Below are 576,716 nucleotides of genomic sequence, written 5' to 3' on the forward strand. Positions count from 1 at the left end.
AGGATTGATAGAAATGCAAGGAACGGCTAAAATCGAATTAAGATGGGGAGAATAAATATCTGCTCAATTAATGTGGCAGGACTTAATGATGTAACTAAGAGGGGTAAATTGGGGGAGCTGGTAAAGTTAAATTCATTTGATATTGTCTGCTTGCAAGAGACCCATCTCCCCTGGGAAAGAAGATACTGGATGACCATTCAAGGTTATAATCTATTGACATCTACATCTCAAACCTCAAACATTCGAGTGGTAGCCATCCTGGCTAAAACATCTTTGGGCCAAGTCAAGCGCAAAGCAGCTGATACGCTAGGTAGATGGGCTATTGTTGAGTTAGGGATGGGTCTCACTATATGCTCAATCTATGGGTCAAATTATGACGATCCCCAGATCTTTGAGGATCTTGAGTTAGAATTGGCAATGTGGCCTACACCCCTAATTATATGTGGGGATTTGAACATCGCCCTAGATTCACAGCCTGGTTATAACAATCAAGGGAGCTATCGAGGGCAGAAACCAAGGGTATACAGGGCACTAACCTCATTTAATAAGAGCCATGGTTTAGTGGATATGTGGCTGGCTAAAAATACATCTCAAAATGCAGGAAGCACATATTATTCATTCCCACATAAGAAATATGTCAGAATTGATTATTTTTTTGAATCAACAGATCTCCTTAATAAAGTCAGTATTAAAATTTTACCTAAGGTCATATCGGATCATAATCCATTCATTCTGGGGGTGAAAATCCCGGGCTTTATTAAAAAAAGGGGAAAGTGGACATTCGATAAGAAGCTCTTGTTTAATAGGGATTATATTGAGAATATTAAAAAATGGACAGTTGACTATTTTGACATCAACAGGTACAGCACTTCTAGAATAGTTGTCTGGGATACGTTTAAGGTGGGTCTGAGGGTAGAAACTATTAGCTACAAGGCCAAAGCACGAGCGCTACATATGGAGAAAAATCAAGAGCTAATGTGTAAACTTAAAACAGCAGAGGAAGAGCACTTTCTATTAATTAAACAGGGAAAAGAGACAACGCAAAGTCAGAGGCAAATCTTGGCTCTTAAGGAAGAGATTAATGGATGGCTTGCACAAAAATCAGCGGAGGAGTTTCAGTCCCAGCGTAATAACTTATATGAGAGTGGAGAAACAGTTGGGAAGAGACTAGCTCTCCGCACCAGACAAAAATCAGCGCAGAATCAAATATTAGCTATAAACACGGGGGAGTGGTACATACAAATCCGGACGATATAGTTAAAACTTTTCAAGACTACTATCAAGTGCTATATTCTGAAGAAGGGGTTAGGGAGGAAATTATGACACTGAATGATATTACCCAGATGGCTACAACAGGGGAGCTGGGAGATGTTTTAGATGAAGACTTAAAGGGAGAGCTGGAATCAGAGATTTCACAGGAAGAGATTCAATTGGCTTTGAGGAGCTTGGCTTCAGGAAAGGCCACAGGCCCTGATGCAATACCCCTTGAGCTATATAAAATCCTGGGCATGACAATATTGCCTCTCTTATTAGATCTCTTTAGAGGTATTCAATATAATGGGAACACTCCGGAGTCGTGGAAAGAAACTAGTATTGTGATCGAAGAAACTAGTATTGTAATCCTTCCAAAAAAGCAGAAACCTCCAGACAATCCAGGGTCATATAGACCAATCTCCTTAATCAATACAGATACAAAAATATATTCCAAGATCTTAGCCACTCGGTTGGGAGGGATCATTGGCTGCCTGGTCTCCCCGTGGCAACATGGTTTTATACCAGGGAGAGAAACAACAGACCATATCCGTAGAGCGATCTCACTATTCGATATAGTGCCAGATGGCCATGATCCTTCTAGACAGCGAGAAGGCATTTGATCGTGTGACATGGGAATTTTTGTGGGGGATTCTGGAGCTAAAGGGGTTTGGCCAGGGATTTATTAGAGCAGTCAAAGCAATGTATCGTGATCCAAAAGCTCGGATACAAGTGTTGGCTAGGGAGTCAGGGGAGGTTTTTATATCTAGGGGAACCCGGCAGGGATGTCCCTGCTCACCCATCTTATTTGCTCTATATATCAACCCATTAGTGGAGAAGCTTTTTCAGTCAGGTAAAATTAAACCTATATGCACCAAGGGGTATCAGACCAAAATACTGGCCTATGCCGACGACGTGGCAATTTTAACATCAGATCCCAAAGAGGCCCTGGGTGAAATTAATTACATTACTGAGAGGTTTGGCCCGCTATCAGGATACACTCTGAATAGAGAGAAAACTATTGTTGTCTATACAGAGAACGTGGATTTTAATGATGTAAGGCGAGCAGAGTCGGCAGTCTATCTAGGGTTGTGTATTACGGCGAAAGTGGATAACATATTTAAATCAAATTTTGACCCACTTGTTAAAACCATAGCTGCAGAACTGAAGAGGGTCAATGGGCTCCACTTGTCGATTATTGGAAGGGGAAATTTCTTGAAAATGAGTATTCTGCCCAAATTTATATACCTGTTTAGGTCAATTCCGCTTGCTTTGGATGATTATATACTCAAAAATATTAATTCTATGTTCTCCAATTTTATGTGTCAGTATGGGAACGTGAGGAGGTCTATAAAATTCCTGACATTGACACAAGATCGAGGAGGGCATGCAACTCCAAATATTACATTATATTACTGAGCCGCCTTATTGCATCAAATATCCTTTTTACTGAAGATAGATAGGAATGGCGGCGGGAGCATGATCGAGAGAATTCCAACAATATTTGAACTGGCAGTAGGAAATGAGGCCTTATGGCTTCTTTTAAAGCAATTGGAGCAAAGTTACTATAAGAAAGTCTGGTATAAATTATATCGAGTGCATGGAGGATCTGGAAGCAGATATCAAAATTCATGGAAATTCCCAGGGTCACGCAATATACTCAGCACGCATCGTTCTTCCCGAGGGATGCCTATGATATTATGGGGCAGGAGTGGGAGAATAAAGGGGTTACCAGCCACTATTATGTGGAGGAAAACAGCAACCCCAATTCTCTGAATTACAACAGGACTTTGGGATACTCCCTAATCAGTTTCTTAAATTCGCACAGGTCAAGAGTATCCTTATGGCATATAGTCCAAGGGTGAAGATTGAGAGGATTCCGTTGATGGATCAGATCAGAACTGAGTCTTGTAGAATTGGAAGCCTATATAGTCTTTTATTAGCAGCATTGCCGGATGATTTAGAAAAGAATGAGACATCATGGGTGGTGAAATTGAATATTCCAAATGCAGATATCTATAGGAGCATAGAATTGTCTGCAGATTTTTTTTATCTTCCAACCTAAAAGAACAACTATATAAGACCATAGTTAACCTTTATTTTACACCGGTGAAGCTTTTCTCATGGGGGAAAAGGGGGGATGATAGGTGTCCTAGGTGTGGGATGGGCCCGGCTACATAGATACTTATGTTCTATGATTGTGGGGAATTAACCCTCGTAAAATCTGGGATCCTCGGCTTTTTGAAAACCTTATTTGGTAGCAATTTCAAGCTGACTGCTACGTTAGCAATTTTGGGATATGAAAGCACTCTGGGATGTAATAAAGAACAAGAATATTGCCTCTTTTTAGGTACAGCTATTTTCAGAATAATGCTGGCATCCCGCTGGAAGGATAGGGAGCCACCCACTTTTCAGATGTGGTTGGCCAGACTTCTTGGAGTTTGGAAACAGGAGGCAGCCTTATACGCTTGTAGAGAGAGGAAAGCTAGAAGTCGGGGGTTAAAAATATGGGCATGCATAGTAGAGTGGAGTGGAGAGGCCGGGGGCTTTGAATAACGGGAACATATATAACGAGAGCAAAATATTTATAAAAAGAAAAGTCAAATAGATAGGAATCTACATGAATTTTGTACTGTATAATCACACTTTTTTATTTTTGTATTTATCAATTATAGCATTCTTATTAATTTTTAAAGGAACATATTTGAATGAACTTTTGATAAGATAACTTTTTGCATTTTGATAAAATTGGTGCTTTTTTTTGTCCCCCCTTTTTTTAATTTTTATTTTGCACATCAAATTTGTCAGACTCATCTATGTGGGAGGTAGTGGTATGGAAATCTTTTATATTGGTTTTATACATTACTATTTGGTATCCTGATGAATGTGTATTGACCATGGTCTGTGAAAAGTGTAACAATCTCTCAATTACCTCTCTGAATGTATCTACTCTCTTTTAATTCTCTGATCATGAAATTATGTATCATATTCGTGTTTTTGTAAAAGTGTCTACTCTGGGTATGAACAAAAAAAATAAAAATAACACACTGACCTCTTAAGAGTCTGTAATTAAGTGGAACAAAACATCTTGCAGGTTGGCTTTTAGGAGTCAAAACAAAGTTGGATGAAATCTAATAATTCAATGTTCAGCTTGGTCGATAGCTTAAGCATGAAGTGGGGGCTCTGGCCCTTCCAGGCACTAAGGGGTATATTTATGACAATTTGATGAAGTACAGCGCAGCAAGCCACCTTGCTGCGCTGCGTGACAGTGAAAGGGCAGGAATGCACCATATTTAAAAGAATATGACACATTGCTGCCTTTTCCCCATGGTTTAAGGGTGTCTGTGTTGCAAGCAGGATTGTTTTTGTGCAGGAAGGGGCACATTCTGGCGCAAAAACCATCCTGAGAGGCATATTCCCTATCTATGTGTGCTGCAGGATGCAGCTCACATAGGAAGTGGAAGTAACGAGGAGAAATAAAGATATTTCTCTTTGCTACATCTCTCCTGGGAAGGTGTATCTTTTTGGTGCATTCCCAGGTTTACCAGTTCTGGTAAGTCTGAAAATGAATCCCAAACCATGGGAGTTGTGTGGAAAGACCCACGAACTGGCCATGGAACGCCTACCGAGCGCAGAGGAAGGCAACACAGTTATTTGCAGTACGTTGCTTTACTTGATATTTATGAAGATACTCAGGGCCACACAAGTAGCCTTGTCTGGCTTCATAAATCCAATTTCTCAGATGCGTCATGCATGTAACACGTTGCGTGGTGCAAGTGCAAAGCACCTGGGGTCATAAATATGCCTCTTAACTTTCCACGGGACGGTGGAGTTTCCCAATACTGCCAACTGGTAAAAGAATCTGTGAACCCACGTTGGAGCAGTGGTGATGCAGTTCACTGAGATACACAGCCTTCTGACCCGAAAATGGGAAGGTATCTAAAGGATGCCTCACAGAGCAGTGGAGGTACAGCCCTCTCGAAGACAGAACTTCTCAAGAAATTTTAAGTTTATAAAACTTTATGTGCACCACCAAGGAGAGCTTCCAAAATATACCAGGGCCCAGTTTACTAATTGTTCATACAACACAGTGCTGCATCCAAATTTGTATGTATCAGTGTGAAAACACAGCTCAGAACCATATCTACCAAATATGGCCTCCTGATGCAGTCATGCTCTTCATTGATGCTCTAATAAGACTTCCTTGGATGATGTTCAGCCTCGCTCTATGGAGCAGAGGCGAGTTTGCACTGTCTAGATTCGTTTTTTTACTAGAAGCATACTGTTCCAGTAAATATTCCTAGCTCCAAACTCAAAACAATCCTATGCATAGAATGTGTGCTGTGCCCTGCAGTACACGTGCAATGCATTGCCGTTTGATGAAATGTAGACTTTTCCCCTTATTTACAGTTGCTTTAAGCAAGTTTTTGGTGCACAACTTGGTCTGGCTGTCTTACTAGATCAGATTTTGTGTCATAATCTACAGAGTTTTGGGATGATCAACACCCAGTATGCAACAGCAATGGTTTTTGTGCTAAACAATTGCCCCATTTCCAGTGCAAAACACTTTGCATTTATTTGCCTCACTTCAGTTGCTTAGCGTTGCTTTGCGTTGGTACAAGATCTTAGTAAATGCCACTCAAGTTGTCAAAACCCTGTGGGAATAAGCCATGAGTGGTGAAGGTGCATTACCCTGGAGGACACAGCTTCCCTAAACCACCAAATTAGTATGGTTCTTTGACGTATACACAAGAGTGGTGATCCAATGGAGGTGAAGCCTATGGCATACTTTTCTGGATTAGCAATAGAATTGGTTGTATGCTAAGGGAGAGATGTAGATAAATATGTAGGAGCCTCAACAATTAAGAAGTCAGCATGGTTGATGGGCTGGGGTAGGCAGCCGGTCACACCCAAGACTTTTCCAGGTCATAATATTTACATTGGGAAAGCTGCCACAGGAAGCCATCCTTTACATCTCTGCTTTTTAGCAGAACTCCTTACAGAGTCACCTTAGGGTAGAAGTTGAGAGGGGCCTGGGGCAGTGACTGAAAGGAGAGGGAAGGAGGATGTAATGGTCACTTTAGGATGGGGCACAAGTGGGAGAGAGGGTGAAGGATTATCATGAGGGGAGAAGCAAGGGACAGCAAGGTGATGAGATGAGAGTTGGGGAAGTGCTTAGGCAGTAGGTGTGACTATTAAATAGACAGCACATCTTTTAAATGAAAATAGTTAAAGTAATGTTAGACTTTAATGAAGTAATTTGTTATGATATGTGCCGAAGACCTTCTTCAAAGAAAAATCACGAGCTATAGTCTTTACTAAGAATTAGTGAGGAATGGGTGACAGGGATACTTCAAATACAAATAATCCACACTACCGTTACATCAGCTTTTCTCCATCACCTTCCACTCACCCTCAGAGGAACACAAATTGAAACTTATCCAGTGGTGTTCTTTTGATCTGCTTTGTAGTACTTGTAGTCTTATTGTACAATTATATGTACATAACTCCGAATCCTGGATTGCATAGAAAAGCAGACCTAATGAGTTTATCATGTTGAAATTTCAGTTCTCTTCCATTGGCTAGTCTTAACTTGTATTAGCTAGAACAAGTGCATAACCTTTGAAACAATGTTGTATCCTTCTGTGTAGTTTTCAAATAGCTTATTAGGCAGTGATAGCCAGAGGAAGTGGCTGAAACTTCACTACATTCCAACAGGTTCTGAGGTAGGAAGGGTGAACTTATCAGGACTTTCCACTGTCTGTCCTGATATATACACATGGGTTAAGTAAGGATACCCAATTTCCCCATGGAAAGAAACTTGTGCAGTATGCCGGGCTCTTAGTTATAATTATAGTTATAATTAAGAATCAGTACCATAGCTTCCTCTTCAAAAATGAACTTGCTGAAACTAGAGTTTCTGCAAGAAAAGTTGCAAGGTTTATCAAGCACAAATGGAGCTTGCATGACAGCATCCAAAATGCCTGGAAATTTCAATTGTTTAGCTCACTTGACTGAGGCTGGCAGAACAGGTGCTAACAGGGCTGGAGCTTGTTTGAGCATATTGGTGCGGAGAACTCACTGGAGTAGGCCATAAGAGTTGTTAAAAAGTAAGCACTGCTCATGTTGAAACTACAGCAACGTAGTAACAAATGTTGAAAGGCACAATCTTCATGAACTGAAGTTATCTTGTGAGGCTAATCGCTGTTTATCTCACAAGTACACTGACTAATTGGGAAAGGCACTAGGAGTAAATATCTAAGTGTGAATAGAGATCCTAAAGTCAGAGAGCATTTCACACAACTTGAGGGTCAAAAAGAGCAGGAACTTAGTTGCTTTCAGCAGTAGCCAGACTAGAACCCAAACGCATCACTGAAAAAATGTGTAAACTAACTCTGATCCCTTTCTCTTTCTTTCTTTCCTTCCATTTATTCTCTTTCTCTTATCTCTCTCTCTCGCGCTCTCTCTCTCTCTCCATTCGCCCCCAGGCTTGCCGTCAAAAGCACAGGGAGCTGGACACAGGAACGGCTGCTATTCATAACTGGCTTGTGATGTCTTCAGCCTCCTAGGGAAATGCCAAGTAGGGTAAGTGGTAAGTCCAGCCCGGCGTGCAGCTTGAGTAACAGGTTGGTTCTGTAAATAAATGTATTGTGAATGAGTGCTGTGCTGTGACTGAGGTAACAGTCATAAATCAAATCCTTGATCAAACCAACCACCCTAGTAACAAAGACCAGGACATTAGAGTGAGCGAGATTCTGGTAGCAGGTTCTGTAAAAAGCTTTAATGCATGCTGAAGAAAACACCCCGATTTGCATTTGAGTTTTGCCTAAGAACATTTTGGAATCCACTTTGTGGCTACATGTTTTAATTATGGAAGTGTTCAAAAACGCAAAGCTTAACTGCCCACCACTCAAATGATTCTGAAAAAATTGTTGCACACTGTGGCACAAAATGGCCCTGGGTGGAACAATGATGGGTGTCAGGGATCCTTGTGAAGTCTCACCATTGGGAGATTGAGACATTGGGTTATTGGTTGGGGGAGTTGAAACCCTAATCAATAGACAAAGGGGCATATTATCAAGGGCCTATCGACGCACTTTTTGCTGCTAAAGCGGCGATAATTTTATCGCCCTATTAGCAAGCTGTAGCTAACGGGCCGTAGCGCGAGTTTTTTGGTGATAGTGGGCCATTTTTTAAATCTCACAGCATGTTAGCGATCTTTATCGCTAATGACATGCAAGTAGGCGTTCCCATGCAAAAAGGCACACAAACACCACTACTCCATATTATCAAGGGGCTCCTTGAAATTCTGAAGAGCCAAAAAACTGGCTCTAAATGCAGATGGAGCCAGTTACTTAAGATCAGAAAATAGCTGGTCTTAAAAATGGTGATAAAACTTGGGCCCATATCTCTGCAGGTTTTGGCGCTGGCGCCAGTGCTGCAAGCAATGTTGCAGCACTGCCCTGCAACAAACCTACAGTGCAGGAATGCACACAATCAGTAAGATAGTGCGCATTCCTGTGCCACAGTCATGGAAAGTGTTGCTGCGCTGCAACAAGACAGCATTGCAACACTTTTCACTATGCCCTTCTTGCGACAGCATGGATGCGCTGTAGCCACTAGACAGCACTTCATGACGCAAATAATGAAAGATACGTTAGGAATCCTGACTTATCTGCCTGCGCTAAAGTCGCGCATTGCTGCAGTCGTGTCACAACCATGACTCAACTCCAGCAATGCATGGGGCCAGCCAATCCCTGTGGCACTGCCTCACCCTCATGCCTGCCAACAGGCAGGCAGAATGTACTGACGCAGTGCTGTTCATGAGGGGTGCCCGAATGTCGGCGCTGTTGGAGATCCATCGGTGGTGGTTGCATGCTGCGGTGTCATCGTTTTGAAGCATTGGTGGAGGGTTGGTGCGGAGGGAGTTGACAAGATGTTCTTCACTGACCTTGATCTGGCTGCGAGGGGGTGCGATGATGGCAGTGGCATCCAGTGGGCAAGGTGAAGACATGATGTTACCAATGATGGTTGGTCCAGGAGAGTCCGGTGTTGTGGCTCTAGTTGAAGTACCCGCTAGCGGAGGTGACGTGCTCGACCACGTGTCCTGCTATGTGGCCTGTTGAGGTGACTTGCTGCTTGCGTCTGATGTCGGTGACCCTCCCCAGGAAGGGGTGGTGCTGTGGTCACTGGGGTTGTCCAGGTGGAACTTGAGTTCACCGAGTTGGATGTCATCGGTGGATGGGAGACTCAGGGGTGCAATGGTATTTGAGAATGGGGGGACATGGCCCGGGGGGCCTCCACATGAGGGTGCTGCAGCGGATCTTCTTGGGCTTGGTCTGGATCTGGGAGTTGATGTGGTCCATGGTCACCCTTGGTACATTAGAGTGCATTGTCAGTCGGAGTGTGCCTCTGTAGGTGACGGCAATGCCTCCTCCTTGACGGTCGGGGTGCTCCTTGCGGGTGATATTGCAGCCGTCCGTGATGGCAAAGGCGATTTCCGGCATGGAACAGAGGTTGGCCCTGGCAGGCAAGATGGCATCCAGGGTTGATGGCAAGGAGGGCCCTGGCCTGGAATTCCAGGGTACACGTTTTGGCTTGTGATGCAAAGGTTAATTTTGGGTTGCACTCACTGAAGTGGGAACAGTGATCTTGATGTCTCCGCTATGCAACACCCACTCTACTGTTGCAATGTGCTTAGCATTAGTATGCATTGGAATGAAATGCGAGGTGATGACATGCGTCGCAACTAAGTATGTGCCTTTGGCACACGAGTGGTACGCCCACTGTGCATGGGTGCACAGCGGCCACCATTGAGAAGTGCAGGGTGTGCTGGACAGCTGTGAGGTGGTAAACGCCGGAAATAACAATGGATGGTGCATAGACACGGGGATGTGTGAGTGAGCCTGTGTTGTTAAAAATGTATCAAGGGAAGTCTTACCTCGAAGCTGTGTCCTGTATCTTTGTAGCTCCTGTTCTCCTGCATCTGCTTCCAGGAAAAGGAAGTAGGCAGCCAGGCTCCCTCCCCTGCGTCAATCACAATGCTGCAATGCAGCGGTGGGATTGGTAATCGGCAACGGGACAAGTCATGCAGCCAGGGTCTGGAGGGGTGGCAATGTTCTTAATGCAGGCTGTAATGCAGCCTGTATTGTGAACAAGATAAGTGCGCATGACTGCTTTGGACGGCCTGAGTGGGCCGACCAAACAGTCATTGCGCACTTCAGTGGGCATGCTAATCAGCCATTACCCTGCTCTGTGTTTGGAGCCATCCTGCTCACCCTCCCAACCCCTTAGGATACATAGCATGATCACATCAGTTAATTATCCCTTGTTTTTAACTTGTGATCTGTTTTTTTGGCTTCTCGGAGCCTGCACATCCCGCTTCCTGCCGCTACTGCCCCTGTGGCCCCACACCTCTGTCCTCACCCATTGCTGCCTCCCAGCTGATCGTTCCTCCCTCCTAAATGGCAGACACTGTGCTGTGTCGCAGTGGACGTGCGCCGCTGGCACGCAGAAGGTGCGCCTAATCCAAGCCCGTCTGCGTCTGTCTGTTACCTGACCACGACCAGCGCCAGGAACCCTGGATCTCGAGCCAGCCACTGCTACAGCTGATCCACCCCACACGCACTCAACTACAGAAAACTCAGAGGCTGACAACAGGCCTCGCCAAACACGACCCACGGCCAGTTCTCCTGCCTACACTGCCACCAGACCATAACTACCACCCCGGCCTCCAACATATCCGATGCCGGTGTTGCAGCCAGAGAACGCCACACATGGATCTTCAACTGCGCATACAAGCTCGCCTCGCTAGGCAAGTCTGACAAACAGCACCCCAGGAAAGCGGCCTGGTTCACCACCAATCTCCAAGAAGCAAGATGCGCCTGCAGATGCCTGGAGAAGAACTGGAGAAACACCAAGACACCCAAAATCTACACCACCTACAAGGACACCATGACGGACTACCACAACCAAATCCTCAACAACTCCACCAACTACAAGCAACTCTTCAAGGTCATTCATGAATTCACCAACCCACGCAGCAAAGCCACAGACATCACCCCGTCACCCTGTCCCAAGACCTCTATGATAAGCGTTGGACCTACTTCCACCTCAAGATCAAAAAACTCTACAACAACTTCGCTGACCATCCACCAGATGCCACAGCCGGCCTCCTGCACCCCAGACACACCAGTCAACCCACCATCTCCACCTGGATGCCTATCACAACCGAATACACCACCTTCACCATAAAAGACATCCACTTGGGGGCCCCCACCAACCCCTGCCCTTCCGACATCTACCACAGCACCCTTGATTGCTCTACTCGCTGCCACAGACGACATCCGCACCCTCCTGGACCAAGGCCACTCCACAGCCCTCATACTACTCAACCTTTCAGACGCCTTTGACACCGTCTCCCACCACACATTAGTCGCCAGATTACATGAAACCGGCTTACAAGGAACAGCCCTAGACTGGATCCGATCACTCCTCACTGGAAAAAGCCAAAGGATCAGACTGCCACCCTTCCTCTCTGATCCTGTGTAAATCACATGCAGAGTCCCACAGGGGTCATCTCTGAGCCTGAACCTCTTCAACATCTACAATGCCCCCCTCTCCACCATCGTCTGACAATACAGCCTCAACATCGTATCCTACGCTCCCCAGCTCATCCTATACCTCGCCAAAGACCCCACCACCGCCAGACTCAACTTCCAGAAAGGAATGCATGAAGTCGAAGTCTGGATGACCAACAGCTGCATGTAGCTCAACGCTGAGAAGACAGTTGTCCTCGTCCTTGGAACCATCCCGTCAGCATGGGACTTCAGCTGGTGTCTGCCGCCCTTGGAAGCCCACCTACCCCTCAAACCACACCAAAAACCCGGCATCGTACACAACTCATCCCTCACCATGAACCGACAGGTCTACACTGTCACCTCCAGTTGCTTCAACATCCTCTGCATTCTCCGCAAGACCTTCAAATGGAGCCCCCTGGAGTCAAGGAAGACAGTCACCCATGCACTCATTACCAGCAGACTGGACTAATGAAACACATACTACGCCAGCATTTACAAGTCCCTACTCCTCAAACTCCAGACATTACAGAACACCACCCCAGACTCATCCTCGGGATCCCCCAGCACGAACACATCAGCCAACACCTACATAGACTCCACTGGCTCCCTGTGGAGAAAAGAGTCACCTTCAAAATCCTCACTCATGCCGACAAAGGCCTACACAACAATGGACCCAAATACCTCAACGACAGAATCAACTTCCACGTACCCAAAAGAGACATCCGATCTTCCAAACTTGCACTGGCCGAAACCCCGTACATCCACAGAGCCAGAGCGGGTGGCAGATCCGTCTCCCACATTGCATCCAAGATCTGGAACGAGCTGCCGGCAGACATCAGATGCGCCCCCTCCCTGAACACCTTCAGGATGACCCTCAAGGCCTGGCTCTTCGGCTAACAGTTCTGCGCCCCCCTCAGCGCCTTGATACCCTCACGGGTGAGTAGCGTGCTTACAATTCCCCTGATTGAGTCACTGATTGAGTTATCATCATGTGATGATTGTTCCTCTTCTGCAAAGCTTGAGGCGGTGAGGCAACGCTCTTCTGCCATAGCGGAAGAGCCGCCACTAGGGGTGTGTCATCTACGTGTGTTAGGCATGGGCGACTCACCCCCCGGCCCTCTTGCGCTATGCATCCCAACATCTCCTTACCTTAACAATGACACCGTGGCGCAATCCACTGCACTCTCTCCAAATCTGTGACTCAGCCAGCAGGAGCCTCAGCCAGATGTGATTTCACTCAGCTGGGTACAGCAGTCACCGCCTAGTACGCTGGTGGACCTCCTGATGCAGTTGACGCAGCCGTACAAGTTCACTGTAGCACAGGGGCCTCAGCCTCCACAGTGTACGGCCAGCCCAACATCATCCGGCCTGTGATGCAGGGAGACGGCACACACCATTGGTAATCCCCTCCGTGCACCCCACTGTAGTGGTGGATTGTAGTCTGTGATGCGGACCTCACTACGTTGGTGCGCAAGAGCGCCTCTACTATTAACTGTTCCAAGGGTCGCAAGGCAGTCTTCTCACACAGGTCAGCTATGTGGCTGCATGCGACCTGCCAGACTTCACCACTAGGTACTGGAGATTGTCCTGCATCAATGTCTCCTGCCACGGCTCATTGACTCCGCAGTTCCTCCACATCCCACTCCAGGCTCCAGACGCAGGTCCAGCGAGGCATCCAGGCTCAAGACGCAGGTCTAGTGGGGCATCCAGGCTCCAGACGCAGGTCCAGGGAGTCAACTAGGCTCAAGATGCAGATCCAGCGAGGCATCCAGGCTCCAGACGCAGGTCCAGGGGGGCATCCTTTCTTCAGGCGCAGGTCCAGGGAGGCATCCAGGTTCAAGACACCGGTCCAGCGAGGTATCCAGGTTCCAGACGCAGGTCCAGCGGGGCATCAAGGCTCCAGACGCAGGTCCAGGGAGGCATCCAGGCTCAAGACACAGGTCCAGCAGTGCATCCAGGCTCCAGGTGCAGGTACAGGGAGGCATCCATGCTCCAGACGCAGGTCCAGCAGGGCATCCAGTCTCGCATCCTGGTCATCCTGGATGATGGGAGGCTTGAGGGGGTTGTTGATGTATGCTGCACTTGGCTCTGGCTGCTCTAATCTGTATTAAACTTTTTTGGGGGGGCATCTTTTCTATGGGAGGTGGACTGTTAGGCTGTTTTTTAAGTTAGAGTGAAAAATTACTCATGTTGGGCTGCCTAACGTGCGTTTTTTTATCGCTGATGGGCTTATCGCCACTTTTTTAACGCTAGCGTGAGGATTTTTATTGCCATCCCGCTAATTTTTATTGTCGGACATTTCAGCCGGTAAGAGAAACTATCACCTGTTAGCAGCGTGTTGTTAATACGCCGCTAACACAGCGATAATTTCCCGCGGCGATAAAAAAAGTCACGCTAACGGCGGTTAGCGATAATTATCGCCACTTCTTGACAATATCCCCCAAAGTGGATTGGGCCTGGTCTGGGCTGACCTTCGGACTTAAAAGATTTTTTAAACGAAAGTGTCTGAGAAGGTAAAAATCAGCAGGGCAAGGCAATCGGTAATGTCCAAGGAGAAGGTGTCATCGTCAGGGAACTGCTGGATGAAGCTACGGTGAAGATTTCTACTTTGAGACTTAATCTCTTTTTTGTAAGAAAAACTCCAGCAGGACAAAGCGGCAGGCTGTAGCTGATGAGGGCTCCACAAGACTGTGAAGAGCAGTTTAACAGTATTGTTGCTGCAGAGAAGAATGTAGCGTAAGCTGCCACAAAGTCATGTTGACCGGCAATGCCCCTTGGGTGGATCGGCAAGCAGGTAAGTCTCAGTCTCCTCTCTGTTCTTAGAGCACTTTTTGGTAGAAAAGTTTCTCAAGTTTTGGATTTGTGCTATCTGGACATGTTCGGCACTACTCCCAAAAGTCCAGCTCTGAGGGGCACTACTTTGAGGATCAGGCCTCACTTAGGCTGGATCCAGGTACCGGTTCAAGATGGTTGAAGCCTTTTCTATCCCAGTGGGTCTGATCAAGAGGCCAGCCAACTAGCCCTTGGAGTCATTCTATAATGTCCTCGGGTTCAGGAAGAAAAACAGACCTCTAGCAGCAGGGTAGTCCTCTTAGGGCACGTGGCAGGCTTCAGGCAGCAAGGCAGTCTTCTTGGTGCAGCAGGGCAGTCCTTTGAATTACACAGCAGGCCAAAGGCAGAAGGGCAGTCTGCAGAGAGTCCTTCTGCAGGTTCAGAGGTGAACTGAAGTGTGGGTCTGAGAGCCCAGTTTGCTTTCCTTGTGCCCACTTAGAAGTGGAAGAAATGTCTGGAATTTTCCCCCTACAGAATTGTCCGGGATTTTCCGCCTCCCTGCATTAGCTACCAACACCCAGTCTTTCTATTGTGTGGCTGCTGGGGAAGAGTATACAAAGGCCAACTGCCAAGTGCCAATTACACCTAGTCATGTGACCCAAGAAACAGGCTGCAGGCACCCAATGGTTAGGACAAGAAAATGGTTAGCAAAGTGCAGATAGTCCTAAAAGCCAATAAAAATGAATTCAGAACACAGGAGGGGTGAAGGCAAAATGTTTGGAGGAGACCCTGTAGAAAGGGCCAAGTCCAACGGTGATGAATTTGCTTGTTGCACCCATATATGGAATATAACAATATACTGCTAGGGCTTGCAGTATCATATATATGAGAAATGTACATCTGCATCCAAACTGGACTTTGGGGTCAGAGCAGTGTTTGGATTTCCCTTCATGGAGCAAGGAGTATCAACACTACTCTGATCAGTCTTTTGCATACCTTCATGGAGCAGTGAGCATGAACACTACTCTGATTTTACTTTTCCACAGAGCTGAGCACAGTGGCAATGGGAGTCTGAACATCAGTTAGCTGCATACTGATTCAATACTGCACTGCCGTTTGTGTATGCAAAACAGAAACTTTGTATTTCTTGTGTAATAGGATTTCATTACAAAACCGAAGGCTACCATTATGCATAACATCCTTTTAATGCCACCCCAAGCAGCACCTTTAAATAAATTACAACTCAATAAACAAAATCTAAAATTAGAACACTGTGTACACACTATAAATAATTCCCAGATAGGATGTTCTTCCTCTTATAAATGCTGCTCCAAGAAAGGTAAGTACCACGAGAGAGAGTGTGTTCATTGGCTGATGTTTTTTTTGGCTGTGGTGATATTTGAGCTTTGTAGTTTGCATTTGCACTTCTAATTTACAAAAGTAGTAGGGTGTGTGTGCTTTTTGTGTGTGTAAACATTTGCAGAATAATTATTTTGACATCAAGAGGGAGCACGTTTACAAGGATAGTTATTTGTGGGCTCAATTTATTTGGAGGCAAGTTGCTGCATCGCTGACGATGCTAGTTGAAAGATTGAGGGGAGTATGGTTGTTGGAGGCTGCCAGATGTTGTAAGCCCACGCAGAAGCAGGGGTGTGCTCGCCTCTGCAGTGACAAAGTGTGTGACATGGTTGAGAGCGTATTAGATAATTAGCGCATTCCTCAGTGTCGGTGCTGGCAACAGTTGTGAGCTTGTGATGAGGCAGGGGATATGCTCGCTAAATCAATTACAAGCACGTGACATGAGTGAGAACATGTTAAGAAATTACAACGCTTACCTCATCTGTGTTGGCGCTAAGAGATCCATGAGCCCTGTCTATTCAACTTCTTAAGCAGAAGCACATGGCATTCTGAATTCACACGAGAAGTATCGCCTGATAAGACAGTCATTTTGAATCGGTATAAAGTAGGCTAAACTATATAAAGTCAAATAGGATTTCCAAATTATTCTTTTTTTAAAAATAATGGTGACGGTGGCACAATACTGGTTTGAAGTATGGAGCGTAGGGCATCTTCGGAGTGAGGTGATACAATTGAAAAATAACTGGAGTAATATTGAGGTTAAGCTTATTTTAGAAATATGGCTTAGATCAGGAGAGTAGTGTTGGTATTTCAGAGAAAGGATAGTATTAAAAGGCTAATCCAGCAGGAAAGGAAGACTCAGATAAAAGAGACTGTTGACAGTATTATTTCAAAGAAAAGAAAGGACTCGGGGTCTGGAGATCTTTGTCAAAGGAGGAAGAATTGAAGGAAAAAAAGCGGTAAAAGAAAGCAAAAGGATGAATGAATGAATAATGTATTTCTAAACTGTACTATCACTTGTGATTTAGCATCCTGGTGCTGTGCTATGGAACACTGTGAAACACTAGTGTCGACAAATCAAATAAATAAGGGCTTGGCAGAGAGTGTCTGGGGCTTGGAAGAGGCAGGTCATTAAGAATGTTTTTCATGAGTCTTCCTTTTCCATATAGTGGAGGTAAGCTGGCAGTTAGTTCCATGCTTTTGCAACCAGCAATTTGAAGGACAAAGCATATTGAAGGGTCAGCTCTGTTACCAAAACAGTAAAGGATGGTTTGAACACCATCAGAAAGAGAGAAGTCATTAGCGGCAAGTATTACAGAGGTGTCCTTAGAGACCAAAAAGTGCAAAGGGATGAGGTTTTCTATGGGATGGAATTTAGCCATGAGTCTAGATCAGATCATAATAAATATTTGGATGAGTATGTTTTTGATTTAAATCAAGATGATGATTTTGATAATGATGTGGAGAAATATGAAGGTTCAAGTTCAAAGGAAGTGTTGAAGGATACATTAGGGGAAGAGATGTTTTCTTGTGGTATTCGCGATCTGAGGAGTGGAGAGTGGTGACCCATGGAGTATGTTAGCAACTTTATTAATGAATGAATCAAATGACCATTAGAGAGAGAAGTAAGAAGTGTTTTGAAAGCGGAGTGTGTAAGGCCAGTAATTGAAGACAAAGTCTGTTTTATTTCAAATTTAGACCCAGAGATCATTACATTTTTTGTTTAGGTTGGACAGAGAACCTGAAAAAGGACTTGAAAGATAATTGAAACAGTGTCAAAACAAATTATTAGATGTTTTAGGTACACTGGCATGAATTTAAGTTATGACAGAAGAAGAACATTTAAATGAGAGTTCAATTTATGTAGATTTGTTATGGGGTTGGAGCCAGAGAGCTGTGGTACTGTTATGTAATTTGAATGAAGGATTATTGGCAGAGAGAAGGAAAGCCATTCTAGTGAAGATTTCGCAGAAAGAGAGGTGGCAGAAAATACAAAAGGATTACTTTTTGGAGAAGAGATGGTTAAGAGTATAGAGAAGTATGTGCCAACGTTCACAACTTTAGACAAAGCTCAGCTTAATATGTGAAAGATGTTTGGAGGTTTTTTTTCGGAAAGGCTGACCGAAGTGGGCTGTCTGTTGGCCAAAGGTTCCAAAGGTCTCAGTACTCCTGCCAAAATAGGGGATATTGAAGGGGCGTCCAGGCCTCTTCAAGTTTCTATTCTTGCTAAGGAAGATCAGGAAGAGTTACACTGGGTCGAGCCTATGCATCTTCAAGTTACCAGGGTGAGTACAATCAATCAATCAATCAATCAAGCATTTATATAGCGCACTACTCACCCAGAGGGTCTCAAGGCGCTGGGGGAGGGGGGTCCGCTACTGCTCGAACAGCCAGGTCTTGAGTTGCTTCCTGAAGGCGAGGTGGTCCTGGGTCAGGCGGAGGTGGGTCGGGAGGGAGTTCCATGTCTTGGCGGCGAGGTAGGAGAAGGACCGTCCCCCTGTGGTGGCTCTTCGAATGCGGGGGACGGCGGCGAGGGCGTGGCCGGTCGATCGAAGCTGGCGTTTGGGAGCGTAGAAGTTGAGGCGGCTGTTGAGGTATCCTGGGCCTTGGTTGTATAGGGCTTTGTGTACGTGGGTGAGGAGTCAGAAGGTGATTCTCTTGTTGACCGGGAGCCAGTGCAGGTCTCTCAGGTGTCCGGAGATGTGGCTGCGACGGGGGATGTCCAGGATGAGTCGTGCTGAGGCGTTCTGGATTTGCTGGAGTCTCTTCTGGAGTTTGGCGGTGGTAGAGGGAGTTGCCGTAGTCCAGACGGCTGGTGACGAGGGCCTGGGTGACCGTCTTCCTGGTCTCGGTGGGGATCCACCGGAAGATCTTACGTAGCATGCGCAGGATGTTGAAGCACGACGAGGAGACGGCGTTGACTTGTCTGGTCATGGAGAGGGAGGAGTCCAGGATGAAGCACAGGTTGTGTGCGTGGTCTGTTGGTTTGGGTGCGCTGCCTAGGGCGGGGGGCCACCAGGAGTCGTCCCAGGCGGAGGGTGAGGATTCCAGGATGAGGACTTCCGTCTTGTCCGAATTCAGTTTCAGGCAGCTGTTCTTCATCCATTCGGCTACTTCTTTCATCCCTTCGTGAAGGTTGGCTCTGGCGGTGGCGGGGCCGTTGGCGAGGGAGAGAATCAGCTGGGTGTCGTCGGCGTAGGAGATGATGTTGAGGTTGTGCTGGCGTGCGATGTCTGCGAGGGGGCTCATGTAGACGTTGAAGAGGGTTGGACTGAGCGAGGAGCCTTGAGGAACGCCGCAGATGACTTCGGTGGCTTCAGATCTGAACGGGGGAGGCGGACTCTCTGTGTCCTTCCGGCGAGGAAGGAGATGATCCACTCCAGTGCCTTCTCCTGGATTCCGACGTTGCTGAGTCGCTGCACTAGTGTACTGTGGCAGACAGTGTTGAAGGCCGCGGAGAGGTCTAGGAGGATAAGGGCTGCTGTTTCTCCGTTGTCAAGCAGTGCTCGGATGTCATCGGTGGCAGCGATCAGGGCGGTCTCGGTGCTGTGGTTGGCACGGAAGCCAGACTGCGAGAGGTCGAGGGAACCGTTCGTCTCGAGGAAGGCGGCCAGCTGCTTGTTGACGATCTTCTCGATGACTTTTGCAGGAAACGGGAGCAGCGAGATCGGGCGGTAGTTTTTGAGGTCGGTGGGGTCGGCTGATGGCTTCTTTAGTAGAGCGCTGAGTTCGGCGTGCTTCCAGCTCTCCGGGAAGGTAGCGGTGTCGAAGGAGGTGTTGATGATGTCCCGCAGGTGGGGTGCGATGACAGCGTCGGCCTTGTTGAAGACGTGGTGAGGGCAGGGGTCGGTAGGAGATCCGGAGTGGATGGAGTTCATCGTGCAGACGGTGTCTTCGGTGCTGATCGGGGTCCAGGCGCAGAGGGTGGTGGTGGGGGGCGTTGGTTCGGTCGTGGCGTGCGTCGGTTGAGTGCTGAAGCTGTTGTGTATGTCCGCGATCTTGTTGTGGAAGTAGAAGGCGAGGGAGTTGCAGAGGTCTTGTGAAGGGGTGATGTCGTTGTTTCCGGCGTTGGGGTTGGAGAGCTCTTTAACGATGTTGAAGAGTTCCTTGCTGTTGTGTGCGTTGTTGTCCAGTCGTTCCTTGAATGTGGTTTTCTTGGTGGCGTGGATGAGTTGGTGGTGTTTTCAGGTGGCGGGCTTGAGGGCAGTCATGTTGTCCGGTGTTGGGTCTCTGCGCCATGTTCTCTCGAGGGCTCGGCAGTTCTTCTTGGAGCTCTTGAGTTCGTCGGTGAACCATGGGGCTTTCTTGCTGCCGGGTCTGCTAGGCGGGGACTTCAGAGGGGCAAGGTTGTCTGCGCAGTTGCTGATCCACTTCGCGAGGTTGGTGGCCGCCTGGCTTGGGTTCGTTGTGCTGGTGGGAGGGTTCATGCTCAGGGAGGTCGCGAGCTGGTCGGCTGTGATCTTGTTCCAGCTTCTGCGTGCAACCTGTTGCTGGTGGTGGTGGATCGTGGTCCTTCTGAAGCTGAAGTGGACGCAGCTGTGGTCCGTCCAGTGGAGTCCGGTGGTGTGGCTGAAGGCGATGTCCTTGCTGGATGAGAAGACGGGGTCGAGTGTGTGTCCGGCGTAGTGGGTGGGGGTGGTGACCAGCTGCTTGAGTCCCAGGTTTGCGAGGTTGTCCAGCAGGGTGGTGGTGTTGCGGTCGTTGTTGTTCTCCAGGTGGAAGTTGAGGTCCCCGAGGAGGATGTTGTCAGCGGAGAGGAGGGCGTGCGGGCTGATGAAGTCGGTGATGTCTTCGCTGAATTGTGTGCGTGGTCCCGGGGGTCTGTAGATGAGAGTGCCTCTGAGGGTGGTCTTGGGGTTGATGTAGACCTGGAAGTGCAGGTGCTCGGCGGGTGCGAGGGTGTCGTTGGTGTTGGTCGTGATGCGGATGGTGTTTCTGTGGATGATGGCGATGCCTCCTCCGGTCTGGTTGATGCGGTCCCTTCGGATGATCTTGTAGCCGTCTGGAGATGGCAATGGCGATGTCGGGCGCTGAAGAGGCGTTCATCCAGGTTTCCGTGAGGAAGGCAACGTCTGGTGAGGTTGTGTCGAGCAGGTTCCAGAGCTCGATGGTGTGTCTGTGGACGGAGCGGGTGTTGAGCAGGATGCATTTCAGGTGGCTGCTGCTGTTGCTCGTCTTGGTCTTGGTTGGTGCTGGAGTAGTGCTGGTCCGGATGTAGGTGAACTTGCAGGCGTTGCAGCAGAAGGGTCCGTGGGTGCGTCTCGGGGTGGCTCGGTAGCATCCTGGGATTCGGCCGGCGTTGAGTGCGTTGAGGGTGGCGGCATCGTACATCCGGCGGGTGGGCTGGGGTCTGCGGGGGCCAGGGGTCCTGGCGCTGGGCGCGGGCCAGGCACTGACGGGCGCAGACGGGCTTACCTTTGGCGCACCTTCCGCGCTCAGTCGGCGCTCCCGCTGCGCACGTCCGCTGCGCGGTCGCTCTGGGGGCGTCATCAGAAGGGGGACGAGAGGGCGGGTCAGCTGGGCGGCAGGAGCGGCTCGGCCAATGGGCCGGTGGTGGGCGGGGCCTGTGGCAAGCTGCGGCAGGAAACTGGCGAGCGGGCGGCTCTGCGGCAAGGCTGGCAGGCAGGAGCAGGAGGCGGCAGGAGGAGCAAGGGGGTGACCCGGCCTGGTGAGAGGCGCAGCGGTCACTGACTACTTTTGGTTTTTCCCAAGAAAGGAAGTTGGTCAAATCACACATTTTGTGAAGGTATTGGAGACATTAACTCAATATTAATGGGTTTTAAAAGCCATTCAGTGATTCAAAATGTATTTTGTAAAGTTACCTCATCAGAGAAGGAACCAAGAAGGCTACATATGACAATTGAGCAAGAGATGGTGGTAGATTCAGAAATAGTGGACAAGATAGACAAGGGACAGAGACAGGTGATAATTCTAAGGGATTTAAACACATTTTTGGTTTACAGACACATCAAGATGGAAGGAATTCATCTTTTGAAAGTCATGCTTTTGTAAAACATCTGGTTACTGAAATTAGATCTAAAATTCAGATTGAGGATCCAATTATATCAGTTTCTATGCCTACCCTTTTCGCTCCATGAGGTTTCACCAAAGTAGTGATAGTGGTAGTAGCTTATTCGACGGAGAGAGGAGTTTGTATAATTTTATATCTAGACGATATATTGATAATGTCTCAGGAGCGGAAGGAATTGAAAAGGCAATTGCTGTTGGCGAGGAGCCTTTAAGAGAATTTGGGTTTAATAATAAACGTACAAAAGTCGATTTTAACACCTTCACAACAGATGGAGTTTTTCGGATTTCGGATAGATTCTGTTAAGGTTGTGTTGCATTTACCAGGAAATAAGGTGAAATTGAACAAGAAAGATATAGGACAGGTTTTAAAGAAGACATTGTTGAAATTAAGGGAATTAGCTCGAGTAATAGGGTTGCTCTTGTCTTCAATTCAGGTTATATTTTCTGGTCCCTTAGACTATCAGGATTTAGAGTAAAGGTGGAAGCCTGAGAAAAGGACTGTGGTATAGAGACTGGTCGCAGTGGAGTCTGGAAGCAAAAGAGAAGCTGAGTTTGTGGATGGGCAATTTGGAGGTTTGTATGCTTTGAAGAGTTTCAAGATACAATTAAAAGGCCAGAGATTTCTAATGTAGCTGGACAATGTTTCAGCAGTAGCGTACATAAATCGAACTTGAGGTACAAGATCCGGGGGGTTGTCAGGGTTGGTCAAGAAACTATGGTATTTCTACCTGAAACACAAGATAAGTGTAAAAGCAGAGTATTTTGCCAGGGCAGATGAATATGATTGCAGATTGCAATTTGCATAATCTAAAATATTTCAGTGATTAGAAGTTGTGTCAGATGAGTTTAAAAGAAATTAAGGAAGTGTGGGGGCCTCTGGAAGTAGATCTGTTTGAGAGCTGGTTGACTTTTCAAGTAGAGAGATATGTTAGTTGGAGGCCTGACCCAGGGGATGCATTTCAGCAGAGCTGGACAGGAATGAGAGCCTACATGTTTCCATTGTTTGTGATGATACAGAGAGTCTTGTTGAAGGTGAGGGGAAAGAGATGTTACTTGGTACTAGTGACTCCTTTTTGAGTGTCCCAGACATGGTTTCTGTCAGTGCTGGATTTGGCTTGCAAAGAACCTTTTATGATACTAGCAAGGGAAGATTTGCTAATGAATGGAGAATGAGGGGAACATCCATTGATGCAGAGCAGGCTACTGAACCTTCTTGTTTGGAAGGTATCAGGAGATATGAATGTGTCAAGAGACTTTCGAGCAGTGCTGTTGAGCTACTTGGAGAGTCTTGGGCACCAGGGACAAGGTGCAGGTGTAAGGGAATTGGGAAAGTCTGGGTATGCTGGTGCATGGAGAGGAGTCTGGTTCCCATGAAGGTTCCTGTCATAAAGGTGGTACATTTTTTGCGGAGCAATTTTAAAAATGTTTCATTTACAGGACAATGAATTGCTATAGATCAGGAATTTCGGCTGGTTATACTCATGTTGGAGGAACATCAGTGCATCAAGATATTATGGTGTGTAGTGTTATTTAAAATATGCGACTGAGGAGACCCAACTGGGAAATGTAGTACTACCTGTTTTCCTGTCATGGCCAGGAAATAAGTATTTGACTTTGAAGAGACGTTCAGTAAAGTTAGCAACATTATTGTGTCTGATATCTTGCAGAAGAGTATCAAATGTTAAGGCTTACAGGTAAGTAATAGGATTTATGCTTCAGATGGCATATATTGTTAGATTTGGAAAAGAGCAAAAACAATGTCAGAATAAGTTTCTTATCCAAGGTTTGATGCTTGTAAGAAGTTGTGTGTGGTAGATTGTTTAATGGCATTTGAGAGTCAAATTCAGGAACACAGAAGGGATAGAGAAAATCAATTGTTGTTGTATTATATTAATCAATTTCGAGCGGTAAGTAGATGGATAAAATGGGTAATGGGACAAGCAGGTATAGATGTGGGTAAGTATAGAGAACATTTGTCTAGAGGTTCAATGGCAAGCAAAGCATTCTTGTCAGGGGGAAGGTTGGAAGAGAGTATGAAGGCTGCAGATTAGTCTAATGCAAGTACATGTGTAAGGAATTACTTCAGACCAATAGAACATGTGGCAAATGTAGTTTTAAAGAGCTTTCAAGATGCATATTGATAGTGTCTGGTCTTGTAATGAGATGGAAATTCTCCAAGTGAAATGAATAAGGATCAAGATTTAATTGAAGAGATGGAGGATAACATTATCCTACCCTTCATCCCTTATCTCATAAAAAAGAGGGTGAAGAAAGTAAAATGCCTTGCTCAATTTTCTTGCATTTGCTGTTTGTACATTTTATGGAAAATGTAATGAATTGAGGTCTGATTTATTATTTCTAGATCTGCCTTAAGAAGAGTGTAGAGTAGAAGAATTTTTGGACAGTTTGGAAATTAAGAATTGAATAGGGTGAAGAAAAGTGTAATTTACTTTGACACATTTAAAAGAGAAAGGACAAAAAATCCAGCACACACAGAAAGGGGAACTATGAGGAGAAATACACATTTTTCTTCTTGTTATGCATCACCTGGGGAGGCATAGCATTTTGATGCACTCTCAGGTCTACCCCTTATGGTAAATCTGGGAATGCACCAAAATCCATGGTTGGATGCATGGGAACACTCACACTCCATCCATGGAATGCCTCCCTGGGGCAGAGACAAGCAAAGCAGCAATTCGTGCTATCTTGCACTACTACAGACTTCTCAAGTCATGCAGGGCACACAAGCTATCCTTGCGTGGCTTGATAAATCTCACTTTGCTGTAGTGTCGCACTTGCTCCCCCTTGCGTGATGCAAGGACGATGTAACACAATGATAAATATGCCCTTTGGTACACACCATGATGGTAAATCAGTGAGAATTCAGTTTTTAACGTTTCCATCTGAGCTTGTAAGTGTGGTCCTTTAGATGATTGACACCAATCAATACTCAAATTTCTCTTGTGAATTCTCATCTCTTTGTGAATAAACTGGGAATAATGTATTTTAAAGTGCACAGCAAATAAAAGATACTGCTCCAAAAGAACATGAAAATGCTTTCAAAGAAAAGAGACCTTTACAGTTTAGTTTCACAGTCTCTGAAGGACAACACTTCTCTGATCCTGCAGACTTGAAGGGTACCCTAAATGTCAAAAGATTTTAAACTCAATATCCCAGGCTAGAGAAATAACAGACCTTTTTACAGCGATCAAAAGAAGCATTTTAGTTTACCTGAGTGGATCTGATATTTTAAATTATCTTTCACCAAAACCCATCTTAATTTAGGGTTGTTAGACATGTTAGCCTTAGGGCAGCCTTCCCCCAAACGTTTTGCCTCCTTCTCTCCAATTTAGCTGGATTTTTGCTTCTGTTGGTGTTAGAACTCTGTACATTTTACCACTGCTAACCAGTACTAAATTTTTGTGCTCACTCCCCAGAACATGGTTTTATTTGCATATACCTAAGTGACATATTTAACTTACTTGTAAGTCCCTTGTAGAGTAGTATACCATATACCCAGGGCCTGTAAATTAAATACTGCCAGGGGGCTTGAAACAGTTGTTATGCCACCCACCTAAGTAGCAATCCAAAACTTGCCTCAGGCTTGCCATTGAAGCCTGAATGCAGTGTTACACTGCCATTTCTACTTGGCATTTGAAAGCCCTTGCCAAGCCTTAAACTGACCTCTTATTACATATAATATCCCCTACATTAGACCATAGGTAGCACATAGGGCAGGACGTTGTGTAATTAAAAGATAGGGCATGCACTTTTAAGTTTTATATGTGCTGGTAGTGAAAAACTCCCAAATTCGTTTTTCATTACTGTGAGGCCTACCTTTCCCATAAGATAACATTAGGGATTCCTTATTACATTTAAAAAGCTGTATTTGAAAATGTTTTGGAAGCTGGCTTTTTCCTGCTCTTAGCCCTGTGTGCCCGCTGCCTGTCTCTGATTACATGTCTGGTTTGGGTGACAGCTGGGCTTTCTGTATTTCCCTTAGACAGCCACACAAACTGGGAGCTATGTGTGACTTAATGGACCATCCTGGCAGGATGGGAGGGAGGAGCTTGGCACAGCCTCACTTACACCTGAATAAATTGTGGCCTTTCCACACACAAAGGATTGCAACCCCCCGTAGTGAGTCTCGAGTCAGGGTAGGAAGGGGGGACCTCTGTGCACTTCATTGGCCTGTCTTTGAAGTCTCCCCTACTTCAAAGGCAGCAGTTAGTATAAAGAACTGAATCTCAGACCCCACCACTTCAGTACACTTCTGGACCTGCGGGTGCTCTATCAGGAGGAGGTTCTGCTGTGCTGCTGAAGGACTGCCACTCTGCTGGACTGCTGCTCTGGAAAAGAAGCTGCTGTGCTGTGCTGATTTGCTGCCTGCTGCCATCCTTGCCTCGATGAGAAGGACTCAACCTGCATCACTTGAAAACAGGACCCCAGAGTGACTCCTAGGGCGAGTCTGCTGGCCTCTTGATCGGAGCCTCAGGGACATAAGAGGCTCCCCTAAGGTCCTGGACATGTCTTTAATGAACTCTTGACCCCTAAGAGGCACCTCTGAGATCCTGAGCCCTTGTAAATGGTCCTTCTGCTACTAAAGTCAAGCTTTTGGGCTTTTTGTAAATGGGCCCATTTGCTCCGGAACTGCACGGCTCACACAGGAAATCAGCATGAGCCACTGCAAGTTCATCTCTGTGCACAGCAAATATCACCCCTTGGGACTGCAAGGCCCCAGCCTGTCTATCCGCGGAGCCCGGCAAGCTCATCGTGCCCCGCCGACATTCGCCATCTCTTGGTAAAAAACTTGAGAAGGTAAGACTTCAGCAGGGCTAATCTGGGAATGCATCTGGCCCATGCACTATTGTGATGAGCCTGAACTTTTGGATTTCAACTGATCTAGCACGACCAGATACACCTCTTTGGCTCTTTATCCTTTTTAGGCTCTACAATTCAGTTAATTCTTCAAAAATTCATAACTCCGGTTCTACTTATTGGATTTTTGCCATTTTGGTCTTGTTTTGCTCACATACTTTACACATTGCCTTAAAATTAAGCCTCACTGTTCTGTGTCAAGCTACCAGAGGGTGAGAACAGGTTAATCTAGGGTGTGCTTGAGCCTTACCCTGACTAGTATTGTGGTTACTGCTTGACCAGGGCTTTTACCCCAGTCAACCAGGAACCCTATTTCTAACAAGAGTGTTTTGAGATATTGTGCCCATTTTCTAATTTATAAATAAGACAGGGCTGTATTCTCCAATATTTTGGGGACATTGTCATGGGTGAAGGTTGACGTTTCTGTCTTCGACTTTCGGTGATTTATATGATTCTACTCCAGTGGTTCCAAATTTTGATCAGGTTGAGCGAGGGGATCTAGAATATGAGATCAAGAGAGAGGGATAGAGAGGGAAAGAGAGAGGGAGATAGAAAAAGGGAGAAAGACATTAATACCTAATCTGACCTGCATGATAATTTGCAGGCTAACGGTTGAAAAGGCCGCTCAGAATTGATGCACCGGGATTTGCACCATGCAGATCATAGGTACAAAGTAAAGTAAAAGCTGCAATCGAGCAGGTGGACCCTTTGTCATTGACTGAGTTGTGATTCAACAGATCAACTACATCAATTGCAGAGAAGCACATTAGGCCACACAAGGATGGCAGAGAGCAGTAGATTTGCAAACCGTAAAGGCTTATTAGCAGATTCGCAAAGTTACAAACTTGAATTGTTCAAATTAGTCCAAAATCATAAATCAAGGCATGAATGTAATTTTCAAATAATTCAAAGCAATTCAAAATCAAAAATGCAAATGCAGTCCGTTAAAATTGCCATTAAGAAAATTGAAGCAGGCACTGTTTACCATAAAAGCGAAATCCTTAATTTGCCGAACTAAGAAAGTAGGGTGAGTTGGGGTGAAGTCAAGCAGAAGCTGTCAGCAAGTAAAGCCTATAAAGACAGAATTGAATAATGATTCAATTAGGAAAAGGACAATGGATTTGCCCAGGAGTCTAACTCTTTGGGCAGGAGCAAAGAAGAGCGTCTAATCTCAAGAGAATGGAAAGAGGCGGTTGAATCTAACTAACTAAACTGGTACAATTCTTTAGAGTGAAGAGCAACTCCCTACTGTTCTCATGAACAGAACCAATCTCAGACTACTTGCCAGCCCTCATACAATGGAAGTTTCTGCTGCAAGTCCTTCAATGGGTATTTTGTAGTAGGATAAGACAGTTGGGACTGTGTTTTCTTCTTGCTGATGCAGAAGTTCATTATTGAGCTTTCAAAAGAAGACATACAGATAAACATTCGCACAGAAACTAAAAACATAACAAGACATTTAAATTAACATGTACTATTGTAGCCTAGTTCATGAAATGAGAGAAAGGGAAAAACACACACAGCAGTCAGAGAAACATTTCGCTTGACATTAAACTTTGTTAAATTGAACCCTACCCCAACTTTGGTCATCTTTAACATGAAAAACACACACTGTATACATGTGTTTGGGGTGCAGATTCATGTAAATGTTATGCAAAGCATAGTACAGTGGCAAGGCCTGACCAGGGTAATTGGTTTTGTTATATACAAAGACAGTGGCAGGAAAAATCACGTAAATGCAGGCAATTGCATGCAATGATTCTTGTGGATCTAATTGCTTAGAATAGGAGTTCCTTGTTTCTTCGAAAAAAACGTACCTGCTTACATGAACCATTCATCACGTTGAGTCTCTACCTCAATTGGTTTGCACACAGAACTAAAATGATAATAAAACTCAGTGTGGGATTTTTTATTAAGGTATACCTAAAATAAAATTTGGAGCCTGATTCAAAAAGGTGAATTCAGTCGTAACTGCTTGTCTCTTACTAAATGTCCTGTTTTTACATATGCCAATAGAACACAAAAGGATTCCTAGCAGATTTTGCGGATTTGTGGCAGATTTAAATAGTTTTCAAGCATGGGTTTCTCTACTATGAGTGTGGAGAAATCTTCACTATCACATCTCTCTTAAGATTTGGGAATAAGACCTTCCAAAACCATAGTCTGTCTTGGAAGTTTGGGAACACCTAGAAATACGTACATTTGGTCATTGCCAAACAAACCTCCTACCATTTCCCTCTCTGGAAAGGATCATAGCGTTACTCCAGCCAAGGCTTGGAGTAATTCCCCTTCCAGAATGGGAACTGGAACTGATCACCCCTGCATTTGTTGGGGATATGTAAAGGGGTTTCTCCTTGGGGAAAAATAATATTCATGCAGATGAATGAAAAAAATAATACATTTGAGCAGGGGGTCTCCTTTCCCATTTGCTGACTTCTCTGCTTTGGAGTGATTGAGATAGCGGTGATAGGAGCGCGTGGGAACAGTTACCTGACATTCGTAGTAGTAGGCCTGATAACATACGCCTAACACAGCTTTACAGCCAACTATTGTTTATTGTGATCAAACGTAATATGTTTGTACTCACATGGAGGTATAAATCTATAGGTTCCGTTTTATTGCATTTTTCATGAATCGAGCTAATGGTATTTTAAAGTTTGATATATTTTCCCAATCTTAGCAATAATATTGTGTGTACTGAGCTGCATGGAATCTTTGTTAAGAGACAGCTGGCTTTCCCTTTGGGATTTCCAAAAGAGATTAGTTGGGTTGCGGCCTTGAGGGTCTTCTGCGGACGCCATTCCATCCCCGGCTCGAAGCTCCTATGGTCTGTGTAGAAATAAAGTTTCTTGCTGACCTGGCTCTCCTGCATCCTCAACTTTTTTCTGAGGTGCCATCTGTCCCAAGCCACACTAAGCACATCATGACTATATTGGCTTTCTGTCCCCATTGGAAATGTTGCTGCACCTCTTATTGGGAATTTTAATAAGGTGCAGCTTCAAGGAGATGGTTGTAGTTTTTCGTAGCCCGCTGAAACCAAAAAACTTCAGCCTATTTCATGAAGGCTGTAATTTTATGATTTTGGCTGACTACACAGGGATAATAAAATCAAACAAAAAAATACATAGAGAAAACCCCAAATATCGAACTGATGGTTGTTGACTAACTGTTGCTCAGATATTATTGTAATTGTGTTTTGATGAACTTTTATGATTTGTTGTATTCAAATCGATTAAATATTAACGATAACGATTAACGTTTGCAATGCTCCTACCAACCCCAGCAACACCACCACTTGAGACTCAAGACAAAGATTTTATCTCAAAGTCTGTCTGCCTCGATCTGTGGACGATGATCAGCAAACCTCGCCCCCCTCTCAGTGTTCCCACCCACATCTGTGCATGAAACGTGCTATGAAATAGGTTTGGGTCTGTGTCGCTGTAGGTTGTTTTTCATGGTCCAGTACCAGCTGACTGGAGCTGATGGGGCATGTTCTGCGATTGGCTGCCCGCAGGACAGTGCTTGAAATGAAGCACTGTTAGTGACTATTCCATAGTACCTGCTCTCTACTGAGAAGTATCAGTACCCAACCCTGGTCGCAATGCTGTTACTCTTCTTATCGAATTCTATAATTGAAGACACTAAGGGTGATATTAACAAGGGCCGGCGATAAATATCGCAAAGCACGCTTAGCGCTTGCATATTTATCGCCAGCTATCTCTGGAATTTATCGCCCGGTTTGCGCGTTATTAACAACGACGCATCGCCGAGGCGATAAAAATTCCAGAGATAGTTGGGATATCGCCGTTTTCCATGGTGGAAAACGGCGATATCCTAGATGATAGGGCCTGTGGTCTTAGCCACAAAATCCACCCCCCATGTTAAGTATGCCTTAGTCAGGAATTTAACAGACGTTAAATTCCTGCGTTAAGGCATACTTAACGCGATTTTAAAAATCGCTACCCTCCCTTGTTAATATCACGAAGCTGCCTTTGCGATATTTTCCCAAGGGAGTCTTGTCAGGCACGCCTCCTTTGCATCTCATTAGCGATGCGATCGGAGGCGTGCTGCAAACGGGCGCTAAGTCAGCAAGACACGCGATAGCGTGTCTTTGCTGATAAGGCAAACGGACGCAAAAGCGGCGATAATTTCATATCGCCGCCTTGCTAATATGCCCCACTGCCTGAAAGTATCAGCCCAGTCGTGTAGCAAAGATGCTTTAGACCTAATTCAAGCACAAGTCATAAGGACCTTTTAAATCCCTCCTCCCTGCTTAGTTGGTAAAGAAAACAATATGTTCTCTACAGCAGGCCCCTCACATTTAAGGTCTGGTGCCTCAGCACCTGCTGCACCAAAAGTACTATTTCAGGAACACCTACAGGTGAGAGTTCTGATATATAAAAGGCAGGAACACCCCTCAATTGCCAGAGGCCTTTGTCGAGCCCAGGATACCAGTGAGATAGAATAGTATATGAACTGCGTGTTTTTTCCTTGTTTCTGGGCTTTATAGTCAGCCCATATAAAATTGAACAAGAGGACTTTGTAACTACTGAAATGCAGGCCTCCCAAACAACCACGAGGCTATTTAAAATTCATCACCGTGCGCGTGCATCCCTTTTAGTACAGTGTTTACTCAGCATCTCTGCATCCGTGCAGCCATTCTAATCCTCTGGAGACATGGGACGTCCCTCCTGCCCACCTTGGTATGCGCCTGCTGATTAACCTCCCCTGTGACTTTCCTGGTAATAACGCGCTCCTACCGCTGCAGTAACTCCCTGATTTAAACGTGGATTACAGCGAGCTGAGTTTAGCCATATTTTAGATTTGCATGTTTGTTGAAAAGCTCAATGTGTTGTTTACATGAGTCCGCTTTATTCCATTCAGACCGCAAGAGGAAGACGAACAGCTTAAGGAATCCGCAGTTATGGGCATAATACATTTTCTAACAACATGTCCAAGGAATACATGTAAATGACTAATGCAAGTCTGAGCTTCTATGGAATTATTTATAATTCCTGCATCCATCTGGAACGGGAACATCCCCGGCAGCTGCTCGTTATGCACACTATAGACCAAAACTTGGCAGCTTTCACTTCTGTTTTTATTTGATGAAAATGTTGTCTTGATTTATCCCGGTAAATGCTTTTAATGATGCCCCTTGGGCGAAATGTCAAACTACGAACTTCCCTTTTACCAGTGTTGTTTTTTTAATAATAAGGATAAAGGCAGGCGGGAATGATAAACAGCCCCAGACGCTAACCAGCGAAAGTGACGTGATCTTCAGTACGTTGTGGTATAAAGTGCTGAACAGTGAGTGCTTCCAAACTGCCAGTTCGATAGCTGCGCAGAGCGCGAGGAAGCCTGTTAGCGCCGTTTCTTTTGGAGCGCCATTGACAACAAGCTTCCTGGAGGTGTTCATGCTGAGAGAGGCCTACATCTCTTGAGTTGCAGTATCTGCCGGCTAGGTGGAAATGGGCCCAGAAAGTACTGATATTAGATTTATCGCAAACGAAGCTGGCTTTTCCAAAAGGAATGGGGTCCTCTGAGGTCAGTCACCGCTATAACGAAGGAAGAACGGCCAGACTGCAATATAATTAATACATTGGCTTCAAGGGCACAGTAGAGATTGTCTCATGCACCCCATACAGCCCTGAAACATTTGCAAGTTCTCGCATAATTAGTGTATTTTCAAGTCGGATTCCACTGAGGTTCAATAGACCATTATCCAATCAGTGAGCAGTCGTTGGTTGCCTGGTGTGTATTTCTCCTGTGGCATATTGTATTGTTTTATAATTGCATTTATGCAGCACTTACTACCCCTGGTGAGGCATTGAAGTGCTTTTTCAGCAAGTAGCATGCTACTCTGGAACCCATAAAGGATTAGTGGTGAATTAGTATACTGAATTATGAAATTAATTTGAGCGCTGGATATGTTAGTCTATTACTCAGATTGAGAAGGATAGTGGAGGGATAGAAGAGGGAAAAGGTTTGCATTTATAGAGCGCTTGCTACCCCTGATGAGGTGTTAAAGCACTTTTAGGCCAGTAGAGACTACTCCAGAACCAAAAACTGATTAGTGGCGAATTCGTCTGGGGGAAAATATAATTAATTTGTGGGATGGACATGTTAGCCTGTTATTTGGATTGAAAAGGATAGTGCAGGGATGGAAGAGGGAAGGGTTTGCATTGATATAGTGCTTCCTATCCCTTTTGAGGTGTTGAAGTGCTTTTTGGCTGGTAGCACACTACTCCAGAAGCCAACCAGGTTTAGTGGAGAATTAGTATAGGAAAATATGAAATTAATTTGAGTGGTGGACATGTTTGTCTGTTAATTGGATTGAAAAGGAATAGTGGAGGGATAAAGGCCTGCACTGTTTTCAGATCGAGTCTGAGGCCGGGATCCCTCATCGTCTCTGCTGGAAATAAGTCACTGTGCACCACATTGGCTGGCAGTTGCTAAGGCTGGGCAACTCTTGTCTCCAGAGAACCTCAGGCCCTGTCGAGGGTCTTCTTTGATTCCAGCAGGCTCCTCTGCTTTCTCGAGGCCTACCCTGACTTACTTTAACTTGGTGAGTCCCTTGGACCTTGCTGGTCCTGATACCATTCATTTTAATCTTCTTCCAAGTGTTGCCATTGCCATGGCCTATTGGTGCTTCTGCCAGACACTGACCCCTGTATATGGACATCCGATGTGGGACAGCTTGTACACCGTTCCTGATACACCTGGTCCACATAACTGCAGACACAAAGGCCCTTCAACTCCCCTGCCACAGCTGACACTGGTGGACACACGACTCCCATGCTCCCTGGTCACTCCTGAATGACCTAGACTTTGTCCCCTCTGCTTGCAGGTTCTACTCTCCTTGAATCCAAGCTTGGATTCCATCGGACTCTTCCAGGTTCTTCACCAGCAGCAACTTGCTTTAAGGCTTCCACAGGGGTCTACGGCAGTTCCTGACGTCGCTTCGTACCTCTGCACCCGGCATCCCTGGGGTAAGTAACCTGGTCTCCGGGGTATCCATGGGTGGGGTGACTCTCGACCCATCCATCTTCCATAGGGTGTCATCCAAGTCCTATGGCAAGGGTCATTTTTACCTAAGAATTTCAACAGTGACTCCCCATTTGACTTGCATTGAGCATGTGGTTGTGTATCCACTTAGCACACGGACTCCGTGGGGTTCCTGGGTCCTTACCGCAGGTGGTTCCTTGGTTCCCTACCACTTCTAAGTCTTCTGGGTCCACTCCCGACTTGGTCGTCAGTCGCATTCAACTATTTTTTGTATATGGGTTGGTCTCCCCCTGGTTCCCACTGCATTTGTGTGCTATTTACTTATCATTTTATCAAAGTATTGTGTGTATCATAATTATATCTCCAGGTAGGAGATATTGCATTGGGTTAGCGAGTGTCTGTAATAAATACCTATTTTTATAAGTACACTGTGTGGTTCTTTTTCACTTACTTCATACTATAAGATTAGATACTGGTGAAACAAGCTGTTATATACTCCTCCTAGACCAAGCCTGAAGGCTGCTCTCCACAGCGACCATTTAGAGAGCTTTCTGAGGTTGTCTAAACCACTAAAAACACAATAATGGTCGTCTGGATTGGTGCAAGGTGCCACACTTGAATAAGAGGGCACCATGTACCAAGCCAGCCTCCTACAGGGCCCAGTCCCATGGTTTTGTTGGGCCCTGGGCTCCACAGGTTCAATCACCCACACTTTCTGCCCAGGTTGAAATTCCACAGGATTAGAATTTTGGCCATACCACTGTTTCATCACTTCCTGACTGGCTTCTAAGTTGTCAGGAGCTTGCTTTCATGACTTATCCATTTAGCTTCTAAAGGCCAACATGTAGCTAACTTTATCCTGGAGAGTTTTCTTGGGAGCTTGCTGCCACCCTTCCTTTACCAAACTGAGAGTTCCTCTTAAAGGGTGTTCATACAGAAGCTCAAAGGGGCTAAAGCCAAACCCTGCTGTGACACTCTCCGCTTGCAGCAAAAAGGTATGGAATGTAGACATCCCACTTATGCCTCAAGACCTCAGGCCTTTGAACATGCCCTTCAGGTGTTTGAACCTCTCAACAAGAAAGACCATTGGTTTGTGGATGGTAAGGGGTAGAAAAGTCACTCAAAACTCCTTCCACATTGACTGCATATAAGCAGACATGACGTTGGTGTCCCTGTCAGACTCCACTTCCTTGGGGAAAACTACTTTGGTGAAAATCCCCATTAGGGCCTTAGCCATTGCAGGTGCAGTTGCAGTCCTCAGACAGAGGTATGGCCTCTGCATACCTTGTGGTATGATCCACCTGAATAAGATGAAACTTGTTGACAGAAGCAGCCTGGGAATCTATAGTGACAACAATGTTGATTCCCACCCTCTCAATGGGTGTGCCAATGACAGGCAAGGGATTAAGGGGGCTTTCAGTCTCTGCCCTCTCTTCCCACTGGCCTGGCAGGTCAAGCGAGTCCTACAGAAAGCATCTGAGGAAGTCTTTATCCGAGGCCAATAAAAGGGGTGGACAAGCCTTACAAAGTTCTTGTCCTGGTATATATGTCCTGCCAGTGTTATATCATGAGCCAGTTCCAGCAGGAAGACCTTGTAGCATTCCAGGACTACCAGGACCCTTGTTGTTTCATGCACAGGAGTTTTAGGCTCACTGTAAAGGAGATTGTCTTCGCAGTAAATGTAATGATTCCCAGAGGCATCACCTGCTGATTTGGCTTCCGCCTCTTGCCTCATACCCTCCAGGGTTGCACACTCTCTCTGTGCCCTACAAAACTCCTCCTTGTTTGGTCCCCCTTCCACTTTCCATCATGAAAACTCTGGCAGGTCACCAAATGGGAGCAATGTCCTCCTCAGTGGACTCGGGGGTGGCCACTGCAGGTGGCCCATCCACCACCTCAACTGGGATACATTCAAGGGCTGGTTTACCATGCCCTCTGCCCTTCCCTTTCTTAGCAGCTAGTGGGCCCATTCCAGACTCGAAACCTTCTTGACTTCCATCCTGAGCAGCCATGGACCTGGTGGTAGCAAATATCCACTCAAGCAACCCTAACATTTCCTAGTGTGCCTTAAGCTCCACTTCATTCCAGGTAGCGTGCACAGGCTCATTACCTAACAAATAGTTCACAGACATGGCAGGGCTCACTGCAATTTTCAGAAGATGTGAGAACCCCCCCCCCCCCCCCCATTCAAATGGAAAAAGGTCCACTGGATAGTGACCCTCCCGGTTCTCAGCCACCACAACCTGGTGGAATGTATTGGGTATCACCAGCTCTGGGTACACCAGCTGAATCCTTACCATAGTCATGCTGGCACCTATGCCCCCCAGAGCCTCAACACCTTGCCCATTATGGTAACCCATTGCCAATATTTTTCAGTATTTGATGCAACATGGATTTTAGGCACCATCTCACTGTTACCCAGGGATACTATAGTAAGCTCACTGAACTCCCCCAACTTACTGGGATAAACTCCTCCCCCAGCACTACACTCACCACCCCTGGGACTTGTCCTCCATGGGGAGGTTGTGCTCTTTTTGGCCACTTGGGATCCCCTTTGCACTGCCCATACTCAAAACACTTATAGCACTTGGGTGTTCTTAGCTGACTCCTGTCAGGGATGCTATTTTTCTGGTGGTCAGATTGGGAACTGGACCCTTTTCCCTGTGGGTTGTTTTGGTGACTTGAGAAAACTTCTTTCTTATCTCCCCCCTCGTTCTTCTATTTGGATCCCTGACCACCCTTATGGGAGTCTCCCCAGATACCTTCTGGGACACTCTGGTGTTGACCTAGATATCCACCTCCTCAGCAAGCTTTCCGGGGTCAGTTAGTTTTGTATCAACCAGGCGTTGGTGCTGCTCTAGAAAAACAAATATTAAGCATATGCTCTTTCAAAATTGAGTTGAACAGCCCCGTATAATCTTCATCTTTACTGCCCCTCATCCAGCCCTTCAGTGCCTTGCTGGCATAGTCAAGGAAATCATCCATGCCTGTGAGGAGATCTTGTGGCTGCCCCCGAATCTCTGCATATATCTATCAGGGATCAGACCAAAATTACTGACCAGAATGGCTTTCATTGCAGTTTAGTTTGCCTATTCCTCTACCTCTAGTGTCAACAGTGTGTCCCTCCCAACTGTAGGTATGTGCCTCCACAAATCACCCCCCCAGAACTCATCAGGAACCTTGTGCACCCTTAGAGCCACTTTATAGGCTGTAAATCATTTGTCTATGTCATTATTCACCACATAACTGGGCACCAAGTCTTCAAGTATGCGGGCCCTTATATCACCAATTGGACACTGTAGGTACGTTGCCGCCATTACTGCTGGACTCCACCTGAAGTGCTGTTATGTCCATCTCTTTAAGGCTTAGCTCATGGGACATCTTCCTTTTCTCTAGAGAAAGCCTCTTCTCAGCTAGAGCCTCTCCTCTCTCCTGTTCTCCAGCTCCTCTGTGGACAGGTTCTTGGATGAGACACTGCTCCCCTCCACAGGGGGAACCACTGCCACTGATAGGAAGCTGGCTTCCTTTTTCACAGGCAGTCCCAGGTTCTACACTGAAACCTGGTCCAGCTCTTCATCATCCTCAATCTCCTGATCATCCTACTCTGGGGTCCCAGGCCCTGCATTGAAATCGTGTGCCCAGGCTGCCAGTGCCTTTTGCAGCGTCACCTTCCTGGTGAACCCTTTAGTAGACAGCTCAACCCCCTTGCAAAATTCCTTAAGCTGGACCAGAGTATAGGTTTCCAGCTTGGTCAGCTCGAAAGCTATCTTTGCGGGTGCAGATGCTGCTTCTCCAGACAGAGACATGATTTCAGGAAAAAAAATGCCAACCATAAGAATCGAAAAGGGTTCAAATTCATCTAGATATGGAGTAGTAGTGTATATTAAGTCACTGTATAGCACTGCATTTAAAAACACAAGTCCTATCCCCACCGCTGCCCGCCAACGTTAGGAATTGGATTTCTGGTTGGCAGAGGTATGAACCCTGTCTAAGCATGAACTACAATATCAGTCAGGGTAAGTCAGCAACACACTCTAAATTAACCTGTGCTCACCCTCTGGTAGCTTGGCACAGAGTAGGCAGACTTAGCCTAAAAAGCAATGTGTAATGTATTTGCCCAAACTTCAAACGATAACACAGTGAAAACACCACAACTCAGTCACACACCAGTTTAGAAAAATATGTTAACGAATAAAACAAGGCAAAAACATAACAAATCTAATATGTAGAAATCAAGATGTGAATTTTAAATATTAAATGTGAAATTTGAGCTTAAAAGTAATAAGGGCCAATGGGGGTTATCTGGTTGTTCAAAGTCAAAAGTTCAGGCCAACCACGATGGAATGCCTGCCAGACACTGGAGCCACGCAAGGCCTGCTGAACAAAGTACCTTGATCCTGGTCACAACAGCAAGATATGGGGTGCAGTTGAGCGGGGGTGGTGTGTTTATATTCTTTATGCAGTGGTGGCAATGCGCTGTTTCCAAAGACAATGTGTTTTTTGTATTCACAAACTACAAGTGTAATTTTACTACTACTAATTTTACTAGTATTAAAATTACTAGTACCAATATTACACCCTTAGTTTGTGAATACCAAAACAGTAGTAAGGTTAGGTAAAAGTTCACTTTAGACTTGCTGTACTCACCCATACTACTGTTCTGGTAATCACAATCTATGAGTGTAATTTTACTACTAGCAATTTTTCTGATAGTAAAATTACACTAGTAAAATTACTAGTAGTAAAATACATTCATAGTCTGTGAATACCAAAACTGTAGTAAAGAACGTGTGAACTTACTTACATAAAAGTGTAAGTTTATCTCTGTGAATCAAGCCCTAAATATCGGCACTTTCTTTAATATATTGCTCGTTAACCTATACTTACCATCATCCCAACAACCCCCTTGACCCCATGCATAAATACTCTCTGCCTGAGAGCATCATACATCATCTCCAAAGACACTCTTTTGGTCCCTAATCCCATTTTCCACCCCTGTTATGAAAGCACTCAATCTCCCTCTACTCCTCCCTTAAGATCCTTACTATTTACTCACACACACCCTCACTTAATGCTGGAGCATGTTCCATCGTAATAATAACAACCCACGATTTAGTTCATGATTGCCCATCCATTCAGGGATGCGAACGAAAAGGAAAATAAAGATAGGTCCTTAGAGAGGCACCACCAGAGGGATGGGCAGAGGAAGTCAGTGATGCCACTTAAATGATGAAGTCAAAAAGCTAAAAAATAGCAGCATTTGAGGAGGGCAGAGGTCTGTGCAAATCTGCTAAAGCTGCCCTTTACGGTAAATGACTACCATTGATAATGTTTAGCTTTGTTAAAACAATCATACTTTTCCTTGCAAGCCTCCAGAGGTAATTTGAAAAAACACCTAGAAGAGACCTTTGCACATTCATATAACACTGCTCAAACATGCCTTCAATGACTGTCATCTGCTCTGAACATCAACCAACCTCCTATTATACTCTGTACAATTGAACAACACAGTGCCAACAGGTCATATATTTGAGCGTGGTCATGCTCAAGATAACGCGGAAATCTCATGGTAATCTCTCTTTGAAAATTTAGTAAATGTGGCACCATTACCTTTAATTATAATTACCCTTGTTTCTGCTTCTATCTATTCTCAAGGTGATAAATCTTTGCCACCGTATTATGACCAAAATAACTCCTTCGTCAAACATGGGCAAATAATCAAATGCAAATAAACATTTTAGCCAAGAATGAGAGTTGTGAGTAGCTTTAAAGGGATTTATAATCTAATTAATATTTAAGATTCTCTGACTCTCTAGTTATTAGTCAGGTACCAATCAGATTACAGAACTGATAATAGAAAAATATAGTACAAAGCATATCATAAATTCCACAGTGGAAAGAATCCCTTTTGTAAGAAAATGAGGCAAAAATGATGTCAGTCAGAACTCATGAAGAGTTAAAAAATAAAGCAAGAGTGAGGTTAACATGAAACTAAATCAATAATTAATAATTGCTTTATCTCCCATAATGAAAAATAAAGCACAGAGCAAATAAGCCTTGGCGAAGCCAGTTAGTCAAAGCATAAAGCTTCTGGATTTTAATGAAAGTCAAAATGGAACAAAGCCTGCATCTAATCTGCCTTCGTCTGACTCAGTTCTGCTATCCATCAAGATCTGCCCTCTTCTTCCCTGCATCTGCAAATCACATCTGCTCTACTCCCTTCAGTTCTGCATCAAAGTCTGAAACTCCACTGCAGTCTCCCCTCTCTAAATCTGTCTGAGTCTGTGTCTCACAAAGGTATCTGCAAGTCTTCTGAAACTCCTAAACTAGGGAAGCGATAATGCTGCAAAGCAGGTGGCATGTTTTTATTCTGCTGTCAATTTGAATCCAGCATTCTCATCTCCACTTCTCTGCAGTCTGCATACGTCATCCATCAGACAGGCGAATATCCTTCCCACAACATACTCTGCATCTTGTTTATTATAACTTCATCTCCTAACCTTCCTGTTAGTCTTGGGGGTCTCTAGTTGGCACAGGTATGCACTTGTGACAAATAGGGACCCTCGCCTCTAGTCAGGGTAAGGGGGTACACTCCTAAAATAACCCCTGCTCACCCCCTTGGTAGCTTGGCACGAGCAGACAGGCTTATCTCAGAGGCAGTGTGTAAAGCATTTGTGGACACATACAGTAATCAAGTGACAACACTACAGATGGACAACACACAAGTTTTATATCAAAAATAGGTATTCTTTATATAGATTTACCACAAGACCATAAATGACAAAAATCCACAATACTGTTACTTTAAATGGTAGTTTTAGCTTAGTTCTCTTTAGTTCTTAAATGCAACACTTTAAGTCAATGTACCTTTAGATGCGACACGCAGGGCAACGAAAGTGTTGCAACGATGTTGATGCTATGAAAGTTTGGTGCAAAGAAATAAAGACGTGAAGATCTTCCTGATGCGGCTCGCTTCTCCAATGTTGCGAGAAATCTCGGCTCGATGCGTCAGCTACTGCGGCGGCGCCCTTGTCCAGTGATGCAACGACAGCGGCTTTGGCGGCGACACTCTTCTCCAGCGATGCGACGGCAGCAGCTCCGTCGACAGTTACAGCGGCGACACCCTTGTTCAGAGATGCGACGGCAGCAGCTCCGTCGGCGGCATGCTTCTCCATGGATGTTAGGCGCTTTCTTGATGCGGTGCAATGTGACAGCTAGAGCGGCGTCATTCAAGATGTGACGGCAGCGGCTGCGACAGTGACACGCTTCTTCCTCGACGCGAGACTCTTCTCATAATGTGGTGCAATGCGTCAGCTACGATGGCTTCGACTGCGCCACGCTTCTTCGGTGTTGCAGGGCACATCTCGTGATGCGCTGCAATGCGACAGCTACAGCGGCGACACCCTTGTTCAGAGATGCGACGGCAGCGGCTACGACGGCGACAAGCTTCTTCTTTGTGAGTCGCGCTTCCAGCTCCTTGCGACACGCAGTCCCTCAGAAGGCCCAAAAACAGCAGCAGGCACTTCTGATGAACTCTGTGGAGCTGGTGGTTGAACTCTGTTGTCCCTGAGACTTTAGCAGGAGGCAAGCTCTTTTCCAAGCCCTTAGTAATCCTTCACAAGTTGAGCAAAAGTACACACAAAGTTCCTTTCTGCTCTCTTTGGCAGCAGGCAACCCCTGCAGGCCAATTCCCCAGTTTCAGGGATAGTCTCTCCTCAGTTTCTTCTTGGTTCCTCTCCTCAGCAAAGGTTTCTTCTTGTTTCCCAAAGTGATCAAAATTCTTGGGATCAGGGTTCCAATACTTATACCTCAAAATCCTTTGTCCTCTGAGGGCAGAGTGGCCTTTGCCTAGTCCAAACCAGTTCTGGTCAGTCCTGGAGCACTTTGTTTACCTGACTCCTTCTTTCCTTTCAGAGTGCAGGGCAGAGACATCAGACGCACCACGGGAGGTGGAGCCAGCATTGTAGAGGGAAGGCACAGCCCTATTCAGGTCCCAGGTGACACTCCTCCCTCCCATCTAGATGCAGATCTCTCTGTTCACCACTGGGCCACCTCACCATGTCTCCTGGAATTCCCCAGCCTTGTCACTCAAACTCCAGACAAGGAATGCACAGCCTAGAAGAGGCAGATTTGAATGGTTAGACAAGAAAATACCTACTTTCTAAAAGTGGTATTTTCAAACACAGAATGTTAAAACCAACTTCACTAAAAGATGTATTTTATCATTCAGGTCAGGCATACTAAATTCGAATTTCTACCATGTTTCCTGAGTCAGTTAGGATTATAAGATGTAATAATCAAACTGCCCATTCTGGCCTGTGGAGAACAGGTAGCCTTGCAATAGTGAAAAACGAAAATGGCTGTAATTCCCTATTAGAACATGCCACACACACCTGGGCATGTCCTACCTTATCCTTACAATGCACCCTGCCCTTGGGCCTACCATAGGGGTGTCTGATATGAAGAAAAGGGAAGATTTAGGGACTGGCAAGTGGGTGCACTTTCCCAGTCAGCATGACAGTACCAGACTGCATGCAGGCTCTGAAATGGCCGACCTTAGACACACTTTTACAGGCTGCTTCTGTGGGTGGCACAACCAGTGCTGCAAGCCCACCAGCAGCATTTAGATTTACAAGCCCTGGGCACTCCTGGTGCACTGTACTAGGGTCTGACAGGTAAACTAAACAAACCAATCATGGAATCACAAATTCATAGATCAATTTACATTAGGGAGCACTTGCACTGTGGCACTGGATAGCAGTGGCACAGTGCCCTGAGCATCTAACACCAGCAAAAACACATGAGGCAACAGCAAAAATGGAAGGGAGACCCACGCCAAGGTGCCAGGTCTAACACTTCCTTTAAAGAAACATTTTATTTTTAACTAAACACATAACATTAGCTACAAAAGAACTATGTTATTTAAGCAATAATCGTTAAAGTATAACGTGGTAATGCATTTTTAAAGTACATGTTTTTCCTATTCTCTCTAAAGCAAATAATTAACTGAGGCTTTGTTTAACATTTCCAGCAACTAAATAGATAAGGCTCTGAGGTTACATGATGTATATTATGTCAGGCATTCTCTCTTTCACACAGAAAGAAAAATTCCTTTGCTTATCTCAAAGGTCACCTAGAGCTTTCAGAGTAAGAGCTGTTGCAGTGTTTCTACATTTTAAAATGTTGTATTAGTTCACTACAGCTATATTCTACTACTGCACACATTTAAAATATTTTGAAAATTAAAATCACATGAGGACAGAATCTAAACTAGCCACATAAAATCAAACTATGAATTATTTGTGCAATCATTTACTTGATTTATTAAATAGAAAATGTCTGACTAAAGCCTATGAATATCAAAGCCTCATGTTTTCATTTTGCAGCACCAAATGTCTGCATGTCATTTTTAAATGCAGTTTTATGCCTGAAGCCCAAGGCAGGTTTGCCATATGTAATGCCTAATTTGATAGGAAATGTTTACACGCTTTCAGTCCTCTCTGTGATGATTTTAAATCATCACATCTCTTATGATTTGAAAATCATCTCACAAAGTTCATTTCGCATGTGAAATCGTTTAATGAGCACTCTTATCATTAGTTGAATCAATATATATTTTTCTCTACCTAAAATATTGCTACTCGACAATGGTGTGTGTAAACGTAGTAATTTTATTAGCAGACCTAATTTCTAATTGGTATGTAAAATAACCCATCTAAAAGTAACATGATCAGTGTTATTACACAAAATTGAACACACTAAATTGTTACATCTATTTCTAAGGCAACACAAGTTTTGTCTGCAATCAGATCATATATAGCCAAGCTCAACATTTCAGTGCAAGTAGCTTCTTAGAATGGATAGTTTTCAGCAGTTTAGATTTGTAAATAGACAATCCTTAATCTTACTCCATGTTCTTTAAAAAATGTTATTCCTAACTCTTCTTGTAGCATTTTCTTGTTCCTAGGTTAGCCTTCTGGAAAATGAGTAACTAAAATATTAAAGGTCTAACAGGGCAGTTTTTATTTCCGATTAATATATTCTTTTCCGTATTTGATAGTTGTCAGTCATTGTTTCAGCTTTTCTCAGTTCTTTGTGTCTCAAGCTTGAAATCAAGGTGGCTCAAACAGTTCAAATCCTATATCACACAGTTCATCCAGTGTGACGTTCAGTGCTCTGTCCATGCAATATGACCACTCAGGTGCTGAATAACTCCGACAAAGCACCATCGATCTTTTGCACTTTCTCAACTAGGGGTGGGCGGAATTTGTGAAATTCACTTTCGCAAATTATCGCGAAAATGTTAAAAATCTCCGCAGACACGCGGAAATGTCGCGAAGATGCGGAAGTTTTTTTCCCGCCCGTTCGCGGTATTTTCTGCGTGGTCTTGGCTCGCCAACTTACCCATGCGGTTGCTGGCGGGGGTGCCCATCTTGTTTTCACTTGTCTCGCGGTGCATGATCGCGAGAAAAAAGACGTGATCGCGCGACGCATGACATTACTGCGGGCGCGAACTGTCGCGAGACAGCGCAAATGGCTACCAACAATCCAACATCTCGTGGAGAATGCGACCGGATCGGGAAAACTTGTCGGGGAACGCGGGGATTCAGGTAAGGCGATCGCGCGCACACAAGAATGTATTATTTTACAGCGCGAGCAAGAAACAAATTATCGCTAAGCTGCGGAATGCGGAAATTTTTACATTTTCGCGCTTTCCGCAGAACGCAAAAATGCCACATTATCGCAATTTCCGCTAACGGAACGGAATTTTGGCCCAGGCCTATTCTCAACCCAAGCCTTCTACCTTTGTCTTCACTTTGTTCTGATTCAGACATTTCAGCTATGGGTGCAAATGCTTTTTGAGGGTTTCGGATACCTCTTTAGCCAGCTTTCTTCCACCTCCACTCGTGGGACCACAGCACTAGTTCCTTCATCAGAGGCTGGACCTGGTTCATTCACAACTTTGATACCAGTTTCATCCTAGCCGGTTTCCACTTCTTGCTCTTCTAGTCTCACCTCAGTTTGCTCTAGTGCTACTCCAGATTCAGTGTGTTCCCTTACAGTTTGACTGACCCTCTCCTGTGCCCTTTTGCCCACTGCTGGTGTCTCTTCTGGAAAAGGAGCTGTTTCATCAAGGCGACACAGAACCTTATGAGCATGGAAGGCATACACCCTGTTCGGAAGGCCATCACACTTCACAGCAGTCATTGTGACCAGAATCCCTTGTAATGGACCTTTCCATCTTAATTTCAACCAAGTCTTTCAGAACATGGTGTCAATCACAACATCATCTCTCAGATCGAGGTTGTCGCACTGTTCGCTATGTAGATCTCATGTAGCAGCTGCAACTTGGTGAGGAACCCTGTGCACCACATCAGCCAATCCTTTGCAGCAATGGTTTATCTTCTCATCTGTGATTTTCACAAGTGCTTTTACAAATACTGCATAAAGCCACTTCAGTGAGACACAGACATTTCTAAAGCGAGACTCTATGGTGTTTTTGTGTTGCTCGATTATGCTTGAAACTTCAGGTTTAACTACAGTGCAATCCGTGTTCAGTCAGTAGTTCTGCACCCATCATTTTCGGGAACTCATTGATAGTACTGGTCTCTTGATCTGATTTCAGAGAAACTGGCAATCTATACCTTTATATCGATTTTTGCAATGACAGTTTTGCTATAATGTGATTGTAAGTTCTTCTGGTTGTGGAGAATCAGGCATTTCTTTTGCATTCTATTGCATTCATTTGAAGGGACCTTGTGATCTCCCTATGTGGCTCAATGTAATATGTGCTCTTTTCCCTGCGTTCATTTGTTGACATGTCACATCTCGATGACACTCATCTTCTGCAAGCTTCCTAAGCCTTTGGTGGTATCTATTCTTTCTAAAGTGATGTTTCATTGAATCCCCCTCTCAGTGTGTATGTCCATGCATCATTGCCATTAAAAATGACAAACTGTCCGGCAACACTGGTCTCCCATAAGCTGACATTTGGATGTCATTTGTGTTTTTCTCAATATTTGTACTGATCTACCCTTGTTGTTCTGCCTCTGAAACATTTTCTTGTACTCCTTTTAACTCTTCCCAAGTGTACGCTATTGACATCAACATTGAATAGGCAATGCCCTTCTCAGATTCACATGTGATATTCCCCTTAAATGTGTAGCCTAGCAGGACACTATATTGTGCAACTGAATTACCATCTCTCTTTTCCATGACAATAGTCACTCCCATTTCAGCAGTGAGACTGCATGCAATGGTAAGGGCATTCAATTTTGTATCTTGTGCTGAGGTAACTTCTTGAACCCATGAAGCTTCAGCACCATATTTGATGGTTCACACAGGATATGCTGCTCCTAATGTGCCATTGGTACCTCTTAAACATGGGACATCTATCATCTAAAACATGGACATGATCAGGCTCAATCAGGGATTCCTCATTAGTGCCTAACCTTTACTTCATGCATAGATCCATGACACCTAGACATTCAGGTTCAACTTCATAACAAACATTTTCCTTTACTGGCAGTAGACTCAATACAATTGAATTCAGACATGCTTTGATCACAAGATTTTTCAGCAGCAACTCCACAAAGTAAGGGAGCATTTCTGTTACTTGACATTCCATCATTATATTCCCAGTCTTTTTGTAGCTGACATCAACCACAGCTACAAATTTAAGGCACCTGGGCATTTCTGTGAACATAGGATCAAGGGTTGTTAAGAAACATGTCACAGACTTTTGATCATCTTCATGTTTTTGAACAGGCACTGAGACAGCGCAGCCCTTCTTCTCACTGCAAATGAGTATATGTTCTTTCAAATAAACATGCTTCCATAGTGCCGGGGCACAATACAATTTCTCTTTTGACTCTAGGAATGCTTTTGTGCAATCGTTGTCCAATGGAAGTGGATCCGACACATCCTTGTGTGTCGGCCTCAGTAAAGGCTTAGTCACTAGGGAAAGGTTTGGTGTCGACTGTCTACAGTAGCCAACCATTCCTGACTTCTCTCTGATTTTGAGGTGGAGTCATCTGGTGAATTGCTTCCACTCTCTCTGGTGACACCTTTCTAGCGCCTTTTTCAATTGGGTTTCCCAGATATTTATCTTCTTATTGACAGTACTCCTGACTATCCTCATGTAATTATACTGTGATACAAACCTGACAAAATCAAGAATAGTAAGTCATTCTTCAGTACATGCAATTTGAAAAGGTATGTTGGCTGGATTCATTACCATAGGACAACATAGAACAATTATGCTGCTAATATCCTGCACTATTCTGTACTTCTCAAAGGGTTTCTGTAAACCTGTGATCAGAGAGTTACATGAACTTCCAATCAATTCCTCCTAAAGTCCCTCACTCAGTTTATCTTCAATTACGGGTGAAATTCCTGCAACTATCTCTTGTGTCAAATTGTATGATGGTGTTCCTGAATACATGGCGTCTGATTTTAATTTGACTAAGACTGGTCCTGCTCCTTTTATTAATCTGATATCTTTCTCTGTTAGCTCACATACTTTTGGGTTCACTGTTTCCTTCAAATCAGAGGGTAATATTTCAACTGTCATTTCTAAAACCAATCCTACAGCTGTCTTTTGTTGGGCCATTTTAAACTGTACATCCTCATCAGGAGTCTGATATTCAGCATCATCCAGTGTACAGTAAATTGTGCAGTTTAACTTGCACCACAATTGTTTTCCTAGCAGGCCTACAGTGCTTCTGGTAATGTCAGCAATGTCAGGGCTAAAACTGTGACTTTCAAATACAGAAGACTTTTGAAACAGGTTCTGATTTTGGTCCTGAAAACACTTCAAATTTGCTTTGGACAATTAGATTTAGGGTTTCTCATATTTGGCTGGACCATCTGGGCTTGGACAACTTGTATCATTGAGACCTGTTCAAGATTTGACCTTTGCTGAACTGGCACATATTGCACCTGCAGCGCATTTCCATTTACTGTGTCAGGTTAAAGTCTACATGTCCTCTTCCAATGCTCAAATCTGTTACAAAGATGGCAAAAAGTCATTTTCTTCAGCTTTGCGACATCCAAAACTGGATTTGGACCAACCAAAACTCTTCTACCTCTGTCCTGTGAAACACCAAATCCTCCTTCAGTACCTTGAACTCCTGCTTGTGGAACCACACCTTGTATCTTGCCTTCATTCCTTGCAAATGACCTATTCTGAAATCCTCTCTGAGCAAACTCCCTCTGAACCTTCATAAGTTCCTCCTTGATTTCTTTTGACTTTATTTCTTGTTAATTCACTACAATTCCCTTCATCCTTCTCAACCCCATCTATCAACTTTCTCAGCCAACCAACCACACTTTGCTGTATGTCCATACCGATCTGACTAGAAATCATTAATCCAATACCAAAGAATCTGATGTCACTGGCGTCAGTACACTGTCTCCCACTGTGTTGTCAAAACTCTTGAAACACTTTTTCACAACATTCATGAACCAATTCTTTTAGTTCTTGTGAGGTTCTTATGATCTTTACCCAATTAAAATCTTTTAGTGGCACTCAGACCTTCAGAAAAGTAATCACTGCTTCATTTTCCTCCACAACAACAGAAGATTGTGCATTAGTGCAATAATCTCTCATTGTCTCCTCACTTGGCCACTTTACAACAGCTATACATTCAGACCACAATTCAATTGGCTTTACAGTGCAAAAACGTATTTTGAAATTAATCCACAACACCTTGGAGATTTACCTAAATCCATCAACTTGTGGGTACCACAGTACAAGCTTTTCTCACAATTTTGGAAAATTGTTCACAAATGCTGCAAGTTCACCTTCATTCCATAGTACATGAACATGCACTTCTCCCACTATTTCTCTCAATGGATAAGATAAGGCTTCTCCCTCATCCTGTGTATTATTTCCCTCAACTAGGTCTGTTGGTTTCTTTTTCTAGTCATGTATACTTGCCCACTTGTTTTCTTTTTTTCTCAAAACCATTCCATTTACAAATGTATTTCACCAATTCTGTAATGTATAATTGCATTCCTGAAAAATGCAGTGTCTCAATTGCTTCATCGTCCATCTGTACCCTGAGACTTTTCTGAAATGGAAAACTTCCTGAAGCATCAATTTCACATTTTCGTGCCGAATCAGTCAGTCTGTCACATGTATATACTGCACATTTTGCAATTTTCTTAGTCAGGTAAATTAAGTATTTTTCCTGATAGTGGTTCAAATTCTCAAGATCTTAACATTCCCTGATAATTTCTTCAAGTTCAGTTTTTAAACATTTAAACATTGAGAGGTCTCTCTTTTTTTTAAACATCCCATCTTCAAATAGATTTGTTTCTAACTCGGCTATTGTTGTTGTAAAGACAATCCTCTATCGTTCAATCCTTAAAGTGACTGGGGCAGTTTCCGTTCTATAATCTGTGAATTCTGAGATGTTTAGGTAAACTCTGATGTAATTACTCCTTCTCCTGTTCTGTGAGCTTCTTGAGTTGGTTACCATATTAATTTGGATAGTCACAATTAGTCAAGGTACTGTTTGTGCAGCTACAGCTTGTAGTTTTTGTACACAATCAGTCACAATTGGAACAGGAACACCTAGAGAAAACGCTGTTGCTATCGAGTGAACAGGTGGTAGGGCAATCTGAAATGTCTGTAAAGTTCTCTCAATCTGTATTTCTCTTGGTTCAACAGAAGCAGTAGCCACCATAGTGCTTCAAGGTATACTATTATCAGAATTTGTAGTGGGGACCTCATAAGGTTGTAGACACTCAGTTGAAAATGCATCCAATATTTCTCCCCTAAATCACTAGCGGGTTGAGGCTTTTTGTCTTCCATAATTTCCTTCTGCAGTATCTGATCCTTTAACCTTTTGTCCTCTCTTTCTGTTTTTTCCCACATGCTTAAGGCTTCAAATTGTGCAGCTCTAGATGGGGGACATTATTTCAGATGATGTTTCTCTTAATCTGTCTATAATTTGAAGTTCAAAAGTATTATTTTTTGTGAAACTTAAGTGACCCACTTTCTCAGTAACCTTGTACCATTGCTAAATCCACAAACATTAAAATAGTCAAAAAATAATTAACATAAAATTTGCAGGAGTTTCCTCAGGTGGTGCCTCGTCACTGACCCAAATTGAGTTTGTCACATTACCTCCCAAAAATGTCTTAAAGAATTTAACCCATTTCATTTTTGCAATAATATAATGAATGGTTTGATTCAATCCATAAACATCAACTTTTTTGCCTCCAATCCTTTTACAGTTTAAATTCTTGAAGACTTTCAACCAATCTCGATGAGATAATCACACATCGGACCTATAAAAGCGTGCAACACACTGAGGTCACTCTCGCTCCACAGAACCGCCCACCCTCCTTCACAATTTCTCCATACACATTCACTCACACAATCTCCCCATAGCTGTAATTGTCTGCTGTTCTAAAAGATCGATAGATTTCAATCACTCAAGATTACACATTCTCTGTGAAACCTTGACCAGCGTGGAGTCACTTGAATGAATATAGTTTACCCTTTGCGCACAAGGTCTACTACACAATTCACATTCGTCCCATTCATAAAACGTTCCCTGTCTTATATGGAGCTGTTGATGATGTCTCACAACAACTCCTCAATTCTGCTGCTTCCTCAAACCATGGTCGAAAAATCCCATCTTCAAATAGATTTGTTTCTCTCTTGGCTATTGGTGTTGTAAAGACAATCCTCTATCTTTCAATGCTTAAACTGTCTGGGGCAGTTTCTGTTCTATAATCTATGAATTCTGAGATGTTTAGATAAACCCTGATTTAATTGTTCCTTCTCCAGTTCTGTAAACTTTGTGTGTTGGGACCATATTAATTTGGATAGTCACAATTAGTCTAGGCACTGTTTGTGCAGCTACAGCTTGTAGTATTTGTATTGAATCAGTCACAGTTGGAGCAGCATCACCTAGAGAAAACACTGTTGGTACCGAGTGAACAGGTGGTGGGGCAATCTGAAATGTCTGTAAAGTTCTCTCAATCTGTATTTCTTTTGGTTTAACAGAAGCAGAAGCCACTGTAGTACTTGCAGGTACACTATTATCAGTAGTGGGGACCTCATAAGACGGTGGACACTCAGTTAAAAATGCATCCAATATTTCTCCCCTAAATCACTAGTGGTTTGAGGCTTTTTGTCATCCTTAATTTCCTTCTCCAGTATCTGATGCTTTACCCTTTTGCCATCTCTTTCCTTGTCTGTTGCGGTCTTTTCCCACATGCGTAAGGCTTCGTTCAAATTGTGCAGCTCTAGATGTTGACTTTATTTCAGATAATATTTCTCTTAATCTGTCAATATTTTGAAGTTCAAAAGTATTATATTTCATGAAACTCAAGGGACCCTCTTACTCAGTAACCTTGCACCATTTCTAAATCCACAAACATTGAAATAGTCCCAAATTTGTTAACATAAAATTTGCAGGCGTTTGCTCAGGTAGTGCCTCGTCACCGACCCAAATTGAATTTCTCACATTATCTCCCAAAATTTCTTAAAGCATTTAACCCATTAACCCATTTCATTTTTGCAATGATATAATGCAATGTTTTGAATCAATCCATAGACATCAACTTTTTTGCCTCCAATTTACAATTTAAATTCTTGAAGACTTTTAACCAATCTCAATGCGGTAATCACACAATGGTCCTATCACAGCGTGGCACAAACTGAGGTCACTCTCGCTCCTCAGACAGCTCATCCTCCTTCACAATTTCTCCATACACATTCACTCACACAATCTCCTTATAGCTGTAATTGTCTGCCATTCTAAAATATCGATAGAATTCAATCACTCAAGAATACATATTCGCTGTGAAACCTTGACCAGCGTGGAGCCACTTGAATCCATATAGTTTACCCTTTGCGCCCAAGGTCCACTACACAATTCACATTCATCCTATTCACAAAAAGTTACCGGTCTTAGTTGGAGCTGTTGATGACATCTCACCACAACTCCTCAATTCGCAGGTCAGACAATCAGAATCTCTGTGTCTTCAACACCCTTTAATATATCCCGGGATCTTGGGCCAATTTGGGACCCATAACTTAAATCTCAAGCCTTGGACCGCGTCTGACCCGAAACCACATTCATTCAACTTTCACTCCAACTCCGCAAGAAATCGCACAATCATAGCATCACCGTAAGCTAACACCCTCCATGCAATTACCACAATCGCAATGACTGCATACGCAATTACCACACACCACGATCTAATCTAATCTAAAACACAATAACCGCAAATGCAATAACTGCAATTAGAAAGTACTGCAACACATTTCTCACTATTAATACTCACACCTTCTTCAGCAACTGACTTATCGCATTGCCTTCGAATACAGCTTTGCCAGTCTTCAAGTTCTAGGCATTGGAACCAGGAATCAGGACTTTTTGAGAACTTAGGTATTTATCTAGCTTGGACAATTCTTTTGTAGCTCCATTCAGGGCTTTAACCTGAACTTTGCTCCTTTTGGTCGAGGTGTATAACCTTACCTGTGCTACCAAACTGATAACTTGAAAATCTCACATTTATCTCTCTTTGGTAAATTTTGTAAATGTGGCATCATTACCTTTAATTACCATTACCCTTGTTTCTGCTTCTATCTATTCTCAAGGTGATGAATCTTTGCCAACGTAATATGACCAAAACCGACTCCTTCATAAACATGGGCAAATAATCAAATGCAAATAAACAATTTAGCCAATAATGAGAGTTGTAAGTAGTTTTACAGGATTTATTTTGTAATCAACATTTAACATTCTCTGACTCTTCATTCATTAGTCAGGCGTCAATCAGGTTACAGAATTGATAATAGAAAAATAAAGTTAGTGCAGAGCATATCATAAATTACATACAGCGTGTTCCATAATGGAAGGAATCTCTATTCTAAGAAAATGAGGCACAAATGATATCAGTCAGAACTCATGAAGAGTTAAAAAATAAAGCAAGAGTGAGATTAGCATGAAGCTAAATCAATAATTATTAATTACAGAATCTCACATAATGAGAAATAAAGCATAGAGCGAATGAGCCTTGGCAAAGACAGTTAGTCAAAGCACAAAGCTTGGGGATTTTAATAAAAGCCATAATGGCACAAATCCTGCATCTAATCTGCCTTTGCTGCCTTCATTCTGCACTCCATCACGGTCTGCCCTCTCCTTCCCCGCATCTGCAAATCACATCTGCTCTGCTCCCTTCAGTTCTGCATCGAAGTCTGAAACTCCACTGCAGTCTCCGGTCTCTAAATCTGTCTCTCGTAAAGGATTCTAAAACTCCTAAACTAGGAAGGAATTCATATAAAAAATAATGTTACAAAGCAGTTGGCATGTTTTTGTTCTGCATCCTATTGAGAATCCAGCATTCTCATCTCCACTTCTCTGAAATGTGCATACGTCATCCATCAGACAGGCAAACATCCTTCCCACGACATATTCTGCATCTTGTGTAATATAAATTATTTAAGCAGAAATCACTAAAGCATAACATGGTAATGCATTTTTAAAGTAGGTGTGCTTCCTATTCTCTCTAAATCAAATAATTAACTGAGGCTTTGTTTAACATTTCCAGCAACTAAAGAGATAAGGCTCCAATGTTACATGTTGTAAACTATGCCAAGTGTTCTCTCTTTCACACAGGAAAGAAACATTCTTCTGCTTATCTCGAAGGTCAACTGGAGCTTTCAGAGCAAGAGCTTTTTCTGTGTTTCTACATTTTAAAATGTTGTAATAATTCAGTACAATTATGTTCTACTACTGCACACATTTAAAAAATATTTTGAAAATAATATCACATGAGGACAAAATCTAAACTAGCCACATTAAATCAAACTATGAATTAATTCTGCAATGGTTTACATTATTTATTAAATATAAAATGTCTGAAGAAAGCCTGTGACTATCAAAGCCTGTATTTTCATTTTGCAGCACCAAATGTCTGTGTGTCACTTTTTAAATGCAGTGTTATGTCTGAAGCCCAAGGCAGGTTTGACACTAATAATGCTGAATTCTATAGGAAATGTTTACGCTGCATCAGTCACAACACCACTGATTACTAAGAGCAACTCTCGATAGTTTCTAAGACACCATATTAGGGTGGAGGCTTCACACATATTCAATATTACACAGATATAGCTCCTAATTGGATGTCCACATGCACACAATAGTATCCACTCATACCATCACAAAACACCATCATACAAAAGAACACAACAAAACAGTGTTGTTGTGATAGTTAGAATCTCAGATTAATAAATCAGGTACTTGCAGGGTTAGTGTCCTTGTGTTCTTGGAATCAACATGTTATTTACAGTGCAGAGCTCCAAGTGACTGTCCATTCTGCAAATGGCACTTCTTGAGACATTACGAAACCCAGTGAAACACAACATTAAGAAACATGGGTCCTTAGAAAATAACTGCAGTTTGTAAAAAGTAGTGCAAATGTATGTACAGTTTCATGCCTCCCTCAACTCGTCCTACTTTAAACGTTTATATGTGATGCGTTACAGGCATATATGATAATTAGTGTATATGATGATTTGAGTGGTTCTACTCCTTTGTGAGCCTTTCTCTTGCATGCACTGTCTTTTCTATGCGTCAGGCAGGACACTTTTTTAGAAATCCTACTATATTGATATGATTAAAATCTGCATCCTCATTGGTTAACAGGCAAGTAATTGGTTTTATATTTGTAAAAATGATTGTTTACATTGCAGATCTCATTTTTGTAATTGTTCAACAAGAAAGAAGCCGCTTATATTAAAAACATAATAACTGTTTATGTTTTAACAATCTAGTTTTATTGGTTAACAATCTAAAAGCAGCCTTCAGTATAAATAATACATGTTGTTCCAGCCATAAAGTTTTGATGCTATTGGCTAGCGAGCGGAGACCAGCTGGTGCTTTAGAAAAATAAACAAATTAATTCTTGAGAAGAACAGCAGTGCTTGTCAAGGCCATCAATAAAGGATACGTTTCTACATCTCTGCACATTATATGGAGCACTGTGAATTACCATTTGCACAATAAACATAAATTACTATCCACTTACATGTTTGAATAGCATTGGTATGCACTTGCAAATAATGAATTAATTACTGCATACCACTCATACGAGTAGTGACATGCATAATGGCCCAACAATCAGTATATTGTGACTGTCCAATTTGGGATATTAACCCAATATGTTTTGAAGGACAATGGATACATATATGAGTGAGGAAAATGCCATGAAGGAATCCATATCTCTCGCTTAGTATAGTCCAGCTAAGCAAGCAGATATATAGCAGGGCTTCACATCACCAGTGAATACCACCTGTGAGCTCACACTCAAACAAATCTACCAAGCAATGTGCAAAGTCAAATAGCCCAGATGACATATAGCCACCTTGACTGGACACCTGGCCACACCCAACAATTGTTATAGGATGCCTAATTAACAGCAAAGAAAACTCGAACAGTCTTGCTCTGCCGCAAACTTACTACATTTAACAATCAACAACAGACACCAGTCTGTGAGTCTGTGAAGGAGTGCTAAAAATAAGCTTGGTGAGAAGGTACTGAATCACCTTGAGGCTTGAGATGAAAACAAAGCAAGAATGTGTGCAACTCTGATTCCATTGGGGTAGAGCAGCTGATGTTTGGAGTAGACAACTGCTTTATGGAAGTCTCTCTGCTCTACCACAATGCAAGAGAATAAGGTCAACAAGCAAAAATACATCTTAGAAGGTAAACACTGAGAACTCATATTGTAAGGGCTCACCTTTTTCTGCTTGTGGCAATCGTCTATACCTTAGTGTTCTGGAAGCAACAACTAAGCACATCATTGGACTAAGTAAAGGCGAGTATTTAATACAAACTGCTTGTGCTTTGGTGTCGTGGTACTTTTCACAGAGCACCTGCTATGTGGTGTTACTTATTGAAACTAGGCGCAAGTGTACAACCAATGATAATTGTTTTCTCCATACGTTACCTCAACAAATTTTCTGAACTTCATTCATTCTCCAATAAAAATAGAAAACAATTACTCATTTGTCACATACATTAAAATGTTTTTCTTTGTGCCTCAGTAGGATTTAGGAAAGGAAAACTTTGTTTATGAGGGCAACACTCCATTCCTACTTCATGGAAACAGGAATAACAATATTGCACACTTGCAAAAAGATAGGCTTTGTCTTGTACAATGAAATTTCAATGGGAGCAAATGAACAAGCAGTGCCTCCCAGAAACATGTCTGTGGTTGTTCCTGGCTTCCCCAGTAAATGTTGAGGAATATTCACAATCTCGTATGATTCCGAGTATATTCCAAATATTTGCAGGCCATTTCATACTTTGAAATGTTTCCAAATCTACGTTTATCCAGAACTGAAGCACGGAAAGCTAAACCCTCATATTAAAGGAGTAAATAGAAAGAGGGTTTCCACACCGTATAGGCATTTTCATAATGGAAAAGGAAAGTTGAAAGGTGAGAATGCACTTTGACCCACTTTTCTGATTCCAGTATCTATGTATTCTTGTCTGTAAGAATCTGTGAATGCAACACATTAGAATGAGCAAGTTGATATTTGGATCCCTGTACTATGTTCGATTTTCAATGCCATCTTATATATCAAAAAGGTCCAATCTCCTGGAAAGGAGCTTCACCGTAATCCCATTTTCAAGAAATGGAATCAGAGACTTGCAGCAACACACCAAAGACATGGATACATACAATGGCTAATATATTTGGAAAAATATATTTTTTTTAAATCCAATGATTCCTTGACCATAGAACGCTTATCTCCCTTTTGCAATTGTGGCTTAGTTAGGTGGTTTACACCTTTGAACTAATTCTCAGGTTGTATATAATATATGTATTATGCTGGGCTTTGTGGATCTGAGTGTTGCTTTTGACACTCAATGGACTATGGGTCTCAATTATGAGGATTTGGCATATGGCAGCGCAGCAAATAATTTTGTTGCACTGCCCTAAGCTACAGTGGAAGGTCATAAATGCACCATATTTAACCAATAAGTTCCATTCCTGTCCATTCCCCTGTGCTGGCGGCATTTTAAGATGCCTAGTGCCAATTCAGGCACCCTTGCATCATGGTGCAAGGATGCCTGTATTGTTGGCACGATTGTTTTTGGACATGAAGGAGCACCTTCCATGGCAAAACCAATCCTGGGAGGCTTTTTCCTCATTCCGTATGTGCTACAGGATGTAGCACACATGGAAAGAGTAAATAATTAGGAGAAATAAAGTTATTTCACCTCATTGCACCTCCCCAGGGAAGGCGTAAGGTTGTGGCACATCCCCAGGTTTACATGGCATTGTAAATCTGTGTAGCGTCAAAGTCCATTGGTATTGTGTTGGAACACCTACCACAATGCCCATGAAACATCTCCCTAGCACTGAGTAAGGCAACGCAGCGATTTGCGCTGCCTTGCCTTACTCTATATCTATAATGCCATTCAAAACCACTCAAAGTGGCTTTGCGTGACCTCATAAATATGATTTTGTAGTTTAAGCCACCAGAGTGTCTGGTGCAAGGGCTTGTATATATGCCCCTATGTCTCTCGGAGGACCGTTGGAAAACTGGATAGAACAGTATATTGTTCAGCAAGATGCAGGGGTACAATTCACTAGAATCAGTAAAAATTAATATGATTCACTTTTGAAGCAGTTGTGTGTCAGTTTTGTCTCATGGCTCCAACCATTATCAGTATATTTCTAAATTTTCTACTGGACATGCTCATTGCTGTATTACCATATGTTCCAAGAGTGAGAAACTCTCCAGTTCCTATTCAGTGCTTGCAGATGATGTAATATTGATGGTTTGTTTGAAAAATCCATAACAATCTTAATAAAGGCAATTTCAAACTGTTGCGCTGAGAGTTGACCAGCCATTAATTCATCAAATGCTAAAATCACGATTTCGTAAAATGTATTCCTATGATGCCCTTTAAATTATTAGTACTTATAGCCTTTAGAAAGGTGGAGCTATGCAAACAGCAGCAAGCGACTCAGGGCTGAATTTTTAGTTTACTCTATCTAGGATAGGGTACTGCACTCCCTGTTTGAAGAAGTAACACTTTTATTTGACATTGGACTAGTGGCTGCCAGTAAGCCCCAGTAATATTGGAGTAGACTGTGGTCCATTCCTGTGGTCTAGGTCTACAAACTCAACTTGACTGAAATTCTGCACTTTATTGCAATATCTGATTTTCCCTGGTACAGTATCATTGCATTGCTAGAAAGAGGATCTCGAATTGCCAGTGGTTTGCAACCTGTCCAAGGAGAAAGCCTCACTCTAGTCAGGGTAAAGGAGTCACACAGCTAAGTTAACCCATGCTCACCCTCTTGGTAGCTTACCATGAGCAGGCAGGCGTTTCTCAGAAGCAATGTGTAAAGTATGTTTACACGCACACACACTAATACACTAACATAGTGAAAACACGACAAATGTCCACACCAGTTTAGACACACACACTAACACATTGAAAACAGTACAAAAGTCCACTCCAGTTTAGAAAAAAAGCCAATATTCATCTGAATAAAGCAAGACCAAAACAACAAATATCCAGCATACATGTCATAATATCACTTTTAAAAGACTAAGCAAGTTTAGTCCATAGAAATCAATGGATGCATTTGTTTTAGCATACAGTACCCCAGATGCATCAAAAATCAAAGACAGTGGAAGGCGCAGGGAAGGTGAGGCGCTGGAAAAACAAAGCAATGTGTCGGTTCCTTACTACAAGGGGGAGGTGAGGCATTGGTTCCTTACTGGCAGGGGAGGTGATGCGCGGTTCCTCATTGCTAGGCAGTGGAGGTGATGCGTCAGTTCCTTACTGCTAGGCAGGGAAGGTGATGCCATGGTTTCCCTAATAGCATGGGAGGTGGTGGTCGGTTCGTTACTGGTAGGGGAGGTGATATGTCGGTTTCCAGGCACCCAGCCTAGGTTCCTTAATGCGTTGCGGTGTCGATAAAGAGTCGTCGTCGAGGGATGATGCTTTGAAAATCCAGACAGGATGCATCGATGCAACAGCTGCAATGCAGGCGCTGCATCGATTTCACAGCTGCAAAGCAGGTGCTGTGTTGATTCCTCAGCTGCAAAGCAGGTGCTGTGTCAGAGTTGGAGTGGATGTCACGGACATCAGTGACACGGGGCTCGAGACTCATGTTGTGGCGATTCTTTAGATGCACTGCGATGGTGGCCTGGGGCCTGCGGTGAAAGCCATCCATGATGCTTCAAGCGGGAACCAAGCTTTTGTGCAGGCAGTGGCGATGTTTCGATCTTTTGGAGCTATGCTTTGAGAAAACAGGCTCTGGGAGTTGATGCCTGGATCCAGGGCCGGCATTAGGGCGGTGCGACCGGTGCCACCGCACCGGGTGCTGGCTTCCTGGGGGCGCCGTGCTTGAACGTTTATTACGCTTTTGAAGCACCTGCTGCAGCGTTTCTTTCCCCCGGCAATTACCAGGTCTCACATAAATGTCACAATAACTCCTGTGATTAATTATCGTCCGAGAGAGATCAGCATTTAGCATAGTTGAGGTTTTGACTTATGTGAAGTTAGTGCAGAGGGTTAATAGGCCTGCTGCAAAGAACGTGTACCAAGTGATTACAGAGTGCGTATGATGTACAGATCAGCAGGTTGCTGCTTTCAAAAGAAACCTCCTTTTGTTACTTGCAATTTATAACTTAAAGTCCTAATACACAATAGTGAGCTATTAACTTTCATCCCAGAACTGCATACACACTGCAAAGAATACATTATTAGAACATTGATTAATGTTGCAAAAAGGATTCATTTGGCTAGAAATTGATTCTTATTATTAAAGAGAACTCCCAACTATGCTGTTTCTTTTTCGACTCTGAGTTTGTGCTTCTCCACACCAAGCACTCTTAAACTATACTGCCTACCAGTATGGATGACATGTGACTCCTACACTTTTAGTCTTTTGGCTTATGTAACATTTCCTATACACTGATTTACACACGTATGTGTGTGATGCAAAGTGCTCGGACACCCTGCACTGGTATGAGTGGCGCTATATAACTAATTCAATGCATCTGAGAGAGTGTGGTTATGGAGACTTCGTCACTGTTAAAGGGTGCTAGTGAGAGACTCCCTGGTGGAGGTGGTCATTGGGGGGGCGCCAACAAACATTGTCGCACAGGGCGCCACCAGCACTAAAGCCGGCCCTGCCTGGATCTTCTCCTAAAGATCACCAGATTACACATACAACGGCCCAGCAACTGGAATTGGCACAAATTGGCAAGTCAGGAATCTCAACAGAATAGGCAAGGCACTGGTAAGTGAAGTATTTGATGGCGCTGAAACTTCTTAACAGGTGACAAGCACACACAAGCCCTTGAAGAACCTTGGAAGCAGGATGTAGAAAGCAAAGTCCAGTCCTTTCACTCCCAGGACAGAAGCAGCAAGCAGCAGCGCAGCACAATAAAGCAACAGGTAGAGTGGCAGTCCCTCCTACAGCATCCAGCTCTTCTTCCTGGCTTAATGTCCTCAGTCCAGATGTTTTCTGATATTGGGGAGTTTCAAGGCCAATACTTACACCCCTTACTGCCTTTGAAGTAGGGAACCTTCAAAGTATTTGTAGTGCCCAAGACCCTTCCTTTACCTGGCCTGGCTCCAGACTACACTACAGGGGGTGGAGGCAGCTTTGTGTGAGGACAGGCACAGCCCTATTCAGGTGCCAGTGACTATTCCTCCCCCCACTCTATCTCAGGAAGGCTCATCAGCCTGGTGATGGTCCATCAGGATATGCAAGGCACACCTCAGCTCCCTTTTTGTGATTGTCTAGAGTGATTGAACAGAAGCCCAACTGTGAGACAACCCCAATGTGTATTCTACAGACAGGCAAGGACACAGAATGGTTAAGCAAGAAAATGCCCACGTTCTATAAGTGGCATTTTCAAGCACACAATTAAAAAACCAACTTTAGCAAATTATTTATTTTTAAATTGTGAATTCAGAGACCCCCCCACACTCCAAATCTCTATCTGCTCCCAATGGCAAATTACTCGTAAAAGATATTTCAAGGCAATCCCAATGTTACCCTATGGGAGAGATAGTCCTTCCAAAAGTGAAAAACGAAATTAGCAGTATGTCATTATTAGGATGTGTAAAATACACCAGTACATGCCCTACCTTTTAAATACAATGCACCCTGCCCAAGATGGCTGACGTGGCCTACCTTAGGGGTGGCTTAGATGTAGTAAAAGGGAAGGTTTGGGCCTGGCAAGTGGGTCCAAATGGCAGTGTAAAACTGCACACACAGTCATTGCAATGGCAGGTTTGATACATGTTTTCAGTGCTGCTCATGTGGGTTGCACAATCAGTGTTTCAGACCCACACCTGGTGCACTTTACTAGTGACTCCGTAGTAAATCAAATTTGCCAATCATGGATAACAAATCGCCAATACATTTTACACGGGGAGCACTTGCACTTTAGCACTGGTCAGCAGTAGTAAAGTGCCCAGAGTCCTAAAACTAGCAAAAAATTAAATGCAGCACACAGTCGAAAACAGGTCAGAAGCAAAAAGACAGGGGAAAGCAAGCCAAAAGATGCCAGCTCTAACATGCATCTCATTTGAAGGAGGTTGACCTGAAGCATCTGCTGTTACGCTGGTGCCGACAAATATCAAGATTGTATGACAACTCATGCACTATAATATAGGGGGCAATTATTTGATTTAAAAGCAAGTTATTAGTACTGTCCTCTGTTCAGCAGAATGTTTTTTTAATGCTTAGGCCATGGGCACTTCCATTTGCATCTTTTACACTTAGAAGGAATGTTAATGGTCACTTAGATTGCCCAGGGCTTGTAAATGCAATGGCTTATGCATCAAAGTATGCTTACACTTTTGTGTTGTTTTTTGTCTAAAATATGTTATACGGAGCTGAGGTAAAATGGTTGAGTCCAACTTTTCTGAAGTATAATTTTAGGAAGGTAAAATTAGTACTGGTTTTCCTGTACAACATTTAGAGTGAATATATACTTGTTTCTGGTGGCAAAGTTTGTTGAGAAGGCTTGTAAAATTATGAATAAGCAGAGTTCTTCACTCAAACCATTTTTTAAATTACATTGTTTCCAAAGTTACAACAGGATGCTGAAGCACTTTATCTGCAGTGGTGGGAGGTAGCAGGAAGTTACTATATCACATGCTGTTAGAAATTGGGCTTCTGATTGGCATGGGCATGCACCCTATCCAACCAGGAACCACAACCCTAGTCAGGGTAAGTCAGTAACACAATTTAAATTACCATGTGCTCACCCTCTGTTAGCTTGACACAGATCATCAAGGTTAGCTGAAGAGGCAATGTGTAAAATATTTGTGCAACACTTCAAACAGTAACACTGTGAAAACACCACAAAACGACTCCTCACCAGTTTGAAAATATTGCATATATTTTTATGAGTAAAACAAGACCAAAACGACACAAATTCAATAAGTAAAGTCAAGATGTGAATTTTTGAAAAATAAACAGTTTTGAAGGGCTTAGAAACAAATAGCGCGAACCGGGGCTATCTAGTCATGCTTGACCGGGGCAAATCCCAAAATTTAGTCCAACTGTAATGGAGCATGAGTCAGACATAAAGACCAGCTTTGGCCTGCGGAGGCGATGCGCCGCTGTTAATCCCACATATGTAGGCAATGCGTCGGATCTGAGCGGCGCAAAGTTGAAGATCCGTTGAGAGTCAAGATGCATTGAGCATTGGGGCGGTGTGTCATCATCGTACCACTGAGCTGAAGATAATGGAAGCAGCACAAAGGGATGCGTTGACGCCGAGCCATGCAAAGTTGGATATGCTTTGGAAATGGGAGACGCTGCATTGCGCATTCTGTGATGCGGTGTCCACAGTTCATGCAGCCATGGCGATGGGTCGGTATAGAGAGAAATGCGATGGTTTGATTGGCGCAATGCTGTAGAAGTGAGGATTTTCTCAGTCCAGGTCCTGGTTGAAGGATGAAGAAAGAAGTCGATGATATTCCTGTGATTTCAGAGAACAGAAGGCAAGCCAACACGCTTTTCGAGATACTTTGGTTCTGGGATGTGGAGATGCAGGTCCAGTCCTTCTCACTCCCAGGCAAGAGGCAGCAGGTCAATACAGCAATGCAGTTCAGCAAAGTGGCACTCCCTACAGCAGCACAACAGTCATTTTTCCTGGTAGAATGTCCTCAGTTCCATTAGTGTTCTCAGTTAGTGGTATCAAAGGTCCAAGACTTATACCCAGTTGGACCTTTGGAGTGGGGGATACTTTAAAGAGTTTCCTTTGAAGTGCACACGTCCCTTTCATTCCTGCCCTGGCTCCAAACTTACAACAGGGATTATGCAACTCATTGGATGGGGGCAGGACGCAGCTTTTCAGGTGAAAGTGTCAGCTCCTCCCTCCCATCCTGCCCAGGATGGCCCACCAGGATGTGGCTGGCCCTTCAGTCACACCTAATTTCTCTTTGTGTGCGGATATCTAGAGGGAATGCCAGGTGTCATCCCCTCCATTTGTGTATTCATAGACAAGCAGGAGGCACCAAATGATTACAGTAAGAAAATGCAAACTTTTCTAAAAGTTGCATTTTCAGAATTGAAATTTAAAATCCAACTTCAACATGAGTTGTGTGTTTAAATTGTGATTCCAGAGACACCACATTTGGGGGTTCTATCTCTTCCCATTTGGAAATTACACTTATAAAATGTAATAAGGCTATCCCAATGTTATCCCATGGGAGAGATAGGCTTTGCTATACTGAAAAACAAATTTAAGTGTATTCCAGTACTAGGAAATGTAAAACTCAAGAGTTCATGTCCTACTTTTTAAATAGTCTGCGCCCTGTCAGTGGGTTGTCCAGGGCCTACCTTAGGGGTGACCTATATATAATGAAAAAGGAAGGTTGGGGCCTGGCAAGTAGGTAAACTTAAGCAAACACAAGGAGATGATGGACGGAGCGCTGAAACCTTTAAGACACTCACCCCCAGTCACAGATCTGGGTTAAATCCATCATCGTTCTTTAGCTCACTTCTCCACCCAAGTTCAGATCCATCAAATCAGTCTTGACCTTGTGCCTCATAGGAACAGTCCAGCCCAAACTTCCTAGACAGGTCTTCCCTGGACAGGAAACAAGAATCCTGGGACCGGTTTCGTGGTAACACCCCTAATCAGCCAGGCTAGCTTGAATCCAGTGGCAAAGCGAGCAAGGGACCCATGTTTGGGCATACCCTGCCAACTTAGGGCGAACAAAGCAAACACAAGGAGATGATGGATGGAACGCTGAAACTTTTCAGACACAGATGGATTGCTTGGGATGTCAAATGGTTGTTCCTCTAATGAATGTCATGAGAGGAATGTGCACTTTGGTGTCCCAAGTAGTCCCCATCAACTGCCAAGCCACTGATAAGTTATGATTGAGTGTAACAGGCAGCTCAACTGATCCGGTTGCCTGGCTGCAGCTGAAATACAACTACTGTGTGCTTAGCACCTTTGGCAAAGCCAATATAGGCCAGGCCTTATAACTGAGGTGCAAGCCAAACCTATTGACTTCTTCAATTCTTGGGTTACTCATATTGTTGGATCCTCTCACTGAGTACATGACTTAACCCACCAGGCTTTTGGGGCTTCTAACAAAAAGGGCTACTCTCCATCTCCTACTCCATTCTTGGATGTAACTGCTCATCACGGTGCTTGAACCCATCATACTTGTGCTTTGGCAAGAATGTCCTTGGTTCCACCTTAAAAGTGTCCTCATTCGGTTTAAGAGCCTGCACTGAAACCTCAGGCCCAAGAGTGTCTGCTACCTTTCTCACTTACCTGCCAATTGTTCATATTCCACAAAAATAAGACCTCTCTTGTATCACACAACACCTCAGCTATTCACTGAGTCGTATAATACTATGCTAGACAGGAAGAAGTGCCTTATCCTCAGCATGTATAATAACCGCACCCTGGTGTACTCAGGTGCATTTACAGCAAACATGTCAGTACAACCAGTAGCCATCATGCCACAAGCATAGATTACATGTCTGGTGCTCTTAATCATGCTTTACTGAATGAGCATCTACACTCTCACAATGGTGCAATGTAACCTAGCCAAGCGTAATAAAACATGCTATTATGCATAAACTAGCATGCAATATGTTTTTTAGATCTCTGAGAACCCAAAGAGACCTTTCTCAGGACATGCCATTTTAGTATCCTCGCAACTTCTGGTAACACAGTGATAACACCACAAATGGACACCACATTGGCTTCATAAAAATAACAGTATCTTTATGAAAAGAAATAACCCCGGGCGTAGCACTACGCTTCGCCCACGTAGTGTACGTAGCGCTGCCTTCTTCGCACTTTCCGAAGTAGGCGAAGCAGGGCAGCGCTACGCACACGCCGAGGGCGAAGCGTAGCTGCTTGCCACCCGCCACCCACCTCCCGCCCGCCCTTCTTTTAAATAATATAAGCATTGAAAAATAAATTAAAATAAGTCGACTTACCCGTAAGCGCGGCGTCTCCGGGGCTCCTTCTTTCTGTTTCTAATTTCTTCTGGCAAATGCGCATGCGCGGACACCCCCGCATGCGCATTTCTCGCGAGAAATGCGCATGCGCGGGCGTCCGCGCATGCGCATTTGCCAGAAGAAATTAGAAACAGAAAGAGGGAGCCCCGGAGACGCCGCGCTTACAGGTAAGTCGACTTATTTTAATTTATTTTTCAATGCTTATATTATTTAAAAGAAGGGCGGGCGGGAGGTGGGTGGCACGTAGTGGGGCTACGCGAAGCGCGTAGTGTGCGTAGATTTGGGCACACTACGTGCTGCTTCACGTAGCCCCACTACGCCCACTACGCCCACCCTTAAAAAGGAATACGATGAGACCAAACGATAGAAAACCAACATATGCCTCTTCGTAATAATTCACTTGGCCGGTTATGAGGCCAGCAATCACTTGTAGGCTCTTGCGGTATTAATGAGCAATTTACGATCTCCAATGCAGTCCTAATGCAATGCTGTGCAGTTCGTTATGTAATAATAGAACAGTCCTTAACGCAAGAATCAGGCAGTTTGTAATGCAATAATAATGCAATTCGTGATGCAAGAATCAGGCAGTTCGTAATGCAATAATAATGCCATTCGCGATGCAAGAATCAGGCAGTTCGTAATGCAATAATAATGCGGTTCACGATGCAAGAATCAGGCAGTTCGTAATGCAATAATAATGCGGTTCGTGATGCAATCTGTGCAGTCAAGTCGGGCCCCTACTAGGCCCCAACAGCAGAGACAACGGACATAGACTTACTGGGGTGGCCCAGGTCCTGCTTGGCAGGTCCCAGCCGCTTGGGGACTCAGCGCGTCTAATGCGGTGCAGCGGGAGAGAGCTTGGAGCACTTCTGTACTCCTCCTGCACGCCTCCCCAGGCCACACATGCTTACAGCTCCCGACCGGAGTCCAAGCCTTTCCTGGGGGGGGTGCGCTGCCTTGCTCTCTCTCTCTCCCCGCTCGTCGGATGTCCTGCTGGGCGATCCCGATCACGTTGCGGCTCTGTTGCTAGGCGGCGCTGTAGCTTCACCTTGAAGCTTCCTTAGCTCCCGGCAATCCATTTAGCACATTAAGGCTCGAGCCGGCGGCGGTGATCCTCACTCACAGCCTCAGTTATGATGACGGCCACAAACAGCAAAACAGCAGCGTGGACGATGTTTCACGCTGCAGGGGCAATGCGATCCCGGGGCACCTCGTAAACAGTACCACGGACCACACGGCAGTCTCAGGTGTGCAAGAGCACCATGCACACAGCGTCGCTGAGACACGGGTCTTAGTTTCAAACAGTCCTTTGGCACGTTACTACTCGGGCTGGCGTTGACGATCTTTACTCACAGCCTCAAGTACAATGACGGCTTGGGCCACAACAGCAAGGCAGCAGCTTGGACAATGTTTCATGCTGCAGAGGCAATGCGATCACGGGGCACCTCGTAAACAGTACCACGGACCACACAGCAGTCTCAGGCGTGCACGAGCACCATGCACACAGCGTCGCTGAGACATGGTTGGAAACTTTTGTGCTCCTGAGTTTCCACAACAGGGGACCAGCTCTCCTCTCCTCAGGAGACATGCTACTTCAGGACACAGCACTCAGCAAAGTCATCACAAACAGGGTGACACAGCACACTGCAAAGTCCCTTATCCTCTTCTTAGTCAAACCAGCAAACTGCAGGCCTGCCCCAGAACACACAGCAAGGGCAGTCCTTCTTTTCCGTCTCTTCAGCCGTTCTTCCTTGGCAGAGGTTCCTCTTGATCACAAAGTAGGTTCAATCCTTTTTCAGTATGGATTGCAGTCTTGAGTTCAGGGGTTTCAGCTCTTACATTTATACCCCTAAATGCCTTTGAAGCCTTTGTGTTCAGGGGGCTCTGATCCCAGTCCAAACCAGTTCTGGGTGCCTTCCTGCCGGGGCACACCTTCTTCCTTTGATAGTGCGGGTCTGGGGCCCAGACACTCAGCAGGAAGTGGAGCCATCATGTTGAGGCAGCAACACAGCCCTCTTCACATCCAGTGGGCTACTCCTCCCCCTACATCAAATGCAGGCCCAGGCTGTTGCTGTCTCACCTTCCACTCCCTGGGGTCAGGAAACTTCCCAGACCCTGTCACATCTAAACTCAGGCAGCAATATAGAACCAGGCAGAGGCACACAATATGGTTCAAGACAAGAAGCCAGCCACTTTTAAAAAACGTGGTTTTCAAGCACACAATTTAAAAACCCTATTCACAAAAAGATGTGTTATTAAACTCCATCTTTCCATCTTATGCCTATGGGAAGAAATCCTGGAACCATGGACACGGCATTGCCCATTCTGTCCTATGGGCAAGATGGCTTTGCAACAGTGAAAAACTAATTTGGCAGCCTTTCACTGTCAAGACATGGTACACACCTCAGTACATGTCCTACCTTTCACATACACTGCACCCTGAACAGGGGGGTACCTTGGGCCTACTATAGGGGTGTCTGATGTGAATAAAAAGGGACGGTAAGGTCTGGCAAGTGGGTTCACTTGTCAGAACAACAAGGCAGTTAACAAACTGCGCGCAGGCACTGAAGTGGCAGGCCTGATATCTCTCTTTAGGGCTACTTGTGTGTGTGGCACTATAAGTGCTGCAGGCCCACTAGTAGCATTTGCATTTCCAGCTCTGGCACACATAGTGCACTTTACTAGAGACTTTACTAATAAGGCAAACATACCAATTATGGACAACCAATTACCATGAAACTTAATAAAGGGAGCACTTGCACTTTGACACTGATCAACAGTGGCAAAGTGCCCAAAGCATCTAAGTCAGCAACCTTATGTCAGAAAAAGGTCTAGGAGGAAGGCAAAAAGTTTAAGGAACTTTAGCCAAAAAGGGCCAAGTCCAACAGGGAGAAAGAGGACAATGGAAAGATGATTTGAGGAACACCATTATACCATAATAACAGGGATTCTGCAATCCCTTTATATAAGAAGTCTCTAATTTCCATTTAACAGCCAACCTTTAAGGCCCCAGGTCACCTGCAATAAAGAAATACCATAGCCAGTCTACTGTAATAACCTATTATGGTTGAGCACTGACATTACAGAGCCTGCTGCAGAAAGCCAGCATCCGAATGAAAAGGCATGTCCCGGAATATAATTAAAGTTCCACCTTAAAAAGGAAAATGAGTGTGGCTTTTCCTCCTTCACCTCTGTTTTTCTAGATGAACAGTGATATTTATGGCAATCTAATTTTTTTCCATGCTTTAGACAATTATATGAAACACAGTATCTCACTGCATGTTTCTACACATACTGAGCTGCAGCTTTTTTAAAAAAAAATCTGGCATATTTGACTGATTCTAATATCTTTTTACAACAAATGTTTAACTAGTTTTATTTTTCATGTTTGCAAACATTCCATCTTTTTCATATGAAAGAGCTCTTTTTCATATGAAAGAGCACCACACCAAGGATATAAGTGGTTTGTGGGAAGGATTCTAGTATGGAATAAAAAAGCAAACACAAGGAGATGATGGACGGAGCGCTGAAACTTTTCAGACACTCACCCCCGTCACAGATCTTAGCTCACTTTGCCACCTCAGTTCAGACCCAGCTATATGCAAATCAGTGTTGACCCTGTGACTCATGGGAACAGTCCAGCCCGAACAGTCAAGCCATGTCTTTCCTGAACCAGAAACAAGCATCCTGGGACTGGTTTTGGGGTAACACCCCTCATCAGCCGGGCTAGCTTGAATCCAGTGGCAAAGTGAGCAAGGGACCCACGTCTGGGCATAACCTGCCAACTTAGGATGAACAAAGCAAACACAAGGAGATGATGGATGAAGAGCTGAAACTTTTCAGACACTCACCCCAGTCACAGATCTGGGTTAAATCCATCATTCTTCTTTACCTCACTTTGCCACCCCAGTTCAGATGCAGCTATATGCAAACTAGTCTTGACTCTTTGCCTCATGGGAACAGTCCAGCCCGAACTGCCAAGCCAGGTCTTCCCAGGACCAGAAACAAGCATCCTGGGACTGGTTTCAGGGTAACACCCCTCATCAGCCAGGCTAGCTTGAATCCAGTAGCAAAGTGAGCGAGGGACCACGTCTGGGCATACCCTGCCAACTTACTGCGAACAAAGCAAACACAAGGAGATGATGAACGGCACGCTGAAACGTTTCAGACACTAACCCCCAATCACAAATCTGGGTTGAATCCATAATGGTTCTTTAGCTCACTTCTCCACCCCTTATATATGCAAATCAGTCTTGACCCTGTGCCTCATGGGAACAGTCCAGCCCGAACTGCCAAGCCAGGTCTCCCCAGGACCAGAAACAAGCCAGGGATGTTCGATTAAACAAAATGATTACATGTGGGCAAATGGGATGACACTATTGCCCATAAATACAGATTGCCAGTAAATAGTTAAAAAACACTTAAAATACAAAGTTTATAAGTGCAATTTGGGTAGTCCAGGGGGAGTTATTAGGCTCATAGGGTTTAACGGGCGGTACATCAGGATACACATCATGTCAGATATGAATAAGTACTTGGATGGTCCTCAACAGGAGTGTCTCTCCTCCTACCTTTATCAGTGTTTGCAATGCAAGGCAGTCTATACCATATACCCAGGACCTGTAAATGAAATGGTACTGGTGGGCCTGCAGCACTCATTGTGCCACCCACTTAAGTAGCCCCCTAAAACATGTCCCATGCTTGCCACTGCAGCCTGAATTCAGTTCTAAACTGCCAATTTGTTTTTGCAATACAACCCCCTTGCCAATCCGTAAACTCCCATTTTATTGCATATACATCATTTTATTGCATATGCATCACCACTAAAGTAGGCCATATGTAGCCCCCAGTGCAGGGTGCATTGTAATTAAACGTTTGAACATGTACTTTTACATTTTTCATGTCCTTGGTAGTGAAAAACTCCTAAATGTGTTTTTCACTTGGGAGGCCTACCTCACCCATAGGATACAATTGGTTTACAGTATTACATTTAATAAATGCTAACATGTGATTGGGAACAGTTAAAGATTTCATGTTTGGGGTCTGACAAATTGTAATTTAACATCTTCTAAAATGGTAAAGTGAGATTTTACCTTACAATTTTAGTAAATGCCTCTTTTAGAAAGTTGCAAAAAGAACAATTTATGGACAGAATGCAGAACAATGTCATACATTCACCCCAGTACAGATTCTGAGCCTAAATCCATTGTTTTTTGCTCCCAGTGCCGTTCCAGATTGAACCTAGCCATTTGCAAATCAGTCTACAATCAGCGCCCAATGAGAACAGTCCAGCCCGAACTGCCAGGCCAGGTCCTCCCTGGACTGGAAACAAGCATCTTAGGACCGGTTTTGGGATTTCACCCCTCATTTGCCCGGATAGATTGACACTAGTGGCATGGAGAGCACAGGACGCACATTTGGGCATACCCGTCCCACTAGGAGTGACAAATGCAAAAATAACAATTGATGGACAGAATGCGGAACAATGTCATACATTCACCCCAGTACAGAGATTTGGGCCTAAATCCATTGTTTTTTTGCTCCCCATGCCATTCCAGATTGAACCTAGCCATTTGCAAATCAGTCTTGACCCTGCTCCCAATGAGAACAGTCCAGCCCGAACTGCCAGGCCAGGTCCTCCCGGGACTGGAAACAAGCATCCTAGGACAGGTTTCAGAGTTTCACCCCTCATCAGCCAGGATAGCTTGGCTGCAATGGCATGGAGAGCACAGGACCCACATCTGGGCATACCCGTCCCACTCAGGGTGACAAATGCAAAAAGAACAATTGATGGACAGAATGCAGGACAATGTCATACATTCACCCCAGTACAGAGATCTGGGCCTAAATCCATCGTTTTTTTGCCTCCCATGCCATTCCAGATTGAACCTAGTCATTTGCAGATCAGTCTTGACCCTGCGCCCAGTGAGAACAGTCCAGCCCGAACTGCCAGGCCAGGTCCTCCCTGGACTGGAAACAAGTATCCTAGGACCGGTTTCGGGGTTTCACCCCTCATCAGCCAGGATAGCTTGACTCCAGTGGCATTGAGAGCACGGGACCCACATCTGGGCATACCCGTCCCACTCGGGGGACAAATGCAAAAAGAACAATTGATGGACAGAATGAAGAACAATGTCATACATTCACCCCAGTACAGAGATCTAAGGCCGAAATTCATCTTTTTTTTGCTCCCCATGCCATTTCAGATTGAACCTAGCCATTTGCAAATCAGTCTTCACCCTGCGCCCAATGAGAACAGTCCAGTCGGAACTTCCAGGCCAGGTCCTCCCTGGACAGCAAACAAGCATCCTAGGACCGGTTTTGGGGTTTCATCAGTCATCAGCCAGGATAGCTTGACTCGATGGATGTAACCCAGATCTATTGAGTGGGGTGAATGATTTGCTCTGCATTCCGTCCATCATCTGTGTGTCGTTTACTTTTAAGAAAGTATGCATTTTCCTGGCCTAAACATGCCTACAACATGTTCCTGGGTCACATGACTGGGTGTAGTTAGCAGTTGGACTTTGCTTATTCCTCCTTGACAGCCACACAATAGACGGAATAGGTGTGCCTGGATGGGCCATCAACTGACAGGATGGGAGGCAGAGACAGGCACAGCCCCACTTGCAACGGAATAGGTTGTGCTATGCCTTCACATAAAGGACTTGTAACCCATGCATTGTTAATGCAGCAAGTTTGGAACCAGGGCAAGAGGGTCAGGAAACTTCACACACTTCACAGGTAATTCTCTAGAAACTTTGTCCACTTCAAAGAAGGCACCAGGTATAAAAATAGGGCCCTCAAATTCACTCATCAGATAATTTTCGAGACCCTCTGATGGACTCTCAGAGGACTACCAGCTTCTGTGTCCTGCTGTGTACGTCTGAACGCTGTCTTGATGCACTTGGAAGGATTGCTTTGCTGCCTAAAGTATGCCTTGAACCCTCAGAGGCCTTACCTGATGTTTAAGTCCTGTACTACTGCTGACCCCAGGACTACCTGAGTGGCTCCAAGGGCTAGTTCGCTGGCCTCCTGATCAGAGCTTCGGGGAGAGAAAAGGATCCGTCCATCCTGAAAACGCACCTGGACCCAGCCTGGCTGAAATCTTACTGCCTAAGTGGTGCTCCTCCAAACCTGGACCATTGGTGGTGATGGTAAAAGTGCCCGGATACCCAAAATCCAAACCTTGGAACCTATACAATTTTTGGCAAAAAACTGCTCTGACAACCAAGAGGAAACTGGGACCAAACTACTCGTCTATCTGCCCAAAGTGCATCATCAGTCAGCCTGACTTCGCATTCCCTCCCACTACATTCTTCTCCACAGCAGCAAATCCTGTTTAGCTGTCATTCACCAACAGGGTATTCAGCCTCATAGAACCCTGGTGTGCTACCGCCTCCAACCTCTTCCCAAGGGAGATTTTCATCTTCCAAAAAAGACATTAAATCTAAATGTGGAAACCTTCCCTGTGACTTCATCCAGCAGCTCCCCGGTGGCGACGCCTCCTCCTCTAACACCACCTGCAGTCTTGCCCTGCTGAACTTTACCTCCTCTGAACATTTTTCCTCAAAAATGTTTCTGCGCCCAAGACTAAGTGTTGACCAGACTCAATCCACTTTTTGTATCCCACCCACACAATATTTTTTGACTTTGACCTGGTCGAGCACGACTAGGATTCCAAAGTCCAAGCTTTGATCTTTTGGGGGCTAGCTTTTACCTTAAATATTACAAATTCATAATTCCGCTCATACTAATTGGATTTTTGTCATTTTGGTGCCAAATAGTATATTAAAACTCACTTTATTTTTCTAAATTGGTGTAGGATTTTTCTTGTGTTGTGTTTTCACTTGATTGCATTTTGTGAGCTGAATTTTTTACACATTCCCTCAAAGTTATGCCTGACTGTTTTTGTGCCAAGTTACTAGGGGGTTAAGCACAGGTTAATTTAGTGACTTTTGTGGTTCACCCTGACAGGAATTGTTACTGTTGCTTGAGCAGGGTTAATTCCCCACTCAAACAACAAAGCAATTTCTCACAAAGACCCTGAAACACATCTGGGGGCACCATGTACAAATTTGCCCAAGACAGCCAGAAATGGAGGTCGTTCATTGCTGCCCTACATACCAATCAGTATAATAGGGAGTAAGTAAGTAAGGTGTCAACTGTAACTTTCAAATCTAGGAGAGAAAACCTGACTATACAGCAGACAAACTATGATGCACACAGAATAAAATAACTTTAGTGGAAAGGCACTATCATATTGAGAATGAGGAAAAAAGAAGAGGTCAAATACATGTAATAAAATGTACTAGACCAGTGCTCCATAAAGCTACTGATTTTGAAATGCAGCAGGGTGTGTGGTCTGCTCCTTGCAGTTCACAAAGAACAGCATGAATGTTTAGCAATTGCTCAAAATGTTATAAATGATCAATGCCTTCAACATGGCACTGGTTGAAACACTGGCATCTGACAACTGTCTGTCAGACACATAAGATCCCTGCCGATTGCAATATGGAATTTGATTAAATTATACTTTCCACCAATGCGGTCCAAATGCATATTTATATTTAACCATTGGAATCTAGATAGCAGAAACAATTTAAGGAATCTATTAATAATTTGAAATCTAACCATGAAATTGTAATGTAATTTATACAAAATGTATGATGGGAAAGTAAAGATATATGTTTTAAAACAAAATTAATTTGTGTTGACCAAACATAGTATAAGTCTTTAAAATAGTGCATCAAGAGGATCACACAACAATGCCTAATATTGGCTGTGTATAAAGGGACTCTCCTTAGCTCTCCTAAAGGTAGCTTTAACAGTAAACTATCGAGGACCATATCAATATACAACATTTTCCATGCAAAATATCGGAATATTTGCTCACATGCATTTTCTTGCTCTGCTTATCAAAAACATGCATGTGTTAATGTGTGTTTATGTGTACCAAGGATGCACCTACTTATGTGTCAATACCGTATGCCACACAGAGGTTAATCATTTGTAGTGTTAGGTGAATTGGGGAATGTTGTGCTTTCTTACACATCTTTTTTCTTGTATTTCACACTTTCTCGGTATGTAATATTCTTTCTTAGGCAACGTTATATACCCTATAAGCCTTAAATAGACCGATGTATTGTACCACACATTTGGTACCTCCTTGGGTGTAATTAAAGTTGGAGCACAGATAAGTATTAGAAGTGCATTCGTAACCGATTGAAACTACTCCAAATGTTACAGTTTTGTAGAGTATAAACTTACTCTGCAGTGCATCTTCCTTCACCTTACCTTCTCATTCTTGAAATGTCCACTTCTTGATTCAAATGTGGTGTTGGTGATGGGGGGCATAGGGAGGTGAGTGTGTGTGTGTGTCTGTGTATGTGTGCACGCGCACGTGCACATTTGTGGGTGTGAGTGTGCGCACACTTGTGCATCTATACATCCTATTTGCACATGAACTTTAGACCAAGCTGCAGATATGGAAATAATGCATAACATCCAAGCATGTGCATATTATAACTTTTACCACATGTAAAACAGGCAGTAAACGTGCACAGGGAAAGCAGTGTGTGTATTATAGATGAATTCCGCTCTGGCATCAAGGGGTCTGCCACCACTGGATGAGCAGAAACTAGAACCAGAGGTATTTTGTGTGATCCATTATGCATCCCTTTCCTGTCTGAAAGGGGCATGAAGTGGATAAATACGAGAATGGTGAAGCAACAAGGTGATTTGCAAAAGAAGAGATGTAGTTCTGATATTTAGTGCTTAGTTCCTGAAAAAATAAAATAACTTCAAAGGCCCAAAGCTGGCTTTGCCAAAGGGCGGGTTTTCCACTTACCAAGGCTAGGTATCCTTTATTGGAGCTCTTGCCTCTTTCTTCCAACACCTAACATAGTCTCTGCATCCCATCCTGTTAGATTATTTTTCATCACAGGTTTTGCCCTTTGTCACAGTTCTCCTAGTTTCTCCCCCTTTTCTACGTTTCTGTCTCTTGCTTGTATAAACGTCTGATGATGAAAAAGGGGCCCTGGCCCCACAGATTAGCGCTGCTAACGACCACCTGCTTCTACTGGTAAACGTAACACAATGCTAATGTCCCATATACGTCACAAGTCGGGATCAGTTGCTCTAGTCAGCGATAACCACGCAACACTTGCATCATAAATATGGGTGAACAGGCCAATGGGTGGCCCTTACCCAGTGAGGGGTCCTTGCGCTATAATGCTGCGCCGATGACTCTCGTGGTCTACCCGTAGGTGCAGTAAACACAATTTCTCTGCTCAGCACTTCCTAAAACAATTCATCACACTGTAAGGAACTCCAGCACACACAAAAACAAGACCTGAGATTAGATAGGGCTGTTGGGAAATGGCGAGCAGAAACATCAAATTTCACATTTTACAGTTCAGATATACATCACATTTCACATCCTTTTAGATTTGTTGCGCGGCTGCTCCAAAAACAACTGCCTCATGCTAGTAAGTGTCCATCTTTTACTGTTATTTTAGGTTCCCGCTCCCCGCAGAAAGTAGAACGCTCTTTTTTTCTGGAAAGTAATTTCAGCCCGATGGAGCAAAACTCTCTTAATCTCTTTTATTACACCTCAGTCATTACTTTACTTAGCATTTAGATCGCTCACTTTGAAATGGTCCATGTTCTTCAATTTCCTATGAGAGCAACTTGAATATGACAGCAGGAAAAAAAAATTGCAAGTCGGTGGTGACCTCTTCAAAAAGTGCATCTTCACTGACATTAATTACAGCCTGCTCTGCCTGGCAATTATAAGCCCGGTAATACAAAGAACAAATGGAGGTGCCCACGGAGCGCTCAGTTATCTTTTGGCGAGATGTCGAGCACTTTGCAGAAAGGTCACCTAGCTTAGCTGGTGTTTTATCATGATACCTGGGCAGATTACCTCTGCAGATAACCCGGGAGATGACTGCAGTAAATGCGTTTTTGACGTGCTGCCTTACTGAGGCTACCGCTAAACGTGAAATTATTTTGAATTTTCAGACAGCGCCTGTGCTTTAATGTGCACCGGCGCTGTAACTACTTTTTAATAGGTTTCAGTAGCTTAAATGTTGCAGTTTCAAGCCATGCTTAAATATTTTCACTGTCTGGACTTTTTTTACGCTCAAGAAGATGCGGAAATGGACTGTTAGCAAGTTATCACTATTATTCAGTACTGAAAAAAGAGCTCCTTCAAAGGCGAGGCATGTTTACGATGGAGATTCATTACCTTTCACCTAAAGTGTTCCTTTTTTTCTTACTTTGTCTTGGGCTTGAATTTTTATTACTGACTAATGAGATGAAACCTTGAAAATGCCTCGTGTCCAGAATGTACAGCTTTGTACATCTCTTGTACATAGGAGATAAATGACCACAGACCATTAATTTGAAATATTGCAGTGAGAACAACAGCAGAGCTGGTGGATCAATTATTCATTCCTGGGATACTTAATTCAGTTAATGGCAAATGTAAAATATGCATCGGATATTAAACAAAAAGGGCTGTTGAGAAACATTTTGAGATATGACTCCTGAATACATTTATAGTTACCTGATGGCAATCCTGGACGAAAACAATCTGCCTTGTAGTCATTTTACTTTCCACTGCACTGCAATGCGATATAAATCCATCGTTGTACTTTCGAGCTACATTATGCCCCTTGATGTCAGCAAACCAGAGTTCCGCATGATAGGAACAATAATGTGGAAAATGTTAGGCCACACATCACACTTTCAAACAAACCTCGCGTAGGAAATCAACAAGAACCTTTAGTTGCGGGTTTGCATGCGCACCATTGCTCCCCAAGGCCCACCACCGAGAGCATCAGCTAAAGAAGGTCCTTGCGGGACCATTGACAAAACAATGTACCCGCAGGTGTTCTGTTTAGGCAAATGTCCTAATTTACGGCTTTGAAATAGATGTGCTCATTGGTAAAATTACCCTAGAATGGGGTAATATTAGGCGTGTTAAAACATTTTTACCAGGTGTGGAGAGTAGGCCTCCTGGGAAGTTTAGCAGTACCCACAAACGTGTTTTTAGGTATTCACAGAATTGTTCACAACCCGAGGCAAAGGGCCTGTGGAGAGTCAAATGTAAATACAAATGTAGAGATGTAAAACAAATTTTGTTGCGCGCGCTGCATCGCATTTGGCGATGCAGCCCATGTAACGAAATTCGTTTTATTTATTTTTTCTGTTACTTACCTGAAATCGTCCGTTTGCCGGATTTTACAACCTCCCACCCTGCACCTCTCCCGCCCCACGTCACTCACCACCCGGTGACACGCCCTATACGGGCCGTGGCTGGGCGATAACATTATCGCCGCTTTAGCGCAGTAAACTGCCGCTAAGGCGGCGATAATGGGCTTTATAATATGCCCTTGTGAATTCCCTATTGGAATTCTCAAGGGCATATTATCAATCCCATTATCGCCGCTTTAGCGGCAGTTTCCTGCCGCTAAAGCGGCGATAATGTTAATTGCCGTTCCATGATAATATGGCCCGATGTGGTCTTATTACCGCTTCTGACCCCCACATGTTTTTTGAATGCCCCCAATTGTCATCCTATTGGGACGCAATTGGCAAGAATCTTACATCTTCTCTGGGTTTTTCAGTCATTATAGATCTCAAGCTAGTAGTCTTTGGTATTCTGGACTCGGTTCAGAGTCCAGTCAATAATCTCATCTATTACTGTATGTTGGCAGCACGTAGGGAAATTTGCAAGCGTTGGAAAGAAGCTGATCCCCCTACTTTATCTGACTGGTGATCATCAATTTTCCAAATCTCGAAACTTGATTTGGCCAGGTCTGGAAATCCTAGGAAAAGAGCTTTCTGGCTGTTGCTAGATTGGATTGTGTAAGGGTTTTTTTTTTGTTCTCCCAGTCCGAGGATTATCTTTCCATGACACGTTTTGCTACTTCACGTAGCTTATACCTGCCCAAATGGTCAGTTCTGGCAGTATTGGCAGTTGCCGGCTTAACATCTTGGCTCCGGGCTGTACATGTTTGGCAATTGCACAAGGGTTGGGCCCTCCTTGATCAGCTGCCATCCCTTACCAGCTTTATCACTGAGTCTGCTTGCCTCCTATCTCACAAGCCCGTGTTGCCTTGCTTGTTCAGCTAGGTCTTTGCAGTCATGACATAAATGAGGAAAAAAAAAAAAAAAAAATATGGCCCGATGTTTCTCCAAGGGGATTTTCATTTTAGTTATGGAGAAAAAAAATGCGTAATTGGAGGTTCACATATCCTGTTGTGACTGTGGCACGTTTGCCGACCTTCTTTTGGAAAGCTTTGTGAATTCCTGAACTCTATATATTTTTGCAAATCTGTAGGGTAAAGAGGATTTAAAGTTGGGATCCTGAGTTACAAATATTGGTATGAGTTACTACAATGCTAGAATATGTGGACCCACATTTTTGAGTAGTGGTGTGTGACATTGCAATGACGTATTCAATGCTTAACAAAGTGTAAAAAGCAAAGTTTAAAAAAAGCAGCAAATACTGGGAAGACAGCAAGGGCTAGAAGTACGAAGGGATTTTGCTATTTAAAAGGCTGTGATTCGCAAAATGGGTTCCTTTGCAATTGTAAAATGAACTTTTGGTACATAAAAAAGCTAAATTGCTATACAGTAACATGTTACCGAATTGCAATTTGAATTTGCAAGTACATACAGAATCGCTACTTGGAAGGGGCGTATTTAGGGCGGCCCTTCCAAACAGTGATTCACAATGGGATATATTAATGCTTTGTGACCAAAATCAGGTTGCAAAACCTTAATATTTTACAACTATTTCAATGTAGTAACCTATTCACAAACGAAAACTGTAAGGTTCCAGAAGGGACCTCTTGTCCTTTCTGAATGTACATAAAAACATTTTATACAAATAGGTAGTCGTCCCCCAAAAAAATTTTGTTAAACTTTTCAATTTTTTTTTAAATGAACCCTGTTTTCCTTTGAGGAAAAAAGCCTGGACAAAAACAATATTGCTTCATTTAAAAACAATCACAGACATGGTGAATAATAGTGGGTTGGAAGTTGAAATCTAGCTATTATTATGCATGAAGTAGATCAAATTGCAACCTCCTACAAATCTGTGGTTTGTGACATGACCTATTCATACGTAGATCAGTTTGCAAAATACTGTTGGAGTCGTTAAAATTCTGTATGGAATACGAATTACTTCTAGTGAATACAATGTTTGCACATCTGGCCCCAACTACCTCCAGCCAAGCCACTGCAGCCCTTCTACAACTACCCCTTTTCCTCCTTGATGCACAGCTGGCTGGTAGCATTACTTGTAGGAGAGTTGGTTCTGCTTCACATGGGTACCCCCACTTTTTTCTGGTGTTTCACTGTTTTTCGACCTTAGTCTGGCTATGGCCCTGCTAATCAGGACCACAGCCTAGCTGCTTCCTCTCTAAAATGGTTTGCATGTACATTAGGTACATATCTAATTGGATTCTGGAGTACCTTATAAGCCCTTAGTATATGGTATACTATGTACCTAGGGCATAGGTACCTCAGAGGCCTACCAGGGTCTGAAGCATGTATTATGCCACCCCTGGGAAGAACTCCAAAATGGCACCACATGTCTGCTACTGCCCCCTGGGTAAGGGTGTGCTTGCACCCCTTACAGTGGTGTCGGCTACATATATCACTACCATTGCACACACATATAAAACCTATAAGTCAATCCTATGGCAGGCCTTAACAACCCTGAAGGCAGAGTGCTTGGTTTTTATGTGAGAGGGTGCCCCTGCATGAGCAGAGCCCCTCTGCAGCATTTGGAGTACCTCCTCTAATGCTGTTTGTGGTGCAGCCTGACCATATACTCTTAAGTGCATTATAACCTCGTGGTAAATGCTAACTTTGGGATGGCTGCATGGAAACATGCCGTGTTTGGTGTCAAACACTTTGGAATACTACCCCCCCCCACCAGTTCTGGCGGCGGGGGTAGCATTCCACCCTTCTAGAGGGAGAGACATGTTCACACTGGTCTACCCGGTAGGACTTTCTAAAGCCCTGGCACCACAAAATGGATGCCTCTGCCACAGACATGGGTCTGGCCTCCTGCTGCTGACCGAAACTCCGGCAGGGGAGGCCTGGACAATAGGTTTCCTGTCCCAGGGAGGTGTTATCACCTCCCCAGACAGGTAGATGTGTATTGGGGCTGGGCGGGAGCACTCACTGGTGCTTTGAAGTCCTGCACAGGGGGCACACTTGGTGTCCCTGTGCATAGTCCAGTTCAAACCGGTTGCAGGGGCTACCTGCCCCTGCTCTGGTGTGAAACTGGACAAACAAAATGGGTGTAACCACCCCTCTTTCCAAACCCTCCCATAGGTGGGTCCCTAGAGTATGTCCAACCCCCAAACTGGGAACCCAGTCCTTGCAACTTTAGATTACCCTGGCCGAAACTCTGCAACGTATATCCTGGACCTTTGACTTTCTATTTCGACTAGAAGATGGAAGAAATCTCTCTTGGGGTCAAGGAGTGACCCCCCTGCTTGGCAGGCACCAAAGAAGCAAGCAACAGACCAGTCTGCATCGCTGAAGCTCCCTCCGGACGCTGAAGTCTTTGCATCACCAGAGGTAGACTTTCAGACTTGCCCGAGGCTACCCTGAGTGCACAGCAAAGCTGAGGCCCCTGGCTATCGTGAGTGACGTGGAACCGTGACCCCTGGACACCGTGAACCTTTGCAGCAACACTATCTTCCTGGTCCTCCTCGAAGTTGTGCTTTGGGCTCTGAGTAGCCCCAGTCTTGAGCACCTCCTGCACCGAAGATTGCTGGCCTCCACTCCATGAGTGACCCGTGGGCCAGTTTCAAGTGCGACCGCTTGAGGCTCCTTCGCGATCGCTAGCCCGTTGGCTTGTAGGTCCCCATGAAGGAAACTCCTCTTCTACTTGAGCTTCCTTGGTTGCTCCAGATGTGCCCTGACTTACCCTTGCTGGGTGAGTCCCTCAGACCTTGCTGGTCTGCGCCGCAGTCCTTTCTCGGAATTCCAGTGACTTGCCGTTGCCAAGGTTTGTTGGGTCCAATCTGGTTGCCGACACTGCAGCAATCGACAAACTTTGTGGGACAGCTCAAATCCAGCTCCTAGTTGTCATTGGCACCTTCTGGACCTCGTGGCTGAAGAGTCAAGACACCCATCAACTCACCTGAAGCCCCCGACATCTGTGGGCATTGGTCCATCCTGCCCTCGGTCACTGGCTAGTGACCCAGACTCTGTCCCCTCTGCTTTCAGGTTCCTTCCATCCTAGATCCAGGCTTGAATCTCTTCGGACACTTCTCCTCTTCACGGCAGCAGCAGTTCTTTGCCAGCTTCCATTGAAATCAACGATGCAACTCGACACCAAAGACACCTATGCACCCGGCTTCCCTGGGTGAGGTAACTCGAGTACTCCGGTGCTCCCATGGGTGCTAGCCCTCGAACTTTTTAAGTCCAAAAGAGTTTGGTCCTGATTCAATTCTAAGTGTCCCTAATCTTTAAATTTCCAAACGCGACATTGCCCATCGAAGCTAACAGGAACCCGCGGTTGTGTTCACACACTGCATACAGTCCCCGTGGGTCCCCTGTGTCACTACCTTGGGTTGTTCCTTGGGGTCCCAGAAATTCTACAGGCTCTAGGCCTTGTGTCTAGTTCAGTCGTGGTTCTTATACCACTTTTTTGGTATATGGTTTGGTACACCCTTAGGGCCCAAACGTGTATTTGTGCTATTACTGTTGATTGCTAACTTGTAAATTAAGTACTTCAAACTCCAGTCTCATAAAGAGACTAGAGGGGTGTGTTTTATCCTAAATACATATATTTTGAATATTTACCCGGTGTGGTTGTCCTTTCATTTGATCATTCAAGAGATTATAGACTGGTAAAACAAGCTGCTTTACATTCCTTCAAGACCTAGCCTGAAGGCTACTCTCCATAGCTACCACTAGGATAGCTTTCTATAAAGGTTGTCTTTAACCAATTCACCATAAGGGGTTGTTTGGACTGATATAAGGTGCCCACTAGAACTAGTGGACAGCATATATCAGACCACCTTCTCACATTACCCACCTACCGGAAGTCCAGATTTTTAGGGCAGTATTCCAGTCGGTTGCAGTGGCAGACTGTGCAGGTAAGCTCGGTGGGGAGGGCGGGGTGGGGTGGTGGAAGTGACAAATGACAGAATAGGGAAAATAAATTAATAAAACCACTTACCTTCCTGAGCGATGCTGCGAGGGCAAGGTAAGTGGTTTAATTAATCTATTTGTTTTATTTTCCCTATTCCGTCATTTGTCACTCTCCTGCCCCGCCCCACCGCACTGCCCCCCCACACTTACCTGCATGGGCTGCGACTGGTGGGCTGGGAATATATGGCACTGCAGATTGTACCTGCTACCTTGTAGGCCAAAGGGCAGACCTGAATGCTAGTGGGGAAAATGTGGAGTCAATTTCTCTCGCATGACACCTGGCCTTTTCAGCCATGACATGCTGCTATGGGGGAAAAAAGAATACCTTAGCTTTGTCTATGGCAGGAAATCAGGAAATTGTGCAGATAGTTACAAAAAGTAAAGTTCCCCAACTTCAGCCGTTTTCGCCTGCAAAGTTGAAAATACTCTTGATGGATCGTGTTGGGTTGAAATTCATGGACATCTTGAGGATTGTGGAGACCCCAGGCCAAACATAAGTTGAGGTCTCCTGTTTGGAACAACTCTGATTTTATTATACATTTTCAGCTCCTTCACAACCATGGTAACTATGGCTAGATTATTGACTACTCTCTTCGTTGACCAGTCTACATCTGGGCTTTATCCTGGAACAAACCATCTCTAGCAGGCTGGCACCAAAAAAGCAGTACAATTAGAAACCTGAACAAGTGTGCTGGATATGGTGCAGTAGACTGGTGCTTCACATTTAAAGCCTGTGAATCTGGCTTTTTTTGTTTTGTTTACTGCTCTCCTGTCCCTGCTCTGTGAGGAGCTGTGATTCTGAGTCAGGTGGCTCAGCAGTGGCTCCACGTGGGCAGTGCAATCATAGAGGGAACATATAATGCCACTCTGCAAGGCACAGCGCATTGACTTTTCGGGACAAGAGGTCTCTGGCTGGACTGCACCAGTAAAACAGAAAGACAAAGTGTAGTGTAGCTAGTCTATGAGCAGTGGCAGTGGATATCACGGCAGTGTGGGAGGTGGTGGGGGGCAGTGACAAATAGAAAAAAAAAACACTTACCTGCCTCTTGCCTCATTGCCGACTTGGTGCTCTTCTGCTGCTGCAGTGCACAGGCTCCCCCGCAGCCAATCCTGACGCTGCTCTCATGTTTGAAAGTAGCATCAGGATTGGCCTGAGTGCTCTGAATTGTGCACTCCCAGGGACACAGGGAACCTGTGCTTTGCTGTATTCAACCAGGTAAGGCAGCTAGGTTGGAGACAGCCCAGTTAGCATGTGTGTTTTAACTGGACTGAGACAGCTGGCCAAACCCACATGCACCCTGACAGCTGTGCTATGCACCGCTCCCCCTACAGACTCAAAGCCTGTCATCATTGGCCCAGCCTCCAGGACTCGTTTGTGCTGAAAAATAAAACGATAATAAACCTGTGTTATCATTTCATTTTTGGAATTTTGGGGCTGCTGGCAGGCCGGCTGGTGCTCCTCCACCATAGCGGAGGAGCCTCCCCAGTCTGTGAGCATCATTCAGACATGCAGTGCTGATGGGAGCTTATGTTTATTGCACTGCCTATGCTGCATGGGACTGGTATTTGGAGTCCGTTGGCTCTAAGCTGTGATTGCACTGGTATGGCAGTAGCTCCAAAAGAACGATGCAGTCATAGTGGGAGCACACAATGCTAATATTTACTGCACAGTAAGAGGCACACGCTCCATAAAGGCAAAGGCCTGTGCAGTTGGACTAGGCCTATGGTCTTTAAAGTTGAAGGCACTTGTTCAGTCTCTCTGAAACTATCAGGTAATTTTCTCTATCCCTAAATGTCAGTGTAGGGTCTATATTCTTTTAATGTTTGTGGACTTGTTCTATGGTATAATGGGCTGGTTTTCATTGTTGAATTCTTGGATATTACTACAAACATGGCCTGCAGAAAGCACAAATGAATGCAGTCTCTCATACCTTGCAAAACACTGTCAATAAGTTGTGTTGCCTCCCTCCAGTTTTCCTCTTTTAATGTGCCTATGTCAGTTTTTCATTTAGTTTAGAGCTTCTAAAGCGATCTAAGTACAATGACTATAGCACCCTGGAGATTGTGGCTTTTTGTTTCTCTACTGTACATGCAACATGTGAAGTAGATATAGTGATGTATCTGCAGCTGAATGATAATCACATTCCCCATTTGCAAACTACTTATAAAGTTCCAATCCCTCTAGATAGTATATAGCAGGGATAGGCACACACACCTGCTCAGTGCCGAGGTACCCTCCCACATGATAGCGTGTTTTACAAATTCTCATAGCATAACGTAACTAATGGTACTCAATGTAATGTTTCTCAGAGGGTACTCCTACCTGCCACTCTCAAAGGCATGTTAAATGTAATATTAAATGTAATATTCCCTTCCGTTCTGTCCTATGTAACCCTGGGCGGGTAACTCAGCTCCGCCAATGGAGTTTGCGGAGATTTGACTACTCCGCGCTCCGTGGCAAATGCGGAGTAGGCACAAACTATGCCTCCGTGGTGGAGCGGAGATAGCCACTCCCTCCCCCCTGCCAAACTCCTTTAAAAATGATTTGAAAAGGCACTTACCTGTTGTTTGCCTCCTCCCCTGCCTTCACACTCCCTGTCCTGCTCCTTGCGTCTTCAATAATAGAAAAAAACTACTTTGTACGTCTGGCGCTCGTGCGCATGCTCTTGCACATCAAACGTACAACATGGCTTTTTTCTATTATTGAAGAAGCGAGGAGCAGGAAAGGGAGCACAAAGGCAGGGGAGGCGGCAAACAACAGGTAAGTGCCTTTTTGAATCATTTTTAGAGGACTTTGGGAGGTGGGAGGGGGCGTAGCGTATTTCCACAGAGTTTTTTTTTAACTCTGTGGAAATACGCGTAGAGGCACTACGCCTGATACGCTCACCCTTAGTCCTATGTGGTACCAAATTCCATACTTTACCCAAAATGAACTCTGCACATTGCTTCTCAATGTAGTCCTTGCTTGGAGTCACAGTCGCCCATGCAGTGATTTTCTAGTCTCACCACTGGATCTCTTATGGTTCTGTGCTGGCAATATTTCACATCTACTAATTAGGAGGTCCAATAATATTTCCATAGGTCAGGGAGATCAATTACAACATTCTATATAATGTTACTACTGGCACTCTCCCTTTGCTTCCATTTCTTTCTTCTGTCTTAATACAGTGACTTGAATTAAATGGTGGATGATTTGTATAGTATAAAGCAGCTGAATAAAGACATTAATTTTATGTATCCCCACTCTGCTTACCAGAGATTGTGTCATCACATGGGATATACTGAAAGCTACAAGTTGTATCACTTTGTGTAGGTTCTGTGCAAAAATATCTTCTTTGTATTACTATTGTTGAAACTGAGATTGTATTGAAGCCCCCAATGTCTTGTCTAAAAATAAAAATGGGATTCTTCTGGTGTCTTCTGAAACCACTGTGCAACCAATTATGGTTGTGTTTCTGAATTGGGGCTCTCCAACACAATGCAGCAGAGTGCTCTCATGTAGGAATATTTTGTTTTCCCTACCGCAGAATCATAAACATGAATTTTAGGTGAGTTCAGAGTGGAAAGTTATCCAGTCGCCCAGCTTGTAATCTTCCCAGGCTTAATTCCCCTCCATATCATTACTAGGCCTGGGCGGTAAATTCCGTTCCGTTCGCGGAATTTGCGGAATTTGGGTAATTTCGCGTTCAGCGGAGAACGCAAAATTGCCCAAAAATCTGCGTTCCGCGACTTCGCGTAATTTTTTGCTTGTTTGCGTTCTCAATATGCGTGTTCGCGAGATATTTCACCCCGAGCACGCAAACAGCGATCGCGAACAGGAAAAAAGTATCGCGAACAAGCAATTCCGCGTGTTCGCGGAATTTCTGCGTGTTCGCGGAGATTTTTTACCGTTTCGCGGAGATTTGCGTAACGCGATTACGCAAATTCCGCCCACCCCTAATCATTACCCTTGCAACACCAGTGTCATGTTTATTTTTTTAAAAGGTTTTGTCCCTCAGAGGAAACCTTTTGTGAACACCTTCAGGCAGGAATGGTGTCACTTCTTACTCAATTCACAGATTTTTCCTTTTCTTTTTCCACAGACTGCAGTGGAACTTCTTTCATTTGTTTCTGGTTGGCTTCCAATGCCACCATCTTTTCTAACATTTCAGTGTCTCAGTCTTTAAACCCTCCGCCCCTTGAAGACTCCAAACGAATAATGTTTAGGGGATGCACTCCTGTACTAACTTCTCTAACCTCACACTCCTCACATCACATTGTCTCCATTCAGCACAGCTGCCGTATTTTGCGTGTAGCTCTGAAGCTGCTGTGCAAGTGTCTCTGGTACAATGCTGGCAAGTTATCACCCTCTCAGATTATGACATGCTGAAAAAAGCACATCAAATGTCATTCAATTATCAGAGTGAAGAGCCTTGGGACATACTCTACTGGGTCGTCTGCTTGTTAGGTATTCCCTCAACTATAAATCTATTCTGATTCTTATGCATTTAATAAGAGGCTAGTGGATTAATCATATTCACCACCAGGTGCATTATAAATTTACAATCTGTGTTTAAAAGGGTAATGGGGTGATAGGAACTAGAATCGTTTGAATCCTTGCCTTATTCAAGGAAGCTGAAGACATTCCACAGCTTGAACTCCATCCACTCAGGATCACCATCAGACCCCTGCCCACACCACGTATTCAACAAAGCAGATGCAGCCATCGCACCCCAACTGCGGAAAGTCATCAACATCTCCTTCGAGACATCTACATTCCCGGAAAGCTGGAAGCACGCCTAGATCAACGCCCTTCTCAAGAAGCCCAAGGCGAACCCCAAGGACCTCAAGAACTTCCGGCCCATCTCCCTGCTTTCGTTCCAGGCGAAGGTCATCGAGAAAATCGTCAACATACAACTGACCCGCCACCTCGAGGACAACAATGTCTTAGACCCGGTCCAGTCCGGATTCAGAAGAAACCACAGCACCGAGACAGCCCTCATTGCCGCCACAGACGACATCAGGCACCAACTAGACAATGGCGAAACATCAGCCCTCATCCTCCTGGACCTGTCAGCCACCTTCGACATGGTCTGCCACCACACACTAAAGACACACCTCCAAGAAGCCGGAATCCAAGAGAAGGCTCTCAACTGGACCACGTCCTTCCTCACCGGCAGAACCCAGAGCGTCCGCCTCCCACCTTTCCGTTCTGAAGCCACTGACATCATCTGCGTCGTACCTCAGGGCTCTTCCCTCAGCCCGAAACTGTTCAACGTCTACATGGCTCCCCTCGCCCAAGTGGCCCGCCAGCACGACCTCAACATCATCTCCTACGCCGACAACACCCAGCTCATCCTCTCCCTCACCAAGGACCCACACACCACCAAAACCAACCTCCACAAGGGTATGAAGGCCGTCACCGAATGGATTAGGAGCAGCCGACTGAATCTGAATTCAGACAAGACGGTGATCCTCATCCTCATCCTCGGACCAACACCATCAGCCTGGGACAACTCCTGGTGGCCAACCACGCTGGAAGCAGCACCAACACCCACTGACCATGCACGCAACCTAGAAATCATCCTCGACTCCTCCCTCTCCATGTCGAAGCTGGTCAACGCCATCTCCTCCTCCTGCTACAACACCCTCCGCATACTCCGCAGATCTACAAGTGGTTCCCTACCGAAACAGTGACACAGGCCCTCGTCAGCAGCAGACTGGACTACGGCAACACACTCTATGCAGGAATCTCAGCCAAATACCTACGACGACTGCAATGCATCCAAAACGCCTCAGCCCTTCTGATCCTCAACATCCCTCGCCGCAGCCACATCACCCCCCACCTGAGAGACCTACACTGGCTCCCCGTCGACAAAAGGTTCACCTTCAGACTCCTCACCCACGCACACAAAGCACTACACAACACCGGACCAGCCTACCTTAAGCCTGAGTATGATTACCTCAATAATAAACATCCCCGCACACCAACCATCTATACTCTTCCCAAAATACATAAGCGGTTGGAGTGTCCACCTGGTAGACCGATAATTTCTGGTTGTGGCTCCATCCTGGAGCCGCTTTGCAAATATGTTGACGTGTTCCTAAAACCTATCGCTGAAGACACATCCACATATTTAAGAGACACGATGCAAACAATTCAGCTAGTTGATGGGCGTCCTCATGACCCCACGACTAATATCTTGGTTACAATGGATATAACATCATTGTACACGAATATCCCACAGGACACTGCCCTTACATGTATTGAGTCAGTATTGAACAACCGTACAACACCACACAGGGTTCCTACTGAATTCATTATTGAGCTTCTAAGAATTGCCATGACACGAAACTTTTTTACATTCCAGGGTGACTACTACCTGCAAACAAAAGGCGTGGCTATGGGCGCTAGCTTCGCTCCGAATCTAGCAATCATATACATGCATGAATACGAACGATGCTTTGTCTTTAATGACTACAACCAATACAGAGATTGCATCATGCTGTGGCGTCGTTATATAGACGACGTCCTTATGATTTGGAAAGGGGAGGAAGCGCAACTGATTGCTTTTCACCATTGGCTTAACACCTGCTCCTCCGACATTCAGTTTACCCTTGACTTCAACAGGGCGACTATCAACTTCCTGGACATTACCATAAATGCACAATCAGACAGATTGCACACTGGTCTGTATAGAAAAACCAGTGAACGGAACACCCTGTTGAGATACACAAGCCACCACCCACGTAATTTACGAGACAATCTGCCTTTTGGCCAGTTCCTTAGACTTAGGAGAAACTGCTCCAAAAAAGAGGACTTCTTTGAAGAGTCGGCGGGTCTCCTTGCTAGATTAAGTGAACGAGGTTACCCCGTTAGATTACTGAAAAAGGCACGTAAGCGGGCATGGCACAATCCTAGGGACCTTCTGCTGAGCCCAAGGGTCAGAATGGAGAATAACGATGAACGCCTGGTTTGTGTCACTACCTTTAACACAAAGAGTAACGCCATCAAGAAGGTAATCAATAAACACTGGCACCTGGTTTCCGATGAGTTAAAAAACATACCACTGCCCCTACATGCTTTCAAAAAAGCCAAGAATATTAGGGACAATGTGGTTAGTTCCATGTTAGACACTCCCAGGATTGATACACAGACTACTCTATGGGGTCTCCCACCTATCCATGGCCATCATAAGTGTGGTAGCTGCAAGGCCTGCTCTATGTCAAAAGAAACAACTGATTTCACATATAATGGGTGCACGTACAGCTTAAAGGAACACAGCAATTGTAATACGAGCGGGGTGATTTATGCTATCCAATGCCCCTGTGGTTTTATCTATGTTGGGCAAACAATACAAAAAGTCAAATGCCGCATACTACAACACTGTAGCCGTATTCGCTGCAAAGTACAGGGTGCCCCTCTAGTGGAACATTTTACACTGTTCGACCATGCAGCCAACAGCCTTCAATGGTGGGTCATAGAAAAGGTTAGCCCAAACCCCAGAGGGGGAGACTTCAGTATAACACTCAATAAACGGGAGTGTAAATGGATACACTCTCTTAATACAGTAACCCGAGGCCTTAACGAGTTTGAGGAGATCAGTAGACAGGTCTCAATGCTCCCGAACTACTAAATTAATTGTATCCCCTTAGACTCCATCTGACTGGGTTAGACATTAGGGCTCTGATGTCTACCATGTATTGAATCGTTTTGTAATTTTTGTAATTATTTTAAATGTTCCATTCTTATGGCCCTCATGTAATTGCAATACTGTGGTTTTGCCATACCTCCTTGTGAGGTCGGTCTAATTTTGTTTGCTTAGGTCCGTTCATTATAACATTGTCTGTGCTATTGTAACTCTGCTTCTTGTGAGGTCGGTCTAATATTGTTTGCTTAGGTACTTCACAATTGTAACATTGTTTGTGCTACTGTAACTTTGTATGTAATTGTATATATCTTGCTGTCTTTTGCTGTGTCATTTCGCTACCTTTTCGGAAGTCTTTCCTCCCTTCTTACACCCACACCGGTCACGTACTGCCTGACGCTGCCGGTAACGTTAATATTAACGTGCGCATCATTCACCTCCCGCGTTCATTCGTGCCTGACTCCTACAGCGACGACCGCGTACTGACGAGGCGCGCTGTTTCAAAGAAATTTACGGAACCCCAGTGGACCGCCCTTACCTTATTGCCGAACAGTAAGTTATTCTAAAACTCCCCCGCCTCAGCCCATCGCGGGGTTATTATCACAGACGCGGCCGTGACAATTAATGTGCTCAGTTCCTCTCCTGCATCTGATATCATAGACACGGCCGTGCCGATCATTGCGCTCAGTTCTCACTTGCGTCTGGAACCCTTTCACCGCTGTGAGACGACCTTAGTTGACCAATTGAGATTGTTCTCCACTAAAAGCTTACGCTATGAGTTTTAAGCCCCTTTTCCAGCCTTAGACCGCTAGCTACTAGACATAATGGGTCGCTGTGGTAGTGTGCTTAACGTTTCAAATTGTACCATTCAACCTGCACAGAGGCTACAACCTAGCTCTCCTTTTGTTTACACAGTTTGCTGGATTTGTCCCTTGAAACCTCTGGTGGTTCATTTTTGGACATTGAATGTCAAGGTAATTAATTTAATTAATTCTCTGAATCCAGAACTAATAGTTAAAATTAACTGATCCCACATTGATCACATCTGTCTTTTAAAGGTTGATTTCAATCTACTGGACTCCAAGGCTGAATCCTTGAATTCACGTCACCTATAACTGATAGGTGAGCCCCTTTAAAACCTTTTATTGTTTTTAAGAAACTCCTTTTAATTCAACGACCTACTAATCGGCGCCAATTGCCTTTTAGGTTGCCCAGGCCCAGTCCTGATGAAGATCCGCAAGACCGAGGCAGTTTAATTTCCCTTATGGTCGCAAGTCGGATCGAAACGTCGACGCCCCTCTTTGAATCCAGTCTGTACCCGAAATATCCTCTTCAATGTGCTGAATCAGAATTAATTTCTGTGTTTGAACAATAGCCAAGGATCCTATGAAAGACATTGGGACAGACCATTTAGGACGGTGACTTGTAGCCGTGCCCTCTTGCCCCGACATATTTAATTTCGGATAAAATGTTGAAATATTCTTTCCTCTGATTTCCTTACACTTGAGCACCCTCTCCTTTTCACTGCACATCCCTTCTGGTGCAACCTCTCTTTTTTGATTAATTCATTTGTTTAAATATCACATGGATGGCACTCTTCCAATATATCATTGAATAAATACATGATGAATTCTCTTCCAGGTCGTTTGTCTTCTGTTTATTGTATTAATTCATCTAATGTTGTGGTTAACTCAACCATGAAATACGAAGCAATTTGATTAATTCATTCAGAATATAGGTCCAGGACCACTGTTTTTTGTAATATACATTACCCAGGTCCTTGACCATATTGGGTTACCCCGTCCTTTATAAAGATCACCTTTGTGCAGGCAAGTCCTGCGAGGGTTTTTTGTTCGATAAATGTTTAATTTGTTTATTATTTGATTGTGTTTTCCATTGAAAGATTTGTTGCTTTGTGATTCTGTCAGTAAATATTGTTTTTGATTGAATGTATTATGTCTGATAAAGAAACCTTATCCTATAGTGAGGATTACATTAAAAAAGCTCCTGCAGGCACAGGGAGGTGGCACTTTCCTGGGTGGAGCAAGCCCGAGCATAGATTTGACACTGAATGAAAAGATATCTAAGTTGGAGAGACTTGAGAAAAAACTTATTAGAACCAGACTTCACGGACACACTTTGACCAAATACTTGCAAACCAATGTGATACCAGTGGGTTTGCAAATTAGGAACGAGCCGGCAATTTTCTTAGACAACCCTAAATTTAAGGAAAATTTTAGTTTTGTGTCCAACAATTGTTCTAGACATTGGATGGTGTTGGGGATCGAAACAGCTGTTGAGGAAGTGGAACGTCTGACCAAGAGATCTTTGATCTTTAAAAAGAGATTTCAGAAGATAGAGCCCTTGTTAATGCCAAAGAGGCCCTAGAAAGGTTAGAAAAAACAATACGTGATTTTGACATTTACACCCAGGCCACCAAATTAGATAAGGTAGCCAGGGACATCAAATTCTACGAAAAGAAAAACACGTATCCATATCTACAGGAAGGTTACTACACGAGAGAACATCAGGGTACCTTCTCGAGTAGAGGGAGAGGCGGTTATAGGAGGTACACCACCTTCTCTGGATCATCACTAGGAAGTGGTTCGGATAGCGACATTGAGAGGCCAGGCCCCAGCACATCCACATCCGCATCCACTTCAGGGCAAGCATACGCTGAGCAGCAGGCCCCAACGACCCCTTTTTTAGTAGAGGACCAATGGTGGGGACAGCGAGGCCACGCACGCCCCTGGGGCAGATCCAGGGGGAACAGGAACCAAGGGTGGAACAGAGGCAGAGGGAGACAAAACAAACAGGTACAATTCCAACAGGACAACCACGGAGAGATACAGACACGCCGTCAGCACTACAGATGGTAAATTATGAACCAGTTAACCCAGTAGTTAACCTCTCCTCCTATGTTTTAAAACCCAATGAGCAAATGGTTCTACAAAAAGGTCTCTCCTTTGTACCAACCAACCTTCCTAATGACTTTAATCTCAAAGTAGAACTTCATCAATTCTTTAGGAAGATTAGACTGAAGCACTATTTCCAAAAAATTCCATTTAACCCCATTTTCTCTGGCAGTGGATTAAGACCTCCTTCGAAATTCAACCCCCCGACTCATCTACTATCCCACAAACTTATAGCGTTTGAACAGGTGGTATTGAGGGATGTGGATAAAATATTGTCGAACCGACAATATGTCAAGTACAACATCAGCAAATCGGAACGGGAAGGTTTGGATTCCCTTAAAACAAACACCAAAATAGTCATAAAACCAGCTGACAAGGGGGGTGCAATTGTGGTGCAAAATGTGGAGGATTACAAGAAAGAGATTCTCGTACAATTGTCTGTGGTAGGAAATTACAAAAAACTAAGGAGGGACCCCACCCAAGAAATCACTAACATAATCAGACGTACCACACAGGAGGCTTTGGAGCTAGGTATCCTCAAAAAACCTGAGTATGATTACCTCAATAATAAACATCCCCGCACACCAACCATCTATACTCTTCCCAAAATACATAAGCGGTTGGAGTGTCCACCTGGTAGACCGATAATTTCTGGTTGTGGCTCCATCCTGGAGCCGCTTTGCAAATATGTTGACGTGTTCCTAAAACCTATCGCTGAAGACACATCCACATATTTAAGAGACACGATGCAAACAATTCAGCTAGTTGATGGGCGTCCTCATGACCCCACGACTAATATCTTGGTTACAATGGATATAACATCATTGTACACGAATATCCCACAGGACACTGCCCTTACATGTATTGAGTCAGTATTGAACAACCGTACAACACCACACAGGGTTCCTACTGAATTCATTATTGAGCTTCTAAGAATTGCCATGACACGAAACTTTTTTACATTCCAGGGTGACTACTACCTGCAAACAAAAGGCGTGGCTATGGGCGCTAGCTTCGCTCCGAATCTAGCAATCATATACATGCATGAATACGAACGATGCTTTGTCTTTAATGACTACAACCAATACAGAGATTGCATCATGCTGTGGCGTCGTTATATAGACGACGTCCTTATGATTTGGAAAGGGGAGGAAGCGCAACTGATTGCTTTTCACCATTGGCTTAACACCTGCTCCTCCGACATTCAGTTTACCCTTGACTTCAACAGGGCGACTATCAACTTCCTGGACATTGCCATAAATGCACAATCAGACAGATTGCACACTGGTCTGTATAGAAAAACCAGTGAACGGAACACCCTGTTGAGATACACAAGCCACCACCCACGTAATTTACGAGACAATCTGCCTTTTGGCCAGTTCCTTAGACTTAGGAGAAACTGCTCCAAAAAAGAGGACTTCTTTGAAGAGTCGGCGGGTATCCTTGCTAGATTAAGTGAACGAGGTTACCCCGTTAGATTACTGAAAAAGGCACGTAAGCGGGCATGGCACAATCCTAGGGACCTTCTGCTGAGCCCAAGGGTCAGAATGGAGAATAACGATGAACGCCTGGTTTGTGTCACTACCTTTAACACAAAGAGTAACGCCATCAAGAAGGTAATCAATAAACACTGGCACCTGGTTTCCGATGAGTTAAAAAACATACCACTGCCCCTACATGCTTTCAAAAAAGCCAAGAATATTAGGGACAATGTGGTTAGTTCCATGTTAGACACTCCCAGGATTGATACACAGACTACTCTATGGGGTCTCCCACCTATCCATGGCCATCATAAGTGTGGTAGCTGCAAGGCCTGCTCTATGTCAAAAGAAACAACTGATTTCACATATAATGGGTGCACGTACAGCTTAAAGGAACACAGCAATTGTAATACGAGCGGGGTGATTTATGCTATCCAATGCCCCTGTGGTTTTATCTATGTTGGGCAAACAATACAAAAAGTCAAATGCCGCATACTACAACACTGTAGCCGTATTCGCTGCAAAGTACAGGGTGCCCCTCTAGTGGAACATTTTACACTGTTCGACCATGCAGCCAACAGCCTTCAATGGTGGGTCATAGAAAAGGTTAGCCCAAACCCCAGAGGGGGAGACTTCAGTATAACACTCAATAAACGGGAGTGTAAATGGATACACTCTCTTAATACAGTAACCCGAGGCCTTAACGAGTTTGAGGAGATCAGTAGACAGGTCTCAATGCTCCCGAACTACTAAATTAATTGTATCCCCTTAGACTCCATCTGACTGGGTTAGACATTAGGGCTCTGATGTCTACCATGTATTGAATCGTTTTGTAATTTTTGTAATTATTTTAAATGTTCCATTCTTATGGCCCTCATGTAATTGCAATACTGTGGTTTTGCCATACCTCCTTGTGAGGTCGGTCTAATTTTGTTTGCTTAGGTCCGTTCATTATAACATTGTCTGTGCTATTGTAACTCTGCTTCTTGTGAGGTCGGTCTAATATTGTTTGCTTAGGTACTTCACAATTGTAACATTGTTTGTGCTACTGTAACTTTGTATGTAATTGTATATATCTTGCTGTCTTTTGCTGTGTCATTTCGCTACCTTTTCGGAAGTCTTTCCTCCCTTCTTACACCCACACCGGTCACGTACTGCCTGACGCTGCCGGTAACGTTAATATTAACGTGCGCATCATTCACCTCCCGCGTTCATTCGTGCCTGACTCCTACAGCGACGACCGCGTACTGACGAGGCGCGCTGTTTCAAAGAAATTTACGGAACCCCAGTGGACCGCCCTTACCTTATTGCCGAACAGTAAGTTATTCTAAAACTCCCCCGCCTCAGCCCATCGCGGGGTTATTATCACAGACGCGGCCGTGACAATTAATGTGCTCAGTTCCTCTCCTGCATCTGATATCATAGACACGGCCGTGCCGATCATTGCGCTCAGTTCTCACTTGCGTCTGGAACCCTTTCACCGCTGTGAGACGACCTTAGTTGACCAATTGAGATTGTTCTCCACTAAAAGCTGAACGCTATGAGTTTTAAGCCCCTTTTCCAGCCTTAGACCGCTAGCTACTAGACATAATGGGTCGCTGTGGTAGTGTGCTTAACGTTTCAAATTGTACCATTCAACCTGCACAGAGGCTACAACCTAGCTCTCCTTTTGTTTACACAGTTTGCTGGATTTGTCCCTTGAAACCTCTGGTGGTTCATTTTTGGACATTGAATGTCAAGGTAATTAATTTAATTAATTCTCTGAATCCAGAACTAATAGTTAAAATTAACTGATCCCACATTGATCACATCTGTCTTTTAAAGGTTGATTTCAATCTACTGGACTCCAAGGCTGAATCCTTGAATTCACGTCACCTATAACTGATAGGTGAGCCCCTTTAAAACCTTTTATTGTTTTTAAGAAACTCCTTTTAATTCAACGACCTACTAATCGGCGCCAATTGCCTTTTAGGTTGCCCAGGCCCAGTCCTGATGAAGATCCGCAAGACCGAGGCAGTTTAATTTCCCTTATGGTCGCAAGTCGGATCGAAACGTCGACGCCCCTCTTTGAATCCAGTCTGTACCCGAAATATCCTCTTCAATGTGCTGAATCAGAATTAATTTCTGTGTTTGAACAATAGCCAAGGATCCTATGAAAGACATTGGGACAGACCATTTAGGACGGTGACTTGTAGCCGTGCCCTCTTGCCCCGACATATTTAATTTCGGATAAAATGTTGAAATATTCTTTCCTCTGATTTCCTTACACTTGAGCACCCTCTCCTTTTCACTGCACATCCCTTCTGGTGCATCCTCTCTCTCTCTTTTTTGATTAATTCATTTGTTTAAATATCACATGGATGGCACTCTTCCAATATATCATTGAATAAATACATGATGAATTCTCTTCCAGGTCGTTTGTCTTCTGTTTATTGTATTAATTCATCTAATGTTGTGGTTAACTCAACCATGAAATACGAAGCAATTTGATTAATTCATTCAGAATATAGGTCCAGGACCACTGTTTTTTGTAATACAGCCTACCTTAACAGCAGACTCAGCTTCTACACCCCCACCCGCCAACTCCGCTCTGCCAGCCTCGCCCTTGCCGCTGTTCTTCGCATCCAGCGAGCAACCTCCGGCAGCAGATCCTTCTCCTTCCTCGCCGCCAAGACCTGGAACACCCTGCCTACCCTCCTGCGGCAGACCCAATACCTACTCACCTTCAGAAGACTCCTCAATACCTGGCTCTTCGAGAAGTAGCAGCACCTCCACCCCCCATCAGCGCCTTGAGACCCTCATGGGTAAGTAGCGTCCCTTTACAAGTAGATTGATTGATTGATTGATTTATTGAATATTGGAGAGGGCAAGCACCCCTTTAAAAAGAAATTAGCAACCTCCAATAAATAGATTTAAAACTGCTGCATAGATCCTAAGAACTCCGCAGGGAATCCATTGGGCGGTAGACTTTGTCTCCGGGCAGGCTACATATTAAATCCTCTAGCTCAGCTAACGAAAAGGGATTATCCATTAATCTTCTATCCAAATCTATAAAAAACTGGCATTGGGAGAGAATCTAAAAATGAATTAAATTCAGACATATTAACATTGGGTGAGGCTTTATCAATATTACTAAACTGTTCAAGAGAAACAGCATTAATATAATTATCTGCAGTGCAATATCTCCCTGTTCTAGGACACTTTACCGCTTCAATTGTATTGCATGTGGCTCATTCCTGTGCCTGCCAGGCCAAGAACTTCCTCAATAAGTACCTTTCTTCATAAATCTTTTGACAATAATTTGAGTTTTGCAAATAGTTTTTTACATACTAAAAATCCAAAAGGACCTCCTTTGCTTCCCCCAATGCCTTCCGATTAGTATCTGAGCTATTCTGGAGAAACCTTCTATGCTCATGATTGACCCAGTTTTCCAATCTAATGTCTTCTTTTTTCAAAGATTTGAACAAAACTATATCCATAGAAAATACAAAAGCATGCAGGCATGCTTTCATGGCATCCCAGACCATACTAACCAAAGCAGATCCCTTGTTGAAAAAAAAAACCTCTCTATCTCAATTGTACCCAACCCAACCCAATTCTCATCTTCTAAATAGCATTTATTTAACAACCATGTCTGATTTCTAGGCCCTGATTCCTTAGCAGCACTTTCTAACTCTAGAGCAGAATGATCAGAAAAATCATTAGGCAGCATATTCAAACTTTTAAACCCCACTGAGGACGACATTAAAACATAATCTAAATGAGCTGCTGTTGAATGTCTAGTTGAGAGACAAGTGTATTCTCTTTTGAAAGGATTGGCCAACCTCCATGGATCTATCAATCCCAACATTCTCCAGTATTCTCCCAGGCTTTTCACAGTTTTAGGCGTTAATTGAATCTTTATACTGGAGGAAGAATCACGATCTGGCTGTTGTAGGAAATGCCCTCCAAAAATAACTCCTCCCCCAAGCACTTAGTAATGATAACAATAGTTTTTTAATGGGACAGGGTCATCCTCAACCAGAGTGTACACAATAACCAGTGTTACCACGATCGATTAATAGCGCAGTCCACCCAGCACCACCGTCCTTCTGTATCCAACTGCCACCTGTGGAACCCCAACTGAACATGCTTACCAATCAAATAGCTTCTCCTCTGTGGGCAGCACCCACAGAAGAAAAACATTCAAAACCGGGCCACATATAAACATGTTATTGTATCTTGTGTTTTGTGTAAACATATTTTTCATATTTCAAAAATGTTATCTATCCACAACACTCATCAACCATTCACTTCTCTTTAGCAAATGTGATGTTTGGGTCCTATGTTTAAATCTTTATAGAGAAATGTAATGTAGATGTCTACATATATATGAAAAAAATGAACAGAGGGATATAGTTTTGCATTTATGATTAGGGCTTGTTCAGAATTTCCATAGAAAAGTCATTGTTTTGTTTTGCTAATTACGTTTGTAATTTTCAATGAATATGCACAACACCTTTCCCCCCAAAAAGTTCATCTTCTTTGGGGTCTTCATGTCATGTTTCGTGTAGATTCGTAAAGTGCAGGGCCAAAGAAACATTGGGGCCCTAAAAGTGACATTTCCCATTTTAAATCATGTAGGATTTCTTGTTCGTTGGTACAGAAGTAATGACTGAACAGAATTACACCACACTTAGCGTGAAAGTAGAACTTTGCTCAAGGAAGTGCTGTGTAAGTCATTTTAGTACTTTTTGAAAAACGGAATTTAAATATTGTTCTGGTATGGGCATGAAGTGGTTAAATATTAGCTATCTGGACTGTTATTCCATGGATCTTTTGTGCATTTGGGAATTCATTAAAAAAATAGAGGCACACCATTGGCCTAGCTTTTTCTCCTGTCATCCATTGTGAATTCACCAATCCTGCTGCAGATTCACAAATCGGTTGCACTCTGGCTGGCTTTCAAAGGAAAATTTTCTGCGGCAGTGTCCACTATCCAAAATAGTGCACCATTTTGGGAAATTCTAAAAACAAATAGGGCATAAGAGGGTAAGGTCAGGCTACTTTGGCCCACAGAATCATGTGTGAAGCCCAAAATGTACCCCTGGTTCTGAATAAATGATTGATACTAATAAAAAGATAGTTGTTATTATAGGATTAATGAATCCTGTAACAGATTTACAAATCCTAGATCCTTCGTGGGTCCATAAACATTTGTGGAGTTTCAGGATTCACAAATCTTGATTAATTAATATTGAAAAAAATAGTTTGGTTCACAAGAGCTGTTATTGGCAAAGCCTTATGCGCATGGCATATTCCAGAGTGCAACAGGGGTTGGCCACCAGTAATGGGTGCAGCATAGGCACTTACAACAGGACAGATAGTGCAGCCAACCAATTGCTGTGTGGGGATAAAGGCTATGCACAGTGGGGGTTGCCTGCCTTTGGTTGGCTGTGTGCAGGCCATGGCGAAAGTCCGGGTGCTGTGGCCAAACCTCACTGCATACAGCAGAAGGTCTAGCACAATAGGAGTTGCCCCTCCAGAGCAAATTTCCTGAAACCTGCACTGCAGGGGTGGGATGTAACAGAAATTAACTGAAAAAACTAAAGGGTAAAGTGAAGTTATGGTTAGCTTTGAATATAAGATGTTAACATACAACAATGCAGTCAAATTTGTAGCTTAATAAACACTTACCTATAACTATAACCCACCCCTTCTACCATGCATTGTTTTATGACAAACTATGTGATTTGATATATCATAAGTGCTGTTGCAAAGCTATGCTATCATGAGGTGTAAGCAATGTAATATGAAAGGGTATAAGCAGTGCATGGAAAAGAAGCGTTATAGTTATAGGTGAGTGTTTATTAACCCTGGGCGTAGTGGGGCTATGTGGAGCAGCACGTAGTGTGGCAAAATCTACGCACACTCGTGCGCTCCGCGTAGCCCCACTACGCGCCGCCCGTGTCCCGCCCGCCCTAATTTTAAATACTTTAAAGAATGTAAAAAGTAAATAAATGACCTTACCTGCAGTGCGGCGTCCCAGGGCTCCCTCTTCCTGCTTGCCGGCAACTTCTTCACACAAATGCGCATGCCCCCACGCATGCGCATTTCTCGCAAGAAATGTGCATGCGCGGGCGTCCGCACATGCGCATTTGTGTGAAGAAGTTGCCGGCAAGCAGGAAGAGGGAGCCCTGGGACGCCACACTGCAGGTAAGGTCATTTATTTACTTTTTACATTCTTTAAAGTATTTTAAAATGAGGGCGGGCGGGCGGCGGGTGGCGGGCAGCTCTGCTTAGCAGCGGCGTGTGCGTAGCGCTGCCTGCTACGCCTACTTCATAAACAGCGAAGCAGGCAGCGCTACATGCACTCCGTGGGCGAAGTGGAGCACGACGCCCAGCCTTAGTGTTTATTAAGCTGGACACAGCATGTATGGAGGTGTAATAATTATAATCATGGAAAAGAGCATACATTGTAAATGTGTGGTATAACTATAACTCTAAAAGTTCTAATGTTTGTGTAGTTTAATTGTTTTGCTTATGCTAAAAATAAATAATGGTTTCCCTAACTATAGCTAGGTTTTAGCCTTTGGGTTTTTTATTGAATCCCATTGTTTTTTTTTATGTCTGCAACATAAATTCATATACTGATAGATATGAAAGGTATATTTGATTTTCAAAATATTAATCATAAATAGATATTTCAAAGTGACATTATAATATATGCACATGTATAGATATGCATGCATATCTGTTTGACGATATTCATACCTACCAATGTTTATTTTTATAATTTATGAAAAAGTTAGAAAAGGTTTCTACAGTAAGCACAATGTGTTTGATTTTGTGCTGTAATCTAGTAGTATTGGGCTGTTCTGGTAGCAGAATTCTTTAAATTTTCTAGTAGAAGTTACACTCTTCATGGTTATTGGCTATTATATTTACAATGTGTTAAATAAATACGTTGTACAAACACATTTTCTGTTTTGATAGTCTGCTTTTAATATCTGTTTCTGAAATTTACGAAGTGCAATTTTACAAAATTTCACCGTTACAGCAGTACTTTCTCGATACTATCATGGTAGTACACGGTACTTTTCAAATGCTGAACAGATTATGATTAGATGAAAACATTGACAATTACATTATACAAGATGTTCACATACCTTTATTATCATTTGCACTGACAACCTGTAAGGAGAAGATGTAGATTCCGTTCTGTTCCTATTTCTTTAATTCCTGCTGTCAGTTCTGTGTAGATTAGCTTGACTTGATCCTGGTCAGAAGGAGAAGAAGGAAGAGAGCAAAAGGAACAAGAACTGCTTAAGGAAGAGCAAGAGGAGGCCAGAAGAAGGTGATGGAAGGAATCAGTTGTATGAATTTTTTTCTCCCTGCCAGCAACATCTTTGATGTCTGGAGCGTCAGCACCACCTCTACCCACTCCAACAGCTACACCCTCTTTAACTCCTTCTGATAGTGTAGTGCCTGTACAGATGTGGAGGCAACACCATGATATTGTAGACCAGTATGGCAGAACTGCCACCAACTTTGAACTGTGTTATACAGTAATAAATGCCGGCAAGAAGGATCTTAATGCGTATTGCTAACTCATTATTAGTTACCAATATCCTATCCAACTTCCCTAGTTTAATTTTTTTCCACCTGTCCTTTTTCCTCCTCTTTCCTCTCCATCTTCTTTTTGTTTTTTTGTCCTCCTGTCCTGTTCAGAAACATAAATGCTAAGAAATCTTTTAAACCATAAAAGATCATTGAAACAACCTGTTATTTCCAGAAGTACCCAAATCTTTCCAGGAATAAAGAGCTTGTGTTAATATTAACCATATGTGTTAAAGGTAGAGTTCATCTATTTGGACCGTATATAGGTATGGAGGTTAACTGTAAGGTAAGTGAGAGATGTGGGATTTGGTGAGTGTTGAGGCTTACAATACAGCTGAGTGTCTTACTGTCAACTGTTGTCCACTTCAGTTATGCATACTTACAGGTCTTAGTGTGTTTGAGACTACAGTCATGTACACTGAAGTGCTGTATACTACAGTACTGTCTCGTATACTATGTTAAAGTGGAGGGAACTAGAGAAGAGCAATGTATAGAGGAGTGTGCTGTGGAAGACTTCAGCAGTATATTATAACTTACAGTGTGATGTTATATTGTGGAGTATATAAGCTGCTTAAAATAAAACAATTTAACAAAAGTAAATTACTATATAAAATACACACAAATATTAAACATTTTAAAATAATGTATGTGGTACCGGTTAATCCAACTGTGCTCGTCATTTTATACATTACTCAGAGAAAAGTAACAATATTGTTACACAAGTATGTCATAATTTAGAACCTTTTCAGGTCAAGATGATCATATTGTTGTAGTCATCGTGAAACACTGGGTAAAATGTAATCAATTGGATTGTGGAAAAAAACATAGATGCTGTGGTCCAACTATTCAGATATGTTTGTATTCTATCAGATATAAGGGAAATATTGCAACACTACAATCCTAACAGTAGATTTACTGAACTGTCATAAACCATGTGAGACCACATAATGACATATCTACTGAATGATATAAGTCAAACTCTAAAATCTGTTTATAGATTTATATTAATAGTTACAATATGACTCCGAATTTTAAATATAAAATTAAGACATAACTATCTTGTAAATATTTGGCAGCTGGTGCCTAAAGTGTAAGGGTGTCACATTCTGTCGAACCTGTGCTCTTATAAAAATAGAGGGGATTGTGTCAAGATGCAGCATTCTGTCTCTATGATGGAAAATATTAGCGGTTCTTGTAAAAGTGCACCCTAATTTTTCTATTATTCACAGTGCATCTGTGAATCATCAAGATCACATACTGTGTTACAATTGTAAACAAATAATTGAAAAAGGTTCAGGGTTCAGGTTTGGACAAAAGTTTGATTGCACAGCTTTATATATTACATTTTTAAATGGAATTGATCTTCAGTATGGAATTTGGATATATACACATCTTCCAAAATGTGTAACAGTGGAGATTGAATGGAAGCAATGGAAGCAATCATGTTCCCTATAGTAGCTTACATCAAAGAGGTCAGAATTAGACTACATCTCATTAGCTATTATTTGTAGAACAGCCATACAACATTCCTGACTGAAATCTGAACAGCAACTATACAAATATATACCATATCTCTAATACCATTTGTAGTGTGGCATATGTAGTTGTCTGAGGCAATTTCTTAATAAAGATTTGTCAAGGTCTTGCAGGAGTGTTGATCTACATGTTGGTTTATTATTTTTTTCACTAACGTAGGTATAAAAATAGATTAACAATAACATTGCTGCGGCCGGCCCAGGAGGTTGTAGGCCCGTGCTTGTACCCTTTTTCTCTGCACAATAAAGCTTTTTTACCCACAAAAAAAACAAAACAAAAAAAAAACAATAACATTGCTGTAGTAAATAATACTATTTTGATATTTGAACTGATCTCCTCTAATTCTCAGGTGTTTTTTGTTTTTAGAGCTTCCTTTTCAGGTTGTTGCAAATTTTCTTTACACATGAAGCGTGATGTAATTTTTCTTTTGAAACATAGTTTAGGTTTTGTAAAAATGGGAAACTCACCAAGATGAGGAGTGTTTGTCTTTCACAAACAATTGTATTTTTTCACACAGATAGTCTGCCTGAATTTTTGTGTCATTGAAATTCATAATATACAGTCATGTCCTTTTTTCTTACACTAGACAGAGCTACGTATTCCATTCCCTCTTGGAATACTGCAGAGCCAATGTTAATTAGAGCATAATCCAAGCTTGGTCCTTGTGATTTGTGTACTGTTACCACATAATCCAAATAAAAGGAAACTGTTCTCATCTAATATCTTTAATAAGTAAGATTCTTGCAGTACACCAACATATCTTAATTGTTCTGCTCTGGCTGAAGGGTTGTTAGTGACTCAGGAAATATGGCGCTCTGCTATGTGAATGTATGTTGTTATCAGTGCAATTATATTTATGTACGGTGCAGCCAGGTAAGGGGATACTCCCTAACACCCCTAAATGTGTGTAGGGAAAACCCTGCACTATGTAATATAGAACCAAGTGCTGGGCACACGTCAAAATAGTGTCTGAAATAAAGTATAGGTCAATCTGAGTAGATTTTGAAAAAAATTTCAATGTTCATCTCCGGTAAATAAATTCTTGACTTTATTTTTCAAAGTGAGCAAGAGAAAACCAGCCAACACGTGTTTCGTCGCCAATGGAATTAATCCTGCGACTTCCTCAGGGCTGGGAAAGATACAAAAGGTAATATGAACATAATAAAATGAATATTGGAGTTGTGTATGGGAAAGATATAATCTGTTGCAGTGGTGACTTCACACCTCTAAGTATAAACCCTAAATGACACAACCAAATTATCAAAAGAGACAACATGATACTACAAGTGGCAATGTGAGCATAGTAAATGTTCAGTAGAATAGTGAATTGTTCAAGTGACATTAGGTGAAAACAACACATTCTTGTTATCTTTGAATCCTGTTAGTTTTTCCCTCCCACATTTTGGCCCTTCTTATTTAACTAATTTAACAGTAGTATAGCTCTCCAGAAGTCACCAGAGTGGCTATGCTTTTGGCAGTTATTTAGTAGTTTTGGGGTGTGCTCATTGTCCAGTTACTGTTAAACACCAATGATATTTATCTTTTGTTGGAAAACGAGGCATTAGTTATGTGGCCTGCACGAGAGATGGGTCTACTTTTGTCCGTCACTGGGAAGCAAACACCCCATTGTAGTGCTTGACCCTCATAGGGTAGTGTTGCATAGCAGTCCAAGGCCTACTCAAGGGAGGTGGTGTGGACTAGTAATCACCATTCACAGATACACAATAATAACACTCAATAAATGACTGTCTGTCTGTGCTTTTCTGTAATCTATGCTTTCCTTTAGAAATCTCATGGATATCTACAGCAGTTTCACAAACCAGGACCCACTTGCAACCCCACCCGCAACCACCGCACCCAAATGCTCCAGATCCCAGCCGACCCTGGTCCACTGGGCCACTCTCACCACGGACGACACCCTAAGGATCATGAAAACCACCCACTCTGGAGACCCCCTCAGACCCCTGCCCCCACCACATTTTCAATCGAGCCGGCACCACCATCACCCCGAACTCTGCCACACCATCAACTGGTCCATCGACTCTGCCACCTTCCTTGAAGACTGGAAACATGTAGAGATCCACCCACTCCTGAAAAAACCTTCTGCTGACCCGGCGGACCTAAAAAATTACAGATCTATCTCTCTGCTCCCCTTCCCAGCCAAAGTCATTGAGAAGGTCATCATTGCCCAACTCACCAAATTCATTGAGACAAACCACACCCTTGACAAGAGATGACATCCGCACTCTCCACAACCAAGGCAAAACCACAACCCTCATCCTCCTGGACCTCTCAGCCGCCTTCAACGCTGTCTCCCACCACACCCTCTCAGGAAGACTCCACAACGATGGCATACGCCGCAAAGCCTTGGAGTGGCTTCTCAACAGCTGACCCCAGAGAGTCAAGCTCCCACCAGTCTCCTCAGAACCTGTAGAGAGAAGCTTCAGAGTTCCTCAGGGCTCCTCTCTGAGCCCCACCCCCTTCAACATCTACATGGCCCAGCTTGCAGCCATTGTGAGAAACCATTGACTCAACATCATCTAATACGCTGACGATACCCAGCTGATTCTCTCCCTCACCGAGGAACCTACTGCCGCTAAGAGCAACTTTCACAATGGGATGAAGGCAGATGCTGCCTGGATGAAGGACAGCTGCCTCAAACTTAACTGTAACAAAACTAAAGTCCTGATCTATATGCGCCACTCCCTCCTTTTGGGATTACTCCTGGTGTGGCGCAGTGCTCAGAACTCCCCACACACATCAACCATGCATGCAACCTCGGCCTCATCCTCGACTCCTTGCTCTCAATGAACTGCCAAATCAAGGCTGTCTCATCCTCCTGCTTTCATTTGCTCTGCCTGCTTCTGAAGATTTTCAAGTGGTTCCCCACTGAGTCCAGGAGAATGGTCATTCAGGTGCCTGTCAGCAGCAAGCTCGACTACAGGAAAGTACACCTGCACCACCCAAAAACACCAAAAGAAATTTCAGAGCATCCAGAATGCCTCCGCTGGACGTTCCTGGACATCCCCAGCTGCAGCCACATCTCCAGTCACCTGAAAGACCTTCACTGGCTCCTGATCAATGAAATATTCACTTTCAAACTTCTCACGCACACATACAAACCACTCCATAACACTGGACCTGCATACCTCAACCACTGCCTCTCCTTCTTCACACCCACCAGACATCTCCATGCCACCTAACTGGCCCTGGCCACTAACCCACGGATGCACAAGACCATGGCCGGATGAAGATCTTTCTCCTACCTCACTGCGAATACCTGGAAATCTCTACCTCTACATCTCCAGCAATCACCTTCACTGCCTCAATTCAGGAAGAACCTTAAGACCTGGCTCTTCTACAGAACTACAGAACCTCACCCCAGGTCCTTGAGACCCTAACGGGTGATTAGCCAAGATCTATAAAAACCCTGTTTGATTTATTGATTAATTGGTTGATTGATTAAGAAAAATGAAAGGAAAGAAAAAGTATATTTATTACACACACACACTACTAAATATTGTGCAACAATTTACAAATATACATAAGCTGATGGAAATACTTCTTGATGGCGTTGCATAAACATTCCCACCCCTCCCACAGGAGGGAGGTCTAGTACCACCACTCACATGTGTAAACATTATCTTGCTGAATATTGCCACAGGTTAACCATAACATGGAGTGAGGGCCCTTACCACTGTCACCAAGCAAGTGGCTGCCTGCTGCATTATTTCAACAAGCATTTTATTATGGGAATAATTGCAATAGTTACATATAATCCTGACTGGGAGCACCTAATATCGCTATTCAACTAAAGAATTAGCAAGAATAAAAGTCTAAGCATGGCTGAGAGTGTGGTGTACTTATCATAACTGATCACATGAATAACGCATTTCGATCACAGCCTCTAAAGGGCTGTTATAACCAGGCACCCATAAATGATGCTAGTAACATATATTTAAAAATCACTTTTAGCATCACATACTGCATGTGAAACCTAGTCCCCAAAAAACAAAATTTTTGTAAATTCACACCTGTGCAATGACCATCTATCACCCCTAAAGGGTGCCTCAAATATGAAAACTCATATTACTAATGTCCAGGACACAACTGGGTATAGCCATATTCATCATCCATCCCAGCGATAAAATAAAAGTTCCAGCGTCAGGATGATTTGAAAACATTGAAACACCTTAAGCCGTTATCGTCTCAAAGTCACCAGAGACTTAGGTTGGGGAATTTCAATTATTTTGGGGGGAGTCTGTGCAGCTCCTGCAACTCCCCTGCACATTTATTTCAATTTGGCAGTGACCCCATCCTCCTGGAATCACCAGCCTTTGCGAACGTGCAGTTTTTTCACAAAGAATGGGCCAGGCCCTGCAGGGCATTATGGAGGCTCCTCTGTGAGCAAGCTTATCCAAGCAGTGACTCCCCTGCTGCTTTGGGGAGAGCCACGCTGGATTTCCTTTCATTTCTTTTTTTGCCTGGGAGGTTTAATGTTGTAGAGCAGCTCAGGGAGCCCATCCCCAGTCGCACTCGCTGGCCCCAATTAATCAATCAATCAATCAAGGAATTTGTAAAGCGCACTACTTACCTGTGAGGGTCTCAAGGCACTGAAGGGAGGGGGAGAACCGCTACTGCTCGAAGAGCCAGGTCTTGAGATGTCTTCTGAAGGTGAGCAGGTCCTGGGTCTGCTGTAGGTGGGTGGGGAGGGTGTACCAGGTCTTGGCGGTGAGGTAGGAGAATGATCTGCCACCGGTGGTCTTTCATTGGATGCGGGGGACGGCCGCGAGGGCGTGGTTTGCTGAGCGGAACTGGCGGTTAGGGGTGTAGAAGTTGAGTCTGTCGTTCATGTAGGCTGGTCCGGTGTTGTGGAGTGCTTTGTGTGCGTGGGTGAGGAGTTTGAAGGTGATCCTCTTGTCGACAGGGAGCCACTGCAGGTCTTTCAGGTGGGGGGTGATGTGGCTGAGTCGGGGTACGTCGAGCATCAGACGTGCGGAGGCGTTTTGGATGTGTTGTAGTCGATGCAGGTGTTTGGCTGGGATTCCTGCGTAGAGTGCGTTGCCATAGTCCAGCCTGCTGCTGACGAGGGCCTGTGTAACAGTTCTCCTTGTTTCGGACGGGATCCACTTGTAGATCCTGCTGAGCATGCGGAGGGTGTTTTAGCAGGAGGAGGAGACGGCGTTGATCTGCTTCGACATGGAGAGAGAGGAGTCGAGGACGAATCCGAGGTTGCGTGCATGGTCGGTAGGTGTGGGTGCCGTTCCCAGCGTTGTAGGCCACCACGAGTCATCCCAGGCCGAGGGGGTGGATCAGAGGATGAGGAACTCCGTCTTGTCCGAGTTCAGTTTCAGACGACTGCTCTGCATCCTTTCGGCGACGGCCTTCATTCCCTCGTGGAGGTTTGTTTTGGCGGTGTGTGGGTCCTTGGTGGGGGAGAGGATGAGCTGGGTGTCGTCGGCGTAGGAGATGATGTTGAGGTTGTGCTGACGGGCTACTTGTGCGAGGGGGCCATGTAGATGTTGAACAGCGTCGGGCTGAGTGATGATCCCTGGGATACACCGCAGATGATGTCGGTGGCTTCGGATAGGAAGGGTGGGAGTCGGACTCTCTGGGTTCTGCCGGTGAGGAAGGATGTGGTCCAGCTGAGGGCTTTCTCATGGATCCCGGCTTCTTGAAGGCGTGTTTTTAGGGTGCGATGGCAGACCGTGTCGAAGGTGGCCGAAAGGTCCAGGAGGATGAGGGCTGAAGTTTCACCATTGTCGAGTTGTTGCCTGATGTCATCTGTGGCGGTGATGAGGGCTGTTTCAGTGCTGTTGTTTTGTCTGAACCCGTACTGGGACGGGTGCAGGATGTTGTTGTCTTCGAGGTGGCGGGTTAGTTGCGCGTTGACGATTTTCTCGATGACCTTCGTCGGGAACGGGAGGAGGGAGATGGGTCGGAAGTTCTTGAGGTCCTTGGGGTCCGCCTTGGGCTTCTTGAGGAGGGCGTTGATTTCGGTGTGCTTCCAGCTGTCCAGGAATGTGGCTGTCTCGAAGGAGGGTTTGATGACCTTCCGTAGTTGGGGTGCGATGGTTGCGTCGGCTTTGTTGAACACGTGGTGAGGGCAAGGGTCTGACGGTGATCCAGAGTGGATGGAGTTCATGACCTTGTGTGTTTCTTCGTCGTTGATGTTGGTCCAGGAGGTCAGGTGGTTGGTCCAGGTGGTGTTCGCGGGGGAGGAGTCTGGCGCAGTCGGGTTGATTGGGATGTTGAAGCTGCTGTGGATGTCTGCTATCTTCTGGTGGAAGAAGGTTGCCAGAGCGTTACACAGTGCTTGTGAAGGCGGGATGTCGTTGGGGTTGGAGAGTTCCTTCATGATGCTGAAGAGCTCTTTGCTGTCGTGTGCGATGTTGTCCAGTCTGTTTTTGAAGAAGGATCTTTTGGCCATTCTGATGAGGTGGTGGTGTCTACGAGTGGCGTCCTTGTGGGCTGCGTGGCTGTCAGGTGTGCGATCGTGGAGCCATTTCTTCTCCAGTATCCGACAGGCACATTTGGAGGTCTGTAGCTCGTCGGTGAACCAGGTGGCTTTCTTGCTGGCGTGGTTGATGGGGGGTTTCCTGAGTGGTGCAAGGGTGTTGGTGCAGTCTTCAATCCACTGTCTGAGGTTGTGGGCTGCTGTGTCTGGGTTGGTGGAGGCCGCAGGTGGGTTCTGGGCGAGGGTGGAGGTCAGTTGTTCTTTGGTGACTTTGCTCCAGCAGCGACGTGGGAGTTGTTGGGTGCGGTGGTGCGTGGTTGGCTTCTTGAAGGTGAAGTGGATGCAGCGGTGGTCGGTCCAGTGGAGTTCGGTGGAGTCCCACTGCATAGGGAGCACACTGGCATGCTGCTGAGGGAGCCCGCTCCTCATTCTGGTCTGCGGGCAGATGCAGGTGCTGTGGCCAGTCTTCTGGTGACACAGGGGAGTGCAGCAGCATTCCCTCTCTCATCTCCCTGGTCACAAGGGAGTGCAACAGCACTCCCCCCTCTCTCCAGCAATAGGAGCCTTGGGATGAGGTCCTGGGCCCACGTACCTCTTCGCAGGGCTGTGATGGCACTCCTCGCCCTTCTCTTCATTGGCGCTCAGAGATGGGGTACTGGATTCCATGGGCACCTTCACTGGAAGCGCAACGGTGCTCCCTGACTTTGCTTCTCCTGGGTGTTAAATACTGGGACCAGACCCATCCCGGGGGCACATTGGCGACTGGCGGCAGAGCTCCACTCACTTCATCATCGGTCCTCTCAAAGGTCATAGGTCGCCTACCTTCCAGGGGCATATCTCAAGCCCTGTTCCCTCCTTGCTGCAGAAGCCCAGGATATCTCTTACTGGTCTTGGGGTCACTCAGAGTCTTTTTTTTTTGTCCTCATACGCCATCAGGTATATCCAAAGCCAATTTGATTTACTCTGCGGCCCCCCTGCTGTTTGGTACGACAGGAGACCTCTGATCTGAATGGATGCACTTTACACAGAACCTCTTGTGTTTGATCTGTTCAATTCTACTATCAGATAGGCCCCCAGAACTGATCTGAGTGGCAAAGTAATTCTATGTAGAGGCTTAATCATTGGACATGCACGCCCCTGATTTTAGAGATTGTCTAGCCAGACCTTGCATGGCAACCAGAAATCTTTCTTTCTCTTGCTCTTCTTTTTCCGTAAAACTATATCTAATTTCATTACATAGTTAGTCGAATTTAACCATTCTAGAAAGGTCGGGGGAATGCATTTAATCAAACATTTACAGATTTCTCTTCCAGGAAGTAAAATGAGACAAAAACATAGCTTATTTTTATCTAAGGATAACGAATCATTATTTGGGAGAATACCGCACAATATTAGGGACATGCTCACCTGGATGTCAAACCCAAATATATCTTCCATACCTCTTATTATAGAGCCCCAAAAAATGATGTAACATGGGACAGATTATAAACATGTTCTCATCATCAGCTTTTTCCAGCTGGCACTTTGGACAGCACAGAGCAGTTCCTTTTGAGAACTTAGAAAGCCTAGAAGGAGACCAGTATACTCCGTGGAGAGAGAAGAGATGATTTCTCCTTAAGTTGGCAGCTTGTACTGTAGAGTATAGTAAATCATAAGATACTTAGCATATTGCTTCTGTGCTGAAACCCAGCAAGCACTCGCCCCACAGCTGCGATGGAAGAGTAAAGTCGCCGTCCACCAGATCTATCAGGAGCCAATATAGGTTTGCCACCTCTTTCTTGTTCTGTTGTCTCGTTCTTAAAGCTGTCTCTAGATCATTTGTATAACCAACCGTTGTGCCAACTGCCTGAGACCAACTTTTTATTTGTAAGTATTTAAATTTAGATAGTTCACTATTTGTGATTAACTTCAGATGTTCCCATGATAGCAAACAGCCCTCAGGAATAAGTTGGGCCCAGCAATTTATCCCTGCTGATTTTAGCGGTGTTACTAGTAAATCTTTAGTCCTCTCGGGTGAGCCAGGTGTGTCCCAAATGGGCGCCATGGTGCTGTAATAACTAATCTTTAACAGCTTTCTGATTTAGAACCAAGTTTTTGCTAGGTCCTTTAGAGATTTCAAATGAACCTTCTTGAAGAAACGTGGGTCTCCGAATTTGCATATAAAAGCATGCTCTCCTCCTTTTACATCTTGCAACATTTCCCTAAACATTTTCCCTGTATCTGAAGCATTAGGTTTGTTCATAAGCATTTTGCCTGCCCTTATGCATAAAAAATTATATCAGGTAGACATAACCCTCCCTTGTTCTTCTTTCTCCGAAGCTTTTTCCAGGAGATTCTTATACCCTTGGAGGCCCATATGAAAGTACTTATTTTTGCCTGTATTTTCCTTAGACTTTCTTCTTTGAAGGCTAATGGTATGTTTTGAAATAGAAATATAAGTTTTGGTAGGAGCATCATTTTTACTAGGTTGACTCTTCCTATTAGTGTTAGAGGTAGAAATACCCAACTTTTTAGGGAATCGGTGATTTCTTTGTCAACCCTTCGTAAATTTATAACAGCACCATCATTGATATCCTGGGTAATTCTGATTCCTAAATACCTTATTTCTCTTTTCAGTGGGGGGAGAGAGACATTCAAATTCCAGACCATGCACTCTGTTTTGGACTGATTATTCTCATACCCTGAGATACAACCGAATTGCTGTGCTAGACTATATATGACAGGGATGGCTTTCTCAAAGTCTGATGTATATACCATAATATCGTCTGCATCTAACAATACTTATTTTTCCCAGTTCCTGTATCCTCGTGCCTTCTGATCCTTTCTGCAAAAGACTCTATGTACAAATGAAAAAGTATTGGTGAAAGGGGGCATCCTTGCCTTGTCTCCCTTTGGACTTCTAAAGGAGAGGAAAGATTTCCATTTATCAGAATTCTAGCTTTTGGAGTTTGGTAGATCGAGGAGACTACCCTACAGACATTTTGTCCCAAATTGCATTTATCCAGTACCTGATTTAGATAGGCCCAGTTAACCCGGTCATACGCTTTGGTAGCATCTAACGTAATAATGGCCATTGGTAATATATGTAGTGTAGCGAGGTCTATGGCTCCAATCAAATTATAAGTTAGTTCTTGAATGCCTCTCCCTCTGACAAAGCCCTTTTGGTCTTGATGCAATAGTCCACTCATAATACCATTCAACCTCTCAGCTAAGATCTGGGCAAAAATCTTATAATCAACATTAGGCAGAGAGATTGGTCTATACGAATCACACTGATTAGATGGCTTGGATGGTTTTAAAATTAGGGCAACGGTGGCCTCATCCCACGAGGGGGGCATATTCCCGCCTCTTTCTTTTTTTTTTTTTTTTTTTTTTTTCTTTTGTCCTCATCTCACCATATAGCACCTGCAATAAAGAGCAGTAAGCCAACTATGATCCTGAGCTCCCTCTGACATCTGCATTTTGCATTAGCTATAGACCTACCCAGGTCGGCTTCTTCTGAAGCTAGGTGTAATCATAGGACCTGGGGGTATTAAATCAATCTCAAATCTCTTCCCCAGCTTAAAAGAGGTGACCACGTGCTGGTTTCCATACCATCCAAATGACCAAGATCTAATCGGGCAGTACTAAAAGAAGTCCGCAGCCATTTTTCGTACAGTGGAGGTGATGGATCTTTCCATAGCCGGCATATCTCCCTTCTAGCTATAAGGATTAAATACATAATCAGACCTTTCTGTTTTGCAGACATCCAGTCTATCAAATCCTTATCAATTCCAAAAATTACTATCGAGGGGCTCAAGTTGATCTTAGCTTTGAAAATGGCTTGGAGCGCATATTCTACGTGCTGCCAAAAGGGCCTCAATATCAGACAGTCAAAAAAGATATGTAAATCATCGGCCGGAGAGAATTCACATCTTGGGCATTTTACAGAAACTAGGGGAGCAAACTTGGCTATTTTCTTTGGGGTATAATACAACCGGTTTATGACATAGAAATGGTTCTTTTTTAACGAGGCAGGTTTGATGGATTTGTATAGTATAGCCAATGAGGATTCGTATAGCTCTTCTGCAACATTATCCAGGGCTGACAGGTTCCAAACCATCTGTTGTGAGGGAGACTCAGTTGTAACATTTTCCAAAAGACTTTTATACCAAAAGCCAGCCTCTTTTTTGATGAGATTTGTATTTTGGAAAAGAGACTCAATTTCCCAATTTCCACCTATGTGTTCTCTCTCTGCGGAAAACCAGGAAACCAGTTGTAAATACTTGAACTTTGAAAGAGAGCAACCAATTCGGGACTTTAACACCTCCCAAGGATGGACACCTTCTGGAGAAATGAGGTCAGCCCAGATCGTAAGACCTGCATCTTTTATGGGTTTAGCAAGGCTATCTTTCAGACAGGCGGGGATACCTGGGGAATCCCAGATTGGGGCAAACTCTGAGTAATATGAGATTCCCCACATTTTCCTGATTTTATACCACCCATTTAGGGCAGCTTTTAGTATCTTCAAGCGCACCTTTTTAAAGAACCTCGGGGCTCCGAATTTGTATAGGAAACCCCTTCCTCCACCTTCGAAAGTAGCCATTTCCTTCAGAATCATCCCCCAGTTTGAATCTCCCGGGGAGGTGAGTAGTGTCCGAACATTTTTAAATTGGAATGAATAAGAATACAAAAGCAAATCTGGAAGGCCAAGACCTCCCTTCAAAAGTTTTCGCCTTAGCTTCTTCCATGAGAGCCTCGTGGTTTTATTGGACCAAATAAAGCTGACAATCTTGCCTTGAATCACACTGATTAGATGGCTTGGATGGTTTTAAAATTAGGGCAACGGTGGCCTCATCCCACGAGGGGGGCATATTCCCGCCTCTTTCAAAAATATGAGAGAATAGTCTGTCCATTTCTGGGATGAGAACTTCAGCCAAAGATTTATACAGCTTGGCTGGTAGACCATCTGGTCCCGGCACCTTGCCTTTTTTTCCCAGACTCTATTGCCTTCTTGATTTCACTCTGGCTTATTGGTTTGTTAAAATTACTAGACACCTCCTCACTAGGTTTTTTGGAAGGAAAATGCTCAAGCCACAAATCTATCGCCTTATCTTGCTTGTGGGGTTAGATCATCTCTATAAACTCTGTCAAAATGCTTTTGAAAAGCTTCTTCAATATTTGTGGGGGTCTCACACCGTTTTCCAGTGATGTTGCAGACTACTGCTTTTATATTACCTTTCACTAATTCCTGTTTGGTCTTCCAGGCTAAAGCTTCCCGCAGCCTTCCCCATACTCGAAATGAGCCATCTTGCTGGCCTCCCATCTCTTCTTTAAACTGGCATCTAGCACCGCTGCCAGCTCTGTTTTGAGAGATAATAGACTCTTGGGAATGCTCCCTTCCATTCTGTCCCCTTGAATAATAAGCTCATGTTCTAACTTCTGGATTTTACCCTCTCTCTCTTCGACCTCTATTTTATATTTCTTCTGTCTGACAATTTGGATTGAGGTTATGCAACCTCTTAAAAAAGCTTTGTAAGCATCCCATACTATTTCTATGGAGGTGCTTTCCATCCATATTAGTCATGAAACAGTCCTTTGTATCTGTTATTAATCTTTCAACTATTTCTTCCTCTAACAAGATCGATCGATCTAAAGTCAATTTTCTGTTAATTGGATTATTTGGATGTTTTAGCTCTAGTATTACTGCCACATTATCAGATAGGTGCCCACCTAGATGTTTCGTGCCATTCACCCATCCCCTCAACTCCATACTGATTATAAAAAGGTATAACCTAGATCTATGGCCATGTTTCTTGTTGTGAAAGTTATACCCTCTCCTGCTCCCCATTCTTTCTCTCCAGATATCTATCCAGCCAAGCTGCTTCATTGCATTTTTCAATAAAGATCTCATTTTACAATTCTGCGGGATTCTACTGTTTAGAGATCTATCCATCGCAGGGTCTAAGACCAAATTAAAATCACCTGCTAGTATCAGAGGATCTCGGAATAGTAGTAGCTCAGTAAGTAAACCTTTTAGAGGAGCTGGGTCATCTAGATTAGGACCATAGTACCCTGATATTGTAAATTTTTGTGTATGAAACTTTATATTAGTTATGGCCCATCTTCCCATCTTGTCGACTTTGGAACCCTCTACTAATGGGACAGGATGTTTCTTTATATTTATGGCTACTCCCTTCGTGTTTATTTGTTGTGTAGTACATATAACCTCATGAATCCAGCTTTTAGTTTTACACAAAGTCCTCATTTCCTTCTCAGTTAGGTGTGTTTCCTGAAGGATGAGAATTTGTTCTGGAGTGTCTTTTAGATATTGGAATATCCTTTCCATCCTGTGTTTTACCCTTAACCCGTATAGGTTCCATGACAGTACCTTCAGAAATTAAGATTGGTCAGCTGTGGCCTGTGTCATTGCTCGTTTGGATGGATGATAGTTTTCGCATAAGATTTATTTTGTCGTTTTGGACATTTTTTTGTTTTTTGTTTTTTTCCCTATGCTCCCCACCCATGTGCACCCCTGGTGAACCCCCATTCTTTCTCTTATGGCCCTACCCTGGCCTTTGATGCTTCCCTCTCATTGGTCAGGATGGTAAATAGTTAATATATCTCTTAGTATGGCTGCTAGTATGACTGCTAGGTGGTATTTTCCAATGTTGGTTTAAGGGTGTTCTTCTAACTCTCATAGTAGAAATACCCTGGAGTTTGAAGTAAAGGAGACTAGTTTTATTAAGGGGCCGATGTTCCACTGCTTTGCCCTGAAATGGACTGCAAAAAGGTTTCTGCCTCTTCCACCCGTCTGAACACATGCATTTTATTGTTAAACATTACTTTTAGTGTAGCAGGAAATTGTAGTTGTGCCGTGGCACCTAGTTGTCTGAAAGGATCTAATAGCTTTCGCAGCTCCCACTGTTTAAACGCAGTTATGGGAGAGACATCAAACCGAATTTGAAAAGTAAACCCTTCTGCATTTAATGTATTCAATTTTAACGCTTTATTCAGTATTTCATCCTTTAGATTATATGTCAGAAAATGAATCAAGATTTTCGTGGGCCAAGTCTTGTTTGGACTTAATCTAAACGGTTCCCTGTGTACCCTCTGGATATCAGCAGAAAGAACTTGCTGTGAACAATCGATTTTTGCGGTTTTCTTTATCAATTTTACTACATATTCTTTGATGTTATCTCCTTCAACTCCCTCAGGAACTTTAAGTAACTGGAGATTATTCCTCAGTTGAGCATTTTCAATGGATTCTAACTTGTCCTGAAGGCCGTTTCCTCGTTCTTTTATTTTAGTGAGATCCTTTGCATTTTCATCTACTTTTATTGTTAACACGGCCACTGTCGTCTCTAAAACTGTGACTCTTGCTGTCAACAAATCTAGCTTGTCTTCCATTTTTTCACCTTAATTTCATCTTGTTTTTTTTCTGACACCTGAAACCTGCTTCTCACCTCGTCAGTTAAAGCCTCTAAAAGATCTAAAGTTGAACGATCGGTCAATGTATTCTCAGTATTTTCACTTGATGTTTCAGTGTATTCCGTCTCCTTTCCTCTTGCTTCACTCTCCAGGAGGAAATCTCACATGTTGTCTATTTTAATGGGTTGTTGTCTTTATCTAGCCTCGTGAGTTTCCCTTCCCCCTCTTCTATTGACAGCCCAGCTAATAGCCGATACTTATTGGGGCTTAATATACCCTCAGGGTATTCAAGCATTCCACTAGTGTTGCTAGGATTGTTTTGCTTGTGGATGGACGTTTGGTCTACCGGTTTTAGTATTAGTGTGCTTGGTACTGTCTTAAAGTAATCCTTTATTAAGGGCGCAAGATTTGTTTTGATTTGATTTTGAATTGATATCTTCGCTTTCTTCTTGCCTTTAAATTTATGTTTGGATTTTGCTGATTTTATTTGACTCTTGTTGTTCGCAGTCTCATGGGTATCAGTGGTCTTATGACCTGGGGGCCTCCAGATCGGCTATTTTTAAATGGTCCTGTGAGTCAGGGAGTGAAATTCTGCCTGTGCTCCTTAAAGCATATCATGGTTGAAACTTAGTACCTATTGATTCTCCCTTTTTTATTAAAGAGCCCCAGAGTTTTTTGTCCTGGGGACAGTCATGGGGTTTCTCCTAAAACTGTCCATGTCGTCAGCCTCCAGTCCCAGTGTTCCTCAGCAAAAACACATTCCTGTGAGCTCTCCTGCCTCTGGAAGGCCTTTTATGTAGGGGCGGGGGTGCTGGCAGGAATGCACCTCTGGCCTACCCTGCTGTGCCACCTCTTCTCCATCCCTGTTTCCACCTTCCTGTACAGGCTTCTTGGAAATGTCAACATGGCGTCATCCAGGGGTCTCACGCAACATACCTCTCAAAACACCCCTTCTCCCACTTGCTGAGATCACGGCCAGGCCCTGCAACAGTCTGAGTGCCTGGCACTGGGTGACAGCTGGCTGATTGATGGCAAGCAGCTTTGCCCGTCTCTCCCTCTTGGAGAGATGAACTGAGCCCTGTGGAATGCTTGCTTTGAAGGGCTAGGCCTCTGATCTTGCAGCTTGGGGAGGAAAGTAATTAATCCAGGCTGGAAGGGTCACACAAAGCCAGTGCTCTGGTTCTGAGCTGGGTCAGAGGAATATGAAATTTCTGGATGACCCATAAGCTGTAGAGAAATGCTTTTGGACATAGCAGATTTGGGTTTGTCCCATAGTTTACAGTGTACCTTTGTGTGTGTCTGGAGGCCCAAAGGAGCTGACGCTGCACTGTGAGGTAGCTTGTCCCATAGGATTTTAATGGAGGGTTCTTAAAGTCAACAGAAAAGCACAATGACAATCTCTTACATGTGCACAGCCACCGTATAATCCCTATTTCAGCACACCACTCAACTCTGCATTGTTCCTACTGTGCCAGGCTACCTGTACACAGCTCCTGAGCTGTGCAAGATAGTATTTTCCCCTGCAAAGCCCTTATATGTTGGCACACACATGTGCACACATGTCCACATGTAACCAGACCAGTTCCCCTTACTCTGGCTGTGTCGCAGCGGCCTTATCTCACAAGCTAGACACTGGTGGAAAACATGTGCAGTCCATTTTACCATGAGTATACCGTGGGCGAGTCCCAGGTTATGAGGCTTTCCCACAGTAAAAGGTCAAAAATCAAGTGATCAAAAAGTGAAAAATCTGGGTGGCTCAGATGGTCAGAGTCACCTTCTCACATCTTTACTTATGCATGGAACAAGTTATCTACTTTTCGATGGGTTTTTATTCTCATGTGATCAGAAGGAAGAGTACAGTAGTATCAGGTTGTATTCATAGTCCGCTTTTTGTTAGCAATCAATCACGTTAAACTTTATTTGTTTCTTGTATTAGTTATCTATTTGTCTATTGGTTTTTATTGTCATGTGACAAAAATTGGTTGTTTGATATGGCTTTGTTGTACTTAGAGCTGTAGAGTATTTTATTTTGTGACAATATTCTGGAATTGGTATTATTTTGCTACACATGTAGCCCAGAATGAATGTAAACCAATCATTGACCTCCTTTTAAAATTTGTCAGTCTTAACTATTTTCCTAGTAGGCAATCATCCAACCCTGTATATATTCCTCATTCTTGCATGTTAGAGCAGTAGGAAGATGGTATGTGTTTAACTTCTTGAGCATAGTAAAAGAAATTGGGCCAGAGAGTATGTCAAAAATGGCAAAAATGGCAAGTGCAACAGGTCTGACCCTGCCTGTTTCAGGCCTATTTCTCTGATACATTCAAAAGGAAAATCATTGGTCAGATTGGGCTGTGGAGAGACGATTTTTATCTGACCTACAGTATGGGCTCTGTCCTGGCCGGGGTACTATAGAGCAAACTTTGAACCACTATTTGCTAATTTGTAAATACACCAAGGCCAAAAAGGGGACAATCCATCTGGCCTTCAGGGACCTTGGTTCTGCCTTTGACAGAGTCAATCACTCTACGTTGTGATTCATGATGGCTCAGATGGATGTCGATCCAGTTTTAATAAATTTTTCGTATGACCTGCACAAAGATCTTTCAGCTATTTTAGGTTTGGCCCTAACGGGGAATGCACTGAGCACTTTAAATAGCGGCTGGGGGTCTGGCAAGGCTATATTTAAGCATCTTTTTTGTTTATGTTTTACATTTATCAAAAAGAGAAAGCCTTGATAGTCCTGGATGGGGATGTCCCTAAAGTGGGAGGCCGTTCTATACCGGCCCTGCTTTATGCAGACAACACAGTTATAATCGCCCGGACAGCTAAAGGCCTTCAAAAACTTCTTAATCTTTTTCTCAGTTTTATGAATAGCCTTGACCTGACGACGAACTTCTCGAAGCCACATGCCATGAAGTTTGGTCCACCTAGCACTAAAGACAATAAAATACGTAATAGATGGCCATAACATTAGCCAGGTAGATAAGTTTAGTTATTTGGGGATCCAATTGGACTCCGGGCTTAGTTGGCATTAACTTATAACCCAGAACACTTTGCTTTTTAATAAAGTGAACTTCGGGGGGCGTGGCCAGGCGCCAACGAAGATGGCGGCTGAGGTCCCGAGCTCCGCCGAGCTAACTGTGCTGCCAGTAACATCCGCACCATTATCCGGGCTGCGAGTATCGAGGACCCCGTGCCACACTCCCGAGGGGTGGCGTGACCGCTGGTGACCAGGAGCGGCGCTTAAAAAAGCGAAAGGGAGCTCGGCGGCGGTGTCTGCTGCTGTCGCGGTGGCGTTGGCGAGCGGCTGGAGCCGGAGGTGCGGGCTCGCCGCCACTCGAGGCCCCAGCGTGCGGCCTACCCCGGTTGCGGAGCTGGCGAGGTATAGATCGCGGAGGGCAGCGGCCGGGCTGCTGGGCACTGCGGAGGATCTCCGGCGCTTTGCTGAGGAGGGTCTCAGTGCCGCTGACGACCAGGAGGGGCGGACTGAGTATGAGGAGCTGAGCCCCCGGGCCTACATCCTGGCATGCGAGGGAGTCCGAGGTACAGAAGGGGCTGCATACCCGCGGAGATAATATTGCCTGCTGGAGCGGTGGGGAGCGTGCGACGGCCCTACCAGTGGATCACCGCGGGGTTGCGGTAGCGGCAGCGATCACCGGCGACAAAGCAGCTTGACGGGTGCAGCCTGCCCGGGGGGGTGACGAGCCCGGACCGGCACTCAATCGCCCGGTGGCCTGGGGAACCCCGAGTGTGGCCCCCGCCCGGTGGATGGTGTGTGGCTCGGCGCCGGGAGTGGTGCGGACGCTGCTGATCCTCCCGAGCGCCGGTTTACGACCGGGGGGGCGACGGCGGGGTGCTGCCCCGAGAGGCGAGGAGGCGACAGCGTGGACCGGGAGTCCTTACCGGCGACTGCGCTGAGTGACGTCCTTGGCGAGGCGGCAGACGGTGTGCGCCATGCGCCCAAAGGTGGGGAAGCACACGCAGACTAACAAGCTGGACAAATACGCGGTGCCCACTGGCCCGACGCTCTCTGGGGTACCGATGGACGCTAATGCAGAGAAGACGGAGCCCTCCCTAACCTCCATTATGGCCGCCATACAGACCTTGGGCACTAATCTTGAGACCAAAGTAGATAAGATCGCGATCGAGGTCAACCTTCTACGTACGGACCTCGGTAATACCACGGAGCGGTCCAAAGCGAATGAGACGAACATTACGGCCCTGCAGGCCTCGGAAAGCGTCTGGAGGGACGCATCAACGAGCTCATCCTCCAACACCGCCAAATGGCGCTGCGGCTCGAGGATCGAGAGGGGAGGGCGCGGCACAGCAACATCCGCGTCGTAGGTGTGCCGGAGGGAATGGAAGGGGACAGCGTGGAGCTCTTTCTCGAAGACCTCATTCTCCAACACCTGAAGCCCGGGAGGCTTTCGAAGCTCTTCACGATTGAGCACGCTCACCGAGCCCCGATCCCCAGGCCCAGACCGGGCGCCCCGCCCAGGACAATTATCGCTAAGATCCTGAACTACCGGGACCGGGACGCTATCCTTCAAGAGGCCAGGAGGCGGGGGGATCTTCAGCGCGAAGGGGCCACTATCAGATTCTTCCCAGACTTCACGCTCCGAGTGCAGCAGGAGCGCCGCTCGTTCCTGGGCGTCAAGGCGGCGCTCAGGGATCGCGGTATTAAGTACATGATGTTTTTTGCCGCAAAGCTGAAAATCATCGCAGAGGGCAAGTCGTACTTCTTCACTTCGCCGGCTGTGGTCCAGGAGTGGCTCGACGTGGCGCAGATGGAGGATCGTAGTAGGCGCGAACGTGACTGCCCGCTGCGGGTGGTGGAGGCTTCCCCTGGATTGGCGGCGGACGGACTGGGGAGAACAGAGCAGAGCCAAGGGTCGTGGCGGTCCAGATCGAACAGCCCCCGCTGGGACTCTCCCCCGGACACGGCTAAGCGCTGAGCCTTGCGCCACCGGCCTCAGGCTGCAACGAACAGTAATGTATTTGCCATGCGCTGGGGTTCCAAAGACTATGGCGGGACTCTGGTGAGGGCATGGTTACTCTCCCACAAATTGACATTAAGGGGGTCCCTTGATTGCCTCGCATGCTTGCTGGTGTAACAGTTTGGGCGGCACAGTGGTGGCGGCGGCTGGAGTGGGTGCTGGCCTCCGTTCTCCCCCACATGGTTTTCACGGGGAGGGTGGCTACTCTCTCCGGGTTGGGATGGGCGACAGGTGCTCTGCTAATTGGGGAAGTGGGTAGTTTAAGACCTACGGAGCAGGGGGCAGGGCGGGGGATGGGGGGCTTGTTTGGGGAAATGTTACAGCTGATGCACTCATATTGCTGCGACTGTCAGATATTGATTCATTGGACTCGGTCCGACTTCTGCTATGTATAGCTGTGGGGTGTTGGGGGGGTGGGGGGGGGAAGGTGGGGAGGTTGCATGGTTGTTTTGGTCACACACTGATGGGCGACAAGGGGTGGCAGGCAGCGCCGGTGCTTGGAGACGGACAGGATTCTACAGCAGGGACTATGGCTAGCGGAGGGAGGTACAGCCTTAAGATCCTTAGCTGGAATGTCAACGGGCTGGGGAATGGGCTTAAATGTACTATTGTCCTGCAGTTCATTAAACGACACCTCCCTGATATAGTACTTCTGCAGGAAACACACTTGATGGGGAATACGTGCAGGCCCTCAATAGATGGGGATACACCCTAGCGGTTCACTCCGGCTTCACCTCTGGCTCGCGGGGAGTGGGGATCCTGGTTCGCCGTTCCCTGCCCCTGCACATTGACCACACTGAGCTGGACCCCCTCGGCCGTTTTGTGGGTCTGTCGGGGAGGTGGGCGGGTCGACGGGTTAACTTTGTCTCCATATATATCCCTCCCGGCCTGCAGACACAGGCATACGTGGACTTGGGGAAACTCCTGCTCTCCCTCCCTGACGGGCAGTTGATCATAGGGGGGGACTTTAATGCCGTTGCCTCCGGCACCCTAGACAGGCACCCGCCCAGGGACACGCCCACGGGGCAAAGGTGGTTGGCGGATTTCATCGACGCCTTTGGGCTCACAAACACCTGGCGGCTTCTGCACCCTGCGAGTAGGCACTTCACATTCCACTCTGGTCCGCATCGCTCTTTCTCCCGCCTGGACTAAGTCCTGACCTCCATGCGGCCGGACCTGCTCATCCGCGAGGCCTCCCTCCTGGCGCGGGGTATCTCTGACCATTCCCCAGTATACATACAGATCGCGCTGGGGGGTGGCCGGGAGGGATGCGTCTCCCCAATACTCGCTTGGCGTCTCAAGAATGAGGACCTGCGGAAAAAACTAACCAGCGCCATTGAGCGCTATTTCGAACTCAACATTGGGTCGACGGACTCCGCGGTAACCCTGTGGGAAGCTTTCAAGGCGGTGTGGCGGGGGGAGGCCCTCTCGGCCATTGCCGGCGGCCGTAAGGAACGAGAGGCGCAGATCGTCTCGGTCAAGACGGACCTGCGAGCGTTGGAAGAGGCAGCATGCGCGGAGACGGAGCCGGGGGTGCAACATCGGCTACGACTCAAAACCGCAGAGTACAAAGAGCTGGTCACACTCGCTGCTCAGACGGCCATTCAGCATAAGGTGGGCAAGCTGTACGACCAGGGAGATAAGGCAGGCAAACTCATTGCGTGGCTGGACAAAAAGCAGCGGGCCGCGACGGTGGTGCCGGTGATCACGACAGTGTCGGGTGCGACGCTCACGGAGCCTACAGAAATTGTTGAGGAATTTGCGGGACACTTCCGGCGGGTTTACAGCAGGGGGTCGGACCGGCCGGGGGAAGACTCAGATGCCTTGCTGGCGGACATCTGTATGCCCTGTCTGTCGGAGGCCGACCGGGATGCCTTGGAGGCCCCCCTAGCCGCGTCCGAATTGGAACGAGCTATTGTGGACCTTAAACCGGGGAAAGCGCTAGGCCCCAATGGTTTGCCTATCGAGCTTTACAAGTTAAAGCCGGATGTCCTTAGTGTGCATCTCCTCCACATGTTCGAGGAGAGCGCAGCGGCAGGAATATTGCCACGCGACCAGCGCCTGGCGACTATAGTGGCCATCCCAAAAGAAGGGAAGCCAAGAGATGCCTGCTCCTCGTACAGGCCGATCTCTCTGCTGAACGCGGAGCCGAAAATTCTTGCTAAGACCCTCGCAAACAGGCTCCACTCGGTACTCCCCAGGCTGGTCCACCCGGACCAGTCCGGCTTCATGCCCCTCCGTAACACGGCGCTTAACATCCGCCGCCTGCATGGGGTGCTGGCACGGTGTCACACGATTCAGGAGGACGCGGTGGTGGTGTCGCTTGACGCCACCATGGCATTCGACACCCTCGAGTGGCCATACATGATGGCCGTACTCCAAAAACTGGGATTTGGTCCGTGTTTCGTGGCTTGGGTCCGCCTTCTCTATTCGGAGCCGCTGGCTCAGGTGGTAATTAATGGTAGGGTGTCTGAGGTGTTTGGCCTTGAGCGGGGCACCAGACAGGGATGCCCGCTCTCCCCCCTCCTATTCACGCTCTCACTTGAACCGTTGGCGTCATGGATCCGGCAGGCCAGCTGCATAATGGGGCTGCGGTGGGCGGACAGCTGGGAAGACAAGATTTCGCTCTATGCAGATGATATCCTCCTCTATCTCTCACACCCGCGGAAATCTATTCTGGCGGCAATAGATATTTTTGTCAGCTTTGGGAAGAACTCCGGATTCCGCATCAACTGGGCTAAATCGGTCCTCTATGTTCTCCACGGCGGTCCTCCCCGGCTCCCTGACGGTTGCCCGCTTGTAGTGGCGGAGGAGGGCTTTCGATACCTCGGAGTGTTTATCACACGGGATGGGCCTCTCCGGTTTGAGAGGAACCTCATGCCACCGCTCCAGCGGTTCCAGCGCGATTCGACCTTGTGGCGGCAGCTGCCGTTGTCGCTGCTGGGTCGTGCGGCCCTTTTTAAAATGATGGCGCTCCCTAGATTTTTGTACGCTCTCCAAAACCACCCAGACCCGGTGCCTGCCTCGTACTTTGCGGCGGTGGAGGCGGCGCAGCGGACCCTCCTGTGGTCAGGTTCACCCAGAATAGCGTTACGAAAACTTACGCTGGGGTGGTATGACGGGGGGATAGCCCTCCCGGATATTCACAAGTACTATTGGGCCGCTGACCTCTCGGCGATAAATCAGGGGACGTATTGCGACGGGAACGACCCGGGTACGCGATGAACAGATGGCTGCTCCCGGGGGGGAACTTCGAGGTTGCGCTGTACTCCGGATCGGGCAGACTCCACCTCACGGGGCCTACGAAGCATTCGGTTCACATATGGCAGGCCGCGCACAGGGCGCTGGGCTGGTCTAACACGCTTACCTTGGCCACACCCCTGTGGGCATCGGAGAGGCTGGGTAGCCTGCGTCACACAAAGGGTTTTCGTAGCTGGGATCTTATTGGGATCTCCCGGGTGGGGGACCTTTGGGGGCCGGAGGGGGTCAGATCCTTCGCCTATCTCCAGGGCACTTACGACCTGGCGCGCACGGAATATTTTAGGTATCTACAGGTCCGTCACTCCCTCCGTGCTAATATCCCTTCGGGCACCAGACCCCCGCAGGCCTCCCCGTTGGAGGACAGATTGCTGGATGGCCACATGCCAGAGCATGCCATCTCGCTCACATATAAGAAATTGATTAACAACCCCCCTGATCCTCTAGACTCCCTGAAAGAGAATTGGATGGCGGATGGCCTTGAGATTAATGACGAGGAATGGACCACCGCTCTGGCATCTCCTAGGGAAGTAGCGATCTCGGCTAGACTCCGTCTGGTGCAGCTTAAAATACTGCACAGGGTATACGTCTCCTGCACCAGGCTACAGGTGATGGGGCGGGGAGTGGAGGGACTGTGTAGGTGGGGGTGCGGAGAGAGGGGCTCCTTCTTCCATGTTTTGTGGGAATGCCCTAGGGTGCAGCGGTATTGGAGGCGAGTGGTGTCCTGCATGGGTGAGGTATGGGAGACTCCTATTCGCACTGAGGCCAAGAGGTGTTTGCTTAACATTTGGGAGCCTACGGACTTGCCCCAACGGGGGAGACTCTGGGTTACGCTGGGGAAAATGGTTGCAAAGCGGAACATTGCTCGTCTGTGGGGAGCATCGACACCACCTAAACTGGTGGACTGGCAAAACGATATGGACTGGTGCATGCTACAGGAAAAGGCAGTATATACGGTGCGAGGGTGCCCACGGAAGTGGGGGGAGGTGTGGTCACTGTGGAACACCTTCCGAGGTGACATAGTTGAGCCTCCGCAGGCCCGTCTGTCTGGCCTGGAGATTCCGGTCTAATCAATGGCTGGTGCCCGACTTCAAGTATATTGGTTTAGTCTTCCTGCTGTCTCTGTAAGTTCCCGGTGCTGGGACACCCCAGATGTGAATGTCCTTTTAAGACCAGTTTTTTGTGACCTGCTTTTGTTATGTTATGTCATAAAACCAATAAAAAAGATATAACAAAAATAAAGTGAAATTCAGTATATGAGATTTTTCCTGGCGGCTCGGGTGCACTCATATACAATCGTTCCTGGACATCTACAGGGCCAGGTTCACCCCATTAGTGAGCTATGGCAGTGGAATATGGGGATATGGCCGGGTTACCTCAATCAAAGTAGCAGAAAATGTATTTTTAAGGGGCCTACTGGGAGTTCCACAAGGTGTACCTCACGAAATTGTCCATGAAGAACTCGGCTTAGATTACTTTATCAATGAGCTCTGTCTCTGTCCTCTAAAACTCTATCATTCTAGCTTGTTAAAAGAGGACCTTAGTTTTAGCAGGTTAATCTTGCAGGATTCCCTAAAATTTGATAAATCCTCCCTGATGCTGTGGCTGGCATATGTTGCGCATAATATACAGACTCTAGGGATGCCCAACCTGTATGATGCAAAAAGAATTATTGATGAACAGAATGCAGAACAATGTCTTACATTCACCCCAGTACAGAGATCTGGGCCTAAATCCATCATTTTTTTGCTCACCATGCCATTCCAGTTTGGACCTAGCCATATGCAAATCAGTCTTGACCCTGAGCCCAATGGGAACAGTCCAGCCCGAACTGCCAAGCCAGGTCCTCCCTGGACTGGAAACAAGCATCCTAGGACCGGTTTCGGGGTTTCACTTCTCTTCAGCCAGGATAGCTTGATTCCAGTGGCATGGAGAGCACGGGACCCACGTCTGAGCATACCCGTCCAACTCGGGGTGACAAATGCAAAAAGAATTATTGACGAACAAATTGCAGAACAATGTCATACATTCACCCCAGTACAGAGATCTGGGCCTAAAACCATCATTTTTTTGCTCACCATGCCATTCCAGTTTGGACCCAGCCATATGCAAATCAGTCTTGACCCTGCACCCAATGGGAACAGTCCAGCCCGAACTGCCAAGCCAGGTCCTCCCTGGACTGGAAACAAGCATCCTAGGACCGGTTTCGGGGTTTCACTTCTCTTCAGCCAGGATAGCTTGATTCCAGTAGCATGGAGAGCACGGGACCCACATCTGAGCACACCCGTCCCACTCGGGGTGACAAATGCAAAAAGAATTATTGATGAACAGAATGCAGAACAATGTCATACATTCACCCCAGTACAGAGATCTTGGCCTAAATCCATCATTTTTTTGCTTACCATGCCAGGGTCAAGACGCATTTGCATATAGCCAAGTCTAAACTGGGGTGGCATGGTGAGCAAAATAACAATGGATTTAACCCAGATCTTTTGACTGGGGGTGAATGTTTTGATTTGTTCTGCATTACGTCCATCAATTGTGTGTCTTTTGCTTTCTCGCCCTAAGTGCGCCGGGTATGTCCAGACGTGGGTCCCGGGCTCACTGTGCCACTGGAATCAAGCTATCCTTGCTGAAGAGGGGTGAAACTCCGAAACCGGTCCTAGGATGCTTGTTTCCGGTCCAGGGAGGACCTGGCTTGGCAGTTCGGGCTGGATTGTTCCCATGAGGCACAGGGTCAAGACGGATTTGCATATGGCCAGGTCTAAACTGGGGTGGCATGGTGAGCAAAAGAACGATGGATTTAACCCAGATCTTTTGACTGGGGGTGAATGTTTTGATTTGTTCTGCATTCCGTCCATCAATTGTGTGTCTTTTGCTTTCTCGCCCTAAGTGCGCCGGGTATGCCCAGACGTGGGTCCCGGGCTCACTGTGCCACTGTAATCAAGCTATCCTGGCTGAAGAGGGGTGAAACCCCGATACCGGTCCTAGGATGCTTGTTTCCGGTCCAGGGAGGACCTGGCTTGGCAGTTCGGGATGGACTGTTCCCATGAGGTACAGGGTCAAGACGGATTTGCATATGGCCAGGTCTAAACTGGGGTGGCATGATGAGCAAAAGAACGATGGATTTAACCCAGATCTTTTGACAGGGGGTGAATGTTTTGATTTGTTCTGCATTCCGTCCATCAATTGTGTGTCTTTTGCTTTCTCGACCTAAGTGCGCCGGGTATGCCCAGACGTGGGTCCCGGGCTCACTGTGCCACTGGAATCAAGCTATCCTGGATGAAGAGGGGTGAAACCCCGAAACCGGTCCTAGGATGCTTGTTTCCAGTCCAGGGAGGACCTGGCTTGGCAGTTCGGGCTGGGCTGTTCCCATGAGTCACAGGGTCAAGACGGATTTGCATATGGCCAGGTCTAAACTGGGGTGGCATGGTGAGCAAAAGAACAATGGATTTAACCCAGATCTTTAGACTGGGGGTGAATGTTTTGATTTGTTCTGCATTCCGTCCATCAATTGTGTGTCTTTTGCAACCTGTATGATAACCCTTCCAGTATAACTCTCCTTGATAGCAAATGGGTTGAAACCGCCTTTAAGGCCAAGATGTCAGCAAATTGTAAGGATTTTGCATTAATGAAACACTCAATGCGACATGCAATCCTAGTGAAAACTGTCAGCAATATAGAACTCGATTTGACCTGGAACATGACATGTCACCAACGCCGCTTGTTAATTTAATTTAGGTTGATTTTATTTTCTCGATTAGTTTCTTTTAATCATGGTTGTTTTACAAATTTGGACTTGCCCCTTTGTAACTGTGACAACAACTCAATTAACGACACACTGCATGTTGTTATGATCTGCTCAAAATATAATAACTTGCTACACAAGTTTTTATGTCCAATTTTAAAACAACTGAATTTCACTCAAGTTAGGTTTGCTTTATTGTACTTACAGCTGCTAAATTCTTTTACAGTTTGCTTTTTTCTTGTACGCTTTCTCGCAGGGTTTTAAAATAAGTATGCGTATGCTGATGATAATTTGTGTACTAGTTTAGACGCTTTTACTTGTATATTTTTATCTTTAAATTTGGATAAAGATTATGAATTAAACTGTATGTCAAGAAAGTAGCTTTGGAAGCTAATTTCGATTTTAAAAGAAGTCAATATTACATGTATTGTAGAAAGAGGTTTGAGATGGCATCCGTTACTCCCTCTACTTTCCACACTTATTGCATGTGAGCATCCTCCATTTATGGTTATCCACTTTGGTGGGAATAATATTGTCCACTTACCGCGACAACATATATCACTAAGGTTTTGTGTCTTAGAACTTAAGAACTACTAAAAATATGTACTTCAAATAGACAAATGTATTACCTTCACAACATAATCTTTAACTCTGTCAAAAATTCATTCAAATTCATTTAGCCATTCTTAGCTAGATGTGACCTAAAGGTCTGTGTAAAATGTAATGCTGTAAAAACCAGTTTTGGAACCACCTTTCACGAATTACTGCAAAAATGTGCATCCTCCACAATTCTAGAGACTGATGTAGGTTTATAAAGTTTTGTAGTGATTTGTGAAATGGGTGCAAAGTGATTAACTGCCATAAATCATGAGAAATTCCTATGTCTGGCAACCCTAACATCTCATAAGACATCAGTGATGTCATAAATGATGTCATAGAACATGTCATGAGTGATTTCATAAGCAATGCATGGCCGAAGCGCAAGTTATAGTTAGTGCTACATTAAAATTAACGTTGTTACTGAGAAATTCACCTAACTGTAATGTTACTTTACCCTTTTTTTTTATCCTTCTGTGAAACGTATATTATATATATATCTATAGTGTATATATATATATATATATATACACATATATATATATATATGTTTCACGTCAGCGTTTAGATAGGAAATGCTTTTTTTGCATTGCTAATAACTTTGGCACTGTTTGCCGAATCTCCACAAAAAGTTTTTTTAAAGTGCTCTTTTGTGACTACGCCTCCCTCCCCAGGCCATTTTTGGTCCTGGAGACCCCATTCCCCGAGCCTGCTGTTCTTTTAAGGTGAGGGGGCATGCAGCCTCCCTCCCCAGGCAGTTTTTGGCCCAAGGGACTCTATCCCCTGGGCCTGCAGTTATTTTCAATGGGGGGTGCACAGCCCCCCTCCCAGGCCGCTTGTATCCCTGGGGACCACATCATCCAGCTCTGGAGAATGGAGTACCCGGGGCCATTATAGGCTTTCGAGTGGGCAGTGTAGTCCCCTTACTCTTACAAAAGATCACACAGCCCTCTGGGATGGGGTCCCCAGGGCCTTTTTAAAGCTCGGGGAGGGGACACCCTTCCTTTTTTGCACGTTTCGGCCTCAGGAGTGGGCTCCCTGAGGCCTATAATTGCTCAGGGACAGAGCATGGCCCCATGGACCCCTGCCCCTTAATAAAATGCCCAGGGCCTAATAAGGTTCAGGGAGGTGGCCATGTGGCCCCCTCCATTTTAAAAATACATAGGGCCCTGGGGGAGGGGGTTTCTGGGGCTTAATGAGGCTCATAGAGAGGGCCCACTTGGTCCCCCCCATTTTAAAAACAAAGGCTCTGGGGATTGGGTGCCCATGGTCTATTGAGGCTCGAGGAGGGGGGTCACATGGGCCACCTCCTCTATGTTCCTGTATTTTGCCCCGAAATGAAGTCCCCCGGTCCTGAAGAGCAATATCATGCTGCACACTGCAAAGGCTGTTATAACGTTGGGTTGAATAACTGCAGGCCAGGGGATTTGACAGCAGGGCCTGGCCGCAGGCTGGGGATTGATTTTACGTATGGTTCTAAAATATTACTTATACAACTAAAAAAAACTAGAAATTCACTGAAAAATCCAAAGGTTAAAGTAATGTTATAGTTAGGTGTGATAAAATCATCTGTTTTCGTTTGATAAAAGCCTTAAAAATTATCTGTGAAAACCAAAGTTTATGGTAACATTACAGTTTGGTGAATATGTGAGTGACAACACCAGTTATAGATAGCAGAGCTAGCTATAAGTTGCGCCCCCGCCATGCACTGCTTATGACCTCACATATTGCACCACTCATGATGTGCTCTGTGACATCATTTATGACATCACTGATGACATCTGAAATTACATTATTTTATAAATTCATATGTATATATATGCAATATATATATATATATTCACTGAAAAAACCATAGGTTTCACACACGTTATAGTTAGGAATTAGCATTTAAAAAACCTTGGAAATTCACTAAAAAAACCATAGGTTTCACACATGTTATAGTTAGCTGGACATTTCACTCGTACAAAACCATTGAAATTCCCCTGTTATAGTTAGTTCAGCTAACTATAACTCGCACGCCCGCAATCCACTGCTGATGACGTCACATATTACATCACTCATGACATGGTCAGTGACATCACTGATGACATCACTGATGACATCTCAAATGACATCACTGATGACGTCATCCATTGAGTATGTGTTTCTGAACAGTTTTAATATGTTTAATATATATAGGGAAAGGCCTGTTGAAGAATAAGTGGGTGTACAAGTGTGTAAATGGATGATTTTCTGCGGTGCGTAACTGACTCTATAAGTGAGTCATTAAATGTATCTTACTGCAGACTAGTGACTAAACTGTGTGAATGTCTGTATGTGTTTGTATGTTGGAGTATAAGTGGCTGCATGGTTTTGTGAATAGCTATATGAGTGTCTGTATGAGTTATTGATTGCTTGTTTGAGTATCTGTATGGGTTCCTGAGTGTTTGTGTGGGTAGGGTGTGTGTTACTCTGTGACTAGATGTGTGAGTGGGTGATTCAGTGGGTGCATGGTTTTAAGAGTGCATCTGTGATGAACTGTATGGTTGAGTGAGTGTATGTATGGGTGTGTTAGGGATTGAATGTATATCTCAGTGGTACATTTGTGACTATCTACATATCTGAATGGCAGTATATATGCGTGTAAGAGTATATAAGTGGGTATATGTGAGAGTATGTGATTGTGAGAGTGGCTGTATGGATGAGTGTGTGCTTGTATCAATGATTCTATAAGAGCGTAAGAATGTGGTACTATTTTTATGAGAAAGTGAACTTGAGTGTGTATTACCGCATAGGTGAGTAAATGGGAGTGTGATTATTTGCATGACTGACTAGGTGTGAGAGTACCTCTATGGATGATTGGTGGCGTGTGAGTGTCTATATAGGTGTATAAATGCATATGATAGTCTTGTATGGAGTGACTGTAATTATGAGTGACTGTACAGGTGAATGAGTGGAGGTGTATGTAGACCTAAGAGTTAATAAGTGGGTATGTAGTTATTGGTATTGGAGTATCTATGGTTTTGGGAATGGAACTCTGAAATTTTGAGTCGGGGTATCAAAGGTTATATTAGGGTGTGAGAAGATTTATCACATGGATGACGGCATCAGTGATGTCATCAGTGATGTCATTTGAGATGTCATCAGTGATGTCATGAGTGATGTCACTGTCCATGTCATGAGTGATGTAATATGTGGCGTCATCAGCAGTGGATTGCGGGCACGCGAGTTATAGTTAGCTGAACTAACTATAACAGGGGAATTTCAATGGTTTTGTACGAGTGAAATGTCCAGCTAACTATAACATGTGTGAAACCTATGTTTTTTTCAGTGAATTTCCAAGGTTTTTTAAATGCTAATTCCTAACTATAACGTGTGTGAAACCTATGGTTTTTTCAGTGAATTTGCAAGGTTTTTTAAATGCTAATTCCTAACTATAACGTGTATGAAACCTATGGTTTTTTCAGTGAATTTCAAAGGTTTTTTAAATGCTAATTCCTAACTATAACGTGTGTGAAAACTATGTTTTTTTTACTGAATTTGCAAGTTTTTTTAAATGCTAGTTTATGTATGTATTATTATATTTTATATATATTTATTTTACAATAAACTGCCTATATATATAGTTATAGATTGACTTTAGCCTGTAATATGAAACGGCTCAGCTCTTTTGTTTTGAATTTGGATAAAGTTGAACAGCATAGTTTATATCTTCCATAAACTTATAAACAGTTTTTTTTTTAGGGTTTTTCGCCGTGCGCGCACCGTCTCCGTGTGCGTATGCGTGCGTGCTCCGTGTGCGCATGCATGCGTGCTCCGTGTGCGCATGCGTGTGTGCTCCATGTGCGCATGCGTGCGTGCTCCGTGTGCGCATGCGTGCGTGCTCCGTGTGCGCATGCGTGTGTGCTCCGTGCACGCACGGTGCGCGCACAGCAAGTCATGTGATTACGAAACAACACTTTTCATTGGTTCATAGTAGTTTCAGTTCCAGAATCTTCAAACACCACACCCACTCCCCTCATTATTTCTTCTTATTTCCTGGGAGAAGGAGCTGAACAGCTTTTCCAGTACGTGAAAATGGCAGAACAGCAGTCTTCTTCAGGGAGTGAAGAGGAGACCTTTGTGCCACCAAGGCAGAGGAAACAAAAGGACTCATTTATATGGAAGTTCTTTACTTTTCCAGAGGGCCAGAAGAAGGTGAATGCCCCAAAAGTCACATGCACTGTTTGTGGAGTCGTCTTATCTAGAGGAGATCCCCCCAAAAAATACTCCTTTAGTATTTATTCTATGTTAAGGCACTTTAAAACAGTGCATGCTGTGACTTATGCTCGTGAATCTACACGAGCCGCAAGAGACAACCCTCCACCAGCTCAGTCGAGCACATCATCTGCGGCCGCAGATTCACCTGCTTCAAGACCTCTGGATATCTACCCTCTGTTCAAGAAGGTTCATATACGGTGCAATGTGTGCAATGTTGTTCTCTGTTATGGTGAGAGCAGCGTCAACTTGATAGAGAACAAAATACAGCAGCACACATGCTCCACCCCATAATTTCTTTCATTTTTTATTTTTGTTCCTGTTGAACAGTTTTTCATTCCCTGTTTTTTTTGCTGCTCTAAAAAAATAACAAAAATCCAAAATTGTTAAAAAACTAAAAAAAAAATACAAAACAAAGAAGACAAATAAACCAGTTCTTTTCAGAACTCACTTCACTTCTCCAAGAAGAGCTATATTCTTAATATACTGTGTTGTAATTTTATTGAATGAATGTGTAGTGTATACATGACTGATTGAAATGATTGAAATGACTGAGTGAAGAGGAGGAAAGGACTGACAGAATGAGTGAGAAAAGGAAAATATGATCAGTCATGAAAGGGAAGTGAAAGACTGACTGCAACAAAAGGACTAAGGGTAGAGGATACAGGTAACAAGAGTGAATGAGTAAGGGAATGACAGTGAGTAATGGAGAGTGAGGGAGGGGGGAGTGAGAAAAAGGGAGTAAGGGACGGAGGTAGGAAAAGGGAGTAACAGACGAAGCGGATGAAGTACAGCAGGGTAAAGGGATTGAAAGTAAGAGAAGTGGAGTGATGGTGAGATAACAGGTATGAGGATTAAAAAAGGGGGTAAGAGAAAGTGAGAGATGGGGAGTGAGGGGATGGAGGGATTTAGGAAACTTGAGTGAGAGAAAGGGAGTCAGGATTTCAATGAGCAAAGCAGAGTGAGGGAGAGTGAAGGAAAGAATGCGAAAAGGTGAAGGGGTGTGAGATACAGACAGGAGGAAGTGAAGTAGGAGAATAGGAGTGACTATGAGTAAAGGATAGTGACAGTTAGGGAAGGTGAGGGAAGGAGAACGACGGAGAAGGTTAAAAAATTAACATAGATGGAAAATGAGTTATGGAGAGAGGAGGAGTGGTAGAAACAGAGGGGCAGATTTATAACAAACTAACGCAGCACGGTGCAGCAAGTAATTTTGCTGCGCCGTGCTGCGTTAGTTTTGAAGCACAGAGATGCGACATATTTACAAGAATATGTCGCATCTCTATGCTTCCCCTGCGCTGGCGCACAAACTGCAGCCATGCGCAGGCGAACGCTCCTTTGCACCATGCTGCAAGGATGCCTGCGTGGTGGGGAGATTGTTGTTCTGCAGGAAGGGACACCTTGCTGCACAAAAACAATCACAAGAGGCTTTTTCCTCTTTCAATGCATGCTGTAGCATGCAGCACGCACTGAAAGAGGAAAAAATGAGGAGAAATGAAAACATTTCTCCTCGTTGTGCCTCGCTACGCCACCTCTAGGGTGGCGTAGGATTCACACACATCTGCAGAGTTACGATTTCTCGTAAATCTGGAGATGTGTCTAGTTCCATGGGTGTTGCGTGGGAACACCCACAACAACACCCATGGAACGCCCCTTCAACGCACAGTGCTGCGTGTGAAGTGGCTGTATTTACGAGGAGAGGAAAAGTCACGAAGGGTGTCTTTTCCTCTCCTTGTAAATATGGAGGAGCCCCCTGCGCCACCAGTACGTCATGAAAAGTGACGTAGTGGTGGCACAGGGGGCTTGTAAATCTGCCCCAGAGACGTTAAGGAAATTAAGAGTAAGACAGACAAAGGGAGAGAGACAGAAACAGAGACAGAGAGCAAGGAACTGAGAAGGAGTAAGGCAGTTAGAATGACTGAGACATATGGAGACAGGGAGAGAAACATGGTTGAAAAAATAGTGATGAGGCAGTAAACCTAGGGGAGTAGTAGAGAATGAGTGAGGGAGTTACGAAAGAGCAGTAAAGGAAGAAGAGAGAGAGAAGGGGAATGAGAAAAGCAGAGTGAGGAGAAGTGAAGAAAAGGGAGCATGAAAGTGAAGGGGTGAGAAATACAGATATTTCAAACGTACCTGACCAACAAAATAACTTAATTAGAAATAAATAGTTGTTTTTAATTGCAAGAAAAAAGGATTCAATTTCCTACATTTTCTTTCTAGATCTGAAAAAAAAGAAAAAAAGTAGTAATATTTAACAATACATTTTGGAAAACAGTACACATATTTTCATATTTAACAAAGACATTTTTTTCCCTTTTTTTACTGTTTTCAGAATATATTGAATTTCAGTGAAAATAGTGATATCAATTGTATTCATCACTTAACAGCGGGCAAAAAAATAAACAATCTGAAAGATTGTTTAAAAAAGTCCTGAATGTATCCTCAGTAAAACATACCTTGATAGAAATGTAACATATACATTAAAAATATCTTCTAAGAACAATAACTATTTGCAATAAATAACGTCTGTAAATCTTGTTGCTTAAGCACATACACCAAAATATTATCTGTCAAAGAAGTCCACAATAGAAATATTTACCTTTCCATGAGGCCAAATGGTAATTTTTAAATCCTTTTTATGTGAAATATCCAATGGTAATCCTATAAAATTGAAATAATGGTTTCCTTCAGATGCTGCAATTTGTATCTAAAATTTTGGTTTTAGAAAAATTAAGTAGCAATTTGGTAATTCTGCAGGCAAACGTTGCTTGAAAATCAATTGAGAATCATTACACAGTGTCCAGCCTTTTTCACATTTTAGATAGACTGTGTAATGACCAGAAGTTATAGAAGGTCCATCCTGGAAAATTATTGCAACTGCAACAAAAGTCTTTAGTGATATTGATAATTGATTTCCTACAAACTTCCTTATTAAAGTGTCCAATTTTGTTCCATCAGCTCTACAACGTTGTATCATTAAAATTATATACTGTCCATATTTCTTTAAAAATAACGTTGATAACATTTGTGATTTACATTGAGAACATTCCATGCTGTGATTGGCATCTTTAACTAATTTACTAAAAGTCACTGATTTACTCTCTGGTAATGTTAAATGTATGAACCTTTCAGAATCAACATTAGTGCTGCATGTGTTCATACAGTTTTCACAACAATGTTCCCATTTATAAGAGAGACCAAATATATTTTCAATTTCTACCCCTTCATCTTCCAGTACCATAAGCATATACATTAAGAATTCCTGTGCATCTTGCTGGACATTTTGTGTAAACTGTATACATCCAGAACATACATCTAAAAGATTTCTAACATCAGAAGCACTTTCTATTTTAGTTTTATCATTACTCAGCTTCTCATAAAGGAAACTCATCAGAGAACAAAATCTTTTTTCATGATTTAGTATTATCTGCTCTTGCAAACTTTCAAGATAAAATACAACATTCAGCAGTACATTAGCGTAGCAGTTGACACCAGAGCTATTTTCAAAATGACAACCAACAACCTCTTCAACATTGTCCTTTTTCTTTTTGCTTGCAATCACATCACTCTCTTTTTGTTTTCTCTTCTGTACATCCTCATTACAGATATTCTCAATTCTCCTTTTCCGACAAACAACACGTTTTTCAAACACAGGATACTGACCTAAATGAGGAGCATAGCTTCTTCTTAATCTATTATACTCCTTTACACAATTTGCATCAGCACTAACTTTTGAGTCATCAAAGTCTATCATGATTAAATCAGATAATTTTTTCACTCGTGACAAAGCAACATATGCCATACCTTCTTTAAACACACTAGATCCAAAGTTTACAAAAGCACTATCTACAGTTAATCCTTGAGATTTGTGAATTGTTACAGCATATACTAGAGAAAACGTAAACTGCTTCCTACGTACATATAAGTCTTTGACAAGCAAAAAACAAATTGAACAACGACTAATGTCTTTAACCTCTTCAATCTGATCAAATTTTATTTTTAAAAATTCAATTCCATCTTTTTTCTGGTAATTAACAAAACCCACAACTTTACCCATATCTCCATTCACTAAACCTTTTTCTACATTCAAATTACGTCTTAAAATTACTCGACAGTTCATACATACATAAAGATTCTTTTCTAAACCAGCTGTTTTCCATATGTTTTTCTCTAGAGAATCCAATTTAGTTTTCAATTTGCCTGTCAATATAATAGTTATTCCTTCATGCTGTATTTTATCCACGGCTTCCATTTTTATAATCTCTTCATTTTCCAATTTCAAAAGTTCTTCATTGAATATAGAGCATTCATGTAGTGTTGTCATTAAGCAGATTGCAGTATTTTTTTCTGCAATTTTCTTGTATATTTTCTCTGGAACTATTTGTTCTGTTGGAAACAAATTACATAGCAATCGACTCTGTAAAGCTTTTCTGCCATGTTCTGTGAGTAGTCCAATTCTGATATCTTTGAGAATACTTGCATAATCATCGTCATTTGCTTGCCGCATATTGGTAATGAGTTCTTTGTACTCAAAGTATGACCAAATATTCACATTACCTATACTTCCTAACGACTTTTTCGTGTCTTCATGTGTAAGAGTATGAAATACTGGTTGTCCTTTAACTGGATTGAGCTGCAGTAGATCCCCAAACACTATAACATGTTTTCCTCCAAATGACACGTCATAGTCTGTCTTTAGAATTTGCTGCATTCTTAAATGCACAAAGGCAAGCATTAAGTTTGATACCATGCTTACCTCATTAATAATGAGAACTTTTATTTTCTTCAACACTCTTGAAACTTCAAAACATGCTTCTCCTGTTAGCTTGTGGTATTCTATTTTGTTTTCATGCTCTACTGGTAACATTAGCAAACGATGTAAGGTAATTCCTTTTATGTTATATGCTGCTAACCCAGTTGGAGCAGTAACAACACAAGACAAAGTTGAATCAGTTTTTTTCTGTAGGTAGCTTCCAATTACTTTAATTAAGAAACTTTTTCCAGTTCCAGCTTGTCCACTCACATACATTCTGATTGGTTCAAATGATGTGCATGAGCACTCTTTATTTTCATGTAGTAATCCATGATCAATTTGTTTTGTGACTTCCTCATAAATTTGTTGTTGTTCATCATTCAGTTGTTGTTCCAAATTTGGTAAGTTTATTAAATCTTCCTGAGCTTGATTCATAGCTGTTTCCACTTCAGTCATGGCTATTGCAGCTTCATTTTCTACGATTGGTTGTCCTAGGGGATCTTGACTGAGCATACCAGAACTTTGACTGTCTTGAGAACTGTCTCTAGCTACTTCAGCTGAAATTGTAGCTTCTTCTTCAATTTCTTCATTTAACATTTGTACATAATTTGAGAAAGTACTGCATTCTATGTTATCTTTGCATGCATTAAAGGAATCTTCATAGCTCTGAAAATCTCCAAGTAATTCATTCTCTGAACGCCATGGTTTAAACAGCTGTAAGAGTGCTAAGTAGTAAAATTCTTTTTTGTCAGTAGTGTCGCAACTCAGCTTCCTGTGATTAATCAAACTTCCTTTTGTTTGTTTCACCAAACATCCTTCCTCACCAATGACTTTATATTTTCCATTGTTGATGTCTTCTGTGGCATTCCGTTTACAAATGTAGTTCTGCAGCACTTCATAGAGACACATGTTCTCAAGATGATGACTTCTGTTTGGGTAATATGTGTCCAACATGTTTGTTTTCAAAATGTCTGTACTTTCTGATTCGTTCTCTGCTAAACATTCAATTTCTCGAATAGATTTCAGTACCCGATTTCGCATTCCTGCAAGGCCTAAACTTACCCAAATTATTCTTCTGGATATAGAGTACAGACTTGCAGATGATAACCTATCCGAGCATTCGTATGACCCAATTTCTCGATGCGATAACATCTTTAAACTGAAACTGTATAGCTTTTTACTGACAGTCTTCTCGTGAGACATCTCTTCCCACATTTCTTTCAATTCCGTTTTCTCAGATTTAGTGATGTAAGATGTGACATACCGAGCAACAGCAATAGAATTGTCAGCTACATACTGAATATCCATATTAGCATTCCACATGGATAAAATGACTGGGTTGTAGTCATTTATATATTTTGACTCTGCTTTTCTTCTTAGGTTGTAGGTATTTTTCGGAGATTTTCTTGTAATGGTATGTCGCACAGCTGACATAAAACTGTTTACTCTTCCTTTTGAAAGAACAGGTCGTGGAAATCCAAATCGACATTTTGTGTGGAATTTATCTTTACTCTTGTACTTTCGTCAACAGTATTTTCCACACCGATGACTTTGGAAACGGAAAACTTGCTCTTTTAAGTTTTTTTCTTCTGTGCTTTTAGGTATAGCACATGTTGCATATTCTTCAATGAAAGATAAAACTGCATCATCAGAATCTGTTCCAAATTTTGGGGCATCCTTGGTCAACAAAAGCATATGAATATGAGGAGCACCTCTTGCTTGGTACTCTTTTCTCCAAAAGAAATCCACAACTTCTCCAAGAGGTGGATTTTTTTTATTGCAGATGAAGGACATCATAGCCTCAAATCTATGATTGAAATATCTGCAAACATTAACCGGATCCAATGAGCACAATTCTCCTGCTGTCTTGTATTGGATGTTTTCAATATTTGAATTTGCCTCTCGAAGAAAATCCAGTAAATCATCCCAAGTGAACTCAGCACAGCTTAGGGTAAGGAACCATGTAGGAGTTTCTAAATTCCGTAACATACATTTCAATTCTCCATGGCGTTGGAAACAATGTTCATTAATCCCACGCTGACAAGCCATCAGATTAATCAATTGAGATTCTAAATGATCATCTAGCTGTTGCACTTTGTTCATAAAATCCTTTGCAGACACATTATGTAGATGTACTCCAGTTTTTAAAATGTGATTTACTGCATAAGATAGTGCAGACAAGTCACTTTCAAATAAAAGATGGAACAAATAAGGAATACTTTGACGAAATCTTGGATCTTCTGCATATAATCTTTTAGTCCGATACTCAGAAGCTGGAATCTGTACTGGACGTTCATCATATCGTCCACCTTTTCCTGTAGGAAACAGCTGGGGAAAACAACGAGCTTCCAAGCTCTCCTCCCATACACTCACGGGAGTTCCTTTTGCTTTTTTCATCTGAAACAGATCAATAGTGTTTCCCATACCTTCTTTAGAATGCTGAAATGTTCATAAATTTCTTCTTCTTTTGACTTATCCACTTTTTCAATTTGCCCAGTTGGTATTCCTGTGTCTGCTAGTAAAACTTCTTCATCTTCATCCATATAAATTGATTCATACCATTTATTATTTCTTTTCATATATAAATTTGCTCTTTGTACTTTTCGTACATCTACTAGCTCCTGCCAAATTTTCTTATTCTTTGTAGGTACACCATTAACCAGAATAACTAATGGTTTAGTTTCCAAAGTATCTGCATCAATTGTTTCAATATTTTTTTTCAAATCTATTGGCAAATAGACAACTCTTCCTTTTAAACCACTTTGTAAATCTGAAGGAGGTAATTTACCTGTTTTGGGCTCCATACGAACAATAGTCTGAAACGGATGGACACATTGAATGAGTATAGACTCATACGTATTTAAATTACAAAGTTCTGGAGGAATATCAACTAATTCTAAATTATTATGTACAGCTCTAGCTGGCATTTTATTTTCTTCTAACTTGTTACAACAGTATTTACAAATACGCTGATCTTCACCCAAATCAAAACAATTTTCCAGAAATAAATATGTAGCAAAATCCTTCCACTCATAATTATTTTCTTTTTCACTTTTTTTGTGGAGATCAACATTCCTTGTTTGAGTTTTATAATGGCTTCTCCGGCAACAAATACAAGTAATATTTGGTCTTTCATTAGAGATGATAGTAAATTTTGGCATTTGATCTTCAAAATTTTTACTAACAGTGAGTTCTACATTCTCTTCCACATTTTCCTCAATAACTGTGTCAATTCCTGCACTTTCTTGCTCTGGACCAAAGTAACAAAACTGAATATCATCAGTAACCTTCTCTTCATCTGATACAGATCCACGGAACAGGGCACTATTCAACTCATTTAACTTTAGTGCTGGACTTTTAGCAAAATACAATCTTCTCACAAACTTTCTCATTTCAGTATGATGTACTGCCAGCATCCTAAAATGGTGAAAAACACTTTGACAAACTTTCCTAGAAAGACAAGCCACAGAATGTCCTTGCAAACCAGTATTCTTTCTCACTCTGCATGGATCTAGTCTTTGAAGCACCTTAATCTTCCGTTTAACACTTTATTTTACTATATTCTCTTAGAAAGTCAAGACATTTATCAATAGATTCTTGTCGCACAGTACAAATACTACTACAATTCCATTTGTACACTGGGGCTTTAGGACGTTTCCCCATAACCTCATCAGCTAACACTTCTTCCTCATTTCTTGGAACCATTTTCTCCTTTTCCATTACACCACCATCTTTAACTTCATAAGCTCGACCACTGGTGTCAACTGCATGCAGCAAACTATTACTTTGAAGATAACTCTCTTCATTAAAAAATGGTTCAGTACTTGAACTATGCTTCCATTCTCCTAAGAACACTTTACAAAAGTTATTTTTTTCACTACTCTTTTCCTTTTGCTTTTTGACTTCGTTACATAGACTATTTTATCTAATGTACGGATCCTGTTCAAAATTAAAATTAATAGTTTTCTTTTTAATTCCAAAGCCTTTGCAACAATTGATTCAATATGTTTCTTTTTCTTATAAACTGTTGCTTTCTTCCTAAATTTTTCACAACCTTTAGCAAATTGAACATCACTCTTCTCTGAAACATATTTCTACGAATGTTTTGAAATTCTGTTTTTCTTTTTAAGTCATTCTTTCTTGCTTCTGATTGTACATTAGCATTTAGTATTTTCTTTCTATTGTCTTGTTGTTTTCTACTTGAAACACTATTTGCAGTGGATATACTTTGTACATTTATTCTATGTTTGAGGATATTTTTTAAAAAATCCTTAGTCTGCTTATCAGAAGACTTTTTCTTTTTTCCAACATGAGGTTCTTCAACTAATTTGTGTTGTCCAGTTGTCTTCAAATATAGATGTTTTTGCTGTTCTTTTCTGTTTCTTGATTTTATAGGCATGTTTAATTTATTTCAGTGTTGTTCAGCAATACCTAAAAGAAACTAAAAAACAAAATACCTTTATGTAATTTAAATATATTACTATATTTTGTTTGAGCTTTTCAAATCCTATCATATGAGCTGCCCCTACGAGTGCAAGCATTACACAACAAGAGCAACACAAATTAAATCTCTGACAACAATTCCTGTGTGCACACAGACTCATGGTGTGATTCTAGGCAGAAAACGATATTTGATTGGCAATTTCAAAACACATTTACTACTGTGGTAGAGCAAGTGATAATTACAGCCTGACACATTTTCCTTATAGTTTAGAGAGGCAGAAAAGAGCACATGTCATAACAGCTACTTGAGACCATGAGCATGTGGTACCTGGGTGAGTGATTAGGTTAGAGCAAAGGAAATGAGCCTTGGTGACGTTGAATGTGTTAGCGTTACACACTGCTATCTGAAATACCACACAGTGCTGAATAATAACCATGGGAGTGCAGGAGAAGCAGCTGCCTGTGTGCAAAGAGTGTGTTTCTGGAGACTGTGTATTGTCAGGTGCAAGGGAGATCTGCATGGACGCTTGCACAACTGAATAAAGACTGCAGAGATGTATGTAAGAGTACATAGGTGGTAAGGGTTAATTGGAGTTTTGAACATGTAGGAACTACCTCACCCATTGCAGGAGTGGAAGGAAAATCTACCATGTTGATTTCAAATGTGTTAGCATTTGCCTCTCATTTGTGAGATAGTGATTTGTGCTGAATGCTAACCATCACAGTTCAAGAAAACAAGCTGCCCCTTTCCTGCGAGTGCAAGTCTTACAGAACAAGAGCAACACAAATTAAATCTCTGACAACAATTCCTGTGTGCAGACAGACTAATGGTGTGATTCTATGCAGAAAAGGATATTTGATTGGCAATTTCAAAACACATTTACTACTGTGGTAGAGCAAGTGATAATTACTGTAACAGGATGACACATTTTCCTTATAGTTTAGAGAGGCAGAAAAGAGCCCATGGCCTAACAGCTACTTGAGACCATGAGCATGTGGAACCTGGGTGAGTGATTAGACTAGAGCAAATGAAATGAGCCTTGGTGACGTTGAACGTGTTAGCGTTACACACTGCTATCTGAAATACCACACAGTGCTGAATAGTAAGCATGGGAGGGCAGGAGAAGCAGCTGCCTGTGTGCAAAGAGTGTGTTTCTGGAGACTGTGTATTGTCAGGTGCAAGAGAGATCTGCATGGACGCTTGCACAACTGCATGAATACTGCAGAGATGTATGTAAGAGTACATGTGTGGTAAGGGTTAGTTGGAGTTTTGAACATGTAGGAACTACCTCACCCATTGCAGGAGTGGAAGGAAAATCTACCATGTAGATTTCAAATGTGTTAGCATTTGCCTCTTGTTGGAAACCGGGCAGCCGGGTTAGCAGTCACCAGGTTCCCAGCACAATGGTAGCTTGGCTCGAGCGGTTGGGGGTCAGGCCCCATGTTAAGCGTACGTCACACCCTCACAATAACCATGCGTTCATCCGTTCCAAAAACGACACTACACCGTAAAAATGATGCAAATCAAGTTGAAAATATATATGTCTTTATCTTATTTTCTCTTAGTTGCAGGTTTCATTACATAAATACAAGACAATAAGATTTTCCTTACAAGAGCAGGTCAAATAAATAATACTACATTGGAATTTCAATAAATAGGTTCAGGTCATCATTACGCAAAGAATAAATAGTTGTGCAATAAATACAGATGGCAAATAAATACAGTCAGACAATAAATACAGTGCAGGAATAAATTAGTGGATGACAATAAATAAAGCACCTCAATAAATAAGGTAAAACAATCAATGACAGTTACAGTTCAAAACATTTTCATGAGGTCACTTGGTCTTACTTTGCCCATACACAACTTAAGGACACCTGGATGGCATGGGGGTGTCTCACCTAGATTGGTCAAGGCTGAGACCTAAGCTGAGGCAGAATGAGGATAACCTAATGATCTGGCCCTCCAAACTACACAACCCCTCACAGATGTCACTGCACCAGTCTCAGTTCACCCCTGGCACTCCCAGGCTGGTTCTAACACCCCTCTAGCCCCTAGAATGGTCTTTTAGGGCTCCACGGGGCCTTAAACACCCCCTCTACCACTTACTGCCCTTTTCACGATGATCGGCTCCACTCGGCACCGTGTCGACGCCGTGAGGCGGCTCCGGATCGATGTCGCTGGGCGGTCTCGACTCGATGTCGCTGGGCGGTCTCGACTCGATGTCGCTGGGCGGCCTCGGCTCGATGTCGCTGGGCGGCCTCGGCTCGATGTCGCTGGGCGGCCTCGTCTCGCTGTTGCCTTCTGGCGTCGCAGGCACTCGGACTCCCCACTTCCTGGTGTCTCGGGAGTGCGATCTCCACTCCCGACCTCCGGCGCGCTTCACCTCAGTTTCCGGCGACTCCGGTGGGCGGACTTCACTCCCCCGTCGACGCCTCACCTCGACCTCAGGTGACTCCCGACTCGACCTCCGGCGCCTCTCCACAACCTCCGTCGGCGCCCTCACTCGACCTCGGGTTACTCCTTACTCGACCTCCGGTGACTCTCCACGACCTCCGTCGGCGCCCTCACTCGACCTCTGGCGGCTCCGGGTATGACGTCTGTTTTCTGTCAGCGCCGCTTCTCCACCTCAGGCCCCAGGTCTCCAGGCTTCTCGACGTCAGGACTCCAGGAGGACACTGCTGAACAGGTCAGGAACCTGCTGTTCTTCTTCTTTAAGGCCTGTTTCAAAGATTCAGTTCTTTAAGATGGTTCTTCTGGTCTTGATCCCACACAGGGCTTTAGGTTGGGCTTGGTGGTTGGGCTTGGTCAGTAGAGACTAGCATCAAGGGTGGGTTTCTGGACCCCACTCCAAGCACTGGTTTCCACCTCTGCTGCCTTACTCCGACCTCCTTCTATCTCTGTCCTCTCTCTTCCCCAGTCAGTTGCCAACTGCCACTCTGAGATGGCCTCTCAACATTCTAAACTGCCTCCCTCTGTCACAGGGTTCTAGAATGTTACAGAAGGTTCTAGAAAACTCCAGTGGGTTCTTGGGATGTCACAGGTGACAATGGGTGGCCACCATTTTGTGTCTCAGGCCCTCAGACAGGGGTAGGGAAAATGGCTCCCTGACCCTGCATCAACACTAAAAAGTCTGGTGGTTCCCAAAAAGGAAAAATTATAATAGGGTTTGAGGCAGAAGTGGGACAAAATAAATAATGATGAGGAGGGACCACCCAAAGGGCTGACAGGTCTAACACGCGTCCCCCCCAGCTGAAAGTGGGGAGAGCTACCCAACCCCTTGGGAGTTCTCATCACTAAGGCGGAAATACCTTGAGAGACCGTCTGCATTGGCGTGGTCCACTCCAGGCCGATGTTCCACCTGAAAGTCCATTCCCTGTAGGGAGATAGACCACCTCAGCAACTTGGGATTCTCCCCCTTCATCTGCATCAGCCAACGAAGGGGTCTGTGGTCGGTCTGAACTAGGAAGTGCGAGCCAAACAGGTATGGCTGCAACTTCTTCAGAGCCCATACCACTGCAAAGGCTTCACGCTCTATTGCACTCCACTTCTGTTCCCTGGGAAGTAGTCTCCGGGATAGGAAGACCACGGGTTGATCCAGACCTTCTTCATTGAGTTGCGATAACACTGCCCCAATGCCATGTTCCGATGCATCTGTCTGGACAATGAACTCCTTGGAAAAGTCTGGGGCCCTTAAAACCGGGGCCTCGCACATGGCTTGCTTCAGTTTCACAAAGGCCTGCTGACAAGCCTCCGTCCAGACTACCCGTCGAGGTTGCTTCTTGGACGTAAGCTCCGTGAGGGGGGCCACAATGGTCCCATACCCCTTCACGAAGCGGCGGTAATATCCTGTGAGGCCCAGAAAAGCTCGGACCTCAGTCTGAGTCTTGGGGGGTTCCCAGGCCATAATAGCCTCGATTTTCGCCTGGAGGGGTTGCACCGCTCCCCTACCCACCAAGTGTCCAAGGTACACTACCGACCCCTGCCCGATCTGGCATTTACTGGCCTTGATCGTTAAACCAGCGTGTTTCAGGGCCTGGAGAACAGTTTGCAGGTGACGCAAGTGATCCTCCCAGCTGTTACTGAAGACGGCAATGTCATCCATATAAGCAGCAGAGAAACTCTCCATTCCGGCGAGGATCTGGTTCACCAGACGCTGAAACATGGCAGGGGCGTTCTTGAGCCCAAAGGGCATCACGCAGAACTGGTAGTGGCCCTTGGGCGTGGAGAAGGCTGACCTTTCCTTAGCTCCATCAGTCAGAGAGATCTGCCAGTACCCGGATGTAAGGTCAAAGGTACTCAAATATTGGGCAGCTCCCAGCCGGTCAATCAGTTCATCCGCCCTTGGGATCGGATGAGCATCAGTCTTGGTTACTGAATTCAGTCCCCGGTAGTCCACACAGAACCTCAGTTCCGGTTGGGCACCCGGTGGTGCAGCTTTTGGTACTAGTACCACCGGACTGGACCAGGGGCTGCTGGAAGGTTCAATCACTCCTAGCTCCAGCATCTTAGTGACTTCACTGTGAATGCTGGCCTTCACCTTGTCTGTTATCCGGTAGATCTTTGACTTCACAGGTGGGCTGTCTCCTGTGTCCACGTCATGGACGCACAGGTGAGTCCTACCCGGAACAAGGGAGAACAACGAAGAGTACTGCCCCAGGACCTGGCGGCAGTCCTCCTGCTGTTCAGGAGTTAGGGACGGGGAGAGAATCACTCCCTCCACCAACCCATCCTTCTCTTGAGACGCAAATAAGTCGGGGAGAGGCTCGCTTTCCACGTCCTCTGCTCCGTCAGTCACCATTACCATATGACTTCGGGCCTCTCATGGTGGGGTTTGAGGCGGTTGGCATGCAGCACCCGTAGGGGCTGACGAGGGGTCTTCAGGTCCACCAAGTAGGTAGCCTTACCCTTCTTCTCCAACACCTCAAAGGGTCCTGACCAGCGATCCTGGAGAGCGCTAAGCTCTCCTGGTTCGATCACCCACACCTTCTGGCCAGGCTCCAACTCCACCGGGTGAGCATTGTGGTCATACCACGCCTTTATCACTGCTTGGCTGGCTTCCAAGTTGTCAGAAGCTTGCTTCCACAACTTAGCCATTTGGCTCCGGAAGGCCAGCATGTAGCTCACCACGTCCTGGGGAAGCTTTCTGGGAGTTCTTTCCCATCCGTCTCTCACCAGGCTGAGAGGTCCACGCACAGGGTGCCCATACAAAAGCTCGAAGTGGCTGAATCCCACTCCCTTCTGTGGCACTTCCCTGTAGGAAAACAATAGACAGGGTAGGAGGACGTCCCATTTCCTCCGCAGGCTTTCAGGCAGACTTCTGATCATGCCTTTCAAGGTTTTATTGAACCTCTCCACCAGACCATTGGTCTGGGGGTGGTAAGGAGTGGTGAACCGGTAGGTCACTCCACACTCCTTCCACATGGCCCGCATGTATGCTGACATGAAGTTGGTCCCCCTGTCGGACACAACTTCCTTGGGAAAACCCACTCGGGTAAAGATTCCCATCAGGGCCCGAGCCACCACAGGTGCAGTAATGGTCCTCAGAGGTATAGCCTCTGGGTACCGTGTGGCATGATCCACCAGAACCAGGATAAACCTGTGACCAGCTGTAGTAGGCGGATCTAACGGACCCACAATGTCGATGCCCACCCTTTCAAAGGGGGTGCTAACGACAGGAAGTGGTTCCAGGGGAGCTTTCAGCTTCACCCCTGTTTTCCCACTGGCTTGACAAGACACACACGTCCGGCAGTAGGTGTCGGACGACACTTTCATCTGAGGCCAATAAAAGTGTGGGACAAGCCGGGCAAAGGTCTTGTCTTGCCCCAGGTGTCCTGTCAAGGGGATCTCATGAGCCAATTCCAAGAGAAAGGCTCGGTAACGTTAAGGGACAACCAAGGCGTGTGACGATCCGTGCATGGGTGCCTTGGGTTCACTGTAGAGGAGGCCATCCTCCCAGTAAATGTGGTAGTTCCCCTCAACGTTCCCTGCTGCCTGGGCTTCGGCCTGTCGCCTCAGTCCCTCAAGGGTAGGACACTCCTTCTGGCCCTTGCAGAATTCCTCCCTGGTCGGCCCTCCCTCCACGTGCCACTCGGCCGGGATGGGTAGGTTCTCCAGTTCGGTAACACCCCCCCCGCGGACTCCTGGTCCACCACCTCCGGTGGCCTATCCGTCACACGGGGCGCGGGTGCCGAGGCAGACTCCTCCTGCCTTCGGTTCTTCCCTTGATTGGCAGCCGGCGGTGCCTTCGTTCCAGGCTCCCGCCTAAACGAACTCCCCCTCCGGGTAGTCGCAGACCTGGTGCTGACACAGGCCCAGTCAGGTGTACCCAGCATCTCAGCATGAGTCCGGTATTCCACCTCCTTCCAAGCATTATGCTCCATGTCATTCCCCAGCAGACAATCGACTGGCACGGCAGGGCTTACGGCAACTCGAAGCAAACCTGCAACCCCTTCCCATTCAAATGGAACCTCGGCCACCGGATAGTGGCCCATTCTGCCGTCAGCCATTGCGGCAGGGTGGAGCACATCAGGAATCACCTGCTCTGGAGACACCAGTTGGCTACGTACCATAGTCATACTGGCTCCTGTGTCTCTCAGAGCCTCCCCTCTTTGGCCGTTGATGGTGACCCACTGCCCATACTTTGTGGTATTTGCGGGCACCTGGATCTTAGGAACCATCTCCCGTTCTCCCAGGGAAACTAAAGTGACACCCGCCCACTCCCTTCCCTTACCTAAGGGCATCTCCTCCCGAGCACTACACTAGCTACTCCAGGGGCCTTTCCTCCGATGGGAGGGGGTGGTCTTTTCGGGCACTTCACATCTCCCTTATAGTGTCCGACACCACCGCACTCGTAGCAATGGACAACCCTTGGCTGCTGACTCTGGCCAGGATTAGGGTTTCTGGGGGGTTAGCCCTAGGGGTGAATCCTGTTCCCTTCCCTTGGAAACTATTTTGGGGGCCTTTAGAGAACTCCGTTTTCTTTTCCCCTCCCTCTTTCTTCTGGGGGGCGCCCTGTCTGGTCTTTTGAGAGTCCCCTCCAGTCCCCCTTGTGGACACCCGGGTACTAGCCCAAATGTCCGCCGCCTCAGCAAGCTTCCGGGGATTGGTCAGCTTGCTATCCACCAGGTGTTGACGCAGGTCAGGGAAACATTCTTCAAGCAGGTGTTCCTTCAACATCAAATCAAACAACCCCTTGTAGTCCCTCACCTCGCTGCCTTGTATCCAACCCTCTAATGCCTTCTTTGCATAGTCCAGGAAATCCACCCAATTCTGTGTACCCAGTTTGTGGCTACCCCGGAACTTCTGTCTATACTTCTCGGGTGTTAGTCCAAACTTCCTCACGAGCGCCACTTTCATGGTGGGGTAGTGGGTCTGCTCATCCTGCTCTAGGGCCAATAATGTATCCCTGCCAGCTGGAGGCATGTATTTATACAATCCCCCTCCCCAATATTTTTCTGGAACCCCATGGGCTCTTAAAGAGACCTCATAGGCTGCTAGCCACTTGGCGATATCATCTCCCGCACTATAGCTAGCTACTATGTCTTTTGGCAAATAGGGTTTGGGTTCCCTGGTGATTTCTCTTTCTTCGCTGCCACCATTAGGAACAGTGTGTGCCCCGACCCGTAGGATCTGTAGATCTATCTCCTTGAGCCTCAACTCGTGACCCATCCTCTGTTCCTCCTTTTCCTTCTCCAGCTTCGCCAACTCCCATGTGAGCCGTCTTTTCTCCCTCCGGTCAGTTAATACTGCTTCTGATAAGCCACCACTAGAGACACTGCTGCCCTTCCTTGAAAGTGTTCTGGGCCCCTCTACTAGGTTCCCCACCTCAGGTTGGTACAAACCAGCCCCCTCGTGGTCAGTCTCTCCATCCCTGTCCTCCTGTTCAGCCTTACTTTCTCGTCGTGCCTCCCCCCAAGCCCTCAAGCTGGTTTGGAGCTCACCCTTCTTTGCACCTGGGGGACAATACACCCCCTCTCTCTCACAAAACTCTTTGAGTTGGGCCACAGTGTAAGTTTCCACATCCTCCAACACAAACTCCATTTTGCCCACTCAGGATAGAAGACAGTTGCTTACAGAAGCTATGCAGGGGGGTACCTTATGTAATACCTCCTCCCACCACCAGAAGTAAATTTGGAAAAAACAAAACTCAAAATTAGGAAGTCCGCTTGGAGAAAACTCCCGGTGTAGGCCTATGGACTACCCAAAGTTATTGTCGAGTAGACGCAAGCACAGCTCTATCCCACCACTGAACACCAATTTTATGTTGGAAACCGGGCAACCGGGTTAGCAGTCACCAGGTTCCCAGCACAATGGTAGCTTGGCTCGAGCGGTTGGGGGTCAGGCACCGTGTTAAGCGTACGTCACACCCTCACAATAACCATGTGTTCATCCGTTCCAAAAACGACACTACACCGTAAAAATGATGCAAATCAAGTTGAAAATATATATGTCTTTATCTTATTTTCTCTTAGTTGCAGGTTTCATTACATAAATACAAGACAATAAGATTTTCCTTACAAGAGCAGGTCAAATAAATAATACTACATTGGAATTTCAATAAATAGGTTCAGGTCATCATTACGCAAAGAATAAATAGTTGTGCAATAAATACAGATGGCAAATAAATACAGTCAGACAATAAATACAGTGCAGGAATAAATTAGTGGATGACAATAAATAAAGCACCTCAATAAATAAGGTAAAACAATCAATGACAGTTACAGTTCAAAACATTTTCATGAGGTCACTTTGTCTTACTTTGCCCATACACAACTTAAGGACACCTGGATGGCATGGGGGTGTCTCACCTAGATTGGTCAAGGCTGAGACCTAAGCTGAGGCAGAATGAGGATAACCTAATGATCTGGCACTCCAAACTACACAGCCCCTCACAGATGTCACTGCACCAGTCTCAGTTCACCCCTGGCACTCCCAGGCTGGTTCTAACACCCCTCTAGCCCCTAGAATGGTCTTTTAGGGCTCCATGGGGCCTTAAACACCCCCTCTACCACTTACTGCCCTTTTCACGATGATCGGCTCCACTCGGCACCGTGTCGACGCCGTGAGGCGGCTCCGGATCGATGTCGCTGGGCGGTCTCGACTCGATGTCGCTGGGCGGTCTCGACTCGCTGTCGCTTGGCGGCCTCGGCTCGATGTCGCTGGGCGGCCTCGTCTCGATGTCGCTGGGCGGCCTCGGCTCGATGTCGCTGGGCGGCCTCGGCTCGATGTCGCTGGGCGGCCTCGGCTCGATGTCGCTGGGCGGCCTCGTCTCGCTGTCGCCTTCTGGCGTCGCAGGGACTCGGACTCCCCACTTCCTGGTGTCTCCGGAGTGCGATCTCCACTCCCGACCTCCGGCGCGCTTCACCTCAGTTTCCGGCGACTCCGGTGGGCGGACTTCACTCCCCCGTCGACGCCTCACCTCGACCTCAGGTGACTCCCGAATCGACCTCCGGCGCCTCTCCACGACCTCCGTCGGCGCCCTCACTCGACCTCGGGTTACTCCTTACTCGACCTCCGGTGACTCTCCACGACCTCCGTCGGCGCCCTCACTCGACCTCTGGCGGCTCCGGGTACGACGTCTGTTTTCTGTCAGCGCCGCTTCTCCACCTCAGGCCCCAGGTCTCCAGGCTTCTCGACGTCAGGACTCCAGGAGGACACTGCTGAACAGGTCAGGAACTTGCTGTTCTTCTTCTTTAAGGCCTGTTTCAAAGATTCAGTTCTTTAAGATGGTTCATCTGGTCTTGATCCCACACAGGGCTTTAGGTTGGGCTTGGTCAGTAGAGACTAGCATCAAGGGTGGGTTTCTGGACCCCACTCCAAGCACTGGTTTCCACCTCTGCTGCCTTACTCCGACCTCCTTCTATCTCTGTCCTCTCTCTTCCCCAGTCAGTTGCCAACTGCCACTCTGAGATGGCCTCTCAACATTCTAAACTGCCTCCCTCTGTCACAGGGTTCTAGAATGTTACAGAAGGTTCTAGAAAACTCCAGTGGGTTCTGGTGATGTCACAGGTGACAATGGGTGGCCACCATTTTGTGTCTCAGGCCCTCAGACAGAAGTTCCAGGGGTAGGGAAAATGGCTCCCTGACCCTGCATCAACACTAAAAAGTCTGGTGGTTCCCAAAAAGGAAAAATTATAATAGGGTTTGAGGCAGAAGTGGGACAAAATAAATAATGATGAGGGGGGACCACCCAAAGGGCTGACAGGTCTAACACCTCTCATTTGTGAAATAGTGATTTGTGCTGAATGCTAACCATCACAGTTCAAGAAAACAAGCTGCCCCTTTCCTACGAGTGCAAGTCTTACAGAACAAGAGCAACACAAATTAAATCTCTGATAACAATTCCTGTGTGCAGACAGGCTCATGGCGTGATTCTAGGCAGAAAAGGATATTTGATTGGCAATTTCAAAACACATTTACTACTGTGGTAGAGCAAGTGATAATTACTGTAACAGGATGACACATTTTCCTTATAGTTTAGAGAGGCAAAAAAGAGCACATGTCCTAACAGCTACTTGAGACCATGAGCATGTGGAACCTGGGTGAGTGATTAGACTAGAGCAAAGGAAATGAGCCTTGGTGACGTTGAATATGTTAGCGTTACACACTGCTATCTGAAATACCACACAGTGCTGAATAGTAAGCATGGGAGTGCAGGAGAAGTAGCTGCCTGTGTGCAAAGAGTGTGTTTCTGGAGACTGTGTATTGTCAGGTGCAAGGGAGATCTGCATGGACGCTTGCACAACTGCATGAAGACTGCAGAGATGTATGTAAGAGTACATAGGTGGTAAGGGTTAATTGGAGTTTTGAACATGTAGGAACTACCTCACCCATTGCAGGAGTGGAAGGAAAATCTACCATGTTGATTTCAAATGTGTTAGCATTTGCCTCTCATTTGTGAAATAGTGATGGTGTGATTCTATGTAGAAAAGGATATTTGATTGGCAATTTCAAAACACATTTACTACTGTGGTAGAGCAAGTGATAATTACTGTAACAGGATGACATATTTTCCTTATAGTTTAGAGGGGCAGAAAAGAGCACATGGCCTAACAGCTACTTGAGACCATGAGCATGTGGAACCTGGGTGAGTGATTAGACTAGAGCAAATGAAATGAGCCTTGGTGACGTTGAACGTGTTAGCGTTACACACTGCTATCTGAAATACCACACAGTGCTGAATAGTAAGCATGGGAGTGCAGGAGAAGCAGCTGTCTGTGTGCAAAGAGTGTGTTTCTGGAGACTGTGTATTGTTAGGTGCAAGAGAGATCTGTATGGAGGCTTGCACAACTGCATGAAGACTGCAGAGATGTATGTAAGAGTACATGTGTGGTAAGGGTTAATTGGAGTTTTGAACATGTAGGAACTACCTCACCCATTGCAGGAGTGGAAGGAAAATCTACCATGTTGATTTCAAATGTGTTAGCATTTGCCTCTCATTTGTGAGACAGTGATTTGTGCTGAATGCTAACCATCACAGTTCAAGAAAACAAGCTGCCCCTTTCCTGCGAGTGCAAGTCTTACAGAACAAGAGCAACACAAATTAAATCTCTGACAACAATTCCTGTGTGCAGACAGGCTCATGGTGTGATTCTAGGCAGAAAACAATATTTGATTGGCAATTTCAAAACACATTCACTACTGTAGTAGAGCAAGTGATAATTACTGTAACATCCTGAAACATTTTCCTTATAGTTTAGAGAGACAGAAAAGAGCACATGTCCTAACAGCTACTTGAGACCATGAGCATGTGGAACCTGGGTGAGTGATTAGACTAGAGCAAAGCAAATGCGCCTTGGTGACGTTGAATGTGTTAGCGTTTCACACTGCTATCTGAAATACCACACAGTGCTGAATAATAAGCATGGGAGTGCAGGAGAAGCAGCTGCCTCTGTGCAAAGAGTGTGTTTCTGGAGACTGTGTATTGTCAGGTGCAAGGGAGATCTGCATGGACGCTTGCACAACTGCATAAAGACTGCAGAGATGTATGTAAGAGTACATAGGTGGTAAGGGTTTTTTTTTTTTTTAAATTCTTTTTATTTGCATTTTTTATCAACAAAAAACAATTCAAACCACTGCCGTGTATACATGACATGTTATGGACGATACAGCCTCCCACCAACCCACCGCCAGTAATACGGTAAATCCGCTCCCCCTCAGAATGTCCGAACAACATGCGCCTGACCCATCCACCTCCCCGCCCCCCCCTTTCGTACAGTCTCAGAAACCCTCTGTGTAAACCAACGCGCCCCACATGGAACCCGATCCGCATCCATCTCCCATCCGTCTCAACAAATGAGCATTGAAATCACAGCGCTTGGAGCGTGGTCTGCGCCAACCAGTGAGTGAAGGGTTCCCAGATATCCCTCGGCCTGGACCATAGCGGCAGTTGCTCCCAATATAGCGCAAGTTGCGACTGGCAATATACTACGCTTTTCACCCAGTCTCTAATACTAGGCGCTGTAGCCACCCCCCAGTGCATCGCGATTTGGCGTTTGGCCAGTAAGATGAGCATCGCTGGCAACTTCCGGTGCTTGGGTTTTACCATAGGTAAGATACCTAGCAGCGCAACCTGCGGTGTACACGGGATCAGCAGACCTGTGATTGTACCTACTATGTCTATCACTTTGACCCAGAAGGACGCCAGCGGGGGACAGTCCCACACCATATGAATGAAAGTGGCCCCGCGTGCGTGACAGCACCAGCAAGCATCTGAATCTCTCAAGCCTATGCGGTGTAGCCGGTGAGGGGTGCGATAGACCATATGAATATATTTAAAATGTATCAGGCGAAGTCGGTAGTTGGGGGATAGGATCTCCAGGAGCCTACAACAGAGATCCCAGTGTTCATCAGAGATGTCGGCACCCAATTCCGCGGACCACAGCTCACGAGCCACCGGGATCGCTACGGGATGGCTGTATTGCATACGTTGGTACAGTCTGGATATGAGCTTGCGTCCCGATTCCACCGTTAGCACGTTCTCAAGGGCAGGTAGATCCGGCGGAGGCGCCGGAAACGTAGGAAATAGTTTTTGGCATGTGTGGCGCAGCTGGCAGTAAAGTAGTGTGTCCAGCAGCGTTGGAGCGTCCTCACCACACATCTGCTCCGGCGTGATGAAGGAGTCTCCCGGAAATAAATCTCCCACTGTGCAAAGGCCGCGCGCTGCAGCCTGCTCCCCAGTGCGCATATTTCGCAGCGGGGCCCACATCGGGTTATCTCGTAGCGGCATCGATCTGGCATATAGAAGGTCCAGCGCCTTAGTCGATCCCAGGCCCATCTAAGTGCGTGCACCGGGTCTATGTCGGTGCATCTCCGCTTGTGCGGCGCATAAACAGCCACGGCGAGCGGCAGTGGTGCCGCTCTATCCGTCTCTATCGCCACATGCGGCTGGAACGGTGTTGGGTGTACCCAGTGGTGCAGAAACTGCGCCTGTGCACAGTAGGCATAAAGTGGGAAATCCGGTGCCGCCAAGCCCCCTTGCCGCTGCGGGAGAGTGAGGGTCTCCCATGCCACCCTCGGCTGCTTACCCCCCCACGCCAGCTCCACCATCTGCGAGCGCACTTGGCGCAAGAAACTAGCGGTCAGGGGCAGCGGGATGTTCCCAAAGAGATATAAGAACTTCGGCAGGATGACCATTTTGGCCACTGCAATCCTGCCTGCCAGCGAAAGGGGCAAATGCTTCCAGCGGCTAACCCGCTCCGCGACCCATCCCAGTGCCCGCCCATAGTTCTCCGACCATATTTGCTGTATGTCCGTGCTGATCCAGACTCCCAGGTATCGCACCGGCCCGTCGGCCCACTGCAGCGGGCAATCTGGGGTAAAGCGAGGCGTCCCGGTCATCAGAGGTAGAATAACCAACTTCTCCCAATTGATGGTTATGCCCGATAACAAGCCATACTCTATCAATTCTCCGGTCATGGGCGAGAGGTTTGCCTGCGGGTCGATTATATATAAAGTAATATCGTCCGCGTACAGGGAGACGGTCAGTGCCCTCGATGAAAAACCGATGCCCTTGTCTGCATGATGCTGTCTGATGCGGGCTGCCAAGGGTTCTGTAGCGATGGCGAATAGCAGGGGCGATAAGGGGCAGCCCTGTCTCGTACCCCTTACAATGGCAAAGGGCGCAGAGATAAGCCCATTCACTCTGACCCGAGCGGTGATGTTGGTATACAACAATCGAATATAGCCAATAAAAGCCTCACTCATACCCATTCGCTGCAGCAAGGGAAATAGGAATCCCCATTCCAGGGAGTCGAACGCTTTTGTGGCGTCTAACAGCACCGCCACGGCCTTCACATGCGGGGCTAAATAGTGTAGGACACCAAATAAGGTTCGGAGGTTGTGAGAGGTAGAGCGGCCCGGCACAAAGCCCAACTGATCAGGTCGTATCATAAGGGGCAGCACCGGCTGTAACCGCGTTGCTAGCATTTTCGCGAAGATCTTTGCGTCAGTATTGATTAAGGATAGCGGCCTATAGGAGTCGCAGTGTTGTGCATCTTTATCCGGTTTCAAGAGGGCAATAATGACCGCCTCTCTCATCGACTCCGGGAGCACACCCGCCTCAACAGCCTCAGCATAAACTGCCAGCAGTCTGGGGGGCCAGTAGTTCCGCATATTCCTTGTAGAATTGTGCCGGTAAGCCATCCGGTCCCGGCGCCTTGCCGGCTGCCAATGAGCCTATTGCATCCTTAACGTCTTCTACCTCGAAGGGGCGATCAAAGTACCCCTTTTGGTGCGCATTGAACCAAATGAGCTGGATCGTATCAAAGTAGCTTGACAGCACCGCCAACGGTGGCGCACCCCGGGTACGGTACAAATCTTTATAAAAAGTCCGAAACGTATCTAGAATTTCCGGAGGAGTATACGCATGCCCGCCCTCCGGTGTCGTCACTGAGGAGATGAAGGGGGATGGTCTCTGCGATCGCAGCAGGAGAGCGAGTGTTCTGCCCGGGCGGTCCCCCTCCCCATACCTGCGGCCCACAGCATGCTTGGTCAGAAACGTAATCTCCCTATCCGCTTCTGCCTGGTACTCCGTGAGTTTGGTGCGTGTTTCCGCCAATGTTGCCGCCGATAGGTCCGAGCAGTACTGCACCTCTAGAGCATGCAGGTTGTCCTCCAATCGCTTTAGCGCTCCCCTTATGGACTTTAGCACTGTGGCCTGTCCAGCTATGCAGTGACCTCTGATCACCACCTTGAAAGCGTCCCACAGGGTACCCTCCGACGCGACAGAACCAGTGTTCTGCTCAAAATAGTCCGTCACGTGTCGGTATATGTCTTCCCGAAACACCGGATCGGACAGGGCCTGTGCTGGCAAACGCCACGCAAAGGGCGTCACATATGGCTTTGGCACGCGGAGCAACAGTTCCACTGGCGAGTGGTCAGAGAGGGTGCGCGCCCTGTGTGTGACATCAGACACCCATGCATGCACCTGTGGGGTTAAAAGCCAAAAATCTAACCTGGACCAGGCTCCTCTGTGTGGGGTGAAGCAGGTGCCTTCCCGCATCGCGGGGTGCAGTACGCACCACGAGTCCAATAAATGATAGTCCGTCATGAGGCCATGGAGGAGATCAGCTACATGCGGGTGATGTACGCGCGCCGCCCCCTCCCTATCCAGTTCCTGCGAGAGCACTGCATTGAAATCTCCGCCCCACATGTATGCACCCTCTCCCATCGACTGCGCCTTGTGCCATACGTGCCGGAAAAAATCAGGGTCGTCTGTGTTGGGGCCATATACGTTAACTAGTGTCATCTGCATGTGAAAAAGCTGCCCCTGCAAGATTACGTAGCGCCCCTCAGCGTCAGCGTGCACTCTAAATGTTCGCCAGGGTAGACCTCGCCGAATTAGAATAGCCACTCCCCGGGAGTAACTGGAACAGCCAGACGTGTGGATTTCGCCCCATCTAGCATGTCTAAGCCTCACTCCGGCCACCTGGGGCAAATGCGTTTCCTGCAGGAAACAGATGTCAATCTGGTGTCGTGTCAGATATGCATGGGTCAATCTGATCTTGCGATGGTCATTGAGCCCTCGAATATTCCATGTGAGACAATGCAACGCGGTCAGGTATGTGTGCATTTATGTATCCTACGCAGCAGTGAGGTCAGCAGTGGCAACGCGCTCGGGGCCCTCAGGGAAAACTCTAGCACAGCATGTCCCCCGAGCAATAATAACATGTCAGCGGCCAGTGGCAGGGCCACATCATCCTGTAGTGGTGCAGTAAAATAGTGCAGTGTAAGAAAACCAAGCAACAGTAACCAAATCCCCCGCCCACCCACTCCAACCCCCCAATCAGGTTGAGATACTGTTCCCCCCCCACCCAACCCAAGAACAACTTGACATCAATGAAATTATGGGAATCATCCCTGCGAGGGCGTGGGGTCACCGGCATTCTCCCCTGTCTAAAAGGCGACAGGGTGGCCGAACAATTTCGCCCTACTTACAGATATATTGTCTGCCTGCGGCGGGGTAAGCCCTACATTGTCCCCATCACACTTCTCTGCAAATGGTCAGGAGCAGTCCCCGAACCTAGCACAGCCGGCCCCTGCCATTCCCCCCGGCAGCCCCCCGCATGTTATAGACTCAGAATCCCCCGAGTGCATCAACAAGTGGCATGCGGCAGAAGCAAACTGTCCGGTATATCAATATGTTCCAGTTCCACAAGAGCATAAAGTGATGGTCTATTTATTCAATATCACTTAGCTGGTCTTGCGGGGGAGTCCCCTGCCCGTCTCGCTTGTCTCGCAGCGTCCGCTCCGCCAGCCTCGCAAATTTGAACGCCTCCGTCGCCGCCGTGAAGACCATCTGTTTCCCTCCATGGTGGACCCGCAACTTGGCAGGATATAGCATTGCATATTTTGTCCCCACTTTCTGGAAGATCCGCTTAGCCGGTAGGAATTCACGCCTGGCGGCCTGCACTGCCTGAGTGAAATCGGGAAATAAGGATATGGCCATATTTTGGTATGCAAGCTCACCCCGTTCACGTGCCAGCCTTAGTATCGTGTCTCTGTCCCGATAGTTGAGGATTCGGGCAAGAATCGGGCGCGGCGGCGCTCCCGGCACCGGGCGCGGCCCCAACGTGCGATGCGCCCTTTCGACCAGGAACATGGCCGACAGGGCCTCTCCAAACAGGTCACGGAACATACCTTCAACGAAGTGCACCATATTGCCAATGTTGGTGGACTCCGCAATACCAATAATTCTTACGTTATTTCTGCGGGAGCGGGCTTCCAAATCCTCGTTGCGTCCCTTTATCACCTCTAGGACCCTATCCATGCGTAGCAATTTCTCCTGGGTAGCACCGTTGCCCTCCTCACAATCGGCTACCCGCGCCTCCACCGCCGCCAGTCGCTCCTCATGTTGATCTACCTTATGCGATATTCCGTCCAGTCTCCGGGCCATGGAGTCCAGCTTGCCGTCAATCTCCTTTAGGCAGCCCTTAAGCTCCTGAAACATACTCTTGATATCCTCGTCCTCCGTCGGCGCCAGCTGCGTCTCAGGGACCACCGTTTGAGACGCTGGGACAGCTGCAGTGTCCTGGGCCATTTGCTTCCCAAACTGGAGCTTCTTCTGCTTTGCATCTGTTTTCCCCATGGCGCCGCGACGGAGCCACCACACCAGGATTCCAGCGCGGGGGGGGGAGAGGGCCCAACGGGGTCGTCACCAGCCTCCGAACTCGGCCAAGCTCACGGGTCTCCCAAGCTCAATCCACGTCCCCCCCGGCCGTCCCCGCCACTCCTGCCGCCAGTGGGGACCTCCACGCGCAGCTAGGCCCAGCAGGTCTTCAGTGCTCACCAAGCGTGGGTCCGCGGCTGGGACTGGCCCCCCAGATGGGCACACAGCAAGTGTCCAGCAGTTGGGGTGATCGTCAGGCAGGCACCCACTCCGCAGGTCCCGGAGCCTCGCAGTGTAATATGTAGGCACTTGGGCGCAGGCAGGAGGCAGGCGCGCTTCAGCCTCAGGGGAACCAGCGATAGCATCCAGTCCGGCGCCGCATCCGTAGCCTCCCGGGCAGTCCAGCCAGCACTCTCCCAGATCTCAGGAGGCAGGGAAGTGGTCGCCGATCAGGCCCCCACTCGGCCCGTTCAGGGCGTCAGCTGCCGCAGGGTTTGCCTCCCGCTGGTGGCCGCGGCAGTTCCACCTCGCGTTCCGGTCGTCAGGCCCTCGACCCGGGACTTGCGTAGCTGGGGTCGCCGGCCGGGAGTCAGGAGATTAGCCGTCGGGGCAGAAAGGAGACACCGCTCCGGATCCCCGCATCCGATCTCGGATCGGAAGGCAGGAGTCGATTCCTCGACATCTGGGCAGCCCCCGCCGCAGCTTTTTACCGTCAGGATGTAGGTATATCGCGGATGGGCTGACGGATTAGGCGTTCGGCCGGCAGAGCCCCGTTACACGGTGGCCATTTTGCAGCTCGGCTTGGCCACGCCCCTCGGCTTTGTCCTAGGTGGTAAGGGTTAATTGGAGTTTTGAACATGTAGGAACTACCTCACCCATTGCAGGAGTGGAAGGAAAATCTACCATGTTGATTTCAAATGTGTTAGCATTTGCCTCTCATTTGTGAGATAGTGATTTGTGCTGAATGCTAACCATCACAGTTCAAGAAAACAAGCTGCCCCTTTCCTGCGAGTGCAAGTCTTACAGAACAAGAGCAACACAAATTAAATCTCTGACAACAATTCCTGTGTGCACACAGACTCATGATGTGATTCTAGGCACAAAACAGTATTCCTGGGTGATACCAGTACACCTTAACATATGGTGAAGACATACTCCATAATATCTTACAAGTTCAAGGCAGTTAAATATCTTCCAAAACATAAAATGTAAAACACAACTTTAAAACAAGAAACAAATTTCTATTATTCATATCAAAATGCACCACGTACTTCCCCTCTCAAATTCATAACTCACCTTTAAAAGTAGTTAGTTGAGAAAGAAATGTGGCACTCACACAGCAGATTATCAGAGCCAGAATCTCTGAGCTGTACACCTCTCACCAGAACCAGTAAATGGCAAACTTTCCCTCTCTTTTTTCACACATATACATGTTAACTTCAAATCACATTGCTTCCCACATTTTTTTCAAATGGAAACACACATTTCTATTGGTTGCAAATGTCAACCCTTTCCAAATGATTCCTACCCCCAGCATGACTTCTGCCTGCTAGCATAGCAAGAGGTCATGGAACACTGTTGTGAGCAGAGAGGTCAGAAGTTCAGCACACAATGTTTCTAATCCAAAGAGCAAGAGTGCTTGACTTTTCAAACCTAGCAGCAAATCAAAAGTAATGTTCTGTGGGAACACATTTTTCTGAACCAATACAAAACATGCTTTTAAAAATTTAAACATACAGCCTAGTTTTTACTGTAGAATGGTGTGAAACAGCCAATGAGTTCTTTTTATTAAAAAAAAGTATGTAAGCCTCCATTTTACAACTATCTTTCTTTTCATATTGCCATTCTACTGAAAGACACCTTCTGAGTGCATCCAGGTCTCCTCCTCACTCCCTGAAGTAGAATGCTGTTCTGCCATTTTCAAGTAAAATTGATAGCTGTTCAGCTCCTTGTCCCAGGAAATAAGAAGAAATAGTGAGGGGAGTGGGTGTGGTTTTTGAAGATTCTGGAACAGAAACTACTATGAACCAATGCTTCTGAGTGGCATTTATAGAGGAGATGGTGTACATTTCACAGATGAAGGGAACAGAGTCTTCCTCTTGAACTTTAGACTCTGCATCGGTACTTACTTGTAGGTACAAAAAACACTCAATGAACACAACGGCTCTTTTTAGAGACAACCAACATCTAAAGACTTAAACTTGATTTTTAATTCTATTTTTTTAACAAATTTTTTGCCGCCGTGCGTGCACCGTGCGCGCACCCCGTGATTTTTTGAAAAAAAATAAAATGTTTTTTTTCACCCTTTGGGATCCTTCAGGGACCCCCTGACAAAGGTTAGGGGGTCAGGAACTCTCTACCCTGCCCCCTTTTCACGTCCCCCACCTTTCTTTTAAGTGGAAACACACATTTCTATTGGTTGCAAATTTCAACCCTTTCCAAATGATTCCTACCCCCAACATGACTTCTGCCTGCTAGCATAGCAACAGATCATGGAACACTGGTGTGAGCAGAGAGGTCAGTAGTTCAGCACACAATGTTTCTAATCCAAAGAGCAAGATTGCTTGACTTTTCAAACCTAACAGCAAATCCAAAGTAATGTTCTGTGGGAACACATTTTTCAGAACCAATACAAAACATGCTTTTAAAAATGTAAACATACAGCCTAGTTTTTAGTGTTGAATGGTCTGAAACAGCCAATGAGTTCTTTTTATTAAAAAAAAAGTATGTAAACCTCCATTTTACAACTATCTTTCTTTTCGTATTGCCATTCTACTGGAAGACACCTTCTGAGTGCATCCAGTTCTCCTCCTCACTCCCTGAAGTAGACTGCTGTTCTGCCATTTTCAAGTAAAATTGATAGCTGTTCAGCTCCTTGTCCCAGGAAATAAGAAGAAATAGTGAGGGGAGTGGGTGTGGTGTTTGAAGATTCAGGAACAGAAACTACTATGCACCAATGCTTCTGAGTGTATCCAGATCTCCTCCTCACTCCCTGAAGTAGACTGCTGTTCTGCCATTTTCAAGTAAAATTGATACCTCTTCAGCTCCTTTTCCCAGGAAATAAGAAGAAATAGTGAGGGGAGTGGCAAGGCATTTATAGAGCAGACGGTGTACATTTCACAGATGAAGGAAACAGAGTCTTCCTCTTGAACTAAAGACTCTGCATGGGTACTTACTTATAGGTACCAAAAAACACGCAATGAACACAACGGCTCTTTTTAGAGCCAACCAACATCTAAACACTTACACTTCATTTTTAATTCTATTTTCTTTACGAATTTTTTGCCGCCGTGCGCGTCCCGCGATTTTTTGAAAAAAAATTAAAATGTTTTTTTCACCCTTCGGGGTCCTTCAGGGACCCCCTGACAAAGGCTAGGGGGTCAGGAACTCTCTACCCTGCCCACTTTTCACGTTCTCCACCTTTCTTTTTCACTGTCACACACAAAATGGCGTCTGACACTTCCTGATTTCGACCGATTCGAATGTTGACTGACATCTAACCACCAATCAGAATTACGCTCGCGCACGGCACCGTGCGCGCACGGTGCGCACATATAGATATTTATGTACTTTTAACTGCAATTTTCTCAAGAACTACTGAACAGATTGACACCATATATGCAAAAGGCACATGCCTGACCTGAGGACTACCTCTCTGCCAAATTTCAAGTAATTCTATTCAGCCGTTCGGGCTGTACCTTCGACTAAAGGTCCTATGGGAAAATGCATGGGGAAAACGCGTTTTGGGATCCCCGCTTGACGAATCACCCCGAGACTTTCAGGGTAGGAGCTGAGTGGAGCGCCCCATTAGTTTTGAAAATTTCACGAAGATAAGTCAACCGACGCCAAAGTTATTCAAAATAGAATTTTCAGATTTCCTATGGGAACTCGGTCCTAACCGCCAGTAGATAATATATGAATACACATACATGCACATATATATATACATTAAATTAGATTTAATACTATTTTAAAAAGTTAACAAATATTTTCATTTAACATTAGTTACTATAGCCTTTTATGTGAAGTCCCTATCTTAATATTTTTCTATTGAAAGGAGTTTCAGTACCAGTGACTGACAATGTGCCATTCTGGATTTATGCTAGCTCTGACCGGGAGTACATTTACAACTGTTTTTGGCTGTAGTAACTATAGAAGTGCCATTATAGATTGTTTATGTACAATCATTCTCTGCAACGCAAACACCCTTGCACTATGGCACAAGGGTGTCTGTGTTAGCGAGAGGCAGCTAATTTTAGGACCAGCGCTAGGGGAAAAGACAGGGGTGTGCCGTATTGTTGTAAATAATACGGCGCATCCCTGCGTTTTGGAAATGATGAAGCGCGGCGCTGTGAAATATCCTGCAGTGCTGTGCACCACCATTTCCTTGTAATTATGCCCCCTAGAATCATACTGAGCAAGACTACATAGAAAATAAGAGTTATCTGTTACAGAACAAGACAATGAATTTCAAACTACAGTACTGCGGTCACTCTACCACATTTGGAAGCTAACTCAATGATGACGTGTGCAATATTGTGCCCGTGAGTGTTTTGTATACTTTTTAAGAAGAATGCTAGCTAGAGAAAAGCTTAATTAGGTCTTGTATATTTATATGACTTTACTGATTCGCATTAGGTATTTGGACACTGATAGCCCAACCAAAGTATATTGTATACAAAACATATGTTGCCCAACTAGTAGTTTTGAGTTATTAATATATTGTGCTGGCAAAGTTTTAAAGCTGTTGTCTGTGGTTCACTCAGATCGAAATATGAGAATTCTTTTTCATCGATTTAATTGAGCGAAGAGTCATATAAAGTGCAGTATTTTCATGTATGTTTCATATCGAAGTTAGTCATATACGTTACATGCTGGGTCAAAAGTGCGTGATTGTTATACATATCATCGCACATGTTTGGAATGTTGTTGAGAATGACATTTGATTCGACAGTTGCTTATAGCACTGAGTCCGTATTCTAGTGAAATGCACGGCGCCCCTGTAGCAGGTAATACATTATCTGTGCTCTTACCTTACGTGCACTGAATTTGATTTTCACAACACACAGCAACACATATTTAAACTTATTTCTATGTTGGACCGAGTTCAATAATTGCAAGCATGTCCTCCCACCAATACCTACTCTTGTTGAATCATACATTTGTTTCCCTGTCCTTGTCTTGAATAATTCACGCTATGCTGCTGCCTTCTGCAACTTGATTTTTTTTCATTTTTCCAAGATCCACTTTCATAGGAGCTTTCTTTTTATGCATTTATCCTGTACACACTCCTCTCGCTCTCCTTACTCAGTCATTCAGCCAGCACACGGGGTAGATTTTTTTGTCAAAGCAGCAAAAATGATTGCACTTCCCTGGACTGAAGACGTGCAAGGGGTGTTCAGAAAATTCCATGAATTTAACATGACTGGAAGAAAGGAGCCTGTTCAGAATCTACACTACAAAGACATCACACAACACTTAAGACCGCAATTTTGCTTTTTTAAACTTTAAGTGAGGGTTTCGTACCTTCCACATGAATATTGAAGGGACTGAATTTCTGCTACAAGGAGAAAATACCAATGTTGATTGACCACGTTGCCATCATATCCAGGCTGTATTTCGTTTTCCCCCTATCTCCTTCATTTTCCTCTGTCTCTAGACTGACATTTCAACTTTTTCTGCTGACACTTCTCTGGAAAGACACAGCCGCCTCATATGGCCCTACTTGGCAACTGTGTGCTATAAAGGTATAAAGGCAGGTGCTACTTTTCATGTATGACTACACTGTGTTCCTCCCGCGTGTTGGTTCTCCATCTTCTTTCTCGAAGAAATGCAAACGGTTAGCAGAGGTAGTTTTTGGCTATCCAATGCAACCTATTATGACATAAGCTTGGATTTTGCAACAAGTATCCTTTTTGTTTAAGTTTAAAACACAACTAAACATGTTTACCTTTCCCCTATAAGGAACAAAGACCTATCAATGCATACCATTAAAGCAAAACAATATTTAACTCTGTAAGCTTCTGTCTACAAGCCACAATAAAACTCTTATTACTGTGATCATCAATATACATCTACAGCAATATACATCTACCAAAGCAATATGCAACTACCAAAAGTGGTATACATTTTGGATAGCAATAAATGCATAGTTACATTCTGGCTGTCTAGCTTTTGGCACCATGGATGGAGCTGGGAGCTGACCAGCCAAACAGATTGATCCCCTTGTGGCCTATTTATAGCATTTGTTACAGGCTGCAAATGAAAGGTCCTGAAGAGATAAAGGGAAAATGCCACATTGCTCCGTGGCACTCCCTAAGCTTCTTCAGATGCAGCCTCTTTACACAGGGCTGTTCGGACTCCTGTTGGGCATGTCATCCTTAGGGTGGTCATCCCCCAACTTTTGGCCTGCTTACCTCCACATTTTGCTGTATCTTTTTGTTGGCGTTAGGACTCTGAGTACTTTACCACTGCTAATCAGTGCTAACGTGCATGTTCTTCTCCCCTAAGCATGTTGACATTGGTGTATACCTGATTGGAATATTTAGTTTACCTGTATCTCTCTTGAAAAGTGGTATACAATGTAGCCAGGGCCTGTAATCTAAATGCTACTAGTGGGCCTGCTTTTACAAAAAATAATGGGGTGACCCGGTGTCCCTCAGAAACTCGGTATACGTATTATATAGATACAATGGTTCTGTCGGGGAATTTTCAATTGCTTTAGAGTGTTCACAGTAGATATACATTACATGTAACAGATATCCATAAATTAGGAAAAAGGGAAGGAAAATAAAACACACCCAAGCGAAATTTCAATCTGTATTTTTTTTAAAAAAGGAATAACGAATAAACTAGGCAACAGTGTTACAATCGAAAGACTTGTGAAGAAGGAGTGACATGTAGTGGTAAATACAGACGATACACTTGGTATATGACAGATAGAGAAATCAAAAAAGATTTTTTGGGAGGATACAATTTTTGATTATGTCCATAAGATTGTTCACATATGCTTCATGATCCTGTATAAGTTAATTTGTGAACTGAGACGTTGTGTAGACTCATAGTATGCGTCGACGTTACGACCCTGTGTAAAGCGCAATATTTAATAAGCATCACGGCGGGTCTTCCTCGGGACAGTGGGGTAGGTATGTAGCCTATGGAGTAAAATTTAAAGGCTAATTTAAGGGTGTGTGTTTATAAGATCAGTAAATAAATTGATGTTCTATGTGGTAGTAGTGCTTACCCTGCGCAGAAGGTCAAGAATCACTGCACGTGCGTTGAGCTTCTTAGTTCAGCAGAAATAGATATGGGCTTAGTGACCCAGGAAGAAGGGAACCACCCCACGCTCCTTATAGACAACAGTAGGAGAAGAATTAGGTGGGAGCATCTGGTCACAAAAAAGGACAAACTCCCATTGCTCTATGCAGAGATTACCCCTATCCTGGAAATTGTTGGGGACCTTGATAGTGTAGCAAGAAAAATAGACATAAGGAGCAAATTGTCTGATGCCCACAAGGAACTTATAAAAGTTGCGGCACCCCATTTCACATGTAAGGCACGAAAGCCAAGAGAGAGGTGCCAAGGCAAAACCCAATGGTACAATGTGGCCTGTAGACGGGCCAAAACAGAACTCCTCGGAGTAATAAAGGAGGGCAAAGGAGGGGAACGCCTTAAGCAATATAGGCAAGCCTATAAGAAACTTCTCGCCCAGGCTAAAATAGAATGGGAGGAAAACCAGTGGGAAGAACTCACTAAGGCCCTAGCAGTGCAAGATCAACGCCTGTTCTGGAGAATGGTGAACGGGGGATCAGGGAGTTTACATTCGGCAGTGGAGCCTAACATAGCTCCTGGAGTGTGGCAGGCCCACTTCCAGTCCTTATACAGCGCTGAGTCCGGAGAACTTCCTGTGTCAATTGAACCAGAAAGGCAGGGCTCTCAGGTGGACCAAATAACACTGAGTGAGGTCACTGCTGCCATTTCAGGCCTGGCTTCGGGGAAGGCCCCTGGGCTGGATGGGCTACCGGGAGACCTGTACAAGCAGGAGCCCACCGTCTGGGCGCCCTACCTCGCTGCTCTTTTTAATGGTATTCTCAGTGGGATGGAAATCCCTAGTACTTGGCTGGGGGCTGAGGTGGTCCCGATTTTCAAAAAGGGATCCCCCCTCCTCCCAGCCAACTACAGACCGATCAGCCTGATAGATGTAGCGCAGAAGTTGTTCGGCAGGGTTCTCCTGAATAGGCTTCAGGAATGGATTGAGGAGGCAGGCGCCCTCAGTCCATACCAGGCAGGTTTTAGGAAAGGGGTATCGACGGTGGACCAGGTCTTTAGATTGAACCTGGTGTACTGGAAGACAGTGAGGTTCGAGGGTGGCAGTTTGTACATGATTTTCGTGGACCTACGAGCCGCCTTCGACCTCGTGCCCAGGGGAAAACTCTGGGTCATTCTGGCAGGGATGGGCGTACCACCAGACATCTTATTGACCTTGCAGAGGCTGCACCATAACAATTATGCCCAGGTGAGGTGTGGGAGATCGGGGGAGCTGACTGACAGATTCCCCGTGGGCAGAGGGGTAAGACAGGGCTGTGTGCTGGCGCCGACCCTGTTTTGCCTCTTCGTCAACGGGGTAATCGTTCATCTGAACGCCACCGACTACACAGATGCCCCCAAACTAAATGGCAACAGTGTGCCCGCAATAATGTTTGCGGACGACACACTGTTGGTATCTAAAACTCCCATGGGCATCCAAAGGATACTTGATGCCTTTGTGGCCTTCTGTCAGGACAGAGGACTGGAAATCAATGCCACAAAAACCAAATATATGGTATTGAATCCAAGCCCCAAACAGCGCCCGAATCCCCTGCTGGGAGCAGCACGGCTGGAAAGAGTAGCCACGTTTGAATATCTCGGCGTGACACTCAACGAAAATATGACCTGGGGGACTCATCAAACCAGGGCTAACCTTAAACTAGTACAAATTACCGGGGGTATCTCCCGGATGATGACCGGTTCGACCTATCGCCCATTGGGGGCCCTAATTCAGATATATAAAGCACAGGCCAGGGGGGCGATCCTGTATGGGGCTGAACTGTGGGGCCATACCCCATGTCGGAATCTGTCATCCACGGAAAACAGATTCATAAGACAAATTACCGCACTTCCTTCTAGCACCCCACTTCTCCCTTTGAGGCTTGATCTAGGGCTACGGCCTCTCGCCGACGAGATAAGTCTAAGACCCATTGCCTTCTGGCGCAGGCTTTGGAGCAGCGACGATCTCGCCGACTATAGGGCTGAACTGGTCGAACTATTAAAACACCCCAAGGCGCTCAGTATCCCCTGGGTCCAAAATATCCAGTCAACCTGCACAGATCTGGGGCTCCCCGAACTGTGGACTAAACCAGCAGATACAGCACCTAGAATCTCTAAGAGATTTTTGGCGAATCTGTATCATGAACACAAAAGGGTAAGGGCTTTAGCTACCCAGACAGAGGGGTCCCTTTCTTCTAAATTCCTGCAAAATAAGGATCTCTATGCACTTGAAAAGGCTTTTGATCCCATATATCCCGTACTCACTAGAAAGTTATTTCTCCAGTGGAGATACGGTACATTGCCTTTGCGCTCCTTTTCTAGCACCTGGTCGCAAGTCCCTTCCACTAAGTATTGCCCCCTTTGCGCTGACAAAGAGGAAAATGACTTACATGTGATCTTTTTCTGCCCAGCATATAAGGCAGCCAGAAAGTACTGGCTGCTGCCTCTGATTAAGAACTTGGGTGGCAGGGAATATATACCTATGTACAGGATTTTAAAATGTGATGTTTCCGGCCCAATCGTTTTTGCGCTTGCCAAATTTTTTACAAATGTATGGCATATGCGTAATCGTCTTTTAAAAAATGCTGGGTAGTCTGTAGATTGCTCTATTTTTAACATTGTTAATAATGTTTGAAGTGGATTTTTAAATCACGCACTGATGTTTTATCAAATGTGACAGAATTTTTGTGATTTTAATGTATGTGTATCTTTTATGACCAAATGTTCGAAATAAAGATTGAAAAATGAAATGATATGATTTGACCTATGGGGTGATAATGTGGCTTTAGACACTCCCAAGGGTGTAATAACTTCAAGCGCAGACAATAATCGAGTGAAAGTTAATTTTGTTGAAAATCACGAAGGTAAAAACTCATGGCATTTATTGAAACAAGCCTTAAATGAATAGAAGGATGGGATTCAATCACTCCTAGCGCAGACAATAATCTAGTGGAATTCACGAAGATAAACACTTCTGGCATTTATTTAAACAAACCTTCAAAGAATGGAAAGATATAATTAATCCTTGTGGGTCATATAATAATTACTTAAGGTCAGTTAATTTTGTCTGCAGATGCCAAGGTTAAAGTGAAAGTCAGTCTATTTGAAAGTGAAACCTCCTGGCATAGACAATACTTTTCAAAGTTATTTAAACGTACCTCAAAAGATACAAGAATCGTGGAGGTTTAGGAATATTTTTCAAGGTTAATCCTGGTGGGCTGGTTGGGTGATTTACTGCAACATAAATGAAAAAAGCATTTGAGAAGCGAAGCGCTTCTAAACGTAGGCTAATCAAATGATTTACAGGGAGGAAAGTATTTGAGAAGCAAAGCGCTTCTACACGTGAGCTTGGGGCTTTAAACTTACCACGATCTGGTGTATGCACGTCTCTCCAGTTCTCAGTCCGATGCAATACTGAGGCTGGAGACGGAGACCTGTACTTAATGACAGATTGACGTGCCTGCGACGTGCTCGTTCACCCGTGACGGTGAAAACAGAGATGTAACAGGCTACAGCTGCGCTCTGTTGCCCTGGAGTCCAGGGATGTGGTGTAAATTAAATTCTGAATGGTGTATGTGAAAATGTTTCATTGAAAAAAGCGTTCATTCATTTCTACCTAACTTGAAATACATTAAATGAAAAATAGCCATCTATTGGGCATGATAATTGAAATGAAAAATCAAATGATATGCTAAAGTCAACATCACTGTTCAATATATGAGTAAAGCATTATCATAATGACATGTTTTTAACGCTGGGTTAATAAAGATGAAATACATTTCAACACTTTAAATAAAGTTCTGCCAAATATTGAGCATAATTAATCTAACAAAAGAAAAGCGTTTCGATAACTAAACATGTGTAGATTTGGCAATTCTATTCAGTAACAGCAAGCTAGGTGTTCAGCGGAATATGTGATTACATAGAGAAATTGCGCATATGTACATCGTGACACATTAATATGTTTAAGTGAACTTGACCAGTAATTCTCTTTGGTGTAGAGACGCTGGGTGAAAATGCCTAATTACACAAATGAATCAGGTTCGCCTGTTATTTTCTAGAAAGCGAAACCATTAAGAAGTATTTTAATGTTAACTGATTGAGTCAACAAAATGATTTAAAAACATGAGTATGGCATTAAATGTCATGTGTTACGCTAGGTTAATGAGAACATACGTGTTTGTCATGAAAAACATTTCAGCATATTAAACGAAAATCTGCCAAATATTGGGCACAAATAATTTAACAAAACAAAACTGCTATTCTTACTGTGAGTAAACATATGTAGTTTATTCGTTATTCCTTTTTTTTTTTAAATTACCAATTGAAATTTCGCTTGGGTGTGCTTTATTTTCCTTCCCTTTTTCCTAATTTATGGATATGTGTTACATGTAATGTATATATACTGTGAACACTCTAAAGCAATTGAAAATTCCCCGACAGAACCATTGTATCTATACAACTAGTGGGCCTGCAGCACTGATTGTGCCACCCACACAAGTAGTCTTTCAAACCTGTCTGAGGCCTGCTGTTGCAGGACCTTTGTGTGCTCTTTACTGCCACTTTGACTTGGCATTTAAAACCTCTTGCCAACCTTAAACTCCCCTTTAATTACACATACGTCACCCCTAAGATAGGCCCTAATGGCAGGGTGCTGTGTAACTAAAAGGCAGGGCATCTACTTTTAAGTCTTACATGTCCTGGCAGTGACAATCCACGAAATTCGCTTGTCATTGCTGTGAGGCCTACTCCTTCTATAGGCTAGCATTGGAAATTCCTTAAAATACCTTTTAAGCTTAATTCCTGATTGGAAAGAAGTAACTACTTCATGTTTAATATCATTGTAATGGTAGTGATAAATCCTCTTTAAAGGTAACATTATATTTGATAGCACTATTTTAGAAATGGCACTTTTAGAAAGTGGACATTTTTGTCTACTCTCAAATTTGCTGTGTGCCTGCAGCCTGTCATTTTACACATCTGGGCTGGGTGAAAGCTACACTTTGTGCATTCCCACTAGACAACTACAACACAGGAAGGGCTGGGTGTGACAGGGGATTCATCTACATTCATCTTCATAATGATAGCCTTCCTGGGAAGGAGGTGGAAGAAATGGCTCACACTTATATCTGAATTGGTTATGTCCTGCCCTCACACAAAGGGCTGGGATACTCCGTACTGGACATCTGGAGCCAATGCTGGGTTGAAAGAGATCCTTGTGCACTTCAGAGAGTTCCATTGAAGTCACCCCTTCATCAAAAACACTTTTGGGTATACGTGTCAGGGCTCTGGCCCTACCAAATCAGTGCAGTACTGGACCTTAGATGAACTCTGCCAGAGTAAACACTGCTGTGCTGAAAGGATTGTCACTTTGCTGTGACTGACTGTTCTGAGGAACTGCTCCACTGCTTTGCAGAGTTGCCATGCTGACTGCTGATCTCTACCTTGCTGAGGACAGAACTGAACCCATCTCCCTGGACCCCAGAGTGACCACAAGATGTTGGTGGGCTTGTCCCACTGTCAGGAAGTCTCAGGGATCAGAAAGATTTTGTTCTACCCCATATGGCGCTGGCCTCTGCACTTCATGACTGCCCAGCAGCTGAGAGCAGCACCTCATATCTGCATGTTGGGTGAGGTCACTGCCTTTCTTCTCAAGCAGTCTCAGCCCATCGCTTCTTGATCATGCACTGATCGAGTCTGTAAATTCCTGAGGCACGACGATCAGTGCTTTCAGCTTACGTGCCGATCAGAGGCAAAACCGTCCTGTTCTGAGACCGCTGCTGCGCCGAGTGAAAGCTCCTTCAATGCAGCCCTTCCACCAACACTGTTGCCAGGATGACGCCGGGAAGAGTTAGTGATGCGGTCCGGACTGTGAGAATTAACAGCCGCCTGTGGCAGGAGGACCAAGACCATGTTCCAGCTGCAGCTCACCCATCGTCCAAGTGGACTCGACGATGCAGGTCCCACCAGTGTGCCAACATCTCCACCAAAAAGGTGCTGAATGTTGTGGGGCCTCTGAGGTGATTGCTATTGGCCTGGCCAGCATTTCTGCACATGTGGGCAAAACTGCCAAATCAAATCAGTCTAAACTACCAGCCTTGCACGTGAGATAATCAGTAACTTGTTTTTGAGTACTGTGGTGGCAACTATAACTTAAACAACATCTGTAGTGACTTTGGGAGCACTGTGATGGCAGCAATATTATAAACAAAATCATTAGTGACTTTTCAAGCACTGTGGTGGCATAAATACGTATCTCGACTTCTACTGATTGGATTTTTGTCATTTTGATCTTGTTTTAATCAGATAAATATTTTCTATTTTCCTAAACCTATGTGGAGTCATTTTGTGGTGTTTTCATTGAGGTACTGTAATTAGGGGTGGGGGGAATTTGCGAAATTCACTTTCGCAAATTATCGCAAAAATGTTAAAAATCTCCGCAAACACGCGGAAATATCGCGAAGATGCAGAAGTTTTTTTCCCGCCCGTTTGCGGTATTTTCTGCATGGTCGCGGCTCGCCAACTTACACATGCGGTTGCTCACGGGCACGGCCATCTTGTTTTCACTTGTCTCGCTGTGCTTGATCGCAAGAAGAAAGACGTGATCGCGCAACGAATGACGTTACTGCGGGCGCGAACTGTCCCGAGACAGCGCAAATGGCTACCAACAATCCAACATCTCGTGGAGAACGCGACCGGATCGGGAAAACTTGTCGGCGAACGCGGGGATTCAGGTAAGGCGATCGCACGCACGCGAGAATGTATTATTTTACAGCGCGAGCAAGCAAAAAATTTCCGGTAACATTTGGATTTCGGGAATTTTGACATTTTCGCGCTCTCCGCGGAACGCGAAAATGTCAAATTATCGCAATTTCCGCGAGCGGAACGGAATTTTAGCCCAGGCCTAATTTACATGTTAAACAAGTACTTTACACATTGACTCTTAAATAAAGCTTGACTGATCCGCGCCAAGCTACCAGAGGGTGAGCACAGGTTAAGTTAGGGTGTGTTTCTGACTTAACCGGACTCAGGTGGTGGTCCCTACTTGGACAGGGTGCAAACCTCTGCCAACTAGAGATCCCATTTGTAACAGTTGCTCTCTTTGATTTTGCTCTGTGTAAACCTCTATCAGCCTAAAAACTTAAACTACATTAACTAACGTTTTTGTACTGCATGTATATGTTGCCTTTATCTGAACTACTTTGACTCAGGTCTTGTGCAAACATAAAAGAAACCCCTTTGTTTCTGAAAATGTAAAAAGAAACGATGCAAACTGCAAATCAATATATGCAGCGCAGCAGTGTTGATAGCCATGTTGTCCAACCAGAAAGACAGGAACATTTTACTAAATACATTGCAAGCACACAAATTATCCTCCCTGTACTGACACTCAATCCGGACTTCTGTTCTGAGATAGGCTTTCTGAGAGGCTTTTATACTAAAACCGCTCACGAAGCAAAATGTCCTAAAAGGAATAATGGGGAATAACAACCTTTGAATTTTCTGCATTGCACGAAGTGTTCATGTGTCCTAGGAGCAGTACTGAATAAAACTTACAAGGTGAGATGCTCATTTTCTGTAGGCCTGGGCGGTGAATTCCGTTCCACTTGCAGAATTTGTGAAATTTTGGGTAATTTCGCGTTCCGCGTGCTCGCGGAGATTTTCTACAGTTTCGCGGAGCTTTGCGTAGCGCGACTACGCAAATTCCGCCCACCCCTACCTTCAGAAAACGCGGAAATGGGAATGACGGGGGAATTTTAATTCCCCATGCAAGGATTACTGTATTCTTGAAACCTATCTGGAATATTAGTCCAAGTCCAAGGATATAGGAAATATTATAATGGGCATTGGAGCGTCCTCTGCTTGGGGACCTTAAAAGGTATCTGTAGACCCGTCTATTGTCTTCCGATAACTAGACGTCGTGGGGAGCCAACATCCCCAATCCTGAATTTTGTTACAACAGGCCAAGAGGGTGTTTAAGTCATGGCAGGCAGATTGCTGCTACCATGACAAGTAATCCTGTCTAAACCACCTAGACAGCTGCAGCCAGAATATGGTCTGACGGAACATAATCAAATGCATTTTGAAGCACTGGGCTTCTTATTTAAGCAATTCAAGTTTAAGGACTTTGGATTCCATGTCCCCTCTCAAAAACAGCAATACAAGGATGACGTTTGTTCACTCTTTAAGACGGTCCCTTTATCTATATTTTCCTTTTTGAGACTGCAGATGTCTAGTCTGCTTCAATGAGCGATACTGTATAAAACATGCCGAGCTGGGGTAAATTATGCAGTTAAATTCATCATTTTCAAATCCAAGCGTATAAATCTTTATAAGCGATTTTTTTGAACATATGTGCATTTAATCATTGAAAGCATTTGCTTTTCTAGACAGTGAAGTGTCCATGATTAACTCCTTTGCATAATTACAGTAGATCCACTGGGTTATTATGTTATATGCCCACAAAAATATAGTTATGGATCAACACGCAATCCGTGCAACAAATAAACCACAATATTTCTTAACAAACTCAATCCCTAAAGCCAGCAACTTGTCGTTTATACACTGCATATTTATAAATGGTCACATTTGTTTTTAATAAACATAATACCGTTGGCGTTAATTTGACTGATGAAAGAGATGTGGCAAAAGAAAAATACTTGGAAAGGAGACGGTGGGAAGCATTTGATCCTAATTCTGCTTCCGATATTTTCCCTCTGTTTATAGAATCAGCACACCCTTCGCTGGACACAGCATCACATCACTTGTGGGGAAGGATCAGACAACGTGTTCAATCCCTACTTCATAAAATGGCACCATTTCAGGCTCACGGACATCCTAGCCAGTGTCCAACCCGAGAAGAACAGGCAAGGTTGGGGAGATCTGAGTTGAAGAGCATTTTTTTATGTTTAGATTTCAAAGTCACCATAATGGAAAGGCGGCTATGTTTTTCTTTCAATAGAAATGTAAGGAAGGCTAAAAAACCAGCCACTTGCTAACCCTAGAAGGCTAGTTACAGCTATTCTCTAAATTGCAACAGAATGCAATAAAATCACTTCTGATTGGCCGTCCAGATTACAGGAAGCATGGAGGAATATTAGGGAATAACACACAGGGTTACAATGAATCGTGTTATTAGGAGCGCACTACTTGGCAGTGGGAAATGCTATAGTCATTTGTGGTGTCGCTGGGGGCCTATGCTGGTGAGCCCCCGGTGTAGGCCCAACACGTGGGGTGCAATAAATACACGGGACACTGGGGTGGTTTGGTTGTCGTCTCCGCAGCCGTGGCGTTTCTGCCTACGTGCCTGCGTGACGTCGTATTTATTGGGGAACTTCCAACTAACGTGCCCTGACGTGCACGCCATCGCGTGTCACGTCAGGGATGATATCGCGACACTACATTCCTCCCCAACACACAAAACAAAAATACATTATAACCCCAGATTCGTGATTGCACCCTCAGGTATGGACAGCAGGTTTTACAGTGTCCCTCACTTCTGCCCTCAGCATCTGCAGCCTGAAATTCCAACAACAAAAACTTAAACAGTCTTACTTGACGTAGTCTCGTAACCGGCAGGAGGGCGCGGGGTGCGGCCTCAGGTCATAGCGCACTCCGGCACGGTCCACCGCAGCATCCTGACCTCCACTCCCGGAGTCACCATCTGCGCCGTTCTCTCTGGTCTCGGGCACGCCAGCTGCTTCAGGTGGCAAGGTCTCTGGCTGGTGCTGCGTTGTGTCACGTCCTTGACCTGTGGACTCTGCTCCCCCACACGCCTGGCCCTCGGGTTCTAAGAGTCTCTCTTCTCGCGGCATGTCCCTCATAGCCCTGTCCTGGCGTCGTTCATCCACTCCGGAGGGCACGGGAACTTTCTTAAAGTATGAGACATTCCTCGTTATCCTTTCAGCACCTTTCCGGGCTGTCACGCACGTGCCTCGGACTTTCTCCACAGTCCAGGGCTGAGGTTCAAAGTTCAAACGAAACTTGCCCCCTGGCATCCGATTGCGGATCAGTACATTGTCACCTGGGGCTATTGGTGAGGACACAGCCCTCCGGCGGGCGTCGGCTTGAGCAAACGCTCCACGTCGATGCGCATCAATGGCACTGTCATTGGGAGTTTCGGGCTTCCATTCTGGGTGATGCGGTATTGAGTCGGTAACAACCCGCCCCATTAGCAAGTGCGCGGGTGCTACTCCCGTAATTGAGTGGGGCGTTTGGCGATAGCTGCGGAGAAATGTGAAGATGGCAAGTTCCACAGACTGGCTCTTTTCGTGGGCAATCCGTATCACTTTGTTGAGTGTCCTCATGAAGCGTTCAGCTTCTCCGTTCGCTTGAGGCCATCGGGGGGTGATTCGCCGGTGGTGAACCCCGAGAGCCTGTAGGTACGCCGCGAAGTCTTGGCTCTGAAAAGGTGACCCATTATCGGTTCTGATCTCCTTGACGATACCATGGGTTGCCATGATTTTCTCGAGCTTCGGGATTACTTCCTGAGCACTCAGAACAGTCAGTATTTCCACCTCCGGATACTTGGAGTGATCATCTATGGCCACCAAGGTGTGCCGTCCGTCTGGCAGGCTGCCAAAATCGACGCTGATCTTTGACCAGGGCCTCCTCGGGCGAGGCTCCATCACCACGGGGGCTGGCCGGGGCACTTCACCGGTTAGCTGACACGCCTGGCATTCTCGAACGGTGGCTTCCACAATTTCGTCCATGAGAGGGAACCATACTTTGGTTCGGAGCCTTGACTTAGTCTTGACCATGCCCTGGTGACCGATGTGGGCCAGATCCACCACTCTCTGGGTGAGGGACATCGGTATGACCAGCCGGTGGCCTCTCAGCAAACATCCTGTCTCGTCTTCCATCAGTTCTGTCCTCACATGGTACAGGCTCTCCATTATCTGCTTCGCCTGAGGCGTCAGGCTCTTCCACTCCTCTCTGGCGCGGGTCCAGCTGTTGTCTCGGACCGCCACTCTTGCTCTTTGTAGGCACTCGTCTTCACTGGTGGCCTGAGACAGGCTAGCCATGGACACTGGCCGGGGGCATGACCGCGCCGTGACGCACCGGACATACTCTTCTGTTTCTGCCGCCTCCTTTATTTCTTTTGGAGTTGCTGTGCGAGGGTGGCGAGATAGGTAGTCCGCCGGGTTTCGCGCACCCGGCTGGTACTCAATCTTGCAGTTGTAGTCCTGCAGTTGCAACATCCACTTCTCTATCCTTGGCGGCGGCTTCGTGGAGGTGCCCGCAAACAGGGATACCAGTGGCTTATGGTCTGTGGTCACAACAAAGGGTTTGCCGTAGACATACAGGTGGAAGTGACGACACCCCCAATGAATGGCGATCGCCTCCTTTTCTATTTGGGAGTATCTCTGCTCCGTCTCAGTGAGTAACCGGCTGGCAAAGGCCACCGGGGCCCACTCCTCGGCATTTGTCTTCCATTGCAGCAGGACCGCGCCCAGCCCGACTGGACCGGCATCGACAGCGATCTGTGTTAGCTTGGCCGGGTCGAAGAAGGCCAGCGTCGTGGCTTCTGAGAGTGCTTGTTTGACTTCCTCAAATGCTCGATTCTGGTCACTGTTCCATGTCCAGGGGGTTGACTCCTTTGTGAGTTCTCTCAGTGGCGCCGTGAGGTTCGCCAGATCCTTGATGAACCTGCCACAGTAATTCACCATTCCTAGAAAACTCCTCACCTCCGTGACATTTGCAGGAGCGGCTGCCTCCTTGATATCCTTGACCTTGTCCGGATCCGGGTTGACGCCATCAGCTGAGAAAGTGTAGCCGAAGAACTGGATCTTCCGGCACAGGAATTCGTACTTCTCCCGATGTAGTGTGAGGCCTGCGTCTCGTATGCGTCGTAGCACCTGCACCAGCCTCTCGTTGTGTTCCGCTACGGTCGTGGCATGGACCATGATGTCATCGCTGACGTTGATCGCTCCGGGGATTCCTGCGATCAGTTCTTGTATTACGTTCTGGAACACCTCCGCAGCGCTCGATACCCCGAAGCTCAGCCTCGTGTACCGCCTCAGACCTACATGGGTGGAGAACGTGGTTATGTTCCGGGATGCTTCGTCCAGAACTAATTGGTGATACCCCGAGCGTAAGTCCAGCTTTGAGAACCACTTGGCGTCGGCCATCTCCCCGACGATGTCATCGATGGTCGGGGTGATGTGTCGCTCCCTTTTGATGGCAGCGTTGGGGAGCCTCATGTCCACGCATATTCTGACAGCGCCTGGCTGCTTGGGTTTCTTCGCCACGACAATTGGCGACACCCACGGGGTCGGTCCGGATACTTTCTCAATGATCCCCGCTGCCTCTAGCTTCTTCAATTCCGCTTCCACCAGTGGCCTGAGGTGGAATGCTATGCGGCGATGCCGGAGGGCTATCGGCTGGACCGTGGGATCGATATGCAGGTGAACCTCTTTCCCCCGGAACTTGCCTATCCCTTGAAAGATTTCCTCGAACTCCTCCAGGGTGTGGTGTACTGATTCTTGGTGTACCCCAAACGCGAAGGTTACCACTCCCAGATCTTCTGCCGCCCGACAGCCCAGGAGCATGCCTTGCCCGTCTTCGGTGACGTAGACATTCGACGTGATTGACCTCGTCCCATGGGATATCACCGTTCTGAATTTTCCTCGTACCTTTAACGGTTCTTCCTGTCCATAGGCGAACACCGTGATTGTCGAGGGCTGGAGCGTGGGCTGTGGGCGCATGGATTTGTGCATCGCGGCAGCCATGATGTTGATGCTGGCTCCTGTGTCTACCACTGTCGTGACTTCTTGTGACCCTACTCGGATGCTGCATTGCGGCAGTCTCCTAGTCCGGCGGGCCGCCGTGCCTATCATGTGTACCCGGTGTATGACTTTTTCCTCCTCTTCATCGTCGTCCATGTCGCTGGCCCCCGGACCTCCTTCCTCGACCGTGTTAACGGCTTGGCGGGGCTTTCGGAAGCCCTTCGATCGGCACACTTTCTCAAAGTGGTTGAAACGTCCACACCCTCTGCACTTGGTCCCTCGCGCTGGGCACTCCGACGGGGTGTGGGGCGAGCCACCGCAGTACCCACAGGACTTTGGTTGTTCTTGAGCAGCCGGGCCTGGCTTTCGTCGGGGCCACCTCTGTTTAGGCTTGACTGCCACAGCGTTGACCGGCTCGGTCTTTACTGGCACTTGCAGTGCCGCCTCCATGTGCGCAGCGCGCGCCTTGGACAGTTCCTTCGTTCGGCCCATCGTCAGGATATCAGCTAGGGGCTTACCGGATTCCTCCAAGATCCTCTCCCTCAGCCTGGCGGACGCACACCCTTGTATTATCTGGCCTCTTATCTCTTCCGTCTCGTCCCGAAACCCGCAGGTGGCCGCTAAGTTCCTTAGACGAGCGTAGCATTTGTCAAGCGACTCCTCCGGCGATTGGCGCGCCTGGCGAAATATGAAGCGTTCATAGTCGCGGTTTGCCATTGGCTCAAAGTATTCGTTGAGTGCTGCTATGAGTGTCGTGTGCGTCTTGGGGGTGGCTTCCGCGAGCGTCTTCACTATATTGTGAATTTCTTTCCCACCTAGGTGAATTATCATTGCGCGCTTTTGATCTCTGTGGACCTTTGTGGCCTCGAAGAAGATGCGCACTCTGTCCTCCCAGTCTCTCCATCGGGCCGCTACCGTCGATGGGGACCCCTCGACAGAGAATGGCTCTATTGGCGGGATTGTCGCCATGTTGCACGTGCGTGGCTTGCGCGGGGTTGGACCTCCCTCTCACGTGTGCCCTAACGCTGGGCGAGACCTTCTGGCACGTGCGTGGCTGGCGCTGGGCTAGACCTCCTGCTCACATGCGCTCTAGCGCTAGGCGAGACCTTCTCCCTTGGGCAGTGCAGATTCCCCAGGGGGGGGCTCCAAGACAGCAGGGGGGTGTGGGCCAGCCAACTCCTTGTCCCACGAGGTTGAGGGCTCATGCAGGCTCAGGGGCACTTGATCCTACCTTCCAGGCAGCTGGTGATCAAGGTGACGCTATGTGTCCCAGATGTCTTGTTTCCTTTATTTGGAGGCAGGGCACAACAGGCGCTGCGCGCTCCCCAGGTCAGGGGCAGGGCACGTGAGGTCACTGAAGCGCGCTGGGGCGCCGATGCCAGAGACGGCCCCAGCGCGAACAACCAGCCAAAACGGAGCGCTCCGGCGCTTCCGCGCACGTCCTTAGCGGACCTGTAATGCGGGGACCGCAGCGCGCTCCGGCGCGGCACGAGCACCGCAAGCGAGGAGCGCTGACGGCCGCCACACCAACCGGACGCGCAGAGCGGGAGCGGGGGCGGGATCCCACCCTCGTCGCCAACTTGTGGTGTCGCTGGGGGCCTATGCTGGTGAGCCCCCGGTGTAGGCCCAACACGTGGGGTGCAATAAATACACGGGACACTGGGGTTGTTTGGTTGTCGTCTCCGCAGCCGTGGCGTTTCTGCCTACGTGCCTGCGTGACGTCGTATTTATTGGGGAACTTCCAACTAACGTGCCCTGACGTGCACGCCATCGCGTGTCACGTCAGGGATGATATCGCGACACTACAGTCATTATGCACAAATGAACAAGTAATCTGTGATATGACCGCACCTTCACAAATGCGAGCACATCAGTGTTAGAAGTGGGGGGGAACGGAAGGGCACGGCGTGCCCCTACTTTTAAAAATTATGCTAGTCCGTTCGCCTACTTCTTTATTTTAAAAAAGCGGCCCGGGACTGCCCTAATTCAGGCCCGGTTCTACTAAGGGCTTGAAGGCAGGCGCGAAACGCAATGAGGCTCAAAGCGCGCACACACAGACAGTTTCAGAGATTATCGCAGCCCGTACCTGAGTACTTCATAGGTCTTTAAAAGACCATTTACATGTTAGTGAGGCTTTGTTTATTTTTTCACCCCTTCATCTCCAACAGGGGCATGGCGAAAGGCGACACATCCTTTCTTTGGCCGCGGTAACCTTTGCCTACTGTCCTGCTGCGTGGATATTCTTTTTCTATGCAGCGCAGGAGAAAAGAAGTTTGTTTATTTTGATTCACCTTTCCCAACCCCTGCAGCTGCTTATCATTCAGGCTGCGACACTAAGATTGACTAATGGAGTAGGTAGGAGAATGTGTCACTATTTGTTTTTCTTTTTAAATTCTGCACAGGCGCAGCAGGACATGTACTTTGTGTGTGCTTCATTTAATCCGTTTTTATCATTATCATGGCTGATGCAGGACAACAATAGGACAATAAAAAAATGCCCGGATAACGCTGGGGATTAATGATCCTGCTGGAGAGCAATAATTTCTCTGTTAGTAGTTAAGTGCAGATGAACTGTATTTTCTGTGGAAGCTCAGTGGGTTGCTGTCATTGTGACAGAGATCCTTGTGTTACTTGCAGTTCAGAAGTTACAATCCTAACATAGGACAGTGACCAATGAACTGTCATCAAAGAGCTGTATGCAAACCTGAATGATATAGTTAGAACTTCGCGTTTTTTGTTTTGTGATATAGTTAGAACTTCCCCAGTCTTTCATTATTCTAATGTTGCTAAAATGAGTATCTTTGGGCAGATATACATTTTTATCAGTAAAGCCAACCCCTAACCACTGGAGTACTCTTTAAATCCTGAGTTTGTGCTTCTCCAGATCAAACCCCCTTAAAATAACTGCCCACCAGTATGGATGACGTGATTCATACACCTTGTAATCCTCATTGGCTTATGTGACATTCCCTGTAGGCTGATTTACATACTTGTATAATTCATTGTCTCTGTATAATGTGTGCGTGGTGTAAAGTACTGACACACACTACACTGATATGAGTAGCGCTACACAACAAATGAAATGCATATGAGAGAGGGGCTACATAAAGATGAGGGGCACTGTTGGAGGGTGGCAGTGAGGGAATCCGAGGAGGAGGTAGTGGGAGTGTCTATGGAGCGATGAGGGGCACTGTTGGAGGGTGGCAGTGAGGGAATCCGAGGAAGAGGTCATGGGGGGAGGGGGGAGCTAGGGAGAGATGAGGGGCACTGCTGGAGGATGGTAGTGAGGGATTCTGAGGAGAAGGTCATGAGGGGGAGGGGCTACAGCGAAATGAGGGGCCCTGGTGGAGGGTGGCAGTGAGGGAATCTGAGGAGGAGGTCATGAGGGGGAGGGGCTATGGGGAGATGAGGAGCACTTGTGGCGTATGGCAGTGATTATTGGTGTGGCGCCAAAAAAGACTTTCGCATCAGCGCTAAAGCCGGCCTTGTCATGGCCTTTCTGTTTTTGTTTATTTAATTAGCAGTCGGGTCATAAGGGCTACTGTGGAACATACTTTAAAGTGTGTGCTAATTATATTTACTGCTATATTCAATGTTTTAAGTTTGAAGGTGATTTTACTAAGGTTTTTACCGGGAAAAATGAAAGTGGAGCCCGATGGTGCCTGATATGGGGCTGGGGCGTAGTGGATAATCACGCCTGTAAGGGAGTGCGTTGCGGAGTCTGGGGTCAGGTGGAGCTAGCAATGAAGAGGGATCCTCCATGAAGGCTCGAACAGAGGGAGCCCAAGTAGTGTCACTTGCCTGATACTACCACCTCAGAAACCTCCTCTTCCCATCAAAGGAAAATTACATAGAAAAAACAGTTTTTGAGAGTGATAATATTTAGAAAGAGATTTGGAAAAGAGTGTGATTTACTGGGCCTTGTAAGACTAAGAAGAGATAAAGGAGGGCCCGGAGGGTTTGCAGTCTGGGTGTTGCTACTCCCAAGATAATTTTGAAAAAAAAACTATAGGGTCAAATACTGCATTTTATTTTCAACACCCCATTTTTACACAAATTCTCTCAAAAGCCATTACTGTGCCAAGACAACATCCCCAGGAGTTGACCACATTTTTTTTCAAGATGCACAATATGTTCCTCCCATAAGTAAATATTTACCTCCACTTTGCCACGGCCTGTGTTTTGTCCTGCTTGCTCACATGTTATCTCACTCAGGCTCACTACCCCCATTATTAATTCTCATTTATTTATTTATTTATTTTTGGCAATTTTTAAAGCGCTGCAATTACCCATAGGTGTCTCGGCGCTAGCAGCTAAAGGCTAACTAACCAGATAATAAACATTGAAACAGTGGATAGAGTGATCTACAGGAATGTCATTGGGAAAACAGCCAAGTCTTTAGCTGCTTTCTAAAGACAATCAAAGATGGACTAATCTTTATGTTAAGGGGAAGGGAGTTCCACAATTTCGCCGCTGCTATGGTGAAACATCTGTCACCCCAGGTCACTTTTCTTGTTCTGGGAATCTGAAGCATGTGAGCCGTGTTGGAACGCAACGTTCTAGGGGTTGCCAAAGGTTTAAAGGAACTTCTCAGGAATCTAGGTCCCGTGTTATTTATTGCCTTATAGACAATACAGAGGGTCTTGAACTTCGTGCGGCTTCTGACTGGAAGCCAGTGCAGTCGGTCGAGATGTCCAGAGACAGAGCTGTATTTGGGAATGCCCAGTAGAATTCTGGCGGAGGCATTTTGTATTAATTGCAGTTTGGAGATAACCTTTTTTTGAGCATTGAGGAAGAGGGAGTTGCAGTAATCGATGCGAGAAAACACCAGTGTGGATATGAGTGTTTTTCCCATAGCTATGGGAAGGTACGGTAGAAGTTTCTTTATTTTCCTTAAGATGTTAAAGGAAGATGACACTACCGAATTCGCATGATGATGGAAAAGGAGCTTATTGTCGAATATCACTCCCAGATTTCTAACTTTACTGACAGGTTGTGGTGGGGTTCCTAATTCCTCAGGCCACCATGAAGGGGACCACACAGGTTGAATATTTCCAAACAGCATAACTTCTGTCTTAGCTGAGTTGAGTTTTAAGCAGTTGGAAGCCATCCAACTGCTAATGGCCCTCATACCATTCTTGAAATTTGCTGCGACCGTGGGTCCATCTTTGTGAATAGACAACACCAGCTGAGTATCATCAGTGTATGTTGTCAAACTGATGTTATGCTCCTTTATTACCCTCGCTAAGTCCGAAACATAGATATTAAAAAGGGTCGGACTTAGCGAGGAACCCTGAGGGACTCCACAGGGAAGGCTGAAGGTGGGTGAAGTAAAAGTGCCCAACTTGACCGCTTGGCTACGATCCGCCAAGAATGATGCAATGAGGTCCCTAGCTTTATGTTTAATGCCGATGGCCTCGACACGGCCGACCAAAGTTACATGATCGACCGTGTCGAAAGCCGCCGACAAGTCCAGCAGTATCACTTTCCCTTTTACTCAAAATTGCTCACTTGCACTCACTCTTCAACATTCGGTATCACATTCTCACTCACTCAGTCTCACCACTTTTTCCTACTCTGATTACCTCATTCTAACTTACAGTTTCACTTACTCTATGTGACTCCTTCTCACTCACTTTCTCTCACTTTCATCGACATACACTCTGTCACTCATGCTCAGTTACATTCAGGCACTCAATCATTCACACCCACATTTACTTACTCACACTCATTCTTCTTTGCAGGACACTTGAATACATATGTGCTATACTATGTTTGAGCAGCTAGCTGGCTGACATGAATAAGAATTATTTATTTATTTATCTCACTTGTACAGCGCACTCTCACCTAACAGGCATCCTGGCGCTGACAATCAAGAGTGCACAATTTGTGGATAAGAAGGAGCCCTTGTGGGTTTCCGTGAGTCAGGTCAGATTCTCTTGAAGAGTTCCTTTGTCTCTGAGCCCTGCTTAACACATGTGTACAGGAGGAGCCCTATATTCATGTCCTCAATGTTTGAGACAAAAAATACTCATTGATTTCTGAACGAGAGTAAAAGCGTTAAGGTAACATGTCGTTCCTGCTTATATTTTGCATGCTTTAAATAATCCTGCATTCCCTATGAGTATTTGCTTTTCCCAGAATGTTGTTACTTTTTTTCAGGCACTGCATAATTTGAAATGAGTCACATCCATGTGCTTATAATGGGGCAGAATTGGGTTGTAGGTGAAGACAGTGCGAGTTTCACTCAGTGGGGCAGAAGGGTGTTCGGTGGGGATAGGATGTGGCATTATGGCCAGAGCTACCAAATTAGGAACTGGGGAACCTGGTTCAGCCTTCATGCCTTGTCCATCAGACCACTCCTGAGGGAGCACCCATGATAGACTTTAGAAGGCCCCACTAGACCTTAGAAGCCCTGGTCTCTTAGCACTAGCAGGTGAACCCTACCGGTGGCCAGTTGGGTAAACTTGAAGCCCTGTCCACCACAATTCATACCCAGGTTCACCACCAGTCTTGCGGGCAGGTCTACAAAGCAGCACACCCTAGAGCAGCAGTGGCTTTGTTACGCAGTAGTTTTCCTGCAATAATAAAAGTCTCCCACACAACCCCCACGGTTTTTGACGCATTCATAGATTTACAAGGACTTGTAATCCTGGGAATGCGGCAAAATCTTGCGCTGCCCCAGAGGAGGCATAACTAGGAGAAATATCTTTATTTCTCCTTGCTTTTTCCTCTTTCAAACTGTGCTTTATTCTGCAGCCCACATAGAAAGATGAAAAAGCCTCTCAAGATTGTTTTTGTACAGGAAGGTGCCCCTTCCTGCACAAAAACAATCCTGCATGCAAAGGAGGCACCCTTGCACCATGGGGCAAGTGTGCCTGCGTTGAAGCTAGGCTGTCGAAATGGCGCCAGTGCAGGGGGAAAAGACAGGAATGCACCATATTGGATAAATACGGCACATTCCCGCCCTTTCCCTGTGACGCAGGGCAGCGCAGCAAAGTAACTTGCTGTGCTGCCCTGCGCCACCATTCCCATAAATATGTCCTTAAGCTCACAAATAGTAAATTGACCACACTAATTATCTGTGTAAGAGCATGTATTGATAAACACAATGAGCCACTGACCTTTTTCTTGGACCTTGTTGAGTTGCCAAGCACAGCAGCAGATCTAATCTTAGATACCTTACTTGCATGCTTAGAGAGACACGGTTTTACTGATGAGTATTTAAAAAGTCATTTGGTTCAGCTTGTAACAGATGGTGCTTCCAATATGATAGGTAGGAAATCCGGTGTGGCAACTCTTCTGAAACTGAAATATCCACAGTTGAGTGTATGGCACTGTGCTAACCACAAGCTGGAGCTTGCAGTGGGTGATGTTTGTAAAGAAGTCGCAGGCATTAATCAGCTAAAAATGTTTTATGATAAACTATATACCACCTACCATGCCTCTCCGAAAAATCAGAGAGAGCTTGGGGAATGTGCTCTGGAGGTAGAAGTAAGACTTCTGGCAATTGGAAAGGTGCTAGATGTACGTTGGGTGTCCTCAAGTGAAAGATCTGTGAGAGCTGTTTGGAATAACTACAAAGGACTTATTAAACATTTCATGGAATCTTCCGAAGACTCAATGAGGAGTGACATTGAGCAGAGGAAATATGCTGGTTTAAACCGTTTATTAACCTCCCTGGTGTTTGTTGAAAATATGGGCATTTTATATGATGCTCTCACAGAATTGGGTGACCTATCCAGAAGGCTGCAGCGGCGTGATATGACCATATATGAGGCCGATCGTTCAATACAGATGCAGATTTTAGTGTTTGAATCAATGGCTGATGCACCTGGGCCCTTTGTTTGCTACAACTGCATTAGATGCTGCTGAACGGATGCAGTTTGCTGGTGTAGGACTGCAACAGAACAAAGGCTGTGTTAGCATCAATAGGGCACAGTTCTTTAGGACCTTAGCAAATAACCTGCGAAAAAGGATGACAATGTCTAATGCATCAAATGTTTCTAGACGCACAACCACAAACAATGATGAAATAGAATACAAAGAGTTAGTACATAGAATGAAACTCCTACAACCAGTTTATTGGCCAGATCCAGTAGACATCTTATACGGTGAGGGAGAATTACAAAACCTTTGTAGCAGGTTGCATGTATTTGATACCAGGCAGTACATCCCTGGTTTCAGAGAGTACAAACAAAATAAAAATTGCATCTCTGAAAGCCTGAAACCATTAATGCACATTATAAACACCTTTTGTACCTCAACTGCTGAATGTGAATGGGGCTTTAGTGTAATGAATGATGTGCTCACACCACTGTGGAACAGAATATCAATCAATCGTCTGTCTTCTACAATGTTCATAAATATCGTGGGGCCACCTGTCATAGAATTTAAACCTGAATTTTATGTTCAAAAATGGTTAGAAAAAGGGAGGAGAAGAGCAGATGAAAGAAACTGCATGGCTCGGAGACAAATGGCTTATGATTCCACTTATAAGCATATTTGGAATATTCTGTGATTGGAAACATGTCCCACATTGTAAATGAATTAAATATAAACAACTTATATATTAAATCTCAAATAAACATGTTTATTGATTCTTTGAATTAAATAACGTTATAAGCTGTAACTGGTCAGTGAAATGCCAAACGTAAAAAAATTGGTATGTTTTGCTATTTCTAGCCACACCTCCGACTCCGCCCACTAATCCAATCCTTGGGTTATTCCCGCCTCCTGAGTCTCCGCCCACAGTTCCCCTACTTTTTTTTCCCCACTTCGACCACTGGAGCACATGCATGCTAGGATTTGTGCAAACTTCTCCCAAAAGTTGACATCCGTGCTTACAGAGTACCATGAAAGAATCAAGTGACAATGCTCTACACAGTGTGTGGCACGACTATTAAAGGGGACGGTTGGCAGTTTAAGTGATAAACAGTGAAGGAGTGAATGAGAAACTAAAGACGGACGTTAAAAGAAGTTGGAGCAATTGAGCGACATTTTAATTTTTCAGATTATCCCATGTTTTGAGGGGCATACCCTCCACCTCAGGATTTATATGTAATTGATAGAATCAGTTTGTCTTGTCGATGGGTTCCTGATGTGTCACACATTAGGAAATCATCAAAAGGCGGTGGCAGTGTGATCTCTTTTGCTGAGACCCATAAAGAGCAACTTCAGACCTGGAATTTGTGTGTTATATAATACTGTAAGATTAAGAAATTATATAAACTGATATCATGAATTACATATAAGCCCGAGGAAGAGGGTGAGTACCTCAAAACATGTGTTGGCTGGCTGTACGTTTGAATTTAAACCTAAAAAGATATATTTAAAGAAATAAGAAAATAGACTGCCGTGTTTTACTATGTGATAATTTAAGGTAAATGATAAAAGGAGGATTATAATTGAACTTCTTCCTTCTTTGATGGATTAGGATTATTGACATACCAGTGGGGCTCGTTTGCAGGTGAAGGTGCTGGGCTCCAGATCCTTAACACCAAGATCTTTATGATTTTTTAGGCTTTCAGTATATGTCACAGTCTCATTTTTTTTATTTTGACCATAGATATACTCATAAAGTGTTTTCCTTTCCATAGTGACAGGTCCTATCCTGTAAAGATTTATTTTTAGACCATGTCGTGAATATTTAGAACATTTCATCAGCATGCAAAGGAAGAGGAAGGGCTGTCTTTGAGAGAACCCTAATAATCCTAAAATTATATTGCAGATTTTTCAATTGGTATCTGCCAGAAATTTGTCATTTTTACTTGTTTTATCTAGCACACTATTGCCATCCAATGTGCAGAACCACTGGAGGACTAGATGATTATGGGCAACAAGTAGGCATATTTGGTGTCAAAATTCAGTGTGGGATGCTCTTACGTCTCCACTACGGTCCCATGAGACAGGCTACTCTGAAGCTCTGGAATCTACATGTTTCCAGGGCAGGTAGAGTAGGGAGGGATACATAGAGTGTTTGCACCTTCTGTACAGAAACCTTGAGTCTCAGAGTGACATGCTACATTAAACACCTGAAAGAAAGTAGGAAGGACAACATATCCCATGAAGGCTCAAGACTATGACGAGACTTGCCAGTGGCGCCGACCATCTTGAATGGCTATTGAAAGAAATATTACTTTAATATCCCTTTAAATTACTGTCTTTTCTTTTCCTCCTGCAGACAAATACTCACACCTAAACTAATTTCACATAGGTAAATCTACATTAGGCATCTGTAATGGCTATTACAGGTTACTAGTGATGGCAAAATAAACCTTTGGTCTGCAACCTCTTGTCAGTACTGAGCAACGTTTTAATTTCAACCAAACTTTTGAGCAACATTCAAACTTTGAATAAACGTAAAGCCACACAGGTGATTACAAGGGGTGGGCGGAATTTGCGATGTGTACGCGCTCCGCAAAGCTCCGCAAAGCGGGTAAAAATCTCTGCGAGAACGCAGAAATTCTGCGAACACACAGAATTGCTTGTTCCGCCCGTTCGCGATGCTTTTTTCCTGTTCGCAAATGCTGTTTGCATGCTCGGGGGGAAATATCTCGCGAACACGCATTTTGAAAGCGCGAACAAGCGAAAAATTCCGTGAAGCCGTGGATCGCGGAATTTTTGGCAATTCCGCGTTCTACGTGGAACGCGAAATTATCCAAATTCCGCAAATTCCGCGAGCAGACCGGAATTCACTGCCCAGGCCATATATTAAAATATATGTTGTAATTTACAACATATACTTTAATTAACATAATTGGTAACAAATAGGTGGATTTTAGTTGGATGTTGAGGTAGAGGTAATAATGTTTTACTCAAACAAAATAATGTACGATGAGTAAGATAACTAATGTGGAGGATATTCTTCTAGAGAATTATTGCAGAAATGTAGTGGGAGTTGTATAATCTTGGGTAATTCACACTAATAATGCTGGTAAAGAAATTGTAGGACTAAACTGCACATCAGTTTGCAGGAGGAATCTCCCCCAAATAATTTTGGGGTATTTAGAAGTCGATAGTGGATGTTTTTCAAAGTGAGCAAGGGACATAAGTCAAAAACGTTGTATGATTTCAAGATAACTCAGGGAAGTTTTGAAATTAGTGGCAATAATATAGCGAGTGGTATTTATATAGTTCCTATGTATGTTATACCAATATCATGACCAATATTATTGTTCGGACCTTGTAGAAATTAACAAGTGCATTATAGAAAATTAAGAATATTAAGATGTGTTATTCAGCAGATTGTTGTGGCATTTAGAGGGACTTTGCCACATTTACATACATTCTGCCAGTAACATTGTTTTAAACCGCATATCACATAGGCAACTTCACAGGGAGGTGTGGGGCTCTGGGCTCTTGTTCACAGAGTTATGGAGTAAGATTACAACAGTAACATTTATCAAAGCATGTTAAGATTTGTATGCCACTTAAAATAAGCCTTTTGGTTCTCCTGAAGGAATTATTGAGACATTAACGGTCAATTGGTGCATTTTAGGCTCATTTGGCCAGGTATATTGGAAGTTATCATCACTCCTGTGTACTTCTTGACATTTGGCCTCAGTGTACCCCATTTATAAGCTGGCGTTCACTGTAGAAATTGGTTTGTTAATGGGTGTTTTACCTCATAATTGTCCATGACCAGTATTTAATTTTAAGTATTAACACAATATGAAACATAACACAAAGTGCAGCGTATTAATTCCATTAGCAGAAACATGTTCAGTTTTCTCCTCCATCCCTACACACCGCCTCATCTCATGTTTATATCATTACTAAAGTTGAGCTCCAGTGCAAGGCAAACCTTGTTAAATGTGATCTGTGATCACGCTCAGCAAAGCAACTGAAAAGTGGCAATTGGATGGCCAAAAATACAACACACCAGGTGTTCATTGGCCAATTGGACACACATGGATAGCACACTATAAAACGCAACCCGTTACAGACCATGAGCATTTGCAACTTCACAGTTCCAGAGCATTTGTGAGTTAAATCTAGGACAGAGAAGGCAGGCTGATCTTTTTCAAACACTTGTTACGCTCCACACACCTTTTCTGCTATTTTGCATTTTTTCCTGGATGTACTTTTTTTTTTAGAGCTCTATATAGCACTAACTATACCCGAAGATATCGGGTATCAGAGCGCTTTACATAGCACCAGTTTAGTTACACAAGGACACATTCATTTTTTTGTTAGGCACAGAGAGAATTGAAGTGATTTGCCCGGAATCACAGGATGTTGAGCATCGTTGCCGAGACTCGAGCCTGGTTCCCCAGCTTCGAGGTCAACCGCTCTAGCCGTAAGGCTACATCGTCTTACTTAGTTATTATACTGTTATTTACTTAATTTTTTTATAAAGCCCAGACCGAAAAATCCAAGGTTTTCTGAGCAAGAGTTATCAGTAATGGTGGATGAAGTCATTGGAGTAGAGCCACATCTATTTGGAGCCCAAGTCAGAAATACTAATATCACTCAGAAAAGAGAAATGTGGGACAGATTAATTCACAAAGTAAATGCTGTAGCTACCATACCATGCACACAGGGGGAAATTAAGAAGAGGTGGAATGACCAGAGGGTGAAGCTGCATAACCTGGTCTTCCAGCAACACATGGAGGCCCAGAGAACCGGTGGTGGTCCTGCCAGCATCCCCGTGCATTTTGTCCCCTGGGCAGAGAAGGTGTTGGCCATCCTACACATTAAAGGCTGGCATGAAATACCTGGAGGAGCAGAGTCTGGTAAGTGGCCTTTTACAAACTCATACAAAACCTAAATCTCCTGTTTGTTCACAAACCAGCTTTTACCAATGTGATTTCCACATATTTCTCTAACATCCATTCAGCAAAGTATCAGCATCAGAGATGTGAAAATGTCTATGTAAATGTATAGTATCGCAAGGCCGTCTGTGCCTGTCCGCGCCCAGCTGGGCCCAGGGGCCAGGACCCCTGTGCGAAAACAGACCCACACCTACACGGCAGAGACACTCTGGGCACTTAAGACGGGTAATTATGTGCTGGAGGAAAGTGTGCTAGTTAGGCTGCGTGCTGAGTCACTATTGAAGGCCTCTAATTTGGAAGGGGAGGTAGTTACATGGTCTCAGAGACAGTCTCGTGCGACTATGCTAAATGGGCTGAAGGTAGCAGTGCTTAACACCCACTCCTTGCAGAAACACCATCTTGAAGTGTTCTCCCTTCTACTTGAAGGTGACATTGATATTTTAGCTCTCACTGAAACCTGGTTGGGGGATACATCTACCCCAGGTATCCTGGCAGCGTTGCCAACTGAATTTGATGTATTTTGGCATAATCGACCTGGGGACTCTTGGGGTGGGGGAGTTGCGGTCCTATTTAAAAAGAGCCTCATGGTGACTAAAATTGTGGCAGAAAACTTTGATAGTGGGGAGCTTTTGGGAATAAAAATCTCCCTGAAATCCTCCTGCATTGTACTGCTGGTAGTGTACCGTCCCCCTAGATGTACCCCTGACTTCAATGATGATTTCCTGGAGCATATAACCGATCTTGGCTCCAGATACAAATACCTCCTAGTGGTGGGGGATTTCAACTATCATTGGGACAAGATACATAGAGAGTCGGCAGAGGCTATGTTTGAAACAAATATGACCTCTTTGGATTTGCGACAATTGGTAACCTGTCCTACTCATATTAAAGGCCATATTTTGGATTTAATCTGGTCCTCTCAACCTCGGGCAGAGATAACGGATATCAATCCTTGTGCTTGGTCAGACCATTCATTGTTAAGATGTTGGGTCCCGTGCGACTGTCCACCCATGCGGACATCACCCTTGTGGAGGAAGGTTTGATCATGGAGGAAAGTGGAGGCCGACCCTTTAGTCACTCTGCTCCACTCAATCCCTCATCCAGACATGTGTGAGGATAACTTGGACCAAAAAAGCGCAGCCTTAGTGTCTCGGCTCCAGGCGGCAACCTGAACGGAAAGAGAGGATTAGAGATAAAGGGAAAGGGGCTCCCTGGTTTGATGCTACACTAAGGAATGAAAAACAACTTCTCTGCCAAGCAGAGAGGAGGTGGAGACTCAATTATAAGCCAGGGGATCTTGAGACCTATAAAGCCCTCTTTGCTAGGTATGAATCAGCTGTCCTACTCAGGAAGGCAGCATTCTACGAGGATAGGATTGGTCGGGCTGGAAATAAACAAAAAGAGATCTTTGCCATTTTGAAGGAACTTACTCAAATAGGGGGTAAAGTGTCGATAAACGATCTCCCGAATTGTGACACATTCCAGGAGTTCTTCCTCCAGAACGTTTTGGATATTGTTTTAGAAATTACCACAACATCGACTGATTTAAGCTTACTAGATTCACCCAGCCCCCCTTTCCCGAGCAGCAATTTGAGTAGCATTCCCAGCCTTGACTCGGATAGCCTGGCTGCAATAGCAAAACAGATCAAATATGGCTCCAGATTGGATCCCTGTCCCCCGAGGCTATTTCAAATTGCCCTGCCGGGATTGGAAAAGCAGACGCTGGATTTACTTACTGTGTCCTTGGACCTGGGATATTTGCCAGCTAATCTGAAGGAATCTAAGGTCATTCCCCTCCTGAAAAAAGTAGGGCTGACACAAAAGTTTTAAAAAACTATAGGCCCATTTCGCAGCTCCCCTTTTTAGTGAAAATTCTGGAACAACAGATCCTGAAAACTCTTCCGAAGTATCTTGAAGACCATGAATTACTCCATTCCAGACAGGCAGGCTTTAGACCACACCATAGCACTGAGCTGGTGATGGCTTCTGTCTTGGACAAACTAAGAGCTAGAGCTGACAACAAACAGCCGAGTGCTCTAATTCTTTTACATTTGTCAGCAGCATTCGACACGGTCAACCATTCCATCTTGCTGAACCGTCTGTCGAATATGGGTATAAAGGGGCAAGCATTTAAATGGCTAAACTCCTTTTTAACTGACCGCACTCAGAGAGTGCAAATGGGAGATCAGCTGTCGAACGTCAGCTCAGTGACTTGTGGTGTTCCCCAGGGCTCTGCATTGTCCCCCCTCCTTTTTACCATTTATTTGCAGCCCTTGGTGGAAGAGCTAACACGAAGAGACTGCCAAGTCTTCAACTATGTGGACGATACCCAACTTTCGGTCCAACTTGATAATACCAGCCAGGCCCAAGAATCAGTAAAGAATTTACTTAGATTCACTGTCAATTGGATGGCAAGTAACTTTCTGAAGGTCAACCCGGATAAAACCGAGGTGCTCACTATTGTAACCCAAAACAGCCCCTGGTGTGATCTTTTCTGGCCCCCTGAACTGGGTGTGGTACCAAGCTCAGGGACAGTAATAAAGAGCCTGGAACTAAAAATTGATTCGTATTTGTCCATGTCCTCCCAGGTCTCTGCGGTAGTAGGCACATGAACAGGTCTACTTAGGCAACTGTGGAAACTTGTGCCCCTTCTTTCTGTCTCGGCACTACAATCTATTGTGTCCGCCACAGTCATTTCCCGATTGGACTATGGCAATGCCCTCTATTTGGGCCTCCCTCGGGAGCTCCTCAGGAAATTGCAAGTCGTTCAAAATTATGCAGCCAGGCTCATTTTTTCACTCCCGAGGAGAACACGAGCCACCCCTCTATTACATAAATTGCACTGGCTGCCCATTGAACATCGCGTGCAATATAAGTGCCTTTGTATAGCCCATAAGGCCATTTAGGGGATGCTCCAAAATACGTCAAAGACCGACTGGTAAAGTATGTCCCCGGCAGAGCCTTGCGCTCCTCCAAGGCCTGCAAGCTAACCTCCTCTAGGTATAAACTTAAAAGTAAAGGAGGTAGAGCATTCTCGGCTCTCCTTCCTCAAATTTGGAATGACCTACCAGAAACCTTGCGAGGGGAACCGGTTCTGCTATCCTTCAGAAAGCTTCTGAAGACTCACCTGTTCAAAAAGACATTGCCTTTAGTTTAATTGTCAGCTTCGCTGCTTGTGGACTTTCCCATGCGGGCAATCTGTTCTTTTCTTTTAAAGGGCTTAGAGACCAGTGGTGATTTGCGCTATATAAAATAAAAGTAACATAACATAACATATAGGGTTTTCTTGCATCAATCTCCACACCACGGCACATGATGAAAAGATGTCTGCAAGTGTTGTATAAAATATAACATCCCCTGATGCATCTTATCTGCCCCAAGTTAAAGTTATGGGCCATAGCAACAGCATATTGTCAACAGGTATGTCACACGAACCAGCTAGATAGTTTAGATAAGCTAGGTTAGAAATGACTACAACTAGCATGAAGCTCTGTTTATGTTACCCAAACAAGATAAAAATTTACTTTTGCAAATTCTCACATGTCTCACAAATAACAACAGATCTTCAATTCTTATGGAGTGAGCAATCTACATCTAATGCTCTCTTCAAAGACATGTCACTACACTGTCCTGTATGTAGCCATGGTCTCAGCAACTGAAACAATTGATGGCATGAGTGACCCTACAACAAGTGTATTTGCCCATCATAGAAAGCCATGAACCCAAATCAAAATAATTTAAGTGGTAGGTGACCCTTTGACTCTGCACTGCTCATATCATCACTAATTGCAAAGTGTTGAAAAGTGGGTTATTAGTAGGGGTAAGTATGCACCTACCACTAGTAATAAGGCCACAAACACGGAATGGGGTCCAGTAAAGGTTTCAATAAATGATCCCCTTCCTCAACCCTTAGTAGCCGACTGTTGGACCTGGCCTTTTTCAGCAGGGTTTTCCCCAAATCTTTTGCCTTTATTCACCTATGTTTTCCTGACCTGCTTTTGTTGGTTTTAATGCTCTGCCAATTTACCACTGCGGACCAGTGCTAAAGTGTCTAAGTAGTATTGGTGGTTTATCCATGATTGCCATGTTTGATTTACTAGAAAGGCTCTAGTAAAGTGCAACAGGTGTGCCCAGGTCCTGTAAATCAAATGCTACTATTTGTCTTTTAGCACTGATTGTGCCACCCACATGAGTAGCCATGCAGACATGTCTCCAGCCTGTCACTACAGTGTCTGTGAGTACAGTTTTTAACTGCCATGTCAACCTGGCAAGTGCACCTACTTGCCACACACAAACCTTACCTTTTACTACATTTAAGTCACCCCAACAATACGTCTCAAGGCAGCCCCATGGGCAGGGTGCAGTGTGTGTGAAAAGTGGGACATGTACTGGTGTTTTTTACATGTCTTGATAGTGAAATACTGCTAATTTTGTTTTTCACTATTGCAAGGACTATCTCTCCCATATGTTATCTTTGGAGCGGCCTTGTAACCACTTACAAGTATAACTTTCAAGTGGTAAGAGATAAAGATTTGGAGTTTGGGACCCCTAAACTCCCAATTTAAAAGTGAATTTTTAAATGAAGTTAGTTTTTAAATTGTGTGTTTGAAAATGTTACTTTAGAAATTGATTAAACAGGAGAAGACATAGATTTTTTGGCGTACCGCAATAGTATAGTACAGTGGTTCCCAAACTTTTGACTCCTGAGGACCCCCATTGAGTCACCACTGGAAGCCGGGGACCCCCAAGCAATTTGTAGGATTTAAATTTCAAACATTAAAACAGTAATTCAAAAAACATTAACACACGCGTGCACACAAAACAAATACTCCAATTACTAATGATTTTAGGTGCATATTTACAAGCCCCTATCACCATGGGAACATCACTTTTTGAGACGTTCCCGTGGCGATAGGGGCTTTGTCTTATTTACAAGGCAGCGTTACGCCACTTAACGTAGCTTAACGCTGCCTTTTAAATAAGACCCCCTTTCACCCAATGTTTAGCGTGAAAGGGGTGGGCAGTGGGTGTTGCAGTGGGCGTTTCCCCTGCAACACCCATTGATTTTGACGCGGCCCCCTATTTACAAGGGTAGCGTAAATGGGAGGCAGCGCCAAAATTAAGACCAGGGAAAACCTGGTCTTAACTTGGCGAAACAAGGAGAAATGCTTCATTTCTCCTCGTTTTTGCAAAACGCCTTGATTATTTATGTTCAGGAAGGTGACCCTTTCTGCACATCAACAGTCTTCAAAAAAATAAAAAATACATTTTGTAACTTCCATATGTGCTGCATTAAGCAGCACACATAGAAGTGACAAAATGACATTTCAAGATTTTTTATGTGCAGGAAGGGGGACCTTCCTGTACATAAACAATCTTCCCCTGTTAAGTGTAGCGCCAGCGCAGGGGAAACGCAGGGCTGCACCATATTCTTGTAAATATGGTGCAGCCCTGCGTTTCTCAAGTGGTGGAGTGTGTTGTTAAGCCAAGGAGGCTAACGACACTCTCCTTCACTTCTGCTGTATTTTATATTGAAAGCATTTGCAAGAAAACGAAAGAAGTTAATGGGAAGGTTGGTGCTGCATCTCCATGACTAACTTTTCAATGGTTGGTTTTATTTCGCAGTACGAGGCTCCTGCCAGACTGGAAATCCAAAGCAGCCCTGGCAAATGATTTCAGACCAGTTCCCATACAGTGCACACCAAATGCAGTGAGTGAGCCTGACCACTACAAAGGGGGCTTTAAGAGGCTCTACCCCCAAAACATTTAGGATACAATGGTGCAGTCTACCACACATTTATCATTATATATTGAATTGTATTAGCTTTTAAAGAATAGTAAATGAAGACCTGACCATGCACCAGAATACGACAATCTTTCTGGGGGGTCTTCAATGATTCCCCCACTATCACCCTCCAACAGTGCTTCTCCTCTCCCCATAGCCCCTCTGTCACCTGTATTTCATTTTATATAGCATCTCTCATACCATGTAGGATGTCTGAGCACTTTACATCACACACATATAGAGACAGTGAATCATGCGTGTAAATAAGTGCATAGAAAATGTTACATAAGGCAAAGGGGACTACAAGGTGAAGAATTCACATGTCATTCATACTGGTGTAGACCTTTTTAAAGAGTGCTTGGTCTGGAGAAGCACAAACATAGAATTCAGAACATAACACAGTGGTTAGCATTGACTAACAATAAAAATGTATTTACAGCCAAATAAACCTTTTTAGCAGCATCAGGATAATGAAAGACTGGGAAAAAAACATAAGTCACTAACTTGTACCTTGCAGTTTGCAAGCAGCTGTACAGTAACAAAAGAATCTCTCTGACAAAAGCAGTAACCCACTGACCTATGCATATAAAATACAGTTTGTTTAAATGCATGGTACACGTTCTTTGCAGTAGGCATTTTAACCCTCTGCGCTACATTAGATAAGTCAAAGCTGCCACTGGACAAAACTCATCTCTCTCCAGCAGGGACATTAATCACTCGTGTTATCTTGACTCTTTTATTGTTCTTTGAAAACTGCTAATTAAACAAGATACTTTGCAGTGCTTTCAAACCTTCTGCCTGCGGACCCCCTAGGAATGTGTCCGGGACCCCTGGGGGTCCGCGGACCACAGTTTGGGAAACACTGGTATAGTATATTGAACAGTACAGCATGATTGCAATTCCTTACAATCATCGGAATTCGAATGTTGACAACGAGCCCTGATGAAGTCCACTGAAGCTGGACAAACGTCATTGGCTGCTTGGCTGTTTTTTATTACAAAAGAAGAATAAAGAGACTTAACAATAACAAACATTGGACGGACCCAATTACTTTTGAATCTGAATTTGGTGGTGCAATCCACATTTGCGACGAGCCTATAGAGCTAAGTATCCAAAATGGGAAAAAATGAAATGCGCAGTATAACCCTCACCAGGACATATAAAAAATATTTTGTAAGGTCCCCGCTTATTGTTACATGGCCCCCTACCCCTGGGACTGCTAGGGAGATCTTGGGGTGCCTAATATGTAACATTAACACAGATTATCACTTTTAAAGTGCCACTACCATCAAAGTCGAAGTTGCACACAATTTACTTTTAAAGACAGTCTGCAAAGCCAGGATGCCTTTAAAATGGCAGCAGGGACTCAGCAGTGCACACATGCCAGTGCAGGAAATCTGCTTGGCCCCTAAACGTCCATGCCCTATTATATACTAGAGACATTTAGGTCAGAGGCGTAGCTAGAGCTTGTGGCGCCCGGGGCTATCCCTCAGGTTGCCGCCCCTAGGGGGAGGAGGGGTGCTGGGGAAAAATGCAGGCGAGCACTTGAAAGAGGTCCGAGAGATACGTAGTATCGCCGCTAATACTTACCTTGATCATGCAAGTTACATGCACATACATGACACGGTCCAAGGCTACACAGTTGAATATACCGGTGACCAGCAGTACAAAGGAGAACACACAGACTGCATGATCTATCTGGGGACTCAGAAAAACCGCATGTGACATCCATCAGAGAGCTGTGTGAACGATTACCTGGTAATTCCCTCAGCACAATGCAAACATGCACATACATGACACTGTTTGGGGATCCATCATCTACAGCTGACATTAAATGACCAAACATCATGGTTCCCCCATTAAAGCAGTGGGGACATGCACAAACGTGATGTGCTCTGACTTGAGGTACAATAATGCAATGACGAACTCGGAACAGCATGAACTACTGAGGGGAGGTGGGGGCGAGGTAATACACATAAAGCCTGGCCTTAGAACAGAGTCACACCAGTCTCAACAGTCAGACCCACACCATTGAAGCCAGAGAGTTTCTGCCAAACTCCTAGTGCCTACTGTTTGGTGCCAATCTAAGTTGGAGTGTGTGCAACAGCTAAGTTCAATTCAAGTCAAGGGAGATTTCTAAGATCTCACTATCTTGTCACCAACCTAGCACCAGCCTGCATTAATTGAGAGTCGCACTGGTGGCCCACCACAGCAGCAAGCCACTATAGCAACAACAAGGTACGACCCTGCATCACCATCCACCAAAGCATCCGTGCCTATCAACAGTGCCAGCTTCTTAACTGATGTCTTCTCATTCCTTGGGAATCCCAGGCCCCGCCAACTTGCCTTACCAGCACTGCCTCATTGCTACAGGACCTCAGCAGTATGGCCTTACCACAGAAGGGCCTTATCAGTGTTGAGGTACGCATGATCTTCCTCCACTAATGCCTTATCAGTGCTTTCAGATTCCAGGTATTATTAGCTTTCTCCAACAATGCATTATCAATGCCACAATAAATGCTTTGCTACTAAAATCTCCACACTGTTGCTTCCCCAAAATTTTCAGATTTTACACTCATGACAGTGACATGTCTTATAAATAAAAGGATGTTTGTGGGATTACCGATCCATATCACGGTAAATCTCGAAAATGCTTTAATGGTAAAGAAAACTAGAAAATAGCATACTGGGACCCATGTTAATGGATGCTTGTATCCTTTCAGGCGCCAACCATCACTTGTGGTATTGAGGGGCAAAACTGCCATTTGCATAATTTTCAACACGCTTGCCGCGTGAACATACCTGTCTGCTCCTCTCCTTTCTTTCCTGTCTTCAGACATTCCAAACAAACAACTGTGGAGATACCTGTGATGCACTGTAGAAGTTCCTCTTGGGTTGGCTCTGGTCCTCCACTCGCCCCTGGGACGTACCCATAAGCAACCACAACAAACACGGTACGTCGGGGCGGCAACAATCAGAGAACAATTCAAAGCGTACTGTAGCAATACAGACCCTTGCACGCCTACATCAGTGTTGCCAGATTTTTTCACTACTTTCAAGCCCAAAAGCAACAAAAAAGTAGCCTAAAATAGCCCAATGTTGCCACTCCATTAACTTACGTGTAGCCTGTCTACAACATTTAAAAAATATACTTCTATTTCAAGGATATGTTTAGTACCCACATTAATCAGATTACCTATATTTTATACACTAAAATCAAAGTTGGTCTGTCAGGAAAACTGTCACTCACTTGATATCGCATGGTGTGGAGAAAGCTGCCCAAAAATGTTCTTGGTCCAACTTTGAGGACTGCAACTGCGGAAACGTTCTTCTTGGGAAAGGTGCTCTTCAGCATGAAGCTCCTTTTGCATACTCAAGTCAGGCCCCTCAGAGTAATGGCAATATAGGCCAATGCTCCATGTTTTTTCACACTTGTTTGAATGCTCCAAGAGCAATGCTGAACATCTCTTTATATACGCAAATTACATATGTTACGTACTTTTTGGTACTCATCTGAAGAGAGCAGTCCATGGCATGGGGTGCAGAGCTTGCTGCTTGATGTTCCCATGAGCTAATACCCGATAAAGTGCAAGTGCATTCTGAAGACTCAGAAGAATCTCCATCTCCTGTTCTTTGCAAGGTATCAGTATGGTGGATCCTTGTTCAGCCAGTGGAAAGGTAAATGTTTACTGCCTTAAAGACGTATACTATCATTAATGCAGTAGGTGCAGTGCCAACGGGGTCCGTGGGTGTGAGAGGCCTACTTCCCTCCAATTAGGGGTGAGAAGCCTTTCCTCCATTAGTGTGCCCATCTCAACGGCCACAGTGGTTGCAAGAACCTACCTACCTTATGACCCTTCTACTTACAGGAAAGGGTGTTTTAACCCACAAACTCACCACAATGTGAAAGGAACACAATTTTTAAAGTGTGCCAAGCTTAATACAAAACATAAACCTCAAATGAAGGTCTGCGTGCATTACAAACCTGCCAAATAAGCTAGGAACTACAAAGACACCAACAATGAAGTATGGACGAATTACACTTGGACATTCACATTGCCAATAGCACCAGCTCCAACAAACATGAGAACAATTGAATTCCAATGCTTATTTCACACAGCTAGCACGTTTCTGTGTGCGAGGCAACATGAAGTATTGTGGCCTGATCAAAGAAAAATGGTACGAAGGCAAAGAAAAATGGTACGAAGGTGCCTGCAGGCGATTCATAGCTGCCAAGGTTTCAGATTGCTTAAGTGTGACATTTTCACATTTTTTGTGTAATTATGAGTGACATTCAACGACTACGAGTGACATTTTCTCAGGAACAAAAATCAAGTAAAGAAGATGAGGGAAACATATAAACATCAGAAATTACAGCTATTCCAGCAACAAGAAACTCTATGAATTTCTTAAAACTATTTCAAAGCACCAGAAATAGAAGGACACTATCCGATATGGAAAATAAACTGCATAGTTGCCACGTTTTAAGAGTGCTTAGGTGAGCCATTTTCAAAGTTTCAGAGTACTTATGAATGACATTCAACTACTAATGGTATGACACTAAGAGTGACAAGGCAAAATCAAGAAATTAAGTACATGGAAACAGATAAAACAAAAGAAATTACACTGATTTGAGCAAGGCCAAACTATAAAAAGAACTGCTGCAGAGCACCTGATCCTACTGTAAAATGATCGTATGCCCACAATCTACTCACATTGTACATGATTTTACTCTTGTGATCACTACTACTGCTTGCGAAACCACAGACAAATTGCACGAACACCGTGACAGGAAGCTAGTCGAGTATTTCATATGATTTTGCCTTGACCCTGCCAGCGTAGCAGCAATGTGTTTATGGGGGGCCAGCAGGATTTGTTTAAAAGAAAAACCTGATCTGTCTGGTGCTAGTCACACGCTGACCAGTGACAGAACCAGGCAGGCTGCTGAGGCATGAGTGCATTAAAAGGAGCCTGCCCTGCCAATAAACGAGTATTTCATACCGTGTGGGGTGCCTAAGTCTGCTTTTTATAATCATCAATGTTATTGTTAAGTGTGACTGATGTGCACACATCTGTCACCCCAGCATCCTTCTGTACTTATACCCTCCTTGCCCTGTATTTTAATCACAACGTCCTGTGTTCCACTCTGTGTGCTCAGCTGCCCCCTCACCCCTCTAGTCATCCCTCTTTTTGCACTGTGTTTTCATCATCCTTTCCTGCCCCCAGTGTTGCACTGAGTGCTCATCTGCCACTCCTCGCCCCGCCTATTACCCTCTGTTCTCATCCTTTTCCTTGTCTGGTGTTATCTCGCCCTTTTTTGCCCCCTGTGCTCCACTTCCCAGTGCACAAATCTGACACCCTCTGTTCTCACCCCCTCCTTGACCTGTGTTTTCATCACCCCTTTCTGTCCCCGGTTTTCCACTCTGCGCTCATCTGCCACTCCTCGCTGCCCCCTGCACCCCTCTGCTCTCATCTCTCTCCTTGTCCAGTGTTTTCATCACCACTTCCTGACTCTTGTTTTCCACTCTGCGCTCATCTGCCACTCCGCACTGCCCTCTGCACCCCTCTGTTCTCACCGCTCTCCTTGCCCTGTGTTTTCATCACCCCTTCCTGTCCCGGTTTTCCACTCTGCGCTCATCTGCCACTCCTCACTGCCCCCTGCACCCCTCTGCTCTCATCTCTCTCCTTGCCCTGTGTTTTCATCACCCCTTCCTGTCCCCGGTTTTCCACTCTGCGCTCATCTGCCACTCCGCACTGCCCTCTGCACCCCTCTGTTCTCACCGCTCTCCTTGCCCTGTGTTTTCATCACCCCTTCCTGTCCCGGTTTTCCACTCTGCGCTCATCTGCCACTCCTCACTGCCCCCTGCACCCCTCTGCTCTCATCTCTCTCCTTGCCCTGTGTTTTCATCACCCCTTCCTGTCCCCGGTTTTCCACTCTGCGCTCATCTGCCACTCCTCACTGCCCCCTGCACCCCTCTGCTCTCATCTCTCTCTTTGCTCTATGTTTTCATCACCCCTTCCTGTCCTCGGTTTTCCACTCTGCGCTCATCTGCCACTCCTCGCTGCCCCCTGCACCCCTCTGCTCTCATCTCTCTCCTTGCCCTGTGTTTTCATCACCCCTTCCTGTCCCCAGTTTTCCACTCTGCGCTCATCTGCCACTCCTCGCTGCCCCCTGCACCCCTCTGCTCTCATCTCTCTCCTTGCTCTATGTTTTCATCACCCCTTCCTGTCCCCGGTTTCCCACTCTGCGCTCATCTGCCACTCCTCGCTGCCCTCTGCACCCCGTTCTCACCGCTCTCCTTGCCATGTATTTTCATCACCCCTTCCTGCCCCCTGTTCCACTCCCTTTGCTCCTCTGACGCCCCAGTCATTCCTCTTATTGCCCAGTGTGTTCATCACCCCTCTGCCCTCTTTCCCAACTACACTAAGCCCTACAGCTGCAACCTCCGACGTCACCATACCTGCTGCTGCTGCATGCGAATGGAGGCGGGCCGTAATGTGCCTGACACGCCGATCATTCAACTGATCTGACCCTGGATTAGGTCAAACAACTCCAAGGCCGGTCGGAACATTACTGGGGGCAGGTCAAAGGTCACTGCAGATCTTGCAGGACCCTAAATGGAAAGAAACTTCCCGCCCACATAGATTTATTGCCCTGGCGGTGTTACTTGTGGGCAGGGGCCGCATGGCATAGAGCCACAGACGCACCTAATTTAGGAAAGAGGTGTGGGATGCAAGGCATCCATGTGCTGCAACGCGGCGGCGCCATAGGCGCCGCACAAAGCTTTGAATCCGCCGCAGCCCAAATTCCAGTAGCCCGCCCAACACGATTTTTCCTCGCACAATTGGGCAAAATAACGCCCAATTGTGCATGCGAGAAGTAGCCCAATCTCTCTGCCAGCCCTGGCCTCTGTTCGATTGCCTGCACACTACGAAGGGGAGGGCTCGTCGGCTGGATCTCTGAGCTGAGACAGCTCATTGGCTGATTGGAGTCTTTCCCCTCTGACCTCGGTTCGGTCGCGCACCACACCACCACGCTAGGTGGTGATGCGTGCGCTGCAGGAAGCAATTGCACTTGCAGTTGCAATCAGGGGCACTTGTGCTTCAAACGGAGCCGCATGCGTTGCACTGCTGGCCCTTTGCGGCAGCCTTTATAATTTATTTGGGAACTCTGACACTACTGTAATGACTGACAGTAGTGTCAGTAAGTGTCACCAAATAAATTATAAAGGCCTCCGCAATGGGCCACTAGTGCCGCACGGCCGCTGCCCCGAAAATGGTGCCGCCTGGGGCGGACCACCCCCACCGCCTCCCCCTAGCTACGCCAGTGATTTAGGTAGATTAAATCCACTGGTCCCATTATCTCCTAGGGACATTTAGTGTCTGTCATGGCCAGTTTTAAGTGTACCAAATTACACGTACCTTCTACACATAGCACTGGCCCTGGGTCTGGTTAGTTGAGCTCAGTTTACAGTCAGAATCAGTTACCACAAGTATCATTAAGCAAAAAATGGGGTTGATCATGGTAAAAGGATGACTTTCTAACACAAAGACACAACCAAGCTGTGCCATCTACAGTTTTGGACCCAGCTGGACCTTGGAAGGGTTAAATTCACATGTCACATCTACACTGTGTTGGATAGAATCATTTATTGATGTCATGTATACCTACTAATCTAACTGGCTACAACTCAGGATATGATATGAGCTAGGTATCAGATGTTATGTGGATGGAATCTGAAAATGTCTGCTTAACATGCGCATTACCAAGAATAAAAAGATCCAGATCTGGCGGCAGGACGTTCGCCTACAACGCTTCCATGGCATGGAACAACCTCCCCCTGCACCTGAGAGCCAATTGCAATCTGCCCACATTCCGGAAACAGCTAAAAACTTTTCTTTTTAATCTGCCCCACTAATCCCAGTTAGGCCCCTCTGCAGGTCCCTGGTTATTCTAGCGCTTGGACGCCTTCGGGCAGCAATTCGCGCTCTATAAATCCACATCCATTCCATTCCATTCCATTCCATTCCATTCCATTACCACTTAAATTTATCATCACATTAATCTCTGCCTAATCATTTTCTCTTTCTAGGTTTTACTGACTGTGTCACAGGATTTGGAGGTAGATATCACACTTCCAACAATAACAATGTTCTCCATTTCCCAACTGGTCTATCAGATGAGCAAGTGGCAATTCCTCTGCCACCGAAGAGACCCACACTGCAACCCAGGAGCAAGCCAACAGTAATGAGTATAGCACTGGACATCTTGACGTGGACGAGAGTGCTGGTCCATCTGGTCAGACTGGGAAAACGCAACAATGAGTTTCAGTGGGCCCAAAATACCTCCCCCCACATGCAACAACTCAGTCACCAGTAGTCTCCCCAACCTGTGTACCTACCACAGTGTCCCCCATCATTTGCACCCCAGTCCTGGCTGCTGATGTCACTGTCACCACTCAGCAACAGAAGAGCCAGGATCCAGTGGGGTGCAGCAAACTGTGCAAATGGCATAGTTTTGTGGATCTAGGACTCGTGAGAGGGTATCTATGGGGCCACTCACACCCAGTCTAACATTAACCACGTCTTAGGAGCATACCAGCAGTCCCAACACAAGATGGACCAGATACTCACCGAGGGACATTCAGGGATAAGAAGCAGGTGCAGAGGGACATACCCACGGAGTTAGCAGCCCACAACACCAACATGGGCTCCCTCATTGGGGTGCTGCAGAACATTAACGCCACTCTGTCCAGGGCTTTCCCACCACCATCCATCTCTTCCTGTGGTTCCCCACCATCAGGCCTCTCAACATCTGCTGCAGCCACAGGAAGGGAGGCCCAGTCAGAGCAAGAACCAACAGCATATTCCCCTGGCCCTTTACCTGTGGATTCCCCTTGAAATGGCAAGCCGGGACATCTACACAAATTTCCAGTCTGTTCAGATGGTAAGACCACTACCGCTACCAGCAAGAATTGTTGGACCTAATTTCCCCCAGTATGTGACACACATTGACACACATTTACTTTCTGGGTTATTTCTGGGCCCATTGCCCTTTCTGATGGCAGTAGTATCTTGGACATTGGACCCCAAACAATTTGACATCTACAACTTTGGTTTCATCCCACATGGCTGACTCCTCCACTTTTTGGTGTCCATGTTTTATTGTTTCACAATGTTTATTTCTCCTTGTTCACTTAAATAAATGCACTAGTCTAGAACTCATTGACGTCTGTAATTTCAAATCTAGAACACCATATGTGTACTCCCGTCTTCTGCTTGTGTAAGAAAGGATATTTTGCATGTACCCAACGTTTAGCTTGGGTTAACAACAATGTCTCTACAAAACATGCAAACAATTGTGTATCAAAAAATAATGAGCTGTCATGATGTCAGTTACAACTAGGCCTGGGTGGTAAATTCCGTTCCGCTCGCATAACTTATGGAGTTTGGGTATTTTTGCGTTCCGCAGAGAACGCGGAATTGCCCAAAATTCTGCGTTCCGTGCCTTCACGATATTTTGTGCTTGTTCACGTTCTCAAAATGCGTGTTCGCAAGATATTTCCTCCCAAGCACGCAAACAGCGATCGTGAACAGGAAAAAAGCATCGCGAACAAGCAATTGCACATGTTGGTGGAATTTCTGCGTGCTCGCTGACATTGTTTACCATTTCACGGAGCGTTGCGTACCGCAATGTTGCAAATTCCGCCCAACCCTAGCTACAACCCATATCAAACATTTCACCAATAGTATGTGCCAGTGAACACATTTAAAGTCCCAGACCACACCCACATGAAAGGAAGGAATACATCTGACAAATTAAAATTGATTAGGCCAGATAGCATTGATCAATGCCATCAGATGGAGAAATATACCCTTCCTCACAGAAAGAATCCCACATCAACTACACCAGTAGACAAACATGTAGCAGTACTACACTTTTTATATGAAACCATCATTCCAATACACTGTTCCACTCTCTGGTGGAATGTCACCACCAAATGTCAATGGTGTGCCACTAGAGGTATGTCCCACAATGATGAGAAATATTAACAGCTACATACAATGTTGATTTAGGCAATATGAAGGGAGCTTTGCATGAATAGGCTCCACTATCACATGTGGTTAGAGTCATTAATGACACACATATTCCATCAAGTCCAACACAGGACAAGAAACAAGTCCAATGGATTCCTCAGAACTCATATCCAATAACTGTTCAAGCTGTCTTGGTACACCCAAAGTCTCTGTGTGTCTGTCCCAGGAACAAGCCATGTCACCCTTGTAATTCCAAACAGCAACATAGGCCTCCGGATGTCACATCTTTGAAATATCTAAATGAAGTTGACAAGATGAAGGTACCTACAACAGAACATCAAATAAAGAGTGTATACATATATAATAATTCACATAGTATCTGGAGAACACAGTCTTGGTAAACAAAAATCTGAGATTAACAATGCTACTGAATCTAAAGTTCTGTGTGTCAAAACCTTGTGTTAAATACACCTTTGCCTACTAGTTCCCAAAGCTTGCCCTTCCTTCCATATTAGCTTAACATATTTATCTTATCACACACAAAGAGGAGCTATAACAACCACAGTAATATGAGGTCAAGAAACACTTACACTCAGGAGAAATTGTTGAAGAGATCCTGATGCAAGTCCTCCCCTTCTTCTTCACCACCATCATCTTCATTTGGAATTTCATGGTCCTCACCTGGTGGCTCCCCATGGTCCCCATTCTCTGCGATGTAAGGAGTGTTCCATTGCAGGGCAATGTTGTGCAGCATGCAGCAGACCACTGCAATTTGGCATACTTTCCTGGGTGAGAAGAGGAGGGTGCCATTTGTCCAGACATCTAAATCTGGCCTTCAGAATCACAAAAGTGATCTCCATTGGCTGTCGTGTTCTGCCATGGCCCGTATTGAATCGGACTTCCCTGGTGTTGGTGGATTCCTCAGCGGTGTCAACAACCATGGTCAGTTGAGAGACACTGAGTCACCTCGATGGAATTTACACATAAGTGCAACAATGAGTAACACAGTTTGAGATGATATTACTTTATATTTCCGATACAAAGTTAGGACAATTCATATTCACCAAGAAGCCAGGCCATCTCTGGTAGGAGTTGTGACATCAGCTGGGGTATGCTGCTGTTCCACAGTGCAACCGAATCATGGACAGAACCTGGTGTTGCGGGGATTCTGCTCATGCACAGAACTAAGCGATACTAAAGGGGATGATGGACGGAGCGTTTGGCAAATCAAACACTGACCCCCAGTCAACTGATCTGGGTTTAATCCATCATCATTCTTTAGCTCACTCCACCACCTCAGTTCAGACAAGGCCATATGTAAATCAGTCTGACCCTGTGCCTCATGGGAACAGTCCAGCCCGAACTGCCAAGCCATGTCTTCCCTGGACCGGAAACAAGCATCCTGGGACCGGTTTCAGGTTCATAACCCTCATCAGCCAGGCTATCTTGAATCCAGTGGCAAAGTGAGCAAGGGACCCACGTCTGGGCATACCCTGCCAACTTAAGATGAACAAAGCGATACCAAAGGGGATGATTGACGGAGCGTTTGAGCAAATCAAACACTCACCCCAGTCAACTAATCTGGGTTTAATCCATCATCATTCCTTAGGTCACTCCACCACCCCAGTTCAGACATGGCCATATGCAAATCAGTTTGACCCTGTGCCTCATGGGAACAGTCCAGCCCGAACTGCCAAGCCATGTTTCCCTGGACCGGAAACAAGCATCCTGGGATTTCGGGCTGGACTTTTCCCATGAGGCACAGGGTCAAGACTGATTTGCACAAGGCTGGGTTCAAACTGGAATAGCATGGTGAGCAAAAAAACGATGGATTTAGGCCCAGATCTCTGTACTGGGGTGAATGTATGACATTGTTCTGCATTCTGTCCATCAACTGTTCTTTTTGCATTTGTCACCCCGAGTGGGACGGGTATGCTCAGACGTGAGTCCCGTGCTCTCCATGCCACTGGAACCAAGCTATCTTGGCTGAAGAGGGGTGAAACCCCGAAACTGGTCCTAGGATACTTCTTTCCAGTCCAGGGAGGACCTGGCTTGGCAGTTCGAGCTGGACTGTTCCGATGAGGCACAGGGTCAAGACTGATTTGCAGATGGGTGGGTTCAAACTGGAATGGCATGGTGAGCAAAAAAACAATGAATTTAGGCCCAGATCTCTGTACTGGGGTGAATGTATGACATTGTTCTGCATTCTGTCCATCAACTGTTCTTTTTGCATTTGTCACCCCGAGTAGGACGGTATGCTCAGACGTGAGTCCCGTGCTCTCCATGCCACTGGAATCAAGCTATCCTGGCTGAAGAGGGGTGAAACCCCGAAACCGGTCCTAGGATGCTTGTTTCCAGTCCAGGGAGGACCTGGCTTGGAAGTTCGGGCTGGACTGTTCCCGTGAGGCACAGGGTCAAGACTGATTTGCATATGGCTGGGTTCAAACTGGATCTCTGTACTGGGGTGAATGTATGACATTGTTCTGCATTCTGTCCATCAACTATTCTTTTTGCATTCATGCACAGAACCATGCACAGGAAACCAGGACCTCAGTGAATTGTGGTGTACCAAAAAACTCACCTCAGTACCCAGAACCCCTATCCGACTAGCATCAGTGTCTCATTCGTTCTCCGTATCATCTCGAAGCTACCAATGATAATGAAATAATGGTACATATCTGCCTAGGGCATAATGTTTCATACATGAACTGAACTTAAACAATGGAAATGGTAAGGTGATTAAACCATAGATAAGCCACACAGCTGAGTTCGATTCGGCCAAGGAGAATGGTAAAGGTTCCAACTTTTCAATATGCAATAATGAGTATGTCGCATCCTTCATAGACACGAATTGTTGTTTATCAGTCAGATTTAACGGCAGGAATAAAGATGATGTGTTCATGTAGTCCCAGGGAACTTTCCCAGCCTTCAATGTTTGTAAAGTCCATGCAAACTGCATTATAGAACGCAATTGATTTTGACCATGGTAAAACACAGACATATCATCCTGTACAATATCCACAACAGATGAAACAATATTATTCAATGTGTAAATTCTGGAAGAAAGGGTGTTAATGCTGTTATCGATGACAGCTAGCACTTTTTCTAAATTGGCTTGATCAATAGCCCTTAATCTAGAAGCCACTTCAATTTGAGATAATTTCCAAACTTCGTTGTGAACAGCATACACACATTTTTTGGACCTGACACCCACAGGGCCCTTAACAAAATCATTCAATTCTACCTTGTCATTCAATTTTGATAAATGAAGTTTAACAGATGCCATGGTGGAATGTTGCAGCCAGGATTGACATAACTTTCCTACAGAATAGGTAGTAACTGAATGGGAAGATTCAAATCGGGGGTCCACCCTAACCTGTGTATAGCTGGGGTACAGACCCAGAAAACGATGTTGACAGGAATCTGAACTTTTCTGCCATATTAACCATCCTTCAGGATCTAATTTGGGAAATGTTGAAGGATGTATTTGTAATGAACGACTGTAATTCATCAAGGGACAACTCCGTGTAATTATCCCATTTTGGATACGGGCCCAGACCAGGAATAGTAGGGGAATTAATTTTCTTAGAAGTGGCCAATCCAAAGCAGGTGGTCTGAAAAATGGTAGAATTCAAAAACAACATGTGGTTTGGGATAAGGCACACACGATGCAGAGCTTCTGTACATTGTACCTGCCAAGCTTTAGAACCCCAAAACTGATGTAAGATCAATGGTATCTTTCCACAGCTCATAGTCCCCTATAGCTAATTCATCCATAAAGGACTTGGAATACAATAATTAAGTGTGTGTCAATCTAACCTTGGGTGCTGACTCAGCAGCCATTTTAAAATAAAAGGCTTCAGCTTCAGATACACTGAAATCAGTAAAATATGTAAACTTTTTCACCAGAGTTTTGGAGCTGCCTTCAATTGGTGCTGGACAATGTTCCCATTGTGAATAATTGCCAAAATTTCCAAACGTATTTGCTTTATGCAGGAAATGATTGCCATAGTGTTGGGAGCAAAACAACTCTCCATAATTTGCTGTGTCTAAATACAAATCTTCAGCATCAAAATCAGCATAATAGTTCAAATCAGAAAAAGAGTCTCTACGGCTTGGACATCCCAATCATCAGAGCGTATGTTTTGTTTCACAACATCCCCCATTGAAACACGAAGTACATTGGGGACATTTATCACCTCTGTGGGACCATGAATTTGAAATTTGACAGCATCCTATACAATCCCATCTAACACAGGCCAGGCAGTAATATTAACAGAAGTCTGGTGTCTCTTCATGATGTGTGACGAGGAGTGGGGTGCCAAATTAATCTAATTGCAGATCTTTCAGGGAGATAGTGTCCATTTACTAGACGAAAGAATACAACCACAAATCCAATCGACTTGAACAAAAAAATAGATATGAGCACCAGCCAAATGTAAGTCCAAGGGGGAATTAAAAAATGTCTTTTGAACCAAACCGCAAAAATAGACATTTTTGATGGGGAGTTCGAAGTTATAGAGTTAGTGTCAAATGAAAAACGAGACTGGTCAACTGCACTTGATTGTAAGCCAGGCAACGACACATCTGTGGGATAAGTATACTCAGTGTCTTCAACTGGATCACCAGCCGGTGGAGTCAATAAAGGATTAGTAACTGTATGCACCTCGATGGCAACATCAGGCCTGTTGGTATTTGCCAGAGCCAAAACAGAATTTCTCAGCATTGCTGGACAAGAGACTGCTGGAGTCATACTAAGAAGGATCGGCCACTCGTTAAAGTTTGATATTGTCAATGGAGATGTACTTGTTATCCTTGCGACCAGGAAGTGGAGGTAAAATGACTGTTCTTGTACCCTGCTTGCCAAGCACTGAAACTGGAGCACGATAAGAGGGGCCGAACTCCTTGATCTCCACCTTCTCACGGACCAGGTCACCAACTCGAGGTAGCCAGCCGACTACCGGAATCTGAAGCGCAGCATCAGTTGTGGAGGGCAAGTGTTCTTTTGCAAGACTGTCTCTGGTCTCTTGTAGATTCTGTAATACAGCAGAGTGATCATCTACGTCAAAGGGTGCGGCTGATGCCGCCATGTCTAGACCATCAAGGTCCGGGACAAACATCTTTACGCAAAAGAGCATTTCGTATGGGGTTGGCACACCCAGAGACCTTCTAGGGAGATTATTAAGTGCACGTTGAATGCTATACAAATGGGCCAACCAGTTCCTGCCAGTGCCTAAAACCCTAGCTGTCAGGGATTGCTTTAAGTCACGGTTCATTCGTTCCACAATGCTATTGCCCTCAGGCCGGTATGGAGACGAAAATTTGACTTGGACCCTCAAAGATCGCATGGCATCCTTGTACGCCTTAGAGGCGAATGCAGGACCCTGGTCAGAATGAAGGGTACCACATGCAAAAATTCCCACAAAGACACGCAAATCCCTGATGTCAGTTCGAGTATCAGCACTACGTTGTATCCAGACCCATAGAAAACGTGTCCACGAATCCACTGCAACTAAGATGTACTTATATGCAGTATCAGAGGCGAAAGGACCGCAGTGATCTAAATAAACACACCCAAGTGGTTTATTAGATATGTATAACTGTGTTTGAAGTGGACGCGCAGCAGTCGAAGGCAGATGTCACAATTAAGAACATAAGCACGAGTCTGTTTATACAATCCGCGCCACCAGTAACGTTGTTGTAAGATAGTAACAGTCGCAGAAACTCCGGCATGGGCAGAAGCAATATTTTCATGAGCGGCTGTTATCAAGAAAAATCGGCAGTCCGCGTTGGGAATCAATCTGTCACCAACGTCGTTAATTCTCACATAGGGAATTTTATCAGGACTTAAATGATAAGAGTATTTAGAAGGGAAATCCCGAGGGTAATGATCACCCTTCTCTGTTGCAACAATTGCTGCCAAGATGTCATCATCAATCATACTTTTGCATCTCTAACTGCTGCTACTAGATATGTTGCCACTGCTGTTTTCGCTGCTTCGTCAGCTACACTGTTACCAATAGCGTGGACACCTACGCACTGGTGCCCAAGAGTATGACTCACATTCACGCGCGGCAGACGTTGTTTAAGTTCTGCAACTCGAACCCAAAGCATTTTATGCTTGATTGTGCTACCTTTGGAATCACAAAACTAATTTTGAGACCAAAAGAATAAATTGTCGTTGTAAGACTGAACACAGTAAAAAGAGTCACTTATTATAAGTGAAGTCAGTAGAGGATCAGCAAACTCCAGTGCAAGCACCAGAAAACGAAGCTCTGCCAACTGGGCGGTACAATCACCCAATGTCTGTGTGTGCATGACATCAGACTTGAATTCACCATTCACAAAAGTACCAGACACTATTGCGCAGGCCGCTGAATAAGCATGCTTAGAATCTGTTGACGGTTGCGCTGAACCGTCAGTGTAAATGACACAATGGTAATCCTTAAGCGGGCGCAAGGACAGAGGAGCTGGATGAACGAATTCATACTGCAAGTACTCCTGAGTCTGCAATGAGGCATCAAAGATGTAAGTGACATCCGGCGATGTCAAAGAAGTGGCCCATTGTATCCAAAGCAGATGAAAAGCTTTAGAATTTGGTACACTGGCTTTCGTTACTGCCTCTAGGGCAGGATACGGTGTGACAACCAACATGCGTTTCCCTTGCAACAGCGCTCTCTCTTTCAGAATCGCCATCTGCACTGCAGTCAAAACTTTTTCGACAGTTGAAAAGTGCATTTCAGCTGAAGTGTACAAGTGCAACTTGTAAGCAATGGGGACTGTGTCGCCCTCATTGAATGTTAAGTACGTGAAACCCACTGCGCCAGGCACAATTCTTATTACCAGGTTAGTGTGGTTATCACGCGTCAGTAAGTATTTAGAAGCAAGAAGATCAGCCTGCAAAGATTGCAGGATAGCTGTATGTTCTGGTTAGCCAGCTCGATTTGGAAAAAGTAGGTTGTACCAAGGCATATGGCGGCTTGATACGCTGGGCATAATCGGGAACGTAAGTACGCCCAAAATTAAAAAAAAACAGCAAAGATTGTAGTTTTTTCAAAGTTGTTGGAAGTGAGGTGCCAAACCTCAACCTTCATTGTTGAGTTCATAGCCCAAAAACAACAGTGTATACTCTGCAATGTGTAATTTTGCAAAGTTGAATTAGTAACCGAAGTCCGCAAACATAACAATGATGCGGTCAACGTGACACAGATGCGGCCATAATTCATCGTCTGAGAGATAGATATTATCAACATACCAGTACGCATCAGGGTCTATGCTCTCTAACAGAGAGACTACACGTGCGGCAAAGACACCTGGACTGTTTTTGTAGCCCATGGCTAATTGTTCAAACTGTTTCTGTTTGCCGCCGGAAGTAAAGGCTGTCCATCGACTACTAATAGAGGACAGGTTATGGCTATAAAAGCCCTTAGAGATGTCAAGTGTGGTCTTAAACCTTTTTCTCATGAGGCTATCAATGAGGGCAGAACTGTGGGTATTCTGTACCGCACAGGTCCGGCAATGAGAGTTCATATGCTGGTAATCCAAAACTAGGCAGTACGACCCATCAGGTTTTGTTACAGTGGAAAGAGGATTATTCATGGGTGACACACATGTTTCAATTACACCTTGATATTCCAATTGTTCAAGGATTTCTGCGATGTGAGATCTAGCTTTGTGGTGCATGGGATATTGGGGTTGTGGCTGGGGCATAGACCGCAATGTAATCTCATGGCTTGGCGACAATTTATCCCACCCAACCTGAGTACGGTACAATGCCAGAGCAAGCACCTGTGCCCACTCTTCTGCAAAGTTCTGAGCCTGCTCCCTCGGCACAGTGTGTGCGAAAGATGGGAGGAGCACCTCCTCCCCTTTACCCTTTAGGAGCGGCCAAAATGAAAGCTGGGGGCCAGTCTGCCTCTGCTAACAGAATGTCATATGTAGAGGTCAGATTTTCCCCAAATATCCCTTTTATGGTATGTTGTATGTCACCTTCAATTAAAAGTACTATGTCATATAGTCTGTCAGGGGGAGCCACTCTAGTGTCAGCAGTTTCTACAGTAATGAACGTATCAGTTGCTGTCGCCTTCAGATTTGGACGCAGTGCTTGCAGCACTATTGTAACTTCACCGCGCTGTCTAGCAGTGTTAGTGCCCATGTCAGGTTCCGAAGCTGCGTTCTCACTATCTGTGGCATACCTCGCTGTTAGTGCAGCAACCTTCTTTTCCTGAAACGGGGGTCGCTGACATGCAAACTCTTCCTGCTTGCCTTTACCATCAGCGGGGCGGGGCTGCTCACGTCCTTGTTGGCAACCCCGACCTTTGCCACGTTCTCCTCCACGGGACTGTGAGACCGATGTTTCCTGTGAAGAATGAGGAGAACATTGTTCAGGAGCCTGAAATGTATCAGGAGACCTAATTCTACTGCAATCGCGCAATTCATATGTGCGTTCAGTAGTCACTTGTACTGGTGACGCGGGACGAGACCCCTGTTTCTGTTGCTGCTTTCCCTGTTTCTTAGTTTTCCAATTTTGTTTAGGAAACGCTGGACGGTCGTCTTTAGGAGGCATAACCATCTGAGTTTGCGGTTGCGCTATCATTTTAGCAAAAGGCTTAAGCCCCAAACTATTGCGGCCAATGGTCTTATAAGCCCCCTCAATAATCTTCGGTAACAGTTGGGGTTTATCGGCTAAGACGACGAGGCGTAGTTCATTCGACACCTGAAAGTTAACCACATCTCCCTTGACATTAGCAAGGATGAGATCAGCAACTACATTGAACACACCAACAAGCCTCATTCCTAACTCCACTGCCACCTCCAGACCATTCTGATCTTGAACACGCTTGATCACGGAGGGCAGTACAGTCAAGAGTGCCAAAGCACTTCGAGTAGACTGCTGCAAATACTTTACCCCAGTTCTCACAATCAGTTACCTCTGGGACCAAGTCTTTCTGCAAACTAATGGTAAGTATCCTGTGTTTTTCCACAGGAGTAGAATTTTGAAATACTGCTTCCAGCTGGTCAAATTTCTCAGCAGGCCAATAAGACATATCGTCCTTATTCTGGGCGCGCTTGCCCATTACCGAATTAACCATGACGGGACTAATAGTAATCCCGGCCAGACAAGCTGGTTGCGCCGCAACTCCAGGTGCCCCCACCTGGACATTGTGAGAAACGTATTGAGCCAAAGCCCCATGTACCGTAATCAAGGCGGTATGGAGTTGACGTAAGTCCTCCAGTGGGGCTTGCAAATAACGTGGATGTGGTATAAACCCGGCCAAGACTGGCCAAGTGGCCCCTGGGATGGACAAGGGACCCAAACGAACCGGTGTAACCATGTGGGGGAGGGTGCCATTGAACCAAATACGATGCTGCCAAGCAGAAATGGGAATTTCCTGCATCCTGTATGGCGTGTAATTAGCTGGGACCGCCGTAGGAGTGTATGTGTGAAACGTATGATCATCCGCATTCACCTACGGCAAAGTAACCCAATAGTAAAATAGCTCATAGGGATACGATGCATCGGCACTCACTACAAAGATAATAGACATCCCTTCGTCAGGCACCCCGAACTGCGTCAAATGAGGCCGGAGAGGTGTGCTGCAATAGCAACTTCAGCCATTAGAATACAGAGAAGAAAAACAATCTATATTGATTGTAGCACAAAAGGGTATAAGTTAAAATGAAACCTTTTTAATTGTCAAGCTTGAGATAACCTATATATTTATTATTCAGGTAGGTTTAAACCGTCACTTCCGTCAACCGGAAACAAGAGTGAGGGTGTTGTGGACAAATATAAGCATACTACGGCAACTCAATCATAAGATCAAAACGTTAGGTGCGCCATGTTGCGGGGATTCTGCTCATGCACAGAACTATGCGCAGGAAACCAGGACCTCAGTGAATTGTGGTGTACCAAAAAACTCACCTCAGTACCCAGAACCCCTATCCAACTAGCATCAGTGTCTCATTCCTTCTCCGTATCATCTCGAAGCTACCAATGATTAGACAACCCAGAACAAGCGACTTAGGGTACTCTCAGGAATGGTGGGAATCAGAAACGCCTTTTTGTTATTATTCTCATATCAGTCCACAACAAGAGTAATCAGAGACACGGAAAAGTTTAAAATGTTTATTTTTAACTACATGCTCTAAGATGGAGTACTTTGGCTAATATAAGCTGGCAAATGATTAAAAACAAAACCATCAGCATTGTTACAATACCATAGAAAATGAAGGGAGAAATCATATTAAAAATGATGTGGAAAACAAGTCCTATAATACGTTGTGAACCCCCCTCCCTTCGCTAGTAAACTAGTTTTATAAACTAATAGAAGGACTCTAGCTTTGAATGGGGAACCCCAGACCTCAAAGATCAGCTTAGGTGAATCACATCACAGGATCAGCTCTGCTCTCTGTCCAAGTGTCTGAATCATGCATGCAAATGCAATATTAAAGGCACCCGAGTTTCAGATATTTGCAGCTGTGTGCGTGTTGTGTCTAGAGCGTGGCCGATCAACCTGAATTCAACAGCATACATTGTTATTTGACCTTGACGGCTTCTGCACACAGTGTTCAGACTAAGGTCGCGGTGCACGTCAAGGGATGTGAACAACAGACCGTTCACATGTGAAGAAAAAGCAAGCAAGCAGTTTTACTTGTAATAACAGCTACCTGCAGTGTCGTGTGGAAACACAGCAAAGGGGCAAGATGGCATTTTACATCTAAGGTGCTTATGCTAACATAGCAATGTGTGGACAGAGAACCCCATCTCCATTACACTGGGAAACGGGCACATGCAAATCATCTATGCAGACAACTTGCACATTGATTGAGTGGAAGTCTTCCTGTCACGGTGAGCTTGTTCCCTGCCGTGTGGAAGTATTAAAGCTATATAGGTGCCATCAATGGATTCAATCACATGCGGCATGCAAGCAAATCCATAAAACTCTGACTTCACATTTGCCAAATCCTCACGTCTGGGGACCTGAATGCAGCTGTCCATGTGTCCCATCAAAGAAGAAAAGACTACTCCTAACAAACCACTGAAGATTGGTTGTGACATACCACCACTAGTACCACTGTGCACCGAAATGAACCGGTGGCAAGAAAATGCAGTGCTGAAATTAGGTGCACCATTGGTGGTATACATGTTGGATTTGTGTTGTGTTGTGAAACAGGAGAGCAGGATCCAAATGATGACATATATCACAGATTGTTTGATATGTTTTGCTGGTTTAGATGCTTTGAGCACTGTGCCACTGCTATTCAGTGCCACAGTGCAAGTGCTCCCTATGTTAAATTGATGTATTGATTAGTGACTCCATGATTGGGTTATTTGATTTACTTGTCAGACCTTAGTACAGTGCACCATGTGTGCCCAGGGCTTGTTATTCAAATACTGCTGTTGGGTTTGCAGCACTGGTTGTGCCACCCACAGAAGCAGCTTGTAAAATGTGTCTCAGGTCTGCCATTGCAGAGCCTATGTGCAGTCTGGTACTGCCATGATGACTGACCAAGTGCACCCACTTGGCAGTCCCTAAACCTTACCTTATCTTCATATCAGACACCCCTATGGTAGGCCCAAGGGCAGGGTGCATTGTATGCATAAGGTAGGACATGCCCTGGTGTGTGTGGCATGTCCTAATAGTGAATTACAGCCATTTTTGTTTTTCGCTATTGCAAGGCTTCCTGTTCCCCATAGGCCAGAATGGGAAGTTTGATTATTACATCTTATAATCCTAACTGACTCGTGGAACTAGGTAGAAATTCGAGTTTAATATGCCTGAACTCAGAATGATAAAATACATCTTTTAGTAAAGTTGGTTTTAACATTCTGTGTTTGAAAATAACAACTTTTAGAAAGTAGGTATTTTCTTTCTTAACTGTCCAAGCCTGCCTCTGCTAGGTTGTGTATTGTGTGTCTGGTTCTGTGAGTGACAGGGGCTGGGGGATTCCAGGGGAGAGGCTGAGTCAGCACAGGGCTGAATAGAAAGATCTGCATGCAGATGGGTGGGAGATATTGCACCTGGGACATGAATAGGTCTGTGCCTTCCCTCCACAATGCTGGCTCCACCTCCTGTGGTGTGTCTGATGTCTCTGCCTTGCACTTTGAAATTAAAGAAGGAGTCATGTAAACAAAGTAGTCCAGGACTGACCAGAACTGGTTTGGACTAGGCAAAGGCCTCTCTGAATTCAGAAAACAAAGAGAAAAGTAGTATAAATATGTGTACCCAGACCCCAAGACTTTAGATCACTTCTGGAACAACAATAAGAACCAAGGAGAAGAACCAAAGGAAGCTGTAGAAGTGGACTGCCCCCCTGCCAGTGTGCTGTGTTGCTGGGTTGGCCTACAGTGGTGTCTTCAGTGCCAAGTAGAGGAGAAGGAACTGTGTGTGTACTTCATCATCTTGCAGAATATTTCTCCAAGGGCTTGAACTTGTGCTTGCCTTCTGCTGAAGTCTCAGGGACAACAGACTTCACCACCAGCTTCCCTCTGAATTTCCTTGCTGGGAATTCTATCTGCAGAAGTCTGCGTGTCGCGGGGAACTGGAAGCGCGACGCAACAAGAAGAAGCTTGTCGCCGCCGCAGCTGTAGTCATCGCATCGCCAGAGAAGCGTGACACCATCGCATTTCCCAGAAGCGTGCCTTCGTCACAGCTGTCTGCTGTCGCATTACCGGAGAAGCACGTCGCAACCGTGAGGGTCACCGTCGCATCACCGGAGAAGCATGTCGCAGGGCATGTCGCGGCTCCAAAGTACACAGTCGCCGCAAGGCTGCCAGGGCGTGCCCGCATCGTCTCAACATCGTCGCATGTAGGGCCCCATCTTATCGCACCGGATTGTCGCATCGTGGCGCCATCTTGCCGCATCGCAACCGGGCTGCAGCACGAGAATCTACGCATCACCTCCTCTCCGGTAAGGATCAAGACGAATCCCCTACTCTGCACAAGCATTGAGGCGCGACGCATCGTCTGCCCTGAAGCAAGGAACCGACGCATCACCAACACTGCAAGCCTTTTGTTTATTTTGCGTTAACCATCCAGGTACTTTTGTGAGAACTGTGTCGCATTTACCAACAACTTGAACTAAGTTAATCCTACCATCTTTAAGTAAATTTTGAGTACAGTATTGTTGATTTTTGTCGTTTGTGGTCTTGTGTTAAGTCTATATAAAGAATACTTATTTTTATAAAACCTGTGTGTTGTCCATCTGTAGTGTTTTCACTGTATCACTGTATGTGTTCACAAATGCATAACACACTGCCTCTGAGATAAGCCTGTCTGCTCATGCCAAGCTACCAAGGGGGTGAGCAGGGGTTAGCCAGTAGTGTAATCCCCTTTCCCTGACTTAGAAGCAAGGATCCCTATTTGGTCAAAGGTACCTACCTTATGTCAACTAGAGACTCCCAGTTCTAACAGTCTGTAGGTCTGCAAATGGGTGGTACACTTAAGACTGCCTTCTCCTTTTATCCCAAGGTACCCATGTGTATATCAGTACAATGGTCACAGCAACATATGTGCAATTTCAATTTAAAAAATCCTGTTACATGACATAACTTGTGAACTATTTACTACACATATGCAACATGTTAGTAGACTTCTGTCGAACATCCCTAATTAACCCCTTCCCTGCTAGGCCTTTCCCCTCCCCTGTGCAAAGCCTTTTTTTGGCTATTTGGGGTATTTCGGCATAGCCCCCATGAACGTTTTGACCATATAAGGTATCCACGCTAAACTTGCGTCCTTTTCTTCCAACATCATCTGGATTTTAAAGGTACCCAGGGTTTTTTGATTCCCCAAGAGGGGACACAGAAATTAGCCAAAATTCCGCTAAATTGTTTTGTTTTTGGAAAAATGTGAAAAAAGTGCTGCAGAAGAAAGCATCTGTTTTTTCCCTGAAATTTGTATCAACAAAGGTTTTGTGGTGCTGTAATCACCATCTTCCCAGCTTTTAGGGACTGACAGACTTTTGTTATAAAACCAACATTTGTTGCACAGTTTCGTCATTTTACTGGGACATAGTCTATTTTTGTGCTTTCAATCTCCTTCCTGTTAATGGTAGAAATGGGTATAAAAGCAATAATGGATTCTGGAAAGCTATACAATTCAGAACATTTGACAAAAGTCTGAATTCATCAAAGGGTCATGTGTGTAGATACTTAAAGGTTTTTTTTGTAATAGAAACTAACAGCTGAAAATAGGAAAATTTTTAAATGAGTTAAAAAAACAGCCAATTGTGACAACATTTTTCACCTGTAACTTCTTCTAAGTATGACAAATGTTTTAATGCAATATACCGTTACATCCGCTGGACCATTCTAGTTGTGGGGATATATAGCACTTGTAGGTTCGCCAAGAACCCAAGGAACCCAGAGCCAATAACTGGGCAGCATCTTGCAATTTTTTTTATTGTGTACCGGGTATATAGCAATTCATTTGGGAAAATGAAAATTGGTATGAAAGACACCTATGTATTTCTGAAATGGGAACAAAATATAGAGTTTAAAAAAAGTAGCTATTTGCACATCTCCGAAATTGTGAGTACCCATACTAGCATGTGAATTATAGGCCATTTTTTAAAGTGACTTCTTTTTAACACATTGTCTTACATTTGGAAGGCAGAAATGCATCGAAAGTCAATTGGTAATAACAGTTGTTCTACAATTGTGTGTTGCCCTAACTCTCCCAATAAAAATGGTACCTCTCTTTTGTGGGCAGGCCTAGTGCCTGCGACAGGAAATGGCCCAAAACGCAACGTACACACACAAGATTTTTACAGTGAAAACAGACCCTTTTTTTGCAAAGTGCCAAGCTGTGGATTTTGAACCCTCGCTCAGCCAGCACCTAGGGAAACCTAGCACACCTATAAAAAAATGTAAACTGGACACCCAGAGGAATCTACGGTGGGGTGACTTGAATGGTTCTCACCAGGTTCTGTTACCCAGAATCCCTTGCAAACCTCACACTTTGTAAAAAAAAAATATTTTCCTCACATTTCTGTGATGGAAAGTTCTGGAATCTGTGTGGATCCAAAAAATTCCACCCACCCCTCATTTCCCAAAGTCTTCCAAGAAAAATTATACCTCAATTTTGTGGTTAGGCCAAGGGCCTGCAACAGGAAACGGCCCAAAACGCAACGTGAACACACCACTTTTTTACAGTGAAAACTGAACCTTTTTTACAAAGTGCCTAGCTGTGGATTTTGAACCCTAGCTGTGCCGCCACCTAGGAAAACCTAGCAAACATATACATTTTTGAAAACTAGACACCGAGGAAAATCCAGGATGGGGTGACTTGTGTGGCTCGCACCATGTTCTGTTACCCAGAATCCCTTGCAAGCCTCAAACTTTGTCAAAAAAACACATTTTCCTCATATTACTGTGATAGAAAGTTCTGGAATCTGCATGGATCCACACAATTCCACCACTGCTGCATTTCCCAAAGTCTTCTGATAAATATGATATCTCACTTGTGTGGGTAGGCCTTTTGCCCACAACAAGATACGGCCAAAAACACAATGTGGACACACCACATTTTTACAGTGAAAACGGACCCTTTTTTTGCAAAGTGCCTAGCTGTAGATTTTGAACCCTAGCTCTACTGGCACCTAGGTAAACCTAGTAAACCTACACATTTGTTAAACCTAAGCACCCAGGGGAATACAGGATGGAGTGACTTGTCTGGCTTTCTCGAGGTTCTGTTACCAAGAATCCCTTGCAAACCTCAAACTTTGTAAAAAAAAAAAACAATTGTCCTCACATTTCTGTGATGAAAAGTTCTTGAATCTGCGTGGATCAAAAAACTTCTACCAACCCTACATTCCCCAAAGTCTCTCGAGAAAAATGGTACCTCACTTGTGTGGGTACACATAGTGCCTGTGACAGAAAAAGGCCCAAAATGCAACGTGGAGACACCACATTTTTACAGTGAAAACTGACCCTTTTTTGCAAAGTGCCGAGCTGTAGATTTTGAACCCTAGCTCTGCCAGCATCTATGGAAACCTAGCAAACCTATACATTTTTTTTTTAAGACTAGACACCCAGGGGAATCAAGGATGTGGTGAATTGTCTGTCTCTCACTAGGTTATGTTACCTTTGCAAACCTCAAACTTTGTAAAAAAACACATTTACCTCACATTTCTGTGATGGAAAGTTCTGGAATATGTGTGGATCTGCAAAATTCTACCCCCCCACATTCCTGAAGGTCTTCCGAGACAATGGTACCTCACTTGTGTGGGTAGGCCTTGTACCCGCAGCAGGAAATGGCCCAAAATGCAATGTGAACACACCACATTTTTACAGTCAAAACTGACCCCTTTTTTGCAATGTGCCTAGCTTTACATTTAGAACCCTAGCTTTGCCGGCACTTAGGAAAACCTAGCATACCTATAAATATTTTAAAGCTAGACACCCAGGGAAATCCAGGATGGGGTGGCTTGTGTGGCTCTCACCAGGTTCTGTTACCCATAATCCTTTGCAAACATCAAACTTTGTACAAAAACACATTTTCCCCACATTCTGTGATGGAAAGTTCTGGAATCTATGTGGATCCACAAAATTTCACACACCACCCATCATTCCTAAAAGTCTTCCGATAAAACTGGTACCTCTCTTTTGTGGGTAGGCCTAGTGCCCGCGATGGGAAACGGCCCAAAACCCGACGTGGACACACCACATTTTTACAATGAAAACTGACCATTTTTTTTGCAATCTGTCTAGCTATAGATTTTGAACCATAGCTCTACCGGCACCTAGAGAAACCTAACAAACCTATACATTTTTGAAAAATAGACACCCAGGGGAATCTAGGATGGGGTGACTTGTCTGGCTCTCCCCAGGTCCTGTTAATCAGAATTTCTTGCAAACCTCAAACTTTGTAAAAAAGAAAACACATATTCCTCACATTTCTGTGATGGAAAGCACTTGAAACTGCGTGGCTCCACAAAGTTCCACCCACCCGCCTTCCCCAAATTCTTCCAATAAAAATGGTACCTCACTAGTGTGGGTAGGCCTAGTGCCCGCGACAGGAAACGGCCCAAAATGTAATGTGGGCACACCACATTGTTACAGTGAAAACTGACCCTTTTTTGCAAAGTGCCTAGCTGTAGATCTTGAACCCCAGCTCTGCCGGCACCTAAGGAAACCTAGCAAACCTATACACTTTCAAAAAGGAGACATCCAGGGGAATCCAGGATGGGGTGACTTGTATGGCTCTTCAAGGTTCTGTTACCCAGAATCCCTTGCAAACCTCAAACTTTGTAAAAAAAAAAAAGCATTTTCCCCACATTACTGTGATGGAAAGTTCTGAAATCTGCATGGGTCCACAAACTTCCACTCACCCGACATTCTCCAAAGTCTCCCGATAAAAATGGTACCTCACTCTTGTGGGTGGGTCAAGTACCTGCGACAGGCAAGGGCCCTAAAGATGTTGTGGAGACTTCAAAATTACCAATCATAAAATGACCTGGTCCCACGGGGGGGCACCTGGGTTTTTGGCCCCGGGCTTAGTGGCCATCTAGGGAAACCTACCAAACACATGCATTTCTGAAAACTATGCACCCTGGGGAGTTCAGTGAGATATGGCTTGTGTGGATTTCTCAATGTTTCCCTACCCCAAGGCCCCTGCAAACGTCGAATTTACCTAAAAAAACTAACACTTTTTCTTCACTTTTCTGTTTGAGAAAGTTGCAGGATTCTAAATGTTTTTTATTGTTTTGGATTGCAGGTTGTTTGGTTAGGAGGGGGACTATGATTCCGGCACTGTTGGGATGCAGTTTATTAGATATCAACTAATTCTGAGGAGCTAAGATTACTATAAATCGAATGACAAATGATGAATACAGCTAAGAATGTAATTGCATATGTGACATATAGAGAAATTAGACGATTGCTCTGATTGGAAGAGATGGTACATATAACATATATGAGACATGTATACTGGAAGTGTACTAACGTTTGTATGTTTTGCAAATAACAATTAAAATATTTTTTAAAAAATAATGTATCCCTGGTGCCTATTTGGCTTTCTGCCCCCGGAGGGGCCAGATAAGGGGCTATTGCCCCCATCTGCCTCCCTGGGGGGGCAGAAAGACTGTGGAAAATATTTTAGGGTGGGGGCATTGGCATGCCCATTCTGACTAGTGGCCTTTCTGTCCCTCCTAGGGGAAGATTCAAGGCAATTGCCCCATCCGCCTCCCAGGGGGCAGAAAGACTGTGCATTTTTTTGGGTAGGGGCATTGGCATGCCCATTCTGGGCAGCTCCCACCCCTATGTATGTAAAAAAAAATCCCAGGGGCCTAGTGGGCTTTCTGCCCCCCCCCCAGTTGGCAGAGCAGGGGTTATTGCCCCCATCTGCCTCCTGGGGGCATAGAAAGTCTTTTGCCTTTTTTGGGGGTAGGGTGGGGGCATTGGCATGCCCATTCTGGCAGCCCCCACCCCATGCCTATTAAAGAATAAGCCCTGGCATCTAGGGTGCTGTCTGTCCCCCGGTGCAGCAGATTAGGGGATACTGCCCCCATCTGCCCCCCAGGGGGGCTGAAAGACTGGCTGTGACAACATGTAATGACCCAGGGGCCTCACCCCCCTCCACTGGTGGCTAATGGGTGAATCCCTGCTTGGGGTTGCCCTCCTGGGGCAATTCCCAAGCAGGGATCCACTAGAGAAGGGTACCATTGGAAAGGGGAGATTCTCCCCATTCCAACGATACCTCTCCCAAATGTTTCGGTGCTCGGGGGTGAGAGCGTCCCATGAGCACCGAAACAATAACACTGAAACTAAGTTTTAGATTCATTTTGAATGCAATGACGTCAGCATGCCATGCCCACCTCTAGAGGCAAACAAAAAGAAAGAAAATCCCTCTGCTGTCTGCAGCAAAGGGATTTGGTGCCACTGTGCTCATGATGGAATGGTTCCATCATAAGCGCAGGAGCACTGGTGCTCATGAGGGAACCATTCCATCATGAGAACCAAAAGGGTTAATTCCCATTCAGTCGTCAGACATGGCTTGGCAGTTCGGGCTGTCTGTTCCCATGAGGCACAGCAATGGGCAGTTAACCCCACGACGGACACACTCATAGGCTAATGTTGTTGATTGTGACTGTAATGGGCCAATGGCTGTGTCCATCTCCGCTGATTTCCATGTATGTCATGTACATGTACGCTACAGTTTCAAAAATAGCTTACTTCCCTACAGACACTGATACCACAAACACCTCCTCCATTTCAGCTGCTGTTTGCCAATTCTAGGAGCACTCTTGGCAGGCCAAAAGTGGAGAGGGCCACTGCCACCTCTGCAGAAGAACTGGAAATGCTGGCAGATGAGGTCTTCTCTCGGTATGGCTAGCTCTATGGCTCACCAGACAAATAAGTGAGTTACTGACAACCTATTTAACTCTGTGTAACTAAAATGTTGCCCTGTCCACAGGCTACATTGTACCCTGAGTCGCATTAAACATCTAAATGGTGTTGTGTCGTTTTTTGAGGCAAGATGGCATCAGCACGCTCGGACAAGTGACCTGGCTGCTCCCGGACTCCCGCACCTATATGGAGATTTGACACGAATAATGGTGAAGGAGGAAGAATGTTCATACCGTGCTGATCTGCCAGACGTATGAGAGGATCTGCGCTGGTTCCTCGAGGCGGTTTTCTTGGCATGCTAGGTTCTGTTACTACCACTCTCTCGGCAGAGCTTTAGCGGCTTTGCGGCATTTACTGGAGTGTTGCGAGGAGTCGCATTGGGGCTGCTTTGCGAAAGTCGCATCTGACGGAAGCCGGAGAGGGGAAGGTTGCGCTCTGCAGACGATGTCACCCAAGGCTGGGAGAGGGAGGCTGCGTCCTTTGGGTGTCCCTGCTGGAACAGGAGCTGCCACTGTAGGTAGCAAAAATGTGAGCACTAACGGGAAAACCGGGAAAAAAGATACCGCAGCAATTGCAGCAACAGGCAAAAAGTCTTCAAAGAACAGCTTGGGTAAACGCACCATCCCCCTGTTATTTTCTGTTGGGAAGGATAAAAAGAAACTTGCACAGCCCTCTCAGGTGGACTCTCCTTTACTTGCTACAGGGGGTAGGAAGGTATTTGATCTTTCTGGAGAACAGGATCCTGGGGAGAAAGACTGTCCTAGTGCCCATACTGCTATGGGCGATACTGATTCTGGCTCATTACCTTTCTCAAATGTTATTCAAATGATCGGAGGAGTTTTGTGTCTGAGTTCTCCACAGACCCCTATTGGTAATGCACCTACCCCTGGAATTGCACTAAATAATAGTGGCTTGGGGGTACCTGCTCATACCCCAAACGTCAATAATACTGAGAAGGTGTGCCAAAACATCAAATCTCTTGTGAAGGAGTTAGATTCCGGGGACTATTTTCTCTCCCTTTCAGATCATTGGGATTGTTCCAGTGATGACTTAGAGTCAAGTGTGAAGATGCAGGCTAACCGGTCTGCATGATGGCGGCGGGAGTAATCATAGCAGTACGATGCCGCAGGATACGGGAGGTGATACTTCGAATGATAGTCCTCAGACAGTATGTAAGAACCCTGAAGTAAGAGAAGAAGCTAACCAGATAGATGGTAGTAACGGTAGCAATGCTTTACAATGGGATTTTTCCTTCTTAACAGAAATAGATATTGCCACTAGTATTGGCGATAACATGGAAAATGTTAGAGAAAAAGTGGTAAAATTACCATCAGAAGTGGTCTCATTGGCTCTGATTTATCAAACCATCATTACACATAGGGAGGAGACTCGCTCAGAGAGTCAGAGGGCTCAGAGCTCATGCTGCAAATTGCAGAACTCAGTGCGTCGTATTGTCAAGACTTGTATGGAGTTTACTACGAGGTTCAACGAGGCAGAAGCTCGTATCTCATGCCTAGAGGATGAATTGGCAGCACAGAAGGCCTTGACTGAGACCCTACGAGCCATGAAAGAGGACCCTCATTGGAAACTGGTCGAATTAGAAAATTGATCCCGCCGAAATAACATGAGAGCTCTCCAAATTTCTGAGGGTGTGAAAGGGCAGGACCTACGTAAGTTTATTATTGACCTGTTTACGGAGGCCTTCCCCGAACCTAGGCAGTGGGATTGGCAGAGAGAGATACAGAGGGCGCATCATTTTCCATTTTCCCTCCGTCCTCGATCTGGCCACACAATAACTAGACCTAGAGCTATTTTGATATCTCCTAATAATTTTCTTGCCCGGGAAGCTGTATTTGAGCTAGCACGTCCTGATAAAAAGAGAGCTGGGAAAGGAGTGGAGTGGAGTTTTTTGTTAGGCCAGATTTTTGTCATCAAACGGTTGAAAAACACTGCCAGCTACACCAGCTTATTGCACCATTTCAGGCCAAAAGGGCTCAAGCTTTCTTATTAAACCCAGCTAAGCTAAAAGTCCTTCATAAAGAGCATACTCGATTTTTCACTTCTGAAGTGCAAGCTAAAGAGTTGCTACAATCTTTGTGAAAGCAAAGTAGTTGTTTTGGCTATTGATATTTGGGTTACACTTATCATGTTTCAATCTGTACTACTCCTCTTGATGTGTAAGCTTCTATGTGTCTAGGTCTTCCCTCCTGGTAGCGCGTGGGTTGGTTGGTTGGTTTTGATATGTACATTTCCTCCTTTTTCTTTTCTTGCTCTATGGCACCCTACGAGAAATCCTTTTCTTTTTTGTCATATGCATAAAAGTACATTACTGCACCTCCATTGTTGGTGTGGTCTATGGGGATGTTTCCTATCTTTTTTTGGTTGCAGTTGTTGCATTTTTTCGCACATTGGTCCTAAAGCCTCGCTGAAGGGGTGGGGTAGGTTTTGGCGGTGGGGGGAAGGGGAGGTCAGGTGGGTGGGCGTTTTGGGGGGTCTGGGGCAATATGGCGGGGACAAGAATAGAAAAGTAATCCACAGTATCATTGAAATGTTGAGAGTTTTAAGCTCACGTTATTCTAGAACTGAGCAAATGTTGGTACCCATGTCTAATCTTTGGCCAAGTTAGGTCTTCAAATCTGTACTTTATATGTTTGTGGGTTAAATAACTATAATAAGAGACAAAGAGTCACCACAGAGCTTTGCGTGATTCAGCCCGATTTAGTAGGTTTTCAGGAAACCCTTATACCATGGGGGAAGTGGAAGACCCTGTCAGAATTGGGCTATGTAGTCTTAGCAGCCTCAAAACAATCAACCATGACGAGGGGAGTAGCGGTGTTAGCTAGATCAGCAATACAAACAACTGGACATCTGCTAGCTGATAATCAAGGACGCCGGGCTATCCTGGAATGTATTTCGGGGGAGTGAAGTTCACGCTGTGCACAGTATATGGTTTTAACCTTGATGAGGCCCTCGTTCTCGGGTATTTAAACGGGGAACTTGCGCTAAGGTCTACTCCACTTGTTTTGTGTGTGGATTTTAACATTAATTTGAGTGGGACAGAGCTTCAATCTTGTGTTCACAATTATAAAGGTAGGAAACCTGGGGTGTTTAAGGCTTTATATCATTTGTTGGCTGATCATGGCTTGATGGATGTTTGTGGCAGTGTCCATATGCAAGTTTTATTCTTACCCGCATAGTAAGCTAGTACGGCTTGATTATTTTTTGTATCCCCTTTATTGTTTGCAGGTATTAAGATACAAGTCTACCCAAGAATCACTTCTGACCATGCGCCAGTAGTGTTGGATATTCCCGCTCTTGGGACATGTATAGCTCCATGGGGCTTTACTTTGATAGGAAACACCTTCTGGACAATGTTTTTATTGACCACATGAAGGTCTGTATAAAAGACTTCCTTCAAATCAATCAGCACTCCACCTCATGTGGGTTTCTCTGGGATACATTCAAAGCCTGTTTCAGAGGAGAAGTCCTGAGTTATGGACTACATAAACAAAAGCAGGGTAAATTGGCAGTTCAGGCGTTATATAATAAACTTAAAACAGCAGAAGGGAATTTGACAGTCGGGATATCGGCATGTAATAATATTACTGATCTTCAAATTATTTTGGCTAGATGTAAAGATAACATCAATTTATTATGGAGTAAAGAAATTGCATTAAAATATCAAATTTACAAAAAAGATTGCTATGAAGATAGGGATGCCACAGGACGCTATCTAGCTCAGAAGTTACGCAGAAAGGAGGCTGTGCAGAGAATTAATGGCATCAAGAATACTTTGGGTAACATAGTACACGACCCTCAAGAGATACTTAAGGTTTTTTATGACATCTACACAGAACTCTACACAGAACAAGATCTGGGGCGACATCCAATGGATCTAAGGCTAACATGTTCACTATGGGAATGGTTGGATCGAAAGGAAGTCGGGATGCTGGACAGCCCCATCACTATTGACAAACCTAGAGCAGGCCATCAATAGTATGGTGATCGGATCAGCCGCAGGCCTGGATAAGCTTCCTTTGGAGGTTTAGAAGACCTTTTTTCAAGATCTCAAAACTGCTGCTAGTGGTTTTCCAAGCAGCATGAATGGGGATGCACTGCGACCTTGGGATGAGGCTAATATCATCATATTCAAAAAGAAGGATAAACAATCTGATCTGCGCTAAGGTTTCTTTAAGACAACACAGTTTTATACCCGGAGGGGGAACAGTGAACCATATTAGTAGAGTAATGACTTTATTTGATATCGCGAAGGTAGAGTCCAGGTACTTAGGATTTATCTTGCTCGATGCCCAAAAGGCGTTCGATCATGTTGCGTGGGACTTCCTTTGGGGGTCCTACAGCTAGTGGGGTTTGGCCAGGGGTATTTTCAGGCTCTCGGGCTTTATATCGTTCTCCCGTGGCCAAGATATGCTCAATGGGGTGTACTTCTAAGGCAATTCAGATCTCCAGAGGCACACGACAGGGGTGTCCTTGTTCCCCGCTCCTGTTCGCGTTGTATATTAACCCTTTTTTAATTATGCTAGAGTAGAGTGACCAGTTTGCACCTTTCATTGTCCGGCAGGATTGTTTCTGTGTTTTTGCTTACGCCGATGACATTGCGATTGCAACATCTAATCCTGTTGTGGCTCTACCTAAAATTGAACATCTGGCGCAGGAGTTTGGTTCGGTCTCAAAAACACAAATTCTCTGAACAAGCCAAATTTTGATTAATGATCCCAGAGTAGTCAAGGAAGTTACATATTTGGGCATTAAGATTCGGGCCTGTTTAAAAGAGTTAGTCGAGGTTAACTGGGGCGCTATTGTTGGTAAGGTGAAACAATCACTAGAGAGATTGGAGTGTTCACACCTCTCCTTGGTTGGCAGATCTAATGTCCTTAAAATGAATATATTGCCCAGGGTTATGTACTTTTTTAGAGCAGTTCCACTGGAAGTACCCCGCGGACAACTTCAACATTTGCAATCATTGTGTGCCAGATATCTGTGGGCCCCAGGAAAACCACGCAGAGCTGCCCACTTCATGACTCTTCCTCGGGACAGAGGTGGGTGGCCGGTTCTAGATTTTGCTCTTTATTATTATGAATATAGTATTTTATTGACTAGAGAGGAAGTGAACAGCCTAGCCAAGGCCCCCTCATTATACCAGATGGTCTTGGGCTCTGAGGTTAACAACTGTCTGTTTAAATTAATCAATGGTAGTTACTATAAAAGAACCCGCTTTAAAATTCTGGGATCAGTTCCCATTGATTTGGCAGAATGGCCTTATGTGAGGTGAACTACTGAGGAGATTCATTGTGAGCATATTTTGAGGAATTGTTAACATTTGATACAATAACCATGATACTATTCCAAGATGTTGCTGACAGAATTGGTATGCAATGGATTAGATCTTCAAAGAGGCCACGGGGCAGAGCTTTGATTGTGCTTCCGGTTCACACTCTTGAAGTAGAGCGCGATCGCTATGAATGACGGGTTGAAGTGAAGGTGACTCACGTTCAAACGCGGTAAGAGTATGCCTGTTGGTTTGAAGGGCGGTGTGAGAGCCCAGCAGTTTTGCCCCGCACTAGTTGAAGGAGTGTGAATTGAGGGAAAGTGTGTCTTGAGGGATCGACGGGTCGGAGAGAAAAGGCCTTCCTCATAAAGTCGGAGCATAGCAGGATGGGGGACATGTGGTGTGAGTGCCCGAGAGGCCTGACGACAATCACCGCATTACCCATAACTAAGCTCATAACAACAGCCATACTTGAGTGTTAGTGGGTTGGCATATGGTTTGACATGTAAAAATTTAACGTAGTTTACACACGTAGTGATTTACATGTGTGTATATACCCACAGGTTGATGGGCAGTGACTGCATGTCCACATGGGGATGTGTGGCTAACGAATGAGGACACTCTCTAGGAGGGGAAGTGCCGGTATAAACTTTGATGGCAACCACCTGGTAAATATACCATTACTATTGTGTTGTATGTGTTACCCTCTGGGCAGAGATGACTGGTGACATTTTAATGTTTTGAAGATGTCCTTACTGGTTGGTACTATCTTTCTGTTCTTTTCTTGTTTTTCAGTCACCCTTGGTTCAGATTGAAAAACCAGTGAAGACTGGCCCGAGCCCTGATGAAATTGCTGCAAGTTATTTGGCAATGAAACATGTTGGCCTTTCCTAATTAATTGAAGTGGTATGAAACATGCTGTTGTCTTTTTTTAACCTTGATTGGGCTCACAGCATCCAATAAAGTAGGCTTATTTCCAAGTGAGTTACAACTCATTTTTAGCTTGGAGAATTGAGTTTACCCTTTCTCCCACCATGGGGTCTGGTTGGAATAGAACCACACAAGCACTTTTTGTGCATTCTTCCACACATCATTTTGTATCCTTTTTTTTTCTTCACCTCCTAAAATAAGCTTGGCACTTTATTCTGTTTTTTACGGCCACGAAAGTCACCAATGATGAAAAAAAGTGAGCAAACTGGCGAGTACCTAAGAGCAGCTCCCTTGATGATGCTTACATGAGGTACTTTCTGACCTTTCACTCATTTTTTGTTGTATACACTATCAAGTGGGGGTGCAAGTGGGGTGGACTGACAAACATAACAAATTGGACACTCAGGCCTGGCTGCTACTGGCAGTTTTTAGAAGCCAGCATTTGGGCAGAGATATTAATAGCCTGTCCCCAGGATCTTTGAAAAGTTTGTTGTGTCTGAGCACAATCAGGTCTATTAGTTATATTGTTTGTTTTGAGTGGAGGATGACCTGATTGGTCAACAGTGGCGGCTCCTCCATAGGGGCGTTTGGGCGCCGCCCCCCTGCTTTCCCGCAGTGCGAGAAGGCAGAAACATAAATGGTAATAACTACCATTTATGTTTCTGCCTTCTCGCACTGCGAGAAAGCATAATTGCCTGGTTGGGGGTGGGCGGTTCTGGTTGAGGGCAGGGGGGAGTGGCTTGCCCACTGTTGTGCATAGGGACTGTTTGGCCGGCCCTGGGGCTGATCAAACAGTCCGTATGCACAACACTGGGCAAGCCACTCCCCCCCTACCCTTGAGCAGGACCGCCCACTCTCCCTTCTCTCTATGTAGGCTGCTGCATGGAGAAAATGGCCCAGGTGGGGCGCGCTGAGATTCGCCTGGAGAGTTCTGATTGGAGGAGGGGAGGGAGGGAGGCTGCGTGTCCGATGACGCGAGGAGAGCTGCAGCCAGCCGGAATTGAAGAACGCAGGGCGGGAGTCCTGTGACGCTGCTGCTCCTGTTCACAAACTGAAGAGCGCCAACGCTGGACTCCGGCCCAGGAGCAGAGGCCGGTCAGGTAAGTTTTTATTTTATTTTAATTTAAAACTCCCCCTGTCCCCACCCGAGTCCACCCCCACATCGAGTATTGTAAGCCGCGACTGAAGGAGGCGGCTTTCACCACTTGTACCAATGGCACTTTAAGCGTTCACACTGATGGCGATCTGTAAAGGCTCTGTAGTGTGTGATGTTCACAAACAAACCTTGGGAGACGACGCACACGAAAGATAGTCAATGCACGTGGGTGTGGGGTTTCAGCTCAGCTCTTCTTTTTACATTTAGAACTTTTTTTGCAACTGGCACAGCAACTGCTACCTGTTTGTCTTGGACGCAGCTGTGGTGGGTGGGAGGACGGAGCACAGAGATGAAGAGACAGCAGGTGATTAAATCCATTAATCGGATTTATGGTGGTTATTTGTGCGGCACTGGAATGTGTTTATGGCAGCACCGGTATGCATGGGATGACGAAGACGGCGGGATCGTGACATTTCACAAGACTGGCCTCAGTGTGTCAGGAGTGTGTTTGAAGGGACAGGTGTGTTTATGATTTCACACGCGCTGCTTGTGATGGGGCAATTAGGCTCAATCTGGGGCTTTATCTCACGGGGTGGGTTGTGATAGGGGACCTATGCACTGGTACGTTTATGTGTGTGTGTATTCATTCCGTTGTATAAACTGGGTGTCGTAGCACAAGCGATGTAGTGTGATTGCACAAGTGCATTTACATATGTCTGAATTCACTGTATATTTATAGTGCCAGAAGTGTTTACAGGATAGCGCCTACCATCACTACAGTGCTTAGAAAGGGACATATGTTTGTGCATGACATCACTTATAGATTACCCCCACCCCCCTGTTTTGCCAGCCACGACTGCATAAGCCCTCCGATGCCCCTTGACCAAGTTTGCGCTGTATAAAAACTACAAAAAAGGCCGTTGACCTGCCTTTCAGGTTAGCACATTATGTTGTCTTGCTCAAAAAGATCATTATATGCAAAGGGCTGCAAAGCGTTTGAAAATGATACCAATTTGTCACCCTTGAGTTTAATTTCACTTTTCATAGATCTTCACTCGTTTATTTATTTTGCATGTTTGTTGTCAGTTTTTGTCTCAGTCAAGGTTTGCTAACTAACATACATCGACACAAAAGTTGCCTGGATTTCCGCCCTACCACTTTCAAATGTCACCAGCCGCCACTGTTGGTCAATCCCTCTTATGCTCCTTATTGTGGATGACAACTATGATGATGCCAAAAATGAAAACATGTGCATATCCTTAGCAGCATGAGGGCTGTATGTACTCTGACAAGAGCCGATGAGGATGATTTCAGCAATGTGTCTAACCACACGTCACTCAGCCTAAATGTGGGCTCCCAAAAATGTTTTCTGTGAGGTAGCAATAAATCACAGACCCCTTCAGGGTGCCACCTAGCGTTGAGTTTGTTTATTGGATGTCAACAAACTGACCTTTGTTATCGGGATCTGCTGGTAATATGCTGGACATGGGACATCTATGTGTTAGGCCTGCAGAGAGCAAGGCCTGACAATAAGCTGTGGCAAGTCAGAAGCATGTCCCAATCTGAGGCACTACAACTGATGCCAAGAGCTATGTCCATGTAGTCCTCTATTTTAATGTGTGATGACAAATTGAGTTGTACCCACCCCACCACTGCCCCTGCTTGATCTCACATGGACAAACGTTTGCATGGTAAGTGAGATAACCTCATGACCTGATACTCCTGTTCAGTGCAGATAGTGTTCAAAGTGTTTCATTTCACAAACAAAGGCTCATTACTACCAGTGATCTGTTAACCGTATGAAATAATTGATGCTTGCACAGTACAGGCCCAACTAAAAATGTCATACACTCACAGCCAAGACCACTGCTTAGTTAAGATGAGATTTTGGTTAGGTGAATCAGCAGCTACCAAACATTCAAAAAGCCAGGGTGGACTTACTATGAAATGTTGATGGCATCACGGGAATAGTCTCACATATTACAAACAGTGTCCTGTAAGCCTAGTACATGGCACACATACTCAATAAGCTGTACTATTGTAAAGCATCAAGGAGTAGGCATGTCCACAATACCCCAGTGAACATCCACTTACTGACACATGGCAGGTCAATCATAGTAGGATGTCCGAACGTTTGTTAGCCATACCTTGATACAAGTCTCTGTGGAATGTGTCTGCCTTTAAAGATGGATATCCTATTTTTCCTTAAGTTGTGTGGCCTTCTGAAGCCCACAAGGCTGTGTCAGGTTTCATTGTAGCTGATATCACAGTACACATAGCTCGCCCCTGGGGTACTTCATGTGCGTTGGGTACATTTGTGATTCTGGGACTTTAACAGGGATAATGGTATACAGCATATTATTACTGAATTATGCATTGGGTTGTTTGTATATTTCAGCACGTGTAATATACACACATTGTGTGCTCACTATTGGTATCGGCTTGTGGCAGATGTAATACACTTGTGTGACATCAACACTGATGTACATTAACTTTCACTTACAAAATGTTTACTTTGTCTCTTGTATCTATGCAGGTCAACTTCCATCAGAAATGCCCTACGGAAGGCCATCACAAAGAAGGTGAGGACCCTGAGGGTCTACAGGTGGTGTAGCGTCCATTTCCCCAAGAGATGGGAGGTCCTGAGGCGATGGGCCCAGAAGATCTTGGAGGTCCAACTGGGGCTGTCCTCCCAATGTATGCGGGGTGTATGCCACACCCTGAACCCCCTTATGGCCTGCATACTTGGCCTATCTCAGGCTTGATGGTCAGTTGAGGGCCCCACAGCAGCGACAAAGGGATAAGTCATAGCCACAGTTGGAAAAGTGGTCTGAACATTTTTGCTGCTCATAGGCATGATTGTCACCATCTGAACTGAGGCAGACCTAAATTCAAATGCTCAAAAGGAGTTCACAAATGTGTAGGTTTGGTGGTAGGGGAATAATGATGCCCTTTGCCTATTGTCTGTATCAACCTGCTACACAGCAGTGGCCAGTCGCCTATCCATGAACCTGACAGTACTGTCACAAGGCTGACTCAAGTGATCATTCATCTCATGTTGTTGAATAACATGGCTGACCATTGCCCCCAACAGGCCATTTGTCTACATGTGAAATGAGTGATGCTCACTCAATACTATGTGTCATGTGATGCTAGGCCTATTACATGCAACATAGTATGACTTGCACCTTTGAGGCAGTGACGGGACGGCACTTCCAATTGGTAAGTTGGGTATGTACGATAACATGTGTTCCTACATCACTGGTGCAATCAGCAATACGGCCTACATGTTGGCCTGTGAACTTGTTCCTGTAGTTGTGTCATCAGCAAACCTGTGTTCTACATGATGTAAATGAATTCTTAGGTTGATCTGAGGCAAACAGATATATGTGTTCGTAGGCTACTGAGATTATGTTGTAAGTTATTTGTGTGAATTAAACAGTCAATGTTTTTCCAGAGGCAGGTCTTTGAACACATTGGTGAGTGTGTGACTCATACCCTGATTCACTACTCATACTTCTATGGGAATGTCCAGATGGTGAAGCTATGAACTACATTTTAGGTACTGTAATGTGCTAACACCCTGGGAACAAACCTACACCATATGTTGTAGTCACAGATAGTCACTGTGACACATGTGCCTTGAATGGCAAATTGTCTTTAGCAAATGGTAAATATGAATAGAGTGGTCAGAGAGATAACAAGGATGGAATGGGGATGTTGTTAAGGCAATGTGCCAACTTATGCTGTGGGCATTTGTTCACTGATCACCCAAATGGGCCAAAGTGTCAAGAGTGTGACGATGTATATGGATGATGTGGAGTAAACTTCACTCACGGTCTTGTAGCTATGTGGGGTCAGGACATCACTGTGAGCAACTGTTTACGGGTTATGTTTCATGTATTCAGGTGTTCATCCAATGTTCTGAAATTTGGAGTTGGTGTAACCTGCATGAAATGTTTCATGTTAACATCTCAAGGTCAGTTGCCTTACCACAGATACAATAAACTGATTTCTATTTACATTGCAACATACTCTCAGGCAAGCAATGGAGAGAGGGCTGACTTCGGCGTCAAAGCAGCTGGCCACAGTGGTTCCAGTTCCGGTACTTTTAACATAGAGAGACCAAGTGGCCGACGGGATGTGTAAAGTGCCACTGAGGCCGCAAGCTCATGTTCATCTGAGTAATCAGATTCATCCTCCAGTGGGCACTCCTGGGTGGAGGCGGACCCCACAGGAGATCTATCACCATCTTCCTTGTCTGCCACACAGCGTTCCAGTTTCACCCTCTCTGCTGCTCCCTACCCAGTTGGCTGTGCCCAGTCCCCTAAGAGGAGACCAGTCTTCTTTGCTCCAGGCACCTCAGCCCCTGCCCACCCACTGCACTGAGTGAAGAGGCTATTGACCTCCCCACTTCGCTAAATGAGGAGGCAATTAACCTCCTGAGGCACATCTCTGTGGATCAGACAGCACTGCTGAATGCCATCCAGGTGCAAAGCGGCCAGCTGCAGCAGATGATGGCCTACCTGGAAGGCATTCAGGGTGCCATGTCTGCCCTATAGAGATTGTTTCAGGCTCTGGCCTCCTCACTAACAGCAGCCTCCCATCCCCCAAACTTGTGTTCATCCCCTTGCCTCTTACCCATCCCAATACCCTATTCGCAAACCTGTCCAAAGCACATGCGCACATCTGCATGAACCCACCAATACAGACCCAAACAGCACATTCACACACAAGCACAAGCAGAAAAAAGGCAAACAATGATCAAAACACACAGACACCCTAAACACCATCACACTCACAGGCCCCCCACCACCATTGCAAACACCACTGACATCACGATAGCCACATATTCCGACCACTCATCCATCACATCCCCACACAGGATGGGGGATACCACAGACAAATGCAGACACCACACACCAACCATCACACTCCCACCCACCACAGACACACCAATACCCACATGCAAACCCACCAGCACATCCATAGGCACACCCACAGTCAGTACAACATCACTATTTGTGACCCCCATACCCACCACTTCCATTGCAGAAACAATCATAGACACACCACCCACACTCTACACTACTAAAAAACTCAGAAGCAAACACTCAAGCACCCAACATACACCAGATAAAATAGACACACCCATACTAGCAGCACATACATCTTCCACGCATGCACCTTCACCTGCAACAGACCCAAGCATATCACTCAAAGTCACTTCCTCTCCCTCAAGTCCCCACTCCTTCCCATGCCCCCTCCCAAGTTCCTTACAGAAGACCCTTCCTTTGCCCTTGCCCTCACTGCTTCCAAACCTCCTACCACCCCTTCAAAGCAGCTTCCTTCACCTTCCACTGCCAAGACCAACACTCTCACCTCCAAATCCACCCCTATTCCTGACCCATACACTTCCACTTTCCAACATACCCCTTCCATATGTTGCTTCACCCCTTCCAACTCCCAACCGCCCTCCTGAACGTCAGTCCACCCCTTCCTCTTCTAAAGTCCCACCTTCACAATTCAATGGCACCCCTTCCATACCCAAACGTCCCCCTCCACTATAAGATCATCAAGGTGCCTGATGTTTCCAAGTGATGCTCCTTTGTGAGGAGATTCCCTGGTAGTTTCTTGAAGCGCACGGTTAGTGGCACAGCACTGTGCTGAACCACTGAATCTGGACATGGACTGGCCATTGGCCTTTGGTGTACTCCATAATATCATTTTGGAGCAATAAAACTTTTGCTTGGTTTAGAGAACATTAGTCCTGCCATTACTTTTCTAACTATTTGATATTATTATATATTTTGTGATGTGTGACTAGAGTAGTGTTTGTTTTACCGTGATTGCTGATCCATTTGAAGTGGTTTGTATATACTGACATTGGAACAAGTCCTGGAGTTACATAAGACAAGCGTAACTGTTCCAAGAATACATATGTAGGATGAATTCCAAATGGGGCTGACATAGGTTTGGGTGGGATATCGTATGGTAAGTATTTCTGCTTTGGCAATGTGAACATCATGTAGCTTGCAGTTCTCACTATAATGGAGATTGGATATGTGTTTGATGTATGCAGGCTAGTTATATGTTTATCCACACGTGGAGGGTGGTGTATAGTCATTCTTTTTTTACGCTTTTGTGTGGATATATATCTTTTTACTGTGATTAGCTTGCACCTAATTTATATTTATATGTGACAATAATGTTACTGCTATGTTTGCTTTCCTGACGTGTACTACACATTCCCCACATATGCATCGCACTTGGTTATGCTATTGGTTGTGCCAGATATACTTCGAGACACAGGTCCTGTGTACATAGAGGTTTTGAGACATATGTAAAGTGGACTGGGGCCAAATGACCCACCCTCTCACGTGTCCCCCTGGAAGAGGCAAGCCTATTCTTAGAGAGTATTTATATAGTGATCTTTGTATGCTTCTCACACTGATTATTTGGCATCCCATTGACATCACATTTACTTTTTATGTTGGTTGTGTGTGAGAGTCTAATACAGATATTTAACAGACACAGTGTGTTTAAGTTTCATGAAGTCTCTTTGATATGACAACAGGACCTAGCAAGTGGTAAATGTGAGGGTGTCACAGAGATGAAAAGCTGAGATATTGATGGGGAGGTGCTGTCATATTACACCAATCAATGCACACACCAGTATCCCTGATTCTTAATTTTATACACTTGTTTAAATTAGTGGTGTGTGCCTGTGCAGTATCAGTGACCTGCCCAAAGAGGACATCAAGGAACAGTGCTTGGATCATACATTCCAATTTACTGGGAACAGGGACCCACATAACATGTTTGGGCCACGGACCCCATACATCTTTGCATGTCCATGCCTGACCAAATATTTTCTGATGATTCAATAGGAGCGGGTAGGTATATGGCTTACTGTTGGTTACGTCCACAACTGTGTTGGTTCTGGTCATCATCAAGCAGCATCATCAGTAGCAGGATGTTGAAGGTTGATTCCATAGTGGTACAGGACATGTGAATGTGAGTAAAGGTGAGTTTGTGCCTTACATGCTTCCATTTCCCTCAGCTCAGGTTTGGGGACTTAACCCCCACAGTCACGTTGACTGTAAGACACCTGGTGATTGGGCAGCGGGCTAACTGGTGGTCCTCCCTCTGACAGACACATTGGCCTATCCCTCGGCAGACGTAGTGGGGATTTACTGGTGGTCGCCATGGAGGATTTTTATCGATGAAAGTGCATGAATCGTAGTAGGGTGTTTGGACCACCAACTTGGCGGCGTTGATTCTGAATCCGTTTCGACAACAGTTGTGTTACTGCCAAACTCATAATCAGGCACAGAGACTTACCCAGGGACTCAGCAAAGGGCCAGTCACTTTGAAAGAGATGAGCCTTCAAGCAGGTTTTAAAAGCATGAAAAATGCTCTTTATAAATAAATTCTGGGAGGGAATTCCAAGTCATCTTGAAGGATTTGCTTCCATGAGCATAATAAAATGCCAAGTGACCAGTCATTTGAATTTGAGTTGGACCAAAAACTTTACTGTGAAGTCTAATGGAGTGAGTAAATTTGGACCAGGAGCTCTCTGCAATTTCCACATTACAGCCTAGATTGAGATGGTTGTTTTTTTAAGGCAAAGGGCAAGGCCTTAGGTCATAGGTCATCCTATTCTGTGCTAGCTACCTCTTGTTGAACCATTTAACAGAGATGTTCAAACAAAAAGATAGTACTGAAGCCAAGCAATAACTCCAGACTACTTCCATATTATTATTGCTTAATGATTGACAATGGGAAACATCCAATCTATGACGCAGATTTACATTACTTTTGCAGACATCGTCTCCCTCCATATAGACTCACCTGCAGTAGAGTTCCCAATATTGGCCGCACATTATGCTTTGTTAGAAGCTCTAGTGCCGATTGTGAGTAGATTAACTAAGGGTGGTAGTGCGAGCGATTCAAGAATAGGAGCAAACCCATGGTACAATAAAGAGTGTCGGGAAGCAAAAGCTGACCTTATATTGGCAATAAAAAAAAATGATATAAGGGCCACAAGGGAGAAAAGAACTAACTATAAGCGAATTCTTGCTCATGCAAAAAAAACTTGGGATGACAATATCTGGACGGATCTAATTTGTGCAGCTAAGTCCAAAGATCAAGCAGGGTTCTGGTGAATATTAACAAAGGGCAATAAGTAGGCAGGGATACTAAGGACCTCTTTCTTGATGCTAAAACTTGGAAGGACCATTTTTCCAGCCTTTATGCGGCAGCGCAAACTGAAAAAATACCCTGTACTGCAGTTCCTATACTCAATTCCAATATCAATCATCTCCATTTTAGTCTGGAAGAAACACTGATGGCAGTTAATGCAGTCAAGCCAGGGAAAATTTCGAGAGACTTCCTGAAACGCAACAGTAGTTTTTGGGGCCCATATATAAATCGTTTATGCAATGCTATTGCTTCGGGCTCTCCCATACCAGAATCATGGAAAGGGGCAGAGATCACTACGATTTTTAAAAAGGGTAATCATCATGACCCCGCTAATTACCGACCATTAAGTTTAATCGATATTTTACAAAAAATATTTGCTAGGCATATTTTGATGAGATTAAACGATTGGCTTGAAGAGAACAATGTCCTCTCAAAATACCAGGTGGGATTTAGATCTAAAATCAGCACAATCGATCAAGTTTTTAGATTTATATGTTTATACTGGAAATACATTAATTTAAAAAAGGGCCACTTGTATATTGCTTTTGTAGACCTCACGACCGCTTTCGACCTCATACCGCGGAACTTACTTTGGGAATTGTTGAAATGCCAAGGAGTGCCTGACGGAATACTTGTGCAAATAATAAGACTACATGAGGACAACTTTGCCAAAGTAAGATGGGGTCCAAGGGGTGAACTCACAAAGGCAATCCCGGTAAAAAGGGGCGTGTGCGCCAGGGGTGTGTACTGGCAGCCATGTTATTTTCTCTATACCTCAGAAAAGAGAGAGGGACCCCGACAACGAAGAGGAAGGGTACCAACAATGACCAAGGTCTAAAAGAAAAGTCCCCTTCGGGTAAACCTCATACCCAACACTCCACTGTAACCCACACAACCTTTATACACCAGGTAGATGAGAACAAATGAACAGAAAGGGAACGTAATTAAAATAGATAAAAATTATTAGTTTATTCACAGTATCATTTCGAACACAATATATACACACATGTATTTCATCAAGTTATTGTGACCACTCTCAACATTAAAAAACATTACTAGTCATCAATATACAATATCCTTCAAACTATATCAGTTAGAAAAAATACACAATTGGGAACACAGCAAAGGAAAAATTGATGATTCCTATCATTCAGAAAACACTTCATCAGTTTAGGTATGGATCAATTTTTGATTATTGAGATCATTATATCAACTAATTCAAATCAATATAATTGTCTCCTCAGACTTGATGAGGTTTCCTTTTTCAAAGCATCGACACGTTTTGGTGGGCAATCAATACGCAGCCAACACCTTCTTCAGGAAGACAACATTTAGTCCCAACAGTACTATTAAAATCTGAAACAATACAGAAAATATAAAAACAGTTTGATATTAACCTTAAAAACAATTTCTCATACATACCCTTAATGCTCAATCATTCCTCAAAGACACTGGTGATAAAGTGCCAACAGATAGTGGCATTACTTATTTCTCAGAGACACGGACATACAACACACCAAACCATAGGGCACATTGAAAAAGGGGGCATGAAGTACATGACTCGGATAATGGTACTTTAACACTTAAGTTCCTTCTTTTTAAAGAGGTAGCAAGCTTTGAGCCCATTTTAGATGAAGTTCGCCCACAATTCGTTCAGATATGGGGTCCTACAAATTAATACAAACACATCAAAATGGGCCACAAACAGAGACATAACTAGTAATGAATTCTGTGCATTATGTCAAAATGTGTCTAAGGAAAATGATTTACACATATTATTCGCCTGCCCGGCTTATAGTAAACCCAGGAACAAATGGATTAAACCTATTTGTCGGAACATGATACAAGACTATGCCTAGAAGCGGGCAGAATATTGAAAACTGACACATCACAAAAATTGTTTTTAGTGTCAGCAGATTTTTATTTAATGTGAGCCTTATAAGGGCAAAAGCTGGGCTAAAACCCTAAAACATAACAAATTAAGAATAGGCGTTTACAAAGTTAATGGTTTTAGGAAAGTATGCACATGCACTTATGCATAATAGCGCTATAAGGCAACTTATGTATCTATTGATTGCTAACAAGAATTTGTAATATGTTGTCTAAATGGGAACAGTACTGAAAGACATATACAATGGAATATGAGTTTATATTTTATATTGATTTGAACACACTATACAGTTTTAATTTATTTATATATTTTAACTCTACTTTTAGCGGTGAGGTAATTGTATTAACCCTCTTGACGACAGTCCATACCTTGATGAAGTATTGCTAAATGCAGTGGAAGTTGTTACACTTGTACTTAAATTGTATGTGAAAATTTATGATGCATCTTTTATGGTTTTATGTGAACCGAAATAAAGAATTTTAAATTTGAATTTGAATTTGATTGACAATGCGCATAACTTCACCAGTAGGAGCTGGTGACTCCTGCGGGTTACAGAAGAAAACAAAACATTTGCATAGTCTTCACCGGGTGAGGTGTAGACCCCAACTGTGGGGTAATTGGAAAGGTAGGTCCTGATAGGTGTAAACAACCTATGGGTATGAAATCTATCATATTACATTCTGTAGTACTTTTTTGTCTTTGATTCTACCCACTTGCTTTCTGGAGTTCCCCTCCTTTCCTGTGCTGAGCCTTTATTGCCATTTAGGGAAGTATATAGTTGAGCTTCCATACCTAATGTCTATAAAGCATGTAAAATGTCCCTATTTTTCACACATTTTGAGTATTTCAAGAGTACCCAAGGGGTGTGATGTAAGAGCCTGAAAAAATAGCCAAAATGTAGCTTTTTGTTTACTAAAGTGGGTGCATCTTCTAAAAATGGTAACAATAATGGGTTTGCTGTGCTAAGATTTCTGTCATCCAAACTTTCAGAAACAGGCAAAGTGGAAAGAATAATTGCTTTCACAAAAATGTTAGCAATTTTCTAAGCAGTGACCAATATTTCCTGTTTAGGTGGTTCATGACTGGCTGCAAATGTTAGGCAAAAGAGGTGTGAAACCCGTCAGTGAACCCAAAAACATATACGATTTCTTTAAAGTAGTCGAATTTCTGGATTTTGCAGCGTGATATTTGTACATGGCTAATGGGTCACCCAAAAAATATAACTGTTGAAATAAAATAATAGTAAAAGTAATTAGGGAAACAGAAATAGTTGACATGCTAAGTTTTGCACTGGAGACTGATCAACAAAGGTATTATATTGTTATGTATGAATCTGGATCAGTGACATAATATTGATGCATACAATATCAATAAACAAAAATATTGAAAAATAAATATTGCTAAAAAAAATACAGCCGCCCCATAGTTAACTAATAAAACCACAAATATCATTTTAAAAATATTGATTTTACTAATATCGAAAACACAAATATTGGAAACAAAAATGTCATTACTGTTAAATAAACATATATGTCAAACACATTGATTCATTCAATATTGACAATAATAATATCACCCCAAAATGCCCATTATCATTACTAAATATAAAAAAAACTACTTTTTTATGTAAAACAGTTATTTAAAATAAACATAGAGCTTTTATACACATATTTACATTAAATATGAATATATTGCATTAGCAAAATATTTGCAATTCAACCCAATACAATATATAACTAAATTCATAACAATATAACAAAAAAACTATTATATTAACTAGAAACCTTTAGTGCCTTGTTACGAGTTTGGCGGTCTGTGGACCGCCGCACTGGTGATCTGACTGTGGTGAGCTTGGCGGTCCGACCTCTGTATTATGAGTTGGGAGTACTGACTTTCCAAAGACCGCTGCCGAACCGCTGACACTACCAGCCAGCTCTGAGCGTGGAGGCTGCAGAGCAGGACAATGAGGCTGCGGGAGCTTCGGACTGCCAGTGAAAGCACGCACCCAATTATGAGTTGCTTTACAGCCGGCATGACCATGGAGGTCCAACTACCACATCTGAGATGGCAGAAACTGTCCTCTACTCATCTTCTAAAGTCATGGAGCCCATTGTACACATCCTGCCGCTGCTCAACCTTCTCATCCACCTTCAAAACCCAGTCCGTTGCAGACTAAATCAGCGGAAAGTCATACAACTACCTGTTGCCATAGACTCTTCTACAAAAGGATGCACCGTCATGGGCCAGGCAAAGAAGGGGAAGTCCTTAAGTAATTTACACATATACAGGGACCCTGTGTGGGATTGTTTCATTACAATAATCAAAAATACATCTGTAGGATGCCCTTCCAGGCCAAAACACTGGTACAGCACAGGCACACGATACACAAATAGACATGTATTTGCAAACAATATACAGTGATAGTGATGTGGTCATTATTTTGTGTTCAACAACACCACCTCCTCAACAATACCACACCTATTAATGGCTGTCACACATAACATTTGTCCTTTCTCACTCGTCTGCCATGCTCCTACCGATCTTCAATAGTCATTCAGCTTACCATTATTCAAGTGTCGGGAAAGCGACATTGAAGTGACCACAACTCCTTTGAGGCCTTGTCACTCCAACTATAACCTAGATGCTAGACTCCTTTTCCCCCTTCTCACTTATCTCCCATGTTATTACTGATCACCACTAGTTATGCAGCTTAGCATTACTTAAGTGCTGGCAAGGTGACTTTGAAGTGACTATAGCTACCATGAGGCCTTGTGACTGGAACTCTACCAAGATGCTAGACCCTATTGCCCCTTCTCGCTTGTCACCCATGTCACTGCTCAAGTTCACAAGTCATGTAGGTTAACATCAGTAGAGTTTTGGGAAAGTAACATTGAAGTTGGTACCACTAACATGAGGCTTTGTCACTCCAACCATAATCAAGGTGCCTTTTGCCCCTTCTCTCTTTTGTCCCATGTTACAACTGATCTATTTAGTCATGCTGCTTAGCATTACTCAAGTGTTGCTAAAGTGACATTGACGTGACTACAACTGTCATGAGGCCTTGTACTGCAACTCTAATCAAGATACTAGACTCCTTTTGCCCCTTTTTACTTGTCCCCATGCCTGAAGTTCACTAGTCATGCAGGTTACCATTACTCAAATGTTGGGAAAGTGACATTGAAGTGACTACAACTACCATGAGGTCTTGTCACTCCAACGCTAATCAAGATTCTATAATTCATGTAACAGATTCAAACTGCACACATCCCAGGTGCTATTTTGACGTCAATTATACATCTGTGTTCATGTGTCAATAAAGGGAAACACACCTTTCCTGCTACAACTCTGTATTGGACTCTCACACATCACCCACATGAAAAGGTTGTCAGTCAATTGGATTGCATTGAATCAGTGTGAGAATCCTTCTAAGTGCAAAATAGAAACACTCTCTCCAGGATAACTATGCCTTTCTCAGGGGATACCCTGAAAGGCTGGGCCACAGAGGTACAATACATTTTTCACATGCATGGCTTACTCCATGAGCACTGGACCTGGGAACTGAAATATTTTAGGGGACAACCAATAGCAACCGTGTCATGCATGTGTAGGCAATGGGTAAGTGCAACGTATGAAAGCAGACCTGCTGTGACAGCGTGTGGCACACATCTAGATGAATTAGCTGTAAAGTACACTCTGCAAAATGGACACATGTCCGTGTATAACTACACAAAGTTATAACAAGTTGACACCCTCTCTGTGTGGAGAAACAAATATCTAACTTCAACACACCTAACACATATCTTAGCTACATCATAGGGAGAAGAGCAACCTAAATGATGTTGACAGTCTCCAAGCCAAGCTGAGATACCACAAAACATGTCACCCAAAGCAATGTCTGTCTCATCATGATGTCATCCCACATAGATAGCCATCCAACATTTCCCCTTGTCAAGTCTAACTCCATCACTGGCTCCAAGGTCCCAAAATACTAACCACTTCAAGTGGATCAGCAACTAGGGATTAAACAAACACAACTGTACTCACACATCACTAACTAAACAATAGCATCAAATACATAGTAAAGTAATGGAAGGACTGATGTCTTCAAAACTGTGATAGTTTTTAATGAATGGACTAAAAAAAGTCAAAAAAGATACAGAGGCCAATGGGCAGTCAATTCATAGTCCCTGTGCCACAGCACAATACTGTGGCACCAAACGTGCCCTTACTTACACTGCCAGGGAACCTCCTCACAAAGGGACATTCATTGGATATAGCAGACACCTCGAAGATGGTATTTGGGAAAGGGGGCAAATGTTTAGGGAAGGATGGGTTTCTCCTAGGGGGAGTGCTTTTTAAGTTTAGGGTCTTTGGGGCTGGCTTTAGGTTTAGGAGTTGTTTTCTTTTTTGGGCTGGGTACAGGGGGTGAGGTGGCTGTTTTTTAGGGGTGGAGTGGGAAGTGGAAGGGATGGGTTTGGGAGAGTTTTGGGGGAATTTAGGGGTAAGGACAAACATGTCAGAGTCACAGGGAAAATGGGTAGGTATTTAGATTAGAGTTCAGTCTGGGATGAAAAGGGAATAGATGTGTGAGATGGGTCTCGTGTGTGTACTGTGTGTTGATTTCGTGGCTGTTGTATGGGTGACTGTGAGCATTTGCATTTTCTGGGTGGGAGTGCTGTGGATGTGTTGGATGTTGTGGAGTGGTCTGTGCCTGTTGATGTGGTGTCTGGGGTTATCTGTGTTGTGGATGGGTCTGTGGCTGTTGGTACAGTACCTGGGTATATGTGTGTTGTGCAGAGTTCTGTGGTTGTTGCTGTGGTGTCTGGGGATATGGGTGTTGTGGAGGGGTCTGTGGCTGTTGGTGCAGTGTCATGGGATAGGGGTGATGTGGAGGGGCCTGTGGTTAATGGTGCAATATCTGTGTGAATGCTTGGTGTTGTAGGTGTGAGTGTGGGGACTGCAGGTATGGGTATGTCTGTGGAAGGCTCAGTATGTGTTGCTGTGGTGCCTGGGGGTGGCGGGGTTGGTGAGGGAGATGAGTGTCTGCTGCGTGCATGTATGTTTGAATTTGTTTGAAGTCTTGCATTTGTGTGGGGTGCTTGTGACTGTTGAAGTGTGTGCATGCTTAGGTGAGGATGTGCCTAGGATAGGAAAGGGAATAGGGAATGTGGATGGGGAAGTGGCACATGGGGTGTGGAAGGTTGGGATGGGTTTGAGGACTTCCATGAGGGAGGAGGCCACAGCCTGAAACAATTTCTGTAGTCTAGACATGGCAGTGTGAATGCTTTCCAGGTAGGCAACCATTTGGATCAGCTTGTTGCATTTAGCACTGCTGTCTGGCCCACAGAGATGCTCCTCAGGAGGTCAATAGCCTCCTTACTCAGGGCTGCAAGGGTGAGAGGAGCAGGGTCTGAGGTACCTGCAGTGAAGGAGATGCCTCCCATCTTACTTGAGAGGAAACAGTCAATTTGTGGAGGAACAATAGGGAGGAGGGTGATGGAACTGGGGTAGCGGACAAGGATAAAGGTGGAACTGATCCTTTTCCGTCTGCCACCACTTGGGGGTGTCCTACGGAGGATGACTCAGATGATGAAGAGCTTTGGCTGATGTCCTCTAGGGCACCTCTTGCACTCTCCTGTTCAATGGGTCACTCCGTTTCTGGAGTATCATGTCCAGAACTGCAGTGACTAGCTGTGTCCCTGCTGACATTGGCCCCTTCTCCTAAACTTGCCTTGGATGTACCTGAGATGACATGAAACATGGGTTTGTTGCAACTGCATTTCCACACCTAACCATCACAAATAACTAGAAAACATTGAAGAAGCCTACATATCACACCACATTCATGGTTAACTCCATAGGCTTCAATTTGAGCATTAGCACATGCATGCATGCTACATGATTTGCAAACAGTTGGGTCCATTCATGTCATAGCCCCAGACAGGCCCAAATGCATTGATGGAATACTATACTCTCCATCTATATGTCCACACTAGCATAGTTGACCACCTTGCATACTTTTGCACCTGTTGAGTACCATTGTAATAAAAAGTAACCAAATAGGATGGATCCAAGTGTGAGATTTACATAATACGCACACAAGGCCAGAATGAAACAAATCTAACTATTACTTATGACACACAGAATGTCATGAAGGTCACGTGGTACAACAGTGTACCATCATTTACTGTTGTGGTAGGCATCATGTCACATGCAAATCCTCATTGCACACTGAGGAGACTTTGCACCCAAATTGCATCATATGTCCACTACCTGAAAAGGCAAATGGCAACTGTACACATTTAGTTTATCCATCTATCACATTTAGCTGGAAAAGCTCCCTGGATACATTGAGGTCCTAACATTTTGAAGGTGGATATTCTGTAACCACACAGCACAAGATACTATATAGCCATATGAACTTCCTCATTCATGCATGGTACAGGTGATGACACCAATCAGAGATTGTATATCCACAAGCCAAAACATTTGAATGCTTTTGGGTGTCCCTGAATATATATGACATGACGATGTGGGATCACTAGATTCCCAATGGGTAGGCACATCACTGCACTTTTGGTATTGCATACTCAGATTGTGTTGGAAGGAACAGTGTAGACACTAACATAGGATCCCCACAGTTGTACATCTCACTCCCTCATGTATGCACCAGTCAGTAAATGAGTGTATTAATACACTATTGCAGATGAAACATCAACTGCCAAATGCCTACTGGCCAATATGTATGCACTAATGCTGATAGCACAATTGTTGTTTGCACTCTCATTTCATTGTATAACCAGTATTTATCAATGGGAACTGTTGTACGGTCCCTAAAATATACTGTGAACTCTGTAATGCCACATGCAATAGGGCCACCAGCACATGCGTCGGTATTCATGGTACATCACTCCTCACACAAGCAAGACTAGTTGCCTGCGTGGTACCACTGTCACCCAGATTTAGTGAGAACATGAGATGATTACTCACTTCTTTCAGCCAAGTGTCTGCTCAAAAGGAGAAAATTGAATGTGTACAGCAACCCAGATCAGAAAGACAATAGGCACAGCACAACAGCATGCACCTACTACCACACTTACAGTAACAATGACTCAACTTGTGTGTGGCATATGGGCTACCACTAATCTTGGTTTGGACTTGCCTACCTGTAACACACAAAGTTGGCAGACTAACATGTATGACTCTGGCAAGTACTCACCCCCCATCGCTGCTGTTGGGCCCTCAACTGCTCATCAAAGTTGGGGTACTCCACTACCAGTATGCAGCCCATCAGGGCAGTCAGGGTCCGGCGCGCCCCCTTTCTCTTTGAGAGGACTTCCCCAGCTGGACTTCCACGATCTTCTAGGTCCATCACTGCAGGTCCTCTCATCTCTTCCTGCAGTGGGTACTACTCCGGTTGTAGACCCTCAGGGTCCCCACCTTCCAGCCAATGTCTTTCCATATGGCCTTCTTCTGAAGGGCATTGACCTGTTTGGATGCAATACACGTAGAAAGAGATTGAAAGTTTGAGGATAACTGCCAGCTTGATACATAATATTTTGAGACCTAGTATAAGCCTTCATCAAGAGTCAACATGTTACATGTGTCCATGTCACATGCTATGCACTGCTGAAGTGTTGAAACACACTTTTGTAGTCATCTGATGACTAACTTTGCTCATGATCTACACTGGCTAAGGCAGCCCACTAACATCATATCGGTCAGGCCCATCCTACATGGAATTTGATGTGAAGTACCATGACACACAACACACCATTTCTACCTTCTGAAAAGTAAACTACCTGTGCATGACTGTCCAGACATCTTTCCTGCCAGGCCCGTTGCATTGATGCATATGGTCCTTACAGGCAAGAAGCATACTGTACAAAACATCCTAAGAATAAGGTCACAAGGTAAAGGCTGATATGTGAGACACTGAGTGCTACCTCTATTGGGGGCTCTGTGGACACGTGGACTACTTATTTGAGTATCATAGTAAGTCAACATTATTTTGTGTAGTTTGTACTGGCATAACAGGACACCCCTTTTGCCACATGAGGCCCTGCCACTGTGATGACACTCAGCATATCATTGTATCTGTTTTGCAATAGACAATATTGTAGCCAAGTAGATGATTCACATTTCTCAAACTCTTCAAAAGTAACCCACTACCTACACTGTTCATGTCTCAGATGTACCATAGACCTGCACAGTGGGAGCAACACTATTAGAAAAGTATCAACAAACCTCTCCGAGTAATGGGACAGTCAATGTTTATAGACACATATTGACGCTGTGGTTGAATGGAAAGAAGTATCAGGACAGGGGATCAACTTAGTCACTAGAGGCATGATGTACGACCCTAAATTGCATGCGCAAATGGGTTAGTGACCCATTTACGCATGCAAAAACAAATAGGGCCATGTACAATTCCTCTTTAGCGAGTCGCAATTTATTTTGCGACTCACTAAATAAAAATTGCGACTTGCTATTAGGAAGGGGCATTTGAAGAGCGTCCCTTCCTAATAGCGGCTCTCTAACCCATGTATGAATGTCTTGTAATCGCAATTACGGTTGCAAAACACTTGCACTTTACCACCCTCTTCTAGAGTGTGGCTGGTAATGCACTCACAAATGGGAAGGGGACCCCAGGGGACCTCTTCCCCTTTGCAAATACAGTGGAAAATATATTTTATGGTCAGGCAGTGGTTCCAGCGACCACTACCTGCCGTTAAAAAATGAAGTGAAAACGTTTCATTTTCTGTTTTTTAAATGCATCCCATTTTCCTTTAAGAAAAACGGGCTGCATTTTTTAAAAAAAGCTACTTGATTTAAAAGCAGTCCCAGACCTAAAGGTCTGCTGAGCCCAGCAGACCCCATCCCTGGGTTGGCCAGCTATTCCCAATGGAGTTGCAAATTGCGAGGGCCTCATGAATATTCATGAGGCATGCAATTTGCGACCCCATTGGGAATCGCAAACAGTGTCTCAGACACTGTTGTACATGGCGTTTTGTGACTCGCAAATTATTATTTGCAATCAAGCGCAATTTGCTCGTACATCAGGCCCTAAGCCTTAAATTACCCATGTAATAGCTATCAGGGCTATGAGTGGGACAGATAACTCTTTCTGGGAACATCCATGGATCAGCTAGTCTATGGGGACATTACACTGTGCATCAGTTCTCCTGCCACAGTAACTCTGGGCCAGACTGGGCCATGGCCCAGACTGCCCACATATCAATGCCAGGCCTTGCTCTCTGCAGGTTGAGGCTACTTATCCCACATGAACCTCACATTTCCACCAATTGAATACAAAAAGTGAAACCTCTGGTCATTTCATATGTGAATATATGGTTGTTTAGCATTTTGAAGAGGTCTGTGAGGTATACCTGGGAAAAAACCTTAAAAACGCGCTTGTTACATTGTGTTCGGTAACAACATGGTCGTTACAATGACCCGTTGTTACAACGAGATGCCATTACATCGCAAGTCAATAGATCGACTTGCACTAGATGGCGCTCCAAAACCTTCTCTACTGTTGCGCAGGGTGGAGTAGAAATAGTAAATTATGTATCAAATTCTTTATTCGATGAAATTCATCATAAAAGAGCAATTAGTAACATAATACAATTAAAAAATTTCAAAACAAGGGTTCATAAAACACAGTTGGCATTAGACCATTAAAAATAAGTACAGTCACAAGACAGGATGATGAGCATCCTAACCAAGTACTCTTAACTAACAAGTGCTTCAGAACTAATAAATGATTCAGAATGGGTTTTGTAACACCTCATGCGGGAGCGCCAAGCAGAGCCCAAAAATTTTGCAACTCCACAAACCATAGTAATTGAAGAGGTATCGGTGGTAAGTATCCGCAAAGCCGATGCATGGCATCTAAATTATACTATTCCTAATGTTGGAGCGCCATCTAGTGCAAGCCGATCTAATGACTTGCAATGTAATAGCTTTGCGTTTTAACAACGGATCATTGTAACGACCACGTTGTTAAGGAATGCGATGTAAAAGCATGCGTTGTATGATGCTATATTCGAGATAACTACCTCCCAGACAACTGTTCAACAAAGTCTGATATGGGTTGAGTGATAAGTAGGATGGTACACTTGATTAACATCATCCTCAAATGCTTCTAACGGTATACAGACATGGCTCATGGTCTGAGCCCATACTTAATAATTCACATATACCATGATTTTTCTTGAGAACTCATTGTAGTTACTGTGAATTTGATCCCTATATGGAGATATGCATGTAACAGAAGTAGAAATCAATCTTATCCCACATTCCAATGGTGGCTTTCACGCCACGAAGTACAGTGCCTCATAATCCATTACAAGGAAGTCCTATATAAGTACTACTCCATTTTGCAAAACAACACAATACAGTTACAGTCTGGAACTCAGCCACATTGTAGCCTAGGGGAACAGAAAGGAAGAAGTTGAACAGTTTGAATAACTGTATTTGAGATAGTTACCTGTTCCTCTGGTGAGCTGTACCACTGAGAATACAGGGGAAGGACCTCATCTACCAGGGCCTCCAGCTCCTCTGGAGTGATGGGTCGGCCCTCTCCCCAGCACAACGTGCCTTGAATGCTCCCAGAGGTGAAAAACAACAGCTAAAATGAAGGAGGTCTTGATAGCCGCAGTGTCAGGAGGCAAGTGAGCAATTTTTTCAAACGCCGCTTGCATGTATGCGGTCATCAGCATCGGCGCACTTAGCCATTGAACCGAGACTGTCACTATTCTCAACATAAGCCTATGGCTGTGACCGCCGTGCATGCAACCACCAACCATGCAGTAGACTTCAGACAGCGGTTAATGTTTGACATGTCCCATTAGTGAGATTAGGTAGCTGTCGTGTTAGAGGTTAGGAACACTGTACATAGACAAATGTGCGTGGCACACTGTACAACACAGTTATACTACCCTCACTATACAATTTTTCTGATTTGATGATGTGCACAGTGCTGTTACAGACCTATGAACGCCACTTTGTGGATGACATTGGATGTTCGAGACTTGTCAATGATGATGACAAATGTGTTCTACTTCTTGACTTTTGTGTTACTCCTTTCATAGATACCCTGATAGAGGGAGGAGACACCAGCAACCATTGTACCGCCCATTCCTAGACCTACACATCATGGAAGAATTACATATCAGGGTAACTTTCCTCTCGAATGTGGTGGATTAGTCACTATATGGGGCCCCCCATCCCAGTTCTTCCAACCCCTGTGGGAAGCCTCACTCCGCTGTGACTCCCCTAAATGCATGCTACACTAGCTATGATCTAGTTCACCCCTCTGCACTTAGTGTATCCAGTGAAATCCCCTCAGTTCCCCTAGACTTCAGTGCCCCCCTGGAACTGTCGTCCTTTTCTTCATTGACTACCGAGGAGGTCATCATTACCCTTCTGCAGTCAACCAAAACTGGCTCCCCAATGGATCCTTGCCCCCCCTAAATCTTCCATTTTTTGCCAGATTTATTCACCCTACAGCTGTCTCCAATTTTTAATTAAATGTTCTCATCAGGCATATTCCCCACAAGTTGTAAACTGGCGTCTGTTCTCCCCCTGCTGAGGAAGCCAAATTTGGAGGGGGCGGGGCCTAACAATTATCGTCCAATATCCAGACTTCCTGTGCCTGATAAAATGGTAGAGAAAGCCATGAATGGTGCTATATCTGGATATATTGATTTGGTTGCAGAAAGTATCATAGCACCAACTTGGCACTGATTACAGCGTCCGAATTGATAAGGATGACCATGGATGCAGGAGGCAATGCAGCACTTGTGCTGCTTGACCTCTCTGCCACATTTGATACGGTGAACCACCAAAAACTATTGGAAGTACTAAAGGAGATCGGTATTGAAGAGAAAGCGTTTGCTTCACTCGCATCTTTTTTATCTGTTAGGGAACAATTTGTGGCACTTGGAGAGTTTAAGTCACCGAATTTTGCATTGCCGTGTGGAGTGCCACAGGGCTCTTCATTAAGCCCAACCCTTTTTAACATCTATGTTGCACCACTGGCAAGGCTAATCAGGTCTCTGGGTTTCTCTGCTATTTCTTATGCCAATGACACCCAGATTGTAGTCTCATTGACAGGCTCCTCTGATGACACTGCTGCACAGTTTCACACCTGTCTGCGTCAGGTTGGTGGCCATACTAATTTCTGGTGCCCTACCTTGTGGCCGTTAGAATTGGGCCCACTGCCAACAACTACGAATAAGGTGAGAAACCTGGGAGTCACGTTTGACTCTATGCTCTCTTTTAAAAGTCATGTCAATCAGGTCACATCCCTTTCCTTTTTTACACTAAAAGTACTGAGAAGGATTCTTCCATAAAATCCGGTTGCGTTATGGAAGCTAGTGGTTGTGGCTCTGGTGTTATCTAGAGCTGACTACTGCAATTGCTTATTCATCAACCTTCGGAAGAAGTGCCTGTCCAGATTACAGATTGTGCAAAATGCTGAGGCGTGTCTTTTGCTGAACATTCCAAGACACAAATCTGTCTCACCGGTGCATAAGGAACTACACTAGCTGCCAGTGAGGAGGTGGATTGAGTTTAAGGCTCTTTTTATCGCTTTTAAGGCCACACATGATACAGGGCCGGGTTTCTTTAAACATAATCTACAGCAGAAGTCTTCAAACTTTTGGATGCCGAGACCCCCCTGTCAACATTTTGAGGCGTAAGGACCCCCTCCTGACAAAAATGTCTAAACCTGTTGACTAAATTGCGTGGGATGAAAATGTAAATGAGGTTATGTGATGCCGCGTATTTTGGGATAGCATTGCTTCATTATTTTGATATTTGTTACACACAGTAACGCTGAGGAAAGATTTCACCCAATCAGTACCCATTTATAACCAAAATACAGCAATTATCATCAGAAAGATTTCAAGTCATCCTTTGTGAAGGGCCTTCCACTCTGCAGCAATACGTGCTGCCATATTAGAAGCTCACCTGGCCCTGACCGGAAGAAGCAGGGGTCCCTTAAAACCCTGGCGGTTTTGTGTAGAGTTAAGCCGTTTACCCATGCAGCTTTCCTCTCAACCCCTCCCTTCCATCCCTCTCTCCTCTCCTAACCCCGGATCCCTCTCTCACTTTGCAGGTCATTTTCTTTCACCCCTTTTTACAACTTCTGAACTCTCCCCATTCAACCTCTCACTTCACCTTTAATCACCTCTTGCCATTCTGTCCTTTCACTGCCCTCATCTCTAACAGTCTCTCACATTTATCTCATGGCCTCTCTGGCCCTGTCACCTCCCGTGCCCCTCAGCACTTCTCATTCACCTCGTCTCTTCATTCAAATTTTTGTCTATTTGTATCTTACACCTCTCCAGTCCCCCCATTCCTCTTTCACATCTCCCCTTTGTTCTAACAGAAGCCCTCACCTTTGGATCACACTCACTTCTTGCGTGTCCACACTTCTCTTCGGCAATTCACATTTCTCCTCATCCCTGACCTCTTCAATCAAATTCTCTCACTCCCTTGCTGTCCTCTCTCATTTTGGGTGCGGATGCAAGTTCAGAATGGGATGAATGAATGTATGATTACTGATGGGCTTGTTTGAGTGAGTTGCATATTGAGTAGTGAGGGGGACAGGTGAGTGAAGTGTCACATGAGTGCAGGATGAGTAGTGTACTCGTGTGGCTGCAGGTTGAGGTATAGTGTGAGCAGCATTTTGAGTGCAGAGTGATCACTGTGAGTGCAAGGTGAGCGGGTGAATGGTGCAAGTGCATGGTGATCAGTGTGAGTGCATTGTGATCACTGTGAGTGCAAGGTGAGCGTGACAATAAAGGGCGAGAATGAGGAATGAGTTGTCTGAATGCAGGGTGCATTCCCAGACCCATGAAGTAACTCAGCATGTTATTGACGGGGCGTAGACTTTAAGATCTAAGTTAAACTATTGCGGCATTAATCGGGGATCGAGGGTGAAGGAAATGAATAATGTGCTGATCCTGCAACAAACTTCCAGTCCTATGGTTAGGGTTACCAGCAGATTATTTTGATGGCCCAGTCGGTACAAAAAAAAGCAGTCACCTAAAGCGGTATTTTCAGCGCTTATCTGTGCATACTTCCCAGGGCCGGCTTTAGTGCTGGTGGTGCCCTGTGCGACAATGTTTGTTGGTGCCCCCCCCAATGACCACCCCCACCACGGATTCTCTCACTAGCACCCTTTAACAGTGACCAAGTCTCCATAACCCCACACTCTCAGATGCATTGTATTAGTTATATAGTGCCACTCATGCCAGTGTAGGGTGTCCGAGCACTTTGCATCACACAGAGACAATCAATCATAAGTGTGTAAATCAGTGTATAGGAAATGTTACATAAGCCAAAGGACTAAAAGTATAGGAGTCACATATCATCCATACTGGTAGGCAGTATAGTTCAAGAGTGCTTGGTGTGGAGAAGCACAAACTCAGAGTCGAAAAAGAAACAGCATAGTTGGGAGTTTCCTTTAATAATAAGAATTGATTTCTAGCCAAATTAACCCTTTTTGCAACATTAATCAATGGTCTAATAAGGTATTCTTTGTAGTGTGCATGCTGTTCTAGGATGAAAGTTAATAGCTCACTATTCTATATTAGTACTTTAAGTTATAAATTGCAAGTAACAAAAGGATGTCTCTTTTGAAAGCAGTAACCTGCTGATCTCTTCACATCATACGCACTCTGTAATCTACTTGGTACACGTTCTTTGCAGCAGGCATATTAACCCTCTGCACTAACTTCACCTAAGTCAAAACCTCAACTATACAAAATTCTGATCTCTCTCCAGGAAGATAATTAATCAAACGAGTTATCTTGACATTTATGTGAGGCATGGTATTTGCAGGCGGAAAGAAACGCTGCAGCAGGTGCTTCAAAAGCACAATAAACTTTCACACACGGTGCCCCCAGGAAGCCAACTTTGTATTCCTTTCCATGAAATGTATTCTCACACTACGGCAGTGAATGTAAAATCCAAATGTAAGGAATAGGCACAGTGGGGACCCAGGGGGTACTGGAACCAGCAAAAAAACCTAAGCCTCTGTAACCAGTTTACAAAGGCATGTTAAAATGCAAATGGTCTTTAAAGACCTGTGAAAAAACACGGGGTGCCGGAGATAGGAATCCAGACACTGCCCAGCTGAGCCCCCAGCAGCTCAAGTTTCACTGCAGCAGCCCGGACTGAGACACAGGACGGGGGAAGTGTGGGGGGGGGGCTGAAGCCCTTGGGCCTGGGCAGAAGTGTGACTGGGAAGGCGCGACCCCCTTTGCATCACTCCATGGCCCCCCTGGGGGTCACGCCCCACAGTTTGAAGACCCCTGATCTACAGCCTTATATACCTGCCCACAATCTTCATTCATCCCCCTCCCATAACCTGATAATTCCGAGGTTTAAAAAATGCGCCTGGGGTGGAAGAGGTTTTTTGGTTGGCACAACAAGATTTTGGAATTCGCTTCCTCTAAGGTTTAAACAAGAAACGCACCTGTTGGCCTTCAGGAAGGCCTTGAAGACATGGCTGTTTAACATTTGACGTGACCTTGAACCGTCCAGTTAATTCTGTTTGATGAGCTAGCACCTTGACACCCTCGGGTGAATGTTCGCCCTTTATAAATCTCTTTTTCATTTCTTTTCATTTCATTTTCACTTGGTCCAATTATTGCTTTATTGTTTAAATTATGTTGTTTTCCGCTTTCTTTTTCTACAGGGTTTTTTTGAAAAAAAATAATTGAAGTAGCCTTGTGATCAAAACAGAGCTTATATATGTACTTAGAACTGTTGATGGCAATTCGTTCCTGTAATTTATAGTGACCACATTTAGTGAAACATGTATTGAGGAATGCGGTTAATATCTGAGGGTGGTGATTTTGCATTCGAATCTTACTGGAGCGGAACCCACTGAAGCATAGACTGCAAGACGTATGACAGGACTTGATTCCTGACACTATTACAAACCTTTAAGTACACTTCGTTACCATGTATAACTGCGCTCACCTTGTACTTGTTTCTAAAAATGATGTTGTTTAATTCATGGATCCATGTCAAAAGTCACCTCAATAACCCTACATCAATTTCAACAATAGTGAAACTCTGGTCAGTTTTGCATTTTTTGGCAACTGGCTAATTTCATTTCACTGTTGCCATTTCTGGTGGAGTGTCACAACCTATGCTCAGTCTGGTCTTCAAAGAGATGCTTATAGTAATGTTGAGACATGAGGGCCGCTACATCCAGTTCCCCAGACATGAGGATTTAGCCATTGTGATGGTGGTTTTCTATGGATTTGGGCACATTCCTCATGTAATTGGATCTATTGATGGCACCCATATTGGTTTAGTACCACCACAGGACAGGGAGCAAGTCTACCGGAACAGGAAGCACCACCATTCTATCAATGTGCAAGTTGTCTGCCTAGCAGATTTGTACATCTCAAAACGTCTGTGCCCAGTTCCCTGCCCCAAACCCCAGTTGATGTCACAACTATTGCCGGAGAGGGCCTGGCTTGTAGGTAAGTGTGATCTATCCTAAGTTAATGTGGGAAATGTCAGGTGATATGATCTGAAAGTGTGTAACTAAATGTTGCCCTTCTGTCTACCGTCTAGGAGACTCAACTGACCATGGTTGTTGGCACCACTGAGGAATCCTCCAACCCTAGAGGAAGTCCACTTCAACGAGGCAAATGGAAGAACACAGCGGCCAGTGGAGCGGCCTTTTGGGATCCTGGAAGCCAGATTCAGATGTTTAGACTGGACTGGTAGAGCCCTCCTCTACTCTCCCGGGAACGTGTGTAAGATCACCGTGGCCTGCAGCATACGCCACAACTTTGCCCTTTGACTGAACATACCTTCCATCTCAGAGGATGCAGGCAATAAAGTCCCACCGGGCGGGGATCCTGGAATGACAAATGAAGATGATAGTAGTGAAGAGTAGGGAGCTGACTTGCGACAGGATCTCAATCAGAACTACCTCTACTGAGTGCAAGTGTGGTGTGAAATGCAATGACTTGGACTAGTCTTGCAACTCTTCTGTGATGTTGTGAGGAGGATGTTAATGTTACATACTAGGAATATATTGGTCTGGCAATATCTGGGAAGGTGTTTGTTTTCTAAGCGTAGCTTTACTCAGCTGTAAATGTTGTTTTCGACTGTGTTCTCTAGAAGTTGACAATGTGATGTGTAGCGTATGTATGTTTCTTTAGTTAATCTCTCTGTGTTGTTTTGTTTTTGGTACCTTCACTATGTCATCTTCATTTGGATATTTCAGTGTTGTGACATTAGCAGGTTTATAATGCTGTTCAGATGTACTAAGTGGACATGGATTGGTCCTAGGAATGTCTGTAACAGAGTTTAGGGCCGAGATGTATGACCCTTTTTTGTGGCCGTAAAAAGGAGAACCTCCCATTTGCTGCTGCAAAAAAGGGTAATAGCACGTACAAATGCTTTTTTGCGAGTCTATGGGTCGCAAAATTGTATTTGCGACTCTCGCTATTAGTTAGGGGTGTCCCTTCCTAATAGCGAGTCAACATGCTATGTACTAGTGTTTTGCGACCGCATTTGTGGCCGCAAAACACTTGCAGTTTACCACCTAACTCAAGTAGGTGGTAAACCACTCGCAAAGGGGAAGAGGTCCCCAGGCAACCCCTACCCCTTTGTGAGTATGCTGAAAAATATTTTTTAAGAGCAGGCAATGGTCCCAGAGACCATGTCTGCCCTTAAAAAAATAAAACTGAAAAGTTTTGTTCTTTTTTTTTAAATGCATCCCGTTTTCCTTTAAGGAAAACGGGCTGCCTTAAAAAAAAACTGCTTTCCTATAATGCAGTCCCAGACACGGTGATCTGCTGAGCCCAGCAGGCCACCATCCCTGGGAGGGCTGTCATTCCCAATGGGCTCGCAAATTGCGGGAGGCTCATTAATATTAATGAGCCTTGCAATTTGCGACCCCATTGGGAATCGCAAACAGTGTGAAATACACTGTTATACTTCGGAAATTGTGCTTCGCAAATTGCGACTCGCAAAAGTATCGCAATTTGTGATGTGCAGTTGTCTTGGTCGTGCATCTGGCCCTAGGTGTACAAAGCAGGTGCCAAGACAGCTTGTACAGCTAACTGATGGAAGTTACCTGGCTTCCATTGGACTTCTTCCTTGTCGTGCTTTGATCCTAAAGCAATATGTCTGCCATCATGTGCTCCAACACAATGTTGTGCCCAATTCATGCTATCCTGCCTTCTCATTGGCTAAAGTCTCATTGTGTATGAACTGTTGATTTGTCTCCTCATTGTTGGCCAAAGTGCTTGTAGCACATCACTGACATTTGATTGTGGCATTCCAGCAAATACAAGCAACACTGGATTGAAAAGACCCAATGGTCAGAAACTGTTGTACTGACGTGTGTCTGTTTATTTGATGTAGGATTCCTTTTGTGAGGTAGGCCATATGCCTCCAGCTGATGATGTAGACCTAATTGACTGTTGCCTATTGTGTAGGATATTGTCAGATATATCCCTTCCTTCCATGTTGTAAAAGTCTGCGAGTGATTATGTGATCACTGACCCAGAATAACTGAGTCACATCTTATTTGCTATGTTTTGGACATCATACCTGCCTATGATTTGAACAATGGAATAAAGATGTTCTCAGCCCGGATACTTGCATGTATGTGTTGTTGTGACATGGTAGGGATGTTGAATTGAACGCTGTTTACAAACAACATATTCATGCTTCAAGAAGTCATTAGTTTTGACTTTGCAAAGTTTACCAGGTAGTACATTCACATGGTATATGTGAGAATTACAATAGGACACACTGCTTTGGTGACTTGTGTTTTAATGCAGTGAACAAGGCCAAGGAATCAAAATAAAATTCAACAGTGCAAACAAAAAGTGAAGTCTTTCATTCATGGTGGATGAAACCATTGTAGTAGGGTCCAAACGATCAGGAGTTCAAATTCCAACGTACTCCTACCATCAGAAATAGAACAGTGGGCAGGAATAGTCCAACATAGTGAATGTGTTGCCTACACAGAAGGACATAGGGCTGAGGTCTCTCACTGGCAGTAGTGGGTGACTTGCAATACTGAGCTTGTGGGTTTGTATGTGGCTGACCCCTCTTTTTCCCAGAGAGGTATCAGGAGCTGCTGAGACAGGGACACCTGCATGTGTGTTGTCCTCTGACAGGGCCTCCCTTCCTGTGGCAGATGTTGATGGTGTTGATGTACTTGGACCACAGGAAGGGGTAGATGCAGGTGGAAATGCCCTGCAGAGGGTGGTGTTAATGTTGTGCAGCACTCCAAGCAGGGAGGCCACTTCATTGCGGATGACAACCACCTCTGTTTGGATGCCTGAAACCTCAGTGTGAATGTCAGCAACCTCCGGTATGTTTTCCTTTGCAGCTCCTTCAGTTCCCTGATTTCGGCTAATACTTGACCAAGAACACTTTGGGAGTCCTGGTAGATCCCCAGGTCTTGGATGATGGCAGGCTGGTTGACAGTGGCCCCAGTGGGCTAATTTTGCAGGCCCACATTTACCCACCAACTGCACCTTGTCCCACTGCCCTGTACCCTTGGCACAGACCGCACCCTCCCACTGGGTTCTGGTTCCTCCGTGACTGTGGTATGTTAGTCGTCAGAGAATCCAGGACAAGGGGGCACAGGATGGCACTGACTGTGCTAGGTGCATATGTTGGAGGTGCAACAGTTGGCTGTGATGTTTCAGTGGTAGTGGGGGGTGTCGTAGTGGGCACAGTGAGTTCCAATGTTGGCATCTGCCCAGGATGACCAGATGGGCCAGAACCATCATCCACGTCCTCCTCTTCAGGAGTGTTGTCTTCACTGAGGGCTTCATCATGGAGTGGAGAGGAACTCTGCTCGGTTTCTAACCCCTGTGCAGGTGCAGTGGCGGTTTGACCTGTTGAGAGATAGAAGAAATTGTTAGTGTTGGAAGTGAGGTATCTACATCTACATTGTTTTTGTCAAGGTAAATGGGCACCTAGAATGGAACAAAATAGATTAAAATAGATAGAAAATATTATTGTCATCTATTTGCATGGAGTTGAAATTGGTTACTAGACATTTGTTGACACACAATAGTGGTGGTAGATTTCATCAGCTCATTAGATGTGCAGATATGTCGTATTTTAACTTTAGGGATAGACATGACATCTCCAAAACACTGCTATAAAAACAATGCGGTCCTAGGATGTGTATTGGTCCATTCCAAGGCCTAGTTGTGTCTCATACAAGCAAACACCCAGCTTGGTTGTATATTTAGCATTGTTCATCATGTGAGAAGTGCAGAGTCAAGGGGTCATCTAGCCCTGCTAACCAGCTGAGTTTTCTTCATGGCTCACATGTATTAGGGGTACACTGTTGTTATGGTGTCACTCATACCATAATTAGTTTCAGTTAATGGGTCCAGGACCCATCTAGCAAGGTATTTAGACATACATTTGAGTGGAGCATATTCTGTACATTACACAGTCCATGATGAGTGAACATCAGTTGTGACATGGCAGACAAGTGAGAAGGGGAAGTCTAGCACTTGGGTAGAGTTGGAGTGAGAGGGTCTCATGGTAGTTGTAGTCACTTCAGTCTCATGTTAGCAGCACTTGACAAACGTTAACCTGCATGACTAGTTAACATCAGTAGTAACATGGGAGACAAGTGAGAAGGGGCAATAGGAGTCTAGCATCTAGGTTATAGTTGGAGTGACAAGGCCTCAAAGGAGTTGTGGTCACTTCAATGTCGTTTTCCCAACACTTGAATAATGGTAAGCTGAATGACTATTGAAGATCGGTTAGAGTTGCAGTCACAGAGCCTCATTGTAGTATTAGTAGGTTTTCTATCTGAACTTACCAAGACTTATAAAATGGGAAACTGCATGACTAGTGAACCTCACTAGTTACAACGGAGACATGTGAGAAGAGGCAAAAGGAGTCAAGCATCTTGGTTAGATGTTTAGTCACAATGCCTCATGGTAGTTGTAGTGACTTCAATCTCACTTTAGCAACACTTGAGTAATGGTAAGCGGCATGACTGGTGAAGACCAGTAGTAACATGGGAGACATGTGAAAAGGGACAAAAGGAGTGTAGCATCTTGATTATAGTTGGAGTGACAAGGCATCATCGGAGTTGTAATCACTTCCATGTCATTTTCCCAACACTTCAGTAATGGTAACCTGCATGACTAGTAAACTTCAGTAATGACATGGGAGACAAGTGAGAAGGAGAAATAGGTGTCTAGCATCTTGGTTAGAGTTGCAGTCACAGGGCCTCATGGTAGTTGTAGTCACTATAGTTTCACTTTAGCAACAATTGACAAATTATCATTATAGCATAGCTCTTGGCGACATTAATTTAGAATGGACCATACATTTACATTTTCACACATATCATGGGTCTTGAATTGATATTTTGATGGTAATTCACTTAAAGATAACATTGTAACATGTGGCATGCCATGGAGTTGGATTCATGTCGTCTTATATGCACCAATACACATTGCCACAGACAAACCAACATTTTAGTTATGTTGAGTATTGCCTGTTAGGAAAGTAGACAGAGAAAAGAATATCAAAATCAGAGTTTAGAGTAAACAGGACATTGTGATATTGTGGCAGTTACTGAAGTGTTAAATTAGGAGAAAATGGGGTTTCCACTTCCAGGTTGGAGGCGCGCACAGATATACTTAGACCTATCAAGGTCTACTTCCAGTTCAATACTTTCAATTAAGATTCTTACAAAGTTTCAATCTGATTCAAAATCCATTGTATTTTTATTTCATTCTTACTGACGTTTTTTTTTTTTTTCCACAAATTCCTTCTTTGCTGAGACGTCAATACATTACATTTTCACAACAACCCAATGCATTTCGGGTCGGAAAATGACCCTTCCTCAGGGGTCTATAAATGGAAAAGACAAAGAAATATTTTGAGCTACTCAGCCATTTTTTGACATAAAACAAATTAATAGAATTTTTTTAACATCTATTGTAGTTGCATCACTGTCTATTGAGTAAACTGTGTCACAACATTCTAATTATCATGCATACCTAATTCACCTCAGTTCCCATCAAAATGTAATACTAAACTATCTAGATCAAATTGGTTCCAACGGTATCACTCTCAAACAAAAATCAAATTATAAAAGATTTAAGTTGAAAAAACCAAGTGCTGTTGCTCATGTTTTCTACGACGGTGATACATGCCACTATTGGTAATATGGTGCTCATGCAGTGTTTGTTATAAAACAGAGTTAATAGAAAGAGTTACTGAAGTGTAACATTTCAGAGTACCCCCCCCCTCTATTCCTGTCAAGCTCTCAGTATGCAAGATGGCAAAGACCTTCTCCTCTCATGGTAAGAGTTGTAATCGTGCACTGAGAGGGCCACCTCTAGTCCTCTGAACCTCCAGGTGATGGCTGTTGTACTTGGTGCGTACCCTCAGCCTAAGGTAGTTCCACCTCTTCTTAATGTTGCCCTGTGTGAGTAAGGTGGTACCAGCAGCATTCACTCTATTGACTATACTAACCTACATTTCATCTTGCCTTCTGAGAAACATTTGGTGGACTTGGGACCCAAATATTTGTGGCTCTGCTCTAATGATTTTATCCACCATGACTTTCAACTCTTGCTCAGTGAAGCTTGTTTTTTCCCAAAGTGAAATAAAACATTGTGATTGAGTATATGAATGAAAGTGATCGAGGTAAAAAGGTGCAAAAAAATTACAGGCGATTGAGAGTGCTAAATGGGAAGATGAAAAAAGGGTGCCTTATCTAAAAAAGGCTGAAAATGTCTGTCTGTTTTTCTTGCTGTGCTGCATTTTGGAAGCAATGGTTGCTGGTCAGGGATGGGGTATGTTTTATGGTGTGATTTGCGGGCATGTCCACTTGCCAAAGCATATCAGGTGTGTATTTTTTAAATCCATCCAATGGTAACTGTTGTGAAGTTTTTTTTGGCACGTACTACAACTTGATGATCACCGTTTTGAGACCGAAAGTATGACTGTGTAATCATAATACGCTCAGCGGGTGAACCACAGACCTGTCGACATCGCTGGATGTACCACTGACATTGCAGACTGCAGCAGATACGCAGGGTAAACCAGCTGTGATCACGGCGGCATTTTAGACAGCACAACTCATAATATGGCAGACTGTAGATTGCAGGTGCAGAGGTGACGTGAACGACATGTAGTTGCTTTTCTCTGTCTCCACCCTTTGGATGTGGCATGATTCTATCAATGTTAAAAAATTAGATCAGTTTGCTGTTAACTCTGATGGTTTTCGTGGAAATGTCTGGCCATGGGGTAATTAAATCAAGGCTGGTAACAGCTCTCATGTGCTGCAAAATTCTGTTCTTAAGCTGTAGCTTTGTGCTTGCAATATATCTGAGACTGCAGGGACATTGCGTATATAACATAATCGCTTGTGCATGTGATGAACTTGGTGATCTTTTTGATTCTTTAGCCATTGGTAATGTATTGGTCTCTACTCCTGCTGCTTTTACATGCTTTGCAGGAACTGCACCTGATGAAGCCTTTTGTTGAACCCAGCCACGTACTACTTACTGGTATATAGATGACCTGTTCCTGATTTGGGATGGACCTAGAGGTCTGTGGCCAGACATTTCCACGTAAAACATCAGAATAACAGCAAGCTGATTGAAATCTTTGGAACTGATAGAATCATGCCACATCTAAGGGGTGGAGACAGAGAAAAGCAGCTATGGGTAATGGAATCCAGATGCGTGATTGACCTCAATACAAAAATCCCACATGGGCTCAATAGTGGGGAAGAACTACCCACACATATTGGATTACAATGATTCAGGTTCCCTGACTAACTGTGAATTCTGCAATATCTAGTTAGGCAGTATACATTAGGGTGGAATTGTCCTAGGACTTCACTCACCCTTTTCTGAACCAGTATGTAGTATCATTTCACTCACAGCTGAGGCTGTTCTTATTATCACAAGTGATGGATTGTGGATCTTTACTCATTTATGTGACTCAGAGTAGATATCGTAATCTAGTGGCTTGGAGGATTGCCAGTCATCCTTTCAGGCAGTTGAGGCCCGTATATTGGGCTAGATCCACTTATGTATTTATACATTTCCTAGGAACTTGGAAGCGGGGACCAATTTCCTCACTCCCCTGTACATAACCGCCGATTTATCACATTGTACATACTTCACATTTTGTTTGGGTCTTTGGGAGCGCAAACACAGGAATCTGCCCCCTCTCCCCGTACCATACAAATTTTGTTCAAGTACTTTGCAGCATAATTTAAGTTTTTGGGGGGTACAATATCTATAATAATAATTTGATAATGTGGTACATTGGAGGTTGATGGCCATAGTGGCTCTGATTAAGCAGTGCAGTAACCTTGTCCAATGCATGTGCGTAGATAAATTGTCTGGATTATTATTGAACAATATTTACTAATATGTTTATCATGTGATTAATTTATTTGTGTCATAGGGTAATTCATTTAGGGCATCAACCACCGAGGATTTCCTCGCTGTTTATGATCATCTGATATATGATGTAATCAATTCATTTAGACAGAAGGTTGCTACAATAATAATAATAATGTTTGCCAATATGATTTGCCAATGTATTTACATGTATTTACTACATAGTTTTATAATTAATTGTGCTTTATGCCGCAATTGTCATTTACACGAGTAATACTCCGACAGTATGTCTTCACTGTCTATGAATGTAGAACTGTATTTCTGAGGGAGATCTAGCACAGTTCTCTAACTTGAAAAAGGCATCGCCGAAACGCGTTGTTTGTGTGCACATTAAAGTTCTGAGTACCATCCTATGGTGTGCCGCTGGATTTCTGTTGGATCTTCCATACATTTCCTGCTTCTATAATTAACGGCGGCCGCTGCTGCCGTTGCAGGCACCGGCATTGCAGGCTGTGGATTAGCTGCCTGCAGCTAGTCTTGAGAGTTGCAAATCTATAGATAAAAAATATATATAAAATTAATATTCAAAACTATACATTAAACATGATAAATAAAACCTAATTTAGTGTTTCCAATAGGACATAACTTACTAATAAAATCAAAGTAGAAACAACCTTAGTTGATTAAATCTTACAAACAATTAAATAAACAATATAAAAGGCACACTTATTTTGTCGACTAAATACTTCAAAATGACTAACACTGCAACACAAGGAAACTCTGCAAGATTCTCTGACCATACCCTTAAAGAAGAAACTATACATCTTGACAACTCCATAGCCAAGTAAGTAAACCTTACATTTAAACTAAAACCTAATTGCAAATATATTTAAAAATATTAAACTACAAATAATTAACAAAACACTCTCCAACTTCTATCTATTTAGATGTACTTGCTAAAAGCACTACAACTTCAAAAAGTGATAAGCTGCCAGAAAACACACTTATCAAAAACCAGCAAGAAGATATAACAAAGTAAGTATACACAAATTATTAAAAAACGATAAACTCCCCTCAATACCGAGTATAATTAAACCTAATGACTTCAAACTCTGCAAACTACCCACAAATAAACATTTTAAATTAAATTGATTTTTTTTTCTTCAAACAGAAAAGAAATCACCTGCTCTACATTTCAACACCCTCAAGGGAAAAGCTGCAAAACAGTGAGAAACATCTAATATAAACATACAGGTAAGTATAAAAAAATAGAACCCGTTGCATAATTTTATGAGTAAATAAAAAACTATTTCTTCATACTATTACACTTCTTTCAGATACAATGGCAGAGAGAGCCAAATATATTTCATTCCAGAAAGGAATAGAATCACTAAGAGCCTGATTACGAGCTTGGCGGTCTTATCGTCAGACCACAGCAGCGTCGGTCCCAAGAAAACCATGATGTCAGTGATCGTCCGCCCATCATATTACGATGTTCGGCTGGAGTATTCTTCTGCAATCGGGCTGGAGGTATACCGCTGAGCCAATTTCGATGTTCCTGATGGACTGGCGTTCCCTTGGTGGCAGATTCCCAATGGAGTGATATTTCTATGTTGTAAAGTTAGGTAAGTACTACGTTTGAATGCCACAAAATTCATATATATGTTGTGCATGTGTTGTAATATAAATGTAGATTGTGTGTACTGTATGTTTTGTTGCATGTTAAATATCACAAACTGTTAGCATGCACTATATGGGAAATGTGACAGTGAAGCTTCCCTTCGATTCCGGTGACAACAGGGTTGCAGAGCATTATGGTCAGGTTGCAGCAGCACAAGAGGGACTTGGACAATGGCGTAAAACACAGATTCCAAATGGAACGCTGAAAAAAGGTGACTTTTCACCTCTTTATCTACCTTTCTGCCGAGTTGTGCTTGACGGTGTCCCCGCCATGAACAGCTCAGCAGAAAGTCTGATCATATTATGAACAGAGGTAAGCTTGGCAGGATGTCCTGCTTCTGGTTCTCCTGCCATCAATGTGGTAGCAGGAGTCTCGGCAGTGGCGGTGGTCTTGTAACTGAGTGGGTGATTACGCTGCCAGTGGACGCGCCACCGGCAGGCTTCTGGTGGTGGGCTCACCACCATCGTAAGGCCTTTTTTTAGCCATATCAGGATGGCGGGCGGTATGCCTGGCAGACGAAAAGCTCGTCCACCACGGGTCTGACAGAGGCAATATTTACGATTGCCTATCGGATACACTCCGCATCCAGAAAATGGTGGCGGTGCCTGGCAGGCACAGTCCGCCAGATTTGGATGCTGCATCCCCGCCAGCTTGTTAATGGCAGTTCAACCACTATTGAAAGGCAGGTGGGGATGTACTTTGGGGGCCTGTTGCAGGTGGGGATGTACTTTGGGGGCCTGTTGCGGGCCCCCCTTGTTCAGGGGCATGTGCATTTTGCAATTTGGGGGCATCTATGCTGCCCCCCTACAGTTCCCTGTACCAGGTGCCAGCGCACCACGTGGTGCCTGCCACGTAGTGCAGGGAAATGCACAACATGCATTATTAATATTGCTGGCTGCAGCACCCGCCGCAATGTTATTAATGCCTTTTGCCGCTGCCGTGGTGGCGGCCGCATTGTAATATGTTTTATGGGACTGCCGCCATATAGGCGGGCAGTCCCAAACCCCAGGACGCTGGCAACGGACTTAAGTCCGACCGGCATCGTAATAGCTACCTGAGTTCTCACTAGGGTAGTAATCGGGTGGTCAGACCACCAAGGCAGTGGAAAAAGCTACCGCTGTCCCATTCTGCCAAACTTACGGTCAGATTCTAAGTCACATAGGTTACACCTACCACCAAGAAAGTGCATTAGCAGAAAATGTGAATCATAAATGTGCCAAATATTTTTTTAATGTATGCTATGGGAGAGCCACTATAAAGGATGATGCTGTAATTTATGCAGGAGAATGCAATTACCCCCCAAATGTAACATAAATAGAAGTAAGGAAGTTATTGCATGATATAGGAGAAGCAAGCCTTAGCTCCTAAAAGATGTACTCCCTAAAGTTGCCAAACACATCACAGGCCAACTGCCATCTATACCCACTTCAAAATGTTTAACTGCATGAACTAAAAAAGCCAGAGGCGATACCCTCCTGCCTCTTGAAGATACCAAGACATAGAAATACCTGAACATTTAACAATGACATATATGGGCTCATTAGGATGGCGGTCGTAGGCACATCCATGGTGCTGGCAGTGGCGGCAAATGTCCTTTTCCTCACTCCAGCGGCGGTCCTCATGTCCGCCATATTACAGTGGGCAAAGATAGCTCATTTTCCGTCCGCTGCGGAGTTCCGGGATCTGCCAGAAATGTTCTTCCGTAACGGTGGCAGAGGTAGCCAATAGAGTAAGACCACAGTGTGGAATGACGTCCCGCCCGCCAGACAAATCACGATGCCTCAAACAGCCCATCAGAACGCAGCAGAGAAACCAGCCACCCGGAGACGGCGGAAGCATTACTGCGGAGATCGAAATTTGAATCCTGGGCACCTCCATGTGTTCCTAACCGCTATGGATCCAGCTCTTCAAGCCCTTCCGCTGCTGTACCTCACCCGCTACCAGCAAATAAGACGTTGCCACGGTCACCACAGGTATGTAAAAACACATCTCCGCATATAGCCACAACACACAACGCCTGTGCTGAAATACGGTTCCTGTCCATTTCAGAACTCTGGTGGAGAGAGGAACATATCCCCCAGTATACTATCACATGTCCTGCCTGCTAGAAATCCACACTCCGCATCCGGGTCACCCATCAACCGCAAAATCACTGCAATGTCCCGGGCAAGCCACCGCAGCGGTGAAGACACAGGAAAATCTGCGCACAATGTAGTAAGCAGGGCCAGGCATGGACAATCTAGGCAGCTTCCCAGAGCTCCACCTTCACCCTACCCACATGGTGGGCTGCATCAGTTGGCCACAGCCCACAGCATACTTCCCACACCCATTTCTTCACATGCTGTGTGCCCCTCCTGTTCCCCCCCTCAATGCACAATTTATCAGCCAGGTCTGGCTCAACCTTAAACCTCACACATCAAAGGGCAAAGTAGATTGACTGGGATGGTAGGGGTGAAGATGAACACCCTGCACAGAAGGTCAGGGGCTGAACAACCCTCCTCCTCACACCTGACTTCCACTCATTTTTTTTAATTTTTTTTTTTTTTAAATTATTTTTATTGCAGGAATCAGTAAATCGTTACATAATCGGTCAGCATTATATGTCAAGCCAGATCAATGAGACATACCCCTCCGTCCCCCCACCATGAGTCGCTTACACAGCCATTTAGCCCACAACCCTGGGGTCGGGCGGCGGGATTCAATGGGGGCTCAGAAGGATGTCGAAGCTGGCCTGGATGACCCACTGTCCGTCATCTGCTTTTCCAAACAAGCCTATAAACCCAAAAAGAACACCCCACCCTGAACACACTACAAACCCAGGAAAACCCACCCACCCCCGCCATCAGCGCACGGCAACAACCGCAACAGGATCTACTAAAGGACCCATGGGGAGAGCAACAAAGCTGAAAAGTGCAATTGTCTATCGGGACTCGGGGCGAGCCGCTTCCTCACGTTCAGAGTCGCTGGGGGCGCAATAATCCCTAAGGGCCTGCACTAACATCTCCCATTCCAGCGCTGCCTCCTGTGCCTTCTCATTACCCTGCCTCCAAGCTAGCTGGTATCTTAGCGTGCTCTCCCCCGCCGCCCACTTCAAAAGTTCGCTGTGCCACCGGCCTCCCGTCGGACCAGCTCGTGCCTTCCAGTTCCTGGTCACCTCCCGTTTAGCAAGGAGCAACCCCAGATCGATAAACTTGCTAGATATTTTATTCTTTGGGGTATGAGGGAACCAGTGTAGGAGAGCCACCGCCGCGTCAAACGATAGGGATCTCCCCGTCGTCTCCTCCAGGGTCTTTCCCACTTCTACCCAATAGGATGTCAATCCCGGGCAGGCCCATAGCATGTGGAGAAGGTCCGCCTCCTGGGCCGGGCACCTGGGGCATTCCGCCGAAGTTGTAGCAAAATATCACCTGATTTTCACCGGGGTCAAATATGCTCTGTGGAGCACGTAGTAGTGGACCAATTGAAAGCGGGCGTGGCGTGTGCCCTTCCAGGCTCGCCACACCAGCTGGGACCAGGTCGTCTCCGGGATCTCCTTGCCAATGTCCTCTTCCCAACGGTTTCTCAAGGTGGTGAGGGGAGCCAGCCCCTCATTGATCAGCCTGCCGTAAAGGCAAGTGACCGCTTTTACCGTGCCCGCAGACATCATCACGTATTGGCATACCGGGGATAAGGGGGGTTCCTCCTGCCCGCATCTCCAGTGCGCCTGGATCGCTCGAACAAGGGCCGAGTGCAGCAAAAAGTCGCCGCGGGGAATCCCGAAGCGATCAATGAGCTCCTGGAAGGGCAAGAGCGTCCCGTCCTCGTATAGATCACCGACTAGCTGTAGACCGGCGTCCTCCCAGGTCGCCAACCGTGACCAATCGCCCCCATGGGGCAAAGCCGTTAGCATCCCCAGAGGTATTTCGGGCGCATACGGTGTCCTCAGGTGGCCCCGGGCATGAGCTCGGTTCCAGCACAGGCGAACGGTCCGCTCCTCCTGTGACAAGTCCTGCAAGGTCAACCGTTGTCTCATCGCTATGAAGGAGAGAACATGCCTGGCCATGCCCGTTCCCCTCCTGTCTTCTGGGCCCCGGAACTCCCGGGCGATCTCCTGGGTGAAGGCCTGGAGCTGCGCCGCTAAATAATACTTTTCGAAGTCCGGCACCGCAAGCCCACCCTCCTCCTTCGGCCTCATCAGGGTCTTGAGGGCCACCCGCCGGCGGCCCGAGCCCCAGAGGAATCCGACTATCAATGATCGTAATAGGCGAAACGTGGCCGGTGGGACCCAGAGCGGTAGTGTCCGAAAATAATATAACAACCGGGGAAGCGCCACCATTTTAAGCAAGGCGATCCGCCCTGCCACCGAGAGCGGTAGCGTGGCCCAAAAGCTCATACTGCCTCGAAGTGCTCGAATGCCCCGGGTAATGTTCCCATCCAGGAGGTCAGAAGGTTCATGGTAGACATACACCCCTAGATACTTAAAGCATTCGGGTTCCCATCTAATCTCCCTACCTAGAGCAGGGGTGGGGGTGCCCCTGCGGACCGGGAAAAGACAGGTCTTAGTCCAATTCACTCGGAGGCCCGAGACCTCCCCAAACTCCGTGAGCGCCGTCGCAGCCCCATGTAGGGCAGCGAGCGGGTCTTCTAGGAAGAGCAACAGGTCGTCTGCATACAATGAAATGTAGTGCGGGCCCGAAGGAGTCCACAGGCCCGTGTAATGGGCTCCCGACCGGAGATGCAGCGCAAGAGGTTCCACCGCCAGCGCAAAGAGCAGTGGGGATAACGAACACCCCTGCCTCGTGCCTCGCTCCACCGGATATTGCGAGGAAATCAGCGGCCCCGCCCGAACCCTGGCTGACGCCGAGGCGTACAGAACCCTGGTCCACCTGATGAAGCCCTCCCCGAGGCCGAACCTCCGTAGCACAGTACAAAGGTAGTCCCATTCCAGGCTATCAAAAGCCTTCTCTAAATCCACTGATAGGACAACCGGGCACGGGGCGTCCACCAGCGGGTCCCCTAGCAATCTAAACAACCTGCGAATGTTCATGGTCGTGTTACGCCTGGGGATAAAGCCAGCCTGGTCCTCATGTACCAAGGAGCTCATGTGTCCGAGCAGCCTCGAGGCCAAGATGCTGCTCAGTATTTTATAATCCACCGTCAGCATCGATAAGGGACGGTAAGACCCCGGATCGGATGAATCCCTTCCGGGCTTGAGGAGCGGGACCGCCAATGCCTCGCACATCGAGCCCGGGAGACGCCCAAGCCTCTTTGCCTCCCCGTATACTACCAATAACCTAGGGGCTAGGAGATCAGCATAAGCCGCATAGAACTCCACAGGAAGGCCGCACCTGACTTCCACTCATGTTAATCAAACTGAGTATAATTAAGAAATGAAGACTCACACACTGCATATTAACAACCACTGAACTGTTCACACTGCATGCCAAGTCCCTCAGAAAGATCCCACACTGACACTCTGCCACATACACATACCATAGGTAAGCAGCAATGTAGGACAAGAAATGGGCTAGCCCAAAGTGGAATGTACAGTGCAGGAAAAAAATGGAGCAAGCCACATAGCATTTGTACATCACATGAAAGAGGAAGAACATATCACCCTACACTTAGGCCATCAAATCAGACCTGTGAGAAACACACATAAAGGTGCAAATAAGGTCCTGTGAGTTTCCAGACAACCAATCACACACCCTGGTGTGCATCCAAAAATGTCAGACTCACACTCAGGGATGTCTGAACCAATGCTGACCAAAAACCAATAGTCCAACAAGCCCAGCCATGTGCAGGCAAACAGTGGATAGGCAATGTGACCCTAGACAGAACAGGAATACACAACATTGTCACTCTGGACAAATGCACAGACACCATACCCCAACATCAAATACCAATCATGAACACTAACTGGGATCAATGGGACAAATCAGCTAACACAGATATAGACACCACACCAGTCATCAAGTGAGCATGGTGTCATAGTGACCACAAGCATGCACATGCACAATCCTGACAAGTGACAGGTCACATATAGAAGGACATGGTGCACTCAAAACAAGCTCATGAACAGGAATCCGCATTGCTGCATGTGACATACACACAAGAAATGCACACAACACATGCATAACTCATCTGAATGTATCACAATGCACAAACTACTCCCACACAATGTCATGCAAATAGAACATCACACACACATTGCACCAGTCAACAGAAAGAGCCAACACAGGCCAAATACTGCATCCATCTACAACAAAAACACAACAGATGCACATACAAATCCATCAAATAGCAAACTCAGCTGGACATCAGGGGGATGCAACACCAGGCAAGTACAAGACAACATACACTGACAGCACTGCATGCACACTAAGCAGTGTGTGCACACCAACCAAACCAGTAGCATACATATCTGAGTTCCCCACCATGAACTCCCACAACACAAATCATCACAGCACACAGATAACATCACACTCAGGAAGAGTAGCAGTACTTCAGCAAACAGACATACAGCTTAGCTATCACCCGCAGATGCACAATTTAGGGAAACCCAGATTCAAACAACATGACTAGAGGACTGTGCTGCTCAAACATATGCACTACACATGAGCAACCATGAATGCAAACAAGTGGAAGAAAATAATACATAACTAATTGTGAAACTGCCCTGAGTGGCACATTGGTCCTGTACACAGATCATCCTCCGCCAGTATAGTGTTTACACTATAAAATGGTGGGGAGGGTCACACACTGGCAAGGCATGGGGTTGAAGACATGAGATTGAAGTGGTGTGTACATCAGAATTGAACAGGTGAGGAGTGTACAGTCCACAAACACATAGAGGAGTAACTCACAATGTGTAAGCGTCAAAAGCATCTATAGGGGATGGTATGACTCCTCATAACACATACTATACTCGACCCAAAAATGTGGCACGTGACAGCAATGCATGAGAACACTCACAAATAATGTCAGTGTGGCTGAGCAGGTCAGCACAGTGAGCAAAAACTTAAACAAGACACATGGCTGATCAACAAGACCCAACACAGACTTTGCAGTGACACAGTCTGCATACTCACTAGGGGTGGGGGGAATTTGCGTAGTCGAGCTATGCGAAGCTCCGCGAAACAGTCAAAAATCTCCGCGAGCATGCAAAAGTTCCACGAACACGCGGAATTGCTTGTTCCACCCGTTCGCGATGCTTTTTTCCTGTTCGCAAACGCTGTTTGTGTGCTCGGGGAGAAATATCTCGCAAACATGCATTTTGAAAGCACGTACAAGCAAAAAATTCCGCGAAGCCGCGGATTGCGGAGTTTTTGGCAATTATGCATTCTCTGCGGAACGCGAAGTTACCCAAATTCTGCAAATTCCGTGAGTGGAACGGAATTTACCGCCAGGCCTAATACTCACATCTGACAGCGACAACAAGTAGGTGTCCCCCAGGAGTGCAAGGACACACCGACACATTGCACAGTGCTCAACCTACAACTCCTATATGTGCCCAAAATCTGAAGCACATGGCTGACAATGTAATATAATAGGCACACATTACCTGGATCATATATGTGTGTAGTTGGCATGTGCATAGGTACATACACATCGACACTACTGACAATGACAGGCCAATCACACTGTATGACTACTCAAGTGTACACATTCAAATGTACCCATGTGACTATGAAGACAGGCTCACACAAGATGACTACACACCAACACTGCTGGCACACATCAAGAAAGAGCCCACAGATATGATGGACCCCGCCCACCCCGAAAGTAATCCTGTGGATAGCATTCACCTCTGTTCTGGCATTGCATCCTAACATGACATGGTTGCAATTTAGCAAACCTGAGCACAGAATGATTAGGAGAAGAGTAAATCATTACAAACAACCATAATTGCACACTCAAGCCTCAGACTGAAGAAGAACAAAAGTGCTTGTTACCTCTGGAAACCTCTGAAAAAGTAAATCAAATAATTGCCAATGTGAAAGTGGCATACAGAGAATGTGTCACATGAACCGATATCCATACATAAAACCTTTTATTTAGCAAGGGCATTGACAAAGCAGACAACAGGAGTAACAGTCTTTATTACATAATACCCAGATAGCCATCAAAAGTACAAAACAGCAAGGCCATTGGCCAGTACAAATTAAAAGTATGCACATGTGGGCATGAGAAACTGCAGGGGAAATGGGCATCAAAAATACAAAACAGCAAGGCCATTGGCCAGTCCATAGTTCCGGCCCGCACATGTGTGCATGAGAAACTGCACAGGGAATGGGCATCAAAAGTAACAAACAGGAAGGCCATTGGCCAGTCCATAGTTCTGGTCCACACATGTGTGCATAAAAACTACACAGGGAATAGGCATCAAAAGTAACAAACAGCAAGGCCATTGGCCAGTCCATAGTTCTGGTCCACACATGTGTGCATGAGAAACTGCACAGGCAATGGGTAACACCGTCAACTGCCATGAGAATCACCACAGCTCAGGGATAACAAATGGGCAGTCCAGGCACTGCTGTGTGATAAATGGTGTGGGGAGGGGCACTTGGCTTCAACTTTGGCTTGAAGTTCAACTGGGAGGTGGCTGATTGTTGGGGCCAGTTGCAGGACTGGACCTAGGAGAGAAAGAACTGGCTGAGGTAGAGGCATTAGTGGCTGTGGGAGCCTGAGGAATACTTGGACAAGGTGGAGTGGTGGCACGGGGAGGTGGAGACATTCTTCCGGGAGACACAGTGTGTGAGGGTGAATGTTGAGGGCTGGGTCTCAACTTCGTGGGAAATCGATAGCCCACAAATGTCTTGGCCGGAGTGGGAAGTGGGGTGGGCACAACAGTTTCTCTCTCCACCAAAGGTGTATCAGGTGCAGGCGGCTCTCCCTGTGGGGATTTGCTGGTTCCGGTGGTATGCTTGGGGTGGCCTTGCCTCTTTCCCTGCATTCCCTTTTGTCCTTAGTTGTTGCAGGTACCAGGTTCACATCAGACAGGGCAAGTGTTTGTTTGTCTTTGGAAGCAGCTGTGGGGATGGGAGTGCCCTTGGATGGGGCTAATTTTGATTAATGTGATGTTGATATCTGCTTCTTGGCCTGATGCCCATGAGTGTCACATGATGGGCTTTTGGTTTTGCGCTCCTGTGTGCCTATTTTGTGTTGTGGGGATGGCGTCTGTTGTCTGGTCAGCTTGGAGTGCTGCTGTTGTGTGCTGTGTGTGGAGGACTTGCTGCCTGAGGGCTCTGGCATGTTGGCACTCTCATCAGAAGGTGCCATTGGCAGGGTGGTTGCTGAAGGGATAAGAGCTGGACTGGGAGCCTGTGACTGCTGAATGGCTGCATCACTGTGGAGAACAAAGACTGGACAGTTCGGTGTAGACCACCCACTTGTGCCAACTTCTTGTCATGATCCTGGAAGGCATTCAGGAGAGCAGTCTGACCCAAACACAGCTGGTGCAAAGGGTCCACCGCCTCCACAATGAGGGCATCAGGGGAGACAGGGGCAGGGCAGCAGAGCCTGGGGGGAAGGAGACTCTACCCTTCCTAGGGCTGCGGGCATGGACAGCACTTGTGGGAGCAACCGGGAGGGTGGGCACTGGATGATGTGTGGTGGAAGAAGAGGCAGATGTGAAACTTCCTGTGCCTGCTAACATCGAGGAGTCACCGCTGGAGTCTGAAGATGTAGAGGTTGGTGTTTCCGGTGGGAATCATCCAAGGCACTCCTGTCCCCTTCCGCGGCACTGGTCACATCAGTGTCAGTGAGCTCATGCGTAGCAGTTGTGCCAGAAGCTTCCCCACTGGTGTCGGTCCCCCTTCCTTCCGTGCCATCGGTAGATGCTGCAAGAGACAGAGACATAGGTTCAGTATAGTGCCATACTCACAAACATCATATGCAAGCAAAGCACACAACCTGAAAATGATACTCCCATGTTGGCCTCCTCCATGTACAGTCAGCATGTGCAACATTTATGCAATCATCAGATGATGCATGGAAACATGCATAGTTGATGGTAATGCCCCATGTGGGATTGACACAGCCAAATATCTGTCCCGTGCCTCCTTGAACCCTAACATACTATTCTCTGTAAGCATACCTATGTGCCTGTACGTGAGATAGATATACATCTAAACATTTTGTCTCTGTCACATATGGAGTCACTTTAAGGGAACACCACAGATACATATTCCCAAATGTCCTTTTGCAATGGCCACTAGCTCCTGATATCCACCATGATGTGCTTTGAAGCACAACTACAGTGGCACATATGTGTCATCTGTGTAGTTGTCACAAATTTCATGTTGTGCACAGCACACATCTATAAATACACACTAACATGATGCTCACTGCTGTTCACTGCCAGGTGATGTCTATGACTCATACTGCAACATATGTCTAAAGGCCACATCTCATCTGTCTATGACAAGGATCATGGTTTTAAACACATGAAAAACCACATGTTGTACAAATGCATAACAGCTGCACTCAACACAGAGGCCACTTAGAAGCCATTGCATCACACTAGAGACACCACAGAGCTTCCCACTACCTCACTGTTGGGATTCATGCAGTCACTCACACCCAAAGTCACACTTAGCTGAATACTCACCCCCAATTTGCTGCTGATGGGCCCTCAAGCGCCCATCCAGCTCTGGCTGTGTCACTGCCAAGATGAGGGCCATTAGTGGTGTCATGCTCCTGCGCGCCAACCTACCACTCCGAGGAAGCACCCCCAGCGTTATCTCTGCCACATTTTTGCTCAGCCGGCAGATGTCATCCTACCTCTTGTGACAGTGAGTATGCCGTCCGTTGGAGACACCCAGAGTCCTCACCTTAAGTGCCATGGCCCTCCATATTGCCTTACGATGGCGGACCTTAAGCTGCAGTCATTGGAGACAAGAGGAGGAAGTTTCAGTGACATTGTTTTATGCACCACTGTGTCAGTACAGGAGCATGATAAAACATAGCACACAAATACATAAATGTTGAGCAGAGGCCATACAGCATGACTCGTAGTACACTTGCATCAAATAATCTCATAGCAATGAATACATGTATGATGATGGACACAGTACCTGGCATCTCATACATATGTAGAGTGCCAGCACAGAAACCAATGTGAAAAAGACCCTCATCTGTGATGCAGCATGTGAGTGATACGCAAACAAATGATGGACTGAATGCTGAATAAATCATACATACACTCCCAGTCAAAAGATCTGGGGTAAATCCATCCTCCTTCTCCTCACTACGCCACCTCAATTTAGACCCAGCCATATGCAAATCAGTCTTGTCCCTGTGCCTCATGGGAACAGTCCAGCCCAAACTGCCAAGCCAGGTCCTCCCTGGACTGGAAACGAGCCTCCTAGGACCGGTTCCAGGGTTTCACCCCTCATCAGCCAGGATAGCTTGATTCCAATGGCACAGTGAGCCAGGTTCTCCCTGAACCAGAGAAAAGCATCCTGGGACGGTTTCAGGGTATCACCCTTCCTCAGCCAGGCTAGCTTGAATCCAGTGGTGTAGTGAGCAAGGGACTGGGGTAGCATGGTGAGCAAAAGAATGATGGATTTAACCCAGATCTCTTAATTGGGGGTGAATGTTTAGATTTGTTCTGCATTCCGTCCATCAACTGTGTGTCTTTTGGTTTCTCGCCCTAAGTGCGCCAGGCATGCCCTGACGTGGGTCCCAGGCTCACTGTGCCACTGGAATCAAGCTATCCTGGCTGATGAGGGGTGAAATCCCGAAACCAGTCCCAGGATGCTTGTTTCTGGTCCAGGGAGGACCTGGCTTGGCAGTTCGGGCTGGACTGTTCCCATGAGGCACAGGGTCAATAGTGATTTGCGTACGGCCAGGTCTAAACTGGGGTGGCATGGTGAGCAAAAGAATGATGGATTTAACCCAGATCTCTTGACTGTGGGTGAATGTTTAGATTTGATCTGCATTCCATCCATCAACTGTGTGTCTTTTGCTTTCTCACCCTAAGTGCGCCAGGTACGCCCTGACGTAGGTCCCGGGCTCACTGTGCCACTGGAATCAAGCTATTCTGGCTGATGAGGGGTGAAACCCCGAAAGTGGTCCTAGGATGCTTGTTTCCTGTCCAAGAAGGACCTGGCTTGTCAGTTCGGACTGGACTGTTCCCATGAGGCACAGGGCCAAGACTGCTTTGCATATGGCCAGGTCTAAACGGGGGTGGCATGTTGAGCAAAAGAATGATGGATTTAACCCAGATCTCTTGACTTGGGGGTGAATGTTTGGATTTGTTCTGCATTCTGTCCATCAACTGTGTGTCTTTGCTTTCTTGCCTTAAGTGCACCGGGTATGCCCAGATGTGGGTCCCACGGTCACTGTGCCACTGGAATCAAGCTATCCTGGCTGATGAGGAGTGAAACCCAGAGACCTGTTGTTGGACCCGGCCTCGTGGCGTGGTCCTTAACCCCCTGGATTGTGCCCGTTCCCCGCCCCGGCCGTCACGGGCCACCCGTCTGAACTGCACCAAGGCCCTTCACCCGGAGCTGCACGTGGTCGCATACTCCTCGTGGCTCCGCCATCTTGTTGGCATCCACGTCACCCCGTGCACCAGCCGGCGCGACCCCGCTCAACCCGGCCTTGACCCCAGCGAAGCCCCGACATCGAGGCACCACGAACTGACCAGGGGGTGCCGCAGGAACCATTCATCGCCCCCGGCGGAGGACAGTATCGATGGGACCCCCAACTGTCCTCCCCTCTCGAGGTGTGATCGCCCTACAACTCCCATGGGCCTGGCGCCTCTCCTGCTGGGCGTCTGGCCACCTCCACCCGGCCACTCCGCCCCCTCGGGCGCATAGGTCCGGACATCAAAGGGCTCCAGACCTATATCTGGGGCGACCCCACCACAGCTCGGCAGTTGTATCCCGGAGTCGAGAGCCCTGCTGATTGAATCGCGGCTGACCCTACGGAGAAGAACTCTCGTCGGAACCATCACGAGCCCTGCTGACTGCGTCGCGGCTCCTTCTTGTGAACCCTTTCTGAACCACCTGGAACATCGGAGCCCTGCTGACGCTGTCGCGGCCCAACCTCGCTGAAACCTTCCTCGGAGCCCTGCTGACGACGTCGCGGCTCGAGCTGAGCAGAAACCATCTTGAGAGCCCTGCTGATTGAATCGCGGCTCTCCACGAACTGTACGCCAGAGCCCTGCTGACGCCGTCGCGGCTCGACCCCTCCGAGATCGGAGGTCCTCCAGCTTGAGGATAAGAACTGGGCCCCAGGTACCCTCGTACCGCATTCCTGCCAAAGACTGTCCCGCTACCCCTACCCTTCCAAAGAGACATTGAGACTTTTGGTGGATCCCTCGATCCCTTCGTGTAAATATTGAACTCGTAACCTTTTATTGCTGATAAAGAATTGCTTGTCGTAAAGACAACCTCCTTGAGTCCTGTGTGGTGGTGTTACTGTGCTAGTACGTGATAGGAGAAGGATCTCTCAGGAGACTTCTCAGCAGCGCTCGGCTACTTCGTGCAGTGAGAGGGCCCCCCCTTGGTGGTCTCACCGACTCCTCGGGGTCCGCCTTCCAACACCTGTCCTAGGATGCTTGTTTCTGGTCCAGGGAGGACCTGGCTTGGCAGTTTGGGCTGGACTGTTCCCATGAGGCACAAGGTCAAGACTGATTTGCGTATGGCCGGGTCTGAACTGGGGTGGCAGGGTGAGCAAAAGAATGATAGATTTAACCCAAATCTCTTGACTGGGGGTGAATTTTCTGATTTGTTCTGCATTACGTCCATCAACTGTGTGTCTTTTGCAGTATGTGAGTGAGCAATACATACAATACATTTGGAATGATGTGTCGGGGCAGGCACAATGTGTCCATCACAACACACCCCTCAATGTCCTTGGCCAGTGAATGGTTACATGTGTCATGGTGGTCACATTTAGGGCCATTATCTTACATAATCACACTCTTCTCACAAAGTGTAGTCCTGTCTTGTGCAATCCTTAGGCCTAAGATAGCTCACTGACAAATAGTGTGGCGGACAACACATATGTTTCACTCAGTCTGTTTACTGATGGGTCCTTATAAAATTGGGGAGTTTCTGGGCAGGCCAGTGGGACACACACTGAGGTTAAACGTAAGCATCAGAAAAATCACATGCATGGACAATATAAGAGGGCAAACAGTGCCTACACATGCGAGAGAGAACACATAATGAAATCAAAGGAAGGATGACATCTCCAAATTACATTCATCTGATGTGTTATAGGTGAATTACCACCAAGAGTGTTAAACTCAGGCATTTTACTCTTGTGCATAATGCACACATATCCATAGGGGGGAATTGAAAACTGTACACACATTCTTTAGTACCCTCTGGACAAAATAGATTTCTAATGCCACAAATGAGCATGTGAAAACCTCATGGACTATGACATCACATAGCACAGGCAATGTTTGTCCAGACTTCGACTGTGCAAACCAGCAGTGTAACTATATGCCTGTAAAAACACTGACTGTCCCTCACATCCTTCAATGCAGCTATGGATCTGTGGAAATAAGGCTACACACCCCATTGACATGAGGTCAGCATGCTAGGCAGTGTATCACACATTTACATTACCCAGTCTCAGACCAACGTTTGTTTCTTTTTGCTGAAGAAGGGCTGTAGAAATGTCCATATTACCATCCTCCCCAAATATTTCAGTGAAATTCTTACAAGGCCATGTATGGAGCATGGTATATGAAAAATAAGGATGCATGCACATTAATTTGCACTCACAAGCACATACTACTGCAAAGCAACATCATGTGAGCACTCTCAAACTTTAACTCTGAAACACTTATCAGTATATCTGGCGAACCATACAGCCTCCCATACTGTACAAGGACCTCGTCCACTAGGACCTCCAGGTCCTCTGTGGTGAAGGGATGGGCCCTGATGTTCTCAGTTCTCACCATCACTGGTCAAGGAGACAGAAACAGAAGCAGTTGGTGGTGAAGAATGGCAGACAGCAGTGTCTGAATGCAATTGAAATATATGGCTCTCTCAGAGACATACTTAGGCCCCTGGAGTTGTTTCGGTGGTACTCAGCTGCTGCAATTGGTGGCCCTGGTTAAAAAATTTCAATTGTAACCAATAACCCAGTACCCTGGTGGCGGTGCACGCCTGCCCCGAGTTTCAAATTTGATCGCGGTTCCCATTGGCTGCAATGGCATTGGCACAGGAGGTGTCACACCACAATCCTGCATCTTTCAATCATAATCAATGACCGGGCCCGCGGTAGAGAAGCACACCGACACCGGGTTTCAAATGTGTAATTCACTACTGCGATCGCGGTTCCCATTCGCTGCAATGGCATAGGCATTGGCGGTGGCACACCGCGAGGTCCAGGCTTTCCCTGCCACGATTTGGCATCTTTCAATTGTAACCAAGGACCGGGCCCACGGTGGCGGAGCATGCATAACGCACCTATGGACACTTTATGCTCTAGCAATGTCAATAGCCAATTTTCATCATTGAACACTAGACCTTCACAATGTATCACAGCACCTGTTTGCAAAATTGAATGCTAGTGTGACATTCAACTCACTGATGCCTACACATGCACATGATTACATGCTTTGGCATGTACTTACTCACATTTCACCTATGATATTTGTGTGCATATACACAGATTTCGTGTGTAATGGGTTTCATATTCGTGCACATGTCAATGTGTGAGATGGCTGATCAACACACAGTAATGATGGCCCGACCACATAATGTTCCTATTTCACTGTGTACATTGCTGTGTTTATTTTGATAGGTGATCAGTTTACACACTGTGCTCATTGTGTAAAAAAGTTGTGCTCTGTGCGACTTACGCAAGAAGATGTGGCAGGTACAGCAGCTACGTAGAAGTCAGCAGTGTTTTTGTTTCCAACATGTGCTGTGTCACCTACACCTAGTGCAAGATGTACGAGTGTACCATTTACCATTCACAGTCAGAATCCGTGTTGGAGGTAGTCAGTATGTACATATTGACCACATGTACAAGCACATGAGATCAAGGCGTCTCTGCATGCGACTTGTGCATTAAGCTGTTGTTACAGTCCAGTCATTGTTGGCACTGTGTCAGTCAGGATGTAAGATGTTTGACACATCTCATAGGGGAATGAAATTGACATGTGTCCCCTTTCATAATGTGTAGGAGACGACCAAATGTGCATCGTCTGTTCCCAGTGCTGGCGAACATAGAGAATGAGGACATCATAAGGAAATTCCATCTGGATCACCTTACCCTTTAAGACCTATGTGGTCAGTTGGAGCCCCATCTGAGGTCTCACAGAACCTATCCGAATGCTTTGACACCAACTGATAAGGTGATGGCGGCCCTGCATTTTTTAAAAACTGATTCATTTCGGTACACGGTGGCCATCGCCAGTGGGATGTCTCAAGCTATGTTCAGCATGGTGCTACGTGATGTCCTGTCCGCCATGATGACATACAAGGACCGCTACATCCTCTTCCCAAGGAGACAAGAATTGGCAGGTGTGAAGGGTGATTTCTATGATCTTGGACACATACCTAATGTTGTTGGCACCATTGACTGCACACATGTTGGCCTAGTTTCACCACAGGCACGTGAGCACATCTACTGGAACAGGAAGTGGTATGCCAAGCGCATATGATTATCTCCAATGTGTGTGCAGAATTCCTCAGTTCTGCGCATGACTCCTACATACTGGGTAACAGCATCATCCCACAATTGATGGCAAATCTGCATCCAGGGCATGCATGGCTTGTTGGTGAGTATGCAGAGTCAAGTAGTGTGCTATATGTGTGACATGCTGTTCTCAGCTACTGTTCATATTAGAAAATTGCTCTCTGTATTTCACACCTAGGTGACTCTGCGTATCCCAACCGGCCTTGATTGCTGAGCCCACTGAGGAATCCAAGGACTCCGGGAGAAGTCCGCTACAATGATGCAGATGGGAGGACAAGTCGTGTGGTGGAGCGTACTTTTGGGCTTCTGAAGTCTAGATTCTGGTGTCTGGACAAGAGCGGAGGTGCACTACTCTACGCTCCCCAAATGGTGTGTCAGATCATAGTTGCATGCTGCATGTTCCACAACCTAGCCTTGCGCAAAGAGATCCCTCTTCTCCTGGATGATGAGGAGCAGCAGATGCCCCCCTGCAATCCACACATGCCCAGTAATGACGATAGTGGAGAAGAGGAAGGGGTTGACCTGCGTCAACAGCTCATCAACAACGACTTCCCTTGAGTGTGAGTGACATTGTACAAAAGTGACATTGTCTGTTGTCTTTGATGGTAGTGGCAAAGCATAGAAGACCTTTTTGACTGCTGGATGTTGTTGGCTCTGTACTAATGTCTGATGTGTGTGGCACAGGGTATTTTTATCCAGGTACCTCACGTCTATGTTGATGTTGTTGCTCATTGTTATGTGTGCTGGGTTTTGTACCTTGATGACTAGTGGTGTGTTCTACCTGTAATGTCATCACCTGACAAGTAAATGCCATTCTCTTGTGTATTTCTAGGCCCCCTCACCCTCCCATTGCCTTGTCACAATCAGAGCTTGTGGTACATTGGATTCTGAGTTGACATTGTACATACTCTGATAAAGATGGAGCTGACACAAAGAAATAGGTGTGTAAAGAGTGTTTATTTACAATAAGTATTTGTGACAGAGAAGTGATTATTCAAGAAATTGTACAAAATGAAATTATGAGCTGTCAGTTATGGTAAATGAGACAAATAGAGTATTCACCACATTGATTTAGTCACACAGTCCAACATACTCCTGCCATCAACATGGCAATGTGGGTAAGGATAGTCAACAAAGTCAATGTCAAGGGGAACAAAGATGCCATCATGGCTGGCTCAGTGACTAGTGTTTAGATGGTGCATTGCCATGTGATCCTCCGTGGTGTTTCTCACACAGCCCCTTCTGCATTTGGCAGGGGAAGCATCTGCTGCGGGCTCAGAGGTGTCTGAGGAGTCATTTTGTTGCAGCTCACCCCTCTCTGTGGCCGCACCTGAGGTGGTGGGAGTATCAGCATGAGGGCCACGGGAGGGGGTTGAGCTGTCATTTGGGCCGCATGTCTGTCCATCAGAACATCCACAAGCTGGCCCATGAGGTCCACAAGTTGGCCCAAATGGCTGCCCATGGACCCCAGCAGCAGGCGGAGCTCATGCACGTCTTCCACAGCCTGGCCCATCTGTCCCTGGGTCTGCTCATATGCCCCAAGGTATCTGGCTTTGGTCCTAGTGTCTTCCTGTATCTGTACCCTAGTTGCCCTCCCACCTGCCCTGCTGACACGGACCTGTGGCGTTGGCACTCGATGCACCCAGAAACTCCCCTGGCCTCCTCTGATTGTGTGGTGGTGTTGGTAACCACTGAGGCAGGGAGAGTGTTGCAGGCAGCAGTGGTGATGATGGTGGTTGAGGCCACACAGGTCTTTGCAGCAGGGGTCAGTGTTGTTGTTGTTGCTGTGGTGATGATGGTGATGGGGACAATGAGGGCCTGAGACGTGGTGCACCCTGGCAGCCCAGATGGGCCAGGTTATTCCTCCTCATCCAAGAAACGTAGGGAGTCTGCATCTGAGAGTTTGTGTTCTGGGGGAGACAAGCTCTGGAGGTTGGTGTTGTCTTCTGCAGCAACAGAGGTGAAATGGTGATTGAAGTACACTCCACAAGCTTGATGTTAGATGTTTGGATGTTACATGTGATACACCACACACTTTAAATTGCAATCCCTTGGTATGGCTGCAAGATACTGAGCTGCATGACATGATGTTGAGGTACATGCATTACTTGTCCATGGTGTGAGATGTAAATAGAAACCCTGTGCCACGTACAGATTGCGTGATTAAAGACTTGCGGCACATCAACTTTATGTGATGCGTCTTTTTGGTTTGCTCTGCATGGAATCACTTTCAGCTAAGTAAGGACTAGCCATTGTAATGTTATACATACCTTTTTCATATCAGGTATGTTTGTCCAATTGAGCATGCATGTTTTGTGTTCATTTGGGCCTTCATGCTCTGACACCATGGCACTTACACATTGCATTCTGTGCTGTGTATGATTGGGCCCTGAATTTATTCAACATGTGACTTGGTGGTTCAAAGTTTAATTTCTGTGACAGTTACGTATGCTTAGCTACCTGCACACTGGATGTGGATTTTGGATCTATGCCAAGTCGGATGACATGTGAGGGATGGTGTGGTCATATGGCTCCATGCATTTTGAGAAGGATGGTAGGGTACATGCACTCTCTACCGACCTGTTCGGTGACACAGTGGAGGGAAATAGCTGCCACATGGTTATGAGCGGGAGGAGTGTACCTTCCTGCTCAGCTTTGGGACAACGGGGCCTGGTGGGAGTTGTAGTGCTGGCTTCCCACCCACAAACCACCCTCCCTGTTAAGATGGCCACCTACCTCTAAGTTTGAAGTGAGCAATGCAATGGCTGCCACATGGATGTGGATGGGGGAGTGCTCCATTCTGCTGAGCTGTGGGACAAGCGGGCCTAGTGGGAGTTGTAGTGCTGGCTTACCACCCACAAACCCCCTTCCTGTTAAGATGGCTTCCTACCTGTAAGTTTGAGGTAAGCAATGCAATGGCTACCACATGGTTGTAGGTGGGGGAGTGCTCCATCTTGCTCAGCTGTGAGACAAGGGGACCTGGTAGGAGTTGTAGTGCTGGCTGCCTGCCCACCTGCCCCCATGCAAATATTGCTAGCTACCTTTGAGGTGATTCAGGGTAAGGAAATGTTAGATCTGTGAGACATGTGTTGGGAAGAGTGTGTTGTACGTAAGTGCATTTGTGTCTAGGAAGTGTAGCTTTCTAGTTGTACAAGACTGCACATAGCAGTGTAATGGTAGACATTTGTTGGTACTTACCAGCCTCCACTCCCCCAGATATTCCTGTGAGACTCTCTGGATGCAGTGTGGCAAGCACCTTCTCCTCCCATTCGGTGAATGTTAGTGGTGGAATTGGAGGGCCGCCGCCAGCTCATGTTCTTGTTGGCACACTCTTTCACCCTGGTCATGTCCCCTCCTCCTGTTGTCCTTCAGGGTGTGCGGGGTGGTCCCTACTGCATTCATTTTGTTGACTATCCTTGCCCACATTTGGTTTTTCTGTGGCTACTCGTGTCTGTTGGACCGTGCTGCCAAAGAAATGTGGTTCTACTCTGATTACCTCGTCTACCATGACTTACAACTCATTGTAGGTGAATTTGGGCATCTTCTTCTGTGACATGGTGTGTGATGTGCAATTGGTTGAAAATTGAAGGTGTAAAGGTGGTGGTGGTGATGTGTGTGGTGTGTGTGTGGTTGTGATGGTGTGATGTGTGCTGATTTGCCTCTCCTTTGTGCTGTGGGGTTGTGTCCTTCCGTTCTGGAGTTGTGCAAAGGATTCTGGGCAGGGAAGGGGCTGGTTTTATACTCAGTTATGTGGGTGGGTCAAAATGGAGTATTCATGTCAGGTGTGTTGTGTGGGTTGACCTGGGATTTGTATTTTTTACTTGCCATGGGGATGTGTCATTGGGGTGTGTAAGGTGTTTTTTTAGGCTGAGCCAGATATACAGCCATACTTGGTAGCCTTGTTGTGTGGTTGCTTTTGACTGCCATTACTCTTTCGGTGTGACTGCAGCGGTCAGAATGCAACAGCCCTTCCGCCGGCTCTCCCATTCAGCATTAGTTGCGATTGCAGCAGTCGGAAACAACTGATCGTTACACTGTCACCGCCATCATAGCGTAATTTCACTTGCTGTCATTCCACGGGTTGAGTGGCAATTTTGGGTCTTTCCGCAGCAAATCCGACCGCCGTGGATGGATTTTCAGCTGTTCCAGACGTTCCTGTCGGAGTTGCGTGGAATCCGTCCGCGGGCGGGCGGGTTTTTCAGGCTTTGCATCCTAATCTGACCGCCGTTTTGGCCGAGGTACAATGTGGACTGTTAATTTACGCTACTACGGCGGTCGGAATGCTTTTCCGACCGCCATCCTAATCCTCCCCATAATGAGGAACCTTTCCTTTTATCAGATATCGTACTAAAAGTAAGCCAATGGATCGGGACTTCAAAATGTGTCCCAAACCACTCACTCAGATATGCACCATACATGGTGAATATCAAAACATTCTTCTATATATGCCCCCCTACCAAATAAACATACAACAAATAACTAATACCCACAAATAATAATCATAGACTTGAACAAGCCATGATTCGAACCATTTTAAAAATGTACCCTCAGACAGCCATACAAGGCTGTTACTATCATTTCTTCAAAGAATATGTTTTTAGTTATCACCACTGTGTGCCGTGAGCTTGTCACACAGGGAACAGAAGAGTTTTGTTTATACTGGTACATCGGATTCTAATAACTGTTTTTATTCCTCTACCAGGTTGGTCATATGCTATCAGGTACTATACATAGCATGTGTTAGGTTAGTTTAAAAGGGTAGATCACACCATACAACCACCCATGTGTAGATAGATTTGATTTTATTATGACCTGACGAATCGCCACAAGATTGTTTCACTACCAGGCGAGCAACATGTTGACCGCATAATAGAGAGACCTACCTAAGACATAATCTCAGACATGCGCCTTTGTTTCTTTTAAATAGGATGGGAGACCCATTGATTAAAATAGTCTTCGCTGGTACTCCCTTACCTGTATTTCAGGTTATACACCTCCACACTTTCATCTACACTAATTAGGCCCTTCATCCACACGGCACCAAACGGCATTTGGAATAAAAGATCTCCGCCAAAGAGCCTCTCATTGGGTGTCCATCAGGTATTGCAGCGCCGACCTGACAAGAAGCAGCCCATATGATGGGTGTTTGAGGGCCCTATATTCCAAGAGGAGGAATCCTCATCCTCCTACACTTCATGACCACATATAACAAGTTTTCCCTTGTCTCGATATTAGGAACAGCATACCTTTTGTATCTTCATTAGTCACCTGACAGCGCCTGCCACGCAGTGCAGGGATTAACAGAATCTCCCATTTCTCCATGGGAGCTGGTGATACAGCCAATTTACAGACACAGCACAAGCTCCCATGAAGACATGAGAGTAGCATTGTAATGGCAGTGTCGGGACCGCCGACCTGAAGTCGTTCAGTTCTGATACTGCAGCGATGTCGGGTGGAATTCAGTCCACCTGACATTGGAATCAGGCCATAAATGTTCAAATAACCCACAAGCAAGACTATGACTACCTCTAGACCTCTCTCCTATACCCACCATACCCTCAAACCAGTAAAAAAACATTTTTAAAAAGGACCTGCTGGTCTGATACCAGCAGCTCCTGGATCCCAGAAAATAGTTTATGAAATGACAAGAATTGTCTAAAAAATATAGGGTAGCAGTAAAGTAATATATATCTTACTTGGAAAATAATTGAGACAAAATGTACAAATTTTGAATAAATGTATTAACAAATGTAAAAAAATATTAAACATGTAGAAAATGGCAAAAAATGTTGTACTTTTTTAAACAAATTATAGAGTATACAATAAACAGAATTGCAAAATATACACAATTATTTAATATATACTAAAAAAAAAGTTAAATAATGTTGTAAATATATATAGAAAACAATTTAAGAAATACTAAAGATAAACAATTAAAAAACATTTGAACATGCACATCATGCAATACCAATTAAATATGATTTACATTTTTTATGAAGTAATTAAAATATTATTAATTTTTTTAATGTATTTATCTAAATAGAAATATTTCTTTTTAAATCGAAATATATGTTTAAAACTCAAATAATATACAGTAAATAACCTTTGAAACAGAAATAAAATTAGAAACATGTTGCGTGTCTTTACTGTACAAAAATAGGTAATTGATAATAATATTTATTACAAACATATAACAAACTTTTTTTTTAATATTTCCAAACACCAACAATACCAACACAAACTATTTCAAAATATTACTACTACATACAGATACAATTTAGACAAAGCATTTCACACAAAAAATGCTAAATAAAATAATTACACTCCAGCATCAAACATTTTAATGAAAGTATTGGACACTAAAAAGATTACATTTACTATTCCCACTCTAATCTATACCAATTTGGGAAAGTTGTTGAACACTAAGGGGCCAATTCCGATCTGGATCGGAAGGGCACCGAACGCAATCCGGCCGGAAAAACTATGAGCCGTACGCGTGTTTTCCGCCCGACTCGTACAGCTGTACGATCGAGCAAGTACGATGCGAACTACGTGAAATTCACCGACCGAGTCATTTCCAGGTCCGAACCGTGGTGTGCAATAGATGCAATTTATGACCGAGCCAGTACGATGCACGCGTCGGACAGCTGGTGCGAGCCGGAGTGTCCGGCTCGCACAACGTCCGGGAAGTTGCCTTTGGAGGTCCGCATCGGACCCCCTGTCACCCGCAGCCCTACGACTCAGACACAGAGGGAGACCCAAGGGTCTCCCCAACACAGGCATGTACAGTGCAGATGGCACCAGCGCGTACCCACTGTAGGGGGCGCCCTTGTGGGAGACGTACCCATTCAGTCAATGGGAGCCCTTGTATGACCAGCTCCCATTGACTTCTATGGGAGTCCGAACTAACCGAGTCCGGTAGCATACGGCCGCATCATACTCGGTCGGTCGGACTGCAGGACTCCGACTTGGTCGGAAAACACTCCGGATCCGGCTTGGTCGGAGAGCTTTCCGACCCAGATTGGAATCGGCCCCTAAAAGGGTGACATTTACTATTGCTACTCCATTTAATACCAATTTGGGGAAGGTGTTGGACACTGAAGGGATGACAGGTACTATTTCTACTCCAATCTATACCAATTAGAGAAAGGCTTTGGACAATAAAGAGGTAAAAATAACTATTTCCACTACAATCCAAAACATTTTATGTAATGTGCTAAAGAATGAAAATTTTAAATGCAAAATTATTACTCGATACTCACACATAATTTTTCATCTATGAAATATATCAACAATTTACACAAAAATGACACTAACCAAAACTACAAACCTATATATTCATATTTAAACAATAACATATAAAAGAATATTTTTATCACTGATAATAATACATATTTTTTTTTAATAATTTACTTCCATTACTAAACTTTGAACCATAAAACAAAAAATACAATCACAATGCAAAATTAACAACAGCATACACAAATTAGAAATAATATTTTTTAAATTAAAAATCAAAATGAATGTTTTGCAATGACATACTTTTTTACATTAAAAAAATCAAAAAAATGCTTTAAATATACATTTGTTTATTTAGATATATTATTCAAATCTGACATTTTTATTTAAAAAATGTAAAATGTATTTAATTCATTTACTGTAATTTTTATATATTTTAAAAGTTTAAAAACATATTTTAATTTAAATAGTTACAATTAAATAATATTTTTTAATGTATTATAATTCATATATTTTTTTAGTTTTTTAGTTATACATTATTAATTATAAGCACTTATAATGTACAAAATACATTGTAACATTTTGCAGTATTAATTCCCATATCATTTAAATACTTAACATTAAATATACATTAAAATATACACTTAAAAAAAACTCTCCCCATCCTTATCCCCTAAAAACCCAATATTTTGCTGCTAAATAATTATAAATCCATTATTTTTTACATTAAGGCAAATAAAACACAAATGGCAGCAATTTCATATTTAACAAACTCTATTACTAAAAACATAAATAAAATAAACATATAAATCAAGCACAGTAGAATGAGTTACATCAAAAATAACACTAGCAAACAATAATACATACAGCGATGTTTTCTAAATCAATGTAAATTACGATATTAACAACAACACTAAAAACAATATGTTTACCTTCGATATACCTTTCAACAATATTTTTGACATCCCAATATTCTTGGCACAATATTTTTGTATCACAATATTTTTTATTCAACATTTTTTCCAAACACTCAGAATATCCCTATTGCAGAGATAGATAGTGTTCGTTAGTTTTCCTGAAACATGTAATACCCATTGGATCGGTTGAGTTGCAGTTTATCATGATTTTTTATTACATTTTGTCCATGGATCAATTCATAAGGAACAATATTTAGTTATTTGTACTAGTTTAAATGTTTGTGGCTGCTTTTCAAAATGTGTTTTTTGTGCAAATGGACTTACAGTTGGAACCTCAAATATAGAGCAATTTAATAGGTTATTTCACATGTTGTACCAATCTTCTTTTTTAATCCTCTCCCTATAAAAATAGACCCCAGGTTTGTGATAGGACATATTGCACAGTGGTACATAAAACATTTTTCCTATTGATTACATTGATTCTTGGAATCTGTGTAGCTGTTGTATTTGTTTGTCATTGTTGAGAAATAGTTGTGTCGGAATCCAAGTCGGTGTGAAATGTGTGGATTTTTTTCTTTATACAAGATGCCCTGTAAATGAAATACCTTGAGTAAAATTAGAGAAAAGTTCCAGACTCTCCAAGGATCATCAAAAGTCCTATCACCTAGCCTTTTGAGACTTGTCACAATAAAAATGGTTCCAAACTTGCGTGGGTGGGCTTATTGTCCTGTACAGAAAAGGCCCAAAAATACACTGATCTGGACACAGCGCATTCCAGAGTTGAATGCTCATCACCAAGATCAATCTTCCTCAATGTTTATTGCAATGATGTCCATGTCCATTTTGTGCTATCTTGTTCGTCTTACGTGATCTCAGATTGTGGTTGGATATGTACAGTAGAAAAACAGTGATCTACAACCTTCTAGTGCTTTAAAGTTGGCAAAGAGGGGTTTGAAATGTATTATCTGTGCACCTGAAAGCCAAGGACATTTTTTAAGGGACAGTGATTTATTGCTCAAGTCTTTTTCTGGTTGATTGATATGTAGACTCTTTAATTCTCTGACCTCTTTCTTATAGACTCTGCTCTATTCAAATCTTGATTAGTACAATGCCCTGTCCATTTTAATGTAATGAGCCATTTGGAGCAGTGAGAGGATCCTTCTCATTAGCATAATGGAGACATTAGTATATAAAACTACTGTAGTAAATTGGTGCTTGAAAGAGAGATTTATATCAAACCACACTACTACATTAATTCATGCCAGAGACATTTCAGTTCCTTACTCATTCAGTCAGAGGAGAAAACAACTGATATCTTCTGGATGTTTTTGTGTTGCATGCAAAATTGCCCAGCTGACACTTATTAGACAGTGTTTGCTTATACTTTGAATTTAGACTGATGATATGATATAGAACAGCCAATAACTATTTGTTGTTTATGAAGAAACAAACTACTCTCATGCACAATATGTACATCCTCGCTGCAGAGCAGATGGGGGTCAGGTGAGAACAGAAGTACACAGTACGTTTGGGCTCAATTGAAACTGGCATGCAGAAAGGGAGGTGCTAACTAAGGGCCCCATTAGGATGTCCGCCCGCCACCCTAGCGGTGCTGGGACCGGCAGCCAGGGGTGCGGCGGTCCTTCATCGCCAATTAGGATGCAACCGCCACCCTGGCAGTCGCATCCCACATCTTTAACATTGCTGCGGGCCCACCACAATGCCAAAGAGGCATGTTGTGCATTGCCATGCACAACGTGACAGGCACCGTGCGGTGCCTGCCACCTTGTGCATGGCAATGAAGGTGGGGTCCAAGTGCACCCCCCGGGGCCACCATAGTACTTTTGCACATGCCTTTCCATGGCAGAGTCTCCGCCATGGAAAGGCATACCCACCGCAACCATTATAATATGGATGGTGGTGCCTGCAAGGAACCGCCATCATATTGTGGGCTTTTTCTGCCCGGCCAGCAATCCTGACGATTGCCGACTGGCGGAAAAGCAGCGGACGGCCTTTCTGTCCGCCATGGTACTCCCCGCATGGTAATATGTCGGGGGTAAATGTAGTTGTGATGGCGGGCGGATCACCACCGCCCGGCGGGCGGTGGCGATCTGCCCGACATCATAATACGCCCCAAACTGTGAGAAATCTAGGTTGTGTTGATACTGTGAAGGTTTTAAGGATTTAACTTGCAAAACAATATTAATATGAAGAGGGTGACTCAATGGATAACTGTTACTGCATTAAAAATACATTTACTTTACATGATATTAGGAATCATAAGGCTAAGCAAATTCTAATCTTTGTCTGTGACAGTAAGACTATCAGGTGAATCGTTAAAGCTCTTCTGCCATGGTTTCTCTGTTGCCCATCTCGCAAATTCTCAGAACAGGCTGAGATACAACTCCTGTGGGCGGTTTCATGTTACAGGAGGGCCTTGGCTCCACTGTTGTAGTATTGTTTGTAGAGAATTCTTTTGTGCAGGAAGGGCAACTCAAACAAGCATACAATGCAGCATGGTGTGAGACTGTGCAAGAACAATGCTCAAAACATCACAGGAAATCCTGTTAAAATCTTGCCAGCTCTTTTAAAACTACTGCTATTTATGGGGGACCCACACAAACTACCTTACTTGTTATTCTGAGAATTTGGTGGTTGCTGGTGTGGTTTCTTTCAGCCCAGAAGCATTCCGGTTTCCCCTCACCTTGACTGTTGGCATTAGGATTTGAGGATTCTTAGCAGAAGTTACAGTATTTTGGTTGGACATATTGTTCCTGTTTTGCTGTATACATGCTCTTCAAACACGTGTTTCAATTCTTGTAATACAATTGTAGTGAATGTAAGGAGGAATGACAGTAAAAGAGAATTTTGCATGACTTAACCTTGTGGAACAATAGCAATTTTTCTGGCATTGTAAGGTTTCCTTACAACAAGAAGATTGTGTGCATTATGTGAGCAGTCATTGGGAAGCATATCTAAAGACCTGAGAAGTTATGAGGATGAGTTAAGACCTTTGTGACTTAAGACATGAGCAGGCAGAACAGAAAATAAATAATCTGTGAGTACATGGGGAATAGGGATTATCTCTTAGGATAGTCTGTTTACATTCTATAAATGTAGTAAATGTCTGTGTTTGTCCTTTTTTTCAGGGGCAATAACTTGCAATCTTTGCCCACCAGAGGTTATACACTTGATCTAACCTATCAAACTCTTTGGTAAATACATTTACATTGATTTTTGGAGTGAATGTGATGAATATTTGTTCATCTGGTTGAAGTAAGAGGGTCTTTTTGTGAACATCACTCACAGGAACCTCTCATCTCAATCCAGATCTCCCTTACTGTAACAGCCTCCCTAATTTCCTTCCCATCATTTGGCCATTCCGAGTGAGTCTCTTATTTGTTAAAAAGTTGAGTCAGTCCTGTTGAAAGGTGGATTGTGGAAAGTGCAGTGCCTGAGTGTTAGACCTGCCAGTCCTCTGGCTGGGTCCTCCTCATTTTTTCTTCCTTTACCCTCTAATTTTTCTGTCCACTAGTTTTTTTGGCGCCCCATTATCACTAATTGATGGTGTGGCGCAAGGTGCTTCCCTAAAATGGAGGGAGGGAGAGAGCTCTTCCACAAAATGGTGGCCTAAAACTGTCACCTCAGAACCTGGGCCATAGGCTGGCATGAGGAGTTCCAGAACCTTCTGGATCACTCTGGATAGTCAGGGCCCAGGCTATATATAGAGGTGAGTTGCGGCGGCCATTTTAGGTGGGGTGGAAGGTGTGAAGTGAGGTGGTCAGGAGCAAGGCACCTGAGTGGGGAGGTAGGTGCGCTGGAGGGGGGGCAGAACTGACTGTTCTTAGGGCCTGCTGTTTCTCCCCCCACAGTTGATACTACCCCCTACCTCGTGACCTAGCCTTGCCTTCAACCTCTAACTCTGGGATCACGTTAACCGTCTGTGTTTCCCGCCTAATCAGGACCCCTGACGAGAACTGAGTGAGAGAGTGACCTTCACCGACCTTATCCACCATTTCCCTGACTTTGCTTAGCTGAGGCGACCCTGTGAGAGTAGGGGGCGCTGGGTGTCAAACAATTCACCTTCCCCTCAAACTGTTGGCCTGGCCTTAATTTCTACACCCCCTATTGAGGAGATCCTTAAATAACTCACCACTGTGGCCTGGGGGCCAGAAAGATTGTCCCTGCTATTGCTGGGGCCCGCGGAGAAGCCCGGGGCCCTGTCACTGACGTCACAGCTGAGTTTGCATGGTCCCCAGGGCTGAGAAGGCCGCTAGAGTTCAGGGAGGGCCTTGTTAGGCCGAGCAGACTAATCGAGGCCGCGTAGGCCTGAAGCCGGTGTCTCCTGTCATCTGACGGGGGCGGACTGTCAAGCGCCGCCCCCGCCGCTTCACCTGTCGCTGACTGGGCTGCGCCCCCGCAGGCCGCACTGTCTTTGGCGGCTGCGGGTGCGCCCTGGCTGTGGTGCGTCGTCAGTGCAGAGCCTCGAGAGGTGTGTCCGACCCGGACATCGCCGGTAAACCTGCACGGCTGATGGAGGATCTTCGCAAGGGCCAGTGAGGCCGAAGTCTGAGGTAAACCCTGGGGAGGAGGGCGGGAGGCCTGGGCGAAGCCCAGTGCACACCCCTCCCCCGGGGAATCCGATCGTCTGGCCTGCTTGGCCCTGCAACTACCCCGGAGTGGGGAAGCGGTCGAACCGTGGCCCAGTGAATTCGTGCCAGTGTAATACTAAACGTTGGCCCCTAGAGTGGAAATAACTGCCTCCCCAGTCAACATGAGTCCCCTACGGAGGTAGCCAGTTCAATGCTCAGCGCTTGGTCCCCTTGATGAAAAGCATAAGTGAAGCGCTATATTTAATGTCTCTACTCAAAGTACTATGTGATTGCTAAGAGAAGCGCTATATTTAATGTCTCTACTTGAAGTGCTATGTGATCCATAAGTGAAGCGCTATATTTAATGACTCTACTCAAAGTACTATGTGATCGCTAAGAGAAACGCTATATTTAATGTCTCTACTTGAAGTGCTATGTGATCCATAAGTGAAGCGCTATAGTTAATGACTCTACTCAAAGTACTATGTGATTGCCAAGTAAAGCGCTATGTCTAAAGACTCTATTTAAAGTGGTAGGAAATCGCTATGTGAAGTGCTATGTTTAGACCCTCTATTTAAGGCGCTATGAAATCGCTATAGGTAGTGCTATATTTAATGTCTCTGTCCAAAGCACTATTGAATTGGCAGTACTGTGATTGATCATCAGGTGGCCTGCTTGATTTCGTAACAGATTTAAAATGTCTATGCAATACCAATCTGGTCACGAAGAAATGTTTAGACCCTAATGTGAAGCGGATAAAAGCTAATTAGGGCCATTTGAAAGGAAAGGAAAAGAATGATAAAAGAGAAGATAAAGCTTTTCTAATTTCTTTAAATTCCTTGGTGTAGTGTCGTTTTTAGTGGTGGTACGCTGGAGTGCTGAGTTGAGTGGAATGCAAGCACAACATAATACTCCGGAATGAAGCCTTGTCACCTGAGCCAAGCTACCAAAGGTCTTTAGGTCCAACACTGAGCAATTGGATTTGCCATCTTCTGATTGATGAGAAGTGGTTTGATTTTTTAATGGAACCTCTTACATCCTTGACCTATGATAATAGCTTGTTCAGATCACCAAGTGTTTCAAATTTTCCAATCATCTCTGACGCATTTTTCTGTAGATGCCTCCCATTCAATACACATAGGGCTTGCTCATGACTGAACAAAAATTGGGTGCAAATTGTGCACCAACTAATTTACAATTTTACGTGGTTTGCATGTTAGTGGGTGTACAATTTGCTGGTGTGACACCTTGGAACCAGGACTAAAGCATCAGCATCACATGTTTTTAGCTCATTCCAAAGGGTGCATACAGTGCATGCTCGCTAGCTGCTTCCATGGACTGAATCAGTTTTCACTTGCCTCAAATTACTAGAGCGAACTCTTGGAATTTACACACAGCTTGTACTCCCAGTCTGGGTGTGATAGAGTGAAATTCTTAATCCTACAAATTAAACACATTCAACTGTAAAGTGCTAACTACAATGTTGAAATAACAATACACACAGTAAACACAAAATGTGTATTAGTTCATTATAGTAAAGAATTGTAAACAAGCACTGAAATTAACATATTGAAATTGAATAATTTAGTCTAACTGCTGATGTCAATTTAAATGTCGATTTGCTTGTTTAGTCTGAGAGGCCTATTTTCATGTGTATACTGTTCCCATGAGATGCTTTTCCCTTTCTTCCTGCTTCAGATGCTGTAATTTTCCAGAAACCTTCTGTAGCTAGTGAATAGGCATGTGTTATGTATTAGACAACTGATAGTGAGGTTCTTACAGGGAGAAGAGGGGATGACAGGATGTACAAGTCATCGGAAGAACTGTCTGAATCACAAGATTTGTTCAAAGTAACAAACCAAGGATATTGTTATGCAGTCCATTGTGAAGATGTGAGAAACTGGGGCATTTACCAGCTCCCAGAGTTTGCTGTGAACTAATTTTTTTATGAGAGTGGGAATGGGAAAATTGTTGCCAGTAATGTTTTAATGAATTAACAAGTGATTTTTGGACTATGTTCGGAGACCTTGCTGCAGAAGTTAGCAGGCACATCTTAGAGATGCCTGCTGACTTTGAGCAGAGAATACCCTTCCAACCTCTGTAATCTCCACTGGGTTCTAAGGCTTCATACCTGTGCACGCTAATGCTCTCATCAGGACCCTTCATTTGGGTTTCTGAAACTGACACCTTATTTTGTTTGCTGAAATTAAATGCTCTTTTATGTAGAATGAGATAATGAACAACAATATCACAAATGGTGTAATTTAAGAAAGGCAGTTTAAACAGAGCATGTCAAAGACCATTGCAAGCCGGAAAAAGGAGAACTCTTAGTCATTGATTTTCAAGAAGTGCACAAGGCATCATATATTTACATGTAGTCAGGGACAGTTGTATCAGCACTGTGAACAAGGAAATGCAGAAAAACAACCTGACATTGAACTTGGTGCTATAAGGTGCAAGTGGCAAGACAAGTGGCGACGCAAGTGGCAATGTGTGTGACAGCGAACACGGCGCAAAGTGCAACTGTTTATGTACAGTGAAGAATGGTTCAAAAATTGCTTTGCAACAGATTGTACAGTTATTTGGTTGAACCAAAAGAAACAATGCGATATGGTGTGGCGCTGAATAGTCGACGGCGTTTCGATCCTTTTAAATCAGGATCATCTTCAGGACCAGGTTGTTGTTTTTAAACAAGTGCTGAAGGGGTGCAACCGCGGGGAAAGAGCCAATTAGGTCATCGATTATTAGGCCAGTAAGAGGTCCAAGAGCCCGTGTTGTTCGAATGTCAGGGCGAGCGGTTGGTAAGCACGACCGTGTTGGAATCGCAGGTCTAGGTATCCCAGGCGTCTGGAGGGATCCGTGTCGGTACGATGACTCGGCGGTGCGAGGTTGAGTAATGATTGTAGAGGACATCGGGGGTGCCGGTGCTGGCGACTCTCCGAGGCATTCACTGCATTGTTTCTTTTGGTTCAACCAAATAACTGTACAATCTGTTGAAAGCAATTTTTGAACCATTCTTCACTGTACATAAACAGTTGAACTTTGCGCCGTGTTCGCTGTCACACACATTGCCACTTGCGTCGCCACTTGTCTTGCCACTTGCACCTTATAGCACCAAGTTCAATGACGGGTTATTTTTCTGCATTTCCTTGTTCACAGTGCTGATACAACTGTCCCTGACTACATGTAAATATATGATGCCTTGTGCACTTCTTGAAAATCAATGACTAAGAGTTCTCCTTTTTCCGGCTTGCAATGGTCTTTGACATGCTCTGTTTAAACTGCCTTTCTTAAATTACACCATTTGTGATATTGTTGTACATTATCTAATACTACCCATATCACAACGTGGTCTATGGGTCATACTCCTGTTGTTCGTAACAAAACTTTTATGTAGAATGTCATTAATTTAGATTAGAAATGTTCCTTTATGGACTGCACTTACTCCATATTCTGCATTCTATTTCTACTTCTTTATAATGTGCTATTTTTCTTGAATCTAAAATATTGACTTCTGGATTATTTGAATTTGTGACAGTGATGACCAAAAGTTAAATACTGATTGAGCTAACGATTTGATTTGAATTCATTTGTTGATACACCATTCAAACTCTCATAAAATTCCCATGAAGCCCCAGTTGGACTTCACTGTTCATGGTAATTGATGTACATGATAGCTACCTCTCCTTGTTGAGTGACAAAGGTCCATGCGACCAATGGCAGGGGTTATTTTGTGATTCTACTCGATGATTGAGACACAAGAATCGTTGCCCCATCAGGAGCAAATGGTTGTTTGCAAATTAGTTCTGGAAAATGAAGAGAGGGTACCATGAAGATATAAACCAAGAATACCTTTCTGTATTAAAACGTGCACGCCCAAAGGGTGCATGAGAGATTTGATTTAAAATACTTCTTTGTTTTTAAAGCACCCATGAAGAAAACCTTCTTTTAACTTATATGTAAGGTATGAGTGATTCTGAGTCATTTCTAGATGTATATTGAATCCTTAAAAAAATATGAAATTACAGCTGAAAATGCAGCCCTCTGAGGTGAGGACAAACTGATGTACAGCACTGTACACACCTAATAAATATTGAAATAACAAATATATAACCTCTAAAAAGATAATATTTTGTGTTTCAACAACGGCATATCGATCTAGTTTTAAAGAGCTTAATTAAACAGATGTGGTTTGCAGTTTTACAAATTAATTGTTGCACCTCCCTTTTCGCTTACAAATATATCTCCTTTTCAACAATATTCTCGAATGTTTATCATCCCACTGTTATATTTAACAAGTCATGTACAAACAAGTGCCTTGCTTGAAAACATCTCACTTTCTATGTTGTACAACAAGGTATAGAAGACCCAAGCAAAGGTGCAGAACGGCAGCTTTAAAGAATAATTAAATAAGCTGCTAAAAAATGTAAGTCCCATCTTTAGAAGAATATTAAACAGCAGGGATGATCAGTGAATCTTGAAATGCTTGTCGGTAAAAGAAAGGTTTATGCACAAACCTGGAACACATTTTCAGAGCTCATGTATTTTTGATGATGAACTAGACAATGTGTTTTATGAGATCTGTCTTATTTTCAAATTTCAAATAAGCATCCATTAATAAATTATGCCGTTTTGAAGGTTACGTTCTGTGACTCAGCTAAGGTTACACCACAACAGATGCATTAATAATCTGAGTGATCATTTGTTGAGCAAATTAAATTTAGCATTAAAATCAGCTATTTTACAGGGTGCTGCCATTTTTGAAGAATTATTGCTTGTCATGTACGATTGGTATTTACGGCATGTCACTACTTTTTCGGATTTCTTTTCTGTTTTATACAATGTTGAAACTATTTTACATTCAGGGCATTTGAAGTTTTCAATAAAGCTAAAACGCCTCAGGATTTTTCCGAAAATTATTTGATAGTGACATAAAGGACAACTATACATCATTTCCCAGAGCTGTCGCATTAAAATTACTTTTATAGTACTCTTATGAATGATTGCCGTGATGCTCTGCATTAGACTTGCATGTTACCATCTTTACTGGAATGTTCTGTCTTCCTCTGATGTCTGACTTCAATTGCAGTGTCTTCTTGCCCTGTCATTATCCCAGAACTAGTTATTTCTTGAATGTCTAAGACCAAGGCCTTTATTTAGAGAACACCCAGCATCTAGCAATATATGGGGCTGAGCTTTAAAGCCTTCCTCGGCTGAACCATAAAGTCTTCCGTAACTCTGCACTGAGGGGCCCATTATGACGGCGGGCGGATCGCTACCGTCGGGCCAGCGGTGGCCTCCGCACCGCGATCGTAACCTTGAAAACTGCCAGTCAGATTATGATGGCGGTGGTGACGGCAGCGGTGTGAAAATCCGTCCACTGCTTTTCTACCGGTAGCACTCCGCCCACTGGCCTGGTAGGCGGAGCTGGACTGCCAAAATGGTGACGGTGCCTAGCTTTCTCCGCCAACCCCATTAGGATGCATATGGAATCCAACTTTTCCGCGGCGGTCTCTCTTCTACGGAAAGGCTGGCGGGAATTGTGTTTGGGGGGGGGTGGGTGCACTGGGGGTTACCCATGGTACCCCCTACATTTCACTGCACCGACTGGCAGGCACAGTGGAGTGCCTGCCACGTAGTGCATTGAAATGCACAACATGTTCGTTTTCGCAATGCAGTGGTGCTGTTGCCAGCACCACCCGCCACAATGTTAAAGCTGTGGAATCCAACCGCTGCGGTGGCGGGCCCATCATGATATAACGGGCTGGACCGCCGCACGCATGGCGGACGAACCCAATCTCCGCTACAGTGGCGGCCGTGAAAAATCCGACCGCCATCGTAATGGGCCCCTTAGTGTTTTAGCAGTAGATGAGCTGCAACAACCGTTGGACAGTATTAGATGTAAATGATGAGCAGTACTTACAGTTGTGGCAGCTCATCTATTTTACACTAGAATACCCACTGTTCAATCAATGCTTATTGGAAACGCCCAGCCTGTTTATTCTGTGTATCTCTCTGAGACAGACTAATTAAGTGCGAGTGACTAAGCGAAAAGTAGTATATTGTTTCCAAGGTCCGGATGGATCAGGGTTGTCATATTCGATGGTTGCCAAGAATTATTTTCTCCTTGGTAAAAGGAGATTCTAGTGGTACTGTAAGCTAGTTGGTACAAGAAGCCAACGTACCCGGTGGGGGTGTCCTGAATCAGTCAGACACCAATCCTACAGTGTATGTTGTCTAAACGTGCAGATCCTGTATACTTTTTATAGGATCTACACGACAACAGGGACCCTGCTAATCAGGACCCCCAGTCTATTTGATTTCTCCCTTAAAATTGGTATGTTCAGTTCTTAGGTACACCTCAGATTGAATACTGGGGTACTCTTATCAGTCCCTAGCATATGGTACTAAGGTACCCAGGGCATAGGTACCCCAGAGGTCCCCCATAGGCTGAAGCATGCATTATGCCACCCATGGGAGACCATTCAAAATGGAACTACAGGCCTGTCATTGCAGCCAGTGTACGCTGGTGCTAGCATTGGGGCACATTTGGTGTCCCTGTGCATAGTCCAGTTCAAACCAGTCCTGGGAGCCAATGGCTCCCGCACTGGCGCAAATCTGGACAAGCTGTATGTATACAGCTGAAACTGGCATACATTACACACAAGGCTCTATACGCAAACTCCCCTGCTTATCTAGCACAGAAACTAGTAGTATCTGGAGGAAGCAGGAACTCCCGGGCCGCCAGAGACCTCTTGCCCCAACCTGTCCGTTTTCGGGAAAAAATTCCTACAATCGGGCTTTCTCCGGGGCCGCACCAAGAATTTGGAACTCTCTCCCACCCGCCATCAGAAAAATCACTTCTCTGGCACGCTTCACAAAGGAGGCCAAAACTTTCCTCATGGGTAAATTCCTCGCCTAATCTCTGCCTTCAACCACAACAGAGAGCCTGACTAATCTACGACTATCGCTTTTTCCTCAGATCACCTACTCACTCCACCAAGAAACTGTGGGGTCTTATACTTATTAACTGTAATTTTAGCCATACACATGTGTCCCTCTATTCCCCTATGTGTCCAGCACCCCTGCCCCTCTCCAATCGTTTGTATACGTCTGTATTTCTAAGCCTTTTTTGTTCACTTCTGTAAACCTTGTAAAGTGCTCTAATACCCTCACTGGTCAAGTTCGCGCTCTATAAAACACTAAAATAAAATAATAAATAATAAAATAAATATGATTTGGTCCCCCTCTGGGGCACCCTGTGTATTTTGTGTTATTTACTATGTTACTTTGCTAAAGTATTGTGTGCACTGTGTTTATCTCCGTGTTAGAGATATTGGAACATATTAGAGAGTATTATATAATAAATACATATTTTTATAAATACTTGGTGTGTTTTTTTTCCATTTAATTTATACTATAAGATTGCATTCTTGTAGAACAAGCTGCTTTACACTCCTTCAAGACTAAGCCTGAAGGCTGCTCTCCTTAGCTACTACTTAGAGAGCTTTCTTAGGTGGACTAAGACCTCTTAATTCACCATAATGGTTGTTTGGACTGGTGCAAGGTGCCCACTTACATTAGTGGACATCATATACCAGGCCAGCTTCTCACAATCCTGAAGGCAGGGTGCTTGGTTCTAAGTGTGAGGGTGCCCCTGCATGAGCAGGACACCCCTACAGCCTACAGAGTCCATTCTCCCAGGTTGTAAGTGAAGCAGCTATATACTTTATAGAAGGGCACCGCGTAATTACCCGATGACCATCTCGAAACTGGCTGCAATGAATCCTATCATATTTGGTATCAAATATGTTGGAATCATATCCCCACACCATACACAGTGTGGCAGTGTGATTCCAAGCAGTGGAAGAGCCCTTTGTTAGTCTCTCAGTGCTCCCAGTACCAGCATTTGTGACCCGGACAGCACAAAATGGTTGCTGCCGACCAGAGACACAATTCTGCCCTCCTGCTTCTGAGCCGAGCTAGAGCAGGGGAATGCAGAACAATAGGATTCCTATCACAGGGAGGTGTGACCACCTCCCAGACAGAATTTAGTGTATTCGGGCAGGGTGGGTGTGCTTGCCAGCACCACTCATCTGCATGTGGGGCACATTAGGTGTACTCATCGATAGTCCAGTTCAAACCTGCTCTTGGAGCAATTGGCTCCCGCTCTGGCAAGAAACTGGACAAAGGACATGGGGGTAACTTCCCCTCTGTCCAGAGCCTCCCATGGGAGGGTCCCCTGAATCGTCCGAACCCTTTCCTGAGGGTACTTAAGGTATTACTTGTGGGTGGGTCCCTAGATTCATCGTGGGACAAGATTCAGATCAAACACCACTTCTTCTCCTACCGACTGGGCACCCTGGACTTCGCTGGACTTCGTTCGGGCTCACCTTCATCCCCCTTCCAGTCTGCTGCATTTTCTATGCCTGTACACCACACAGGAACCTTCCAAGGCTTGTGGGCATCAAAGACACCTGAAGGAATCTCCATTGGAGTGAAGGAGTCACTCCCCTCAATTGCAGGCACCGCAACTAAGTCGACCAGTCTGCTGATCCTAAGCTCCTCCAGACTCCATAAGGTTTTGCAACACAGGTTGTGATTGTCCACAGCTCACGAGGACTGCCCTGCCATCTCACCATGTTTGAGGCCAGTATCCCACGTGGGGGTTGCAATAACCAAACCCCTGTGCACAGCATCAACTTGCAGTTGCAACGCCTTGTTGGCTTCCTTCAAAGAATATCTTCTGGCTCAAAGTAGCCCCAACCTTGTGCACCTCCAGTGACCAGTATCTTCAGCCACACCGCATTGTGTGCATCGTGGCCTGCATCTTTTGGTGAGCTGCTTGGAGTCCTCTCGCAACTCCAGTGCCTCCGGCCCGTGGGTCCCTTTGAGGGTCACCTTTGTTTATTTTGGGCTCCCCCGATTGCTCACGCCTGCCCTGACTCCCCTGCTTTTGGTGAGTCCCCGAGACTTTGCTGGTCCCGACATTGCACCTTCTTTGACTTCTGTGTGGCTTGTTGGTGCTCCCACCGTACACTGACCCCTCAGCAATAGACATCCTACATGGGACAGCTTGTGCACCGCTCCTGGTCTTCCTCAGCATCGCCTGATCCTCACAGCGGCAGAGTCAATGTAATTGTCATCCATCCTGCAATACCCAACATCGAAGGGCATTTGTGTTCCAAGTCTCCTGGTCACTCCTGAGTGACATAGACTCTATCCCCTCTGCTTGCAGGTACCTCTCATCTCGAATCCACCTTCAAGATTCTACCAGATACCTTCTTTTTCTTCTGCAGTGGCACTTTCCTGAAGTCCTCCATTGGGTTCGATGGGGGTTTCCGACACCACTTCACACCTATGCACCCGGCTTCCATAGTATAGGTAACGTGGGTACTAGGATATTCACAGGTGGCATGGCTCTCCAACCTTCTGTCGTCGGCGAGGTTTCTTTAGGGTCCACTGGGAAGGATCCTGAATCTTTAAAAATCCAACCGTGACTTACCCGTAGAGTTGTACGGAACACGCGGTCGTGTTCCCAGACTGCATATGCTCTCTGTGGGGTCCCTATCTACTCACCTTGGGTGGTTCCTTGGGTCCCCAGCACTTCTACGTCCGCTTGACACTGTCTTGACCCAAGTCGTGTTTCTTATACCACTTTCTTAGTATATGGTTTGGTCCCCCTAAGGTCCACTGTTTATTCTGAGCTAATTTCTGTGTTTCTTTGCAAATGATTGTGTGCATTGTGATTATCTCCATGTAGGAGATATCTAAACGTGTTAGAAGAGTATTATATATTAAATACATATTTTTTTAAATACCTTGTGTGGTTCTTTTTCACTTAATCTATACTATAAGATTGCATTCTGGTAAAACAAGCTGCTTTACACTCCTACTGGACTAAGCCTGAAGGCTGCTCTCCACAGCTACCACTTAGAAAGCTTTCTAAGATTGTCTAAGACCTCTTAAATCACCATAAGGGTTGTCTGGACTGGTGCAAGGTGCCCACTTACATTAGTGGACATCATATACCAGGCCAGCTTCTCACATACAGGCATTCAACAACATACATACACACACAAAAACACACAGATACTGACACAGACGCAGGGACTCAGTCTGGCACTCACAGGTCCTGATAGAGGAATCATCTAAATGGTGTATTAGAGTTGAACACAAAGACACCTACACACAAAGGTCTACATACAAGCCCATGCACAGACTCCTACAGACACATAGGGGTCCATTAGGATGTAGGGCAGTGGTACCACCGCAGTGCTGGTGGTGTGGAAAAATTTATTTTTCTGCCCGCCAGCAGCGGACATCATGCTTGCCAAATTAGTATGGACAAACATATGCCAATTCCCAACCGCCGCGGTGTGACGTGCACCGCAATCAAAGTGCGCCCGCCACCACGGCAGTGGGAGCCAATGGAGACTCACCGCCGTGCGGAATGACATCCGCCCTGCTCCACAAATTAGGATGACTCAAGCAAGCAGACACACCGCGGCAGAGAAACCGCCCAACCAGAGACGGCGGAAGCTCAACAGCGGAGCGTGAAACCAGAGTCCCGGTCACGACCGCCATGGACCCAGCTCTAAAGTCTTTCCAGTGCTGTACCTGCTACATCACCAGGAACTTATGGACCGCCGTGGACGCCGCCGCAGGTATGCAACAACACAACACACGGCCTGACACAGGGTCCAAATCCACATCAGACACCCTAGGGGGTACAGGGACACATCCACAAGGGCACCCACACATCACCCACCTGACACAAAGTCACCCCGCTGCATCCTGGACACACAGCTACCGCCACCATGCAGCAATGTCCCGGTCACGTCACCACAGCGGCGAACACAAGCAAATACATGCACACAATGCAGAAGGCAGGGTCAGTGCCAGTCATGGGCAGGGCACAAAGACCACAGGGCAGAAGGCAGGGTCAGTGCCAGTCATGGGCAGGGCACAAAGACCACAGGGCCACACCCACTCCCACCACACACTAGCACACTCCATGAAGGCACATGCCATGTGCCCCTCCTGTGCACCCCATTCACAACAAGCCAGGGCAATACACACCCTGCACCTCACAACAAACAATCATGGAGACACACAATGCAGGAGTGGCTGCACAGGAACACACAACACACAGCACAGTAGCACAGGGCCAGGGAAACACACAAAACACCACACTCAGAGAAATATCAATGAGGATAAACAACAAATGAACACATACAATGAATTAACATTCAAATCATTCAAATGGACACACAGCCTGCACAGTCACACATACATACAACTACCCCACAGGAGCACACCGGCAGCACTACACACAAGGTCCATCTACACACCTCAGGCCTGCCAAATACCAGTAAGAATCTACACACAAACCCCCCTCATACAAGCAGCACACAACACCTTTGCCAAACACACTGAAGGCTGGCAATACTTGACACACTACACACACAAACAATCACATACCCTGGGCTCAGCCACAGACATCACACACACACACAGGGATGCCACCACAATTGTGGAAACAAATACAGCAGACAAACACATAGCCCAACAGAAACACACACAGAGACACAACAACAACAACAGACATGCCCTGTGCAGCTAAACTGGGGAAATGTAATGGGAGCACAGACACAACAGGAGTGCACAACCTCATCGCCCAGGAACAATGCACAGACAACATACCACAACACACACAAGAAGTGCACCATCACAGAACAACACAGCCACAGCAAACAAACAACAGATGCACAGGCAGAACAATCACATAGCAAACACAGCACAATATCAGGGGATGCACACCAGGCAATCACAAGGCAACATAAACACACAGCACTGCATGCACTGTGTGCACACCAAGCATACCAGACACACACAGACATCAGTGACAGAACAGCAACCCACACAACACCATACAGCACAGCACAAAGACAACAGCACACCCAGGAAATGAAGCAAAAACACAAACAACACACATACATACAACACAACACCCAATAGATGCACAAGTCTGGGACACAAAGGTGGAAACAACTTGACCACAGGACTGGTCAGCACACACAGTTGAACTGCAGAGGAGCAACCATGAATGACAAACAGCACCAGAACATCACACATGACCCATTGGGGAAATGCCCTGAGTGACACCTTTACCCTGGACAAAGAACTGCACCACAAAGCACAGTGCCACAAATGAAGTCATGGGGAGGCACACACACATACAAACCAGGAGGACAGCTCACACCAAAGTGAAGTGTACTGCATGTCAGTAGGGGACATGGCAGGAGTGTACCATACCCAAAGAGAGCGAGTGCAGACCCACAATGGGTAGGCAGCTGAAGCACAGATAGGGGATGGCATGACAACACACACAACATGCCACACTGGAAGCAAGAAGGCACCATGTGACAGCAGGGCATGATAAAACACAACCACAATGGCAGTGTGGAGCAGCAGGTCTGCACAGTCCCCACAAACAGCCACCAGACACATGGATGTTGTTAGAAAAGGTAGACGGACCGGGAGGGCCGGCCGGGGTCAGGGGGAGAGGTCTCCGGGGAGAGCCGTCTCCAGCGATCGTACAGACAAGTAACTTCCCCCCCACAGACAGGAATCACACACGGATAAGGTTCAGTGTTCTTTATAGGTACTTAGTTATGATACGGTAGGATGGTACAAGGAGGTCTGGACGCCGGGGTCCCCTCGATTAGAGTCTCGTAAGGTAGGGAAGGGGGTAGCGGGTCAGTCTATTTACCAATCAGGTAGTTCGGATGAGATGATGATGAGCTCACAATCCTCGAGCTTGGTGTTTAGGTGGTACGGTCCGCGGCAGCGCCAGCAGGTCCCGGTAAGGATGGTTGATACAACGGGCCGCGGCAGCGCCAGCAGGTCCCCGGAAGATGTACGGTCCGCGGCAGCGCCAGCAGGTCCCGGTGAGGAGGGTCGTTACAACGGGCCGCGGCAGCGCCAGCAGGTCCCAGGAAGATGAAGGTAGCAGAAGGCCGCGGCAGCGCCAGCAGGCAGGACGATGGTTCACAAGAGCGGGCTACGGCAGCGCCAGTAGACCGTCAGGGTTGAGTTCACTCGGTGTCTCTCGACTCCAGGATACAACTGCCTTCCTGCTCCGGAGCTGTCTTAGTTATAGGGCTGGTGCCCTTTGATGTCCGGACCCTCGCACTTGGAGGTCGGAGGGTCCGGGATGAAGGTGTCCAGACACCCAGCAGGGGGTGGAGCCAGCGCCTGGGGGCTGCTGGAGGCGATCGGCACCTGGCGGGGGAAGAGCTCTTGACGCTTCGTTCTCCCATTGACCTGCCAAGTGGTCCGCTCACCTCCTGGGTGGATGGTGGTGCCGGGATGTCGGGGCCGGCCAGGCCCGGGGTTAGGGTCGAGGTGAGGCCACGCGGCCGCGTGGTGCAGGGCCCAAGATGGCGGCTTGACCTGGCCGGGGAAGCCGGTGGGGCTGGACCCCGTGATGAGTAGGGGTCCGAGGGCAGAGGGTCCGTCGGGAGACGGAGTACAGGGGCTTGTCACGGGGGTATGCCGGGTGGGCCGGAGCTCGGGCCCTGTCGTGCGGGGGGGGGGCCAGCCCTCTGTGTGGCCTGTCCAACATGCGTCCCCCCCAGCTGAAGGCGGGGAGAGTCACCCATCTCCTTGGGGACTCTCTTCGTCGAGGCGGAAAAAGCGGGACAGGCCGTCCGCGTTGGCGTGGTCTTGGCCTGGCCGGTGCTCCACAGTGAAGTCCATTCCCTGCAGGGAAATGGACCAGCGCAAGAGTTTTGGGTTCTCCCCCCGCATCTGCATCAGCCATTGCAGGGGTCGATGGTCGGTTTGTACCCGGAAGTGGGTACCGAAGAGATAGGGTCGGAGCTTTTTGAGGGCCCACACTACTGCAAATGCCTCCCTCTCGATTGTGCTCCAACGCTGTTCTCGGGCCAGGAGACGTCGACTGATGAAGGCCACCGGCTGGTCATGACCTTCGGGGTTCATCTGAGAGAGGACGGCCCCGATGCCGTGGTCGGAGGCGTCGGTCTGCACTACAAATTCCCGACTGTAATCGGGGGCCTGGAGCACCGGGGCGGTGCACAGGGCGGCCTTCAGCTCCTCGAAGGCCGCTTGACAATCAGGAGTCCAGTGGACCCGCTTCGGTTGATTCTTGGATGTGAGTCCCGTGAGGGGCCCCACGATGCTGCCGTAGTCCTTCACGAACCGCCGGTAGTAGCCGGTGAGCCCCAAGAAGGCTCGGACCTCGGTCTGGGTGACGGGGGGCTGCCAGGACTGGATGGCAGCAATCTTAAGTTGTAGTGGGGCCACCAGCCCGCTTCCCACTTGGTGCCCAAGGTAGGTCACAGACCCTTGGCCAATTTGGCACTTGCCGGCTTTAATGGTGAGGCCGGCCCGCTGGAGGGCTTTGAGGCCCTCTTGGAGGTGCCGGAGGTGGTCGGACCAGTGGCGGCTGTATACAGCGATATCGTCCAGGTAGGCAGCGCTGAATTCTTCGAGCCCTGCCAAGACCTGGTTCACAAGACGTTGGAATGTGGCGGGGGCATTCTTCATGCCAAAGGGCATGACCTTAAATTGATAGTGGCCATCGGGGGTGGAGAAGGCTGACCGTTCCTGAGCCCTGGGTGTGAGGCCGATCTGCCAGTAGCCCGCCGTTAGGTCGAAGATACTAAGGTAGCGGGCGGCCCCCAGCCGGTCGATCAGCTCGTCTGCTCGGGGGATGGGATGAGCGTCGGTCCGGGTGACAGCGTTCAAGCCCCGGTAGTCGACGCAGAATCTCAGTTCAGGGGCGGTGCCGGGGGCAGCGGCCTTGGGAACTAATACAACCGGACTGGCCCAGGGACTGTCCGAGGGCTCGATGACCCCGATCGTGAGCATCTTGGCCACTTCCTCCTGTATGCAGGCCCGTACCCGATCTGGTACGCGGTAGGCCCGGTGCCGGACAGGGGGACTGTCCCCGGTGTCTACGTCGTGCAAACACCAAGGGGTGACCCCGGGGGTGAGTGAGAACAGGGCAGCGAACTGCAGCAGGAGGTCCCGGCAGTCCTGGCGTTGCTCCGAAGTGAGGGCGTCGGAGAGCCGGACCCCATCCACGGAGCCGTCCTTCTCCTGAGTCTTTAAGAGATCCGGGAGGGGCTCGGAGTCTTCTTCTGTACCACTGTCGGTCGCCATCAGGAGGCTTAGTTCGGAGCGCACAAAGTGTGGTTTGAGCCGGTTGGTGTGGAGGACCCGCAGGGGGTTCCGGGTGGACCCCATGTCGATGAGGTAAGTGACGGGGCTTTTACGCTCGACCACTTTGAAGGGCCCCGTCCACTTGTCTTGCAGGGCACATGGTTCGGTGGGGGACATCACCCATACTTGCTGCCCAGGCTCGAACTCAACAGAGGAGGCATTGTGATCATACCACCTTTTCATGTCCTCCTGACTGGCCTCGAGGTTCGCCTTGGCCATCTCCCTGAAGCGCCGGGTCTGGTTTCGTAGGGCCAGGATGTATTTGAAGACGTCGGGAGGGGTCGTTAAGGGGGCCATCTCCCAACCTTCCTTGACTAGGCTGAGGGGCCCTCGCACAGGGTGCCCGTACAAGAGTTCGAAAGGGCTAAAGCCGAGGGACTTCTGGGGGACTTCTCGGTAGGCGAAGAGGAGGCACGGGAGCAGCACATCCCACTGGCGACGGAGAGGCTCTTCCAATCCCCCAATCATCCCCTTGAGAGTGCGGTTAAAACGCTCCACTAGTCCGTTCCCTTGGGGGTGATAGGGGGTCGTGAATCTGTAGGTGACCCCGCATTGTTGCCAGAGGGACTTCATGTATTTAGATATGAAATTCGTACCTCGGTCGCTGACGACTTCTCGGGGGAAGCCTACCCTGGAGAAGATCCCCATCAGGGCCCGGCCAACCACCGGAGCTGTCACTGTCCGTAGGGGCACCGCCTCGGGGTAGCGGGTGGCATGGTCCACTAGTACCAAGATGAACCTGTGTCCTTGTGCCGTGCGGGGGTCCAGAGGCCCCACAATGTCTATCCCCACCCTCTCGAACGGGGTGGTGACCACCGGGAAGGGTTGCAGAGGGGCCTTCAGCTTCCGACCACTCTTCCCGCTGGCTTGGCACGTGGGGCAAGATCGGCAGTGGTTCAGGACGTCATTCCTCATTTTTGGCCAGAAAAAGTGGGTCACCAGGCGACTGTATGTTTTGTCCTGGCCCAGGTGTCCAGCCAGGGGGACATCGTGGGCCAGGTTGAGCAGAAAGTCTCGGAAGCGGAGCGGTACCACCAGAACTCGACCGGCCCCCAGCTCGGCGATTCTTTGCTCGCTGTAGAGCAGGTCGTTGTCCCAGTAGACCCAGTGGGTTCCGGTGGTGTCCCCTGCGTTTTGGGTATCGGCTTGTTGGCGGAGTCCCTCGAGGGAGGGACAGGTCTTTTGTTCCAGGCGGAACTGTTCTTGGGTGGGCCCCCCCTCTTGACGCCACTGAGCCAGATCCGGAAGGTCCTGGTGTTGTGCGTCTGCTTCGATAGTCGGGTCCGGGAGGTCGGCCTCGCTGTTGTCCTCGACGGGGGCAACCGGGGGCGGAGGTGCCGGCCATTCGGTTTCTTCTGATCGGGGGGTGGCCCGGGCGGCCATGGATCGGGTGGTTATGCAGGCCCAGTCCGGGAGGCCCAGCATCCCCAGGTGCTCTCTTTTCTCGACGGTGGCCCACGGGGAACTCTCGAGGTCATTCCCCAGGAGGCAGTCCACGGGGGCATCGTCCCGGACCGTCACCTTCAGTAGGCCGGAGACCCCTCCCCATTCAAACGGGACGCAGGCCATCTTACACATACTCTCAGAGTTATCTGCCGAGCGGACGGGGCAGAGAATGTTCGGCAGGATCTGCTCGGGCTTCACCAGATGACAGCGGACGGCCGTCACGCTGGCGCCGGTGTCACGCAAGGCCTCGGCTCTCTGTCCATTAATGGTCACCCACTGACCGTATTTTCTGGTGTTGGCGGGTAGGGGAGCCCGCGGAACCATGTCTCTTCCCCCTAGGCATGCCAGGACCATGGCGGCCGGTTCCCACCCTTGCTGGGCCGGCTCGTACTCTTCGGGTCCCTCCGAGGATTGCTCTTCCCCTAGGGCAGCGGCCGCTACCTGGCGGGGCTTGGGCGTTTGATTTAGCGGGCAGTTCGGGTCATTGGCGTAGTGGCCTAGTCGCTGGCACCGGTGGCACGTGACGTTGGCTCGGTACCCAGGCCGCAACGGGGGGTTGCCCCGGCCGGCCGGAGGCGGGGTGCTGGCCACGGGTGTTGTTGGTAAGGCGTCTCTCCCTCGCCCCTGGCCCCCTCCTCCTCCCCGAGGACGGTGCTGGCCTTGGTTGCCTCTGTTCTGGTCGTGGGGCCCTCTCCGGCCCACTCGGGTGCTTTCCCACCGGTCAGCTTCGGCGGCGAGCTGCCGGGGGTCGGTCAGCTTACTGTCGAGTAGGTGCTGCCGGAGCTCGACGAAACAGTTGTTTGACAGGTGCTCCCATACCATAAGGTTGAAGAGTTGTTCGTAAGTGGTGACCTGACTTCCCTTGATCCACCCTTCGAATGCCCGGCTGAAATAGTTCACGTATTCTACCCACGTTGTACCTGGGATCCTGGTGCAATCTCTGAACCTCTGGCGGTACATCTCGGGCGTGAGGCCGTAGCGGGTGAGGAGGGCAGCCTTCATGTGGTCGTAGGACGACATTTGGTGATCGGGGAGCTGCAGCAGGGCATCGCGACCCTCGTTGATAAATCTCCCCCAAAGTCCGGCTCCCCAATCACTCCGGTCGATTCGGTGGGAGGTCATTGCGATCTCATAGGCTTTAAACCACTGTTGTATGTCGTCTTCTCGGACATATTCGCGGACAACATCCTTGGGGATGTGAACTTTTTTCTCACTTGGCCCCGGGGTGTGTGGTCGCTCAGGCACCCCCAGTTCCTTATTCTGTTTGCGCAGTTCTATTTCCGCTAGTCGGCGCTCGTGCTCGAGCGTTATTTTTTTCTCTTCCAGCTCTCTCTGTCTCTGCTTTTCTTCTCGTTCCTCTCGAAGCCGCATATGCTCGAGGTTAAGTTTCTGTTCAGCTAACTTGAGTTCCCCATCCATCTTGAGTCGTGCCATCTCCAACTCGTGTAATCTGACTCTGTCTCTTTCTCGGATCTCCTCTTGCGGAAGGCCCGTTCCCCGCTCCTCGGGAGCCGTGGCGTTCCCCTCTGTTGTGATGCTGGTTTGGTCTGGGGTGACGCTGCTTTGGTCGGAGGGTCCTGTGACCCCCGTTTCTGTCCATGACTCCAGAGCGCGCTTTAGATCATCCTTGGTGCTCAGGCCGGTGGTAGCAATGCCAAGCTCTATGCAAAATTGTCTCAGTTCGCGGTGGTTGTATTCTTCTAATTTCTCCATTTGGAATTTCTCGGTGGAGCTGCTATCTTTGGTCGACATCGTGTTTTTGTCGTGGGGTGAGCTACTCTCTGTACGCTTACGCGTTGATTCGGATCCCACCGCTGCCACCAATGTTAGAAAAGGTAGACGGACCGGGAGGGCCGGCCGGGGTCAGGGGGAGAGGTCTCCGGGGAGAGCCGTCTCCAGCGATCGTACAGACAAGTAACTTCCCCCCCACAGACAGGAATCACACACGGATAAGGTTCAGTGTTCTTTATAGGTACTTAGTTATGATACGGTAGGATGGTACAAGGAGGTCTGGACGCCGGGGTCCCCTCGATTAGAGTCTCGTAAGGTAGGGAAGGGGGTAGCGGGTCAGTCTATTTACCAATCAGGTAGTTCGGATGAGATGATGATGAGCTCACAATCCTCGAGCTTGGTGTTTAGGTGGTACGGTCCGCGGCAGCGCCAGCAGGTCCCGGTAAGGATGGTTGATACAACGGGCCGCGGCAGCGCCAGCAGGTCCCCGGAAGATGTACGGTCCGCGGCAGCGCCAGCAGGTCCCGGTGAGGAGGGTCGTTACAACGGGCCGCGGCAGCGCCAGCAGGTCCCAGGAAGATGAAGGTAGCAGAAGGCCGCGGCAGCGCCAGCAGGCAGGACGATGGTTCACAAGAGCGGGCTACGGCAGCGCCAGTAGACCGTCAGGGTTGAGTTCACTCGGTGTCTCTCGACTCCAGGATACAACTGCCTTCCTGCTCCGGAGCTGTCTTAGTTATAGGGCTGGTGCCCTTTGATGTCCGGACCCTCGCACTTGGAGGTCGGAGGGTCCGGGATGAAGGTGTCCAGACACCCAGCAGGGGGTGGAGCCAGCGCCTGGGGGCTGCTGGAGGCGATCGGCACCTGGCGGGGGAAGAGCTCTTGACGCTTCGTTCTCCCATTGACCTGCCAAGTGGTCCGCTCACCTCCTGGGTGGATGGTGGTGCCGGGATGTCGGGGCCGGCCAGGCCCGGGGTTAGGGTCGAGGTGAGGCCACGCGGCCGCGTGGTGCAGGGCCCAAGATGGCGGCTTGACCTGGCCGGGGAAGCCGGTGGGGCTGGACCCCGTGATGAGTAGGGGTCCGAGGGCAGAGGGTCCGTCGGGAGACGGAGTACAGGGGCTTGTCACGGGGGTATGCCGGGTGGGCCGGAGCTCGGGCCCTGTCGTGCGGGGGGGGAGCCAGCCCTCTGTGTGGCCTGTCCAACAGATGTGCAACAAAACACAACACTGACTTGCCAGTAACACTCTCTGCATACTCACAAGTGACAAAAACAACAAGTAGGAGTCAGGCAAAACTGCAAGGACACACCAACACACTGTGCATTGCACAATATACAACTCACACATGGGCATACAACCACATCCACAGAGATGAACAATCAAAACAACAGGCACACAACCCCTGGGTGACACATGTGTGTAGTTGACATGTACACATCAACACTCCCTACAAACTCACCCCCTTCACACTGCACACTACCTGGCCATCCAAGAGCACAAATGGAAAGTAAGCCATGGGACTGGGATGACTTGCCATCACAAGATGACCACACACATACACCACTGGGCACACTTAAAGGAAGAACACACATACATGATGACCCTGGACAACCTGCCTGCAATACTGTGTGCAGAAATCCACTCTGTGCTGGCAGTGGCCCCCCTCCTGACATGTGTACAAAAGAGACAACATGAACTAATCAAGTAATTGACTACTGCTACCCATTCGAAATTCACACCATTGCCACCACAAGTATCTGGGTCAAGAAGAAATGAAGACCCTGTCACCCCTGAAAAAAATAAGTGAGCCCAAACATTGACCATGTTGAAGTGCCACACAGACCATGTGGCACAGTAAACCATTTACACACAGCAAAAGAACTTTATTCAGTAAGGACACTGACAAAATAGACAACAGGAGAAACTGTCTTTATTCACATATTGCACAGATAGGTACCATGAGAAGAGAACAGCAAGGCACAAGATGCAGAGCATGTCCATGAGAAGCTGCACAGGCAGGGGGCACACATCAGTGAACGACAAGGCCAGTGGCCAGTCCAGGGTGCAGACTGAGTCCATGAGAAGCTGCACAGGGAAGAGTACAGCACAGCAAAGAGCAACAGGGCCAGTGGGCAGTCCAGGGTGCAGACTGAGTCCATGAGAAGCTACACAGAAGGGTTCAACACAGCAGTGAACGGCAAAGGCCAGTGGCCAGGACAAAATGCAGGCTGAGTCCATGAGAAACTGCACAGGGAAGGATCCAACACAGCAGTGAACAACAAAGGCCAGTGGCCAGGACAAAGTGCAGACTGAGTCCATGAGAAGCTGTACAAGCAGGGGGCACACAGCAGTGTACGACAAGGCTAGTGGGCAGGACAAAGTGCAGAGTGAGTCCATGAGAAGCTGCACGGGCAGGGGGCACACAGCAGTGAACGACAAGGCCAGTGGGCAGGACAAAGTGCAGACTGAGTCCATGAGAAGCTGCACAGGGAAGGGTCCAACACAGCAAAGCGCAACAGGGACAGTGGCCAGTCCAGGGTGCAGCCTGAGTCCATGAGAAGCTGCACAGGGAAGAGTCCAACACAGCAAAGAGCAACAGGGCCAGTGGGCAGCCCAGGGTGCAGACTGAGTCCATAAGAAGCTGCACAGGGAAGGGTCCAACACAGCAGTGAACGACAAGGCCAGTGGCCAGGACAAAGTGCAGACTGAGTCCATGAGAAGCTGCACAGGCAGGGGGCACACAGCAGTGAACTACAAGGCCAGTGGGCAGGACAAAGTGCAAATTGAGTCCATGAGAAGCTGCACAGGAAGGGGGCACACAGCAGTGAACGACAAGGCCAGTGGGCAGGACAAAGTGCAGACTGAGTCCATGAGAAACTGCACAGGGAAGAGTCCAACACAGCAAAGAGCAACAGAGCCAGTAGCCAGTCCATGGTGCAGACTGAGTCCATGAGAAGCTGCACAGGGAATTTGTGCGACTGTACCTTTCCATGGTCAGCAACACAGTCAGGGGGCAACAATGTGCAGTACAGGCCCACCTGTGTGAGACACAGGTGTGTGAGTGTGACTAAAACTCAGACTTGGCTGTCAGGCGTACTGGGAGCTGGCTGTGTCTCTGGAACTGTCGGGGCACTTGACGGGGGAGAGAGCGGAACAGCTGAGGTAGAGCTATCAGTGACTTGGCAAGCTGGAGGGCTGCTTGGACCCGGTGGTGTAGTGGCACGTGGAGGTGGAGTCATGCAGACGGGAGTCATGGTGTGGCTGGGAGATTGTGGAGGGTTGCCCTTCCACTTCTTGGGGATCCTAAATGGCTTTCCTGATTTTGGATCAATGGGAAGTGGTGTGGGCACAATAGGCACACTCACCACCACTGCTGCAGCAGGTGCAGGCGCTGGCAGCCCCTCTGTTGATGTGCTGGACCCAGCGGAGTGCTTTGCCTTGTTTCGCCTCTGCCCCCCTTCCCCTGTTTACTAGGTGTTACCCCTACAGTGCCCTCCGGCCCCTGCTTCACTGGGCTTGGAATGGGAGTCGAGGTGGTTGGTGATACTGCATTGGAGCCCTTCCTCGGTGTGCACTTGGCATGCGCCACCTCCTTGGTGGGCACAGACACTGTATGATTATCTTTGCGTGATGCTTTAGGGGCAGGAGAGTCCTTGGATGGGGATGCCACTGAGGTATGTGTGCCTGAGGTCTGCTGCTTTGCTATTTGTCCACTGGTGTCGCCTGGAGGGCTTTTCTCCCTGTGCTCTGGTGTGCCTTTGGTCTTCTGTGGGGATGGTGTCTGTGCCCGGGACCGCTTGGGTTACTGCTGCTGTGTGCTCCGTGTGCTGTATCGTGACTTTGATGTAAGTGGACCGTGGTCACTATCATCAGACATGGCCACTGCCAGGGGGGTGGTCAAAGGAACTGGAGCTGGACTGTGAGTATGTGCCTGTTGCAGGACAGACATCACTGTTGATGACAAAGCCTGGACTGTCCGGTGCAGCCCACCCACGTCGGAATGTATGCCCTCCAGGAAAGCAACCACCTGGGCCAATTTCTTATCGTGGTCAATGAAGGCATTGAGGAGAGCTGTCTGGACTACACAGAGCTGGAGCAAAAGGTCCACAGACTCAGCACTGATGGCAGCAGGGGGGACAGGGGCAGGGGCAGCGGTGCCAGGGGTGAAGGACACTCTTCCCCTCTTACTGAGGTGGACACGGGCAGCACCAGATGAAGTGGCTGGGAGGGTGGGCAATGGCCGCTGTATGGTGGAAGTCAATGCAGAGTCCCCGTTCCCTGTGCCCTCCAACATGGATGCATCCCCGCTGGCATCGGATGATGTGGTGGTTTGCGTCTCAGGCTGGGACTCCTCTAGCAGACTCCTGTCCCCCTCTGAGGCTCTGGTGACATCTGTGTCACTGGGCTCCTGGGCAGCTGTGGTGCTAGTTTCACCCCCACTGGTGATCGTCTCCTGTCCCTTCGTAACCACAGGTGATGCTGCATGGGAGAGAGAGATGTAGGGTCAGGTCAGTGGCAGCAACAGAACAAACATATGCAAGCAATGCATGACAAAAGTCGACCAAATCTACATGTTGCACACCACCCTGTTCAATCACATCATGCAAACTCACTACATAGACTCAAGCAGTGCGTGGTAACAGGATACTCAGGCATGAGTGAGCCATGTGATGACCACACAGCACAACACCCTGCTTGTGGCTCTGTTCAAACAGACACACAACTAGTTCTCAGCACACCTAGGGACATGATGGGGCACACTACTTGTTGCCAATGACAGAATTGGATGGAACAGGAGGGGACAACACAGACCCAGACTACAACATGACATTCCACAATGGACATTAGCCCATGCCACCCACCATGTCGTACCTTGGGGACAATACAATGCTGCAAATTGCTGTAAGATGTGTAGGCCTCCCCAATATGGACGCATTGATGTACGCACAGTCAGATTGGCCACACTGCCGTTCCCTCCCACGGGATTCCCAAGACTACACCAATGCAGAAGAAACCTGAAGAGCACAACTCAGAATGCAATATGAAGGCACAGCATCCAAATCACCTTTGTAAGTACAGGTAGAGCAAATGCATGCCACATGCACCCAGGCCAGCAGCCACTTACATGCCACATCATCACACTACCAACATCAAAGAGGCCAGCGCTGGCACAGGATCTGTACACATGCAGCCACTCCCAGCCAAATTCAGACTCCCCAAATACTCACCCCTGGCTTGCTGCTGATGCTCCTTCAAACGTGCATCCAGCTCAGGCTGTGTCACCGCCAAGATGGGCCCCATTAGTGGTGTCATACTGCGCCGTGCCAGACGCCCAGTGCGAGGAAGCAGCCCCAAGGTCATCTCCGCCACATTCTTTGCCAGCCGGCTGATGTCGTCCCATCTCTTGTGGCAGTGAGTGCGCCATCAGTTTGAGACCCCCAGGGCTCGCACCTTTGCTGCAATGGCCCTCCACACGGCCTTACGCTGGTGTACCTTGAGCTGCAGGCATGGGAGACAAGAGTGGGACATGATCAGTGACACAGTGCCATGTACCGACATCTATCAGTATAGCAGCAAGATACAAAATCATCACATATCCAACAAAATTGGCAATCAGAGACTATAGTACAGCTCACATGGGACACATGCATGGGAAAAGCTGATGTTAAAGCATACAGGTATGAGGGGGAACACAGTCCCTGCACATCTCACGCACATGCCAGATGCCAGCACTGAAACACCCATGTAGCCTGCACACACTCCAGTCCATTTTTGGCTTGAGCAACACATACATCACATGTCAACCTGTGTTTGGGGGTGAACTCACTGTGTACAAGACTGCGTTGCCATCAATGTCCCTGTCCTGTAAATAGTTGAATGTGTCATGGTGGTCACATTGAGGGACATGATCACACAAATACAAAATGCCATTCACAAGGGCAGTTGTGTGCAAAATACAGTGCTGAGGTGGCCCATAGCTGGAGTGCAATGTGAAAAGACTGATGCCATACTCTGTAAGTTGAGTGAGGTGTCCTTGTCTTTGTAGGTGGGAACAGTGCAGGCCAGCTGGGCTCACACTGAGAAGGACTACAGGGGCACACACATCCTTCCAGCCAAGCAATCACTGTCCTGACTACAGCATGAACAACCTTCTGTGTCACTGTATGGCTGACAATACAACACAGGTCACTCATACATACATGTGCAGGGAGGGAAAGCTGTGGCATTGGGTACAAACACCCTCCGACTGGAGACAGCATGTCAGGCAGTGCATGACACTACCCCACACTCCCAGGCACCAACTGCATCTGTCCAACTACAAGTGTGGCCCCCCTGCCCTACCCCACCACTGTTGAAGACTTACCACAACATTTGGGGCACCATATAGCCTTGGGTACTGTGTCCACCAGGACCTCCAGCTCCTCGCTCATGAAGGGACTGGCACGGATCTTCTCTGTCCTTGCCATCACTGTGGACGTGAGACAACAGCGGTGGAATTGGGTGGTGATGGTTCTCAGGCAGCAGTCCCTGGAGGCAGCAGCAGTTGAGGGGTCTCAGGCAGCAGTCCCTGGAGGCAGCAGCAGGTGAGGGGTCTCAGGCAGCAGTCCCTGGAGGCAGCAGCAGGTGACGGGTCTCTGGCAGCAGGCTCTGGGAGCGCTGGAAATGTGAGGCTCACTCCCACACATATATAGCCCCCTGGGGTAGTTTCAAGGGTGCCAAGCTGCAGCAATTGGTAGTCCAGGTCTGCCTCTTTCAAATGCATCCAATGACTGCCACCGTGGTGGCGGAGCACCCCTACCGCGATCTTCAAAATTGCATCATGCCACTGCAATCATGGCTCCCATTGGCTGTAAGGGCATGCTCCATGGGGGTGACACAACACAGGGGCCCGGGGTACACTACCGCGATGGTGCAGCTTTCAAATGCATCCAATGACCGCCTCCGCGGTGGCGGAGCACGCATACCACGATCTTCAAAATTGCATCATGCCACCGAATCATGGCCCCCATTGGCTGTAAGGGCATGCTCCATGGCGGTGACACAACTCAGGGGCCCGGGGTGCGCTTCCACGATTTCAGTGGCGAAGCATGCCAACCGCCATTTTCCCATGTCTCCATGCCTCTCACTACTGCACTTGTGTGAATGGGGGTGTTGGTGACACACCGCCGGGGCCAGGCGATAGCTACCACGATTTGGGTGCCATACATTGACACGAGGCTCTGTCATTCAGGTGGCAGAGCATGCCAACCGCCATTTACCCATGTCTCCATGCCTCTCACTACTGCACTTGTGTGAATGGGGGTGCTGGTGACACACCACTGGGGCCAGGCGGTGGCTACCACGATTTGGGTGCCGTACATTGACATGAGGCTCCGCCATTCCGGCGGCGGAGCATGCCAACCGCCATTTCCCCATGTCTCCATGCCTCTCACTACTGCACTTGTGTGAATGGGGGTGCTGGTGACACACTGCCGGGGCCAGGCGGTAGCTACCACGATTTGGGTGCCCTACATTGACACAAGGCTCTGTCATTCAGGTGGCGGAGCATGCCAACCGCCATTTCCCCATGTCTCCATGCCTCTCACTACTGCACTTGTGTGAATGGGGGTGCTGGTGACACACCACTGGGGCCAGGTGGTAGCTACCGTGATTTGGGTGCCGTACATTGACATGAGGCTCCGCCATTCAGGCGGCAGAGCATGCCAACCGCCATTTCCCCATGTCTCCATGCCTCTCACTACCGCACTTGTGTGAATGGGGGTGCTGGTGACACACCGCCGTGGCCAGGCAGTAGCAACCGCGATTTGGGTGCCATACAATGGCAATGGCCATCTGTCAAACATCAACAGTGCACAGTGCCAACATGTTCAATGGCACATCATTGTGCACACGATGCCAATGCTCAATTTACTCCACTGATGGCTACACATGCCATATTTGTGTGTGTGTAATGTAGATTTGCCTGTACCCACTCACATGTCACTTATGGATTTGATGTTGGTGTAGGCAGGACAGTGTTGTTCTGGACTGTACAATATGTACACATATCAATGTGTTGAGGTCCAGTGACAATCACAGCGTTACTCGTCTCAATGAATGATGATCTATTTGGCACTGCCTCTCATGTCTGCTCATTGACACATTCGTCATTCCAGCACCGACTGTGGTCATTGTGTGGTGGATGTGTGCCAGGTTGTAATGACGCATTAAGGTGTGACAGGTACAGCAGCTAGGTATGAGACAGTGGTTTTGATTAGTTACACATATGCTGGATGCTATACTCCCAGGCGTGCCCATGTGAACTGTGGCCATATCCCTATGTGCATTCACAGTGACCAAGGTGGTATTTGAGGTACTTGTCTTGTGTAAGTTACCACGTGTGCCCTTTGTGTAGCTGAAGGTGTCACTCCATGTAAGCTGGTCTGTTAGTCACTATAGATGTCAGTCATTGTTCTCGTTGTGTCATCCATAACGTGATATGCTGTGCACATCTCATGATGTATTGCATTGACATGTGTCCACTATCATCTCAAATAGGAGGAGGCCAAATTTGACTCGTCATCTGACGGTGCTGGAGGACATGGAGGATGTTGCGATCATACGGAAATGCTGCCTGGACAGAGCCACCCTGAAAACCCTTTGTGATCTGTTGGAGCCCCACCTGCAGCCCCGCAGGGCATATCCAGCAGCTTTCACCCCTACTTATAAGGTGATGGCAGCCCTGTATTTTTTTGCCACTGAATCTTTCCAGGAGACTGTGGCCAGCACTGGTGGGATGTCACAACCGATGTTCAGCATGGTGCTGCGTGATGTACTGTCCGCCATGATGCTATATAAGGACAGATACATCCATTTCCCCATGGGTGCTGAATTGCCAGCTGTGAAGGGAGACTTCTATCCCCTTGGACACATCCCCAATGTTGTTTGGGCCATTGATTGCATCAATGTCGGGCTTGTGCCACCACAGGCAAGTGAGCACATTCACCGCAATCGCAAGCATTACCACTCCATCAATGTGCAGGTGGTGTGCCTGGCAGATATGACCATCTTGCACGTTTGTGCCAAATTCCCAGGCAAGGCCCATGACTCCTACATCCTGCGGAACAGCATAGTGCCCCAGCTGATGGCTAATCTTCTTCCCGAGCGTGCATGGATTGTGGGTGAGTATGCCTAGTCGTGTGGCGTGCTGTGTGTGTGACCTGCTGCCCTGAGCCTCAGCGACGTTGCAATGTCTATTTGTGTTTGTCATACCTAGGTGACTCTGCATATCCCAACCATCCCTGGTTGCTGAGCCCACTGCGGAATCCCAGGTCCCCGGCTGAAGTCCGCTACAATGAGGCCCATGGGAGGCCACGTTGTGTGGTGGAGCGTACTTTTTGTCTGCTCAAGTCACGTTTCCGCTGCCTGGACAAGAGTGGAGGTACATTGGCATACTCGCCCAGGAAGGTGTGTCAGATTGTTGTGGCATGCTGCATGCTCCACAACCTAGCCATTCGCAAGGAGATTCCCCTGCTCCTGGATGATGGTGAGGACCCTAGGCCCCAGCCTGCAAACCAAGCCGTGTCCAGTGATGAGGATAGTGGAGAGGAGGAAGGTGTTGACCTGCATGAACAGCTCATCACCTGCTACTTAACTTGACGGTGGATGTCAATGTGCAACATACTCATTGTCTTCTGATATTGCTGTTGTCGTGAAGGGGCATGTGAGAATTGTAGCATCAGCCAGTTGTAGACTCAGTGGTGGTTGGAAATGTTTCGGGGACATGTCATTTGGGAACATCAACAGGACGTGTATGTTGACACTTGTTGGCCATTGTGACATGTGCATGTTACGTTATCCTGATGGTAGGGGTTGTGTGATGTCTGTGATGCCACAGCCAGACCAGTGACAGTTGTTCTGTTGTGTTTCCCTAGTTGCCTTTGACTTATCCTTGCCTACATACAGCCCATGCTCCTGGTACATTGTGATCATGTTGAAGACTGTACATCCTGCAATAAAGACAGAGCAGACACGCCAACGTGTGTGTGTGGATATTTTATTTACAATGGTGAGATGTGAGGGGGTGTACATTTCCATTGGGGTTTGGGGTGGAGCAGTGTGTTGACAGTTGTGGTAGATGAGATAGTCGAGTAGTCACCATATTGCTGTGCTGACACAGTTCAACAGACAGATGCCATTCACAAGGCAGTGTGGGGAAGGACAGTCCAAAAAGTCAATGCAGTGGTGGAGAGGGTTGCCATCATGGCTGGCTCCGTGACTGGCGTCTGGGAGGTGCTTGGCCTCCAGATACTCCCAGGGTCTTCTTAGGACGGCCCCTTCGTCATTTGGCAGGGGGGGCCTGCTGCAGGGCCAGTGGGGCCTGAGGACTCACCCCTCTCTGTGGGCGCAGGGGAGGATGGTGCACTGTCATTGTGAGGCCCACCAGAGGGAGGTGGAGGTGTTGTCTGTGGTGCATGCCTGTCCCTCAGTACCGCCACTTGCTGGCCCAAGAGGTCCACGATTTGTCCCATGTGGGTGTCGATGGACCTCATCAGCATGATAAGCTTGTGCAACAGTTCGTCCGACCGGCCCGTTCGTCCCTGGTCCTGTTCGTATGTACCCAGGACTCTGGTGATGTGTTCCAGGGAGTGGGTCCCAGCCACCTGGTGTCCCTGGGTGACCCTGCCCCTCCCACCTGCCCTGCTGCCACGGACCTGTTGCCTCACTACTGTGGGCACCCGCTTCCTCTCCCTGCCCTCCTCCGTCGGTGGTGTGTGCTGGTCATCCTCTGAGACAGGGAGGGTGTTGCAGGCAGCACTGGTGGTGGTGGCAGTGGTCGCCAAGGCCATGACAGCAGGGGTCTGCTGTGGAGTTGTTGTTGACGCAGGTGTGTTGGGGGGGACGATGGGGTCCTGGGACCTGTTGCTCCCTGGCAAACCAGATGGGCCAGCCTCGAGCTCATTGTCCATGGAATCCTGGGAGTCAACATCCGAGAGTCCTTGTACCGGGGGTGGAGACTGGCTTTGCAGGTTGCTGGTGTTGTCCTCTGCAGTGAGTTCTTCGTCACCTGTGCGCCAGATGGGAAATGGTCATTGCAGTTCACCCGGCAAGCTTTGTGTTAGCTGTGTCTCATTCACTTTTTGTACACTGCACAATTGAAATATCATCACATTGTTGACTATGTGCAGTACTGTGCTTCCTGACATGATGCAGTGGTACAGGCATTACTTGTCCATGGTGTGAGGTGTCAAGGCAAACCATGCTACCCGTGCACAATTGAGGTTTACAGGGACTTGTTGCCATCTAGGGCCTGGCACAACATGTGTTTAATTGAGAACTCATTGTTTAATTGTCTGACCTAGCAGATGTCACATCTGGCCATAGACTGGCCCTTGTCATCTCCTGCATCCCTCTGTCCTGTCATGCGCATATCTTGATTTGTACCACCACACATGCTTTCTTATTTTTCGAATGGTCCTTGTTGCACTTGCCCCATGGCGATGCACATGTAACTAGGTGCTGTGCATGATTGCGCTCTGACTTTCTTCTACTTGTGTATTGGTGTGTCCTTAGCTTACCTGTGTGCACACTGTGCTTGGCAATGGGGTAGGTATGCCTCTTTGAGAGGGCTGGTGTTGTCATATGGCACCATTTAATTTTTGGAAAATGGTTGGGTGCACGTACTGGCTACTTACCTGTAAGTTTGTTTGGTGTACTGCAATGGCTTCCAACTGCTCCTGGGTGAGGGAGTGCTCCATCCTGCTCTGGTGTGGGACAGAGGGAATGTTGGGAGCAGTGGTGCAGGCCCCCCACCCCTAGACACCCTCCTAGGGAAGATGGCTACCTACCTGTGAGTTTGATGTGGGTTGTGTAATGGCTGACAGATGCTTCTGGGTGGGGTGGGGGAGGGATCCATCTTGGTAGGCTGTGGGACAGGGGGTATGGTGGGGATAGTGGTGCAGGCCCCCAACCCCCAGACACCCTTCCAGGGAAGACGGCTACCTACCTGTGAATTTGATGTGGGTTGTGTAATGGCTAACACATGCTTCTGGGTGGGGTGGGGGAGGGAACCATCTTGGTAGGCTGTGGGACAGGGGGAATGGTGGGAGTAGTGGTACAGCCCCCCCAAACAGCCTCATTGAGAAGACGGCTACCTACCTGTAAGTTTGGTTGGTGTACTGCAATGACTTCCAACTGCATCTCGGTGGGGTGGAGGAGGGCTCCATCCTGCTCAGGTGTGGGACAGGGGGCATGGTGGGAGTAGTGGTGCAGGCCTCCCACCCACAAACAGCCTCATTGAGAAGATGGCTACCAACCTGTAAGTTTGTTTGGTGTACTGCAATGGCTTCCAACTGCTTCTGGGTGGGGTGGGGGAGGACTCCATCCTGCTCAGGTGTGGGACAGGGGGCATGGTGGGAGTAGTGGTGCAGGCCTCCTACCCACAAACAGCCTCATTGTGAAGATGGCTACCTACCTGTAAGTTTGTTTGGTGTACTGCATTGGCTTCCAACTGCTTCTGGGTGGGGGAGGGCTCCATCCTGCTCAGGTGTGGGACAGGGGACATGGTGGAAGTAGTGGTGCAGGCCTCCCACCCACAAACAGCCTCATTGTGAAGATGGCTGCCTACCTGTAAGTTTGTTTGGTGTACTGGAATGGCTTCCAACTGCTTCTGGGTGGGGTGGGAGAGGGCTCCATCCTGCTCAGGTGTGGGACAGGGGGCATTGTGGAAGTAGTGATGCAGGCCTCCCACCCACAAACAGCCTCATTGTGAAGATGGCTGCCTACCTGTAAGTTTGTTTGGTGTACTGCAATGGCTTCCAACTGCTTCTGGGTGGGGTGGGGGAGGGCTCCATCCTGTTCAGGTATGGGACAGGGGGCATGGTGGGAGTAGTGGTGCAGGCCTCCCACCCACAAACAGCCTCATTGTGAAGATGGCTACCTACCTGTAAGTTTGATGCGGGTTGAGTAATGGCTGACACATGCTTCTGGGTGGGGTGGGGGAGGGATCCATCTTGCTGATGCTGTGTGCCAGGGGGCCTGGTGGGAGTTGTAGTGCTGTCTGTCTGTACACATGCCCCCATGGTAATGTTGGTAGCTACGTTTGGGGTGAATGGGAGTGAGTGAATGTTGGATCTGTGAGCATGTTTTTGTGAGTGTGTGGTACAGATGGATGGTATGTGTCCTAGGTGGTGTTGCTTTGTAGTTGTGCAAGACAGTACATAGCAGAGTGGCGCTAGTCATTTGTTTGTACTTACCAGCCTCCACTCCCCCGGCTACTCTAGTGAGACTCTCTGGATGCAGTATGGCAAGCACCTTCTCCTCCCATTGTGTGAATGTTTTTTGTGGAATGGGAGGGCCACCCCCAGTCCTCTGAGCCAGCTCATGGTTCTTGCTCCTCCTCTCCTTGACCACCCTCTTCAGATCATGCCACCGCTTCATGATCTCCTTTTTTGATCTTGGAGTGGTCTCTACTGTATTGACCCTTTAGACTATCCTTGCCCACATTTGTGTCCTTGTGGCTAATGGTGTCTGTTGGACCAGGGTACCAAAAAGCTGTGGTTCCACTCTGACTATCTCATCTACCATGACCTTCAACTCACCCTCAGTGAATTTGGGCATTTTCTGTGTGGCCATGGGGTGTGGTGTGCAAAGTGATTGTGGGTGCAGGAGTGTGAGTGGTGGTTGTGGTTGTGCTGTGTATGGTGTGTGTTGTGCAGGGGGTTAGTTGTGCTGGTGTGGAGGTGTTGGTAGTGCTGTGTGTGGTGTGGCTAGTGATGTTGTGTCTGTCAGCTGTGGTATGTGTCCCTTCTCTCCTGGAGTTTTGCAAGGGATTGTGGTCAGGGAAGGGGCTGGTTTTATACTCAGTTATGTGGGGTGTTGTTGACAGGTGTGTTGTCCTGGCATTTGTATTTTTCGTTTTGCCATGTGGTTGTGTCATTGGGGTGTGTTTGTGTATTTGGGGGGCATGGCTAGTTTTATGTGTGCACTTTTTGGTCTTCTTGTGGGGTTTTGGCTTCGTCTGCCATATTTTTTACGGTCAGAGGCAGCGGTACGTACCGTGGGACCGTCGGGGATATCTTAATTTACGGTACGGTGTCTCCGCTATACTTGCAGCGGGTTGGTGTTTTTCCGCCATGATTCCAACCGCTGCGGACGGATTTTGGCTATCTCCGCCCGCTACGGATGGTTTTTATTGGCCTCGTTCCGCCGTGGTCGGATTATTTTGGCAGTTAATCCAAATTTGGCCATCGGTTTTCCCACGGTGGGAAAACCGGCCGGCGGTTGTTTTCCGCTTCCATGGCGGTCGGGGTGTTTTTTCGCCCGCCATCCCAATGGACCTCATACACTCTAAACACACCTAAACACATGCACAGACAGGACACTAACAGACACAGCTGCATACGGACACAGACATCAATAAAATGCAGACGCATACACACTCCCTCGTACTGACAGAGACACATGGAAATACTCACTGGTACGTGCAGAATGACACATACATATTTAAGGGATTACAAGCAACAGGGGAAGCCCTATAACCCAATCCTGGATCATCTAAACAATATAAATACTACAATGGTTGAGATTCTTAGTTGAATAAAATAAAATAAATAAACATTAGTGATTTTAGATGATTCATATCAATAATCAAAAAATTATGAAACAGTACCCTTCAAAAATGTATCAAAACGTATTTTTGTACAAATACACAACAATACAAAGAGTGCTCATGAAATTACACAAACATATTTAAATAACAATAGTGTTAAAATAAATATTAATGTGGTAAAAACAGTAAAAAAAAAAATATACATTAACAGGGTTATAGAATCAAAAAACAAAAACAAAAACATTCAATGCTTCCTCTGATTTTTTTTGCCCGGGGAAGGCATCAGCAGTGTTTCGGCAATAGTCATTCAGTAGGTCATCATCAGTACAAAAACATATAAGGAGCAACTGTCAATCTTTCAAACCAGTAAAGGGAAAGATAATCATCATAAATAAGGGTACTGAAATCTATTTTTTGGTTGCAATCAATGCATAGACTATCAGTTGAAATACACATATTAAAGAGACCCAAAGAAACAAGAGAGGGCCCTTCACCAATCCTAGATTAATAAGGGAGAATAAGTCAAAAACATTTAAACTGAAACAATTAATGAGAGTGTATCCCCTACAATATTTTTATTGAGGAACGAAAAGCCTTGAATGGACTCAAGAAAAAAAATGACTTGACCATCAAACCGGCAGATAAAGGTCGGAGGTATAGTAGTCCAACAAACCTCAACCAGTAAAGCAGAGGAGCTGAGACATCTGGCAAATACCAATCATTATATGTTGTTGAGAGCCAACCAACTACCAGAAATTTGGAAATTGATACTGGCAGTGACTACAAATAAAAAAGATCTTGGCTTTCTACCCACTCATGAATTCAATGTTTTAAATAACAAGACTCCCAGAACTTCTGTCCTTTATATTTTACCAAAAATGCATAACAGTTTAATGAGCCCTCCTGGGAGACAAATTGTTTCCAGGTGTGGCTCAGGTCTTGAGCCTTCGTGTAAATACATTGACATATTTATTAAAGATTTTGCCATGAATACATGAAGCTATATACGAGACAGTGGAGATATGATTACCCAAATTGAAGATATCTGTTTTGATCTCTTGAGTGAAGTTTTGGTGTGTTTAGACATTGAATCATTATACAGAAACATTCCTCAGGTGGAAGAAATTGATGCAATAACGGACATTCTCAATACCAGATTCGGTCCTGTGACTGTTCCGATTGAGCTTTTGACTATTTCACTGAGAAATAAATATTTTGATTTTGATGGACAATATTATTTACAAATAAAGTAAACTTCAATGAGGGTTTCTTATGCCCCCTACTATGCCATACTTTATGTAGATAATTTTGAAAGAAAATATATCTACAATAATGAGGTCAATCCATTTTTCGATAACGTATGACATTGGCGACGTTATATAAATTATATTTTATTTATTTGGATAGGCAGTGGGACATCTCTATCGGGCTTTATTCAATGGTTAAACCCTGTTCAATTGATCTAAATTTAACATCCAACTATGACAAAGAGTTTGTTGATATTTTGGATCTAACTATTATGGCACACAATGGAAAATTGGCAATCAAACTGTATACCAAACCTACTGCACGTGACACCTTGCTGCAATATCAAAGTAACCACATCAAAAGTTTGAAAGATGGCTTACCTTTTGGGCAGTTTCTTCATATTTGAAGAATCTGCAAAATTAGAAATGACTACTTCCATGAGGCAAATATCCTAGTGAAGAAACTGGAGGCCCATGGCTATCCCTTATGCTTAAAGAAGCGGTCACAAAAAATTTAAATATAAAATGGTTAGTTATTCTATAGAAGACGGTAGGTCTGTAGAGCCAGTGCAATGGATTCCCTGCTGCAGACTCCGTACAACATTGTTCCCATTGTGCACATGCACACTAGAATAATCACCAAGCTTAGCCAGTACCCCGAATTACATTTTTTACATTTGTTATAATTTTTTTATTTCCCAGTGCGGATTTATTAAAGTTAAGTTTCTGTATGTTTTGCAAATTGTGGTTCGGAGAGGCAGTATTTTCAATTGCTGTTCCGCATAAGAAGTCTTGACTAATTCAATAGTCTTTCTTTGCTCTTTAAGGGTGGGCAGTGCTGATTTAAAATGTGCTGCTTTTTCACCGTATACATGTAACCTAGAAGGCGGTGATACACAAAGTGCTTTTGCATCTAGTGTAACTGTTTATTTGATATATTTCAATTAGCCTTTATTGATGTTTCGGCCCACCCTTGCCGGACTATGCAAGGAATTTGATAGCTGTCGTTTCTTTGCTCTAGAATCCGAATTAGTGAGACTGGACCGGGAAAAAAATAAAATTATCCATATATTCGATAGCCTCCCCACTACTCTTTGGCCACGTATAACTGTGAGTGGCTAAGCAAGTTTCGTCCTGTTTCTTTTATAGGGCACATTGATTGAAATGCTTACTTTACTCACTATGGAATAATTGACTTTCTTTAGGCATCATGATTGATTCACTGAGCGACTATTGCTCCCTCGTGTTGCCTGAGTTTTTCCTCCAGCTCGGTAATCATGTGTTTTTTGAGTTTTGCATGGCGTTTCACTTTCATGTGGTGTACTCCTTGGTTCAATACTTCTGTGCACATCTGAGACACTCTCATTAATTGTTTAACTGTTTTTGACTTACTCTCTCTTAGTCATCTAGGGTTGGTGAAGGATCCTCTCTTGTTTCTTTGGGCCCTTTTAATATGCGTATTTCCACTGATACTTTGTGTATTAAATACAACCAAAAAATAGATTTCAGTACCCTTATTTATGATGATCATCTTTTCCTTTTCTAGTTTGAAAGATTGACAGTTGCTCCTTATGGGGCCTATTACGATGGCGGGCGGACTTTGTCCGCCCGCCACCGTACTGGTGAACGGGACCGACCGCCAGTGTCGCGGCGGTCCCGCATTAGCAATTAGGATGCGACCGCCACCCTGGCGGTCGCATCCTGGATATTTAACATTGTGGCAGGCGGTGCTGTAAGCAGGACCGGCCACAATGTTGAATATGCACGTTGAGCATTGACATGCACAACATGACAGGCACTTTGAGTATGCCAATGCAGATGGGTACCATAGGTACCCCCCATGTGGACCCCCCACCCCTCCAACACCCAGGGGGCCCACAACGGGCCCCCACAGCCAAAACCCGTATGCCTTTCCATGGCGGCATCGCCGCCATGGAAGGGCCAAAATCCGCACATATCCTAATATGGCGGGCAGTGCCTGCTAGGCACCGCCACCATATTAAGGCCCAGGACCGCACAGCAGGCAATCGTAACGATTGACTGCCTGCGGTAAAGTGGCAGACGGTCTTTCCGTCCGCCGCTGTACCCCCCGCTATTGTAATATGGCGGGGGTAATTGAAGTGCGGGCGGGCAAAGATGTCAGGCAGATCGCCACCGCCGTTCGGCGGGGGCGATCCGCCCCACATGATAATGGGCCTCTATATGTTTTTGTCCTGATGATGACCTACGAAATGACTATGGTCCAAACGCCGTTGACACCTTCCCTGGCTAAAAAATCAGAGAAAGCATTGAGGGTTTTTTTTGTGTGTTTCTACAAACCTGTTATTGTATTTAATCTTTTCCTGTTTTTTCCACTACTATTATTTATGTTTACACTAAAGTTTGTCTTTGTTATTGACATATGTTTGTGTAATTTCAGGAGCACTCTTTGTATTGTTACGTATTTGTACAAAAATACTACTTATGAAAGAAAACATTTTTTGGGATACATTTTTGAAGGGTACAGTTTTATCCGTTTTTGATTAATAATATGAATCATCTAAAATCACTAATGTTTTTATTTAACTAAGAATCTGAACCACTGTAGCATTTATATATTACATACATATTTAAGGACACCTACAGACACACAATCCTGGACAGATACAAGCACATAAATACACACTTTAGATACAGAGAAAACAAGATAATGTGCTCACACCACCATATAAATATTAATAAAAACATGCAGGCAAACTGTATGCACAAGTAAACTGCAACTAGATAAAAATATCAATACAAACAACCCCTTTAAGCACACAAAAACACACATTTACAATCTTAAACATACATTGTCAGCATAGACAAAAAGCATTGGCAAAGCCAATAAGTTTGCTTTGTTGAGCATACAGTGAGACCTATTGGCTGTGCAAATGCTCATTTGTGAAGTCTGGTGCAAGGGCGGCTCCTCCACTAGGGCAGAGGAGCATCACCCCGCTGCTTTCTCGTAGTGTGACAAGCAGAAACATAAAATGGTAATAACTACCATTTTATGTTTCCGCTTCTCGCACTGCGAGAAAGCAGAAGGGTTTGGTTGGGGCCGGCGGGTGGCCGGGTCTGCTCTATGGCAGGGGAGGAATGTCTTGCCTGCTCCTGAGGGTGCTGACTATTTGGTCAGGCCTCTGTGGCCGCCAAAACCAGTTATGCACACTCTGCCCTTTCTCCATGTAGGCTGCAATGCAGTCTACCTGGTGAAAATGGCCTCCCTATAGGTCCCTGGCTGGGAGCTGTCCTGACTAATCACAACACTGCCATTGCAATTGGCTTAGAGGAGGGTAAGGAGGGTAAGGAGGCTGCCTGCGTCCTGTTCCTGCCAGAGGCAGGGCCGCTGGAATGCAGGTCAGGAGAAAAGACGACGCGGGACCCGGAAAGGTAAGTACATTTTTTTAATTAACCCCCCCCACGTGCGACCCCCTGCATGAATCCCGTAAGTCATGCCCACCGCGACTGGTCTGGTGCCTGCACCACTTGCAATGTTGCTTTAACCAGTTGTGTCAGTCTTTTGGAAATGCAAATGCACAATGCCTCGCCATGCTTAATGCATCCCTAAAATCAACTCTTCCGATTACATCCATCTTATACATGCCAGCAGGCATGATTCAGATGAGAGACTCACAATTTTTTAAGTCTAAAATGTTTTTATTTTATCAGTCTCCTACCTAAAATTACCTGTGCTTCATCTTAAGTGATCAGGAAAAATACAGTGCTCCAATGTTTTTTTCTCAAAATTTCTCTCCTTCCAATATAAAAATGTTGTCAAGTATGCCATTTCTACAATAAATGATGCGTAGAAGTAAACCTAGTTATGTCTTTAATTTTAAGAGAATTTTTACAACTGAATTTTTACAACTTGGACGACTCTCTAGCTGATATGTTTTGAGTTGCGCGCTGCGCTTCTAATCTACTAATCACCATAGAGCAGCACCAGCATACACTATCTGAAAATTAATCCATTATTTACCAGTAAACTTCATTACCCCAATTAAGCTCCTCCTCATCCCAGCCATTACACAGTGAGAGCGGACAACCCCCAGACAGTCTATCTAGATGGTAGTCTTTTCCATTTTTGTGCAATAGTTGAAACGCTCCTCCCTCACTCTCCCATTTCTGTAAGTAACAAGTCCAGATAAGAAGTGTAAAACCACAAGGGAAGGAGGGAGGAGCGGTGACTGGGCAAGGAGAACTTTATTCCGGATAATGAAGTTTACCAGTAAGTAATGGATTTATTACTCCCTCAAAGCACCTCCTTGACCCAGTCATTACACAGAGAGGAGGTCACAAGCAACAAAACAAAGAACGTTTAACAATATCTTCTGAACCTCTTGTTTATTTATGGAAGGCAGCAATGATTTAAATGCTGCTTTAACAGCACCAAACATAAAAATATCAGTGGATAAACTCTGTAAACCATAATAATTAACAGAAGTGTGATGCAACTTTAATGTGGCTGCTCTGCATATCTCTTGGATTGACACATCCCCTACCTCCACCCAGCTCCTAATCTAGTTTGGTTAGTGACACACCTTGTATGTCAGGTCTCGGCTTGGTGCGCACTTTACTAACATCAAGGCAGTCATGCTCCACTTCACCTTCAACAGTGTCATTCCCAGAAAAGGGTAATAGGGTATCAAGATTTAGTACAGTACCCCATTTGAGAAAAACACTTTCAGAACCAAGGATAATTATGGATATCATCCCAAACATATTCCTGATCATTTGGTTTCAACCAATTTAGTTCCATCTGTACAGAATTATGTTTTCTAAGTTAACTTCTCTTCATCATGATGGTCACTTTAATTTGGCCCAAGCAAAAGAAATTCAAAAAATCACAGCAGATAAACACCGTTCTATTCAACCCTCTTATGCTATAGGGACAAGGTGTGGTTAGCTACTAGAAATTTACGACTAAAAGGAAATAAGAAATACAACCCTCGTTTTATTGGACCATTTTCTGTAAAAAAAGGTAATAAATCCTGTCTGCGTAAAATTAACACTCCCACACCGCTATTGATTCCACTCAGTATTTCATGTATCTATTGAACCAACACATTCCAAAAACTCGACTATTTAAAGCACCTCCTCCTATTGAACTTGACGGAGTTCCTGAATTCGAAGTAAAAACCATTTTAGATGCCAAAAGAATTCATGGAAAACTTTTTTACTTAGAAGATTGGAAAGGTTATGCCCAGAAGAACGATTGTGGGAGCCTTTAGCTCATTTAAAGAATGCACCACGATTAGTAAAAGCCTTTCATATCAGATTCCCAGCAAAGCCTAAACGCATTCCACGAGTTTTGGGGGGGATCTTGAGAGGGGAGTGCTGTCATGAATAACAATCTCGCATACACATCATGATCTGGTATGCGTAGTGCAGGCTTAGTAAAAAACTCACCCCTTTCCCGTGCACCAGCACTCCATGTATATACATGTATGGTTTACATTATATTTGGCGAATTGTGTTATTTTGGTGCAGCTGTACTATGTACGAAACTCTCTTTGGTATTGCACAAGCGCTGCATTGCATTCAAAGCAGCAGTGTTCAAAGCGGCACGAACATAACAATATCCATGGAGAATTCCACCGCTACCAATCTTAGCGGTGATTTGGTTTGACAGAGGAAGCGCCTCTTCATGTACCGTCACGCTGGAACGTGACGATACGTGATAAGCGTTCAGATTATGTCTAGCTGGGGTGTGGCGGGCCTATAAACGCCACACCCAACCTTCCAGAAGGCGCCTTGCCTTCTGCCCACTTTCCAGACAGGAACCACCTCGTGAAGCTCTTCAACTTACCTGATTTGCCGCGCATCACGATTCTGGAATCCTGGCTTTGGGTTTCTTCTTTCCTCACAGCAATGGCATGATCTGCAAAGAAAGGAAAGGAAGAAGATAAGTAATTTTAAAACTTTGGCACCCTACGCAAGAAAGGCTAATTTTTGGAACTTCTTGTAAGAAGAAAACTCAGACTTATTTGTTGTTGAAAGACTTACTTAAGAATCTCTCATTCTGCTTTAAGAAATGAAAGACAACACTGTCACAAGGAATTAAGGACATTAGAATGTGTAATGTTTAGTTCAGGACTCATATCCAAGAAAAAACACGTGTAGGATGTTATCCTTTGTTTAATTCTTTTCTTCATGTAATAAGAACAGCGCACAAGAATTTCTCTGCACTTTTTAAGTAAGTTAAGTTTTTTGGTAATTTTTAGGAGAAAAGAAGTGCTCAAGATTAAAGAAAGGTTTTGTGGTATTTACACTGTTGTTTTCTTTCCAGCCAAAAAATACTGCACCGCTCTAGGCTGCCTGTTCCTCAAGTCCCAGTCATCAAAACCACGAACAAGAAATGCCGAGACGTAGGCCAGACAATCTCTGCTCGCAGGTAGGTTTATTTTCTTAAATAGAAATTCTCAAAGAGAAGACAAAGAACAAATGTAAAACGTTCTAAAGCACTACCTTAAAACTATAGGTTGATCATCCACTTGTTGCTTTGCAGGTCGACAACAAGAACTCCACCACGTCGAGTATCCGGCCCTCCTCCCGATATTTCTAACTTATAATTTGGTTGTGAGTTAAATCACAAGTTATAATTATTAGTAATTTGGGAAGTTGGTCCCTTGTGTCTCTGCCAAACCTTACTACGCCATCACATGCAAGATAAGGCAGGAGACTGCATAGTAGCTTGACACCAACATACACAATGAAGGTTATTATTTAAAATGTTCTTTTGAATGTTCTTATTAAAAGCAAATTGGTGGTTTCTGTATTCTTTGTGATAATCAATAATGCAATAATGTCACCAATCAGTTCTCCTGAGCATCTGCACGTGGTGCTTTTGTGATGGCGGGATCTACCCCCATGAGCCTGCTAGCTCCACGATCAGTAACGGCACAAGTATGCCCCCAAATGCCATCTCCGTCATCAGCCACAAAGGAATTATGCCCGGAAATGCATCCAGCAAGAAACTTCACTAAGACCGGTCCCGGTACCGCAACTTCAACTGTGCTAGTACGGACCATGAATATCACCGGGGGAGGGGCCCCGCTATCCAGAGGCAGGCTAACGCAGTCCCCGACATGCCGCTCAAGGAAACACAACAACAGCAGTGTTGATCGGAGCGTTACCTGGGGAGCCGGTCTTGTGCTGAGGTCCGCGCCTTGGTGACCTTCCGACGGGAGTCCCTCTCCTTCAAGGGCAATTAACGGGGGAATGGGGCCGCCTTCCCGGATCTAAGCACAGCTTCCCTTCGGCTCGGGCTGACGTCCTGCTGGGCAACTCCCTCTTCGGTGGTTGACTCGAGCCACTGGCAGTGACAGCACACGTAGCACTGTGGGGCTCCCACGGCAGGTCCCACAAAGGTCACGGTCACAGCAGGGCTGTGCAGGTACACGCACACAGCGTTGTGGCGCACTTGGTCTCACAAAGCTCTTCGTGCAGACCGGGCTGTGTGTTGATGAAGGCACACAGTGTCTTGCAGGTCGTGGCTAGTGCCAGCAGTGGTGAAAGGCACACAGCACCTTGCAGGTCGCGGCTTGGGCCGGCAGCACGTTGCAGGTCTCATCTTCCTCCCGGAGTAGGCCAGCTCTACTCAGGCCCTTGGAGATTTGCTTTTCAAGTAGAGGACACAGCACACAGCAAAGTCCTTCCCCTTTCCTTGGCAGAATAGCCACTGCAAGTCAGCCCCAGAACACACAGCATGGACAGTCCTTCTTCTTCTTCGTGGCTAGTGCCAGCAGTGGTGAAAGGCACACAGCACCTTGCAGGTCGCGGCTTGGGCCGGCAGCAGTAAAGTCAGGCAGCACGTTGCAGGTCTCGGCTTCCTCCCGGAGTATTGACACGCGCACTCCGTGGCGTAGAGGCAATTTGGCAACGAAGCACTGCTCAGAAATGCAAGCCTCACGAAGGATGTCAGCTGTGTTCAGACACACGCACACAGCTGCTTAGAGGCGATGTAAAAAGCGAAGCACTGTTCAGCAAATGCGAGTCTCACGAACAATGTCAGCTGTGCCCAGACACACAGCTGCTTGGAGATGGTCTTGGAAACTTTGATGATCCTGAGTTTCCACAACAGGAGGCCAGCTCTACTCAGGCCCTTGGAGATTTCCTTTTCAAGTAGAGGACACAGCACACAGCAAAGTCCTTCCCCTTTCCTTGGCAGAATAGCCACTGCAAGTCATCCCCAGAACACACAGCAAAGACAGTCCTTCTTCTCAGTTTCTGGCACTCTTCTCCTTGGCAAAGGTTTCGTCTTGATTCCAGGATGATCTAAATTACAGGGGTTTCAACTCTCATATTTATACCCCAAAAGTCTTTGCTCTCTATGTGTCAGGGGTTCTGGACCCAGTCCACACCAGGACTGGGTGTACTCTGTCAGTGCACAACCTCTTCCTTTGTGAATGTGGGCCAGGGTCTTGAGACGCACTACAGGAGGTGGAGCCAGTCTTTTGTGGAAGGCAGGCACAGCCCAAGTCAGGGACAGGTACTTCTCCTCCCACCACTCCAAATGCAGATTGGCCTATTCAGCTCAGGCTGACTCACCCAGTCTCCTGAGTCACCCCAGCCCCTGTCACTCCAAAGCCAGACAGTCAATCCACAACTAGGCAGAGGCACACAGAAAGTTTGAACAAGAAAGTAGGCACTTTTAAAAAGCTGTGCAATTTTCAAATACAGAATTTAAAAACCATCCTTACTAATAGATGTGTTCTTAAATTATGAGTTTAGGGATACCAAACTCCAATTTCTTTTCTCACTCCTATGGGAAGATATGCAGGTAAAATGGTACACAGCATTCCCCATTCTGTCCTATGGGCAAGTTAGCCTTTCAATATTGAAAAACAAAATTGGCAGTAGTTCACTATCAGGACAGGGCACGTCCGTGGCCGGTCGGGCCCAGGGACCAGTTCCCTTGCCTCTCCCCTACAATACTCCACGCTCGTGCTCAGAGAGCTGCATGGGAAACGGGAGATCGCTATCCATACCCACCTCCGCTTGGCTGAAGCTGGAATCCTATGATACAGATCCTCCTTCCCTGAAGTCCTCCTCACTCACGACTCTGACTCTCCCACTGACGGTATTTCGCCCAACACCCTCAGCACTCAGAGCCTCGGGGGCCTCTCTGTTATATACTTAAACACTCGATCCATGGTGAAACACCAACTTGAGATCCTCCAACTTTTACAGTTGGAGAGGCCTAATCTCCTTCTCCTTACCGAAACATGGCTCACAGATGAATCCACACCTGACATTCTGGCAGCTTTGCCAGACAATTATTATATTCTTCAAACCAACCGCCCCTCAGGGAAAGTGGGTGGCGGTGTTGCAGCCATTATCCTTAAGGACCATCAGTTTAAGACTATGGAGATTAAGGGTGTACCCTCCGTTGATAGCCTAGTCTTTAAACTAGAATCCTCCAAGTCATCCTTTACCTGCGCTCTTTTTTATAGACCCCCCCTGCTGTATGCCCACTTTTCCCCAGGCCTTAGGAGAAATGATCTCTCACCTGGCGATTGTTCATGCTAGACTCCTTATCATAGGGGACTTCAATTACTGGCCCTTAGACGCAATGGAGAGCGTCAGCTCTATTGAACTAACGGATCTTCTGTCAGGCATGAACTGCACCCAACACGTCCAGGTACCTACCCACACCAAGGGACATATCTTAGACCAGGTCTGGACAGCTAATATGACTCCCTCGACCCTTCTGATCTCTCCATGCACCTGGTCGGATCATCACTTTGTGTCCTTCACCTTACCGGAAGTTCAGCTCCCTAAACCTAAACCGACTAAAAACTTTAAGTCAAGGAGCTGGAAAAATGCTAACATTGATCTTCTCTGTTCCCACCTTACCCTTATGGCCCCTATTGACTCAGAGTCAATCCATGCTCAGGCCACAAATCTCAAGTCTTGGCTCGAATCCGCAAGTGAGCACGTCGCTCCGCTTAAATATATTAAAACCTGCAGACCACATGACGCTCAGCGATGGTTCTCCATGGACCTAAAACTTAAGAAACTTGCACTCAGACAAGCCGAGCGTAAGTGGAGACTCCACTATCACTCAGTCGACAAAAATATTTATACCACCCTATTAAAGGAATATAAAATTACCATTCTCCAAACTAAAACAGACTATTTTTCAAAAAAGGTCGTAGACTCAGCTAACAAAGCCAAAGACATTTTCTCTATAGTCAGTGAGTTGTCTAAACCTGACAGAATAGTACCTAAGCTAACCCCTTCTCAATTTCTCTGCGACTCACTCAACTCCTACTTTATAGACAAGATCACTGACATTAAAGCCAGTATTCCTCCCTTCAGCCCCCCCATTCCTCCTAACACCAAGGACTTGCCATTTCTGATGACCCAGCTCCCCCTAATTTCCTTGGAAACCTTTTTAGGGTTACTAAATAGAGTCAGCTCAGGGTCCCCAACAGATTGCTGCCCCCCTCACATCTTTCAGCAGACCTTCTCTAGGTGTCCTGACCATCCTCTTTCTCTCTTAAATAAAGCACTTGAAGAGGGTATAGTCCCCGACCTCTTTAAATCTGCGGAAATCATCTCCATATTGAAGAAACCAGGTGCTGACCCCTCCATTCCTGCCAACTACCGCCCCATTTCACTCCTACCTTACCTTGGAAAAGTCCTAGAGGCTCATGTCTCCTCACAACTAAGCTCTTTTGTTGAACTGCATCATATTCTGGACCCTCACCAAGCCGGCTTCCGGCCCTCTCACTCCACTGAATCGGTCATTCTGACAGTTATGGACGAGCTCAGAGGGAGCGCTGATAAAGGGCTTACTCAGGCTCTGGTCCTCCTGGATCTGTCCGCGGCTTTTGACACGGTCGACCACAACATCCTTTTGGACCATGTCAACAATGCCGGGATCCAGGGGCGGGCTCTGGACTGGCTCTCTTCTTTTCTTAACAACAGATTTCAATCAGTCCGTCTTGCCAATTTTTCATCTAAAAAGAGGAAACTTTCCTGTGGAGTCCCTCAGGGCTCTTCCCTCTCCCCGCTTCTTTTCAATCTATACCTTCTCCCTTTAATCTCTTCTCTTCGGGACAGGGAAGTCGTAACCTATAATTATGCGGATGACCTTCAGCTGGTTTTCAATATCAGCCTCCTCCCTTCTTCGCTAACCCACTTCTAAGACACTATGACATTTATTAGCGAATGGATGAATGGAAACCAGCTGAAACTTAATCCTGGCAAAACGGAGTTAATTCTCACGGGTGGCCCTGCTAACCCATGGAACTCCAACTTCTGGCCCCCCTACTTAGGCAGCCCCCCTTCCCCAGCCAGCTCTGCCAAGAGCCTTGGAATACTGGTCAGCAACGATCTTTCGATGAAGGCCCAGATCAGTTCTGTGGTCTCAGCCGGCTTCTTCCAACTGCGCCGAATCAAAAAAATTAGCAGATTTCTTATCTCAAGAAGCCTTGACCCTAGTAATCTTAGCCCTGGTCATCTCCCGACTGGACTTCTCCAACTGCCTTTACGTAGGCATCCCAGCTTATGAGCTTAGACGCCTCCAACTTGTCCAGAACCAGGCGGCCAGACTGATCTTCAATCAGCCTAGATGGCACCACATCCAGCCTCTAATGAAGGACCTTCACTGGCTACCTGTGGCCAAGCGATGTCTCTTCAAACTGGGGTGTACCATCTTCAAATCTCTGTATGGAAGCTCACCAGCTTTCATCTCATCAAAAATCATACGCTATGTCCCCAACTGTTTCCTCCGATCTATTCACCACAACCTGCTGGTCATCCCTACCTTCAAACGTAAAAAACTGGGCGGTGCTCGTTTTGGAGTTCAGGCACCACAGTTCTGGAACTCACTCCCCTTGGAGATAAGAACACCTACCAACTATGCCCTATGCAGGAAATTATTGAAGACTCGGCTATTCTCTCAGGCTTATGACAACTAGCTCTTGTCCCTCTGCCGCCTCCTGTTTCTCTTAGCGCCAAGAAACCGTTTGGTGAACGTGCGCTGTACAAATCCATGTAACATAACATAACATAGCAAAATGTTACACAGCATTCCCCATTCTGTCCTATGGGCAAGTTAGCCTTTCAATATTGAAAAACAAAATTGGCAATATTTCACTATCAGGACAGGGCACACACACCAGTACATGTCCAAACTTTTACATACACTGCACCCTGCCCAGGGGGGTACCTTGGGCCTACCATAGGGGTGGCCTATGTGTAAGAAAAGGGAAGGGTAAGGCCTGGTAAGTGGGTACACTGGCCAGGTAAAACATGGCAGTTAGCAAACTGTGCACAGGCACTGCGTTGGCCGACCTAAGACATATCTTTGGGGCTACTCCTGTGGGTGGAACAATCAGTGCTGCGGGCCCACTAGTAGCATTTGACTTACTAGCCCTGGCACATGTAGTGCACTTTACTAGGGACCTACTGGTAAACAAATATGCCAATTAGGGAGAACAAATAACAATATCAATTTATACATAGAGCACTTGCAGTTTGACACTGATCAGAAGTTGCAAAGTGGCCAAAGCATATAAGCCAACAAAAACAACAGAATCACACAGTTGGTAGAGGCAAAAAGTCAGGGAGAACCACGCCAAGGATGCCAGGTCTAACACCCACCATTCCCAAAAACTTTCTGACTTCTTTCTGGGTGGTTGGAGGATTCATTCTTAGAATAGCAGAGCTTCTCTTTTGTGACAACTTTCTTGCTCTTTTTTCAATGTGATGCCCTAGATACAGGACTTCTTTCTTACAGAACTGCAAGTTGGTTGGGGTAACTTTATGTCCATTCTCAGCTAAATGGTTCAGTAATGCAATTATGTCACGTTTGCAAGCCCCTTGCATTTTTGAGGCAATAGGTTGCCAATATGCTGGATTAGGACTAAGCAATTTTGCATCACTAAGGAGTCTAGATTCTTTTTGAGTATCTGATTAAAGATTGAGTGGCTCTCCAAATACCCTTGTGGCACTCAGCACCATGCCAAGACTCAGCTGCTGAAAGAGAAATCAAAGAAAATACACTATCCTTGTGTAATGGTATAGAAAAGAAGGCTTGACATAAGTCGATGACAGAGAACCACTCATCCTCAGATGGAATGTAAAAAAAATATCACAGCTGGATTTGTTACCACTGAACAACATGGAGCGACAATTGAGTTATGCCATGTTTGAGCTGAAATCATATGATTGGATCATGGAGTATTGTTGGGACATACCCTGATTCACAAAGGGATTTGTGTTTACATTGTGGACCTGATTTGCATTGTATCTATGGGCATTTTCATGTTATTGTTGCATTTGGGCTTGTGGAACTTGCACCCCCTGAGCTTGTGGCACTTTGAGATTAGGGTTCTGAATTGTTTGTCTCTGTACTTGCTGTGTCTGCACCAACTTCGTTCCCTCTGACTGCACAAATCTACCATTCTGAACCTTATTTCCATCAACCATGTTATCAGCACTAACCCATTCGCAATTCCAATGCCCCAACCTGCTGCAGACGTGTCATGGGTTGGTGTTCTCAGATCAAATGGGACACCAATTGTTGAAACCCTTGCTGTTGTAACACATTAACACGTTGCATGGGACCTGCATTCTCAACAAACAACTGATTCTGACCTCGCTGAGCAGCCTTCATTTGTGCAATCATTAATTTCTCCTTCAATATCGTGTGTTTCATTTCAGTTGATCGCCACAATCCTTTGCATGTCTCAAAATGTCCTCGATGGACTTACTCTGCTAACAAATTAAATGCTGCTGAATCATGTAATTAACCTCAAGCTTCAATTTATACACAAGCCTGTAAACAAAAAGGTCTTATATCCTTTGACTCAATAGTCTCGGTTCCCCTGAACTGTTTAAATGCTTGCAACAATCTCTCATAGTAAGCCTATATTGACTCCTTAATTTCCTGGGTTGTTCTGTTAATCTTGACCCAATTGATCTCTTTAGGAGAGACTTACATTATCAAAAATGTATTCACCTGATTGTACTTTTTCACTACCGGTGCTGACGGAGCATGTGACTGAGAATGTCTCATCACCTCCACTGCATAGCCAATCCACAGCAATTTTGCATTTGACCCACAGATCACCTTGAATCACAATTTAAAAAAAATATCCAAATCTTTCCATATAATGTTTGATATTTTCACAAATCAATCACCCTGTGTGTACCATTCAACTGAATTCTCTCTCAATTTCAGAAAGTCATTTGTGAAGGATGCAAGATCTGGCCTGCTCTGTGGTATATGGACATACCCTCCACCAAGCACTTCTTTCATGGGAAGCATGTGTACATCAACCTCTTCCTCCTCTGTTCCAGACAGAGGCATCTGTAACCTGACTTTCTTTGATTCATTTTTTTGAACATCTACCTTCCCATTTATCTAATTCACTCTACTTTTGAACATAAGCAATTAATTCCTTATTTTGTAGTTTCATACCTGATGGGCACATAGTGATCTCTGCCACTAAAGCTTAACCTGTAACTTTTTTGAAGGGCTTTGTATTTCTGTATATCAATTTCATGCCTTTTAGTCAATTCAGATAACATATCATGCGCCTGTCCTGCATGCCTGGTAATATATTTGCACAAGAACAATAGTTCATAGTCCTAGTAAGCATAGAGTTGTGGTAAATCAAGAGTCCCAGTTATCATTTCTTCTAATTCTACTTTCAATTTGACCACATCCATAACCCTTTCTCTCTCTGGGGATTGAGCAATTGTCCTACTTGTTCCATGATTTCCACTGCACGTCGGGGTGTCTATACCTCTGAACTAATCATCAAACTCTTGGGCACTAAAACCTGGTTGTTCCACTGGGGTATTAAACACTACCTCTCCAATATAGTACCACTACACAAACCAGGCGGTGAATTCAAAAGGGACATGTCCGAAGTTAGTGTTCCGATAGTATCTATGCTCTAGGGGTACTGTAATTCATCATTGATGGGACATTTGTGTTTGGCATGAAGAAGGGTAACGGTTTCTGTGGAAACCTCCTGCTCAAGTTTACCCCTGTTGGATTTAATGTAGGCTCTGCAATCACAGCACATGGGGTATTTCCTTGTGTCAGAACCATCGGAGCCTGAGGAATGGATCTCATTGTTGAGCTCACCAAATTGCGCACTGCAGCATTCATTCTTGTAGGAACAGCCTAAGTATGGGTGGTATTCCCTGCTATTCCAGGCTTATACAAAGGAGCTAGTGGATCAATTATGGCAGTTATAGTCAATGCACCTGGGGTATTTAGAGCTTGTGAAGTCAAAGGGGCAGTCATTGTTGAATTCTCTCCCATTGAATTGGGATTCATATATACTGGTGCGGAAGTCAAATAAAGGTTCTCACTTATAGGTACATTGCTCGCTCCACCAATCTGGGTAGGGTGGCATGGAGGTGGGTGAATTAACAGTAACTCAGTTATAAAGATAGAATATATATCGCTGTCACTGTCTTCAGTAGCATTCCCTGTGTCATCTGTCACTTTATTTTATTTTCCTTACATTTGCTGTTCCCTTCTTTCTCACACGCTAATGCATGAAATAGTCTAGATCCTTCAATCATGTCAGTTCTCCAGGATTTCTGTTCTGCAACCCGCCTAGCGTCCACATAAGTGCGTATGACTTTCTTGACTCTCCCTTGAAATCTCTCTCTGCCTAAGTTGCGTTATATGTTCCCAGGCACTAAGTACTCAATATTGTGAATATCTAGGAGGTGGCTTCATTTCATACAACGCCCTCCTCAAATGTTCATTATTCTCAAATTAATTGTCCCAATGAGTAAATGTCAAAGGACCATCTTTCTCAGTGATCTTATGCCACTGTGCAAGCCAGACACATGTGTAAAGACCCACATCTATCACCACATTATGGCCTGGCGTACATTTACGTGGTGCCTCTACTCCCTTTCTAACAGGCACAGTCACATCTTCCTTCACTAAGCTTTGTAATACTTTAAAGATTTCCATTTTCAATCAAATATGCAATATTCACAAATAACTTTTCGTTAGAACCAAGAAACAAATTTCATCCAAAATTCTCTTGTTCGCCGATTAGAACCAATACCAGCGCGGCTTTACACCAATCAGCCTATGCCAGCGCTGCACACCGTGAAGTTAATCACACTCCATGCACCAGCTGGACCACCTTAAACTTTCTCTCAAGCACATTCTCTAAGCAATTCATGCAAAAAAATGCAAGCAATTTCAACAACTAAATCTGTCTGTTCCACTAAATAAATAAAAAATTATTCATAAGCACCAGAGGCAATTTGGAACAACATTTCCCAACCTATTCTAACATTTACTTCTAGTGAAACCTCGACCAGAGGGATCTCACTGGGATTGATACAATTATTTCCTGAGCAATGAGATCAACTGTGCCAACCTCTCACTATCACACAAAATAAATTCCCTATCTCGATAATGTTGTCGTCTCACGACAAGCACCACAACACAACAGACAGCTATATCCATTGTCTTCTACATTGTAATTTGAATTTACTTCTTTTATCCCGGAATCTTAGGCCATGGCAGACCCAATAATCCCTTAAACTTCTCTGCATTAAGTGCCATATTCACATATCGACTTAAATGAACTCCACAGAACACCACACAGCCATTGCAAAACACAACAGTCTAAACTAAAGCAACTGCAACATGCAGCCTCAATAATATGCACACTCCTCTGCTGCTACAAGTCACTTTTGAAGGACTCGATTTTCATCAATCCTTCGACCAAGACATGGGTTTTTGGGGTTTGTATAGGGCTTTGGCAATTTCTAGATCAGGCATCCTAACTCCCTCATGTCAGTGGGTAACCTTCCGGCGTGCTATCAGATTTGATACAGTGTTCTCTGGGCCCACTTGCTTACCATTGGACCTCCGATGTACCTTTAGAATCTGAATGAGAGGTGAAGGAAGTTAGCATTTACATTTGATCAAATTTCAATTAAAAGTGCAACCCATGTGGCTACACAATGAGAACCAGGAACACACAGGTAGCCAAGTTTAACAAAGGTTTATTAAAAAATGTACGACCAAGTTTAAATACACTACTCTCAAAACCATACTATAGAGATACAGCCTCCCGAAGAAATTGAGGCGGACTAGTATTGAGCAGGCAAGCAGTTCTGTGAATGCGATACAGAAAAATAGCATTAATATCGGGTGTGCAGAAAATAATCTAAGATTCTCTCCACTATACACCAGTAAACTAGGATCTCAAAGTCAAGAAGATGTCTGGGAAACAAACAACCCACGAATCAGGAAATTTCCATGAAGAAAGTCAGGACAGGACAAAAGGAAATCAAGCAGAAAATTGTTAGAATCTCAGAAGCTCAGTCAAGGGTCTTCTATGGGTCAAGAATAAGTGGTAGCCTAAGCAACACTTAAACAAGAATCAAAGTGAAGGAAGCATTGAGGTAAACAACCTCTCAAAGTCCATTCAGGTAGTAGGGAGTAATTGGAGGTGTCTGCAAGGAATATGCCATAGCGTCTGCAGATGGGATTCAGCAAGGCATTCCACCAAGAAGTCAGGAAGGGTTCTGAAGAAATCCAGAGCAAACAATAAATTATAACGTCCAAAGTTCATAGGTGACACCCCTTGATCACACCATCAAGCATCCATTGTCCTCGTCAAGATCCCAAGTTGCAGACTGTTACATTGACAGCTTATCCCACACTAGACATGGGAATGACATCTCTTTCTCAGACACAGGTGGATTGTAACAATTATTCAATGGGCCTTTCAGTTGACTCTCTGTTTGTCCACATACCTTCATTAAGGTCTTCTTCTCAGGCTCATTCCTCCTATCTCTAGTAAAGTAATGTAACTGTTCTAAACTTACAATGCATGTGAATACCTGCAAGAAATCTGATGATAGTGGTAAATAGAAAACAGTAGTTTATGAAATGCAGCATGATGAAATACAGGCCTACATTATTAAATCCAGTTAAACATAAATTCAATGGTGCACATTTAATATGCATGTGCACATTTAATAATAATGAATATACATTTCTAGTATTCATATTACATGTGGCATACAGTAAATCCTTAAAGTAAACCAAGTGTAACTATGACTAAGAACTACATTTAAATGCATATACATGTAACATCAGTGCATACATTACATAAACTTTATTGTTTCAATTAAGATCACATTCTACATATATGAGGATGATTTTAATTACAGTTTCAAATCATTATGAGTTAATCATATGGTATAGCACATGTTTAGGATAGTCTGGTTTCTTCATCAGAGTAAGTACATCATCTATTAAACAATGATGGCTTTATATTAATCAAAGCTTCATTAAAACATTGTATTTATCATGGTTAGACACACTTGAGAGTAGATTTTATAATTCTGCAATAAAGGCACTCTAATTGTAATGTTGAATGAAATATTTTCATTAATCGTTGATTCAGGTAAGAAACATGTGCTAAGTGCAAGTTCATGTCATATCTCTATTAATATTTTCTGCCGTTAATTGTCACGTGTAAAGTGTGGGCAGCTTTGCGCTGCACCATTTAGGAAAATGGATTGCCACCTCCCTGCTGTCATGCGTACTTCAAAGACATTGCTGTGGGGCCTGAGTGCTGCTAGTGCTCTCAGCACCTGAACGGCCTGCCCTCAGAAAGCTTTCCCTTCTAGCATTGTACACAAACGGTGAGCGCAGCTATTGCTGAATTCTGAATTGTTGGAGTGGTGAGTATAATATATATATATACTGCGTTTGGGTGAGCTTTCATCTGATGGGGGAGGAGCGTGTTTCCACCAATGGAGACATGGCAGAACTAATTTAACGCGGTGGATGGCAGCCTCCTCATTTATTTTGGCACTGAAGAAGGCCGGTTAGGCCGAAATGCATTTGCCGCAGTTGTTATTAAAGCGCTTCCAAGATTCCCCTGCGTGGCCTCTGCTCTTTTCGTAAGGAGGAGGTTCTGTTTATATATATATATATATATATATATATTTTGGCATATATATATATATATATATATATATATATGCCAAAACAAAAGGTTGCCCTTATTTAGAACGGCATCAGCCTTTTTTTAGATAAACCTTCTTTATTGCAGGCAACAGAGGAGCGCAGTCACATCCAGGTAAGTATGCCAAACGTTTCGGGCACCATTGCCCTTGCTCACTGGCCCAGCTTTACAAGTCCCGGCAGTCTTGGAGGGTTTAAATGTTTAATGGACATGCCCTAGTGGGCTTGCACTGCCCCAATCCCTCATGGTTGTTACAACAACCATGAGGCTTCGGGGCAGTGCAAGCCCACTAGGGCGTGTCCATTAAACATTTAAACCCTCCAAGACTACCGGGACTTGTAAAGCTGGGCCAGTGAGCAAGGGCAATGGTGCCCGAAACGTTTGGCAAACTTACCTGGATGTAACTGCGCTCCTCTGTTGCCTGCAATAAAGAAGGTTTATCTCCAAAGTGTGTTGGCATTCTAAATAAGCGCAACCTTTTGTTTTGGACTAAGTACAGCGGTGCGCCTCGCCGCAAGAACGCCCCCCCCCGCAGAATTAGCAGACCAACTGCGCTGAGAAAATGAGCAGAGTTGGGACTTTGGAGTCTATTTTTGTGGGGTTTACGATTGATAGTGCAGAGCCTTGTTGCCTTTCAGGTAAATCCACTTTGGAACTGTAAAACTCCAGCATCAAGTCCCGCCGGCGCCCACTTGGGTAAGGAAGGAACTACAACAACCATGAGACTTCGGGGCAGTGCAAGCCCACTAGGGCATGCCAATTAAACATTTAAACCCTCCAAGACTGCCAAGACTTGTAAAGCTGGGCCAGTGAGTAAGGGCAAAGGTGCCCAAAACGTTTGGCAGACTTACCTGGATGTTACTGCGCTCCTCTGTTGCCTGCAATAAAGAAGGTTTATCTCCAAAGTGTGCTGGCATTCTATATAAGGGCAACCTTTTGTTTTGGATATATATATATATATTCACTGAAAAAACCATAGGTTTTACAGATGTTATAGTTAGGAATTAGCATTTAAAAACCTTTGAAATTCACTAAAAAAAACATAGGTTTCAGGGACATTATAGTTAGTTGGACATTTGACTCATATAAAACCAGAGAAATTTGCCTGTTATAGTTATTTGAGCAAACTATAACTCGCGCGCCCACAATGCAATGCTGATGATGTCACATGTTACATCACTCATGACATGGTCAGTGACATCACTGATGACATCACCAATGACATCTTAAATGACATCACTGATGACATCACTGATGACATCATCCAGTGAATGTGTGTTTCTGTAAAGTTTAAATATTTTTCATATATATCTATGCCAAGGTGTATTGAAGAATGAATGTATTTACAAGTGCCTGAAGGGATTATTTAGTAGGTGTGTGACTGACTGTATAAGTGAGTGACTGAACGTGTCTTACTGAATGCATGGTTTAGTGACTACACTGTGTGAAAGTCTGTATTAGTCTCTCAGTTGGTGTGTAAGCAACTGCATGGGTTGCTGAATAGCTACATGAGTATCCATATGGGTTATTGATTTGTTGTCTGAGTATCTGTATGCGTCCCTGAGTGTCTGTATAGGTAGTCGGGGAGGTGAATGACTCTGTGCATAGATGTCTGAGTGGGTGATTCACTGGTTGTATGGATTCAAAAGTGCATCTGGGAAGGTCTGTATGGATGAGTTACTGCGTGTATGGGTGTGTTGGTGAGTGAATGAATGTCTCAGTGGTATATGTGTGACTAACTACATATGTTTTAAGGCACTATATGTGAGTGTTGGAGTGTATAAATGACTATACATGAGAGTAAGTTATTTGAAGAGTTTGAATATAAATGAGTGTCTGCTTGTATCAGTAATTGTATAAGACATTAAATATGTGTTAGTATCTCTATAAATAAGTGATATGGTGTGTATAACTGTATACATGAGTAAATGGATATGTGATTGATTCTTTGCATTACTGACTAGGTGTGTGAGTAACTCTATGGATGAGCGGCGGAGTGTGACTGCATGTATAGATGTATGAGTGCATATTATACTACTGTATTGATGAGTAACTACATGTATAAGTGACTAGATGTGTGTGTAGACCTAGGAACCAGTGAGTGGTATGTAGTATATGGCATTGTTGTGTGTATAGTTTCAAAAATTGTTGTCTGCATTTTAGAATGGGTGTATCAAAGTTTATATTAGGGCATCAGTATGTGCATCAGATTATCACGTGGATGATGTCATCAGTGATGTCATTTAAGATGTAATCAGTGATGTCACTGACCATGTCATGAGTGATGTAATATGTGACATCATCAGCAGTGCATTGCGGGAGCGCGAGTTATAGTTAGCTCAACTAACTATAACAGGCGAATTTCTCTGGTTTTATATGAGTCAAATGTCCAACTAACTATAACGTCCCTGAAACTTATGTTTTTTTTTGTGAATTTCAAAGGTTTTTTAAATGCTAATTCCTAACTGTAACGTCTGTAAAACCTATGTTTTATTCAGTGAATTTCGAAGGGTTTTTTTTTTGTAATATTTTGGAACTCTATTATACTTCTTTTTTTTTACTTTAGAAATTAATTAATGTTTTATATCTGCCCCAAAAAATATGTATATATTTTTTTTTCCGAGAAAACTGCACTCCCATACCGGTAGTGTACCAAGCTCCATCACCATGTGAATCCTATCCGCCATATTGCTAAACTCGTAAAGGATGCGCATTTCATATCCGATGGATTCGTGGCACCGCGTCCCGCCTAACATCATATACATATGAGATCGCGCCAGCTGCTATATAGGTATCCAAAGGGTACACAGTACTAAACCACGCGTTAACGTCATGTACATATGGGGTCGCACCGTCTGCTGCGCGTTGCGTATCCGATGAGTGCATGCTGCCAGGCCCTGAGTTACATCATAGGCGTATGGTGTCGCGCCAGGTATGCCATTCCCTCATTTTTTTTTATGTCTCAAAACTATATCTAAATAACTTTAAACTATATATGAGAGCAAGCGATAATCTAAAATATTTTAAACATTTATATATTTCTAACTGTAATAAACTTATTTTTTGATAAATATATATTTTCTCAAAATCTTGTCGGGTGCGGCCTCCTTGCGCCCTCGATGCGTGATTGCCATGTGACCTTAAAAAAAAGCATTTGATTAGTTCATAACATTTCCCATTGTAACAGTTGGAGGACCCCACCCATTTTAGTCATTCTCTCTACAGCGTTTGATGAGACACACCCCTTTTGCTTAGAGAGCTTTTTTGAAAAGTTTTTTTGCTGTGTACACATATCTTCTACTACACACAACATGCAACGATCATCTTGATCAATATTCATGGTCTGTACATAAGCCAGAAGGCCATGCATCTCAAACGTTACATCAAAAATCAAATGTGTGTTACACGATGCCCCTGCTGTGTGTGTTTGTGCACATTATTGTGCTGCCTTTCGGCCTGGGTATTGCTGGCCTGAAGGGGTATCATCAGCCACGGCCAGAGTGCACATCCTAGATCACATGTGACAAACAGTAAACTGTAATGTGTACATTTATATTGCTGTATTCTCTGTTGTCAGGCTTTACCAGTATAGTAGTGTGTCATATGTGAGACTTTCAGATTCACGTTTGGCATGCATTGCTTGACTGTAATGAACGTTATCACTATTCATGACGTAGCCTTACTGCTGATCCTCCCTCCATCTGAGCACATTCACATGTGTGCGCTTCTCGATAGCAACACTTTCAATAATACCATTGACATGAGTGTCCGCTCATATCCACAACCTTGACAACGACATGTGATGTTGGCCATTCAATGTTTTCGAATAGCATCTCATAAGCGATATTTGCCACCCTCCCGGTACATGCTACATTAATGTAAATTGCGCATTCTGCGACATCACAACTGCAACAGAAACACATATAAGTACACTTCCTGGCCAGGCAGGAACTGAACAACGCCCAGGTCCCCAGAACTATTATTCACACCCCTACGCTCTCTGCTTAATAATGTGTTCTCTGACCTCATTCAATCCCATGTCTGTCTCATTTTAAGGACCTGCTGGACCGCACTGTAGGCCTGAGCCAGTGGGCAGCGCTGCCCTACAGACACATTTTGAGCGCAGTGCTGCGGGAGGGGTGGGGTGCAAAGGTGCGAACAACCGATGTTACCCTGCTTACCGATGTGATCTCTGACCTCATTCAGTCACATCTCTGTCTCATTTTAAGGACCTGCTGGACCGTACTGTATGCCTGAGCCAGCGGGCAGTGCTGCCCTACAGACACGTGGCCTTGGCTTTTGGGGCACTGTAGTGAGCTGATTACTAAGTGTACATGCACACAGGCTTGCACCACTGCATTACACCCACACATTATGCTTCTAGCATGCGCTCTGTTCCTTTGTATGTGAACATTGGCATAACATATTATTATTTAACCATGTGTATTCTCGTGCACTCCAACTCCTCTTTTAACCACGATTACCAATAACAGTTTGAAGATCCTACTTCAAAAAGGAAGGATGCACTCAACTGGTGTTCTCTATTAATGTTGAAAGAAACCTTCATTTACCTCAAGACATTTCCAACATTATATTTTTTCACCCTTTTCAGACACTGGGTTAGTGGAGCCAATATGGGCGGAGCGGGTGCTCACCCTGTAATGATGCCCTGGGCATTCTGACGCCTTCCACCGTGGTATCAAGACACCGTCCCCGACCGGAGACCTGCTGGGCCACCCTGATAGCGGCCCCCCGGAGTTGGAGCTCGCACCGGCACTTCCTTGGACACACCGGTTGTGGCAGGTGAGCAGTCAAGCCTCGGTGCGCAGGAGCTGCAATTGAGCACAGAGCAGATAAAAGGGCTGGGGTGCCGCAGCCTGGGTGCACAGGTGCAGGCAAGCGATGTTGCCATAGATAATAATGTAATCTCTGGCCTCATTCATATCTCTGTTTCATTTTAAGGACTTGCTGGACTGCACTCTTTCTCGCGGTCCCCAGCGTCCCAAACACATGGGTGACAGGAGGTAAACAGTGAGGGCTGGGTGCAGTAGGCCGGCACTCTGTCTCCTCCTCCCTCTGTTCTTTTCACTGTCCCTCCCCTTCTCCCTTCCAACACTCGCTCTCTGTCCCATTCTCACTTTCTTCTATTCATTCTCACTACCTTTCTTTTTCTCTTAGACATGGCACACATACTTATGTTTCTTTTTTGTCTTGCAGGTTTTGTACGCTGCTTCCGGAGGAGTCTCACCCACTTCTTTCATGTTTTACTGTTGTTCGAATAAACTTACATTTCCATTTATTTGTCTTGTGTTAATAAAAGTTATTTTTTTTTACCAATAAATAACTAAGTGTATGGGTCTCCTTTTTCTGACAACACTTGTCTGTAGTTTATTGTGAAAATCGGCGGTTGATAGTAGGTTATAAGGGAAATTTTGTTTAATTTTCCGGTGCACCTACCAAATATAAACCAACAGACTATTACATAAATGAAGCCTGGGTAATTGTACAACGGCAAGAGTTCTATGAGTGTATCACTTTATAACACCATGAATACTACCCGTGAGATTTCAGAACCAATAAGGCACTGCCTAGGGCAACCGAGGCATCAAGGACTGGCGAGGCCCACCCTGCATATTTCAATAAAGCCTTGGAGGTTGCCGATCTCCATTCTTGAGTTAGCCTCGAAGCCCCCCGAACAATTCGTAAACAATACCCGGGGAGGTGTCGATTCCCTAGTCTGCGAAACGTCTCTGTGCCCTCCCGCGCCTAAATTACATGTGAGTTTAAGATCCCCCGTGCTGCAGAGACCCCGCAATATAATAATAGGATTGGCCCCGGAACATTACCCACCAGAGGGCTATTTAAATGAATGGGTGAGACCCCGCTTCATTTTTTTTTCCTCCATTTTTACCATCCGGTTCCGCTTTATTGAAACAATATGAGGTTTTCCTCCTCTTGCTTCAACGAGGCAAACAAGAATTTACTATCACAGGGTGCAAGCAATGCTCCTGCCCTGTAATAGCAAACATAAATGTCCCGCTCTTGCACACCCCGGGACATTCTATGACCTGCGCCTGGGAGTTGGCGCTCCATGGGACCATGATGCTTTGCTTAATGCATAACTACAGAATTGGTATAAACGGATACTAACACTACTTGCACACGTGTGGTACAGCAATCAGAGTGTAGAGAAGAGGCAGAGGAAGCCCAAAATCAAAAAATATAAATCCTACCAGAGGTAGGATCACATAGTTCGATCAGCCAACGACCCTGGGATGAGTAGAAACAGATTCACCAAGAAAACGGGTCTTCAGCACAACGCAAGCAAGCGCAAAATCTTGGTGAGTGTTGCCTTCTTTTCACCTTCTCCCGCTCGTCGCCAAAGTTATGTAGTGAACAGGAAGACAAGAGTGTATCCGATAAGTAGATATATTGCTGGAAAAGAAGACAGCTTAAACAGCCACCAACAGGACCAGACACAAGGCATCCATCTTCTCCAATACATGTACAAACTCCCCAAGATGCCCCTCATGACAGCCCTACATTCTAACATTACATACTTACATTAAAGTATCATTACATACTAACATTGTACTATGACTTGCATTGAAATAGTACACAGAGCACATCACTTTACAGCAATGAGCTCACGGTTTAATCCCTGAGTCTTCAGACCAGTAGGGGTGAGTAGTTCGCTTCCCACTCCCTGTATAGTATAAATGCATACTAACACTACTTACAGTTATACTACAGCGGCCAGTATGTTACAGCGCCCACAGCCCATCACTTTACAACAATCGGCTCGGTTTGATCCCCGAGTCTTCACACTGGTAGGCGTAGTATTTTGCTTCCCACTTCCGGTATAGTATAAACGCACGGTAGAGCTCAGTAGTTTGCTTCCCACTCCCTGTATGCTATAAACGCCTACTAACACTACTTCCACAGGTATCCTACAAAAACCACAGCACATCACTTTACAGCAGTGACCTCCCAGTTTAGGCTCTAGGTTTCATACCCGACTGTACCAGCATCTCATCACCATGTCACTCTGAGCAACACCGCCCTTTCAGACTTGTAGGTGTGACTACTTCGCTTCGCACTCCCCCACAGAGGTTACAGTGCTCCTATCCTCCTGTTTCCTACTCCTTTTGCCCTTTTTCCCCCTCACTCGCTTCAATGGCATCACAAAATGGCGGTCAACACTTCCTAGTTGCAACCGGTCACAGCGCTCACAACCAATAAGCAGCAAGCTCGTGCTCTTAACGCCTCAGCCAATCAGATGGTAGAATTCCCAAATATCGATATCTGTACATTTTGATATTTCTCCAAACCACTGAACGGATTTACACCAAATAAACAAAAGCGTGCTTTCTAGACCAAGACCCTTCTCCCTGCCAAATTTGGGGCAATTCTGTTCCTTCCCTGAAAGTCTCGGGGGGATTCGTCAAGCGGGGGCTGAGATAAAAGGGGGGTCCCAAAACGCGTTTTTCCCATGCATTTTTCCATAGGACCTTTAGACAGGGCTACAGCCCGAACGGCTGAACAGAATTACTAGAAATTTGGCAGAGAGGTAGTCCTCAGGTCAAGGAAGTGCCTTTTGTAGGTTTGGTGTAAATCTGTTCAGTAGATTCTGAGAAAATAGCCTTTAAATCAATATATATATCTGAGCCAGCTTACGGTGCGCTTACGGTACGCTTACCGTACGCGTACGGTGGCGTGCGCGAGCGCGATTCTGATTGACTCTTAGATCTTAGTAAACATTCGAATCGGTCGAAACCAGGAAGCGGCAGCCGCCATTTCATGTGTTTCACTCAGAAAAAAAAGAGTGATAACAAGAAAAGGGGGCAAGGAGGAGAGTTACAGACCCCCTAACATTTGTAAGGGGGTCAAAGAAGGACAGAAAAGTACAAAGAAAACATTTATTGATTTTAAAAAAAATCACGGGGTACGCGTACGGTAAGCGTACGGTAAAAAAAAAAAAGAAAAAAAGAAATGAAAATCAGATTTAAGTGTTTAGATATTAGGGGGCTCTAAAAAGAGCCGTTGTGTTTATGAAGTGATTTTTTTGTGGTACCTACAAGTAAGTACCGATGCAGAGTCTAAGGTTCAAGAGGAAGACTCTGTTCCCTTCATCATTGAAGTGTACACCATCTCCTCTATAAATGTCTTGCATGTCATAACGCAAGTTGTTGTGGTAAATGGAACCCATACCATAGTCACGGAGGAAAGCAGAAACAGATTTGTTGACGTGCTTTCTTGCTTTGTCAATCTGCGGACAGAAATGATTGGACCAGTTCCATTTTTGCCTTTGGCATATGTTAGAAAACACAAAGGCAGTTTTAGGGAAAAGTGAAAACAGTTGTGCAAAGGTCTCCTTCATAAGCATTTCCAGACCTACCCCAGTCAAAGTGCCTAGGTCATTGCCACCACAGTGCACTATTATGAGGTCAGGGTGTTGGATGTGCATGAAGGATTTCACCAATGGCATTAATTGGTGCCACTTTAACCCTCTCTGACCAATCCATTTAATGTCTACATTTGGCAAAGCAAGGTCTCTCACCATATCTGTTTTCTCTGCATACTTTTCACTCCAGAAGACATAGCTGTGCCCTACAATCCACACTGTGAACATCTTCAAAGGAGAACTGGATGCACTCAGGAGGTGTCTTTCAGTAGAATGGCAATATGAAAAGAAAGACAGTTTGGAAATGGAGGCATACATATTTTTTTCAAAAAAAAAAGAACTGATTGGCTGTTTCATACCATTCTAGAATAAAAACTAGGCTGTATGTGTAAATTAATAGAAGCATGTTTTGTATTGGTACAGAAAAATGTGTTACCAAAGAACAGTACTATGGATTTGCTGTTAGGTTTGAAAAGTCAAGCACTCTTGCTCTGTGGAATTGAAACATTGTTTGGCGAACTTCTGACCTGACTCCACACAGCAGTGTTCCATGAGCTGTTGCTATGGTAGCAGGCAGAAGTCAAGTTGGGGGAAGGGTACTAGGCAGAAGTCAAGTTGGGGGAAGGGTACTTTTGGAAAAGGGTTGGTTTTCAACCAATAGAAATGTGTGATTACATTTGAAAAAAAGGGGCAAGCACTGAGATTTGAAACTAACATGTATATGTGTGGAAAAAGAGAGGGAAAGTTTGCCATTATCTGGTTCTGCTGAGAGGAGAGAGGTGTAGAGAACAGAGATCCTGGCTCTGATAATCTGCTGTTTGAGTGCCACATTTCTTTCACAACTAACTAATTTTAAAGGTGAGTTTAGAGTCTGAGAGGGGATGTATATGGTAAATTAAGAAATGAATAATAGAAATGCAATTCTTTTTGTTGAAGTTGTGTTTATTATTTTCTGTTTTGGGAGAAATTTAAATGTGAGGAACATGTAAAATAATATGGACTATGTTTTCACAATAAATTAAGGTGTACTGGTATAATAAAAGAATAGTTTAAGGGTTTGAGGTTGGACTCAGTAATGCAAATACATTCAGCATCACTAAGGCTGGTTGCCCTTGCTGGAGTGTAGGCAGACACCCAGGTTACAAATGATGCTGGTCTGAAAAAGCAGTTTGGACATGTGCTTTGTAAAAAATCTGAAAAGTGGATTCATAATGTGTCAGTCTGTAAAAGTGTTTATCACTTGCCAAAAAAAAGAGCAGTAAGTGTGCTTTCAAATTGGCAAAGAAATTTCGTTTTGTGACTAATGTGAAAACATGACTCTGTGTGCAAATAGGAATTACAGGCAGAGATTTATTGCGTATTGCTCTGGTGATTTCACAGTTGCATTAGATGGAAAGGGGGAGACATTTTTTGGTGCAGAAGCAGACTCTTAGCACACAGGTAGCTGCTTACCATGTGGAATCATGCACAGTATTCACAAGCGAGTGGGGTTTGAAGTTTCAGTCAGTAATGCAAATACATTCAGCATCACTAAGGCTGGTTGCCCTTGCTGGAGTGTAGGCAGACACCCAGGTTACAAATGATGCTGGTCTGAAAAAGCAGTTTGGACATGTGCTTTGTAAAAAATCTGAAAAGTGGATTCATAATGTGTCAGTCTGTAAAAGTGTTTATTACTTGCCAAAAAAAAGAGCAGTAAGTGTGCTTTCAAATTGGCAAAGAAATTTCGTTTTGTGACTAATGTGAAAACATGACTCTGTGTGCAAATAGGAATTACAGGCAGAGATTTATTGCGTATTGCTCTGGTGATTTCACAGTTGCATTAGATGGAAAGGGGGAGCCTTTTTTTGGTGCAGAAGCAGACTCTTAGCACACAGGTAGCTGCTTACCATGTGGAATCATGCACAGTATTCACAAGCGAGTGGGGTTTGAGGTTTCAGTCAGTAATGCAAATACATTCAGCATCACTAAGGCTGGTTGCCCTTGCTGGAGTGTAGGCAGACACCCAGGTTACAAATGATGCTGGTCTGAAAAAGCAGTTTGGACATGTGCTTTGTAAAAAATCTGAAAAGTGGATTCATAATGTGTCAGTCTGTAAAAGTGTTTATTACTTGCCAAAAAAAAGAGCAGTAAGTGTGCTTTCAAATTGGCAAAGAAATTTTGTTTTGTGACTAATGTGAAAACATGACTCTGTGTGCAAATAGGAATTACAGGCAGAGATTTATTGCGTATTGCTCTGGTGATTTCACAGTTGCATTAGAAGGAAAGGGGGAGCCTTTTTTTGGTGCAGAAGCTGACTCTTAGCACACAGGTAGCTGCTTACCATGTGGAATCATGCACAGTATTCACAAGCGAGTGGGGTTTGAGGTTTCAGTCAGTAATGCAAATACATTCAGCATCACTAAGGCTGGTTGCCCTTGCTGGAGTGTAGGCAGTCACCCAGGTTACAAATGATGCTGGTCTGAAAAAGCAGTTTGGACATGTGCTTTGTAAAAAATCTGAAAAGTGGATTCATAATGTGTCAGTCTGTAAAAGTGTTTATTACTTGCCAAAAAAAAGAGCAGTAAGTGTGCTTTCAAATTGGCAAAGAAATTTCGTTTTGTGACTAATGTGAAAACATGACTCTGTGTGCAAATAGGAATTACAGGCAGAGATTTATTGCGTATTGCTCTGGTTATTTCACAGTTGCATTAGAAGGAAAGGGGGAGCCTTTTTTTGGTGCAGAAGCTGACTCTTAGCACACAGGTAGCTGCTTACCATGTGGAATCATGCACAGTATTCACAAGCGAGTGGGGTTTGAGATTTCAGTCAGTAATGCAAATACATTCAGCATCACTAAGGCTGGTTGCCCTTGCTGGAGTGTAGGCAGACACCCAGGTTACAAATGATGCTGGTCTGAAAAAGCAGTTTGGACATGTGCTTTGTAAAAAATCTGAAAAGTGGATTCATAATGTGTCAGTCTGTAAAAGTGTTTATTACTTGCCAAAAAAAAGAGCAGTAAGTGTGCTTTCAAATTGGCAAAGAAATTTCGTTTTGTGACTAATGTGAAAACATGACTCTGTGTCCAAATAGGAATTACAGGCAGAGATTTATTGCGTATTGCTCTGGTGATTTCACAGTTGCATTAGATGGAAAGGGGGAGCCATTTTTTGGTGCAGAAGCAGACTCTTAGCACACAGCCAGCTACTTACCATGTGGAATCATGCACAGTATTCACAAGCGAGTGGGGTTTGAGGTTTCAGTCAGTAATGCAAATACATTCAGCATCACTAAGGCTGGTTGCCCTTGCTGGAGTGTAGGCAGACACCCAGGTTACAAATGATGCTGGTTTGAAAAAGCAGTTTGGACATGTGCTTTGTAAAAAATCTGAAAAGTGGATTCATAATGTGTCAGTCTGTAAAAGTGTTTATCACTTGCCAAAAAAAAGAGCAGTAAGTGTGCTTTCAAATTGGCAAAGAAATTTCGTTTTGTGACTAATGTGAAAACATGACTCTGTGTGCAAATAGGAATTACAGGCAGAGATTTATTGCGTATTGCTCTGGTGATTTCACAGTTGCATTAGATGGAAAGGGGGAGCCATTTTTTGGTGCAGAAGCAGACTCTTAGCACACAGCCAGCTACTTACCATGTGGAATCATGCACAGTATTCACAAGCGAGTGGGGTTTGAGGTTTCAGTCAGTAATGCAAATACATTCAGCATCACTAAGGCTGGTTGCCCTTGCTGGAGTGTAGGCAGACACCCAGGTTACAAATGATGCTGGTCTGAAAAAGCAGTTTGGACATGTGCTTTGTAAAAAATCTGAAAAGTGGATTCATAATGTGTCAGTCTGTAAAAGTGTTTATCACTTGCCAAAAAAAAGAGCAGTAAGTGTGCTTTCAAATTGGCAAAGAAATTTCGTTTTGTGACTAATGTGAAAACATGACTCTGTGTGCAAATAGGAATTACAGGCAGAGATTTATTGCGTATTGCTCTGGTGATTTCACAGTTGCATTAGATGGAAAGGGGGAGCCTTTTTTTGGTGCAGAAGCAGACTCTTAGCACACAGGTAGCTGCTTACCATGTGGAATCATGCACAGTATTCACAAGCGAGTGGGGTTTGAGGTTTCAGTCAGTAATGCAAATACATTCAGCATCACTAAGGCTGGTTGCCCTTGCTGGAGTGTAGGCAGTCACCCAGGTTACAAATGGTGATGGTCTGAAAAAGCAGTTTGGACATGTGCTTTTTAAAAAATCTGAAAAGTGGATTCATAATGTGTCAGTCTGTAAAAGTGTTTATCACTTGCCAAAAAAAAGAGCAGTAAGTGTGCTTTCAAATTGGCAAAGAAATTTCGTTTTGTGACTAATGTGAAAACATGACTCTGTGTGCAAATAGGAATTACAGGCAGAGATTTATTGCGTATTGCTCTGGTGATTTCACAGTTGCATTAGATGGAAAGGGGGAGACATTTTTTGGTGCAGAAGCAGACTCTTAGCACACAGGTAGCTGCTTACCATGTGGAATCATGCACAGTATTCACAAGCGAGTGGGGTTTGAAGTTTCAGTCAGTAATGCAAATACATTCAGCATCACTAAGGCTGGTTGCCCTTGCTGGAGTGTAGGCAGACACCCAGGTTACAAATGATGCTGGTCTGAAAAAGCAGTTTGGACATGTGCTTTGTAAAAAATCTGAAAAGTGGATTCATAATGTGTCAGTCTGTAAAAGTGTTTATTACTTGCCAAAAAAAAGAGCAGTAAGTGTGCTTTCAAATTGGCAAAGAAATTTCGTTTTGTGACTAATGTGAAAACATGACTCTGTGTGCAAATAGGAATTACAGGCAGAGATTTATTGCGTATTGCTCTGGTGATTTCACAGTTGCATTAGATGGAAAGGGGGAGCCTTTTTTTGGTGCAGAAGCAGACTCTTAGCACACAGGTAGCTGCTTACCATGTGGAATCATGCACAGTATTCACAAGCGAGTGGGGTTTGAGGTTTCAGTCAGTAATGCAAATACATTCAGCATCACTAAGGCTGGTTGCCCTTGCTGGAGTGTAGGCAGACACCCAGGTTACAAATGATGCTGGTCTGAAAAAGCAGTTTGGACATGTGCTTTGTAAAAAATCTGAAAAGTGGATTCATAATGTGTCAGTCTGTAAAAGTGTTTATTACTTGCCAAAAAAAAGAGCAGTAAGTGTGCTTTCAAATTGGCAAAGAAATTTCGTTTTGTGACTAATGTGAAAACATGACTCTGTGTGCAAATAGGAATTACAGGCAGAGATTTATTGCGTATTGCTCTGGTGATTTCACAGTTGCATTAGAAGGAAAGGGGGAGCCTTTTTTTGGTGCAGAAGCTGACTCTTAGCACACAGGTAGCTGCTTACCATGTGGAATCATGCACAGTATTCACAAGCGAGTGGGGTTTGAGGTTTCAGTCAGTAATGCAAATACATTCAGCATCACTAAGGCTGGTTGCCCTTGCTGGAGTGTAGGCAGTCACCCAGGTTACAAATGATGCTGGTCTGAAAAAGCAGTTTGGACATGTGCTTTGTAAAAAATCTGAAAAGTGGATTCATAATGTGTCAGTCTGTAAAAGTGTTTATTACTTGCCAAAAAAAAGAGCAGTAAGTGTGCTTTCAAATTGGCAAAGAAATTTCGTTTTGTGACTAATGTGAAAACATGACTCTGTGTGCAAATAGGAATTACAGGCAGAGATTTATTGCGTATTGCTCTGGGTATTTCACAGTTGCATTAGAAGGAAAGGGGGAGCCTTTTTTTGGTGCAGAAGCTGACTCTTAGCACACAGGTAGCTGCTTACCATGTGGAATCATGCACAGTATTCACAAGCGAGTGGGGTTTGAGATTTCAGTCAGTAATGCAAATACATTCAGCATCACTAAGGCTGGTTGCCCTTGCTGGAGTGTAGGCAGACACCCAGGTTACAAATGATGCTGGTCTGAAAAAGCAGTTTGGACATGTGCTTTGTAAAAAATCTGAAAAGTGGATTCATAATGTGTCAGTCTGTAAAAGTGTTTATTACTTGCCAAAAAAAAGAGCAGTAAGTGTGCTTTCAAATTGGCAAAGAAATTTCGTTTTGTGACTAATGTGAAAACATGACTCTGTGTCCAAATAGGAATTACAGGCAGAGATTTATTGCGTATTGCTCTGGTGATTTCACAGTTGCATTAGATGGAAAGGGGGAGCAATTTTTTGGTGCAGAAGCAGACTCTTAGCACACAGCCAGCTACTTACCATGTGGAATCATGCACAGTATTCACAAGCGAGTGGGGTTTGAGGTTTCAGTCAGTAATGCAAATACATTCAGCATCACTAAGGCTGGTTGCCCTTGCTGGAGTGTAGGCAGACACCCAGGTTACAAATGATGCTGGTCTGAAAAAGCAGTTTGGACATGTGCTTTGTAAAAAATCTGAAAAGTGGATTCATAATGTGTCAGTCTGTAAAAGTGTTTATCACTTGCCAAAAAAAAGAGCAGTAAGTGTGCTTTCAAATTGGCAAAGAAATTTCGTTTTGTGACTAATGTGAAAACATGACTCTGTGTGCAAATAGGAATTACAGGCAGAGATTTATTGCGTATTGCTCTGGTGATTTCACAGTTGCATTAGATGGAAAGGGGGAGCCATTTTTTGGTGCAGAAGCAGACTCTTAGCACACAGCCAGCTACTTACCATGTGGAATCATGCACAGTATTCACAAGCGAGTGGGGTTTGAGGTTTCAGTCAGTAATGCAAATACATTCAGCATCACTAAGGCTGGTTGCCCTTGCTGGAGTGTAGGCAGACACCCAGGTTACAAATGATGCTGGTCTGAAAAAGCAGTTTGGACATGTGCTTTGTAAAAAATCTGAAAAGTGGATTCATAATGTGTCAGTCTGTAAAAGTGTTTATCACTTGCCAAAAAAAGAGCAGTAAGTGTGCTTTCAAATTGGCAAAGAAATTTCGTTTTGTGACTAATGTGAAAACATGACTCTGTGTGCAAATAGGAATTACAGGCAGAGATTTATTGCGTATTGCTCTGGTGATTTCACAGTTGCATTAGATGGAAAGGGGGAGCCTTTTTTTGGTGCAGAAGCAGACTCTTAGCACACAGGTAGCTGCTTACCATGTGGAATCATGCACAGTATTCACAAGCGAGTGGGGTTTGAGGTTTCAGTCAGTAATGCAAATACATTCAGCATCACTAAGGCTGGTTGCCCTTGCTGGAGTGTAGGCAGTCACCCAGGTTACAAATGGTGATGGTCTGAAAAAGCAGTTTGGACATGTGCTTTTTAAAAAATCTGAAAAGTGGATTCATAATGTGTCAGTCTGTAAAAGTGTTTATCACTTGCCAAAAAAAAGAGCAGTAAGTGTGCTTTCAAATTGGCAAAGAAATTTCGTTTTGTGACTAATGTGAAAACAAATGTAGTAATATATATAAATAAAATAAAGGAATTTTGTTTTAGTTTTTTTCAGGTGTTGCTGAAGAGCAGTGAACAACATTTAAGATGCCTACAAAATCCAGAGTAAAAAAAGAGCAGAAAAAAAACCTATATTTGAAGACAACTGGAGGACCTAAGTTAGTTGAAGATGCTCATGTTGGGAAGAAGAAAAAATCTTCTGGTAAGCAAACAAAAGATTTTCTAAGGAACATATTCAAAAAAAGGAAAAATGTACAAAATGTCTGTACTGGAAAGAATGATTTAAATCGAAAAGGACAGGAAAAAATTGAGAATTTAGTTAATGCAAATATACCTTCTGCAACTAAAAAGATAAACTTAAACAGAAAAACAGCGTTTAAAGAGATACGTAGAAAAATGTTTCAGAGGAGAGTTATGTCCAATTTGATAAAGGATGTGAAGCAATATAAGCAAAAGGCAAAGTTTAATAAGAGAAAAAAAGAAATTGAAGCCATTGCAGCAAAGGCATTAGAATTAAAAAGGAAACTATTCATTTTAATTTTGAATAGGATGCGTACATTAGACAAAATGGTTAATGTACTGAAATCACATAGCAAAAGGAAAAGAGTAGTGAACAGAACAAACTTTTGTAAAGTGTTTTTAGGAAAATGGATGCATAGTTCAAGTAGTGAACCTTTTTTTAATGAAGACAGTTATTTTCAAAGTAATAGTTTGCTGCATGCAGTTGACACCAGAGGTCGTGCTTATGAAGTGAAAAATGGTTGCATAATGGAGAAGGAGATAATGGTTCCAAGAGATGAGGTACAAGTGATGGCGGATGAGGCTATGGGGAGACGTCCTAAAGCCCCAGTGTACACTTGGAATTGTAGTAGTATTTGCACTGTGCGTCAGGAATCTATTGATAAATTTTGTGAGTTTCTAAGAGAATATAGCAAAAAAAGTGTGAAACAGAAGATTAAGGTGCTTCAAAGTCTAGATCCATGCAGAGTGAGAGAGAATACTGGTTTGCAGGGTCATTCTCTGGCTTGTCTATCTAGAAAAGTGTGTAATAGTGTTTTCCATCATTTTAGGATGCTGGCTGTTCATCATACTGAAATGAGAAATTTTGTGAGACGGTTGTATTTTGCTAAAAGTCCAGCAATAAAATTAGATGAATTGAATAGGGCTCTGTTCCGTGGAACGGTATCAGATGTAGAGAAGGTTGTTGATGAAATTCAGTTTTGTTACTTTGGTCCTGAACAAAACAGTGCAGAGAAGGACACAGTAAATGAGGAAGAAGTGGAAGAAAATGTAGAACCCTCTGTAAGTAAGACATTTAATGATCACATAACAAAATTTGCAATATTCTCTAATGAAAGACCAAATATTACTTGTATTTGTTGCCGCAGAACTCATTATAGAAAACAAACCAGGTATGTTGATCTCTACAGAAAGAGTGAAAATGAAGATAATTATAAGTGGAAGGATTTTGCCTCCTATATATTTCTTGAAAATTGTTTTGAATTGGGTGAAGTTCAGCGTATTTGTAAATACTGTTACAACAAGTTAGAGGAAAATAGAATGCCGACCAGAGCTGTACATAATAATTTAGAATTGGATGCTATTCCTGTTGAACTTTCTGAATTAAATACATATGAGTCTATACTCATTCAATGTGTTCATCCGTTCCAGACCATAGTACGTATGGAGCCCAAAACTGGTAAATTACCTCCTTCAGATTTACTGAGAGGTTTAAAAGGTAGAGTGGTGTATTTGCCCTTGGATTTGAAAAAAAATATGGAAACTATTGATGCGGATACTTTGGAAACTGAACCATTAATTATTCTGGTTAATGGTGTACCTACAAAGAATAAGAAGATTTGGCAGGAGCTGGTAGATGTACGGAAAGTACAAAGAGCAAATTTGTATTTGAAAAGGAATAACAAATGGTATGAATCAATTTATATAGAAGAAGAAGAAGAAGAAGATTTACAAGAAGACACAGAAACACCAACTGGACAAATTGAAAAAGTGGACAAGTCAAAGGAAGAAGAAATTTATGAACATTTTAGCATACATCCTCTTCATTCAAAAGAAGTTATGGGAGACAATATTGATCTATTTCAGATGAAGAAAGCAAAAGGAACTCCCGTGAGTGTATGGGAGGAGAGCTTGGAAGCTCGATGTTTTCCCCAGCTGTTTCCTAAAGGAAAAGGAGGACGATACGATGAACGTCCGGAACAGATTCCAGCTTCTGAGTATCGGACTACAAGACTATATGCTGAAGATCCCAGATTTCGACAAAGTATTCCTTATTTGTTCCATCTTTTATTTGAAAGCGACTTGTCTGCACTGTCTTATGCAGTAAATCACATTTTAAAAAGTGGAGTACATTTACAAAATGTGTCTGCTAAGGATTTTATGGAGAAAGTGCAGCACCGAGATGATCATTTGGAAACACAACTGATCAATCTGATGGCTTGTCAGCGTGGGACAAATGAATATTGGTACCGACGCCATGGTGAATTAAAATGCATGTTACGGAATTTAGGAACTCCAACATGGTTCCTTACCCTAAGCTGTGCCGAGTACGCTTGGGATGATTTACTGGATTTTCTACGAGAGGCAAATTCAAACATTAAAAACATCGAATACAAGACAGCAGGAGAACTGTGCTCATTGGATCCGGTTAATGTTTGCAGATATTTCAATCATAGATTTGAGGCTATGATGTCCTTCATCTGCAATAAAAAAAATCCACCTCTAGGAGAAGTAGTGGATTTCTTTTGGAGAAAAGAGTACCAGGCAAGAGGTGCTCCTCATATTCATATGCTGTTGTGGATCAAGGATGCCCCAAAGTTTGGAACAGATACTGATGAAGCAGTGTTATCTTACATTGAAGAATATGCAACATGTGCTATACCAAAAAGCACAGAAGAGAAAAAGTTAAAGGAGCAAGTTTTACGTTTCCAAAGTCATCGGTGTGGAAAATACTGTCGACGGAAATACAAGAGCAAAGATAAATACTACACTAAATGTCGATTTGGATTTCCTAGACCTGTTCTTTCAAATGGAAGAGTTAACAGTTTTATGTCAGCTGTGAGACATACTATCACAAGAAAATCACCTAAGAATACCTACAACCTTAAAAGAAAAGAAGAATCAAAAAATATAAATGACTACAACCCAGTGATTTTATCCATGTGGAACGCTAACATGGATATACAGTATGTAGCTGACAATTCCATTGCTGTTGCTCGATATGCAACGTCTTACATTACGAAATCAGAAAAAACAGAATTGAAGGAAATGTGGGAAGAGATTTCTCACGAGAAAACTGTCAGTAAGAAGCTGTACAGTTTCAGTTTGAAGATGTTATCGCATCGAGAAATTGGATCCTACAAATGTTCAGATAGGTTATCTTCTGCAAGTCTCTACTCGAAATCAAGAAGAATAATTTGGGCAAGTTTAGGCCTTGCAGCAATGAGAAATCGGGTACTGAAATCTGTTGGAGAAATTAAATATTTGGCCGAGAATGACCCAGAAAGTACAGATATTTTGAAATCAAACATGTTGGACACATATTACCCAAAGAGAAGTCATCATCTGGAGAACATGTGTCTCTATGAAGTGCTGCAGAACTACATTTATTCACGGAAAGCCGCAGAAGACATCAACAATGGAAAATATAAAGTCATTGGTGAGGAAGGATGTTTGGTGAAGCAAACAAAAGGAAGTTTGATAAATCACCGGAAGCTGAGTTGCGACACTACTGACAAAAAGGAATTTTACTACTTGGCTCTTTTACAGCTGTTTAAACCATGGCGTACAGAGGATGAACTACTGGGAGAATTTCAAAGCTATGAAGATTCATTTAATGCTTGCAAAGACAGCATACAATGCAGAACATTCACAACTTATCTGCAAATGTTAAATGAAGAAATTGAACAGGAAACTACAATTGCAGCAGAAATAGCTAGAGACAGTTCTCAGGACAGCCAAAGTTCAGGAACACTCAGTCAAGATCCCCTAGGACAACCAATCGTTGAAAATGAAGCATCAATAGCCATGAATGAAGTGGAAACAGCTATGAATCAAGCTCAAGAAGAATTTGTAGACTTACAAAATTTGGAAAGACAACTGAATCAAGAGCAGCAACAAATTTATGAAGAGATCAGAAACAAAATTGATCACGGATTTCTACATGAAAAAAAAGAGTGCTCATGCACATCATTTCATCCAATCAGGATGTATGTAAGCGGACAAACTGGAACTGGAAAAAGTTTCCTAATAAAAGTCATCAGAAGCTACCTACAGCAAAAAACGGATTTTACTTTGTCTTGTGTGGTTACTGCTCCAACTGGGTTAGCAGCATATAACATAAAAGGAATCACTTTACATTGTTTGCTAATGTTACCAGTGGAGCATGAGAACAAAATACAATACAACAAGCTAACTGGAGAAGCATGCTTGGAAGTTTCAAGAGTATTGAAGAAGATGCAAGTTCTCATTATTGATGAAGTGAGCATTGTATCGAACTTAATGCTTGCCTTTGTGCATTTAAGAATGCAGCAAATTCTGAAGTCAGACTATGACGTGTTATTTGGAGGAAAACACGTCATAGTTTTGGGAGATCTTTTGCAACTTACTCCAGTTAAAGGACAATCAGTGTTTAATACTGTGACACATGAAGACACGAAAAAGTCATTGGGAAGCATCGGTAATACAAATATTTGGTCCTTCTTTGAGTACAAGGAACTTACAACTAATATGAGGCAAGCAAACGATGAAGAATATGGAAGTATTCTGAAAGATATCAGGATTGGACTACTCACAGAAGCTGGCAAAAAAGCATTACAGACTCGGCTGCTACATAATTTATTTCCAAAGGAAGAAATAGTGGCAGAGAAGATATACAAGAACATTGCAGAAAACAAAAGTGTCATCTGCTTAATGCCAACTCTACGTGAATGCTCAATATTCAATGAGGAGCTTTTGAAATTGGAAAAGGAAGATATCAGGAAATTGGAAGCAGTGGACAAAATTGAGGATGGAAGAATTACTGTCACATTAACAGGCACACTGAAAAATAAATTGGATTCACTAGAGAAGAAGATTTCCAAAACAGCTGGATTAGAAAAAAATCTATATGTTTGCATGAACTGTAGAGTATTTTTAAGGAGAAATTTGGATGTTGAAAAAGGTTTAGTTAATGGAGCTATGGGAAGAGTTGTGGGTTTTATTAATTATCAGAAAAAAGATGGAATTGAATGTTTAAAAATAAAATTTGATCAGATAGAAGAAGTTAAAGATATTTGTCGTTGTACAGTTCGTTTCATGCTTGTGAAAGACTTATATGTACGTAGGAAGCAGTTTCCGTTTTCTCTAGCATATGCTGTAACTATTCACAAGTCTCAAGGATTGACTGTAGATTGTGCATTTGTGAACATTGGTTCAACTGTGTTCAAAGAAGGTATGGCATATGTTGCTTTGTCACGAGTGAAAACATTATCAGGTTTATTCATGATAGACTTTGATGATTCAAAAGTTAGTGCTGATACAAACTGTGTAAAGGAGTATAATAGATTAAGAAGAAGCTATGCTCCTCATTTAGGTCAGTATCCTGTGTTGGAGAAACGTGTAGTTTCTCGTAAAAGGAGAAATGAGAATATCTGTAATGAAGATGTAGAGAGGAGGAAAAAAAAGAGGAGTGATGTAATTGCAAGCAAAAAGAATAAGGAAAATGAAGAACAGGTTGTAGGATGTTATTTTGAAAATAGCTCTGGTGTCAACTGCTACGCTAATGTAGTGCTGAATGTTGCATTTTATCTGGAAAGTTTGCAAGAGCAGATAATAGTAAATCAGGGAAAAAGATTCTGTACTGTGCTGAGTCTCCTTTTTGAAAAGCTGAGTAATGATAAAACTCAAATAGAAAGTGCAACTGAAATTAGAAAAGTTTTAGATGTATGTTCAGGACGAACACAGTTTTCTCAAAATGTACAGCAAGACGCACAGGAATTCTTGATTTATTTTCTTCAGGTACTGGAAGAAGAAGGGGTTAACATTGAAAATGTATTTGGTCTCTCTTATAAATGGGAACATAGTTGTGAAAACTGTTATAATATATGTGGCTCTAATGTTGATTCTGAAAGGTTTATTTATTTAACATTGCCAGAGAGTAAAACAGTCACTTTTGCTAAATTAGTTAAAGATGCTAATCATAGCATGCAATGCAGTGAGTGTAAATCTGACATGTTTTCAACATTAATTTTAAAGGAATACAGACAGTATGTAATTTTAATGATGCAACGATGTAGAGCTGATGGTTCAAAATTAGATACTTTAATAAAGAAGTTTACAGGACAGCAATTATCAATTTCAGGAAAAACTTTTGTAACAGTTGCAATAATTTTCCATGATGGACCTACTGTAACTTCTGGTCATTACACAGTTTATCTTAAATGTGAAAAAGGCTGGACACTGTGTAATGATTCCCAATTGATTTTTAAGCAACGTTTGCCTTTTGATTTAGCAAATTCCTATCTAATCTTCCTGAAACCTAAATTTTAGAGAGATTTGACAACATCTGGAGAAAACAATTTTACCATTTTATTGGATTACCATTTGGAATTTACAAATAAAAAGATTTAACAAATTATCATTTGGCCTAATGGAAAGGTAACCAATTGTAATGTGGAATTTTTCCATTTTTTAAGGAAACTTTGGAAAACCAAAAATTTAGAAAAAATCGGTAACATCTGCACAATTTAAATTTTGGAATGTTATTGGATTGCCATTGGAAATTTTTTCAAAAAAGATTTTTAAAATTACTATTTGGCCATGTGGAAAAGTAAACAATTCTATTGTGGACTTATTTAATTATTAATTAATCTTTCGGAAACCAAAATGTTACAGAGAAACGGTGACATCTGTACAATTTAAACTTTTGTTTTTTATTGGATTACCATTGGAAATTAAACAAAAAAAGAATTTTAAAATTACTATTTGGCCTAAAGGAAATGGAACCAGATGTATTGTGGAGTTATTTGACATATATTATTGTGATTATACTTCTGAAACAAAAATATCAGACGGTATTTTAAAGAAATAAGTATAGATATTAGATGATATTTTTTTAGAAAATTATGCATTTCTTTAAAGTTATGTTTATGAAAAAAGAGATTCTGGGCTTTTTTAAAAACAATCTTTGAGATTGTTAATTTTTTTTTGCCTGCTGTTAAATGATGAATGCAATTGCTTTCACAATTTATAGTGAAATGCAATATTTTCTGAAAACAGCAAAAAAAAGGCAAAAATATTTTTTGAAAAATATGTAAATATGTGTACTGTATTATTAAATGTTTTATTAAATATTAATACTTTTTTCTTTTTTTTCAGATTGAGATAGAAAATTTTCGAAAACTATAACCATTTTAAAAGCAATTAAAAATAAATTGAATGAATAAATCTTTTTTTGAGTGGGTATGGTAAGTCAATAATGTCATGGTCCCTTTTTTCCACTTCTCTACAATCACATTTGCAGTTTTTAATTGTAGTCTCTCAAGGACCTTGTTATGTGATAAGTGATTTTTAGTGTTTTTAAAAAAAAAAAAAAAAAATTACGCGTACCGTACGCGTACGGTAAAAAAAAAAATCAAAAAAGTTTTAAAAAAAATATATAAAAAATAGATGAAAGGTAAGGTTGGCTCTTAAAAGAGCCGTTGTGTTCATGCAGGGACAGAGGAAAGAAAGATTGGGAATATTAGACGGTACGACAAGTGTGCTGATCTATTTTACTGTTCACTAGGGAAACACTGGTCTCCCTATAAGTAATTAGATCGTGACAATGGGCGCACCGTACTTCAACCCTCGCAAACCGAGGGTTAATTTCCAGAGGACCAGAAAAAGGAGATGCTCCCCCCACAGATGAAGGGCTCACCTGACCTGCAGAAGAAGGACTCGGCTCTGCAGATGATGGTCCAGGCTGAGCTGCTGTGGATGTGCTTGGTTGATTTACTGAAGGGTTACCTTCAGTAAGTCGAGCATGTGTCCTTCTGTGTACATCCTTAAGGTGTCTCATCATGGTGTGATTCCCAAAGGAATACTTCCTGTCAGGATTACCTCTTGAAAGTACACGCTTACACAGCTTGCAAGTCACTAAGGGTGCATTTACCTTTTGCTGGCCTTCTGGAAAAGTAAAATAGTCCCATATGTAAGAGGTCTTTTGTTTCCTCGCTCTCTGCCTCAAGGTAGTGCTGCTAGCCTCACTCTCAGAAGAGCTCTGCTGTTCTGCCATCGTATCACAAAGACAACCCAGCTCCTTCTCCTAAGGGATCACAAGCAGAAATGAGGGGAATGGGTGTGGTGTAGGAGAGTTCTAGAACTGAAAGTAGTTTCAACCAATCAAAAGTTGTGTTTCATGATCACATGACCTACCGTACGCTTACGGTACGCTTACGGCAAAAGTACGCATGCGCATAAAAAAGACACGCGCTTGCGCGCATGCGCATAACAGTCACTCCCCGACACTTCCGCGTAACGTGCGCGTGTAGCGTACACGCGTACGCGTCCCACGCGGAGTACGTGCGGCTACGCAAATTGCGTAACTATACGCAAACAGCATAGATAAATTACGGACATTGCGTAAACCGTACGCTTACCGTAAGCTTACGGTACGCGTACTAAAAAAAAATTTAAAAAAAAAGGAATAAATGTATTGCTAATAAATTTTACCTGTTTATTTTATAAAATATATTAAAAAAAACATATTATAGAATTTTAAAAATTTAACCATAGTCTTTAAAAAAGGATAGAAAATTAAAATAAAAATATATAAAAAAAAAATAGAAGAAAAAAAAAAAATTGCATTTAAAAAACCTTGCAAATTCACTGAAAAAACCATGGGTTTCACACACGTTATAGTTAGGAATTAGCATTTAAAAAACCTTTGAAATTCACTGAAAAAAACATGGGTTTCACACACGTTATAGTTAGGAATTAGCATTTAAAAAACCTTAGAAATTCAATGAAAAAACCAAATGTTTCACACATGTTATAGTTAGCTGGACATTTCACTCGTAAAAAACCAATGAAATTCCCCCGTTATAGTTAGTTCAGCTAACTATAACTCGCGCGCCCGCAATGCACTACTGATGACGTCACATATTACATCACTCATGACATGGTCAGTGACATCACTTATGACATCACTGATGACATCTCAAATGACATCACTGATGACATTATCCTTGTGACAGAGTGGTAGACCTCCTCTCACCCTAATATAACCTTTGATACAAACATTCAAAAATAGACACTAAAATTTTCAAAACAATGGACATACCAATAACAGTTACAACAACCTATTCAGTAATTCTAAGATCCACATACACATCCACTCATCCACCAACAATCCTATACAGTCACTCATACATGTACTCACACATCATATGTACTCATACACCTAAACATCCTGTAACACAATCCCACTCATCCATAGAGTTACTCACACACATAGTCACTCATGCTAATAAAGAATCAAACATCCATTTACTTGCATATACAGTTATACACACACCAGCACACTTACTTTTACAGAAACTTACACATACTTAGTCTTTTTAACAATCACTTATAGAAACACATACTTATTCATACAGGAACTCTTCCAATCTCTCACTCTCACATATACTCACTTATAAACAACAATAGTCACATATACTAGTTTAAAACATATGTAGTTACTTATGAAGACACTATTGAGACAGTCATTCACTCACTAACACACCCATGCACACACTCATCCACCCATACAGTCCTGCACACATGCTGTCTTCAACACATACAAACAGTGAGTCACTCAATCATGCATCTATGCACTACGTAATACCCCCCACCGCACCATGAAGACACTCAGACACTCATACTGATACTCAAAAAACCAACTATTAACCTATATAGACACTCATGTAGCTACTCACCAACCCATGCAGCCACTTATATACAAAGTGAGAGACTGATACAGGTATTTACACATTTAAACATTACTCACTAAGCCATGTATTCAAAAAGATACACTTAATCAGTCAGTTATACAATCAATTTTTCAGAAACAAATCATCAATTTAGACACTTATATACTCATTTATTCTTCCATCGACCTTGAGATATACTTATATAAAACATATTTAATTTTCAGAAAAACACACATTCACTGGATGATGTCATCAGTGATGTCATTTGAGATGTCATCAGTGATGTCATGAGTGATGTCACTGACCATGTCATGAGTGATGTAATATGTGACGTCATCAGTAGTGCATTGCGGGCGCGCGAGTTATAGTTAGCTGAACTAACTATAACGGGGGAATTTCATTGGTTTTTTACGAGTGAAATGTCCAGCTAACTATAACATGTGTGAAACATTTGGTTTTTTCATTGAATTTCTAAGGTTTTTTAAATGCTAATTCCTAACTATAACGTGTGTGAAACCCATGGTTTTTTCAGTGAATTTCAAAGGTTTTTTAAATGCTAATTCCTAACTATAACGTGTGTGAAACCCATGGTTTTTTCAGTGAATATATATATATATATATATATATATATATATATATATATATATATATATATATATATATTACCTACTGGCGGTCGCCAGTAGGTAGTTATAGTTAGGACCCTGTTTCCATAGGAAATCCGCAACATTCTATTTTGAATAACTTTGGCGCCGGTAGACGAATCCTCGCGAAATTTTCAAAACTAATGGGGCGCTACGCTCCGCTCCTACCCTGAAAGTCTCGGGGTGATTCGTCAACCGGGGGCTGAGAAAAAAGGGGGGTCCCAAAACGCGTTTTCCCCATGCATTTTTCCATAGGACCTTTAGACACAGCTACAGCCCGAAAGGCTGAACAGAATTACTTGTAATTTGGCAGAGAGGTAGCCATAAGGTCAAGGAAGTGCCTTTTGTAGGTCTGGTGTAAATCTGTTCAGTAGTTCCTGAGAAAATAGCATTTAAATCAATATATATATCTGTGGCAGCGCTCCGTGCGCTTACCGTGCGCTTACGGTAAGCTTACCGTACGCGTACGGTGCCGTGCGCGAGCGCGTTTCTGATTGGTTGTTAGGTCAAAGTAAACATTCAAATCGGTCGAAACCAGGAAGTGTCGGCCGCCATTTTCTCTCTCGCACTCTGAGGGGGGGAGGAAAAACAAAGTTGGATAACATGAAAAGGGGCAGGCTAGACAGCTCCTACCCACCTAGCCTTGGTTAGGGTGTCCCAGAAGGACCCCCAAGGCCAAAAATTAATTTTTTTTTTTTTTTGAAAAATCGCCGAATGCGCTTACCGTACGCGTACGGCAAAAATATTATTTAAAAAAAAAAAAATCCACATATTCCCCCCCGTTTGCAAAAGGTGCCCGTAGGCCACCTTTTGTGCCTTGCATATGCAATATTTGAACATTTAATAGATAACCTTTCACAACGAAGCGCATAATATGTCCTCCGTGTGCGGACGGTGCGCGAAGCGCATCATGCGTACATGGCCCATCCAGCGTAACGTGGGCACGCGGTGCACGTAGCGCACCGCGTGCCCACCATGCGTGCACGGCACTAACTGCGTAAAGTGGGCGCGCGGTGCGAAGCGCACCGTGCGCGCACGGAACGAACTGCGTGAAGTGGGCGCGCACGGCACGAACGGCGTAAAGTAACTTAGCATTTAAAAAAACGTACAAATTCACTGAAAAAACCTTAGGTTTCACACACGTTATAGTTAGGAATTAGCATTTAAAAAACCTTGCAAATTCACTGAAAAAACCATAGGTTTCACACAAGTTATAGTTAGCTGTACATTTCACTCGTAAAAAACCAATGAAATTCCACGTTATAGTTAGTGCAGGCAACTATAACTCACGCGACCGCAATCCTCTGCTGATGCTAATACTGTATTTTGACACTTATTTGCCCATGTCTTCTTCCATTAAATTTTAGCTATACATATATTACTAATATTTTTTTTTTCATAAAGACACATATGTCATCAGCAGAGGATTGCGGTCGCGTGAGTTATAGTTGCCTGCACTAACTATAACGTGGAATTTCATTGGTTTTTTACGAGTGAAATGTACAGCTAACTATAACTTGTTTGAAACCTATGGTTTTTTCAGTGAATTTTATATATATATATATATATATCTCTATATAATCCACTGGTGGTCGCCAGTAGGTAGTTATAGTTAGGACCTAGTTACCATAGGAAAAACCCAACAATCTATTCCCAATAACTTAAGCGCCGATTGACGAATCTTCGCAAAATTTTCAAAACTCGTGGGGCGCTCTGGTCCACTCCTATCTTGAAAGTTCCTGGATGATTCGGCAAGCAGGGGCTGAGAAAAAAGGGGGTTCCAAAACGTGTTTTCCCCATGCAATTTTCCATAGGAACCTTTAGTCGCAGCTATAGCCCGAACTGCTGAACGGAATTACACCAAATTTGGCAAAAAGGAAGCCCTTGGTTCAGAGTCATGCCTTTTAGTTGTATGGTGTAAATCCGTTCAGTAGTTTTTAAAATATTAATGAAAAAGGAATATATATCTGGGCGGAGCCTAACCACACATCTCATCGTGAGATCTGATTGGCTGTCAGCACTTCATCCAAGAAGTGTTGGCAGCCATCTTGGGACCAATATACATGATAGCACCTCATTAAAAAGCCTTGCAGTTAATAGAAGGTTTTAAGACTTAAGTTACATTATAAATTATTTGTTGATGTTACCATACTCATTTTAGGAATTGTAATGTGTGTTCTAAGGTGATTTTACCATGTGAAAAAGCCTTCTGCTGGGATATCATGAATCATGTTTGAGAGAAAACTATTTTCTCATGCTTTTCCCACAGAGGTTTGGAAGGTGATCTATAAGCTAAACTGAGAGCATATTTTCTGTAAATTCACATTAACTTTCTCAGTCATGTGAGAATGAAGTCTGACATTCTCAGTAAAACATGTACATTCAACAAGGGCAGAGACTGTCACTTGATTCCTTTGTGTCCTACTGCAGCTTCCCAGAGTGTTCTAAAGAACAACTAGAGCGCTAACAGTCCTACTTATGACAAAAGTATGGCACACCTGAAGCCATCTTGATTGGAATAAAGTGGTAACACTTAAAACATTTAGGTGCCGATCACGATCCGGTAAAAACCGGGTACGAACCGTCGGACGGAGCATATTCTCCGTCCGACGCGTACCCGGTCGAAAAAATATACAAACATGGAATTACGATTCGCACGGAAATACCATTTCCGTACGAATCGTACAAAACCCCGACCGACAAAAATAAACATACAAATGTGATCCGGGAAAGCGCCGACGTGACGTCGGGACGCACGCAGGTGTGTGCCTATCACTCCCAGCAGTGCCCAGAGACAGGAGGGGTGGGTGCAGAGTCCTCCCAGCAGTGCCCAGACACAGGAGGGGTGGGTGCCTATCACTCCCAGCAGTGCCCAGAGACAGGAGGGGTGTGTGCCTATCACTCCCAGCAGTGCCCAGACACAGGAGGGGTGTGTGCCTATCACTCCCAGCAGTGCCCAGAGACAGGAGGGGTGGGTGTAGAGTCCCCCCAGCAGTGCCCAGTCACAAGAGTGGTGTGTGCAGAGTCCTCCCAGCAGTGCCCAGACGCAGGAGGGGTGTGTGCAGAGTCCTCCCAGCAGTGCCCAGACACAGGAGGGGTGGGTGCAGAGTCCTCCCAGCAGTGCCCAGACGCAGGAGGGGTGTGTGCAGAGTCCTCCCAGCAGTGCCCAGACGCAGGAGGGGTGTGTGCAGAGTCCTCCCAGCAGTGCCCAGAGACAGGAGGGGTGGGTGCAGAGTCCTCCCAGCAGTGCCCAGACGCAGGAGGGGTGGGTGCAGAGTCCTCCCAGCAGTGCCCAGACATAGGAGGGGTAGGTGCAGAGTCCCCCCAGCAGTGCCCAGTCACAAGAGTGGTGTGTGCAGAGTCCTCCCAGCAGTGCCCAGACGCAGGAGGGGTGTGTGCAGAGTCCTCCCAGCAGTGCCCAGACACAGGAGGGGTGGGTGCAGAGTCCTCCCAGCAGTGCCCAGTCACAAGAGTGGTGTGTGCAGAGTCCTCCCAGCAGTGCCCAGACACAGGAGGGGTGGGTGCCTAACACTCACAGCAGTGCCCCTTCAAAGAAAAGGGTGGAGTACCCACAGATCCAATGCCCACAAATGTCAGTCAGGTGCACAAAGATCCTGCAGTACATGTACCACATGTGTGCGAGGCTGGAAGTATACATATGCATAGCGCCTAAAAGAATACATGTACACATGAAGTCATGGCAACAGTCTACATACACAAGTACAGTGACCACCAAGGACGCCACGAATGATGCAGGTGTAGACATCGCTGAGCATGCATGGGCCAAGTCTAACGAGTCCGTCACACAACCAGCCAATGTAGACACAGCTCAGCTCCACATATTGGAAAGACCCTGCAGGGAAGAAGTCAGGTTACACAGAGGAAGGAACACACCTTGGGACGATGTCACCATGCAGTAACTGCTGACATGAACAAAGTTATGTAGCCAACAGCTTGTGATGGCACACAGATACCAGGATCCACCCTATGACCAGCACAAGACGACAATTCCCACACACCCAACACATAATCACCACCCAAAATAATGGGGCAGGTCGACCAACAGCAATACCAGACAGACAGTAGTGTACGAAGGAAAAATAAATTGCTTTAATCAGCATCCAAAAATATGTTTGTCCCTTGAAAGTTCAAAAAGTACAATGCCCATAGGGCAATCCAAAGTTCCAATCTAGGTGGGGGACACAGTGGGACGCGTGTCCCCTAGCTTGCCTGCACAGTCAGACTCCTTCGTCTTCCAGAGCGGGGAGGGCATCATGTGGGGGGGAAGGACCAGGCACCGCAGGGACATGAGGGCAAAGGGTAGGCGTCGTGGGTGCAGGGCTGGAGGACTCCACCACAGGGGGTGGGGCAGGGCCAAAGGCGGAGGCCAGGATGGCGCTGCACACCTTAGCAAGGTCCTCCAGCGACTCCCCTGCACCCGAAGGAACCACAGGCCTCAAGGAGGGGGGGGGCAGAGGGATGGGTCGCAGCACCACTGGGGGAGGGTGTGGACAGGGGGGGGGACTCAACCACCCTGACTGGGGACTCCCTTGACCGCTTGCGGGGTGGTGTCACAGTGGGGCTCAGGGACAGAGCGGCCATGAAGGAGTCTTTGCCGGATATGTGGCCAGGAGAGCTGAGGGGAGGGGATTTGGAGGGAGTGGATTTGGTGGAATGCGGGCTTCCACTCTGGCTGCGTGACTTACGTTTGCCCCCCGACCCAGTGGGTGTGCCTACTTCACCCTGTGTGTGCGTGCCAGGAGGTGTACGTATGACCTTCCCTGCTGGTGTGGTGCCTGTGTCTGTTGTGGTGGGTGCATGCTGACATCTGGGTGTACGTGGGACAGGCATGGGAGTGGGAAGTGTAGATGGGTCAGGGGTAGGGGGTTGGACGTAGCGCTGCAGGAGACCCACTGCTGCAGTCAGTGTCGAGTCAATGGACCTCAGCAAGTTGCGTTGGTCAGCCTGCGATGAAAAAATGCCCTCCAAGTATGCCTCCATGTTGTTCAGCACTTGGCTGTGGCCATGGAGGACATTAAGCATCGCAGCTTGACCAACCTGCAACTGCCGCTGGAGGTCCACAGACTCGGCATTGGCGGCAGCAGTGGAGACAGGGGCAGGGGGTGCGGTGCCTGGCAGGAAGGAGACATGTGGTGACCGGGCACGCTGGGAAGGGACACGAGCAAGTGGGAGGCGGCTGATGGCAATGGAGGGGCGGGGTGAGATGTTGTGCCGCTGTCAGCTGCTGGTGCAGCCTCTGCCCACTCAGAGAGATCATCCTCGGACCCGTCAGCTTCATATTCTGTCGTGCCAGTGGACAGGCCCTCGGCCTCACTCTCCTCCGCCTCAGTTCCACTCAATGTGCCAGCCACGATGTCAACGCTGGCACTGGTGCTCGGTCCCTCCGCTCCGTCTGTGCTCATGTCTCCCTCCGTGTCCCCCGACGATGCTGTGGGCAAGGTGAAGAGACAGCAATTAATCACACACCTGTATACATATGTCACATGAGTCCAATCTACATAGGTTACAGTGCATAGCCTGAAAAGAAAGATCAGTAACATCTACAAAACAAGGTACAGATGTAGGGCATGCAACACACAGTTGGTTGACCCACCATGCCACAGAAAATCCATGGAGAGCATGACACAATAGCAAATGACATGAAATGGAGTTTGACAGAGGAGCCAGGCCCTGGGGACAATCCAGCACTGCATCTGCACCACACAGCGTTGCCGAAAATAGGGATGAGCAGGGACCATATCCATGAACTTGAGGCACATGCTGCATAGGTCATACTGAAAACATTCCCAACATGACTGGCTCACTGCACCTTGAGTGTATGTCCAGACAAACATCACACACTGGCCAGAACTAGCAAGGAGATTTCAGGTTTTGACATGTAGGCTTTGCCCGCACCAACCACCCCCTACATGAGACAATTTGTTGAGACACAGGAAGCACTTACATCTCTTAGTCTGGGTGAAATACACAGGGGCTGCATAAATGCAAGATTGGACGCCAAATACCCAAGGTGCGCCTGTCCAAATAATCATGTACAAATGGTCATCATCAGATGATTGTAACAAGACACACAGGCACTGGCCACTGTGAGTATGAACAAGGAAAATCAGGTCAGGCTGTACAGTGGACACTTGTACTACATTTTACGTCAATATACATGGTGCCAGGGGACAATGGCACAGAGCACAACCTAAGCTGTAGACACTGAGGGTGTCCACGTTTTGTGATGACACACATGACACCTAGGAAAATATGCCCCAGGGGACAGTAGTGGCCACACAACTCCATGGTCCTGAATGGGAATGACTGCAACACACGCCACCATCTCTGCACTATGCGTATCGCACACTCATGCACATCATGTCACAGGCCACAACATAGGACATGTGTGCTGTAAGGCATGACACTTGAGAGACTAACTCCCATGTCTGGACTCAGCATCAGTGCCAACTGACATGGAACCCACATGTACTGAACTGGACAGGGCACAGGCAAGGTCCCAAAACCTGTTACACACCACCCCCATACATGATGCTACAGGCATAGTTCACGTGGAGAAAGCGCCAGCCTACATTACCTTGTGAAGGAGTGACTACACACAGACCAGGGAACACATTGCAAGGAGGGGAAGGGAGGCAGGAGAGCACCGCTATACTGTGGGTAACTGGATCTGCACAGCACCTTTAAACCCTGGCAGTGTATCCATGCAACTGTGCACTTACAAATGCTGGTGACACACAACAAACACACATGTACCTACCCCCTTCCTGCTGCTGCTTCTCCTGTAAGCGCCTGTCCAAGTCTGGAAATACCACCGCCAGCACACGCTTGTGGATGTGGGTCAGACGGCGGCGCCCGCGGTTCTTATGGGTCTCAGGTGAGTCCCCCAGCAGGACCCGTGCAATCCTCCGCGTCCAGCACCGGATATCCTGCCAGCGTTTCCTCACCTGGGCCAGGCGCCGCTTGCGACCGTCCGTCCTCCTCACGGCACTGACGGCGTTCATCCATATCTGCTTCTTGGCAGAGGCGCCTACCTGTGAGGATGAACAAGTGACACTACATCAATACACCAGGCACATGTCACAGAGAGACATATTAGAACAAATTTGCTGTTTACAACAAGGCATAGTATGCATCCAACGCATTGCACCTTTGTCATAGGGACATGATCCTCTGGGGAAGGGCAAAAGCAGTACGTGCCATTGAAAGTACACAGGTGGAATGAGGGCAACGACACAATCAATGATCCAGGCTCACACTGTGCATCAGAAGGTACACCAGGATGATGTGCAGCACCTCTAAGCAGTCACATGCCACAGGCCACTGACGCTACCGCAGCAGAGTACACAGACACACACAGGCACAGGACATTCACCTGCCATTGCCAAATGCAGCGACAAACCTCACTCTGCACATGTGCCACTAGACGGGGGGGGGGCTCACAGGTGTGGGGCTGGCTCTGCACGTCAGACACACAGCACTGCTCCCTGCTCACATCACATGGGCAGGGTATATCCATCCCTTATGCAGCCCGGGTGCCACACTCCACATATGCACCCACCCACATGACAGGGGACTGACACACACACCGATGTCCAGGGTACGAACACATCATGTGGACACTCTCAGCACAGGTACACAGAACTAACACACATCTGTGGGTACAGTCACCTGTCACACTGGGCTGACCACATAATAAAATGAGGACTGTAGAGGCTACATTCCCAGGAGGACAAGACAGGCAGAATGTGGCATGCACCATGCAGTGATTGTCACAGTAAACACAATGCAAGTGAGGACGGCAGACATGCTCCACAGCATGCTCTGGCTGGGAGACATCAGGCATTCTCCCCCCTGGGACCCCCCCTACAGCACATTGTCTGTGTGTCACACCTGGACACAATGCCAGAAGTCACAGTCACAAAAAAGGGACACAGTCTGTGCTAGTAGACTCTGCACTCACCTGATACCCTGGTCGCCCATACAGCAGGGGGTACTGTGGGAGGATCACATCCAGCAAAGCCAGGTTCTCCTCCAGGGTGAAAGGCTGTGACCTCTCCACAGACCTTGACATGGTTCCAGGAAATCAGTAGCAGCAGCTGGGTCGTCGAATCCAAAGATGTGCAGGCAAGTGCTCCCTCATGGGACCTGGCTGCCTTATATCTGCCTTGCTGGCCTGTTTCATGCACAGGAGTACAGAGTGATTGGTCACTCACATTTGCATCCTATGTTTCCTCCAATCCCTTCAAACCTAGCACAGTCAGTGGGTTCTTATTGTGTTTTTTTCTTGAGCATGATGTCAACTCCAGAACCACATTGCAACAAAGTAGATTCATTCAAACTGAATACTGCTGTGCACCTGCTGAAAAAAATTCAAACTTTAAACTTGGTCTCCATGACAACCAGCATGCATGTGTCAAGAATTCCTGTCATGCGAGGGGAGGAAAACGGTAACCAGCGTAAACGGACTACATCTCCCAGGATGCTTAGCGGTTGAGAGGTTATGTAAACAGGAGAGCTGTTACATAACTCAAGGAAAACACGCCCTTATGTAAACAGGAGAGCTGTTACATAACTCAAGGGAAAACACGCCCTTATGTAAACAGGAGAGCTGTTACATAACTCAAGGGAAAACACGCCCTTATGTAAACAGGAGAGCTGTTACATAACTCAAGGAAAACACGCCCTATAAAGGGAGGAACCGGGAGGTACAAGGCTGTCGGATATTGTGTTTACACCGACGTACCTGCTTCGTGAAGAGCAGTGTTCCGGAGTGGTGCTCCAGTAAGGCAAGAACGGAGGTAGGTCGAGTCGTTACTCCCTGGGCCGTGTCTTGCCCCATCGTCACCTGTGAAGGACCCGGAAGCTCTACCGGTCAACCATTGAGCTTCGCTTTTTGACTCGGCTGAGTCAAAGCGCAGTGGCGCTTTTGCTGGTTGGAGTCGTAACTCCCAGCCCGACCAGAGATACAGGGACTGCCAGCTGTAACGCACACCAGGAGGTGTTTGCCGCGTTACAGACTCGGAAGTCCACAGGATCGATCGAGCGGCTGCTCTCCGTTCAGTCTTCTTGCTTTTGATTGGGGTATCGGTGACGCATCACCAGGAGGTGACTCCGCGTCCCGGTGCAGTCGGAGGAAGAGGTTGAGCGGCTGCTCCCTTCAGGTAGAGACCCCGGCTGGGTGTTTCCCTGACTCCTCGATTCTCCCCAACACTCGTCGTGCCCCTCACAGCCTACCGATTGGCGTTGTCGGCCATTTCATTTCTGCCCTCTGTTGGCATACGCCGGGATCGGCGTATATGCAGAGGACGGTTAGGACCATCCGTGCTGTGGGCTGGTAACGTACTTAGCCTGGAGGATTCCAGTGACTATAACTTTTGTTTATTCGTTGTATTGTTTTTGCCTTCATTAAAATAACTAACCCTTCACAAGTGGTTGCGTCCTCATTATCGTGTCTGTTAAACGATCCTGAGACGTTCAGGGCGTTACAAAATATCCGACCGTAATAACACTAACTGTCTTCCGGTCGATAACAGACATGGCAACACTTGATGATGTGCTGGCTGCTTTAGCGACCGTGCAAGTTGAAGTGGCTGCCTCTAGGCAAGAAACAGCCGATGTAAAAGCCAGACTGGATGCTATCCAATTGGACCCGCTCACGCCCAGCACCTCCCTCACGAACCAGACCCCTGCGGTAGTAGTGGAAATGCCGGTAGCCATCCCCTTGGCAACACCAGAGAGGTACAGTGGGGATCCTAACACAGTGCAGGTATTCCTCACACAAGTGGCGCTACATTTATCGTGCAAACCAAAGGCGTTCCCCACGAGTCAGGCTCGTGTGGCTTTCCTTATTTCCTATTTGGCTGGAAACGCGGCACAATGGGCCGTACCTCTGGTGAGCAGGGACGACCCCATCTTATGTGATTGGGGTGCTTTTCGCGAGGAATTCCTGAAGGTATTCGACAGAAGGGCTGACTCGTACACGGCGGACCGTGAAATGCTTGAGTTGAGACAGGGATCCAACGACCTGGTGCAGTATCTCAACGCGTTCCGACGGCTAGTTGCGGAAACCAAGTGGCCTGTTGCTAAACAGACGGCGCTCTTCCATCACGGGCTGTGCGATGAGCTCAAAGACGCCGTGGCTCATATTGACCCTCAACCCAAGACATGTGAGGGCCTTATCAACCTGGTATTACGGCTGGAACATAGGCTGAGTGAAAGAAAAGGGGATCATGGGAGAAAAGGAAAATCCCTTCCATCCTATGTGACGGTGGGAAGTCCTGAAACTTCCACCGCATCCAAGGGAGAACCCATGGACATCGGCGCAATACGAGCGAGCCTCACAGCCACGGAGAAAGAGTCACGCCGTAAACAAGGATTGTGCCTATATTGTGGCAAAAAAGGCCACTACGTACGTGAATGCCCTGCCAAACCGAAGACGTCACGTTATCGGGCCAACCGGTCGGTAACAGCCGTGGTGGACGTACCGGCGGAAAACTAGAGGACTCCCAGACCAAAGAAGGGGCATCTCGGAGTCACTCATCCATCCCTTCACTCTCCAACTCGGTCACTAAGGGACACCGACACCTGTTTCTCACGGTGCACGTGGGAGTGCATGACCAGTGGATACCCGTTGTGGCCATGGTGGATTCAGGGGCCACTGGCATGTTTATGGACCACAACGAGGCATGCAGGCTAGGGCTAGTGCTTCTTCCCAAAGCTGTACCCGAAGACGTCTATGCTGTAGACGGAAGGCGATTGGTGACGGGGCCCATCGGGCAGCACACAGGGGTCCTTCCGATGAGATATGGGAGGAACCATTTGGAACAAATCGATTTTAACATCATCCGAGCGCCCCAATATGGCGTCATATTGGGATTGCCGTGGCTACAGAAACACAACCCCTCTGTGGATTGGCCAACACATCGCGTCGAAATGACGTCACCGTATTGCATCCTGCATTGTGGAAAAAGAACGGAATCCCTTGACGCAGATGAGAGCGGGAGTCAGACGGTGGCTACAGCGGCAGAAAAAGATGTGGCTCTCCCCCAGGCTTATCACAGTTTTGAGGATGTATTTGATGAGGTGAAGGCGGAAGTGCTACCACCACATAGACAGTTTGACTGCCAGATCGACCTGGTGCCAGGGGCCAGCGTTCCCAGCGGCAGGCTGTATGCCCTGACGGAGCCTGAAAACGTGCATCTCCGGGGGTACCTGGATAAACTCCTCAAGCTAGGATTCATCCGCCCGTCCAAGTCTCCGGCCGCCTCGCCACTCTTCTTCATCCCGAAAGCTAATGGGGAGCTGAGAGCCTGTGTGGACTTTAGGGCATTGAATGCGATAACCATAAAGAATCGGTACCCCTTGCCTCTCATCAGTGTACTGCTGGAACAGGTCAAGAAAGCTCGTATCTACACCAAGTTGGATTTGAAAGGGGCATACCATCTGGTGCGCATGAGGGACGGAGACGAGTGGAAGACCGCCTTTAAGACCAGGTTCGGCCTTTTTGAGTACCTCGTCATGCCGTTCGGTCTGTGCAACGCCCCGGCAGCCTTTCAGTACTTTTTGAATGAGGTATTCAGAGAGGAGTTGGATATCTACGTGGTCGTATATATCGACGACATCCTCATCTACTCGTCCAGTGTGGAGGAGCACGTACACCACGTCAATGCTGTGCTCCAAAAGCTGAGGGAAAACAAGCTGTTTTGTAAACTCAGCAAGTGTGACTTCCACGTCACGTCCGTGGAATTCCTCGGAGTGATGCTGAGTCCAGAGGGACAGGAGATGGCAGAACGAAAGATCAAGGCGGTGAAAGAATGGCCGGTGCCCCAAAGCGTGAAGGACGTCCAAAGTTTCATTGGCTTCGCCAACTTTTACAGGCGGTTTATAGATGGATTTTCAGGATTGGTGGCCCCAATCACACAGCTACTGAGGAAGTCCAAGGAGTTTGTCTGGTCCCCTGAAGCGAACACAGCCTTTGAGGCCCTGAAAAGCGCCTTTGGTAAGGCGCCGGTGTTGGCTCACCCCGATCCGGATCTCCCCTACGTGGTGGAAGCGGACGCTTCGGATGTGGCGCTGGGGGCTATCTTGTCCCAACGCAACCACGACACAGGGGTGCTTCATCCCGTTGCGTACATGTCCCGCAAACTCAACGACGCCGAACGCAACTTCCATATTGCGGAGAAGGAGCTTCTCGCAATCAAGGACGCCTTCACCGAATGGAGGCATTGGTTGATGGGGGCAAGACATGTGGTATCGGTGTACACGGACCATCGGAATCTACAGTTCATGACGGCCACAAGACACCTTTCTCCCAGGCAGCTGCGGTGGATGATCTTCTTTGCGGGGTTCAACTTCCGCATCACATATCGGCCGGGGACGGAAAACCGGAAGGCGGACGCCCTGTCCCGTCAATCTGCAGTTAAGGAACCATTGCCTGCGACCGAGCGTTCCATCATTTCCCCGAGGATGGTATTGGGGGTTATCCAACCGGATACTTTCCTGAGGGGAATAAAGAGAGGGATCAGGTCATTCGCATGGCGGAGGTGGCTCCTCAGTCACAGAGAATGGCAGCTGAAGGACGGGATACCCCTGAAGGGCAGGTGCCTGTTGATACCCACGCCTAGGCTAAGGAAACAAGCATTCATCTGGTGCCATGACTCTCCATGCGCAGGTCATTTGGGCTTTGAAAAAACGGTGGCTAGCATGGGACGGCATTTCTGGTGGCCAACCATGAGAGTGGATGTCAGGAGGTGGGGACAGGAGTGTCCTACGTGTGCTACCATGAAGGCCGACCATGGCCGAACCCAAGGGCTCTTACATCCACTTCCGACCCCGGATAGACCATGGGATAGCATATCACTGGACTTCGTGGTGGGCCTACCGGTAGACCAGGGGATGACGGCAATACTGGTGGTGGTGGATTACTTGACGAAAATGGGGCACTTCATCCCCTGCAAGAGAGTCCCTACGGCCGGGGAATTGGCGTCACTACTCCTAAAGAATGTGGTACGACTGCATGGATTACCTGGGGTGATCGTGTCGGACCGGGGGTCGCTGTTTACTGCGCAATTCTGGAAGACTTGGTGCACTGCGCTGCATGTTAAGACCGCCCTGTCCACCAGCTACCACCCTCAAACGGACGGCCAAACCGAGCGCCTGAACCAAACGCTCAAACAGTATCTGCGATGTTTTGTGGACCAGGGCAGGGAAGAATGGGTCGACTTGCTATGGGTTGCAGAGATAGCCTATAACAACGCCACTCACAGCTCCACACAGTCAGCTCCGTTCTATAGCAACTATGGCCAACATCCCAGGTTCTTGCCATTTCTACATCCGTTCAGAGAGGACAGGATTCCCGCCACAGCGGACAGGGTGGCACACATAAAAGACACGTTGATGCGCTCAAGGGCTGTCCTAATAGAGGCCAAGAGACGATACAAGGCTGCGGCCGACAGGAAGAGAAGGCCCGGGCCACTGTACCGCACTGGAGACTACGTCTGGATATCCACAAGAAACATGAGGTTTCGAAAGAACAGTGTGTTCCATCCCAAGTACATGGGCCCCTATCGCATTACCAAGTGTATGGGTCCCGTGAACGTGAAGGTGTGCTTGCCCCAGTCATTGCGGATACACCCTGTCTTTCATGTATCATTGCTCAAACCAGCACCCTCCAAGCCGTCTGGGACACCTAGGCCGGTATGCGTGGAGTCGGAGGTGGAGTATGAAGTGTCGGGCATACGGGCGTCCAAATGGCGCAGGGGGAAGCTGTGGTACCTGGTTGCGTGGAAAGGCTATGGCCCGGAGGAGCAATCATGGGAACCGGCTGAAGGGGTTCATGCTCCGCGCTTGGTCTCCTTGTTCCATCGGCGTTTTCCTGCCAGCGCTGGACCCGTGGGGAGCCGCTGAGAGGGAGGATGTACTGTCAAGAATTCCTGTCATGCGAGGGGAGGAAAACGGTAACCAGCGTAAACGGACTACATCTCCCAGGATGCTTAGCGGTTGAGAGGTTATGTAAACAGGAGAGCTGTTACATAACTCAAGGAAAACACGCCCTTATGTAAACAGGAGAGCTGTTACATAACTCAAGGGAAAACACGCCCTTATGTAAACAGGAGAGCTGTTACATAACTCAAGGGAAAACACGCCCTTATGTAAACAGGAGAGCTGTTACATAACTCAAGGAAAACACGCCCTATAAAGGGAGGAACCGGGAGGTACAAGGCTGTCGGATATTGTGTTTACACCGATGTACCTGCTTCGTGAAGAGCAGTGTTCCGGAGTGGTGCTCCAGTAAGGCAAGAACGGAGGTAGGTCGAGTCGTTACTCCCTGGGCCGTGTCTTGCCCCATCGTCACCTGTGAAGGACCCGGAAGCTCTACCGGTCAACCATTGAGCTTCGCTTTTTGACTCGGCTGAGTCAAAGCGCAGTGGCGCTTTTGCTGGTTGGAGTCGTAACTCCCAGCCCGACCAGAGATACAGGGACTGCCAGCTGTAACGCACACCAGGAGGTGTTTGCCGCGTTACAGACTCGGAAGTCCACAGGATCGATCGAGCGGCTGCTCTCGGTTCAGTCTTCTTGCTTTTGATTGGGGTATCGGTGACGCATCACCAGGAGGTGACTCCGCGTCCCGGTGCAGTCGGAGGAAGAGGTTGAGCGGCTGCTCCCTTCAGGTAGAGACCCCGGCTGGGTGTTTCCCTGACTCCTCGATTCTCCCCAACACTCGTCGTGCCCCTCACAGCCTACCGATTGGCATTGTCGGCCATTTCATTTCTGCCCTCTGTTGGCATACGCCGGGATCGGCGTATATGCAGAGGACGGTTAGGACCATCCGTGCTGTGGGCTGGTAACGTACTTAGCCTGGAGGATTCCAGTGACTATAACTTTTGTTTATTCGTTGTATTGTTTTTGCCTTCATTAAAATAACTAACCCTTCACAAGTGGTTGCGTCCTCATTATCGTGTCTGTTAAACGATCCTGAGACGTTCAGGGCGTTACAGCATGTAGGCCTTTATACTTGTCCCTCATGTGTCCCCTATGTAATTTGGAGTTTCACACACAGGTACGGTGCGTACCGGGGCCCTAGGGCACCACAAATGCATAGCAACGGCCCGTACAGGCGTGTGTACGGTCCGTATCACTATGGGTGTGCTCGCGTATCCGTACCCATAGTGATAGTGAGCATAACCACGCGTGTACGGTCTGTACCACTATGAGTACGCATACGCGAGAACACCCATAGTGAAAGTGAGCGTACAGGCGTGTGTACGGTCCGTATCACTATGGGTGTGCTCGCGTATGCGTACCCATAGTGATAGTGAGCGTACAGGCATGTGTACGGTCCGTACCACTATGAGTACGCATACGCGAGAACACCCATAGTGAAATTGAGCGTACAGGCGTGTGTACGGTCCGTATCACTATGGGTGTTCTCGCGTATGCGTACCCATAGTGATAGTGAGCGTACAGGCGTGTGTACGGTCCGTACCACTATGAGTACGCATACGCGAGAACACCCATAGTGAAAGTGAGCGTACAGGCGTGTGTACGGTCCGTATCACTATGGGTGTTCTCGCGTATGCGTACTCATAGTGGTACAGACCGTACACACGCCTGTACTCTCACTATCACTATGGGTGTTCTCGCGTATGCGTACTCATTGTGGTACGGACCGTACACACGCCTGTACGCTCACTATCACTATGGGTGTTCACGCGTATGTGTACCCATAGTGGTACGGACCGTACACGCGTGCGTACGCTCACTTTTACTATGGGTGTTCTCGCGTATGTGTACCCATAGTGATACGGACCGTACACGCGTGCGTACGCTCACTATCACTATGGGTACACATACGGCAGCACTCCCATAGTGATAGGGAACGTACACAGGCCCTCTGAGCGAATGTACGGTGCCTTTCACACATCACAGTGGTGACAGGCAGCACACCGGAAGGAATAGGGCTTACATACTTGTCCATGGATGGACATCAAGGCATTGTCTGGGCAGTACTACATGTGTGGGGCACAGGTGTGAAAGGCTGTGATGTGGCACATTACTCCTGAGTCGAGAAGGCACCAGATGTATGATGAGATGTGTACAGATGTTATGTGTGACGGTGCAATGTTTGCCAGGCATGCCCTTAACTCCTTTGACATGTGTGCATGTCGTACTGCACACTTGGGATGCGCGTCACTGGCATGGCACAGTCAACAACACACGCAAGTGTCCCCTGATGCCCGCTACAGGGGTTACCACACCAGACATGTGACTACCCACGGTGCACGATGTGACTATGTCATGTATGTGTGGGGTGTCCCCATTAGCTTGATGTTGGTGCTCCCTCAAAAGCATCAGCTGTTGCAGCAACCAACATGTGTCTGTGTGTAGATGTACATGGCACACTGTTACGCACACCAGGCCATATGTGGTATCGGATGTGAGGTGCGTATGTATGCATGGGACACGGAGTAGCGTAACAAGGACATGTCTGCATCCTCTCTATGAATGTGTGGTGAGTCATTACATGTACACCTTATTGGCAAGGTGTGTGGGCTGTCCTAGTGTAATGTCATGTGACCTGTGGCTCTAGTGTTCCGCTACCAGTCTCTGAAATCGACAGCCTACTTCTGCTGATGTGTTGATGTATGTCACTCCTGTGTTGCGTCTGGCTGTTCACTTACACTGGGACACAGCTAATCCCATGCCATGGCATGTGGAGGTTCACAATCTCCGTGTGTAGCTGGGTCTTGGTAGGAGTGTCACCTGGCAGCCATACGTGTCCAGGGCATGTGGCACATACCTGACTCCGTATGTCGCATATGTGTATTGACAGATTAACATGTGCTCAGCACCAAAAAATTGTTGTTGTAGTGCACTCACTCTTCCTTGTCACTTCCAAATTACTGTAGAGCGCCGCCTCTTCCCCGAGCAATTCCGGACTTGGCTGACATGCGGGAGAATGACTGTATCCGCTGCTACCGCTTCCCCCAACCGTTGATTGAGGAGTTGACGGCGAGGCTGGCACCACACCTGCAACCGCTGCACAGGTATCCTACGGCACTGACACCCAAGCTGAAGGTAATGGCAGCCCTACATTTTCTTGCCACGGGTACCTTTCAAAATACCATAGCTCATGTTGGTGGCATGTCCCAGAGCATGTTCTGCCGTGTGCTGCATGATTTCTTAGAGGCAATGTTGCTTCACTTGGATGAGTTCATCCATTTCCCAACCCCAGAAATGTTGACTGGGGTCAAGCGTGGATTCTATGCCCTGGGAGGGATGCCCCATGTCATTGGGTCCATAGATGGGACACATGTGGCTTTGGTACCACCACAGGCACAGGAGGTAGCGTACAGGAATCGCAAGCACTACCACTCCATCAATGCCCTTGTGGTGTGTCTGTCCAACATGGTGATTTCACATGTCTGTGCTCGTTTTCCAGGATCAGCACACGATGCCTACATCATGAGGCGTAGCAGGGTGCCTGAGATGATGACGCAGCTGCGCAACGAATGAGCATGTGTTGTTGGTGGGTACACTCTGTCTGTCCTGTATTTTGCGTAGACTTCCAGCACGACCGCTTCTCCTGTCCTACTTATGTCCATGTGCCTTCCATGTAGGGGACGCTGGCTATCCCAACATGCCATGGCTGATCACACCTCTCTGCAACCCCATCACGCCGGCCCAGCTCCGCTACAACACCGCCCATGGCCGGACAAGGCGAGTGATAGAGAGGACATTTGGCCTCCTGAAGAGCCGATTCAGATGCCTCCACAAGACCGGCGGCGCCCTCCCATATGCCCCGGCGAAGGTCTGCAAAATCTTCATGGTCTGCTGCATGCTGCACAACATGGCAGTTGAGAAAGCTGTGCCACTCATCCTGGATCAAGATGATCAGGACCATCCACCCGTGGAGGACCAAGGTCTTGGCAATGGGGCTAGTGATGTGGAGGATGTGGTTCCGCAAGAGGACATCCGGAGTCGGCTCATACGCGACTTCTTTGCTTAGTGGTGAGTACCAGTGTCTGTGTGTGCACGCATTGGTCCCTGTGTGGCATGTGTTGCCATGTGTGTGTCCATCTGCATGTATGCCACGTGAGTCAGAGGTGTGTGTGGATGTGACACTGGAGTGATGGTGCCATTGATGAGTGTAATTCCCCAGTCATAATTGTGACCTAGCATGTTGTCATCCTTACATGAGTCGAGTACATGCACATGCAAGTGGCTGTGCTTTTTGTGGCTGACTTCTTGTGTGTCTCTCATCCCCAGGTACTTGCGCATGCCGTCTGCTGGTTGCATTGTTGTGGCACTGCTATTCCTCATGGACACGTCATCGTGTGCTGACTCAGCATTACACGCACGGACAAGTTTGGAAGTCTCCTTAGGGTAAGGGATGCATCATGGGTGTATTGGGTGTGGCAGTTGTTTACGATGTGTGCACACTGCCCCTGTCGATGTTTGGTTCCTCTGCAGACATGTCGCATCACCATGGGACACATGACATGCAGCTGGGTACACCTGAATAGATGGTCAGACTTGTTGACAGTCATCAGTGATGAAATTGTGGATTGTGATGATGGCATCAATGTGTGTTACACTTCCCTCGGACGCATACGGTTTGCATTGGCTTGACATGTTGTGGGACTTCCACATCAGCGGATCAATGGTGTACGGCAGCCTCTCCGTGAGCAGCAGGGGGTGTTTAGCTGTTAGCCGACACTTGTGTGCCAGTTCCATGGCTATCACGCATTTGTGCCGCAGAAGGGGGGTTCCAGTATTGGACCCACATGTTACTCCACATGACCCGTTCATGTGTACTCCGAGTTGCCTCTGCAATCCCGAATACATGACTAATAAAGGTGTCCCTATGCCTCAAAGGTGCCTCTTCTCAGTCAATGCTGGTGTGTTGCCACGGTGCATCCGGCATGTCTGGCATGGTTTTCCGTGATAGTGGCTATGTGTCTATGTGTAGAGTAGCAAGATGCAAGCTGTTTGTGTGGGATTAGAATGTGTATTGTGCATGATGTCCATGACTGTGTTGGTATTGTGACATGTGCCATCCCCATGCATCCAACGTTGGCCAGGCCACCATTCTCTGCATCCACCTGACTCAAGCTTGCAGGACATGGTTCTGCCACCTGTCCACACATACCTGGGTGCCGCACAGGACACTCCACATGATCCCTGACCTCTGCGCATGGCTGTCGCTGTACTCAATATGTCTGTCGGCACGGTTGTGCGGCCACCCCCTCAGCTGGTTGGGCCCATCACGGGTGTGTATGGTGCTCCATGTCTGTCTTGCCTAATACAATGTGACCCATGTGTGTCCTGTGCCAGACTCAGGCCCCAGGGTGTGGATGGTTGAAGTCAAATGAGAACTCAGGCATGGTTAGACTTTACAAGACACATGTAAAGTAATAATGCAATATGTAGGCATCTTCTCTTTATGGTGTAACTTTTTATTTTGGTTGGGGTACGGGGGGGGGTATGACATGAGGGGCTTTCCGGGTGTGTGGAATCCAAAGTTCACTAGGGGAGTTGGTGTCCTTTCCATTTGAAATCCTCAGAGTCCATGCCACAGTCTTTGTCAACATTGGTCAGACAGTGACCAGCAAGTCCATGTGGCAGAGAATGTCTTTTGCTGCTGTGCTGCTGTTGGTCCAGTGGCCCAGGTGCCAGGCCAGGTGTCCTGGGAGATGGTGCTGTTGCGCTGACCCTCACGGTCTTTTCCGTGGACGACCCGCCCTCCTGCAGGGACCCTCAGAAGCAGGCCGTGACGATGTTTGGGATGCTCCGTCGGATGTCTCCTCCTCCTCCTCCTGATCCCACCCTGTGGGTGGTGATGTTCTACGCCTGATGGCACAGGGAGGGTTGCCCATGTTGTCGGCTATCCGACGGAGTGTACTGTGAATTCCCCTGAACACCGTCACGAGCTCAGCCTGTCTGTCCTCCATCCGCCCTTAGTGTTGCAGTAGACAGGCATGTTGCTCCGCATGTTGCTGAGCCTGCTGGGTCTTGATCTCCTCGAGGATGGACACAACCTGGGCCATGCCCGTGGTGTCCTGCCTGTTTGTGTCCAGGATGTTTCTGACATGGGAATATACCGGTTCCGCAGCCCACTGGTCAGGCTCGCACCTCTGCCATCCTCCACTCCCACCACCCCTGCCCACTTGCACCTGGCCTGCCCTTGTGGGCACATTGGGTCTCCGGGACCCCTGAGGGGTGGCATTGGCGTTGTCGCCTGCCTCCTCCTGGGTGCCCGGTACACCGTGTCCCTCCTGGCCAGCCTGGCTGCATTGTGGTGGTGGGGCAGGGATCCTGGGTGTCTCCTGGGATGTGGCAGGAGTGGGGGTGGTGGTTGGCCCAGTTGTACCTGACACAGGTGCTGCAGGTGGTTGGACACCAGAGGGGCCAGGTTGGTCGGGGTCGGGTTCGTCCACAGAGTGGTGAGAGTCGTCGCTGCCGGTGGGTCCGTCATCCCGCCGAGCCGGGTCCTGTGAGTCTTCCCCCCCAGTGTTGGGGGGTGATCCACGACGTTGACCTGTGTGTGAGAGAGACAATGTTAATTTTGTTCCATGCAACATCCATGTTTCATTGGTTTCTAAGTTGGCACATTTCCTCTGGGAATTTGGATATGTCTTGCATTCCACTCACAGTGCACTTGTGCATGGGTATGTCCCTTGGCCACAGCTTTTGCGACTTTACCTATGTGTGGCACAGTCTTACTTGCTGCGTCAATTGTGACTGCAGTCAGCAGTGGAGTGAGCAGGTGTGGCGAGCCATGCATTGGCGCCTTCCGTGTTGCACTGTACGTGGGCACATGGAGTTGTTCCACACACTTAGATAAGGCAGGTAGCTGGCGTTGTGCTCGTGCACAGGTTGAGACATGGCCCAGTGTTTTGCCATGGAGAAGAGGGGGGATTCAGGCACTGGCCACCCTTGTCTACATGCACACAGTCCACCTGCTGACGAGCAGACATTCCCACACCCCCCACGGCTGAATTGGTCTCCCTGTGTGTCCCTTTCTCACTCCCTCTCTGTCCCCCTCTCCCTCCCTCTGTGTGTCAGCCTCCTCCCTCTGTCCGTCTCCCTGTGTCTCCCTCCCTCTCTCTCCCCCTCTCCATCCCTCTGTGTGTCACCCTCTGTCACCTCAGCCCAGCTTCCTAGGCACACACTTTTTGCAGATCTTTGACTGGCCCTTGGCTTGTTCATGTGAGTTTGTTTCTGATCTGCAGGCACCCATTGGGTGTAGTGTCTGTGTCTGCGCTGCTGCTGTGGTGGTGTGTGCTGCCACTCTTTCACAGTGTTGGCTGTTCATTAGCTGCTGTCATGTCCAAACACGTGCCGTCACCCCCATGTGTTAATGCAAGGCGTCCGCCATTTGCTGGCAAGTCTTTCCTGTGTGGGGACACACTGTTTGTCTGGCTGTGACCTAGGCCATATGGGCAGGGGGCATTGTTGTCTGCTTCTGAGTTGCACTATGTGATTTTTGTGGCCCACACTCCCGCCATCCGGCTTACCGTGTCTTGTGTTGGTGTTTTCTGTGGCCTGTGACTTTGCATTGTCCAGCTGGGTGCATGGGGCATGGTGGCGCCAGTGGCATGTGCGTGTTCATGGAGTGTGGTTGAGTCATGCGATAGCTTGGGGTGGTTGTGTGCCTGTTTGTGAGTTTGGTTGTGGATGACGTTCCCCCCATGTGAGGTGAGTTGTTTGTGTACTCACCCGGGTCTCGGAGTCCGTCTAATCTGTCCACTGACACCACCGGCAGTATGGCCATCACCCTCTCCTCCCAGGGATGGTAGTGTACGGTTCTGCGGGGCGGCCCTCCTCCAGTGACGTTGGCCTGGTTGTGGTCGTCGGTCATTTTGGCTCGGACCCTCCTCCGCAGATCGTACCACCTGGCTTGGCATTCATGCCTGGTCCTTCTGGTGGCCACAACAGCATTCACAGCATCAACAATCCTCTGCCACATGGCTGTTTTTTCGGACATGCAGGTCTGTCTGACCAATGTTCCAAAGAGGTGTGGCTCGACTCTGAGGATTTCGTCGACAAGGACCTCCAACTCTCGGCTAGTGAACTTTGGATTCTTGTTAGTGGGCATGGTGAGGGGTGTGGGTGTGGATGGTGGGGGGGTGTGGATGGTTGTGGGTGTGTGGGTGTGGTTGTGCAGGTGTGTGTGTGAATGTGATGAGGGGGTGTTTGTGAAGGTGTGTGTGTGAAGGTGTGCAAGTGTAAGGTGTAGTAATGGTTCTAATATGGTGCTGTAGGTTGTCTCTGGGGTCTGGCAGCAGTGAGTCTGTTGCAAAGGCTCATGGTTTGTGTGTGTGGGCCCTTTTTATTGGTCCATTGGTGGGTGTGGCTGTGTTTGAAGTTTGGGTGGGTGTGTTATAAGGAGTGGTTGTGTTTTGGGCCTCTGTTTGGGATTTTGGCAGTTGCAGGTCAGTCAATGTGTTGTTTTTGTGCTTGTTGGACATGTTTTGTGGCTTTGTGCCATTCGAATGGTGTATTCTTGTGTTGTTTTGCTTTGTCCTGGTTGTGTACGTGCGTTTTTAGCGTGTGTACGGTGTGTACTTCGGCAATTTTGTTGTACAGTGCTGTCCTTGTGTCTGGCTTGGTACGACTCGTACATGCGCGATGTTGTGTGAAGGTGCTGGTGTTGGGGCCTGGGGTGCGCTCCGTACTTACAATGTTGGGGTGGGGGTACACTCCATGCATACGCGGGTGAGGGTACGGGTCGTACATACACTGTTGGGGTGGGGGTACGGTCCGTACATACACGGTTGGGGTGGGGGTACGCTCCATGCATACGTGGGTGAGGGTACGGGTCGTACATACACGGTTGGGGTGGGGGTCCGCTCCATACGTATGCGGGTGAGGGTACGGTCCGTACATGCACGGTTGGGGTGGGGGTACGCTCCATGCATACGCGGGTGGGGGTACGTGTCGTACATACACTGTTGGGGTGGGGGTACACTCCATACGTACGCGGGTGAGGGTACGGTCCGTACATACACGGCTGGGGTGGGGGTACACTCCCTGCATACGCGGGTGGGGGTACGTGTCATACATACACGGTTGGGGTGGGGGTACGGTCCGTACATACACGGTTGGGGTGGGGGTACGCTCCATGCATACGCGGGTGAGGGTACGGGTCGTACATACACGGTTGGGGTGGGGGTCTGCTCCATACGTACGCGGGTGAGGGTACGGTCCGTACATACACGGTTGGGGTGGGGGTATGCTCCATGCATACGCGGGTGGGGTACGTGTCGTACATACACGGTTGGGGTGGGGGTACGGTCCGTACATACACGGTTGGGGTGGGGGTACGCTCCATGCATACGCGGGTGGGGGTATGTGTCGTACATACACGGTTGGGGTGGGGGTACGGTCCGTACATACATGGTTGGGTTGGGGGTACGCTCCATGCATACGCGGGTGAGGGTACGGGTCGTACATACACTGTTGGGGTGGGGGTACACTCCATACGTACGGGGGTGAGGGTACGGGTCATACATAGACAGTTGGGGTGGGGGTACGGTCCATGCATACGCGGGTGAGGGTGTGGGTCGTACATACACGGTTGGGGTGGGGGTACGCTCCATGCATACGCGGGTGAGGGTACGGGTCGTACATTCACGGTTGGGGTGGGGGTACGCTCCATACATTCACGGGTGGGGGTACGTCTCGTACATACACGGGTGTACATACACGGGTAGGGATTCGACTCGTACATAGGAGGGCTGGGGGGGTGTTGGGCGCGTATGCGGGAACATGTCTCCATGGTTGCTATGGGAGTTCGGTGCGGACGGTGTTTTTTCCATACGGTTGTAACATCGGACGCACGGGATGGATCGTAATTCCGTGGTCGGACTTCACTTTTCACATTTGTACGGTAAATCGTCCGGGGACGTGTCAGACACATTTTCCGACCCGAGGACGTGTGGGGAATGATTCCCAATGCGATTCGTATGGACTTTTTCCCATGCGAATCGTGATTGGCAGTTTGTACGGCACTTGTACGATTCGTACGGTAAAAAGACCGGATACGAGTCGTACGGGGAAATTTTTTACCGGATCGTGATCGGCACCAAAATTTACAAAGGAACAAAATGAGGGGGTTCATTTTGCCATAGAAATTATGATTAGTGCTGCAGAAAGGAAAATTAGGGCACATTTTGACTTCTTACATCCTCTTCTATTTCATAAAAAAAATCTGACATGCAGACTGAAACATGCACTTTGAATACCAGCAGCAGACTTCCCTGGTGAGCAGTAGCTTTACTACAGTGATCTAATGAGCAACTAGAGTGCTAACATTCAGAATTTATGGAAAATGTGTGACACATCTGAATGCCTTCTTGATGGAACCAAAGTAAAAAACTGAAAGTATTTCCTACTGAGGAGACTGCAGTAAATGAGGAAATTAGGAAACTTTATAACAAATAAATCTTCCAAGATGGCCTCCAGAGACAAAAGAGCCCAAATGTAGCCCAAATATCACCCAGATGTAGCCCAAGTATAGCCCAATGTCAGAATGTCCCAGAGTGTTCTTAAGAACAACTAGAGCGCTTACTGTCTTACTTATGACAAAAGTATGGCACACCTGAAGCCATCTTGATTGGAATAAACTGGTAACACTTAAGACATTTAATTTAAAAAGGAACACAATGAGGGGGTTCATTTTGCCATAGAAATTATGATTCGTGCTGAAGAAAGAAAAATTAGGGCACATTTTGAGTGACTTCTCAAATCCTGTTCTATTTCATTAAAAAATTCTGATATGCAGACTGAAACATGCACTTTTAATACCAGCAACAGACTTCCGTGGTGAGCAGCAGCTTTACTACAGTGATCTAATGAGCAACTAGAGTGCTAACATTCAGAATTTATGGCAAATGTGTGACATATCTGAATACCTTCTTGATGGAAACATTGAGCAGTAAACGAGGAAATTAGGAAACTTCATAAGAAATAAATCTCCCAAGATGGCCACCAGAGACAAAAGAGCCCAAATGCAGCACAAATATCACCCAGATGTAGCCCACATGTAGCCCAATGACAGAAGTGTGCAAAACACTTATTTTTTGTACATTTGCAGTTTTATATAATGCAGACTTGTCAGGTATTGGAGTGCTTTACGTGAGCATTGGTTACATCACACACGATCAAATTCATTTTGGTTGTAGACATGGGGAGATTAAGTGATTTGACCAGAATCACAGAATGTTGAGCTGGAGAAGAAACTCCAACCTGGTTCCCCAGTTGCAAAGTCTGCAGCTCTGGAAGTAACACCACATCCTCTCCCCTAAGTGCAACATTTAATCAAGTGGTCAACTGGATAAAAAAAGATAAAGATTACAAATAATTTAAAAGTTCTTTGTCGCTATTTGAAAACTCAGGAAATATGTCCTCATTTTAGTTTTTTAGAGCACTAACCCATAATTTTGATGCAAATAAGACCCTCTCTTATATGTAATTTCTAAAGGAAATGCTCTAGGTATTGCAGTTTTGATTACATCAAGATGACGTCAGGCGTTCCACACTTTTGTAATAAATATAGAATGTTAGCAATCTAGTTGTTCATTGGGATACTGTTGAGAGGCAGAGGACAGGGGCACAGACTCTGAAAATTGAAGGCAGGTAGGAGAGTGCAGACGAAACAATTTGACCACACTCGGCAGGCAGGAAGGGCAGTGGCAGCACAACAGACTATGGAGGGCAGTGGAAAGAGGGGCAGGGGCAACAAACCAACAATACAGGACTGGCAAGAGAGGCTGTGGCAATATAATAGACCATTGTGGGCAGAAGGAAGAGGCAGTGGTAGTACAACCATACATGCCAACAGACCCGTTTCAGCCAGGAAACGTCCAATGTTTTTAAGCTCAACTGGGCTTTATTTGATCTGTCTCCTGTCTACAATCTCCTCTTTTTCAATGTAATTCAAAGGGGAAAATCAATACCCCAGTTTTTTTTCAAAATCTCCCTCTTACCAAGTTCAAAATGTTTGCAAGTATGGTACATTGGATCATGGTAGGCAGGAGGAATTGGGGTAGGGACATGGACTCGGATAACAGAGGACAGGAGGGACATGGAGAGGTGCACCAAACTGACCCTACAGGGCAGGCATCAGGGTTTGCAGCAGCACAATACACCACACAGGGCATGCGGGACGGGAGTGCAGCACAACAATCCATAGAATGCAATAGGGAGGGGACAGGACCATGCACATGACAACAGAGAACAGAGGAGAAAGAGGCAATGGTAGCTAGCTGACCATAATGGACAGACAGGAGAGAAAGCTGAAGCATAACAGACCATAAAGGGCAGGAGGGACGGATCAGGTGCATTAAAATGGAACAGACAAGCCAGGAGGGAGGGAATAGGGGTCTGCACATGGAAACAGAGGGCTGGGGGCAAGGGGGCAGGGCAGGAGCAGGAAGATGACCATGGAGGTCAGGCAGGATGGGCACTAGAAACAAGACACACCATGGAGAGCAACAGTGAGACTATGATGGCATACACACAGACCATGGAGGGAAGGTGGGAGGGGGTCAGGGGCTGCTAGATGACCACACAGAAAAGGTGGGAGGGGCCATCACAGCACAGAAGACCATGCATGGCAAGCGGGAGGGTTAGTGGCAGCACAATGGCTATCATGGGCAAGAAGGAGGGTGCAGGGGCATGCACAAAAGACCATGGAGCATAGAAGGGAGGGTCAGGACCTGGGCACAGACAAGAGAGTTCAGGGGAAGGGTCCTCACAACCGACCGCGCGGGGCAGGCAGGAGGAGCAGTTGCAGCACAACAGACCAGGGAGGACAGAAGGGTGTGGCAGTAAAATGGACCAAGGATGATAGGAGGAAGGGGATAGGGGCAAGGCATGTGGACAGGCAGGGTGGAGGTGGCAGGGACAGGTAACTGTCATCTGACAACACTAGGCAGGTGGGAGGGGAGTGGCAGCTCAACAGAACAATCAGAGTAGATAGGAGTGGCAGGTCCATGGAACATGGTGGCCAAAAAGGATGGAGCAGGGGCATGCACAAAGACATCGGAGGGCAGGTGGAAGGAGAATAGGGGCAGCAAGCTAAGCACAGAGGCTAAGCAGGAGGTCAATGATGGGCCATAGATTTGGGCAATGGAGGGCAGGAGGAGTGGACTGGAACATCATGCTAAATGGAGGGCAGTGGCAGCACATCAGACCATGCATGGCAGGAGGGAGGAGGCTAGTCCATGGATTCAGACAACAGAGGATAGGGAGGAGGTGGATGGGGCAGCAAGCTAACTGTTCAGAGAAGGTGGGTATTAGGAACTTTATTGTTTTTAATATGTGTGTCTGTGCGAAGTACTTAAAATATGAACAAGTATGCAGCATAATCTCACTTTTATTCAGGAAGAAGAGGACGTTTGTGACTGTGACTCCGGGCTCACTTGGCAGAAACACCACCTGACCCTCCACCCCATCGCAAAGTGTAATGCCCGTGAAAAGGGTAGGTGGACGCAGTGTTATATAGAACATAGTCCTGAGAGCACGATTGAAAATGAAAACTAGATATAGTATATGATATAAACTATGCACCAAAAAGTGTGATATAAGATGAACCGGGGCGTGAAATATAATATGCAATACATTGTGCGCAATGACAGATTCATTGGAGAGTGCGAGATAGCACAGGCACTAGCGCGTGCTATGCGATATGCACCTTGGAGTGTAATATGCACAGGGCAGTGTTGTGTAACCTAACTAGTCTCTAAAGTTGTAATATAAAATATGTGCTGTGGAGTGTAACGTTGCATATGCACTGTGATAAAGATATGGATCCCAGATTGTAATATGATTGGCATAGCGCTGTGCGTTATAACCTAGGCATTGAGGAAGGCACGTTAGATGGGGCAATATAACCCGTGCGAAGGCAAGTGAGGCATGACATATTCACGGGGTGGTGTTACAGTGCACATGGGCTAGAGAGTGTCATAGCATACGCACTAGCTGGTGCAATACACCACAGAGGTGTGTGGCACTCGGCGGGCACTGGTGGGTGTAACACAGCATTGGACTTAGCCAGGAGCACGCTGTGACTCTCAAGTTTGGTTCGTCTCCTTTCCAGAGAGTAAAATAAAAAGTATTACACATCCGGTGGTGGATGTGTGTTTTATTAACCGTGAGGGGGGTTTCTTGCATAGTTTGGTTGAATTTTGGTCGAATCCCCTTTGAATGGCTTGGTGTGCGTTTGTATTAAATGTGCACGTCAATAGCTACCCATGTTTGTATAAATAAACGACAAGGATGTCTACTTGGAGAGTACCCACCGGCGGGGGCGCCGGGATTAGGCACGGTAGGGCATCAGACATGTCAGAACTTCACTAGTGGTGTAAATACATTCCACGTGGATTCATTGTATGCATAGTCGCCTTTTAATGAATATCACGCAAATCGTCATGGTGATAGGTACATACGGTTTGTCCAGCATGTCCTAGGTGTTTCTATAAATATATAATTTTTTTAAATAATAAAAAACAAAGGCCGGCCCCGGGGGATGGGATCCCCGGGGCCGATTAAGGCCTTGGGAGGGGTGCCACGCCGCACCCTTCCAAATGTATTTATTTCAACAAAAACAATTAGGATGCAGGCCCTGGGGGGTGGGGTCCCCAGGGCCAATAAATTAGAAAAGAAGGGGGGCCACACAGCCCTCCTTCTTAAAAATATAAAATAAATAAAAGACCGGCATCGCGCCGGAGGCCGCGCCCCCTCCTTGCAGCACTCTGCAAACGCGCCCCCTGGCCAGTTGTAAGTTGGGGAATTAATTCCCCTTCAATACTGAGGGTCTCTGAGGGCCAACTAGCCCAACAGGTATCTCCAGTATGCACCAGGGAGCTGCGTTGCAGACAGGTGTTCTGAGGCCATGCCCCTTTTTACACCTCTATGCAACGCAGCTCTGTGGCGCTTACTGGAGGTACCTAGTGGGCTAGTTTGACCCTAGGGACCCTTAGGATTCAAGGGGACTTGATCTCTCAACTTAGAACGGCCACATGGTGCGTTTACACAGTGGGGAAGGGAGGAGACGGGCCTGAGGTGACGTGTGCAAACACGCCCTATGGTGCGTTTTAAGTTGGGGAAATAACTCCCCTTCAATCCTGAGGGCCCCTGGGGGCTAACTAGCCCACCAGGTGCTTCCAGTAAGCGCCACTGAGCTGCGTTGCAGAGAGGTGGTCCAGGCCGTGCCACTTTTTACACCTCTCTGCAACGCAGCTCTATGGCGCTTACAGGAGGTACCTAGTGGTCTAGTTGGACCCTAGGGACCCTCAGGATTCAAGGGGACTTAATCTCCCAACTTAAAACGACCACAGGGTGTGTTTACACAGTGGGGAAGGGAGGGGACGGGTCCTGAGGTGACATGTGCAAAGACACCCTGTAGCCCGTTTTAAGAGGTAGTTTTAATCCCCTGCCCTATTATATACTAGGGGCTTACAGAGGAGGTCATGCTAATCACAGGGGGCCCCAACACATTGAGTTCCCTAGTGTATGTAGGTGTTTTCACTGTATTCTGAGTGTCTTTTAACATAGCACTGGCTCTAGGACTGGTTAGTCAGACTCAGCTACCACCAGTATCCGTCTGAAAAAGTTGAGGGTACAGGATGATTTTGCAACAAGGCTTCTTTGTTCTGTCTGTACGTTATCCTTCTTCCTGCACTTTTCTTCGGCTTTGAGGACTTCTGTTGCTTCTTTCTGCATTTCGTTTTTTCTTTCTGTACGTTTTTTCTTCTTTCTTCACATGTCCCATCTCTGTACGCATAGTTAGAAATTAGCATTTAAAAAACCTTTGAAATTCACTGAAAAAAACATAGGTTTCAGGCACGTTATAGTTAGGAATTAGCATTTAAAAAACCTTAGAAATTCACTGAAAGAAACATAGGTTTCAGGGGCGTCATAGTTAGCTGGACTTTTCACTCGTACAAAACCATTGAAATTCCCCCGTTATAGTTAGTTCAGCTGGGATACAATACCCCATCTGTTAGGACTATGGGCCAATTACGTCTAATAATAGACCAAATCTTTCTCTCTTGTTTGCTGTAGGTGGTTATTAGCCTGTGGGCATTATTAACTTCATTCAGTTACGTGTTGGTGGCAAACAGGGATTCCCTGATGCTCTCATTCATTTTTCTTACTGCCTTTTTGAGGATACCTTCACTGTATCCTTTCCTCCTGAATCTACAGAGTGCCTCTTCTGTACACGTGTTGAGATCATCCTCTGTACTGCAAATCCTTTTTAAGCTCAGTAATTCCCCAAAAGGAATATTCCTAATGAGGTGTGTGGTGTGTGCACTGCTGGCATGGAGTGTTAGATTGCCAGCAGTGGCTTTCCTATATAAGGTGGTCGCTATTTGCCCCTCTTTTATGTAAACTTTTACATCCAGGAATTCAATGCAGTTTTTACTAATTAGTGAGATAAACTTTAGATTGCCAGTATTGCCATTGATGTGATTGATAAAATCAGTGGCACTTTTTTCGTCACCTCGCCGCACAATAAAAACATCATCGATGTATCTTAACCAGTATAAAACATGATTATTGTACTCAATGCCATGTGTGCTTTTGAGGACCTGCTCCTCCCACCAACCCACATGCGAGCATGCGTAGCTGGGGGAGAAGCAAGCCCCCATCGCCACCCCTCTCTCTTGCAAGAAAATATTGTTCCTAAATGAAAAATAGTTGTTGTACAAACACCATGAGACTAAGCTTAAAAGCATCCTATTATAGTTATAGCAATCTACAGGCCTGGAATTGAGAAAATATGTTACTACATTTAACCCAGTAGCATGCTCAATGCTAGTGTATAATGATTCGATGTCCAAAGTAATGAACAACAAATCATCCGACCATTTAATGGCTTGTACTTCTTTAAGGAAGTCACCAGTATCCTTTACATAACTAGGCAGTTGTTTTACGTAGTCCTGCAGAACAAAATCTACATATTGAGTTACTTTCTCCCCCACACTGTTGACGGCCGATATAATGGACCTGCCCGGAATGGGTCTTGTTTTTTTGTGGACTTTTGGGATGAAATATAGCCTTGGTAAACACTGGATGCTCCTCGTTCAGAAATATATACTCTTCCGGGGAAATCACACCCTCTCGTTTCCACCCAAGTAGATCTTTTTTCAAATTTTCTTTGGCCAAATTATATTGCTTGTAGTTAGTCCTTTCATAACATTCGAGATCATTTAAATGCCTGCGAGATTCCATTAAATAATCTTTTTGCGGCCAGATCACAATATTCCCGTCTTTGTCAGATTTGGCGACAATAATCTCATGATTGTTGCTCAGTTTCCTTATCAATTTGGTATACTCCATTTCACAGTTATTCTTATACCGTTTCCTATGTTTTTTGGTTTGGTGATGCAACTTTTTTATATCTTCTGTAACCACCTCATGAAAGATATCGATTGCATCTTTCGGCATTGCTGGAATAAATTTGGATTTAGGTTTAAAAGGGCTCATGCCAGCTCCTGGTTGTCTTATATTGGCTGTCTTCTATATATTTATATATATTATTGCCCAGCCTGTCTCTTACCTCAACAAACACAGAAATAAAGAAGAGAGGAATGAGCCTTTAAGCCTGTAACTATTACATTAAAATAAAGAACAAACTGGGGTGTAAATAGCATGTCTGGGAGCAGGTAACTTTATAAAACATAATCATTTGCTTTGTCTGTCTCGTTGTATTTCCAGAAATAATTTGCTTGCATTTAACATTTTTGTGAATGGACCGCAATTCCAAAGCAATTTAAAGAGTTGAGATGCTGGTGAAAAGGAAGTGTCTGTGTCAGGCTCTGTGTTTTTTCATTAAAGCAGTCTGTTAAGCCCCTTTTGTCAAACCTATATATTCATGGCTACACTTCAAAAAGATATGTCACATTTACTCCTCATAAATATGGACATTTTATAGGGCATCTCTTTATGTAAATAATGAGTATGCATATTTAGGAATATCTGTCTGAAAAATATTTAAGAGATTATGTAGAATGAATGAAATTAATCAAAATGTATAACATAAGGGTACTACAAGCCACCTCTTCCATCACCTTTTAAGGCACTCTACCTGCATAGTCATATCTCCATATGGTCATTACGAATCTTGGTGACTTGCAATTTCATCTTCGTAAAAGATAAAGCACTGACTGGACATTCATAACTGATGCTTGCCATTGCATTGCTCTGAGATGTGTCCCTTGAGATGAGGTAGGCCTAATTTTGATAGGAGGTAAAAAGAGCAACCCGGTTTGTATGCTAACTTAAATTAACTAACATTGACATCCACAAATATCTCTTGGCAAATTTTGAGGCCTCTTCTTGAGAAAGCTGTGTTTCTCATACATTTTCCATAAACAAATGCTAGCCCTATGCTCTTAAATCAGGCAGGAAAATGCCAATACACTACGGTAAAAATATCTGTTTAATTTCTGGTGACCAATGTCAATGATAACTTTTAGCTACATAAATGTTTAGCCTTTGGCGTTAGGAAAGCTCTCTTCAGCTGTTAAAGGAAATATTTATCTGGGGTTCATCCCTGCAGAAGTATTTATAAGAATAAAATACCCCCACCTTCATGCTGAGTCATTCCTTGAAGATGGCGAAACACGTGTTGGATGAAGCATAAGAAGGTCAAAGAGAAGAGGCCAATGCCTGAAAAAATGGAATCATCAAACTAAGATAAACATGTGTGTATTGACTCAGATTTTACCCACAGTGTAATAAGTTATGTGTACCTCAAAGTGATATATTTGTGTACCAATCCTGGGATGGGGTTGGGGGCGTTGCGTGTTTCTTCCCCCTCTGAGAGCACCTCAGTTGAAAAACCACAGTATTGGGACTGCATGTGGTCTTTCTGTGAGCACCTTAAGCCAATCAAATTACCTGATTCAGTCACAGAATGAGAGGAGGTACAACTCAGCCTATCGGTGCACCACAAAAGTGATACATTGCACATTTGGTCTGCAAAAATCCAGTTTCCGCTGCCTGCTCAAAAGTGGTGGTGCCTGGCAATATGCACCAGAGATTGCTTGTAAGATGGCAGCAACCTGTGCCATCCTACACAACATTGCCTGCTCAGAGGCCTACAAATTGCTATGGCCGATTCGTAGTCAGAGGATGAACAGCCTGTCCCACCAATGTAACTGCCAACAGAGGAGAATAGAGTAGCAGAGAGGAGAAGCAGGGACGACATTGAAACACATTCATTTACAAGGTCAGCCATGGTCATTTCAACATTATGATGCAAATGCAAGCACACCATTTGGAATGATGCATGTGAAGAAAATGTTATTGTAAGGTGTCATAAAAATGTATGAAAATTAACAATTTAGCACATCGACATATTCAATATCCCAAACATGTTGGTTACATCCCCAATATGGCATTAAACAAAACCATGACCCTCCAGGATCAATAATCCTCAATTTTTCTTTGGGGTATGTTCATTACGTGTAGCTATATCATGCCGAAGTATGGGAATACGGGTACCACTGCGTTGCAGCACTTTGTGGTAGAGAGGCTGATGACACTTGGCCTAACCTCACTATTAAGCAGGCATTCAACACACCCACCATTAATTTGCACACTCTGTATGGCCTCCACAGCAGTGTTGATGGCGCAGAAGCCCTTGCTGCATCCCCCCCCACTGACTTGCCCAATTTTGTTCTGAAGTCTCACAGTGCATTTGGATAATGCTGAGGTCCCATGTGCAAGACGTCCAATGGAGCCTGTTAAGGAAGCCATGGCACATCACTGCTTCTCTCTCTGTGTCTCCTGTTGCTACTGTCCTCTGCCAAATGCGTGCATAATGTTACAATTTCATCAGCCACCTTGTCTATTTTAGTGGCCACTGTATTGAATACCGGGGACATAGCATGCTGAATGATATGTCATATGATATGTCATTTATGGTTCACCCCCTTTATTTCTTTGTGCAGCAAGCGTTGAATATGCAGTATTGATGCCACAAAATCACATAACTTAAATCCCTGTCCTGCACTTGGCTGGGAGCCAGAAGGCGCATGCACATGAGGTCTGTCACAGCACCTACAGGCAAGCACTGCAGTATACTACTGTTGGGGATGACAACTTGGGACTGGATGGTGTTGGTTGGCTAGACAGGCTCCTCTTCATCACATGAAGGTGGCTGTGACTTTGGTAAGATTGACGCACCGCTGAAGTGGGCAAGGTGTGGTGAGTACTCTATCCCCAAATATTGCTGCTTCCCAACCATTGGGACCTGTTTGTCTGCCTCACCAGTTGGAGAATCTATTTCTCTATCACATGCAGCTATTAGAGGAAAGTAAACACTAATAATTTTGTTGTTTGAGGGTGCCATTTGAATTGTACACACTATTTTGAATAAATGTCTGACCCTGAGTGTACTACAAGTACCATGATGCACCATGAGGGCTACTGTTGCTGTCTAATGGTGCCATGCGTTTCTGCCTGTCTAAGTACTAGGTTCACATGCATCTACCATACATTGACACAGGGGTACACTTACCCTGCGATGATGCAGCTGCTGATCTGTCTGCCAAAACTCACTACTGTCTCTAGCTCCCAGGTTGTCTCCACCATTGCATCTAGTCTCGTGGAGTGGGGTACGGTTGATGGACCACGTCCTGTTGCCTGGCACTTACTCAGGCCGTTGGACACATATTCTTCGGTGGGAGACTGGGGGTCGTGCCACCTCTTGCGTATTTCTTCAACGGAGCACTGGACAGCACCAACAGTATTCAATTTCAGCTGCATATCCTTCAAAATCTCGTGTTTCTGCCTTCCAGGCACAATCAAGGATGCATGTCTAAACAGCTGCTTACGGTAGTTGCAGCACTCCTCTGTCAGTATCTCTAGTTCTTTTTCAGAGAACTTCAGTTTGCGCTTCCTTGCAGGTTTCTCCTTCTGTGTTAGGACATTCCTGCACAATATTGAAATGCTAGTAGCACTCCTCTGCTTACTGCTGTTGTGCAGCACTTCTGTCCTCCACACTGTGGCTGCTATCCAGGCTTGTTCTGGCCAGCCCTTCCTGTGGTTGGGGTTCTTGCTGCGACCCAGAAAGTATTTTTCTTTTAATTGCACTGCACAGTCGCAATTTGCAACCGCGGTCACTATTTGTGACTCCCATTCGCTATTTGTGACTCCTAATCACTATTTGTGAACCCCCATTCGCATTTTGCAACAAAATAGGGAACTGCAAATTGCGAGTGGGGATCGCAATTAGCTATTCATTACGAAATTGATATTTTTGTCACTATGCCCTAGTACATGCAATTTTGCTATTCTATAATTTTGAATCACATTTTTTCGCAATTTGAAAATTGCTAAATGGTTGTTTCATACATCTGGCTCTTAGTGCTCTAACCCAACCAAAAAGTGACACACGGCCATGCACATAACTGCAGAAGGAAAGACATATCTAATTTTAGATAGCTCAAAAATACGTGTGGTAATAATATTTTTGGACAAATTGAATAATTTGCCTTACAGTATACAGAGAGTAATGGCCTGCTTTTCAAACGGTTTTACTTGCTGTCTTCTAAATCAGCCCTAAATCTGGCCAGTCTAATAAGACTATGTTCAGAACGTTCTTTTTCCATTTGGCATTGTGACTGAAAAGTGTGTTCATTAATATCAGAAAGACTGGAAATGCTAATCAAATTAAAGCCATTCTTTTTTTGCACTTGACCCTATAAATCAGTGATGAATATGTAATCCAGTCTACATTTCTTTAAAAAAATGTATGGTTAAAGGTAGGAAGTACTTTTTACAGAATGTACAAAGTGTTCTTAACATAAAGACATCGAGCATGGCAGGCACTAATTTCTCTGTTGGTCACACAGTAACTCGGAGATTAAATTACTTGACTTTTATGAAGGGCTTTGAGAGCATAGAGAGTAACTTAATGGGTCTTTTGGAATTAAATTGAAAGAAATGTTACATTTAATCGTTGAATTTTTATATTTAAATGCTAATTTTAAAGCATGATGTCAAAACCTCTCACTCTGCAAGTAAGGAATTAAATTACTAATTATGGGTTGCACCCGCAACACTGGTGCCTTTGATGAACTAAAAATTCCTTTAATAAAAACTGTTCCATATGAAACACGAACCAATGAATTTGCGGAAAGCACCTTAACATACACATTTGCGTAATTTGCTGGTCTCATATTGCTGAACCTAGATGCTCATCTTTGAGAAATTATTTCATAGGAACACTTTAAGATGTTGCACAGACCAAAAACAAGGTAGTAGAGAACGCCAGAAGTGTCATGTCGGTAACCTAGGGCAGGAGGCATGGGAAGAGTTTCCTTTAAATCCAGAGCTTGATTTTTTTTTGATTCGCTGTAATGTCAGATCGACCAGAGAGAGTGCTGACATCACTTCCAAACAAAGTGAAAGTAGACAATGCTAATGACGTGGTCCACCTTTACTTTCGATCGGTGGTGGGGGACATAACTCTGCCGCTGAGCACTGCTCTCTGAGGGACAGGCAGCACTGGAAAGGAGACAATTTTCCCTTTTAAGCACTGTCTCTCCCTAGTGGATCCCAGCTTGAGGATCACCCTCTGAGGGTGTTCCAGGCAATACATTTTTTCTTCCTCCCTCTGGGACATATTGAGGGATTTATCCCCAATCTGCCCCCAGGGTAGGAAAGTCAACTAGACACCAGATATTTCCACATGGTGGAAAATAAAAGGGTTGGGAAGGCAGCCACTTGGGCAAGGACTAGTGCTTTCACCTGTCCCGGGCGATGCAGTCTTTCTGCCCCCTCTCTCGGGGCAGTCTGGGAGATTTATCCCCAATCTGCTTCCCAGGTTAGAAAGCTCACTGGACTTTAGGGAATGGAATGGACCGGTGGGAATGGACCAGTGCTCTTTATTGATGGCTTTGCCTAATCCCCCCTGCTAGATTAGAGCCCACTAGATGCCAGGATTTTCAGCATGGTGGAAATAAATCGGGCCATGTCCCTAGCCTGAAAGTGGCACTCAATCTTTCTGCCACCACAGGGAGCAAACAGCAGGGTTTACCCCAACATGCCTCTCTGTGGGGGTAGAACATTTATTAGATACTGAGGATTTCTTTTTTTGGGGTGAGACGTGCTCCTTGGGCAAGGGCCAGTGTTTTTCCTGTGTACACAGCCTTGTGTTTTCAGCTCCGGCGGGATAGTAAAAGGGGATTATCGCCAATCTACCCTCTTCAGCGTAGAAATCCCACCAGACACTTGGGATTGCCACATAGCAAAAATCAAAAGTGGTGTGGGTGCCCCACCCTAGCATCCGGCCATGCCCCCAGGGGGCATGGCCGGATATAGGGAAAGATATTGGTTGGTGACATTGGGTCTATCCTCAACCATAAAACCCCAACAGTTTTCTGCATGCCTGGTGCCTACAGCATCCCATCTCATTCCCAAGGCAAGCAAGAGGAAATTTGGATTGTTTTTTAGATACAGACAGAGTGGGGTAAATCCCAGCTTCTTTTCATCTACCATGTAGACGCTTGCTACAGCGACGGATCAAAGCAGGTACCATACAACGTCTTTTTTTCAAAAAAGATTTTATTTATTTTTTAAAGATAAAAAGAAAACAAAAAAGGAAACAATACATATCATATCATGATTGACATTCACAGTGGTTATTGCAACTTGCTGGAGATACAGACTGGTCATCCCATTAATCGGTGCAGAGAAGAGCATAGCACTTTTGTACATAGACATATATTCATAAAATCAGTTTTTAACGTATACATCGCTACTGTACCCAGAATATGTAACCTGTCATGTGTCTGAAAAGTAAGACAAGCAGAAAAAATTAAGAAAAAACAACCAAGCATAACCCCACACTAACCACAAACAATCTTCTATGTGATGCAATTAGTTGCTATGTGGCTCACGGGGGCATGAGCAGGCAGGCGGCGAGGAGGTCCTCCCTGGAGACCTCAAAGAGCTGGGGTCTCACAGAGTGAATACGTTGTCCCGCCTATGGATTACAGTCTCAGCGGCGTGTGGGGGGGAGACCTGAAAGTTGTTTAAACTGGTCCCGGTTCACCCAAGAATGGTAGTTATGTCCCATCCACCTGGGACTGAAACCTTTCTAGAAGGGCCTCCCATTCCATGGCTATGGATTGCTTTCTGAGTCCGCAATATTCTTCCCTGCGTAAGGCCTGTCCTTCCGCTGTGCCCCAGTGTAGGACCTCCTTGTGCCAACTAGACACTAAGGAGGCCCGTGGGAATTTCCATTGTCTGGTAATCAGCAGCTTGGGTAACAAAAGTGCAAGGTCTATGAAACAGGGTATTGCCCTGGAGGTTTTGGGGCTCAAGCACAAACCCAGCAGGCAATGTTCCATTGAATTCCAATGGGGGGCGTCTTCAAGTTCGTAATTCCGTCCAATAATCTTGCAAGGAAGGACATGACCAAAGTATGTGTGCTAGGTCCATCGTATCTGCTGGACACCTCAGACATCCTGAATGTGTTTGTGACATGAGATAAGGTCTGTGTGATAGTGAAAATGGAATACATTTAAATTGGAAATCGTAGGGAATATTGGTGGAGTATTCAAGGAGAAGGAGCCATTACTTGTCGTGCAGTGCTCGGCCTAGATAATCTTCCCATCGAGCCCAGAGAGGGGCTAAGTAAAATGTGCAAATGTGCGCTCAAGCTTTTGTAAAGCCACTTCACTGGATGCTGAGCAGTCCCCATCTTGTATAGCGCTGATGTGAAAGAGTGTGCTCCCGGTTCTGCCCCGTTGGTGCCCAGTGCTTACAAATACAGTAAGTAACGTTAGCAGAATTGAGGAAGAGAGAGTTTGGCATGCCCAGGGTTTGGGTAAGGTCGTAGTGTGTTGTAAGCCCTCATTTAAGAAACATGTCCCCCACGTGAATATACTCACCGACTCCCAGGGCTCCATTTCAGTAGCTGTAACCATACCCTTACGGTGTCGGCAATCCCCTTAACGGTATATTGGGTGCAGATGGGGTTGGGGTTGCTGTGTATTTCAGATACAACTTCCAATATTGGAGTGTGATACTCAAGAGCAGCGGTAGTCGGGGGGGGACACACCGCTCCTGACACCAACAGCGTGTGCAATTTGCCTGTTCGTTTGCATATATGGAGTGATGTCTATTTCGGCTTCGTGGAGCACTGCAAGCCAGTAAGCAAGCCATTGGAATTGGCCTACATAGCAATGAGTCTGAAAGTCCGGGACACCCATGCCACCCTCCATTCGAGGCAACAGTAATTTGGCCAGGCTCACTCTACACCTGCCTAGTCCCTAGGTCAGATCAATAAGTAACTTATTAAGGAGTTTGAAACAGATCATTGGAATTTCTGCAGGTAGAATGACAAAAATGTATCAAAGATGGGGTAGCAGCAAAATTTTTGACAGTGCCAACCGACCTGCTGCCAAGATGGTCAGTGTGACATAGAACCTTACCCTAGAGAGGAGAGAGGAGAGAGGCAATGGTCTTGATGAGATTACCATCCAGTAGAGCCTCAGTAGACCGTTATTTCTATATCCTAAGGTAGGTCAATCTTTAGTAGCTACCAATCTCCACCTCAGTCATCTTTTCACACTTTAGCTCCAAGACGCCTCTGGCATTCGAGCGCTTAATAAGCTTCTTTATACTTATACTAGTGAAATTTATATGGGGCTATGAGTATTGTGTGTGGGCCTAATGGCCAAGCGTCTCCCATGGGGTGATCTCGTCAGGCAAAGGCATGGGATTTGGCGTGGTTTACACTTAAACCAGAAAGGTTACCAAACGATGCAAACAGGGAGGCTAGGGGTGCAAGGTCCTTTCTAAGGTGTCGTACATATATGTAACCCCTTGCGAGAAATGCGCATGCGCAGGCGTCCACGCATGCGCATTTGTGACAAGAAGTTGTGAACGAGGAAGAGGGAGCTCCGGAGACGCCGCGCTGCAGGTAAGTCTTTATATTTAATTATTTTATCATACATGACATTATTTTAAAAGGAGGGTGGGCGGGAGGCGGGCGGCACGTAGTGGGGCTACGCGGAGCGCGCGAGTGTGCGTAGATTTGGGCACACTACGCGCTGCTCCACATAGCCCTACTACGCCCCAGGCTTACATATATGATCATGTCATCTCCATACAGCTGCACAGAAAAATACACCAGTCAGCTGCCACCTGTCTAATACTTTGTGCTAGTGGCTCTATCAGCATTACAAAGACGAGAGGGGACAGTCGGCACCCCTGCCTAGTGCTTCGGGTGACAGAATAACCAGATGAATCATCAAGGCTGTAAGTGCTCTTGGAATGAGGTTGGTGTAAAGGAGTTTAATCAATTTAATATAAGTAAATAGAATGCTAAATTTAGTGAGGGTAGCAAACATATATTCTCATCCTAAAGTGTCAAATGTCTGCCGCAGGTCGAGGGAGAGACATCCCATGGCAGGGTAGGCATCTCTAGCTCTCTCCATAACTTGGTATAGCTGCTAATGTTTAATGAGGTTCTACAGCATGGGACAAACCCATTCTGGTCCTTGTGTATTAGGTCTGGTAGTAGAGGGAGTAGTTTGGCTGCCAATAATTTGCCGAGTATTTTTATTCAGTCGTCAAAAGGGACAGGGGTCTGTAGGAGGAGATGTCTTCTGGATAACAGCCAGGTTTAAGTAAGGACGTAACAAGGGCTTGGCATGTGGTTGAGAGAAGGGTGCCGGAATCCATGAATGTCTTATACAGTCTTTCCAAAAGTGTGGGTGGCGTTGGCTAGGGGTTTTTTTCAGGGTAGTTTGTTTATAGCTCTATGGATTTCATCTTGACTTATTGGAGCACAAACTTCCACCCAGTGGGGGCCCTGGATCAATGGCAATTGTAAACCATCCAAGTAGGAGAAGGGATGGGGGCGTAAAGCTGTGCGTAATAGTCCCTAAAATCAGAGTTAAAGTCTAACTGAGTCGTGAGCCGGGGCCCCGTGGGAGCACGCACAGTGAAAATGGGAATAGCGATAGAGGTGGTCAAGTCATTCACACCAGTAGCGCACCTGGCCTGTCATCCTCCATTTGTATCTTTTGTGAGCATGTATTATAGTCTGCAATCCTTAGGCATTCCAGAAGCTCTGCATATTGAATACTACAGTCCTGCAGTTTATTTGTGCGGGAGGCATCATGCACCGCTTCATGCTCCAGTACCCCAAGCCACGTTTCAGCGAGGTCAATGTCTCTCACAAGTGTGTTGTGCTCCCGACACTGCCAAGACGAATGTCCTCCAGATTATCACCTAGAACACTTCCCACTCCACTAGGGAACAGGAGGCAGTTTATTTATTTCATGCTGAAATGCTGCATGAAAAATTAAAACAAAGGGGTTATCCAAGAATGCTGCTGAAACGATCTATGAATCAAGCTTGGTTCACACCATGTGAGAGTCTGCTCCTGAAAAAAACCAAAGCAACATATTAGTGTTTATTTTGAAATATTGCCCCCAAACGACCAGTTTTAAGAAAACAATAAGCAATAATTTGCACCTATTTAAAAACTCTGAGTGCGGATTCAACCCCCCCCCCACATTTGCTTTGAAGAAAACCCCAACCATAGGTTCCCAATTAGTGAGAGGTAGTCTCACTCAACCAAAGAAACGCAGTGAACCTACTCTCGACATGGAATATGAAACCGGTACAAGGCCATCATAAATGTGGACAGTGCAGTGTCTGTAGCCAGACAATTGAAGGATGTATGTTTACAGATGGAAAGATCAATTAGACACACAACAAATGTTCTAATTGCAAGACTAAAAACGTAGTTTACGCAGTGATTTGTCCTTGCAAGAAAATTTACTTTGGCAAGACCAATCAAGAAGTGAAACCTCGCATTGTCCAACAAAAGTCTAGAATAAATACTAATACCGTCTCTCTGCGCTGATGGTCAAGCATTTACAACAAATCCGGCACTGAGAAAGGGACTTCCAATGGACTGTATTAACCGTAATCCAAACTGATCCCAGAGGAGGAGATGCAGAAAACAGAGTAATGCACATGGAAGCTTTCTTGATTCTAAAATTTAATACGACAAGGAGAGGCCTCAACTCAATGTCTGAAATGTGAAACAGAAGACGGTAGTAGTGTATAGACGGGTCGCACATTAATTGTTGTACATATAGACTGGACTGGTAAGTACATACACTGATTTACACGTGTTGAAAAACAAAGAAATATATGACTGTGCCAAACAGGGTAAATAGCACCCCACTACTTTGGGTGCAAAAAAACAGGGACTTAGAAAAGTACCTGTGAACATATATTTAACAAGATATACCCTGACCCTCCTGAAGTTTAAGGACAAATTTTGTGACCTTGGTAAGTTCGAGCCAATATATTTTAAAGCCCCACTCAATCACAGGAAAACAACAGAGATGTATTCATACAAAAGTTCCTTAATTTATTCCATACACAAATTTAACATGTGAGCTAACAGCATCTCTATATCAATTTATAACATGACTGAATTCACTCCATTCTTAGAACAAATACAGATGGCAAAACATTCCTTTGATGGTAGTGACGTGCATCAGTCCTTGTGAGCAAACATGTAAACAGCCGACACATGTTTTGTCACATCCAGTGACTTCCTCAAGGCTCTATGGAAACGTTGTGCAACCAGAAGACCATGGGCCAAGATTTGGTTATCTAAGGACTTGATGTTCTCACAAGACGTTATCTTAGATTGCACCAATTAAGATAGCACACTATCCATCCCCTGGCTTCGCTTTGTGAAGGATAATACATACGAGTTAGCTTTGGGGCATTATTATGATAATCCTTCAAGTATCAACATAAATGCAAAAGATGTTATAAAAGAGGCATTTTATGCTAGGGCCCACTTGCGTCGTACACAATTGGTAGACCCCGATCCCTTATGTTTATCCCCTGGTGACCAGAAATTTTTATCACTAATGTTCAAGCACGATTTTACCTGACTAGGTTTCAATTAAATACATTGCACTATTTAGTGGCATTTCATAAACAATCAGGCTGGGTTCATAGTTTGCCAGCTTGTCCGTGTGACAATTCGACTGTACAAAGCACGTTCCACTTTATTTTATCTTGTCCCCTCTATAAGGAGGCGAGAGAGCAATTTTTAATCCCATTATTAAGCGAGATAAGGCCATTTACTTTCATTGGCGGTTTTAATTTTTCTACTGTCCTTGTCTACGTTAACTTTTTGCACTGCTGTTAGGAATGTTATTAGAGCCGCAATGGCCATAAGAAAAAGCTATGAACTATTATAATTGAAAAAATCTTGAGTGACCGTTCCCTATAAAGAGTTACACAGTTTATACTGTATAGGTGATATTAGAGTTGGATGTATCGGGTAACTGACTCCAGGGCTTATATCTCTTTTTAATATGTATGTACTTTTATTGATTGCTAATATTAACTCTTTTTATCTATGCCTCTGTAATTATGATAGATCAATTTTATTCTTGCAATATGTCTTTGTCAAACTTTTATGGCACTTGTAACCGAATAAAGTTAATCTGACTGACTGACTGAATAGATTAAGCATGCCTGGGCAACCTTTCGCCTTACTAGGAGACCCCCATTTTGGAGTCAAGCTGAAGCCCGATTACATGTAAGCATTTCTGTGGCAACCAGCTTTATACACAACGGGTAATGAGCGATATGACAGACTTAGAGGCCTGTCTTTCTCCCTAGAAAACGCTGCCCTCAATTGAAGAAGCATGTTGGTATTAATGTTACCATTACGCTCCACAAATATCTCTGAACTTTGTTGGCATTAAAGAGTTCTCTGCAATACTGTATCAACATTCTGCTCCCAGCCGGCTAATAAAGAACCGCTAACAGACGCGTGCTGCAGCCCTAAACCAACTTTAATTTTTTTCATTGTATTCATAAAAAGATAGCGACCTGAACAATGCATGCAAACGGCGATAGACAATTATGTTTAATGCCCCAATTGAAAGTATTTTTAGGACGCCCAAGCAAAAATGTGTAATGTACCATAACAACGAAGCCCTTTATCTTCTTTTTTTGTTTTCGATAAATCTGAGAATAAGTCCCAAGAGAGCCTGAATATTCTAAAAGATTCTCCTGCGAAGGACGCCAGTATCTTCCATATCCAGGTAAACTTCTTAAAAGCAGTGGAGAGACCATGTTGCGATAATCTTTGAAGCAATTAAAGAGTATAACAGAACTCAAGATTCACAAAGTCCAATATCTGTTCTCCACAGCTCTTCAATGAATCTGAACCTTCTATATATAAAAAAAAGACTCAGTGTGTAGAGGCACCACCTCAGAAAACTTACAGATGAGTGCCAAAGGTAACCATTTATATAACACTAAGAACTAAACCTTTGAAATATGGAGGGTGCTCTCCTTACTTGAAATATGATCAGAATAAATGCCCCCCACTTTTTGTTTTCTTAGGTTGATCGCGAGCCAGCGCTGCTCTGCGAAGAGCTGTGGTAGTTGAGTACGGTGAGAAGGTTTGCCCTCTCCCCCACCCTTATTTTTCATTGGCTTGTGTGTTTGGTAATGCTGGCTTCAGATTCATTATGAGGCTTGTCAATCCCTCCTTAGTACAGCCATGTCATCATTTGTATCCTCCCATGGTTACTGGCCCCTTTACTTGGTTGTACTTTTTCCTTTGTGCACACGTAGCGTCACGCAGCTTTGTCCGTGCCTTCTCTGTTGGTATATGCACCATGCCCTCAAGGTAATGATAATGTCATGGGCTGGCTTGGTGGAATTCAAAGGTTATTAGTAGGTAGTCTTTGCTCCTTTACTTCGTCCAAATTATGCACCTTTCGCCTCCTTTTATTCTATTCTCTGTGCTAAGCTTACTTTCTAACAGACTTAATACATTCTTCTTATGTGCTGTTAACTTTAGGGCCACCTTACAACATTGTTGAGTTTTTTAAATCATTGTAATATTATTGCAAAGAATTTTTTATTTAACAAACAGCGGGCTTTGGTACAAATACATGTATGGGGGCATTTTTCAGCTGCAACCGTATACAACTGCCACTTATTGGTCTAAGTAAGGAGATAGCATGCCAAAATATCAACATTTTCTAATCCTTTGCCTTAAATTGGCTTCTCACACACTTTTATTTTGTTTGACCTTCTCACGACATTACAGTGTTGTTTTAGTCAGTGTTACTGCACTACATAAAGGATATAGGGATGGTTGGTTGTGAGTTGCCTTATTAACACTTTTTTTTACCTTAGTGGTGCAAAACGCACGGGTACCAGCATGCTGCACAGAAGATAGATGCATTCATTAAAGGTGCACTTTTTTTTGTTTCTTACACACACTCAACCCACACTATTTTCATGCCCCAAAAATATTCACTCAATCTTTCACACCCAGTGTGTAGTAATTGTATAGCTCTTCAATCTCTGGCTGCACAGCGTCCAGGATAATGTGCTGCATGGCTAAACACTTATAAGGTTCAAAGGGCTAGACCTATTGGCTATGCCAATGCTTGTTTAATTCAGAACTCACCGAGTCCTGGTTCTGAGGAGAACCCAAAATAGCTAGGGTTCGAAACGCGGAGACTACTGTCCATTGGGGTCTCCATGTTCAATCTACACCAATATGGAGGACGACTAAGAATTTTCTTTGAAAAGCATTCTTTCTTTCTTTCTTTCCTATAATTGATGTCTTTGGAACCCGAGGCATACACCAAGAGCGCCAAGAAACGTCGCCCTGGTTCAGAATTTAGGACTGGTTGAATACTGATTGTTTCACATGATTTGTTACTCTGTGAATGTTATTAATATTTAATTTGTGTTGTTTGTATGTTGCACAAAGCTTTTGTAGGTTTTACATTTTAACTGGTATCACTCTGTGCCAAAATGTTAACTTATGTATGAAAAGTTATTTTGTCATAGGTCCGAATTGACTCTAAGGTCATGGTTGTTAAATAGAATGCTCTTGATATAAAAGTAAAACTCATTAAAAAAACGCAGCCACCAATTGTTTTGGTTTTTGAATGCCTCTAAATATAAAGACATTTTAGAGAATTTGTAAAGGTCACTGTTAGATCTGGGGGTCTCTAGTTGGCAGAGGTATACACCTTAGACCAAATAGGGACCCTTGCTTCTAGTCAGGGTACAGGGACACACATGGTAGATAACCCCTGCTCACCCTCTAGGTAGCTTGGCTCGAGCAGACAGGCTTATCCCCAAGGCAATGTGTAAGGTATTTGCTAACCCCGGGCGTAGCACTACGCTTCGCCTACGTAGTGTACGTAGCGCTGCCTGCTTCGCACTTTCCGAAGTAGGCGAAGCAGGGCAGCGCTACGCACACGCCGAGGGCGAAGCGTAGCTGCTTGCCACCCGCCACCCACCTCCCGCCTGCCCTCCTTTTAATAATATAAGCATTGAAAAATAAATTAAAGTAAGTCGACTTACCCGTAAGCGCGGCGTCTCCGGGGCTCCCTCTTTCTGTTTCTAATTTCTTCTGGCAAATGCGCATGCGCGGACACCCGCGCATGCGCATTTCTCGCGAGAAATGCGCATGCGCGGGTGTCCGCGCATGCGCATTTGCCAGAAGAAATTAGAAACAGAAAGAGGGAGCCCCGGAGACGCCGCGCTTACGGGTAAGTCGACTTACTTTAATTTATTTTTCATTGCTTATATTATTTAAAAGAAGGGCGGGCGGGAGGTGGGTGGCACGTAGTGGGGCTACGCGAAGCGCGTAGTGTGCGTAGATTTGGGCACACTACGTGCTGCTTCACGTAGCCCCACTACGCCCACTACGCCCACCCTTAGTATTTGCACGTAGACACCACAATGATCCCCCCTCCGCACACCACAAACTTAGACCACACAGGTGAGTTATATCAAAAATAATATATCTTTATCTAGTTTCCGCAGTTGAAATCAAGCATCACAGGTTTACACCATATTCGCTTTCTTGGTTGGTCGGGATCGTAAGGCGATAGTCTCTAGTCTCTTGCGTGATTCGATACTCACTGAGAATGAATCAGTTCGTAGACTCTTGATGTTTAGGCAGCTACGTTGCTCCGGCGGTGTCGCTGCGCTCGTTGTAAAAGCGCTTCTCTGGCTGTTCGGTGCAAGGTTTCCACAACTCCCTCGACAAACCCCCAGTGACGATGTCGACGTCACCGGAGTCAGCCACTCACAGTGCGGCTTCGTAGAGCAGGGAAGTACGACTCTCGATCTGCTTCAGGCCTCCGGGTCGCGGCAAGGCACGTGCCGATGAGCACGTCGGTCTTCTTGATGCGGCAACCGGTGTCAGGCCCGGGTCAGTGCGGCACTCTCCAGCAAGACAGAGAGCAGCCAGCCCACTTCACAGGCAGATGTTGAGAAGCTTGGTAGAACAGTCCCCGGTCCCTGCAGCACACAGCAGCGCAGGGGGGACACAGCAGAGTCTTGAGTTCTTGGCAACCTTTCTATCCCTGGGTTGCGAAACAGGAGGCCAGCTCTTCTCAGGCCCTTGGAGATTCGGTTTAAGACACAGCACACAGCAAAGTCTTGTTTGGTCAAGTGGGTAGGGTCAGCACACAGCAAGACCCCGTCTCCTCCTCAGCTTCAGTTGTACAGCAGAACAGGTCAGCCCTTAGAGCACACAGCAAGGCAATCTTCCTTTAGTTCTTCAGCGGTCCGTCTTTCAGCAGAGGTTCCTCTTGATGGTAGAATCTAAAAATCTGTTGTCAGGGGTCCTTTACTTATACCCCTAAAAGTCTTTGAAGTCTTTGTGCAAGTGGGTCCTGAGCCCGGTCTGATCCAGTTCTGGGTGTTGCTGGAGCACTTTGTTTTCCTGGCTTCTACTTTCTTTTCAGAGTGAGGGGCAGAGTCGTCAGCCGCCCAGCAGGAGGTGGAGCCAGCACCGTGGCAGGCAGGCACAGCCCTATTCACTCCCAGGTGCTATCTCCTCCCTCCACTCTCCTTGCAAATGTCACCATTCAGCAGAGGGCTGACTCAGCCAACCTCCCGGGGGATCCCCAGCCCCTGTCACTCTCAAGCCAGACAGTCAATCCACAAGCATGCCCAGGCACACAGAAGGGTCAGACAAGAGAACAGCTACTCTCTAAAAAGTACTATTCTCCAACTCAGGATTTAAAAACAACCTCTCCTAAAAGATGTGTTATTAAATGCTGAGCTCAGGGATATCAAACACTCATGTCTTATCTTGTTCCTATGAGAAGATAGGCGGATAGCCATTGGCACCAGCCTCCCCCATGTTAGCCTATAGAGCAAGATAACCTTGCAGCAGTGAACACACAAAATGGCCGTTGTTCACTACCAGAACATGTTACCTGCACTAGTACATGCTCTACCTTTTGCATACACTGCACCCTGCCCAGGGGGGTACCTTGGGCCTTCCATAGGGATGACTGACGTGTACGAAAAGGGAAGGGTTAGGCCCGGTCAGTGTGGACACTGGCCAGGAGGACATGGCAGTCCGGGGACTGCAGGCAGGCCTGCGGTGGCAGGCCTGAGACACCGTTTTAGGGCTACACAGGTGGGTGGCGCAATCAGCGCTGCAGACCCACTAGTAGCATCTGTCATCACCAGCCCTGGCACACACAGTGCACTTTACTAGGGACTTCATGGTGATACAGATATGCCAATCAGGTATATCCAATCAATATGATATTTTACACAGGGAGCACTTACACTCTGGAACTGGTTAGCAGTGGCAGAGTGTCCAAAGCATCTAAACCAGCAAAAACGAAATCCATCACAGCATCAAAAATCCAGGTAGCAGAGGCAAAAGATAGGGGAAAAACTCACGCCAAGGATGTCAGGTCTAACAGTCACATTCTGATTGGGGGAATCATTATGCCCCAAGCTTTATGCACGTATTACCAGTTAAATCCTTTCTTTCTTCCTGTAAATGTTTTTCATGAATCTATCCTTTTAAGACATGGTGGTTAGCTCTTGAACACTGCAGTCAAGTAAAGCGATGCTTACTTCTCGTATCACACGGTTTGCCCATGAGCATCTTTGTTCTCTGATTATACGGCAGCCTGCTGTATTGGCAGACACACTAAATAAGTCCTTATTTAGCCTGAGTCAGGACTAGGCACTGCTGCTAATAAAGCAGTGCTTAATTTGAGCCGGAGCTTTCCGGTGCTAAGCACCGGCATTTAATTGGTTTCCGGTGCTCGGCACCTGCACCTAATTGTCAACACCACACTTAGGGCAGTCTGCCACAAGGTGGTGCCGCTCATGTAATTTAGAGATTATCAGTATAACACTTGGTTGGGAAAACAATATACATAAAAAAATACCAATACCCGCCTCCTCATCCATTCCTTTAGCTTTGGGGACCTGGAATAATCTGAACTGTTGCATTTACATGCGATAGAGCTGGTTAGTAGTTGTTTTGGCAGCGATGACAGGGGCGATGGGTGGTGCAAGCTGCAGTAGCCTCCTGGCCAGAGCCTTGGCACTTAATATTTTACAAATTAAGCACTGTAATTAAGTAAGCAAAAACAAAATTCATACAGCACTGTATGGAATGCACTGTGCTCACCAACGAGCAGCCATCATGAACGCAGCGGTGGATGATACCACTGACCAAGGTGCAGAGCGTGAAGGGGCCATGGATGTGATTCGTTTTTGTGGAAGAAGAATGAATCTTTCGCCTTCCCTCTTCATCTGAAAACGGTATATGAGTTGGTAGTCACTTTCACCTGCGTCACTCTTGCTGATCAACTAGGGCCCATTTCCAAGACAATTTAGCACGTTCAATTTACAATTTACATGTGCAAGTAATAGAATTTCTGGGTGCACACTTACAATCTTCACAGCATGGGCGAGGAATGTGTGCTCAGATGGTAACGGTTGCCTGCATTGTGCAATGTCCATAGAAATAGGGCCCAACTTGTAAATCCTACATTGGTAAACATCCAGCAATGGAGATCGCATATTACAAATAGGCAAATACATGATGATGTTTGACAATGAAAAGAATGTACACATCGAGGAAATAGAAAAGGAATCGGCATTTACACATTCTTCACTTAAACTAACACGAGACCAAGTCCTATGATTATCATCATATTTGCATTACAACATTCACCTAAAAGAGTGCATTAACGCCTCAATTGTAACATTGAACAGTGGCTATTCAGACACGATTTTTACACCTAATTTTAGTTGGTTATTTGGACTCATTTGATATTACTAAAATAGACACTAAACGAATGTGCACCTTTTCAAGAACTAGCCCATTTGTGGTGCTGAGAGCAATTTGTATATACTAATATTTGTACTTCCAGCTAGCTTTGAAGGATTCTTGTGAGCAACTTAATTCAAGTCCAGTGACAGACAGGGTGCCCGTCATTTTTATATTCATTTGTATGTTTCAAATATGGGCGAACATCAAGTGCTTGATTTTCTAACAGTGATCAAAAACATCAGTACACCTGCTGAGTTACCAATAAATGATCATGGAAATCTGTATACCTGTTTGAAGGCATTATGATGATAAACCCTTCACACAGATGAAAACATGTTTAATTCATCCCCCTTTTCATCGTCCTCTCCTGTGTCTTTGTCTGGCCTGTTATTTCCTACCTTAGAACATGTTTGAAGGCCATACTAAATTGCTAAATGTCTTGAAGTAAAGGTCCTAAGGTCCGACTCCATTTATGTAGGGCTTGACTGTAACTTGGCTATTGGAAGTTTTTTTCTCACATTCAAACCATGGGAGTCACAAGCTTTCCTGATTTATACAGACTCATTGTCATGTCTGCCCTTAGACGCATATGTCACCAAACCATATCTTTCTCAGAACTATAAAAACATCAAATCCTATCATTAATGTGATAAATACAACATTTAATGCAACATTCATCTGGGTCAAATGTCGACTCCTCACCATGTCAAGGTTGAATAGGACACAGACAGATGTAAAACCAAAATAGAGTAATCTGAATTGCCGTTCTTTTACCTTTTATGTTCACAAGGAAACATTTGGGATGCACACCTTGATGCACATAATCTAGGTTCCTAATCTTATGTCAGAAATTTCAACTTCAAACAAGATTTAGTATATAAGGGTTACCATTTGTCAGGAGAGGTCCATTGCCCAAGATTCTTCCAGAGACAGTCTCACCTACTACCAGCATACTTCACACTTTGTAGATGCTACATCTTGCCTCAAGTCCCGGAGGAAGAACGACTCACTGCTACTGCAAAGATGTTTGTTACTATTACCATAGTGCCGCTCATCCATTTACGGGATTGTTAGTAACCCAAAAGCAATACTTCTATGTCAATTACACATTGAATAGTGTGCTGAGGGGCTGCACTAGCCTGTCTTTCAAATTCATTGCTGGTCCTTTGAACTACATTTGCTTGTGTCGCCTTTGGATGGCAAATCGCACCTTGTAGAGTTACACCAGAATTGTACCTTATGCAACAGTTCGCACCCAACGTGGGGCCTGTATCTTACGGTTAAGCTTTGATTAGTTTTTTTTCACTATTCACAAACATGAACCTTTATTACGTTATTATGGAGAAGTCCATAGTAGTCATGGTTCCCCCTACTGTGGATAAGGGTGTGTTTATTTCCATAGGTTTATCAAGCTTTACTCATAAAAGGTTATTCCTTATTCTCTGGGTTTTCAAATTCTTTGATTCCAATTTTCAATTGAATCCATTCACTATGGCATTACCTATTGTGATAGGGGTCAATTTCAGGGAAGCTGTCTCTCAACATCTCAAAGCTGGAGGTATCTCTGATGAGGGAGGGCAGTTTTTTTGTAAAATCTGCACATCTAGCATATGCCTTTGAGACATTTTAGTCATGGTGGAGTTTAAGTCTATTGATGCTGCTTCAGGGTATTTTCACAAGTACACAGAGGTAGATAAGCTGGTATACTATAGGGCCTCAATACACAAAAGTAGGGCCTGAGGATGTTAAGAGACCAACAGGGGACGACTCCCCTCTAACACAACCATAAAACACAAAAACGCCCCCTGAGTCTAGATATAAAAAATAGTGCTGGAATGTCCCTTTATCAAGACGGTTCCCCTCACCCACCCGTGGGTGGCATGCTTCATTCTCTGGTAACCTCCTTGCACTAAGAACCTAGTCATATTGCGGGCTACAACCCCCTCACTAAGAGGGAGAAGCTCAGGGATGTTTTATTTGTATGGAAACGAGGTTACTAAAACCTGTAGATGAACGGGGTGTGATGAGAAGGGGAAAAAGGAGAAAAGAGAGTGTAAGTGAGCTAAAACTAACTCTATGATATGTTAATCAATTTTTAATGGGGCATCCAGAGGTCAGCATTAAAAAGTGAGACTATGACAGGGGGAGATTAAACCTGTCATGGAACTGTGGCGGTTCACATGTTTCAGCCTTTCACCCTGCATAGAGGTTCAGCGGCTTTCTTCAGGACTAATGTGAAAATAGAAGTGAACTATCCACTCATACCAAATTCAGAAAGTGGAAGATGTATACAACCAGTAGTTGGATTGGGTTGCCACTCAAGCATAACTTCCACTGGTTGACACGCTCCCTGAAAAAGAGACAAAGTATTAGGTTTGTATACACAAATAGCTTGTCAAAGACACTCTTAGAACACAGAACTCCTTCATAAAGTGTTCCTCTCAAGGTCTAACAGAAGACCACAGAGCTTATCTATCCATAAAGTTATTACTTGTGGATGCAACCTACCCTTATTGTCAGACAAGCTTATGACACCTTTAACCTCGGCACGAAAACTCGAGGTGGCATCCAATTCCTGTGCGGAAACAAAAATGTTGATAGATGTGTGAATGTGGTGCACAGTCATAGAATACACAGCATACACATTTGATTCCAAAACACACATAAAACCTGCTGTTGTTGTACACACCTGAGAGTGTGTTGTTGCTACACAGATATAACTGGCATCGCTTGAGTCTTGGTAAGTGCTGTTAGACTAAAGCATCAGGTTATAAAGTCATGTTCTAAAGGGTGGATGTGAGTGAATCTAAAAATATGTAGAGGAACATATAGAAAACATTTGAAAATGGTAGTCAAATCACCACACCAATCTATAGGAAAATAGAAAGATAGAGAAATAGACTGCAGTATTGTGTGACTGAACCTGAGCAGAATAAAACACCTGATGTCGGGAGACTTTTTAAATTTTTTTTGCAAAATCGTTTTTATTGGCACTTCTTATTTCCACACTGTACATACGTTGCGTTTATTTCAGGAAAAAACATTTTACAGATCATACTTTCAGACAGTGTGAGATACATACTATCTTTCCTCAAGTGTCTCTGTCTACATAAGGAAGTATACATGTATGAAGCATGCGTCTGTGAATGATCGTCTATCGCATGCACGGTGTGTTCAGCGACAGCCGGCGGGGCTGGCACCATGGTTAACATCTTGCTGTAGTATGGTAACAATCTAAACTCTTCAACCGGGGTGACGTAAGTGGGGTACACTGCACCTATGGCTGTATTATTCAACAGAGACTGATGGGTTGATACAAAGTTATTTGACTATGGACTGTGCTTGTGTTAGAGGGGATGGCAGGTGTGCCAATCCCAGAGTATGATATGTGTTGCTGGGCTTCAGCCATCCACCCCACACCTGTAATGTGGCTACTCCCCAGGAGCATTAAGTTGAGTCGCCCAGGTTGCGCCCCTGCAGCGGGGGATCGGGCAGTTTGTGACTGGGGCATCTCGATTGTTTACGGCTTGAAAGAATGCAGTAGGATGACCCATTGCATAGAGATGGGATGTTTGCGTGAACCCTTAGTTTCTTCTAATCGAAGCATCTCCTCTTCCAAGGTGCCCCATTTATTAACCTCTATTGGTGGCCCCTCGGGTGCCCTCCAGTGCATTGCTATGCAGCGTGTAGCCAAAAGGAGCGCCAGGGACGGAATCATGTCTCCACCTTTTGGTGCTTATTGTCTTTGGCAATGCCCAATGCACAGGCCTCCCATGTACTGATGTCTGTGACCCCTGTGACTGTACGGAGAGTGACATGAATTTTGGCCCAGTATGCTCAGAGCATCCGGCAGTCCCAAAACATATGAAGAAACGAGCATTTTGGACAGAGAAAAAGCGTGTCTCGGTGGTAACGCTGGAGGTTCTCGGGGGTCAGATAGGCACGGTGTAGGATGTGAAGTTGTATGTTCTTAAAGCGATAGTTGTGGGACACATTTTTGGGGAACTCCAGGGAGACATGTTTGTTAAAAGGCGCCAAAGGTGCATAATTTGCTTGGTTCATCAAAGTGCAAAGGGAATCTACTACCGCCAACTAGCTAGTGACATAGTGCATCGCCATGAAAGACAGACTGTCGCCAGTGGCATGGGAGAGCCTTTTGATCCACAGAGGAGCTAAACTGCTGTGTTATGGGAGATGTAGTTGAACTCCCTATACAAAAGTGCATGCGTTCAGAGAAATATCTTGAATGTGTCAGCAGGGTCACGACTCAAGAAAAGAATGGTAGGCATAAAGTCAAAAACCCATGCAAAGCATGGAAAAATGCTCCATCATTAAAATTATTTATAATATCAGACACGCTTGGATACATATCCATTTAACAATATTGTGAGCCGAACAATGGCAACTGCACAGTATAGTGTATGCTTACTGCGTACCGAGATGGGACTGGCAAACAGTCAGTCATGTTGCTGCGTCAGGATGTCTTGGCAATATAGTGTCATGTGTAACCCTAAAGGGGCCAAATAATATTCACTATAACAAGGTGAAGTTTATTTACGTTAGCAACCAATGGTATTTCTTGATAATGGACGAGATGGACTAAACTATGGCAAGAAATTTAAAAAATATAATTCATCAGTGGAGATAGCAGTAAAATCTGACTAAGTTGGATACATTTCGATTTGACAGTGTTGTAAGCCGAACAATGGCAGCTGCACAATATAGCAAGTGCATACTGTATTCCAGGGTGGTACACAGCCAATAGTCAGTCATATTACTGCGTTAAGATGTCTAAGCGGTGTAGTCTGAGGTGTAGCCCTGAAGGAATTAGATGATATTCTCTGGTACAGGATGGAGTTTCTTAATGCTAGAAACGGATGATATTTCCTGATTACAGACGTGATAGACTAAACCAGGGAATCTCATCGTTGAGGCCTGAGCTATCGCTGTGTAGTCTGAAAACCCAACGCTGCTCCTTTCTGAATAGATATTGTGACATATTTGCATATTTGCAATAGGTTGGGAGATGGTTGGTTTATCTAAAACTGCCATTGTAAGTTCATTGGCATCATGCCCCATCTCTTTTAAATGTGTGGTGAGTTTGGTAATCATTTTTTTGCAATGGATGGTGCCTTCATGTTCCAAAATATGGGTTTTGACCTCCCTGGTAGTCATACCAACGTACCTCAACCCGCATAGGCAAGTGATCAAGTAAATAAAACAGAGTTGCAATTTGTATGCTGCTGCACCTCTCATGGTCGTTCTGTACCTATATCGATGTGTGTTGTGTGTGAAGTTTGGGTACAAACACTACAAGTGCCACATGGAAAATGCCTTTCACTGGCTAAAGGTCCCAAAGAGTGTTTTGATGTGTTGGTAACTTGGTTCGAGGTCTTGTATGTATCAACATGCCTCTGAGGAAGGGGCTAATTGACAGGCAAAACTTCCTGTAGCATTATTGCCATAATCTAGCTTTTCAAACAAGCTCTGAAGTATTGAGCAAATCCCCTGATGTTCCTTAGAGGCATAGGTAATATTATTGACAGAGCTAGCCATGGGACTTGACTGATTGCTCCTGTTGGAATTTCTTTTACTTTACCCCACAATTTCGACCTCTGCTTCGGACAAGGGAGAAAGTTCGAAAGCAGCCATGAAAAATAAAGTGCTGCCATTCAAGTGGTCAGTAGCTGTTGCATGGTCCTGGGCAGAAGTGGGTAAACTTGTACAATGTGATTTTTAGGGAGTAATACCCTGCTCTTAACTTGATACATCAGTTTTTTCACTGCCCAGGATCCATTCTGGTGATTGAGGAGGGGTCAAAGACACCTTATTTCCACTTGGCTTGCTTGATTTTTAAAATGTTCATGACCTTGGACCACTTTGGTGGAGAGGGGGACAAGAGGGAGATAAACGAGGAAGAAGAGGTAGAGATGGATACTGGTTTAATCAAAGTGTTGCCTGCCAGATCATCAATGGTGGTGAAAATATCTTTTTTTCAAACTTTCTGTCATACTTTCTGTCTTCTCCTTTCTTTTTATTACATTACCCTGGCCTCTGGAGTCTCCCTGAATGCATTGTGATTTAAATTTTCAAAGGTCAGAGATTGACGTACTCCTTCTTGATTTTATGCAGCAATGTTTTAGTGCCCAGAGACAAACCCCACTAAAAGGAGGCTGAGAAGCCATGGTGGGCGAGAAATCTAAATTGGCTGCCTCTGTGGTACCTATGGAGATACTTATATCACTGCTCTCTCCCCTTACCTACACCTTCTGACTGGGCAAGAACTCCCCAGGAAAGATGGCAACTATCCAACTTCAGGGTGTGATTGCAAACACTGAAATATTTTGGGGATTTATGGTGCACAGTCAATATTATGGAGCTTAAAGGTACTAAAAGTTTCAATTGGTCTTAGGCTCCAGAGCTTTGACAAGTCACGGGGTTGCAGGCATGTATGGCATATATGGGCACCGGCTGGTAGGTTCAACAGTTTTAATAATGTAGTTAGGGCTGAGTTGGTTTATAAAGCTAGCAAACAAATTAACTTAGAGGTTGAAGTCTTTTCTTACAGCACACAAGCTTGCCCGGACAGCAGGCTAGTAAAAGAGAGCAAAGATATAGCCTGGAGTGGGGAAACAATGTACGTGTCAGTTGCAGCCCCACCCCAACCAGAGGCACAGGTCGCACCCTCCTAATGCCACCCACCTCTGCACCACTCAGGGGACCTGCGGCCTAAGCCTTTACCAGCACGCAATCGCACCACTACTCTTTAGCCTTCCAGAAGCCCGCAGCACCAATACCCATCCACTCCTCACCTCACAGGCAAGGATGCACACCTGATCTGCTGACTTGTTCCATCCATGCATTGCATCTCTCTTCACCGTGCCTTTGCTATGGCACCCAGCAAGGCTTGCCATGGCTTGTATCACTCAGCCCGGTGCTGCTAAACCACTATGCCACTGTTCCACTTGAAGGGTCCTCCTCTCAAGGCCCTCACGGTCTGGCAAATCTGCTGGTGCAGGCTGAAAAGGCTGCGGGATGGGCACTGGCACCACTTTACATGCTTCAGCCATGCTTTGCCCGCAGCTGCAAGAGATGCAAGGTGAGCAGGAGACGCACCACAGCTACTCAGCCCTCTGCAAGTTCGCTTACTTGCTTCGTACTGCTTGCGATCCCAGAACAGAGTCACTTACTCCTGTGACTACGTGTTGGTTCCTATTGAGTCTCAAAGATCATTCTAGCTGTGAGCAGCAAGGTTTGTAGTTCTTTTCCCTACGTCTCCTTTGGCCTCCTCAGCACACAATGTTATTGAAGTTATTAGATGAGCTAGTGTTTTGGTAAGGACAAACAGAGCAATTGTAACATTCCTGTAGATTGCACTCCAATCCTTCCAATGAAACCCTGGGATCCAACACACCACTGCTTCACTGGGGCCCTTTTATTTATTATCTGGACGATGGGGCCACACTGCTTTAATAATGCCTGGTTCATGCCCATTAAGCTTTAGATCATTTGAAGAGTTGCCTGTGTGCCACCTGTAATAACAGGCAGCTAACCCAATGAAATATCTCAGCCAGCTGATTTCTGCTGCAGCTATCTATGTGTGACCTTTGAGGCGACAGATTCCAATGTCAGTAATATATTGTTGTAGCCTTCTGTGTATACTGCAAAGAGAGAAATGGACAAAGGGTCTGCTTGTGTGTCCATGTGAGTGTGGGCATCAGCCGCGGCCCGTGGAGGGAGTTCCGTGGGGCGGAAAGGCGGGGCAGGGCAGGGGAGGGGCAGCGTGGGGGGTACTAAAAACCCGAATATGGATAATTGGAGGTAAGTAAACAATTAAATAAATAAAACGAATTTCGTAGCGCGCCCTGCATCGAAAATTGCGATGCAGGGCGCGCTACAAAATTCGTTTTATTTATTTAATTATTTACTTACCTCCAATTATCCATATTCCGGTTTTTAGTTTGCGATGCAGGGCGCGCTACGAAATTCGTTTTATTTATTTAATTGTTTACTTACCTCCAATTATCCATATTCCGGTTTTTAGTACCCCCAACCCTGCCTCTCCCCCGCCCCGCCTTTCCGCCCCACGGAACACCCTCCACGGGCTGCGGCTGGTGGGCATGCATGTGTATGTGTGTGTGTAGTTAAATGAGGGTTATTTATATTTTACAGTGCTTTAAATATATTGTAGGGCTATGATGGCTTTACAGTAAACACTTCAAACTTGGAGCTAGATATGCAACAAAATTGTACGCATGAGGTTTGATTGCACCCAGAGTACAAACAATGAATTTAAGGAAGATTTAGATCAACTTCAATTAAAGGTGTACTATCAAGTTAGAGCCTACATTTCACATTTAAATTACACAGTAAAATAAATTGTGACATACTGATTTGCCCATAACCTTGCAACATTTTGAGCTCATAAACCGAACGTTGGTTTGCAGGGTGTTAGGCCATTGTGAGTGAACGTTAATATGGTTATAATATTTTGCATGTAGGTTTGGGACCCTGTAGTTATTCACAGCTTGCTTGCTCTCCCACACCAGCGGCCGACAATAGAGAGGGGTGTTTCGACATTGGCATTCTGGATTTTTAAGAGTACCAAAAACCCAAAGCGGGACAAATGTGAAGTATGAAAAGTGAGGGCTATTTAAGCACATTCCATACTTCCTTACATGTTGCCAAAATACTACTGGTTTACCTTTTAAAGGTTCCCAAACTCTTTTATGTGCCACGAAAACAACTTAAGTAGAAAAAATTGGATTTTATGGATGCAATCAAGGGCCAAATTCTCTATAAACTGTGAAATTTGAACACGCAGCTACCCAGGCCATTAAGTTGGAACTTGGTCTGATTGATACCTTTGTGGAGGCATTAGCTGCAGTACTTTGTGTGGTTACCGTTTAATAAATAGTGAAGAGAACCCCTTAAGGAATTTTAATACATATTGAATCTTTAATAAGAAAAAGAAAAATGTTTTTTTTCAGAAACCTTTCTTATGCATTGAAGATATTTGAGATGCAATAGGATATTTTAGAGGGTATGTCTATGCTGTAATGAAAAAGTTTGCTAAAATAAGATGGCAGGCAGCAGTAGTGCTGGGTTAGATATTGGCTTTTGTTCAAACAAGTTAATTGTTGCATCCTATATCCTGAAACGACCACATACATTTTTAACTTGAATCCAGATCACAGATTCAGTGCTTGTTCCTTCTATTGGGAATGAATAAATTAAACTGTTTGGATGCTTGGCAAAATTTACACATTGAGAACATTATTCATGGTTTAGACAATAACGTTATCCAATGTTTAAATCATGTAATTTTTTTCATCTCCTGAACAGCACTTTCCTCGTCATTGATTTTAAAGCCCCTTTTAAATAAATCGAATGCACGTTCTATTAGCGAAGCTCGACAGCTGTTATTTTTTCAAAAAATTTAATGAACTGTTTCACACATTTATTTTTTTAAAGATTAAAATATTGTATTGAAGTGTACTAACTGATTTTTCTGTGTTCTGTGGACCCCATAGAAGATTAAAAACTTATAATAAAAACTTGAACCTCCCTATTTTCTTAAATAAAAAATACATATTCAAGGACTGATATTGCTTAGATTAGACCTGCACTCTCACTCTAGCTCCTTCCTCGCCTTCAAAATGCAGAAAAGAATGATGCGGAAGAAGGGGAACTTTTGTGTGTTTTACTGTTCTCCTGTCGTCTTAGCAAAGCTATTTTGAGATGGGTCTCTCAGCCTCCTAGTATCCAGTGACAAAATTGTCAAGCACAGGAGCTTTTTCTTAAAAATCACCATTAGGATGTTCTTTGTTCACCCATCTAAACTATATATTTTTATGGCACATTCATGGCTCTGTATGGGTACAGACCCTGCATCAAAATCATATTGCAGTCTAAAGACACAAAGAAAGATTGGGATTTTGTGCCTTTTTATAACAAAGCTTCTCTAAGTTTTGTTGTCTTTCTTAAATTGACACATTTAAATCCCAGAAAACCAATCCAGGAAGTTTAGCACAGAAGGAATGTAGTCTAGCAATTCCAAATATTTGTGGGTTTTCTATGGAATTTACTCTGTACAAGTAATTATGCAAAATTAGCATTGATCTATAAATTGTGGCAGAATTGCTGTATATGGTGCAATTTTTATTTGATGACCGATATCAAACTCAGGATTAAATGAAGGGACACTGTAGTGATGTAATTTTGCAGCTCGTGCATTTTCTGCATAATCATCGATTTGCTGCATTTTCCAAATAACCTATCATCTGCTGTATTATTTGTATGAATTATCAAAAATTGTTTCTAGCTGAAATGGATCAAAAGTTATTAATGAAAAGCTCTGCATGGCTTTTTGTTCTGTGGCGGTTCTTTTGTGAAGGATCACCTCTCAGTTGCTGATTGCTCTATTCAGGTATTACACTGGTGCTAAGGAGGTGGAAAATTGCCCAGACATTATTAATTGTTGCTTAAAAATGACAAAATAATGAAACAATACTGCTACAGATTTTTCGCCATTATGTTGCATACATTACTGTTTTTTATACATACTTTTTTCAACCCTGCCATTAAACGAATTTCCCTACTGCTGCATAATTCCAGTGGCCCTGAGTACATGGAAACTATAAAAACTATATTGTGTCATATTTTGTACCACGTAAGAAATCTAAGGATGCAAGCCACACCGAGCTGGTCCTGAATAGTAACATTTCTTTTCATAATTTTAATTTACTTCAGTTTCACTCACACAAAAATATGTTCTAGCAAAGGCTGGACCCTCCTATGTGTTTCAGCAGGTCTCCTAAGCCAGAGGGTACCAAACACACACATTGCTATGGGTTTAGGGTGGCCACAAACAATAAAGCTGGTCCTATGCTTTTAAAAAAAATTGGAAAGCAACTGAAAGCCAAATACCAGTTTAGGGTACCTGCATTTTAGAAGCACATATCACTCTGGGCTGCAAGGAAACATACCACAAATATATATTTTCAACCTCTCAGTGTCCAAAGTTTTCTTCTGCTTGGATTGTTTCTTGAGCTATGAAAAATACAAGAACGTTAGAATCCTTGCTGTGTGAACAAACTATGTTTCAGTGCCTAAAAAAGGAGCCAAATGCTGTTTTGATTTTTTCATAGAAGAAATTCTAAACAGCATCTGTCTCCTTTCTTGGACAGAGAACCATGTGCCTGTGCTCTTGAAACTACCCGGTAGCTCAGCATCTACACTACTTCCTCACCTCCAGAGAAACTGGACTAGGGTGACACTTTCTGTGGGCATATTAAGACCTAACTAGAAACTGTCTGAGATTTGAGCCACTGGTGACATAATTGGGTCTGGCGGAACAGAAACACGGTTCTCCATAGTTCTTTGTCCAGGATTATGGTACTTGAACAATTGGGCAAGTTAGAATTTAACCAGGGTCTTCAGGTTCTGAAGTTTGAAATATTGTATTTAAAGCACATCTGTTCCCATGCAACTGCAAGTGTTGGTAGGCAAATAGAATCCTATCTGCCCAGAAAATGAATAACGAAGAACCTTCAATAATCTATGTACTAGTTGATCAAACCTAGGAATGATAGCTAAAAACAGTGAATGTTATTCAAATTGTAAATGTTTACTTATAATCCTCAAATTCTGTAAGGCTCATGAGAATTTTAGAACCGAAACTCAAAAGTTCTATAATTCAGTAGAACATGTTTTGTTCACACCACTTTTTTTTATAAATCTCTGCTACAGACAGCTTTAGATGTCTGTTCAAAACCTGTTGTTTCCAATTGATCACTTTCAGAAATTGGGTTATTCATTTGGGAAAAGGGTACTCCTACTAACTCATTAAATTCACTCAGGTTAGGTCAAAATGCGGTTCTGAGAGAATATGTGCTCAAAACTGATATCCATGGGGTGATCAGCAGCCAAGGCCCAGAGAACAGTGTGTTAGGTTTAAATAGGAACAACAATTTTAAAGTAAAGAACACAAAGCAATACATTACCTAAACTAATTTTGAAAAATCGACAAAAAAGTAATGAACAAAAAGACACCAGATCATCACACTTGGTTAAAGGGAGTCAAACAAGTTATAAGGCAAAAGCACCAAGAAAATATAAAGCACTAATCAGGGGGTCACTGTTTGGAGTTGTTTGGGAACTGTACATAATTTGATTCTTATTATGAAGGATTGGAAGTCTGATACACCAAGTGGATCATCCCGATCAAAGATTTTACCTTCTTATTTAATCTCTGAAATGGGAGTCTTAAACTTCCGCAAGACAACGTCCAAAGCTGTGGCTAATAAGAGTTCCTAAAAAATAATACGTCATTGAGATCCCACTGAAGCCATTGGTGTGGGTGCCCAGAACTCATATCAGAATAAATCTGGATTTCATGGCCACTAAAGATGCTTTACCGGTTGGATAGATTTGCTGCCTTCCCTCAGTCCAACATTTTACCTTTGGGTTTAGGCAATTTTTGGAAGTCAATTTCATCACTAGCAGCAACTTGGAAGCCATAGCTGAGTATGGCTTCACAAGACTTGATAACTTCATCATGTAGACCCACTAAACCATCACTGTGTCAAAAAGCTCCATGAGGGTAGAACTTGGATTCTTCTAATGCTTTGGGTGCCACATTCTTGGGCAAGCCTCATCACCTTATCCCAGTCCTTCCTTCCGAAGTGGAAAATGAAGAATAGGCTGATTACGAATCAGTGGCGGAACGAAAGCTTTGGGGGCCCCCCTGCAAGGTACACAGAGGGTTCCCCCCTCCCAGATTTATTTCGTAGCTTTAAGACCTGAGTATTGTGCTGAAGGGGTCCCCTGCAGCGCGGGGGCCTGTGTAACGCCCATGTCACGAGTGCAGTGGTCTTTTCACTGCTGCTCTCACGGTGGCGCAGCAGTGGCTATGCAACACCTGCTGTATTACGACTTTGAAAGTCGTATCGGTAGTGGACTACCACCTGTGCCAGGGAACCGCCATTCCCTGGTGGTGGTACGTCAGAGGCCCAATGTAACATGCTGAGCGAACTGATGCAGTCCTGCTGAGCATATTGACTTCCTCCCACCGCCAGACTTTTTGTGGTGGGCTCCCCTGCCACCTGCCATTGGGAAGCATTCAGAGGGGCATAACATGTGCCTCCCTTTCTGCTTGCACCCCCTGTTCCAGCATGGCATGCACTTCATTGGCCATGCCAAAAAATGTTGTTATTCCCGTCGTGGTGCTTCTTTTTCTGGTACCACCATGGGAATGGCAAAAAGACCGTCTGCCTGCATGAGAAAAACTCATAATCAGGCGAGAGGTCTTTGCCCGGCTTTGACACAGCCACGCTGGCGGAGAGCTGGTGCAACTGTGCCACAGTTGTAATCACCCCCTAAGTCCTAAGTAAGTAACAACTTTTTTAGAGTTTTGGGAATATTCCTCTTGACCAGTTCTATAGCCACCCCTAACTCGACGGGCTGAGGTTGAGGCACCAGTTCTCTCTCCAGCAAGGTATACAGCCAGATCCAGTGCTCAGTCATCAGCTACACCATCTTGGGATGAGGAGTCCTTCTCTTTTGTGTGACCCTGAAGCAGGAAAACAAGAGGCCAACCACTGCACTTAAATAGTAGTTCTAGACCCTGCTTGTAAGCAGTAGTTAAGAGTCCTTTGGTTCTCATATTGCTCCTCTTGTTCCAGCAGGAACCAGGGGACTTCTTCAAACATGCATCAACACATGCCCCCAGAGATATCCAGTGGAGGGAACTAGAGGCTATGGGGTCTCTAGGGTGAGCTGGCCTCCAAACTACTTTATACACACAATTTAGATACCCGAAAATCCTATTCAGGTTTGTAATAGTGTCCCTTGTAGCACTACTTAATAGGAGTGCTGGGTATACCAAAAAATGCAACTGGCTGTCTTCACACACCACCAGGTGTCAGTATTCATGATAGGACAGCCCTCACTCTCCAAAAACCCAGATTTGAAGTAGAGCAGGCCTACACCTGCAGACAGGGAGGCACTTCACATTTTTCAGGGTGAGGTCAGTGTGAATAGTGAGTTTAAAAACCAATGTAGCATCCTAGATTGCATTTATTCCTCGGACACATTACTTCGTTTTAAAAATTGAGAATGTGGGGATTAGGGAAACCATTAACCCATCGCCACTGTTACCGTTGTCAACATGTTACTGCCTATGGCTCTACTAAGTCTGTGGCATTCTTCAGGATGAACAAAAGGGCTCCTGGTGAGGCAATGTTTCACTAAGAGTTGCCTTGTTGTTAGGGTGACCTGTGTCTACCTCTAAACTAAAACTTGGTTCATAGATATCTGTAAATAAATGAAAATTAAGGTGCCTTAATTTAAAGGAGGATATAATTAACATTATATATATTGCATATGCAGCACTGCATGCTAGTGTGATGTTGTGACACTGCAAACGTGAGGTATTTGTAAAAGCATTTCTTTACTGAATTGTGAGACCAGCTCACAAACTTACCCCAATGTAGGGTCTTCAATGCCCCATGGAAGAAGGGTTTACGGACCGCTGTAGTCACACTCTAGGAAAAGCAATCATTTTAAAGTAAAAAACCAACAAATTAAAGCATAAGTGAAACCATCACACACTGACTCGCGTTCAGTGATAGTCAGGGAGACACTCCCTTCTCTTATTCATACTCTTACTGCCTCGAGGTGTCCAATGCGCCGGCTGCCTGGGGGACGTTAAATGACATAGCGTCTCCAGCCCGTATTTTTATTAGAACTAGCAGTTTTCCTAAATGTGCCACTGTTCTGTAGGTACAGAAAACAGGTTACTCTACAATACTACATGGAGTCACAATATATACCCACCGTTCTTCCAACATGGCCTTCTTCTTTAGGTTGAGTTTTCCAGCACCATAAATGCTCAAAGGAGGGAGTGGTGAAAGTGATGGATTTATCCTGTGCACTAGCCAGTGAGTATGGAACTTTTACTACCCAGCTCTGTATTCTTACAGCTCCAATACCTGCTTTAGCACCATTTCACTACCTAACTTTAAAATTACTCACTTGCATTCATTCAAGATTGCACAACTCAGCTGCCAGTGTGCAGGCCTGTATTCAGCTCCTAAGTCACTCCCCTATTCAGGAACCTTTCCTTCCACCTGATAGGGTCAAAATGTGTCTATCTCTCTTACTGTGACTAGAGCCTGCTTGTCTGGAAATGTCCTGAGAATTAACAGGAGAAGCCCTTATTTGCATCTCCAAGTCAAAAGAGGTAGTACTAAGACTGCCAGTAGTTCCTGTTCACTCTCCGATTATTTGGACAAAATATCAAGTTTTAAATAGCAGGAGACAAACATATTGGATAAACAATTTGGAGATACCAAAATATTGTGATGCAGAAATATTGTTGTCAACATATAGTTTTTTCAGGTAAGTAATATCGTTATTAGGAATTTCATTGTTGTTAATATGCCACTCTCTTCTCCTTCTCGATGTGGCTTCCTGCCACACTTTTCTCTTCTTCCAACCAGTTTCCTCACTCTGATGTGATGTCATTCCACGTGCCTAATGTTCACGCCACATGGACATCTTGCTGGTAGTGTCTGACTCTTAGGACTGTGTCTTTTCTTTTCTGTGGACCTGCCGCAGGTCTGTCCTGTCAGTAGGACTTGTTTCTACTCCTTGTTGATCTCTCACAGGCCCCATCCCCTCCTCTGGGATTTTCACGGTGCTCCTCTACCAGGATGGCTAGCCACCTTCTTTGCTCGAGGGCGCTGTGTTTTCACCTCAAGACTGCGCCATTGTGGTGCTTGCTCCTGCTTCCCGTCAGGCATGCTTGTCAGGGTCGGTCACTTTGTGTGACATGCTCTTTCTTGCGTGCAGTTTGATGTAGTGTCTGCTCATGTGTTGCACATCTTCAGTGCATATACTGTGGTGGCAGCTTACCTCTTGCCTGTCTTGGGCCACTGGTGACTTTGTCTTGAGGCAATGAGGGGGAGGACACAGTGCTGTCTTTGGCCCACTGCAGGGCTATACTTTTGAAGTCGAGATGTAATCGCTCTGATCCTGCATTCAGCATTGATTTTTCTCTTTGGAGAGGTCTCTCTCTCTCTGGCTCATGCCCATGCTGTCAGGTTCTCTGGTGCAGCCTTCTGCACACCCCTTACCTCGTGCACTCAGTCCATTTTGTGGGTGCCCTCTTATGATGCTTGGCACGTCCATTCACCATGGAGGGCGGGTGGCAAAGTTTTCTCACTTGCGGTGGTGTCAAAAAGCCACTGTGGGCTGTGCGCCCAGCACACATTCTGCTTGCGACTTTATGGGGCTTGGCTGCTTCCTGTCCTGTTGCCTTCACTGGACCTTGCTTGGCCACTTGATTCTTCTCTTGACCGGGGCAGCTCTGAGCTTTCTGGTGCCCTTTCAGCGGGGGTTTACAGTCCCTCCCTTTCAGCCCCCTAGGCAGTCCAAGTGAGTGTGTGGTGCTCACTTCGAACAATCTTTTGCTCTGGCTGCTCTGCCTTTTCTTAGGCTTCAGTTTTGTGGGTTTGACTGCCATCAACTTCAATATCTTGGCTGTACTTTTTGTGTCTGGGACTCATGTGTAGTCCACTTGACTTCAAATGGGGCTGTCCTCGTGAGTTTCGTGCTCCTCTTCCACCCAGGATGCGGTTCTGCTCACCACTGCTAGGGGCACTGCAGCTGCTTTTCATGAGGCGGCAGCTTTGCGGGAACTGGGAGGCACACTGGGGTGAAGATGCAGGTGAAAGGCCATTTGTGGCACGGCCGCAGTCTTCACTTGCTGCTATTTTAGGTCAAGGTTGCCTCCCACAATTTTGCCCAGTAAGTGGTGGCACCAAGGTAACTTTAGAAATCATGGCAGTCTGTCTCACACAGCGGGTCGTTTCTTTGTTGTGTGCTTAGTTGGTTCAGCCGCAGTACAACTGGTGGCTACTAGGTGGCAGTGCAACAATTCTGTTGACAGGTCCCAGCAGTCTTTCTTGGAACTGCGGGTTGTGCAGCTTTTGCATGGCTACCTGCGGGCATTCTGTGGAGGTAGGTGGGGGCATTTCAAACTACTTCTTAACCATGCTGGGAGGCAGAGTGGCTTGTCTGTCATCTGCCATTCACCTGGTCGATGCCACTGGGTTTTGCTGCTTTCAATGGTGACCACTCTAGCCCAGGTGCCACAGCAGCTTTCCTGGTGCTGCGGGTGTGGTGCAATCCACACTCTGTAGAGGCAGGGGTCAGGCGGGGCAGGTGTGGCCTCCCAGCGCATCGCTGGGATTCATTACCAGGTGAGCATTAAGTATTACTTGGCAGTCTCCTTTTTGCCATATGTTTGCTGGGCACTAGGAGTTTGGCCAGTGGCGTAATGAAACTTGGAGGGGCCCCACTGCAAGGTATGTAGAGGGGCCCCCTCTGGGCTCAATCAGGAGCTCCCGGGCCAGAGCACTGTGCTGAGGGGCCCCCCTAGAGCTTGAGGGCCCCCGCACCGTGGGGGCTGTGGGGGGCTGTGTAACGCCCCTGAGTTTGGCACTTGTGACGGGGCAGACTGCAGCAAGTTTACTTGCCGAGCCTCTGCTCTCCCAGGCCCCAACCTTTCTTTACGGGCCCTGTGCTAGGGTCAGAAGGTGGGTGGTAGTGTTCTCGCCTCTGCTGGAAATGTGCGGTGCTTCCTCTCCAACTACAGGGACCACAGCAACTGCTCCATGCTGCTACACAGTACGTTCAGACCCATCAGGCACCATGGGAGCCGCTGTGTACAGCAAAGTCACAGGGGCTGTTGGAAATGGCCCTTTTTGCAGGATTATCCCCAAACTTTTTGCTTTTTCTTCCTATTTTTCCCTGACCTGTTTGTGTTGGTTTTAGGACTCTGGGCACTTTACCACTGCTAATCAGTGCTAACGTGCATATGCTCTCTGTATAACTTGTGTTATGGATTGGTGTTTCCATGATTGGATATATGATTTACCTGTTAGCCCCTAGTAAAGTGCACTGCGTGTGCCAGGGCCGATGAATCAAATGCTACCCGGGGGCATGCAGCACTGGCTGTGCCACCCCCGAGAGTAGCCCTGAAAACGGTAACTCAGACCTGCCATTGCAGAGTCTGCACGCGGTTTGTAACTGCCATGTCGACTAGGCCAGTGCACACACTGGCCGGTCCCTATCCTTCCCTTTTCTTACATGTCAGACATCTCTCAGGTAGGCCCAAGGTACCCCTGTGGGCAGGGTGCAATGTTTGTGAAAGGTAGGACATGCCCTGGTGTGTATGGTATGTCCTAATAGTGAATTACAGCCAATTTCGTTTTTTACACTATTGCAAGGCTATCAGTTCCCCATAAGATAGAATGGGAAGTCTGTTTATAACATTTTATAAACATAACTGGCCCAGGAAATTCGGTAAGAAAATACAATTTAGTATGCCTGAACTCAGAATCTAAAGATGCATCTTTTAGTGAAGGTGATTTTTACATTCTGCGTTTGAAAATACCACTTTTAGAAAGTGGGTATTTTCTTGCTCAGTCATCCTGTGTGCCTCTGCTGGAATGTGGATTGCCTGTCTGGGTTTTGGATGACAGAAAGATGGGGGGCCGGAGGTGCTCCAGATGGTCCAGGTAGGTCAGGAAAAGGTGAAATAGACTTAGGCTGCGATAGGGGAAGGGGGAGGAGATTTCCTTGCACCTCAATGGGCCTGGTCTGCCTCAGACAAATGCCGTCTCCACCTCCTGCCAGGAATTCACACCAGAGAAGGCCCAACTGGTTCTGGCTAGGCAAAGACACCCTCTGCCTGAAAGATCAAAGGATTTTTGGACATAAATACTGGGTCCCAGATCCCTGAACTTTAGAACTCATCTGGAACAAGAAGACTGCCAAGAAGAAGAGCTGGAGAAGCTGCGAAAAGGAACAACTGCTTTGCTGGGTGCTTTGCTGGGCTGCCCTGCAGTGGCTGCTTCTGTCTTGGGCAGTGAAAGGCCTGGACTGGACTTTCTGCAACCCAATTTGTGAGTTTCTCCAAGGGCTTGAGGTAAAGCTTGCCCCCTGTTCATGAAGTCTCAGGAACGGCAAAGACTTCAAGTTCTTCGACCCGCAGCACTGGGGACTGTGTGTTTTGTGCTGCAACCCGAAGAACACCAACCCGACGACGTATACGACGCCGCTGCCGACTCCATGACCTGAACGCACCCCAGAGGGCACTGCCGCAACGCCGCACCACAACCCTGGTCTCACCGACGACGCCTGTTGCCGCCGCCACCGAGCAGCTGCTTGCACAGCGACCTGTGGGCACTGCACTCCGCACTAGTTCGCTTCACGCCAAAGCTTTGGCACTGCAGATGGGCACCACCGCAACGCCGCACCGCAACCCTGGTCTCACCGACAACACCTGTTGATGCCACCACCGATCCGCTGCTTGCACCACGACCTGTGGGCACCGCCTCGCTTCCCGCTGAAGCTTTGGCACTGCAGGGAGCACCGCCGCAACGCGACCCTGGTCTCACCAACAACGCCTGCTGACGCCGCCACCGAGCCGCTGCTCGCACCGCTACCTGTGGCCTCCGCACTCTGCACCGCCTTGCTTCGTGAGGACGCCTTGGCCTTCCTGATGCTGCCACTTCCCGCCGAGATCAACACCACTGCTTGCACTGTGGTTCAGGGGCACTGTCGTAAGTTACACGACACACCACCCTCATCCCACAGCGCAGCCTTGAACCAACGACGCCAGCACCATCGACTCCCGTTCGTCAGCCGATGACAGCGCTTCAGCAACAACGACGCCGCTGTTTGCACCGCGACCTGCTAACACCATGACGAGCACCGCATTCATCTCGCACTGTGAACCTGGTCTCACCGATGACTTCATCTGACGCCGCCACCGAGTCGCTGCTTGCACCACGAATGGGGGGCACCGCACACCGCACTGCTGCCCTTCACACCGCAGCACCCAACGCCTGTTGGAGCTAGCGCTCCTAATCCTATCAGAAAGGAGCTCGACCTTCAACGCGAGTGACTTCAAGGGCCCCATTGCCCTGCATCTCTGAAAGGTACTGTTTGCGGGTCTTCCCGACACTGTAGCTGGCCTGTGACCCCGCGGTCAGCCAGAACCCTTTTTGGACTGGTGTGTTCACGACTAAGCCTGGGCGTAGTGGGCGTAGTGGGGCTACGTGGAGCAGCACGTAGTGTGCCCAAATCTACGCACACTTGCGCGCTCTGCGTAGCCCCACTACGCGCCGCCCGCCTCCCGCCCACCCTCTTTTTAAAATAATATCATGCATGATAAAATAATGAAATGTAAAGACTTACCTGCAGCGCGGCGTCTCCGGGGCTCCCTCTTCCTCGTTTCCAACTTCTTGTGACAAATGCGCATGCGCGGACGCCCTCGCATGCGCATTTCTTGGAAAATGTCATTTCTAACAGGGACACTGGCAGTAAGGCGGTATGTGTATGGCGCGTACTATGTGCTTAGGTGGCAGTGCTTTACCCCCCCCCCCCCCCTTTTCTTGGCATTCACTTCTTTCCATGCCAGTCGGCATTTTGGTTCATGGCTGGCGGTAGCTGCAGAGGTAGGGGCCTTACCGGTGGACCCCGGTGAACATGCTTAATGGCCTTCAACTTGTCCTACCCGACCTTGGTCACTCTCGCACTGGCACTAGGTTTAGGGGGTGCCTAAGATATGGGCTACACTTCCCCTCCTGAAGAACAGCAAAGTACCTGACAGCACACATGCGGGGATCGGCACAGAACTGCACGTCAGAATAGGAGAGTTAACAGACATGGATATGCACTATTTACATACAACGGAACGAGATGAGTGAACACAAAAAACAAGCATTGAAAATGCAATAGGTATTGCATTTTATTGAGTTAGAGCTATTGACCTTATAAATGACAATGTGTTTTACCTATGTATTATGGAGGGTATGTATGTGGTCTTTAGTAGAATTATGTGGTCTGGATTGAAATTGTTAGTTATGGACTTGTGTGGTGTGGAATTGTGTAGTAAAATTATGTGGTATGGTATGCAGTTGCATTATGTGGCTAGTAACTATGTGGTATATGGTGTATTGGAATTGCGTGGAGTGGGATTGGGTGCTATGGAGTGGAATAGTATGTTGTGTTATGGAGTGGTATGCAGTTGAATTTAATTATGTGATGTGCTGTTGAATTTTGGGGCATGATGTGGAATTCTGTGGTGTATTTAATAAATGTGGTGTGTTATTTAATTGTGTTGTTGAACTGAATTATGTGGTTTGCTGTTACATTATGAATTATGTGAGGTAGAACTGTGTGAATAATGTATGCCAACTTGTCAAAAGCAGCACACCACAAAAGCAACCATGTTAAACCATCATGAAATATGATCTATGAAAAAGAGCAAGTATTGAAGAACACACACACATAAAACCAATACAACTGCACTACCAAAACCCTTGCACGCTAATCCTCACTTACTTGGTGTGTATATACTAGAACTATGCAGTACAGGCAGCACAGAGTAGTGCTGCAAAACACATTGCAGACAGTTCAGAGCCATGGTGCACAGAGCTCAGAAACCAAAAAACACAAAAGGACCAGTAACATAACATAATAAAATGCATTTAATTCTGAAGACAAAACCTCTTTTTGTTCGCAGTACTTAAACTGGAAATATAGAAGTGCAGGTACTCTATCCTCTTTCCCCTTCACACAGGCACTAACACCTGTGGGGTTTTTAATCAATGTCGGTGCAAGAGGGACACAGTGGCACAAGAGGGCAGTACAGTGTTGCAAGAGCGTGGTACAGTGGTGCAAGAGGGAGGCACAGCAGCAGAAGAGGGAGGCACAGCGGCAGAAGAGGGTGGCACAGCGGCAGAAGAGGGTGGCACAGCGGCAGAAGAGAGGCGGCACGCAGCAGAAGAGGGAGGCAAAGCAGAGAAAGAGGGGGGCACCGCGGCAGAAGAGGGAGCACAGTAACTCTAACGAAGATGGTTAATTGCATCCATACCTGCCTATCAGTTGATACATGTGTACAGTTTATATGATGGTGTCCGTGGACTAGTGCTCTTCTATTTATTAGTGTGCGTCCAAACCCTCCACCGCTTTGCAAATATAAACCATATAAGCTGTTTCAAATATGATGTGAAAAGTTTTAGTCCCTGCCCTCAAAAGTTTAGGTGAAATGATGTCCCAATGTAAAATGTCCCGGATACTAGAGCAGTAATACGATGTAGTCAAAGTTCAATGTCATAAAAAAATGGCATTCAAAGTGGTACATTTTTCAATTGCTTAAAACAGTTAATATATTTCCCTAAAAAATATTCTCCACCTAAATTTGTTCCAGCAAATCTCTAGCACAGCTGGCCATGAAATGAGAAGTTTGGTGCATGTCTTTTGTTTGGTGTACATTTTCCCATTTGTCTATTGACTTGTTTTTTAAATCTCGTAATGTAATTGCCTGAAGTTTCCTAAAAAAAATTCTAGCTGCCCTTGCTTTTCACGAAAGGAGCGTTTGGCAAATGAAATTGGAAAAATTAAACAAACAGGTCGGTTTAATTATTATTTGTGTCTGTCACGTTTCAGCTAAGAACAAAGCTGCATTTCTTTCCTGCCTCCCGTTGTCCTGCAACCTATATGGGTTTATTTTTGAGGGCACTCAAATCCAATTTATACACAGATAGGAGAAGGACTTTGTTTACCAAAATGGCCTTTGGCCGTGCTCTGAAATAGATAGATAAATGTAAGTGACCATGTGAAATGTAATCTGGTATGCTCTGCAAAACTTTACATTCTTATCGAGTGCTCTATTGGAAAATAAGGAACAAGAGATTGCAAATAGCAGCTGCGGACCAGTTGTGGGGTTAGGGGTAGGCCTGGGCTAAATTGCCGCTCCGCTCGCGGAAATTGCGATAATTTGACATTTTCGCGTTCCGCGGAGAGCGCAAAAATGTTAAAATTTCCGCATTCCGCAGTTTAGCGATAATTTGGTTCTTGCTCGCGCTGTAAAATAATACATTCTCGCGCGCGCGCGATCGCCTTACCTGAATCCCCGCGTTCGCCGACAAGTTTTCCCGATCCGGTCGCATTCTCCACAAGATGTTGGATTGTTGGTAGCCATTTGCGCTGTCTCGCGACAGTTCGCGCCCGCAGTAACGTCATGTGTCGCGCGATCACGTCTTTCTTCTCGCGATCACGCACCGCGAGAAGAGTGAAAACAAGGTGGCCGCGCCCGCAAGCAACCGCATGGGTAAGTTGGCGAGCGGCGAACACGCAGAAAATACCGCGAACGGGCGGGAAAAAAACTTCCGCATCTTCGCGATATTTCTGCGTGTTTGCGGAGATTTGCAACATTTTCGCGATAATTTACGAAAGTCGCTTTCGCAAATTCCGCCCACCCCTAGTTAGGGGCCGTGTGAGATTAAAAGAAATGTACAACCAAGCTGAGTAACACATTCAAGGTAAGAATGAAGTAGCTTTCCAATAGAGTTTTTCAAACTTTTTCAAGAGAGCTGACCCCGTTTTTGACAAATCTTTTTAACAACATCTCCCTAGGAGGCGGTGTTCCTCCAAGTTTTAAGGAATCTATATTGGTCAGCTTTGTTAAAAAGGGCAAAAACGGTAAAGATATTAACTCATATAGGCCGATTAGTCTTCTCAATGCGGATTTTAAAATACTAATGAAAATCTGGGCACTACGCTTCACGCCTATTGCCCAGGAACTGATTCACTGTGACCAAACTGGGTTTGTAGCGGGGAGGTACATGTCTACAAATACTCGGATTCCAATTCAAGCCATTGATTATGTGACAAATAATAAAATACCCACCCTCATTACCATGGTCGATGCTGAAATTGCATTCGACCTGGTAAATTGGGATGCACTTTTTTTTGGTCTAGGTAAATTTGGTATTCCGGCTCAAGTTCTAAACATGCTCAAAAATATCTATCAAGGTGCCCAAGCCCAGGTGATAGTTAATGGAGATGCAGTAGGGACCGTGTAAATACTAGACAAGGGTGTCCATTGTCCCCTCTTTTGTTTAATTTTTTCATTTAACCCCTTGCTGTAAGAATTCGTGGTAATTCCCTTATTAGAGCTCCATGCAAAGGGATGCCAAAATTAAAATTATTTGCAGACGACATAATTATGTACCTTTGCCCGGAAAAGCAGATCGTTGAAGAAGCCCTTTTAGAATTTAGCAAATTTGAACAAATAGGAGGCTATAAAATAAAATAAATCAAAAGAAAACCGAGATGTTATTATTTAACTCAAATGGTGACTGCTTTCCCGCGATTTTAAGAACTCAGGCCCTAAAAGACGAGCCAATTAGATACTTGGGTATTAGCGTCTCGTGCCATTTAGATCAATTATTCAATTTGAATTATATAGCTGGGCGAATCAAAATTAAAACCTTATTAGACAAATGGTCCCTCTTGCCTTTGACATTGATTGGCCGTGTAGCACTCCTAAAAATGTCAATCCTTCCATTATTAATTTTTTTGTTTGTCAATGTGCCCTTAAAAATTAAAGCTAAATATTTTAAGGAAATCGACTCTATGTTTAGGGAATTTGTGTGGAACAAAAAGGCGTCTAGGGTTAAATTGCCCATACTACAAATTAGAGACAAATCAGGGGGGCTTACCCCTACCAAACATCTGCACATACTATTAGGCCGCGTTATTAGATCTTACGGCATGCCTAGTGGAATCTAATGACCAGATGGACACATATTTTTTTTTTAAATGATTGTTGAGGCCAGCACACAAATCCCTGTATTCTTAAAAACATCTAAACTACCGAAAAAGTCTTGTTATAAGACAGTTTGTGACTATTCTATCCGACTCCAGTTGTTGTTTCAACAGGCTAACGTCTCCGGGTTTGCCTTTTTGAAATTGGATGAATGTAGGGGGTTTGGCCTACATATTCATTCAACCCATGTTAGGAGATGGAAAGATATTGGCTTTGAGAATCTGGGCCAGCTTCTCATTGGTAATATAGTGATTCCTTGGGAAGGAGTACTATGTAGGGCAGGAAACCGAATTAAGCCAAGGTTCTTGGAATATATGCAGATTACAAACATTATTAAAAAATATATATTCCCGTAAAGCGTGGCTCCAACTCCCCTGGCTAATGCTTTATTTAAAGTTAAATTGAAGGGAGTGGGAAATTGGTATTCTCTACTTATGAAGCACAAGGCACTCCCCTTGGTTGATGAACATTTGGGGAAAATAACTCGGGAGACAAATTGTTCCCTCTCTCATCAGGAATGGCAGGCTATAGCCCAAATAGGAAGCAAGGTCCTGAGAGAGAGCAACTTTAAAAGGATGGCCTTCTTGTCACGATGGCTGGCCTATTATACTCCGAAAAAGCTAAACAAATGTCATCCGGAAGTAGATAATACATTCTTTCAATGTCTCTCCCAAGGTGAGGGAGACTGGCTTCACATATTTTTTATATACCCAAAGCTTGAGGCCTTTTGGAAAGACATTTTTTTAGCAATGAGCCAGTCAATTAAAAAAAAGATCAACCCGAGACAGAAGTGGCTCTCTTTGGACTCTCTAAAGCTAGGTCAGATTTGATAAGAACTGAACAGATGTATATATCAATCTGCTCTACAGTAGCACGCTCACTAATCCTTCAAAATTGGAGGTCGGAAGAGACTCCATCTTGCCACAAATGGGTAAATAAAATGGCAAGAATAAGGAGATTTGAGGAAGCATATGCTAAACGGGTTGGTGCAACAAAAAGGTTTGCAGTGGTTTGGAAATTCTTTGACAACTTGGCTGTATTTTAGGAATTTTAGCACTTTAGCACGTTCGCACGTTAGAAGTAACAATGCCAAGATTTTGTAAATGAAAAAAAAAGCTACTGATGAACCGACTGATTTACTTGTATTCTTGATGATTACCTGGCACTAGTCACTTTAGGGTAGTTTCAGATGGGGAGGGTGTAATTAATTGCTTCTTGATGTTTATGAACATAGGGTGTTCCGGACTCTCGTTTTTAATTTTTTTTTTTATCTTGGTGTATCTTGGTCTGAAGTGTTCCAGTTTTTAACTGTATATACGATATAGGTGTTGGACGTAGGTTTAAATGTATATACGATATATGTGCGCTAAATTTGGAAATATGAGTGCTGTTGCTTCCTGACAACCAATGTTATGTTATTTTTTTTGGTTCTCTGCTCTGCTCAATAAAAAGATGTATTTAAAAAAAAAAAAATATATGAAGTAGCTGGGGCATTACCAGTTCGGTCGCAGCCGTGATGCACTCCATGGATAGTGGGAGACATGAAGCAGAGGATAACCAGACGTACAGCAAGGAACAACAGACAAAAGGGTTGCCAGTCCTCTGTTCACACTGGAACGAAATCACACCACATTAACAAGAGCCAAAACACTCCTCTTGCGGAAGACTGAAAACCCAATTCGAAGTCAGCTGTACTTATTTACAAAGTCCTCATGTGAGTGCTTGGAAAGTGGCAACGGAAAGGAGACATAAACAAAGGACACCAATTCCTATCACTTTATTCAAATTTGGAACAGGCGTTAGCAACAAAATGTCACATAACAAATAGCGCGTGCAGAATCATTGTGTAATTTGCTGACATTTCTTAGTGATATAAACTGGAAATGGCACAAAATATTGGGTTTAAATGTGAAAAAGAGTGTTTTAGTTATTTGTTATAATATGAAGTTTTAAAGGAGTGAACTACTTAATTGAAAAAAGATTCTGAGAATGCCAGTCACCAGATCCCTGCACGGCTAGCGACTGCAACGGACCTCAGTAAGGAGCGTAAATGAAGGTCCATATACACTATAGATGCGAGTGCAGGAATTTGGTTAAGTGTATTAGTAATATATGCTGCTGTGAAGTGCTTAGAGGGTAGTGGTCTAGCTCTGCATTATGCCTTGTAAGCCTCACAATGAAACTGAGAATCACAATCTTAGGGTGAGAAGACCCAGGTGGCTTGGGGTTCTGCTGGAAAGCTGTATGTGTAGAAAGGGGATGGGTGTGTTTTGTTAAATAATACGGGTATATCTGTCTCCATATCGGGTTACGCAAAACAACGAATGGTTCTCGTACTTACCTGAAGGGGAGAGACACAGCTGAGTTTTTACACCACTGGGCAGGGACTGTTGACCTCGTGCTCGGGGATCACCACAGGGAGATTAAGTACCCCTGCAGGCATACGGGGGAGGGAGGCGCAGCAAACACGCCAGCACTTACCGAAGAATCAGCCCGGATCACCGCAGCCCTGATTTAAAGGCGCAGGCAAAGACAATCACTAATTAAAAACATGGGAATAACAGGGTCGAGGAGAGGAAGAGATCGACATGGGGGAAAGAAGGGGATATGAAGAAAGAGAGCGCTGTGCTAAAACATGTGGTGCGGCGCCCGGGCATAACCTGCAGCAGCGGGAGTGCTGAGAATTCAAGGACTCGGGAGGCTGCAGCCAGGGAAAGTCAATGGAGCCCATAAGCATAGACATAAAACAGGGCGCCGTGGTAGGCGCTGTGGTGGGCTGCACGAACACAAATGGAACAAGCATGGGTGACATAAAGCATGTGTGGCACTGCGGCAGGAAAACACACATATAAGAAAGGTAGTCCCCAAACATACACATACACAAGTAAAGCGTAATCATGTAGTACTTGGCAGGTTCTGCATGGAGAAAACCGGAAATGAGAAGGAGGGACAAAGAGGGCTGGTTGCCCAATAGAAAGAAAGTATTTTTTAAGGACATCAATCAAGACAAATGAAAAGCAATCGGCAAGGAATGGGTGGAGTTCAACACCTTAAGTATACACAATAGGTCGCTAAGCGACAGCGCAAGCGTTGTATGCTCGACCTAATGACAAAGTGGTCTTGATGCTCACTCCAGCTTTCTTTTTATTCAGAAATAACTAAACACCTGGAAACACAGTTGTTCCCTCAATTGCATTTCATTAGAAAGTTCATCTTGTGCCAGCATTCCATCACCAGATTTACATAAATCAGTACATTAAAATGGTGTACTTTAATATCAAACGCAGACCTGTATGTAACCTCCACCCAGAAAAGCACTATAGAAATGAAAGTACAATTTTTTTTATTTCCAGGCAAAAATGTCAGATATGTGATTCAGAAAAGCACTGTTGTGCAAGGAATAGACCATTTCCAAGCTGTCATTGACAAAGGCGTCTGTCTCCACCCTGGGACAATAAGTATCTGGGGGTACCATACCACCTGCGTAGTATTGCTTAAAACGTGAGTATCTTCTGTATAAAGTAACATGCATATATGCACGTGTTGATATAATTATTGGTGTGATCATTCAGTTTAATAATACGTAACAAAAACACATCCCCGACTTCTATCTGTAGCTGTCACAACAGCCTTTAAAATGGCAGGTAGTCTATGCGAGAATGATATCTCCTCAAGCTTTCTTTCTGCTTTTCAGAAGTGGAAGGAATTCAGCCAGGCACACGAAATAGGAAAAGGAGGGTTATAAAATACGAAGAACGGCGTAGAAGACAGTACAAAACAAGAACTAGCGGGAGCGAAGGAGAGGTCACAGAGGGGTAATCTAAGTGGTGAAAGACTCTAGATTAAAATGAAAAGTAAGGGGGATTTCAGAGAATTGCTGAAAAATCAATTAGTGTTTTAAACCGAAGATTGAAGATTGCGCTTTGGAAATAGGGCTCGTGATTTAAGTCAGCTGCAGAGAGGGAATAAATGAGAACGTGAAAAAGCCAGCAGGGAGACTGAAGATTTTAATGAAAAAAGGTAAAATGCAATAGATGATAAAAGTGAAGCAAATATGGGACTGGTTAATGACACAAGAAAATTTAATGAAATAGTTGTCTACCATTTAATCTGCAGGGATTCCAATGAATAATAAACTCTAGTGAACAACTATTCAAAAGCCTGTGTCCTGGAAATCTCATTTCAGGGTATAGCCGGCGCATGTATCAAACAATGATTGTCTGAATTGATAAGGGACATGATGCTTGAGAGTAATTTCCTGTGTCAAAATCGGTTTTACTCCACGTGCATCTATGCCAAAAACAAGGCATTCAAATGCAGCTTTAAGTCGATTGTACTCAGTGTTTCGATACAGATTTACATACAAATTGACGGCAGGAAGGCCATCTGCCATTTGCTAATACTCAATATTGTTTTTTCCTTTACGGTAACCCCCCATTCGAACCACAGCTGGAACTTTTGTTCTGTGTGGTACTGCCAAAGCCTGAATGTTTTGCTAAAATAATGCACGCACGCGCTGCTACTGTGCACACGTGAAGAAGGATGGAACCCGCTGTCTCTGAAGAATAAAAGTGCCACTGTTGTGTGAAAGCAGCTAGGTTAATTAATATTCAGGTCTTAAGTAAAATCAGAATAGACTATTACAATTATTTTAGTACTATTGCTGGTGGCAGCATTATATATGTATTTTACCACCTCTAGTAGCCTATTAAGTCATAATACAAATAAATAACATCATTGTGCATGTTTGGAACCTATTTAGAAAAGAAGGTATATTATGGGTCACCAAGGTTATTGGTATGTGTATGAATCCTTTCTTGTATTTTGCATGCCAGAGCTGAGCTCTTTCCTGTAAATAAATAGGAGTGTCCTGCCAATGTTAGGTCTATAGTCGAAAGAGAATGGTCTAAAACATGGAATAATGGAAGTTGCCCCTTCTTAGGAAACCAGTTCCCACCAGGTTACTTGGTCCTGAAGCCAAAACTTTAGGATGTCTTTCATCAACTTGTTTTGCAAGCCATTGCTTCCAAACATTGTGTGAGGAACTTCACTGCTCTACTAATGCCATGATGCAGCGAGACTGAAAGTGAATGCTTTTGCACACAAGTGCACTTGAATCCGTGTTATCTGCCATTGGTTGGCCCCTGTTCTCAGTGAGTACACTTGGTAAACACACTTCTACTGCGAAGTGGAGCTTGGCACAGAGCACTGAAGTTTCTTCTCTGGGGAATAACAGCAGCCTATCTCCCAGCCACACTGTTACTGCCTGGATTTAAAAGGGAAAATGCATACCTGGCGTTAGTGTGACATCCTCGCAAGCGACTTAATGCCTTTGGGCATTTGTTCTCGATTTATAAATTGCTCATTCATTCATTTATTCGTTCATTCATTCATTCAAATGCACCATTTGGGCAGAAGATACAAGGCACGCCTTGGTGCCAGTGAGGCGGCGCTTGACAATCCTGCGGCCAGCCGAGTTCTAGTATTGGTGTAGACGAAATGTAACATTGGCCACCCTACCATAAGCGCACGATGCTCCCTGAGGAAGAGAGTAGGAACATCTACTCACCTATCACATGGAACATCATTAAGGACTTCTTAAAACAAGGACCACGGAAACATATCCCAAATCTGGGATACATTTGAGAAGTATCTGGTGGTTTGATAATGATCCACAAGCCTCACAGCAGAGGGCTAAGATCCAGATAGAGGAAATGATGCAAGACCCATGAAGGGGTGATCAAAGCACAGAGTCCACAGTAAAAGCTGGCGTGCAGTTAAAGCTACCTGTGCTACGGTCACATCTAAAGAGGGCACAATGTAGATTGCGAGCTGGGACAAAGGAGCGGTGCTTAGAGGAAAGCAACAGAATGGGGAGAGTAGTGCCTGCCAAGGGAAAGGGTCAGTTAGAATCCCCAGCTAAAGCAAGAGTCTGGGCATGTTGACGAATCTTCCACATGGGATGAAAAGACAGCAGACCAAAATGTCATAATTTCAGCCTTATTAAATTACCAGAAGTTAGGCCTCCAGGTCAGCTTGATTCAATAGTTGGAAAATATTGTGGGTGAAAGCGAAGAGAATTTTTTTTATTTAAACCCGTTGGTAAAATGGGCCCAATCTGAAAGTAAAACTTGGGGTCTTCTGCAGCTGCTTATTTATTTTGGATGTACTGTGTAATGTGCCCACTATTGTACAGTAAGTTGTGGGTGACCAAGAATGGCTCTAGCTGCTTTTGCACACTAAGGGCCAGCCTTACTAAGGTTTTACACAATGCAACGCACTTTGTTGCATGAAATTGAGAGAACAGAAATGCACCATATCTCTTCAAGCAATGTGTGCTGCCCGGCGCTAACGCTGTCACACTTGCACAAGGATTCAGGGGTGCTAGCATTACAGGCAGGAATGTTTTTGAAGAGGAAGGCTTATCTTTCTGCAGAAAAACAATCATAAGAGGCAATTTCCTCTTTTTATATGTGCTGTGAAATGCACCACGCATAGAAAGTAATGAGAAGAAATGCAAATATTTGTCCTTAATACTCCATCTTCAGGAGTAGCACCATTTTGGCACAATCGCTGGCTAACTGATTTTAGTAATACTGGTACTGCATCAAATTCCATGGGTGGATGCAAGGAATTGCCCATGCCCCACCCAAGGGAACACCAGCCACTACAAAATGTAATGCAACACAGTGCAAGCCACTATGTTGCATTACATTTCTCTAAAAAGTCACGGAAGACAGTGTACATTGCCCCTTGCGTGGCTTAGCAAATATCACTTGAGGACTTGCTTTGCTTTGCGTTGACCTGCGTGATACGATAATCCCCTTCTTAATCTACGTTTCCACCAAGCACAAGCAGTCCAAGAGGAACATTCATCCCAACAACACCTAAACTCTTCCAACCGAGTTCAATATGTCAACTTCAAAAAAGAGGAAAAGATGTGGACACTAATCCACCAAGCCAAACATACAAAATACAAACAATTCCACGTTTATTGATGATTACCAATGAGTTATACAGAGATCTAGAAGCAGAGCCCTAAAAGCATCCCAACACGTTTGCTTTACCACAGTCTGACTAACTTTTTGAATTCCCCGCCTCCTACAAGAGCATCCCATTAGTATACTAATGCAATTTTCCAGCATGGGTATCTACCCCTCAATAGCTGCGAAATGTCATGGAAGACCACATGTCATCTGGGCCAAATCAGAAGATGATGTCCTGGTCTATAACTAAAGAGACATTTGGTGTAGTTGGGAACAGTGCCAAAAAGACCAATGATAGAATGATACCAATCATCTTTGGCATCTAATGATATGTCTTGTAATAATGAGCAGGAGAAACAATCATGCAAAAGTAATTTATGGTTAGTGAGAGACTCAGCAGCCAAGGCCTGCTTATAAATTGAATATTTTTTCTATCCGGTGCAGTAGGTGACAGATTAAGAACGCCAAATTGAAGGCAACCCCTACTGACTGGATGTGGTTATCAGTAGCCCAAGGCTATAATGAGTCTACAACAGGCTCTCAGTAAGTCCCCAGAATGTTTTACCTAAACCACAACCAGTTTCTCCTATCTCTCCTCAGCCAAAGCGAATTTTGAAAAGCGTAAAAATAGGCTTGTGAAATGTAAGAAGATAGCAAAACGTATTAAACGTGAAGTTCCTCCTGGCTTAATTTTCTCATGCAATATTCTATCACCTCAATATATGTGATGTATGAACCATTTAAATGTTGCAAGCTGTGAGATTTCTAGGTTGAGCCAGACACTGCATGTGCTGCCTCTTCGATGAACTGTTGTAATCAGTCTGTTGGCTTCAAGTCCATCCCTTTCCTGCCATTGCCTTTTATTTGTCTATGTCATTGTCTTTTGAAAATTATTGCTTGCTAGTGGTCCTGCCTCTTTGCCTTTTTGTCTCTCTTTTCTCTCTTCTGTTCCTCCCACAGAGCAGGGACTTAGTACTATCTCATTCCACTATAGCTATTCATCTGCTCTTTGGGAGACTATTTTTTTCTTTGTTTCCTGCTCTGTTACTGTTTGTCTGTGTTCAACTTCAGCGCCCTATCTCCTTATATTTAAATATAGCATTTTTCCTCCCACTGCCTCCTAGTGCCACAGTTCTGTTACTGCTGCCTCATTCCCCTTTGCTCAATTGTTTCCTGCATGTCTTTGGTGCTTGTTTACATTTCAATCTATGGTGCACTCATAGGAAGCTGAGGACAGATTCCAAATGCCTCTCGTTTGTTGTTTCCTGCATGTCTTTGGTGCTTCTTTACATTTCCATCTATAGTGAATGCATAGGAGGCTGTGGTTCACAATTGCTATTTGTCACACTTAGCATCTTTCTATAAAAGACGGGCTGCCTTAAGTCATCCTCAATCAATCAATCAATCAATCAATCAATCAATCAGGTGTTTGTAAGGCGTGCTAATCACCCGTTAGGGTCTCAAGGCGCTGGGGGGTGCAGCTTTGTTGTGGTCATTTGAAGAGCAAGGTCTTGAGGTCTTTCCTCAACTGGAGCAGTGTTAGGCTTTGCCGGAGGTGGCTGGGAAGGTTGTTTCAGGTCTTGGCTGCGAGGAAAATCTGAGAATCTCCTATGAGATAGACTGTAATTGGTTCTGGAGCTCAGCGGCTAGTGCGTACAGTGACTCGAAGCTATTTTATGACACCGCTGGTTTTAGTTTACCTTCACTTAATGCTTACTAAGAGCTTTAACTGTGATCTAAAAATCCAGAGTAAGAAACAATCACATTAATTAATTCCTGTGAGGAATAAAATGTAGGCTTGTAGTTTTACATACAATTTTGTTGTTATGCAGATATTTCATAGAGGATTGTGGGACTGGAGGCGTCAATTCCTCCACAGCTTCATTTTAGGTGGCTCCCCTCCTTTCATTATCTCCACAAGCCGCGGCTCCTCAGTATTTCTCTACTGCCATGCAGCATTGGAGGAGCAGAGTGAAGGAGCTCTTTATGGCTTGCTTTGTTTATTGTTGTGCCAGAAAATTGTCATATCTGTTCCAGAACTGTCATCTCTCTCAACAACTCCTCACTCTCCAGGAGGAGAAATCATTTATTTTTTGGCTCATTAGGTTATAGAATAAGCGCAAGAGGCAGTGACTAGATGTCCCTCTCTTAGGCGAGTGAGAATGCAGCATCGCAGGTCGCTACTAGATGTCCGTGTAGAGTAGGCAGCACAAGGTGCAGTACCGCAGGTCATTACTAGATGTTCCTGTAGAGTCAGCAGCATAAGGTGCAGTACCGCAGGTCATTACTAGATGTCCCTGCAGAGTAAGCAGCACAAGGTGAACAAGACTTCAACCAACACTATGCCTGCCCGGCTTCGTGGCACCCTCATTTTTTGTTTTTTTTAATAGAAACAATTTGTCAATGTATCATGTTAGCCACAAAATGTATGGACTTTTTTCAAAACAAATGTTTATTTTTTTGTATTTCGAATGTTGCAGCATCCTTTTTGACAGATACCAAAGTACAGTGAAGTGATACAAATAAATAAATAACATTTCAGAGCAAAAATGTAAAAATGAGGCAATTAAAACCGGTGGGTGTTCTACAGTCAGGAAACTGGGAAAAATACGTTTTTGAGTTCAGAAAATGTTTCAAAAGAACTGTGCTCACACCACCACACCTTCGGATATGTTTAATGCAATGGATGAGACATTTAGTCTCATTCTATAGTCACCGCATGGTTGGGAAATGTTACAGCTGCAGCACCATTGGATCAGCCTTACTGAAATCACTCCTTGAAACAAGCATTTGCAATAGGTCTCGCATTGCTGAAAGTTTGAGCTATCCGCAGTGCTAAGCATAATGCAACCCCAATAGCTCAAACTTTCAGTAGAGGGCTAATGCATTGCAAAACTGCAGCACCCGCGCTTTAGATGTTTAAAGCTAAAGCGTGAGTGCTGCGATTGCCTTGTAATGCAATAGATCTTGTATTGCTGAAAGTTTGAGCTATTGGCATTGCAATATTATTAGCAACACCTATAGCTCAAATTTTCAGCAATGCAAGACCTATTGCATTGCAAATGCTTGTTTATACAGTAACCACTAAAAACACGAGCAAGGACAGACTTGCAGGAAGCCTGGAAATATTAATACGTGATACTTTGGGTGTGGAAGTAACTTTATTACATTCAGGCAACCCCTGGGTTATGTCAGTGAGGATTACTTTGCCAAATCAATGAAATAATACACTCAAAATGTTAAACGTCATTTATAGAATATTTAACTCAAATTAAAGGAAAGCATGAGGTTTATGATCTCATTGTTACAGAAGATATAAATTCCAACCTTACCAAGGCTCATTAGAGGATGAATGATACTTACTTCAGGATTGTAATTAATATCTGCCTGAAGCTTCTAAACCTGACTAACAAGGAGATGCCTTAAGGGAGGCATTACCGAGCACGATGTATGGCTTAGAACTGTGCACATCAAATGGTCATCACCACATTACACACCCATACGATATACATATTATGAAAAATGGGCGCTGGCGATCTCTGAATCAAAGTCTGTCTCGATTTCCCTTATTATAGGTGAGTTGTGATGCGTCTAACCACTTCTAATAATGAAATGACGTAGCTGTTCAACTGTAATACATTCTTACAGTTGACTCTGAATATTGTGATTTCTCCTGCTAACAGCCAAGGTGAAAGACAGGTCACAGAGCATGATCACAGCTCCAGTTGAAAATGAGAACCGGCTTTTCAATGATGTGATCTGTTAATCTAACATGAACCATTATCCCATGTTTATTTTTTATACACAATAGGTTATTATAGAAGAAACTCTTCTACACATAAGCTACACAGTATTAATCTTACTTTCAATAAACTGATTCTAATATCTTTTTGCAACAAGTTACTAACTATGTGTTGGTATAACATTTTTGCACTACAGATTATACCTTTATTATTAATGTTGGCAATCATACTATGGCCCTGATTATGACTTTAGCGCTCCAACCGTCAGACTGCCGCTGCGGTGGTGGGGAGAATGTCGTCAAACCTGCAGCAACCCGACCATTTCATTATGACACTACCACCAGGCTGGTGCTGTGTCGGGGGCAGTACAATGGCAGCAGCATGCTTTAGCTTTAAAAGAGTGCATGAAGCATATGCCGCTGCAGTGCAGTGCCACTTGCATGTCGGGTGCACTGTGTACCATGCACCATTCGTGCATGGTACACAATGCATGCAAGACAGTGCAAACAGAAGGGTGCACAACATGTGTCCCCATGCAAATTCAACAATGGGCATAATCACCCTCCTTGGGGCCCCTTCCATGCCTTTCCACCGACCTTTAATGGCGTGGTCTCCACCTTTAAAACATTGGCAGAATGTCAGGCCGTAATCGCCACAGCGGTTTCAGCATCAGCACCGCCCCCATAGCCTGCTGCTTTCCCAACCGCCGCTGTAGCGGGATCCAAAGTACTGGTGGTTGCAGCGGTCTTGTGATGGTCCGACTACCCTTCTTGTAATCAGGCCATTGGATAGCCAAGGATGCGCTGTTGGACCACCACCAAGTGTACAGATGTCTCAAGGCCACCGTACTCATAATCAGAGCCTGAGTCTTTTACAAAGATTTTAAATGATTTGTGGAAATGGTGATCATGTGACTATGCGCAAGCCATAAAACACCCTCTTCCATACATTAAAAGGATATTACAAGTCATCTTGGATTTCCATGACCTTCTAAAGGAAGTTGACTTTCGGCTTTATCCCTTTGTATTCTCACTGAACTCTTGAGTGACTTGCAACATTCTTCTAATGTACTTTAGAGGAAACCTTATCCCACATATTCATCACTTCAAAATTCATTGTTTATTATTATTTTTTTTTTAAACTCAAGACTCGTTGATCCTTGCAAGTACTTTAGGATAATGCACAAATTCAACATGATCACATGCTGGCTAGTTATAGGAGGGAGACGAACCATTAGACTAAAGGCAATTCAATAGATAGTCAACAATGTAAAAGGTTAAAATGGAGTGCAAGTAGTGGAAATAAAGTTTAAACTTTGAAACTAGAGTCATCTCGCTTTCTGATGTAGTACTTCCAAAATTCTTCCATTGTAATAGGTTAGATAGGGTGATATAGGGTACCCTATTACAAAGACCCCAAGCATTGAGAAGCAATAGTGATTTCTATGATACATACCTATCTATAGAGGAGCAAACGTTTAATAATATTTGTAAACAACATCAGGGTAATGTATGATTTGCATTTGAACTTCAGGCTCAGAAAAAGGCCTTGAGTAGGGTCCATGATAAAGCTGCTGCACCTTCAGAACGTGCAGATAGTGCAAAGTGTGTATACACAATCAAACAATCACATATCAACTATAAGAAGGCAATTTGGGATGCACATCCTATTCCGGATTACCAAATAGGCAAAGTAGGCACCGACCTATGGGGCCCACTTGTTTTAGGGGCCCCGGGACAACTGATCTAAATACAACTTAAAGTATATAAACCAGAGACGCCAGATTCATATAACAGTTTGTCTCTTAAATTCTCATTTTCTGGCAGCAGTCAGTTTGTTAAAAATCCGGTGCATTGGGTATTCAGAGATAACTTGTGAGGGGGGGCCCGAAATTTTGACTGACAAGGGGCCTCCACAGGGTTTAATCGGCATTGCGCACATTGTCCAGATTTGGAAAACAATGGGTAAAGCTCAAAGGCATTTGTAGAAAGAAGAACCCTAGGAAGTTCTAGGAATTTGCAATAGGGTAAAAGGTGCGCCGGCCAATGAGGGCTTGAACTCACTTGCTGCTATAATGTGGGAGAGGTATGCTAATGATCCTTATGCACACTCTTCGTTCCTAGTGCCTTCTTTAACAGCAGATTGCCAGCAACAGACAGTGAGAGGTAGTGATGCATGTTAGAAAATAAGTAAAGATAGAGACGCGCGAGTGTACGACGCAAATTGGCTGCCCCCCGGTGAGCTTCTCGTCAAATCGGCCCGTTTTCGACGATTAAACAGCGATTTAGGGTCAGTATGCTCACTCTTTTGACTGTGCCAGTTTTATAAAAGTCCTACCTGTGGCTGTGGTGGTTTTGCTGTGCAGAACAGCGTCGGGAGTGGTGTTTTCTTCTTCCTTGCTCCAGCCTCGGTCTCTGCTTGCAGGTACTGCCTAGCTTTTCTGTCAGGGGGGCGGAGCCTTGTTCAGGAAAGGGCCTGGCTTCGGCCTAGTCACTCCCATAGTCAGTTTAAGCTGCTGCACCAGCCTTTTTGAAGCATTTTTCTTTTCATCAAGTTCTCTCCTTTTCTTTTACTTTGCAAATATTTATATTTGCTATTTTTATAATAGAAAATGGAGAACAAAATAAAAGGAAACAACAGGTTACACCTCCCCCATCTAAATCTCAAGTGGTGGAACCTACTGAACCTTCCTTGACTTTAATTTTGGACGAAATACAACCGCTTCGTTCCAACACTGACACAATAGCATCTGAGATTAAAAATTTGGGCAAAGATATGGCGAGTATGTCAGTGAAGATTTCTGATTATTCCAATTAAAATTCAAGACAATAAAAATAAACTTGATGCTTTTGCTCCGCTTGTGGGAAAAATTCACCTATGTCTGCTCTCCTTCTGGATTTGGAAAATCGCAACCGGCAATATAATCTACACATTTTCAAGTTATCGGAGGATGTGGAAGGTTCTAATTGCAGGCTATATTTGGAGAATTTGATACCTGGTCTTCTGAATATCAAATTTCCGGAAAAGTTTGAAATAGATAAGGCACATAGGATTCCATCTCACCGTAATCCTCACCATACAAAACCACGACAAATGATTTTCAAGGTTCTGCGTCATCATCATTTGGTTTTGATCAGGAAAGCAGCACAGGAAATTCCTTCTTTGATGGTCAATGGGAATATAATTTTTATTTACCAAGACTTTGCTAAGGATACTGTCAAGATTCGCAAGGAATTCTCAGACATGCGTCCACACTTATGAAGTCTCGGATTCAAATATGGTCTTTTTGATCCTTCCACAATGCGAATCTGGAAAGATAACTTTTAAAAATCCTTCCAACGACCTCAGGACTTAAAATTATTCCAGGATAAGCAGTCACAGCACTCTGTGGATACACATGATTCTGCTGATTGACAGTTTTTGGGTCAGCATTCACAGCATTCAATGGATACTCATGACTCTGCTACTTGACAAATTGCAGATTTATTCCCTCATTGGACTCCGAAGGTTCTGCTCATGCTTGTAGAGCGTGTGTGCATTTCATTTCTGCTATTAATGTTTCATGTTTGTCGTTTTTCCTTTTTTTCTTTCCTCTTTCCTTTTTTTGCTTGTTCTAGAGCTACTATTTTTTCAAATTCTTTCTTATTTCTGCATCTTCTCCTCATGTCTTTTTTTCTCTTTTTCTTAGATGATGGCTAATGTTCATAATATTAAAGTTGTCTCATTAAGGTGCCAATTCCGATCCTGTAAAAGCTGGGTCCGAATGGTCGTACGGAGCGTATTCTCCGTCCGACTCATCCCCGGGTAAAACACCTTTCAAACCCGCAAGTACGATTCGTACAGAAATACAATTTCCGTACGAGTCGTACAAAAGACCGACCGACAAAAAAATACCCACAATTCCGATCCGGGACACCGCGTACGTGACGTCCGGACGGAATCTGGCAGCGTTTTACGAACCAGCAAGTACGATCCGTGCCTACGTCACTCCGCACGGATAATATTTTACGGCAGCCAAAAACTCCTGGGAAATTGAGGACGACGCGAACAAGGAGCACCGGTACGTGACGGACAGCCATGGACCCCATCCTACGTGTCATCCCGGCCCTCATAGCCTACGACCTTGTGTACAGAAACTGCCGCAGACGCCGCAGAAGGTCAGAACAACCCCCAGGGGCAAAGGGTGGGGGGGGGCAAGGGGCAGGAAACATAACCCACACCCCTCAAAAAACAAACATATCCTGCATATTAACTACCTCCATGGTCTGGTCACTTCGGGGGGCGTGTCCACCAATCCCACGTCCCGCCACAATGGAAGTGGACGTGGACGCGTACCCGTCACCACCACAATGGTGGTACGGGACGTACCCACGCCCCTCAGAGCGTGGGTACGGTCCGTACCACCATTGCAGTGGTGATGTAGGGGTACGTGTGTACGGACCGTACCCACGCCCCCCAGAGCGTGGGTACGGTCCGTACAGGCGTACCCCTACATCACCACTGCAATGGTGGTACGGACCGTACCCATGCCCCCCAGAGCGTGGGTACGGTCTGTACATGCGTACCCCAACATCACCACTACAATGGTGGTACGGACCGTACCCACGCCCCCCAGAGCGTGGGTACGGTCCGTACATACGTCCCCCTACATCACCACTACAATGGTGGTATGGACCGTACCCACGCCCCCCAGAGCATGGGTACGGTCCGTACCACCATTGCAGTGGTGATGTAGGGGTACGCGTGTATGGACCGTCCGCACGCCCCCCAGAGCGTGGGTACGGTCCGTACCACCATTGCAGTGGTGATGTAGGGGTACGCGTGTACGGACCGTATACACGCCCCCAGAGCGTGGGTACGGTCCGTACACGCGTGCCCCTACATCACCACTACAATAGTGGTATGGGACGTACCCACGCACCTCAGAGCGGGGGTACAGGCCGTACCACCATTGTAGAGGTGATGTAGGGGTATGCGCGGTACGACCCGTACACACCCTATGAATGCAGGGGTATGGGCCGTACCACCCGTACCCCTACGGCCCCATTACATGATGGATACAAGGCGTACACATGCCACGAATGTTGGTCTACCGCTTGGTGCAGCACATCAGCTGTAAATTGGGGGTGGTGTATGCCCAGGACAGCAGTGTACCACAGCAAGGGGGCAAGTGGGTGGGTGGGTGGGTGGGTGCAGCGGAATACCAGCAGTGGACACAGACATGTGAGGGGTGGGTGCCTATCACTCCCAGCAGTGGACACAGACATGGGGGTGGGTGCCTATCACTCCCAGCAGTAGACACAGACATGGGGGTGGGTGCAGAGAAATACCAGCAGTGGACAGAGACATGTGAGGGATGGGTGCCTATCACTACCAGCAGCGGACAGAGACATGGGGGTGGGTGTCTATCACTCCCAGCAGTGGACACAGACATGGGGGTGGGTGCAGAGGAATACCAGCAGTGGACAGAGACATGGGGGTGGGTGCCTATCACGTCCAGCAGTGGACAGAGACATGTGAGGGGTGGGTGTCTATCACTCCCAGCAGTGGACACAGACATGGGGGTGGGTGCAGAGGAATACCAGCAGTGGACAGAGACATGGGGGTGGGTGCCTATCACTTCCAGCAGTGGACAGAGACATGTGAGGGGTGGGTGCCTATCACTCCCAGCAGTGGACACAGACATGGGGGTGGGTGCCTATCACTCCCAGCAGTGGACACAGACATGGGGGTGGGTGCAGAGGAATACCAGCAGTGGACACAGACATGGGGGTGTGTACATCCTTATCAGATGATCCCAATTTCATGGGTGTATGTACGCATCCCGATATTTGGATTATGTTGATAGTGTCATAACACATCACTGACAGCAGTGTCCCACTCCCATGAGGATGGATGTCTTTCCCCCACTGCATGACACACCACATGTGGGTGTGAGGACAAATCACACATGCATACCCACCCCTGGCGGATGCAGCACAATACACACACAGAGAGCATGCCACAAGACTGTATGGTCATGTCAATGCCTACTAAACTAAGAGTGACAAAGGGAACACACACTGTCACGCACATCCACGGACTGATAGGAATGTACAGGTGCTGGGACAGCCACCAAGATGTTGTCTGTCATGGAAGGAATAGGGTGGAGTTCCCACAGATACAATGACCACAATTGTGAGTCAGGTGATCAAATACCCAGCAGAACAAGTACCATATGTGTGCTAGGCTGGGATTACACACATGCATTGTGCAGAAAAGGGACAATTTCTCCATGAAGGCATGGTAACATACTCTATACACAAGTACAGTGAGTACCAAGGATGGCACGGACGATGCAGCCGGAGACATTACTGAGCAGGCATGGCCAGAGTTGAAGGGGTCCATCACCAACAAAGGAAATGTAGACACAGGGCAACACAACAATTGTGCAACCCTCTGCAGGGGAGATGTCAGGTGCCACAGAGGAAGGAACACTCCTAGGGACAATGTCTCCAACAAAGAGCAAACACGACCAAAGATTCTTTGAAGAGACCTTGTGAGGGCACGCAGATACCAGGTTCCACCCCATGAGATGCAGACTACAACATTTCCATGAAACATAACACATTCCCACAACCCCAACTCCTGGAGCCTCAGCATCAACATCAATACATGAAATGCAAGACTTTTCAAAACGGAAAAGAAAATGCTTTATTCAGCATGAAAAAATAAGATGTAGTAAAGAACACTATGTACAAAGGCCAATGGCCAGTCCAGATATGAAGTCCTTGGGGGGGACACATGGCCACGTGTCTCCCCTAGCTTGCCTGCACATACTAAACCTCTGGTTCAGCGACAGGGGGGGGGCATCATGTGGGGAAGGACCAGGCACCGCAGGGACAGGAGGGGAAAGGGTAGGTGTGGTGGGTGCAGGGACGGCCGACTCCACCCCAGGGGGTGGGGCAGCGCCAAAGGTGGAGGCGAGCTTGGCGCTGCACACTTCTGCCAGATCTTCAAGCGTCTCCCCTGCACCCGGAGAAACAACAGGCCCCAAGGAGGGGGGGGGGGTCGGAGGGATGGCCTGCAGCGCTACTGGGGGAGGTGGTGGACAGGCTAGGGGACTTAACTCCCCTACCTGTGGAGTGCCTTGTGGCCAGGTAAACTAGTGGGTCTGAGTTCCAGCCCAGCAAAGTAGGCCTTCTTCTCCGATTCTGGGGCAGGGGAGCCAAGGGGAGTGACATCAGAGGGACTGGGGAGTGAGTCATGTGGACGAGGACTGTGACTGCGTGCCTGCCTGTGTGCCCCAGACCCAGTGGGTGTGCCTGCTTACCCCTGAGTGTGTGTGTCAGGAGGTGTGCGCTTGCCCTTACGTGGTGGTGTGCTGCTTGTGTCTGGTGGGGTGCGTGTGTGTGGATGTCTTGGTGTGCTTGAGACAGGCATGGGTGTGGGACTTGTGGATGGTGCAGGGATAGGGGGGGGACGCAGCGCTGCAGGTTACTCACTACTCAGTGACGAGTTCAGGGACCTCAGCAACATGCGTTGGTCAGACATCGCTGATGACATGCCCTCCATGTACGACACCATCTGGGGCAGCAGTCTGGTGTGGCCATGGAGGGCAGTCAGGATCGATGTCTGCCCAACCTGTAACTGCCGCTGAATGTCCACAGACTCGGCAGTGAGGGCAGCAGGGGGGACAGGGGCAGGGGGTGCGGTGCCTGGCACGAAGGAGACATGTGGTCGCCTAGCAAGGACAGAAGGGACACGAGCAAGTGGGAGGGCGGTGATGGGAATGGAGGGGGCGGTGTCAGATGGAGTGCTGCTGCCAGCTGTTGGAGCAGCCTCCGCCCCCTCCGGGAGTTCAGCCTCGGACCCGTCAGCCTCATAGTCAGTATTGGTACTGGGCAGGTCCTCCGCCTCACTCCCCTCGCCCTCCATGCCACTAGATTCCGCCAACTCCTCAGCAGTGGTGGCACCAGTGCTCGATCCCTCCTCCACGTCCGTGCCGGTGTCTCCCTCGGTGTGCTCCGATGATGCTGTGGGCAAGGTGAAGAGACAGGAAAAAATCAGTCACCTGTATACATCTGACACATGAGTCCAAACAAAATAGGCAACAGTGCATAACAGGAAAGGCATCATGAGTAACATCTAGAATACTCCCCACATATGTAAGCCCTGCACTCCCCAGTTGGTTGACCCACCATGCCACTTGGAAAAAATGAAAATTAGGACACAACAGCAAATAACTTGAAATCCCAAGATCCTGAGAAGCTAGTGTCTGGGATCAGTTGAGCACAGCAAGACTATGAAGGCGTGCCACCTCTTATTCACTGTGAACCCAACAGTAATGTTGCACCCAAGGCCAAATACCACATGCCAATGCAGAAGGTGTCCCCACACTCAGAGACCTGTGAGTACTTAGGAAACCCCAAAGAAATACATTGTGATTCCTGGAGAATCACAACCCTTTACACAATAGACATGTCTAGAATGTGTGAATGTGCCAATTTGTGAACAGAACATACATGTGTCTGTCTAACAGAAGTCACACAAGGAGGTGCACACTATACTACATGTACACAGTCATTGTCTGAGCTGCCAGACTCATTCAAATAAGCAACTGTTAGGCAGAAATGGTGTATCAGTAAGTACATATACATGGCACCGCGGTGGTCTGGATGACTTGACACTCGTAAGTTGGTATCGGCAACAAGCAAGGACTAACCCAAATGCAACCACACTGTGGGAACATGTATATGTATGAACTCTAAACAAGTTTTGTTCAAACTGTGCCTTACTTTAAAATGCCAGCGGTTCCCAGGAAAGTGTAAAGGTGGTGTCTTGTGAACTTCCTTGGGAGACATCTGTCATGCAGGCACATTATTGTCCTTCACAACAAAATAACAAGGTCAAGCATATGAAACATTGAGACATGTTGACAGGTGTAGTGATTGCCAAGGGACAATTTCTCTGAGTAACAACTTGAATAATGTCATTTGTCACATGGCTATCCGTCACCTGATTACACAGTTGGCTACACATATGACCTACTGACTGTCATCTGGAGCGGCACACATGTCCACACCCAGGACAATGAATAAGCTAATGGGCCTGCAATTGTTTTGTAAAAAAGCCTAGCTGTACTGTGGGGACACCCTCATGGCAAGCCAGAATGTACCCACAGATGTCAGCACACAAAGTCACAACTGTGTAGCATCTGAACCACACACAGGTGCAAAAAATGTACAAGCAGGATACATGATTGTCAAAAACTGACACAGGCTACGAAGCACAAACATTAAGTACTGGCCAACATCACAGGGGCACTGCACGGTGACTTTCTGTACTGCGAATTATCACACACAAGTCAGAACTGGCAATGAAAAATCAGGGTTGAACATGTACGCCCCTCCCGCACACACCCACCCATACCTGAGTCAATGTGACTGATACCGATCAAGAAGTGACACCTCTTATTCATGGTTACAATAACTGTGCTTGAAAACTCGCTTCATTAACACAACATCACCTTGTAGGGCTGGCAAAACGTATTTGTCACAAACAACCATCAACAGATTGTTGTGAATAGCCACACAGGCACTGCCCAGTGTGAGTATGCACAAGCAAACTGGTGTATCCCTGTCCAGTGGACACATGTAGCACACATGTGAAAGATACAACCTAGGCCAGGGAAGAATGCCACAGAGGCAGGGCCATGCTGAACCCACAGAGAATGTGCACAGTGTTGGATGACACACATGATTAGGACGGCAGGCTGTGTCAGGGGACTGTAGTGGGCACACTGCTCCATGGTCCTGGAATGAGCTGACTGTAACAGGAGCAACCGTCCCGGCACTATGCATATCTCCCACTCATGCACATCATGTCTGAGGCCACATCATTGGTAATGCATGCTGCAAGTCTGTTCTTTTGAAACCTCACACTCCTATGTTGAGACTCAGCATCAGTGCCAACAATTATGCACCCCCAAATGACTGAACAGGACAGGGCACAGGCAGACCACCCCCACACATGATGCTGAAAGCAGTGTGCACCTTGATTAACTGGCAGCCTAGATGACCATGTGCAATAGTGATAACACACAGACCAGGTAACACATGTCAAGGAGGGGAAGGGAGGAAGAACAGCACAGGTTGACTTGGGGGAACAGGATATGCACTGCACATATATACCCTGGCAGTGTCTCCAGGCGACTGAGCAGCAACAAAAGCTGGTGACACACAACAAACACACATGTACCTACCCCCTTCCTGCTGCTGTAACTCCTGTGTCCGCCTATCCAGGTCAGGGAAGACCACCGCCAGGACACGCTTCATTTGGTGGGTCAGGCACCAGCGCCCGCCATGCTTGCGGGAAGCCTCTTCCTTCAGCATGACCCGGGCGATCCTCCGGGTCCAGCACCGGATGTCCTGCCATCTCTTCCTCACTTGTGGCAGGCGCCGACTGCAACCCTCCACCGATTGAACGGCCTTGACGGCCGCCTTCCAGATCTTCCCCTTATGGTAGGCGGTTACCTGTGAGGATGACAAAGTGGGACATCATCACTACACTTGCACCATGTCACAGAGACACACATTTTAACATCTTTGATTTGTTGAACAGGGCATAGGATGCTGGCAAGTAATAGCACCTTAGTCATAGGGACATTTGCCACTGTGGATGCACCAATGCACTACATGGCATAGTAAGTACACAGGTGGCATGAGGGGTGTGAACTGTTAGACCTGGCACCGTTGGCGTGGGTCACCCTTCCATTTTTGTCCGTGCCTCAATGTATTTTTGTGCTGGTGTTAGCTGCTCAGGGCCCTGTGACACTGCCATCCAGTGCCACAGGGCAAGTGCTCCCTATGGTAAAATGTATTATGTGAATTGACTTCCACGATTGGTTTATTTGGTTTACTGTCAGCCCCTAGTAAAGCGCACCAGGAGTGCCAGGGCTTGTAAATACAAATGCCTCTAGTGGGCTGCAGCACTGGTTGTGCCACCCACAGAAGCGGCCTAGTAAAATGTGTCTAGGATCTGCCACTGCAGAACCTGCGCGCAGTCAGGTACTTTCGCGCTGGCTGCGCAAGTGCACCCACTTGCCAGTCCCTAAACCTTCCCTTAACTGCATTTTAGCCACCCCTCTGGTAGGCCCAAGGGCAGGGTGCATTGTAGGCATAAGGTAGGACATGCCCTGATGTGTGTGGCATGTCTTACTAGTGAATTACAGCCCTTTTCGTTTTTCACTAGTGAAGGCTACCTGCTCTCCATAGGCCAGAATGGGCTGCTGGGATTGCTACATGCTGTGACCCCAGTGGACTCATAGAGCATGGTAGAAAGTCATGTTTAGTATGCCTGAACTCAGAATAATAAAATACTTCTTTTAGTAAAGTTTATTTTAATATCCTGTGTTTGTAAATACTACTTTTAGAAAGTTAGTATTTGCTGATCTGGCCATCCAGTCCGCCTCTGCGCTGTGTGTGTGTTCTGCCTAGTAACAAGAGGAGCAGGGCTGGGGAATTCCAGGAGACAGGTTGGCTGCCAGGTGGTGGGTAGAAAGATTACACCAGGATGGGTGGGAGGAGTACACCTTGACTCTTGAATAGACCTGTGCTCTGCCACCATAAAGCCGGCTCCGCCCCCTGTGGAGCGGCTGATGTCTCTGCCCTGCTGCTGAAAAGAAAGAGCAGAGTCACCACAACAAAGTGCTCCAAAACTGGACTGAGCCAGGCCCAGGCCCCCTGGCAACAAAGAACAAAGGATTTGCGCTTTAAAAGAAGGAGCCCTGCTCCTAAGAAATCAGATCCTGCTCGTGACCAAGAAGAACGCTCTGCCTGAGGAGGAGGAACCTGAAGCTGAAGGAGGAAACGCTGTTCCTAAAGTCTGGAGGACTTGCCTGCAGTGGTTGCCTCGCTGCCAAAGGAGAGAAGAAACCTGCATAAGACTTGCTTTATTTGTTTGACCCAAAAACTTGGGCTCACAGCAATCTCCAAGGGCTTGATTGAGCTTGCCCCCTGAACTGAACTCCAGGACCAGTGGGTTCACCGTGCCTCCGCTCGTCTGTGAATCGAGCCGTGTGCTTTCTCCCGCCGGAGTGCTCTGCGCACATGCCCCCCCCTCCAAGGGCCGTGACACCCAGAAGCCTGGTCGCCTCCACTCGCCGAGAGCCCCGCTCTACCTGAGTCGCTCTTGACCCCTCGGGTCTGGCCGCCCGCTTCCCTGTCACCTGCCTGCTGCTGGAGTGGGCTTGGTGCCCTCTCGCCCTCCCGCCGGATTTCTGCTCGGACCGCGAGTTCAAAGCCCCGGACGGAAGCCCGTACGTCGTAACGTATCCGGCCACCCCGCTTCGCCTCCCCACAAGATTCAGACCGCGCCGCCCCCAGAGGTGACCTCCCGCACCGTCCATGTTGGAGGCCCTGGGCCGCGCCTGTCGTCCGAAAGCCGCCCGCTGATCCCAGATCCGGAGTCCCTCCGGGTGACGAAGCTGCAACCCCACCAAAGACGCGTCGAACCCGCCGCACAAACCAAGGTACAGTGAACACTCTATCGGACTCGGGGTCCGCAACGTTCTGATTTCCCCGTATCACTGTACCCTGGGTGCACGGCGTTTCACCGTGGCTGGACAGATCCAAGAGAGCGCCACAGAGCGCCCATAACAAAGAACTTATCAACAAAAGAGAACTGTGCCGAATTGTCATCTTATGGCTCCCCTTTCCCGAACGTTATTTACGGTCTTGTACTAAGTCTGCATAACAAAGAACCTTTTACATAAAGTATACGTATTTTTGATACAACTTACGCCTGGCATCCATTTGTGGGGGATCTGGTGATTTACTGTGTGTGTTCATAAATGCTTAACTGACGTAACACCCTGAGGTTCAGCCCTGACTGCTCGTGCCACACTACCTATAGGGTGAGCTGGGGTTGTTCCGAGGGAGTAATTCTCTTGCCCTGACTAGAAGAAGGGACCACTGCTTGTCACAAGTACCTACCTGTGCCAACCAGGGGTTCCCCATTCTAACATTGGTGGCAGCGGAGAGGATTTCGGATTTGCATTTATGATTTACATACAGTGAATTATTGATCACCACGTAGCGAGAGCAGACCTATAACGCAGCCACAGGTTGAATTTTGTTTTGCTGAAGAATCGCCACTTGAAGAAACCATGCCTAGCTCAGTCAGTGGAGGCGGAGCGTCCTCCATACTCTCTGGGATTAATGACATAGATTGGGAACAAGAGGCACTGAGAAAGTGCACTAATGAAGTCTTGAAAGGGTACCTCTCCAAGTACAGAATTAAACAAAGTGGATTGACCACCAAGGATCAGTACATAAAGGCGCTGAGGGCCTGGCACGTATCAAAGTTCCCAGAGAATGCAAGAGAGGTGATACCCCCAGAAGGTGTTCCTGAGCCTGGCAGAGGCCTGTTGCCAGAGGAGATGGCCGACAGGAGTGCTGCACGCGCACATGAGGTGGAGATGGCAAAACTTCAAATGGAGATGGAAAGACAAAGATTGGCCATGGAGAATGAGGTAAAAATGAGGGAGTTGGATATCAAGGCCAAGAGTTTAAACCACTCTCCCTCTGGTGGCAGCAATTTAACAAATTCAAGGGTGCATATTCCTAAAGATGTAGTAAGAGAGTATTATAAACAGGATGATATTGGGCAGTGGTTCAGGGCCTATGAAGTAGCCATGTCCTCCCACCGGGTCTCTGAGAAAGATTGGCGAGCGGGGTTGTGGGGAAGGTTCCTGAGTGAGGGGCGGGACACACTGCTGGATCTCCCCTCTGATGTCAAAACATCCTATCCACACATGAAGGAAGCTCTGATGGCAAGATATGGGTTAACTCCTGAATTGTACAGGCAGAGGTTTAGGGATTGCACCAAGAAACCTGGTACCACGTATGTAGAGTATGTGACTATTTTTTTCCAGAGCGCTAGATGGCTGGGTGAAGGGTAGCAAAGTAAATGATTACCAAGGGCTGTTTGATTTATTTGCATGGGAGCACTTGTCGGATAATTGTTTTCCTGAGCTACGCCAGCACCTGATCGATAGCAAGCTGACTAACCCTAGGAAGCTTGCTGAGGAGGCGGACCGCTGGATCAGCACCAGGGTCCCCAAGGGTCCCATGGGAGGCCCCGCCAAAGGTGTTCAGGGTCCCCAGCAGAAGAGTGAGGGAGACAAGGGTAAACAGAGGGAGTTCTACAGAGGGCCCCAAAGTAATTCCCAAGGGAACCAAGGGAAAGGTTCTCAGCCACCCCCACCCCCGAAGCAGACCGGGGCCCCGACAGGTAACCCTGTTCAAAGAGGCCCCCTCAGATGTTACAAGTGTAACAACCTGGGGCACATTTCCATGGATCCCAAGTGCCCCATGTATGGTAAACCGGCACCCTCTGGTGCTCCACCCCCCAAGCAGGTGAATAGTGTAGCCTTTGGGAGGGAGATAGATGTCCAAGGGGCGGGGGATCCCATACAGATGACCCTAGTCTCATTAGGAGACAGTGAGATGGTCGCTGAGGCCCAACTGCCCCCCAATACTCAAAAGTATGGACAGTGGGTGACCATAAATGGCAAGAGGGTGGGGGCTCTTAGAGATACAGGAGCCAGTGTGACTGCTGTCAAGCAACACCTGGTGTCTCGAGAGCAGGTGGTCCCACACGCATTCTGCCGTGTTGTCAACGCTGACAACACAGAGAGTCAGTGTCCAATGGCTCAAGTTCTCTTTGAGTGGGGGGGGTCTCTGGTACTCTGCAAGTGGCTGTGAGAGAGGCCATGCCTGTTGATTGTCTCCTAGGTAACGATTTGGAGAGCTCCCCTTGGGAAAAGGTGGAGAAGGCAACTCACCTGAGGATGGTGGGTTTACCTGATTGGGCGTGCGTGACCACCCGGTCGATGGCAGCCAGTAGGGGTGTTGAAGGGACCCTGGAGCCTGAGGGAGAGGCCCAGGAACCGGCCTTAGGGAGAGGGCACAGGAGGCACGGGAATCCGGCACCTGACGTTCCCACGGCCCAGGAGGAAGCAGACCCTGAGGGGGATTGTTATATCCTACTTAATTGAATAACATTGTAGTCCAGCCCTGCTGCCACTAGCTGCTCAGCCAGAGCGTGAGATGGTCATAGAATGTTGGTGTGCCTGTGATGCATGGAATGCCTGGGTGTCTGAGTGGATGAGTGTTGGCAGTTGAAGATGGGCTGAGCAGCTAGGGAGGCTGCTCCTGGTGGGGCTGGTACCACACTAGGCTGGCTGGAGTAGAGACAGATGTAACCTGAACTGGAGACTGAATAAAGATGGCTTAAGAATACCTCCTGGCTCCAGGTGTCTTTCTACAGAGATCACAACATTTATTTTGGCGACGAGCGGACTTTGAACCCTAGAGACTCTTGGTGAACCACTGAAACAAAGGAACTATAAAGGAAATAAAGGAGAAACTAAGAGATCCTTAAAGCAACTACATCTACAAAGAAAGAATTCCCAGGAAAGCCAGCGCCAGCCCCACCAGTGTCCTCTCCAACGGACAGCCCCACAGAGAAGTGTCATCACAAAAGGACACTACAGCCTGGGAATAATACAGCTATTTAAAGGAATAAAGTGAGTTGGAGGAGTAGCTAAGCTACAGCCGCATCTGGTGTTCCAGCCACAACGTGTGCCACATAAAGGAATACAGTGAGTTGGAGGAGTAGTTAAACTATAGCCACATTTGGTGTTCCAGCCACAGAAAGAAGAAAAAGACAATTTAGGATCTTTCATCATAAATATATAACAACGTGAAGTGTGCAGTGGTTGCACAGATGAGAAACTTTGGTGTATTGGTACAGTGGCAGCATTTTGGAATTTAAGCAACGTTTGGACCTGCGTGCACCACACAGTTACGGTGTGGTATTACTAGTTTTGGGCATAAAGGTCTTGTATTATGCTTATTCTAGGTCTCACATGCAATGGGTGTACAACGATGAGTTGCTTGCAGTTGCAGCAAGCATGGATGTGATTTCTGTCCTGGATTTTATACTGAGTCCTACGATGCGACTATCAGCTAAAAGGAACTATGGTTTTGCCCGTTTTCACCAATCTCTGGATGTCTACTCTTGAGTCGAGGTGCCTGATCGGTGTCTTGGGGCACTTTAGGTTTGGTGAACTTTGTCTCCTGTCTGCAAGGGAGTGGAGGTCCACTCCGAACGGGACTTGCATGGGTGTTGGCAGCCGCAGGATTGGCGGTGTCTAGCAGCGTGTGCACTGTTGTGGGACTTTGTGAAGTGTGCACACTACCCTGCGATTGACGCGACGCTGCATTACATTTGGCAATTTTTAGTGCCGAGTTGGCGTGAGGTATCTTTCTACAGCTTGGACCTGTTCTACTTGTTGTGTGGTGGGGTGCGGAGACAATTGCACAATTGAAGACTTTTGGGAGCTTTGTGAGGTGAGCCATCATTTTGTATTAATCTGTTTTGGCTGCGCTTTACTGATGCCATCTTAACCGCTCTTTTCACATTCAAACATTTGAAAATGCCTGCTCGTGCCACTCACCGTTGTTCGACGTTGCGCGAGGCTGCGGTGGAACCTTGGGTGATGCCTCTTCTACTCTGCTGCTCGAACTCATCGTATGGACGTTTTGGTGCGCGGACGCACCGTGAGCCACTCTGCAGCGACGTCGGTGGCGTGCCGCCATTTTGAGGTTGGCGGCCGCGTTTGTCCTTTATTGATTGGTGGTGCATGTTAGCTGAAGAGTTGCTAACCATGCATATTTCACATTTTTGCCAACCACGTTCCTTCTGGTTGCCTTTCCTGCTGTTTGGCACGTTACAAATAAAGTTTTTACTTCACAGCGTTTTTTCACGCACGGAGGTAGGCGTCTAAGCACAAAGTTGGTGGAGTTCAAGCCATATTTTGGGTGGCTAACACGCCGTGGTGAGTGTACTATTTACATCTTCATTGGTTGCCCACGGTTATGCTTGGTTCCTGTTTGGAAGAAAAGGAAAGGTTCTTTTATGGTTTTAAACGTTCTGGGGGGTCTCTTTGTGTCCGTGGTTTACAAGGAACTTTTCTTTGGACATGGCGTTATGTCGTCGTCTGGACAACCTCAGTGTGTAGTCCTCCGTTTCATGTATGTCGGAGTTTTGATGGTGAAGTTCTTTGCAGGGAAAGTCCAGACCTATCACAACTCGGGTGAGATGTCGCTCACCGGTGAGGGGCACAGTGTACTACTGTTCTACAGTTAACTGAATGGTTTTATGTGTTAGTATTGTAACAGGAGAAATTAATCGTGATGCCACAGGTGTATAGTATGAGGATGGGTCTTTTATTTGACAGTGATTTTCCTGTGGGTGGTCGTCACATTGTTCCCATACACGAGGGAAGGTTGTGGGTAACAGCCCTGTGATTAGTTATGTTTGTTACTCCCATATGGGGTACGTAACCTCCACAAGGGGGTCAAGAGCTCTTTTTGTATTAATGTTTTGTTACTCCTACATGGGGGTATGTAACCTCTACATGGGGTTTGGAGTACCTAGGTTAACCCTCACACTGGGTTGGGTTATGGTTTAGTCCATAAATAGTTTGGGGCTCATTTATGAGCCCCTGCGTCACTTTTGCGCCGCCGGTGCGTCACTTTTTGTGACGCACCAGTGGCGTAAAACATGTGCCATGTTGCGCCATATTTACAAAGTGACGCATCTAGGTAGATGCGTCACTTTGTAAACCCCTGCGCCACATTATACCTGCGCCAGGTATAATGTATGCAAGGGGGGCGTTTTGACGCAACAAAGAGTCGTAGAAGTGACGCAGTGAAATCTACGAGATTTCACTGCGCCACTTCTAGGGTGCAAATGCGTCAATTTCTTGCGCCTGCCTCACGGCAGGCGTAAGACTGACGCAGGCCCTTTCACATGGGGCTTGCCCCATGTGAAAGGACACATTGCTGGAGTTGCGTCACTTTTGTGACACACTCCAGCGATGCGTCACTTTTGCGCCTACAGATACGTCAGAAATACTGACGTATCTGTGACTCCTTGCGACATGATGCGTCATACTGTAAATATGACGCATCACTGGAGTCGCAGGGAGGGCGCAGTGAAAAGTGGCGCATCACTGTTTTCACGCAGTGATGCGTCACTTTTCATAAATGAGGCCCTTTGTACCTAGGTTAACCCTCACACTGGGTTGGGTTATGGTTTAGTCAATAAATAGTTTGTACCTAGGTTAACCCTCACATTGGGCTGGGGTATGGTTTAGTCCATTATTAGTTGTGCACAGTACTAATGTACATCCCTTCATGGGAGTTGTTATGGGTGACGATCCATATACTTGTTTGTTTCCCTTTCTCTTGGGATTGTAGTTGTAGGGTATGCTATCTTTAGAGCTACTTTTAGTTATACATTGGGGCTTTGGTTGTGTGGGGTCTTTTACCCTTTGCGTTGTAGTGCATTACGTCGTAGTGTTTAATGCAATATGCTTCAAATGTATTTCTGGTAATGTTATTGTTGCTTCAAAATATTTTATTCTTTTAGGGAGGGATGGGATATATTGCTTATCAAATGTATTTATCTTATCCGTTCTTTCTGTCTATAATGGTTCTTTCTCCTGCGATGTTTTAATTTTATGTTTGCATCCATGGGACTTGTACCATTATTCATTTTTCTTGTGGATAGTTCTTCCTTGTTGTTTTATCATTTGCAAGTTTCGTTTTTGTTGAAGAAAAAGGGATAATGTTATATCCTACTTAATTGAATAACATTGTAGTCCAGCCCTGCTGCCACTAGCTGCTCAGCCAGAGCGTGAGATGGTCATAGAATGTTGGTGTGCCTGTGATGCATGGAATGCCTGGGTGTCTGAGTGGATGAGTGTTGGCAGTTGAAGATGGGCTGAGCAGCTAGGGAGGCTGCTCCTGGTGGGGCTGGTACCACACTAGGCTGGCTGGAGTAGAGACAGATGTAACCTGAACTGGAGACTGAATAAAGATGGCTTAAGAATACCTCCTGGCTCCAGGTGTCTTTCTACAGAGATCACAACAGGGATGCCCTGGAGCCAGCAGGCTGCAGCCCAGGCCAATGGTGATCAGTCCGGTACTCACTTGATCTACTGGGAGAACGACCTCCTGTACTCAGAGCCTAAGGTTGCTGAACCTGGGTCAGCCCGTGCGCTGGTGGTACCCCAGAAGTTCAGAGCCTTCCTACTGGGGCTGGCTCACGACGTTCCGTTAGCATGGCATTTGGGGTCGGACAAGACCTTTGAAAGGCTTGTCACCAACTTTTATTGGTCTCAAATGCGCAGGAGTTCTGACACTCACTGCAGGACATGCCAGACTTGCCAGGCAAGTGGTAAGAGTGGAAGGAAGCTGAAGGCTCCACTCCAACCTTTCCCTGTGGTCAGTACCCCATTCCAGCGAGTGGGGATTGACATTGTGGGGCCACTGGACCCCAAGACAGCCATGGGCAACAGGTTCATCCTGGTCTTGGTGGACCATGCCACCCGGTACCCTGAAGCCATCCCTCTGAGGACAGTGACGGCCCCTGTGGTGGGACGAGCACTGATGGGAATTTTATCACGAGTAGGATTCCCTCTAGAGGTGGTGTCTGACAGGGGGACCAATTTCATATCGAAGTATATGAAATCCCTTTGGCAAGAGTGTGGTGTGACGTACAAGTTCACCACCCCTTACCATCCCCAAGGAAACGGGTTGGTTGAGCGCTTCAACCGAACCCTAAAGGGCATGATTATGGGTCTCGAGGAACCCATGAGGCGTAAGTGGGACGTCCTCTTACCATGCTTGCTCTTCGCGTACCGTGAGGTGCCACAAAAGTCTCTGGCGTTCAGTCCCTTTGAGCTTTTGTATGGCCACCCAGTACGAGGACCTCTTAGTCTGGTTAAGGAAGGCTGGGAGCAATCTCCCAGGAAACCTCCCCAGAATGTATACAGTTACATGCTGGCTTTCCGGAACCAGACTAGGCGTTTCAGGCAACTTGCTGAGGCAAACCTGGAAGCCAGCCAGGAGAAAATGAAGCGGTGGTACGACTAGAATGCCTCTCTGGTTGAGCTTCAACCTGGTCAAAAAGTGTGGGTCCTTGCCCCTGTGGAGCCTTGTGCACTCCAGGACAAGTGGACAGGACCCTTTGAGATTGTGGAGCGCAAGAGTTCTGTCACCTACTTGGTGGACTTGCAGTCTCCGAGGAACCCCTTGAGGGTCCTCCATGTCAATCGACTGAAGCCCCACTTGGAGACGTCCGAAGTGGGCATGCTCTTAGCCACAGATGATGGGACGGAGGAGGGGTCTGAGCCTCTTCCTGACCTCCTGGTGGCCTCAGAGCGAGACAGGTCAGTGGATGGAGTTAACCTCTCACCCACCCTGACCCCTGAGCAACAGGATGACTGCCGCCACCTGCTGGGGCAGTTTCCTGACCTGTTCTCCCTGGTTCCTGGGATCACAGATTGGTGCGTCCATGATGTGGATACAGGAGACAGCTTACCTGTGAAGAACAAGGCTTACAGGGTAACTGACAGGGTCAGAGCCTGCATCAAAGAGGAGGTCTCAAAGATTCTTGCTCTTGGGGTGGTTGAGTCCTCCAGCAGTCCTTGGGCCAGCCCAGTGGTCTTGGTCCCAAAGGCTGCCTCGCCGGGTGCCACACCCCAACTCCGGTTCTGTGTGGACTATAGAGGCCTCAATTCGGTCACGAAGACCGACGTGCACCCCATCCCCAGAGCTGATGAGCTCATCGATCGGTTAGGGGCTGCATAGTACCTCAGCACGTTTGATCTAACGTCTGGGTACTGGCAGATCGCCTTGACTGATGGGGCCAAAGAGAGGTCCGCATTCTCCACACCAGATGGGCATTTCCAGTTCCGGGTTATGCCCTTTGGGATGAAGAATGCCCCTGCCACCTTCCAGAGGTTGGTCAACCAGGTGTTGGCTGGGCTGTCCGAGTTCAGCGCAGCATACCTGGATGACATCGCAGTGTTCAGCGGCACATGGGGAGAACACCTGCAACATCTCTGGGAAGTGTTGATGGCACTACGCAAGGCAGGCCTCACGATCAAGGCAAGCAAGTGTCAGATCGGGCAGGGTTCCGTGGTGTACTTGGGACACCAAGTAGGGAGCGGCCAGGTGGCGCCCCTACAACCCAAGATAGAAACCATCCTGGCTTGGGAGCCCCCAAAGACCAGACGGAGGTGAGGGCCTTTTTAGGACTCACAGGGTACTACAGGAGGTTTGTCAAGGGGTATGGCAGCATCGTTGCCCCCTTGACAGAGCTGACTTCGAAAAAGCAGCCCAGAAAAGTGATATGGACTGACACCTGTCAGAAGGCCTTTGACACCCTGAAAACTGCCATGTGCACGGCGCCCGTGCTCTTGGCTCCTGACTTCTCCAAAGAGTTCCTGGTGCAGACAGATGCATCAGAGCATGGTGTAGGGGCTGTTCTCTCAAAGATCACTGAGGAGGGCTTTGACCAACCCGTAGCCTTTATTAGTAGAAGGTTACTTCCCCGGGAACAAAAGTGGAGTGCGATTGAGCGAGAAGCATTTGCGGTGGTTTGGGCATTGAAGAAGCTAAGACCCTACTTGTTTGGGTCTCACTTCCGGGTTCAAACAGACCACCGGCCCCTCAGATGGTTGATGCAGATGAGGGGTGAGAATCCTAAGTTGTTGAGGTGGTCCATTTCCCTACAGGGGATGGATTTCATGGTGGAACATCGCCCCGGTACAGACCACGCCAACGCTGATGGTCTTTCCAGATTTTTCCGCCTTAGTGATGAAGAACTCCCTGGGGTAGGGTAGTTCTCCCCACATTTCAGCTGGAGGGGACACGTGTTAGACCTGGCACCGTTGGCGTGAGTCACCCTTCCATTTTTGTCCGTGCCTCAATGTATTTTTGTGCTGGTGTTAGCTGCTCAGGGCCTTGTGACACTGCCATCCAGTGCCACAGGGCAAGTGCTCCCTATGGTAAAATGTATTATGTGAATTGACTTCCACGATTGGTTTATTTGGTTTACTGTCAGCCCCTAGTAAAGCGCACCAGGAGTGCCAGGGCTTGTAAATACAAATGCCGCTAGTGGGCTGCAGCACTGGTTGTGCCACCCACAGAAGCGGCCTAGTAAAATGTGTCTAGGATCTGCCACTGCAGAACCTGCGCGCAGTCAGGTACTGTCGCGCTGGCTGCGCAAGTGCACCCACTTGCCAGTCCCTAAACCTTCCCTTAACTGCATGTTAGCCACCCCTCTTATAGGCCCAAGGGCAGGGTGCATTGTAGGCATAAGGTAGGACATGCCCTGATGTGTGTGGCATGTCTTACTAGTGAATTACAGCCCTTTTCGTTTTTCACTAGTGAAGGCTACCTGCTCTCCATAGGCCAGAATGGGCTGCTGGGATTGCTACACGCTGTGACCCCAGTGGACTCATAGAGCATGGTAGAAAGTCATGTTTAGTATGCCTGAACTCAGAATAATAAAATACTTCTTTCAGTAAAGTTTATTTTAATATCCTGTGTTTGTAAATACTACTTTTAGAAAGTTAGAATTTACTGATCTGGCCATCCAGTCCGCCTCTGCGCTGTGTGTGTGTTCTGCCTAGTAACAAGAGGAGCAGGGCTGGGGAATTCCAGGAGACAGGTTGGCTGCCAGGTGGTGGGTAGAAAGATTACACCAGGATGGGTGGGAGGAGTACACCTTGACTCTTGAATAGACCTGTGCTCTGCCACCACAAAGCCGGCTCCGCACCCTGTGGAGCAGCTGATGTCTCTGCCCTGCTGCTGAAAAGAAAGAGCAGAGTCACCACAACAAAGTGCTCCAAAACTAGACTGAGCCAGGCCCAGGCCCCCTGGCGACAAAGAACAAAGGATTTGCGCTTTAAAAGAAGGAGCCCTGCTCCTAAGAAATCAGATCCTGCTCGTGACCAAGAAGAACGCTCTGCCTGAGGAGGAGGAACCTGAAGCTGAAGGAGGAAACGCTGTTCCTAAAGTCTGGAGGACTTGCCTGCAGTGGTTGCCTCGCTGCCAAAGGAGAGAAGAAACCTGCATAAGACTTGCTTTATTTGTTTGACCCAAAAACTTGGGCTCACAGCAATCTCCAAGGGCTTGATTGAGCTTGCCCCCTGAACTGAACCCCAGGACCAGTGGGTCCACCGTGCCTCCGCTCGTCTGTGAATCGAGCCGTGTGCTTTCTCCCGCCGGAGTGCTCTGCGCACCTGCCCCCCCCTCCAAGGGCCGTGACACCCAGAAGCCTGGCCGCCTCCACTCACCGAGAGCCCCGCTCTACCTGAGTCGCTCTTGACCCCTCGGGTCTGGCTGCCCAGCTTCCCTGTCACCCGCCTGCTGCTGGAGTGGGCTTGGTGCCCTCTCGCCCTCCCGCCGGATTTCTGCTCGGACCGCGAGTTCAAAGCCCCGGACGGCCGCCCGTACATCGTAACATATCCGGCCGCCCCGCTTTGCCTCCCTGCAAGATTCAGACCGCGCCACCCCCAGAGGTGACCTCCCGCACCGTCCGTGTTGGAGGCCCTGGGCCGCGCCTGTCATCCGAAAGCCGCCCGCTGATCCCAGATCCGGAGTCCCTCCGGGTGCCGAAGCTGCACCCCCACCGAAGACGCGTCCAACCCGCCGCACGAACCAAGGTACAGTGAACACTCTATCGGACTCGGGGTACGCAACATTCTGATTTCCCCGTATCACTGTACCCTGTGCGCACAGTGTTTCACCGTGGCTGGACAGGTCCAAGAGAGCGCCACAGAGCGCCCGTAACAAAGAACTTATCAACAAAAGAGAACTGTGCCGAATTGTCATCTTGTGGCTCCCCTTTCCCGAACGTTATTTATGGTCTTGTACTAAGTCTGCATAACAAAGAACCTTTTACATAAAGTATACGTATTTTTGATACAACTTACGCCTGGCGTCCATTTGTGGGGGATCTGGTGATGTACTGTGTGTGTTCATAAATGCTTAACTGACGTAACACCCTGAGGTTTAGCCCTGACTGCTCGCGCCACACTACCTATAGGGTGAGCAGGGGTTGTTCCGAGGGAGTAATTAACTTGCCCTGACTAGAAGAAGGGACCACTGCTTGTCACAAGTACCTACCTGTGCCAACCAGGGGTTCCCCATTCTAACATTAACCAATTCCTGATCATGGCACACACTGTGCATCCGAAGCAACACAAGGCTGATGGCCAGCACCGCAAGCAGTCACATGCCCCAGGCCACTGAAGAAACCGCAGCAGAGTACACATACACACACAGGCACAGAACAATCACCTGCCATTGTCAACAGTGGATACAAAGCTCACTCTGCACATATGCCACTTGCCAGGGGGGTGTCACAGGTGTGGGGCTAGCTCAGCAAGACAGACGCACAGCACGGCTTCCTTCTCACATCAGATGGGTCGATCAGTTGCCTCCTCCATGCAGCTGTGGTGCAACACTCCACATAGACACCCACCCACATGACAAGGAACATTCACACACATCAATGTCCAGGGGGCGTACACATCATTTGGACACTCTCACCACTCTCACCACAGCTCCAGTCAACTGACACACATCTGTGGGTGCAGTCACCTGTCACACCGGGGTGACCACTGAATCACCGCAGGACAATAGAACAAGGATGCCCAAGAGGATTAGCCAGGCTGAATGTGCCATGCACTATGCAGTGAATGTCACAGTAAGCACAATGCAAGTGAGGAGTGCACACATGAACTACATCAAGCCCTGCATGAGAGACATAAGCCATCCACCCCCCCAGGACCCACTCTAAACAACATTGCATGTCTGTCACACCTGGACACAATGCCAGAAGTGACAGACACAAAAAAGGTGCACAGGCAAAGGTAGTGGAGTCAGCACTCACCTGCTCCCCTGGTCGACCATACAGCATGGGGTACCGTGGGAGGATCACATCCAGCAGGGCATCATTCTCCTCCTGGGTGAAAGGCTGGGCCCTCTCCACAGTCCTTGACATGGTGCCAGAGGGATACAATACAGCAGCAGTGGTATCGACTGACATGTTGTGCAGGCAAGTGCCCTCTCATGGGTTCTGCCTGCTTTATATCTGCATTGCTGGCCTATTTCATTTACAGGAGTACAGAGTGATTGGTCAGACTCATTTGCATCCTACGTTTCCTCCAATCCCTTTAAACATACAGCAGTGACAGCCTTAGCATCTTTCGAATTTGCAGCATCATGTCAAGTCAACAACCACTTTGCAACAATGTATAATGTGGCCAACTGCTTTTTCCAGACCACATGATGTAAAGTTTTGAACTTGAAACTCGGTATCCATGACAACCAGCATGCATTTATGCCCTAATACTTGTCCCTCATGTGTCCCCATTGTAATTTTTAAATCCCCACACAGGTACGGCGCATTTCACACGTACACCTAGGGCACCATCACTACAGTGATACGGCCAGTACTCACGCGTGTATGGGCCGTACATGCGTGAGTACGGCCCCTATCACTATAGTTGTGTTACCGTAGGCTATAGTGATAGGGGCCGTACTCATTCGTGTACGGCCCGTACTCTCGCGTGTACGGGTTGTACACGCGTGAGTACGACCCCTATCACAATGGCCTATGGTAACACAACTATAGTGATAGAGGCCGTACTCATGCGTGTACGGCCCGTACATGCGTGAGTACGGCCCCTATCACTATGGCCTACGGTAACACAACTATAGTGATAGGGGCCGTACTCACGCGTGTACGGGCCGTACACGTGTGAGTACGGCCCCTATGACAATGGCCTACGGTAACTCAACTATAGTGATAGGGGCCGTACTCACGCGTGTACGGCCCGTACACACGGCCTCAGAGCGTGTGTACTGCGTTTCACAGCGTACACTGGTGATAGGAGGCACACACGAATGGAATGGATGTGTCAGACTCGCACAAGGCTGTACATCAAGTCATTGTCAGTGCAGTCCTTCATGTGCAGGGCCTAGGTGTGTCAGGCAGTGATGTGGCACATGTCTCCTCATGTTGTGGCACAATAGATGTGTGATGCTGATGAGCTGTTTACACATGTCATGTGTGATGGGGCACTACGTGGCACACTTCCCCTTCACACTTTGCACATGTGTGCATGTAGTACAAACGTGTCAAGCACTGCATCACTGGTATGCCACAGTCACCAACACCCACAACTGTCCCCTGATGGCAGGTACACGGATAATTTCACCTGACATGTGACTACCAGCGTGCCACGATGTGACTATGTCATGTGTGTGTCATGTGTTCCCATGAGCTTGCAGTTGGTGTTCCGTCAACTCCATCTGCTGTTGCAGCATCCAACATGTGTCTGTGTGCATATGTGCAGGGCACATGTTAGACCTGGCATCATTGGCATGAGTCTCTCCTCCATTTTTTTCCGTTGGCCTCCTCTGTTTACGATGTTTTTGCTGGAATATTTCTTTGGGCACTGTGCCACTGCTGATCAGTGCCACAGTGCAAGTGCTCCCTATGTTAAATTGATACATTGATTGGTGTTACCATGATTGGCTTGGTTGACTTACTGTTCAGACCCTAGTCTAGTGCACCGCGTGTGCCAAGGGCATGTAAGTTAACTGCTGCTGGTGGGCTTGCAGCACTGGTTGTGCCACCCACAGAAGCAGCTTATAAAATGTGTCCCAGGCCTGCCACCGCAGAGCCTGCGTGCATTCCCTGACTGCCATGTCGACTTGGCAAGGAAACCTACTTGCCAGTCTCTAAAACCTTCACTTTGCCACATTTCAGACACCTCTATGGTAGGCCCTAGGGCTTGGTGCATTGTTGGTAAAAGGGAGGTCATGCCCTGACGTGTGTGGCATGACCTAATAGTGAAATACAGCCATTTTCGTTTTTCACTATTGAAGGGCTACCTGCCTCCAATAGGCCAGAATGGGCAGACTGGTTATTAACTCCATTATAATCTATCTGACTCAGGGAGCATGGTAGCAGGTCGAGTTTAGTATACCTGAACTCAGAATTTAATAACACACCCTTTAGGATGGATGGTTTTTAAATTCTGTGTTTGAAAATAGCCCTTTTAGAAAGTGGCTATTTTCTTGTCCAACTATCCACCGGTCTCTGCTGGTTTGGTGTGTGTGTCAGGGGCTGGGTGGCTCCAGAGGTCTGAATGAGTCAGTGTGGGGTGAATGAGGCATCTACACTTAGAGTGAGGGAGGAGTAGTCCCTGATAGCCTGCCCTGCCTGACACAATGCTGGCTCTACCTCCTGCCGGGCGACTGATAGCCCTGCTCCTGCCAGTGACAATACTGGCTCCGCCTCCTGCTGAGCGGCTGAGGATCCTGCCCTGCTCAGTGAATAGGCCAGGTGCCTCTGCCTGGCAACACCCACAACAAACCTGGGATGGGGGGGAATTTCCCTGCTTGGACAAGGGCAACAAAGCAGAAAAGGGGTATAAGAGAAGGACCCCTGAACCAAGAACTCAGATCACTCTGACAAGGAAACCTCTACCAAGGACAAGAAGCCTGCTGATCTAAGGACTTGCCTCCCCCTTCTGCCAGTGTGCTGTTGGCTGGGGGGAACCTGAAGCTGCTTCTTTATTTTTGCCAAGGAACAAGGAGAGAGGTACTTGGTGTGTACTCTCAAAAGCTTGCTAGAAAATCTCCAAGGGCTGGAAGAGTGCCAGCCTCCTGTTGAAGTCACAGGGCCATAGGACTTCACCCTCTACTGAATTGCTGGTTGCTGGAAAGTGTTATTTCCAGGGCACAGGGGAAATCTGCAGTCTCGACGCCGCCGACGCCGCTGAATCCAGCTCGACATCGTGAGTAACGGCTCCAGTGTTCCGAGTCTTCGACGCCGGCCGCCGGGCCCGATCGACGCCAGTAGCGACGCCAGGAGTAGTGAGTATCGGCTCCAGCTCTAAGCGACCCCGTCTCGATGCCGCTGCTGATCGCATCGACTCGACGACCTTCTCGACGCCGTGAGCGCTGCTCCGGCCCGACACTTCTCGACGCGTGAGTGCTGCTCCGGCCCGACACCTCTCGACGCCGCTGCGGATCGACCCGAATCCGAGGCACGATCAACGCCGACCTCGACGCCGACATCTCGACACCGTGGATCATCGTTTTCTTCATTTCCAAAGGTACTGTGTTTGTGGGTTCTGTTGCAACTCCAGGCTCGACGTAGCGCTCCTCGCGGTCGATGCCGAACCTTGGGAATATCGTAAACTCGACGTCGTGTGACTCCTGTGGGGGTCACATTGTTGCCAAGAACTGTGTTTCAGAAGAATACTTACTTTTGTTGCTAAAGAACTATTTCCTAAGAAGAAACTTTACCTGAACTACTATTTTTCCTTCCAAAGAGTATTTATTAAGATTGTGGTATATTTTTGTCGTTATTTGGTCTTGTGCTAAGCCTTATATAAAAATACTATTTTTATAATAACTCCTGTGTTGTGTCCATTTGTAGTGTATTCACTTTATTACTGTATGTGGTCATAAATGCTTAACACACTGCCTCTGAGATAAGCCTGTCTGCCAAGCTACCAAGGGGGTAAGCAGGGGTTATCTGAGTGTGTAAACCCCTTGCCCTGACTAGAGTTGGTGGGTCCGTATTTGTCAGAAGTGTATACCTCTGCCAACTAGAAACCGCCGGTTCTAACAGCACACAATTACGCACACCAGGCCACATGTGCAATACCACGTGACATGTGTCTGCATGCATCGAACATGGTATTGTGACCTGAGGACATATCTGCGTTGTCTCAATGTCTGGTTCATCAGCATTTGACATGTACCCCTTCATGGAAAGGTGTGTGATCTGCCCTTTTTAAATGACATCTGACCTGTGCGTCTAGCTTCCCACCTGCTGTCTGTATGAGATTACATCCTTCAAATGCAGATATGTGCATGTCTGTCACTCCGTAATGTGTCTGGCTGTTCACTTACACTGGCACACAGCTCGGTTCATGGCATGTCACATCGACCTTGCAAATAAACTATTGTAGCTGGCTCTTCGTAGGAGTATCACCTTGCTGGCATACGTGTGCTGGATGTATTGCACAGACCAGACTCTGTATTTAGCAGATGTGTATTAGCTGTTGAACATGTGCTCATTTCATTGACATTGTTGTTGTGATGTACTCGCTCGTCGTTATTCCTTCCAAATCTCTGCAGGGCACCGCCTCTCCCCCGACCAATGCCAGACCTGGGTGCCATGCGTGAACATGACTGCATCCGAAGATACCGCTTCTCGCAAGAGTTGATTGAGCGCTTGACCACCCGGCTGGAACCAAACCTCCAACCGCGACACAGGTATCCTACTGCTCTGACCCCCAAGATGAAGGTGATGTCAGCCCTACGTTTTTTTGCCACCGGTACCTTTCAATTCACCATAGCTGATGTTGGTGGCATGTCCCAGACAATGTTCAGCCGTGTCCTGCATGATGTTTTAGAAGCCATGTTGGAGCACCTGGATGAATTCATCCATTTTCCCACTCGTGAGCAGTTGACAGGTGTCAAGGGTGAGGTCTATGCCCTGGGAGGGATGCCTCATGTAATTGGGGCCATTGATGGGACCCATGTGGCTTTGGTACCACCACAGGCACAGGAGGTAGCCTTTCGGAACCACAAACATTATCACTCTATTAATGCCCTTGTGGTGTGTCTACATAACATGTGGATTTCCCATGTCTGTGCCCGTATTCCAGGGTCAGCACACAATGCCTACATCATGAGGCGTAGCAGGGTGCCATAAATGATGCTGCGGCTGCACGACGAACGAGCATGTCTTGTTGGTCGGTATACTCTGTTTGTCCTCTGTTTAGCGGTATCTTTGTATCTTACGGCATCTCCTGACCCACTTCTTCACATGATGTTTCCATGTAGGGGACTCTGGCTATCCCAACATGCCATGGCTGATGACGCCTCTCCGCAATCCCAGAACAGCCGCAGAACACAGTTACAATGACGCCCATGGGCAGACCAGGCGCGTGATTGAGAGGACGTTTGGACTCCTGAAGAGCTGATTCCGGTGCCACCACCAGACCGGCGGGTCCCTCCTATATGCCCCGGTGAAGGTCTGCAAAATCTTCCTTGTGTGCTGCATGCTGCACAACATGGCAGTGGAGAAGGCAGTGCCACTCATCCTGGATCCCGATGAGAAGGAACATCCACCCGTGGAGGATGAAGGGCTTGGGCACGAGGAAAGTGAGGAGGAGGAGGAGGAGGAGGACATCCGGAGTCAGCTCATCCGCAACTTCTTCTCATAATGGTGAGTCCCTGTGTCTGAGTGTGCACGCTTTGAGCCTTGTGTGGCATGTGTTTCAATGTGTGTGTCCAGCTGACTGTGTGCCAAGTGACTTGGAGGTGTGTTCTGATGTGTCATTCAAGTGATGATGTCATTCCACACATTTTAGAATGGACACTAATCTGTTAAATTAGCATGGTGACAACATCATTCCTGTCGAGTACATGTCCATGTCTGCCGATAACTAGCTCTTTGCTGACTTGTGGTGTGTCTGTCATCCACAGTTTCTTGCGCATGTCGTCTGCTCGTGTCTTCGTTGGCCTCCAGCTATTCCTCATGAGTATTGCAACGTGTGCTGAATCAGCGTTCCATGCACGGACATGGTGAAATGTCATTTTGGGTAAGGGGTGCAGCAAGGCATTTTGTGTGGTACGTGTTTGGTTTATGTTGGGACTGCTCCTGTGCATGTTGTGTTACCATGCATACCTGTCGACTCACCATGGGGCACATGACATGTGGCATGGCTCCCTTGACTTGATATTCACCCTTCCTGACAGTCATCTGTAACGTTTTGTGGAATGTGATGAAGGCATCAATGTGTGTAAAACGTCCCTCAGGAACATACGGGATGCTGATGGTGGACATAGTGTGGGACATCCCCATAAGAGGCTCAATGGCGAATTGCAGACTCTCCGTGTGGAGCAAGGGGTGTTTGGCTCACACACTTCACTTGTGTGCCAGCTCAGTAGGATTTTACACATCTGTGTGTTGCAGGGGGTGTCCAGTGTAGGTCCCACATGGTCAGAGGAATGACCTGTGAGTCTGTTCAAAAGGATGCATTTCCCTTAGTGTAGGCCTGAGTAATAAAGGTGTTCCTCACACTCCAAGGTGCCTCATCTCTGTCAATGCTGGTCTCTTGCCACTTTGCATGCGGCATCTCTGGCATAGTTGTGAAAGATTGCGCAGAGGAGTCCATGTGTAGTTCAGCAACATGCATGCTGTTCCTCATGGATTATGATCCCTATTGTGCATGAAGTCCATGGTTGTGTATGTATTTTGGCATGTTGGTCCACACAATGGGCCATCAACGCCTGCTGAGGGTGTGACTCCTGTGCGTAGCTCGGCCTTCAGTTCCCTGATCCGGTGTCATTCCTCTTTGGTGTTTGTGCATGCATTGTCTCTGGGTGTGCCATGTAAAACTGGACACTCCTTCCTTTACACACGCCTGTTGCAGTTGTCCTTCAGACATCCTAGTCTTTGTGTGCAAATTGTGGAATATTTTCAAGGACATGCTGCCTGCTGCTGCGGACCCTGCAGCAAGGGCCCACAGAGTATCCTGATTTGGCAACACACACGCCTCAAAGATGCTCCTCCCTTCCTCCCTCCACCCATTCATTTGGCTGTCCTCAGCTTGTCTATGCCACAGTTGACGCCACGCGGTGGCAAAGGCTGGACCATCAGCACATGCAACGTGCACATTGCACGACCCTCATGTCCTTGCATGACACACATCACACTACAGTCTGATGTAGCAGCCACACTCCAAGCAATGTCCATCTGCAAATCTACTGCATGCTGTCAGACATACCCTAAGCGCACACACGACACCTTTGCATGCTGAGTGTGCTACTCCAACTGCCTACACAGCGCTGCCACGCCTTCCAGGCCCTGTCACACCAACCAGGTCATGTCCCTCCTATTCCCCACCGGCTCTGTACCCCAGCAAGGCCATGGGAATGGGACTCAAGGCTTCTGCATGTAGTATGGTGTCGTCGTCTGGCACATGGCACAGGTATCATCTCTCAGCGTGTCAATCTACAATGTGTCCAGGACCCCCCTCTCCACCATCACATGCGCACAGCACCTCATAAGCTGGTATGCCATTGACAGCCAGGTGCTCCTTACCCTCACCAAAGATGCAGACATTGCCAGTTCCATTATTCCTGAATGCATGAGATCCATTGATGAATGGCTGTACATGAGCCACCTGAGGCTGGACTTGTACAGGACTGAGGTGATCATCTGAGGATTGTCCCCTTACAGCTGGGTCAAGTGCTTGTGTCCCACCCGCAAGAGCCCTGCCCCGGCACCCAGTGGCCACACACACAAGATGGTGTGCATCATTTATTGCTCGCACACATTTGCCATGTCAGTCCACAGCATCTGTACCTCATGCTGCAACGCCCTCTGCATTATGCACATAATCCACAGATAGATCCACTCCAAGGAAAGACAGACCATCCCCCATGTCCACGACAACATCCGTGTCAAATACTGGCCTGCCCTCTACGGAGAACGTACATCCAAACTCAAGGGAAACTTGTTCACATCCAGGGTGCATCTGCACACCTCAGCTTCAACATCCTGCGCCCCAGCCACATCACTGTCCACCATAGATAGCTGCAATGGATCACTGTATGCTGCAGGATGACCTCAACACTCCCCACCCACACTCAGGAGGCAGTCCACAACCCCAACTCAAAACCAACCTTGTACGTCTTGTCTTGTCATACGAGACCCCGTTGGGCCATCTCCGTGCATCCGACCTTGCCCTGGCCACCATTCTTCACATCCACCGTACTCCAGCATGCAGGACATAGCTATCCCACCTGCCAACACATACCTGGGACTCCCTCCCCAGGAACCTCCACATGAGCCATGACCTCTACGCCTTAATGATTATCTTCCAAATAGGTCTGTCCACTGAGTATTGCAAGCCCCCCCTCAGCAGCTTGTGGCCATCACAGGTGAGTGTTCTGCTCCATGCCTGCTTTGAATGATATCTTGTGACCCATGTGTGTCCTGTACCAGACTCAGATCCCTGGGTATGGATGGATGGAGTTAGTTTAACATAGTTTGACATTTACACACACATATGTTGTGGAATTAAGCAACATGACAGCAACGTCTCATGAACCAAATAATATTTTTATTTGCGGTGGGGTACGTGTTTTGGTAGGTGAAATTAGGTGCTCTACCAGGGGAATAGAATCCAAAGTTCACAGGGGGAGATGGTATCCTTGGCATTGGAAGTCATCAGAGTCCAGAGCACAGTGTTGGTCATCATTGGTCAGACTGTGACCAGCAAGTCCATGTGGCAGAAAATGTCATTGGATGAGGTGCGCCAGAGGGCCAGGTGCCAGGCCAGGTCACCTGGGAGATGATGATGGTCCGCTGACTCTCACGGTCTTTTCCGTGGACGACCCACCTTCCTCCGGGGACCCTCAGATGCAGGCCTTGACGATGTTTGGGACGCTCCGTCGGATGAATCCTCCTCCTCCTCCCTCCCTGTGGCTGGTGCTGGTCTGCGCCTGCTGTCACAGGGAGGGTTGCCCATGTTGTCGGCAATCCGACGGAGTGAATGGCTCATGTCCGTTTGCACCGCCAGGAGCTCAGCCTGTCTTGCCTCCATCCGTCCTTGGTGTTGTTGTTGACTGGCATGTTGCTTGGCCTGCATGTTCTTGATCTTGTTGAGGGTCCCCTGCATCTCTGTGAGTCTTGACACTACCTGGCTGATGCCCCTGGTGTCACGCCGGTATGTGTCCAGGATGTGGCGTATGTGGGACATACCGGTTCCCTCAGCTGGCTGGTCAGGTTCGCGCCTCCGCCTGCCTCCACTCCCACCACCCCTGCCCACTTGAGCCTGGCCTGCCCTTGTGGGCACATCGGGTCTACGGGACCCCTGAGGGATGGCATTTGCAGGGTTGCCTGCCTCCTCCTGGGTGCCCGGAGAACCTTGTCCCTCCTGGTCAGACTGGCTCTGTTGTTCAGTGCGAGCAGGGCTCCTGGGTGTCTCCTGGGATGTGGCAGCAATGGGGGTGGTGGTTGGCACAGATGTACCTGACGCAGGTGCTGCAGGGGCTTGGGCACCAGAGGGGCCAGGTTGGTCGGGGTCATCCACGGAGTGGTGAGAGTCGTCGCTGCCGGTGGGGTCATCTTCACGCCGAGCCGGGGACTGTGATTGTTCCCCCCCAGTGTTGGGGGGAGATCCACGACGTTGCCCTGTGTGTGAGAGAGAGACAATGTTAATGCTGTTTCATGCGACATCCATGTTTCATACATATTCAAGTTGTCACAGTTCCTCCAGGTAGTTGGATGTGCCTAGCATTCCTCTCAATGTCACTTGGGGATGGGTATGTTGCGGGGGACAGATTGATATGTTCTCCTGAGTGTTTGACCTGTAGAGTTTTGGCTAGGATTGGTCTTGTGTCACATGTCCATTGTGAGAGTGTGTAAATCTGTTGCCTGCCCCGGGGGTGTGTGCTTGTGTAAGGGGGGTGTGTGTGACCGGGACTGCTGTTGGGTGTAGTGTGAGTTGGCATTGTGTCTCCCAGGTGATGTGTCTGTCCCCTCATGGTGAATGCTGGCATGACAGTGAGTGTGAGTTCCTGTGCTAGTTACCTGTGATTGTGGAGTTGGTGTTTGAGTGTACAGTGGTCCCAGGAAGGCCTTGTGCTGCATACAGCAGGGCCAAGTGTCAGCGACCTTGTCAGTACTTTGCCAGTCCCTGTGCATTGTGCATGGGTATGTACCTATGCCATATGGGCTGAGGGCATTGGTCTCTGCTTCTCATTTTCACAATGTGTTGTGTGAGGCCCACCCTCCCAGCTTCCCGGACATCCAGTCTTGGGTTTGTGGTTGGTGTAGCCTGAGACATGGCATTGGCTTGATTTGTGAATGGTGCATGGAGATGTTGGTGGCATGAGCGTGGTTTTTTAGTGTGGTTGTGTGCGGTGAGTGTTTGGGGGAAGTTGCGTGCATTTGGTGTATTTGTGATGTGGACCCCATTGCCCACATGTTACGTAAGTTGTTTGTGTACTCACCAGGCTCTGCGACTCCTTCAACTCCGTGTACTCCCACCGGCGGAAGCAGGGCCATCACCTTCTCCTCCCAGGGATGGTAGTGTACGGGTCTGCGGGGCAGCCCGCCTCCAGTGATGTTACTCTGGGCGTATTCCTCATTCATCTTCCTCTTGACTGCCCTGCGCAGATCGTACCACCTGGCTTGGCACTCATGCCTGGTCCTTCGGATGGGCGCAACAGCATTGACCTTATCGACGATCCTCTGCCACAGGCTGTTTTTTTGGGTTATGCTGGTCTGTCTGACCAATGTTCCAAACAGCTGTGGCTCGACTCTGATGACTTTGTTGACAAGGAGCTCCAGCTCCGCCCTTGTGAACTTTGGATTCTTGTCTGTGGGCATGGTGTGGGGTGTGGGTGTGGATGGTTGTGGGTGTGTGGGTGTGAATAGGACGGTGTGTGTGTGAATGTGAGTGGGGGTGTTTGTGAAGGAGGTTGTGCGAAGTTGTTTGAGTTAAAGTGTAGTTAAGGGGCAGTAAGGTGCAGTTGTTTGTGTGTGGGGTCTGGCAGCAGTGGGTCTGTTGCAAAGGCTCATGGGTTGTGTGTGTGGGCCCTTTTTATTGGTCCATTTTTGGGTGTGGCTGTGTTTGAATTTTGGTGGGTGTGTTATAAGAGGTGGTTGTGAGTTTGGGCCTCTGTTTGCCTGTTTGGATGTGCCAGGTCAGTCTTTGAGATGTATTTTGTCAAGTAGACGTGTTTTGTGGTGTTGTGCGAGTCAAATTGACCCTCCTTGTGCTGTTTTACAGTGTCCTGGTTCTGTACGAGTATTTTTCGCGTAGGTACGGTCCGTACATACGCGATGCTGGGTGAGGGTGCTGGGGTACGGGGTTGGGGTGCTGCGCGTACATGTGGTGGGGGTACGGCACGTACAGGTGCGGGCCTGGGGTGGTGGGGGTACAGCGCGTACAGGTGCGGCCCTGAGGCGGTTTGGTACGGCACGTACAGGTGCGGGCCTGGGGTACCCGTGTACATGGGGGGGTACGGCACGTACATGCGGGGATACAGCACATACAGGTGCGGGCCTGGGGCGGTGGGGGTATGGCGCATACAGGTGCAGGCCTGGGGCGGTGGGGGTATGGTGCGTACAGGTGCGGGCCTGGGGTACACGCGTACATGGAGGGGTACGGTGCGTACATGCAGGGGTACGGCGTGTACAGGTGCGGGCCTGGGGCAGTGGGGGTACGCCGCGTACAGGTGCGGGCCTGGGGTACAGTGCGAACAGGGGGGTGTACGGCTCGTACACGGGCACAAGTTTACCCGTGTACATGTGTGCTACTGCGTTGGCTCCGTACGGGGCCTTTTACATGCAGTTGTGTATTCGGACGGGCGGTACGAATCGTACTTGCGCGTTCGGACATTTGTTTTACGATTTGCATGTAAAAATCTCCGGCTCCCTCTCGTACACTTTTCACGAGGCCATTCGGACGTAAAAAATTTCGACTCCCTCTCGTAGACATTTCCCGACGCTATTCGTAGGTATTTTTCACGTCCGAATCGTACTTGGCCGCTTGTACGGTACTTGTACGATTCGTACGTAAAAAAACGCGGATACGAGTAGTACGGTAATTTTTTTAAACGGATCGGAATCGGCCCCTAAATGTTAAAGGTTTACATTATCCAGTTAAGCGTACAAACATTTTAGAATATTTAGGTAGTTGTAAAACAGATATTTGTTTTATACCAGAAACTCATATAGACAACAAAATCTTAGATTATATGAGAAAAAGGTGGGTTGATAATATTGTCTCTCCTCCTGCAAATGGTAGAAAAAATGGCGTGGCTATTCTTTTTGCAAACAAATTACATTGCCAAATTTTGAGTAAAACTTTGGATACTGACGGTACATTTGTAATAGTTAAAATTAAAGTTTTTGACTCAGTCATTTTTTTACTAAATGTTTATGGCCCTACTGCGGATGACCCTGCTTTCTGGTCTTCTCTTACAACTGAGGTTCTAAAGTTGGGTAAAGTTCCACTAATTGTTGGAGTTGATTTTAATGTTATTTCTGATCCTTTATTAGATAGGTTGTCTCTCACTAAATTTAATCCTCCTAAGGTTTTTTATGCTTTTAAAACGTTTATTCAAACCACTAAGTTAGTTGATATTTGGCGATTACACTTCCCTACAGACAAAAGTTTTAATTTTTTTTCAAACGCACATAATTCTCATTCTAGGATTGATTATTTAAATGTAAATGTAAATTTGATACTTGTATAGCGCACTACTCACCCGCAAGGGTCTCAAGGCGCTTGTACGAATACCGCTGTGGAACCCATCCTGGCTTTCCCTGTGAGGCGTCCACTCTTGGGCACCCCCAAGGTGGAGGCCAGGCATCCTTAGCGTTGTGGGGGCCGTTGTGGAGATTAAGCAAGCTATTGCCCAGAGTTGCAGAGTGAGACTCCATGATTGGAATAGGCACCGAGGCGAGAATTATCAGGTCCGTGGAATTTTTGAGCCCAAGACCCGCCGAGGCGGGGAATTGAACGCTGGTCCCGGGCTAGACCTCTGCATCTGGGTCTGCCGCTCTAATCATTGAGCCACACTTCTCCAATTACTCCAATTTTTTTATTAGTCTCCAAACAATTAATTAATTACGTGAACTCTCCTTTGATTGGTAACACTGACATTTCAGATCATGCTTCGATTTCTTTTGTTTTGAATTTTAATTCAACTTTTACAAAGCAATCTAGATGGCGAATGAATACTGGCATTGTTCTTAATTAACATAATAAACCTAAACTCTTAAATGCCATTCAAGATTATTTCCATCTTAACCCTGAAGGTTCTACTTCTATGATTAATAGATGGGATGCTTTTGAACTGAAATTAGAGGTGTAACTATATCTCTTATGGCCCACGAAAACAAAACATTTAATGCAAATATAAAAAAATTAGGAAAACAAATTGCAAGAATTGAGAGAGTTTTTATTACGTCTAATGATCCTCAATATAGAATCAAATTACAAAAACTTTGTTATGAGTTTAACTCCATCCTTAGCAAGAGAGCGGGCATTTAGATTTCTGATTCTAAAGCCAAATTTTGTTTTAATGCCAACAGATCTGGAACACTTTTAGCTAATTATCTACGTATAAAAAAGGCTAAAACTCAAATAAATTCAATTCATAGCCCTGATGGTAAAATTGCTTTATCTCACATTGATATTGTTTATGAATTTTTGGATTTTTACTCTAATTTATATAACAAACCCAATTTTAGTGATGCTTCCTTAATTGATTCTTTTTTAACACAATGTGGATTACCCAAAATTTCACAATCAGATAAAATGGGGCTTGACTCACCTATTACTAAAGATGAAATTCTATCAGCCATAAAATATCTTAAAAAAAATAGGTCCCCTGGTCCCGACAGTATTCCTGCTGAGTTTTACAAAGAATTTCAGTTACAGCTTTTACCTTTTTTATTTCAACTTTTTACCCTTTTTGGTTCTTCAGGCATTACCTCAGGTTCTTTTACTGAGGCTTTAATTATTGTACTTTCCAAACCTGATAAAGACCCCACACTTGTGGTAAATTATCATCCTATATCTTTAATTAATCAAGATTGTAAATTATATGCTAAAATACTTGCTTCTAGATTATCCCCTGTGTTAGATTCTATTATACATCCAGATCAATCTGGTTTTATGAAGAATAGATATTATGCAAACTATACAAGAACTTTGCTACATGTTGTTGAACAAAGCTCCACTTTAAACTCTACCATCAGGAATTCTCGCATTAGATGCTGAGACAGCTTTTGATAGAATTCATTGGCAATTCTTATTTCATACCTTATTATCATTTCATTTTGGTAGCACTTTTATCCACATGATTTCTGCTTTGTATTTTGCTGCTACTGCTTGTCTATTTATTAATGGCCAAGTTTCTAACCAATTCTCCCTTTTTAGAGGTACACGACAAGGTTGTTCCCTTTCCCCGCTTTTGTTTCTTTTTGGTATTGAACCTTTACTTACTTCTATAAGAAAATGTGCAAATATTAAAGGAATCAATATTAAGGATGTTACTATTAAAACCTTAGCTTATCCTGATGATGTACTTTTATTTATTAGTGATCCTATATCCTCTTTCCCTTCCCTATTAGAGATTATTTCGAAGTATTCCAAAGTTTCTGGATATAAATTAAATGCTAACAAAACTGAATGTGTTTCCTTAAATATTTATTGTACTCCTGATATGCTACCTATGAATGAAATTATTTGGCAAAAAGATAAATTGAAGTATCTTGGTATTCTTTTCTCTTCATCCATAAAATCAACAATAGCATTGAACTGTGATTGTATCTTAAATTATATTAAAGATAAAACAGCCAAATGGTCTTCACTTCATCTCTCATGGTGGGGAAGATTGGACTCTATTAAAATGCCTATTGCTCCCAAAATCTTCTACACCCTTGCCATGATTCCTACTCAATTTTCTTTAACGTTTTACAAGGATGTTGACAATCTTCTCTCTAAATTTCTTTGGAATTGCAAGTCACCTCGTATTAGTTATAAAAAACAAAAAATACCCAAATGCAATGCTGGTTTTGGATTGCCTGACTTCTTTCTTTATCATAAATATTTTATTTTAAAACAACGTTCCATATGGTTTAACCATTCCTTTTTAAATAATTCTCCTATTTGGCTTCTTATTGAGAAATCAATTGTAAATCCATTTCCACTTCCCACTTTGTTAACCATGTCTAAGAAATCATCTTTTTTTCATAAATCTGTTATTCTTAAATCCACTAAAATGATTTTTAATGATTTAGATTCATTGTTTCAATCCCCCATGTTTAATACAGAAGACTTGTCATTATGGCATAGCTCTGTCATTAAATTAAATAGAAATATCAGTTTCTGGTATTCATGGATTAATGCAGGTATTTTTTACTTTAAAGATGTCTATTCCAACAATGCTTTCATTTCATTTGATGCGTTACAATTTTTTTTTAGTGTACCTCAGTCTGACCTTTTCAAATATGAACATTTGTGTAACTTTAGGTTCATTTTCTCATGTTATTCCTTCGAATGTTAAAGCTGATTTATCAATTTATATTCAAACTGTTACCACATCATCTCATGGTGTTTCTATTTTGTATAAAAATGATCTAATTCTCTAGGAAATACCATTAATAAGATTTTAATATTTTGGAATAATGAACTTTCAATCTTCTTATCTATTGATACATGGAAAGATATTTGGCTTAACAGTATTTCTGGTTGGTTACCTGTCTCGCTTTATCAAACTAATTCTTATATTTTATTTAACTGTTTATGGACTCCATTACATTTATTTCAAGCTAAACGTCTTCAATCTTCAACTTGTTGGCACTGTCAATTACATCCTGGTACATTACAACATATGCTTTTTAAATGTCCTTTAATTTTTAAATTCTGGACTGAAGTTTGGGATATTATAATAAAGATTTTAAATGTTCATGATGATGTTTCCTTCAAATTAGTAATCTGCAAATCTGCTGTTCTCTCGCAACACTTAAATGACTTAGAAGGTAAACTTTTTAATTTTCTAATATCAGCTGCTTTAAAATCCATTACATTCTGTTGGAAAGATGTTTCGCTATTATCAGCTCATGCTTGGTGGTCATGGGTTCTTTTTACAAGAAGAGGAGCTCAGTTGTCCTTGACTGGTATTAATCATAATTCTAATACTTATCACTCTTTTTGTATACCTGTTGATATATATTTATCTTCTTAATTATATATTTATATCTAGTTTTCTTTATTATTGATATTATATTAGTCTAACTTTTACAGTATAGTAGCTCTATTTATAGGTATTGCAATAATGTTATAATTGTTTCCTTTCCCTCCCCCCTTTTTAGTTTTTTAATGAATATTTGCAATTTCGTTACCTATTGTAATTAAATTGATGTTCTTGTATCTCTTTATTGTGTTTAGGTATTTTCGCTTAATAATATTTTTTCTCTATTGTCATTGTTTATTGAATAATATGATAACTCAATAAAATATTTTGAACTCAGAAAATAAGTAAACATTTTATGGATAGAATAGGACAAGGTAGCCAATAATCTTCTGGCCTCATTGCTCTTCTAGATGTGGAGGGAAGCTATCGTGCCTCCTTCCTGCTCATTGAAACAGCACAGTAATAGCACAATGTGAAAAATTAAGTTATCTGATTGTTAATATTACAGTATGCTACTCCACAAAGGTTGTGTCTACAAAGCACCCTGGAAAGGACATTTGAAAAGAGAGCCATCCTGACTCCAGCACGTAGACTTTATCATTGTTGTTTTAAGTACTCCCAGACTATGTTAAAATTTCAGAAGTCAAACCCAGCACTTTAAAAAGTTATTTTAAAACAGTTAAGGAGTGTGGATTATAGAAGCTCTAAGTATACAAAATTGCACTGCTGTGGTACATGTGAACGCAGAGCAAGGCATAGTTATTAAAAATGAAATGCATACAATGGAAAGACTGTTACAAGTTGAGGCATTTTCCACAACAGGAACAGGAGGCAGCACACTACAAACACAGGTAAGATCACCACTTGATTGAGGACATCAATCAAATAATCAAAACGTGTAGAGCGCACTAATCACCCTGAGTGGTATCCAGGTGCTTGCGTGAGGTAGAGCTACTCGAACAGCCAGGTTTTGAGTCTACTCCTGAAGTCGGCCAGGGAGGCAGATGTTTGGAGGTGAATGTGGAGGTCATTCCAGGCTTTGGCTGCTAGGAGGGAGAAGTGCCCTCTGGCATGGATCCAATAGATGTGGGGAACAGTGGCAAAGGCCAGGGCAGCAGACAACAGGTGTCTGGTGGAAGGTCAGGCAATTATTCAGGTATTCTGGTCCCTTGTTGTGGAGGGCTTTGTAGATATGCGTGAGTAGCTTGAAGTGGAGTCTTTTCTTGATGGGGAGCCAGTGCAGGCTACGGAGGTGCGGGTGATGTGGGATCGTTTGGGTAGATCCAGGATGATTCTTGCTGCTGCGTTCTGGATTGTTTGGAGGTGCTTGAGAAGAAGGGTGATGGTTCTGGCATAGAGGGCATTCACAGGGTCAAACTGACTGGTGATGAGGGCTTGAATGACGGTTCTTCTGGTGTCGGTTGGGATCCATATGAAGACTTTCCAGAGTATTCTGATGTTTTTGAAGCAGGTAGAGGTAACCGAGTTGAACTGACATCTCATGGAGAGTTCGCTGTTGAGAATGATTCCAAGTTTGGGGGGGTGGGTGGTGGGAGTGGGTGCTGGTCCGTGGGGCCCCTGGAGTCATCCCATGGTGAGGAGGGTCTTCCAAAGAGGAGAACTTGTTTTTTTTCGGTGTTGAGTTTGAGGCAGTAGGCTCTCATCCAGTTTGCGAGACCGGCCATGGCGTTCTAGAAGTTCGCTCTGGTCGTGTCCGTGTCTTTGGTGGGGGAGAGTATGAGCTGGGTGTCATCGGAATAAAGTTACTAGTAGTAACTTAACTTGGGGAATACTGAAAAGTAGTAAAGTTAGACTGGTGGTCTAAGTTAGACTCTGGTCTAACTTTACCTTTGTGAATCAAGCCCTAAGTTTAAACCTTAAGTCCAACTTTAGACCTGAAGTCTAAACTAAGACTTCAGGTCTAAAGTTAGGCTTCAGGCCTAAGTTAGACTTTAGGTCTAAACGTAGACTTCAGGTCTAAACTGAGGTCCATATTTATAATTAAACAAGCAGTGCAACCAGTCACCTTGCTGGACTGTCTGATAGGAGCCATAGTTAACATTGTATGGTGCATTTCTGCCTTTTCTCAGCACTGGAGCACAGTGTGCTGCTTAGAGCCAACACAGACACTCTTACACCACGGAGGAAGGGTGCCTGCATTGTAGGATTATCTCTATGCAGACAGGGGCACCTTCCTGCATAATAGCAATCCCATGAAGCTTTTTCCTCTTTCTATGTGTGCTAGAGAATGCAGCACACATTGAAAGACATAAAAACAAGAAGAAATAAATGCAGTTCTCCTCATTATGCCTCACTTGGGGAGGCGTAGCAGTTTTAACTCATTCCAAGATTTATCACATAAGGCAAATTTGGTAATGCATCAAAATGGTAGGTTTTGCATGCGAACACCCACGCACCACCCACTTCCTTGGGTCAGAGTAATCAAATGCAGTGATATGTGCTGCGCTACGCTACTCTGGTTTTATCAAATCACTCAAGGCCACCCAAGGTGGCCTTGCTTGGCTTGTTAAATCACATCTCAAGGGTGCTGTCATTTTTGCACTCTGTTGCGTGTTGCAAAAACGATGCAACCCTTGAAAAATATGGCCCTTACATGTTAGGTGTAAATTTAAACTTTAGGTCTAAACTTAGACTTCAGGTCCAAATTTAATTTTCAGGTCTAAGTTTTCCTTTTTGAATCAGGCCCTATGTGTTTAGTGTGCAGGCAGTGTAAGAGATGAAGCAATGTGATACAAGTACGATGGGACAGGACTTGCAGTAAATGAGCAGGGCCAGCTTTAGAGTGGTGCGACCGGTGCAGCTGCACCTGTCGCTGGCTCCGAGATGTTTGTTGTGAAATAACTTGGGCATATAAAAGCACCTTCTGCAGAGTTGGTGTATGTTCAGCAGTTTTCATGCAACAATAAAAATGACAAGATAACTCTGGTGATTAATGTTCCTGCTGGAGTGAGATCAGAGTTTTGTCTAATGGCAGTCTTGACTCATCGCAAAGTAGCGCTGAGGTTTAAAGGATGTGTAGCAATGCAGATCACAGAACTGTATTTTATGTGGATAGCTAGGTAGGTTACTGCTTTTATCACAGAGACACTTTTGCTACTTGCAGTTCATGAGTTACAGTCCCAATATAGCACAGTGACCTATGAACTGTTAACAAAGAGCTGCATGCAAACTTCATAGTATAGGTTAGAACATTATGTTTTTCATGCCAATCTTTCCTGTCTATCCTAATGTTGCTAAACAAGGGTTAATTTTTGTAGAAATTCATTCTTATTCGTAAAGCAAATGCCAATCACTGTGGTACAAATTAAACCCTGAGTTAATGCTTCTCCAGATCAATCACTCTTAAAATATCCTGCCAATTAGTATGGATGACATGTGGTTCTTACACCTTGTAATCCTTGCTGTCTTATGTAACATTTCCTATAGACTGATTTACACATGTAGTATTCATTATCTGTGTATAATGTGTGTGTGTGATGTAAAGTGCTCTGACACCCTACAATGGTATGAGTAGCGCTATAAAACAAATAAAATGCATGTGGGAGAGGGCTATGGCAAGATGAGGTGACTGTTGGAAGGACGTAGTGAGGGAATCAGTGAAGAAAGTTATGAGAAGGCTGCCAATAATGATTGTTGCACTCGGTGCCACCAGCGCAAAAGCCGCCCTGTTATGTTTAATGCAGATATTTTTGGACTACACAAGCGATATGACATGTTGCAATTGTGGATTTATCAGACTGAGACAGAAACATAGATGTGTAGGTATGTTGCTGTGGCATGGTAATAAGGCAATATGGTCTGCAATTACAAAAGACACACACAATTGTCTACAACCAGAATATCAAGGCTTTAATATCAACATGTAAAAACATCAGAAGCTCAGACCTTATATCTATCGAGATCTTATGTAACCTTATAAGATTCAGAGTTTGTCTCGAGAAATTCTGGATCTTTGCGTCACAAAAGCATTTCATCATACATCAATCTCAAACCCAACATGTTCTTGAACAGACAACGTGTCAAAAATATTCCCACAAAGAAATATGCAAATATTGCCAGCATTGGCTCAATTCAGTTTGGTACCAGACCCTTCATCGGGAGCCTCATTTAGGAAAATATAACAAACAAACATAATGTGAAACAACTGTGGCACTATTAAAATCTCATTTCATCTCAAAACGGCCTTTCTCAAAAACATTAATTATATCAGTCAACTATATCATATGCTGAGTCAGGCCGTGAAAAAAGTTTGCACTGTAGTTAAACTTAGGTGCACACATTTAATTCTGAGTCAGACACATATTAGTCAACTGTGTTATACTTGCAGGAGTGCTCAAAAACAAAATTAAATTGTATGACCTAAAGATATGTTTAGAGCTAACTAATGAAATGTATAATCACAGAACTGTAAATCTGTAAACATATAATATATAAGCGATTCGTCTTAAATTCCAAATTCTAAATCAATGGAATCGCAAAATGATAAATTACTTTTTTTTAAGTAAGACTATCTTCTTTAAAATGCTAAGGACTTAGCAAGTCGACGAGTGCTCTAATCCTAAGTGATAAAAAGTGAAAAGCTTCACTTCCACTTACTTTTCCACAATTTTTTATTGGCTGTAGCATACTGTTTTCTTCATTTTCCAATGCTTACTGTGTTGTTCCTTGTGTGCTTCTCATATCAGTTTCCTGTCGCTGAAGTACTGTCACCATCCGCTTTTGTGGAATTCACACAGCCTGACTTTAAATTGGCCGCCTGACACTAATGCCCATATTTAGCATTTAATCATTTGTTTCAGGCATTCTCGATATATGTTCATATCCTCAATATAAGAAACATGCTTATAAGAGGGATGAATCACGGTGATGCATACTGCAGAGATATTGTTATACCCTTTTTATACACATTTGTCGTTTTATGTAGCCGTCACCCTTCTGAAATGGCGCTTTATGTTAGGATTCTTCATTTTACCCTTTTTTCATGTTTACGGCACCTTTGTAATCGTGCATGGTATTGACACAAACACACGTATTTAACAGGGGCAGTTTCCTAATTAGGGCTGAGAGGCCCCACCCTCACCTCAATTCTAACCTCCTATTCTTTTCTTATTTCAAACTAGACAGCCATTATTCATTTAGAATCTCTGACCTTGCTCTCTTCGAGGGCAAGGCAACATCTGGTGCTTTGGAAAAGGCACACGCTAACACACATGTAACTGCCATCACAGATTTTACAGGGCTTACCTGGTATCAGCCCTGGTCCTCTGAGCCCTGCAACAATGTTAGGCCACTGCCTTCTATGACACAGAGCAGACTCCTTAATTGAAAACAGCTTGGGTGATTTAAGCTTAAACCCTGCATTTTCAAAGGCACTGTACCCCACCCATTTCCTGAATCATCACAGGGTGGGATTGGATCAACAAGCCTCCATTGCCTCATCCCATCCTGGGAGGAGTTCAGAAAGATTTGTGAACTCAAGGTTGACAGCCTGGCCAAAGTGAGATCTGTGACCGTGACAGGCATTCCTCATGAAGGTGAGCAGGGTGTAGAACTGCTGGCAGTTAGTGGCCAGCAAAACTCAGGGCTACAAGAAGAGGGTTATTTAGGGCAATATGTCTACAGGTTATGAGTGTGTGGGTGACGGTCTTTCTTGATTCGGGGAGATCCATTTGAAGGTCTTGCGAAGGATGCAGAGGGTGTTGAAGCAGGTGGAGCCGATGGAGTTGACCTGTCGGGTCAGGGAGAGGGAGGAGTCGAGTACAATGACTAGGTTTCCGGGCGTGGTCTGTGGGGGTGGGCGGGCTGCCAAGGGCGGTGAGCCACCAGGTGTTGTCCCATACGGTGGCAGGGGGTCCCAGGATGAGGAACGTCTTCCCAGAGTTGAGCTTCCGGCAGCGGCTGCACATCCAGGATGCGACGTCCTTCATTCCTTCCTGGAAGCTGAGTCTAGTCATGACGGGGTCCTTTGTGAGGAAGAGGATGAGCTGGTTGTGGTGGGCACAGGATACAATGCTGAGACGTGCTGTCTGACGATAGCGGCAAGTTGGGCCATGTAGATGTTGAAGAGCGTATGGCTAAGTGATACTTGCGGTGCCTGCAGATGCAGGGTAGTGACTCCTTCACTCCAAGGGAGATTTCTCTCTGTGTCCTAGATGCCCACAGGTATTTTGGAGAACCTGGATAAAGTACAGACACAGACAACGCAGAAGGCTTGAAGAACAGTGAGACAAGGAGCAGCAGAAGTCTTCCTTGATTCAGTATCCATTCCACTCCAAGTCCAACCAAGTCCAAGTGTCCAGACGATTGAAGAGTGATGTAGTTCCAGGTGAATCTGAGGTCCCACCCATAGGGGAGCCCTTAAGGAAAGGGTTGGGACAACTCAGGGGACCATCCCAGAAAAGGGTCTAGACAGAGGGGAGGATGCTTCCCTGTCCTTTGTCCAGTTTCACATAAGAGATGGAACCAAGGGTTTCTGAACTGGCTCAAACTGGAATATGAAAGGCAGGGATCAGCTGTGCCCTTCAAAGCAGTCTGGTGGTGTTGGCAAGCACCCCCACCCCAGCCCAATGCACTAAGTTCTGTCTGGGAGGTGGTCACACCTCCATGCAACAGGAAACCTATTTTATTTACCTTACCCTGCTTGAGCCTGGCTCAGCAACAGGAGGGCAGAATTGCGTGTGTGGTCGGCAGCAGCACTAGCTTGATTACCGGGAGTATGAGAGGGTCAAATGAGGGGCCCCCAGAACATGGGATCATACTTCCAGCAGTGGAATCGGTGTTGGGGTATGATTCCAACATGGTTGATACCAAATATGACCTGGTGCGGTGGAGTCATTATATAGTTAGACATCGTGTAATGACTGATGTCCACTATCTGTATTAAAAGGGCTAACCACACTTACAAAGCCACCCTTACACTTGTAACCAAGCACCCTGCCCTCAGGACTAAAGAACCTGTATGGTTTTCCAGTGTAGTGACATCAGATATAAGAAAACATATATCTGTTGTGAGAGGTGCAAGCACCACCTCTCACTGGCTGCAATAGCAGGCCTATAGCCACAGATTAAGTGGACTCCCATGGGTGGCATGTTACATGCTGCAGCCCATTGGGGACTTCTGGTTGTACCTATTCCCTGGGTACCTTAGTACCATATACTAGGTACCTATAGGGGTACACTAGCAGCCAATTGTGGAGAAACATAAGTACTTACCAGCACCATTTTAGGAGTGAGAGCACAGTTGTTGGGATCCTGATTAGCAGGATCCCAGCAGGCTAGGTCAAAAACACACTGACACCTGGCAAACAATGGGGGTAACTATGCCAGAAGGATCCTACCTTCCTACAAAAACCCAATAAATATATTTTTTAATGAGGTAAGTGCCTCTGTAAAACAATATTTCCTTGGGGAACCCTACTTGGGTAAAATCCCCATCAGGGCCCTAGCCACTGCAGGTGCAGTGACTGACCTCAGAGTACCGGCTTCTGGGTACAATGTGACGTGGTCCACCAAGACCAGGATGAATCTGTAGCCAAAAGTTGCTTTGGGGTTCAAGTGACCAACAATGTCAATGCCCACCATCTCAAGGGGAGTAGAAATGATAGGCAAGGGTTCAGGGGAGCCTTTAGCTTTTTACTTGCTTTCCTGCTGACCTACAGCCTGTATCTGAGGCTGTCTTGCTTTGGGGCCAAGAAAAGTGGATGACAAGCAGAGCAACGGTCTTATCCTGCCCCAGATGTCCTGGCAGGTGTATATCTTCAGTCTACACCAGTAGGGTATGTTAGCCACATTTGTAAAGCGCATGACTGCCCCAGCAACAGGGGGACATCCTCTAACACTGAGGGACCACCAGAATATGAGCTTCCTCAGATTCAGTACCCTTAGGCTCACTGTATACAATATCATTCTCCCAGTTGATAATGTGATCTCCACAGGTATCACCTGCTGCCTGGATCTCATTTTGTCACCTCAGGCCCTCTAGAGTAGGGCACTCTTTCTGCACCTTGCAGCATTCCACTGTGGTGGGCCCATCCTCAACTTGCCATCCAGCAAGCTCAGGCAGGTCTCTTAGGGTGGCAACGTCCTTCCTGATAGAGTCAAGGGCAGCTTCCTTAGATGCTCTGTCACCCTGGACCATGAGAACGTTATGGGCTGGTTCCCTGTGCTCTTTGTCCTTCCTCTTCTGGGCAGCAGCCTGGCCCATTTTTCCAGGATCTCTTGACTCCCCTCTCGGGCATCCCTGGACAGTGTGATCATGCCACTCAGGCAACCCTAACATCTCCAGGTGTGGCCTAAGACCCTCTTCCTTCCAGACAATGTGCTGCAGGTTGTTGCCTAACAGACAATCTTCAGGCATGGCAGGACTCACAGCTACTTTTAGAGAACCTGAGATCCCCACAAAAGCAGTCAGGCTTAACTTGGAGGCAATGTGTGAGTATTTATGCAGCACTTTAAAAAGTGATAAAGTGAAAACACAATCCAACAACGATCTCACACCAATTTGGAAAAGTCTAGCAAAATTCAATATGTTTTTTGTCACTAAAATGACAAAATTCCCATCTCTAGAACTGGAGAAGTGCAATGTCAATTATTTTGGTAAAAAAAGTTCCTTGAAGCCCAAAGCACCAACTGTGGTTATGAAGTCACGCTAGACCAGGGCAAAGTCACAAGTTTAGGTCAACTGTGATGGAGCACGGGCGAAATACAGGGAAGAAGTTAGGCCTGCTGAACAAGAGTACCTTAAATCTTGGTTGCGGAACGATGCAAGATCCTGCATTGAGGATGTATCATGCTGTGGAGGCTCTGAAAAGCTACGAGGCAGCGATGTAAGGTCCTGCGTTGTCGTCGAGGATGCCGCCGACATAGTGGTTTTGTTATGCTAAGGTCTGCATTAAGAATGCATCATGCAGCAGTGGTTCCAAGGAGGCAGAAGGATGCATTGCGATGCAGCGGTTCGAATGTAGCTGTGAAGAGATGCATCACACTACGTTGGTTTTGCTTACCGAACCACAGCTGGGCTGGCAGAGCAACTTCACATCCACCTCCAAGGGTCCAGGACAGGGGTGTCACCACTTGGGGGTAGGACTCACTGAAGACAGAGTCCAGGTGCTGGGTTCAAGGTGGTAGGAACCTTTTCTGTGCCTGGGGCTCTGATCAGGAGGTCAGCCAACTTGCCATTGGAGTCACTCTGGTCATTCTGGGAGCAAAATTCAGGTCCAGCCATTTCGCTCAGACAGTAGGGAAGCACAGCACTGCAGTAGCAGTCTTTCTTACAGAGCAGCACAACAGTCCTGAGTCATCCATAGGTCCAGAGTTGTACTGAAGAATTGGGTCTGAGGGTCCTATATTATTTATACCTGGTGCCAACCTTGAAGTAAGAGAAGGTTTTAGAGGTTTCCACCCTCAGAAGTGTTTGAAATTTCATGCCTTCCTGCCCTGCCCCAGCTTGTCTGGTTTCACAATGGACTAGTGTTTAACCCATTGTAAGTGTGCCCAGGTAGAGCATGTGTGATGTGCATGTGTGCTAGGTGACAGTTCCTCCCCCTCATCAAGTAGGAGATTAGGTATCCTGTCAATACTGATTGTAAATCTTTTTAACTTTGGCTTTTACCTCTTGGTACACTTGCACTCTCCGGTCCGCCGTGGTATTTCCGTCGAGCGGAGAGAGTCTTTTTTGTGCCTAAATGCATTTGGTGCTCTAGCCGAATTGTGACTTCTGGGTGGGAGGAGTATAAAAACAGATGGGGTATAGAGCGCACAGCGAGCACGCCGCTGGCGCGCCAAAGGCAAGCCCATCTGCGCCCGTCCGTGCCAGTCCGCGCTAGGACCTCACCAGGTGTCCTGGATGCCGTTCTGATCGCCAGGGACCACACAGTAAAAATCCATTACTCTGGTGTGGACCTACGTATGCTGAATAACAAGCCTAAAAACTGTATCGGTTCAGACCTTTGCAATTTGCCCATAATACATCTTGATAGCTGCTCCACTTGTGGTTTTGTATTCCAGCCTGACCTAGCAGCGCGGCTTTCTCCTCACTCAAACTCTCTTTTAATAACAAAACCTCTAGATATTACCCGGTGTGCCTTAATTAACGCACGCTCACTGCCCAAAAACAGACTAGAGATCGCCGAGTTGATTGTGGAAAAACAGTTGGATGTACACTTTGTCACTGAAACTTGGGGTGACAAAACGACAGGCCCTGATTTCTATCATGCTGTCCCTTAGGGTTTTAAGGTATTTAGGTTTGATAGAACAGAAAAAAAGGGGAGGAGTCGCTGTAATTTATCGTGACAAGCTAAAAGCATGTTGCAAGCCCATACCTAATATTGATTGTGAAGCTATCTCATTTAATGTAAAAATTGATAATAAATCCACTTGTAAAGGGATATTACTATATCGACCTCCAGGTAGCAAAGCAAGCTTTCTAAATACAGTTAAATCACTTCTTGAAGTATGTGCAGCCGAGAAATCAACACACATTCTAGGTGATTTTAATTTCCATCTGGAAGATAGCACTGACACCAGTACAGATACTTTAAATGAACTCATGGCTTTGACTGGTCAAATTGTACCATTAACAATACCTATGCTCCTTTCTTTCATTCTGTGGGAACAATACTCAAAGATCAACTGTAAGCTATTACTAGTCATGTGACCCAGGAAACAGGCTGCAGGCACCAAGTGGCTAGGGTTAGGGGTGGGCACAATTCTACAAAATGTCGCAGTTACCTAAAAACTCTGCGGGATTCCGCAGAGTTTCACAAGCTGGAAGTGAGAACTGAACCATGCAGTGCGCAAGAGGACACTGCCTATTCCTGTATCTCCAGTAGATTTGTTACTCGACCTGCAGCTTTCGCAACATCAACAGTACTTACCTGTGGAGACTGCCCGAGTCGATAAAACTATTTTCTCTCTCGTGCTTTCCAACTTAGGGTCCGATTCCGATTTCTTTCCCGTACGACTCGTATCAGTACATTTTTCCATACTTAATTGTACAAGTCCCGTCCGACCTGTGAAGTACGAAAAATAAAACTTTTCCCGATCCGATTTGTACGGATCGGCCCGATCTGTACAAATTGGATCGGGAAAAGTTGTACGAGACGGACCCGGACACTTTTCCGTACAAATTGTAAAAATGCAGTCCGACCTTACTAGTACGATCTGGACCGGCTTTCCGATTTACAATTTGTACGGAAAACGTCCCTTACACGGGGATTGCCATTACCCGCTACAAAGCTAACTTTGTACGACTCGTATCCTGGGAAAAGTTGTTCCCGGGGTGCGAGTCGTACAGGGGTACGAGTCATACAGGCATACACCCCCGTGCGTTGTGTATGTACGGTGCGTACCCCCAGTGCGCAAGTACTGTGCGTACCCCAAATGCGCATGTACTGTGCGTACCCCCAACATCGCGTACCCCATCGCGTACCCCAACATCGCATACCCCAACATCGTGTACCCCAACATCGTGTACCCCAACATCGTGTATGTATGGTGTGTACATACGCGATGTTGGGGTATGCGATGTTGGGGTACGCGATATGGGGTACGTGATGTTGGGGTATGCGATGTTGGGGTACGCGATGTCAGGGTACGTGATGTTGGGCTACGCGATGTTGGGGGTACGCTCAGTACATACCCGATGTTGGGGTATGCGATGTTGGGGTATGCGATGTTGGGGTACGCGATGTTGGGGGTACACACAGTTCATGCGCACTGGGGGTACGCACAGTACATGCGCACTGGGGGTACACACCGTACATACACAACGCACGGGGGTGCATGCCTGTACGACTCGTACCCCTGGGGACTTTTACGGCTGTTCTTGGGTCCCTTAAGAAAAGAGCTGTACGGAGTGCCGTAGGGACGAATCGTACTTGCTGGGCCGGAAACCGCTGCCTAAATACGTTCAGACGTCGCGTACAAGCTGTTCTGGATCAGAATCGTTGGTTTATTTTAGCCGTATGGTCTTTTGTACGATTTGTATGGAAAGAGGCTTTCTGTACGAATCGTAATTCCTAGGTTGTAAGAAAAGTTTACCGGGTGCGAGTCGTACGGGAAAAACGCTCCATACAACGATTTGTAAAGCCTTTTTCCAGGATTGGGATCGGCCCCTTAATGTTGAAGAACCGCATATGAGAAAAACTCCATCACTGTGGTGTTTGCCAGAGCTTTTCTCAGCCGGCGGAGCAGAGTTTACTGCTCACCCCAACTTTCTAAAACAGGCATTTTCTGAATTGAGACTTAAAATCCAACTTTACAAATAAAGATCATTAGAAATTCCAATTCTTTAAACAGCAAACTCAGCATTCCTACCTGCTCCCAACAGAAAGTTATCACATTAAATTGAATAACTTAACCCAATGTTATCCTATGGGAGTGGTAAGCATTGTAGTAGTGAAAAACTAATGTTAGAGTTTTTTACTACCAGGACATGTAAACGTTAAAAGTATATCTCCAAATTTTTAAATACACTGAGACGTGTTTAAAGGACTGCTTAAGTGGGTGGTACAATCAGTCAACCAGCGCTGCAGGCCCACTAGAAGCCTTTTAATGTTCAAGCCTTGAGTACATGTAGTACCACTTTACTCACAAGTAAGTTGAATATGGCAATTGGGTGTAAGTCAATGTAACCATGTTGAAAAGAAAGAATACGCAGACTTTAGCACTGTTTTAGCAGTGGTAACATGCACAGAGTCCTTAAACCAACAAAAACAAGATCAGGAAAATGGGAGAAATAAGTCAAACAATTTGGTAGGAAGACAAACCAAAAGCTGACAGGTGTAGCACCCTCCACGTGTGAGTAAACTTGAAATGGAAGGCTAAAGCATTAACCAAATGATTGATGAAGAATGGAACAAAAGGTTTTGTAACAAGTGAATGAGAGGGACCCCTTGAAAATTGCAAGGGAAATGAGGTCGTCTAACCACACAAAAGAAGGAGTTCCCTTGCTTACACACTACTATATGAGAACCGAAAGAAAGTTCTTCTGAACTTGTCCTGATATTTTAAAATGAATTTTATTGTAACAGTTGTCGTTCTGTAATCATAAAAACATTCTCATATCTTTATCATTGTGACACAATTTTTTGTTAAAAATACATATTACACAATCAGTCAATAAAAACGAAATTAAAACAAAATTACAAAAACAACAATTTACAGATGCCCAAAAATGACCAGCATTATGGAGACAAACAAGTACGTAAGACACTGTTTTCTGTTCTTTACCATTACATATCCATTGAACTCAGCAGAACATTGAATTATATTTGTAATTTTTGTGTTTGTTGTTCTGTGCTGGTTATAAGATTATGTTTCCAGAAACAAGGGCGTCGACGCGTTTCGATGGCTTTTACATTGATGCTGCCATCTTTATCAAGACAAAAAGTAATTCTGCTGTCTCCTGTTTTCTTTTATGGCTTTCTTGTATGACTTTCTTTATTCCTTCTTATTTCTTGAAAGTCAGAAAATAACATAAGAGGATGGAAAAGGTGCTGTCATCCGTAGTGAAACCACGATCTTCTACTGCTCCTCAAAATGTGTAACTGTGATATAATACTCTTGCTCTAAGGTGCCAAGCGATTATATGCTACCGATTCTTCTTCCCTAGGATGCGGGTAGGTGTAGATTACGGCATAAAACTGCGGGACCCAAACTCTCGAGGCTCGTTGTCCTCCTTGTTACTTGAGTGGGACTTTTGTTACGTTCGTCGCGGTCCGACGGTAGTATCCGTGTTCAATTAAAAGGTTTTGGCCAACATTTGAGTGGTAAGGTATAAACTGGAAAAAATAGGAAGATAATTAAACCTTAATTCCAGGAGCAAAAGAACAAGAAGCTGATCGAGACATGTCTGCAATTTCTTTCATCTTAAGCTTGGAATGTGGTAGAAAGATATTTTCTTTGTTTCTGTAGAACCATCTAACCAGTAACTGCTGGGAATAAATGATAATTGTGGGGTTAAGAACGGTACATTTGTAGATGACAACCATGCAAATATAAAAATTATGAAACCTTAATGACAACACTATGAATCACATTGCTGTAAGAAAGATCAAATTTATAAATTGATAAGTATAAAGCACATATCTCTTGAACGGCATGGCAGTACATCAAAGCTACTGTTCAAGGTTCTAATTAGTGTGCTCAGTTTGCCCAACTGGCTGAGTATGGCAACCACAATAAAGAGACATTTGACTTCTAGAGCCTTGCAAACAATGTTCCAAATAAGTAGAAGATATTGGGGGGCAGATTTACAAGGTCTGGCGCATCTCTGCAAATCAGCAGGGATGTGCCAAAAAACTTGCGACATGCAAAACTTCCCTTGCGCCACCACGGATGCCCCGCATTTACAATGCGGCGTGCCGTGGCGCATGGATAGGCAGATGCGTGTCTTATCTGCTGGTGTAAGGTTGGCACAGTGCTAGAGGCATGTCGCAGGCGCGACACAACTCCAGCACTGTTCCAACCCGGCTTATCTCTAACATGCTGCGTCACTCCTCACGCCTGCTTCAAGCAGGCGCAAGGTTTTGACGCAGCGGCCTCAGAAAAGTGACTGAGTGGAATCTTATAGATTTCACTCAGGCACTTTTCCAAGGCTTATCTGCGACGGACCACCCACACTGTGACGGTGCGCCCACATTATACCTGACGCAGGTATAATGTGGCGTAGGGGTTTACGGCATGACGCATCTCCCTAGATGCGTCACGTTGTAAATCCGTCGCAGCATGGTGCTTGCTTTATGTCGCCGCTGCGTCACAGAAGTGACTCAGCGGCGGCGCAAATGCGTCGCAAGTGCCTTGTAAATCTGCCCCTGAGTTTCTCTGTCAGAAAATGTTGTATATAGTAGGCCAGAAAGAGTTTAAATGTCTGTCAAAAACAGTGAGCTATTATATTAGCTGATAACTGCGGCAAATAAGAAACAACGAACTTTAGGCCACCAAAATGAATGCTCAAGTAGATCTAACATGATTTTGACTCCAATGTTTGAATTGTAATGTTTGAATCTTGACACATATGCATCACATCCAATTACTGCTCTTTAGCAGAAATACAGATGTAGGGCCCGATGCACAAAGGTAAACTACGACGAAAGACTAACTTTACAACGTTCGATATTCACAAAGGGCATTTACGAGTAGTAAAGTTAGACTTTTGTCTCAGTTAAACTTAAGACCAAAACTTAAGTTTAACTGAGACAAAAGTCTAATTTTACTACTTCTAAATGCCCTTTGTGAATACTGAAAGTCGTAAAGTTAGACTTTTGTCTCAGTTAACCTTTGTGAATCGGGCCCAGTGAGTTCGCTGAAGTACGAATGATTGCATTGTATAAGTGGAGTCTTAAGATGAGGATCCTCTAACTTGTATCTCTTTGCTTCTTTTCCTCTTTGGCTGATGTCAGAAAGCACTAACTAACCGTATACTTTGGCTCCACCAAGACTGATGCACTCTTTCCTTTTTCATTGCTTGTACCATATAGGCCGCATACAAGAAAATGGCGGCCAGTGATTGAAATGGGCAAAGGGGAATAGTATAAGTGAGAAATCCGAGACACTGTGCTCTACTACTCTAATTTGTCACTTCAAATGGCCACTGATGTCTGCAGGATGTAGTAAGAATCTAAAATAATTAAGCAATATTTTTATTAACTTACATAAAGTGATATATCTGTGTAACCAGCTTTCTGTACTTTGATGTGGAACTTCTTAATCCTGACACTAAACATAGAAGAGATGATAACTATATGTTCAACACTTTTCTCAAGCTTCATTACTATGCACTGTCTGTGGGAGATGAGTGACAGTTTCAACATCACATCTTGACTCTTGGGTCGAACAATAATGTTCTGTGATTCCTATCTTAGCTGCCCTTCTGCATAACCATGTATGTATATTTTTGGACTCTGCTGTTGAGGCAAAGGTCCACTTCCTTGGTAAGTTACAGTGAGCTTGGAGTAATGTAGGTGTTGATACAGCTCTGCAAAACAAATACTGAACATGTGCTCCTTTAGAAAAAGATTACGAGGCTCATCATATATACTCACATCATTGTCCTTCACCCAACAAATTAGTGCCTTCTTAAATTACTCAACAAAATCTACCAAGGACTGGGTTGACAGTGTTTGGCTGTCCCTGAACTTTAACCTGTACTTTTCAAGGGTCGGATCATACTTCGTAAGAATGGCTTCCTTTATGAGGCGATGCAGTATTATACTCATTTTTCCTAGAGCCAAAGTGAATCCCGCCCGTCGGTGGGCATGTGCCTACAGTGATTAGCTCCCCAATCCTCCTACGAGACACTACGCATCTCCAGAGCAAACTCAATATAAGATGTGAGTCCAGCCACTCACCTGAAATCCAGGTCTGTCTGCAGGAACGATGCTTGTTCCTCAACCAACCTTGAACACCTCTCAGTGCTACTGACTAAAACAGAAGCCCTGGCAGATGTCCAAAGAGAGAAGGGGAATATGGGAAGAGACAAGAAGAAAGGGAGACTGCTACGCCTTGCGTGTTCATCAAGAAATAAGGATGCCGTCTGGACCTGCCAGGTTCTGTAACATTAACACGGCCAAACACTCATGCGTTCCTAAAATACACAAAAAACATGTAAGCGCTAAATCCCTAAAGGTAACTGCAATACTGCACATTAAAATTCTAACACTCAAAATTACCTTTCTTGGTATTCTGACACTTCAAACAAGTTGTCTCTTAAAAATATGCGAATATGAAATAGGGTTTCTTTTCTATAAACACAAAGCAGAATTTACATAAGACTTCGCTTTTCTAGATCATGAAAATTCACTTAGTAATGTTAATGTATTGTAATTTGCAATAATCTCACCTTAATATGAACCAGTCTTTTCTTGTTGTCCTTCAAACTCAAAATGGAGCGCTTCTAAAATAGCCTCAAGCGCCTGTATAAATGTGTCCGTGATCACTCAAAAAATATACATGAATCTAGCATTAAACAATACACACAATTGCATACATGCTGCTAAAATGCATGCGACAAGCTTCTATAATGACAGAAAGAAATGATTTGTCCTATTGTAACAAGAACTACCAGCACTGAACATAAGCCCAAAGTGTAGCAGCACAATTAGACAATGTCAAAATCAACAACATTTAGAGCCCAAGTGCTTTCCATAAGCCTCCAAAATCAAGTTAAAGTGTTTTAGTACAATGTTCAAATAATTAGAGTCCAAATACTTTTCATAAGCCTTCAAAAGCAAGTTAAAAGATTTTCAGAACACTGTTCACCCAAGCTGAAAGAGCTAAGTGGATTAAGGTGATTAGAATCACTTAGCTTGACTGTAGGCGTAGTCCCAACTTCCTGGAAAGCCCTTTGAAGTTAGTCTGAGCTGGCTGGAAGACGGAGAGGTGATCAGCTGGCAAAGCTCTGCAGGGGAAATCCTTTTCAGATGATGAAGAGCTGGGAAATCCCCTTTTAGTACCAGAACAAAAAGCCAAGCAAGGAGTGGAAGAGCTCAGAGCTATTTATAGCCCAGACCTTGGGTGTGTGCTCATGTGTCAACTGCCAAGAGCAGTTCTAATTTAAATACTTGTGTCCTCTGATTCTTGAAGCCCAAACAAGCACTGGCAAGGCTTCAAATGAAAACAAAAAGGATTGGCACATGCAACAGAAAACAAAAAACCAAAATAAATATAAACATTGATTAAAGCACTTTTATAAGGGTACTGCAATATGATTAATGCATCCACCATATGGATGTCGACAAATCACACAGGGCAAACTATGACTTGCGTGGCGGGGATTCCTTACACTCAAATGCTTCAAACCACTTGCTTGTGTCGCTCCCTGCCACAAAGATCAGTGGCAGGTCCTTGGGTATAAGGACCTACTTGTCTCCTTTAGACACTGCAAACATTTGAGTATTCCTCTGCCTAAAGTGAAAAAGGTGGTGCCTTGACTAAACACCACCTCAGTGAGAAGTGGGAAAAAGGAAAAGTAATCCTTTTATATATACAACCCTCACCCACTCTAATAGTGACATGCTTCATCATTGGGTTCACTGTGACTGCTGTAAGTCTGGTGGGCTCAACCATATTCCAGGGTGCTCTTTGTATATTAGTATGTTGGGGGAGATGTAGTCTAAATCAAAACTCCTCATCCACCCCCAAGGTATCCCTTTATTAGAGGGGTGGATGGAAAAAGATTAAAAATAAACTGTAGGAGTGGCAGTCAGGATGCATTGGTGCTATGACCCTTATAGTGCCAACATGTTCTGCCCTACACTAATGGCTGTACAAGGTACTGGGCATACATCAGGGTGAGTTTGCTTTACTAATACTCCTCCGGTGATGTTTCTGTCTCAGAAGTTTCTTATCATGGCAGGCACACTAAATTATAGTCATGTAATGGCAAATAATACATGGCAGTCCAAAGGTACCTGTAAATGAGGATATATAAACAAAGCAAAAACTTCTTTAGTCCCAAAGTCAGTTCACGTGATAAGCATCAACACAGCCTCGTGTGTATATCAATTTACAAACTTCTGATAAATAGTTCCTGCAATCCAAAAATATAGCGCAGGTATCACATCAATATTAAACCTATTTTGGCACATGTAATATTTTATACATCAGTAACTCAGTATTGAGACTGTTCTAGAACACATACATACTCAATGCTTCATAGCAGTGTTCCAGAAAACATTGAAATCAGCCCTGGTTGACATACATAGAAAGTGACATGTGGTGGGCTCAAGGACTTACCCTCTCAGTGTAAATAAAGTAAGTAAATGTTGTTCTTGCTTGGTTAATCAAAACCATTGCACACAATAAAATGTAATAAAACAGCATTTCCACGCAATATAATATTAATTGTAAAAAGTTTACACAAGATTAAGCATACAGTTAAAATACATATTAACACATAAATAATATTCAGGTGCTTGTCAGATACCAGCCAAGATAAAATCAATGACTGGAGCGTACAACGATCCCACAATAATTATGTAGGATCAACAAGTAGTGCAGCCTCCAAGATGAAAAGTGAATCGTACTGCATGTCCCCTAATCTTGCCCCAGCTGTCAACAGTAGGTTTGTTGACAAAGATGCTCAAAAATTACCACGCAGAGTACTATCAGCTAAAACAGATTTTACAGATTATGCTAGCAGATACATGTTTACTGGCATGTAATCAAAGTTAAAATACATGCCCCCTCTCCGCCACAATGTGACATGTAAAGTATTTTATGCATCTAGCATCTGCCTCGGCTCCTATGGTTATGATTCGATGCAACTGGCATCTTCCTTGACTCCTGGAGGTATGGCAATTTCACACAAGAGCAGAAACAGCCCTTGGCTCTTGTTCCCTTTATGCGGGCACTCCTTGGTCCTCCTGCCCATCCTCTAGATTATTTTTAGCTGCCTGAGCCGTGGGTAATTTCCGACCCCTGTAGTCAGACCCTAAAGCCCCCGTTGGTAAATGAACAGAGGAGAAAAGAAAGTGCCCAAATGTTCTATTGGCAAGGTCCCTATGGCCCCCAACATTTTGCCCTCACCCCACAGCCACAGCACATGCCATTCTTCCAAACTAACCAGCATTTTTTACGAAGAAGGTGGCAGGATAGGAAGGCATCACACACAGGGGAGGCAAGAGAGTCCAATAGGCATGGCATGCACAGGGGCAAGATAATCCCATGACAATCATTACCTATTTGGAGGAAGCCATAGACAACGAATGGATTATAAAAATTAAGAACAATAGTTCCTGACCACATGTGAACCACGGATGCCACAGTTATATACCATCCCGAAGAACACCCTGGCCGGGGAAACCCATGGTGTCCAGGACTGGCTCAGTTCTTGAGCTCCTGTCACAATATACTGACTGGAATTCATGGCCCCTGGTCACACAAACAAGATCCTACATCAAGGATACCAAGCACCGGGGGCGTAGTCAACTGCCAAGGGAAATGGCCGCACGGTAGCTGAGCTCCGTCACGCCACCCCCGATCAATCTGAATTAAACTATCGTGCCCCGGCCAAAACTGCTTGTGGTGGAACCCAGTTGGCCCAGACATTGTGCCCCACAGCTCTGGGGAGGACGGCCTCGATCGGAGGAGTCCGCGAAGAGGAAAAGTGACCTGAACAGTTTGGCGGCTCCAGCAGATCTGGGCATGCCCTGTCACTCCTCGGGCGTGCAAAATAATCTACGTCATGACTTTGGCCTGGTGGATGGGCCGGCGCCTGAGCTGCGGAGGTCGCACTGAGTTTCCCGCATCAGCGGTACCGGTGGTGAGTGCTCCGCCCCCGCTGCCGGCTTTGCATTTAGCGGACGGATTGCCTGAGTGCCCCGAGTGCTGTTCTGCCCCGTGAGGCGTTGGCGGCCTACACACCTCGCCTTTGTGATCCCCGAGCTGGCGCGAGGCCGGGCCTGAATACATCTGGTGAAACATCCCACTCTGAGTGTACTGGGGGGCCACGAAAGACATACCAGCCTTCCTCTAGCACACCACACCCGGCCCATTATTCACCCCGGGCCTCCATAAAGTGACGCCGTGCAACAAGGCTGCGGAATGTCCGGCGGTGCCGCTGCGTGGGAAGTACAGCTTTACACCGGTAAACCGGGCCAAGAGTGTGTGATAAAAGGCCTCCTAGAGACGGCTTAAGCACCTGAGACTTCAGCGGCGGAGTGTGGACTTGAGCTAGCGCACACTCTTCTGCCCGGTGTTGGGGTGCGGACTGGAGGGCCCTAGTCACTCCTTATTCTAGGCCGTGGGGGCGGCGGTTCCGTCCGAATCTGGCTGGTCACTATTGCATCCACTGAGAAATTGAAGGCAACATAAACCTGCTGCAAAGGGGGTGAGAGTTGGATTCCAGCACCCACTTCCATCAGGTTTGTCTGGTGTTCGCAGACAAGACTGTGCTGTATGTCGGCCAACTGCTGATATTTCCTCCACGTTCCCCCATTTTCTCTCCCCCTCTTCTCTACCAGTGTGGTACTCTTTTGCTATCCTGAAACTTTTTGGTCTGGGCCCTGCTGGCAGAAACCGACAGGCCGTTGTGGGCTCGTGCTCACGGCAGGCACCGGTGAGTAGCTGGCACTGCTCGACCCCCTTTGGCATACCACGCCCACTTGCTACATCATAGCGAGCCACTTCAGTGGTCGTAATGTTTTACAAGCTAAACTGGATACATTTGCTTGGCAGAAGGGCCAGGATGGGGAGCAATCTAACCCCAAACCAAATGGAGATCAATCAGACCCCACGTTGCAGGACATTTTAACTGCTATAATGACAGTGCGTACCTCACTGGAAGCCCGCATTGATACAGTCACCACAGAGGTCTCTTTGATTAGAGCGGACATGAGGAAGATGTCTGATCGCATTAGTGCCGTTGAAAGCACTACCTAAGAACTGACGAATGATACGGGCCTGCTCAAACGACACGTAACTGAACTTCAAACTGCACAGGAGGCAATGGCCCTGCAACTTGACGACTAAGAAGGACGCATGAGACGTAATCACATACGTATCTCAGGAGTGCCGGAATGGGCCGAAGGGCAGGCGGCTGATCTCTTTGTTGAGGAATTGATACTCCAACAGCTCCAGCCAAGGGGTCTCTCCAAATGCTTTTCTATTGAACGAGAGCATTGGGTACCTGGGGGTAGACCCAAACCTGGAGCCCCTCTCCGACCTCTTCTGTCAAGTGTTTAATTTTTGCGATAGAGATGCCATACTCCAGACGGCGAGGGCGGCCCCACCACTGGCGATTGGCAACAGCAACATCACCATCTTCCCTGATTTCACCCTGAGGGTTCAGAAACAGCATCGTAGCTTCCTGGACGTGAAGTGTGCGCTGAGGGACCAGGAAATTAAATACGCTATGTTGTTTCCTGCTAAGTTGCGGGTTGAGTTGGAGGGTAAAATTTGGTTCTTCACCAGACTGGAGGACGCACGGGACTGGCTCGACGGCTGGCGGACTGTTGGCAAGCATGCCCATAAGCCCATGGGAGACAATGGTAATGCTGGCAGGCGACGCCAGCGGCAGGGGCCCCCGCCCAGCGGTGATTCAGCAACGCAGAGTCCGAATGGATAAAGGTCGGAGATTGGCAAGTGTAAGAGACTGCCCCTTTGGTTGGATGACTTCGTAAGCACACAATTGATAGATGCAGACTGTTCTAGAATGCACCACCTTTTGCAGGGGCTCCGGTATGTTAGAGTTAATGCAGGCCCACCTCCATTTGATTATTGGTTTTCTGTAGACATGATAATACTGTCTTTTGGTTATTGAAACAGATTATTCAATATGTTTGAGTAGTACGATATGGGATCGAAGGCCGGGGTTGCTACTGTTTTCACGAAGTGATGCCCCAGGGAGTGGGATTGAATCATGGTCCCGAAGCTGTTGAGGGTGGGCGACAGGCACTCTGCAAGTTGGGGGTGGTGGGTGGTTTTGTGCCCATTATTAGGCCTGGGCAAAAATTTCGTTCCGTTCGCGGAAATTGCGATATTTTGACATTTTTGCGTTCCGCGGAGAGCGCGAAGATGTCAAAAATTCCGGTTTCCGCAGCTTGGCGATAATTTGTTTCTTGCTCGCGCTGTAAAATGATACATTCTCGCGCGCGCGCGATCGCCTTACCTGATTCCCTGCGTTCGCCGACAAGTTTTCTTGATCCGGTCGCGTTCTCCATGAGATGTTGTATTGTTTTTAGCCATTTGCGCTGTCTCGCGACAGTTCGCGCCCGCAGTGACGTCATGCGTCGCGCGATCACGTCTTTCTTCTCGCGATCATGCACCGCGAGAACAACTCAAAACAAGATGGCCGCGCCCGCAAGCAGCCACATGGGTAAGTTGGCGACCCGCAACCATGCAGAAAATCGCGCGAACATGCCGGAAAAAACCTTCCGCATCTTCGCGATATTTCTGCTTGTTTGCGATAATTTTAAACATTCTCGCGATAATTTGCGAAGGTTAATTCCGCAAATTCCGCCCACCCCTACCCATTATGCAGGGAGGCAGGGTGGGGGGTGGGAGATGGGTATTGGGGGGAGGAAGTGGGTTTGTTTCAATTGTTTTGTTTTTTGTATTTGTGCAATGATACTGTTTGTTTTCCCTTTCATTGATGAGTCAAACCGTTCTGTGCAGCACTTCACTTTCTCTCGATGGCACGGTATATTCGCATTCAGGGTTCTGCTGCATCACCATGGGGAGCACACGAGGTACTTAGGGGTGTTTTCACTTGTCAACTAGCAGACTCTATGACTACCCTGCCTGATTCCTTGCCGCACTACATGTCCGCCTACATCCACTGCTCCCATGGCCCAGTCATAAGCCTGTCTTCTGCCTCTCGATTCTATATTGCTCACATACCTGTACACACATGGGACCACACTTAGCTCTTAAACTCCTTACATGGAAAGTTAATGGCTTGGGTGACAAGATTAAGCAGGGCGTAGTTCTGCAGTACCTGAATCGCCAGGCGCCAGATATTGTCCTTCTCTAGGAGACACACTTAATCAGTAACTCATGTGGGGCAATGAATAGATGGGGATATCGCTTGGTTGCTCATTCAGGGTTTACCTTGGGATCCCGTGGGGCCGGTGTGCTCCTGCGCAGGGGATGTCCATATATGATACTCAGAACTTGGTCGGATGAACAGTGTAGATATGTAGCGCTCTCCGGCACCTGGAAGGGACAGACTCTCAATATACCTGTCCGCTATGGGCTTGGTGGATATTTGGAGATGGCTTACCCCATACAATTTACATTTCACTCTGGGGCCCACAATAGTCAATCACGCATTGACCACGTGTTCAGTCACGCTCAAGATATACATATTTTCTCGGAATCCAGGTGCCTCGCGCGTGGAATCTCGGACCATTCCCCCATTCTCATGAAGCTCACGCTTGGAAAAACCAGGCGTCCCACTACCCTCATTATAAAAGTTATGTTCTGTTATGTTACTTGGTATTTGTAAAGCGCATGGCTACTCCCTGGAGTGTCCCGGCGCTAACATGGAACCCGTAACAACAGAACCCTCAACAGTCAGACACCCTAGAGACCAATCATAAAAACAGCAGCGTTTTTAATTTAAGACGAAAACGCAAAAGATCATTTTCCCAACGCAACTCAGTGGGTAAGTTATTCCAGAGTGCAGATACACATACCTGAAAAGACCGACCCCCCATCCGCGCGCGGTAGAACCTAGGGGTCAAAAGCAAACGGGAGGATGAGGACCTTAGATTACGTGCGGGTACATAATGCAGGCATCTAGCACTTAAATAGGGAGGACCGATGTCATGAAAGGCCTTAAAGGCGAGCACCAATGCTTTAAAAGCTACCCTCTTATGTACTGGGAGCCAGTGGAGTGATCTAAGCAGAGGGGTCGTGTGAGTGCGACGATCAGCTAAAAAAATAGCTCGGGCAGCAGCATTCTGGGCCACCTGAAGCCGATTAAACAAATACTCAGGAAGACCTAAGTAAAGAACATTTACGTAATCGAGCCGAGAGAGTATCAGGGCTTGCACGACTATCTTCTTATGGGACATAGAAAGCAGAGGTAAAACATTACGCATCATCCTGAGCAATCCAAAACAGGTTCCCACCACAGATTGGACCTGGGCAACCATGGAAAGGTTGCTGTCCAGTTTAACTCCCAAGTTCTTCACCGTAGTGGCCACCACGGTTGGAGGAGACATATCAGATGGCCACCATTCACGCCATTCATCATTTGGTGAGCAACCGAAAAAAATCATTTCTGATTTTTCGGAGTTACATCGAAGGTGGTTAATATTAAACCAATTAAACACCGCCGAGAGGCACAGATTAATCATCTTCCCATCCAGTACTTCACCTTTGGCACATGTGAACAATAGTTGGGTATCGTCCGCGTAAGAGACGATTTTAGCGCCAAAAGATTCAACCAGCTGTGCCAGAGGGGCAACATACACATTAAACAATGTCGGGCTCAGGATAGAACCCTGGGGAACTCCCCTATTTATTAATTGAATGGGGGCCTCAAAGGGGGGGGGCCAAACAGCTTGCTGGCGATTGGTGAGGTAAGACCGAAACCATTGTAAGGCATTGCCCCCGATACCGCACCTCCAAAGACGATCGAGAAGAAGGTCATGGGGTACAGTATCGAAGGCTGCAGATAAATCCAGCAATACCAGTGCTGCTCTCCCACCTTTATCCAAGGTAACTTTTATAGACTCCGATATCTCGAGGAGAGCTGTTTCGGTGCTATAGTTGGCACGAAAGCCTGACAGGCTAGCATGTAAAACACCGTTGCATTCTACGAACTCTCCGAGAACCTGATTGACATATTTCTCCAGATTGCTTTACGTTTGGTTTGAAGGACCGGACTAACGGGGCCAGGCAGAATTGGTGCCGCTCTCCAAAAATAAGGGGCGATGAGACCCACCGGCACAAACCCATCTATCTCCAAGCTATCTCAGCCACCGTGCGCGGACGGAGTTTGAGACAGATATCGAGTCTGTTGAAATTCGAACTGACATCAACTGAATCCAGACCAGCAGAAGACTCAGTGAGTGCTACCGTTGGAGGGAAGAGCAAGAGCGGGACAGGACCACAGGTCCCAGGCTTCCTCTCGGCTGCCACTGCTGCTGACACCCGCAGCACGCGCCCGGAGGCGCTTTACCATCACAGCAGCCAGAGCTCGGAAGAGGCTGGGCTGGGCCCCCGCTCTGACACCGGACCATTCGCATTCGTGTGCACCCATCAGTCTCAAGATCTCAATGATTCCTCGTAAATCCGGAAAAGAGCCAGCTCTCTGACAGTGTCCAGGTATCAACTCAGAGAGCAAAGAAAAGGAAGGGGACGCGCCTGAGGATTACAAGCCAGCACCCTGCCAGTATCCAAGGGGACATCAAGTCCCAGAAGCCTGTGTTTCCTGGTGGGTGGAGCAGAGCCCTGAATCGCGCTACAAAACGCGCAGGAGCACACGCGGCGCGGGACGCGCCCGGGCCAAGCGCAGGCCCGCAAGACCGAAGGAGACCGGACTGGGCCAACCCCCTGACATCCAGTGGGAACCATGAGTACCACCTATAATTCGTTCCTAATTCTAACATTTGACTATTATGGCAGCCAGAAGGGGTATGAAACCGACACCAATAGGGCTTGTAGCCGGGACCCTAGATCAATTTATCACGAGAGCATCATCGGTATTGGAAAGTGAAATTGTAATGACGGAACGCCGTTTGTCCCAGGACCCGGTCTTCTTAAAGAGATCTTCCCTGGGCTCTGTCGCGCAAGCACGCTCACCTGGTCCTCCCCAGCTAAATACAGCTATTGAAGAGATTCCTATTAACTTATACTCCACCGGAAATAATCCATCAGACCAGGCGGATGGGTTAACCCAATTACTATGTGGGCAGACTACAATACCTGCTCAAAAAGAAGTGAGTATAAACACTCTGGACAATATTAGATGCAAAGAGGGTGCTATCTTGAAAAGGAAGAGGGCTGGTGCCTCACTTTGGGGTAGAAAACCTAAACAGTCTAAACACAATACCCAACCAGAACCCCTTATCGTAGATCAACCTGAGTCTAGCGCTCTTGTGGTTTCTATAAATGGCCCTGTTAGGAATGGCACTGACTCTACATCTACATGCTCCTTCGACTTAGATTTATTGGTGGAGAAACTAAGTATTGTTTTATCTTCTGTTATTCAGCCCGTGGAGCAAAGACTGAATTCTTTAGATGAAAGGCTGGGAAAAATGAAGGCACTGCTTGTGGAAAACATGGGTCTTCGAATTGATTTCTCAGCTATCCAAGCCCAAGTCAAAGCTCTGGCCACTACAGCGAATGTTCCGCAGACTCAACATAAGCCTACACCTATTACTCTAAATGATCGATCCATATCGACCATCACTCAGGGGCCAAACATGAGTTCCAGCATAACTGGCCTTAAAAATGGCCCCATAGCTGTGAAAAAGGCACAGCCCCTGCAACTGGTAAACTCTGTAAATATCGAAACCCCATGAAAAGAGTCCTCAAACCAACCCTGGGGAAAAGACGTTTTCCGAGATCTACCATGCATCAATTTACCTCCGGATTGTGCTCCGTACGTGGTTATCTTTACTGGGGTTCCAAAGTTGACGAACGCTAGACATGAATCGTACGAGGAACTTAAGAATAAGACGATCCATTGGTTGAACACCCATAGACCCTTGCCTAGATCCATCCAAAGTAAAATTTTGTTTGTTAGAAGGGTGGGGTGGGTGGGTGGGTTGTAACCCAAAAAATGTAGATGGGGACTGCGTAATTATCAATTTTGAGGATTATAGGGCAGTTGATTATGTATGTTGCAGGTACCAGATAAGCCCTGACACAATTATTAAATCATCGAGGCTAGACCATTTTTATCAATCAGATTATGCTCATCATGCCACCAACTATAGGAGTTATGATCTATGGCCCCAGCAAGAGGACTCCTGGCACTACGTAGATAGAAGTAGGGGCGGCCAGGTTAGGGGTGAAGTGTTGGGCTTTCCAGTAAACAATAGATATAGTTTGCTGGATCAAGTGGATTGACTTCATATGCCCTCCAGTCCCCTATCGGTCTATCGAACGGATGTTAATAAAAGGGAGGAAGGTTTGAAGATTATCAGGAGGGATTATTTGGGGGTGGCGAACACCGTAATCAACCCTTTACCCTCTACCGAAGTAAGAATGATCCCCAAGGGAAATTTTATGTAACTTCAGGGGAGCTAGGGGATGGTCCACCTCCCCCTGTGATTGATAACCTTATTCCTGTGCCGCAACATCAGATTGTCCGCACGCACTTGGATCAGCATTTAGTCAGTCCTGGGGTGCGTGGTCTTGTCAGGCTTGGCCAAGAGGGAAGTCCGGGAAACAGGCAGGTATTGACAAAGGGGACCTTAAAATTTTTATCTTGGAATATAGCAGGCCTCGCATCTAACTTAGATATCCCGGATTGGTGTACATTTGTGGATCTACATGGGATCTGCTTATTCCAGGAAACGTGGGCGGTAGGTCCTACCCATAGAATGGGCTATGTAACCTTTGCGGAACCTGCAGTAAAAGGCCCGAGAGGCAGACCGTCAGGGGGACTGTGTATATGGGTGGGCGTCCATCTTGGATTCACGTTGAAAAGGCTAGAAACAAATAGTCCTGATCTCACATGTATCCTGATGACTCACAAAGAAACACCAAAACTGGCACTCATTAATATATACTCACGGCCAGTGCGATCGGGCGGAACATCCAATAACTTAGATAAATTAACCACCCTATTGCATTTGCTTGGGGGTGACGTTGCCTTGCTGATCGGAGGAGACTTCAACTGTCACTTTGAACCATTACAAGGGGTCCCTCTGATCACAATGGAAGAAGGTGAAATCTGGTCAGTTCCGCCCCCTAACGCCTATCCTGTAAAAAATTGGACAGCTCTTGTCCTTCAGCTGACTTCCCTCACCTATACGTTTTCTATTAGAGCCTGTAACGGTCGATTCCAGGGTGACACTCCAGCTCAGCAAACTTACAGTGGCATGGGGCATGCATCTGTAATAGATAATTTTTTGGCCAGTTTGGCTTTGTGGCCTAAAATCATAGACCTTAGTGTTCCCTTTCGCATTGAAAGTGATCATAATCCCCTGATAATTGAGATGGACTTCCAACTAACCAGGGAGGATAGTGTTATGATGACTACCCCAAGTAGTGACTTAAGAATAGTGCAAGGTGGGAGAAGAATCCGATGGCCAGCCGTGAAATTGTCCACTGAATTGATGGCAAAAATATATCAAGATGTAATCCCCCTGCTTGAAAGGGTAAATCTTACCCTTATCAATTCTTTGGGTATTGATATGGGTGAATTTACGGGTATCCATAGGGAATTGGTCTCAATATTAAAGGACACCTTCTATAAGACAGGTCTTGCTAAGCCTAAAATTCGTAATGATGGGAACCCATGGTTTAATAGGTGCTGTAGGGATGCGAAAGCGGCATTACTGTTGGCCCTAAGTCAAGGCAATAGACTTTGTGTTACAGAAGCCAGGCAGGCATACAAGAAAATGCTAAGTAACGCAAAATTAGAATGGGAGGCAGGTCTTCTATTACATCTGCACTCGTGGCAAAGGACCCAAGGTCATTTTGGAATCTTGTCCATACTGGAAAAACAGAGGGCAGGATTACAATTGCCCCAAACATCCCTGAAGAAGCATGGTCCTCTTATTTTAAAGATCTTTATTCTCTCTCCTCTACACTTATAAGTGAGCCCCCACCGAGCCTATTGGCTCCGAATCCCATGTGGTCAATACAACCATTCACGTTGGTCGAAGTCCAGTCGGCCATTTTAAGCATCCAGCCGAACAAAGCACCGGGACTGGATAGGATCCCAGGTGATTTATATAGAGAAGAACCAACAGTTTGGGCCCCATACCTTCAAGTATTATTTAATGCGATATTGCAGGGGTTACCACTTCCAAGTACTTGGCTGGGGGCGGAGATAATTCCCATTCATAAGAAGGGTTATCCACTCCAACCCTCTAATTATAGGCCTATTAGCCTTATCGATGTGACCCAAAAAATTTATGCCAGGCTCCTGTTACAACGTTTACAGGCTTGGTCTAAGGATAATAACATCTTGACCCCGCTTCAGGCGGGATTTGGGGCTAAAACATCAACAATAGACCAACTATTCCGGTTGCAGGTCCTTCATTGGAAGCATGTGGTCTTGGAAGGGGGTAGTCTATATCTTACATTTGTGGACTTAAAGTCCGCATTCGACTTGGTGGACCGGAACCAGCTATGGACCATTTTATTATCAATGGGGGTTCCGCCATATTTATGTCATCAGTTTGAAATTCTACATGAAGGCACTTTTGCCAGAGTTCGTTTTGGCAGGCAAGGTCAGTTAACCGGACCATTTCCGATTGAGAAAGGCGTTAGACAGGGCTGTGTGCTTGCCCCGTCCCTGTTTTCCCTCTTCCTCAACCGGCTTATTGAAGATCTCCTTGCCATAAACGACATTGACTCCCCCAAATTGGCTGCCCAAAGATTTCCCGCATTAATGTTTGCGGATGACACGCTGCTGCTTTCTAAATCCCCAATGGGGATGCAGCGGGTGTTGAATCAGTTTGCCAAATTCTGTAATAAAAGGAACCTGGTGGTCAACATAAATAAGACCAAGTATATGGTTTTTAATGCTAGTACCGTTAATTGCCCCCATCCAATGATGGAAGGTAGACCCCTCGAAAGGGTTCCAACTTTTGATTACCTAGGTTTAACTTTGAATGACAAAATGGGGTGGGGTCCTCAATTGGCCAAGGCCAATTTAAGATTAACCCAGGCAGCTGGGGGTATCCTAAAAGGGCAGAAGAATTGTACCCACAAAATAATAAGTGCCCCCCTTGAAATCTTTAGAGTTCAAGCCAGGGCATCATCCCTTTATGGGGCGGAACTCTGGGGACATACAACAGCACGTGACCTTTCTATAACAGAAAACAATTTTATAAGGCAATTACTGGATTTGCCAAAAAGTACTCCCTTAGGGCCCGCTCAGATTGGACTTGAATATTCGCCCAATCGCTGACGCTATTGCTGCTCGGCCCCTACTTTATTGGAGGCGGCTGTGGAGCACCTCTGAGCTGGTGAACTACAAGGAGGAGCTCAAAGTAGTCATGGCTTCATTAGGATCTGGTAGGATCCCTTGGCTAACATTTGTAAGACAATCCCTTACATTGACTGGGCTCGAGGATTTCTGGTTAAATCCCGAGGTCTCCTGCCCAGCCATTTCTAAGAAAACCATGACATGTGTTGTAAAAGACTTTAATTTAAGGAATCTCTTCCGCTCAGTAAAAACCTCAAGCCTAACCGACATCTTTTTGGATGTTAAGTCTTTTTATAGCTTTGAGCCGGAGATTGATGTAATACAACCCACTTTGGCGAAGAAGCTCTATTTGCAATTTAGATATGGCACCTTGCCTTTATACTCTAACACTCATAGGTGGACGGGGGGTCCGGCACGCCCTTGCCCAGGTTGCCGAACTGAGGAAGAAACCACTGTACATGTTATCCTTTTCTGTCCAGCATATGTTAACATCAGGAGGAAATGGATAATTCAGTTGTGTAAAAATCTGGGTGTAAAGCAATATTTCTTTTTTTTAGGAGTCTAAAAACTGATACCAATGCAGTGATTGTGTCTGCAGTAGCCAAATATTTGCTTTCTATGTGGTCAATTCGAAGGAATTTGATAATTAACATTGCTACATATCTGCACCAAGTCTATTGGATAATGAGAGAACAGATTGTATTTTATTTAGCATAATGATCATTGTTTTAACAATTTTAGAGTCCTAGACACTATTTAAATTGTTTAAGTCTTAAAGGATATGTTTAATAACTTAGCAATACAACAGTGATTATATGTATGAATCATATTGTCTGATTCATTATTGTATAGAATTGTTTTACTCTTTTTTAAGTGCTTTTATGGTAAACGAAACCGCAATAAAGCTTGGATGATGATGATGATGATGATTTCTCCAGAGTCTTGGATAAGGCAGGGAGCAGTGAAATAGGTCTATAGTTGCTGGCAGTCCAAGGATCAGCAGAGGGTTTTTTTAAAAGAGGAAGAATTTTCCCACGTTTCCAGTTATCTGGGACTGTCCCCATAGATAGTGAAAGGTTCAACACCCGGTTAACTGCCGGGTTAATTACCTCTGCTATTAAAGCCAGAGTCTTTGCCGGGCAAGGATCTACCGGAGATCCTGACTTGAGAGAGCGAAGAAGGAGTAAGGATTTTTCTAAAGACAATTCTGGAATATGTAGTAAGCAGTTCGCGGATGGAGGTGTCTGTAGGAAAAGACTATCCTGATTCCCGTAACAGTCGGGTCTTGGTGCTGCAAAAGTAGCCTGTAGAGAGGAGATTTTATGGAAAAAAAATTGAGCAATGCTGTCAGTCCAAGCATTCGTAGGAACAAAAGTATTTTTCATCGCATAGGGGCTGTAAAATCTTTTACGACTTTGAAAAGTTCTTCACTTTTGTTTCCTGCTTTCCCAATTTTTTCATAGAGAAAGTTCATTTTTTCCAGCCGGACTTCTTTATAATAAGCTTTTAGTGCGTTCTTATAAGTTTGCCTGGCCAGTAGGTCATAATCCTGTCTCCATTTCCTTTCTAAGCATTTACAGACGCTCCTGCTCTTCCTGAGCTCCTCCGTAAACCAGGGAGCAGAGGGTCTTCCTCTATAAGCTACTCGCGTTTTAAGAGGGGCGATGTTATTTACACAAATTTCAAGCCAACTTTCTAAGGAGGATGCATCAAGAGCAAGATTATCGGTAAATGACAAAGGATGTGTTTCCAGAAAAGCTCCCACGGCTGCCGAGGTCATAGATTTAAATGACCTAAAATTGTTAGTCCGTAGTGCATATGATTTAGAAGATGAAGCCACAGTTCCCTTAATGCTGAAAGTTAATAAGTAATGGTCGGACCAAATCAAAGGAAGGGAAACTAAACTAATTGAAGGGATAAGGCCATTTCAATTAGTTTAGTTGAAAAGACTTGATCTAATATGTGCCCCTTTTCCTGGGTGGGATGGGTAACATGGAAGAAAATGAAACATATTTAATGAATCATACAATTTTGTTGAGTCCAAATTATGTGGCAGATCCATATGAATATTAAAATCACCTAAAATTAAGCACTGTTCATATTTAGTAGCCAAGGAGGAAATAGCAAAATTCAGGTTTTCCAGGAAGCTTTTTAGGAGGTCGATAGATTAAGACCCCAGCAATAGAATGATGGGGAGATATTTTTAGCTGGAAACTCAAACAGTCAGTATTCTCTAAAATAGGATTGGGAAGGGTAGTGCAAGTAAATCCCTGGGCGCTCAATGTACCCCACATTAAATAAACACGCCTCCAAAATGCTGACTGCTATTTTATAGAAAACGTGGGGTCTGTGTGTTGTGGGGGGTGTTCGGTGCCGTTATGAAAGGCCAAGCCATATCAATGATGGTAGGACATAAGAGGGAACTTAGTAAGCGTGTAACAGAACTGGAGGAGGAGATACTGGCCAAGGAAAAAGCCTTAGCATGTACCCCTGATTCAATTGCGCAACACTCGCTAATGATGGTGCGCCTTGACAATCAGCAGTTTCTGACAGAAGGAGGCAAAGCACGATATAATGCCTACCGCCATAAGAGATACAAACATGGCAAGCGGACAGGTAAACTTCTGGCCTGGTTAGAGAAAAGGGAACAAGCATCCAGGTGGGTGCACTCGATATCTGGACTGACGAGGAACTACTCACTGAACCCCAGCAGATTGCTGAAACGTTCGCTTCTTACTTCTCATTGGTGTATACGTCCGCCAAGACGTCCCAGTCCTCCATGGCTGCAGACCTGCTGTCAACTATTATAGTCGCCTGCCTGTCCTCACGAGACAGGGACTCCCTTGAGAGCGACATTATAAAGTCCGAAATTCAGAAAGCAACTCAGGATGTGCATTCTGGTAAAGCTATGGGACCCAATGGGCTCCCAATTGAATTCTTCAAGCCAATGGCCTCCAAGCTCTCTCCCCACTTACTACAAATGTATACCGAAAGCTTTGACGTTGGGGTCCTACCAGCTGAAGTTAGGACGGCCTCCATTGCGGTCATTGACAAACAAGGCAAACCAGTAGATGATTGTAGATCATATCACCCCATATCCCTCCTCACGGTTGAGGTGAAAATTCGAGCAAAACTATTGCCAACAGGCTTATCCCCTATATTACCGAGCTGATACACCCTGACCAGTCCGGGTTTATGCCAGGGGGGAAAACACAGCCTTGAACTTAAGGTGATTGAATGGGGTCTTGGGCAGATGTGACACGATCAGGGAGGACGCGGTCCTGCTGTCACTGGACGCATCTATGGCATTCGATACCCTCGAGTGGGACTTTCTTTTCGCAGTGCTGACAAGGATGGGTTTTGGACCCAATTTTATCAAGTGAATCCAACTGCTTTACACCCAACCAACGGCACATGTAACAGTCAACAACCATGTTTCTAGGCAATTCCCATTGCAGAGGGGCACTAGACAGAGGTGCCCTCTATCGCCCATGCTCTTTGCCCTGGTGCTGGAGCCCTTGGCTGTTTGGGTCAGGGGAGACCCAGAGATTAGGGGTCTGAGATGGACAGAGGACCACGAGGACCGCATATCACTATATGCGGATGACATTCTCCTCTATTTGGCCTAACCCTCGCGGTCCCTCAGCCGAGTCTCCATATATTTCATATATTTGGCTCCCACTCGGGGTATACTATTAATTGGACTAAGTCCCAACTTTACCTACTGTGGGGTGCACCGCCGCACAACCCAAGGGGCTACAGCATATCGGTGGCATCGCGGGCTTCAAGTATCTTTATTACCCCAGATCCCACTTTATTTTATGAGTCCAACCTACTAATGCCCTTGACTCATCTTTGATCTGATACTAAACATTAGCGATCTCTCCCCCAGACTCTCCTGGGACGGGTGGCACGTTTCAAGATTTTAGCACTGCCACGTTTCCTGTACGCACTGCAGAACACCCCCAATGTGATTTCCGAAACCTATTTTGCCAGTATTGAAAGCGTGGTGCGAGGGCTGCTGTGGGAGGGACGGGCCCCACGCATAGCCATGAAAAAACTGACGATGGGGTGGTATGATGGGTATTAGAACTGGGGGTCTCTAGTTGGAAGAGGTAGGTACCTTTGACCAAATAGGGACCCTTGCTTCTAAGTCAGGGTAAGGGGATTACACTACTGGTTAACCCCTGCTCCCCCCCTTGGTACTTGGCACAATCAGACAGGCTTATCTCAGGCAGGGGAGGCATTGGTTCCTGACTGGAGAGGAGGTGATGTCACGATGGCGCCGAAACCAGGGTTCCGTACGATGTCACGATGTCGATGGATTCTTGACCACCCATGTCAACGATCGGCTCCGCGATGATGTTGGCTACGGAGTCGATGCGGCACAGCAGCAGGCATCGGGCTGGCGTCGCAAGTCGGAGCAGCGCTCACGGCTATGGCAGGCTGCCGATGTCATTCGCTGGTGTCGATGTGGCACGGCAGCCGGCGTTGGGCCTACATTGCAAGTCGGAGCAGCGATCACGTCTTCGATGCAGATTACGTCATCGCTCACCATCGTCAGTATTGCAGATTCCCTCTGTAGCTCTAGAACAGCAAGTTCCAGATGCAGGCAAATAGAAGGGGGTGAAGTCTGGTATCCCTGAGACTTCGGTCAGGAGGCAAGCTCAAATCAAGCCCTTGGAGTAATATTCTGCAAGATGATGAAAGTTCTTTAAAAGTTCCTTCTCCTTTCCTTGGCAATGAAGAGACCACTGCAGGCTAACCCATCAAACAGCACACTGGCAGAGGGGCAGTCCAACTCCTGCAGCATCCATGGTTCTTCTCCTTGGCAAAAGGTTTAACTTGTTCCCAGAAGTGATCTAAAGTCTTGGGGTCTGGGCCCCCATATTTATGCTACTGTTCCCTTTGATCTCTGGAGGCAGAGAGGCCTGGGCCTAGTCCAAACCAGTTCTGATCAGTCCTGGAGCACTTTGTTGACAAGACTCCTTCTTTCCTTTCACAGTGTAGGCCAGGGACATCAGATGCACCATAGGAGGTGGAGCCAGCATGGTGGAGGGAAGGCGCATCCCTTTTCAGACCCAGGTGTAATTCCTCCCATCACTCTACCTGCATATCTCTCTATTCAGCCTTGTGCTGACTCACCCTGTCTCCTGAAATCCCCCAGCTCCTGTCACTCACAAACCCAGACACACAATACACAACCTAGCAGAGGCAGGCTTGGACAGTTAGGAAAGAAAATACCTACTTTCTAAAAGTGGTATTTTCAAACACAGAATGTTAAAGCCAACTTCACTAAAAGATGTATTTTATCATTCTGAGTTCAGGCATACTAAACTCAAATTTCTACCATGTTCCCTGGGTCAGTTAGGATTATAGGATATTATAATCAAACCGCCCATTCTGGCCTATGGGGAACAGGTAGCCTTGCAATAGTGAAAAACGAAAATGGCTGTAATTCATTATTAGGACATGCCACACACACCAGGGCATGTCCTACCTTATACTTACAATGCACCCTGCCCTTGGGCCTACCTTAGGGGTGTCTGATAGGAAGATAAGGGAACGTTTAGGGACTGGCAAGTGGGTGCACTTGCCAAGTCGACATGGCAGTCAGAGACTGCACTCAGGCTCTGCAATGGCAGGCCCGAGACACACTTTAAAAGCTGCTTCTGTGGGTGGTACAATCAGTGCTGCAAGCCCACCAGCAGCATTTGATTTACAGGCCCTGGGCACACATGATGCACTCTACTAGGGTCTGACAAGTAAATCAAATAACTCAATCATGGAGTCACTAATCAATACATCAATTTAACAATAGGGAGAGCATATGCACTTTAGCACTGATCAGCAGTGGTAAAGTGCCCAGAGTCATAAAACAGCCAACAAGTGGTCAGAAAAAATACAGGAGGAAGGCAAAAAGTTCAGGGATGGTCCTGCAAAAAGGACCAAGTCCAACACAACCCCCTTCCAGCCAAAACATAGGGTAGACCAATAACTACCTTGATGAGATTCCCTGCTTTGGGCGATAGAACATGGACCCTGGTCCGCAACTGCAGGGGCATAATCCAGTTCTACGCCAATCTGAACCCATTTGGATCCCTCTGTCCATACTCTCAGGGCCCAACAAACTAATCCATGGGGATCCGTTCTCCTTACCTGTGGACACCATCTGTGCAGCACCTAACCTGAGCTTGCTCACAGGTGTGTCCCAACAGACAGACTGCAAGCCACAGTGGCCACTGACAGTGTTCAGTGATGAGACCCAGGCCTTATGACTCTCAGGGCTCCCAAACCTCTGTGGTGTCAGAGAGCGGGGGGGGCAGTAGCCCCAGGTGCTTGGCACCCATTGTCCACTCTCCCTCCTGTCAGGTCAGGTATAACATCCTGGCACTGACCCACCAGTTCAGGGCCTTGTCCCTGTAACTGATCCGCCAACCTGTGATCTAAACCCTCAGGTAGAACCGGGATCAGAGGCGAGGACTCCCTCCCTCTGCACCCCCTTCCAGAGTACTACACCCTCCCATCAGGAGTGGTACCCCCAGAAGACAAACCGGTGTGGACACTGATTACAGTTGTCCTTCCCTCCAGGTCAGGCAACACCTAAACCTGGCTTCCCAACCCAGGGACCAACCCCTGTGGCTGAACACTTGCCTGGCAAACCAGGACTTCCTGAGGAGTACATATACCCTCCCCGAGGGTGACACATAACTCATGTGTCATGTGCCAGTCTGCCTGGCACAGATCTCCCGACTCTTGTCCATCTGACAGTGCATGAAGATCCCCCAAGACAGAAGTGGCATCACCATGGCCACTCCTTAGGGACTCAGCCCTTCCGGCTGGCCCCATACCCACTGGTTCTTCAACTGGGGACTCTTTCCCCTTCTCACCCCTCAATCTGGACTTCTGTACCCTCCACTTAGGAGTGGCAATGCCAGACACCAGAACTGATGGAGGTCTGATTACAGACTCTCCCAGTTCACCAGACACTAGGGGATCACCCTCAATGGGCGGCCCATATGGACAGACTAGGCTCCCTACCTGGTGTTACCTAAAAGAACCATCCAGGTTCTGAGACTGAGGTATGGCACTATCGGGACATAACCCATTCTCACTCCTTCCCCTTAAAGACAGGATGTGAGGCCCTACACCCCCTCACTACAACAGGACCAAGCTGGGCTACTCTTAGCCACTTCCACCATGCTGGGTTGGAAGATACCTGAGCCACTCCATTTAGGGTCACTCCCCAATTCCGCTCTAGGCCCTCTGGAATCCACCAAAAGGTCTGCCTCCAATATGAGCTCCCTGGGGTCAGAGAACTCACTCTCCAACAGGTGTTTGCATAGCTCTGGAAAACAGGGACTTAAAATATGCTCTCCCACAATTGGATCACACAGCCCCCTACAAGGGTTAACCAAACTATCCTTCACCTCACCATCCAGTGCCTTGCACCCTTACTCCACACCACTCTCCTGAGATTGGCAAGCCAGTATCTGACTGTCTCTGTCATTCAACCCAAACTCTTCTGGGTGGTCTCCACATTCACACACCAGTACTTCAACCATGGGGGAACCCCTCTCCCTGCTCCTCTCATCTAGAGTCAGTGGAGTGTCCCTCCCAATACTAGAACCATGAACCCCTGCGCCAGTGGCCCAATCTACTTCCGGGACACTGCGCACCACTGGAGCAACTTCAGATCCTTGAACCTCCTGGTATATTTTAACCCCCTCCTTCAAGTCAGGCGCCACATCTCTGGGTGTGTGTACTACTCCCTCAGCACTAGAAAATTCAATTTTGCTGCCACCATCTGAGCTGGATTCCACCTCCAACTCAGCAAAGCTCACTTTATGAGCTACACACATTTCTTCTTGCTGGGCTGAGACACTCATGGCCTCAAGCCTCTCGAGCTCCAAATCAAGCCCACTCATTCTCAACTCATGTTCCATCCTCATTCTCTCTCTCTCCAAGGACAACCTGTTATTCTTTATTTCCCTCTGACCCTCCATCTTAAGCTTAGCCATCTCCAGTCTGTGCATCCTATTTCTCTCCCTGTCTTCCAGCTCTCTGGGGGGCAGGTCTTTGGAAGAGACGCTACTGCCAGGTGGGGATGGTACCCCTTCCCTAGCTGGAAACACTGGCCTATCCAGCTGCCCATCTGCATCCTCAACTGGCTCCACCACCAGTCCAGGGGTATTTCTTGCTTCCACCCAGGCCTTCAGCGCCTTTTGGTAATCCTCCTTCTTGGCAAGGCCTTGGGTAGCAACTTTACATTTTTTGCAGAAGTGCGTGAGCTGTTTCAAATTGTAGGTTTCCAACCTCTCTTCTTCAAAATCCAGATCCATAAATGTAACAGATGCTGGTCTACTCATGGCAGTAAGAATTGGCAGTTCTCAGGAAAAATAACAGTCCAAGGAAAAACAAATCTACCACAAAAAGTATGTGGTCGCGTTTGGTCTGCACTCACTAGTAGTGTACCCCAATTACTGTATATGAGTCACAAATGCAGGTCCAAATCCTCGCCGCTGACCACCAATGTTAGAACTGGGGGTTTCTAGTTGGCAGAGGAAGGTACCTTTGACCAAATAGGGACCCTTGCTTCTAAGTCAGGGAAAGGGGATTACACTACTGGATTACCCCTGCCCATCCCTTGGTAGCTTGCCACGAGCAGACATGCTTATCTCAGAGGCAGTGTGTTAAGCATTTGTGAATACATACAGTAATACAGTGAAAACACTACAGATGGACACCACACAGATTAATAAAAATAAGTATTCTTTATATAGACTTATCACAAGACCATAAATGACAAAAATCTACAATACTGTAATCAATACGAGTTCTTCAAGAAGGTAGAAATAGTTCAAAAATAGGTTATTCACTTTAAAATAGTCTTTAGCAATAGATAACCCCAACGGGAGTTTTCACAACGTCAAGGTCAAAGAAATCCCAAAGTACGGTGCCAACCGCGAGGTGCGCGGCGTCCGGCCCGGAGTCAAAACAGACCCACAAAGAACAGTACCTTGGAAAAGCGAAAACAAAGACAGCTCGCGGCGTCTGGGAGATGCGGCGTCGTTGGCGCGTTGCGGCGTCGTTTCCCTGCTTCAGGATAGTATAGGATAGGATATTTGTTTATAGAGTGCTCGATTGCCGTGGTGTCTTGGCGCTAGTGTATGTAGAAAGGAAATATGGCCTGTGTTACCAGAGGACTATGTGGAAGTGAACAACCATGTTTTCAAGTCCTTCCTAAAGAGCGGCAGATCAGATTGAAATTTCATGGCCATAGGCATTTTGTTCCATATCTTTGCCGCACAATTCGATAGAGTCCTGCCACCCCATCTTGCCCGTCTGATCTTAGCAATCTTGATAAGGCCCAAATTAGCAGATCTATGGGCATGTGAGGGGGTATAAGGTAGGAATATTTTTGGGATATCCTCAGCACCGTCACCATAAAGTACTTTGTGGACCAGGCATAAGGCCTTAAATTCCACCCGCTGCTGCATGGGAAGCCAGTGCAGTGACTTAATTCCTGCCGAGGTTGATTGACCTTTGGGTATGTTTAGAAGTAGTCTTGCTGCAGCATTCTGTAAAGACTGCAGTTTCCACATCTGGGTCTTATCAATGCCCAAAAAAGGGCATTGCAATAGTCCAGTTTAGACAGGAAGAGCGCCACCACCAATATCTTTTGCAATTCTTATGAGATAAAGGGAAGATTTTTCTCAAGGTTTTTAGTAGAAAGAAGCAGGAGGAAGTGACACTGTTTACCTGGGCAGAAAAATTCAACTGGTCATCAAAGATGACCCAGAGATTCCTGACCTTGGGACAAGACACAGGCATTCCCCAGCCTCAACCGGCCACCAGGAGTCATTCCACAGGGGCTGGCCAGGGCCAAACTCTATCACCTCCGTTTTGTCAGTGTTAATTTTCAGGAAGCTATGGTTCATCCAGGTCATGATCTCAGTGAGACAATCATGAAACCTGGCCGCTGGGGCCTCAGGCTGATTGAAGATGGAGATAACAAGCTGAGAGTCATCAGCATGTGAGACCAGGGCAAATCCATGCCTCCTGATAAGTCTGGCCAACGGAGTGACGTAGATGTTAAACATTGTCGGGAATAGGGCTGCTTCCTGTGAGACACCACATGGAAGACGGAAACTATCTGTTTGCAGACCATCCCAATGCAACCTCTGCTCCCTTGCCTACAAAAAGAAGGAGAGGAGGGCCAGGGCATTGTCATCGACCCCCACATCCCTCAGCCGCAGCACTAACACCATGTGATTCACGGTGTCAAATGCAGCTGACAGATCTAGGAGTATGAGGACCGCTCTGCCCCCATCCACTATTCTGAGAATCTCTTCCATTGCAGTATTCAGGGCTGATTCGGTAGAGTGACAAGACCGAAAACCATGCTGCTTGGAGTCCAGCAGATTATTAGCATCTAGATAGTCAGTTAACACCTTTTTTACTGACTACTCCATCATTTTTGCTACTATCGGTAGCCCAGCAATTGGGCAATAGTTCTTTGGTTCAGTAGGGTCCAGGGTCGGCTTTTTAAGAATTGGCCTGATAGATACTTTCTCCAGGTTACTGGGTAGTTACCCGATTCCAGAACTTGGTTAACAAGAGGGGTGAGCTTGTCACAGATCTTCTTAGCCACCAGGTGCATAATGGCAGGAGGACAAGGGTCTTTGGGTGAGCCGGATTTTATAGAGAGGAGGAGTTTTTGTACCTCATCATTAGTGATTGTCTGGAAGCAGGACAGTCTGCAATGAATTAATTTAGCCTCACCAGGCAGTTGGCATTGCTTATCCTGAGTCCCCCGAGTGCTCAAGAGGTCATTATAGATCACTTGCACCTTGTTCTGAAAGTATAGGGCCAGTTTGTTACACATGGCTTGGTCTGGTTTGAAAGCGTTGTCCTGCTGAGGTTTAGCCAGCAGTTTGACAGATTTAAAAATTTCCTTGGTGGAATTTCCAGCGTCCTCTATCTTAGTTGTAAAAAATAGCTTTTTTGTGGCAATAATTGCTTCCTTGTAGTGTTGGATAGCTAGATTATAGGTTACTTTCTTTTCATTGCTATAGTCTTGTCTCCAAAGACGCTCAGCTCTCCTACAGCTAACATTTAGACACTTGAGCTCAGAGCTATACCAAGGTGACGATATCTTGGATCTTTTTACCGCCACCAATTTTTCGGGCACAACACGCTCGGCTGCTGCCAATAGCCAGTCATTAAACTGGGAGGCTGCTTCGTTATTATCCTTCACTAGCGGGGTGGGGAGGTGACCCAGGGCCAGCTCTAGGTCATTGCCTAGAACTTTGTTCCAACGTTCAATTTTTACCTTGGATGGCTTAGTTGGATTGCAGTAGTTAGGCTGCATGACCTTAATATTAAGATGGACAGCCTTATGGTCTGTCCATGGAAGGGTTAGTATTTTAGTCAGGATAATGTCAAGATTGTTAGTGAAGATGCCATTCAGAGTATGGCCTGCCAGGTGGGTGGGTTCGGTTACTAGTTGCTTTAAGCTGAATGCTGCTAGATTATCCAGCAATCTAACTGTATCTGAGTTATTTGTTAATTCTAGATGATATTTAAAATCACCCAGAATTGTGAAGGAGTGGGAGTCTGTATAGGACTCCAAAAGCGACAAAAGTGCTTGGGAAAAAGCCGCTCCGAGCCCAGGTGGACGATATATGAGTAGCCCCACGAAAAGTCGAGAGGTTGTTTAATTTTATACAAAAATGCAGCTGGTAGAACTGAGATGGCTTCCACCCACACCTTTAGGTGATCTCGGTAAATAATGGCTATACCCCCCCTTTGCCTTCCTCCCTATCTTGCGAGGTGACTGCATAGCCTTCTGGTAATGGGATGTTTCAGTCTGGGCATGATGTGTTGTCCGTCCAAGTTTCTGTCACAAAGACTATATCGGTGGTGAAAAGCTGAATCAGGTCTTCAAGCTGGTATTTATGCTTTAAGACAGAACGGGCGTTCAGCAGACGACTCTGCTCGTGCTGCTCACGTGTTTCCTTAGGAACCTTGATGAGCCCGTTTGTAGTAGTGTTCTTGGCCATTTCCCCCTTTTCTCTATCCTTAGAAGCCACAATCTTTTCTACTCCCCAACCTCTCCCTGCCCTAGTTGTATACTCAGAGCGATTAGAGACGCCTAGATTGAGCCAGAAAGAGAACTTAGAGCACAGGAACTTACTTACGTTCTTGTTTTGCAGGGTCATGTCATGTGCCCTACATGTGCCTCTTTCCAGGTCAAACAAATGGTTTCAGCTGTATATTTGGGGCTTTAAATGACCGGGGTTCTGGCAGTGGTCGCGCTACAGGCGCTGACGGGCGCAGACGGACTTGCCTTTGGCATGCCTGCGGCGCACCCGCTGCACACACCCACTGCGCAGGCGCTCCAGCATGGTTTAAATAGTGGAGGGAAGAAAGAACTAGAGTGTCAACCCCGGTGCAATGCGGGCACATTTAACATCAGAGTGCCACAAGGGTCGAACAGGAAGCAGAATTACAACACCAATATTAAAAATGGTTTTAAAAAATCTAAAAGTAAGTCTTTATAGTATTTCGTTCATAAATCTAATTTGTGCAAAACGCAATTAGCTTAAAAGTGATGAGCAGCAATACAATGCAATATATCAGGCACGATATCCTACCACATACACGCTGCGTGGTCGCTCCAGCGTGGTTTACATAGTGGAGGGAAGAAAGAACTAGAGCGTCAACCCCGGTGCAATGCGGGCCTGTTTAACATCTGGGTGTCGCAAGGGTCGAACAGGAAGCAGAATTCAGGGGAGAAGATGCGTCGCGACCCGGATGCTTGCGCAGACAGGTGAGGCGTCGGTTCCTGACCAGAGAGGAGGTGACGTCACGATGGCGCCGAAACCACAGTTCCATACAATGTCACGATGTCAATGGATTCTTGACCACCCACGTCGACGATCGGCCCTGCGATGATGTCGGCTTTAGAGTCGATGCGGCACAGCAGCAGGCATCGGGCCGGCGTCGCAAGTCGGAGCAGCGCTCACGGCTATGGCAGGCTGACGATGTCGTTCGCTGGCATCGATGTGGCACGGCAGCGGGTCTACGTTGCAAGTCGGAGCAGCGCTCACGAGTTCGGTGCAGATTATGGCGTCGCTCGCCGGTGTCGGTATTGCAGATTCCCTCTGTAGCACTAGAACAGGAAGTTCCAGATGCAGGCAAACAGAAGGGGGTGAAGACTGGTATCCCTGAGACTTCGGTCAGGAGGCAAGCTCAAATCAAGCCCTTGGAGTAATATTCTGCAAGACGATGAAAGTTCTTTAAAAGTTCCTTCTGCTTTCCTTGGCAATGAAGAGACCACTGCAGGCCAACCCGGCAAACAGCACAGTGGCAGAGGGGCAGAACAAACTCCTGCAGCTTCCTTGGTTCTTCTCCTTGGAAAAAGGTTTGTCTTGTTCCCAGAAGTGATCTAAATTCTTGGGGTCTGGGTCCCCATATTTATACTACTATTCTCTTTCTTCTCTGAAGGCAGAGAGGCCTGGGCCTAGTCCAAACCAGTTCTGGTAAGCCTTGGAGCACTTTGTTGACAAGACTCCTTCTTTCCTTTCACAGTGTAGGCCAGGGACATCAGACGCACCACAGGAGGTGGAGCCAGCATTGTGGAGAGAAGGCACAGCCCTTTTCAGACCCAGGTGTAACTCCTCCCATCACCCTACATGCAGATCTCTCTATTCAGCCTTGTGCTGGCTCACCCTGTCTGCTGGAATCCCCCAGCCCCTGTCACTCACAAAACCAGACACACAATACACAACCTAGCAGAGGCAGGCCTGGAGAGTTAGGCAAGAAAATACCTACTTTCTAAAATTGGTATTTTCAAACACAGAATGTTAAAACCCACTTCACTCAAAGATGTATTTTATCATTCTGAGTTCAGGCATACTAAACTCGAATTTCTACCATGTTCCCTGGGTCAGTTTGGATTATAGGATGTTATAATCAAACCGCCCATTCTGGCCTATGGGGAACAGATAGCCTTGCAATAGTGAAAAACGAAAATGGTTGTAATTCACTATTAGGACATGCCACACACACCAGGGCATGTCCTACCTTATACTTACAATGCACCCTGTGCTTGGGCCTACCTTAGGGGTGTCTGATATGAAGATAAGGGAAGGTTTAGGGAATGGCAGGTGGGTTCACTTGACAAGTCGACATGATAGTCAGAGACTGCACACAGGCTCTGCAATGGCAGGCCTGAGACACTTTACAAGCTGCTTCTGTGGGTGGCACAATCAGTGCTGCAAGCCCACCAGCAGCATTTGATTTACAGGCCCATGGCACACATAATGCACTATACTAGGGTCTGACAAGTAAATCAAATAACCCACTCATGGAGTCACTAATCAATACATCAATTTAACAATAGGGAGAGCATATGCTCTTTAGCACTGATCAGCAGTGGTAAAGACCCCCAGAGTCATAAAACAGCCAACAACAGGTCAGAAAAAATACAGGAGGAAGGCAAAAAGTTCAGGGATGGCCCTGCAAAAAGGGCCAAGTCCAACAATGGGGGTATTGCATTGCCCAACATGCAGCTTTATTATCAAGCGTCCCAATTGGTCGCAATTGATAAATGGGCACATGGGGCTCTTGGGATGGGGGGGATACAACAGGGTGCTTTACACAAACCCCGCAAGCTTCACCTCACAGGGCCCATTGCAAGCACGGTGTAGGTCTGGCATGAAGTCAATACGAAATGGGGCTGACATAATACGCTTACAAAAGCCACACCCCTCTGGGAACCAGATATACTGAGTCAGCTCAGCAAATGCCCTGGATTTGACAGGTGGGACATGATGGGCATATTGACAGTGGGGGACATTTGGGTGAGGAGTAAACTGGACACGTTTGTGGACCTGCCGACGAAGTATCAATTAGCGCAAACTGAGACATTTAGATATTTACAGATTAGCCATGCAGTCACAGCTGCCTTGCCCAAGGATCTCCCTCTGCCTTAGTCCTCTCCACTGGAGGACAGGTTGATACTTGACCCTATGCCTACAAAAGCCATACCCCTTACATATAAAAAGCCATTGAATAATTGTCCAGACCCCATGCAGCGTCTGCTGCAGAACTGGGTGGCGGACCTGGGGGGCATAGATGAGGAAGACTGGTCCAACTGAAGATCCTCCCCCATGTATACTTAGACGCAAAGATCTTGTATAAATTGGGTACGAGACCTGACCCCTTGTGCCTTTGGCACTGTCACCAGCCGGGCACCTTCTTCTATATCCTATGGGATTGTCCAACAGTGCGACAATACTGGGACAGGGTTACAAGACAGATGGAGAGAACGGGTGGTAAGACTCTGAAGGTCTCTCCCCAGTTGTGTCTCCTTAATGTGTGGGAAGCCATGGACTTAACGCAAACTGAACAAACGTGGGCGTCAATGGGATGGGCCATTGCACAACGTAACATTGAACAGAAATGGGGAGTGGGGTGGCCCCGAATTTGCGTGATTGGGCTATTGACATGGATAGGGCAATGATTGCAGAGAAAGATTTGTTCAAACACAGGGGGTGCCCTAAGAAATGGGACCAAAAATGGGGGAGGTGGAATAAATATAGAGGCGATATCCGTTTATCTCTTTCAACTGAATTACAGCGTGAAAGACGTTTACAGTTGGATGCTCCTGGGTTTGATGTTGTGCTCCCGCCCTAAACTGTATTGGGTGATTGCTTGAATACTGGATGTCAACTGTGTGCATGCCTAGTCTACACATTAGTCCACCTATGTACTGGTTGCTTAATGGACTTGCTGGTTACTGCTATTCTGTTTAAACACGGGGGAGTGAACAGTGCTTATCGAACGCCATCTGTATCAAAAGGTGTAACTCTGTACTGTGGACCCAACTATTGCTTCATCATTGCCTTGTTTTTTTCCTTTTCTTTTCTTAATAAAAATTGTTTAGTAAGAAAAAGAATGCCAAGCACCTGCTGATGGAAGAAGAGTGCGACCCTACTATGGAGAAGATGTTGCGCCTTGACTTTGAGGCCCTTACATGAGTATCACGCAGGAAGAGAGCTTGTAGGTTATCATGGACCTCTTGCTATCTAAAGACTGGGATTGGGCAGACCCATCCAATGGTAAGTGTGACTGACCAAATTAGCACTGTCAGAGAATTACTTCTCTTTTGAAGAACACATCAATTTACAGCACCATTGGACATCTATGGGCAGTACTTTTGCCCCAAACACAGCTTGCCTCTAAGTACAGTGATTTGAGGAAGAATCTGGGCCACCAATAACCCTTTCACTGATCCGCTTGTTGCAGCGCTACATTGAAAACGTTCTAGTCATCTGGCATGGACACTATCATGGAACCTTCCCTCACATGGCTTAATGGTTGAAATCCATACTTAAGATTTACAATGACGGCCAACAGACACACAGTATTCTTTCTTGACGTCGCCATCACAGCTGAAAATGGTAGACTGATAACCTCTCTATATTCAAAACCTAGAGACTGAAACAGCCTCCTGCACTTCAATAGCACCCATCCCTGGGCTCTTAAAGGAAACCATGTGATTTGGACCCATCACTTCTTTTGATGTCCACGCTAACAATATGTTTAGTTTCAATACGTGCTATTGTAATTAACAAAAAACAAAGGTCCCATTTCCCATGGGATACGCCATAACACCCAAGAAATGTAGTCCATCAATATGATTGGAATCCACAGCACGTAATCACTGTTAAAAACCAGATATGTGAGATTTTCAAAACAACAGCTCCAATGATTCTCGGGTGATGTCATTATATATGTACACCAGACATCTCTACATCACGGCCTATCTGAAATTCTATTGGACCACACATTGACGCATGCACTTTGGCGTAGGTGTCTATAACAGCACACTGCTTTATCACATTCTCCTGCTGTCAATTACAGTCGCACTAGTTATACCATTGGCTCTCCGTCGCCGCTAACCAGTTAAAGCTGCACCAGCCTAGGGGGATAAACCTGATTTTAGTGGTAGTCATATCACCACAAACTGGGTGCAAGCAAACCACAGTAGGTACTTGGACGGTAGGGACGCTTGAGCGGTTTTGCCTCATTTATTCATTGTATGCTGAATTCTCAGCATTTGATAATCCTAACATTCACTTACTTTTTATGTGTTTTCTCTTTGTTGATACAGTTAGCACTTTCCTTCTTCCTTTGTGCATTTACCAATGGTGGCTCTAGGGTTTGACTACAGGGCAAACCTTCCTCCACGCCCCAAGGGGTCTGAAATGATTCACTGCTAGGGTCAGTCCTTAAGTCCACTGCATGTAACTTTCCATGTATGCCATCCATGGCTCTCTTAATCTTCACATAATTGCCAGGGCTTCCGGAACACTATTATGAAGCATTGCATATGTATTTGTTCTGGAATGGTCTCAATACTGAGATACTTATGAATAAAACATTGCATGCACCAAATAGGAATGCAATGGTGACATGATAACTGTACTATAATTTGGTTTGCAGGAATTATTGATCTGAAGTATGTTAGTTGAAATACACACAATGCTGCATTTGTACAGTTCACGTGATCCCACTTTGGCACTAATGAAGTTTTCCCTTTGTTGATATTTCCTAATTTATAGTTTTATTTGGAATGACAAATATTAACTGCCTGTGCATGCCTATAATTTAATGTGCATGCCACAATAAGAAACGTCTAAGAACAGAAACCTCACCGGGGGAGTATTAGCGAAAGAAACCCACCCTGACGAATTCCCAGGACCTTGTATGGCCATTTGTCAGGTATGACAATGTGTTCTTACCTTGAAGGCCGCCCTGTCGAGATTCGCAGAGATGTTATGTACCGACTTCCCAGCACCCTACCTTCTAACCTGTGAATTAAATAGCACTAGGATGTTGCAGTAGGGTTCAAGGAGGAAGGCCTGGGGTTTGGACGCTGTTAGATTCCTGGTTGTCGACCTGCGAGGCAACCAGATAATACTATTTGGGTGCAAACTCCTCTCTTAATGATCTCTATACACTCTACGTCTATTACTGAGGTTTGTTTAAAAAAGTTTATGAATATCCTACCTGTGATCAACTAGTCTTGATTTTAGAGTTGGTAGTGTAAAACTTATTCTCTGAGTGGTCTTAGCTGTTTATGGCGATTGGAAATACTTCTGATACTTTTCAAGGACAAATAGCAACAGGAAAAATCAGTAGTTCCCTTGTGTGTCTATGAATAAATAAACATAACATCAATTACCATCACAGTTACCTATCACAGTTGGTTTTCACTTAAATACATTTGCGTTGTCATACTTACGAACCCAAATCCCCTGGACACTGTTCTTTAGGATATCCTTTGTAATATTCTAATATTCTCTAATAGTCTTTGCCAAACAAAAGTCTTTGCCAAACAAAAAAAATACAGTTCAAAGTTATTGTTACTTTTGTTCCCAAATGCAATATAAGAGTTTCCCAAAAATTTGTTTTCAAAATCAAGATCTGTTCTTACTTGCAAAGGGTACCATACTTCTTCTTGTCTTTGCAGCATTCCGTGAAAGCAGGACGATGTCCGAAGATCGTGTTGGTGTTTTCTTGGAAACGACTAGCGGAGTAGCAGGAAGACAGGTAAGCGTCCTCATACAGATACCCCAAGTTTCTGGAAGGCTAAGCACCATCCAGAACATGGGTGTGGCATAAAATAGTCATGCCACACCCAAGATGGCAGCCGCTACATCCTGACAGCAAGCGCAGCATCCTGAACTCACCACGCATGCGTGAAAACGGGAGCATGTCTATGGCATTGAAGCATGGACAAGTAGGTGTGAAAGTGTAAAGATAAGGAGCCCCCTGCTACTGGTGAGAAGTTCCTCTAGGCTGGGAAATACATACTGTGAAATTCCTAGAGCAACTTCAAACTATATTCAAAATCAAAATAATATCATAATCATAAAGAGAGAAGCTGGCACTCTTAAATAGCAAAATACAAAAATATTCCTTGTATTTTCTTATTTTTGATGCAATGGATAAAGTTCATAACAAAAAAATAAATAAATCACATACATGCTACATTCATCCATCTACTCATGCAAACTTTTCATTAAGATATATGATATGTTCACAATAACCAATTTTTATAACAGAATATTATTGAACATAATAGTATACATAAAGTTTTGACAAAATTGATTGTTGTCTCAGTATTGTACAGAAAACTAAATATTCTAATAAGGTTGCAAAAAAAATAACAAAAAAACAACAGAATATGATATCTGTGTCATGTAGCGATTATGGTTCTCGGGTGGTTTCATGTCATCATCTCTACGAGCGTTTTGGCAAAAACATGCCTTTTTCAGGAAAGACAGCTCTGTGTAGGTTCTCTGTAAATATAAATATCTCAAATGTATAAGGTGTCGCTACTCTCAGTTATAGGCTTTTAGCCTCAGACCTACAATTTAAAAATACTCATGACGAAAAACTCCACATTTAAAAACCTTTCATATAGTTAAACAAAACCAGATAGAAACCTTCACCGAAAAAAGGATTGTGAGGAATATGGAAAAGGTGTGTGACTTTAAAACCCTTAGAATACAATTTGACACTACAGATGCTCACTCACTTGCAGTTGTCAAATATGTATTACCTACTAAAGAATATGGGTTGGGTAGCCAAAAGTTGAAGGAAAAGAGAATCCAACGTACTTTTTCTAAAACAGCATGCTATCCTCGTGTATGATCCGAATGCATAAGGTGGTGTGCGTCCAGAGAATGGTCCTAAATCTTTGATGACCCAAAAAGAACCATGCACCATATGTGTTTTACAGTTATCAAGCAATGGGCGGATGAAAAATGCTTACCCAAGGGATAATTGAATCGCTATTAACTGTGAATGGTAATCTGGACTGCTCACAGTGAATGGTCGTCTAGGAACTAGACCGTGGTCTCTCTTATTTTAAAATGTATGTCCTGCAAGCCGAACAAATGGAATACTGAGTAACAAATTTATAAATAGTAAAGACTGAGTCAAAATACTTGGCAATCACCGGACTGGAAATAATTACCGTGTCAATAATACAGCGACGCTCATGATAGGCAACGCCTCAAATGAAAATACTTGATGATCTCAATCACGGATCACTTGAAAAATTTGAGGTGTCAGGATATATCTGGAATATTAACACTGTATATTAGTTTAGAAACAGTCCTCACATGGACAGACATGGTAGGTACATTTACTAATCAGATATAACTGTGACAAGTTACATGACCACAAGAGTGCTCACTTTGCTGTCTAAATGTCAAGGTGGCCATCTTTAAAGGGTAAAAAAAAATATATATATACATATGAAAAAAGGGGGGGAGGGGGAGAGAGGGATGAACTTTAATTCCTTCTGATGTGTATGGAGTGAAAAAGAAGTCTGTATATCGATGAACCAAATTATTAGTACATTTTCAAGTAATCCTCATCGAAGTTGATAATGTTATAGAAAATCAATACTTTTGTGTAGTAAACATACATAGTGTACAGTAAATGGATGATGAGAAAACTAATAATAGAAGTGAACAAACTCCATGGGGAAGAAATGCTATGAATCAAAGACTGGTATGCCTTAATGTGTTAGCGTGATATCGAAGGTTTGAGTTTAAAGGCTAGGTTTCAGAATGAACTGTGACAGCCATCTTAGAAAGGTAAACAAAAAGTGATCAGAGACATGGAATTCTATAGAGCAAGATACAGTGTGAACTGAATGGAGCTTATCCTGTGAATATTGGCAATCTGCATTAGTGTAGGGCATGTTATTAAACACAATGAATAGCGCCAAATTTATGACGCAAACGTGAGATAGTTGCCTATTAAAAAGCAGACTCTAAAACCACATTGGAGGGATTCTCAAGTTGACCAAAAAAGAGTTTGAGCTTAATTCGTAAATACTGGATTGTGTCCTGTGAGGTGGTGAAAACGCACACTCTATCATGGAAGAATCCCAGGACTTAATGAATGAAGATATTAAGAAGAGAAATACGATAAAGAATTAAATTAGCCATTGTTGTAACGTATGGCTTGATCCCATGGTATTTTCCAAATTTAATCCATGGAAATGTGTGTCAAGCATAAAAATCCAGAACCCTTCTCTTTGTTTCCTAATCTCTTCTGTATCAAGGCCTGTTTTATTCTCATTTTTTTCTGAGCTCAACCATCTGATGTCTTCAGGTGCATGACCATTCTCTATGAAATGTTTGACCAACGGTACTACAGTTTTATTAGTTCTAATGGCAGAGCGATGTTCTGTCAGTCGAGTAGAGAATTGTTGTGACGTCTCTCCCACATAGCCTTTCTCACAGGGGCAGAGAAGTAAATATATACCATTGTTGGTCTCACAGTTAGTGAAAGTTTTGAGTTTTATTTGCTTAGTTTGATATATGTATGTATCTGTAATTATGGCCCCGTTGCAAGCTTTGCATTGGGAACATTTGTGATTACCTGTAACTGTATTTTGTCCACCAAAATCTTTCTTTACAAATGGAGGATTGGTTTTCATCCTAGAATACACCACTAGGTCTCTCAGATTTTTGTTATGTCTTTGTGCATACAGAGAATGCTGTAAAATGGTATTCAGTTCTTTGTTTACATTAAGGGGCCGATTCCGATCCTGGAAAAACCCTGTACAAATCGTGGTATGGAGCGTTTTCCCCATACAACTCGTACTTGTAAGGATTCCACTACAACCTAGGAAGTACGATCCGTACAAATAGACACTCTCCGTACAAATTGTAAAAAAGACCATACAACTCGTATATACAAGCGATTCCGATTCAGATTGCCCTTCACGTTCACATGTATTCCCGGCAGCAGTTTACAACCCGTCAAGTACAATTCGTGCAAACGGCACTCCGTACGGCTCTTTTTTTACAGGAGCCAAAAAGTGCCGGGAAAACATTGTACGCCCCGAAAACAGTACGAGACGGACCCCCCATGTACGCGTCATACACCCCATGAATACAGGGGTACGGTGCGTACCGATGACAACGAAAGTGGGGTACGGTGCGTATATACGTGCATATATACGCGCTGAAGAGGTACTGGTCGTGTACGCACCGTACAAGTTCCGTACCCCAAAATCGCTTGTGTACGCACCGTACCCCAAAAGTGCGTATGTACGGTGCGTACATGCGCGATGTTGGGGTACGCTCCATACACACGCCTCGCATGTGGGGGGACCCCTGTACGCCTCATACCCCTATACGACCCGTACCCCGGTACGAGTCGTACCCCCAGAACAAGTCATACCAGGGTACGAGGCGTATAGGAGTTCGCTTCGTAGCCCGGTACGAGTCGTTCCCCGTATACAGGCCATTTTCCATACAAATCACATGCTGACAACCCGGTACGAATCGTACTTGACGGGTTGTACAGCCTTTTTACAAATTGTATGGTCTTTTTTACAAGTCCGTGTCGTACAGCTTTTCCCGATCCGATTTGTAAGGATCGGGCCGATCTGTATGTATTTGTCCCATACGAATCGTACTACACAGGTTGGAACGGATCCGATTTGTATGTAAAATAAAAGTCCAGGATCAGAATCGGCCCCCTAAATATATGCCATTGAGCATTAATGATCTGGAGTATTTTTTATTGAAGACTGAGTGCCTGGTGACACACACTAGTTTGGGCACTTAGATTCTTTCCACAGTTTGTAATAAGTGCTCATGGTAGTAAAAGCTAGCTCCTTTTTATGCCTCTCCTTCTAGTCTTCTCAGGTAACCTCGGTTAATTAATTTTGATTTCATGGTTTCAGCTCTGAGATTATAGTCTTGTAAATGTGTACAATTACGCCTCAGGCGTAAAAATTAACCCATGGCTATACTTTCTTTCTGGCTTTTGGGGTGTTAGCTGGAGAAGTGTAAGAGGGTGTTTCTTGCTGTTGGTTTTACATATAGATCTATTTCCAGTTTTGAGTCCACCACTTCAATTTCAATGTCCAGAAATTCTATACTTTGAGTGCCAGTGTCAGCTGTAAAGCGCAGATTTGCACAGTGCCTTTGACACGTACGTGTAGGCACTGGTAGTACACGTACGTGTCCGCAATGGTAGTACACGTATGGGTACGTGTACTACGAGTGCCTACACGTACGTGTAGGCACTGGTAGTACACGTACCCGTACGTGTACTACCAGTGCCTACACGTACGTGTACTACCAGTGCCTACACGTACGTGTACTCCCAGTGCCTACACGTACGTGTAGGCACTGGGAGTACACGTATGGGTACGTGTACTACCAGTGCCTACCCGTACGTGTACTACCAGTGCCTAGACGTACGTGTACTCACAGTGCCTACACATATGTGTAGGCACTGGTAGTACACGTACGGGTACGTGTACTACCATTGCGGACACGTACGTGTAGGCACTGGGAGTACACGTACGTGTAGGCACTGGTAGTACACGTACCCGTACGTGTACTACCATTGCGGACACGTACGTGTAGGCACTGGGAGTACACGTACGTGTAGGCACTGGTAGTACACGTACGTGTGTACGGTCCATACCACGTGTACTCCTACGGCCACACAACTTTAGTGATATAGACCGTACACACACCCTCAGAGCGTGTGTATGGTGCGTTTCACACGCTTACACTGTTGATAGGATGCCCACACAAAAGGAATGGAGGTCTCAGACCCGCAGAAGGATGTACATCAAGTCATTGTCATTGCTGTCCTACATGTGCAGGGTCTAGGTGTGTTAGGCAGTGAAATTGCACATGTCTCCTCATGTATTTGCACAATTGATGTGTGATGACCTGTGTACACATGTCATGTGTGATGGGGCACTATGTGGCACACTTCCCCTTCACACTTTGCACATGTGTGCATGTAGTACAAACGTGTCACACACAGCATCACTGGTATGGCACAGTCACCACCACTCGCAACTGTCCCCTGATGCCAGGGACACGGACACTGACAACTTACATTTTACAACCAGCGTGCACCGATGTGACTATGTCATGTGTGTGTCATGTGTTCCCATGAGCTTGCTGTTGGTGTCCCGTCCACTGCATCTGCTGTTCCTGCATCCAAAATGTGTCTGTGTCTAGATGGGCATGGCACCCATCTACGCACACAATGCCACATGTGGATTTCCACATAACGTGTGTCTGTATGCATCGAACTTGATATTTTGACATGAGGACATATCTGCGTCGTCTCAATGTCTGTGTTTTCTGTTTTCACGTGTACCCTTCATCGCAATGTGTGTGATCTGTACATTTGACCTTCCATGTGATCTGAGCGTCTAGCTTGCCGTCAGCTGTCTGTATGAGATGACATCCTTAAAATGCTGAAATGTGGATGTATGTCACTCTTGTGATTTCTCTGGCTATTCACTGACACTGGCCCACAGCTCGTTTCAGGGCATGTCATGTACACTTGCCAATCAACGGGTTTAGCTGGCTTTTCGTAGGAGTATCACCTGGCTGGCATACGTGTCCTGGATGTATTGCACAGACCAGACTCTGTATTTAGCAGATGTGTATTAGCAGTTGAGCATGTGCTCAGTTCATTGACATTGATGTTGTTCTCACTCTTCGTTATTTATTCCCAATTTCTGCAGGGCACCGCCTGTCCCCAGACCAATGCCAGACTTGGGTGCCATGAGGGAACGTGACTGCATACGCCGTTACAGATTCACCCAACAGTTGATTGAGGACCTGACAAACATGCTGGCACCACACCTCCAACCGCGACACAGTTATCCTACTGCACTGATCCCCAAGATAAAGGTGATGGCAGCCCTACATTTTTATGCCACAGGTACGTTTCAATTCACCATAGCTGATGTTGGTGGGATGTCCCAGACGATGTTCAGCCGTGTCCTGCATGATGTTTTGGCAGCCATGTTGGAGCACCTGGATGAATTCATCCATTTTCCGACTCCTGGGGAGTTGACAGGTGTCAAGGGTGATTTCTATGCCCTGGGAGGGATGCCCCTTGTCATTGGGTCCATTGATGGGACACATGTGGCTTTTGTACCACCACAGGCACAGGAGGTCGCCTATCGCAACCGTAAATATTACTACTCTATAAATGCCCTTGTGGTGTGTCTTGCTAACATGCTGATTTCCCATGTCTGTGCACGTTTTCCAGGGTCAGCACACGATGCCTACATCATGAGGTGTAGCAGGGTGCCAGAAATGATGCTGCGGCTGCACAACAAACGAGCATGTCTTGTTGGTGGGTATACTCTTTTTGTCCTGTGTTTTGCGGTATCTTTGTATCTTACGGCATCTCCTGACCACTTTTTTACATGATGTTTCCATGTAGGTGACTCTGGCTATCCCAACATGCCATGGCTGATGACGCCTCTCCGCAACCCCAGATCAGCTGCAGATCACCGTTACAATGAGTCACACGGACAGACCAGGCAAGTGATTGAGAGGACATTTCGCCTCCTGAAGAGCCGATTCCGGTGCCTTCACAAGACAGGCGGGTCCCTCCCATATGCACCGGTGAAGGTCTGCAAAATCTTCCTCGTATGCTGCACAACATGGCAGTGGAGAAGGCAGTGCCACTCATCCTGGAGCAGCATGAGCAGGAACATCCACCCGTGGAGGATGAAGGTCTTGGTCACGAGGCAAGTGAGGAGGAGGAGGAGGAAGATATCCGGAGTCAGCTCAAACGCAACTTCTTCTCATAATGATGAGTCACTGCGTCTGAGTGTGCACGCTTGGAGCCTTGTGTGGCATGTGTTGCAATGTGTGTGTCCAGCTGACTGTATGCTAAGTGACTTAGATGTGTGTTCTGATGTGTCACTCGAGTAATGATGTCATTCCAATTATTTTAGCTGTGACCCTAATTTTTCTAATCGCATGGTGACAACATTATTCCTGTAGAGTAAATGACCATGTATGCGGATCACAATCTTTTAGCTGACTGCTTGTGTGTCTGTCATCCACAGGTTCTTGCGCATTTTGTCTGGTCGTGTCATCATTGGCCTCCTGCTATTCCTCATGAGTATTGCAACGTGTGCTGAATCAGCGTTCCATGCACGGACATTTGGAAAAGTCATTTTGGGTGAGGATTGCAGCAAGGCATTTTGGGGTTGATAGGTGTTTGGAATGTGTGGGGACTGCTCCTGTGCATGTTGGGTTACCATGCAGACATGTCGACCCACCATGGGGCACATGACATGTAGCATGACTCCCATGTATTGATAGTCTACCTTTGTGACAGTCATCTCTAATGGTTAGTGGATTCTGATGAAGGCATCAATGTGTGTATAACTTCCCTCAGAAACATACGGGATGCTATGGATGGACATGGTGTGGGACATCCCCATAACAGGCTCAATGGGGAATTGCAGCCTCTCCGTGTGCAGAAGGGGGTGTTTGGCTCATCCCCTTAACTTGTGTGCCAGGCCATTAGGATTTACTACATCTGTGTTGTGAAGGGGGTGTCCAGTGTAGGTCCCACATGTTCAGCCAAATGACCTGTGTGTTTGTTCATATTGATGCTTTTCCCTTAGTGTGAGCCTGAGTAATAAAGGGGTTCCTCACCCTCCAAGGTGCCTCATCTCTGTCAATGCAGGTCTCTTGCCACTTTGCATGCGGCATCTCTGGCATAGTTGTCAAAGATTGTGCATATGAGTCTATGTGTAGTTTGGCTACATTCATGCAGGTCTACATGGGTCAGAATCTCTATTGTGCATGAAGTCCATGGTTGTGTATGTGTATGTATTTGGGCATGTTGGTCCCCACGACGGGCAGTCAACGCCTGCTGAGGATGTGTCTCCTGTGCACGGCTCGGCCTTCTATTTCCTGATCCTGTGTCAGTCATCTTTGGTGATTGTGCATCCATTTTCTTTGGGTGTTCCATGGGTAACCGGACACTCCTTCCTTTACTCACGCCTGTTGCATTTGTCCTTTCTGACTTCCTTGTCTTTGTGTGCTACTTTTGGCATAGTTTCAAGGACATGCCACCTGCTGCTGCGGCCCCTGCAGCAAGGGCCCACAAAGTGGCGGGATTCGGCAACACACATGCCTCAAAGATGCTCCTCCCTGCCCACCTCCAGCCATTCATTTGGCTGTCATCTCCTTGTCTGTGCCACTGTTGGGTACACGCGGTGCCAAAGGCAGGACCGTCAGCACATGCAACGTGCACATTGCACGACCCTCATGTCCTTGCATGACCCACATGTTGTAGCCACCCTCCAAGCAATGTCTATCCGAAACTCAACCGCCTGCTCTCAGCCATACCCTAAGTGCACACATGACACCTTTGCATGCTGAGTGTGCAACTCCAACTGCCTACACAGTGCTGCCTCTCCTTCCAGGCCCTGTCACACCAACCAGATCATGTCCCTCCTGCTCCACACCGGCTCCGTACACCAGCAAGGCCATGTGAGTGGGACTCAGGCCTTCAGCATGTGGTATAGTGGCGTCATCTGGCACATGGCCCAGGGCTCATCTCTCAGCGTGTCAATCTTCAATGTGTCCAGGACCCCCCTCTCCACCATCACATGCGCACACAACCTGTCGTATGCCATTGACACCCAGGTGCTCCTCACCCTCACCAAAGACCCAGCCATTGCCAGTTCCAACATTCAAGAAGGCATGAGGTCCGTGGATGAATGGCTGAACATCAGCCACCTGAGGCTGAACTTGTACAGGACTGAGGTAAGCATCGGAGGATTGTCCCCTTACAGCTGGCTCAACTCCTTGTGTCCCACCCGCAGGGGCCCTACACAAGCACCCAGTGGCCACACACACAAGATGTTGTCCATCATGGATTTGTCACTCACATTTGCCATGCAAATCACCAGCATCTGTACCTCATGCTGCAGCACCCTCTGAACGATGCACAGGATCCTCTGATAGATCCACTCCAAGGAAAGACAGACCATCCCCCAGGTCCACGACACCAGCTGTGTCAACTACTGCCCCGCCTTCTACGGAGCAGGAACATCCTAACTCACGGGAAAATTGTCCACATCCAGGGTGCATCTGCACAACTCAGCTTCAACATCCTGCACCCCATCAACATCACCGTCCACCTGAGATAGCTGCAAGTGATCACTGTGTGCTGCAGGATGACCTTCACACTCCTCACACACACTCAGGAGGCAGTCAACAACCCCAGAGCCCAATACCAACCTTGTACGTCTGTCATCCAAGACCCCGTTGGCCAACTCAATGCATCCAAACTTGGCCTGGCCACCATTCTTCACATCCACAACACTCCAGCATGAAGGAGATGGTTCTCACACCTGGCCAAACATACCTGGGACTCACTCCCCGGGAACCTCCACATGAGCCATGACCTGTAGGCCTTCATCATCCTCTTCCTGATTGGTGTGTGCGCACAGTACTTCAAGCCCCCCCCAGCAGCTTGAGGCCATCACGGGTGAGTATTGGGCTCCCAGGCTGTATTGGATGATACATTGTGACCCATGTGTGTCCTGTACCAGACTCAGATCCCAGGGTATGGATGGCTGGAGTTGGTTCAACACTGAGGCATAGTTTGACATTAACACACACGTATGTTGTGGACTAATGCAAAATGACGGCAACATCTCATGACAAAAAATAGTTTTATTCTCGGTGGGGTGCGTGTTTTGGTAGATGACATAAGGTGCTCTAACAGGTGCATAGAATCCAAAGTTCACAGGAGGAGATGCTATCCTTGGCATTTGAAGGCATCAGAGTCCAGACCACAGTGTTGGTCATCATTGGTCAGACTGTGACCAGCAAGTCCATGTGGCAGAGAATGTCAGTGAATGATGTGCTGCTGTTGCGCATGAAGGCCAGGTGCCAGGCCAGGTGACCTGGGAGATGTGAATGGTCCACTGCCTCTCACGGTCTTTTCCGTGGATGACCCACCTTCCTCCGAGGACCCTCAGATGCAGGCCTTGACGATGTTTTGGACGCTCCGTCGGACGAATCCTCCTCCTCCCTCCCTGTGGCTGGTGCTGGTCTGCGCCTGGTGTCACAGGGAGGGTTGCCCATGTTGTCGGCGATCCGACGGAGTGAATGGCTTATGTCCCTTTGCACCACCACGAGCTCAGCCAGTCTTGCCTCCATCCATCCTTGGTGTTGTTGTTGACTGCCGAGTTGCTCGGCCTGCTGATTCTTAATGCCTGTGAGGGTCGCCACTACCTTACTGATGGCACTGGTGGCACGCAGGGCATGCCTCCATGATGTTGCGGACGTGTGACAAACTGGTCCCTTCAGCTGGCTGGTCAGGTTCTCGCCTCCGCCTGCCTCCACGCCCACCACCCCTGCCCACACGGGCCTGGCCTGCCGTTGTGGGCACATCGGGTCTACGGGACCCCTGAGGGATGGCAGTGTCGGTGTTGTCTGCCTCCTCCTGGATGCCCGGCGAACCTTGTCCCTCCAGGTCAGACTGGCTCAGTTGTTCAGTGTGGGCAGGGCTCCTGGGTGTCTCCTGGGATGTGGCAGGAATGGTGGTGGAGGTTGGCACAGATGTACCTGAATCCGCGGAGTGTTGTGAGGTGTCGCTGCCGGTGGGATCAGGTTCCTCCCGAGCCTGGGACTGTGGTTCTTCTCCCCCATTGTTGGGGGGAGATCCATGACGTTGCCCTGTGTGTGAGAGAGAGACAATGTTAATGCTGTTTAATGCCACATCCATGTTTCACACATGTTCTATTTGCCACAGTTCCTCAAGGTAATTGTATGTGCCTAGCATTCACATCAATGTTCACTTGTGGATGGGTATGTTGCAGGGGACTGATTGAAATGTTCTCCACGGTGTTTGACATGTCGAATTTACCCTTGGATGCTTCTTTGGCTGTGGCTTGATCTTGTTGTGTCACATGTCCATTGTGAGAGTGGGTAACTCCATTGGCTGCCCCGGGGGTGTGCGCTTGTGTAAGGGGTGAGTGATCATCCCTCAGCCCGACGCTGTTCAACATCCACATTGCCCCCCTCACACAAGTGGCCCGCCCCCACCACCTCAAAACCATCTCCTACGCCAACGACACCCAGCTCATCCTCTCCCTCAGCAAGGACCCACACACCGCCAAAAAAACATCCACAAGGGCTGAGGTCCATCGCTGACTGGATGCGGAGCGGCCACCTGAAGCCGGACTCGGACAAGACGGAGGTCCTCATCCTGGGACACACACCCTCAGCCTGGGATGACTCCTGGTGGCCAATCACTCTGGGGACAGCACCAACACCCACCCACCACGCACGCAACCTAGGATTGATCCTCGCATCCTCCCTCTCCATGTCCAAGCATGTCAACGCCGTCTCCTCCTCCTGCTACGAGACCCTACGCACGCACCGCCGGATCTACTGGTGGATCCCGACCGAAACAAGTAGAACAGTGACACAGGCCCTCGTCAGCAGCTGACTGGACTACGCAATGCACTCTACGCAGGACTCCCATCCCAACACCAACGGCGGATACAACGCTTCCAAAAAGCCTCCGCACGACTGATCGACAACGCCCCCCGCCACAGCCACATCACCCCCCTCCTGAGTGACCTGCACTGGCTCCACAACGACAAGAGGATCACCTTCAAGCTCCTAACCCACTCACACAAGGCACTCCACAATGCCGGACAAGCCTACCTGAACATCAGACTCAGCTTCTACAACCCCACCTGCCAGCTCCGCTCCGGCAGCCTCGCCGTCGCAGCTATCCCCCGCATCCAACGTACGACCGCCTGCGGGATATCCTTCTCCTACCTCGCCGCCAAGACCTGGAACACCCTCCCAAACCATCTACGACTGACCCAAGACCTACTTGCCTTCAGATGACTCCTCAAGACCTGGCTCTTCGAGCAGTAGTGGAACCCCCTCCTCAGCACATTGAGACCCTCACAGGTAAGTAGCGCACCTTACAAGTACCCTGATTGATTGTCAATTGATTGACGGTGCCTGCTGGTGGGTGTAGTGTGATTTGGCAGTGGGTCTCCCAGGTGATGTATCTGTCCCCCCATGGAGCATGCTGCCATGTCAGTGAGTGTGAGTTCCTGTCTTAGATATCTGAGCTGGTTGTGTTTGTGTTAGATTTTGCAGTTGTCACAGGAGGGCCTTGTGCTGCCTACAGCAGGGCCGAGTGTAAGCTACCTTGTCGGTACTTTGCCATTCCCTGTGCGTTGCGCATGGTGCATGGGTATGTACCTGGGCCATATGGGCTGAGGGCAATGGTGAATGTTTCTGAATTGTACAATATGTTTATTGATCCCCAACCTCCAAGCATCCCGGACATCCAGTCTTGGGTTTGTGGTTTGTGTAGGCTGGGACATGGCATGGCCTTGCTTTGTGAATGGGGCATACACATGTTAGTGGCATGAGCGTTGTTTTTGAGTGTGGTTGTGTCCGGTGAGGGCTTGGGGGTAGGTGTGTGCATTTGTTGTAGTTGGGGTGTGGATGCCATTACCCCCATGTTACGTAAGTTGTTTGTGTACTCACCAGGCTCGGCAACTCCTTCGACTCCGTGTACTCCCACAGGCGGAAGCAGAGCCATCACCTTCTCCTCCCAGGGATGGTAATGTACCGGTCTGCGGGGCAGCCCACCTCCTGTGATGTTACTCTGGGCGTAGTCCTCATTCATTTTGCGCTTGACTGCCCTGCGCAGATCGTACCACCTGGCTTGGCATTCATTCCTGGTCCTTCTGATGGGCGCAACAGCCTTCACCCGATCGACGATCCTCTGCCACAGGCGTGATTTTTCTGCTATGCTGGTCTGTCTGACCAATTTTCCAAAGAGCTGTGGCTCGACTCTGATGACTTCGTTGACAACGATGTCCAGATCCTCCCTTGTGAACTTTGGATTCTTGTCTGTGGGCATGGTGTGGGGTGTGGGTGTGGATGGTTGTGGGTGTGTGGGTATGAATGTGTAGGTGTGTGTGTGAATGTGTAAAGGGGGTATGTGTGAAGGAGGTTGTGTGATGGTGTGTAAGTTAAGGTGTATGGGTGCTGTTGTTTGTGTGTGGTGTCTGTCAGCAGTGAGTCCGTTGCAAAGGCTCATGGTTTGTGAGTGTGGGCCCTTTTTATTGGTCCATTTGTGGGTGTGGCTGGGTTTGAAAATTTGGTGGGTGTGTTATAAGAGGTGGTTGTGAGGTTGGGCCTCTGTTTGCCTGTTTAGATGTGCCAGGTCAGTCTTTTAGATGTTTTTATTACTGTAGATGTGTTTTGTGGTATTGTGCGATTCGAATTGACCCTCCTTGTGCTGTTTTGCAGTGTCCTGGTTCTATACGAGTCGTTTTAGCGTATGTAACGTGCGAAACATATGCAATGTTGTTGTACAGTGCTCACATATGCAATGTTGTTGTACAGTTCGTACATACGGAATGCTGGGGTACGGTGGTGGGGTACGGTGCGTCCAAGTACGCGGCTGGGGTACGGTGGTGGGGTACGGTGCGTCCTAGTATGCGGCTGGGGTACGGTGGTGGGGTACAGTGCGTACGAGTATGGGACTGGGGGACGGTGTTGGAGTATGGTGCGTAAAAGTAAGGGGCTGGGGTAGGGTGGTGGGGTACAGTGCGTACATGTACGGGGCTGGGGTACGGTGGTGGGGTACGGCGCGTACAAGTATGGGGCTGGGGATGGTGTTGGGGTACAGTGCGTACAAGTAAGGGGCCGGGGTAGGGTATTGGGGTATGGTGCGTACATGTACGGGGCTGGGGTACAGTGGTGGGGTACGGTGGTGGGGTACGGTGCGTCCAAGTACGCGGCTGGGGTACAGTGGCGGGGTACGGTGGTGGGGTACGGTGCGTCCAAGTACGCGGCTGGGGGACAGTGTTGGGGTACGGTGCATACAAGTAAGGGGCTGGGGTAGGATGGTGGTGTATGGTGCGTACATGTACGGGGCTGGGGTACAGTGGTGGGGTACAGTGGTGGGGTACGGTGCATCCAATACGCGGCTGGGGTACGGTGGTGGGGTACGGTGCATACAAGTAAGGGGCTGGGGTACGGTGGTGGGGTACGGTGCGTACAAGTTAGGGGCTGGGGTAGGGTGGTGGGGTACGGTGCATACATGTACGGGGCTGGGGTACGGTGGTGGGGTACGGTGCGTACACGTACGGGGCTAGGGTACAGTGCGGACATGGAGGGGTACGAGGCAGACATGTGGGGGGGAGGGGGGGCTGTACGACTCGTATCCCAGGCACAAGTTTACCCGGATACGAGTGGTACGGCGTTCGATCCGTACAGAGCCTTTCCCATGCGCTTGTGTTTTTGGACGGCCGGTACGGTTCGTACTTGCGAGCTCGGTCTTCACTTTTACAATTTGTATGTAAAAATGTCCGGGGACGTCTCGTAGACCTTCCCCGAAGTCATTCGTATGGATTTTTCACGTACGAATCGTACTTTGCCGTTTGTACGGGACTTGTACGATTTGTGCTCAGGTTCTCCTTTCAGGGAGAGTATTTTTCGAGTGGGCATCCTCACAGGGGCACCCTGTTGTTGTTGAATGTATTTGCGGCTGGCCCAGTCGCGAGGATGAACCACTGCAATCCATGCTTGGGATTGCAAAACACTGAACAGGACGAAAAAGCTCCAGTTTGTGAACTTTTGAAAGGTGCACTTTCCAGCACTCCCATCTTGGCACCTACCCACTTGGGATTTTATAGACATGATCAGGCAAACGACAAACACCCACTGAGGTAATATTTTGTGTTTGGACTGCTAATACCAGAATGCTATTCGGCATACGCCCACTGGAGGCGGAAGTACACGGCCACTGGGTGGGTTGTTTAAATAAAGAGCAGGTGCCACACATTTGGTTTGCCGTTTTCCAGTTTGTCAAGGCTTGTGATCAAGAACAAACAGTTTGAAACGCGTTAAGCCGCCATAAGAGAGTGCAAGAAGGAGGCTGTTTTGTGCTCAGGTTCTCCATCCAGGGAGAGTATTATTCGAGTGGGCATCCTCACAGGGGCACCCTGTTGTTGTTGAATATATATATATTCACTGAAAAAAACATAGGTTATAGTTAGTTGGACATTTCACTTGTATAAAACCAGAGAAATTCCCCATTATAGTTAGTTCAGCTAACTATAACTTGCGCCCCCGCAATGCACTGCTGATGATGTCACATATTAAATCACTCTTGACATGGTCAGTGACATCACTGATGTCATCACTGATGACATTTCAAATGACATTACTGATGACATCACTGATGACATCATCCAGTGACTGTGTGTTTCTGTAAAGTTTAAATATGTTTAATATATATAGGGAAAGGTGTATTGAAGAATGAATGGGTGTATAAGTGTATGAATGGAAGATTTAGTAGGTGCATGACTGACTCTATAAGTAAGTGATTAGCCCGTTGCGTGCTCATGACAAGCTCAGCTTGTCATGAGTCACAGTGGAGCTCTGCTCATGACGAACTGAGCTCGTCATAACTGCCGCAGCCCACCCATTCGCGATTAATTCCCCACCTGTGTGGGAGAATTAATCAGTGGGCGGGGTCATGACGAGCTCAGCTCGTCATGAGCACAGCTCCACTGTGAGTCATGACAAGCTGAGCTAGTCACGAGCACAGCGGCGCCGCACCCCCCTGCAATGCGGGGGAATTTCCCCCGCCGGGAAGGGGTTAAACGTATCTTACTGAATGCATGGGTTAGTGACTAAACTGTGTGAATGTCTGTATCCGTCTGTCTGTTGGTGTGAAAGTGGCTGCATGGGTTTGTGAATAGCTACATGAGTGTCTATATGGGTTATTGATTGGTTGTCTGAGTATCTGTATGGGTGCTTGAGTGTTTGTGTGGGTGGGGTGTGTGTGTCTCTGTGCATAGATGTGTGAGTGGTTGATTCACTGGGTGCATGGTTTCAAGAGTGCATCTGTGATGGACTGTATGGGTAAGTGAGTGTGTGTATCGGTGTGTTAGTGTGTGAATGTATATCTCAGTTGTACATGTGTGAGTGACTATATATGTGAAAGGCAGTATATATGTGTGTTGGAGTATGTAAATGGCTATAAGTGAGAGTGTGTAATTGTGAGAGTGGCTGTATGGATGAGTGTGTGCTTGTATCAGTGATTATATAAGAGCGTAAGAATGTGCTAGTATTTGTATGAGTAAGTGAGCTGGTGTGCGTATAACTGTATAGGTGAGTAAATGGCAGTGTATTTATTATTTGCATGACTGACTAGGTGTGTGAGTACCTCTATGGATGAGTGGTGGTGTGTGAGTTTCTATGTAGGTGTATGAGTGCATATGATAGTCCTGTACTGAGTGACCATAAGTATGAGTGACTGTACGGATGAGTGAGTAGATGTGTGTGTACTGTAAACCTAAGAATCAATGAGTGGGTATGGAGTCATTGGTGTTGGAGTGTCTATAGTTTTGAGAATGGCAGTCTGTAATTTAGAGTGGGTGTATCAAAGGTTATATTAGGGTGTGAGAAGATGCATCAAATTATTACATGGATGATGTCATCAGTGATGTCATCAGTGATGTAATTTGAGATGTCATCAGTGATGTCATCAGTGATGTCACTGACCATGTCAAGAGTGATGTAATATGTGACATCATCAGCAGTGCATTGCGGGAGCGCGAGTTATAGTTAGCTGAACTAACTATAACAGGGGAATTTCTCTGGTTTTGTACGAGTGAAATGTCCAACTAACTATAACTTTCCCTAAAACCTATGGTTTTTTCAGTGAATTTCAAAGGTTTTTTAAATGCAAATTTCTAATTATAATGTACCTGAAACCTATGTTTTTTTCAGTGAATTTCAAAGGTTTTGTAAAGGCTAGTTTCTAACTATGCCTACAGAGGTAGGACATGTGAAGAAAGAAGAAAAAACGCACCGAAAGAAACAAAAGAAATGCAAAAAGAATCAACAGAAGTCCACAAAAATGAACAAAAGTGCAGGAAGAAGCAAGACATGTGCAGAAAGAACCAACAGAGGAGCAGAAAGAAGCCTTGTTGCAAAATCATCCTGTGCCCACAACTTTTTCAGACGGGTACTGGTGGTAACTTACTCTTACTAACCAGGCCTAGAGCCAGTGCTATGCTAAAAGACACTTAGAATACAGTGAAAACACCTACATACACTAGAGAACACTATGCGTTGGGGTACCCTTGTGATTAGCATGACCTCCTCTTTAAGACCCTAGTACATAATAGGGCAGGGGGATTAAAACTACCTCTTAAAATGCACCACGGGGCACGTTTGCACACTGGTGAAGGGAGGGGGTGCCTGATGTGACATGTGCAAACACAACCTGTGGCCATTTTAAGTTGGGGGATAAAGTCCCCTTGAATCCTGAGGGTCCCTGGGGTCCAACTAGCCCACTAGGTACCTCCAGTAAGCGCCACAGAGCTGCGTTGCACAGAGGTGTAAAAAGGGGCCTGGCCTGGACCACCTCGCTGCAACGCAGGCCTGTGGCGCTTACTGGAGGTACCTGGTGGCTTAGTTGGCCCCCAGGGGCCCTCAGGATTGAAGGGGACCTAATTCCCCAACTTAAAATGCGCAACAGGGCGTGTTTGCACACGTCACCTCTGGCCCTGCTGTGTTGCAGAGAGGTGGTCCGAGGCCATGCCCCATTTTACACCTCTCTGCAATGCAACTCTGTGGCACTTACTGGACATAACTGGTGGGTTAGTTGGCCCCCAGGGACCATCAGGATTTAAGGGGACTCAATTCCCCAATTTAAAACATGCCACAGGGTACGTTTCCACACTTGTGACATCAGGCCACACCCCCTCCCTGCACCACTGAGCAAACGCACCCCCTGGTGTGTTGTGAATTGGGGGATTAAGTCCCCTTGAGTCCTGAGGTTCCCGGGGGCTAACTAGCTCACCATTTACCTCCAGTAAGCATCACAGAGCTGCGTTGCAGAGTGGTGTAAAAAGGGGCATGGTCTGGGCCACCTCTCTGCAATGCAGCGCAGTGGCGCTTACTGGAGGTAAGTGGTGGGCTAGTTGGCCCTCAGGGACCCTCAGGATTGAAGAGGAATTAATTCCCCAACTTAAAACACGCCACAGGGTGTGTTTGCACACATGTCACCTCAGGCCAGCCCCCTCCCTTCACCAGCGCCAGATGGTTTTACATATTCATAGACCGCATTGCAAGCATCATTTTATTAATCATAGTTAAAGCACCTGCTATGTTAGTAGCAAGCCTATCAACGATGGTAGAAAATATTCTATTCTTTACATTATTCAGTGCTACTACTTTAGCGGGAATTAGTGCTCCAAAAATATCAATAAGAATCTTGCAGCTTTGTGTATTTTGCCTAAAGCAATTTTCAAGAGTAAGACCTAACTTATTTGTATGATTGTTAGAAATTATATTTCTGGTTGGGTAGGGTATGCAGCTAAGCCAGGCAGAACCCACCACTCCAGTCAGGGCAAGTCAGTTACACACCAAAGATATCTTGTGCTCACTGTCTCATAGTTTGGCATGGAGCAGTCATCAGAGGCAATTTGTAAAGATTTTGCGCAACACACTCACACAGGAACACACCACCAGAGACTCTACACAAGATTATATAAAAATACATGTAGTATACTATACCTAACACAAGGCCAAAATGACATGAATCATAAATAATATGCAGATTATGCAAATACCGAGCTAGTACTTGTTATTCTGGACAATGCAAGCATTAAAACTACATAAATCACAACATCAGGATATGAAATGGAACAGTTTGGTTAGGGGAAAAGCACATAAATCACCAAATGTCATCATAAGTACATGGATCCCAAAATAGCATCATAAACATCTTAGGTGTGGCGCTCCTGCATGCCTACTTTGTTTGTTAGACAAAACACCTGAATTGTCATGAAACTATAGGGCATGATGCAACTGTGCTTCTATTAGACTTTATATGGTTATTTCAGGCGGCTCTCCAAATGCCATAAGTTCCTGCTTGGGGGCATTCATCGAGGACTCAACCCGTCATGTCACCACCAAGCAAATGTTCTCAAGGTACGTACTGTCAAGTATCATAATGAAGGAACAAACAGCATGGATCAGTGCGGGCCCACATGCGGAGAAAGGAAATGCAGCTGTCCTTGAGTGCCGGGTGAAGCTGC

Source organism: Triturus cristatus, chromosome 2_2 (assembly GCF_964204655.1).
Source record: "Triturus cristatus chromosome 2_2, aTriCri1.1, whole genome shotgun sequence".
Classification (NCBI taxonomy): domain Eukaryota; kingdom Metazoa; phylum Chordata; class Amphibia; order Caudata; family Salamandridae; genus Triturus; species Triturus cristatus.